The 559417-nt window shown below is 39.4% G+C and overlaps 11 protein-coding genes and 4 long non-coding RNA genes across 34 annotated transcripts in view; 5 read left to right on the forward strand and 10 right to left on the reverse strand.

Annotated features, from left to right (window-relative positions):
- The window catches only part of CDCA7 (cell division cycle associated 7), a 10089-nt gene extending 9863 nt beyond the window's left edge, over positions 1-226 (reverse strand). The window contains exon 1 of the mRNA XM_079310989.1: positions 64-226. Within this exon, the coding sequence (XP_079167115.1) occupies positions 64-132 (69 nt within the window). The 5' untranslated portion in view covers positions 133-226. The remainder of the gene's footprint in view (positions 1-63) is intronic.
- A 7945-nt stretch (positions 227-8171) lies between these two features.
- On the reverse strand, positions 8172-11138 carry LOC306804138 (mitogen-activated protein kinase kinase kinase 20-like). The gene is made up of 2 exons (XM_079310406.1): positions 11013-11138; positions 8172-9121 (listed from the first exon to the last, which is right to left on the reverse strand). The coding sequence occupies exon 2, from the start codon at positions 9102-9104 to the stop codon at positions 8445-8447; it is 660 nt and encodes a 219-aa protein (XP_079166532.1). The 5' UTR covers positions 9105-9121; positions 11013-11138; the 3' UTR covers positions 8172-8444.
- On the reverse strand, positions 11096-97547 carry MAP3K20 (mitogen-activated protein kinase kinase kinase 20). 4 transcript variants are annotated; one of them, XM_079310341.1, is made up of 20 exons: positions 97413-97547; positions 89881-90070; positions 67536-67623; positions 63267-63368; positions 62444-62509; positions 61477-61505; positions 61225-61362; positions 55279-55365; positions 51693-51767; positions 46354-46460; positions 40397-40532; positions 29954-29998; positions 29017-29047; positions 28758-28897; positions 27538-27600; positions 26454-26546; positions 16116-16232; positions 14501-14575; positions 13336-13486; positions 11096-11231 (listed from the first exon to the last, which is right to left on the reverse strand). In XM_079310341.1, the coding sequence occupies exons 2-20, from the start codon at positions 90037-90039 to the stop codon at positions 11170-11172; spliced, it is 1764 nt and encodes a 587-aa protein (XP_079166467.1). In that variant the 5' UTR covers positions 90040-90070; positions 97413-97547; the 3' UTR covers positions 11096-11169. The 4 variants fall into 4 exon arrangements, with proteins under 4 accessions (XP_079166467.1, XP_079166466.1, XP_079166468.1 ...); XM_079310340.1 differs by lacking the exon at positions 11096-11231 and adding an exon at positions 11551-11630; XM_079310342.1 differs by lacking the exons at positions 11096-11231; positions 13336-13486; positions 14501-14575; ... (4 more) ...; positions 29017-29047; positions 29954-29998 and adding an exon at positions 31284-36223.
- Positions 97548-97803: 256 nt separating this feature from the next.
- LOC306804147 lies at positions 97804-103019 on the forward strand. Its single transcript, XR_013774812.1, has 3 exons — positions 97804-98732; positions 101671-101760; positions 102897-103019. It is a non-coding gene; the product is annotated as an uncharacterized lncRNA (long non-coding RNA).
- Positions 103020-106724: 3705 nt separating this feature from the next.
- On the reverse strand, positions 106725-245245 carry RAPGEF4 (Rap guanine nucleotide exchange factor 4). Of its 7 annotated transcripts, XM_079310293.1 has the most exons (32): positions 244990-245245; positions 235367-235509; positions 234188-234276; positions 226003-226149; positions 182024-182096; positions 181332-181396; positions 162472-162525; positions 162069-162175; positions 160353-160474; positions 158719-158902; positions 153739-153823; positions 150357-150417; positions 149566-149642; positions 148311-148457; positions 146892-147007; positions 144175-144263; positions 141873-141951; positions 137326-137476; positions 136081-136169; positions 135625-135655; positions 135298-135376; positions 133998-134144; positions 132731-132828; positions 129263-129388; positions 128624-128802; positions 122464-122554; positions 120232-120282; positions 119514-119601; positions 119120-119184; positions 111033-111087; positions 109487-109657; positions 106849-109148 (listed from the first exon to the last, which is right to left on the reverse strand). In XM_079310293.1, the coding sequence occupies exons 1-31, from the start codon at positions 245052-245054 to the stop codon at positions 109530-109532; spliced, it is 3081 nt and encodes a 1026-aa protein (XP_079166419.1). In that variant the 5' UTR covers positions 245055-245245; the 3' UTR covers positions 106849-109148; positions 109487-109529. The 7 variants fall into 7 exon arrangements, with proteins under 7 accessions (XP_079166420.1, XP_079166422.1, XP_079166421.1 ...); XM_079310294.1 differs by lacking the exon at positions 162472-162525 and having other exon boundaries at positions 106725-109657; XM_079310296.1 differs by lacking the exons at positions 234188-234276; positions 235367-235509; positions 244990-245245 and adding an exon at positions 230842-230948 and having other exon boundaries at positions 106843-109657.
- A 66761-nt stretch (positions 245246-312006) lies between these two features.
- Positions 312007-349783, forward strand: LOC306804108 (neurabin-1-like). 4 transcript variants are annotated; one of them, XM_079310286.1, is made up of 19 exons: positions 312286-312403; positions 312895-314751; positions 326541-326673; positions 327056-327176; positions 327691-327795; positions 327976-328096; positions 328514-328660; positions 330388-330441; positions 331459-331688; positions 333349-333445; positions 333526-333715; positions 334434-334585; positions 335377-335713; positions 336986-337073; positions 337626-337697; positions 338197-338392; positions 342725-342841; positions 346844-347032; positions 348379-349783. In XM_079310286.1, exons 2-19 carry the CDS (start codon positions 313150-313152, stop codon positions 348544-348546), a joined length of 4119 nt encoding a protein of 1372 aa, XP_079166412.1. In that variant the 5' UTR covers positions 312286-312403; positions 312895-313149; the 3' UTR covers positions 348547-349783. The 4 variants fall into 4 exon arrangements, with proteins under 4 accessions (XP_079166415.1, XP_079166412.1, XP_079166414.1 ...); XM_079310287.1 differs by lacking the exon at positions 312286-312403 and adding an exon at positions 312452-312735; XM_079310289.1 differs by lacking the exons at positions 312286-312403; positions 342725-342841 and adding an exon at positions 312007-312176.
- Positions 349784-352041: 2258 nt separating this feature from the next.
- PDK1 (pyruvate dehydrogenase kinase 1) lies at positions 352042-362857 on the reverse strand. The gene is made up of 11 exons (XM_079310385.1): positions 362721-362857; positions 359502-359643; positions 358015-358086; positions 357313-357497; positions 356928-357017; positions 356590-356667; positions 356222-356298; positions 355461-355559; positions 354414-354524; positions 353196-353309; positions 352042-353071 (listed from the first exon to the last, which is right to left on the reverse strand). The coding sequence occupies exons 1-11, from the start codon at positions 362851-362853 to the stop codon at positions 352931-352933; spliced, it is 1242 nt and encodes a 413-aa protein (XP_079166511.1). The 5' UTR covers positions 362854-362857; the 3' UTR covers positions 352042-352930.
- A 166-nt stretch (positions 362858-363023) lies between these two features.
- On the forward strand, positions 363024-366583 carry LOC306804149. Its single transcript, XR_013774814.1, has 2 exons — positions 363024-363155; positions 366266-366583. It is a non-coding gene; the product is annotated as an uncharacterized lncRNA (long non-coding RNA).
- A 63-nt stretch (positions 366584-366646) lies between these two features.
- Positions 366647-368542, reverse strand: LOC306804148. The gene is made up of 2 exons (XR_013774813.1): positions 368442-368542; positions 366647-367034 (listed from the first exon to the last, which is right to left on the reverse strand). It is a non-coding gene; the product is annotated as an uncharacterized lncRNA (long non-coding RNA).
- Positions 368543-369276: 734 nt separating this feature from the next.
- Positions 369277-408800, reverse strand: ITGA6 (integrin subunit alpha 6). Of its 3 annotated transcripts, none has more exons than XM_079310292.1 (26): positions 408553-408800; positions 393565-393692; positions 392976-393055; positions 390968-391223; positions 389339-389470; positions 388032-388148; positions 386835-387045; positions 386198-386391; positions 385976-386064; positions 385096-385223; positions 383333-383428; positions 382830-382891; positions 381433-381590; positions 380383-380532; positions 379550-379665; positions 378467-378656; positions 378299-378382; positions 378017-378096; positions 377787-377864; positions 377582-377684; positions 376421-376594; positions 375500-375598; positions 375032-375142; positions 374850-374948; positions 374390-374515; positions 369277-371334 (listed from the first exon to the last, which is right to left on the reverse strand). In XM_079310292.1, exons 1-26 carry the CDS (start codon positions 408711-408713, stop codon positions 371176-371178), a joined length of 3381 nt encoding a protein of 1126 aa, XP_079166418.1. In that variant the 5' UTR covers positions 408714-408800; the 3' UTR covers positions 369277-371175. The 3 variants fall into 3 exon arrangements, with proteins under 3 accessions (XP_079166418.1, XP_079166417.1, XP_079166416.1); XM_079310291.1 differs by lacking the exon at positions 388032-388148 and adding an exon at positions 372934-373063 and having other exon boundaries at positions 408553-408796; XM_079310290.1 differs by lacking the exon at positions 388032-388148 and having other exon boundaries at positions 408553-408797.
- LOC306804143 lies at positions 369968-371439 on the forward strand. Its single transcript, XR_013774808.1, has 2 exons — positions 369968-370054; positions 371283-371439. It is a non-coding gene; the product is annotated as an uncharacterized lncRNA (long non-coding RNA).
- Positions 408801-489323: 80523 nt separating the features above from the next.
- LOC306804262 (uncharacterized protein) lies at positions 489324-495227 on the reverse strand (the record flags this gene model as incomplete). Its single annotated transcript, XM_079310588.1, has 3 exons — positions 489324-489363; positions 494154-494874; positions 494921-495227. The coding sequence occupies 3 exons, from the start codon at positions 495225-495227 to the stop codon at positions 489324-489326; spliced, it is 1068 nt and encodes a 355-aa protein (XP_079166714.1).
- On the forward strand, positions 494484-496324 carry DLX2 (distal-less homeobox 2). Of its 2 annotated transcripts, none has more exons than XM_079310720.1 (3): positions 494484-494954; positions 495152-495339; positions 495611-496324. In XM_079310720.1, the coding sequence occupies exons 1-3, from the start codon at positions 494630-494632 to the stop codon at positions 495923-495925; spliced, it is 828 nt and encodes a 275-aa protein (XP_079166846.1). In that variant the 5' UTR covers positions 494484-494629; the 3' UTR covers positions 495926-496324. The 2 variants fall into 2 exon arrangements, with proteins under 2 accessions (XP_079166846.1, XP_079166847.1); XM_079310721.1 differs by having other exon boundaries at positions 495155-495339.
- A 7709-nt stretch (positions 496325-504033) lies between these two features.
- DLX1 (distal-less homeobox 1) lies at positions 504034-506226 on the reverse strand. Of its 2 annotated transcripts, XM_079310481.1 has the most exons (4): positions 505773-506226; positions 505065-505264; positions 504557-504710; positions 504034-504234 (listed from the first exon to the last, which is right to left on the reverse strand). In XM_079310481.1, the coding sequence occupies exons 1-4, from the start codon at positions 506083-506085 to the stop codon at positions 504164-504166; spliced, it is 738 nt and encodes a 245-aa protein (XP_079166607.1). In that variant the 5' UTR covers positions 506086-506226; the 3' UTR covers positions 504034-504163. The 2 variants fall into 2 exon arrangements, with proteins under 2 accessions (XP_079166607.1, XP_079166606.1); XM_079310480.1 differs by lacking the exon at positions 504034-504234 and having other exon boundaries at positions 504316-504710.
- Positions 506227-509866: 3640 nt separating this feature from the next.
- On the reverse strand, positions 509867-553135 carry METAP1D (methionyl aminopeptidase type 1D, mitochondrial). Of its 4 annotated transcripts, XM_079310476.1 has the most exons (11): positions 553015-553135; positions 536651-536921; positions 531353-531519; positions 528726-528875; positions 525172-525320; positions 524440-524482; positions 520625-520788; positions 512102-512199; positions 511255-511302; positions 510299-510377; positions 509867-510158 (listed from the first exon to the last, which is right to left on the reverse strand). In XM_079310476.1, exons 2-11 carry the CDS (start codon positions 536712-536714, stop codon positions 510080-510082), a joined length of 1041 nt encoding a protein of 346 aa, XP_079166602.1. In that variant the 5' UTR covers positions 536715-536921; positions 553015-553135; the 3' UTR covers positions 509867-510079. The 4 variants fall into 4 exon arrangements, with proteins under 4 accessions (XP_079166602.1, XP_079166603.1, XP_079166605.1 ...); XM_079310477.1 differs by lacking the exon at positions 536651-536921 and having other exon boundaries at positions 553015-553130; XM_079310479.1 differs by lacking the exon at positions 536651-536921 and having other exon boundaries at positions 531353-531421; positions 553015-553057.
- Positions 553136-559417: the final 6282 nt, after the last annotated feature.

Consider the following 559417-nt stretch of genomic DNA (forward strand, 5'->3'; position numbering starts at 1 on the left):
CATGCTGCAATCTGTCATGTAAAAGAATCTCCATTTTAAATAAGCCCATAATTACACACTTACCTGCACTGCTGGCTTCTCAGCACACACAAAAGCAGATGAACTAAACCAGTTCTCCAGAGACCAGACCATACTCCATTCCTCTAAATTCACATTAGTGGAGGATTTCCACCCACGTGGCTTCTAAACAAGACAGCCAGTTGGGAAGAGGGGGATGTTTTTTTCAATTTTGATGCGGTTTTACTTCTTTCAGAAAAAGAAATCTACAAATACTAGTTTACTTACATGGAAGAAGAGATTCAGTTTATGAACAGTAAAAACCCTTAACATCTTGAATCACAATTATCAGAATTCTACTAGAGAAGTAGCCAGCCTTCACAGCTTTCAAGAGCATCATATGAAATGTTATGGAGTACCAATGGCACTAGCTAAAGCAGCACTTCAGACTGCAGTGACTTGTCCATTTAATGCTTAATGCAAACACCATTCTTCAAATCTTCAAACTACATGTGTAGTCAAATGTCATTCAAATTAATAGGCAGGCCAAAGCAGAGACTGGAGAATCCAGACAAGACATTTTTTAAACAGTATTGTCAGGGCTTTTTTAATATGTGAAAAAAAGTTATTTTATTGAAAATTGTGTATATCAGCTCACATACCACTGGAGAGAAGAGCACAGGAAAGGGAAGAGAGAAATGGATACATGTGAAGGGCAGATGCTTCCCATCCTACAGCATCCAGCAAGGGTACCAGAAAATGAAGGTCTGTAACTCAGGAGATGTTCTTGTGACCTGTGACACTGATTTCCCATTTTCATCCTCACAGCCTGCATGCCCCTGCTCTGCCCTGCAGGGCCCAGTGCCCTCAATGGATGGCAGAACAAGCTTATCAGCTGACTTTACCACGATGGAAAAAGTTTGTCTATGTTTGTCAAGACACAGGCAGCACCACTGTCCTACATTTAGCTATTAACAGTAGCTGAAGATATGCAAAACTGAACTCAGGTGAGCATAACATTTTCAGCCACACTTAAATTAGGCTACTGTGAGTGGAGGAAAGCATCCCTGCCCGTTCAGTCCCCCAGTCAGGGTCCTGCATAGCCTGCCAGTGCTACTAGCAAGCTCATCCCTCAGGGCTCACATGCCAGCAAAGATCATCTGGAATATTTTATCAGGTGTTTTCAAGAAAATAGTCTGTTAAAGTCTTGTCTGTCCTGGAAATGAACTGCCACTACATGGCAGCAGCCCTTGGAAAGGCTGAGGGAATAGGAGGGACATGCAGTAGATTGAGCATGCAACTCTTTCTGTGTTTATCTGGGGGAATCCAAGTTGTTTACATGTTAGGAGCTTCAAGCAGCAGCAAGAACACGGGCCTCCAACAATAGCTCCATTGTCAGAAACAATAGATGTGACTTTGGTCTGCTGGGACAAAGGACAAGTGCTGTCCTCCGTGTCACCCCACGGGTTTCAGTTGTTGGCATTGTAACACAGTTTTTCTCCCTATCTTAACTTCTTCCTATCTTAACTTTTCTTCCTATCTTAAATCTTACACTCAACACTCCTTATGCTTCTTCCCACCCCCCCCCTTTTTTTTTTTTTAATTCAACCAAAACATTTTTACCTGCTGCCATGAATGAGTGTTTTAGGACACTCAAAGAATCCCTGGCAAAAATGTTGCTCCACTTGGGTTGTTATTCAGGCAAGAATAATCAGTTTTCAAGGCTGTTTGTTAAAAACAGCTTCACTAGAAAGTGTAAGCTCCTGGGAGCAGGCAGTGTTTCTGATAAGCTCAAGAGGAGCTTAGCCCAGGTGGTGTTTGTCAAGGCCAAGGCTTAATGAGTATTTCTAAAATCACAATTGGCCCAGGGGTGGAGGTGCACCACCACACCTGCCTAAAACAGCATGTTTTAACATCAGCTAATGTTTGTATGATGTATTTATTGTGATGAGACTTGCACTGTGATGTGTTTATAGATGCAAGCCTTTTAGAGGAAAGGGAGAGTTTGGATTCTCATGGCCAGAGTACCCCTAGCACAATGCAATAACATGTATCTTAGCTCCATAGAAAAGAATCAGATTGCAGCCACTAATGACAATAATTAAAAATTTCTGTAAGAGCTGTCCAATCACCTCTTCATCTGAGCAAATTATAGTGCGTTACTGAAACCATTAGTGCAATAAAATGAAGCTAAAACACATTTTGCATTAAAATAATCAGACGTTGATTTATGATGTAAATTGTAAATCGGTAACCTATAACACACACTAATTGTTTTTCTCTGTCCTGTAAGGTGTGTTTCTTGGAAAGATCTGATCAAGCATATCTATTTGTTCACATGCCACCCTCCAGTGGCTCACACTACTATACAAGACATAATAAGGTGTATAATCAGGCAACCTGCTATTGATTGCAATCCAGAAAGGACACACTTGTTCTCACACAGAAGCAGGAGGATAGCCACTTTTGGAGATTTAATTACAGCTAGATCTCTACATGTTTGCTGGACATGGATTTTTATGGAGCACCTTTTTAATATAAATAGCACTATGCTCTGAAAGACAGAATCAGATCTTGTAAAAGAAATACAAGTTTAAATATTTAACATGCATAATCAGTTTCTAGTTAGAGCAACTGCACCGGCTCCATAAAATATCTCCACAATGTAATTAGTATCTTTTTCCTTTTTTCTCTCTCCAAGGAGATTTTCTCCTTTTAATTTAACAGGTTTGTATCTCCTCGTGCTTTGCTGTGATTCTCTTGTTAGTAAAGGCTGGGTGCCAATGCATTCTGTTCATGTTTAATTGAAGGTGGTCATGTCCAATCCTATTCAATACCGTGTTTCTTTGACACAAACTAGCAAGACCACAAAAATGGAAAGAATAAGAGAAGGAAAACCAAAGGAATAATACAAATCAGTGTCAGAAAAAGGGAAGTTGATACAACATTCATCTGAGTACACTCAGAGAATGGCTGAAACGTGGTCATTTTTGATAGAAACCTTAATGCTTATTCCGAATATAAGTCATAGCAGATCATTTAGAGCCCAGAGCATTATGATGCACATTATAGAAGTGTAATTATAATGCTAATTGTAGCCATTCCACAAAATGCTTAGCAAAAAATATTGATTGAAAGTACCTGGTTTTGATATTCAGTAGCCACTTTTAAAAGTGCAAGATGCCAGCCTCTTCATTGTTGGGCTTTGATTTTTATTTCCCTTTGAAAACACAGACTACATTTAGTCACATCATAAAGAAATAATTTTCAAAATGTTCTGGAAACGTATAGCTATGAGAAACAGAAGGCTATCAGGAAATAACCAAAATATTTACTGTAGTTTGTGTTTTTTCCCTTTTATATAAGCTTTGCCACTGCCTTTTTGCAAGTGTTGATTTGCATTGTCTCCACCAGCCTTCAGCAAGATGTGGTTGCTGGGAGAGGATGGGTGGGAGGAGAGGTGTTGGCATAACCTCATTCCCAGGGATCTCCCTCCCCAGGCAGCTCTCTCAGGAGGGAGGAAGCCAGGGGAACAAGTGGAAATCCTCGCCCAGGACCTGCCAGAGGTCCCCAGGGCGCATCTCAAGTTTTCAAGCCCTGGGGTTCTTGCACAGCATGAGGGAAATGCCCTCTCTGCTGCAGGGAGCCCTCCTCTGCTTGCTAAGGCAGGAAAAGGAAGGTGTGTGTTGAGCCCCGGGGACACTGAGGCACTGCATTCTCCACAGCAGGATGTCCAGCCCCCAGACAGCCCGGAGGGGTCCAGGAGGAGCCCTGCCATTGCTCTGTCAGAGCTCAAATGCCTGTATTTACATCCACTCAAACGTCATCTTGGCAGACCCTTATTAGTGTTATTGCCTTAATAGACTTCTCCTCTCTAACCTCTAAATTTTTGCAACAAACTGGCTTGAACTGCTAAGCCTGGCAATTCATTAGATAAGAATATAATGTGAAAACCCTTCTATGGTGGACACATGTACAGAAAATAATTCTATCAGATGCAATTTACAGAGGTAGCACAGCTATTTTATTCCATTTAGTGACATGAGATGCCAGGAGGTCTCTCAGTTTGGGGTTTTTCCACAGTTACATAAGTCACTGCCCGTCTTTCCCAGCCTAAAGTAATAATAATAATAATAATTATTACTATTACTATGTCAAAGTGCATTCTCTAGCACAATCAAAAAAATCAATTGCATATATGTGATGTCCAGTCCAATGTTCTTGGCAGCAAGTCTGCAAGTTATAGAAAGTCTTAAAATACATGGAGTTTGATCCTGAGCAACACTGGGTGAGCTAGAAAGCAGGACAGAGGTGAGGGGTGCCATTGCTGGGGGCTGTAGCTCTCTGTGAGGCACCTCTCCTCCTTAAATCAGCTCAGCAAGCTGCCAGATTCTAGTCAGCATGCTGTCTGTCACACATGGCCAACTGCTAGGAAATGAAGTGTGGGAGCAGATAAGATAGAGCAAAACTGCAGTGGCCAGTTTTTTCTTTAAAAAGTAAACCATGTCCAAAATCACCCATCCCCGTTTCCCAGCAAGAATGTAGGTCTCATGGGGCATGAGCTCAGTCATGGCAGAGCTGGGGGAGGCACAAATGGGCACTCTCCCCTCCCAGCTGAACAGGGTACTTGTCCTGGCTGTATGTAAACAAAAGCAGCCTGTGTTTGCAGGCCTGGGCAATGCTTTTGCTCCAGGGAGTCTCACATTCATGTGCTGCCCTGCCTAGGAGTAGGTTTCACAGGCACTTGAATTGCAGCTGGTTCACAGCACAGCAGCATGTCCCTGACCTGCAAGACACAGGGAACACGTGCAGCAGCATGCCAAGCTGCTGGTCTGGCTCTCACTCCCTCTACAGAGCAGGTCCCAGGACACTGATCTCTACAGCCAGTCCTGGTGGCAGTGGCAGGTACCCAGTGCTGCAGGGAAATCTGTGTTCTTAGGAAGCCAATATAGCACAGGGTCAGACCCAGCTCTGGGCCACTGAGCTGAACAAGAATGATTGCTACCCTCAGTGGTGACTGCTCTACTGCTCTCCATCCTCCTGTTGCTCTTTTCTTTTCCTTTTTTTTTTTTTTTTTTTAAACACATCCTTAGGTATATGGGAAAGACAAAAAAGTAAAGAAAAAACATTGACAAAAATTGAACCACATATCTTGGCAGAAAAAGAAACAAGTCTTTTTGTTCATGCTATGAAGACATCAGCTGTGGAGGTAAAGCCTGTAAAAATTTCAGAAAACCAAGGACCATGATGCTGAGCTTAACCTGCCCTTCCTGTCTGAACTGAGCTCTGCTTCCTCCCTCACAACCCACAGGCAGGGTCAAGAACCAATTGCTGGGGAGAGATTGCTGCTGTTCACCCTGAAACCTTCCTGCTGATGTTTGGCATCCAGAGAGAGCAGGGCAGCTCTTGTGATTCCCACAAGATCCAGAGTAAAATGCTGTTGAATAAACAGAAAGACTCTCTGTAAGCTCTGACAGCAAATCTCACAATAAAAAAAAAAAAAACCAAACCAAAAAAAAACAAGGAAAAGAAAATTCACATCTGATTTTGTAAGCATTCTCTCAATTGGACACAAATATTCACTCACTTTGGACGTTCAGTTCTGAATCTGCCTTCATGAGCTCTTTGTTGTTTTTCATCCTCCATTCCAGTAGGCATCTCAGAGCTCACTTCTTACAATTCAGAGCATTTTAACCCTAGGAAATGCAGGTACCTTTTGGGAATTAAGAAAACATCAACATCCAAGCATGGAGATATGAAGCCCAAGGGAAAGACAAACCAAGAACCAAAGAGGCAGCTCTGCAGCACTGGGATTTTGTGACACTTGCAGAGTCAGCTGTGGAGGGAGAGGGTAGTAGCACTGCCAAGGATAGTGTGTGGATGGAGGTCAGTGTGTCCAGCTCCTGGCATGCAAATCTAGACATAATGGTACTTAAATATGGTTGCCTTTAACAGACTTGTAAGAAAAACCTAAGTGAACACAACATGGCTCCTTTCCAAAGACCATTTCCTGACACATAGTTACCCAAGACAGTCTGATTTTACACATTGCTGGGCATAGTCTTCTAGCTGCATGTTAATGAAACATGAAAAAAACCCAAAAAGGCTCAGCTTCGTAAAGTACTGGGGGTATGTGTGAAAATGTAAGCACATTTATAATGAATTATCACCAGTATAGGGAGTAGCTACATTAAAAGTGATTAAAAAACAAGACAGAAAACTAAATCTTGCTAAACTTTTTTTTACAAGTTCACTCGCTGTTGCTTTAGCCAGCAATGCTGGTACAGCAAAAGGATTTCTAATCAGTCACTAATGCATGATTGTTTAATTTTAATGGGCATGATCAATACCATCCGCTCCTTCTTTAAATGCTAATGAACACTTTAATACAACAGATGTGGACAAACAGTACATTGCAGATTAAAATTAGGCATGGCATTAAATAGCTTACAAACAGCAGAGGAATCCTGCTGGACATCTTGACAAACAACCACAGGCAGCTGATAAATCTTGAATTGCCATCACCAGTCCAGTGTCTCAGGCTTGTACAACTACAGCGCCATCCTTATCACCCTAGAAGGGAAAGCTGCCTTTCCAAACTCTTGCAATTTCTTTCTTAGGATTTGTGCAGGCTTAACTGTGATTCCTGAGATGCATATCCAAATTTTAATAACACAAGCACATTTCTAGCAACTACTCTCAGTTACTACTAGTTGGTATCCTCCAGCCCATTTTAGTCACGGCAAGAAATGTCAGGGAAGGATCCCCAACCTAGACACAATCCCAGTCCCCTGCTAAGTTGTGACAGAGAAACATCCAGTGCTAGATTGTCCATGTCCCCCAAATTAGTTGTCAGGCTCAGTAAACCAGGGCCAGAAGCTAGGTTACTAGCTAGCTTTCAGCCAGTTTGAAGCCAAAAGAAAATGGCAAACTTAGTTACCACAGGGCATAATGTGAAGCTCAATTCACTTCAAGGTAAAGCTTCTGTTTTTGCTGTTGTCAGAGGAAAAGGCACTTGAATGGCAGAGATCCAATTCCTGACACCTGGTGTCATTTGTGTCTGTCTCCATTGGTTTTGGTGGACCTGTCCTGGATTTGTGAAATGTGAGTCCCAGTTCACTCTGGTACTTACTGGAAACTCAGGCCAGGGCTCAGCCCTCACTGGGGCTGGCGGCAGTCAGAGGCAGGAGAGCTGCATGTACCCCCAGGAGTGGCCTCTGCAGAGCAGGGAATTTACATGTCCTTTGGAGCATGCAGTGGTGATGCCCTGTCCCCCTGGGTGGGTGACACCCAGCAGCTCTGCCAGCATCGTGCACAATGGCATGCCAGCAATGGGTGCTGTGCAGCACACTGGCCAAAGGCATCTCTAATTTACAGTTCCTTGGCTTTCACAGGCTACCATGCATTGCTTTGGGTTCAGCTTCCTTTATCTGTTTCTTCCTTTTTTTCTCTCTTGCATCTTGTGAAACCCAAACTTTTTTTTCTCCTTTTTAATTGTGTGAAATCAACTTGGAGTGAAAAGGCCACGAAGAAACTTTCTGACGCCAACCGAGTCTAAGCTGTGTCTTTGTTCTCAGCAGAGCTAAAGACCACATTAATCAGGAACTTTGCTGACCTTGTCTTTACTACCTGAATACTGAAAGACAAAAGCGACACAGTCTGGCCACATTTAAAAATTCAATTAAAAATACCAGCTGCACAGGGATAAATATTATCATAGACCTCAGTGGGGTTAGTTGTAACTATGATAAAGGCAATGCCTTCTTCTCATTCTATTTACATTTTTTTTTTTCCTCCCAAAAGAATAAAGCCTAGTTTTTGATTCTTCTGATTAAGACAACTGTGTACGTGACAGGGTGTGCTCAGTGGTGTTGGGCAGCAAATGTTGGGGCTTCTAATATGGAACAAAGTAAGAAATTCCTGAGAAGGTATGGCAAGCTGAAAGTGCAAAAGTGAAGCTACTAAAGTGAACCTGAAGAAAAATATCCTTGAGTCCATTTTTTTTCAGACTGTGCTGATCTGATAGAAATACTGCCTCTTCCTATAGACCTGGCAGAAGCAGACTAGACAAGTGGTGAGAAGACCCTGCTCAGAGCTGGACTCAGCATCTAGAGGCAAAATGAGGTGAGGAGAGAGGTAACAGCACAACTCTCCTAAGGATGAAACGAAGAGCCTTTCATTGTGGCATCTGGCTGTGCCCTACGGATTTTATTTTTAAAATATTAAGCAAATGAGTGGGTATCCAGTCAGCTGACAGCACGAGCAGCCAAACAGAGGTAAGAAAACCAATTAAATCCCTTGGTGCTGACAGTGGCAGGAGGGGAGGTGGCAGCTCTCCCTGTCCGCTGGCAGGCCCCAGCCGGGTGGGTACCGGTGCAGCAAATGAAACAGGAGCAGGCATGTCCTCTCTAGGCTGAGCGTTCAGTTAAATAAAGGCCAAACGCCTCTCAGAACATCCTCCGGCCCCGCCAGCTGCCCCGGGCTCTGTCCTTCCCCGGCTTGCCGGCGGCCTGCCGGTGGGGCTTCCGTGCGTGCTGCACCTTTATCCAGCCGCCCTCGCTGGCCCTGCTCTGCCCCTCGCCCGCCCGGGGCTCGCTGTCCCCCTGCGGCGGCATGCCGGGGATGGCCGCGGGCTGCGCAGGGCCGCGGGGGTACCGGCGGTGCTGGGAGGCGGCGGGGGCCGGCAAAGGAGTCCTGCCGGCCCTTGCCGAGTGCCGCGGCGGCACCGGGGAGCTGGTGCCGCTGCGCCGCCCGTCCGAGGAGCTGCGGGAGGCCGCGCTGTGCGAGGCGGCCCGGCCCTTGCCGGCGGACCTGTCCCTCTCCGAAGGGGTGTCGGAGGCTGTGCTGGAGGCGCTGCTGCCCTTCGAGTTCAAGTGCAGGCTCGAGAGGTTTCTCACGAAGCTGTGCGACAGGGGAGAGGAGTTCCTCGAGTGGCTGATGGCCGTGAGCTGCTGGCTGACGGGAGCGCGCGTCCGGCGGACGGCGGCGGCGTACGAGTCCTGGCTGCGCAGGTAGGGCAGGTACTGGGTGACCGCGCTGGGGCTGTGCGGGTGCCCGTGCTGCAGAGAAACGGCCTTTGCTACCTGCTGCATGCGCAGAGTCTGCATCCACTGGCTGTCCGTGCCTGGCAAGGGAATGCAAACACACTCAGCTTTCTGTGAATCGATGGAAAACCGCGCTCCAGCTTACCCAGGGTGCGAGGTTTGGTACCAGGGTTTCTCTCAGAAAAATCTCGAAACCACCCTTCCCCTCCCAGCCTTGCAGCAAATAGTCCTAGATTCGAGTATGTTCAGTGTTATGGTTGAACATAATGTTGGGCTTTGAAAATAGCAAGTGATACAAATATTTCTGATGCCACTGCAGATTATGGAGCTTAGACTACAAGAGTTACTGAGCCATCCACTTGGCTGTTCAGCTGGGTTCCCACTCCCAAGTGCCTCCTGGAGTTTTGAACCCAACCTGGTTTTAAACATGCCCTGTGATGCTCTTGGCAGCCTCAGCAGATTTCTCCATAGCTTTCACTACGAAAGAGCCTGGAGACCTCCGGAGCTGGCACAGAGGTCACCCCAAGGTACCAGCACTGCTGCAACGCTGCCTTCCAACTACATCTCTCCCACCTGGCACAGCCCAGCACAGAGAGGAGGCAGTGCAGAGCCACTGCAAATCCCAGCTGCAGCAGCCACATCCACCTCCTCTGGCTCCCATTTCTTCTCAAACTGCTACACACCATAAAAACCAGAGCTACTTCAGTTGTTGTTGCTACTACAAATTCTGAATTCAATCCACTTTGCATCCAGCTTCACGCAGAAAACCAACTCCGTATGTGGAAAAGCCAGTGAGGCATTAGGCTTCAGCCAGGCTGGCTCAGACAGTGCTTAACTGTGAGCAACTCAGGATATTACAGTTCCCTCTACACCTACTGTCACAGCCCTGGGGTCGTAACAAAAGTTGTAGCTTTCAGAGATCACACTGAAGTGGTTTTGAAAGTCAGTCCTGTGGTTTCCATGAAAGCCTTTAGCAAATACAATAGCTGTAAATTTTCCATTTGAACTGCAAAGGCTGCCTGGTTTGCTACTTTGTGGGTAGAGCAGAGAACAGGAATTCCTCTTATCTGAGGCCACAGCTCTGGCCAAAGACCCATGGGGAGCAGCTAAAATAATTTTGTTCTAGACAGATTTGAATGATTTGTCCTTAAAGATTGCTAATATCATTCCAACAAGAAAGCATAACCCTCGCTGCCTCTCACTGGAACACTTCATTGACCATGGGGAGTTTTGTGGGAGCTGGATAGCAGCTCTGTCCTCATTAGGATTGCTCCTGTTAAAATGTAATGGACGATCTCTTCCACTCCTCTTTTCCTCAGACTTTGTTTGAATCCAAAGAGATTTAAATCACTTCAACTTATTGTAAAGTATGTCAAAAGGAAACTGGCTTCCCTGTCATAGTGTGTGTGACACTGACACAGCAGATAGATACTTGCACTTAGAGGTGAACCTTCTTTCACAGAAAGACAGAAGGGAATTGCCTCCTTTGCTTCTTAACTTCCTTGAAAGTCATGGTTTCAAAAGAAAGGTGCATGCCAAAATGTACTTGCTAGACATTATTGCCTCTGCCATTCCCCCATGCCCTCCTACCATGGCTGTGGGTGTAAATCAGAGACCTCATAAACCTGGAAACAGCAGGCTCAGGACTCAAGTTTGGGTCTTCATTTGTTACCAACACTCAGGTGGCCATCACGTGTGCTATGGGACCAGTGCTGATCTCTCTGAACAAGGGGCTCCCTTCAGACTGTTCAGTCCTTGCTGCTTTCTGTCAGCAGCAGTTGCCAGCCCAGGATGCAGCTCCCAGTGCAGGGATCTCCCAGTGTGCCCTGTGGGGCTGCCTCTCATGGGCTGGAGGGCTTCTCCTTCACGTGGTCTCTGAGCCACCAGCTCTGTACACTGAGTTATGTAGCCCACAGAGGTACTCCCTTCACTGCTGGTTACTTTAGCCTATTAGACAGGTATTACCCTTACCTTTGTGCTGGGATTTGGTGGTCTTTTAAACCTGGGATAGGTGGTCTGGTAAAGAAGACAGGCCAGAAGGCTTGCTAGAGCTGAGGCACAGCTTTCATGCTGGCTGGTAACCCACCTCCTTTGAACTGTGCCTATTCAATTGGCTGCTGACAAAACATTAGTGCTTCCATGTAACTCCTCCAGGGTGCCAAAGGGACAGACAAGCTCTCCCACCACTCACTGGAAAAAAAAGCAACCATTTTGGCTTACAGCAGCTGAGCCAACCTGTGAAGATACACACCACACCTGGAATGGCTGCAGGGCTCATCACCCCCAAACCAGGATAACCTCTATCTGCAAAGCTAATCCGGAGTAAAGATGTATCCTTTAGGACATGCTCTAGGTTTCATTTGCATTACAAAATGTAATTGTGTTGCAAATGGATCACAATTGCGTAGGAATAAGCACATCTGTGTTAGATGTGCCTGTAGTCCAAACCCAGCACCTCTCAATTCACAGGGTCATTCTTCTACAGTTGCCAGTAGTGTACAAAATTGAGAAACTCCTCCTCTGCTCACTGGTATCTTGTTCCAGCTCCTGAACTGCCCTTCAGGTGTCCCAAACATTTCTGCAGCCCCACTGTGAACTCAAAGAGAAAAAGCTTGGCTAACAAACACCTTTACAAAAACAGCAGCAGATCTTAAAGGCAGACCTGTGCTAGAGCCAAGTGAGAACTAGTGTGAATCTGTCAGCAGCATAAATTTATTAGGAAATGAAAACTGCATTGTAGAGCCCACTGCATTATTAAATGTATCTCACTGAACAAATCAAGCCCCAGAAGCCATGATAAACACCATTCCAGAAGTCAGAGAGTGATGAGCCAGGGCTGGCTCAAATGGGCAAGCTGAGCTGTGGAAGAAGAATGCAGGGGGAAGATTGCCACAATTCCTCAGAGAAGAGCAGGATGTCAGGAGCACTGCCAGGCTGGCAGTACTGTACTTGTCAAAACAGTGTATCATCCACAGGGGACTTTTCTGCCACCCCACATGCAGCTTCTGAGGCTACAGCCTCAGTCTGGGTGTCCCCCTGCAAGAGCACTGGCCAGAGCAAGAGCACCCATGGATCTCTAACAGGAGCTGCCCTTCATCCAAACACATCCTCTGTGCAAAGCTGTGTGCTGGCTGGGAGGGAAGAGCCGGCCAAAGCACTCCAGCTGAGTTTGAAATTATGACTGCTTCCAGCCTGCTTCCCATAGGAGCATACAGGGCATCCCCCTTACCCCTCAGAGACAGGTAATAACAGGCAGCTCTGCCAGGGGCAAAGTGGATCTGATGGCCACCAGTGTAAGCAAGTTAATCAGGGACATCAAGACTGGAGGCAGCCTGGGCTGCAATGATGATGCATTGGTGGGGTTTGCAGTCCTGAGGGACATGAGTCACGTAAAGTTAGGCTCATGAATTTTCGGAAAACAGACTTCCAGCTCCTCAAGGACATAGTCAAAAGGATCCCCTGGGGACAAGGGAGTGGAATAGAGCTGACAGATCTTTAAAGAAGTCTTCCATAGAGTGCAAGAGCTCTCCAGGAGCAAGAAATTGGGCAAAGAAGGCAAGAGACTGATGTGTCTGAGTAGGGAAGTGCTGGTCAAAGTAAGGGGAAAGAAGCAAATGCATGGGAAGTGGAAACAAGGACAGGTAGCCTGGGAAGAGCATATACATGATGTTTGGTTGTATGGGGTGCAATGAGGAAGGGCAAAACAAAGTTGGAACTGAACCTGGCAAGGGATGCAAAGAATAACAAGAAGGGTTTCAGCTATGTTAACAAAATAAGTTCAAAGAAGGTGCACCCCCTTAATAAACAGCACAGGAAAACTGGTAACAACAGATGGGGAGAAGACTTTGTCTCAGTCTTCAATGTCAGCCTCTATTCCCACATCTATCAAATCAACAGCAGGATAAGGACTGGGGCAGCAAAATGTTTCCTGATCTTAAAATCACTGGACAAGGGAAGAGATGTCATTTATCTGAACTTCTGTAAAGCCTTTGACATGATCCTCCCCCAACATCCTTCTCTCTAAATAGGACAGAGATGGATTTGATGGATGGACTGTTAGGTGGATAAGGAATTGGTTAAAAGTTTGCATCCAGAGGTCAACAGCTCAGAGTCCTGGGGCACATCAGTGACAAGTGGCATCCCTCAGGGTTCCACACTAGGATCAGGGTTATTAATGATCTTCATCACTGACACTGCACCCTCAGCACACCTGCAGCTGACATGCATTGATATTTTGCTTTCTCCCCATATATGCCCTGCCCACGTCAGCAATAAAGTTCATGTGTTGACTCACCTGAGTCAGATCTGCTCCGTGAATTCCCCTCTGAACTGGGGAGTGAGGTCTGTATCAAGAGCTGTACTGCCTCCACCTCGTCCTGTGCCTTCACCTTGCTCCAGCAGATAGCTTGGATGTGCCTCGTGCTTTTGGGAGCTCTAACATCACTCTGCTCAGGAAGGACACAAGTGTGAGGATGTAACAACCACAACACTCTAACCTCCCCTGTCAGGGAACTTCCACTAGTGCCTGGGTGGCAGCAGTTGTTCCAATATAGAGCCTGTTCTGCAAAACCACTTAGCTAGTTCTCAAATATTTTTAGACTCAGGATAATTTTGGCTGGTACTTGTGATTATGCTAAAAATGTGGTAGTGAATAACTGCTTCAATTCTTGTACCCTGTGGAGGAAAGATCTGAAGGCCTTCCTCTACAAACACAAAAATACATTTCTACTAGTTCTATTAATGAGCATTGAATAGGCACTGCTTTCTGATAAAACAGGTAGGACTAAGCAGGTATTTTTGCAGGGGGGACCCCCAAAAAATTTTCCTGGAGTACCATTCAGTTTGCTGTTAAGGGCCTGTGACTCCTGTGAGAAACTTCAGCCTGAAAGAAAACTACTTCTTCACTTCTGAGACAAGCAAGCAAGGTCCAGGATTTCTGCATTGCCCCATTACTGCCTGAATGCTTGTTCAAGACATAACTGGAATCTCATTTACTAACCTTCTTCTGACAGACAGTCTTTACAAAATCAGTGTTGTAAGGAACTGCAAACTCTTTTTACAAAGCTAATTTCTATCACATCAAATTCTGGGTTTTATTTTATCTTATTCTTAATTTCTCATTTTCTTTCTTCTCCTGTTGCTTCTCTGCTCTCCTAATTAGCACATCATTGAAGAGATAAAAAACAGCCTCTTTAAATAATGCAAACAACACTGACCATTACACTTCAAGGAAAAGGAGCTTTCATCCTTGAGAAGAAGAGCCATCCCAGGCAGCAGTCTGAGGCCATTTTCTCTGTAAACTTCATTCAGCTTTTGCTCTGAAGTTTATATTTTACAACTAATTACAGGCTGCTGAGAATTTGATTATAGGATATAACAAAGCCAGAGGATGTTATTTCCACACCTCCTGTGTAGATTTTGTCTTGGATCAACTATTTTATTTGTTTCTTAGATCTTACCTCATATGTAACAACACATTCTACAGACTGGTGCTCTTCTATGCCCACAATCCATTTCTCCATTACAAATGGTGGCTGGAAAAAACATGATGGGAGTTTTATAAGGTGCTCTTCATCTCCCAACTAAATCACCCAAAAGGGATTTACAGCATTTGCCTCTCTTCATTCATTCCTATATTGATAACATCATTTTTTTTTTTAATTTTATGAGACAAAGCAGTATATTTTTGAAATATTTACTTCCTGGTTTACAAAAGGAAATTGAGAAGAGATTTCCATACATAACACACAGCAGATGAGACAACATGGAATGTTCTTGGAGATGGGGCATAAATCTTTTTCAATTTTTTGTGTGTACACTTCTCCAAGATTTAAAGAGGAAAGTAAGAACAAATATCTAGAGATTCTCAGAGATATTCTTTGACAAATATAAAAATGTTGAAGTACGTGAAAAGTTAATGCTACTGTATCTAGTTGTTAGTTTCTTTAATTCCACACCTTTTTTAAAGGAAAAATTGAAATGTCCAAGACTAAAATTAGACATAAAAATAATGATAGCAATAACAACAGTAATAATAATAATAATAATAATAACAACAACAACATCACAAGTGTTGTTCCAGAAATCACTAACTATAAAAATAGTATTAGTATGAATTAAATATTAGAATCTTTTTTTGACAAATACTCCTATATCACATTTTCCTTAAAATTCTGATGCTTTTAATTTTTTCCTTTAGAAAAAATGACTAAAACTTCCCCCCCCCCCCCCAAATTCACAGTTAAAAGCACTCAAGAGTTTGGGTATTTTTACCAGTGCACATTAGAGCAGCACTCTAATTTGCAATCAAGCTGTATATTTTTTCAGTTAGAAATTAATTTTGTTAGCTATTATCAAGTGGAGCATATTAATAAAAACAAACAATTTAAATAATAGCTAACAAAATGCCCTCTGCATCAAAACTTCTGTTCCTTAGGGAAAAGCAGTCTAAATGCTTACTGGTAAATATTTACAGGCAGATTCTGACACAGGGTAAAATGCTCAGTGACAATGAACTGCAGATGGTCAGTGCTGCACTGTCTGTGATGGGTTTCAGTCTTTGCAATCCACTGGTGCATGAAAGAGAGAGTTTTAGAACCAGGTAAAAGTTCTAAAACCATGCAAACACAAAAAAAAACCCCAACCCCACAAAACAAAACAAAACACAAAAAAAAAAAAAAAGAGAGAAAAAAACCCCAACAAAACCACCCAGGGCAAATCACATGAAGTTTCTGGAACATTTAAATTGATTTTGCCTCTTGAAAAATAAAGGAATTTTTTGAACATTCTTTTCATTAAAAGGGGTAATAAATTCAGAGGATATAACATGGAATTAAAACAAGAAAATATAAATTAGTTCCTTCTCATATTTGTCTATTGTTAATATTATTGTCAGCTTAAAGGGGAACCAAAATACCTAACTCCTATTATGATACAATTCTATTTAAAATGTGCATTTTATTTAAAAGCTGTCAAGAGATTGAGCTTCTGCAAGCACAAAAGTCGACTGCTGTGGTATTTTAATGTCTTTGTTTGAGATCTCTGAATTCGTGAAAGCTTTAAGGCTGTAAATACCTTTGTCATCTTTAAAATCTCTACATCAGGTAGGTTAGTGTTGAATGTCACATCTTTTATGTAGGTTATTGCAATTTCATCCCCGTCCATCTCCATGTACATTTTCCATTTACAATCCTATGAATAATAAAAAAATAGAATGCTGGATTGTTAGAATACAAATAGCAAAAAAAGCCCAACAACAAAACCCAAAATGAAACAAAACTGAAAGCTGAAACAACCCAAAATCTAATCCTCAACACATCAAGGGAAAAAATAACCCAGCGAGAAAGTTAAGGGATGTATATATATTTTAGGATATGCATGTTTGCAGCACAGTGTTGATGGAAACCCCTCAGCCTTCTTGTTCCCTTTTCTCTCAGCTCACCCTGCGAGGCAGCTGCCACCCTGACAGTCTGGCTGTTTTCTGAGGTGTGGTGTCCCTGGATGGCCTCACCTGGACAGACCCCAGGGCATGGAGGGACAGGGCACTGCTGGGAGCCATCACTTGGGTCACAGTCGGTGCTGGCAGCCAGCCACAAGGACATTGTCCCAGTGAACCCAGGAATAAATGACCAGAGTCTGTGCAACACCTTCAACACCTTGCTCAAATAATGGGCAAAAGGATGAGCTTGTTATGACAGCTCAGTTATTTCAGATACTGAGAGCCCAGCGAGGCACTGAGCATCCTCAACTTCTGCTTGCCTCCAATTGCACTATTAATTATAAAGAAGCTCAGCTAAGAAAATAATCACAGTGAGTCTAATAAACCACAGCAATAAAAAGTATCCTTAAACAACCCCCTGAGCTGAACAGGGGGCCAGCATCCCACATTTTGCAGGTGTGAGCCTGCAGAAGTGACAGCTGGCAGCACCCTGCAGGACATCCCACATGGACTGAGAGCTGGAGCTGGGTTTGTGCCTGTGGCCAGGGAGGCTCCCACTGGGGACCAGAGACTGCCTGTCCATGGTGCAATCCAGCCAGAATTTGCTGGTCTGCCCAGCAGGTGCTCTGGGGATGAGATACTGTGCAGGGCACTGAGCTCCTCCAAAAATCAGTGTCCTGAAGGACTAATCTGCCAATGAAGCAGAGTGTCTCCATCTCCCTACAGGAAGGAGGGAACCTTCCATTCACAAAGACAGGAGCTCCTCCAGACATGCCAGGGGTTCGGGGGTCAGTCACATGCCACCTTCAAGGCAGGTGTGGGCTCAGCAACTTGCAGAAGGCAGTCTTCACCTTGGTTTTGCTCAGAAAATGCAAAAACTTTCAGTGGGGACACAGATGGACACTAAGGGCCACGGGCTTGTGTATGCAGTTATTTGCACAGGCAAATGTACAACAGCCTAAAAAGTATCTGTTCACACAGGTGATTATCTGTGGTGTTTGCATATGAATCTATCATAAGTGTAACAGGAGCTCAGCCCTAAGAAGGCTCAAAGCTTTTCATCACACATTGAATTGGCAATTCCAATTGAAAAAGAAAGAATTGAAAGAAAACTGAAATATAATCATTTCTGCACTGCAACAAGAAATTATGTTTATGACAGCATTTGACCCTGTGTGTCCATCTGTCTCCTTTGAAAGCTCCCACATTCTACAAGCAGAGAGGGCATGTCAGTTGGTTTTTGCACTGCCCTGCTGCAGGTTTGAGTGATGGGAACTGCAGTTCAGTGGTCAGAGCACCAACTGAGACTCAGAGGCACCAAGTTCAGTTTCCCACTCTGCTGCTGGCTTCCTGTGCAACCTGATGAGGTGCTGAAGCCACCCTGTGCCTCCATTTCCTAATCACAGACTGTATCTCTCTGCACATCTCTTTTCTGTCCCGTTTTTCACATTTGGGAGCTGACCCAGGGCAAAGCTGCAGGTCCAGCACTGTGCACCAGCCCTGGCATTGGCTGAGGAGGGCACGTGCTTTGGAATGGAACAGCAACAGCAAAGTGAATTGTCTCTGACTCCTCCTCATCCCTGTGCTCCTCTCCCTGCCCAATGTTCTTGTTGCCAGACTTTTTTGCAGGAGATTCCTGCTACTGCAAATCAAACCTGAGGATAGAGACAAGATGCTTGATGACATCTGTAACTTTTACAAAAACACCCGAGCCAAGAGAAGAAAAGAATACCAACATAAAGTACTATTCTCCAGTTAGTTCAGCACATCTCCTGCCATCTCTGAGTAATACCAATGCCAAGCACTTGAGAGCTAGAGCTGCACCTTGTGCCAGGGCTCCCATGCCCTCCTGACTAAGGATTTTGTGCCGTTCACTCACATTTCCCTGCAGACTATATCTGACAAATATGATCTCATTTTAATAAACAAAATAATCAATCAACCACCTCTAGAGAAAAGCTGTGTACATCCAGGGTCTGGCAGGGGGTGGGCACTGCCACTGCCCATCCCCTTGCCAGATCTGCTGCCCAGGCAGGATCCCTCTCCATGTGGACCAAATTGCCCTATGCAGGGGTGGATGCCTGAGGCCTGCACAAACACTGCCTTCCCCAGCTCTGAACTGCATCTTCAGAGAAACACACACTCTCCTGTCCCTCAAAGCCAGTCCCCAAACCTTTGGAGCCCTCCCCAGCCACACTGTGCAGATACCAAGAGGCCAAGATACTATACTCTGGTCCCTCAAAAATACATGTCTCACTTTATTTTGAAAGGTTTTCATTTTGTGTTATTAGAAAATCATTACTGGAAAGGGGAAAGAGAAAATGGGAGAGAGAGAAGGAACAGATAAGGAGAGTGAAAGTGTGAATTTCAATTCTTTGACTAGTTGTAAGTCATATGACTTCTTAGATCAAAACTACATTTAGTGCCAGGTGTATGTGGGAAAATAATTTGGAAATGGCTTATTCAAAGTGTCTGGTTGATAGAGATGCTTACACAAGTCCTTCAAAGAGACTTCCCTGTATATCTTGTTATTCAAGCATTAAAATACCTCCTAATATCTACCTGCTTGATTTTGATCTAAATAAAAAATTTCAGCTTTTTGTTTAAAAAAATTATCTAGTTTCAGAACTGAAAGGCACAACCGGCAAAACTTCATGCAAAAACATTTCCAAATAACACTTTGACAAAGCCAATAAAACAACAGCCTCTGGAAATTACTGCAGAAAAGCAAATCACACATGTATTTAAGCTGCTTCTTCTCAGCTTTGAAACAGAAAGTATGAACACTTTAAAAATTAAGTCTCCAGCTTACTGTGGTGACAATACTCCTTTAACCTCATATGCGTTTATGTCTGCAAAAAAAACCTGAAAGGGAAATGAAAAAGATCAGGCACAGGCTCTGAACAGCAAACACATATCCTGCAACAACAGCTTAAAACCTCTGCTAGGGAGGCACTTCATTTTCAAGGGGGCCCAAATCAAGGATTCATTTTAAAATCAGTGGCTGCAGTAAACTTTTTTGGTTTTTTAGAAGATTGAAATAAAAATGGAAATGGCATTGTAGCAGATAACTGGATATTAGAAGAAAAGTAAGATGTAGCATAAGATGAAACAAATAAGAAAAAAAATGTTGGCCATGCTGATACTAAAAGTAGTAGCATGTTGGTGATTTAGGTCCCCAGAAGCTCCTTTACGTTCTTAGCTATTATCTATCTCAGCTGCTGAAACCTGCTGTTTTAAAGGCATTAGAGTTGAACATCTAGTGACAGCACTTGGGTTATTTATCATTATGTATCACCCTGCTACACTATATTTTATTATACTGGATTTAAAGGAAGATAACACAATTATGGTTAATTTGCTTCTCTTCTTTATATGTATAGTGTCATGACCCACCACAGCTTTGTCCCATGAGATATTTTTAACCAAAAAGAAATCCACAAGAAACTCTCCCTAAAAATTCCATTAATAACCTCTTGTAGCATGTATAGGTTGCAGGGTCTGGAACTAAGAATGTTTTAATCTCTTCAGCAAAACAATGTCTCATAATGATGTACAGGACTATTGCTGCACTGATGAAGAATCATACATAATTCAGCACCTTTCACTTGGCACCACTGTGATATCCTCATTAGCAGTGGCTCACAGTGGCTGTCAGATGGTGTCCATGCGAATGCAGGCATTATATTGTCTTTGAGATGTGCAGCTGCTTCCATGACACTGCCAGTATATAAAAACATGACGCCAGTTTGTTTTATTTAGTGCTAAACCTTCCAGTTTGTAAAAACAAGGCTGACACAGAGCCTGACATGAGGCAGTGAAAATAATTAGCTCTCATTTTCTCAGCCTCCTATTTCCTTCTCCCCGCTGTGTTCTCTTTCCACTAAACCACCACATGTCAGTCGAAATGGGAGGCAATTAGTGGGCTCATTTCAGTCCCCACAACTGTGCTGAAAAGAAAGTATTTATGATGGCACAATGAACAGCTGAAAGATTAAATAACATTTGCCTTTTGAAAAGAAAATGACTTCTAGCTAAATGGGCAATTTTTGATTATTCTCAAACAAGCTTAGAGTAGTTGGTTTTTAAAATACAAGAAAGGAAAATGAGTCATTTTTAGGTGAAAGAATCAAATAAAACTTGACACAGTAATGCAAATAACTGATGTTTTATTGCAAAATATGTAAATGTGTTATACCCTTAACAATGGCTGGTGTCTCAGGTCAGGGCAGGCTGCTGCCAGCCAGGCTCCAGCAAGAGAAGGTGGCTCCACCGCTGGTTTTGTTTCAGCTGTGCAGGCAGAAAAAAAGAGGGGCGGAGGGGAGGCCTTGCAAGAGAGATGGTCTTAAAATGTACAGAAACAAAGCAAGCAGAAGATACATTTATGTTATCAGCTGCCGGGGAGCCTCCTCCGAGCCGAGCCCTTCCTGCTCTGCAAGGCAACAGGCAGGGGCTGGCTGCAGCTTCACACAGGGCCCCTGAACACCCACCAGAGCAGCCAGCAGTACCAAAGATATCTGTGCCCTGACAGTGCCTCCTTCAACATCCAGCACTGTGGAGCTCCGTGCTCAACAGAGGGCACACACAGTAAATACCAGGCACTGCTGGTGTGCCCTGAGAACAGGGGCTTGCAGCAGGCAAGGCAAGAGCTCAGAGATCCCCCAGCAGTTACCAGCAGCTGCCCTGGCCACGGGATCAGGGGCAAACAGGGGTGTTGCAGTCACAGGCACCATCCCCATGAGCAGCCTGCTTGCCACAGCAGGATGGTAAAGGTGGAAGCACCAAAAACGAGTCCCTTCCCTGAGGGCTGCGTGGGTGCCTGCCTGTACTGTCCTCAGTGGCATTTCCAGCGTGGGGACAAAGTGCTGGAGCCACGTGGACACCACGTGCCCACTGCAGCACGTGGAGTGACTGCTCACACTCTGGGACTCTGCAGGACATCGGCTGAGGGAACAAGGGTGCTCAGGAAAGGCATGGCTGGGCCACTGCTCTGCTGGGAACAAAGGCTCCTCTTCCAGGCTTTTGTCTGGATAGCACATGCCAAGCCTACAGATTACTGGGAACCTGTCTGTGCTTCTGCAAACACACCTGTGACCGAGGCTGCGAGGCTGTGGAAGGCAGCAAGTTAATTCAGTGGCCAAGGCATAGAAATAAATCTCTGGCTTAAAAAGTCTAGAAAGCCACGTGAACCAAATACCTTCCTAAAGAGTCTATGTCTCTTCAGGCCTATGGAATAATTTCTAAAAGGAATCCCTGGTCTAGCACTGCTTACACAAGGATTTTTAAAGGTCTTGGCTTGAGTTCAACTTTAGTTACACATGGATGCTACAGCTGGAGTATCTCAGTGGAGATGGTGGAGTTATACCAGCTCCACCTCATGCAAAAACAATACATGGTCCTGAAAAGTCTTTGGAAGAAAGTACCAGAAGCTCAGATCACCTGCACTGATCCACCTTCTTGGAAGACTACATTATTTTGTTCTTAATGGTGGTAGCAATTTTTTAATGTGGCTGTGGTTTTATTTTACAGTTTAGGTAATTTTTTTGTGTCACTTCACTGACTGCTTGTTAGAATAGGAGCAAATCTATGAAAATAGCACACAAACACAGTTACTCTGATTCTTGCATTAACTATTAGTCTTTAGTATGAAAGCATTGTGCTTTGACATGGAATTAGAGAGGATTTAGAAGACGAGGTTTTGAGATAAAGATAAATAACCCCATGCTAGAAAGTCAAGGTAGCTATGCTTAATTTGCAAAGAAGGGTCAGATAAAACCAATTCCTCCTCCATTTTTACTTACTGAAGTGGGTTAAAATATCTACAGAGCATGGAGAATATAAATGACTGAAAAACTGTAAAACTGAAATTCCAAATTTTATACCTTGGCTCTTGCTTTATTTTTAAGAAAATAAAGAAAGAATTTCTGAACGTTGATATAGTGGGAGGGTGGAGAGGAACAAGCAGCAGAAATGGTCTCAAGCACTTGTGAAACCACATTCCAGTTACAACTATTTCAGTACTGGTTTTTCCTTGTACTGCCTGCACTTTTCCAGCCTGGGCTTCTCCACATGAAGAGTTGGTCACAATATTACTTTAAAGTAGCCTTAATAGTATATTACCTTTGCCACTAATATTTAAATAATAGCATTAAAATAGATTTCAGATATTCAAGGCTAGAAAGCAGTTCAGTTAGCAGAAGGTTTTGAAGAGGGTCTGCTCCTTACCTTGTCATATGGAGGGAGAGGTAAGTGGGGAAAAATAAGGCAAAATGGTGAGCCAACTTCAAGGCTTTGTATTTGGATATAGGTCAAATTGTGCCACTCTCGGTAAAAAATGAAAACATTCAATGGCATAGTGAAATCTGCCCTTTTGAGGACCAAAACTAAAGAATGCATCAATAGAAGGCAAAAAGACTGTAAGGCATCCTTCTCAAGGGGTTTGGTGATTCATCAGTGTGGAGCCGACATAGCTCAGGCACCTTTTCCTGATTGGGAAATTTTAATGAGCCATCTAGGATGAGAAAGCCATTGAAAATTCCCCCTGCAGTCCTGCAAATCAGCTCAAGCCACAACTGCCAGGGTTTGTTGTTTTACTCTCCATCTTGGACTTAATTGGTGGTCCCCTGCTTTTTCTTTTAATTTGTGGGGGAAAAAAAAAAAGTCTAAATCTATCACCTTTCAGCTCATTGGGAATTGTGTACAGAAAGGTCATGAAAAGGCAGTGAATGGAAGTAACCACATAACTTGAACTACAAGAGTTGGAAAAGAAACCTCTAAAAACCAGGTTAGCTTTGCAGTGCTCACTCCTGATGCATTCAGAGAGCACAAAGGTCAACTGAGCTTTTATCGTCTCCAAAGATGCAGCTAAAAAAGGAAGGAAACTGTAATGAAATGACTGCATCTGTCAGCTGGTGGAAACCAACATAATCCCACTACAAGATGAAGTTTAAATTAGATAAAAAATATGGGGCTGGTAAAGCTGTTTACTGGGAAGTCAATGTTTCATTCAGCATACAGAAAAGGCTGAACATTCAAATGCTGTTCTGAAGCATTTTCAGCAGGATCCTTGCTAAAAGGCACTGCCATTCCTAAAGCTCTTAAGTTTCTGCCTGCTGACAAAGAAAGGTGTGCTGGCTGTGCTGATGGGGCATGGTGCAGTGCCCAGGAGAGGACATCTGTGCCCTGAGGAACCATCTTCACACCACAGAATGGTGCTGTGCTCTTACCAGCCAAACACATCCAAATTAACTGAAATGGTTTCTGGGTCCTGGACCACTTCTCCACCACTTTCATATCTGGTGGTATTGCTGTATTCATGATGCACTCCACGGCTGCACCCACTCCACAGCTTTAGTTTGGACCAGGAGGCTTTCATCCTTTGTGTCCATCCTGTCCATGCTTGGATGGGCTTGCTGCCAAGTGCAACTTGGAACCAGCAGATGCACTACAATAACTAAAGGGAACTCGACCCAGAAGACCAGCACAGATCCAGCTGTAAAACCTTCCAGCATGACCTGTTCTCCTTACAGAGCCCCTCGTGCTGCACTGCACCTTCCCCCAGCTGAGCCCAACCACTCCCCTGGCTGTACACAAGTCTAGCAGCCAACACATCACCCAGGGAACACACACCCTCAATGTGTAACCCAGATTTGAGCTTACAGCCTCTTTTCCTCGTGATTAAAACAGGAGAAGTGCTTCTTAGCTAGGCAGCTGGTTATGGGGACTGATTAGGATAAAATTCCTTTGAGAAATTTATTTTTAAACTGATGTAGGCCAGCTTTTAGCTATAAAGATGGTGGAAGGTATGATCCCAAATGCTTCTGGTGACCCAGTTTTACAGGAACAGGCACCACTCTTTTACAAAAATGAGACAATAAAAGAAGTTTAAACCCTTCAATCCTGGTTTTTACCCTTTCCCAGTTCATTTTGGAACAAACCTAGATGGCAGCAGTAGCTGGCTCAAAGCAGCCTCTAGGGGAGCCAGAAGATTGTATGCAGGGGTTTTCAAAGAAGGAAGCTAGCCAAATTTCCTATACAGTATGTACCACATCAGTCTTTGTTAGTGCTATGTTTAATGCAAATTACTTGTCCATGTTGGCCCTAGCATCCTGCCCAAAAACTCAGACAATATGCTCCTTCCAGTTTAAAGGCAGGTACAGGTTAATGTGCAGATCTCAGACAGATGTTTCCAGGCCAGACACATTCAGGTGACAAGCTGTGCATTCCCTGGAATGGCATCACTAAGCACAGGGGGTGCTGCAGCAGGGCAGCTGATGGGGAAGGCATGCCTGGAATGCAACCACAGCTTTCAGAGGGAATGGCTTCCTTAGAAAAGGGCCCAAGAACACACAGAGCAGACAGCACCAATTAGGAGCTCACAGGGAAGACAGCACCAAATAACAAAGGTTGTAAGAAACCTGCAGAGGTTATGTCAACACTGCACAGGCCCATTGAACTAACTCTGCCCTGCAATAACAATTCAGCTTCTGTCCCACAGACTTTGCAGAGTCTCATTTGCACATTTTGCTGTCATGCCTAAAACATCAACTCATCTTCAAACTTAAGCAGGCGTTAGTACAACATGAATTTCTCTCCAGTGCTCAGAGGTCTATTTGCTCCTTCTCTTGTTCTTTCCTGGGAGTGGTTGCCCAACTCCCTGCACTATGGCTCACAGCCCATATTGGAAATGGAAGGGAGATATGAGCTTTTTCATGGACTTCTAGTTCCTTCAAGAGTTAGTTGCACATGGGAGAGAAAAATGCACACCTACTAAAAAGCAGCTGTGCATAAACCATGTATTCAGGAACACTGAGACAGTCTAAGTAATTCACATAGTGATAAATAAGATTTTTATAGGAAAAAGAAGTACTCAGGATAAAAGAAACAAACTAAAAAAGGAAATCTCCAGACAAAAAGCTTTTTCAAACTGATGAAATTATTTCAGTACGAGCACAAGTTCCTACTAAGTTCAAACCTAAATGCTTTCTCTGCAAGCACCACCAAGTACAGAAATCAAGAGACTTCTGCAAACAATATGCCCTGAAAGCAAAGCAGCCAGATAACACAAGATGAAAGTCAGCCTCCCACAAGTTTAGGGTGGACACACAATGCAGATTTATCAAATACAAAAGGAAACAAATCCTGCTGTCACAACCCCTGACTCTAGCTCAGAAATGCTTTGCACACCATTTCCACACAGATGATTAATTCTAAAACCCTTGAACTCAGAGTCCATGGCAAGCTGGACAAAGCAAACAAAAAGCATGGGACAAACCTCACTCTTGAGAAAAAACAATGTGGTAGAAATCCTTTGCTGGAACATCTGGAGTCATCAACGCTCCTGTTACACAGGGTGCAATGAGAGATCCTTGAACCAGCTCAGCTTGGAGCTGAGGTTTGATTAGGATGTGGCACACTGGCAATTGCTGAAGCACAGCATTTTTGTGCAATGTGCTGCAACTATCCCTCCCTTCTTCCCCGTGTGTGCTCATGAGGGCACACAGTCTCCACCAGGACCAGTCCCATCCTGCCCAGCCAGCCATGCCATGTATTTTCCAAACTCCTCTTGTATAAAACAGTATCTCCTTTCTGCTGAGACAAAAGGAAGTCTGTCCACCAACAACAGGCATATGCCACTGCTCAACTGTCAGTGGTTTTTTTTTAATAAATGGATTACCATTTCACAACTATTGGGAAAAAAGGAAAAAAATTGCAAAAATTACAATTTAAAAAATTGTTCACAAGGAAACAAAAGCTTTTAGACAAAACTTTCTGTGCCACTCTTTTCTTCCTTGCCTGTTCTGGGGGACAGCTCCTCATCACTGATGCAGCCCCATCTGCCACCCTGACATTCAGTTGTCACTTTCCAAAACAAGAGGATTCTCATGCCAATTTATCTTTTGTGTCCAGAAGACTCTGGACCCTCTGGGTAAGGACTCATAACCAAACCAACTGATCTAGCACTACCAGCTTACCTTTGGACCGTTTCCTGGCTTCAAGTGATAACCAAAAACAAGTTCAAGATTCACTACTTTCTCTATGCTTTCTTCAGCTCCACCTGCAGAATCCTGTCAAGAAAACAGGCAAAGGTGAGAATTCACATCTACCACAACCCACTGGGAGATGGGAGCACACCCTTTGGTGGCAGAAAGGATTTGCCTTTCAGGTGCTACCAGTCTGGCAGGCAGCAGAAAGGAGAGATCACACTCCAAGAGGGGCAAAGGCTTCTGCATGGTTTAGGGCTGGTAGTGGGTGGTAACTGGAGATGCTGCACAATTTCTGCTCCTGGCTGAGCTGCTCTGGCACGCTGCAGTGTCCCTGCAAGCATTGTGGCAGCCTCTGCCATTGGAATTGCAGCTGGCACATAAAGGCAGCAACACTCTGACTTTCATTTTCCCCTCCGGAGAACAGAGTTTTGCTATATGCAAATTTGATTTATGTGGATTTCACCCTATAGATGTGCAATAAATTGTTACTAAAAAAGCTGTTTCAGGGTTTGGGGACTAGAATTCCTGGATTAGCTCACCGAATTAACTAAGGCAAATATCTGCTCTAGCAACACCAAGGTTCCAAACACTCTCTTCCTTTTGCATGGGTCTTATTACTGATATCAGAAAACCTATTGGTTAACACAAGGGTGACAGGACACTAAATCATCCTTCTCTCCTATAACATTAGCAAACTGGGGAATGATGGCTTATTCTGGGCCAGGAGTCTGCTGTTCTTCAGTGGTGACCAGCTGGTGGCAGCAGTTTGAGGAATGGCTCTTCAAAGTAGTTTCTAATTAATGACAGCAAACAAATTGCAACCAGATGTCATTTAACTTAATTCTACTGGCACCATGATATAAACTTAGAAACACCTTGAAAACAACTTCTATTTTCCTATTATTTGTTCTGATGTGACTCATTGCTGTTGTTGATCTTCTGCATCTGTTACAACCCTCTGTAGGAACTGCAGCCTTGCCCTCCCCTGAAGGGGGGAAAAGTTGAGGCATGAGAACAGTGAAATATTCATACCAGCATGAGAAGCACATCTTGTATCAACAGTGAGACTTACCTTAATTAATGGTGGAAAATGAAACAGATTTAGGTAGTCATGGGTTAACTTCTCAATAGCAGTCTAGGAAATAAAAAATCAATAAAACCAGATGGCAATTATTAAGTAACTCATCCTGTAAATACCAGCATGAAAAACAGCACAGCCCCATGTGCCCTCTATTTTCTACTGTGGATACATTAGGACATGTGAGAAGCGTTTAAAATATAGCCCTGTTCTGGAAATTGTTGTGGTAGATTTGCTCTGGTTTGGGTTCAAAATCACATCTTAATCAGAGAAAGAGACGTTCAGGGGCTTGTTTTTGTTGTTTTTATTTATGCTCAAATCAACCCAGGAAGCTGAAATCTTTCATTTTGGACATTATTGACTTTATTAAGTTTCAATAATTTTCCCTGTAGGAAATGTAAATTAAATATATCAGTAATGGTGTGTGGGCATGGAAAAAATGGCTGATGAGAAAAAGGGGAATAAATCTGTGTGAATTACAAAGCTAAATTTTCAGGACTAGCAATTACAAGTATCTCTTTACTAGCAAATTGTGATCTAAAATAATTGAGACCTAACAGAATTATAGATGCTGCTTTCATAGAATCCTTTTCCAAAGCTGACTGCCAGAAAACTGAACTCTCTCCCGTGGCTACAGTACTAATATCATTACTGCTGTTGTGATCACATTTTCCAGACTGTGATTTTCTTAACTTGTTACAAGCATTAGATATTTAAAACACTGTTTTAAAGCAAAGTTCTAAGAGCAAAGAAACATGTCTGTCACTCAGCTTTAAAGTTGTCCAACTGAGTTTTGTTAGTCTAAATATACTTTATGCTATAAATTAGATGTGGACGTCAGGAAGCTGAGCTTTCAGTTCAATAAACTGTATTTTATCAGTTTTTCTTCCAGCTAAAGAGAGCTCTCTCTGAAGATTCCCAAGCTCTTCTGCTGGGAGAATGGCCCTCCTAGATGAATCTGGAGCAGTACTGCCATTCAGCTCACAAGAAAATCAAGAATTAAAGAGGAGTGTAAAGACAACAGCACATTTTCATGCCTCATAAAATGCTCAGGTTGCTTTGAGCTCTAGATCATTATGAAGCTATAATTCTGTTTATTTTAGATACCAAATATGTTCTCTATTTAGCTCTGTCACTTTTTTGTTGCTAATACTACTGAAACCCTATAGACTCCACAATACACCACTGCAACATTCAATATACCCTGATAATACCTTTAAATGGATGATGTGTCCTCTGGAAACAATTCCCATATCCTTTAAATCCTCTTCTTCTAGAAGGAGCAATTGCTTCCCAGTGATATGATGTTCCTTAAACAAGCTAGCATAGATACTCATTTCACCAGAAGTATCGCCTTAAGATAAAAGAAGTTATTCAAAAATCCACAAGGCACTTGATTGGAGGGGGGAAAAGTGAACAAATATATATTAATTGATAAATGTGAATAGGAAATGATATATGAATAGCTTTTACCTTTTCTAGTAAGTTGCTGCATCCAGAAAAACTGCAAAAAAGAGGAACCAATCTTGAAGTTCAAATTATCAAAATCTTGTATTACAGTTATTTGGAGTTCACAAGTAATTATAGTTTTTAAAACAAAATTTAAAAATATTTCTGAAATTGGGATAAATGACTAAAGATTCACCAATGCAAGTGATTACTTCTATTTAGCTTTTCCAAACTGCCTTCCATTTTGAAGCCACCTTTCTCAGTTTATTGCCATGAAGAACTGAAATGATTGAAGCCAAAGCTGAGAAATGTCATGTGCTGAAAGGGCTGAAGGAACCAGGGCTTTTATGGTTTTTGCACTGGCTTTCCAGACAGCCCTTTGGTAAATGTCAGCCAAATAACACCATGATGCACAACACACAAAGGGAGTGCTTGATAGAACATTAAAATCATTTTGACACATCACTATGCCAAAGATAAATCACTGATGTGTCTTGTTTAGCCTTTCAACTGAATAAAAATGTAGAAAATACTCAATGCCACTATTTTATATGATAGAGACATTCCACAACCCCTAAAAAGCCCTAAACTTTTTTTCAGTTAATTGCCATCCAGGTGGCACAAGTGGGATAAAACTTTTGAACTAATTTTGTTCTGTCCAGGGTTGGATCATTGGGCACTTCCACATTCCTTAAAGGAGGACCCAGGAATGCTCTCCTGGCTGCTGTCAGTTTCCAGCTCCCACTGTTTTTTGGACACTGGAGAATGTAGCTGTTTTATGAAAGTAACTCAAATCCTTAATTTTCTCCTGGTCATTTTCAAGGGACATAAGTTTCACCAAACAAACAGCAGTAAAATCTCACCTAGATGTTCTGATCCAGCCTTCCCTCCCACCACACCCACTGCAATTTGTTAGAGTTCCAGCAACACAACCCTGGCCACATTAACACAAAATACTCACCACATCATCTTCGGTCCATGCACAAATATCAAAGGAGGGCAGCAACTGTGTGAGAGATACGAATTGAAAAGAAAACTGTCTGACCATTTTTCTCCCCTCCACCCAAATTTTACTCTGGTGGCTGATGCTATTCTGTTCCTTTTCCCCTGCAAAGTGCAGGACTTAGGCTGCAACTCATATTGATGCACTAAACCACAGGATTCACACTGATTGTGGGCTGGCTCCAATAGTGTGTTGGCAGTGTTAAATCGATCCTGTCCCTCTCTGCAGATAAAATCACCAGCAGATCTCCAACTAAAACAACCTAGGATGCAAAAGTAAACCATCTGATGGCAAGGGACTCTATCTGCCTCTTCTCTTCGTTCTGACAATACAGGAAGGCTTTTGCTATGGCTTTGGTATCACTTGATTTCTGCAATGAGAATAATGCTGGGATTATGACTCCCTCTCAAATCACGGGTATTTCTGCAAAAGGAAGGAAAACTTTGATTGGAGAGCAGCAAAACCAGAGTCTGGAGTCCAACCACTGCAGACTGTCTTCCCACCAATGTACAGACAATTCTCTCTTGGTTTCTGCCACTGCTTTGTAACCACTTCTGCAAGGCTGGAGGAGTGCAGCGCTTCCCAGCCTCCTCCTCCACTTTTTTGGATACAAGATGATGTTACCTCTTGAAGTACTAGGAAACCATGGAGGAATGGCTGCATTAAAAAATTCTATCATGATGTAATTGCAAACTCTTTTGCTGTAGCTAACAGTGATTTATGAGAGACTCAGCTTTGTTACCCATGAGCAACCATGGCTTTGTCCCCTCCTCCAGAGAGCCCTGCCACCCCCAGGCTCCCCAACCCACCCACAAGCCAAGCATGTCCCCCAGGCAGCCCCTCGCCCCAGCACCTCCAGCTGCACACTAACAGTGCCCCACAGCCTGGGCAGAGTGCTGTGGGGCAAAAGTGCTGCTGGGGGCAACACTTAAGCACAGGGAAGGGCAAGTGGCAATTGTTAACACCCTCAGCTGCTGTGAGCTGTGCCTCTGGGAGCACTTACAGCCAAACTGGCTGCTGCTGCAGCAGGAGCCTGGAATAATCATTTGTACAGCTGAAAAATTTACTGCAGAAGACCAATAATACATTTTTAGATGGACAGTGGGTTTTTCCAGCTTTCTTCATGTTTAAATATAACAGTGGCAGAACAGTTTTGTATTAATTTTTTTTTAAATGGGAGAATAAAGGAGAAATGTCACACAGCTAGTCATACAAAAAAGTGGCTTAAACCAGCAGACAATAAGAAACCTCATGGAACACCAGTGTTTTACACAGTGACACAAATGCATAAAATTTACTGTCAAAATGTTTATTGCAAAATAGAAGTTTGGAACAAAAGAGAAGCAAGGGAAAAGTTCACACCAAAAGAAAGTTTATGACACCAATCAAGGAAATTGAATACATTGCATGATTTCTTTTTGTTTGTTTGCTTTGGTTTTACACTGGAAAATCGAATCCACAGTGGGAATAAAACAAGACATGATATGTCAAGTGCAATAAAGAAGATAACTGACACTGCAAGATTTTACCACACAGAAGTGTAACATTGCATGTTCCACACAAATGATATATTCAGTTTACAGCACAAGAGTCTTGGCATAGGCATTGCACTCAGCTTTGCTTTTTCAGAAGGGAAAATGAAGTTTTCTAACACTGTGAAAATATTTTCAGTTCGAATTCCATCAGTTCAAACCTGAAGTGTAAATAGCACAGACTCATACTATTCAGTACAAAACTTCTTCAGTAGTGCAAAAGCAAGAAATGCAGTGGACTATAACTGACTTTAAAAGGCATATGAGTATTTAGCACACAATATAAAATGTTAAAAGAAAGTTGTTGGTTCTACAGTTTTAAAATTAAATCTTCACACATCAGAAATCTCTGTGCAGATTTTACAGTGTACACTAAGTTGAAGCCTGGGGGAAAGGGGAAAGGTCTCTCCTCCAGATTCCTACCAGTGCATTTTAACGGTTGTGAAAATTACTAAATGAATTTACTTCTTCTACATGAACATTCTACCTAGGACTGTAGTTAAAACCTCTGTCAAGTCAAGAGGTCTTATTAAAAACCTGTAAAAGCTGCCTGATTACAGATAAAGGAAGTACAGCACTAAAGACACACAGTGCTCAGTACTTAACAGCTACATGCACACTACAGATCTATTGCTACTGCTGAGAGCCACACCCATCATTACTGCATCAGATACTTAACTCAGAACAAACACTTTAAAACCCAGAAGGAAAAGGAATCAACATCTAAGAAAACCTCTGGAATGATAAGCAAGTGACGAGCCATGACTATGACAAGAGGCCGTGCCAGAAAGCCCTTCCTGCCCAGAGGGGACAAGCTCCCTGCCAGGGAGCACACCTACACACCGAACCTTAAGGCACTTGCTACGCCAAGAAATTAGTGATGTCATCGTCACAAAAATGACTAGATCAAAAGTTTTCCTTCATTAAGCCTCATTTCCATTTTTTTTCACCACTGCTGAAGGAAAAGGAAGACCTGTCTTGGTCCCAGCTGACCATTAAGCAGGCCAAAAGTCAATCCTCCCCATTCTTCTCTGAGGCCACTTACCACCTAAGTTAATGTTTGCAGTACAGCAGCCTGGTAAAAACGCCAAGTTCAGGCCTGGCTCTTACCTTTCCTCTCCATCAAATGCAGTGATACTATTTTGCTGGAAATACCTTCAGGCTTTATGGAAGACAAAGGAAACTGGGAACCCAAAAGGCCTGGCAGGGTCTAGTGAGCTGAGAGGTGTACAAGGCACAGGAAGGCTTTTAGTGGTTTGTTCTGGCTTTGGCCAGAGCAGCAACAGAAATGCCTTCTGGGTTTGGTTAACGCTTTCATAAGCTGACACACTACGTGGCTGTGGACTGTTGTGGAGATTTGTATAACCTGGGGATGAGACAGACAGAAGATGGACTGGGATACATTGCAGAGCAAAATCAGGTGTGGAAGATTAAATACTCTGACTTCCTTCAACCACCATATCTGCCCACCATTTTCAACACCTTAATCTATTGAGTAGCATTTCAGAGGCAGAAACAACATATTGATTCTCACATATGATAAGTGGCTTGTAAACTGGAGACACCTGGTGTGAAACTATCACAGGTGAGTAAAAATGCAAATAATAGTACTGTATTTTTTTTTTTTAGCAAGCATAGCCAATATCCTAAGTGTAACATTATCTCAACTGCATCAGAAGAGCTTGTCACGTTATCACCTTATCTACAACTCAGAGGTCACCTTTGCTACTTTAAATACACGGGGAAGTTTTAAACGAGCTTATCTTTTCCCTTAATATAGTTTAATTTGCTTTGAGAAACAATATGGGGAAAAAGATGAAGGGGAAAAATCCCTCTTGATTCATTAAAAATACTGAAATAAGCAGATAGTAGAAACTACTACAAACACGTTACCACATTGTGATGGTATTTGCTGATATAAGTCACACCCCTGGGTAAGCACAAAACCTTGAAGACAGACTTAAACTTTGTGATGTTGTAACTACGAAAATCTGTGTCATACTACTTAAAAACTATTTTTTCTTTCTGTAAAGATTAAGGAGTGAATTTACAAATTCAGTTAAAATCCACACAAACAGAAATGTGCATCAAGTGCTCCAAGATTGTCAAACACCAAAAAAAGTGCAAAATATCAATGCTAGGAACAGATTTTCCAGGGTTTTTGAATTTAAAATGTACTGAACCAAATTTTGTTTTCAGTTGTACAACCCTACACTGTTTATGTGATACAGTAATCTATGCACAATGATACACATCTTAAGACCTAAAGTGCACACATTACATTACACAAATCCATCAAATTTTGCTGAGTGCAAAGTGGCAGTTACAAAAATAGATTCATTGCTGTAGGTGTAAGAAGATGTAGACTTACAAAAATAGTACAAATCTACTCTGGAAAAGGCTACTTGATCTTATTTCCATTTCATTATTTGCCCTTCCAAGTCTCTTCTTCTCCCTAAAATAGGGTTGCTTTGATGGACCTAAGAAGCCATCCCCACCTGGGCCAAAGAAATTTCTCCTTGGGATACTCTGAACATCTACTGCATCATTTAAATGATAAATTCATAATGAGAAAAGCTTCCAAAAAAAAGAGAGTTAGGTTCAAGTCAATAGATTTGGGAGTGTTTGTAAGAAGGTTAAATGACATGCTGCAGGAACCACACATCTCAGGTGGGTCTAATCCTGTGCAAGCAGAATGGAGTAGGCCAGCTTGGAGCACAGCACTTGTGCCTTGCAGGTGACCAGATCAGTGCTGAAGATAAAACAATTCTTTCTCACAACCCAAAGAGGGGCCCACTTTGTTTTGTTGAGTGAACAGGTAATGATTTCAGGCCTGCTGTTATCTAATGTATCCATTTTTCTCTAAGCTATCCACAAAACACTGTAATATGTAGGTTAGAGCTATGTAACAGGCAAGTCTATAATTAAAGAAGCCACTCAAAAACAGAAGTTTTATAAAAGAAATCCTTCCAGTAATTGAGAATGGAATTTTGATGGCTTATTCCCACTACTGCTGAACTACACAGTAACATTTTTCTTTTGAAATGCTGCCCTTCTTCCTTGGCAAATATTTTACAACATTTTCCTTTCTAACCTGCATCTGTGTTCGCACTGGTTTCCCTCCCTCCTTCTGCATCACCACTAAAGGGGTCATCAGGAGAAACATCCTCACTGCTCTCAATGTAAGTGCCTGGCAGGCAATTATTGCAGCAGATTGTTACACACCGAGTTTTATGGTAAGCTGTAACAGCAGTGACAATACTTTAAAAGTACTGTAGCTGCAAAAAATAGTTATGCAGAGACTAGTAAATATTCCTGACATTACTGCCAGATTCTACTATGCAGAATTTCCACAAGCCACAGGAGTAGGGCCCAAGCTGAAGTGTCACAGTAGCTTCTCTTTGTCCTTTCCTAAGGATGGCACACGCTGTTTAGCACATACAACAATCAAAATTTACAAACACCGATTTTTGCTCTCAGGTACAAGAATAAGTCCATCAAAGTTAATGAGGCTTCATGGATTCACATCAACATAACTGAAAATTAGCTTCTAGATCACAATATCTGATAATAGATGCAGAGGTCTGATTGCAGTTTACTTTGGGAGAGTGAATTATATACACATGCACATACACGTGAGGGAGGAAAAAAAGAACATTTATACAAATCATCTACTAACAGGGATTATCTGGGTTCTGCTGCTATTCAGTTTTTAAATTATATCTTTAACCAACCCCTCCCTTCCCCCCCACCCCCAGCTTCTCTCTTCCTGGAAACCTATATGTGACTTCCTACAATGTTGCCTTTAAAAAGGCTGTAAATTAGAAACACAGCAAACCCCTTCACTACAACAGTAAGAAAGAATGGATGTAGAGAATAGCAAATTTGGAAGTACAAGCATATGCATGTGACTGACAATTAAAGGGGTAAGGGAAATGACAAAAAACACAAAAGAAAAATTTGAAGTACATTAATGGCATTAAAGTTTCTCCCAGTGTTTCCAGATCTTAAATTTATCAAGCCATAGTTTCTGTAATCAGGCACTAGGAATTTATGATAGAATCATAAAATAGTAATTAATAATCTCAATTAGTTGGAAAAGTTTAGTTTCAAATTTCATCAAAGTAGAAGTAAGTTGGCACAACCAAAACAAAAACAAATCTTTCTACATACAAATATGCTCACCCTGGTAAATATCATTGTTGTTTGTTTGTTTTTTGTTCTTTTACAGGATTTAAACAGACCAAACTGACAGGATTCTTGTTCTAAAACTTTATTGTTTTGCTTTGCTAAAACGATTTCAGGGTTAATTCTACAACTTATTTCATTCGCTGCTATCATCTGTGTCATCAAAATCATCATCATCATCATCATCGTCATCTGACCAGTCGAATTCACTGAAACCCAAAGCCATGTTGATTTTCTTCCCTTTTCTCATAGAGGTGGTTTTAGAAGAATTCTTTTTGGCTTGCATGTTTATCTGCATTCCAGAATGCAGGACAGATCCTGCTTGGTTCAGAGAGAAGATATCCCCAAAGCCCGTCATCATCAAGGCCTTCAGACTTTGGTTCATGCCAGCTACCTCCCCGTTACTTGTTGCTGTGATCTGACATGACATCTCTGCACTGTTTGACTCCTCTGTTTTAGATTCAAAGTAAGACTCCTGAGACATTCTTGCAGCAAGAGGTAAGAAAAACTATTTAAAGGAGGAAAGGACAGAGCAAAAGTGAAAGTTAGAACCAATTTAAAAATCAAGGAAAAAGACACCACCAGATTAGTCAGCAATCAACAGAAAGCATACGATTAGTGAATCTTAACACGGAGGTCAAGTAGGAATTCATTAAAACAGATAGAGTTCTTCTGGGGTCATTGTTCTTAAACCAAAGTGCAAAATCACTGAGTGGCATGGCAAGAACCACAGGCAACAGAGCTTTCATGACAAAAGAAAGTTCAAACTCTTCAATCCTTCATTTTGTACAGCACAAAACAGAGTATGACATTTCCCAAACAGGTGCACTGGTTCCAAGGCAACTGGAGTTGCTTAATCCAACCTTTCAGGATTGAAGAATAAATCAGGTAAAGACCAGAGAATCAAAACAAGCTCTGCAGTTTGATGCAGAAGCAGCAGCCCCTAAATATCAGAAATTAAAGCAGCAGCAGACTGGTTTGAGAGTATGCTCAAAAGGAGAGAAAGGGTCACCCTGCAACAGGCACAAACAGAAGTGAGTCTCTCACCAAAGCAAAGGACAGAATTGTCCTCCACCCTGCACCAGCACCACACCTTCAGAAGGCATCCCAGGGACAAGCAGGCAGGGGAAGAGGGGTGGTTTGGGTCAGCTTGTCAGCTTCTTCAGCTGCTTATTTTTTTCTTTTTTGCCTCTTTTTTTTCTTTAGTGGTACCAAGAGACATCTGTCAATTGGTTGTACATCATATTAAATTTCTGCTAATCTTCACCTACAGACAATGGCATTTTCCTGGCCCAGGCTGTTTCTAGTAACAAATGAAATATGCCCTCTTCAGGTAAATGATTAATGCCTCTTCAGAGTGACCAGGCTAGTAACCTCTGTGACATGTCTGTCTATGTTTCACAGGCAATAAAGCACAGGAATTTCACCCTAAGTTAAACTACCTACTTGTCTTGGGGTGCAAACTGAGACACTACTAAAACAACAGTAAGGGAGCTGTGCATAAACACCAGCACTAGCCTTTCTTTCCAAAGCATTTGTAAAACTACCTACCCAAAATTCATGGGTTTTCATATCTATTTTAACCTAATCAGAAAACTGACTCCAGAGTCAATGGCAGTTGATCACAACAGGTTACAGGGTGATGCCTTGGTAAGAGGCTTCACAGCCAGGGCTGCTCAAAGAGTGCCCATTTCTTGGTAAAACCACTTGCATGGACTAATTTTCTATCATTAAAAATGACAGTATCTGTCTTCTGTTTCACTTGAGATTTCCCTACTTACGCAGACTTACTATTTGTGGTTAAGTAAAGTTAGTGATCAGGGTTTAAGAAACCAAAATAAAACTAAGAAGTTGGGATGATGGGGTGCTCTAAGTACTCTTCATAAATCCTATTGCTGTGTGATGAAAGAACCTCCAGCTAAGCCTCTGCACACCTGGCTGTACAAAAACCCCCAGTTACACCATCAACAGCATGCTAGCTGGATCAAGAATTACCAAAAGCTCTTCCTGATAAAAAGAAGGAATCTTTTAAAAAAAATACCTAGCACACAGCACACATGCTTCACTCCCAGGTAGTTACAGTCATTTTAGATCCACAGAAGAGCATCCCCTGACACATGGGAAGAATTCCCTACAAAAACCAACAAAGCTGCAAATCAGCTTTCCACTAAAACACCTTTTTGGTTCATTGACTGTTCAATGCCTGAGAGTGGGTAAGCTGTGAATTGCTCATCTTGCAAGTCATCATCACATCCTCCATATTTTGCCATCTCATTATCTGGAGAATTTAAAGAGTTTGCTGGGACAGGGCAGGCCTTATAGTGACACACTGCATATGATGACTGTCAGAAGAGACCCTTAGAAATGGCTGGGATCCACCAATCTTTCTAAATTCCATGGATCTTAATGAGGACCTACAGGTACAGGGCATCAGAAGTGGTATATGGATTTCATGAGTTGCTCACTTTCTTCCTCTAAATAAGATGCTCATCTTAGCTACACTACCCTTGTAAAGTCAAATCTTCTTTCAAGAGAAGTCTCCCATTTCACATCAGCTATGGATATATTTTACTCCACCAAAATGCTCCAGATTCTCTTGTGCTAGAGGCTCTTGGAGATGTGCACAAAGGAATTTGCAGAGATCAGACTCAAAGGTGTCTGTTGTGTTAGATGCAGCAAAAATAGGATGAAAACAAGAGCAGGGAGAAATGCACAGAAGCATTTCTAAATATTGGCCTCATCCTTCCCTCATGCTGATATATGTGAAGCTACACTTTACTATTTAGAGCAGCCTGCCACTCATAGTTACCTACCATGTAGGATGAAGCTTCTACCAACCCTACAACATTGGAGAATCAAGTGGCAGAGACAACTTAGCTGTTCTCCTGTCACTAGGTTTAAGTTTCCACTCCTGCACACCACTGTTGGCCTCTGGTCTTTGCTGCAGATCCAAATGAAGGGGTGACTGCAGAACACAGAGCAGGGACAAGACTACCAGCAAAGACACAACGAGGCCTAGTGCTGGCTAAGAACCATGTTTATACCTCGTGGGAACTCTAAGATGTATCTGGTTACCATATCTTTACTCCTGCTTTTATAGTCAAGACTGTTTAAAGTCAAGCACTGCAGCTCCCTGTTGTAACTCTCTAGTCTGATGCTACTGAGCAGACACTGTCTGAACTAATGGAGGGAGACAGATGCTTGACTCCCAAGAGTTCCAGTTTGCAAACATAATGCCCAAAGATATTTTGCAAATGATTTACAGCTATGAATTTACAATATAGTTGTATGTGTAACCAGTGCTAAAAAAAAAACCTGATCCTCCTTGAACAAGCCCTCTTTTTCCAGTATGTCAAATTTTTTCCAATAAAAGGGCTCTTTAAATAATACATTCTGTGTAACAGTTCACTTAAGATGTATGGAAAAAACAAACTATTTCTCTAACAGAAGAAATTACATTTATATGCAATAGGAGAGTTGGGTTAATGCTATGCAGAAAGACAGTTCATGCTTAGCACAATAGGCCTTAGCACAATGCTTTATTCTTGCAGCAATGCCAGCTCTAAGTGAAAAGTACAAGTCATAAGCAAGTACAGCATAAAAAAACCCTAGGGCCTTGCTGGTGAAAAGGTTTGCTCATTAAGGCTGTGTCTCATGCTGTGCTCAGGATAGAGGATGGCCCACAGCTCAGTTACTGGAATCTTGCAAGTGTTAAAGCAAGCATACAGACATCTACTGAAAACATACAGAATCTGCACATAGGAAAACATTTATTCTCTGTGATTTCATTACTGCATGTTTGCAGCTGGAACATAAATGCATCTTCATTCAAAGAACAGCAATAAACTATGTCTTAAAAACAAGTCCTATGTAAATGGGTCTGGCTGGAATCAAGGTTATAAGTAGGATAAAATTGTGCATAAGAAAAATAATAATGCTACTTCAATCTCAATTTGGTATTTGTTTTAGCTAGTGCTCTAAAAACAAGTAGGTATCACAGTATTTTTTTAAACAACTCTGTTGTAATATGTCTCGCCATGCACTAACCCTGTGGTCCTCCCTCTGCCAATCAGTGGTTTAAGAGCATGGTATTTCATTAAGAAATCCAAGATAATGCAAGGAAGGCTTTTTGTTCAATTTACTAACAGAAATGTGGGAATTCTACTGGCTGGTAACTGGCCAGTCAAAGTTATGTTCACAATAATTATTAACAAAACCTTAAATTAATACATCAAATTTTGACCCCCTTTTCACAGAATGGGGATTTGCTTCTTCTCAAAGAAAAAGAACAGAATAAAAAAAATCTGCATAAGTTTCACAACATGCCTTTTGAAAGATACAAATGATTCTTACATTTAAGACCAAACCCTGCATTCTATAAAGTCAACAACTTCCTAGTTGAACAAAGAATTTATTAAATGTAAACAACTTCTAAAGCTGAGAACTCTAAATAAAACAATGGGACACTGCTTAAAATGCCCATGTCACAATATGAACTACCAGTAATATGTGGTATCTAAAGCATTAGGTAAAATTAAAAAAATAAATTATTATCTGGAGTGATGCAATAAAATTGGCCTGAAGGAACAACTGAAAACAGGAGCACTACTTCGGTATATCTTGAGATTTATATAGACAAAGCTTCTGACACAAGATGAAAGTTGAATTATTGTCTACTTACAGGAGTATTTGATTGTTCAGTTAACTTCTGCTCCCACATCTTCAAACGTCTCTCCCGTTCCTTTAGTTCCTGCTCTTTAAAGCTCAGATCACGCTCCAGTTTCTTTAGTCTCTCTAAGGTTGCCTCAATTTCACATCTGCACGGAGACAATTTGTTACGTCTTGTCTTTTCCTGACAGATATAAATTGTTCATAATTCTCACTTGAATGTTAATTAAATGTGAAAGGCTGAAAAGTACAATACTAACTCAAGCAGCTCATTTAATTATCAAATGCAAAGTCTTTCACAGCTTTAGGAACAAATTGTAATGTTTATACTTCAGAACAACCACAATACCTTCAGTTGAAGAAAAATAACATTTAAAAGAGTAAAATACCATATAACAAAAATATTTAAAAAATGAAAATTCTTTTCATTTTCAATTCTTTTCCCCCAACATCATGAAACATGATCCATAAAGCAACTGCATTAAGAACTGGTAGTGGGACAAGCATTAGCAACACAAAACAGGCAGTCCAAGAAGCCCATTTCTCTGGGTTTACACTATAAATGGTATTTGGACTTGCACACAAAATGTTCAGAAGCATTTTGTGGGAGAATGATTTATCCATTTGCCTTCTTATTTCTTTAGGTGAAGATACTAGAGCAAAAATACAAACTGATATAAGCCATCCCTTCAAATGGTTACAAACACAAACTTCTCAAGTTTGAAACAATTGTGAAAAGGATATGATTTACTTTTCTCTCCTTCTCACCATACACGCAAAGTTATGAAAAGCAGGAAGAGCAAGAAATGAAGGAAATATTCTAAGAAAGTTTCAGATAGTATCTTTATTTGGTTCCACTGCACAAACCTCCAGTAACAAGGTAGTTTCCTTTGACACACTTTCTGATGGATGGTATATTTTAAACACATGAACTGAACTGCTCGTGGAAAAGAGTTTAACAGATTCTGCACTACACACATACACAGAAAGTGAACAACAATTCTGTCACCAGATTCAGAAATATATTTTGCTTGTGGAGGAACCAAAGAAAAAACTCCAATTAGTATGAGTATGCATTTAACATTTCTGTGCCTGTTTGGGAGATTGTGCACTGCCTGCCACCTGTATCCTGACAGTTGTGGGAAGTCAATCACAGTGTTTTGTTTTTCTCATTGAAAAAGTGAACTCCTAAGAAGACAAGAGATCCTAAAGAAGAGCTCCAAAGATAGCTATTTGGATTCTGCAAGGCCAAATATTCTGCTCCAACTTCCACATTATTTTTCTTTGAGTCTATTTAATCAAATCAAATAATATAAATATTTCAAATTTAATGGATTTCTCATTTTGATAAGGCACCTCCGTCAGACAGCATAGCTTACAAAGTACAGTGAAAGGATTCAGAGCCAGAATAACCAGCAAATCCTACTGCAAACTTTGCTACCATGCTTAATTCTACTGCAGAAATCAGCCACCTGGGGGCAAAGGCATTTATCACACTTGAGTCCTGCTGAGTGAGCTGTTCTATGTGGTGGTCAGAACAAATACCCCTCATAATTACCATGCTTCAGATTTCAAGAAAAATTCTCTATCATATTTAGGCATGCATAGTTTAAGACTAATCCATGTGCTGGGTAGAAAGTGGTCACATATCATAATAAAGAGACAACAAGGGAACAAACTAAAAGGCACTGGACCAAAATTCAGAAAGTGACTCCTCCCCAGACACCCATATCCCTCATAAACCCTCTCTGTCAGGTGAAACACATGCTATGTTATCTGTGGAAACAGCAGTTTGAGGGCAGTTGTAAGCACTGCTTCTCTTAGTTTGTCTCTCATCATCGCTGCTACTTACACACAACTCTATAATTTTTTAAATATGTAAATTACATTCTCTTTTAAAATAATATTATGCACTAGGGGAGTCCTGGTAACAATAGTTTTTTCTCTGTCAAAAGTCTGTTTTGTACTGTAATTATCTCTCTTCATTAGACAGAAACTTCTCTTATAATAAAAGGTTAGTCTGCAAAAACAGTTGCATTCTGAAAAATAATTCCACTGCATAATGGAAGTGTAATTAAAGAGAAAGCTACTGTACATTGCCCAGTTAATGAGTCTTACTCCATAAATGAAGCAGCTTGAAACATTATACATTGTAGGGCAAGTGGATTTGTTTGCTTCTGTAGTGTGAGCTTACTGTTTTTTCCAGAAAAATTTCATTCTGTAACACTGAAGAACACATCCTGCATTACTAGAAACTATAATGATAAACATTCACAGATTAAAAACAATGACTGGCATTTCTTTACATGCCTTGAACTGCTACTAATACACCAATATAAGTATCACTAGTAAACTATTTTAATCACTGGAGCAGCCACTCGTGGGGAGAGGATGGAAGGAAAGCTGCAGTTAGTATATATGACTAAATGCAGATAAATGTGATCTCTCACTGAACTGAAACATCATTACTTCTACAGTAATTTTTTCTGACTGTAATAGAAGTGACTTGAAAAAGGGCTCCAAAAAGATCACAGAATATGAACATAAATACAGGGCAGACCTATGCAACTCAGGCATAAGGCAGTGCCCTTGTTTTATTAATAATAAAATGTGCCAAACGTGTGGAACAGTTAGGAAAAAGGACACTGAATTATTTTAAAGAAAAACAGAACAAGCAGATCAAATTATTAATATAAAAATTAAGACCTGAAAATGCTACAAATAGGACCACATCATATAGGTAAGTCAAAAAATCATCTGTGTTGTCAACTCCAGCAGTTATGTACAGACTCAGCCCACTCTCAGTTTTCATGCCAGCTACTCAGTGATACTGAAGACTCCAGTTACTTGCTGTTATAGCTACAATTTTGGCATGTCTATACAAAAACAACCTCAGCTTGCCTTTTTTTAAGAGTGGGGGAAAATGCAATCCAGCTTGCCTGAGCTTTGATTTGCTTTGGTAAGTGCAGTATCCCTGTGAAAGTGCAGTATCTGGATCATTAATTCAGAGGTCCCTCAGAGGAACAAGCATAATTTTTGCTTCTCCCAAGCCCACCCTTCTCCAGGGCTCTGATATCCAAGCTTCATTAAAATTCCCTATTTTGTGATAATACATCTCATTCTTTTCCTGCTGCTGGTTCCACTATCTCTTTGCAAATCACTATGGTATAAAAAAACATGGAAAAAAAAAATCACCAGTAAAAGCTAAGATTTTTCAATGCAGAAGTTGAAATACATTGAACTTTTGGGCAACTGTTTTTAGTAACAAACTTAGTCTCTTTCAGTTTATCCTTTGGGATCACTTTACACATCTTTCATCTACTTCAGGTGGCCAATTTTTGCATACTTTCAGTTTATTTGGCTAAACTTTCATGAAAGCTTCCACTCAGACCCAGCTTTTGCACCAGGGCGGGAAGCTGCTACCAGAATTTGGATAGAGGAGCACCCCTCCAGCTTCCAAGCAAGTCCCCACATGATTTGTGCTCTTTCTGAACACTGTGTTTTCATTTTGGCTCAATTAAAAAGTCATCTTTGCTTTCATGCAAATCATGTCCCATCACCAATTTTTATTTCCTCTCATATTTCTTTGTCTCCAGTCATTTATTCTTCCAGAAAAAATGCCACATTCATTTTTAACACAAGTCTCCATGGTAAGAAGTTTTTTCATTACTTGATAACACCAGAGAGCTTTTTGTTGCTGTACACCTTTTGTTGTTTTTAACACCTTTTCAGACACTCCTCATCTGAGAAACTCAGGTGTATCAAAACAAAATTTGCAAGAAATACTGGGGTCACTTGAGACACACTTCAAGAAATAAACAGATTAATAAAACAATGTTTGTTACCAAATATCAGCTAGCACAGGTTTTATTTTGCTATATTGGCAAGATTTAAGTAGTTATTCACTTTTCCTAAAAGCATTTGAATATTTGCTCTTGATACCTTAAGTTTTAGCTTGTGTATTTTTCAGATTCTGTACTGCCTTAGAGTGTGGCTCTGAACTTCACATAAAGTGTTAGCACGTTCTCTTCACAGTTTAGTTAGACAAAACAATCCATTTCCAGCCCGAGAACCAAGGACACCATTACAGCTTTGGGCCCAAAAAGTGTGAATAGCAGCAAAGCAATCTAGGAGGAGGGGACTTCATAACCTGAAGCTGTAACTGGACAATTAACCCCAATATGTGGATGGAGCAAAACTTTTAAAGTGTGAAAATGTGACCAGGATCCATTTTGCATCCATCTTGGGTAGAGCCACAGCCAGGCCTTGTACGTCCCAAGGCGTATCCTTTGAAGGCCTTTAAATAAATACCTGCTTCATTCATTTAACACTGTCTTGCCTCTGCTTCAGGTAGACTCCTTAGGCATCACTCACCTTTTAAATAAATATTTGTTATAAGAAATCCCTCATGAGGGTGTACTTTTTTTCCAACCCTCCTTGCTCTGTCTGCTGTAAAACCCACCCCACGATGCTCAGCGTCTGCATGAACAATGGCGGCCATGAAGTTGGGGTACTTTAGGTACCACCATGAGTGCCAGGCCCGGGAGCGGGGCAGGGGGCAGCAGCGGTGCCCGGAGCGGGCGGCTCGGCGGGGCGGCCCCGCGGTCAGGGGGCAGCAGCAGTCCCGGAGCGGGCGGCTCGGCGGGGCGGCCCCGCGGTCAGGGGGCAGCAGCAGTCCCAGAGCGGGCGGCTCGGCGGGGCGGCCCCGCGGTAGCAGCGGTGCCCGGAGCGGGGCGGCCCCGCGGTCAGGGGGCAGCAGCAGTCCCGCAGCGGGCGGCTCGGCGGGGCGGCCCCGCGGGGCGCAGTGCGGCGCTGCCGCCAGCAGATGGCGCGCAGCCCCCGCCGCCCGGCGGCCCGCGTCGGGGCTGGCCCGGCCCGGGCTATTTATACCGCGCCGTGTGACCGGGGGCGTCCCAGCTACAGCTCAGTTTTTCCACTCGCCCCATTAAAAATCTACGCCTTGCCTTTCCTGGCAAGGCAGCGGAAGAACCGCGGGATTGCCGGGCTTGACACAAGCCCCATTTCCATGTGCTCTTCCCCATCCCTCCACCCCGTCCCGGTTTCTTCGATGCAGGGAATCTTTCGGTATTTCTGCTCCCTGCTTATTTGGCATAAAGCCAACGCTTCTTAATATAGACTGAGACACGATCATCTGCAAAAATCATCTCCCTGTGCAGATCTGCTTTCAATATTCCATCTCAAACAGAAGGCTGTACTGGGAGGCAGCAAGTTTTCTAACCCACAAATAAGCTTCAGGGACGGGTTTTTGAAGTTTTGGCACATTCCAAAGAAGATGCTGGACGTTTTGCTGCAAAACTGTAATGTAATCAAATAGTCTCAAACCTCATCTCCATTTATAATGCATAACAATTACAATCAGCAACAGCTAACTGCCAGAATCATATGCTCAAGCATTGCTGGAACATTATGTAAAAACAGGACTGGCCTGGGCATATGCTGGACATGCAAAAACACAGTCATACAAAGTAGAGAACATATAAAAAATGGCAGAATGCATACAAATGGAGGTTTGGCTTGAAAGGGGGGGTCGGGTTTATTAGGCCTGTTATCTTTTTTCAGTTTTAATACTAACATCACCGATACACTTTCTGTGAAAATGGCATCAAACCTACATGTTATCTGAGTTCTTTTGCCCCCACACTATTGACTGAAACCTTGTAATTGGTTTTAAGATGTGAATCACAAAACCATAAATACCGTGATGCCTAAACCAGTGTAATAATAAATATAGGGTACAGCTAAGTGCATTGGCTCCTAATACGAGTTTCACAACATTCTGGGCATTCCTGAAAAACAACAAGGTAAGTTACGTTCTAAAAATACTTCAAGCACACATATTTTCTACCAGTACATCACTGGAGTCTGATGTCTTTCTGAAAAACAGAAAAAACACTCATACCATTTCAATGTAAACTCACATCACATCATCTTGGAAGAAAGAAAACTTACCTCCACTCCGCCTTGTTATGCAGGAATGAGTTACACTGGTCTGGAAGGTTGCTGTCATTTGACATAGATTCCAGGATTGAAATAATCTGCTTGAAAGATGGTCTTTTCTGAAGAAAAAAGAAAATGAAAACAGAGCATTTGCATTATACAAAACTACTAAAACTATCTGTAGGAATTTTTCAACTGAAACACCACAATTAACAGAAGTGCCACACTTCTTTCTGACCACAGCATCCTTCAAGAGGACTGTAAGTCTGGAAATGGTTTCTTTTTGTTCTTCCATTAGAGAGAAGTTTGACAAGAGTCACACAGGCTAGTAGGACTCAAGCCTTTAGCTGTCTCACATGTCTACCAGTAAAACAGTGTTAAACATTAGAATCATCAATAATCATCTAGATTCTTAATTTGAAAGAATAATTTTTCTCAAGCAAAGAGGGAAAATGCTTCCAAATAGAGAAGGCTGGACCATCAGCAACTCATAATTACACAGATGGCCTTTTACAGGTATTAACGTAAACTCTTTGGTGTGTGAACAAGTTATTTAGCTGCCTCTCAAAAACAGGTTTCTGACTGCAATTCCCCTCTTGCAGAGGGGATACTTTCAGAAAAACTCTCACTTAGCTACTCCAGGAACAGCCAGGGAAGAAGTGAAGATTGAGGCTAGGGAAGGATGTCTTCTTGCCTGGCAGCTAAGCTCACATTAATGCACTCTGTGCTCTTCTGTCCTGGGCTCATTTACTGAACTTTCTGTTCCAGGGCTCTCCATAAAAGACCCACTGTGCTCACAAGTCAGAAAGACCATTTAAAACTTTTCTGTTTATTTTTTTTATTCCTTTTCCCTTAGTCCTAAGGGGAAGCTATAAAGTAGGATAATAACTGAAAACTGAAAAAGCCAGTTAAAGGTGTTTCTTGAAAGAGTGCTGACTCTGTTAGTCTGTTTGACAGACCCCAGACAAGGTTGAGACAAAAGGTTGAAACAAAATGTAGATACATAATAAGAGGATGATGCACATTCTCTCTCTACTGTGCCTTTAATTATACCATTTCTGCTAAAATTACAGATGCCGCAATTAAAACGTGCATTTTAATTTGGGAGCACAAAAACAATTAGGAACAATGCTGAGGTGTCTCTCTCAGGAAGATCCAAGTGATTTCCACATTATAAAAGACAGACAATTTCTTTATTTTAAATGTCAAACAGCATGAAAAAGTGTCAAATGCGTAACAAAAAAAGAGACAAGCTCTCTTATACAGTAATGCTGTACTATTCGTCTGTAACTGGAGGCTTTGTCTGTCATTTTTTGGTCCACCTCCATGATTTCAGGCAAGGGGCAGTTCAGTGAGCTACAGGAATTTTCTTTGCCCCAGCCCCAAGTGGTTATGCAGTTTGTTCCCCAGCCCAGCATGCAGAGAGCAGCACGCTGGGCAGGCACAGCTTCACAGCAACAGGTACCTTTCATGCAGCACGCTGCTTGCACTGGTGACACGGTCCCAGTATGGAAACCAGCAGGGTTCCCCTGCCTTTACAGGGTCCTGGGAGGCAGCTGTCCTCCCCTCCACGTGCATGATGGTGCTGGACCTGCCACAGCTGAGCAGATCCTCTGAACACAACCTGGGAAGAGCCTGAGCTTCCCTGGTCAGGAGTGGGCTGCACTGGGGGTACAGATCATAAAATCCATCCATGGCACCACCACCACCATTTCCAGTGCAATTTTGGGGCACGAGAACCTTTGACTGGCCTTCACACCCTTTTTGTTGCTACAGCTGCATTTCTTGTATGCACACCAGTGGATGTGAACATTTAAGGGATTCAAGGCCCTCCCAAACGGTGAGGAACTGCCAGACAGGAGATAGTGGCTTCTGCAATTTACCAGGGTAAACTGCTAAACATTGTCCAACAGACTGGCAGGTGCATAATGTGCCTATACAAAACAAATTCTATTTTCAGGAAGACATCAAGGGACAACATTTCCATGCTCAATTATTTACAATATTTTATGGACTATTCAGGATCATTTACAAAACACATTAGGAGCTTTGCTTGCCCCTCCTTTCTCAGGTGTATACTGGGAAGCTATAGGGCCAGGCTGACACTAAGTGAGCACAGTCAACGCTACTGTCAGGCTTGTCTGAAGCAACCAGAGTGGAGACAATGACAGAGAAAACAAGGCTTCTACTAAAGGCAGGCAAAAGGGTCAACCAGGTGATTTGGGAGAAGCAGCCACAATCACTTGGTGGGTTCTGCACTACAGGCGAAGGAGCTGCTGAGCTGGTGCAACTGGAGCTGGAACAAATGCAGAGTCACACAGTACTGCCAAAGTACTGTACATTCTGGCTGTGCAAATTCTGTAAACAGCCAGCAGTCACCCTGCCAGCTTTGCAGCTGCCAGATTTACAGGTAACAGCTTTGCATGGAGACAAACCTGACAGGAAGGCACAAGCCTACATTGTCATGTGGATTTTGTTGGTTTCTTGCCCCTAGGAAAGGATAATTTCAGATTTAATAAATGCACTCTAAATGCAGAGTGATACCTTGGTTAAAACTGGCAAGAAGTGAGAGCTGGGAGCCTGAGCTCATCCTGAGCTGAGAAACTTTTTAAAAAAATCTTTTCAGTAGATAGCTGCTTAGCACTTTCTAGAAAGCCCTTATAAGGGATTCTTAAAATATCAAGGCGTGAGTCGCCTTTGAAAACGGTTTCCCTTTATATCTGCGATGTCTCATACTGAAATCTTTAAAATATATGCCCCTCTAGAAATAATTCTGGCTAATGTTTTCATTGTTTCCTTCCACTCAGTATTTCCTACTGAATAGGTCTGCATAAAACCAGGATATTTAATCCATGTGTCTTTCCTTTTTTGTTTCTTTTCTGTTCCCAGATTTCTGATTTCCATTAAAATATTCCATAATTTATAAACATCTTTGATGTGGAAAGAAAATGAAGAAACAGATGAAATGAGAAAGAATTATTTACCTACGTCTCAAAAGCAAGTAACCCCAGTAAACAAAGACATCAGTGATGAGCAACCTTGTTTCTACAATTACCTAATACCCAAGCAAAAGCACCTTGTTTGGTAGAAATTTTAGGGCATGAACTATTTGTTTCAACTAGCAGTTTAAACTGTATAAAAACTACCATTTCAAATATCACATGGAGCACTAGAGATATTTTTCTCCATGTAAAGAAATTCTTAAGAATTCAAAGCAATGTTAATAACTCTGTCTGTTCCCATGAAGAAATTATAGTGTGAGCAGTGTCTGACACTCCAGCTGCTCTGCAGCAGCTCTCCAAGTGTATTCCTTAGCCCCATCATAAATGCATATCCCTCATTTCTTAGGGGCAAGCCACCAAAAGTTACCTCATGCTTTTTGTGGGCTAGAAGTATGCACCTTAGCAACTGCTTTTGAGCAGCTGACATATTCCAGCTCACCCCTGCTTGACCTTCAGTAACTTGTTCATGCATCAACGATCTGATTTTCCGAAGCTAATCCTGGCAAAAAGGGAATGTTACAGAGAGCAGTATTTCAGAGGAGCGTGCTCCATCTTTTGGCTCATGCAGGCCACACAGCCCTTTATCAAAGCATTTTGAGAGCTGCAAGTAGCAAACCTTTCCCAGCACGTGACCGAATAAGTCAGTCACATGTCCAAATTGTGACCACAGATTACTCCATTTCAGTCATGTGAACAAAGCTGTAATTGCCTAACAGAAGAAGGGCTGCATGAAACAAACTAGCAAAGAGCAGACTGTCAGAAAAACCCCATCTCACATGAGATTCACACTTTGCATCAGAGATACCTCTGGGAACAATGTCCCAGGGAATCAGCCCACACCCAGTTAAATTACTCTATCAGACAGAACTCAGTCTGATGGTTAAGCATCATTCTTTAACAACATGCAAATCCTTCCCTCTCCTTGAGAAACAGCAACAGTCTTTTTGGACATTTATGGATGTGGCTCGAACAAGGCAGAGAGTGAGCTGATCTAGTATGTGCTACAATTACAGAAAAGAAACTCAAATAATTCTTTTTCTGAGGCCTTTGGTAGTGATGCTGGCACTTGGGAGCAGTTAGTAAAGATAAGCAGTTGGCACTCAAAGTCCTTTTCAGTAATTACTGACCTAAAACTTAAGCAGCCTACTTGTAGATTCAAAAACTCAAAGCATTTTTCTCCCCTCCCTTCTGTGGGGAGGATACACAGTTATTAAGACAATAGCAATTATATGTCTGTTCATGTGGAAATCACATGTTGATGGATCTCAGTGTTCCAGCTCCATTCTGTAGGAAAGCAACCCCTTGCTTTTAAAAGGGAGACCAAGAATGGTTATTTCCTTTTTCATATTATTCTTCTGTGACTACTCTTTGGTGATAAATTCTAGTTTAGAGCATCTCCATGGTCTAATTTGTCTTGGAATTAATTTTGGTCTATCTGAAGTAGTAGCTAACTTTCTCCTGAGTTTAAAGAAACAAAGCTCTTCTCTTGGTGCCTTCATTTGAGAAAAAAAGCACAGTTTCCTTTGCTTAACTATACTTCAATGTCTCAAATATTTTCATAGGCAAAGGAAATAGATGTTAATCCTTGGTACTAAAGCTAGTATACCCACAGGCTCATTTCAGCCAGTTTTATGTACAACAGAATGGTCGCAAAGTCCATTTATAGAAGGTAACTCTAATAACGTACAAAAGCTTTTACTGTATAAATACCTATTTAATCCCTTCCTTGTAGCAGCAGATTAATAGTGACAATGGTGTGGCTCTTTTAAATTTTTGTTCCGTTTTCATGGTTAAACAGCACTGTTATTACCATATTATTACAGTACAGTCTTTATAAAACTCACCATTCAAGCCCTAAGGAAACATATTAGGAAAGGTTTAATGTTAATTTAGAATGTGTTGCTGCTGTTCCTACACGTTTTATGGACTAACTTATTCTTTACTTACACTTGTGTTTTTGACACAGTAGGGCACAGAATTGGACCTTGAAATTTGTATTTCATACGTGATGCTCACATACATCCAAGAGGGATGAAGTATTAACCTTTGAAAGAAAATATAAAACCCACAAATTTTTCATGGCTACATTTTTGCCATTTTACCATATTTCCTGTCATTGTCTTTAGGAGTCAGAAAAGTTAGCAGCATAGTAACTCTTGACTAAAAGGGAGAGAGAGATATTTAGGTATAAATATATAAACCCACTAAGAAAAAGACAATCCTGGGTATCTTTGTGGAGAAATGTGTCAATGATGTTAGCTCAGATTGTTAGCTCCTAAAGAAATGCTAATGAACTTTGCAAAACAAAGCTGGGGTAGTGGTGCAGAAATCAAACACACATTTAATTACCTTTGAATCAGCATCCCAACACTGGTGCATCAGTTCTGCAAAACTTCTGGGACAACTGCTTGGAATGGTTAATCTCTAATGGAAAGAAAATGTACTAGTTACTGGAAGCATTTCTTTTTTAAGCTGCTACTAAGCAATTTCCTGTGGGACCAATAAACTTCAAAGAATTAACATACACTTTCTCTTTTAAACACAATATAAAAAATGTGAAGATATATTAGAAAGAAAAATCAAAACTACTAACACTAGCAAGAAGCACAAATAATTTTTAATAGACCTTCAAGAAAGTAATGTATCAAATATACAAATGGAGTTCCTTAAGAAAGCTCAGATAGAAGAAGCAAAACCAAGACAAACAGATTTTAACACTAAAACAATAGTTTGTGGACATTGCTGAGTAGCATTTTAAGATGCTTGTCAGATAGGCATAGTGTACAGCCTGCCTTAATTCCTTTCTCCCACATAAATGATCTAGCTGTACAATACTATAATCACTCCTGACACACAAATAGCTGAAATATAGATTACATTAAGTGAGTTAAAAAGAGTTAAGTGAAGCTCTACATGACACAAGACACATTTCATGAGCCTGTGGTCAGCAGGATTAATGAGGACATGCAGACCTCAGAAAGCACTCACAGAGCACAGTGAACTCATAAATATTTCCTAATGACTGAAGACAAGGAGTTGCTGGTTATAGCCAGAACTGACTACAGAGAATTAGTTTGAAGCTAGTTTAGTTTCATTTGCTGAGAGTTTTAAATTAAAAGATTCTTACATTAAGAGCCTGCCTCCAGACTGGAAAGCCTAGAAGCAAATCCTTTCTCACATACAGAGATACTGAAGCCTCTCCAGTTGACTGCACATGCTTCCAACATTTCACACTGAAGGAGATCCTCTGCTCTCACTAGGGTCATTAAATGACTTCAGATGTTTCATATTATATAAATATGTTTTTTTAAAATTAGATAGAAAACCATTTTCTCAGTGAAAATGAGTCCAAATATAAGAGGGGTCAAGATGGAAAAAGGGTTCTTGTCCTCCATGAGGTGAGAACCAGGTATTACATTCCTGTTCAGACTAACCTGCGAGGAAGATCCTCTCATCTGCCCTGCTATTGCCATTTCAGAAGTAAAATAGAGCAAGTTATGTCACTCTGTACCATTACATTACTACAATGTGACCTGCAAAGCCTTACAAGACACAGCAGCCAAAAGCAAGAGTTAAAGAATTCTGCTCCAAAAGCATTTGAACCCTGTAAGAAGTAGAAACAGAACACTGCATAAGTCTGATTAGTAATGTCATAACTTAACATGCAAGGGTTTCTGTGGAGGAAATACACAGAAATTTGTACAATGCGTAAGTAAGTTGTACTGGTGTCTGATCTCTAATTGAGTCATCAGCCTAACAATACACTAGCTAGTCTTGCTACAGTAGTGTCTGTAACCCTCACTGTTCCAGGAGGCAGACAAACAGTTGCAATCACCACTTGTCTCACTTGTGAAGAATGTCGCCTACCTAATATGCAATACAGAGGTAGCAGGTTCCAAATGTCATATTACGATAAAGAATACATTTCTCAGTGGCAATTTATTATGAGATCATGTCTAGCATAACTTTAACTCTCATGCTTTGCTTTTCTTACAAGATTGGCTTTAAAAAATCTCTACCAGAATAAAAATAACACTGTTAAATTATGCATAGTGTCAAATGAGAAACACATAGAAACATTCGAATCTACTCCATTTGCTGGCCTCAGGCTTTACAAAGGGTGTTTCTCACCTTATACAATTATGCTTTGGCCTTAATCCCTCACTGATTTTAACAAAAGACTTGCTAAAGGGAGGAGTGGCTCAACAGTAATCCAATTCTGTTGTGGACTGGAACCATGCAATCCCACTGATATCAACAGACTGAACTAAGAGCAGATACCTGACCCTTACATTTATTTTGGGACACAGAAAACTAAGAAGAAAGGTAGCACAAGCTGACTTTTATAAGGCTTATACTGGACATGTTACCCATGTCATGGCCAGAAAAAATTAAAAGTATGCAATGCCCTATAAGCTCCCTCACAGTCCTCTAAGGAAAGTGGTAGCCACAGGCTAGTGGTACCTGACAGGCAAAGAGCTGACTCTGAGAATACCACCCCTTAGGTTTCTTCAGACACAAGTAAAATAGTCACGTCTACATTTTGTTCATACAGTATTTTACACAATTCCTTGCCCTGGAAAACTGTAGAGAAATGTGTGTTCTACTCTTGGGCCTGTTTCAGCATGTGACTGCATGTCTTTACAACATTCCCAGTACCACTCTGTACTCCTTACATAAAACTGCATGTGGTAGGCACAAGAACCTAATGCTGTTGATGGAAGGCTTTCTGGTTCCTCCTTCAAAATAATGTGTGAGGCTTTTCCTAAACCAGGAGAAAGAGTGTCTTTGTACCCCCTGCTCTGATAAATGCAGTAGAAGACCACACTCACAATCTTCACACTGTTAGTGTAGCATTTCCAACTAATTGGTATTTCACAGTGTCGCTCACTGGAATTAATCCAGTCCTCAAAAAGAAGAAAAAAGAGAGAGGGAAAAAAACACCAACAAAAAACATTAAACTAAGAGGAGGAAACCTAACTCCTCTGTTTAACTCTGAAGCATTTTGAGAAACAGTTTATGTAGAATAATAGAAATCTGTATTGTACAGCCAGTGCCTTGCCATTGTAATGTTTCCCAAGCTTCCGCTGTGTCTAGATAGAGGAGGTTTCATCTTTGTGGAGGATTTCCATGCTTGTCTGTGTGTGGTACAGTCACAACTTTAAATGTTTTTTAAATGTAGTTACTGTCTTTGATATCAAGGGACTATGTGTTCAGATATACGCTCACATGTCCAACTAACTGAAAGCCTCAATTTGTGAGAAGAAGAAAAGCGAGGCTGGGGACACTGTACAAACGGTGTTTACACCACTGAAGTGCTTTTGAAATGGAAAGACTCTGCATGAGGAGGCTTGCAGCTATGCCACAGCCTTGCCGATACCAGTGAGGAGCTCATCTTCAATGTAGTGTTGAACGTAGGTGGCAAAACTGTAATTTCTCTCTTTTTTTAAAACTATTTTTTCTTCTTTTATTTTTGAAATTTTCATCTAAGCGGCAGTTTCTTGTACTATAGTGACTCCTGCTGGGAGAGTTAAGTTGAAGTAGCTGAAGGTCTCTTACAGATATATCAACTCCCGGCCAGTAAAAAGATGTCCTAAACGCAGGAGATGGAGTTAAACTGTTCCCCTACCTTGGACGCAATGGCTTCTTTCATCACTAAGAACAAACCCCTAGGTTTTACAATTGAGACTGAGAAACTAGTACAGTACTTGTACAATTTTTGATCTACAGCATCACGACGTGAAGCTGCAACAATTAGATGTAAAGGGTCCATTCATGAGGAATAACATCACTTTGACCCTTTGTGTTAGCTCCTACTGCTAATCTTTCCATACGCGTGAACTTACTTTCAATTTGAAGAAGATGAAAAAGTCTTTTGCAAAACCCCAATACTGTTTTCTGATCTATGTACCTGAATGTAGAAACGTAGTCTTACCTCGTTTTTTTCCACTACAAGCCAAGCTACTTGTAATCCTTCCAAGCCTTTAAAGGGGACCTCCCTTGTTAGCATCTCCCAGAGAACCTGGAAGAGAAAAAAAGAAAAGAATTTTTATTTCTGTACTTTGTATTTTAAATACATTATTAAACCTTGATACAGTACTATTCTGTATCCAATTACCAGGCAACCAGTTTTCATTTGCAGGAACTTGGACCAGTGTTTGTGTGCAAGATACTCTCACAAAATTAATTTGAATGTTTCTGCTTTTTCCTCTATAGAAAAGTCAAGATGAAAAACTGGGTTGTTTTTTTACTATCTTTGTATACTCTAAAGTTCCCATTTGGCAACTGGGACTTGGGAAGACAATGAACTCTTCCTCTCCTTCTCAGCTCCAACTAGACATATCTTTGCTTTGCAGTAATTTTTCATTTAAAAATATTTATATGCGATTGCAACCACTGATATGACCCAAAAGGTATTTTGCTCCTATGATATGACTATAAAATATAATTTTGCAATCAAAATTGTAATTGTTTATCTCCAAGTATGTGATCATATCAAACCAAGCAATATACAGCATATAAAAAATTACTCTCTTCTCCTCGAGTTTTTATAGGCATACTGTCCTTAGATATCAAAAGATCTCCCAATTTTGCATGCTTTTTTTTTAGCCTTTTGGTTACACTGTACCCAAGAATCTAAACTACTCTGTAGAAAAGAGTTTGGCATCAACAAAAAGGCTTCAAGTCAATGAATCCAACTTGTTTTTCTGCCATTGTGACAACATATTGGAATTCAACCAAGTTAACAGCACTTTGTACCTCCACTTGTATATGTCCCCTATTTTTAAAAGCAGAATTTTCATATATACATCTTGTTGTAAATATCTACCAACTTTTTCTTCTACTCATATATCGAGTATAAGAACAACAAAAAACCTTTAATGCAGGATTTGCCAAAATGCATTATGATCCTTATGCAAGTCTCTATATCCTCACTGTTTGGGTTAGTGCCCAGGTTTATTCCAGCTGCATAATTTTTAATGGATTGTGGACAGCTATGAAGATAATGAGAAAGCAAATGCAACAATATTGGCAGATGGAAGTTAAGTTAAAAAAAAGCATTGAAGCAGAGTTGGTCCTTTAATCAAGTGAACAGGGTACTCCAACAATAGACCTATTTGAATAATTCTGCTTGAGTCAGAAGACTGATTAGTAAAGGTAAGGGTATCTTGGAAAAATAAGAACAGTTTTTCTGAGAAAAAGAAATATATGGGGAAAGCTATCACAGACATATTCAATTATCCTGTTAGCCTCAGTTCAATCCTTTCAGAAGGAAAAAAAGGCACCTCAGTTGTAACTCAAATTATCACCTCTCTACAGGTAGAGAAGGAAATGTAATTGTGAGAGAAGGAAAAAATTTACCAGTCCCATGTACTTTGGAGAAAAAAGCAGTGTGTAGAACAGTCAGTTTAAAACAAAGGCTCCTTGACCAAATCAAACATATGGTTAAGCAGTCTTGCTATTGGGACTGTACCATGAAACTACAGAGGAAAAAGCTGAAGTTTGCACATCAGGTAGAGCAGTATCTAAATAACCTTCCAAGTAAAGAACATAAATGTCTCCAAGAGCCTTGATCTGGAAAACCACTGCTGTGCTACCCTCCTTTCAGAAGACTGTAAATTGTAAGAGCTGTCTTGTTTCATTCATACATATGTGCTTGTGCAGAACATTTTGCACCAAATTCTTTTATCATGACACCTTTAGTGTTTGTTTCCACAGCCCAAACAGATCACTGCCTCCCTAAACCAAAAGCTAGCTAAAATCTCTTCCAAGATTGTGCATAGTTGAAGAGAAAACCAGCAATTTGACAAAATATCAAGAAGGATTTTTCTTAATGCCTTCATTTTACTAATAAATGAAAGTAAAATATATAAAAGTCAGATATTGGAAACCTTTATATTTACTTACACAGGTTTAGAAAATATTTTAACAACAGTGCAATTTTCATATTCAGGCCAAATATATACAGAAAGCCTTTCCTTCCAATGGTGACATGTCTCTATGTTCAGTTTTACAGGAGTTTCAACCCCTTCTCATGGACTAGCTACCCTGAATCATCAGCTGAGGTGAATGATTGCATCAGCAGTCTTCTAAAAGTACCAAATGGAGACCATCTGCATTCTCATTTGCCTCTTCCTCTCCCCAGGGTGATTCAGCAGCAGACAAGGACTTCAACCTAACTTAGCCCAGCCTCTTTATTGTGAGGCAACTGTTCATTTTCAGAACTGGCTCCCCAATTCACTGCACATGGAAATCAATTTATCTTTCCTTTCTGGTGTATAATCTAATTGAGACTGACATGGTTAACTGCCCCTCCCACCTGTGATGGTGCTTTACCAATTACATCACATCTCTGTGATGATGGACAGCAGGTGCTCAGAGAGAAAACAGCCAAGCTAGAAACAAGGATGAAAAACAAAGCAAGGCCATTTAATATTGTTTATAGGTTTATAGGTTTGTAAGCTGCAGCCTCAGAAGATGTTGGACTCATCTTTGGAAACAGAGAAACAGAAAGGAGAGATAAATGTACGAATGTTCACCCTATGCACGAACCTGAGAGTAAGAAATGTGTGGTCTTCAGAAAAAGCTCATACTTAATTCTGTTGGCTCAGCTGTGCATTTCAATTCCTATCCTCTCAACTATGTGACAATAAAGGAAAAATTAAACCTACAAGACCCCTACGTCACCCCCATCCTCACACCAGTGCAAAGCCAACAAAGACAAAGTGATATTTGGATAGGGGAACATCCAAGTAAGTAATATGAGGAAAAGAAAATACTCTGAACACCTTCCCTTAAAAAAAATGCTTTGTCTGGTAGGAAACTACTCCCAGACAATGGTCAGGAGCCACAGTTAGCAGAGGTACAGCATAAACATTAGCATTGCACTCACAGGGGTACTGCCCTTAGGTGTGAAAATTAGGTCTGTCTTCTCTCTATTGATCCAACTGCAGTTAAAGATCGCATCATTCTTTTCAAAAAGAGTAAGGGATAACCCCTGGAGCTGGCCAACATTCCCTCTATAAATAACATATGTTCTCATAACTAAAGCAGTGTTTGAACAGCTGCTACATTTAATGGCAGTCTCTATGCCACCAATAGCCAATTAATGGTCTTACTTATTTGTCCTTATAAGTGATAAAATACTTCAGCTACACCGGATAAGCTTTCTGTGATTAAACACATTTGTACTGATACACAAACACACTGTGGTGCACTACAAACAGTTCTGCCAGGATAACATATTCTGAACATATGTCTTCATGATTTTGAACAGTTTTTAGAGTGACACTGCCATTCCACATACACTTTTCTATCTGACAGAGATAGAAGGAATGACAGAGATGGCAAGGAATAATTTTTGAGCATCACACAGTGACATGCAAGTCAGTTTCAGGGTTGATCACTTGTAATGCTTGCTTTCAGTTGTTTAGAGTACAGACTTGGAAATAGATCAGAAAAGAGAACTACAGCATGGCTGAAGGAAAGTGTAAGATATGTCTTTGTGTGGTAATAAATTCTCCTGGAAAATTTAGCTTTAGCATTTCATGACAGTATTATAAATTATTGACTATGTGTCTTAGAGAATACATAGGCCTGTTTAACCATCCACAAAGAGCAGGACAAGCTAATCTAAACATTAGCTATAAACATGTATACAGCTGTTCACAAAAAGGAAAATTCATTTCAGCTGAGAAGCAGCTCAGACCTATGAGGCTGCAGAAAGACTTCAATACTTCATGGAAAAAAGCTCTTGCACAGATTAAGAAGAATATTTAAAATCACAGATTGGTTTATAAAATGAAAAGACTGTCAGATTAAAAAAAAAAAAAAAAAAAAACAGAAGAAAGGAAATTAAAGAAAACCATGGGAAAGATGACAAATACTGCAAATGAAATATCTATTCCTAGCATCTTACTAGTTTACATTTGAAAGGATTCTGTTCTTTGTTAAGAGGACTTTAACTGAAGTAAAGCAGATTTGACTCTCTAGCACAAAAGCTGCTGGCAAGTGTTATGCTTCAAAAAGGGATTCTTTACATTTTGTTTTTATAGATGATAATAACTTAAAGAGACAAAAATACCCTTTCTCAGATTTCTTGTTTTCAGACCCCTAGCCAATTCTCTGGTAGTCACAACACTTATTATAGGGAGATTCCAACTTTCAATTTTATTTTCAGGCCATTCCTTGCTGGTATAACCCCCTAATATCAGTTATTTTGGAAACAGACAACTTGGGCCACTGCCATTCTTCATTTCTACCCTTCTATTTCCTCTGAAAGTGATGGTGTTTCAAGACTAGAGTTATAAAAAGAACAATAACTCTTAATTGTTTATGAATTCATAAGCTTTTACACACTGTAGAACAGTGTTAAAAAATAATATCGTGGGTCATTACTAGACATTCTAAAATAGCACTACACACCCATAACAATGTTAAAATACTCTGGTAACACTGACCTGATTTAAAAGGGAAGGTAGTTCAGTTCTGCCTGTAAGCACAGAACTGTCAAAGGAACCTGACTTTGAATGAGGTAAAATAAACTTTGCACAACATACTGTTTCCAAAGCACTGTTAATACTTGATGTGATAAGATACTAAACAATTTCTTACCTTCTACTCCTCTGAAAACATTACCTAAAGTTAATTCAAACTAGGATGACTATGTGAGCAGCTTGAACTATAATACCATGTTTGGATATTTTCCTCTAACACTGTTGTTCTGTTTTGAAACTGGAATGTTTCCCTTCAGTGGATAAGATGTGATTGCTTCCAGTAACAGTTTACATTAACATTTACATTTGTTAGCTTATGTTCTCTTACTCTTTGTGACCTAGTTCAGTTAAGCAAGCAAAGATTTTGAATCTGACAATATAGACTCCTTGCAAAATTTCACTGTTAAGTGGTCACATCATGTCTCAAAGATTTTTCTCACTATAAACAACTGTTTGGCAGAAAGTTAAAGTCACCCTCCACTGAGACATCAGCTTAGCTATGTATAGCCATAGGTGCTAGCTTAAAACCTCACATCTATCTCCTCCCATTCCTCAAAGACAAAGAGACAATACTTGACAGGTAGTGAAGAATTTCTCATTCTGCCACTCACTGTTGAATCCAAACAGAAAAACGGTTGATGTACCAATATGCATGGAAAGTACAGCCCCACTTCCTTTCCTTTCCTCCCCAAGTGCTCTTCAGGTCCTCTGTCAGAGCAGTCACAATTGATGTGAACAGTAGGGCTATTTCTAGCCTACTTTGTATTGCAGAGTAAAACTAAGTTAAACTGTGGACAGAGTAAAGTAATTCCCATTACTGAATCTGAAAACCTGCCATTCTTATGAACTATAACAGATTCCTCACCCTTCAGAAAAGCAATGCAGGGCTTCTGTACTTTCAGATGGGGTCTATTCTCACAAATAGTGATAGCAGTGTCTTTTAAAGAATTGATCATAGAGCAGCTGCTTTTTAATAAAAATCAATTACATTCTATTTTGGGGGAAGTGGAATTTTAATCGTTACACCCCTATTACAAAACAACCTTTTCTCTATGGTTCCACAAAAAAACCTCACAAGCAGAGGTTCATGATGCAGGTTGTTCAGTTGCTCCTGAAAGCCTATGGACATAGGCTGAATAACTGTGGCAAAACATGCACTTCCTACACTGGCATGCTGCTAAAATAATTGGATGTTATAAAACATGCAAGATACTATGTTATTCCTATAATTTTCAAGCATGTAATTATAAATTGGGGGTCTTACAAGTCTTAAAAGGAAGTGTGGTGTTTTTTGTTGCTCTTATTTAGAATTGTTTTTTCTTGCACCACATGAATTCTGTCCCACTGAAGAACTGCCACAATGCACAGTGACATGAGGCACTCACCACTCCGTACGAGTACGTGTCACATGTTTCAGACACTGGAAGACTTTGAATAACTTCTGGGGCCATCCATGGGAAAGTGCCCACTAATGACATGTGTGTCGTATGGGAGTGGAATCTTGAGGCACCAAAATCACAGATCTGGCAAAAATAAATAAAATATTAAACTGGTATTAAGAATATTGACCTCATTCATCAGACATGGAAACATGTCAAGCAGCAGCATCTCTCTACAAACAATTAAAGTGTTCATACCTTTAACACACCATCAGCAGCTATAACAACTGAAAAATAAAAAACAGAAGATTACAAGAATGCAAAAAGCAAGCCAAATACATTTTTACAGCAAAATACTTAATTTTTCATTAAAACAAATGACCCTAAGGTGAACCATCATCTGAATGTGCACACCTGTCCTGGTTTCTCTGAGAAGCTGACAGAACATCTGCTGAATACCTACAAGCCTCTGAAGAAATGCAAAACCTTTCAGGCCTTATTGAGTTAAAACTCAGCAATACAGATGAACTTCAGTCTCCCCCATACAGTTAGGTTTAACAAGAAGCTCTCTGGAAGAGTCATTAGTAAAAGAAGAAAACCTACAACCAAGGTGAGACCTACATGTTTCTTGACTATTATCTTCCTGTGTGCATTATTAAAATCTGTGCCTCTCATATCCCACCACTAGTAGCAAAAGTTTCATTTAGAAGGCAAGGTTCAGTCAATTTCAGAAACTACTGTCAACTGCTAAGTACAGACTCCACACTGAATGTGTATCACTCAAAAGCCTGAATATCTGTCAAACCTCAAAAAAGGCCACAGTAAAGACAAGATTTTCTGATAAGAAATAATAGGCCTTATCCAGTCTGTTGTGTCTGCCAGCCTTTCCTGGTACTCAACCTCTCCAAATAGAAAAAAGAAGTGGGGAAAGCCCAGGCAGTATCTGAAAGCTTCATCAGCTTTCATGGCCAATCATGGCCAGCAAGACACAGGCTTGGAAGAGCTCTCCACAGTGCTCTAGATGATGCCAGGTCTGTAATGAACTTCAGACAGGATCAGGATGCGGAGGAGGGAACAGGCTTTTCTGTGCCTCAACAAGTGTAGCTTTGATGATAACCAAGGCATTAGTTAGTTCTGCTTGCTCACAAAGCTCAGGCACAGATTTAAATGCCACATTAACAGGTAACAGGTAAACACAAAGCATTTCAGTGTTTTGCTACTTTACCATTCCTGGACTTCAGGTCCCTGTGGATAACTTTGACTGGAGCTTCCATGTGTAAATAGTGCATTCCTATACAAAACAAAGGAACAATCTAATTAGGCTGAGCAGGGCCATCACATATCTGCAGTCATGATTCCTGGCTCCCACTAGTTGTACTCATTGTGAGTAGCCATACCTCTGCACCATACTGATGTGAAGGAGAAGCAAAGCTTCCCATAATCTGCTTTGAGTAAAAAGCACTAAGCAAAGCTCACATACATCTCCCTGCATCTTTATGGATATGCTAATGTTTTTTAACATCATATGTAGTTATTTTCTCTAACTATAGAGTTAAGGAGATGTCTATGCAACTAAGCTGGATATGAATTTAATTTTTTTTCATTAGTTTACACAAATTCTTGTGTAGTCAGTCACAGAGAACACAAAGGATGGACCAGCTTATTCTACATTATTATATGAAGAATTTCAGTATGTTTGCTGAGAATAAGCCCTTATCTTCCTTAAATGCCCCAAATCAAATCAAATGTAAGGGCAATTATGCACTTTACCTCATAATTATTCTACATCAGCAAAATTACCCTCTTGGGACTCAGGGGCACACCAGAACTGACTCAGAGAAGCCATTTTCACTCCAAAATAATTTGGATTCATAATAAACAAGGAACATATTAACAAGAATAGTGAATGGGTTTTGCTTTTTTATTTATATATGTTTGACTGGTTTTGTTACCATCTGAATAAGGAAGACTAGGAAGACTTTCCTAACTAAGGAAGGCTGTACATTTGCTGGCTGTGTAAGGCACTATACACCACTCTTCTTGCTTACCTTTAGCTATGTCAGTGGCCCAGGTCATGATATGATCCATATCCATCTCTTCACTTTTGTTACTATTAATGTAATCAAACAGTGAGCCAGCAGAAGCATACTCTGTTTAAAAAACAGCAACAAAGAAGATGTTTAAAAACACTGAACCTAACTTGAAAGATGTAATAGAAACTCTGCCAGTTCAGAAAGCAGTCAACCTCTGGCTTAATGACAAACAATTTGGATTCAACAGCCTAATATTATTATCAGTGTAGTAGGAGAGTTTATCTGACTATCCCAATGCAGACATAACCTACAACTAACAAAAAATGAAAAAAAAACCTCAAGTGAAATTATATAGGAAAACAGACATTACAATGAAAAGGCATTAGAAAGACCTGGCATCAAGGAAGATCAGGCAAAATAGTTCAAATTCCTGAGTAAAAGGTTCTGCATGCTCCTTCTTTAGGAAAAGCAGATTTTTTTTTATTATTTTTAATTTCCTTTAATTATACCTACAGAATCCCAGAGCAGGATTCTGTGGGTACAAACAAGGGCATTTGGGGCCCACTGGAAGTGTGGCAGATGGAATCCAGTCTGACTGTCAGAGCTGTGGGGCTTAAAGCAGAAATAACAAACTAGTCAGCCCTACACACATTTAGCTGTGAAACTGGAGACAACTCAAATCTTTACAGTATCACTTTCATATAACCTAAAATTCTTACTTTTTAAAATAGTGAATTAGCCACTCTTGATAAGAACAGTTAACAGATGAGTTTGGTGGTATCAGATTCATCTTATTGTTTCCAAAATCAGAGGATACTCCCCACTGGTAAGCAGTACTGTGTATAAACGATGCCCCATAACAAAACTTTTTTTTTTTTTTTTTTTTTTTAAGTAAAGCCACATGCTAAATATATAATGTTCTGTTGCAAAGAAAGGGTTTGCAAGTAGACAGTTTCCTATTTGTCCATGGAGTAACAGAACAGCAGATCAAATCATTTGTTCATGAAAAAATAGAAGGATGAAACTAGAAGTGTAACCCTGAGATAAGCAGGACAGATTTCCTTATGCTGCAGGTCATCGACATCAGTTTAAAGGCTGCTCAGTATTAAATCATCTTTATCTTATTTAGAATTCATTAATGTTTCACCAAAAACACAATAGGAGGCTTGTAAGATGAAGCAGCTGATACATTTTCTTTTATCTGTTTGCAATGGCAGGGCAGGTAGATGCCATCCAGTGCAGCCCAAGTAGCACAAAGACCAGGAGCATACAAGGAGCAGCTTAAGCCTTTTGTCCCTCTCTCCTAAGGCTATTCAGTGTGTTTCTTAGGCAGAATTTAGAACATACCTAGAAGTGTCTCAAAATCTTCATACCATTTCAAAGCAGCCAAAAACACATGTTTTAAGACTACATCCTAAAATCAGCCTTTAAGACTACATCAAATGTGTCTGAATTTTGATAATAATATTATTAATCAATGATTGATACATGATAGGGTAAATGCATACAAAAATTCCCATTGTTCCTAACCAATGAAATCAAAAACACTGGGAGATGATTGCATGGGGAAGAAAACTGAGACCTGGATCTGCAGCCTAGAACATGGCAGGCCAAATGGGAAGACTCCAGTGTAAATGAAAGAGGGAGAAAATAGCAAGTCCTTTGAAAGTAAACACTCAAGTGGCAAGTTAGCTTTGGATCACTGCTGCACAACCTCCCAATGAAAGGACAGACATGTTGTTTCTGATGTCACCGAGAGAGGAGTAAGCTGCTGACCTGCACATTTCCACAATTAAAACAGAAGCTTTTTTTACCCATGAGGTCATCATCTGTCTTATAAATGGATTCCTCAGGAACAGGTTGGCTGCATGCTTTGCATGCCTTTACAATGCATAATTTGATCCACCAGGGTCAGGAACAACTCAGCTCCTCCAACCCTTTGGCACTTTGTGTGAACAGAGGCAAGTAAGCTTCAATCAACAAAGCTCCACTGTTAGTATTTTTTCCATACATTTATTGTAGCAGATATTTACTAGGAGCTTGAGAATTTGGAAATCACATTGCAAGGACAATGTTTTGTCAATAGAAAATAAATATTTGCTTCAGAAAGAAAATGGGCTGTGGCATACATATGGTTCTGTGCAAGGGGAACACAAGCCCTGAGAACCTTTTGGGATGAGGCAGCTGTGGCCAAAAGCCAAATCTAAAAGCTTCATATTGAGACTGCTGCTGACAGAGATGGCCAGCAACATCTAGAATGATGTGATCCATGACAGCAGCTCACTGGGCAGCAGGATGAGCTGGAACACTGACATACATCCCAGCAGGAAAACATTTCTTTAACTCCAGCTGTAGCCCTTCTCAGAGAACTCTTTAGCAATCCCACTAAGGCATTACATGCAGCTAATGCTCAGTACATGCCAATTACTTGGTTGAATGCTCTCATCTCTATCACTCTGAAGAAACACTAATTTCTCAAGATTTCTTCTTGTTTGGGATTTTCTCTCTCAAAAAAACATCTCTGACTAAACACACGATTGTCTGCAACGCTGAAGGCCATCCAGAAGATCACAAAGTGAAAATCCTTCTAAAAGACATTTGAAGCATAATTAACATTTCTTTTATCAGTAGCCATTCTCTAATTTGAAAATGGTGTGGGGAAAATAGAGCCTTGCTTCCATTTCAACCCACAGGACTTCAGTCTCCTTGGAAGCTGCACAGAGAATCAACAGTTTGCTAAAAAGTTCCCAAACTGTTTTCTTCTTTAGCCAGGTATGATCAGAGTTCCCTGAGAACAAAGCTGTTGAACTACACACTGGTCTCTTTCTCACAGGCAGTTAGAGTCCCCATTCTCAATAGCATAGTGAGTTACTTCAGTTGCTGTCTGTCTTGTGACTGCTAAGCAGGTTGTCTGTCCTCCAAACACTGACCTTTTGTGAGACCAAGCTGAACACTTCTGATCCAGACATCATCCCAGGTCATTGAATACACACCTCTCCTTTGCTACTCTGCTTGCTGGTTTACACTTATATTAAAAAGGATAGTAAAATTACATGACTTGATTTATGAGCTTTCTATTAATTTTATTGCTTCCAGAAGGAATTCAAGTTCCTGTCTATATGCCATCATCAGTGAATTTCCAGTGGTGTAGACTGTGGTCAGCCCAAGCACCTCTGGAATGCTGACTGCCACACCATGACCTCCAGTAGGCTGATATTCCTGGAGTAAGTAAAGCTCCCCATGCCCTGAAATGTTCTGCATTTTGGATTACACTGCCATCTGCTGTGATAACCAGAAGGCCAAGAGACAGGTAGAAATAACTGAATTTTCACAAATTCTGACCACACCATCTAAGAACCACTAAAAACTTGACCAGCAGAGACTCAAACTGGCATTAGATTGTGTCACATGCACAAGACTACATTGCCACATGCAAAAGACTACTCTCCACATAGAACTTTGAAAGGCTACAGACATGCCAAAACATGCCTCTTAATCCACACTTTCATGGGTTTTATCTCTCCAAACATTTGTTTGAGCAGTTGGGAAATTTCTTTGCTTTGGGTTTACTTTCTACTCCTATCTTATGTAGCTTGTCCCATACAGCAAAGAGAGAAAATTCTGTATCTGGACTATCTCCCAAGATAAGAGCAGGAAGCTTAAAGCAGCAATAGAAAAAAAAACCAAACCCACCAACAAAACCTCCCAACAATACCATAAAAAACAACTTCTACATAATTCTAGGGATGTCAAAACAAACAAAACCTAGTTTCCAATGTATAAAGGGAGTTGTCTTGCAACATCTTATAAACCCTTGACTCTATTTCAAGCTCTTCCCATTGTGAACCTCACAGTGCAAATTCTCCTACTTTCAATGTAGGGAGAACTCATGGGCAACTTTGCTCTGAGCAGACATCCAGCCCACCTTCTTCACAGAACCAGCCAGAACTTTGTATGAAAACCTCTGCTTTTATGACATGCCAGTTAAAATGGAAAAGCACTTCTCTAAGCAGGGTAAGAGAACACAGTGAAAGGTGCTGTTTAAAGGAGTGCTGCATTTGTGCACTAAGAACACCCTAGGCCTCACCTGCCTCCAGCTATGCTCCCAGCCTGGTTCCCACCTCCAGCACTCCCACTCACTTTGAGCAGATAGTGTCAAGCACTCTCAACATTTAAAGAAGACCAGAACAATTAGTGAAATACTGTAATTGGGTAACACTGGAGATAAAATGGTAAAACTCCAGCTTTACAGAGTCAAAAAAAAGGTCAGACAAAAATCCTTACCTGTAACTATGCCATAATTTGGAGGTTCAATGACAGCTCCATAGAACTGAATGATGTTTTTGTGACTGAGCACACTGAGTATTTCTGCCTGTTGAAAACAAACAAATAAAAAAGTTAGACAATTCAGACATACAGAATATTACACACACACACACATATATATATATATATAAACACACATATATCTAGGAAAGACTGTTCACAAATGCTTAGCATTTGAAAACCTAGTAAGAGAGTTTGGCAGATGAATGCTTTGTATGTTTGGGGAGTGGGAAAAATAAATTTCAGACTATTCTTTCATGGGCAAGGCACTGATATAGGAAGTTAAGTCTCTGGAAAAACTGAAGATCTTGGAAGACTTTATTCCAAGAAAGATCTGGGATTTTGGCAGTGCAGCAGCAGTCCTATCCAGAATTTGTGTTTATGCACAAAGTACCGTGGGTTCAGCGAGTCCAGCGCCCCAGGCTGTTACAGCACACACAGCTCCATCCAATGTTTACTGGAAATGAGGAATTTCCAAGCATGCGCTCTGGAGTCTGATTAAATACACAGAGCAAGCACGCCTGAGATTGCCAAATACCCAGCAGTGCAGTTGAAACTGCTCCTCAGAGCAGACTACAGATGTTTGGCAGTTCTGGATAAACATACAAAACTTTCCAGTTCCACTTGAACAATGCTGCTGGCTTTGAGCAAGAGATGGCAAGACAATGAGACTGTATCTACAGAAATTAAGACATGTACGCCCTGCAGTTTTTGAGAAAAAAGTCAGGTATCTCTTGGAAGGTGTCTCAACAGTTTCACCTCTGCAGTGTATCAAAACAAATACTCAACAGTTTTTAGACCATGTTTTTACACAAATAAACACATTATGAAATACAGATATGTACTAGTTTATATTTTTCTCCATAGTAGTGCTTTACTTTAAGACTTCAAGATTATGTTAAGTCTATACCAGACAAGAGCATCTAACAAAAACAGGATCACAACTCCTCAGAACTTTTCAAAAGTATCTGACAGATCCCTTCACAGATCTCTTGACTTGCAGGGGAAGTGTTGCTGTTTACCCATGGGTGAGTTTTCACACATGTTCTCAGATAATTGCTAATTACATTTTTTTGTGGACTTGTAGGCGAGTCAGTCTGCAGTATGATTTGCTGAAAACTGCATACATTTTAAAAGTTAATTTTCTGGTATTGTGAAAAAAGATTACTCACTTGACGGTAATATTGTTTTTCTTGTTGAGCAGGCTAAACAGCATGAAGAGTTAGTGTAACCCAAGTTCAGTTTAAAGCTATAGTTAAGATTTAATTGAATATGTGTAAATGTCTGAGCATTAGCTAAAGGTCTTCAAAACTGTTGAAGCTACTAAAAAAAAAAGTCTTTAAGCAACAACAATAGCAAAAAATTGAGTCATCTAATGCATTTATATGTAATCATGCAATTAAGCACATGTATCATGGTACCACCTATAAAACATAGGCCAAACAAATACTGGTTTGCATAGCTCTACATTTATTAGAATAGCAGTAGCTGATGTACTATGGATCTCTGCATAAAAACTACTATAGCCTTCCTGTTTTCAATGAATCTACAAGGCCACAAAATAATTTAATTGGAAGCTATCTAAGCAAATGTAGATTCACCTGCAGGTAAACAGCAGCACTCCTAGAGCCAGTGAAGGGATCTGCCAGCAGAAGGAGCTCTGCCCTACAACTGCAGCCCCACCATCCTCCCAAGACAAGGGACTCTTGCAGCAGAAGAAGCAGGAGCTGTATCTGCAACCTCCTTCCCTAGGCTGGAGGATACAGGTGACCACTGAGTCATTCAAATCTCCATCTCAGAAACTTTTGTATTATGTTTGTATATTCCTTAGGAAATATTCACTTGGGCATTCAATTCTCCAATTCCTACAAGCATTACTGCCAGGTTACCAGGAGACCTTACTCTCCTTGACTGCCTATCTGAATATTCTGATATGAGACAGGAACAACACAGTTAGAAAAACTATCTAAGCCACATTTTCATTAATGCCTTGGTCAGAGGAATGTAATAAAACCATCTAGTAAAGTACTTAGAATACACCATGTCTTCAAAGGAATGAGCACACCATTTGCTGTGGTGTTTACAACACAACTACTTCAGCAGATCATTAGAATTAAATTGATGGGTCTCATATTTAATTTTCCCACAGCATAATATATTTAGGTCCTGGCTATAAAAGAAGTATAAGACGAACCTTTTTGGAGAATGATTAAAAATGTCCCATAATTAACAAATCTAAGTTCAACATCTCCTTATCCCACCACAGCTATGTGCAGAACCCAATGACTGCTCTCCATCTCACACAAGATGCTGCTGGATCCAGGGAAAGCCCATCAGAGTCAGTGGACAACAGGAGGGACTGCACTGACCAATCACCCAGTGCTACTGTGACAGGGACTGCAATCAAAATACAAATGTTGCGCCAAGAAGATGAGTACGTCACTGCCACAGACACACTGACACACAGTGTTTTTATCACTTGGAAATGCACAAAAAATATTTTTAAGATTATCTTATTTACATTATATACACTAAGATCACATTACAGAAGTATGAAGAAAATGCTGTGTTGACCACAGCTAATAGCATCACCTTCACATTGATGTTCATACTCTAATCTGGGATTTAACAGATACCAAAGCAAGGTTCATCTAAGAAATCTAGAGAAGCACCTTCTAATTGCCCAGAGATATGACAAGGAACAACTGTAGGGTAAAAAAAATTTCCAACTTTTCCTAAGGACCATTATATCGCAAAGAAATCCTCTCTAAACATTTTAATCACTCTGCTGTTGTTAGCAGTAGCGATTCCAGACTATTCCTTTCAAGCTTTTCTTCTTTTCTGTTGCTGTGGATCAGCTGTGAACTCTATTAGCCAATTTAAAGACACTTATTCCTTACAGTGAGAACCAGATGCAAGCCAGTCCGTATCTTTGAAGCTTTTGTACTGTCTTTGACAAGAAAGTGCCATATTTCAATGAAAATTACTTTCAGAGAGCAAATTACAAAGTGGTGGTTAAAGACAGGATTTCAAAGGTCTCTTAGACATTAACAAGAATATTTAGAATCACCTTTAAGCGTCAAAACTGTACTTTAATCCAAAATGCCTAAATGCTTGAAAGAAAATGCTGTCATGCATTCTGTCTGCCTAAAGGCAGCCCTTGCTGGCTTGGGCATTGACAACCTTCCCTCAGTAAAGCTGCTATCTATTTTATGCAAGCCAAATGAGCACCAATTTGCTTCCTAGATAGTGATGACAAGTAACAAGTATTCAACTACTTCATTACATTAGCTTTTGGTGTGAAAGACATTTTTTATTTTTTTCAAAGATTGGTTTGAAGCAGAACTAGTGGAGTTCAGATGAAGGAAAGACATCCAAACACATAAATACAAACTCCCAGACACACAAGGTAACTGCAATAGAATAGAATATTATGCTTAGTGCCATGTCAGTAACAGCTTGTTACTGACCATCATACTACACTAAAATTGTCCATACTGCACTTACATCACAGGTATGGATGAAATTATGTCCCTCTCTTGAGTCCTGCTGAAGGAATTACAGACTGCACACCATTTCTTGAAGGCAAAGGGATTCAGATTTCTAAACAAACCTAATCCACTGCTTACATAATTCAAATACCACAAAATCCAAGGTCAGAACAAATTACATTGAAAACTTTTTCATTTAATTCTCACTTACTGACTTATTGTAAATCAAACCCAATTCATAAAACAATTACAGTATAAGAGCTTGGAATTCAGGTAATCCCTAAGTGTACAAACAGTGTAATTGTGTCCTGTGAACACATGTATGGATCACAGTGTTAAACAGGTAATTTGGTTTTATGACTCTTTAATCTCTACTTATTGTGACATGTGAAAATGACAGTTACATTATCTAGGACTGACATCACCCTAGAGGTGCTTGTAGACCTACTAGTACTGCTCTTAAGCTTGTAGTACAAACAACCATGCATGAATAACCATATCTTCAGATGTTTCAGCAAGTAAAAACAAGGTCATCCTCCAGGTCTTGTCTGTGTCCAGCAATAGGTGGACAAAAATCACAAACACAAACTCTAAGCACAGCCTGCAGCAGATGAGAGGACAAAGCAAGCTGGCTGGACAGCATGGTCTCATTATGAGCAGCATAACCTCACCAGCATGACCCAAGCCCTCACTTGTTTTTGTCCTTCCTTATACCAGTGCAGCCAAAGCAGCAATGCAGCTAAGCTCTGATGAGGTCTTCAAGGCTGGTGCTGACTGCAGATGTGGGCTGCAGATGCTGAGCTGGCATTACTTGGGCATTAGACAAGGCCACAGCGTCAGATCTTTAATTGCAGCCGCAAAGGCAGCAAGGATGTGGATGGGGGCACTTTGCATACAGCTGTGTTGTTGCTCGACAGCTCCTCATAGCAGCTGCAGCTGCTCTTGTTAGAGCCCCCCACCTCAAGGCAGTTAAAGTTAGCAAAGACCAAACCACTCAGCATATTTCAGTTACTCTGGTTCTCCTTGGAAATATATTAGGAATTTGCTACCCAAGGGTTTGGGCAGTCTGTTCCAGCAGCACAGCTGGAACTGTAAAAGAACATCTGTTCACAGAGTTTTTCTGCATCAAGAGGCTTTTTTGCATGGGTCCAGACAAACTGAGCCCAAAGCAACTTAACCACCACTTCTTCCAGGTGCCTTTGGAATAGCTGACTGGAAAGACTAAAGCATCTTTCCACTCTGGTCTGAGCACTCTGGTTTAGGATTAACACAGGAAATAGCTGCAGCCCCTCGTGAGAGCACTGCATCAGCCAGCAGCCAACCAACTCTGTTAGTTAACCCCACAGCAAGCGGCACCTTTGCTCCATGCAACATTACTGAGTTACACATGGTTAGCTACTTAATCTGATTAACACAACTTCCTTCACTGCCTTCTAATATTTATTATTACATTGTGCAAGTTTGACCATTCAATTTCACAGACAACTGTCTGCCACGTTTATTAAGGAGATATTTAGACACACTTAAGGCAGCTTTGGAAACATAGTTTTTTGTTAAGTCTTGTAGCATTTTAAAGGCTTTGACCTTTGTTATGTTCTTGGGAGAGTTGCAACTTAACTACTCTCAGGGGGTTTTACAGTCTAATAGAAGGGCAGCTGGGGAAGGCCAGCTGATGCTTTAGTAAAATAATTCTATTAGTGGCAACCACATACAAAAAAGATACAGAATGCTAACACATATAAATCCCACACCTTTATTTCTAGACTCGTGCTCAGAGATATATCCAGTCTATGTCAATTCCAGTGTTTCATGAATTCTCTCCTATGAATTTACTGGTGTCTAATAAAGGATGGCACCTCTTAAAATACCAGTTTCTTTAGGTAATCAAGCTCAAAACATCATTTTACAGATGAAATACTAAGACAATCAGCACCTATCATTGCTAACAAATTGTCTTCTCAATATGCAATGAAGGGATCAGAAACATAAAATTATTACCAAGAATTATATAGCAGGGATGGTAAGTAATTATTATAGTTTTGAACACTGAAAATTAGGCAGATACAAAATAAAAATTTAGGACTATCCCTACTGATTTAAGTTTTCTAAGGAAAATATTCAAACAGCATTTTATGCTTCAGGGGCCCTAAATAAGCAACGGATACTGATTGTCCAGCTCAGAGAATTTTTGTTAAATCTGTTAAATTGTCTTTAATGCTAACAGTGCAAGGGGAAAATCACATGAACGTGACAAAGCCAAAGAATCCTCAGTGAGATGTTTTACCTGCAAATAAGCAGTTACCAAGTGCTTCAATAGGCACACTCCCACCATACGTGTTACCATCTCTTCCCACAGGCAATCATAGTTTTAAAACGATGGATGCATGGCACTTACAGCTGTGTGAGCTTGGTCTTCTTTTCTAGTATTCATTTAGATGATAACTTATCCCCCAAAAAAGCTTGTTTCCATAGGCCATTTACATGTTAAAATGTCAGCACTTAGTCTTACAACACAGCCTCTATATCTAGGCTGCAATAAGAAACGGTATCCTCTTTCTTAAACCACACAGAAAAGAGTTAAATTGCATTCTCAGATTGATGCCACCAGCATTTCTGTAAGTAACAGAACTAAATTTCATAAATACATCTATAATGATGTATGAAATTTGTACTTTGAAGCATTTTGATTGAGCAAATCTTTCAAAGCATCAAATTTGCATCCAAAATTATGTCCTACACTATTACAAATCCCAGAGACTAAAAGCAGAAATGTACAGGAAACCAATAAATTTTCCTTGCTATATAATTATTTTACCATTATTTTAATTCCACTGGTGTATATCACCAAAAATATCTCATTTTTGGAGATATTGTGATAGAAACACAGACTTTAAATACCTTGTATTTACTCAAAGGTTACAATCTTGAAGAAAGATAAAGCACATTACCAAGACTGATCATTTCTGTTAAATTATTATAATGTACCCGAGATAAGGAATATAGAAATAAATTTATTGTATTTTGTTCTAGGCTCACCCCATCTTATGAAATTTACTTTAAAACAGTTAATCTGCATAATGCAACACTAACAGATTTGCTAGTAGTAAAATGCATTGGATTTTGACCATTTGAAAAGAAAGCTGAGTTTTATACCTTACTACAGTTCTTTATAGCAACCTTTGCACAAAACTTGGTACATTATGGATAATTTGAACACTAGGAGATTAAAAGCAGTAGCTTGCAAATTCAGAACGTGCCTGTCAAAACACTGCAAAGGCTTGCTTAGCCCATGAAAAGCAGGCTGGTCCCTCTAAAAATCACAGGGGCTTTGTCCCTGTGAGGTGGCAGCAGACCCTCTGCCTTGTGCAATCAGAGGGAGTGGGATCAAGCTAACTGGCTCAATCCTCCCTCTGACTTCCATCAGCTCAGGACAATGAGCACATGGAGTCAACACAGCATAACCAAGAAATTGCAGGATCATGGTGTTGGTTTTCCTCATGAGGAGGGTTAAAAACTTGCTATCTGTTAGAGAAGAGGCTGCTAACAGACTAATGAAACTAAGCAGAGGCACTTGCAGCAGAAAAATCCTTACAGAATGGTTAGTACATTTGAGAAAACTCTATATTATGTTAATGCTGCCATTGACAAAAAATCCAAACAAACAAAAAACCTGAAACTAAGGTTATGAAAAAATAACTCATTTTTCAGACAGATTTCAGGTAGAAATATACCCACAGGACTGTTTTTTGCAGCATACAACATGAGATTGTATGAGCATTTGATATTAAGGTATCTGATAAAGGCAGATCTGCCAAGAACAAGTTTAGTTTGTATTTCACTACTGTTAATCACATAAAGTAAAAACCATTCAAAACATGCATAACTATGTATTTGTACTGGTGTAAGAGTTTAGAAATGTCCACAATATTTGCAATTTTTAATTCAGGTAGATTTGGAGCAACAAGATGCCTCCAGTTGCAAAACAACACCAGCAACTGAGTAGAAACAATAGGTGGGTGGACTAAACAGCAGGACTGAAATAACTGAGCTGCCATAGAGCTGTTTATTTTCAGCAATCATTTCTCTTTTCAACGTTGGGAAATTTTCCAAGTTACTCCCAATTACTTTTAACCCAAACTGGCTTTCACTATAGAGAACAGTAACAAAATCCTCAACATTCCTAAAATGCAGAATAACAAAACTTGAAACTTTTTAATTCATGGCATACTCCAGAGGTGAGAAGATATCATAGCTAATGTGCAACACAGCGATCATTCCAGACCCAACAAATGGAAAAATATCCAAGGAAATTATTTCTGAGATCACAGTCACTGTAGGTTTCATGAGCACCTTGTTGGAAAAGCATTTTGATATGAAAGTGATGGGCAAAACTAATCCACTCTCGAGGAGTCGTGGCCATACATACATAACTAGAGCAGTGATTTTTCTGAGGTCTGCAAGGTATTTGTAAGGAATCTGGATAAGATAACCTAGAACAAGTCAAATCTCATTATACAGTGGGTTTTGCTGAACAATTAGGATAGACTGCAACAGAGACAGAAACAGCTGTACTTATGCATCCTGATCCACTCCTCTAAAGCAGCTGTGATCTTTACAATGAAGTATTTTTCTATCTTAATCATGTAAACTGTAATTTAACCACAGGGAAAAAAATCATCATGTTCTTGATGAACACTCATTTACAGCCTGTCTTACAATGGATAAATCAAACCTACTACAGCTAATGACAGGGACAACACTTGATGGGAATCCCTCTTATTGGAATTCTAGTGAATGTTATAATTCCAGAAAATGTTGCTCAACCAGGCAGGCTGAGCTCACCCTTATGAAAAAAACACTTCACAAGATGTGTCACCTGTTGTATGCTGAGAGCAAACCACAAGGTTTTGTTTTCCACATGGGCTGCTAGAGCTCTGCAGAAGGCTCTCCCCAGCTGTCACTCAAAACTGAGCTGCCCTTGCAGAAAACGTATAAATAGTTCCCAACTTGAAGTCCACCTAACTTAAAAAGCTTTCAAAACAGAAATTACAGCTGTGATCAGCAGGCATAAAAAGAAAGGAAAACAGTTGCCAACTACAGATGTTGGCACTCTGCTGAAGTTAATGAGTCCTCCACAGATGAGAGGCATTTTCCTGACATTTACGTACCCCAAAACACAATCTCACAAATCCGAGGTTTTCAGGAAAATGAGCTGTCACCCTTATCTGAATGACACACATCATGGTTTTATGTGAAACTGTCCAAAAAATCCAGAATGAGTCATGGTGAATTCTACCTCCTTTTCAGAAAAATCACTCTTCTTCACAATGAAAATTGTATTTTACTTAGAAACTTAGTTCAAATGCTACTTCTATTGGGTAGATATGGTAAAAAAATAAAACTAGACAAAACTCATCAAATTTTAAGCTTCTATCTTTATGAAACATGGACCCAGTGTTTATTTTTTCTTGGGATTCTTCATGCTGCCTTTATGGTAGCTCAATCACTTTTCCATTAGAACTAAAAGATTTCAAGTAAAACAGTGGCTAAGATAAAAACCTTAGAGGAAAATTAGCAATATTTAAAAAATTATTTTAGTGTCATAAATCCACATTTATCAGTTATACTCTACTATGTATGTCTGACATGTAATTTCAGCTTTTCCCTTACTTCTCTGTGATTAATTTCTTGTACACAGAACTCCCTATCTTATCTAAGCATCTTTATAGCTCTCAGCTTACACAGACATAACAATAACAACTATTTAATTTCTAATCCTTGTTATATAGAAATACAAATGGTCAGCCTCAAAATACATTTTTAAAGTTAAAAACTGGAATAGCAGTATCTCTGAACTCTGCAGAAAGTGGAAATCCAGAAGAATCTATCTAGAAAAGTAAGACTGATTACAGACTGACCTACAAAGCCAGTTGCTTTGAGTCTTGCAGACCTACAAGGAGCAGAGCACAGGGGTCTTGTATCACTACAGAATATCAAATTAAGTCAAAAGTCTTGTTTTCCCACTGCTCTTCCCCAATGAAACAACAATACCTTTAGCCATGTCCTTCCCCAAATTTAGGGCAGAATAATCAGAGGTACCATAATCACTACCTATGTCTGCACTTGCTACTATGAGAGGAACATCCCACGTACCTAATGGGGAATGAATAAAGGCCAGCTACAACATGAAGATGATCTATTCTGTGCTTGCAAAACCACTGACCTGCACTACTCCCTCCATCACCCTGCACTGTGCTTGCCAAGGACCTGCAATAAATGAAACAGCAAAGAGGAAATGAGAACTGTATATATATGGGACCACAGGAACTTTCAGGACCAGGGTGACATGCAGAGCACAGTAAAGCCTCTCTCCTGGGCTGTACCTAAAGAGCTGAAGAGAAGGCATCAGGCTGCAGCTAATGGCAATTCCAATCTGAATCTGAGTGCAGCAGAGAGAATTTGAATCTCTTCCTATTCCAGCAGTGCCTGTAGTCTTTGCATAACTACTGACTGACTTATGCTCCAAGCATGACAAGGATTAGATTAGCAAAGTTCAGTACAATGAACTGAGCTCACAAGCTGGGTCCAGGGCCCAGGAGCTCCGCGATGTTTTGGTGGCAAAAAACACATTCAAATTGGCATGGAAGAATAACAGCATCCCATATACCACAGTTTCTCATTTTCCAGTGCCACACATACCCAAACCCTTGCCTAAGAAATTGACTCCTGTCAAGGATCAGACACACAAGCAGATGTAATTTTCCATGCCACCTTCAGGTCCAGCAAGGCTGGAATGACTTCAAGCATTCTCCTTCAACCAAGCAAAATCATCCTCCAGTAAAGCTTGGCTGCCTGAGACACAACTCTCTACAAGACACAGCAAGAGTTCTTTTCCACCCTGTCACAGCTACATGGCTATGCAACATTCCCCTTCTGCACCTGCTGTTACTGTGCTGACACTTTACTTGCAACACCAGTGGCCTCCTGAGGGTGTTTACTTCTAGGAGACAATTCCTTTACTCCAGGTGAAGTCCTTCCCTGTGCTTGGGAAGGAGCTAGTGCTATCTTGTGACTGGCTTAGTGTTACTCTAAAGAGGGCTTGGCCGACTCCATATATGCAGAAGGCCATTATAACTCTCCTGCCTTTTCCCCTTCTTGAGTTTGAATTGCTGCACTTTGAAGAGTTTTTAGATCTCTCCTCAAAGTCAATTTTATCAATTATCTGTCTTTACAGAATCTGGATATAATTACTGTAGTTAGCTCTGAGAGGAGAATGAGACCATTTTGAGGTCTCTATCGTGTAGAGCAAGTGTGATGGTCTTGAATATTATTGCAAACCCTGCAAATATTATTTTTAAATATTTAAATCATTTATTAGTCCATATTGTATCCTCAGGGACAGCACCGGAGATCTTAAGCCTTTAGAAGTGTCCTGCATCTTTTCATGTGTCCTCACTGTTTAGTTTAGACTAACATACCTTTATTATTGTGTATGTACAAAAAGAAACCACAAGGTGTAATAGCCTTTTGAAAATATTGCTTTTTTGTTCAAAGTCTCTACTGAATTCAGAATTTTGATGGATTGAAGTAAATGGTGGTGCTAAATTAATACTAAAGTTGTAGAATTCAGATTGCAGTTCTTCCAAATGTATATTTTAAGATACACAGTTTCTTTAAAATGTGAGGAAGCAAAATTCCTCATAAAAGCTGTGTACAGAGAGGGGTTTTCACAACAATGAACAGCCTAATCAGGGTGAAGAATCCTCAACTGAGAGCTCACAAAGAAATCCCTCTATCCTTTCTCCATTTTTTCAATTCTACTTTTCTCGATAGGGGTGTCTCACCAGAGAACCTGAAGAGTGAAAGATTTAAGTATAGGACTGAAATCCATCAAACCTAGGCTTGTGGTCCAAACCCAAGCAGCTGTCAAACCCAGAGACAGGAATGTATGCTCACTTCTGCCTAATAAAATTTGAATCAAACACTTTGCATCTGATTCTCCATGTGAGCTTTTATGCAAACTTCTAAAGTGCAAGGAATCCTGGGGTGGAAGAGCTATTCTGAGAGCTTTCACATAGTTCATGTAATTAGGGAAACCACTTCCTTTGATTGTAAGTGTTCAAAACAGCTGAATTTCTTCTTTCAAAGGACTCTGTGATTTGGGTCATCTCTTTTACTTGCTCTTTTATGTTTCTCAAGATGAGAGGTGAGACTGTAAAGCACATTATTTAGAAAAAAAAAAAGATTCCACTTTTTGTTTTAGGGATTGAACTTCGACTATTCAAACGCTTGTCATTTGGAAATCTATCTTTCTTTCCCTCCCTCTGTTTCCTTCCTTTTCTGAGAAGCTCTTCAGTGGCTCAAGCGAATATAGCCCAAAATGCCAATTTAAACCTAAGGGAAAACTGAAATACAGTACATAAAGGAAAAGGGACTCTCATTTTCCTTTGTGTGGCTGTGGTTGAATATGTAATTATAAAGGAGCTCTAGCTGCAGGATCTCAGTCCCCATGTCACATTTACTTTTTCAATGGTTCTAAACATTGACCAAGCAAAAAGGCAGAAATACAGATTTTTAAAAGACAAACAAAGCAGCTGCCCTGGTCTTTGAAGTGGGTTTGCAGGTTCTTAGTTTCTCAAAAAGGGAACTCAGGTCACAGTTTCAAGGCAATGACCATGTCACCAGAGCTAACAGCTGATGCCAGTGTTGCTACAGAATCAAGTGTCACTCGCCCTGAATTTCTTGAGTCAGGCACCCTGTTAGTGCTGTTACTTCACATTCATCTCACTAACAGCTGTAACAGGCAGTGAATATCCCACTTCTCACAGTATAGCACAGAATCATTCTAGTGAAAATGCAGGAGATTTCTTACTGCAGCTTTCAAATTTATTAAGTAAAAACAGAATGCTTGTTGATCCTAGGAGGACTGAGCATTATTCCCAGTCAGTGAAAATTTGCAGGACTCCTTCCAGAACTATAGCACTTACAGGGAATCTGTCTCCAACACGAACAGAGTAAACCACTTGGAACAACATGCCAGAAACCACATTACTGCCAACTTCTGCATAGGACAGATGAGACACTGGCCTGGAGAGATGACTTTACAATAAAGACTTTGGTACAAATACATAAACAACTGAGAATTCAAAAGTTATAAGCAGAAAACTTCTCCTTGGTTTAGGAGATTAAAAGTACACAGTTCACAAAAATGGAAACCCACCAATCACTAATTATAAGCCTTCATGTTTGAAAGGTTTGCCTCAAATGCATCAAATATTACTAAAATTGAAGTTGTTATAAGATTAGACAAGAAGTGATTTCTGCACTTTTCCCCCAATGTAATTTCACATAGACATGCTCAACACTTTCTCAGCTGTACAATTCTTCCAAGAGGAAAAGATAACCTCTTGGAAAATGTCACTCATTCACTTGACTTGCTTGCAGTAACTAGTTGATTTTAACAAGTTTCCAGAACTCATCTCTCCTATTCTGCCTATGCCAGATAATAATTTGCAGAGTGCCTCAGCTTTCATTGAAAGGCTGCCACCCACCCAGCCTGCATGCCTGTCTTTTGGTTTTCCCACCAGCCAAGAGTAACTTGGTACAAGCAACAGCATCTCATCTTCTGGTGTCTACCAAGAGCTTCTTCACTTCTACAACAACTCAAGGGATTTTACAAGCCATGCTTATTTCTGATGTAGCTAATGGTAAATCAGGTGCCCAATACACAGAACCTAAAGCCATTTGGTCAGATATGTATATCATGACACAATTTTTTCTCTCTTGCCTCCACCATTTAGCCACAAGGAGTCTCAATTTTCAAGAGTTTTGGAGTAAAATAAATAAGCAACCAGAGACAGAAGAGAAATGGATAGTTGTGTGGCACTGTTCCCCTTCAATGACATCCAAAGACCAGGCCCTATTTTGCCAAGGAGGTGCACCCATAGGGGGCCCCTCCTGTGTGCAAGACACCCAGTTTCCCCATGGAGCTGACTTTCTTAAATACAAATTATGCAGAATGCAGATTCTGTAAACATCAGCCTAATAAACAAACATGTATTTGCAAGTAGGATTCTTCCCCAGTAGCTGAACTGCAACAGATGAAACATTTGAAAGGAACAGGGCAGTTTGGAGGCAGTTGGATCAGCAGCACAGCTCTGTGTTTGCCCTTGCTGGCCTCATCTCCCTGCTGTGTGAGTACAATTAACTGAGTATAAGAGAAAGAGTTAATGTTGAAGCTGTTCTCTGGGCTCCTCTGCAGCCTCCAGCTAACATAAACACATCTGAATGTTTCCCTGTGACTGTTTATATTGTCCTCTTAAAAAGGAAACTTTCTCTATCAGCACCTTAATAAGTGGAAATAGGTAAATATGAAATAACTTTTACAAGTCTTAGTTGTGTCATTACAATTAAAAATACTGGTTTTGATGCTTGCATTCAAGTTAGGATATATTTTCTTTTTTCTTCAGAGTTCTTCAACTCTGTTTTAGTGAAATCTTGTGCCTCAGACCATTATACAACTTGCATGCAGCAGTTTAAAATGAAGGACTAAAAAACTAAAAAAAAAAAAAAAAAAAGTAAAGTAGGGCCTATCCAGTTCTATAGAGCATTTTATTGCCCTTTTAAAAACACAAAACACATTGTTCAAAATTCTGCTGCCACCATGTGTGTGGCAGGTAGTTTGGAAAACCCAGTCAGAGACTGCAGCCCCCATGGTCATCTTTGAAAACTCCTGTGGTGTCCAGGAGATTAATGGTCCCAGACTCAGATCACATCAGCTCCAGCACAGATCTCTGACTTCACCTGAACCATCACACAGGCGTGCAACAACCTAGTGTCACATTTAAACAATACTTCCACACACCTCAAGAGCTACTCTGGGATTATCAGAGATAATTTGTAACTCCCAATACTGCAGTGAGTTCAAGTCATTTAATTAGAATCCCCAGGAATTGCAACACCAACAAATTTCAGTGTGGGTCACAGACATTTAAATTGTCAGCTGTCCCTCAAAGCAGGTCAGACTCAAACATGCAACCACTTATCATCTCTCAAGTTACCACTTACCTGTCATTGTGATTTTCAACTTGTAACTTTTTTTAAAGAAAACTATATAGTTAAATAAATGTTACACAAGTCTAATTTTAATCAATCCTCAATTGCTTGGGCTTGCAACAGCCTGAAACAGCACTTTGAGAAAAAAAGATTTCTTCTGTATCCATGAAATTTCCACAGCAAAGCTTTAGGACAGCTTAAACATACAAAAATACCATTTTACAGTTAATCACTTCAACAGAAGCTCAGGGTCAGAAAATGTCATGGGAGGGGAAACAAAAGAGCTGCCATTTGATGTCAAGGGTTGTTGGCATAAAAAAATAAGCAACACAACCTCTCCTCCAAATTAAAAATAACAACTGATTCCATGCAAAAAGAAGACCAAAACAGAAGAACATATCTAGAGAAAAATTTAAAATAATATTTAAAAAAGGAATAAAAAACCAAACTAAAACAAAAACACAACACAAAAAAAAAAACAACCCCAAAATAAAGAAACAAACAAAATAAACCACCCTAGGAAAAATACCTTTAATTGCAACTAGGTTTCTACTGGAAATGTGAACAGCCCACTGTCAAACCAAACCTTACAATTGACATAACAATAGTTAAGACAATATGCAATGTAACTAAACTAATTATGAAAGTAAAAAATATTTAATAATATTCTAACAGCCTGCATGTTGTGGATAGTAAAGAGCATAAGAAAGAGTGTTTCCTAAACAATCAGAGATCTTCTCCCTGTTCTAAACCACATTTAATCATAATTTATAGAAAACAAGCACAAAAACTTGTTCACTTGCAGATGTTTCTCCTTCCTAAAAAAAAAAAAAAAAAAAAAAAAAAAAAAGAAAACAAAACCACTTAAACTGAAGATTACTGAGATAGAAGGGTCCAGACCTCACAGAGATATTGCTAACCCAGGGATGAGGCACACAGTCATTTCCTGTGACTCAACCAAGCTAAGGAAGCTGGACCTATATTCCTAATGAACAGCACATGCAATGTAATTTCACTTCTCACTTACAAAGTTTAAGGCAATTCAAGAGACAAGCAAAAGGAAGCAACAGACATATCTGGTGCATCTTAGCTTAATAATTTACCTGTTAATTAAATCTGCTCACGTAGCAACTGCTCAACACTGGCCACCAGTCAAGAGGACATGCACACTTGTCCCTTTATAATTTTAGTACAAAATCTGGTGGTTTACACCACTGACAGTTATTATGTCACAACTGATTCAAAATAACTTTTGAAGCCACATACTGCCAGTGTGGGCCTGACAAACCAGTTTCACTGAAGCTGATGTTCATATCAAATTAATCCCCAAACTAGCTTGATTTAAAAAAAAACTTGTATATACAAGCCAGTGTAAGTAAGAATCTCAAAATAAGTTGGTCAAAAAAAATAGTAAGCCACACAACTTGTACTACAAACACTCATTATTTATATGAGGCAACTCTCAAGTTGTTACTCATTTAACAAAAAACTTTGTATAAAAATGTTTAAATACCCGAGTAAAAAGACCCACTACAATAAAATGCAGCAAAATACAGAGAAATACTTTTCTATATCTGAATTTCTGTATTTCCAGGATTGTTTTAGGAGGGAGAGACACACGAATTAAGTTTCTTGAAACAGACAAAATAAAAGTAAAGCCTGTTGTTCACAAGAATAATTGTATTCTGGAATCTTTCATTATACTGGTGATTCCCAGATATGGGGTTTGGACAATATTTTGGTTGCAACACCAACATGCCATGACAGAACACAGTCTTATCCAAAGCATCCACTAAGAAAATCTCATGCAGTGACTTTTTTAATTCCTGGAAATACGACATTCATTTACGAAATAAAGTCCTCCAGAAAATTACCCCTTGAAGGAAAGCCAAGAATAGGGCAAATAAAGAATCAGTCAGATTCAGTGCAGAAGTCTGTCCTATCCAAAATGATTTATTCTGCAAGATACAGATTACACAACAGCTGGAGCATCTGAAGCAATTTTGACAACTTCCAGTCTATAGCTGATTCTAAGTATCCTCTTGATACCTTTTGAGAATACCTTAGTCAGCACCAAGAGGAGTGCCCTAGGACAATTCCTTCACCAAAATATATTAAAAAAAAAAAAAAAAAAAAAAACATCAGAAAACCTTGCAAAATAACCATTCTGTAAAACAGAAACAAAGTAATTTTAAGACACTCCTCTGGTATAATAAATACAGTTTTATCTCCTTTTAGGAGCTAACACCACCTAGCAGTAAACCTGAAAGGAGGCTGTAGCCATGTGAGGGTCAGTCTCTTCTCCCAGCAATTAGCAATAGGGCAAGAGGACAGAGACTTAAACTGCACCAGGCAAGATTTAGGCAGGACATCAGGAAGAAGTTTTTCACAGGAAGGGTGACTGAGCACTGTAATGGGCTGCCCAGGGAGGTGGTAGAGTCACCACTCCTGGAGGTATTTCAGGAAAGACCAGATGTGGCAGTCAATGCCACAGTCCAGTTGACAAGGTGGTGTTAGGCCATAGGTTGGACTTGATGATTTCAAAGATCTCATCCAGTCTAGCTGATGCTGTGATTCTGTTTTTCTTTAAATGAATATGGGGCTGGATGGGTTCCCACAAGATCACTTACTGTGAACTCTGTAATTATTCAGTATAGGTGCAGATATCCCTGGAAACTTCACACATTCAACTCCTACACCTGCATAACTTCATACAGCACACACACACTAAGCACTCTCTCACTGTTCATCATTCCCAATACTTGCTGACTCAGACCTGAGAGAGGTAAGGGAGTAGAAGCTCCTAGAAAGAGCTAATAAAATATTAATAGAGCATCGAAATTGCCCTTCATTACAGCCAGGACCCAGTGTGGAGAGAGTCATTCAAGGTTGGCACTGGGGCACCCATACCAGCTACAAACCACAAAGAAAAAGAATATCTACTATTTTTAGTCCTGTCAGGACTAAAGTATCAATTTCAGTTTGTTTTGCTTTGCTTTATTTTACTCTGTTGTTTTTCTCTTGTTACGCCTGCAAATCACTGCCAGTTCTTACTCTCATGACCCACATTAAAATTATCACATGCTCTCTTTTAGCACTACAAACATGAATGAGCTAAGTCCAGTGACATGCATGTGATTATACTTAACTCATCCCCTTCAGAAGGTACAAGCACCATCTATGTCTTCTGGACAGTCCTTTCCAGAAGAGGATCATAAAAATCAAAAAAGTGAATACGTTGCATTATATACCATATGAAAATTTTTATGAAGCATTAAAATATCCCCTAAAGCTTACAACACACGCATTACAGACAAGAAACCCTGACAATATAAAATTAACTTCCTTGGTAGTCAGACTCCAGGCAATACAGCATCAAAACCAGAGAAAGTATGTTTTTATTTTTGAGCCTCATAAAACTCAAATGCATTACAGACATGAATGAACAAAGCATGCATCATTAATCCTGCTCAATTTAACTTCTTCTATCCACAAGTTAGTTCTGTTAGTTCACCAGAAATATTTTAGTATTTCCCAGTAAGATTACAATTACATTTTGCTGGGGTCTTTTTCACACTCTCCTGCAGTTTGCACAGACCTCTGCCAGCATTTTGAAGGAGTCCAGGAACACATGTACTGCATGAAATCAAGTGATCTTGTACCCAAGTACCCTGGTTGGAATGGCTGAAGCAATACTGCTGCCCATCAATAGCATGGAGACAGCTTATGGACCATGGAGTACTTTCAAAGACACATGGTATTAAAATTAATTTCAAATTTCAGGTGAAATTCCAGCAGTAATAAACCTCCTGAAGTACCACACTCCATACACCAGCTGCCAACAAACTGCCATCATAAGCACAGCCCTCAAAAGCAATGACAAATAACAGGTGAACTTCAGAGATGGGCAATCAAAGGAGGTGAGTGCTCTTCAGTGAAAAGCTAAGGTGGCAAGGCATAAAACAACATTTGTAATACTTCACTCCAGCAGTTATCTGCTCCAGATAATTGAGTCAAAAGAACTGCTAGCAATTTGCAGAATAAGGCCCCTGGCCCCAGTCTCTCCCATTCATTTCAGTGGGAGCCAAATTACAGGTTTATCTAATAATTCATATAAATCCCTCACAAAATAAACAGGTAACTTCTGGAGTAGCAGATGTGCAATTGTCTTCAATGAGTGGACACAATTAGCACTTAGGGCAAAGGGACAGATCCTGCTACAGGAGGCACTTCTACTCTGCCACATGCATCATAAACATCATGCTGACAGCCTAATTTTCTATAAAAATTCACTAAAAATTCCTGCTTTCTACTTTGAACCACTATAGTGGTTGTACCAGATAATAAAATGGCAACTTAATTTTTCTTTTTGCGTCTATTTAACAATTCAGGCCACATTCCTATTTTACTTAATCAGCACAATTCTTGTTCAGTTTCACATCTGATACTTCAATCAAGGCCTTATAGCATATTTTTTTTTCCTAGCAGATCTGTTTAGGTGTACTTTTTCACATAAACACAACATCCCTTCCCATAAAGTTGTGTTTTACTGCCTGTCTATAAAAAGTCAATGTCTTGCAGAGCTGTTTCTCAGATTTCAAAGAGCTTCAAAGCAATCTGTCTGAGCAACACTTTTCCAAGTATTTGTAAGTTTTTCTAAGCACATATTCCAGTATGCTATGCTGTAACAAAAATTGCTTTGTTTCACATGTTAGAACTTGTTAGCCCCTTGGCTAATATAAAACCTTCACGATCTTTGCTGGTTGTGATTGGCTTGCTTAATAAAATGACACACAGATACAACATATTTGCAGAATGATACCACAGCTCTATTGACTTGGCTTGTTCCCTTGGACTTGGCTAGCATGAAATGCCTCTGAGCAAATTTTTCACAACTCTCCTATGTTTTCCCTCTAATCAGTTGTTATGGATTATTGGCAGCAGTTAACAGAAATACAAGGCATGCAGTCATGGAGATAAAAGGACACTTCCTTCCAAATAAACTAGAAATAGTAGAATCACAGATTATGCTGAGCTGGAAAAGATCCACAAAGATCATCAAATCCAACTCAGTTCCATACAGGACCATCCCCAAGAGTGCCTGAGACCACTGCCCAAATGCACAGAATAATTAATTTCTGGACTAAACACATCCAAGTATCCACCAAACACAGATACACACGAGTTACAGCAAGTTATGTTTGCACTGATATCAGAAGAGTCATTAGCTCCCCATGACTTTCAGTGCAGCTCAGCCACAGACATTCACTATTGTCATCACTACAGATGAAGATGCTGTGCATGCAAACACGTGACAGCCATTAGGGTCAGAAGACCTTTCAGCCACCAAGCAGGCTCCTGGTACAGCAAGGCCACTATACTTCAGCAAAATGCTCCTGTGGTGAGCTCAACAACTTGACAAAAGCAATTGTCTAAAAAGACATCTCACTGAGAAGACAGATGAAGAGGATCCTCCATCTTCACTCCTTTCATTTGTAGTCTGTGCCAAGTGTTACTCATCCTCACTCCTGATAATCAATCTGTGCTTTTCTTTCCATTCTAATTCTTCTGGCTACAAACTCCAAGCACTAGTAGTTCTTCCAATAACTTTTTGCACTGAATTAAACTATCCCTTCATTTTCTCCATATGAAAACACAATTTTTGTATATAAGCTCTTACTTTTTAATTCTCTAAGGCTGTTGACAGAAAAGTTCTGCCAAAGCTTGTCAGACTTACTTAAATCATCACCACTTGCCTCTCTGCTGCCTTCCCAGAAAACTTTCAACATAAAGTGCCCATACCAAGCTGCTCCCATAACCTGTCATTTTTAGTTTAAGTTGCAAGTTATAACCACTCTGAAGAAAAAGAAACAAATTTGTGATGGAAGGCACTTGCTCCCCTTCTGTCAACTCATCCTGATGGATGATATTCATTAACCCCTCTTGACACCCCGACTTTCTCTAACTTTCCATTCTGTTTTGCAGATTCCCCTGGGCTGCCTGTACAGCACATTTACACCTTTTTGAACACAACAGAACCACATATGCCTGACAACCATTTTCCCAGTGCTACATACCAAGATAAAGCATGCCTGATTGTTAAAAATTACTTGATCCTGATTTGCATATGCAAAACAATTAACCTAATTTGCCTAACAGCACCATGATACAAGGTCTCACTGAGTTGCAAGTCTTCATTAATTCCTAAATAAATGCTTAAATTACAATAAACTCTTTCTGGCATACGGTTTCCTTTTCCTACTGTACAACCTGTGTTTCTTGCTACTCCAAGCTGAACTATCTTAAAAAAATGTATTTTTGTCGAATGGTCCAAATGTGTCAAGTAATATACAGGATTTTCCTTTCTCCATCCTTTCCTGTTCTATTAAGTTTTGTGCCATCACAAGATGTAGTAATATTGTTTCTAAATTTATGTTCAAAAAATGTTTCAAGTATATAACAATATGTCTAGCACAGATACATACATGTTCAATAAAGATATATCACTAACCCTGAGATCTGATAGCCAGGTTATTTTTAAGGAGTGCATTACTGATACTGCATAGCACAAATTTTACCCTTCATGTATCTTGTTATTAAAAAATAATAGAAATAAAGAGAACAGCACAAACCGATATTGGACAGAATGTATAAATCTTCCATTGTTCTAGAAAAATCTTGAGATCCTTTTACAGTATTTTAGGCAGCAAAGTGCTCAATCATGATCAAACACGCTTATCACATCACTAAGCATGACACAATCACAGCAGCTTGGCAGCTACAGCAGTGGATGAACTTTGGTGTCTGATTATTTACTAATCTAATATGCCTAGCACTGCTCTGCTGTCCTCCAGCTTGTGTTTTCCTACAACACTCTGAGGATATTGTATTGTATTGTACATACAGCCATGATGGAACAGCAGTGCAGGAACTGTGCTGACCATCATTGCACTGGGGTGTGCTCACTGCTCCATCAGGGTACTGACCAGCAAGCAGACTGGAGCACTCTGAACACCACATACACCATGGCTCTGTACAAAGCTGAGGTGTTAAAAGGACTTTAAGGAAAATGTTTAAATCTCTAAAAATAACAAACAACCAAACAACAAACCAACCTTAACTAGTAAAGGTGCATTTAGCTAATTCTGTCTTTTCCCCTGGGATTGCCAAGGACCTATCTGCCCTTCCAGGTCACAAGACGCCCCAAGGGAAGGTGACTGGCAGAACAGTTAGGGTTAAACTACCTCATTGAAAAGACCAAGCTATGACTATGTGGCTATGACTAACTAGAAGCCAGTGGAGCCCTAGATCAAAATCTTCAGCAGGCAGGAAAGGGACAACTCTAAGCCTGTAGTGAACATACGGATGTGAACCACAGAGCAGACGTCAAGAGGACAAGATGGAATCAGGTAATGACAGGAACACTTCCTATCTAGCAACATGCCAGTGGTATCAAGAGAAATTAGTAGCTCCACAGGTGCAGCCAGCTCTCCTCCTCCTCAGGGCCAGGCAAAGGAAATTGCAAAACAAGAAAAGTGGGAGACAGTGAAGGGTTAAACAAGGTTTAAATCAGCCCCCTTGGCCTGGACTGCTCGTTAAATCTCCACTGTAACATCATCGCTCATGGAGTTTTGTAACTAAACAAACAAAAATTCCAAGGTGGTTTGCCTGCATTACCTAGAGGATGGAAAACACTACAACAGAATTTTTGTTCTTGTCACCACAGCAGACAAAGTAAATGAAAAATAAACTTTTACCTCTTTTTCTATTTTGAGCAGCTTCTTTACTGCCACCTCCTTGTCCTGAGAAATCCATCGGGCTCGGTAGACACTCCCAAAACTCCCTCCACCGCAGTTCTCAAAAAACTGCAAGTCATCAAATTTAATTTGCACAAATGAAGCACTGGTAGACGACATCTCATAATGACAAAATATACCACAGCAAAACCTGTAAAGAGAAAAATTTTAATTAATGCACATATTCCAAGGATTTATGGACTTTCTTATTTGTGCTCAGTCACCCCAAAATCAGAATCATAAGCACACTACAGTAAAATCCACAGGCCACAGGAGGAAAAAAGCATGAGAACATGTATTCCAACAGGGTGTGCAAAAGTTTGCACAATTTGCACAAGCTATTAGGAGGAGCTGGGGGACAGAAACAGCTAACAGCATTCCTCAGAGCAATCCTGATGTTTCTCAAACACCTTGGAAGCAGCTCTGCAAAAGGCAGGCACAGGGCTGCCTTCTCTGTGGGCACACAGGAAGCGTGCTCCAGGCTCAGGGCTGCCTGCCCGCTCAGGCACGCCAGGCACGCTGTCCTGCAGCCACGATGGCCACGCACGAAGCACACACCACCCTGGCCGGGCACGCTGCCTTGGGCCAGCCAGCAGCCATGGCCAGCGAGCAGTGACACCCTGGCACACACCACCCTGGCCGGGCATGGCACCCTGGCACACACCACCCTGGCCAGGCAGTGGCACCCTGGCACACACCATCCTGGCCAGGCAGTGGCACCTTGGCACACGCCACCCTGGCCAGGCAGTGGCACCTTGGCACACACCATCCTGGCCAGGCAGTGGCACCCTGGCACACACCACCCTGGCCAGGCAGTGGCACCTTGGCACACGCCACCCTGGCCAGGCAGTGGCACCTTGGCACACACCATCCTGGCCAGGCAGTGGCACCCTGGCACACACCATCCTGGCCAGGCAGTGGCACCCTGGCACACACCACCCTGGCCAGGCAGTGGCACCTTGGCACACACCATCCTGGCCAGGCAGTGGCACCTTGGCACACGCCACCCTGGCCAGGCAGTGGCACCTTGGCACACACCATCCTGGCCAGGCAGTGGCACCCTGGCACACACCACCCTGGCCAGGCAGTGGCACCTTGGCACACGCCACCCTGGCCAGGCAGTGGCACCTTGGCACACACCATCCTGGCCAGGCAGTGGCACCCTGGCACACACCATCCTGGCCAGGCAGTGGCACCCTGGCACACACCACCCTGGCCAGGCAGTGGCACCTTGGCACACGCCACCCTGGCCAGGCAGTGGCACCCTGACACACGCTGCGTGCCCAACAGTGCTCCGGGCGAGGCCGCAGCACTTCGTGCAAGGATGTGGAAAAACCTGGCCGTGGTAAATCTCTCTTCCTGAGTGACTCAGATCTGTTTGCACGTTGTAACAAAGCGCAAGTACAGGGTAATTCATCGGGGTTACAATATGTGAAATTCTGCAGCCTGTGCCAAGACTGGTGCCGGCAGTTTCAGGAGATGATCCCAAATCTGCTGACAGGGGAACAGAACGTCCTTCCCTGAGATTTCACGGTGATAAAGCTTATGGCTGTAGGAATTTCAAGAAACATTATCGCCTAAATGCATGAACAATGACTAATTTTAGATTTCTTTTTTTAATGATACAAGATCAGAAAGCTCAGGTCTTTAATGGGACTGCAGGACACGGCATACTCCAGAACCATCTGCAAGCCTGCTGCAGGTTCAGTTCAGATAAACCAGCCTAGACAAAGCATTTTTAATTACCAGCAAAAGTTACTGTACTTGCAATTAATGACAGTAAATTTATCAGCATAAAATGAGAAATGAGTTTTAATAAAACAAGCCAAAAAAGAACTGGAGATTTTGGGCTGATGGTGAAAACTACACATCCAATTTCGCTGGTAAATTATAGTACCAAAATATACAATGTCTTCTGAGAACCTCCATTCCATGGGGCTTTTTGAAATAAAGCACACCTTATGTGTTGTCAGAGCTGTGAACCACACCTGTGTTAACTCCTTGTACTGCTGGCTGTCAGAATCTCTTTATGCTAGTTGCCTCTGTAACAAACACAAAGGCACTATTTGCCCCCTGGCTCTCCTGATTGTGTAGCTACTCTGATTAAAAATTTGAGATATCATTTGATCAGGAAATTCTGGCATTATTTGGTTGCAGCTATTCTCCAAATGAGAGATAAAGGTATCAACACTTTTCTACACACAATATAACATACAGTTATATTGTAAACTGCCTGCTTCATTTTATACCTCTTGACCACCCATAATGACAAATGCTGAGCAGATTGTGACAATTTTACTATGTGTCCTGAAGGCTTTTTAGCAAAGGGCAGACCTCAAGCCTTTCACTGACAGCCAGCCTGCAGAGCTCTTGGACAGAAAACATGCATGACCTCTCCACAGAGCTGCAAGTCAGAGCAGGGGTTACGAGTGGGATGCAAAATAAAGTCCATTCTTCCAGTGCTTTGCAGCCTCTTCCCTAATACAAGTGCCTGAACTGTCCTGCTGACCTTCTGTTCTTGTTTTAACCTTGTTGCTGTTGTTAATTTCCTGCCATCCCAGAGTCATCTTTTGCACAGCCTGCACAGGTTTTCTTTAGAGAAAGCTCAAAGAAAAGAAAATTGGTCAATCCTAGAAACCAAGAGAGTAATGAACATTTTAATGTTTTGCTCTTTGCCAGTGCTGCTTAATTAGCAGATCTTCAGAAACAAAAGTTCATTTGTATTGTTTACTCCAGCAGTCACTCCAAGTTCATCCTCTGTACATGGTATCTCAAGCATACGTGACACTTCACAGACAAATAAAACAGGTTGACATCCCAACCCAAAGACCTCACAATTTAAGGCCACAGCCCTGCACATATTTATGCACATGGGTAACTACACTAGAGTGAGCAATTTCCTTACTGACAACAGAATTATCCAGAAGAGTGATGCTACTCACAGGCAAAAGCATACGCACCGACTAGACCATAAATTTAACAGGAAAGTGGGAAAAGCTGAAAACAGATAATTACATTTGGGATAGCAGAAGGAGATGGAAACCACGTGAAAAGAACACATCCCTGGAAAGAAATTTCTGGTCTTCACTATCTGAATTCAATAGCTTTGAAGAGATGCCAAATTATTTAACATTATTGTTCACCCAGAACCACCAAATCAACCGTACTAAACTAGTAAATTATTTGATTTCTGAAAATGATACTTGCAGAGAAAAACATGCACACCAGACACTTGACAAATACAAATGAGTACTTTTCTGATGAGTCCTCCTTACTGCTTCAAACTTTATCTAAATTTTCATGCACTCACAATGCAGTGCCTGGTACACAAGCACTTGCAGAAGCTATCATTTGTTCTTTAAACACCTTCTCAGTCTCAAATTTACCAACTGCAGTCAACCAGCTGCAGATCACTGGATCACACAATAAATTAGGTGGCGAGACCTTTGAGATACTGAGTCCAACCTATGATCAAATACTACCTTGTCAACTAGACCACAGCACTGAGTGCCTCATCCAGTCTTTCCATAAACACCTCAAGGGACAGTGACTCCATCACCTTCCTGGGCAGCCCACTCCAACGTTTAATCACCCCTTCTGTGAAGAAATTCTTCCTCATGTCCAGCCTAAACCTCCCCTGATACAGCTTAAGACCATGTCCTCTTGTCCCTGGCTGTCAGGGAGAAGAGGCTGACCCCTGCCTGACCACAACCTCTTTTCAGGTAGTTGTAGATACACTATAGGCCACCAGCACATAATAGTTAATGTTATTTAAAAAATGATTCATTGGTTGGCATCATGTTGTTCCAGATGCTTTTTTTCCAGAGAAAGCAGAGATTTACAAGACACTCTTTATTTAGAGATCTGTAATTAAAACCAGCCGGTGTTAGTTTTCTTTTTCTAGATGAGACAACAGACCTGTTTAAACATTACTCCATGTTTTTGGATTCAAGGTAGGTAATCCTCAATTAGAAAGACCGATCTCTGTGTTATGTTCGAGAAAACAACTATTTAGATTAACAATTGCAAGTGACAAATCCACACAATTATTAACTTGTCATCCTGATTTAAAGATATTTAACAATCTGAGTTTATAACATTGGTTAAGAGAAAAAAACAAAAACAAACAGATCAGGTATTTCATTAAACTCCATGGTCTTCCACTCGCATCTGAAACAAGCACAGCATTCCAACTATGTGTGATACTTTTTCACATCTTACACTTGTGCAGACAGGAGAGCAGCCCTCTGCAGCACAGTCTCCAGGCTGGGGCATTAGTGCACCTCCCCTGCACTCAGCTCAGGAGGGTTTGGCACCCAAACCCACCTTGCCCACTCACAGTTTCAGGTGCCAAGCACATCAGTGTGCAGCAGGGAAACACTGCACTGACTGACTTCGTTGCTTGTTCTCCAACAAATGAAAACATGACAATTCAGAAACAGTGAATGAAGGGGATTTCGGGAAATAATTAAACTGCTGGTTACTTCAGTTATTCCTATGGGATCTTCTTGGGGGTAAAAGAATTTTCTCCTTTTTCTGTTTTATTTCTAATAGTTAGCATGACTTTGTAATCTTGCAGCAACATCTACATCTTCATCTTCTCCTGACTCTTTTTTTATCACACAGTAACTGCTATTTGACCGAGCTGTTGGGGCAAGCTGTTCATTTCATACCAAGAAGTAACAGATCTGAATTGTATTTGGCAGTGTTTAACATCTGAAATTATTATTTGGCATTAGTATGTAGCATGTCAGGACTGTTACGCAGAGTCACTGCAGCAAGCAGTGTCACCACATTATGTCACCACAAGCCCAGTTCAGTACACCAATGATGCAGGTGTAGGAAACCATCCATCATCACTGACTTCTTGTGATTACAGCACTTCAGGGGATTAACCCACGTGAGGGTCCTGGCCCTGCAAAGGTCCCACATTTGCTGTTCCCCCTAGACCCCCCCAAAGTGAGGGAACCCCCAGGCATGCAGGCTGCCCTGCATCTGAGCACAGCAACACTAGAAGAACTCAACACATTCACTTGTACCTCCCAGCTCCCTACAAACTGCAGTGTAGGGGAAGTGCTGCCATGCCCAACACTGCTTTATTCCACGTACATAACAGAAGACCCTTCAGTTTGTCATTCAGCTACTGCTCTCAGACCATAGACAGCTTCCACTTGAGGGACTTAGAGACAGCAGGGAGGAAAGAATTTACAAATTGCACAGTAACTGCAACTCATATTTTGTTTAGTGCGTGGCTGCGAAACTGAAAATTGCATTTCTCATCTTGCACATGCACCTGACGCTGCTCAAGTATTCAATTAGTGCAGGAAAGCCTTTGTTAATTTATTATGGGGAACAGCCATGCAACTCCCTGCCCCTCACTTTACTCTGTGGTTCCACAAAGTAGGATTTAGTGCTTCCTGCAGGAAGGCACACTGCCAACATATTGCCAATAAAGTAGTAGCACACCACACTTGTGCTATCTTAAAATACACAGCTGAATGTGCCAAGTTTCCTTATTTGGCAAAACAGCCCATTTGCTTTCAGGATCTTTGACCATCCATTTTTAGACCCAAATCATCCTTTGTATCCAACATGGCCTGCAGTCTTTGAGCACACCAACCTGGATTTTTTTCAGCAGTATATTTATACAGAATTTAAAAATAGATATATATATATAAAAAAACAAATAAAAATGTCCAACAAAAAAACCCACCTCAAATACCACAACATGGTTAACCATTGTCTTGTCCAAACAGAAAACAGAAAAGGAGTTACAGTGACATTGAGCTACAAAAGATAATGCAGAAAGAAGTTTTTATAAATTAAAAAAAGCCCTTAATCATATCACGAACTGCTGACAGATAAGATGCAAACAAACTCGAAGCAGAAATACAAATTAAATATATCCTAATCTTCTAATCTCCCAATGAGTTAAAATAAAGCCAACAACCCCTACAACTCCTCAACTTTCTCAGTAAGACTGAATAGCAGTCCTGCAGATGGTAAGACTGGAGGCATGGCTCTGCCTACCTTAGCTACAGACTCTACAACATTTGAGTCTGTCCTCTGTCAGAACCCAAGAATTCTGCATAACTTCCATCAATAACACTTCTTATTTTATTTTAATTTATATAACCATTGCTACAAAAAAAGGCTCAACTCCACCTAAACAGTTTAAGTACTGCAGGAAAAGAGTAATTTCTAAGCCAAACTGTGTCAGTGGAAGAGACTGACGGCTTTAAAGACTTCACTTTAAATAGAAAACATTGTATCTCAGAAAACCCCCAAATTGGTCACGTCACTTACATTATACCTTGTAAGTGATGCCTGCCAGCAGCACACACACAGCCAAGGCAGCTAAGCCTTAGCCCATGGCACAGCTCCGTCCTGGCACAGGCCAGACTGCAGGACCTGGGCCTCGCTTATGTCCATGTTTCTGCCTTCCTCTGACAGCGAGCCACACTCTCCAGGGTTACCATTATTCACACAATGCCACCGGTGTGCAAAGCACGTTACGGATGGATAAAATAAGTAGGTTTCACAGGACTTACAATTCCAGGACAAAATCCTGGAAACAGCTAAACACATGCCTCCTGAAGAAGGCTATGATGTTTTCAGGCAGTGACCCAGTTAATCCAGTGCTTTCAAATTATTTCTGTTTCTGGAACTTAGAAAAAGTAATGATCCATGGCTTTCCCGATGGCTCTGTCGCTAAAACTCCCAGCAGCGCATGCTGGATACAGGGATGGCTCACGCACTCGTGCTTAATAAAAGATCATGCTGCTGGAAACGAGCTAACTTAAGCAAACACAGCAAAATCAAAGAACGGCAGCTTACTTTGAAACAAGGGGAAAAACGGAGGGAATGACAGTCACACCTCAAATTCCAACCCGACGAAAAACAACACCAAAATGCCGCAGGTGCGCGGCATTTAAAACACATTCTAAGGAGCGCAGGGTCGGCGAGCGCAGCAGCCCCCGGCCGGACACCGGCTGCCCAGGCATGTCCCCCCGCCCGTGCATGTCCCTCCGCCCGTGTCCCGCTGCCCAGGCATGTCCCCCCGCCCGTGTCCCGCTGCTCGCCCTCACGGCGGCCGCCGCTGGCAGCACCTTTCCCGCTCCGGGCCGTCCCGCCCGGGCACTGCTCGGCGGACACCGCTCTGCCCTGCCCTGCCCGGTCCTGTCCCGTTCTCCCGGCGGGGCACGGCTCGTCTCCCGCCCCCGTCCCCCTGCGCGGCCAAGCCTGGGCGCCGCTGACCGGGGGGCGTTTGGCCGGCGCGGCGGGACCAAGGCGACGCAAGGTCAGGCCGTGCGCGCGGCCGGCCGCCTCCCTTCACAGGGCTCCTGAAGTTGCTTCAGCACGGGGAACGTCAAACCCGGAGGGGACACGCACGGCCGGCCCGGCCCGCCGCCTCCCTCCGCCCAGCCGAACGCGCCCCCACCGCGCCGCCGCCCCGAGCGCTGCCTCCGCGGGGGGCGCTTCACCGTGCTCACCTTTCCCGAGGGGCTCCGGGCTGGCGGGACCCGAGCGGCGCCGATCCCGGAGCCGGCGAGGGAAGGCTACAACCGGCGCGACCGCGTCTCCCGCTCCGTCCCCCGCGCTTCCGGTTGGTGCCGGGAGCCGGAGCCGCCGCCGCCCCCGCACCGCCTCGCAGCGGCGCCACCCCGCGCTCCGCGCCGGGCCCCGCGGGAGGCGCGGCGGCCGCCGGGCCGGGCAGCGGGCGGCGCGGTGCCCTGCCTGCAGGGGGCGCGGTGCCGGCAGGGCGAGCGGTGCCGGCGCGGAGCGGCCCGGGGGCGGCGGGCGACGGGCGACGGGCGGAGGCGAGCGCGGCTCCGGCCCGGGACACAGCCTGGCGTACGGGGAGCGCGGCCCCGGCCCGGGACACAGCCTGGCGTACGGCGAGAGCGGCCCCTCACTCCCTGCGCACCCTGCACCCGCACCGTGAGCGCTGCGGTGGGGCTGGCATGAGGCGAGCGGGATGGAGCATCGGCTTCTCAAATCACAGAATCACAGACTGTGATAAGTTGGAAGCAACCCACAAGGACCATGAAGTCCAAGTCCTCGTCTTGCGCAGGACATGCCCAAGAATCACACCGTGTGCCTCAAAGTGGTGTCCAAACGCTGGCTGGACTCTGTCAGCTGTGACCTGTTCCTTGGGGAGCCTGTTCCAGTGCCCAACCCCATACTGTGTGAAGAACCTTTTAATAATTTCCAGTCTGAACCCCTCCTGACACAACTTCAGGCCATTCCCTTGGGTTGGGTCACACAAAGAAGAGATCAGTTCTGCCCCTCTGCTTCCCCTCTCGAGGAAGTTGTACTTTCACTGAAGTCTCCCCTGGTCTCCTCCAGAACAAGCAGACCCAGAGCCTTGAGCTGCCCCTCATACAGCTCCCCTCAAGGCTCTCCACCATCGCTGTTGGCTTCCTTTGGACACTCTCTAAGAGCTTTATAGCCTTCTTACATTGTGGCACCCAAAACTGCCCCCAGCACTCGAGGTGAGGCTGCCCCAGAGCAGAGGGGACAATCACACCCCTTGCCTGGCTGGCGATGCTGATGCACCCCAGGGCACTGTTGGGCCTTGGACTGACCAGGGAGGATGGCCTCTGGCACAGTGGCTGTTTGCTTGTTGGTCAGCTGTGCCAAACTTGGAAGAGCCTCTGGACTGAGCAGGGCCTGTTCTCTTGGATGTTTCCACTGGACAAGTGCAGCCCAGCCACTGCAGGTGGAGGGAGTCCAGGCGTGGGGATGCACTGCCATGGCCACAGCTTTGGAATCACAAGTTTCTTCCACCGGGGCTCTTGCTTCTGTGATGGGTAGTACGGCTAAATTTTTTACCAAAATGACTAGATGAAGGTAATAAAAAACCCCCTCTGTTTCGTTGTTCTTGTGCCATGGGGGCTGGGATGATGTTTTCCCAAGATGCAGCATATTTAAGTCCTGGATGTCACTTGTGATTGCCACAATACTGTTTGGAGGTCCCAAGGAATAGGAAGGGAGCAGGTTTGCTCCTACTGCCACTCCTCCTTTCAGGAAAATGGAGTAAGAGGAGGACTTAGCTGGCAATTCCCCAACCCTCGTACATATTCCCTGGCTGTCCAGGTCAGTAATGAAACAGCCATACGCTTCTTATCAAAGCATTTTAATGGCATTGGGGTATTCTACTGTTGCAGAAAACTTTTTGCAAATAGAATCAGCTTATTACTGCTTCAATAAGACAAATCACTGGTGTCACACTTAAAGGAAGAGACTCAAAGGACTTTGGGGGGCACACAATTTTTCTATTGAGGTAAGCATATCATATGGCTGTGACAGCACATTTTCTGTCTGATACAATTTATCATGCAAAAGTCAGTGCCTAGCGCTGCATTACTCTCCACTCCCCAGGTCATCTACTGCTGACTGTACCTTGGGATTTTACATTCTTTGGAGAACTGAAGCTCCTCACTATCTCTCATATTTGACTGTTGTTACAGGCACGTGTAGATCTGCCATATAAAACTGGTCGTGTAGCACAATGATTCACAAAGAGCTGTGCAGTATCCCACTGAACCATATCCATCAATTGTACATCTCAAAGATGTATGGTGGAAGAACACTTTACTGATTAATGAAATATAAGTATTTCATTGATATCAGAGGCTTTCCCTCATGTAGCATTAGTTTGGTACAACTAATAAAACATGGGGGAAAGCCTCTGATATCCATTAAATACTAATATTCATTAAAAATGTGAATACTGTCTGTGCTTAAAATAAAACATTTAACTGAACCATAATAGCAGGAGTAAAGTTCAACAAGATCTTAAGCACTCAGTGCAGAAAGTATGTGAAGACAGTAAGAAAGTCAAAAAGCAGGCACTGGTGACCCCCTTTTGCCCACCAGATAGGGTCAGTATTGCCAGAACAAGCAGTGAAGGAGGTCAGCATGCTTTGACTTCCCCTGGATACTGCAGTTTCAGGCACTTCTTGTCTGATCTGAGAGTGCTCATGCTTTCTTATGAACAGTATGTAGTGAGCCTGGAGAAGTCTCCAGTCAAAAGTGCCACGTTTTAAAGGAACACACAAATATCAAACACAAGTCACATGAAACTATGCTGTGGAGGAGGAGAGGTGCCACATAATCTCTTAAATGCTGTAACTAAAGCGTTTCTCCCTCCTGTTGGAGGCAATTGCCAATCAGTCAAATGATTTAAAAATCTCTTTGAATGTTAAATCACCTGTTTCATAGGCATTTTCCTTGAGCAGATGCATTCAGAGGTTAGTTGCCTACTGTGCTTTGTCGGGCATTTTTTTTCCATGGCTGTGTGTCTGTAGAGCAGGCATTTACCATATGTGACTTTAGGCCCTGGTTGCAGGGCCTAAATAAACTATCCCAGTAGCACATGAGAAATGAGGGGGTGGTTAATATTTCCTACTTCAAGAGTAGGAGTGCAGAGTCTGCACCAGGCAGTGTGTTAACATGCCACTTGTTTAAATCGCATAATTACACCTGCTCTAGTACAGGACAAGTAAGACAAAGCAAAGAAGTCTACACAAGGATTGTCCAACCCCAGTGCTTCACTGTTGCAAAGCTGAAACTACTACAACAAGGTTTTAAGTGTGCATTTTGGGCTTGTACTCATTCTCCCCTCTGGGTAGTGAGACTGGATATTTTAAATCATATTTCCATTATCATGAAAATTAAATTTAAAACAGCTAGAAAATATCAGAAACCAGTGCAATGGCAACTTCTTAGGTGGTCATACTACTGTACAGAACAGTGAGACAATACATGGTGGTATGTTTTCCCTCTTTCTGAGGCAGCAGTCTCAAACAAAGAAACTCAAAAGTTACTTCTGGAGAGCTCAATCCTAATCTCAGGGTTCTTTAGTTGACATGGGACAGGCAGAACAATAAAATATTCAAAAGCTAACTAAAGGTATTGTAAAACCACAAAAATTGGCAAAGGATAAAGGCAGTTCTAGCAACTTTTAATTCCATTTTAGAGTTGAAAGGATTCATATGAATTGTCTCTTTGCATCTCATTACAGGTTGTGTAATGACACCTCACCACATTTCAACATGGAAAATACAGTGTCATGCATATGTCCAGATGGTTTAAATCATCCTGCCTGCCTAAAGCACAAAGCACAGCCCTGCCCTGCCTGTCGAGCCCTGTTCCTGCTCCTGCACTGCCCACTTCACCTTCTGCCAGCACGGTGTTTGCACGGCTGCACAGAGAATTGGGCTGTGCAGGTAAAGCTACTGCAGAGAAAACAATTCAGTTTTCACTCAGAGCACAATGCAGGTCATCAAGCAATTGCACAAAGACTCATGCCAGCTCAAAGGCAGGAAAGGAGCTGATAAAAGCAGCTGAGAGGGGATGGGGCCTGGAAGTGCTTTTTTAGTAGCATGGTGGTTTATGCCAGCTTAAACTGTATGTGAAACTCTAGACACAGATAATTTGGAGGTGGACACCTGCTATGTATTTTTCAATTCTCCTCCAAGACTGGCCCAGTGTTCATCTCAGGCTTAATACGGAGATTTCTTTGAAGCACGGCTGCTTCTTTGGTTGCTATGGCTTGCTTCCATTTCTAGCTTAAAAACTGGCCAGAAAACATGGTGGAAGTCATGCCCAGGATATACTGGGAAGGTTGTACACACTGCTGTAGAAGATGTAGCACTAGTGGATGCTAGTGTTAATCTAGCCAGTTTGAGCAAAATTGGCTGTAACTACATGGTGGCATTAGGTTTATGGCATTTGTTCCATCAGGTTTGTGATCTGGAAGAGGTGGACAAATGGCTCACCTGAAAGCCCTCTCTACATTATTTTTGCCTGCTTTCCAGACTGGAATACGTGCAGGTATGTCTACACATGCTGCAATCACACACCTCTGCAGTTACACCCCAAAACATAAGTAGCAGGATTAGTTTCATTACTAAAGACAACTTGCATGGTACTGCCAGCCAAAATAAGCTTTTCTCTTTCTGGGTGACAGCAAGTGGAAAATCTTGGGAATTGTCTTTGGAATTGGCTCAGAGGCAATCTCGCCATTCCTGGTGTACATGAGGTGGTGAGTGTGCACCCACAAACACCAGCCTGATGCTACACACAGTCCCCGTGCTTGCACAGTGAGAGTGTGATTCCTGTTTGCTTTGGGGTCCTGTGGGAAATGGCTCCTTCTTGTCCTTCATGGGAAATGAAGAAAGAGCTGCTACCAACCATCATCCATCTATAAAACTCATATTTTTTGTTGTTTTCTTACCTGTCGGGGGTTTTTTTAGATTTTTAAATAAGGATTTTATGAAGGTGCCTATATGGTACATTTAAGATTAAATTATAAATACACTATTAAATATTAATTATTATAAAATTATTAAGCACAAAATTATTTAACATAGACCAGAATGATTAAATACAGACGTGGCAGAATATGCTTGTGTGCAATGGGTGTGGATCAAATACCTGCTTTGTGCACAATGGTTTTCAGAACTGGCAGGTTACAGCTTGTACACTGTCTTTTGATCAGACATGTGCAGTGTAAAAGCACATATAACTTCTACAAAAATGTCAATATAATTAGTAACGAGATAGCCATAGGATGGCAAAATATTAACAAGAAATCCAATTCTTGATTGTTTTACAAGAATGGTTTTCTTATCTTTTTCTGGCACCACAATTTTTAGGCGATCATTACACTCAGCTATAATCCACTTGCTAGTACTCTGCTCAGCTACCATTTCATTATATACTTTTAATTACATATATATAGCTCATACTTCTTATATTAAATTTTCTGGTCCAATGGACTTAATTTGTTGTTCTAATTTTGGCAGATTTTTTCTCTAAAATGTAATACAGCTTAACACAGTTTTCTTTGTTTCAGAGCTGTACTGAATTTATTGTAGCTGTGCCCATTTGTGTTTTCTAATCCACAACACACCAAGCTCCACTGAAGCAACAGTCTCTTCATTTATCTCCAATTTTTTTCCCAAAAGATTCCTCTGTCACAGAGTTTGAGGAGAGGCAGGCACAATTGCACCACCTCTGAGGACCACCAAGGGAAGATGACAACACTTTCAACAGATTATTTCCGTATAAGATAACATTTTCTTTCTTAAAATCAAACTATTACCAAACTATTTGTATAATTCTTCTAAAGTGAATGCAGGTACCAGAATCATTAACATTTTGGTCACCATTGGCAGGGAATTGGTTTGAATTACAAAGAAAATATTAACTCCTTTTAATGATGTACCGTAGTATACAATAGCATACATTTTTTGCTGCTTGTTTAATTCACTGGACATTAATTAGAAACAAGTCTGTCTATTGGAGATCACATCTTTTTTCTCTTTGTATTTAGAGAAAGAGTAGAAAACATGCCTAATATTAGACTGCCTCAGAAAAGCCATTCCTGTAGATAAATCTGTTTGGCTGTATCATCTCAGTCCCTTTTCCTATGATTCCAAAAAGGAGTAATCAACTCCCCCAAACACAAGCACACTATTATCGGTTTCTAGTTATGACAGGAAGGAAACAAAAATCCCTGCAAACCTCTTACTAGTTTCTGGCAACAGTTCTAACTGATCAGGAGCACCACAAAGGAGTTACATGCCAGACAAGAGGAACAGGAGAAACACTAGGGCAGGAATTACAAATGGAAGGAAATGCTGTATTTCAAACAGACACTAGACAGCAACCTGCCAGTACTGCAGCCCTCAAGGGTCAATCCTACAGAGAATGAGGACATCTAAAGAAAACCCAAGGCAAAACTGTCTCTCTGTTATCTGAGAACATCCACAATGCTGCCGACAGTAGTCCTGTGCAGAAATAATGTACACCTGTGAAAAAACACAAAGAGTCGGCAAATACAGATAGCAGGTTCACTTGCTGGCTCGGACAGCATCTGAAGAAAGAACTATTTAAAAACACAAGAGGTGGTGTTATAATGAGGAAACCATGGAGAGCAGAAAGCTTATGATTATTGACAGAAGTTGATTAAGAAATGGATTATTGTCTGTTAAGATGTTGAAATATCTACTGTCACCTCTATCCTATGTATCTTTATGTAAATTTCCTTTAATTGAGGTATTCATTTACAATCATTATTTTCATTGGTAATGTGCTTTATTTGCATTTGAAAGCAAAAAGAGGAAAAAAATTAAACATGACTGACTGACCCCTACCATGTGAGAAAGGGTTTGCTTTTTGTCACTCTGACCCAAATGGATTAGGGCCAGGAAAAAAAGGTCAAGCTCTTACCAGTACCCCCATGTGTCACGTTTTTATTACATGGAGTTTCCAAGAAAAATATTCCAATTTGCGTCAGTAATTATTCGTTCTTTATGCATTATCATGTCAGTTTCTGAGTTTATTTTGAATTCAGAAATTACCTTTGAGTGCCAGGCCTATTAAAAAGCAACTCTTTGTGAAATACCCTTCAGCAGTTAGATATAAGTGACAGATTCTGTAGCTGTACATGCTCTTTTTTCCCTTTTAAGAACCTCCCCCTCTGCAGCAGTCCCCCCATCACTCGAGTCATAAACCCCCAAGACCGTGGTTGGATTATGCTGCTTTGTGGGTTTGCAAGTTGCTGCCTTGGTTGGATGTCTGGGGCTGTAATTGCTGAAGCAGTGCACAGGACAGGTGGGGCTGGAGCCAGTGTCCCCATGCTGTTGGACAGTGAGCTGGAAGTGTGTGGCCATGAGCCCTGCGTGCCCCTCTAACACTGACCACAGTGACAAGCCTGGCGTCGGGTGTTGGCCACCAGCCACGTCAGACCGCTCCCTGTCCGGTGGGAACTGTTTGGGGCAGTGCTGCACCTTCCCAAGAGAGGCACAAAGGTGCTGGGGCACCCCAGCCCAGGGCTGCCAGCCCAACCACACTGCAGTCGGGAGGTGCCAGAGGTTCCAGGGGAACAGCCACAGCCCTGGAGGCAGGGCTCCAAAGATAAGCTGCTAAAGCACTTTCTGGTTTCGCAATTTTAATGATAACTTTTTAATCTGGTCATTATTTTCTTTGATTGCTAATACCTTGACCTCTGGTGGCAGCTGCTGCTTATGACTGCTAAACTTTAATGCAGGCTACAGTAAAGAACATTATGATTATTTGAAAAGGCAGAGTGTAATGCATTTCAGATTAACAGTGAAAGAAAAGCTATTGAAGTTAGAGATTCACTTTGCCATATCACTCTATGCTGCTTTCCTATTATCACTACAAAAAATGAAATGAGAATAGCACATCTTTTAATTTCCTTCTACTATTACCTCTTGATTTGCATTCACAGCTCCCAGAAGAAATACTGCTGAATTCAGAAGTAGTCTATTTAAGCTGCATGGTGTTTAAAAATTGCTGGAAGAGGTTAAGGTGCTCTATATTATGCAGTTGACCTTACTAAGAAGCTGTGTTAACAATTTAGATTTATAATTTTGTTAATTTTTTTTCCCAAGCAAAATTCATTATCTCTTTTTGTACCCCTGAAGGTTAAATCTTTTGATTTCTCTCTAACTTATTTTGTAAGATTATAAAATTATATTTAAACTTCTTGTACTTAAAAGGTTGTTTTGCCAGTGTCTCTGAAAAGAAGCATTTTTCATTTCTGTCTCTCTCTGTACCTGGTCTGAAAAGACTGTGTGCCTTCACAATATTTTACCTAGAAAGAAAGAACCCAGACCCTCCATCTGCAGTCCTGCAAATGCATTTGAACTCTTTTATCTGGCACTATCATGTATTTGTGGCCGACTAGGTTTGAGCAAGATGTCCATGGGAAATGTTTTGAATCCTGCCTTTATCAAGCAGTTGTAGTCTCCTGGTGTGCAGGATTCAACCCTCCCTGGACTTAACCTTTGTTCTGTGCCTTTGTCAACACTGGGTCTGGTCACTGTGGAAAAGAACAAATTCTAACAAATCAACTATAGTGAAATGTGCCAGGGTAGGGAGAGCTGTACTCTGTGATCCTTTAGGCTCTGCAGTCCTATACAGAGGTGTTTGTGCTCTCTCCTGCTGCCTGAGCAGTGGAACCCTGGAATGCAGAACATTTTCCAAAATGCCCGAGGTGTCACCATCCTGGCTTAGTGGTCCCCAGCAGTGGATATTTATTATGGCCACTGTCTCCTGGTCATCTCTCATCCGAAAACTCACACTACAGTTATGAGTCTGCCAGCAAATAAAACAGGACCAGGAGTTCTGGGGCCTAAGCCAAGCAGCAGGGACCAGCCATATCAGCACTGAATGGCCTGTGACCCTCAGGCATAACCATCATTTCAAACAGGTTTGTATTTGTTCAGCCTGCAGCGTTGCAATGAGGAGGGGGCTGTGCTGCAGCATTTATGCTGTTCATGCAGGTGGGTGTGATGGAGGTGCAGAGCACCTTGGGTCCCACTGGAGAACTGCAGGGGCAGGAGACAGGACAGACAGCTCTGCAGTTTCCTCTGGAAATGGCCCTGCTGCATGACCCCCCACAAGTAATGGCTGGACATTCAAGGGCCAAAACCAGGCCAAGTGCTGCAACTAAAGCAGGATGGGCCATGAGCAGAGTGGTGCTGGGGACTGCCCAACTCCCTGAAGCCAGGCCTGAGACCAGCCTGAGAGTCAGCAGCAAGGGGGGGTCTTCAGTGGAGCAGGAACAAGCTGTGACACAGCTGTGAGCACAGGGTGAAGTCAGGATGGACGTTTTGACATTTCAGTGTTTCTTGAGTTCCTATTCATTCTCCACTCTAGTGCAACAGTTGCTTAGACTTCCTACAGCAAGAGCAGTATATTGACAGCTGCCTTCCTGTTGTAAAGTCAACACAGAGAGCAAGGGAAGCCCAGGACAGATCCTAGAGCCAGAAGGCAGTTTTATTCATCTTATCTCTAGGTATGTAGACACTGATCAGAACCATAGCAACTATCTGAGCCACTTGAATGAGTTAGATACAGAGATAGCAACACTTACTATTTATACAGCACCCTTTATTGGAAAATTTAAAAATGTCAGATACCAGTTTCATTGAGTAGGTAAACTGCATTCATTTGTTGATATGGAGGTGCCATAAAACCTCTGTTTGTATCACTGGGATACAACCACACGATAGAGACTGTTGGCAACAAGTAAGTAAAACAGTTAGAAGTTCTAAAGAAAAAAGAATAAACCAAGGGGATAAAAACATACTAAATGGATGAAGAATTAGTCTCCACTCAGAGCCAAGCCAAAACTTGGCAGCTTTATAAACCAGCTAACACAGAAATAAATGAAAGTCCAAACAATAGGAACAAACCTGGAACAAATAAAACCATGAACTCAGAAGTATTATCAATTGATTGCAAAGATAAAAATGCCTGTTGAATTAATTGTGTAGTTTATTCTACTGCAAACTTTGCTTCTGGGAAGATTCTGTATCTGAAAAAGCCATATGAAGTATATTTGTCGAATAGCACAAATGGAAATAAATATTTCTCACTTGAAATAATAAGATTCAAATTTGTCTCCGTTATTAGCTGGTTTTCCTCTGAATCATCTTGAACTTCTAGTCAGACAGCAAAGTTAAAATAAATTATTTCATCATGCTGCAGAATATTTCTTAATGGTGTAATTCTTTCCTTTGCAGAATGCAGGTACCAAGCAGATTGTGGTTCTATGTGTCAGCATTTCCCTGGTGACTCTCAGTTTTGACTAAAAGAATGTAATTATTTTTATAGATTAAAAAAAAAAAATCTGTGTGTGTATACTGATTCCACACAGTCCTGCTCAATGCCCAAAAAAATATACTCTGCATCCAAAGCAAAATGTAGACTATATCAATGAGGTCATCTCTGAAGCCTAATTGTGAGATAAATAGTTGCAACTTCTAATTTCAGGCTTAATCAGTTTTATGGCACCCAGCTTCACAGCACAGAACCAGTGTGAATGCAATAGGAAAGACTTTTGCCATTCGAACATCGTCACTCCCTTGGCATGCACTTGGCAGCCATCTGGGCTTGCCCAGCAGCAGTACAGCCATCCCCAGACACATTCAGGAGGGGAAAGGGCACATGCCAGACCACCTCTCCCCTCAAGGCTGCAGCCCTGAGAGACTCCCTGTGCCCATTGAACCCAGAGGTCTCTCAGGTGCCATATTAGCCAAGGTCTTGAGTTTGCCAACCTGAGGTAAAATCCTGCCCGAGATAACTTGTAGTGCTCACATTAGTGACTGAGCAGGACAAATTAGTCAGATAGCTAAAATTAAGAATATATCCCTTCTTTGTTTAAACCCTTCCAATGGAAATGTTTTCTCCTGAGAAGCAAATGAGCTAACAAGTGTTGCGTCACTGCCAGACTGTCATCCCCGTGGCAGGGATGGATCTGACCGGCTTTAATCTCATCCTCCATCTCTCCCTGCACGAAGGCCAACTGCAGGTTTGAGGCCCAGCAAATGACAAGCCAAGTCTGAGATATCAGCCAATTAGTAGCATTGGTATTTATGCAGGAATGAAGCTGAAAGTGCAAAGAAGGCCAGTGACTAAACCTTTCCAGCAATTATATTTAATAAGGTACTGCATGTTATTTACAGAAAAGATAGATCACACAACTTCTACGTGTAAATGCACACAGAGTGTGAAGACAAAAGCTGCACTCTCATAACATGCTAAACAAAATAAATAAACCAGAATTATTTTGGCACAATAACTATTACATAAATAAATATTTTAGAACATAATTAATGGACATTTATTTACAGTCTATTGAAAGTGCAAACAATTGGCTGAAAATTAAGATATTTGTAAATGCATAAGACCAGAAAATGTGTTAACCAGCCACGATTAATCCTAGCTGAAGTTTAAGGTTTTAATGTCTGGGAATACATTATCTTGAAATCCATTTGTGCATATTGTGCTCTTTTTGAACCAGTCCTTTGCTACCTTTAATGCTATTGATTTTGATGACCTTACTTTTTAACTAAATTTTGTAAAAACCTGATTGGTAATTTAAAAAGAAGGAAATGAAATGTAAACACTGATTAGTCTATTTATCATTCAAAATATTTTCAGTCTGTCAGTTTTCTGAAATGGCCACACTGCTTGTAGTAGTAGACAGTATGATTAAGATCAGGAATTTTTCTTAGTATTTGCTTATTTTAAAATGGAAACATTTGCAAGTTTTCTCTGAATGGAACTCTACCTTGAACCGCTCTTGAAAGTACATTACTTCATCAGATCTGTACATCCATCTTCTATTGAGGTCAACAGTAGCTGAGCAACCTAAACTGATGATCAGTTTTGGTCCTGACCTGAAGCATAAATCATAAAATAAAGATTCTTAATTAGGGAGAAGAACTCACTACCTACCTTAGAATTGTTTTAAGTTTTTGTGCATTTCCCACTAACTATTCTATTTTATCTTTTGCCTTTTTTAAAATCCATGTGAGATATCACTTACTACACTTCAAGATGAATTAACAGTTCACAACATGGCCACCCATACACCTACAGTGCATAAATTCTTCCTCAGCCAAAGTTCTCCAGCAGGCTGGTACATTGTGCGTTGTCTAAGACCTTAGAGTATGTTTTTGCTTATTTTTGTAGTGGCAGTGCAGTAGCAGAGAAAGTGAAGTTCTTAACAAGTGACCTTGAGAGGATGAAAGATCATTTCTCATCACTGCTTTCAGGGCTCATGCTCGGCGCGGTTCCAGCCGGTGAGACATTTGCGATAAAGTTCTCTGGTTGTCAATCACGTTTAATTGCCGCACGTAGCTCCGAACATCCTGATGGTTTTTATTAGTTAGGGCTGCATCAGGATCTGGTGTAAGAGAAATGATGTAGGATTGATACACGTAAATGGACAAATGTCTGAACAAAATGCACAACTCTTTACAAGTTGTCACAGGAAAGACTAGATCCCGGTGAGTTAAAAAGGAAATATTTAGAAATTGCTCTCTTTTAAACCTTTCCTCTATATCTGACCATCTTTCTGGTTACCACCCCCACAAATTAACTTTTCTCTTGGACATCCTTGGCTACATTTACTAAAATTGATGGCCCTTGGTTACAGTTTTACACATCACCTTATCAGCCATCAGCTATAAATTATACATCTAACATGTACAATTTAAAGCTGCTCATTTGCTTTTGAACCAGCAACTTTCACAGATTCAAAATTATGCAATTGATTTAAACCTCTTTTCATGCAGAATTCTCATTTTTAGCTCAGTATTAAATATTTGTAATAATGTAGTGCTTAGTGGCTGCCCCATTCAAGCCTCAAAATTTACTACCTGTTTACATTACTTAACCACATTATACCTACTCAAGCAGCAGTTATGGAATTCTACTGAGTTAAATATTTTGTTATATTGTGTATAGTGGAAGTGTGCTTCCATTTCTATATATGTTGAGGTCTCACCTATGCTTATACATCAATATTAAAGACACAAAGCCAGAAAAACCCGGATTGTGGAGGAAAAAAATTAAATTAATTTCTACAGTTCTACAGAAATTTCTACAGATCTTCTACAGTTAAGCTTTGAACTCATATGGAAAGAAACTATTTTTATAAAAATATAGTTTTATATTATTTATCCTGTTCTTTGAGAAAGAGGAAGGGTGCTGTGAGTCAAAATGAATGAAGGACTGAGGAAATGGCCATGTGACTGAGACTGTCAGTGCACCTCAATGGGATGAGACCTACAGAGAAGCCTGTTTGACCATACAGCTCTGTCATCTTACATGGCCTTAAGCAAGTTCATGTAATTATACTGACAAACAGGTTTTAAATTCACTGCCTTATGCAGTTCTGTCATTTATAATGGTCATGTCTCCAGACTGGTTTCATATTAAAACAGCATTTATCCAAGCAAGTATCTGTGTGCTGCTGCTTGCTAGACTTATTTCGACCACTACTGAATCCAGTGGCTAATTTCAACTGGCTCTAATCTGACAGATGGGTAGAGACCTCACAGATATTTAGCTCTTTCACATGCATGGAAAAGAAATAGAGGAGAAGGAGTTTATTGGAGCTTCCTGAAGGGTATTTTGTCCTGTGTAACATCACAGGATTCAAACATGGAAGAATCACTGGAAATCAGGCTCTTCAGTTGTGGTACACACAGAATTAGCTGTAATTACTGTAGCTATGGATGGCAATGCTGACGGTACAGATGTTGTAATACACTCACTGAAAGATTGGCTCCGGCAGAATTTCACTGTCCTGACAGTGTTGGCAATCATGCGCTGGAAGGAAAAGATGGGATGCAATCAGACAACAAGCACTGTATTTCATCATCATTTCAACAAAGCACCTAACTGTGCCTGAGTGTGAAGACACATGCCAATAAAAGCAGTCACATGAATGAAAATACAATTTTAATGCTTCTACTTTAATATATAGGGTGTGATTTGCATTTACACAGGCTTTAAATGAGCATGAGTATAATTTACATGTGCTCAGAGAACTCTTTCCCTTGCTTGAATGCTGTAAAAGGCCCTAACTAAGAATGAAAATCAGCCCTTCCTCATGCATTTCTTTGATAGCATCTTACCGTATTAAAAAGTGAAGGGAATACCATGGAGTATATACACATTAAATTAAAGACCATCAGGTCCTAACAGCAAGGCCATTTCTAGAATCCATTCAGCAATTAAAAAGCTTTCCTCTTCTATATAAACGTGTTTAAAAAGCAGTGCTCCTGGAAGATGACAGTGTAATGAGCATGTGAGGGTGATTCCTGTGGCAGAATGCTCCCTTCACAGGTGAGAATGCCACTGTCAGTACTGTGGCCTGTAGCCAAATTTAATAACCTGTTACACAGTGTTACTTTGCACAATTGTATCTTACTCCACTAAAAAGTGGATTCACTTTTGGAGGACCCTTCTACTGACAATTCACCAAAAAAAAGCAGAAGGCACTTCAGTCCTTCTTGGCTGTGCCTCCTCTTCAGCAAAAAAACATAATTTCATTCAATTCCGTTTCAATCAATACACTTGCTGTGATAAATCAGATGTTATTTTACAATAGTTTTTAAGAAAATAAATTAAGCTAAGTTGTAAAGCAAAACATTAGTTCTGGATTGTAGAATTTTAACTGGTTTCTGTGATTAGCACCACAGAAATAACATACCCACCAGTATGGGGCAGAATTAGTTGTTCTACATAATGTCAAATAACTGAAACTTCAGCAGTTAGGCAGATAGTTTGATTCAATCCCTGTTATAAGGACAACATCTGTTTCAGTTTCTTTTGCTTAGGTTAAGAAAAAGTAGAGGAGGGAAATGCTATTCCCTAGCAAATTCTAATATCTGTGTTCCAACACACATCTTCTAACACAGTGCACTCTCACAAAGCTGCTTCATACATTATGGAAATTTTGTGTGAGATTAACAAGCTAGTTAGCCACAGGCTCTCACAAAGTGGAATTATATCTCCCTTACTAGTGAGCAATAAAACCTGGGGCATATGCTTCTCCAAATTCATTATAATCTTAAATGAAATCACAATTATAATCTTAAATGAAAATGTTATAAATGAAGTAAGTTTGTGAAATCTGTCATTCCAGAAGTGGGAAGCACCAATGCCAGACATTCCTTACACACACACTGTGCAATCTCAGACATTTTAATGTACTGTCAAGCATACAAAAATAGGTTGGTTGGTTGGTGTAATAAACCCTATTGATAATCATGTATGAAATGGTTGTGGATTACAACTCATATTATCAAATGAAACTAATCTAATATATACTACTTCTAAAACACACTTTCCTAACAGATCTAGGGAATCTGGATATGAATCTGCTTATGTTGCTCCTAAAGTCCTATGTATCTACATGTATAATTTAAGTAAGAGTAAATTTTATCCCATGGTAATTTTCATACCTCTTCAAGCCCTTATTACTATGTGAATTTTCTAAGGCATTTACCTTGCAAACATTCTCACAGGTGCTTAGCATTAAGCATGTGAATAAACTCCATTGATTTCAATGGAACCTCTTAAATACTCAAGATAACTGAGCTGAGACAGAACACACTGCTTTTAACAGTGTTGGTTTTTCAGTTTGACCCAATCAAATGCAAATTGAAACCTCCACCTGAACATTTTTTCTGTACATGTTTCTAGTTTTCTTGTATCAAAAGAAGACAATCTAACTTATCTACAAGATTCAGGAAGGGAAATTTCACTTTGTTTCATAACCTGTTTTTCTGTTCTCTTCATACCTTACAAAGAGAAATTATTAGAAGCTTAGATATTATGAGACAGCAGAACAGCACTTGGAAAAAAAGTAATGTGAAAAGAGCTCTTCAAAGATACAAAATGCTTCAGAATCTCCCCATCAACTTGTGATGCTGTCTTTGGGCCACAGTCTCTCTATACTGCTTTAACACCCACTTCCTCATTGGTTTATATTTCGTCATTGCCAGGATACTTCTGAATGCACAGATTGCATCACATTATCCTCAGAAAAAGGCAAAAGAACCTCTCAAAATTAACTAAAGGAATCCAGGCAGTTCAGCCTTTAACCAAAGTCAGACAAGTCTTCTTCTTCCACTTCTGTTTTCCTTGCCTAGAAGAGCCCATGTAATGGCAAATTTGAAAACAGAAAAATCTTTTTAAAAACCTTCACTACACACCCATATTTTTCTTTCAGTACAGTACAGCACTGCAGTATTTATTCTGAAGGTTCTGCTTTTTTTTTGAGAACAAATTCCCCACAAGAGAAAAAAAGAGTAAAATAAATAATTGCTCTTTAGAGTTTTCCTTCAAAGAAAGGATTACCTCTAGTCAATGCCTGCAAAGATTAACCTCTGTTTACTCACAGACCATTATCAAAAAGCCATACAAACCTAAATTTGGATCTTTCTGAAATAGAACCAACTGCATAATAGAGCAAGTAATGGCTACTACCAGAATGCTGTGTATACACAGCAATACCCTTTCAAGTTTTACAGTCTGGAATTGCGGCAGCAGGCCAGCACATTATCTTTAATCCATTCCAAACCCAGGTTGCTAAATATTATAAATATTCATATATGCCATTGAAAACTACTAAGGGCTTTAGTCACACACTTTTTGCATAATCTTTATGTTCCAAAAATTAAAGAATGTTTGCCCTTTTTTTCTTGCATATGGATAAGAATGTGAATTCCCTTTTGTTCATCTCCACAAAACCTGAAAACAAATATGCACAAATTCTCTAATCCTCTTTTTGCACCTGAAGGGTGAAGAGGCTTGACAAAAAGAAGCATCAGTGGTCAGCACCATGGCACTATCTTGTGCTGCCATGCCAGGTCAGCACTTCCAGAGCTTTTTCCTGACTTCTGCTCCCTCTACAGGTGTTATTTCTGAGATAATGCTGGGTAATGTCATATGGAGAAGGTGCCACAGAAAGTAATCTCTATTCAGACTCTCTGATGATTTGAGAAACAGTGCTGATAAAGTTCCCATATTGCATCTTCCCTTTGTCTGTGAATACAAAATTCTGTACTGGCTGCAATTATGTAGCTGAGGTTTGAAAAAAGGAAATCAGTAAAGGGTCAAGGGTATGAAATACTGACTGACCCTAAGGACAGTCATGCTCAGTACTTTCCTCACTTCCCTCTCTCTCCTTTCTCTGCCAAGACCTAACTCTAGGAAAGCACTTGCAAATATTTTCTAAATATATATCTATAAAAGCAGTGTCACTTAAATGGTGCACATTACCATGTGCTGCAGGTTGTAGGTTATCTTGTATCTGCTAAATCACACAGAGTTTACAGGAACTATTACCACAGGTGCTATTTGGGTGCTTGCCCTCACCTGAGAAGACGGACATTCTAGATCACAAACTAATAGTTTGCAGCCTACTGCCATCTTTGTATCATTCAGGTACTTGCAGCTCTCAAAATTTTCCCCACCTGCCAAACTAAATCTAAAATATTTATAAAGCTTTACAAGTTTTGCTCCTCTGTAACAAATGCATTTTCAGTTATTACATAGCTGAGTCTTCTAAAGGCACACTTACAACTAGCATGTTCTGTCAACTCACCAGGGAGGAAAGATGCAGGTGGTTTGGTGTCATGGTATATATGCCAAACTAGAATGTACATCTGAGCAACACCATGGTGCAAACAGCTTGCAACTTCTCCCTATCAGCTTCTTGTAGTGAGATAAGTAAAAGATCTTCAATACTTCTATAAAACTATGTCTTGTTTGCTACTGAAGGCAAAGCCTTTTACTGAAAACTTACATTACAAAGACCAGTAATTTAGTAATTTTGTCTACTTAATGAAAAATGTATAAATAACACTTGCCAGGCTGTATTTTAGGGCTTCATGCAATGGCATGGATAAAAAGCACAAATACAGTGCAAATGCAGATTAAGAGCATACCTATTTCTGACATGTTCAGTGCTGTTTACCCACACCTTGTACAAACCAAATAGGTCTGTTTACAAACTTCCCTCTTTACCCACAGCTGTGGCTTTGCCACACGTGGTTACTCTCTTCCCTGGCTAGGTGTCCCTGTCCTCCCACTACTCACAGCCTCCTCCAGATCTGGCAGCTGTGGGGATCAGGAGATGGGAAGGGGAAGAAAGAGCAGGCAGTCCCAAAGGCAGCAGCAGGTAAAGCTCAGCAATGCTCTGCAGAGTGATGTCCCCATACTACTGCCAATACCACAGTTCTGTCACTCCACCATTGAAAAGATCAATATATAGGAGAGCGTAGCAGGAAAAAATTGACTCAGTCTTTTTCCTTGTTAGCTTGAGTTGCTAAAAAACACTAGGCTAATGTGGTTCAACACCATCTGTCTGTTTTTCCCTTCTTCTCTAGATAATTTTGTTCAAATTGAAAAAAGAACCCAGAGTTTTCAAACACAAGAAAGCTCCTACCAATTTTCTGTGAAAACAGATGGCTGTGGACAAGAGAAAGATTGTATAAGTGCCCTCCTGTCTCCTTCAGGAAAAAAGCTGTAGTGCAAGTTCCTATGTTATGACAAAAGCCTATTCACACAGAATTCCCCAGCCATGAAGAAACAACACATGCCCCAGCCACGAGGAGAGATCTGAGCAGAGCTCAAGCAGCCATGAAACACAAATGTTTAGGAAACCAGGCCTTGCTGTTTCTGGCATTCAGGGAGCTCCTGGTTCAGACACTGCCTGACAGCTCCTGCATGTTTTAAGATGCATCATTTAATATAAATAAAAACAGAAACATCAAAAACCAGAAAAGATCTAAAAGAAGCTGTTTCAGCTGAAGAAATGCCACTAGATCAAACTTCTACTTTTGGCTGCCAGTTACAGGAATAAAGTTGTCAGCAGCACATCAGCTGTCGGGATCAGAGCTCTGTGGGAGAATGCAGACGCGATGCCAGAGGCTGTTCTCAGTTTCATCACTGTGCTTACATGAGAGTTGGAGGCACTCACCTCCCCAAGTGGCAAGCGGCACCACCAGCGGCAACTAGCCAGATATTTTTATTCATAAACTTCAGCAAACATATAGGGAAACAATCTTCCAAAGAACCAAGATGTTTCAGAAACATCAGTAAGAGTGGCTCCCAGCAATACTCTAAGGAATCTCTTATCTGCTGCATGATGTTCTGCTTATGAAAGAACATCATGCAGCAGAACAAACAGACAGAAACAACAAATGGCAGGGCATGATTCCTGTGAGAAAAAATCTGGTTTCTACTTTTCTCCTGAAAATGGCAGAGCAACATCATAAAAACACCTTGGGCTTAAACTTATTTAAAAGAGAGGAGAATTTATCTAAGAGTTATCTGGCTGAGTGGTCTTGTCTTCACAGTTTAATATCTGGCAATTATGTGTGGATATGACAGTTGTAAGCCTAACACAAGTAGGCGGCAGCGACTGAGGTTTAACAGTAGGCTTTTCTTCTTTGCTTGACCTGATGACATATGCAAAAAGCTAAAAACTGCCAGGTCCACAGTAGGATTTGAATGAATTATGTGGGTGGAATTTGAATACAGGTTGCTCTGAAATAGTTACGGGTTGAGAGAGGCAGTAAAAGCACCACAGAAGATTGCAGAAGAGCTAGTGAAAAACAATAAAAATACAAATATATACTTGTATTAAGGCCTGGAGAAAAAGCAGAGTGAGCTTTTAGGTAGAGTACCAATCAAAGAAAGGCTTAGAATACTAAAAAAGGAGAATGTTTTCCTTTCTGGTAAGTTGAGGAACATGAGGAACATAATACTGATTCCATAAAAAATACGCAGCATCAAAAATACACTAACAGATTTTCACATTCCTCTCCTAAAGAAAATTATCAAAACTCAGATTACTGGTACTACATTCTTGCAGTATTGGGTGCTACCAGTAAACTCTTGTTCTAGGGGTAACATTTTTTTGAAGATAAGATAATGAGCAGACTAGGGCAAAGAGGGCAGACCTGCAGCAACTTAGATATAGATCAGCTTACGCTGCTACAAAATTCACTCTTGGCCTTGGGATGCCAAATTGTGGTATAGAGTGGTGCAGAGCTATTTTAAAAGACAAACCTGTGTTGAACTTCTGTCTATGGGAAGTGCTTACAGGAGAGCTCCTCCCTCCTGTAATGGCTTTTACACAAAATCAGGCATAAAGAGCCTGAAGTGCAGATCTCTGAGGCCAGTGGATGTACCTGCTCTTCTGGCTCAGGAGCTGTAAACAGGCCAAGCCAGGTGGAGATTTTGGAGCCAACCACAGAACCATGGCTGCCATCCTTTCTGCTTTGGAGGTGTTCCAAGCAAGTCTGAGATCCCTTTGTGCTCCCTAAAGTATTTACTACCTATAGTATTATATCTAATTAGAAGAGGCAGTCCTAAAAAAAGTCCTCTTCTGCAGGTAGAAGGCTCAAGGCCTTTGGAAGGAAATGGCAACACAGTCTGCATATGCAATTACAGAATGCCATTATTGCAAAGTGAGGTCAGGCCCTTACTCAGGCATTAGCACTGCCATTTACTTATAAAATGTCTCATCTTAGTGAAGGGATATTTTCACCAAAGGACAGAAGCTGTCCTGGAGCCACAGATTAAAATCTAAGAGAATTCACTCCGAGTGGTGATCACTTTTCTGTGAAGTTTTTTAAAGAGCTAAAAGTCCTCCTTTTTTCCCCTCTGCAGTTATCAGTGCTCAGAGGGTCAGACAAACTCCTCCACAGTGCAGTGGAAATAACTGGAGTTATGTAACTCCAGTGGAATGGAGTGGTTCTGATTACTGTACTACTAAGAACAAGCATATATAGGTGCCAGAGGAAACATGCACTAGTGTGGCTGCTGAATGGCTGAGAGGAAACAGCCTCAAGTTGTGCCAAGAGAGGTTTAGATTGGATGTGAGAAAATACTTCTTCACTTTAAGGGTGTTGAGGTTTTGGAATAGGCTTCCCAGGAAAGTGGTGGAATCACCATGCCTGGAAGTGTTCAAAGAGTATGTGGCACTTGGGGACAAGGTTTTTACTGAGGAACCCAGTGACACTGGACACAGGGATCTTTTCCAGCCTTGGTTCTGTGAGTCTACTATTTACTGCCAGAGCAGTAAGTCAGGTTTAGTTTTTCTATGTAGATGCCATACCTGGGTTTGGTTAAGACAGGTTCTCAGATACAGGTGGCATTAATCACATTAATGAGGAACATAGCCTTAGCAACCAAGAAAATGTCTTCTCACTGCTGAGAAAGTCAAGTTTCAGTTGAGATCTCTGCAATGGAAAGTTGCCTGCCTGCAGTTTTTGACAATGGTGTTTGAAATAATACCAGCTTAGGTGCAGGACTTATATCAAATTTGAGCATGCTCTAGCCTTTTATCATTGATTCTCCTTTCCAGTATGAAAGCAATCAAGCCACAGACACCTCGTTTCATTTTTCAAATGAAAGAAGAAAATAAGATGTTGTACAAATTCTTTTCAATGCTTCTTTCATTCTCCAAGGAGCAATGCAGAACTATGCCAGGCTGAGGCACTTCAGGCCTGTTTGAAGGAACAGCAGTTAAAATCACAGGCTGGTCCCAAACTGGCTGTTAAAAAGTGTCTCTAACAGCTCTGTTTCCTGTCCCTGATGCTCCCTCTCCTAGAAAACATTTTGGCTGTGCATGGCTTAGTGGGCAGTTTATTCTCCACCTCTGTGAGGCTTTCCAGAAAACCAGAGGCCCCAGACTCTGTGTACAATGCAGGCTATTTTTGCCAGGTCCTGGTCCTGCCTTCATTTTCTCCAGACCTGGAAGTCACTGCTGAGAAATTCACTCTTGAAGAGGAGAACAGGGAGGTATTTTTAAGTTTTCTTTCAAATATGCCATACATACCATTTTTTCAAAGTTTACTAGATTGTCAGTGAAAGTCTTGTTTCCCTCATGAGTAAACGTCATGTCTGTGGAGAAATAAAAGACACATAAAAGCCCAATTCTGAATCATGACAATACAAAACAGCAGAATGCTTTATCTTACAAAATTGGAGCAGCTGTAAATGTAAAACATTTAGGTTTTAATTTGCAGCATTTCTGAGACTAATAAAATTGAGGCACGATATTCAGATGTACAAAAGCAGTTTTTCTTGTCTCTGTGTTGGGCTTTTCACAATGGAAAAAGATCATACCTCACGCTGAGATTGATTTTTGCTTTTTCTAGCTGCTAGTCTTATCCTTCAGATATTTGACAAATAGCTTTCAAGTTAATAATTCCGGTAACATCCAAGCTTACCTTTTATAAGCAGTGGCATGAAAGGAATTATTGGAGGGTCCAATTTAGCTACAGTTAGTCTGTAGGCCCTATGGTTTCTTGATGGATCCTTACAAAAAAAGAGAAATCCAACAATTACCAATATGTATTATTATATGTATCAGGACACTATATGCATTCATTTAGATGTCATGGCATTTATTAAAAACATATTTTTTTCCTGTGACTTTAAAAGTGCATCTATAAATCCAGACACCTTTTATCATTCTCCTGGACTGGTTACATGATGAGAATACAGCCATTAAACACAAATATCTTTTCACACCAAATAGAGAGTAAGATATGATTATAAAAACACTCTTCATAAAAGAAACCACACATTTTTTCCTCCCTCCTTACAGCTGCAGATCCAGTTTTGCATATATTGTAGCACTAAAATGTATTGCCTGGAAAAATCCAGGCTGAAAAATAGAATTTCCCATATGTACTATTGGAAAACATGTGATAAAGCTTTTCTGAGTTCCCAGATTAACTTTGAGTGGTACATAAGTTCTCTCAGAGTAGGTTCCTAAGAGTATAATTTATTAGTCATACATACTTGTTTTAGCAGCTCTAAAATGGGATCATAAACTTCTTAAAGTCAAACAAGGACATATAAAATGTTCTGAATCAAGGAATTCAAATCAGAAACAGAATTATCTCAGATTGTGCATAGAATAAGGGATCTATTGCTATTCACCATTAAGCTTTCAAACTCTGCATAGATCTTCTTGAACTTGCTTGGGAGTTTCTGTTAATAAAAACAAAAATAGCAAACCTTAATTAAATCCGATCAGTGCAGTAATTTTACTGTAAATGCTAGTTCCTTCTACAACGCCCTAAGTCAGGAAAGTGCTCTTTTTTTTTTGCCAGATATTTCTAACAATGTGCTAATCTAAAATACAACATGTTTCCTAGCAACCAGATTAAAAATAGAGACGGGACCAGCCATGAAACCTGGATCCTGATTTAAACCCTGACTTGAATTTAGTCCTTTGGGATGTTTAGATTCAGATTTTTGTTTGGCTCACATAGCAATCCCTGAATTCAGAATATAAGTGGAAATTCATGTGAATGCTTTCAGGACATTCCTGATTATAGCCTATCTGAAAATATAGTTTACACACAGCTTGTGTAGGGGCAGATCAGCTTAATTATTCATACCTATGATGAACTGCCCTTGCAAACATTCATAGCCATGCCTGGGTATTTCCAGGAGGCTTTTTGCTCATGGTGATGCATTTATTGGTAAAATTCTTGACAGGCTTAGCAGCCAAGGTGCTCTATCACTTTCTGGGGTAGAAATTAATGAATCTTTTTTTCAGTCCACAATATCTACACAAATAAATAATAGTCAGTTGATCATGCAATGATTGAGATGAGATGGGATTTACAAAATACTTTCTATCCCCCTCATATTATGTTATTCAGATTAAATAACTTTACTATAAAGACTATAAGATATGTTATAAACTGGTTTCAGAGATCACTGTAATTTATGTGCAATTGGAATATATCAGTTATTTTTAGCAAGAAATTTCTCTGTACCTGCTAAATTTTTCAGACTATTAGCAGAGGATAACATTAAAAATTAATGGAGACTTTATAGTGCAGACATGATTTTTTGCAATACTTTCTACATTTGGAGTGTGTACCCTAGCAAGCTATTTACACTGTGCCACAGCAAGGGCCTAATTTTTAATGATGTGTGTCAACAACTGTGTGCCTAGTTTGCATATGCATGTGGATTAGGTATTTGTGAAGTAAGTGGTATAATTGGACATTTGCACCTGCAAATCTCTAATTTCTGCATGCAACTAATGTAAATGCATGATAATACAGAAAAAAATCAGGTCTTGATATGTTTGTCTTTAAGCATTTTTCTGTATGTATCTGGCTAAAAATCAAATTGCAGAAGTTCTCTGGATAACCCAATTGCTCTACAGAACCCGAGTGTGGTAACATTTCCTTGATTTCAAGTTAATTCTCCACATGTACAAATGATGTGTGCTCCACACCACTCAGGTGCCCATTTCAGATTACTGTATGCAGTATATACATTCAATTCCTTCTTCTCTAGTCCTGTACTCTCTCAGCTCTCCCAACTCCTCTCAATAGCCACAAATAAAGGGTCAGAGAATTTTGAGAAACTGAAAATCTTTGCCTGTAGCACTGATTGTATATGATATATGTACTTTTGAAAATGAGACCTGTGTACTTTCAGACGTGTTAGTCTCATCTCCTGTTTTAAAGCACACTTTTAAAGGTGTTCAAATTTTACTCTCAGTTGCATCAATAACCTCAGTCATGCTAATTATTCTGAATTTCTAATGAATAAAATACATGCACATTTAAATCTGTACCACTTTTGATAACCAGTATGTTCTTAGTCGTTACACTGTGCTGGACAGTGCACCTTTTTTATACACCCATACACTCATATACAAGCTCTGAGAATGAAGACCAAACTGACAGTAAGCATGGAAATGCATGTCAGAGAGAAAACCAGAACTGGTTAGGATAAACCCACATTTTAATAGGGCAACAGAGTCCCTGTGATCAGAAAATAAAACAGAGGATGCATTTAAGAGAATTATCAGTGGAGTGATCTCACTGAACCACCAGTAAAGTAAAGGCACACAGAGGATGGGCTGATCAAAGAGGTTAGCTGGCTAGCTTGCAGATCCTGTTGGGCAGTTTAGCTCAGCAACAGGAGCTGCTGTTGCCACTCTTGTTAACTCCTGTGAGTATTCAGCACACCCTGTAGTATACTGCCTCACTAATAAATACTGCCAGCCTTACTAAGGCTTATGGTCAGGAGCTGAATTAGTAGATCTAGCTTTATCAATAATAAAGGCCCAACTCATGTTTTAGCTAACTAAAAGCACAAGTCCTCATCAAACTTCCTGGAACAGGATTTTAGCAGACTTACCTCCCACGTTAATGAGAGACGACTCACAGCAACATTACTCAGTCCCATAATAATAGCGAAAAAAGAATTCAAATTTTTGTATTCTTTACAGCTGAAACACAAAGGGCCAGATTTAAGTTGTACAGATCAGTCAGAGCAGTACTTATGAGCTCTCTTATGACTTAAGAGAGCTGAACCCAGGCATCTAGCTTAGAAGTGACTGAATTTAGGCCAGCATGCCTGCAGATACCTCTTCACCAATGTGTTAGCACTTCACCACACTCTGGAGGCTTCTTTCCCTTCCCTCCTAAAATGACCTCCCTTCTACTTCACTGGGTATCTGCTTCTGCAAGGACTTCTAGTCTTTGAAGCAAATCCCCATTCAGACACACAGTCCTGAAACTGGGCTCAATTCAGGCCCAAGAGATACCAGTAACCATGTAAAGCATGTAAGAAGCTTGCTGACAGCTTCTGAACAGCCAATGAATATTTTAAGCTCTCCTTAGGCAATCTTCACTGCAGTTTACAGGGCCACTGAGTCTTTTTAAAAGGAGAAGACCAGCTGTCTAGAGATGCCCTATGGCAGAGATTTCTCCTGCAGTATGGTATTTCTATTACTTACAGATTCTGGGACTTCTAGTATGTTTTAGGAAAAGAACTGCCCTTTTTTACCAGCATCATTAAAGAGGTGCTGGGCAAAAGGAGCTCCGGGTCACACTCCATCTCTCATGCAAAGGAGGATTTTGCTATCAGTCAGGAAAAAATTGGAACATGCAATTGAGTACTATGGAGGATCCAACACACCATATGAAGGAGTAGATACAATCTGATGGGCATCTGATGCTCAGCTGAGTCTGCATCAGTGGCTCACTGGCTCAGTAGGAAGGGAAGAGACAGAACAAAGCCTATCAAAATAAACCTTCCCAAACTGCATCTCACTGGGTTTTTGCAAATAATCCCTTATTTTTTTCCACTGATGTGCCAACATCCAATTTCAGCACCTTAGTCTCTGTTCAGCTGGGAGTGGCTTTCCTTAGGGGTTGGTATTGAGACTGCTGGAGTTTAACATCTCTGTCAGTGTCATGGATAGTGGAATCAAGCAGCAGGTCTGCTGCTGACACCAAGCTGTGTGGTGCAGCCGACACCCTGGAGAGAAGGGGTGCCATCCAGAGGGACCTGGACAGGCTTGAGAGGTGGGACTGTGTGAACATCATGAAATTCAACAAGGCCAAGTGCAAGGTCCTGCATCTGAGTCAGGGCAAGCACAAGCACAGCCTGGGTGAGGAACAGATTGAGAGCAGCCCTGGGGAGAAGTACTTGGAGGTGCTGGTGGACAAAAATCTTACATGAGCTGATAATATGTGCTTACAGCCCCAAAAGCCAACTGTGTCCTGGGCTACATCATGGACAGCAGGTCAAGAGAGCTGTGTCCAGCTCTGCATGTGTTCCAGCACACAAGGGACATAGATCTGTTGGAGTGAGTGCAAAGGAGGGTCACAAAATGATCAGAGAACTGAAGCACCTCTGCTATGAAAACAGTGTGAGAGAGCTGGCATTGTTCAGGCTGGAGAAAGCTCCAAGGGAGCCCCCAGAGCACCCTCCAGTACATAAAGGGGCCTACAAGAAAGCTGGAGAGGAACTTATGACAAGGGCGTGGAGGGACAGGGCAAGGGGCAATGGCTTTAAACTGAAAGAGGACAGCTTTAGATATTAGGACAATATTCTTTACTGTGAGGGTGGTGAGACACTGAAACTACTTGCCCAGAGAAGCTGTAGATGCCCTGTTCCTGGAAGGGATCAAGACCAGGCTGGATGGTGCTTTAAGCAACCTGGTCTAGTGGAAAGTGTCCCTGCCCATGGCAAGGGGGTTGATCTTTACAGTCCCTTCCAACCCAAACTATTCTATGATTCTGTGATTCACCAAGAAAACTCCTAACAAGATTCAATCTATGATTCTCACATTTTTAAAATTCATCATCAAATCTCTTAGGTCCTCTGAGGTATCAGCTTCAGACAAAATTAGTACAATAATCTCATCCTACTATCCGACTCCTTAATTGCCACATCATCCTATTCTCCATCACCCACACCATTTTATTCTTTCTGTACCTGCATTTTACCAGACCTGGATGCATTGAGTGGGTGAGTCCTTTAGATCTTGGCCTCACTTGTGTCAGCACTATGTTAACACTGAGCACGTTAATAAATTATCTCTCCCATATGCTGCTCTCTCTGTTGGGAGATTGCTGCCCTCTCAGATCTTCTGACAGAGCTCCTCATACAAATTCTCCCACATCAGATTAGTGACAGTGAGCAAGGGTAGAAAGGATAAACTGAAATGCTAAAGCTACACCAACTTAATCTACTGGTCCAGGTCAGGGAGTGTCTCATTAGTGGATGTGAGGGGAAATAAAGATGAAAAGCAGACAAGATAGGCTGTCAGTGATAACATCTTCCCTAGGCACAAGTAAATCCATAATAAAATAATAAATCTGTACACTGCCCATGACAGGATTAGGAATAAATCAGGGCAGGGCAAAATAATTAGTAACAGCACTAGTGCTCAAACAAGTGCCAACTGTATCTGCAAATTTTAATTTGAATCTGTTAAGCAATACAATTTGACAAAGTCCTACTTAAAATCCATCTAGATACATGATGTTCCATCCCAGATATTCTGTTAATTCTACAGGGTCTAAAATAAATAGTTGCTTCAGATAAAGGACCCCTGTAAGGCACTAGAAACAGTGCTGCCCAGCTCTGCTGCATATAAACTGCATGTAAAATGTCTTCAAAAAGTGGATCCTCTAAAGCACCACAATGCACCACCTCAGAGCAGGGGTCCCTCTGCCTCACAGAATGGACTGTACCAGAAAGATCTTCCTGTTAGTTCTCATAGGTTCCTGGGGCTTATAACATATGCATGTATGGAAAGAATGATTTTCAAAAACTGAATGAATGTTTCTAAGTACACTGATACATAAGAAGGCTTCTAAATAGCTTGTGGATATATCTGCAAAGAGGAAATATACACAAACTGCATTTGCAGATACCCATAAGAGTATGTGCAAGCACAGCCCAGAAGGTTTTTCTTATACAATTAATATGGGAAGAACTCACTGTTGGAAATACAGTTCATTTCTCCCCTTTGTTTGAAAGTTTGTTCCTGCAATAGCTAGAGAAAAGACATGAACCTGGCAACCTCTACATCCTTTTCCAGCAGATGCTAAAGCGACACTGGCTCCTGGAACTGAAAGCACATGTGCACAGCACTTGGAGCCAGCACTTGGCCTTGCCCTTCCTACACAGACTGGGAGCACACATCAAGGGTGCATGGGGTGGCAGACAGAATGATGTGCCTTCTGCAAAGATATCTGCACCCCAAGCCACAGAACTGAGAAAAGCTTCTCAGTAGCAGTTAGCTTTGAAAATGAGTACGTGCAGGGCATCTCGTTACCACCAGTCATGCCTAAGATTAATAGTGCAGCACTGAGCTGGTCTCCCTGAACACTTTTCTAATGAGTCTAGTACTTCTAGGTAGGGTAAAGTTCTCATTAGGCCTCAAGGATCTTCACAGGCAAAACTTCCTCAAAGATATTGCTTCAAGGTCTGGGCTTTTTCTCCCCTCTAACTTGGGTGCACTTTGTGTTTGTTTTAGTGCATGTGTAGCAGCTGTTGCCATGGCAGCACTGCACAGAGGGCAGCAGCCTGGCAAAACTTCCCAGCGCCTGGAATTAAACCTGCCCCCTTGGTTTGTGCAGAGGAGAATCTTGTGCTTCGGATTTCTCTGCTTTTAGGAGACAAAGAGGACCCTGCAGAGCAGGCCACTTTTAGCTATTTATTTTTAGCATTGTAGTGATACCAGAAACATGGAAGTAAACAGGAGGTTGTCAGGCTGTTGTAAATAGCACAAGACTAAACCCATGACTCCGCGGAACTCGCAGGCTAGGGCGGTTTATTAAGGAGATATTTAACTGTAATTTTTAGGATACTTGATTTCAAGTGTTTATGGAAATTACTATTGTATCTTAATGACCACATTTCAACATTTTCCCGTTTCCTGCCTGAGATTAGGAAAGACCCCGACGTCTGTGAGGGTGCCACTGCCCTCTCCTGGGCACAGCCTGCCAGGCCGGCAGCTGCCTCCCTCTCCTGGGCTGTGCAGTGACATAATGGAATATGTGTGTATTTTTAGAAACTTAAAGAGGTAAATTCTGTCCTCTGCTCTAAATATAAAACTGGTCCTGCATGCCTGCCACCAGATTTTTAAAATCTTCAGCTTTGACCAACCGTAATCCTACCGCAGGGCCCGGAGGAGCTGCCAGGAGGAAGGTGGTACTTGCAGAGCAAGGTGTGCTGGAGAAGGAGCCACACTGATCCCCAATTTTGATGTGAACACACACTTCAGCTATGTGCAATTACTAACTGGGAGGAGGACAGCATCACAGCAGCAGTAGTAATCTCTTCCTTTGCACAACTCCATTTAATGAGGCAAAAAAGTTGAAAGCTTGGTTTAACTGCAAGTAACAACATTTCTGTTGGTAGAACTGCCTGAAGGCTTCTATCTACAATGCCCAGAGTGTAGACAAACACTACAAACCTCAGCAAACTGTTTTTCAGACAGCAATGAATGCAATAAATACACCATGCAATAAATACACATCCCATGAGCTGGAAAGGGAGGGAGAGTGTAACAATGATAAAAATCTGTACCTCTGCAGGTTCATGTATGCTCCCTCTGAAGTCAGTCACTGCCCTGCTCCTGACTTTTGGGAGTCAAGGCTGACATCTCTGGTATGAAAGTTCCAAACAGTTTAAATTTGGATAGGAATAAAGGAAGACAAAGAATGCCTGCTATCCAACTTCAGACCCAGCACTTAGTAACAAAAGAGGACATTCATATTTTGCATTTTAAAACAAAAGTATTAGGAAAAATCACAGAATCACAGAATTGTTAGGGTGGGAGGGGACCTCTGGAGATCATCCAGTCCTACTCTCCTGCCAAGGCAGGACTACCTGGACCAGGTGACACAGGAATGTGTCCAGGTGGGTTTTGAATGCCTCTATGGACAGGGAGACTCCATGAACTCCCTGGGCAGCCTGTTCCAGTGCTCTGCCACCCTCAACACAGAGTTATCCCTTATGCTGAGGTGAAAGTCTGTGTTAGTTTAAGACCCTTGCTCTTCATCCTACCTGGGCACCTCTGAAAAGGAACCATTGTCTTGGCACTACCCTTCAACATATTTGAATGTAAGGATGAAAGCTCCTCTCAGTCTACTTTTCTCTAGACTAAACAGGCCCTGCTCTTACAGGCTCTCCTCCTATGAAAGATGCTCCAGACCCCATATCATCTGTGTGGCCTCCACTGGACCCTCTCCAGTAGCTTCTTGTCTCTCTTGTGCTGAGGAGCCCAAATGGGCACAGCATTCCAGATGTGGCCTCACCAGGGCTGAATAGATGGGGAGGAACACCTCCTTTGACCTGCTGGCCACACTCTTCCTGATGTATCCAGGATCCCACTGGCTCTCCTGGCCCCCAGGGCCCACTGCCAGCTCATGGTCACCTTGTCATCTACCAACCATCCCAGTCCCTCTCTGCAGAGCTGCTCCTTAGTAGGTCAGCCCCCAACCTGTGCTTCTACTTGGGGTTACTCTTCCCCAGGTGCAGGACCCTACACTTCATCAGCAAACTTGCTGCAAATCCCAAAGAGAATGGAAGCAACATTTGTGTCACCATCTCTGTGCTACACCTCTTTATTCTGCCCTCTTGGTTTTCCTACTCAGGGCAATTCTGAGAGTGGTTGTCCTGAGCAGCACCAGAAACATTTCTGTTCTCAGGAAAATTAGGCTCAATTTTAATATTTACTAATTAATGTACTAATATTTGCCAATGTATGGAAGGGTAAATGAAGGATTCTCCTAATGAACTGAAATATATTTTCTCACAAATTTGATGTGTAAACATGGCCCTAAGAAATCACAGATCAAGGAGAATGGAGAGTAGCACAGGAAAGAAGAATATATATTAACAAGGTTCTATACAGTCCTATAAGAAAATGAACAGAATTACCAAATACAGAATGCTTTAGCCTCTACTCTGTGTGGCTGTCTGGAAAGAGAAAATAAAACCACACTGACTATACTGAACCTCACTTCCAGCTCCCATATGAGTGTATACTTACTGGGCTGCTATCTTAATGTATTTCTTTAACAGCTGAACACGCTTGCTGAGTTGAGAGCAAAGGCAAATCTCGGTGACCACCCAGAACTGAATTTCATTGAATCTTCTTAAAAACAGGTCCAGATTTGCCGTGGTCTTTTTAAAATTGTGCCTTCCAAAAGTGTGATAGATCAATTCCAGCTAAGAAAGAGAGAACAGTTTGGAAATTTTTTTCAAGTTGTGTTTCTTGGACAGAGGAAAGAGGCTAAGAATGATGAAGTAAGTATCTAGCCTGAAACTTGCTCTGCAGTTTACATTTCTATCTGCATAGATGAGAAGGATTCAGGTTACAAATCCAGTGTAAAATAGCTGAGGCATAGTAAAAGTGTGACTACAGATTATATATAAACAGCCTAATACCTTAGAACAAATAAAAGTAATTCAACAAGCAGCACATGCTCAGAAGAAGTCTAACTTTGTTTTTCTGTTTTGCCCATAAAATTAATAATGTCTTATACTTTCAAAACTTGTAGGTGGCTTTATTGTAGAATTTTTGAAAATCAAGCTTAGAGAAGGTTTTGGAAATAATGCCAAAGCCTACAATGCACAATTATAAACCTTCTAATAGATTCTAACCTGCTGAATAGATAGATCCTCATACCTCATGCACACAGTTGAAGAGCTCCCAGTCATAAATTGTCATCTGATGTGCTAAGTCTTTGGAACTCATCAATTCAAATGTTCCTACTGTACCAGTAGATGGTCCTTCTTGTTCTGGCAATGGTGCCTAAAAACAGGAAAATATTATAAAAATATTTTAGACATGCTAAATAGTATGGTTGGTGCTTTCATTCCATTATGTTTCTAATATTTCTTTTTCAGTGTGACGACTTTCCTAATCATATTTCTAATAGTAAAAATGAAATTTGCAGTAAAACTGAAATTTGCTTTTAATCACAGGCAGGTACTAGGAAATGAAAAATCAATATCTAGTATGCACAGGAGAGTCAGGAAAATTCTGAAAGCTCTTCAGAGACACTCTAAGGAAATAAACCAGACCTTTCTCAGAGTGTTATATTTAGCATTGTTTTAAAAATTGAATCTATAATACACATTGTGCTAACAAAAGCATCTGTGTTTGTTTAGGAGCATAGGTCTTTCCAAAATAAGTTCTATGTTTCCTTTTTCACATACACAAGTAACTAGGCCACCGAGGACAAGCCAAATACTTTTACATATTCCTGATTCTAATGAGAATTAGCATGCTGTAGAAATCTTCCGTGATTGCAGGATCTTCTGATCACTTATGAAATAAACCTCACACCTTCTCTTTGACAGCACAAAAATTCGATGCACAATTTGTGATTGCAAATTCTTGGCTAGGCCGATTAAAATGATATAAATGGAGTCTTAGGAGAAAGAGCCAAGTACAAAACATTTCTGAAAGGCACCCAATAAATGAGATGTGATCTCGGTTTGGCACTCAGGTGAGGCACTAGACAGGGATTTCAGGCTGGTTTGATTTGCGGTGGGGTGTGAAGCAGCCCGCTGGGGTGAAGTGCTGGGAGCGGAGTCGCGGGCAGCGCGGGCAGCGCGGGCAGCGCGGGCAGCTCGGGCAGCGCGGGCAGCGCGGGCAGCTCGGGCAGCTCGGGCAGCTCGGGCAGCGCGGGCAGCTCGGGCAGCTCGGGCAGCGCGGGCAGCGCGGGCAGCGCGGGCAGCTCGGGCAGCTCGGGCAGCGCGGGCAGCGCGGGCAGCGCGGGCAGCTCGGGCAGCTCGGGCAGCGCGGGCAGCTCGGGCAGCGCGGGCAGCTCGGGCAGCTCGGGCAGCTCGGGCAGCGCGGGCAGCGCGGGCAGCTCGGCAGCGCGGGCAGCTCGGGCAGCGCGGGCAGCGCGGGCAGCTCGGGCAGCTCGGGCAGCGCGGGCAGCGCGGGCAGCTCGGGCAGCGCGGGCAGCTCGGGCAGCGCGGGCAGCGCGGGCAGCTCGGGCAGCTCGGGCAGCGCGGGCAGCCCGGGCAGCGCGGGCAGCGCGGGCAGCTCGGGCAGCTCGGGCAGCTCGGGCAGCGCGGGCAGCGCGGGCAGCTCGGGCAGCTCGGGCAGCGCGGGCAGCTCGGGCAGCGCGGGCAGCTCGGGCAGCTCGGGCAGCGCGGGCAGCTCGGGCAGCGCGGGCAGCGCGGGCAGCGCGGGCAGCTCGGGCAGCTCGGGCAGCTCGGGCAGCTCGGGCAGCGCGGGCAGCTCGGGCAGCTCGGGCAGCTCGGGCAGCTCGGGCAGCGCGGGCAGCTCGGGCAGCTCGGGCAGCGCGGGCAGCTCGGGCAGCGCGGGCAGCGCGGGCAGCGCGGGCAGCGCGGGCAGCGCCGGCCCCAGCGCGCCGGCTGCTCCCGGGAGAGGGCGCAGGGCGCACACACAGCCGCGGCTCCAGCGCCGTGCCTGCTCCATCTACAATTTGAATAAAGAGTACAAAAGTGTTCTCTAAAAACATCCAGGGTGGCCATTAATATTACAGATAACCGCAGATTGCTTTGAATTGGGATTTGAACAAACACAAAATTTCTTTAGTTTATGATAATGTACGAAATACAAGTACAGCAGCTTTGTGTAGAAAATTCTAACTTGTGGAAATATGTGGAAAGAGAATTGCCTACAGATTGAAAGACGTCTTTTTTCCCCCATTTGGAGATGAACACAATGTAGCTGTTACCATAACAAACACATATTTTCCAAGGCTAGGAAAGAAGCACTTAGATGCAAACTCACAGCACATTTGAAAATTCATCTACCCAGAACAATTTTCACAAGGGAATGGCCAAATATAATGTGGAAAATGTTCATGAACAGGAAGCAGCCAGAAGCAGGAATGTGAAAGGATTAAACTGGGAGACAGCTAAGGTTGTAACATTTTTTGATTCATTTATACCTCTTTGAAAAAATGCAGCTGATAAGGGGTTGTAATTTGCTATGCAGTGCTGAGGACCATTTTTAAGGTGCTGAATGTACTTCCCTAATTCTTACTGAATTCAGTCTAGTTGATGAAAAGTAGCACATTGCAGTCCTATATCTTAGAGCTCCCTGCAGCACTCTGAGCACTTGACAGATGGCAAATAGCACAGGGAAAAGGCATGGAAAGCCAAGACAATTTGCTGCCAAAGCTATGTGTACACAGACAATGCAGAGCCATACCCAGCACAGTTGTACTGATGCAACACCCCTGCTTTACAGTAGCATGCCCCATGAGGGTATCTACTTGGCAGGATTAATTAACCTTAAGGGAACACCAGAATTTAATAAGCTGAACAAGAGGTATCTCTGCATGGAACTACATATGCTGGATGTGCATTCCCTGGTTGCTAAATTGAAAGCAGCAGCAAAGCATAGATTTTACCATATCCATAAAAGAAATCAGGCATACATACTAAGTGGCTTGTTAAAAGCATACAGGAGGCTGAAACAAGGCTAGGAGTAATAGAGTTCATGCTGACATGACTTGGCAATGACATTTGTTTTTAATGAAATAAAAGGAACAAAAAGTACAGTCAAATCAAACTCTATAAAAGCAGACCCCATGGAGATTGCTAGAATGACTGTATAAACTGTAAGTACTTATGAGCAATTCTACCAAAGAAAAAAACCAGACTTTCTACCAGGAATATTTTCTGTGGTTCTATTTGGAATTATCTCAGATTTTGACACAGTAGTTTGTGGGGAATGAGAAATTAAAAAAAAATAAGGAATTTACTGCTAGAATCAAATCTCTAGGATGTTTTAACTGGTAACAACTATCTTAGAAAATATATCTCTATGACTTTGAGGAGATAATTCTGTAATGAAGAATTTCTGCATGTCTTGGTAGCAATACTCAGCTTTTCCTAAATGCTCAGTGCAACAGTGAGAGTGCTGACATCAAGTTCTGCTCTGTGGATGGATGGATTTCTGGTTTGCTTCAGAGACATATATAACATATATATTTATATATAACATTAGCTTGTTTTATTTTCAGGGCTCATCCCACTGAAGTGTGGCAAGCCATTTGTTGCTAGTGTTTCCATTAGCTTTATCTAAAGTGTGAATAATGCAAAAAGGGCCAGGTGTTCACCCAACCCAAGCCCTGATGTTGCTGAGCACTGCACACATACATACCAAGGAATCGAACTGCTCCCGAGGGCAAGCAAACAGCCGGCCATTAACGCTGAGAGTGGTGAACACTGAAACATCGTGGGGCTTGAGCACAACCTTCTCTGTAAAAATGGAACAAGTTTGTTACACAGAGAGAGAATTTACTGCAGGATTGATCCACCAACTGCACAGATCACCCTTCTGGGAATAAATTTTGCCCACTAATCCAATGTTGAGGATACAGAATAGAAGACAGCAAGATCCTCTTTACTGAAGTGAAGAAATATGATAAGCTCAGCCCAAACCAGTCTCCTACAGAACCACAATCCTAGTCCCAAACTGTACAGACAAGTAAAGAAGCCTGTGATGCTATCACAAGAAACTACCTGCAGAAGTTTAGCCTAATTAGGGAATCCATTCAATCACTGCTGAGCTGTAAGCATTTGGAGAGCTGTTCTTAAGAGAAATTGCTCTGGAAGGCAGTAGCTGCTCAAGGAGGTGATGGAAATGCATTACAACATTTCTAAAAGAGCACCACATCACAGGTAAAGAAATTATAATGAAGTAACTCACAAACAGTCTCTTCCAGCATATGTTGGTGGTGAGCAAATCTGACAATAAAAAATTGCTTCAACTGCAAAAAGTAAAGCTGCCTGGTGCCAGTTCTCAGGAAGTGAGTAATTTTTGGCAAGCACCACTGTTTGCAAAAATGCCTTTCCACACAGCTCTCATTACCTCTGTGTGTCTCCACACAGTCATACTCAACCAAAGCACTTCAGCAACACCAATTCTCCAGAATAATTCACCCTTCCAGTTACTCTCACATTTCCACAGCCTAGAGGAGGCCCTGATCCCTGACCCTCTGCAAACACTAGGTCAGTGTGTTTGGCACTAAGTTGCTCTGTAGTGGTTTGCAGACAGAGCAGTCACTGCCACAATATGTGCACTGCAGGGTTTTCTCCCATTACTGATACTTGAGTCTAGTATGAATTTATCCACATTTACCTGCTATTTCTCTTGTTAAAAAACTCTTACAAGTTTAACAGTGAAGGAAAATCAGGGCAGCTGTGCTCTGCAACATGCAGATACACAAGCTTCTCAATTGGTCCTGCATCCCATATGAGCTGGTCTGTGCCTGTGGTAGAGGAAGGACTTGCCTATCAATTAGGACTTTTGTGAGAGCTAAACATGCACATAGGTATAAAACCTTGACTGAATGAATCCTTCAAGCCCTCCAAAAATTCTGCTTCACCATAACTGAGGAGTGTTCAAGATGATGTAAGTACAGTACCTCCTCCTGAACTCATCTTTACTATGATGAGGCCTTCTCCAGAGCCCAGCTTGTCTGCTACTGCACTGATCACCTCCTTCACAGAAGATGACACTGGCACACGGATAGTGGTGTAGGTTTGGTCTATGCAGTACACCTTAAACAGAACTAAAGAAAAAAGCATTGCACAGTTTACACCATGTGTGAAAACCTCAGATTTACCATACAAATTGTTGTCACTTCAGAAACCACTCCTCACAAATGAGACAAAGAAACAATAAATAATACATAGCTCCCCATTCCTCAGATGCTCTACAATTTCTAGTACAGAAAACTCTGATTTCCCAGAGTTTAGGATTTTGGATTCTCAGTGTTCAGCGAGCTGCCTGTCCTATGAATGAGAAAGGTGCAGCCATATGAAAAGAGCAGTTCTGTCTGTCAGGACAGACACAAGAGGTAATACTTCCCTGGCAGAAGGAACTGCTTCTCTCTTTGTAGGCATAGAAAAACCACTATGGACAAGAGAAGCTGCATGACTGGCAGGATGTCTGCTGTTCATATATGGTTAGTTCCAGCTTTTAACATGGTTCTTCTATTGGTTTGATCTATGCCACCAGCTTTCTCAGCTACATGACCTTGAATTTTGTTACCTTGTTCTTACTGCTGTTCACTAGCAAGAGCTATCCTTCAATATCAAACATGTTGAAGAAGCAGCTGTTTAGGAGAAGGAGTTCCACAAAAAAACCATTAAGAGTACTTTATCAGTAATCCAAAAGTGACATTCTGATATGCTGCTGTAAATTTTACCTTAACCTCTTCAGAGAATCAAACAACAGCAATAGGGCAAACCAGCAGATTTGAGTTTTTAGGTTGTGTGCCTGGAGTCTTGGATTCTAGATGCATGGTCCATGGCACATTATCTGCTCCACTCCTACCTTGAAAAGGAACACCTGTACATTTTAGCTCAAACTACACAGGGAGACAGAGGTTCAAATATGACCTTCAGCTTACACTCTTTATTGCACTGCCATTACCTGCAGTACAGTATCCTATTGGTTCTGCCCTGTTCTGTTCATTCCTTATTTTAAAGGTTATTACATCTTCTTCTGAGAAAGTAGTGTTTGATAGCACAAGTAACTAAGGGAAAAGACCAGAAGCACCTCTAATCAACAATGGAGAACAGTGGGTTAGCAAAAGTAAAGAGTTTGTTTCAGACCAGGCTTCAAAATTCTAGGTAGGTACATTCATTTATATTTTTTGAGACAGATAAATTTACATAGATGTCAGTGGCTCAAGAAAACTTAGCAGAGAAGAAACTCACCTTCATCACTGCCCCTGATAGGCTGGCGTTTCTGTGCCCTGTCATCACTTGTGTTGAAGAGCTGCAGAAGAACTTTGTGCTGAAAATGAATCATCAAGACTCATATTAATGCAAGAATAAACATGTGGTACACATGAACTACAATACACCTCTTATCAATGGCAGGAAAAAGAGTAGCAATGCAAAATTTGACAATGTTAAAAGCAATCTCTCAATATAACAAATGAGATATAGCTCATATATCCATGATTACTAAAGAGAAGATGCTTATGAATTTGCTGTGCTTAAGATGTCACTTGAGAAAAATGGACAAATAAATTTTTTTACCTTCTTTTGTGGTGCTTTAGGTTCTTCAGAACTATAAAGGGGTAAAGCATAGAATATATAATTAAATATTGCTTGGAAGATTTTGTGTATAAAATCACCTATAGAACATGGACCACTTGTCAAATGAGCATATCAATATAATCACATTTATATGTGAAAAGATTAGCTGATACCACAGTTAATCTATGACCAAGGCAGAAAAAATATTGTACAAAATTCATGTAAGCATGAAATAAGCTCTGTCAATCTCTCAGTGAGGGTATGGTCTTTGCAAGAATGATGTGGAAAAGAGGGCCATAGACATTAATTCAAATAAGCCTGCATGCAAACTTTCAATTTTGTATAACTGAGTGTCATTCACAAAATGGCTTTTTAATAGATATAACCAATAAATTTTCTTCATCAATTTACTGACAAAAAGGGCAGGGGAAGGAAAGAAGCAAAAACGATGCTTACATTTGCTTTACAATTTTCTCTAGCTCTGGAAGTTGCTCCTTTAGTACTGCAATCATTCTAGTATCATCTGATACAGACACATAAAATTCCTGTAAATGATACAGAATAGTCTTTAAATAACTATAGGGGTAAAGGAGCAGCACTCAGAAGAGAGGATTATGAGATGACATCTGATAGCTTAATGGTTATAAAGAATGATAATCTGCATAGAGGAACACATGCTGGGTCCAACCCTCTATTACTTCTACTTGTTTACCTCCAGCTGATTTAAAGCAAGAGTTATCTATGCAGAAGGGAAGACTGATGAGGCTCCTTAGCTCACTGCAACCACTGACTGCTTGTGTAAAACCTGCATTTTCACATTGTCAAGGATAAAGACTAAAAAATCCACAAACAATCTAGAATGATAGGTTCTTTTATTCATTGCTGTTGTAGTCTTTAACTGACTCTCAGCTACTCTAATTCACTATGGTATCACTCCCTTTTAAACCCTACTCAAATCTCTTCCTGTTTTATCTTCATAAAACCATCCCAAATTTGGAATGATCTCTGTGCTTGCAACTAGTGATTCTTCTTCAACTTCTATCATCTCCAAAGCTTGAAAAGCTTTCCCATGTGAGCTTGTGGGGTGCCTACTATTCTTAAAGCCCCTCCCTATTCCCCTCTGCTAAATCTTAGATTCAGTTCTAAGCTCTTTAGGGCAAGGACTTTTGCTCAGCCAGTAACACATGGGATTGTGTTCCATAAACACAATACAGAATAAGAATGGCAATCACAATCATTTAACATGACATCGGCAGTGCATTCTTATCTCAGAAATCCAAGGATATGGCAGCTACCACAAAGAATTTGCAAGGGCTCTGAAGACAAAGATCTTAAGTTACAATAGCTGCAGTATGGAAAGGACTTTTGCTTCTTTAGTGGCAGCTCTCCAGCTCCTTCCTGGCACACCTCAGCCAGCCACAAACAACCCTCCAGTTCAACCCTTAGAGCTCCTGAACCATTCACAAGAAAATACTAGAAAAAGCAAATTCAGCTACTGCTATAACACAAGCAACCCATGCAGTGCTTTGAAAAGGATCTGCAGCACTATTTTCAGAGGTCCAGAGGCTGGCAATGGTTCAAACACTCTTGTGCTGCCTGTACTGTCTGCAGCCAAACCTGAGAAAACAGTTATAAACGGAAATAAACTTTGCACTTGGGAATGACCTCTTTCACTTCAGTGATACAATGATTCCTTTATACCTCCAAAAAGGCCATTGCTGCTTCATCTTCTTGCAGTAAATCTCCATATAAAGCAGCCCACTGCAGAACCAGTCGAATGACTCGCCTTTTATTGTTGAGAGCATAATCCATTTTTTCCTGCTCTGTACCCTGAGAAGGCTGGGCATGATAGGTGCCACAGTGTCAAGGAAAACGTTCAATGTTTGGAAATATTATACCCAGTATGAATTCATGAACAACTGACTTCCAACAAACCACTTTCAGGGTGCTCAAACATAACTTTCCAATATACACTTCTAAATTCTGACATCCACTAGCATAACAATTTGCAAACTTTTCATTTTCATACAGTGAATTTTCTGAAGGATCACAGTTCCACTACAGAGATGGTTGCTGTAGGAGAAAAAACAGATATGACACTTGGAATAACAAAGAGGATTAACCATGGAGACTGAAGAAGGGTATTTCTCCTTGTTTCTCTTTGGAAACAGTTGAAGAAAAAAGAAAAATGTCACTTTGCGTTTATTAAAAATTCCAATTTGCATTAGTGAGAAAGACTACCAGAATGGCCCACCAGTATTATTCCTTTTGTTTATACAAGTCGTTTTAACTCAAGATGAACCTCATTACCATTAGGGGAGGGGGACTTTGACACTTACAGCCTAAACTGACTACAAAAACACAGGGTAAAATAATAAATTTTGCAGTAGCCTCATTATCATGAGGAAATCAGACATTTCCACCATGTCAAATAAAGTGCATTTAGGACACAATGCTCTGTGAAAGTTATTTTGTGATGAACAGTAAGAAAAAATGGGAAACATTTCATTGACCTTTTTAAAGACAAAGTGCCAACATTACAAAAACAGACAAATAGCTAAAAGGCCAAAAGTAACATTTAGTGAAAGGAAAAAACAAGAAAAACAAGTAAGGGCACAACGGGTAATAAATTGAGATAATTTGAGCCTTTAACTTGTGTGAAAATGAAGTATCCCCAGAAGAAACAAAATATGACAATTTGTGTGTCTGTTTCTCACTGAAAAAAGGTTAACAATATCTATTCAAACTGTTCCAAATACACTGAGAGCTGAGTGGGAAGTAAGTGCACAGTGAGTGCAGTTACATCTTCAACTTTGCTTCCCAGTTATAAGAATTCTGATTCTGGACTGCTATGAGTAATGCCATTCCCAATTACATAGAGACATGCAACATTAAAATACTGACACTCTCTCTCACAGCCATGTCCAGCATCCTTGCATCCTTTCAAGATGCACTTTCAGTTGCTGTACCAAAATATTTTTAAAAACTAATTAGAAAATAAAAGTATTAATGAGGTACAAACTATATAAGATATTTATTCTAAGCTTCTCATTTAGAAAAATTTCTCTAACAATACTATTAATAAAGTGCAATGGGGAAAAATGCCTATTAAATCACACTTTGAAATAATCCTGCTGCCCAAAGCTCCTGCAGGGATTTGACATTCTAACAGGGCTACTGGGGCACTCATTTGACTGACAAACTTTTGGAAATCTGTATTTTAATTTCATTTGGAAAGGTTTAAAACGAGTAGAGAACTGAACATGACAGTATAATTAAGGCAGAAAGCAAGTCAGAAGGTCATAAGAAGTACATAATTCAATGTCTCGGGGAGCAAGTTTAATATTCTACTGAGTTATTTTTCTCATGCCATATTTACCTTTCAAACACTATAATTATTTAATGTATTTTTACTTTCTTATTAACTGACTCACCACAGGCACTGGTAATTTTTTGGTGTATTTACTGCTCATTTATATTGATTTCTCTTTTATTAACATTATCACCGGGTAAGTCAATGAAGGGTTCTCACATTTTTATGTGATCTTCAAGATGCAGCTTCACTACAGACTGCAGTCAGAAACAAACTGTGATGTATACTTGTAACAAGTGTCAGATAATTGCAAAATATTTATCAACACTAACATGGTTTAAGTTCAATATATACATATGTTTCTAATTTTGTCTAGCATATGCTAAGGAATTGAAGAAACTCTGAAGGCTGTGCTTCCCTGCATAGGAAGACTCAGCTATATCAGGAGCTGTGCAAGATCATTGCTACAACAGAATGCAAACTTTTTGGTGGCACAATGGCAATTCAGTTTAGCAAAACACTCATAGAGAGAAGTGCTGAAGAGCTATCATCTACAGAGAGTAAAAGAGGAGTTTATACTTTGTAAGTATTTAGACAGTGGTCCTTCAAAGGTGCACTCCTGCACACATGCTGACACACTTGCATTAACCCAAGTGCACTTTTGGAGTTGCTGCTCTATTTCAGGTTTTCTTTCAGGCCTTTCCTGCCTCCCTCTGACATGCTGTAGCTCTGAGAATTTGACATTTCCATTCTGTGAAGAAGAAGGGAAAAGGGGCCATGATTCAACACATAGGACTTATATCCTGATCCAGGACAGGGGAGCATTGTCCTTTGCTTGCCTATAAAACAGAAGTGATTTTTAAAAATATTGCAGGATCTACATTCTTTAATGGCTGAAAAAGACTTGGTGTGCCAAAGGACAGCACAGAATAAGTGTGGAATCCACAGCAAGCAATAATGTTACTTAGATGAAATGGTGCACCTGTCCATTCAGGATTAAAATAACTTACAAATGACTGCTGTAAAAGAAGTGAAAACCCAAATAATTTATACTCTCTACTATGCTTGAAAGCACTTTAGTGGTCGAGCTCTACTCATACTAGTATGCTGCCAGCTAAAATAGTATCCTAAGTGGGTGTAGGAAAATAGATTTGTTTTGATTCAAAATTGGGAGCTGAAGCAAAAAGTCGCCATCTGAATCACCTTTCTTCTTTTTCTGTTTTAATTTCCTCATTGAGCATAACTAATCTCTCCTTAGTCTCACAGCACTGCTGAACATTTTCGTTGTGTGATTTTGCTCCAAAAAGATGAGCTTTGTTAGAAACCTTTCAACTCTAACAATAAATTTCAATGGTACAATCAACAAAGCCACAGTTAGCTGTTCCATATTCAGAATGACCAAATAAATAATAATTCAGCTCCAGGAAAAGCTAACACTAAAGCACTAGGATAGCAGTTACTTCCAGCTCCTCTCTGAAAAGAATTAACATGTTGCTTGCCATGACCCACTGAAGACCAGTGGATGATGGTCTTAGCATCCTCTCCAGAATAGATTTCATGTGAATATTTGTCCTTAAGTGTGATTATCCTTAACTTTGATAATCAAAAGAGCTTTTCCCCTGTAAAGATTGAGGTACATTTTGCTCATGGGTCTGATTTTCCCAGTTATTGGATAGAGGTATTCAATCATAACTGAGGATAGAGAAGCCTGACTCCCAAATGGGCTGACTGAGCAACATGACCTAAATGAATCAGGACAAAACACCCAAACATTAGAAGTGCTGCCCCTTCTTCCCCTCTCACTGCTGTCAGCAACATCATTTCATAATACTTTTGATATCCAAAACAATGTGATTTTGGAAAATGTGTTTGTTTCAGGTGTGCGGAAAATCTTCTACAGACCAGTTTCATGGGTCCAAAGGTCTTCAAAACAATTACTCTCCTCACTAGGAGTAACACAAATGGATTCTCAAGCTTGCCAGACAAGGACACAATGCTCTATTTTGTGGTTTCAGGAGGTGAGCTTTCCCAGATGTCACTCGCCCCACTGAGCTTGAAGGAAAGCACTTTCACACCATTGCAATTCTAAACAAATAAATAGGGAGCTGAAGTTATTATATCCCTGTCAGAATTCTGTAAAACAGAAAACATTATATGTTTATTTAATGTTCCCAGTCACTTGATAGCTTCAAATCACTGTGCAGAAGGAAAACTCTCAATGTCCAACAGCTCTCCAAACTAAATAACCTGCCAGTAATTGACAGATGGACATTTCACAGACTCCTGTGAAACACGCAGAGTATGAGAATCACCCCCAGCTCTCGATGCTCTCCACTATTAAAATTTCACCTTCTAGCATTCACATCCAATTGAAGCTTCTTGCAGTTTGCTTGCATTTGCTATAGATTATTATTACAGATTATCACTAATTTTTCATAACAATTAGGACAACACCTAGGAACTACTTACCCATTAATCTACAAGTTCAGTCAGCTCCTTGCTAGAGGCAGCATGCAGCTTGAAATCTATAAAATGGACCATTGAAATCACCAAGACATAACTATCCCCGTTAAAATATAAATGCTGTAGTTCAGCAAAACCCAAGAAATTCAGGAAGGATACAAGATAGTAACCCAAACATTTATGTCATTTCACTTATCTGGTGGAAGGACAGTACATTTATTTCCCTTGGAACAGTAGTCAGCACAGGAAATATACACTTTTCATGGTCTGTACTGTATCTCACCATGGGTTATACACCATCCATTTCAGAGTTGTTGAGCTACAGACAGCTGCTTGTCAGACAGTGAGAATCTACTCACAAGGCACAGCCTTCATCGAAGTGATGTTCTTCTTGAGAGAGGGAAGCTTCACTTTCGTCACTGACAGACATAGTGGCTAAAGAAATTTAACTTTTGTCTTAAAAAAAGGATATTGTGCCATCAAGGCTGGGCAGAGCTGACTATTTGGCATAAAAACACAGTGCATCATAATAAAATCATTTAAAACAGAATCTGTAAAAAAAAAAAAAAAAGAAAGAAAACAGTCAATTAAGCCTCTGAAAACAGCTTGAGGATTTCAAGGATGAGTTTTCTTCCACCTGAACTATGTTATTAGCCCTCTGCAGAAAATAGAGTGGTCTTATTGCACTTTCTTTGTAGGCATTAGGTACAAAGAAGGGTAATGAACACATATTAGCAAAATATTAATCTTTTAGTCTTGTCTGCATGAATTTTATTGCACTTACATTAACAGGCATTTGCCAGTGTCAAAGAGAAATCTGGCACAGCAAAAAGCCCCACATCTGTGCTGAAGGGAAATGTTTGGGTACACTTCCCTATAAGTGCAGAGTTCTACACAAGGAAGAATTGGCCTTTCACACCTTGGTACCTAAAAAGAGCTTTAACATTTGGCCTTGGGAGTTACAATACCAGGCAGCACAGTTAGTATATCCTGCAAAGGAGAAGGCAAATAATTCCATTCTTTGTTGATTTCCTAGCAGTGAGTAGAATGTCTTAAAAGAGATAAATGGATGATAAAATTTCTGGGCTTATTTTGATTCAAAAGTATCACAGCTGCTACAATTACACTAAAACATATATGAACAATATGACTGACATTTTCTCTGGCAAAACCCAGCAAGCTATTTTTTCTGCTACAATGACTTGTGGTAGAGCTGGTGTAAATCCCAGTTTGCCTTATCTTTGTATTTGTGACAACAAGAAGGATTTATAAAGCCTGGCTACAGAGGCCAGAATGAGTTTGGTAGGCTTATATGGAATCACTGGGAAACAGTGAACACAATACCCCAAGGTGCAATTTTTACAGTGCAACACTTGAGATAACAGAAACATTTACAAACATTGTAAGGGATGGCAGACAAAATATGAAAATAACTGTGCCATATAATATTACATTATTGCTTCTACTTGTGTAATTCCTATATGAAAGTATCTCGCAGTTGACAAAACTCTCCTCTGGAAGGGCAGCACTTTTTTATTGTAATACTCAGAGCAAACTGGTTTTTAAATACTCTTAAACTAAAGGAATGCATAAATGAAAAATTTAGTTTTCCAGCATTCTGTGAGGCCATATCCTAAAAACAACTTTATGAATTGTGACATTAACATATTTTATTGGGATATAGGTACAATCTTGTCACAATATGTTTTGGAAAAAAAGTTTTAAAATTTTTTAAAAATAATTTGTTTTTGAAAAATACATGCATACTGTGGATAGCAAACTTCTGATTATGTGGCTGCAAGCCTGAAGAAGAATATTCTGCTTGTAATTCTAGTAAACAGGTATCCTGAAAAGGACCCCTTTTCTTCTTTCTTTAAAGTCGTGAAAACATGCACTTTAAAAGGATTTCTGTAATTTTTCTATTATTCCATCAGTTATAGATCACTGTACAGGTTTCTCCAATACTATGAGGCCAATAACAGATCAACTGGATTTAAGAACATTTTAAAATATATACTTAGCAGACATCTGTAATGCAAAAAGAACCTACAAAAGCAATCTACATCGTTTAATATGTCTATGCATTATTTTATGAGAATTATGAGGATTTTCTGTGTTTGATTCTTAAAAAAAAAAAACTTACTAAAATGTAAGTCTGCAAATATTTATATCCCTAGATGTCAATTCTCTGTTCTCAGTACATTAATGAAAAGCAGTCTATTAAATGCATGTGCAGCAATCTGCATTCTTGTGACTTGGCCCATGACATGCTGGACTCTTCTCCTTTGAGTAGCAATTCCTTTTTCTCTGCACATGGGAAAGTATCACAACTACAGAATTCAAATTGTGATACTTTAAATGTGATACAAAAATTTGAGAACACTTACACCATACAATGTCTGCAGGTATCAAGGTATTTCACAATATTAAAGTGACCTCCAGAACAAGAAGCACCATTACTAATGGGGTTCTCTGTCCAGGCCTTATGGCTGTGCCTAATTAAAGTTGTAACAGCTGGTCTGGCACGTTGGAGGATTTTGCTGTTCTACTATGACCTTAAAGTACAAATACAATAGAGCAGGTTTGAAAAAGTGGATTGGTATTTTTAATTCTGGCTTTTCTCAATTCTCTTGGGGTTGTTTCAGAGCAGTAGACAGTTTTTCCAGGAAAAACTACCACTGGGTGCTTTTCAAAGCATCACATTGCAGTGCTCCCCCAGCAAATGTACCCCATCCTATGTGGTAATAGTAAAACAGCTTCTGCCATGTAGATACCTGTTGCTTCATTTAAAGTTGCTTCAAGGCGCATAGTTTCTAGAAAGTGCTCTAAAATTTTCTCTGGGGTTCCTGACATCACGATATACCTGAGAGAGGGAAAGGAGCAGTTAGCATCTCATAGCCAAAAGAGCTAATCAAGAAATAATTGTGTACCAGCAAGAAGATCAGGACTGCTGTGCTGCTCTGTGTCAAACAACTGCTCTGACCAAAATCTCTGTGTGCTTAGGACAAAACCATCCACAATCTTTGCTGGCTTCTCCCCTGTAAACCTAGAAGCAGTTCCCAGGTTTCATTCTTCACCTTGCCCAGGGATGAGAGACTGCCCCTTCCTCACACAAGTGCTTCAGTATAACACCACCATGGTTACACCACAATCAGATGAGCTGCAATGGTCCAAACTCAGAGCAGTACAAGCAGAAATGCTCCTCCACTGAGAATAAACATCTCAGTAATGAGATGTTTGAGATATAATGACTTGCAGTCATTAAAGGGCCTTAACAGGCTTATTATGAGCCTGAAATAAGAACCAGTGTGTATCAGTGTCAACACAAGGAAACTAATTTTTTCACCATCACTGACAGAGGTTGGTCTGGCAAGGTGGGTGCAGAAATGAAATAGCACATATCTTCAAATTTGTGCAATGCCTTGCATAGCTGAAGTAAGTGTTTCAAGTTGATAAACTGAGGATTGTACCATTTCCTGGAATTAATTTAGTGAGGTGAGAGAACTAGTGCTTTTGCTTCATGCAAAAACCCTGGCAAGATTTTAAGTACCAGCAGAATACCATATGATATTGGAAAACTTGTTCTGTCATCTTTTTTTCCTGTTTTCTCATGGATCAGATTTTTTTATATTTCCCTCCATTTTTTCAATCATTGCATTTTTTCTTTTTTTTTTTCTTTTTTTCTTTCTTTTTTTCTTTTTTTAGAATTCACCTGATAAAGTATGAAACTTAAAAAAATAAAAGAAAAAAAAAAGAAAGAAAAAAACCCAGAGAAGTGAAGATACTCTGCTCCTGCTGAGAAATAAGTGGTGGAGCTGAGCTCCTGGGAGCTCCTCCTCACTTTGAGCACTGACCGTCACAGTTCTTTTACCTGCCAACCTCTTTGGAAGAACTGTATTGATGTCCCAAGAACACAAACACTTGTTAAGCCAGTGCACATTCTCACAGAGATACTAACCAAGTATCTAAGTGAGTGAAGCAGAGAAATCACAGGTTGCTGTACTCTGAATATGAAAGTGAAAATGAACAGTGAAGTGACTTGCAGGGCTGCTGAATTCATCCTGCACGAGTGTGATCACCCATAAAGAGTTAGATCGTGGGAGTGGTAACTTCAGAGCCAGTCCTCCCAAGCAAAACTGTCACTGTTTGAAAGCACAGCTCAGGGAGCTGTGGAGGAGCTCTGCCTCCCCCATAGAAGAGGCAGTGGAACCCAAACTGTAACCAAAAGGATCTGCTCCCAAAGTGAAGCCTTCCCCAAGGCCAAGGTTCTCTTTTTGGCAGTCATTTTTAAAAGTATTGAACACTCAACTATCAAATCCCAGTAACACAATCTGGAAATCAAGAAACATTGGCAATTTTGGTTTGGACTCTCAAACATAAATGTAGCCACTTACTCTATTTACTAAGAAAAGAAATGTCATCCTCAAACCCAGTGAACTCACTTTGAAGACTTTAAACATAAAGACACTGCCAATAGTAATAAAAAAGTAATCCAACTGGTGAAAAGCAGACAGTGAACCTTCAGGGTACCTTCCTCTTATGAGTAACTTATGCCTGTTGGTCATAGCTACCAGGAAAAGCTCTTGCAGACACATTTATAGTACCCAAAACCTAACCTAATGAGTCAAATATTTACAGAAATGAAATTCTGAGCTTTACCTGAAAATATTCCTGCTATGGAAGACCTAAATACAGCCTAACTTAACCGTTTATCATAAATATCTCTGGCTACTTTTATCAAATTGTGGAAAAAACTGCACCCAAGTTATTACACAGTATCTTGGCTGTTTTTTGAGAGAAAGTGAAGTTCAGGGTAAGGATTCAAAACTTGTCAAAATTGTTTGAATGCTTCTGAAGAAAATTGTGTATCCATTTGCAAATAACACATTTACAAAGCCTTTAGGGGTTTTGCCAACGTTAGGAATGATAATAGCCTCACTCTACTCTTACCACAGTAGTATCCAAACAGAATTGTACTTTTTCCTTTCCAGTAAGAAAGAAAAATATAGTTAATATTGTTATTACAGTGCTAAACTATTCTGTAAGATAAGCTCTGCAACTTTCATTGCATGAGATCTGTTTTGTATATAAATTGTGCATAGCAAATTCTTATTAGCATCTAGAGCTCAAGATACAAAACAAAAATATACATACTTAACAACAAGACAATGTATTTTCCTCAGGTCTTTTACACAGTAACTCAAATTAATAAGGTTTCATCAATCTCCCTGCTTAGTCTATTTGGTAGCTTATTTGAGATAAGTATTTACTCTGAGATCTTCAGGGAATTATTGTGTAAAGACATAGAGCTGGTGTGCTGCTAGAAATGGATGTATTACTGAGTATGGGGCATGTGCTGATGACTGAAAAAAGAAAACTTCATATGCAGTGTAGCCTTCCTCTGAAAGGGAATATGCTATTGTTTGGATAATGGTACCATTCAAAAAGGTTAATAATTGTCTGACATTTGCATTACTGAATGAAAACATACTTGTGCTGAGGCTGAGAATTTCCTTGATTAGAAATTCTGTTTCCTGCTGGGATCTTCTCCAACACCAAGACATCTTGGTCGTGTTCTTTGAGTCTTACTGTATTTGCTTCCACATCCTGCAAGACAAGTTACTTTTAATAAATGTGACTATACCTGATTTGGGTGATTAGTTACTCTAACAAACTGCATGACTTTCAAACACAAAAGACTGGTGTTGGTTCTTTCCCCCTGTATTTATCTGTCTTTATTATGTTTTCCACACAGGCAGAGGTACGAAGAAAGCACTGGAACAGAGGCAAGAAGCAGAGAATTGTGGGAGAAACCAGAGCAAGAACTATGTCAAAAAACTCAATTTTATGGAGAAGTCAATTAAAAAAAATTTGCTGGAAAACAGTCTCTCCAGAACTTCCCATATATAATGTAATCTCAATCCTCACTTATATACAAACACAATTTTCTACAATCTGACTTTTCTCCAAAATAAAATAATTGAAAAAAAAAAAAAAGAAAACAGCATTTAAGAATAGAAGGTCTTGGCTCAGTAAACTATTCATTTTCTACTACCAGCTCATTCATAGTAGAAAAATAAAAAGTTAAGTATAATGTGCATTTAAAAAACACAGATAAAAATTAGTAAGACCATGGACTTGGATATTCTCTGAAGTATAGACCAAAGCTTAATCAGTTGTAAATCTCCACAGCCAATCCAAGCTTACTGCCAAAGGGATCCTCATTCCCTTTTGTACAGTATCCACAAGTAATTCTTCTGGTGAAGTACCCCTTTTGGACTGGTTTTATTGCTGCAATACTGGGCATATATAGGATAAAATACAGGCTGATACTAGTTTTGACTTCCTCTACTATGAATAACCACAAAAGAGTCTGAAATTTAAGAATTACAGTTGGACTTTGGAATACATTTACTCCAAAATGAATAACTGTAAAATTAGTCTGGGAATATCTTTCTAGAGTTTTCTGATAAGGACATCTGTCTAAAGACATATGTAAGTTACTCCATTTACCATTTGATTCTGCCTTGAAACTGTTGAATTTCATGTACCTGACACTGACCTACATGAGAGAAGGGATGATCTTGTTTTTTTCAATATTTGGACAGAATATCACCAAGAAATCCTGTGCAGCATAAGGAAAAACTGAGCAGGGCAAATGCTAGATTACAGAACATGTGAGACAAAAAGATTCCATTTGGTTGCATTTTCATGTTTGAGCTGGTAACTGAGAGAGGAAAGGTGATGAACATATTTTTTACCTGACCTTTTAATTGTTACATCTCTGTTACACAATTAGGCATACTACAAACAAAGCTTTTAATATTAATATATGCATGGAAATGACAGCCTCTAGAAAAACTTGCAAGTTCTGATACCACAGTGTGAGGGCAGCCCTTCCCACTCTTACCCTGAGGATCCTGTTGAAGTCCTCCTTATCCACTCTCAAGAAGTGGCAGTTGTCTTCCCGCAGAACAATGGATGCTGCTCTGGGAGCGTCATTCACGAGAGCCAATTTGCCAAAATCATCTCCTTCGTGTAGAGTACATACCACACCCTGCATGCAGCAAAACATTTACATGCAGAAACCCATCATTACTCTGGATTCTATTGAAAGTCCTCGTACAAACACTGGACTTCACAATCAAATACCAAAACAAATCTACTTGGCAGGAAATCAACAGCCAAAATAATAACTAGGAAACAATAGTTGATAGCTGATTATTACTATTACTAAAGAGAGGCAAGAACAGAAAAGAATCAGCTTGTTCTCTGAAATTGCATTCAGCTTGAAGGATTCTTCTCAGCCTGCCGAAGACAGAAAGTTGTCAACAATTTTGTTTTTCATTTACAGAGGACCTAAAAAATCAAATCAAGTTTGCAGAAGTAACACAGAACAAACAACACATCTCTAGCTGTTGTACATCAGCAGTGCTCCATTTCGTCCAGTTTACAGTAACAGAGGATCTGGCCCATCCAGTGATGCAAAAAACATGGCTAAATGTGTTACTTAGAAACTGACTTAGCACTATGGCCCCTGTGCTAGATTTTGGTGAAATGCTTTGTTTTCAAATGGAGGATTTCCAGTTACTGAACGAGAAACCAATAAAGAAGTAGGGTTCTTAAAGACTCAAGGGATTCCTGTGTACCAAAACCTACTTTTTTACCTTGAAAAATCTCTCTCATAAAGAGGAAAGGTAATAAAGATGATTTTGGATCTATGGCTTAACTAAAATGAACAGCTGGCATAAATTTGGAAGAAGTTCATCCAACTTGAGAACCACCAAGCAGTATTTTTGTCAGATATGCATGAGAACAGTTAGTCATCCAAATGCATGACAACATGGTGGTAAAGGGATGGGGCAAAACCCCCATGAGAGAGAACTCCGGCAATTCACCAAATTCCAGCAAATTACTTTGTCCTAAAGATACTGATGTAACTGTGATGGATTATATTCAAAAACTGTGTAATATATCCCAAAATTATAGTGCAATCTACTGGAAGTATAATCAGTGAAACCACTGGATCATTTCTTAATAAAATTACAATTTCTTTGTTTTGTCAGACAAGGCAATTTTTCTCTACATTAAACTGTATCCCTTCAAAGTTTATTCTTACAATTTCAATAATAACAATCATATAAAATAGCTTCTGAAAAAAATACCTTGCCGTAAATGACTACGTTTACTGATCCCTTTAGGATAATGTACCAAGAAGTACCTTCTTCTCCCTGATTAAATACTACAAGAGAGAAAAAAGATTTTATGGTTAGAATATGGTTATTCAAAATATGGCCAGATTCTGCACCCAATAAAATTCAAGATAACTCTACATCATATAAATGTCTACCTTATAAAAGGGCATACTAGGATTTTAAAAGCAATTGCCTTCTGAATTTAGAAAAAAGAATTAATAGCCATATTATAGTTATTTATTACACTGATATGAAAAATGCATTTGTTCCAACAAGTACTTTATCAACATATCAGGTTATCAATTACTAATTAGCACACAGGTTGGATCCTGCTAGTAGCACCATGTAACCTAGTTCTCTAGTGAATGTGAATTTAATATTCATTGCTAAAATGTCTCAGTATTAACATGTCAGTGTAATTCACCAAATAAATCCTTTATTTGGGCAGGAAGATTTTTTTAAAATACAGAATTATATTAAAATAAATTTTAAATAGAGATTGGTAAAACCAAAAATTCTAGATAAAAACACACCCAAATTGTAGGTGATGCATACACTCAATGAAGGATAGAATTAATTTTAGTACAGTCCCCACATTTGACAACAGTCTAAGGTAACATTATTACCCTAGATTTTAAACATGATGCGACAATCAAGTTTGAAGGATGCATCCAAGTTTTGCTCTTGTCATTTAAACATTAGGAATTTAAATGTTCATAGCACAGGTAAGAAAGAGAGCTGACAGGACTCCATTTACTTACAGACTGTTCCTGCTTTGGGATGTGACTCAAAAATGAGGACACCTGCTAATTCTCGTTTCACCTTAAAATAGAGACAGAAATTATAGTTATTATACATATCTCATTCCTCCTGGTGATAGGGTCACATAATATAGCCCCACTGCACTTTCCTTGCTCTGCATCATTGATCAGTCATTGGTCTGCTTCACTTGATTTCCCAGTTCCTATTGATTGCCTTTACAGAGCTACATTTCCTGGCTCCAAATGGCTCAGACAAGGGCATCTTTAAGATAGTGTCTCCACATCTTTCTTTGTACACACACGTGTGAAATTACCAACAACTGACAAGACTTGAAGAAAGTTTCAAATGGTAATAGTTAATCTGCTACAGGAGATAGCTAACAATTGTCAATTACTCCATGGAAGTATTCCTGCTGTCTCCTGAGAAATCTGGTTCAGACTGACGTGAGTCTGTCTGCTTCTGCTGCACCAAGCTGTGAGGCACAGCCACCTGGACCTGCTGAGTCCCCTCTCAGCCTGACAGCTTCCCAGGCAAAGCATCCAGCTCACCACCTCTTCCAGGAGCTGGAGAATGTGACACTGCCCTGGGTGTCACACAGCTCCTCACTGGGTTTATTTTGCCCTTGGTGTGATGAGCTCTGACTGACTGGGCAGCTGTCCCTAGTGAGACACTGCTTACAACTGATTCTTGTCACTGCAAACACTGTGTTACTGCCACAAAATAGCAGCAGCAGCACTGGGAATCTCGTATGATCCTGAGCTCTTCTGTGTGCTTTAGGTTCTCCTCTACAACCACAACTCTCCAAGGAGTTAGAGGCAAATTTCCAAGCAGCAGGATTCATGTATTCTGAGAATGGCAGCTGGTGACAAGCCATTCTTCAGAGGTACTGGCCACTTCAGTAGGTACTAGCTACTTCAGTGTAACTTAACCCTGCCAAACACAGATCAAAAGTTGGCTTCAATATGTATTAACTAGTAGTATTTTTATCACTACTATCTGGTTTGTTTAAATTTAGGAAAAAAAAATTTAGGCCATGAAGAAAGACTTGGGAAGGAACTCTCAAATTCTGGGTACAATTCAGATGAGAATCTGATAAGATGGGTGGAAAAATGGGCACTGATGTACTTAAAAGGTACCCACCCAACCTTGGTGCTCAGGCATCAAGTATAAATATACCATATCAGCCACCTCTCCTAAAACTCTTTCCTGACAATCAGGGGAAAGAACTCTTATTTTGCAGCCTGGAGAAAAAGAGAGATAAATAGAGGTGTTTGGACAGGCTTTTTTAAGTATACTGACCAGTGAACACACTCAGAGGCCTGTGATTTCTGTAACACTTGGCTCACCAAACTCCTTGATGACTTCTGCTCAAAGACAATGATACTTTCATAAGGCCAGGAAATACAACCCCATTAGCACTGTTCTGTACATAGCAGAGAGCACTCCTATCAATTTATGTCCTCAGATGTCTTCTCAGTTTATTCAGTCATTGGCCTTTGCAGTGAATGAATCCACTTGATGAAGCCCAAAGTTTGACTTATTTTTAATACTGTATTATATAATTGCTTTTCATTTATACATTAACTTCACAGGCTTCTCTAGCAGGATTTAGTTCATCGCCATGAGACTTGAGCTTTATCTGTTTTACTTTCTACTGCTTTTAGTGTATCTAGAAAACTTACTACTTTAGGAATTATGCCTTACTTAAAATATTTCCGTTTCCTTACAAGTTGATTGGTCTTGTGGTTCATAGAAGCAATGCTGTCTGTTGCTCCTCTGAAGATTTCCTCTAAGCTAGTCATGGTTTCTGTCTTCTGCTTTAGTTCATGATGCATGTAATAAGCTGGCATTTCCAGTTTCTTACTAAAAACATGGAATCATCTGTACTTCACAATGCCAAGCATTTTTTGCAGTTTGTATCACCTGCCATACTTGTTGCATATAGTATTCGCTGTGGTATCTGACCTCAAGACTGATTTTCTTCTGAGCTGAAAGTATTTTGTTCTTCAAAATTTTTTATTCTGGGTTACATCTGCAGTACTGAGAATTTTCTCTGCTCCCTCTCAATATCCATCTATCCTTGGTACTTTCTTTTGTTCAACTTTTAAAGGATCATTTCTGGATCTTACAGTAGTCTTTCTTTAATCACTTTTTTCTCTACATTACAGGGGATTCTAAAGGCTTTTGGTTGTCTGTTCCCAAGCTGAGGAATACATCTAGTGAAGGTAACTCTTCAGGTACCTTGGTTTGCAAGCTGCAGTTTGTCTGCAGATTGAGCTCTGTGTGGGAGCCCAGGGGGACAAGGGGCCATGGACTGCCAACCCTTTTCACAGCAAATGGCACAAGCAGCACCAGCCAGGTGCACAGCAGGAGCACAGGACATGGGAAGAAGAGTGAGACTTGCAAATGCTGGGATGGTGAGGGGATAAAAGCCCAGGGGTTCCTTTACTGGGGGGTCACTCCTCAGAGGCACCAGCTCAAGCTGTTTCTGTGTTACTGCATTGTGAATAAATTGCTTTATGGAGCAAGACATGCAGGGCTCTGCTATGGGACACCAGGGGTGGCAGCAGTGAGGAAACCTGGTCTGCTGTGTGAGTGGGGGATGTGCAGGAGTCCAGCAGGACCTGCCAGGTCACTGGAGCTGCTGCTGGAAGGGGCTCCAGCCCAGCAGTGACAGTCTCTGGTACTGGGAGTGTGACTGCCAGAGGCTCACAAATGGTCAAACTGGGAACTTTCCTTAACACCAATGTAATTACATACCAACTCCAAATGCCTACTTTTTTTGAAAAATGTTGTTCAGGTTTCTATAAGCTTGTATTGAGTACTATCTTTCTGTAATGCAGCTTCACAATTAGCTGCATCTGTCCAAGTTATCTGAGAATGACTGAAAATAACAAGAGATTCTGAAGAAGGTATCCTCAAATACAGATCTACTTTCTGACTGCTTTCCTTTTTATGAATGCAACCACATCTTATTGCTTCCAAGTAAAGTGCTATTTAGCTTGTTTCAGTTGTCTGTACATGCATCAATGATGATAAGACTTTAAACAGATGCATTATAGAAATCAATTCTGCAAAATTCAGTAGTACCAGTTCCTTCATATACACATGGATAGTGACCCAGACAGTGGCACCTGTGACAAGTGAGGGAGACAGGGGCTGTGCAGAAATACTTGAAGAGAATTATATCTGATATCTAATAGACAACCTACACCTGCACAGTGCTTGTGTGATTCTCACAGATGGAATAAATTCTTTGCATGGAAAGTATAAATGAAAATGGTTACAGGCTCCCCAACTTTAATAAAGTCAGAAGTAAAACCAGAAGTAAAAACTGAGCCTCCCATTTGGTGATAAGTTATAATTTTTAAAATTACTTACTGTGGTAGAAAGATGAGATAAGGCCTTAATGTGGAGAAGTTCTTCATATATAAATTCTAAGTCATCTACAGTTCTCTGGCCGGGGCTGTAGAGAGAAGATTAAAGGCATAACTAAATGCAATAAATGCTCAAAACAAATACTTCACAGAAGGACAGAACAACACAAAATGCTGCTGTACTGTCTACTGAAGGGTACATCCTCACTAAACAGGGAGTGAATGATGTTTCTGGCTGGAGGACTGAAATACAACAAAAGATGGAAGCCCTGTGAATGCTACCTAAATGACACTGAACAGCAGCCATGGCAACCACCTTGGGGAGATCCTGATTAGGCAGCTTTTCTGATTAAATCAAGTGTTCTATATATGTATAAAATGGTCACATAAATCAGAAATGGTACATAAAGATGTGTTCCTTTCCAAAGGACTCCTGAGTGTGGGGCATGCACTATTTTTCACATGCAGCACTAATTAGTTGTAGCAAACACAGTAGTAGTGGTCTGTAAAGGAATGTGTGAACTTGTGCTGAACAAATTGAAGATGCAGCAGTGCATCTTGGAGGACAGCTAACTAACAACTGCTCTACAGTTAATGCTGAGTGCTGTTGTTTAGACACAAAGGTAAATAAGAACTACTCAGTAGTTTCAGCTTCTTTCACTGAAAAATACAAGAAGCTACCATTACTAAAAAGCATGCCTTGATGAAGGAATAATTCTCTAGCACAAGGAGTAGTAAGGAAGCTGACATTCTGGCTGAAATAATTACATTTCTGTAACCTACACAAAATTTTCTGATTGCTAAAGAAGGACACAAATACTGTGGGGACTGCAGTGTGTCAGAGATGCTCTGGAGGATCTAATGAACAGCACACAGGAGAAGTTGTGGGAGCTTGTGGGTAACTCCCAATCTTTTTCCCAGTCACAAGATTCTCTTCAGTTTTCTCTTTTAGTTTTCAGTTGTATCTAATACAATATTATTTTCTAAAAGAACAAATTCTCCTATCATATAATTTCAGACAGCACATTGGAGTGACATATGGACACACACATGAAAAAAAGCCTTTAAATCATTCCTTTAAAGCATTATTTCAAGCTACTTTTATAGGACTATGCCCTTCCAAACAATATGGTTTAGATTTGTGAAAAGCACATTACAGGTAATTAATTCAATGGGCCAAGAACAAAATAAAAAAGCAACAAAGACATAAAGGAGATGATAAATTTAAGATGTCAGGAAATGGGATACAGGAAATCCAGTCTGGTGGCCAGAGTTCCAAATGAGGTTTACATGCTCCACCATTAAACAAGCACAGTTCTAAACTCTGCTGTCTGCAATGTGTGGTGTCAAAAGAATTAACATCACAGCTGAATCTTTGGACAGCCCTAAAAAGGAAAACTACAATTAATCTTTCTGATAGAAGCTTTTGCTCCTAAAATGTCAGTATTACAGGAGACTATCATCTAGAGGATCAGGAAAGTCATAAGAGGAAATTCTGTGCTCTGCAGGTTCTCTACCTAGTCACCTCCTGATTCAAGTGTCTGTCTACATCATGTGTGAGGCACAGGGAGTACCCAGCTGTCTCACTCTGGAGTTATCTTGCATTTTTTAACAAAAGTAACTGGATGGAGACTTCTTTTGGATGAAAGAAGTACTGAAGAAGTCCCAGAAAACATAAGAACAGCTGACATCTCTGCTAAGCAAACTTAATTTTTCTTCTGTTCTTCACTTACCAATGACATGCATTTATTATTACCCAGATTAAAGACAAATTTAGATTAAGAAAAAATTTTGGACTAAGTTGCTCTTTTCTCATACTGAATCAAATAAACTGTTAAGGGAAAACCAGAAATTGGTTTGGTACTGCTATGCCCTCTAGTGACTCAAAATATTCCACTGTTTCTGAAGCTGGCTTGAAATTACAAGGCTGACACCCCTAGTGATTTATGCAGGGCAGCTTAATTAAGTGCAGCATAAAACTAAGCCAGTACTAGCTAGCAAACAAAAGATAAGGATTTTAACAAATAATAGGGAAGTAGCAACTTTAATTTTACTATATGCTTGCAAAACCATAATGTCTTGGAAAATATAGTGTAACAAATTAAAAAAATTCTACATTAAATCAAAACATAAAAGGATTATGTTTTACTATATCAGATCTCTATCAAGACAAAAGGACACTCCTCTTTCAGCATGTCCATTTGCTTCCTGTGTTAGCACATTGAAGGACTGACAATCTGCATTGGATATCTGTATCTAGTCTTTACTCCTGCTCCTGCAGATGTCACGTGGAGAGATATTAGGCATCACTGTGTCTTTAAAACCTGTGTGGTGACCCACTGATGTTGATTTGTAGGATCCTGCTGTGTAAAGACCTAGTTTCTGCAGGGGACACATTCAAACAGCAATAGCTGGTTGTAGAGCAGATAATAAATGGAATAGGTAGGGAATGAGGGTACACATTAATGGACAGAACTCAGGAGATATTAAGTGATCAATAAAAACCGTTCAGTGCTTGGAGAATTTACCAAGGTCAGAGACACTGAGCTTGTCTGTGACTGGGATGTTGACAGTAACATAGTACTGTGTCATTGATAAGCCATGTATGTCCAAGCAGTACCATTGATTATTTTTATTATACAGCTAACCCGAAAATTCTCAGATAATAAGAATAAGGGAAAAGATCAGAGACCCCATAACATTGTGATTAAGTGTCAAATACTCTTTACTAAGAAAAAAATGTGCTAAGTGAAGACACTAGAACATATAACACAGATTTATTATTTCAGTCACACTGCCAACTTAGTTTAGGCTAGGGCATTAAAAAAGAATGTAATCCATAACATCATCTGAGCCAAATACTGTTGTCTGATGAATATAACTCTTCCTTTAAAGACTCCTGTTATTATTGTATTATTGTGTAGCTTTGTATTATAGCATCCTATTAAATTAGGGTTTACCATCAGGACATATTTTCATACTGAGGGGGGAAACACATAAGGAGGAGCTGTATTAATTCTACAGTAATTTTACAGGGACTTGAGCAAGGTCTGCACCTGTGCTCCAGCCATTATAAGGAGCAGAGAGCTATGTTTGCTACTTCACAAAAAGCTATTTTCACATTCAGTATATGTGTTTCCAAAGGAAAAAAAAACCACAATAGCAACAAGAGCCTGCCAAAAATTTCCCTGAGCTCTATTCTGTTTTTTAAACTATAGAACATTCTTTCACAGTTTGACAGTTAAAATGCTGCAGTTAATGTAATAAACAGAGAATTTTTTAAGTTGGCTGTCAAAACAAGTGACACTTTTTGTTAGAGATTTTCAGATTTCGAACAATAGAAAGTACCTTTCAAAGCAACAGCTTCATTATACAATCAAATTCTCAAAGTAATCTTCTCATCAAAGAATATTGTCTTATTTCTTTCAGGGTAATTATCTGAGCTCTGCAACCTCCCTGGAAATGGTTACTGCTATAAAATGCAGCTGTGTTGGTTAGAAAATCGTGGGTCCTGCTCAGGTCAGCTAGAGTTAGCATCTCTGAAGCTTTGACAATTCCTTTGAACTTTTGGCAGCTGTAAGAATGTCTAGTCAAAACTAGCAGGACTCTGAGGATTCATGGAGATTTTAACAGCTCTGCTGCAGCTCAGTCCAGGGAGAATTTTCAACTAACAAAATCATTATGTATGTAAACTGAATACTAGAACAGTAGTTAATATAGTCCCTGGCAGTACAAGTTTACTTCAGTGACCAAAGGGCTGGAAAAATAAGCACTTTCATGGATATGGAAAGAGGTCAGATGAGTATCAGTCCTGAGAAAACCTCTTTCTCCTCACTATATTCCATGAAAAATCTTCTATTAATATTCTTTCAAGTGATGCTGTGCAAGTGACAACATAGAGAGAAGAGCAGTACTTTCCACAGTATCCCTCCAGCCTTTCAGCTCTCTGTAAGCAGTCCAGATGATAATCAATATTTATCCTGCTAGTGTAAACTTACATTTGCTCTTCTGGAAGTCATGGCAGGAAGCAAATGTAGCAGGCAGCCAAAACCCACAATAACCTAATGGGAAATTCTCCAAGAGATGACCTGCTCAGCTGGCCTGAGGCAAAGGAGAGAGTGCAGAGGAGCAGGCTCCCAGCACACACAGCACTGCTCAGTCTCCACATGGCTGGTGTCTTCTCAGAGGTGCAAAAAATCACTTTTGCTCCTCAGTGGAAAAGGCACAGGACATGTGTGCAAGGAAACAAGACCTCATTCCATGACTCCCTAAGGGAGTATGGAAACACCATGCTCTCAGTCAGGCTTGTCCATGTATTTTGTGTGACAGAGAATGAGTGCTCCTTTGGTTGTGTTGACTACATCTCTAATAAGGAGAAGAAATAGAATGCATATTTTAAAACTATTGCTGCATGGCAGTGTTTCCTGTTTTTACAAGCACAAGTGTTTGATGGCACTTTTTGAAATTCAATGGATTTAGGAAGTTTTTGGAAAAGTGCTGTCAAAATGAGCTTATGATCTAAACAAGAATGGAGTCTGGAAAGGATACAGATGGAAACAGAACAGGAACAAACACTTGGGTCAGGTGATTAAAAAATCTTTTACTATGAAAAGTGTTCTCACACTGTGGGCAGGGCTCACTCCTGTCCCAAAGGAAAGACAAACTTTGCCAATGGCCTCAAGGTAGCAGGATCCAGCCCTGTGTACTTCCCTGTCTTGAATGGCACCTTACAAGTAAATTTTCAGTGAAGGTGAACTAAAGTTATTCCTTATTCTCAGTGTGTTTAATTAGCAGTAAAATATGTCTGCCATGGCCCCTAAACCCTACCTGCTTAATGCTTGCCTTCAACAGAGGATCAAACAGAGCTAATACTGCTTGCTTTGAAGTCACTATACAGCTGGCTGAAAAAAGACTGATAATCAATGTAGATTTCTCTTGTTTCCATATCACAAGACCCACAATATTAACTCATTGTTCTGCTTACGGTTTCCTGAGAATCATCCTCATATGAGCATCTGGCCCAATCTGAGAGAGAAGCAGCATAGTATCCTGTAGCTCCTCATCACACTCCTTTTTCTCCTCCTCAGTTGGCAAAGGGGCATCTTCACGCTCATCATCCAAAAATCGATAAAATAAGTATTTGTCTTGAAAGTGGTGTTCCTGGTCCACTGAAAACAATGCAACACATCAAATACTGTATGATCCTCAACAAAGCCAAACCTGCAGAAATCTGTGCAGTATTGTGTTTGCTAGAGATTATTTAAGAAGGGAAAGAAAGCTACAGAAAAACTGTAAGAGCATGAAACTATTTCTCATGTGTTTCCAAGTTACGTAGCTTGAAGGGTACATTTTTAAATTGTGTACTATAAATACTTTCCAAAAGATTTTCATATAAGTGTGTTGTGGGTGTGTATACATACATGTATACACATGTATATGTTTTCTTATTAGTTCTCTTTTCTTATTGCTCCAAACAGTTTCATTTAGTCACACAAATTACACTGGGGAAAATGGTTACACTATAAATTTCTAAGAGGTATTCTCTAACATGAACACTTTGCTGTTCATGTTTAGACAGGCTGAAATAAGGTAGCAAAAACAACTAAACTTCTTGTGATGTAGCAAAAATGTGTATCATCACTGTAAACCCAGAAGCAAGTTCATTGACCTGTGTCCTGGTGGAATAACTTAATGGAAGAACTGCCAAGAGAAGACCTCTAAAGTAACATTATGATATTGCAAAGGACTTGGTCTTCCAAGCAAGTCAGAGTGATGTGTTGAGTTGGATACTGTGATGCAGCTTGCAATAGCTTGCCCCTGAGAGTTCAAGGGAATGAATATACGGCAGAAATTCAAGTTAGAGTCCTTAGGTTAAGGGAGCAGTGGAAACAATCTGCCTTCCCAGAAAGGAAATTCCTTCCTGGGATATGGGAAGCACAACAGACAATAAATGCAAGTTTACTGTAAGAGCTGCTCTTCTGCATTTAATAAAAATGTACGTGCAAAGCTTCAAATATTAATATTGCTTTAGAAACCTACCCTTTTGAGGGCTGTAATATCCTGTTACCAACTAAATCCTGCCAAATGGAAACTGAAAGTCAATGTAAAATGCAATCGAAAAGCTAACACACAATCTCAGATTTCTGCACTGGAATATCTGTCTGTGCTGAATTTGGGAACCCCTCCAAAACCAATGGAAGTAATTCCAAAATTACGGATTTGAGCAAACATAAATACTCAAAATTCACTTCTAAATATGGCAAATCTTTGATGGTTAGTTTTATGTATGGTAATACATCCCTTGGTTTTGGCCCTAGTGCTACCCAGTTCGAACAATATAAGCACAAGACAGCATACTCCTAAGTATATTTAGAGCTATCATTATAAATTATTTATTTATGATGCAATATCCTTGTAATTTAAAAAAAGTATAACATGTTAACATGATTCAAATAACACTGCCTGCTTGTTGCACCTGCACTTATGATTGAACAGGCTGCTCTGTGGCATTTCTTTTGGGCTCATGATCCCTTTCTTTTTCAAGAAAAAGAACTACAGAGGTGTTGATGTCATGCACTATGCATATTTTAGTCAAAATACTGATTCTCTTTATCTTACCATGGTTAAGAACACCTTCTTCCAGCAGTACTTGCCACATGCCAACAGCCTGGCTTCGCAAATGGACACAAGGACTTTGTTGCATCATCCAGTCAACCAGTTCTGTCCCCACACAGCATTGCCTGAAGGGCAGATAAACAGCCAGGAATGAAAAGGAAGCTAGCCAAGACAGAGACTGCACACAGTGACTGCCAACAACAGTGATATCTTAAACTCTGTACAGACTTAGTCAAATCTCCCAGCAGAAAACCACGTCACCATCTACACGCTTGAAATACCAGGGAAGGTGTCCAGTTTTGAGAGGATCACCTTAGCAAAACAAGTTTTTTGGGAAATGCAGAGTTCAGAGGATCAAATCAAGCCTGGTACAAAGCCTACAGCACCAGTGCAACAACCTTCAACCCAGTTTTCAAAAGAAACCTCTGTATACCATGGGATACCAAAGGCCTCATGCTTTTCAGAATCTTGCATGAAAACAATAATTTAATACTGTAAAAGTTATGTCAATGCAGCCTCCACAGGAAGCATGAGTGCTATGAGGGTGTTCATGCATTTGTAACCAAATTTCTAATTTGGAGGCAGTGGTTTTGGTACAATGCTCCTGGGGTACTCTCATGCAAGATCTTGGCCACCTTGCACCTCCTGACTGACCCAGAGGCAGGCGACAGCAGGTCTCAAATTCTAGAGAGCACCCAAAGAGGGTCAAAAAAGTAAAAAGCCACATGGTCACTTAGTAAAATTCTTCATCATAACACTCCCCAGCTCAGCAGAACAGTAAGAGTTTTCCCAGTTGTGTGTAAGAGAAAATGGTGCAGTTTGGACTAGCACTGTTCTTCATTTATCATTTATGCTCTTTTGTTCTTTTAGAACAATCAGCTATTTTATATTATGATATATTCTCTAATCAACTCCCAAGTGCCAAATACCTTTGCATATGAAATACATTTTGGGCTGAAATATGGAAAATCAATGCATATATTTCAAATGAAGATCAGCAACATATTGATTTACTATTAGAAAAAGACACACTCAGAGATTTAGAAGTAATTTTTACTTAAAAACTTAAAACACTCTGAATAATGTACAAGGCATTTGATTTAAACATTAGATACTAAAACAAACTGATTGTTTCTTAAGCCAATAATAGGAAGATCCTGACACTCTGCAGGAAGATTTCTATTTCACAAGTGCCATTGTTATCCTACTTCAGCAAGACTGTGCTGCCACCAGCAGGAAGATAAGAGAGCCTGGCAATACACTGAAAGAAAAATTAGATAGAGCAGCAAATCTGCATCAGGAATGTTTCTCGCCAGGTGAATTTTCAGAACACCACAGTGAGCAAGACTGCTGTAGCAATCAGCACAGGAACACAACATATTAATGAACTTTTCTATTATCTCTTATTGATACACAAAAAGAACAGAATCTACATTTTAACTTGGTGCTACACAGAATATTCCAGCTAACTGTGCTATTAACTTTGGAAGAGTTTTCATATGTGAATGTTCTGTTCACAATCACAGACTCAATTTCCAGTCAAATTACTTCAGAAAGGATTTACCAGGCCCATTAAAGACTGCATAACATTCAACTCAAATAGCATCAGAGAATAATTTCAGACCTTTTGAGACCTGCAAGTATGGTAAGGCATAAATGACACATCAAAGAATGGGAGGCATAAAAATTCAGAGACCTCAATACAATCAGCTCACACACCTGTAAGTCTTCAGATGATATTTACGATCTCTTATCATGTGAGGAGCTCGGGACAGAATTGTATTCCTCAAAATCTTTCCAGCTCTAAGGATCTTTTCTGAAGGAACCTTGGTGATCATGGAGAAAAAGAAAGACCAAGACATACGGATTTTAAACTTTCTGGAATCTTTGTACTACTTTCTGCAAAACAAAACACAAAAACTCTTTTTCCTGAATTAAAAGTCCACTTGCACAGAGGCTTACTTTTGCAGAGCAATGTAGTATATATTTAGGATCTTAAGTTTCATATACTTCTCACATCTAACAGAAAGCATCACTTCAGCTGATTCATATCACACTGTTGGAAATAGTTATTTCCATTTGTCCAACAGTCTGACTTTACAGCACACCTATGTTCGATTACCTGTGTAATGGTTTTAGTAGGATGATGTGGGATGTGAGGATCAATAAGAGATGTCTGAAAAAAAAAATGAAATTAAATAATTTTTTTAAGGTTGACCAGAAAAATAAAATAAAGGCTAAAGTTAAAAAAAATTAACAAAAAACTGTAATAACAAAGAAAAATGTGAAAGTCCAAGCTCTTCCCAGGAGAGATGAATACATAAAAAGTTTCTGAGGGCATCATAAAGGCAAATTTGGTTGTTGAGGCTCAGCAAATTCAAACAGTGGCATGTGAAGATGAATAACAAATCTGTGCTAAACTTTGTAAAGTACTAATGAAATGGGCAATGGCTGAACGTCACACCAGATCTGAGCACACACAGGCATAGTCAGCTCTTCCTCCTGCACAACAGCCTGCCCACACACCTCTGCTTTGCCATTCAGCCCCTCACCCCAGAAATTCTCTCTTCCCTCAGCATCTTTTTCTATTCAGCTCTTTTCTCCCTTACAGCATAGCACAAGAAACAGGAATGGAGATAGAGCTGTTCTTCCTGTGTTTTAGAAAACACTACCTGTGTTTTCTAAATTAGCACCAGGCTGAGCTGGCAGCCCTTTTATAGCTGCTCTCTGAAATGCAGAGGCACACAGGCCACTTGCAGGGACCCAGGCAAGGACCTTCACAAAGGGGCTGGTGAAGGAAAAAGAAAAGAACAAAGCAAGTGGCTTACTTGCTTTGGAGGAGTGAAAAGGAAAGACCATTGGGGCTCCACAGGAGAGAAAGAGAGAAGGGGATGAGAGAAATGGGAAAACAGGCACATAAACAGGTGAAAGAGGGAGACTCAGTGCTATCCTGAAGTCGTTTTTAGACTCACTTCATGGTACAGCACAGTTTTCGAGGATATCTTTACAAGTCTAAGTTCAGCCACAGGGTGGTGCTTAAGGAGGTGATCAGTAATAGATCCCATCCAATACAGTCCTTCCTGAGGGACAGTGTCATCATCATCCAAAAGACATTCCCAGCAAAGAGTCCCCAAAGTTACAGCCTTTCAGAGCTGCGGCACTGAGCTCTGGCTGCACTAGTGATTAGCTGAAATGCAATAAATGGAAACACAGGGCTTGGACTGAGTTTGCTGTAGAAAGGCAAGATGTACTTCAAAGGCAGAGAAATGTAACATCAGTTAGTTAATAGGAGATACAGGGCTCCAGCAACAACTTCCCATCAGAAAAAAAAACCATTCTGTAAGAGACAGTCACAGCTTGGCTAAAGACCAAGATTTTTTTTTGCAAATCTTTACAGTCCTGGATCTTTCATTAAGGATTGCTTAGAAAGGACTTAGCAGAGAGTGAGGAGAGTGTTTAATTGACGTCTTAACACATCCTGGTATCTCTGAAGAGTTAATGAGACTAAAGTTCGTATGTGTGGCACAGAGGTCCTTGATGATCCCATTTTTCAGGACTTCTGAATAATAGGAAAGTTATCAGGCAAAGAGCACAGATAAGCAAGCCAATTACAATAGTTTACAAACTATTATTCATCTCCTGGCCACAGGAGTGACCAGTGTACTTGCTCTTAGCCTTCCTTCAGTGGGAGATAAAGCAACACAGCAATACCACACACTCAGTTTGCCATGACTTGCTGGTCTCCCCTGCAAGGCAGGAGGTCATCTGGGTCTGCAGGGTGGAGAAGGGAAATCTGGTGGTGTTGGTAAGGGAAAGCAGAAAATTATTACGAGAAACTGTGGTAAAAAGGCTTTTAGCTTTAACATTGACAAACTCCCTACCTGGACACTTATGGATTCACATTTGAGGCATTCAAACAAACCCTTCACAAAGCCAATCACAAAACCCCCTATTTAAATTGGGGTGAAGCAGAGAAAGTAATAATTTTAGCCTCCATTCCTTTCAAGATTCAAATATTTATGCATGAGAGCAATACCACAGATTTAAATAGGACTATTCATGTGTATAATTTTATGCACATTTAATCTGTGAAGAAACAGGTCTTAGATTTCAAACTACAGGGCACGGCCTGTTTTTATTTTGGTGTTTCTTACATCACCGATCAATATGCAGACAAATAAATAATAAAATTAACAACAATAATACTGATCTACCATGAGATCTCTATTTGACAACTTATTTGAATCTGCTAAATAAAATCCAAAAACATCTCTTACAAAAATAGATTTTTCTATTCCCCTTGTTAAATATCTGTAAAGGAATGTTTCTGAGCCTTTACATATGAATGAATACTTTAGATCTACAGCAATTTGGATCTATAAAATCAAGTGATGAAGGGGTGTTGCTGTAAGCTAGGGAGCAGAGAAAAAATACAGCAACATAGGCTTCAAAGGGGACTTGATTTACTTCTCTCAAATGCAAACACAGGATATGTGTATTGCAGAGAACTAAGATGAAATAAAGTAAAAGCCAATGAATCACTTTTTTTTTTTTTCTTATGACCTCAGTGTAGCTCATCTCTGAACAGAGAACAAGTTTCGGTATTGATTGGAGTTAACCACAGCATGTTACCAGGGTGATCAGATAAACCTGTGCACTACTGTTGATCCCTTTATTTTCAGCTGGGGAACTGAAAAGAATTGCAAGTGACATCTGTTTTCCTGCTGGCTGCCAGGGGGATCCAGAACAAACAAAGGACAAGTCACACATGTTGAAAGGTGTCAGCAGCAACAGCCACAAAACTAAGAGGTCTGTTTGTTTTACATCCTCAGTATTTACCACTATTGGTGATTTATGGTCTAATCCAAATCCCACTGAAATCACTAGGAAGTTCCTAATTGACTCAATGAATTTTGAGCCAGGCCCATAGCATCTGATTCTCCTAACTGTACTTCAGTGAAGAGCATCTTTAGCTCTTACTGGTTCCAAATGACTCCTGATGCCTTCTGATGACTGAACCATTTTTTAATGTCTTTGTATACATCTCCCAAAAGACTTGTAGTGCCCAAGAAATAAAGTAAACAAAAACCCCATTCCCACAATATTGGCAAAATCATAGCCAGTCAGTAAGATACAGCTAACAACTAGCGAGAGTCCCCACTGCCTCCCACACACCTCCCACTTCTATTCTCACCATTCTTTCTCAAGCTTTTTGTAATGTCATCTATTTGTGCTGCTTCAGACCAAAGGCAGAGATAAGAGTTCCAAAGGTGGTGTGGAGATGACTCTTTTTCCAATACAGACCATTATTTCCAGCACTCCAGAATAACTATATAACAGGGATAGAGTTAAGCATAAAGTATCACAGCTTTTGGAGTGCATCTTCAGCTGGAAAGCAGCCTTTATGGATAGAGTATCTTGAAGTTAACTCCATTGGTCCTATTTCCAGCTGCAGTGGAAGAGTGTCTATGCAGACTGCACCAACCTCTGCTAGAATACTACAGGGAAAACAATGCACATATTGAATGTAGACTGGTGAACATGAGAGAAACAGCTGACCAAAGGTCCTTTGGAACACATTTTTGTCAAAATTTGAAGGAAAATGTAACCAATATTGTAGGAATTCCCCTGAGATTAGCTCAGCTGCTCAGAGTATGGTGCTTATAACATCAAGATTATAGGGCAATCTCCATATGGGCCATTCACTTAGGACTTGGACTTTATTATCCTGCTGGGTCCCTTCCAACACTGAATATTCTGTGATTAGCTCTGTAATTGAATATGACTGTCTGGGTGGGACCCAGAGCTCAGTCCTGGTACCATGTCCCAACCATGTGGGACAAGGTTTCTTATGGACTGTGCACCCTTGGGGGTTAGAGGTCATCACATAGATTGTTTTCTGGTGACAAGCGTTGGTCAGTACACCATCATATTCTACACAGGGCTACTCCAGAGATCCAGTATGGGTTAATATAGTCACAGAGCACAGAATATTCTGGATCATCAAGTCCAACTCTCAGATGAATAGCTCATACAGGGAGATTCACCCCACGCCATCAGAAGACAAAAAAAGTAGAAATAGAAATGTAATCATCACTCCAATCATGCATTCTCCTCTTCACTCTCCCCACAAACATGGAGCAGCTGGGAGAACCAGCCTGTGCTCCACAAGACAGCTTTGGCAGCCAAAAAGCAAAGTACCTGATCACAACTTCTAACTGAAAAAGTCCAAAACTAACAATGATTGACCTCATATCAGGTCTGTAGGGGACTTAGCAATTCAAAAATACTTGGCAACTAACAAAGGACAAATTATCCAAGAAGATCACTTGTTTTAAAAGGACCAGTCTAGACAGTCTCAAATTGTACCACCAAAGGATCTTCAAGACACCCATGCTCACAGAAGACAACCATTCTAGTTTCTTAACAAGTATCTGTAAACAGCAAAATGGGGAGAATGGCAAGGTATGAACAGATAAACACACAGTCACAGGATGCTTGCAAAATAAGGGAAGAAAGTAATCAAATTTTAAAAATTTTCTGAGTTTCATAAAGCTATAGCACCTGTAATCTAAAAACCCATAATCTAACTACAAACTATCTAAACCAAGCAAAATAGCCTAGTAGATATCATCAGGGCTAGTGGTTAAAGACAGCCTAGTTTTATTCTGGGGTTTTTTGACTGCATGACCTTACACAAATTTCCTAATCACAGTGTGTTTCATTTTCCCCTTTTTGGAGAGAGGAATACTAATAATTTCTACCTTTGTAAAATGCTTTGAATACTGTCAGCAAATGGGCTACTATCAAAATATTCAGAGTAATGATGACTGGTTTCAAATCTATATTCTTTAAATGTAATACAATGTGAAGACTATGCTGTATTTTAAAATACATTTTTAAATTGCTTTTCTTTAGTAATCTACATTTTTTAAGTGCATAAACACGAAAATGTGTTCTTTAAATTCTCAAATATTCAGTGTGGCAAATTTATTTTAGAAAGTTAAATTGAATTCACATTATTAACACTTCTACAATGTTTCCTTGACAAACTATAAACGTCCCTTCTTTTAACACAAAATGATTCAGCCATTAACAAAAATGACACTTCACTGTGAATGTCAAAAGGAAAAAGAATATTGAAATAGACTATGACCAGTGCACAAAGCCCCCCAGAACATGGCTAATGATGTCTTATTTTCCCGTCATTTTTCTACTTCCCCACTACAATGAAACAGCTGCTATAACTGCACTGCCTGCATTGAATAAAATGTCAGAAAATGCTAACTTTGCTGCAAGCATTCCCAATATTCTGATAGAGGTGTGACTACAGCTATCATAATGAGTTTCAAGCCAGTGTTGTCAAGGTTTTTCTGCTCCTACTTTTCTTTAACCTATGAAAGAATAAAACATTTTTTTTTGTCTCTCATGCAAACTATTGGTTTCTTAGTACACATGGCTTTAAAAGCATGCTTACCTGAAATTATTTACTTCTTTAGAAGCAGGCTATAGTGACAAAGACTTTAAAAGTACAATAAATATTAGGCAGCAGGGTTATCAGTTTTTAAGGCCTGTTTCTCACATATGCTATAGGCACACAGCAGCTATTCAAAAGACAAACTGAAGGGATGTTAAAAGATCAAAGAGATTCTGGAGGATTTAACCCACTTATTTCTAGAGACCTTTTTACCTTTGGTAAGCATCTCCTATGTTCAAGACTTCCAGGAGGTACTCTGTCTAGAAAACAGGATTGGATGGGCTCTCCTAGGTTTCAATTAAATCCAGATGCCAGAACTGCCTTCTGAAGAAGAGGCAGTGCAATTTTAGATTTAACGATTTCACGTCAAACATAAGGGCATCAAAACCTGGACGGAGTGAATTATATGTGAAATTGTGAACCTGTTAAAATTAGTGGTAAAATTCTTGACTTCAGTGTAGCTAAAACACTACCCAAGTGAGGCAAGAGTACCACTGCCTCCTGGGTGACAGCAGTTTATGTGTTGTGTGATCCCCACTAGACACTGCACCTCTGAGTGTTTCAACCTCTCCATGGTAAAATGGGGACAACAGTGTCTACTCACAACTTCAACAAATTATGAGAATACGCAATTGAAAACACTGCTGAACGCTGCAATTGGAATCCTGGAAGTCTAGTGCCTACAAATTTACGCTGGGAACTTTACAAGGATTTTTAACATTGAAAGAAAGAGTCATCGAAGTGAGACAGGGTCAGAGGACATTGAAGGTTACCTCCTGAATTCCCTGAGGAGGTCAGCAACAACATAAAGCCTCTTGCAAGTGGGCAAAAGAAGTTATTTTAAACCTGGTTTATGCTCCTTCTGCTGATTTCATGTTCCTTATTCTCCAAGCGCATTGTATGAAATGAAAAAACATTGAAGGAGTGCAGCACACGAGCCTCAGAGTCCAGCTTCCCATCTACTCCTCTTTCTTCTTCCTGTCATGTTTTTCTGAAATAATTTTTTGCTAAAAATGAAACTGAGAAGGAATAATCTAACAATATCTTGGTGCAACACCTTCTGGTGTCTTACTTCCCAGGAGATTTTTATTGATCTATTTTGATGTTTTCCATCTACATGGAATGTAGATGGAATGGTTGTTTCTGTAGTATATAAAAAAAACAGAGGAAAGAAATCCCAACTGATGGTTTGCTGAGGACACATTTTACAAAAAGCATAAATATTTCTTCTTTCAGCCAGGTACTTCTCTACTTGGTTTTAAGTCTTCTGTCATAAACATAAAAAAACCCTCAAGCACTGGTTTAATTTACATATTTGTGTGTCAGTGGAAAAAACATGTATTCTGCTCTTGACAAATATCCACAAAACAACCTTTTTATCTTCCTTAAAACTTCTATTTCCATTGATGTCTACAAAAAGCTTGTCAAAGTTGTGGGTGTTGATGTGCTGAACCATGCTACCTACTCTATCTCATCCAACTTTTTCAGCCTGTGTAGGATAAGGGCTTTTCATTTTATGCTAAAATCCAACTGTAGTCTCACACATTTAACAAGCATGAAATGAAGTCATAACTGCTGTATTAGTTAATCTGTTCATTCAGTGTTTAGATGGAGTGTCAGTAATTGTATTGATTAAAAACACAAAAAGGCATTTGGAAACAAATTATTGATCTGAACAAGACAGATCAATATGCTCTGTTTTTCACATGAATTCCATAATGCATTGGGAATAATCAGTAAATAAAACACAAGCATTGACTTAATGTGTGAACAGCAGATATTCTCCAATTAACTAGCAAAAGAGTAATACTTTTAATTCCCCTCACACACAATCACAACAAAATATAATTTTAATTGGAAAATAGCAAATAGTAGATGCTTCTTCTCTCTTTCTACAGACCTTGCTGCTGCCTAACTTACTACTCTATAAACCACACCTGTTCACATTTTTATTTTGAATTTAGCTCATCTTCCCTGATTAACTAGTGACAGGCAGACATTTCTAAACATACTCAGAGATGCTTCTGTTGCTAAACAAATCTTTACTGCAACTTGAGAAAAAAGTTGGCACTAAATGCACACAAAACACTGCAGTAATTAACAAGATGGGTATGGAGAGGCGAAATTACTCTACCTGATATTTTCCCTAGCTAACCACATCTCTTTACATCCCAATTCACCATAGCATGTTTCTGAAAGAGATGACCTCTTTTTACCTCTCTCAGTATGCAGCCTAAGCTGTGCAAATTCTGTGATGTCTGGCTTTTAGGGATATCACAGAACCAGCCCTTTCTCTGTGAAATGGAAGAGCACCTACTGTATGCATTTTATAATTTATCCCCTTTTTCCTATTTTTCTTCAGTGCTGGCATTGATTTTCATACTACTGCTAGAAGTATTGTTTTGTCCAGCTGAAATTCTGCCCTGGCCATCTGTCAACCACTTACTCCCTTTCTAAACATAATTTCAAAATCTTATTTGGTTTAATTAACTCTTCAGTGATTCTTAGTGGGTTGTGTAAAAGATAACAACTGTTGCACCACATTAAGCAAATCATGGTGTGAAAATGCTGTTCCAGAGAAATTTATTTATTGTAGTCCAAATCAGTGCCTAGAAATACTCAATGTACATAGAGTATTCCCAACTAATTTGTGTTTTAAAAACTCCAGGATTTCTGTAACAACGTAGGAATCTTTGGCTTCTTCATGACAGCTGGATAGGAGACTGTCCTGGGGAAAAGAAAAAGCATCCTGCCCTGAGGAACTTCTGGTATATTGAAGGCCAATATTATTGCAGATTGTGCAGTGTCTGCACGGCCACAAGGTCACTTTTCAGGCAGAAATCCAGGTTCTCCACCCCAAAACTCACATCAGAAAAGCACAAAACAAAAAAGACAGCATTGCAAGAACACTGGCTGGAACACTGCAGTAATGAATAGAGTTAAGTACTATTCAGGAGTTCCAGCAAGGCAGCCCCTGGTTTCCTCTCCCCCAGTTTGGACCAGTATACCAGGAGAGCCATTCTATTACACAGGCCCAGCACTGCTGTGTCAGTGCCTATATATTTACAGCACAAAAAAAGCCAGAAACCTTACTGTTACAGTTTTGTCAGCACAGGTTTTCCAACAGTGTCCTGGAATTCACAGCAGCTAACACTGACACTGAGCAGAATCTGAACTGAATCAGGGGAAACAAAAGGGAAGGTGGGATATTAGGCTCCTTTATGTCGTGGATCCCTACAGTTTTGTCAGTCAAGATAAGGAACCTTGTTCAGCCAGTGACAACAGGCATTTCTCAGGGACATTTGGAATAGCAGCCTGCAGACTACAAGCTGAAAATTTCCAATCTAGACTAGCTCTAAGCACAACTAAAACAACTTGAGAGGAGGTAGGGAGAGGGCAACAAACATTTGTCTGTCTCTGTATGTACTACAGAAGTAAGAGAAGTACATTACACAAATCTATATTTAAACATAGGAGACTGAAATCACAGAGATTCCCTTGTAATTAAGCAATGAAGTGCAAGAGAGCTGCAAGCTGGCCTGAAAAAGCAATTCCCTGCCAATTCTCCCTCTGCTTCCTGTGCAGCTGATGTAGGCAGAAATGCCAGCTCTGGGGCAGGAGTGAGTGTCAGTGCATAGCTGTCAGACCCAGCAGAGCTTTGTGCTGAGGTCAGACGTTTACAGCTGCAGACAGATCACAGCAGTCTCAAACAGGACCACTGTGGTTCGCTGCCTCCTTGAATCCCACAACCAGGCCCTGTCCTGCAGCTTGTGCTGGCCCTGAGCAGAAAGCTCATTTTCATCCAAAACTGAAGAAAGTTAAACCCAGAAAAAAGGTTTATGTGTTTCTGACAGTTCTGCTCCCTTATCATCAGGCAAGCAGGAACATCAGTGTTACAGAAAAGAGGGCACAGACAGCTGGGTGTTGACAGAAGAGACATAGGAGAGGGTACATAGGAGGGTACATATGTAGATAGGTACATGGTGCAGGTCACTGGAAGCTGCTGTAGAAGGGCAGCCATAGAGCCATGGCTCTTCCTGGGCCCAAATGTGCTTTGCTCTGGGAGATGATGATCTCACTATCTTCCTACTGCCCAGCCACTCTCTCCTACTTCTGCTTCTGGAGTCACTGCTCAGGAGGCTCCAAGGTGGGCTGGGTCAGAAAACACGTTTGGGAGAAAAGTAACCCCCTGAGCCATTCTGCAAAAGGTTACCAGGAAAGAACTGCATGAGAGGTGTTTCTTTAGGCTCCTCAGATTCTTAAATTTGAAGTCAGTTGATATAAAGAGCAAGAAAGGACAGAGCAGTACTTGAGATTTATGAAGACAATCATAATTCTCCTGCTAAACTACTGGCTTTTTCTCCATCCAGTTCATATTTAAGGCTATTGAACAAACTGCTTACATATAATTTCATTTACCAAGATGAAAACAAGCATGTCTGAGTAATCCTAATTAAAAGCAGTGTAATAACCTGTATGGAAATAAGCTGGAGTTTTTTTAAATTTTATTTTGGAGCCTAAATTAGGTATCCTTTTAATTTATCTACTATTCAATTCAGCTACATGTAGTTGTATTTCCCCACTAACTGCTAGCTTTAATTTTAAAACAGCTGCATCACTGATGATAAAGTACACAAAGATCAAACACATTTGCAGCCTTGTGCCAAGCCTTCTTTCAGAAGGAAATTCACAAAAAGAATAAATAATGAAAGTCATAAATCATAAATACCTCAACAGCACTTTCTCCTTAACCATCACATTGCTGCTAACAGTCCCAATTACATTTTCAGCTCTGCTGTAGACATCTGACATTTTTGCCTCTGCAATTCTGACTTGGAATGACTCTCAATGAGCCCCATAAACTGGACACTTGTGGTGCTATTTGTGTGCAGCCAGCACAACAGGCTTTTGCTCTTGACTAGGTAACACAAGAAAAAGAACAAAATCACTGGACAGCTGTTTCCCACTATTTATTAACCTCTCAAATTTTTATCATCCATACACAAGCAAAAAAAGATGCAGCTAAATGATCAGATCAGACATATTGATTACTTCTTATTGGCTCAGAACTATAATTGACTTTGTGGAATACCAATTTCCAGCATGTATTGCAGGACAGGCAGTCAAAATGCTCTGTGAGAGACGATATGAATGACTAGAAAGAATCTGATTTTAAGATCCCTGATCCAATTTTTCTGCCAAACTTGAGAAAATAATTACAAGATTCAAAAAAATTCCTTTTGCTGTTTCGAATGTAAGTGCCAAATGTGTTACTTGTATACGCTTGACTTGTCTGGAGACATGAACCTTGAAAGGGACTATCTTTTTTCTCAGGATAATTACCCACTCTTCCTGCCTTTCAACTGCTAGAGATAAATGGAGCATATGTGCATGTTTTTAGGGGTTGGGACAGAATCTCAAAGAAAACACAGTCAGGAAGCAAGAGTCATCAAATGTGACTCCACAATACATATTATCAGACTGCCCTTGCCAGCACTGGCAGAGAAGGTAACAGGCTGTGTCCTCAGACAAGTGTAACTGAGAGTGATGCTCCTGTGGAAAGGTAGTTCCACACTGAATTCACAATACCGAGTAGTCTACAAATTTTAGCATTTTCTAGGAATTTGTGTTATTTTTTCCATTATTTAGGTTATTTATGTAAGCTACAATATCAACACTAATTCAGCTAGGCAAGAGAAGTCTCAAAGAAAGAATGTCTCTCGCCAAACTGCCTTCCCTGTGCTACCTCAAACATCTCTACAACCCTTTTGTGAGGTTAGTCAGATGGGTTAGTAGTTGATTACACTGATGCTTTGAAAGAGATCAGCAGCCTGAGTTAAATCCCCTCCAAAATACAATTTTAACAAAGAAATATGTATCACTTAGTGTTGCATATTTCTACTGATTTCTGAGCTTCTTCCTTCCACTTTCAGTGTCTTTTAGGACTATTCATACCAAGGACTGATCATAATAATCTCCTGTAAGGAAACTCATCAGAAACCTATGAACAACCATGAAGCTCATGCCTTCTGATGTTCAAAATAAACCAGCCTTTTTCTGTCTGAAAGTCACACTATTTTTTCTCTGACTGAAAGCTCTTTGTATGAGAGGACTCCATCCCTGATTTGCATCAAAGCACCCAAAAAACCCAAGAATTTCAAGGCTTTAGAATGCACACAAACTGCAACAAAGTCTGAATAAAAATAATAATAAAAATGAAAGGCAACATAAGTGGAGAACATCAAAATAACAATGATAATGCTTTAAGGGCACTCTTCATTCAAAAAAATACTGTGGAGATCATATATATTAATATTCAGAAGTAAAAGTTATGAAACTAAAAACTCACACAGGTTAGCTCTAGCATTGACTAGAGTATTCTACTGTTTAAAGAGGAAGTCTCTCTCTTTCCCACACCTCTCACTTTTCAGCTTTTCACTCCTCCCTCATGATAAACCACAGAAAGTCATCGCAGCTCTCAAAGCAGGATACAAATGGAAACACTATTTCCAAGCTCAGTGTTCCATTCCTGAGTCAAGGGCTGTAGCTTCTCCTGCAATGTTTCACAGCTGTGACAGGAAAGGGAGGCTTCCTCTTCAGGTGCTGACAACTAAACTGTACTTTGCTATTGGACTCTAGTCACTATTTTCCCCGTTATTCATCTTCTTCTAAGAGATAAATTTGCAACTTGCTTATATTTTAAAACTGAAACACACATAAATATATTTAGAACTCTGATGTTACTCCTCTTAAAAAACAAGGATAAAATTTAAAGTAGAGTATTCCTTTAGGTCCTGTAGCTTGAAAAACTCTGCCCTTGTTTCCCAAAAATTTAATTCACCCACCAAGATGAATTCTTACCTCCATCTCTTACCACTCTCACTATCATCATAGGTGGCAGTATTTATCATTAGAACCACCACAATGAAAACTCCCCAATGAAAGAAACAGGCAGAAAGACCATATTTTTTCATCCAAATTCATGAAAGGGCTTCAGGAATCCTTGAAATGAATCAAGTATGCACTGAAAACAATTAAGTTGTCTTGACATGTACAGAGGTAAACACACAGCAATCTGAACCAAGGATTCTCTTCTTTTTCTCCACAGTGCAATGCTACTTGTTTCTGTATAGATCAAATGAGAACCACTCCCCACATCTGCAGGTTTCATATTGGGGCTGCCCTGGCTAGTTCTGTATTGGTGTGCTCAGTCATATGATTAACACAGCCGAAATTTTCCAGTAGAAATTGCCATCAGGACCTCCAGAAGTCAGGGTACACAATGAAACCATGCATCACAGATATTTCATAGGTAATCAGGGAGCTGATTTGTGTAAAAGAAGATGGGATGTTGCAAGCTTTCCTTTGAGGTATTGCTGTTCACAAAGACATTCAGCAGGGAAGGCTACAGCTTTATATCATCTACCTGGCTGAAACTGGAGACACCCAACCTTCCCTGGTGGTTCTGCAACAATTTAGCTTATGCAAAGTCTATTTAGGAAAGTCAGCAGGCTTACTAACAACTTTGTTTACATTAAAGAGCTCTGCTGACATATAAAGACCTTCACATTTTTCATGATGAAGTTCCCTACTAACACATATGAAAACCATGTTTTTCACAGACTCCTACTCATCTCACACTCCTGTCTTTGTATCTCCCCAGCCATAAGCTGTCATCATGTGAGTCATTTCCAGGGTCTATATGGAGAGCCTCTGCATCAGCCAAATTGTTACAGGCTCTGATAATAATTGAAACCTAAGCACCTTCACCTAGAGCAAAAATGAAGAACTTCAACAGACCTCTAGGCAAATTACTTTCATATATGTGAAACTGATGCCAAAATAACAGAGTAGCCCCTAAAAATAATGGGTACAGTTAGGACTGCACAAAGATGTTATTTAGAAATATCTGCTTCCATGCAATCACTTTGAAAACAGAAAACAAAAGGGAATAATTTTTTAATCCTATGCAAATATTGTATATGAGAACTGGACAGTGCAGAATCCAAGTGAGAGTAGAAATTAATGCACATGTATCATTGGGCAACTACATAAAACCTCCACAAAAAAAATAAGTCATCCTTTAACACAGTTTTCATGTGTATGTTGGAGATGCTGCAACTTTCAAACAAACACCTTGCAATTGCACTTTGATAGAAAACTGCCTGCTTTCCTGCTCTCTCTCTCTCTCTTTTTTTTTTTTTTTGCTCACAATTTCATATGAATTAGAATTCTGCTAATGCTCTATCTAAGTTCACATTTCACAGTAGACTGTATATCTTAAAAGATAAGCTTTCCTTTTGGTAGTAGTCATCTGGGAAAAGTAAACTGAAATATAGGGAAATCAGAAGTAAAACGATTGTGTTTATTGCTAGAGTAGCCAATATGGTGAAAAAAAAAGAGTGGGTTTTTCAAGGCTGTACCTTGTGAATTGCAATGTCATAATTACAAACAGTATGCCTTCAAATGACCAGAGCCATACTTAAGTGCTTGAAAATCGAATATTCATTTGCCTGGCAGTGTTGAAATTGCAATACTTTGAGGATTAAGCCTTGATTATGCCCTTCTCTGTCCACTATAAGATCTCTATGACATATTTGCATCAAATGCATTTAGAGTTGATAAAAAGGAAAATACCGTTCTCACAATCACCTTAATTATTTAAAGAGATAAAAATCAACATGGTACCTACATCTTATTGAAAATTCAGTAAAGGAAAGGAATCTATATTTTACCACATAAAATTAGCCAGGAAACAAGACACATGAAAAGGTGACTTTCACAGAAGTATTGCAGCACAATCTACAGGAGCTTGGCATACAAAACACCTTAAAATAAATAATTTCCAATAAGCTTCCAGTCTAGAGGATTTGGAAACATTACATGAAAAAGATAAATGAGTTATTTCAACCTGTAAGCTTCACAAACATAATTGATGTGTTTTTCAAATATTACTTCGTGCACAAGGGGGAGCTCCTGCAACTCTCTATCACAATAAAAACCTGAAGACAATACAGGGAACATAATGGAAATACATCATGAAAGATTTCTGAAAAGAATGCACATTCTTCACCCAATAGCAAGAATTACTGTATGAAATTGCACAACTTAATGTGCTTTTGTCTTCTGTGTTCAGCATGGATTCCTCAGTACAAAGGAGATGAAAAGCACTTTCCCCAGTACAGGATGTAGGCCTCAATGAAGAAGGAGCAAAATTATGTATGTTTTAAACAGTCACCAAGGTGAAGCTGTACAAAAAGAAAGGTAGCATGGTTTTTGAGAGATGTTGTTTTAATGTGTCGCAGCAAAAATATATGTGAGCAGGTAATCAAAGTCTGTACCACAACAAACACAGATAAGAGGACTTCATTAACACTGCTCAGTCAGTCCTCATTCTTGAAATACTGCTTTTGAGCACTTAATTTTTTAGCCTTCCTTTCAAGCAGAATTTTGTATGACATCTTAAGGATGTGGGGGGGTCTTTCAGCAAACTGCAATATGGAGATTCTGTTATGGAAAAGAACAAAAAACTTAATCTTGGACCATTAGCAGGGTTAGAATTTTTTTTACTATCTACTACTTGAATAAATAGCTTGCAAATCATAAATTTCTCTTTTTTTCTGTGTATCATTTCTACGCTTTCAGGCATCCACAGTTTGCAAAGGAGTTTAAGATATTTGCTGATAGCAAAAAATAGCATTCAGCACCACAGTCCACAAGAGAGTGGAGATTCATGCTCTCAATAGGGCTGTCCTTTGTTCTTACCCACATTAATTCCCTTGTTTCCACAACTCATTCCTCCAGTACCCTCTTCTTTCAAACTATCTTATATCTCCAGAGCAGATGGGCTATTTCATGCTCCTACCTGGGTACCAGTAAAGGTTCTAAAAGAACAGGGGAGACAACTCTGGCTTTCAATCAGCATCTGGCTTTGTAAGAATCAAAATATTGCTCTAGCAACTAAAATAAGCTCTTGAGAGAAACCTCACACAGGCACTGAGACAGGAAAACCCAAGCAACCCAGGAGCAAAGACAAACAGCGTGGGAATTCTGCACATAAAATGCCCTGAGTGCTCAAGTTTGCAGTGCAACTGCACCAAGCCTCTGATGAGCCAGTTTCAGTTGACATTTTTCAATGTTTAACAAGATTATTTTCCAGGGGCTCACAAATGGTACTCATTACTGCATGAACTAGCCCCGAAAGTCAAGCTTCTAGTCCAAAAGACAGGATTCCCAGTGGATAACTGGATATAACTATTTAGTATGTGCTATGTATTTTCCTCCAGCTCAATGTCAGACAGGTTTGATCCATTTCAATTTAAAAATCTGCCAGTAGCATACTCTCAGCATGGTGAATTCAGCGTGAACAGTGAAAAAATGGCCAAATTGTAAGAAGAATATCCTGTAGAGGGAAGTATCATGCAACCCTGCTGCCAGCTCTGCTGGTAACATATGGAACCAGGACCACTAACTATTCTGACTGCATGCTGGAACCCGACCTCCCCTGTGTTCTAAGTACCCTTCTGTATCTTTTTCCAAAAATGTATTTGAAATTATTATTGATTTTGTAATTTTGGCTTTAGGGTTACATTCATCTCACATATGCAATTCTACCCCATAGGAATTTTCAAAACCTAGAATGAGAGAGCCCAGATATTGGTTTGTCCTAGTTAAAAAAATGTCACTCTGTCATTTTCCCTTATATAAGACAGCATTAAACAGATTTTGTTTCCATTCCCCAAAATATAACTGGGGACACAGTAATACACTCCCTCTCAGTATTTTATGCTCAATTTAACTGTTATATTGCATTAAATGATGTGCAATAATATAAACCCAAATGCAAATTAATTCACATTTGGTAAGAAAAATCTCTTTGTTGCATTCCCCTAATAGAAATTTTTTTTTTAGATTTTAATGAATTAGAAAAACCAAACATCCCCATATGGTGAGAAAATTCCAAAGCATGTATTAAAAGAAAAATCTAATGTTACGCATCAAAAACTAATAGATGTGACAGGACAAAAAAAGCTATGAAGATGGAACTCAAATAATTAGCAATTATGGAAAAACATCTATTAGAGTACTTGTAAAAGACTCACCACAAGCTAAAAAAGAAAAACACGCATTTCATATTTCCAGAGTGGAATACATTAAATTTCGTCTGAAGCAAATTATTTACAGTTATAAACTTCCCTGGAAAATTAAAACAACACATACACACCTTGAAATAAATGCACCATGATCAAAACTCCTGAAGATGTTATCTCTTTCTGTCTAAGAGTGTAATGTCTTCTTACCATATGAAAGATTTTGAGGAACTTTGGATCTCAGAAGGTTCCTCAGTCAGTCTTTCTCTGGACACTATAGACTAGCCTGCATGACTCTCTGAGCTGTATAAGCTGCCCTCCTCACAGGTATCATTCTGGCCATCTAAAGTAGTGTAGAAATGTCCTGGAAACATTTTTCTTTCCCTGGATGAATGCCCTTCTCTGATGCACTAGCTATTTTGGAAGTCATATATCATCCTAAAAATAAGCGAAATACGTAAAATCTGGAAATACAGCACTGTTTTCCAGTATCTTGTTTTTTTGCTTTGAAAAGCTGGCAGTAACTCTGGTCCTGGAATTCCAGTAATTCCTTGATGGCTCACCACACTGCAGGGCATGAAGGGTGACAGACATTTTGTGTAGAACTGTCACAGTTGCACAGTTTAGAACTGCATGAACAAGGTTTGCATGCAGTAAACAAAATAGTTGGGTATTTACCTCTACTGCATTTACCTTTCATTGAACTAAGAGCTGTGGTCATATGGAGAAAATAAAGAACTAGAATTCATGGACCATTCTATGCTATGTAGCTTCTTCTGCCACATTTGCCACTGGATTTTCTAAGCACCTCCAGGATGAAACAAGGTGACAAGTATTTGTCATGTATTTACTCACTCAGCCTCTCTCCAGAGAAATGTGGACAGTGAGGGAGGAGAAGAATGTCTGTTTTATACACAGCTTGGAAAGGATAATATGGTTTGCAAAGGACTTTGGTCTTGCAAAAGTCACTGAGCAGTTTGAGCTTGCCCTAGCCAAGTTCTGTCTCCTGCCCAAGAAATCATTTTGTACAGGAAGAGTCCTGTTGTGCTAGAAAATCTGAGCTATTGGCAAAGGTATTAATCACTAAATTTTGCTCAGTTTCTAAAATACATTGTACCTGAGTGTTTACCATCCTTAGCTGAGCATCACTTCCCATTACTGGGGGGAAATTACACTCTAGGGGAGACTGGGGTTTTTGCCTTTTTAACTTTACCTGTTACTTCTATCTGCTTCAGAAAACACAAAAATGCCTTTCAGTTTGAATTCTGCATCTGGTGCTTTTCTTAAGAAATCAAGCAAGACCCCTGACCTGAATTAACTTCAACTGTACCACGCACTTAGACATAATTCATAACTGTTACGTAAAATTCTTACAGAATCCAAGCTGCTAAGTATGTAAGAATAATTACTCAGTACATAGAAAAATATTTATGTTCCTACAAGACAAGGTTGTGTCCAGAAGTAGTATAGCTAGTGAATAACACTCAAGGAAAAGGAATTGCATAATTGTTGCATGTATACATTAAATAAAACCTCAATGTGACAATTAAAAAAGGTCAGTACCCTTGAGGAAGCAAGACAGACAGACAGGGAGAGGTGGAAGTAGTTATTTTTGCATTAAGAAAACACCCAAAATATTCCTTGTCTTCATCTGCTGTCAAGAGATGCTTTTTGTGCAACAAAAATACCTTTAACCTTTAAAAGACATCTCATAAATGCATACAATGCAAGTCCCATGTCCAGAAAAATGTTATTACTGTAACTTTTCTACTCCTGTCATACAGAAATTCTAGAAGTTATCAATCTTTACAACAACACCTGACACTATTTCTTCACACTATTATTCTATATATATATACACTCTATCTCACTACTGAAACTGGCACAGAAATATTCATTAGTTCTTTCATGTAGATCCTCATCTGGAGAGGTTGAAGGCACAGAACTATTTTACAAGGGGGAACTGGGATGTAAAGCTGCTTTCTGAACACAGGAGAAAATTCACCCTGAGCAAAGGGCCAGACAATGCCTGTGCATCAGTTCAGGCTCAGGTAAGCCTTAAAATAGGATTTAATAATGATTTTTATGACCCACTGGTTACCCACAAGTTAACCACTGGTCTTGTCATAGTGCTGCTTTTCTTCCTTACCCTCAGCACTTTTCCAACAAAGGCCAAGAAACCAGATAGCAACACAAACTTTGCTAGCAGTACACTTTGTAATAATCCTGAATCAGCTGTTTTCTTCAGTAAAATGATACCATATCTAAGGTATTCTTATCATTTTATACTGTACTTAAATGCATCAACCACATGCTTTGCATTTGCACTCAGTTATTTTCAACTGAATGTTGAATATTTCTACATTTTTCATGACCAAATTTTTCCTTTCCAGCAAAAAAATATGTGTGATTTACCTTACTACAGTTTTTAGAAACTTGGCAAAGAGCACTGCTTGACATACTGTCTTTATCTGGCATTCCTAAAAAAAAGAATACAGAAAATAAATACATACTGTACATTCTTTGAGTGACAGTGAAAATATTTATCAGTAGAACAGGGAATTTGTTTTGATTTACATAAGTGATGAATTCCAAAGGCTGCCCTTGTATTCATGTCTACAGCACTATCACATAGCTTGACAGGTTCTCATGAGATATACCCAAAATTATTTAGCTATGTAACAAAGGTCAGAGAGCAGCATGTTTACTGCAAGCTCAAGCACTAACCTAGATTCCCCAGCATGCTGTGTAGCCCATCTTAACTAAAAAAATGGACACACTTTGTTATATTTATTTTACTAGCAGGATTCATGGCTATGTTCCATGTTTCATGTAACACAAGTACATATGTTACATGATATAATCAACAGGTCTGGGTGATAGTGCAGATTTTTGTACAGCTCTGTGTACAAGTGTATACAGCTGGGAAGGCAGCTGGGCAAGTTCCAAAGTGTCTTCTACTACATGCAGTATCAATGCAGTTGTAACACCAAACTGAAGTAAAATTTGAAAGTTCAATACCCCAACCCAGAGAATCTCCATTTTCCCTTTTCTTCCCTTTTCTTGTTTGCTTGCCCACCACCTGATATCTAATTTCTCATACTCACTGTCATTGTTGGAGCCAGTTTCCATAACACCATAAGGAGGTGTGAGAAGTCCAGACATGTACTGTCGATATTTCTGAAAGACAGTGATGGCACATTTGGTCAGGTACAGAGGTATAAAGCCATTCAGGGGAATACATGCTATTTATATTCATGTGTCTCCTGCCCTGTGCTTCCCACACACACATGAGATATGAGACAATCAAACATGTCTTTACTCTTAACACTACAAGGGTTTGCTTTCTTGACTGGAGCACACACTGCTTTCATTTCATCCAAAGTAGTGCTAAACCAGTTTCCTCTTTCATCTTCCCCACAGCATGACTTTAAGGGTTCTAATAAATCAATATTTTACTTAGCTGTGTGATTTCCCATAGATTGTTTTAAAGCTCATTTGAAATTACACTACTCATTTGAATCCAAGCTAGAAAGCTACTTTATTATAGAAATGGAGACCAGCTAAGGAGTCATAAAAATCATGTACAACAATAGTTTTGGTGTCAGATTTGAAATACACAGGATGTAGAGTGAAAACTTTACACATTTCACTCCAAGACACTAATTTTAGTATTGAGAAATGACAAGGCTATGAAACACACAGACCAAACACTTCACATTATGTATATCCTCATACAAAAACTGCATTAGCAGATGAAACTTTGTAACTGTAAAAATAACACCCCTTAAACCACTATAAGGTACGTAATTATAACTGATGTCAGCAACTGGTATTTTTTCTTCAGTGAATGATGATGACATGATCAGTAAAGTTCAAAGCTCTGTCAAAAGTTTAAGAAACTCACAGAAGCTACAAAAATAACACCAAAGGGGAAAAAAAGTCCTTTTATCAAATACAAATCACTCGATGAATACGAAACACATTTTTGTTTCCAATCATACTATGTTACTGTCATGATTAAGGAAAAACAATTATAATTCCCTTTTGGACCTGTCAGCAAACAAGCTTGTGCAATAGGGATTCTGATGTTCAGCGTAAATAAAATTCGTCATACAATCCTTTGGGTGTGCAGTGAGCTCAACCTGAACAATCAACCTGCTGAAATTCAGCAAGTTTCAACTAAGCACACGTAGCAAAGTGTGCAAATAAGAGACAGTGCAATTTTAGTGCCATAGTGCAATTTTAATTTAAAAGTTTTATCCTTTGCTCTATGGAGTTGTTTGGATGTATTCACTTTCAAAATGTTGCCTGCTGAATTTTAAAAATGCTTGAATTATCCTTCTTACATTTATTTTTCTTGGAAATGGAAATGAAAATATCATCAATTCAAGCACTAAAGACTGCATGTCTTGCATTCTAAATAATAACAAAAGCTACAAAGATTACATTAATCTTAATAATCCAATCCTATTTTTAGACAAGCTATTACATCCCAAAGCTTAGTAACATATTATTTAAATCTCACCCATAATCCAGCTGAATACTCGTAGAAGTAAATCTATGCTATATCCCTGGTCAGTCACACGAAACACAAATGCTATTTTATTTGAGGATAAAACTCTCCTATTTTCTTTCTCAAATCACTCAGTTTCCGTTATTCTGCATCCAGTCCCATGCCTGGAACTCAATGAGAGGAAGAACATAAGAAAGAATTCTTTTCTCAGTTTAACTAGTAAATCACATATATAAACCAATAGAAGAAGTCATTTGTGTTGGCCAAATGAAAAAAAAACCAAAACAAACAGAAGTGTGTCCCAAGGGGTTGAAATAACATTTTATTCAAACAGTAGATAAATGCTTTGTTCTACCTTCTGCTGATTTTGGTCTTGAAATGTGATTTTTAGATGGAAAATTGGAATGTTTCATTTAGGACAAGATAAAAACAAATTGTAGAGGATGTTTTTGTCTTTTTCTTCATCATCATTCAGCTGATATTAATTTCTTTGTTCTGTTTTCCCATACAGCTTATTCCCAGAAATACATTACTAGTTCACATTTAAGCCACTTTTATAAGGAATTTAAACTGTGGGAAGAGATTATTTTTTTCTTTTATTTCCTATACCATGTCCACAGCCATCATACACCGCATGGCATTTTTTTCTGATTAATTCTGTAATATTTTTCCTGATTATTCTTCTCATGAGACAAAACACAGAACACAGCATACAATTTCCAAAAGATAAGAGGGTCCATCTTCAGAAAAAAACCTACCAATAGAGTAAGCCAGAATTAGACACATAACTTTAGAGGAGTATCTAATCCCATTCAGGCACACTTGATGCTCAGGACACCAAAGCTCACCAGGAACAAAAAACAGACTCCTGATAGATAAGGTAGGATTTTGGTATCTCTCCCAAGGATGTGCACTCTGTCACCTTCTGCATGAAGGTCCCACCCTGCCCTGGGACCAACCCACTTATCAGTCCTATACAGCAAATCCTGTGAGCAGTGCTGCCTGTGAAGGAGTTCAAGCAGCACTACCAGAAGAGGAATTAATTCAAGGCATGCCCTCAGAAAGCTCAGTTGTTCATACTCCTCCAGGGCAGCTCTGCATAAATAAAACTTTCTTCTATATCTGGGTATCTCTGGAGGAAGGGCTGATACAGCTGCCTACACATGGTCTCTCATGAGGATTTCTCAGTGGGTGTGGGCTGACATAAAAGGTATAATTTATGCCTAAAGTTTTGTCACCTCATCAGCCAAATTAAATGTCAAGGGAAACTTATTTCAAGGAGTCAGGGAAACACTGTTTGCTGGGAAATCTAAGCATGCGAAGACAGACCTAAGTAATTGCATAAAGATCTGCCAGTATCAGATGGAATAATAAAGTTCTAGGCATGAGATCACTGAAAGCTGAGATAATGAGACCTATCTTGTTACTGCACTGTCTGTAAAGGAAAATAAAATTCAATAAGTTACATTATATTCATAGGTGGCATTTAAAATCATCCTGAAGATTAACAGACTAGGTATTTACAAAAGGCTTTTGAAAATGTATTCCACAGGTGGTATGAAGTCTGCAAAGGCTTTCCTTATGAAAGACTGTAACAATTATCAAATCATCACATCCTTGTTTATTATCAGAAATTTCAAGTTTTGTAAATCCAACATGACAGCAGTTTTTAAAGCTACATTCAATGACCTATTCACTCTGTCTTTAGAATTCTACCAATTCATAAACTCTATCATGCAACAGCTTAAATAACAGACAATTCCTACATCTAATCTGACAGCATGAGTAATAAAGACAGCATTTTTTTTCCAGTTGCTGACTGCCTCATACCCATGCAGTGGTGAAAATTAACACATTTTGACCTTTTCAGCTACTTCTGTGGCCTGAAGCAAAGAAGACTACTGACAAGAAATAGTTGGGGAGAGGAGAAAAGAAAGAAACAGAATCACACACTTGCCCTACTGGGAAGGCACTGTGAGGGAATGGTTTCTAAGGCCACTCGTCATCAGGTTTTTCAGTGTGTTTCTTTGCATGCTCAAATTAAGGCTTTGTTTTTAGTTAGCTGCAGTTTGTCTCATAGGCTTTCATGAATACAATAGGTTTTCTTCAACTCTGTGAACATAATTAGGTATATTTTTATATGCTAATGTTTAGAAAGGCAATTACTATAATTATGATGTAAGCTATCTCTAAATTCCTGAAAAAATGCTTCTAGCATACACAAGGTATATAAAATATATCTTTGGTCTTTGTGGATAGTCTCTTGTGTTCTGCTGCAAGTAGTGAAGAGCTAATACCTGTTTACAAACATTCCAGAATAATTCCATGGAAAGAATACAGATGAGCCTTTCTTGTCCATGTTCACTGTGTACCAAAACCCAGTGCTCTAACAGGAAAGACACAGGACTGATGAAGGGAAGACCTCCTGGGGTAAAAGGATTTGAACCCAGATTCTTCCCCAAATACTCCACCAAGGGCAGCAGTTCTGCAGTTGGCCAATAAGGGCTCTGCAATAAAGACCCAGGCAGTGACAGTTTGTAGCACTAGGGACTCAGGCTTCTGATTCTTCCCCATGCCATGGTGAATCTACAGATACTAGGAATCTGTGGCCAGATACTCAGAATTAAGTGTCTTTTAACACTGGAGACAGTTTTGCAGACCTCAAAAGGTGCTTGGTTCAATATGAATATGATCTTTCTCTTTCTCTTTCTCTCTCTCCTATCCATAATCTCAATCACAGTATCATTTTTCACCATTTCTGATGCCTTCTTTTCTGCCTACTCCTAACTAGCAACAGAGAAAATTACTAAGCAAAGTCTGCCTAACTTGGAAATTTGGGAGTAACACAAAATAATTCATTTCAGGTGTAGAGGTCCTAAGAAAAACATCAAAGTGACCTTTCCACACATTTTTCAAATCCTTGTGTAATTGTTTCATCAGATGCTCTTATTGCGACTATTGCCTGTGTTCTGCAATACTCCTGCACTAGCTGTCAATACTTCTGCAATGGTTTCTCTTGGGGAATATATGCTGTAGCTTGAAAATGTGAGCCAGCTTCTCTGTTTTCTTTTGACAATAAATAATTGATCACTGATGCTCTCAGTACAACTCTGTTCTTCCTCTAAGTTGGCAGTGAACCACCTCCCTGGTGAGCATTACTCACAAGGGCGCGCCTCTCCCATGGTGCACTGTTTCTTCTCTTTTCTCAAGAACAATAAGGAGAGAAACCCCTGAAAGAAAGAGCCCATGAAGATTTTTGGACCTTCTTTTCACTCATCAAATCAAGCACAGATTGCTGTCTCAAAATCCAGACTTTTGCCATCAGATGTGATGCTCTGGTCTTCACTGAACTGATGGGAAGAATCTCAGTTCATCTGCCTGCTATCCTCTTGTGTTTTCCAACAAAAAGTGCCTAATATTCTTGCAGATTTTCACAAAAAAAAAACCCCACCCCAGACTGATTATCATACTCATAGTTGATTTTTATCCCAATATTGTTACAAAGGGGAAAAAAAGTAGCACCCTTGCTTTTGCCCAATAGTATGAAGCAAGACTCTCAGCAGAGCCTGGCCTAATTCTGACTTCAAATACTGTCTTCTTAGTATGCTTACAAATTACCAAGTGCATTTCTTCCAAGCAAGCTCAGTCATTTCACATTTCAGGTCAATGTCACTTAACTGGATATCACAAAAAGTATCTAACCCATGGCTGTTTAATACTAGATTAAAAATCATTGTTTGAAACTGATTCTTCACTCTAGAGCACCAAGTATCCTGCCTATTGCTAAATGTCTGCCTTTGTCATTACCAGAATATAATTATTTGATGTCACCAACAGTATAGGTAAGACAACAGACCTGAGGTACTTCTGAAAGAAAGCATAAAGACCTTTAGTATATTAGGAAAATATAATGCTACAATAGCAAAAGCATACCTTATTTTGTGAAAAAATAGAAAAATAAGCCATGAACAGAAACAAACTGTTTTGTATACGTCAGTCTATCAAGTCATTAAAATGTGATAGACAAGGTCTGAAAAAGCAGAAGTGAAGCACTATTTAGTCATGTTCAGATAAAACAAATACAGGAAATGCCTGTACCAAAACTGCTGAATCCTGATCCCAGAATAGGTACAGTTTATGTAACAGCAGATGAATGTGCATGTTTTCCATTTATTTACCTATTTACCATCATCAGGATGTTTCTGCATAGCTCTAATCAACTACACTTTATTTTACTCCATTTCTTTATTTTGGAGGCATATATTTTTCTGTCACATTCCTACCTAAATCAATTATCATGCTTGAAAAGCTCTGTGTGCAGAATTTGCTCTATCACAGAATCCCCTTGATATTTCATCAAGAAGAATGCACCCAACTCACTGAAATCATGCCAAATAGCAGACTTGGCTACCAGATAGAAAGCCAAAGATAAGACTGTACTGCAAAAAATCACATCCAAGGAAATTAGAGCATGAGCACTGATTAAGCAAATTGCAGCCTATTCTGCTCCATCTAATTTAAATATAGAAATGCCATCATACAGTTCTTCAATTCTGTCTTCTAGAGAAATCCACTCAGGAAATGCACTTGGGTGGAGACAGGACTTGGCTGGGAGGAGTGGGAAAGATTGCATATACTTAAAAGAGGGCAAGAAACAGTCCATCTGATTTATGTGTTTTCTTTTACTTCAATTGTGTACACATAGAATAGATCATATATTTACAGGAAAAAATACTTAATTGTCTTTAACATGAAGTTCAAGTTTTCAAAAGTGGCTGAAAAAGAGCTTTTCCACATTCACTTTTTCACAGAAGGCCTGATACATATGACCAACATATCTTGGTCATGAATGTTATGAAACAGAACTTCATCTGAAGAAATTGATGACAAACTAGGTATGTGCTGCTGAGATAGAGAAAACCTGGAAACCTCCCAGTGCAGGCTGTGCTCTGACAGTGGGCTGAAGTCACAATCCTCTGTAGTAAAACTCTGTAAGGTCAACACAAGGTCTCTGCAGTAGCTAAGTCTTAAAAATAGGTTTTAAGTGCAACTGAAATGACACACTGGCCTTATGATGAAACTATGCACAGCAGTGGCTTTGGTTATAAACAGTTTTTTTCTTTGCTCCCATTACATATATTTTAAAAGGAGATTTGAAACAAAGAAAAAGTTGGTGAGCTCTGCTTTTTATATTTTTAACCTCTGAACACAGAAGTATGTTAGACTATAAATTTGTTTTCATCTGGGAGGAAACTCTGGGTTAAATATTAATTCCTTTACAATCAATATAAGCCTATTTAGTAGTTCAGTGAGGTCAATCAAATACTGCTTTTGCTTCTCACAAAAACAAGCACACATCAACCTCCAATATTCATCTAACATCAAAGGCTTCCTTTTCATGGATAATTCTCCAAACTGATTGTTTCTATTCAATTGTGCATAACAATAATTAGAATATTTAAGAAGTACAAATAAGTAAACATACAATTTCCCATATAAAATTCATTTTTCTTCAAAGCTTTTAAAATATTATTTTGATAACAGTGTGAGCTGCTTTAAAAGCATTTTGTGCAGATCACTGAGGAACATTGCAAAGAAATCAAAGCAAGTACAATACAAAATAAGAAGGGAAAATGTAAAGACAAAGTAAACAATTATGTTTCAGGAAGTATGATTGAACATAGTCTATTCCTTCCAGTGGACACAAAAGTATGTATTCTGACAGAAAATCATTCACAATCAGACTGATACCACCTAACAGGAACCCAAAACACCTGGGCCTCCAATTCACACAGCAGTCCTTGCAATGGCACCCCTGGAATTAACTTGTCAGCATAAACCTCTCATGGGTCAAAGCTGCTCAAATCTGGAGTGCCTTTTATGCACACTGTGTTATAATAAATGCTGCCCATGGTACTTCCCCACAGGACTTCACAACAATGTTTCAGCTATTTTACACACAGTATTTAGTTACATGGTTTTACATCCACATTCACTGTCCAACATCTCATGGCTCTCATGTCTGAAGATCCCCATAAAATACCTCCAAACAGTCTGCTAAACATAATCTTTTTTTGTACAACAGCATCTTGTCTGAAGATTTCAAAATGTATTGGATGGGAATCCAATCCCATCCAATCCAATCCCATCCAATCCACTCCTGACTCTTATCCAACTGAAGTGCAAACATGAGTAACAGCGATTTGGCTGTGCCATAACAGAAAGATTAGGCAAACTGCATTAACAAACTGCAATACAACTGCCTTATCTGGATGGGGCAGTTTTCAAGGCTTTTTCCAGAAGACAAAAGTCAGTGCAAGTGATTTCCTCAAATCATAGGCAATTTATTTTGCTGCCAGAGCCTCACCACGACTGAAAAGGCTGGCACGCAAATGCTGTTCTGCAACTCCAACCTGGAGTCCTGCTGTGACTGTTTGTTGTACAACTCTTTCCTTAGGCAAACAAAGTAAAGTAACAGTATTCACTTCAGCTTAGCCCTAAAAGCATTTTCAAACCTCATGACAAGAGGAACCAGTGACAAATGGAGGCATGCAGGGATGGGAAAGAAGGAAGTCCCACTGGAAGTTAAACCTTAGAAAAGAAAGAAAAACCAACAAGAAATAAGAAGGGAAGGAGTAAAAATGGGTGGAGGGCAGGAAGGGAGTGCAATACACAGTCTAATAGACTCCTTCAACCACTGGTGTTGTCACAATTATGGAAGGAATTAGTGAAGAGACTCCTTCAAGGAAGAGGCCACATTATTAAAAAAAAAAGGACAAAAAAAAGAGAATGTAAAGTAGCTTATGGCTATGTCTAATAAACAAACCTCCTCCTCTCTCTTTTTGCCACTGAAGAACCAGTTCATACAGTGACAGATACAACTAGGTTGGAAAAGACATTGAGATCATCAAGCCCAACCTATGACCAAACATCACCTTGTCAAGTGGACCATATGAAGATAAATGGTTTGTTTAAGATTTATGCTGCAGATTTTGAAAATTCAACACAGGCAATTAAAAATTACTTGCAATAAGCCTTGCTAGGAGAATGCAGTAAATAATCGTGAGTCCAGCTGTGCAGCTGCAGCTGAGAGCAGAAGACATCTTGTCCACTTCTTGCACAGTGAAAAATTCCTGATGATTTTCCTAAGCTTCTCATTAAAAGCATACCCAAACAAACTTTAATTGTTGCTTCTATTATATTTGTGGACACCACACATCAGACCTCCTGTACTCAGTCAGGCATGGGTACAGATTCTGTTTTGCTTCTCTGCTTTCCTAACAAAATGCAAATATTTTGTCTAGCAAGCAATTCCACACTTTCTCCCCATCTTCACAGAAACTCTTTTGATTTCAGTGGAAAAAAAATTATCAAATTTGAGATAGGGTTCAAATAGAGCCCTACAAGCTAAACAGAAATTAGTAATAGGAGAGAGGTCACAAATAAAGTGTCACAGCTAAGGGAAAAGTGGGCAGCACTCTCAGACATCCCAATTCACTGGGTAACTGGCTAATCCTCACAGGTATAACTCCAAACAACACATAAATTGTCTTCTATCAAACAGATACATCATGGAAGCTACAGTATAGTTAGCAATAAAGAGCAAAAACAAAAAGGAAATAAGCTTTTTCACCCCTTCCACTCACAGAAGAACTTTTTCATTGTTTTCACTGTCTGTGATTATATTTATATTCCAAATTTATTTTACTATTTCAGTTCTTTAATTAACAGTTCTTCTAAGTGTTTTCATTAACACCATGCACAGATGTCCTAAAGTTGTGATTTTTCAGGTTTTTGTGGACACTGGTATTGAAGGTGCTGAGCACCTAAACCAGGCACCTCTAGCTTGGAATGCACTGCTATGCAACCTGCTGTTGCAGTGGAGGAAAATATACATGAGCATTCTTATGCACTCCTGATAGAAGAAGAGTAGGTTTATTGAGAAGTAATCTGATATACTTCATCCTTTTTCTGACAGCACGACAAATGATTTTTGAAGCAAGTGTATTGCTATGAGACTTTCAGTCCCTTTAGAAGACAAGATGAGGTCACTGGTAATAATAGAGCTAGAAGATACCTTAATTGGAGGGCTACCAAATTTGCAACATCCTACACTTCAATCTATTTTTGTAGGGCTCTTTCTTTGTTGTAAGAAAGACAGACAAAGCTTGTTATTGTCACTTTGATTCTGTGTATCCACTCACCGTTCAAAGAAAATCTTTATACAGAATATAGAGTAAAATAAGCGACAGCATGAGTCACACTGCAAGAGCCCATGGTTCCCAAGTATTATGAGGCACCAGAGGAATCAACTGACTTGCATATGAGAACAAGGTATTAACCACCGAGCCACATATGTAACTACAGAACTGCCTTAAAGGAAGGTTTTATTAGCAGAGAGAAAAAGCTGCCTATACATGTAAATCTACTTCATGTAGATTCTACTTCATGTAGATTCTTCTGGTATCTTAAAACTTTAGAACTACATTAGGGACAGGTTTTGCAAATCATATTGTAATAAAAATCAAACACATGGACAATAAGGCAAGATTTTTTCCCACTTAATGTAACTATTTTTTTCTCATGTTAGCTTTTTATCTGATCTTTTTTTTTCTTTGATAATAGTAATGGGAATTCAGTGCCATACAATGAGGAAATTGTACACATAAGCCCAACACATTTAACTGACTAGTTTCCAATTTACACGTATTTCTTTACATACTGCTAGTTCCTTGTTTAGGAAACATCACAGAACATAATTTCAGCATTATACTGTCTCTTCAGTTTTATAAACTTCAGACTTTTGAGAAAATCTTGGGATCTTTTAGATAAAAGAGGTACTGTTATCTCTGTTGTTTAAGATTATTCTTTGCATATCTCCTATGGAGTTGAAGTTCATTATATTCACCTGTGTTGGAGTGGGTGACCAGCTGACATCAATTAACAGTGTCACTGGCTTCAGCAATGCTGATTTACATTCACTGAGCTGTTCCAATAGTGTTAATGATCATCCATGGTCATATATCATGTTAGCTACAGCAATAGAGACATAATTCAGGAGACATTTTCAGAGTGTATTCTAGTAGCAGAAGGATGATGGTGGCCAGTAAAGCTGTTTCAAGCTACCAGAAGATGAAAGCTAAAAGTGACAAGACTTTGTACTCAACTGACACTCTTTGTTGGAGCAGCAGTCCCAGTAGACAATTTGACTGCCTTTTCTCTAACTTTCACAGAGCTGTTTTATCTAGTTCTCTTACTGTAGCCCTAAACAGTAAAAAGAACAGTAACACACATGCATACAAAGAACTCCTAAAGTGGTTCTGTCTGCAGTAGAAAATGCTACTAAGAGCCTGACCCAAATCAACTCTGAATTTATCAGTATGTTTTAGAAATTTCTGAAAGATAAAAGATGCATCCCCTTAAAACTATAATTCTCAGTGTCACATATTAGGCTTTGCTTACTAATGAGAATTAGTATGTTTGATGTCTTCCTTTACTGCTCTCTTCCCATTCTTTTCAGCAGAATGGTCAAACCTCTGCAGCTTTGGCATCCTGAGGCCAGTTTTGTGGTGGCCCCTCACCACACATCCCAGGTCACACTCTGTTCCTGCATGAGCAGGTGGCACAGTTCAGCCTGCAGACACTGGAACAACCTGATGGGCAGCACAAGATACTAGGCTATTAGCAGCATAGCAGGCAAACAACTACTCCTCAGTACCTGACAGGTACTGTAGGGCAAATAAAAAGAACCTGCAGTCCAGGCATGGCCAGATGAGCACTGGGGTACTCTCTGTATTTAGTGCATCACCATGCTTGTGAACACAGCCCAGCAGAATGCCTGAATGAAGTGTTTAGTATTTGTAACATGCTTCAAGACACGTAAATTAAGGATCACATTACACAGAATTATTCTGACATTGCATTCCTTCAGGAACAGATAAATACCACAGTACATAATTGGGCTGGTATCTCTTTAAATTTGGATCATTAGAGCTCTCCCAAGATCCCCATCAGTGTACAAAGAACCACTCGTTTGATTATTTTACAATACAAAACCCCCTGCATATATCCACAATGATTATATATTCAGTAAAATCCCTTTAATGTCAGTACATCAAATATGTTTCAGTTGAGATTTTGCATTCATTGTCACGTTCAAGTGAGTTTTGTCTTGCCTTCTCATCTTCTATACTTGATCTCTCTCTTTAAACTTGACATTTGTAGCAAACTCTCCCAGCTAGGTCTTAAAACTAGATTATTTTCTCTGCTCAAGAGAAAAGTATGTAAGAGTATATAATTTCCTGCTTTATATACAACATCTGGCACTGTAGAAAGAATCAGTGCAAGTCTTACCAAGGCAGTAGAAAAAAATAGCTGAGAATCCTCCTGTATGGAAAACAACTCTGCAGTACTGGCTATAACACTTATTGCATATTATATGAAAGGTTAGTGGACTTCCTGGCAGAGCACAGTAAAGTATGTGGGATTTGACTGCTGAATAGCAGCAGAGCACTGAGAGAGAGCCTTTTGTCAAACATTAATACAAATCTCAATCTGCTTTTCCCTACATTAAATAAAAAATATCCAGATAAATCTGGCAGAAGCATATGCTTCCAAAACTTAATATTTTGGGTGATAGCCTATGCAAAGGATCTGCAAGAAAATAACCTTCCCTATTTAACAGGCAAGCAAGCTGAAGGTACAAAATTTCCCAAAGCACCAGAATGACTTCACCACATTGTATTTAGGGCAATAACTTAGGCATTTCAGAAACTACACAGCAAAGATGTTCAGTGAACCCAGGAACATAATTTAAAGACATTTAAGCATCCAGAAACAGTTACCTAAGTGCTGTGCCCCTTAAGAATCCCACTACAAGCTTATTACAACATGGGGGTACCATGCAAGGTTAAGATCTATCTTTACCAATACTCTAACTCCAGTAAGAGGGTTATTAAATGAAAATGACCTCCTACTTCAACACAGTCTTAAAAAGTAGAACCATGATGGTCCAGTTCACCTTTGCAATGACAGCACAAAGCAAGGGTGAGCAAACACTAGCTGGGACAGTGCCATGAGTGATCTTACAGTAGCATTAGAAGCTTCATTTAGTTGTCCAAGGTATTTCAGTCAGTTGTCCAAGCAGAAAGCATGCTGGTTGATCATGGGTCCAGTGAGGCAAGAAGAAAATTTGTTTCCCTGATTACACACTGGTAGACAGCCTTTCCTCATGGACTGTTAAGAACAAAAGTAAGATCAGAAGGTATTTGTCTTCCAGTGATTTTTAATTGTTTGAACTTTCCTCGTAATAAAGCAATGTTGCTTCCCAAACCTTTTTGTAAAATTCTAGCTCTTCAGTCATTTGTTAACACTGATCTGTCACATACTCCTTGAAGATGCAAAGTCTTCAGAAAAAGCCTGGGGAGGAAGTATCTGAGATACTGTCAGTGTCTGAAGCCAGAATGAATCAGTCCATGGAGCCTTGATAATTGTCAGGTTGTTTTACAGCCCATCTGCTAAAGGACTGCCTAAACAGCAATCAAATACCTACAAAAGCCTGTCTTACACGTTTGTGGAAATAATAGCCAAAATTAACTTGGAAAGTTGCCATGCACTTACATAAGGTCATGGCATGATGTGGTTACTTGTCGGTACTGATATTTGTTCAAGTGGAATAAAGTGCCATTCATGAGCTAAAAGCCATCCCAATGTTTTATTCAGAATTAAAATGCTTTTTCCAAGGACGATGGCATTTCCAAAGTATTAAGTGCTGGGCCAGTTCTGTTTTGTTTAATGTCAGTGGCAGCTTCTGAAACAGCAACCATAACTTCAACCATTATGCTGGGCTGCTCAGGGCAACTCCAGTCTGGCAAGCCAGCACTGTCTCCCAAAGACAGGAATATGGCTAAGGGTGAGCAAACTGGCACAAAAACAGCAACTTGGGTGCAACAGTGACTAGAGATAGACAAGGTTCTCCTGGCTGTATGGGAAAATCACCAAAGAAAGACTGGGAGGAATTTCAATTACAATTGCATTATAACTAAAAAATTTCTCATCCAGCAGCATCACAGGGTCTGTAAATTCATCACGTGCCTCAATTCTGCCCAAATGCAGCACAACTACAGGAGTAATAACCAGTACCACTTTGGTTAGACCAATAATTTAATCTACCGTGTGCATTTTAAAAGAAATCAATTCTTACTGAACTATTGTTATTGTTCCACAACATTGCAATTTAAATTACAAGGGTACATGATACATATGGCTGATATTGAGCACCAGTTGTTCATGTTAAAGAGGTACTATTGCAAATGTCTCATTACCAGGCCATATGAGCAATCCTATACGTTTCCAGGAGGACCAGCCCTACAAAGATGATGACAACCAGCCCAATTGTGTCTAGGCTACTGCTATGCAACAGTAAGGACCAGCCAGATTCAAAACACCTCCACGATGTGTTTTCCAAACCTATTCTTGAAAATCACTGAAAAACCCAGTCCCAGCCCTCCTATGTCCTTTTAAGACGTGACAGAAATCCCCAATTTTAGTAAAACCAAAGATACTACTTAAAATCAGGAAGTCCTAAGAGAGTAGAAGGCATGAATCCACTGAGACTTTTGCATTAGCTATAGAAGTCATTGCAGCTTCACCTTTTTCTAACCTTGAAATTAAAAATAGAAATTGTAACAAAACATTTTTTTAATGCTTTTCCCCCCTACCATAGTAATTCCTACAACAAACATCTCACATGCTAAGCTTTCATTAGGTACAACTCCATGTAATGTACTTTTCAAGGAGTTCAGGTCAGTAATGGATGTAGTTATTCAATACCACCCTCTTCTAACCCTCTTAGACCTTCTTTCTGCCCTCCTGTAGTCAATCTTCATCAGCATCTAATTACCTGTATTCCAAGCTTTACAACTTCGTAGCAGACACTTATGATATTTAGTGGCACATGTTAGTCTGTTTATAAACCTCCTTTCTTAGAATTCCCTTTCTGAAGAACCAGGGCCAATCCCAATTACACCCAAGCCCTTCACACCTTCCCATACAGCCCGTGGTGATTTGCCATGGCTCCACAACACAAAGCTTTCCACACAACAGTGGCCTATGGCCTGCCAGCCACTGCCAGCCCTGCAAAGACTGGGAAGGGGGCCCTATCATGAACAGGGATCAGTGAATAGATCTGGGTCTTTTACAAACTGCCACACAGCCCAGAAAGAACAGCCAGAAAGTGACAAGGCAAGCGTTGAGATGAAATTTGCCTCTGACTTGTAACATGTGAAAATATCTAAATTTTCCTGCAATGGACCAGCTAGACATTTATAAAAGTAACCAAAGCATACTACAAACCTCTAAAAAGCAACACAGCACTTGGTTTTGCTTTCCACTGTTACAGAAAGTTGTTTTTACATCACAGAAATAAAATTTTAGCTACTTTTCAGTGGAAAAAAAGATGCATATGTATATACATACTGCATATACTCTACTCCATACTGCATTTCAGAGTACCTCACTGAACTTAATTAAGAAAACTATTAATATGAAGGTGACTCACGACCTATCTGTATGATCTTTCTTTCAATTAAAAATTATTTTTCCACTGAAAGAAAAGCTCCAATGACAGTTGACTGCCATCTGCCCTGAATTTCCATGCAATGTGTCATTGTCTCCAACTGTACAAAGATTAATATCCAGATTAATCAATCATTCCCAATTGTCTGTCTTCCAGATCATGCAGCATATAAGAAAAAATCACTGATTGCAGTCACCACCCATTGTGCTCTGCCTGTCTACATGGCTGGGAGAATCCAGCTACAAGAGGTTGCCCAGATATCTCACTTCTACCAAATTTCCTAGTTTGGAAGAGAGTACTTGGGAAATAACAACAGCCCTTCAGTCTTTATTCTTTCATTTCAGAATATTTTTCTGCTGTTCTGTTTCTAATAAAAAGTCAGCACATAACTACTGAGAGAAGAATTTTAGTTGAAGATTTTTGCAGGAGCCCCACACAAAAGATACAAGAGACAGAGGCTGTTTCTGGAGCCCTTCTGTAAATTATCTTAATTCTCATGAGCTGTTACACTAGATTATACCATTTACAGAGGCAAAGGTAGCAGTATCAAACTCATACACATCAAATGGAACAGTCTCTTTTCTTTACAAAGTACTATCCAGACTTTGAAATTCCAAAGTTAAATTAAACAGATCCAAACTGTGTTTCTTTTCTTTTCTTTGTCCTCCCCTGAAACTCCCCCTGAAGCACTAACCAAATAATCTGCCAATTAATAACTATACAGTACACAAGTTTGCCAGCCACTCATTCGTAAAAAGACACAGGGCACCTGTTTTAATGCTCCAGTCACATTTTAATAAAATATTAATCTTTAGAGGTCTTTGAAGGGAGGAGGTATGCTCTCTTTGACAAGCCAATTCTTAAAATAACTTTTTTTGCTTTAGCAGTTAAGAGGTCAAACTAGAATGCAGCAGGCAAGTCATGGACTAAACAGCACTTTCAACAAAAAGTACCCAGCGACATCAAGCAAGTGTCAGAAAGCACAAGCTGAGGGGGATGGGACAGTAAGCGGGACATGCATTAACTTTTAAAGTTTGCCATTGTCCAATTGTTTTTGGATATTGTGCATGACAGTGCAGGTCATCCACTGGAGCAGGAACCTTCAGACTAGGGGCTGTAATAGCTCAATGCCTCCTTGAAGCCGAAGTTCCATGAGGAAATGTGACTTGATCTAATTTTGGAATCTGGAAAAAAGACAAACATCAGGAAGGAAGTTTAAAAAAAAGTTTAAGTCCTTTCAAAGAAAAAGGAAACTCAAACCAGATAAATTCAAATAGCAATAAGTCACCATCGAACTGCTGCGATGTCTCTTTGAGAACAGCACGTAAGAATTGCTTGTACCTCTCTGAAATGTTTGAGACTCAGCAGGAAGTCACTACAATCTTTGGATGGGTTTAGCCCAATGGTTTCCAGTTGTCTCTGTATGCACTGATAGTTCAGACCTTCATTTTCGTACAAGACACAGAGATCTGCTATATTAGGTGTTCATAGAGCTCCATACTTTCCATTTCAGACACTCCTACCTACAGAAAAACCTTTGTAACAGAAGGCTACAATACTCCAGACCCCACAGACAATTAAAGTTAACAGACAGGAGATCTGCCAAGAGAAAAGAATCGTAACAGAGAAAACTACTTCTGGGTTTCTGGGATAAAAATATAAACCCCTAATTCCACATGAATTCTTCAGTACTGTGCATGCACTGTCACTGAGAACAACTCTGCAGGTATCTACTAGACTGCTTTGGTCAATAGGGGGTATTCCATACAGCCTCACCCGTAACTTCACTGAACAGTAGGATCAGATCAGTCAGTTCCTGTGATTCCTGGTAAACACAAGTCTCTGAGAACTTGTCTGCTGAATCAATTATCGTTTAACATGTTCAGTATCTCAAAATTATTGGGTCACAGAAAAATGAAATTAAGACTTTATTAGCCAAGTCCTAGTTGTAGGAGAGTAAATAGTCATTATATCCTAAAATGGTCTAATTTCTGTTACAGAGTTTTTCATATGGGTGATGGATGCATGTTGACCTCATAATGATCTCAGATGGCAAAGGTTTACACCCATTCTCACTTTGTCTCTCCTGTCCTCTCCCTCCCTCCCTCCCTCCCTCCCTCCCTCCCTCCCTCCCTCCCTCCCTCCCTCCCTCCCTCCCTCCCTCCCTCCCTCCCTCCCTCCCCTCTTTTTCTCTGGAAGCCCTGTAAACTATAGAATTTATTTTGAGCCAGTGGAAAGGGGGAAAATCAGCACAGTAAAGAGGGCTACTACCTCCTCCTTCCCTCATCTCCCCTCCTCCTGCACAGTGGCAAGCCAAACTGCAACAGCAAATACAGAGGAAGGTAAAGGAACAACATAAACCATTTTTAAAACACACATTCCAAAATCTTAGAATTATCAAACATAATAAAATGGAAAAGAATTCCAGTTAGTCTTTTTAAAATGAAAGAACACTGGCTTTAGGCTCTACTCCCACTACGGGTATGAAATAGGCACAAGGGTCAATGAGATTTAATATACAAGTAGAGGGAAAAATCCATATACCAATCTTCTATCATATTGCCATTACAGAACTTCAAGTACAACTTCTCTTACAAACATATTCTATAAACTTAATACATTTTAGTATACCCAAACACAGTCTATCCCCTTTGCTTTAATATGCCCTGACATTCCTGTGATCAATACTGAATTTACAAAGCAAACAAGGTCCAGCTGGGTAAACAATGAGAACAAACACTTTTTTAGGAAGTGGTTATTTATCCTAAATCAAGCCTCAAATAATGTTATACCAGTTTCTTGGAATCAATGTAGCACTGGAATTTCACATTTCAGCAATACAAATCCATGTCTTTACCACAAGTGCTAATTATAGAATTCAGCAGCCGCTCCTTCTCTTTTTAGAGTAATTCACCAGTGTTCAAACAGGCTATGAGTGTTGTCAACTCACCTATATTTTCAGCTGAGTAAAGTATCTCACGTTTCCAGACTGTGGTGCTATGCAGTGCTGCTGTATGGCCTTCCAGGAAAAGCAGTAGTGAAGCCCATCAGAAGTCATATTTCTGCACTACCAAAGTTCTGTGCAACCATGGTGCAGTCAGCCTGTAAAAATTTTCCCTCTGACATGTGCATGTCAGTACTAAATCTCTGCATCTGTAAAACACTTTGGGATGCCTGACAAAGAAGGACTCTATGTAAAGGTCAGATGAATAACTTTCTCCTTGAGCAAAAACATTTTAAGATAATTTAAACAGACATGCAAGTCTAGCAATCTGGAAATTCTCACAGCTGCCGTTTGCTACCTAAATTCTGTGCTGCTTAGAGTCATGTGTGTTCACATGATCTGCTAAGCTGGGCACTGGGGGCTGTCTCTTGCTCTTGAACTTTTTCCTCCTGCACTTTACAATCAGTCCAGCAATGCTTTTATTGTGTACATGAGCATGCATGTAAAGGGCATAAAATGGAAGTTGCTCCTAAATGGTTTATAACTATTCTGTTCTTTATTAGCATTTCTTCAGTAATTGAAATAAACTTATTAAAATTTCAGGACTTTTTTATTTTTAAAAACCCAAAAACTAGATCTTTCGAATCCTTAGAATTTAGACTGCACTTTGCTTTATATGGCAAGCACAGAGTAAGGGAACTATATGTTCAATTTTCATTTTCTCTAGATATGAAAATGGTTCTGATTCTCTTTAGAGCGTACTTATATCAATTTTACTTTCCCAGGGTTCAATATACAGAGCACACCTCATACAGGACATAGTGTTTTCAAGCCTTCCTGTGCACAACAAGCAAAGCATTAACTCTCTGGACAGATATGAGGCTTACAAGCTGAAACTGATTAACATTTTGGCGATGAGCATTTAGAACTATAAGCAATCACTGTAAGAATAACATAACCCATCAAAAGTCTACAAGTCAGCCAGCATTCTATTTCTGTGTTGTAACATGGACAGTGGCACCAGCACAGGGCATTACAGGAGAATTAATGACTGGCTGTAATTAATGGCCCTGGGCTATGCCTGAGGCAATCAACTCCTCCATCTACTCAGTAATCCCAGGAGATCCTCTAGTCTCCTTTAGAACACTAACATCTAGTTTTTAATAAAACTCTTTCTATACTGAATTTTTGTGCTTACATTATTTGGAGGACTTTACTTACATATATGAATAAAAATACAGTCAATTAGGGAGAGCATATAGAGTGAAAAGCAGGACCAGTGCCTTCAAGACTGAGTTCAGTAGAAACAAATGTTCTCAGAAAATAAAGAACAACTGGGCTTGTATATATGATTCCGTGCTCTCTATGCTTGAAGTGAGAGCTATACTGCATTACCAGCTTTCTGTTAGTCTTGCAGGGTTTCAGTTCCTTCAGAAAGTCTGATGTTCACCCCTGCTCAACTGTCTTGTTTTGCAACGCCTCACTCCACTACCACTGCTATTATCATAAAACCTTTTGGATAGGTGGTAGGCACTTTAAAAATTGGGTATAATGCATGCACAACAAGGATAACAATCATTTTAGTCACCACTGCCATGAAGTTATTAGCACACTACAGATCTTAATTTGAAGTTTAAAAAAAAAAAATGGCGCTACATCATGCGTTATTTTATTTCCTGCCACAGTCTCTCTTCAGTTACATTCTTTAAATCTGCAAACTCCCTTTGCAAATATTCACTGATTGCCTCTTGGCACAGACAGCAAACACATTACAGACTTTGAGCAAAAAAACAATTGACCGTTCTTCTCAGGTGAGCTCTGTAAAACTGCAATGGACCCTTCATATTCTCTTCCCTACAAAAGCACTGCACCAAAGAATAATTTTGACTGAGATACAATCTGGAATGTTGCCATGCACTACAAGAAATAATTCTTGACATAACTAGCAACACATGAAACAGAGGTACCTCTGACTGCTGAGCACTGCATACCAAGTCTCAGCAAGCTCAGCTCCACACTTACATTCAAATACTCTCTGCTAACAGCCTACCAATAAATTAACAATCAGCAATACTCTCATCACATAGTATAAATAATTTTGTCTCATGTGTGCTTAAGCTTTCAGTCTGTGTGGTTGTCAAGCACTTCTGGTCAAATTCTCTGTCAAATGCAAGGGCTTGTCCCAGTGAGGTCTGTCTGGTCTGTGCATATAATCTAATTGAAAAGGACAAAGCTCTGACTCTTGTAGCCAAATGATGAAAATTTTCATTACTAAATTTAATTTTTTTTAAGACGCTGAAAAATCTAACCAGTGTTTGTGTGTTCCTTCAATGATACAGATTCAGTACCAGAACATGGAACTAGATGTAACAGATTATTGGTAATATACTAATACAGCAAAAGTAGTAACAGGAATGTACCAGACATATTTACTACCCTGTTGGTTCAGAATTGTCCACAGCTCACTTTAATATTAAAGTAGATCTGTACCACAGTCCACTCCACTGTAAAATGGAGCTGGCAATTTTATCACTGCTTATCATAGCCTGGGGAAAATTACGCATTTGTGTACAATTATCAGTTTTCCATAGCCTTTCACTATCTGCAGATTTTTTTGTAGTGCTGGTGATGCTACTGAGATGGTTAACTAACTTCCCCTCAAAACCAGATAAAAACTGAAATGACAGAGTTTCTGGCAAGAGAATTTCTGGCAGATAAAACAAAGTAGGAAAGACAGCTCCTGATATAAAACAGCCCACTCTGTCTCATCTGAGAGAAGGGTTGCTTGCCTGGGTATTTCTCAAATAAAAAATTGCCAGGGTTTAAAACAAACTGAAGCTTTCCTCTTATGAGAATTATGTGCTTTACAGATCATGATAAATCCTGACTAAAATATGAACGAGTCAGTCTTTAAATGGTTCCTTTCCCTCAGTGAGGTTGCATTTACAGTTCAGTGAGTGGACTTGGATTACAGGATTACCTGGATTCCTTTTTCCACTTGAAGAGACTAATATTTGTATATATTGCATGAGCAGCATTCAAGCACTGAACAAAAAATATAGGAAATGTCTCCCTGAAGAAATCAGTCTCTCAAGAATTTTCCTTCTATTATCCCTCACACCGTTCTTTCTTCTTCCTTCCTTCCTCCCTCCCACCACTATCATCTGTCCAAGGAAAATAATGCCAGGTTATTCAATGGCCTTGTTATCATAAGGAAGTTGTTATGGTACATTGGTATGCTGAGAAATGGGGTTTGTATAGTTTGTGGCGAAAAGTGTGACCTGATTCTACATCCCTTCTGCTGGAAGTTCAACTGGAATCACTGAGGAAATACAAAACTGAGCTAGAAACCTGGACTTTTAAAAAGATCACCGACAACCCAGTTTCCAGTTGACTGGAAATAAGGAAAAACAACCCCATACTACTTTCCCTGCTGAAGCAGGAAAGCTAACTGGGACACAGCCCAAGTGTAGTATGAGAAGGCACATTATAACTTCTCCCATGTCCTCAATCTCTGTCACTTATTGTAAAGGTGAATTCTACATTTTACTGCTCACTTTTCCTTTCAGTGATTGCTCCCTCCATCTTGCAGTTCTTTGCTTAGATTTTTAGTGCATAAAAATCCTGGCATTGCCACTATGGGCTCTGAGCCATCTGAGCAATCTTCTTTAAATACACTAACACATCATCCATATGGTTATCCAATATGTAACTATTTACTTTCCAGGATAATCACAGAGGGAATAAAAACTGTTGAAAGCTTCACAAAACTCCACAAAACGCTGTCACCCTAATTAGAAGTCCATGATTTTCACTGAATAGCAGAGTTTCAGGCATCAGTCTGAATGATCCTCTTTTTGAACACCCTTTCATTATTACATGTTTTCCTTTGCAAAGACTGAAAGACCAGATGAGTGGTTGTCCTTAGGAACTACCTGTTTGAGATCACTGTTGTGTGTGCCCCAGTAGTCTGATATCATGCTCTGTCATTCAAGTTCCCTATGCTCTGGAAGATACCCACTTCATAAACAACATTTTAAAAGCCTGTAAAGACTATGTGAAAACTGGAAGGAGAAATACCAAGGAAACTCCTTTCCAAGTATGATCTTCCTCAGTAGCTTATAATTTTTAATGGTTTTCAACAGAGGTTCCAAAATTTGGTAGAGGACTCAATCAAGGTATAAATAGTTTGCTTTTCTCAAAAGCTGTAATTGATACTATTTCTTTGAGTCAATTTACAGATAAAATGCTTTTTCCCCTTTCAGAGATTCCCTATTGTTGCATATAAGTAAAACCTTACAAAAGAAAGGCCTTGTAAAATCATGGCTCAGGCCTGCTACTTCTGTTCTGTACAGCTAACAGCTAACCTGACAAGTACTTGTGAGAAAAAAAATCTATATCCATGAGAGCCCATAAAAAAAGCAACTGTAAACAACTTTAAAAAAGAAAGTCTTTAGCAAGACTAGTACACCAGGAAGTAACAATAAACTGGGTAGCAACAAGTTACTAACCAATTTGAATTAAACACAATGCTTTTAAAAAAACATATAAATATGTAAAAAATAAAGATTAGCTACTGCAACATGAAGAAAGGGTATCATGTCCAAATCTACTGCAACACCCTGTTTCCCTAGAAGACAAAGATACTTGGATAAGAGATCACTTTGTTGAGACAGACACAAGTGTATTCTCTTCACAGTATGTGCTACACTGTCTGAGAGCAAAGTTACTTATCACATAAAGCATATTCTAAGTATACTTCTGGTGGCACCTGACAGCTGTTGATCGTGGCTACTTTATATGCCCCAGCTTGGGAGCTAACATTTTATGCCAGAAGTTGGTTGTGAGTATTCCAGAAACAATTCCATAGATGGATTAGTGATTATTGAACTTGTGAAACAAATCAATGAGCTCTTAGGCCTGCATGCATATAGTAAGATGGAAGCTTTTTATGTATGCTTTTAAGACCTACAGGTCTCTTGGGATACTTATAGAATTGTGCCTCTTTTTATCAGAAGTGACTAAATCCATAAAGGACTAGGAGGAAGAGGATGGAAAGCCACGTCATTCCTTTTTCTGGCCAGCAGATTTCATAAGCTTTGGGATGGGGACACAATATACTCATTGCACCAATACAGAAGTTCATTCTCTCTGCTATCACAGAACTTGAAAGACCTCTTCTTGGGGCAGTACACTCCTCTTTTGCCATCAGTAGAGATAGCAGGAGTCAGACTTTTAACTTCAAGTGGAAGATGCACTGTTTTGTAGACAGAAAACTAGAAGAAATTATATTTAATCAACACAGTTGGAAACCCTATGACTGTGTGTTTCTCAGGACAGCCTGTTGTTTGTGTGTGATGCCAACACAGGACTCACAATGCTCTAAGGTTTCAGGCCTGCCTTGGCAACTTTGGTAGGAGCTTTTCCACTGAACTCAAATGTAACAAGAATATTTTCATGTTGTTTTCCCAAATATCATAAGTAGAAGCAAATTCAATATGCTGAAATTGGCATCAGGAGCCCCCTGCAGCTCTGAAAGTGCAGGTATTAGTGTCCATTAGCACATTTTAAAGCACGAGAAACTACTTATCATAAATTTATTGACTAAAAATGAAGATGAAAATGAAGACCATGTTGGAGTCTAGTGAAAGAGCTTTACAGGGAACAGTGAAACAGGGTTACAGACTGACAAACACAGAATTTCCCTCTGAAGGAAGGTGAGCCTTGTTTTGACAAGTGAAAAGTTCATCATAACCATATTCAGCCCACAATAGACTTTTGTCTCTTCAACTAAAAAGGAAACTTTTAAAAACAGTTACCTAATTCCAGTTTTTTCGTAGGCATTGCAATTAATTTAGCATCTAATTTAAGTGCGATCACATTATGAAATGTTTGTTTTAAGATCACATCAACACAACTACAGAGCATCTTGGCAGATACAAGACTTCTAACTCTTCAGAATAATTTCTAGACAAGGAAAGCCACTTGTTTTGTTATCTTCGTAAGCCAGAAGAGTATTCTGCTGTTCCGATGAACACAGATGACAGAAAGAAAGGATGTCTTTATTTTACCAACAGAAGCCCAGCTCCATTAAGAGGAGCCAGACTGATTATATTGCTCTGTCATATGTGTAAAGAGAGTAAAGAGAGTATTCCAATGAACAAAATTTAGGAATCTTTGCTATGGAGTTTACAACTTAAGACCACATTGGGTACATTACAGCAGACATAACAAGATCAAAGAAATCACCACTCCTGCTGCTGTACAGCTTTCCTCTCTTTTTGTGTTTATTATTTTCTAAGTCAGACTGCTAAAGCTATGGGTTCCCAGCGGGATCTCAGCTTTAGGGGCTAAGTACAACTGAGGGCCTGTGTGATCATCCATATGCACATTTGTACAAAAATAAACTCTACTTGGTCCATGTTTCATCTGCCAGTTGGCAAGGTTGGTTATTTATTCTGCTGGAAAGAATGAGCACCCTTTTTGCAATACAGCTTTACCTTCCCTCTTCTCTATTTCCATCCATCAATCTTGTAGGAAAGTTGCAACTACTAGTAGATAAACCTTCTGTTTTGGCTAAGACCTACAAAAAATACCTGTGGCACAAAATCTGAAACCGGCCCCTACTCTGAATATTTGAGGTCTGTGAAGGGGATAACAGCCACATAACTATCCCTACATTTTTCAATTGCCACAAAAATAAACCATTTGTAGACACACTCATGCAGGCTACTTCTGTTTCTAAGCCTCCTGCTTCTATATTTAGCCACAGCTACAATGCTATAAAATAAAGAGATGTTCTTCTGTATCTTTATACCTACTTTCTCAAGGTCCTATCACTGAAGCACCTTTCACACCTCCTTTTAGATATTTTAACATTTTTTTTTTGTTTAAAGCCACTCTCTTTCCCTAGAAATAAGTAAATAAATACAGAAATACTGGTGGGTTTTTATAAATGCTTCCAAATTTCCCTTGCTTTCAGACTGCACAGCAAGACCTGCTTTGGGTTTCCCTGCCTTTTTGCCTAAAGCCATGAGAGACAGCCAGAGATCTCACATCAATAGCTTTTACTACACATTTTTTTCTCTTTGAACAAAGCATCACCTTAACATCTGAACAGTAAAATTCCATCTTTCCTTTTTACTTTCCCATGCATTATTTAAACATGCTGCTCTGAATTCTATGATTAGGATATTTCTGGGTAGTTGAAATCAACATCTTTAAAGTCAGATACAGCAGGAAATGTGTGTTCTCCAGGATAGTTTCACACATGTTTGCTGTATAGTAGCCTCAATTTAAATATGATAATCTAATTTAGTAAAAATGAACTAAAATCAGATTTACTGCAAAAACTTTTAAAATTTAATTTTCAGGCTAGCAATCAATGCTTATTCAGTTTATATCTTATCCCTGCCTTCCCTTTTTGCAGATGCTTAAATGACACTAAATTAAACAATTGCACAAATTTTTTAAAATGTAGGAAAATTACCATCTGCACTAAATTAATGAATAAAAAGGTCCAGAGAAATCAGTCTTTACAGAAAAAAAATCTATAGAAAACAAAAATTCTCAAAGTAGCAGAATTTTTTTTTTTCTGGCATTTTGTTTCTAAGACCATTTTGAAACATAAGATGACAGAAATTACAAGGGAAGATCTCACTATCATCTCACTCAAAATCTTACTCGATTCCCAAAATACGACTGATAGGATTAAATATTAAAACATCTTCAAAGAACTATGTTGAGACACACAGCAATAAGCCCATTACTATTCACAGACATAAACAGTATCCAAGTATTATCTGCTAAGTATTACACTCCATTACATTTTCCCTAAATCTATGCAAAATAGAAATACACTCTTGTAAACAACAAGAATTGCAACAAAAGGAAACACACAAAAAAGAAATCTTAAACTTACATTGATGTGTTATTATAGGTCGTGCACAGCAAGTAGCCCTAAGGATACATTTTAGGTTTTTTATCCATGCTCCGTTGTTGTTGCTGATGTGACCACTTAGGCACATGGTCAAGTTGCAATCAGCTTCTCTCTCAGTGATGTATGAGAGCTGTGCTGATTTATCTCGTCCTCCTGCAGCAGATTAGCACTAATGTTTCTGCTTCTGCACCCTACCTTTCTTCAGCACAGACTCTGCATTAGCACTGGCAATCCGAATTAAAGAGCCAGCAGACGCAGCACAGTATGGTTTTTTTTCTTTCTGAAACCATTGCAAAGCAGGTAGTCTCATACAAATAGAATCTTTTCTTCACTGAGACTCTTTTTTAACACTTTTGGCAAGAACATTAGTCAAAGATACAGAAGAGTGGCTCCAGTAAGTCTGCTATAGTCTTCTGGTGATTTATTCTGTTAAAGAAATATTCTCCTATGCAGATGGCCCTAGGCAAGACGCGGCTGTAATGCAGCAACATTTCAGCCAAAATCATGGGATTTTCACTTTGTAACACAAAGGTATTGTCTTACACACAGTGAAACTCTAGTTTATCCCAAAGAAGTGGACAATGAGAAATTAATTCATGCCAACAGAGTTTATGAGAAAAAAAATCAAGCGCTTTATATGTTAAAGGTACTTAATATATAAACTGATTAAGTTAAAAATTATTTTATTCATCATAAATTCTCTTTTTGCCTTACAATTGACATATTTTGCACTATGGGATTGGCAAATTCAACTATTAAAAGTATTAAAAGAATATGACAATCTTTTTGTTACTATTTTCACTTTTCAGTAAACACCTACTATTTCAGCAGTAAAATACAATTGTTAATTCATGATCTTTTCAATTCAAGACACCCTGAGACACAGCTGTTTAAATTTTCATTAGAACTTTGAAAATATTTAGGAAAAAATTGATGTCTTAGACCATCTAGTCTTGAAAATGTGAATGTTCTGACACGTCTGCTCACTGTCAAAATGACTCACATCACTGCTGTTCCTAGCTGCTACTCTTTCTGATCACAAAAGTATCTCTCTGTTTTTAAGAACTAAATGCCATACCTGAATATCAAACAAGAAATATGTGCTGCTTGAACACTAGCCATATTTGAGCAGCAGAAACATTCTACCCACTCATAAAGATCTATTTGGTGTCTATTATCAGCATTCATTTTTAAAAATCATTATATGGACTGTGTTCCCCTAATCAGGAAAGTGAAACTGAATTAACCCATTACTTTATACAAAACACTAAAACAAAGGATTATTTTTTATCTAATATGAAAGTCTAATGAGGTAACATCCATTTCAAAGTGCTTTTTGGATTATACATGTACTGATTTTTACACCTGCCACAGGAGCACACAACCTTGTGGACAGAAGGTAACAAAGATCTCAGCACTAGCAGTTTTCCAGTTATGAGTGCTCCTTCCCTTCAGTGGAGAAACATGCTGCAACCCCAAAACAGGAAGATTCACTGCATCAGAAAGTCCAAAATGATGTTGACATTCCTGACAAGATTCCACCAACAAAACAGTGTGGCATGGATATGGCAAATTGGAAAGTGCTGTCACTTCTGAAGGCAGTTTCAAGAACACTTTTTTTTACTACGACCTGAAACAAAATTTGGATCTCATGGTTTCATGTATGTCATTTCTGTACTAGGAAAAATGTATTTAGCCAAAATACTGAAATTCTTAAATGTGATGTACAAACAGCACTAGAGCTGCCACTGCAGATACACATAGAATCACTCTAAAAAATCAACTCCACTTCAAACATTACCATTTATATTGTCCCCAAACTCCCTTCTGATGTTTATTTGGAACCTCATCACTCTGATAGTTACAAAAGAAACTCACACATCAATTTGCATTAGTACCCATCTGCCCCTGAGCAGCACCATCCTTTAACAGTTTATATCCCCTGAATGGTGGTCTTGGTACTTATAGGCACCAACCAAATTCCGTATCAGCTTTCACATCAACAAGACTAACCCAGACATGCTCTTTTATCATATAAAACACATTCCATCTCCTTTACCACTGTAGTCCTTCTCTTCACCTAGTCCTCTTTGAGTTCATCTCTTCTAAACCTGGGAGAGCAGAACCATATACTATGTTCCATTTGGACTGAACAAGAGTTCATTTTGGTAGACCGAACAAACTGTGGTTTTAATACATGGTGCAATAACATGTAAACCTCCTGCTATCTTATCTTCAGCAGCTAAAAGCTACATATTTATCTGCAATAAAATTCTGACATGTATCAACATATTGGGATGTGTTAACATGTAGTTTCTCTATTATACTACATGAAGTGAGGAATTAACACCAATCAGTACTGACTTATGTCAAATGCTTATGGATGTAGCATTTCTGCTGGCCCACTTGCTTAACTCTCAATTTTTTACTGAAACATCGTATTGGTTTGACACTGTAATTCCCAGTTCTGTGAAAATAGTTGTTTCCATAACTATTCAGCAAGGAGAAGAAAGAACAGCCATTGTATCACTGCCACTAAAAAGCATCATCTGTTCTTTCTAAGCCCCAGTGGTTTCCTTAAGTGTTACACACGAGCTATGCAAACAACACACTAATACTCCAAACATGCAAATGGATTATATGTATTTCTACAGGAAATTACTCAAGGCAATTGAGAGTGTAAATTCAAACAAATTATCATCTATAATTGAAAACATGCAAGCAACTTTTAATTAAACATGACTCCTCTACTGAAAAAAACACATTAAAACTCTACTAAAAGAGAAGATAGCTAACGAGGAGGGGGAAATGGGTGGGGAAGAAATGAACAAAACAGCTTTGTGAAGAGTGTGTTGTCCACAAAAAAAATAAATTGCAAAGCAGACTTTAAAATGTATTTCTAACTCATTATTGATTCAAAGTCCACATCAATTTCAAACATACATGTACGTAAAAAACTCGGGCTCTTGCAACCACAAATAAGAGACCAGAACACTTATTTATGCAAGTAACTGATTTGTTTAAAATGTCAAATATTATATTGAGCCAAGCATGAAGAATTTTGGAGCTTAAATGATCAACAATATTATTAAAGATTAATATAGAGACATCTAAAATCTAGTAAAAACTGTCACTGTTGCAAAATGTCCCTTTCTCACTTCACATAAAAGTTGAAAACAAAATAAAGAGTGACAGTTGCAAATTATCTTACTGCATGGCAATATAAGAGTGTGTTTTATTCCTTACTTTCCTTTAAAGAATCTTCTGCATGCTGAATCTATCATTAAATGCATATTTAATAACCAAGAGAGATAAAATTAGCTTTATAGCCTTCAAACTCAGATGAACGAGCTTCCTCATTTGATAATGGGGCATCTGCCCAATGGACAGATATGGCCTCACAAAAAGATGTTTAGCTTCAGAAAGCCTGTGTATAAAGACCACTTTAAGACACACTAGACCTGATTTAAAAATATTAGAGGTCAAAATCCAACTTGGGTGAAGAAAACAGGGAAAAACTGATTTAGCAAATGGAGACAGATACCCCAGAAAAAGAGATAACATGCCATACGACTGTGGGATAGGTTTCTTATCTCAAAGACAGAACAAACAACTGGATAGCATGAAAACATTGGAGAAGGAAAAGATAAAAAAGTGGACAAAAACTAGTGCAATATGTAAGTCACTAGGGAATAGCAATGCTGAGGAAAAGATGCATTTGGAAAAATTAATGGAAGACATCATTTGCATAGAGCTAGAGACTGAGTAAAGTCTAGGAAGCATTAATCCTGAACATATTTGGAGTATACAGCAGTATGCCTTCCAGTGTCATCATTTCTACCTCTGTACAGGTATCTATACAAGCTTAACTAGTGACAGGTTTTCTTAATGCAATGGAAAAATGCTCTTTTCTAAACAATTATCAAATGATAGCAAGTAAAACTGATAGTAAACATCAAATTAGGTATGTTCCAGATACATATGAAAAATTAGGTCATATAATTCTGTTCCAGAGAGTTTATACAAAGAAGCATGATGGCATTTCAGATAATTTAAGAATAGCCATTAGATTTTATTTTTTTTTAAATTATGACAAAACATAGACATGACCACAGAGTGCAAACAGGGATGGATATAAATAACTGAGGACTGAGAGAAATCATCCAAGCATTATGAAAGCAGTTTACAAAAAAAATCAAAGAATGAACTCTGAAAATAAATTCTGGAGGGGAAAACAGAATAAATTTGTTAATAGCATGTGATGCACTTGACTGTGGAATGTTTCTTTAAAATAAGCACCCAGTCACAAGCCATTTGGCATGGATATTTAAAATGTGCAAAGACAAAACTTCACAGAGCACACAACAGATGAATAGCTCTTCAGTGGAGACATGGTGGAGAGATGGACAGAGTGCATGAAATCAGAGAAATGGAAATCAAGATCTCATTAAATAAAGACATCATTTTAGTTCCAAAACAAAAGACAGAACTAATCCTACCCTTGAAGACTGATGGGGAAGAAGCATGAAAGGCTTTTAATTAGGCAGTACTTTCTACTGTTACACACCATTTTTACAGCACATAAACAGTTTGAAGGTTTTTCTACAGTCTTCACTGAAATAGCAGGTACTGGTCATAGCAAGACAGAAAACAAAGTACATGGAACATTTTGCCACAGGCATGACAAATTCTGTTGTCCACTATTGTAATGAAATTGGTGTAATTTGACTGGCCTCACTTACAACAAGAATAAGCACAACTTACTAGAACTTTTTAAGTTTCAAATATTTAATCCATCCTGCTGTTCTCTCAACATGCAAAGAATCTAACAAAGTAAAAATACCTTCCCCCCAGTTTTCTTATACAGCAGCATGTGAGTAATGCCTAATGTAAATAGACAAGCACTGCTCTAGCAATAAAAATGACAAGATTAAGGACCTACTAAAGAAGGCAGCACATTCATGACCAGTAATGCAGCACAGTTTGAAAATAAAAGGAGTAACATTAAGAGAATTTCTTTCTATAGCAGAAAAACTTTGATATATGTTTCTATTTATTTTCATCATGCTGAGCATTTTGATTTTGTGGACAGTCACAAGGGCATTTCTTCTCGCAAATTCTACTCATAATAAACCAGCCATTCAAAAATGTTCATTTAAATAGAACACATCTAATATAAAGAAAGCATTCATTATTACTTTCTTAACTTTGAAAGAAAGTTGTTTGTTCCTTCTGTATTCTTCAGCATTTCAGGATAATAATTTCCATTTATATATGACAACAGCATTATCAGATAATGATGATATGCATAGGTAGACTGAAGTAAGTGTTTCAGCAGTAAAAGTATATTTAAAAGGAAAAATAAACAAAATGTTAATTGGCGAAGACATAAGAAATATGCGGACGCTTTGCCTTAGCTGGGGACAAGAACGAATAAACAGACAATCACAGTCAAGTATCCACCTGTTTCTAGAAACTTGATATTGTATTTGCATATACTACTACCACAGAGGGTGAGCTTTGCCATTGTTCTATGCCAGGGGAGAAGGCAAATGTAAAGTACCTCTCCATCTCCCTGCAGTAGCTACTTGCAATGGAACAGTTTCACAGATTGTTTTTTGTGAGTTGTTCATTCTTACGTTAAAAAGCAGAAACTTCATACCAGTAGTATGAATCATTTTGTTAAATAAGAAGGGAAAACACAAGTCATGGTGTGGTCCAGGATATCACAACCATTTATTACATTGTATTCAATACAAATTAACTCAATACTAATCCAAAGACTTTGTCCAGTTAATGGATACCAGGAAAGGAAATACACCTACTATTTTGAAATGATACTCACATTAACAGTATGGATGCACATGTAAAATCAATGTCTTAGAGAATTCTTGTGGTAGGAAAATATATATCCCTACCCATTGTGAGGGCTTGAAGCATTTGCAGTACTTCCTTTGCCTCACACCTTCCATAATTTTAGTGTGTAAAGCTGATAAACCACTCAAGTATCAATACTTATGGGCTGACTGGTAGCATATATCAGTCAGTCTCTGAAGTCAAATACAAACTAATTTTTCAGAAAGTTTGAAAGGCAGAAAAATCCACATTCTCTTGTTAAAATAGGAAGTTTGTCTCTTAGAATAAAAATACATCAAGTACTTTTTGTATTTGAGGTCAGATGCAGGCAACACCCTCTATAAAGCAACTCCGTGTGGCAGATGTATGTAAATACATCAGAGAGAAACAAAAATGAAAGTTTTCAGGTGAATTTCTATTGCAGTCTCAAAGCATATAATCTTTCAACCATACCACAGCAACAGCACAAGTAAATGCCCCAGCTATTACATGCTCAAATTGAAGTGTAGCTCTTCCTTGAGAACATATTATGTAAAATGGGTACAGTAATCAACTCTGCTCCTGCATCAGTGTATTCAGACATGTCTATTTAATTGTCTACACTTTTACTACATTTCACTCTTTTAGTTTTGCAGAGCAAATGTGCTAAGAAATACTAAGTGACAGCATAGTTCTCACCACCTTCAACAGTGTAAGAATTATTTCCTTACTTCTTCATGATTGCTGGTTATCTAGTAAGATCTAAATGTCACAAACATTTAGACATTAGACATTAGGACAAACCTAAGGAGAAACACCCAATAAACCCTTAAGCAGAGATCAACAAAGCTTCCATTAAATGCTAGAAGGAACAAAAGTGACAAATGTAGAAAGAGAAACCATATTAATAAATCCGTGGAAGAGACAGATACCAGAAAACTGAGAAATGACAGCAGAAAGAAAAAAGGCATTTGAAAAATGTTTCATGCTTCCAGAGAGGATACAGGCTTGAAGGGTATTGGCAGAAAGGAAGAAAAGAGAAAATAAGTCTGTACTGAGCTTTTAATCTTTCCTTAATTGTACTGAGTCTCCAGCATTATCCCTAGAGAGAATTAAGCATAAAAGACTAAGTTACTCAAACAAGTTCCTTTATAACAAGTCCTTTCAGAACAGCATGACTTCTTTGAAGGACTCAGTTTCTGAAAGATTAGGTCATGCAAAAATCACATCATAATGCATACTTTTATTATGCTGAAACAAAATTGTACCTGATTCTACTAAGCTGCACTCAGGAATATGTGGATAGGGTTCTGTGGGAATTAATAGAATAGAGCTTGTTTGTCTATTTTGAAAAAAAATGGTTTGCACTTGTAGTCAGAAATGGTATTTTTCAAAGGTCAAGAGAGTGATGGTACGCAAAATTAAATAGAAATTTCTCGGAAAATGGTCAGAGGTTAAAAATGTCAGCAAGTTGAACTACATCAGTAAGTACTAGGTGCAGGATAGTAAGGTTTCACTTAAAATTCTTACTATTTATCATCCTCAAACAATATTATGTAAACCTGGCTTAAACCTATGTACAGCATGTAGAAAGAAGAGAGTATTTTATCAATGTAATTTGAAATTAACAGAAGTAAAGTTCATTCAGAACATATTTAGTGTGTAAACTGTTATTTGTGAGTTTCAGCTTTCTTTCAACTTCTTCACTTGGGATTTAACTGAGGAAGCATTTCATGCAGAGTTGAGAGGAAATACACACTAATGGTCGTATCTAATCAGGCATGGGATAAAGGATAAAGAAACTAAGCCTTAAGCACTATAGCAGACTGATGGTATGAATCACGTATTCTGCTAAACCACTGATTTCAACAACAGCTTGTAACAGAAACATCAGATGAAAATGCAAATATTGTGAACATCCAATTCATTACATAGTTCAAAAACACACGGAATGCATGTCTTAAAAGGCATCACATCTTATGTGATGCTCCTCAATATTTGTGGCATAAACAACTATTCACCAAAATAAAAATATTTATTCATAAGCAGACCTGCTTCCACAAATCTGCTTGAGATGTAACATTTCTGAGGACCAGCAGGCCCTTTCACACTCCTGGTGAACAAATATCTAGGACTTCTGTAGCCCATTGAACTAATGGAATTTGAGCAATACCCACTAACCATGAGAATTTTAACTTCTGAACTTTTACTGCTCAGATTGAAATGAGGATTAATTTGAGAGCAAGCACGTGGACTACTTGGGTTTTTTAAAAGTCTCTTTCTTCTCTTGATATCTGGGACTGGCCATAATCAGCACAGTTGACAGGCTGAGCCCTGTAATTATTATTCTCTACCACTGGAGAGATATTCCATATTTCAGTCTCAGTTTTCTGTATCTTCCTTTTTCAGTACACCCAGAGATGCCTAGAGTTCAGTACAAGTACTGGGCTGGCCAATGTGTTAACACCCCTGAATTACTTAGCCACAAAACCATTTGAGTGATTCCAGCCTCTTGCTCTCACCTAGTATCAGCGGATAGAAACTCGTACAGAAGGGATAAGGCTAAGGGGAATTGAACCTTACTACCATCAGCCTGTGCTGCATATCATACAAGAAGAAAAAAGCAATTAGTAATTACCTGGGTTGAAATCTCACAGTGCTCATTGATTTCATCATGGTAGTGTTTCACCATGGATGAAAAGCAGGGAGGAACCAGGCTATGGTTTCTAATAATCACTGAACTCTGATTATGACCAGGAAAAAATATCTATGAGAACTGTACTATTTAATGCAAGCAAAGTGAACTCTTCTTTTGAACCCATTTATTAATCCATATGTCTAAACAATTCATAACGTCTGAGGTTTATCTTCTTTTAAGTTGCTGAATGCCCATTCAAGGGAGTACTTACTAAGAATAGAAGAATTTACATTCCACTAAATAGGATCTGTATGTTGCATTACTCTTGCTACATGAAAGTGGACATTTTAAAAAATATTTTTACAAAATATTTTATAACTACAGCAGACTGTGGGAATAAAAAGGAATAATACATACTACAACTCAACAGCCTTGCTTTCAGCTTGTGTTAATCTGTTTAAGATCATCCACTGCCACAAAACTCATTGTCAAAGATCACCAGATTTTTTTTAACGCTGGCTAGTTTCAGCTAATGGATTTTTAAAATGTCAATATTAAAACATATCCATTGATCCAAGAAATGGTATCAGATAATTTGCCTCACCTATTATATAATACAAGCAGAAAACACCCATTGAAATGCAGAACACAAGCACATTCTCCCTATAGCAATGCCCTGGAGGAACACACCACTTGTATCAGTCGCTGTAGAGCTAAAAACACAAGCTTCTGAGGGCTTACTCTTTTTCCCAATAACCTGGAAACAGACAGAAATAATAGATAAACTCTTGTGTAAGGAAAAAAGTACAACTCATCTGAAAAGAGACAAAGGACTAAGATGATAACACCAACCAGAAGATCAGAAAGGATCCATCTCTGAAATAATCCATTCAAATATAGCCCCACAGCTAATGATGGTCTGTGTTAAATCCAAAGCTGAGAAGTGTATGCAAATATGCAGCTGAGAAGTGCAAGCACCTATGCAGCTGATCCCTTTGGTATCTACTTCAAGTCAGGAAAGGACACTGCCAACCACAAACAGCTAGAACAAAAGTTCCAGCCAATCTGACACAGAAATTTGACAAGGCAAATCTAAATTTGCCTTGTAGCATATACACACACAATACATATTGGATACATAGCAGATTACATACGCACACATATCTGAAAAGCATAATTCTGTTAGGCTTATATTTTCTCTCTGTGACAGAAGAGAATGAGACACATAGTTGATAGTAAAAAGTATGTCTGGGAAAAAAGTCAGAAGCTATTTTATAAGCTTCAAATGTTATGATTTTTCTGAAAGACATTTTTGCTTAATAAAAATGAACTAATGAAAGACCAGAAGTTTGTTTCCTGAAGTAATATTCATAGTCTTCCAGTTGTGTTTTGCAATACATGTTTTTGCCATTTAGCACATCATGCTTAGAGACACTACATTTGATAATACAATCTGCTGAGGATGAAAAGCATTTTCTTTGCTAATAAAAAAGCTGGTTATAGAAAGTGCAAGTTTGGCAGTAAAGCTTCCAAGAAAAATTGCAGCCTGAAAAACACCTGCAAACTTTAAGTGTATGCATTTCAGTTTTCCCAATGGCCTTCTGTAATTTAAATATTTTAAGAATCAATCAGAATAGTTTACTTTCTGGGAAATTGGATGAATTCATATTTTTCAACTTCACCTCTAACCATGATAAAACATGAGAAAATCAATAAAGGCATTACTTAATGGGGAGACTGACATGTTTTCTGGAAGTTTTTTACCCAAGAAACAATCTCAAATAAGTCAAGCTTTCTGTAATATTATTCAAGACCTTTTGAAGTGCTAATAAGCATGTGAACATTCATATGGACTGTAAACAGGAATGACAATATATTTTTGCACAGTGTCTGGTATGACAGGATTCAATAGGGGGTTCAAACAGATGCCCATTACTACAGTGATAGAGAATAGCACCTAAGAGAAATGACATGGTCACATCTACACAGTCCATTCACCTCCACGGTGATCAGTGACAGTCACAAAATGTTGTCTTTGAAATAGATTCAGAATAAATCAGGAGACTGAGATGCAAATCAATTGTAGGGATGACATACAAGAACACACGCCAGGAAAGAGACAGACAGGAGGAAGGATCAAGGCCTTTCCACTCAGCCTGTTATTTTTCAGTATTTTCAGCTGCTTAAGAGGTGTCTGAAGCACCAGTGATTATCACCTTAAACTGAGGATAACAACAAAGGACACTCAAGAGTTAAAACTAACTGGATCTTCTCCCAGAATTCTGTCTCATTGACAATACTGAATATCATAATAATGGCATAGTAAATAACCTGAAACAGAACAGTTACTGACTATGAATTTTTCAGTCACAGTGCCATTATTTAGCAAAAGATTTATCACAGCAAGACTCTACCAAAATACTTGTACACTTTCATCAGTACATATCACGCCAAGAGAAATACTGCATTACTGAAGTGAAAAATCTTGCTCCTGGAGAAGCTTTTCCACTGCCAGCAGCCAGGAAGGTTACCTTAGGAGACAGACTGCCATAAACACTGTTCACAAAATCTGCATCTATTCTTAAAATGTGAAGTGATTAACACAACCAAATGAAAGCAGCAGTCATCATGGTGCTATACTGACAAACATGGCTGGTTCTGATGTATGGTTGGCTACCAAGGGTTAAATGCTGTTTCATGCTCATTTAAATCTGCTCTACCAGACAGAGCATCACTCATTAAAATTAGAAGTGTCTGACAAAGGAAAACAAGATGGAAAAAATAAAAGCATATTATGAAGATGATCAAAACCCATGTAAAAGCAGTACTTAAGGCCAGAATCTGCCCCAATTTAGCTCCTCATATATTAAATCAGTTATATTGTATTCACTTGAAATGTGTTTAATTCATACCAGCAGAACTGGGAGCACTATCTGGTACTTTTTCTTGGTAAAATAACAATTCTGAAATCTTTCCCTGCTACTCACTGCATGCTTTCCCAGTATTAACACAAGGTATGAATGTGGGATGTTAGCTGTTTTCACAGCTTTGCTCACATCTAGCCAATTCTGTGTTTACTGTCATATTCTAAAACTGGGCATAGGGATTTTTTATATTCCTCCTCCTTCCATGTGCTCCTATAGGAAAAAAAATCTTGCCTACCATCACTTCAATTCTTACTGTCTCTCACACTAGCTCTGAGTCTTTGCATAAAAATTTGTATTTGTTATCAGCTGAGATTCCCAAACAACATTGGGCAACAGATTCCACACATGTGGGTCCTTCTGGTTTTTAAGTTTTAGCTTTTATATTTTTCAGATCCATAGTGCTTTAGTGTATAACTCTAAAACTCCACAGACTGCCAGCTACTGTTCTCTCATTCAGACAAAACAATTTCTCTCTAGGCCTGAAACTCAACGACACCTAACTTTCTCAGGCACCAAAAAATGCAACCAACAAAGAGGTAGGGGGCAAACTGAGGGAATGTGACTCCATTACCTGAAGCTGTAATTGGACAATTAACCTCTGATATGCAAATAGACCAAATTTGTATCTGTCTGAGAACCCCGTGATGGTTGTCCATCTTGGGTGTAGTCTCTGTGAGACTCCTCCACTGCCCAAGGTGCACTCTTTGAAGGCCTTTTAATAAATACCTACCTTTCTGCCTCAACTCTGTCTAGACTCTCTTCTAGGTAGCCTCTTCAGGCATCACCTCCACATCCCTCATCTGTGTTCTGTGTATCTGACATCATGGAATAATTCTTCCTTATTCTGACAAGATGGCTAATTGGGAGGTTGGTGAACACAGTTTTCCAGGTACATTGAAAATGCAGGCTACCACAATTTGATCACTTTTACATTTCTCAAATAAAATCCCATTAGAGAAACAAATCATCAAGGAATCATTTGAGCAGTCAGTTGGAGAAAGTGACATGAAGCGGGTAAAGATGGTGAGTGTTCCATGACCACCTTTTTATACTTTTGTGGTCTCCAAGCACTTCACTATTTTAAATCACATGATCACCCATCCTGCAAAGCTAAATATTCTGTATTTTATTAACTACAGTTTTATACCTCTACTATGTTTGCCAATGGGAAATCAGTAAATCAGGGAACAGGCTTCTGCAATTGATTACTGGGCAATAAACGGGCAGAGTGGTATACCATAAATCAGGGTGATAGCTCAGGGGCTGGACATTAATCTGATTTTTTTCTTTGATTCCCCCCTTCCAATATTATATTTCTCAGATCAAATTTAATCTCTCACTCAAATGAACTGGAAAGAATTTCTGGTATGGAATACTCATTGGTATAAAGGTATAATAGAAAGTACTGACATTTACGTGAGATTCCTAATACTCCTTAAACATGTTAAAGTGTTCAGCAGCCTACTAGAGAAAGAAGCGAGAACATTCTCATGTAACAATGCAACATGTATTTTCCAACAGCCTAAGGCAAGGAAAAGGCTGCCTCCCTGAAATGCTGCCTATTGCATTACACTGCAAAACACCACATGAGATGCAGTAACATCTTTTGATACAAAATGCACTTATCATATGACCAAATGGATAAAAGACAAATTTAAATTCTTCCATATTTATTTTCATTAATGCCTTTTTATAGTACCTTCATAATTCATTCTGCTATAATCCCAGGACATAAAATGACATACCTTGATATGACAGGTGTGATTAGATATACCTTAAAGTGACAAAATGCTATTCCATATAAATATATGGAAAACTGTGGTCCCAATTCTGATGAACCTCAGCCTTATTCAGAAACCCCACAGAACAGTGTTACAGCACTCCCATTTCATACAAGCTCTTCTACATGGCATTCCAACAACACGAGTGTGTAAAACTTCTATTTTGACAGATCTGGTTTTAAACTAGCTCATTAAAACCTAGTGCTCACAGTGCTCAGAAAACAGAGGGAGTAAGAAAAAGAAAGGTGCTTCTCCCAAAGCTATCATTACAGAGCAGTTCAGTCTGCTGAAGGCTACTGAATTAACAGCAGATGGGCAAAAGCAGGAAGCAAGTTACACTACAGTTTATCAGTTTACAAGATATGTAAGTGCTGCTGAATAGGAGTTTAAAAAAACAAACATTCATTCTGACCTTACGGGGGCCAAGTCTCCCTCTCTCCAGTCACTGCATAACGAAGTAATAGCTGTTCTTCACTTACTCAAGAGTTTCTCAAGGCATGTTCCATAACTTCTAACACAGTCTAATTTCACACAAAAGGAAATTGGTTATTTGTATGTTATCCAAGGAAGGCTGAGTAATGCACTGTGGTAGGAAAGACCTCTAAAAATAATCATCTCTCAGCAGATTCACTCCCTTCCTGTCGGGGTCTGAATCAGTTTTCAACTGCATGAAAGGACAAAGCTCGAGGATGAACTGTGGAGAGCTTCTGTAACAATTATACTGCTCAAATGCAATCATTTCCCTCCTACTCTGTTTAAAAGAATCCAGTTATTAGGGGTGGAGCAAGGTACTGACCCAACAGGATGTGTGTGACCAGAGCTCCTCATGTGTAACCTTCTGCTTTCATGTTTATTTTTAGGTGTATTTTCCTTTGTGATTTGAAGTAGTTTTGCTGGACAAGGTAGCAAGCACCACAATCACTTATACATGCTAAGAAAGGAAAGCAAGCCCTCATCAATACACACAATATTTTTTCCTACAGATTCATAGAGTATCTTAGAAGTCTACAGTGTTGCAACAGTAATGAGTTACTTTTTTTCATGTTTGTCAGTGCTCTTCAGACACCAAAGCCAGAGACAATCGGTGCACAAAGGAACATCACCAGTGATTCCCATACCCTACCAGTTTCTTCATCAGGGAACAGTGTTCAGCTGTGTGAGAATTCAGTGTGAGATTTCATCATCTTTAATCCACTGTAACAGCACTGACAGACAATGAGTCTCCAAGGATGAATAAGCAGAGAAGATCAACAGATGTTCCCCAACAGGATGCTACTTCAACAGGCACAGTCATTAGAGGAAAGACTGGCCCATTTTAACTGGTAATTGTTGTAATCAGGACAGTGTCATTTGTTTTGACCAGCATCCCCTGGCTGATAGAAATGAAGGTCACAGAAAATTTTTCTGTACTTAAAGGGCTGACTAAATATGGGGCTGTATGTATAAAAGAAGGCATCTTACAGTATTTTTGATAAAGAATATCCTATATTTTCCTCCAAGAATATTAAAATTTATAAAACTGGCAGACTACTACTGAGAAAAAAGAAAGAAGCCAGTTTAGTAGTAGGTATCTCTTTCTTTCAGGTATAGGCCCAACTACAGTAGCATCATAGAAATTAATACCTTTGCTGTAAATTGTGCATTAAACTCATCAATAAAACACATCTTATGTGGGATTCATCCTAGCAATACAATTGCTTCTTAGAGCAATACAGCTAATACATGACAAGTTACTTTTCAATTTAAACAAAATTCAGAAAAGTTTGCAAATTCACAATATGAAGTTTCAGAGATTATGAAAATTCTTTATAAACTTAGAAATAATTAAAATAGATAATCTTTCTCTCAAAATTTAGTTTCAGAATATAAACTAAAAGTTTCATAAGTAACATAATGGATATGTATTTTTCTTTCAAAGAACTGCATAGATTTAAGGTATAATAAAATTTGTTGCAAATATGAACTTCATCACTAGGCTTCAGTATTAACAAATTTTTACTGTTAAGAAAGATACTTCATAACTTTTAGTCCTACCATTTCAGATTAGTTGTACAGTAAATTAAAGTCAATACTGAATCAATTTCTGTTGGTTCATTTTCCAATATTACATTCACAACCTAAAAATAAGAAAAAATATTTAAAATTGCAGTATTGGATTTTATTTCCTCTGTAGGCCAAAAACCCTTACTTGGTTAACAGTTTATATTTTTTATTTCCCTCAAAACAAGGAAATAAAGTAAATTTCCCGAAAAATTAATTTCTTGGGGAAAAACAGACAAATAAACAAATAACATATATTGTATTTTTGTCCTTCTATTATTAATCATAAAAATTCTACATACATTAAATCAGTAAACATTTTAAGAATACTAACCCTACAATTTATTTAGGTTGCTCTTATACTACAATATTATATTATTTTGGAATTACTCAACTTTTTTTTTTCTGGATAAACTACTTCTTTCATTAATTAATTCTCATTATGTGGAGAGTTGAAATTTGCCCACAGTAGATTTTGCTTTTACAATATCTGGACTGTAATGAACCGACATTGTTGTCTTTCCCCATTTTTCAATGGTGTCATATGCATTAAATACCTGTGATTCAACCTTGACTTTGTGGCTTTTCATTAAACACAATTAAAATCTGAATGACACCTAACAATAACAGTTTCCTCATACAGACTTTGTCACAGCAAAGATATATTAACCTTAGGATAAGGTAGAAAGAACAATGCAGCACCTAAAACATAAAAAGTCTCCCTTTTAGAAAAGTATTTCCTTTTCTTCAGGTAACAATCATATTAATAACAATATACTACTGGTGCTACTGCTAGTATATTTTTGGAAAATTTTCTTACGTACTTTTCTATCTATTTTAAACATTCTCTGTTTATCACGTTAGCTGCAGTTTATACAGACTCTGGGATTAGTAGGTTGCAAGGAAATAAATATTACCTTAAAAATATTAATAACTTTATTATATCTGAGACCAACAGCAAAGCTGTATTTCATTGAATAATATTCTGCTCACTGAGAGCACAGGGATAGACTCCTTGAAAGAAAGCACACCAAAATATATGAGTTCACTGTAAAATGGCACAAGAGGCAAAGAAGCACCACAACTTAAACTGTGATCTATGACTGACACCTGCAGCATTTGTGATGTGTTCTACTGCCCAATTTCATAACAGCTGCAACACACAAGATGTGTGCTAAAGCTGTCTATGATCACTCCAGTACTTCCAACACACATCATCTTCCTCCAAAGTGTCTACCATCAAAAAACTCAGCAACATCATCAAAAGTGCTAGAAACAAAACTGTATTAGTGATTAAAGAGCAAATTATGTTGAAATTTTTGTTTTGAAACAACTCCAAATGTAAGATTCAAAATTTTTAACAGGGAACATTTAAACACCATATAATTCTGATAAAGAACAACAATTTTTGAATGCTTAGCAGGAAATTCACAGGCATGGGAGAAATGATTGTGCTTATACCAATTAAAAGTGAATTCTTATAAGAAATGCTATCAGAGAAACCTAAAATTGGATTTATTCCCCACATCATTATCTTGGAAAGCACTATCTACATCATCAAATTTCTGACTACTGCCAAGTGCTGCGAATGTTAAAACATATGAGAGCACTGGCATATTTAATCTTTTCATGCCAAGGCCTAAAACTACAATGCAGCTGCTGTAGCAGAAAAAAAAAAAAAATTGTGAGCTTCAAAAAAATATTGCCTTGTCAAATTCTTCAAATTTGGTGCAAAACTTCAGTAGCATTCTAATTTAGCTGTAGAACTTGCCAAAAACCAGCACAAATCCTGGCTATGTAATTCAAAGAATGATATCTGATATTGTCAGGGCATTCAATGGCAAGCATGTTTCACTCTCACAGTGGTCTTTCATGCCTTGGTCATGCTGCACCATTAACTATGCTCAAAGTAACACATCTGTAGGCAGGTGATGAAAGTGCATTTCCTTCATCAGTGTAGGTAGTTGTGGATTTGACTTTTCTTTCTGATACTGACTTTAGAACTGCTTTAGGACAACTATTTGGAGTATAATACTGCTCTTTCTCAGGAAAAGAGAAAGCAAGAAAAAAATCCATCTGTCCACAGTTAGAATCTGAACTAAAATGTTAGACCCAGCACCTCTTTCTTAAATATAGTCAGTGTCCCTAGCCCTGCAACTTTAGGACTCTGTCACACCATCTGGCAGCTCTGCACAACACCTACACTTGTACAGTCACCATTTCAAACAAGCTGGCAGTACAAATTGGCAATAGTGTAGGCCAGGCCAACAGGATACCTTCCAGTTCTCACAACACTTTTCAAACCAAGTGTAATGCTTGCGAAAATGCAAAGAGATTCAAGTTCAGTAAATTTCTGCAGCAACATGTTAACAAAGTCTTTTCTGCATGGATACCAAAGTACACTCAGTACAGAATGAAGAACCTAAGCAGTATGTTCTCCACAAAGGAAAGTTTTAAGGGAATTCACATGTAATCACTAAGTTAATTTTTAAGTGATCTTGATCCATCTGCAAATTCTAAGCCTCTTACAGCTGGTGATGAGATAGGAGTAAAGGAGAAGAATTAAAATTTCGGAGTATAGTAAGAACAGACTCTCCTCATAAATGCTGGCAATAAAAGCAGGTTTAAGGCTAAGACAGCAACACCTGCAGTATACAAATAAATTCTAACAGAAATTTCCCCTAAGTTATTGCATTACAAGAGGCCCACAAGAAAGACAGTAGTATGTAATCATACATAAAGAGAAGTAAAAACTTTCCTTTTTTTCCAAATTAATTTTAAAAAATTCTACTTTGCTTTTGGTATAAATGTCTTCATACTATATTACAGATACTTTCAAGGTCAAGTCTTCTTTTTTTTCTGCATTAACTGCAAATAAATCTGAACTTACCTCCCAAAGTGCTTTGAAGTCCTTCTGCTCAATTCGAAGGAGCTCACTGTGTTCCCTGGTAACAATGGTAGCATGGCGAGGAGTGTTATCCAGAATGGACTCTCCAAAAGCAGTTCCTATTCCAAGAGTGCATATCGTCACAGCATCCTTTGATTCAAAAAGAAAAAGACACATTAAATATTTCAGGATGTTTTGAGAGTCTTTGAGTCATATTTTCTAATGGCACTGCCTTGAGATTCTTCAGCAATCTGCTTAAAAAGAAAATTAATTTAAGTGTCAACAACAAAAAAATCAATATGCTGGCAAACAACATGGGAAACTTTAATCTGGAAACAAGTGGGACTTCTGTTTTATATAATCATCAGTTGAATGAGTCATTTCTGAATGCAAAGCTGAGAACACAACAATCCCTTTCACCTTTCTCTAAACACTGCTATGATGATGAGATCTTTAGAAATCTCAGAGGTAATGAGAAGGTAACGGGAATCAGAAATGCAATCTTGGAATATAAACTTCTGTCCTACAGAGGCTACCCTCATCAGAAAGAAAATTTGCCTCTTCTGTTTTCTGTTATGTAAACATAACTTTCAATTATAATATCCTCTTGTATTTATATTGCATTTCTCTACTGTACAAGCAATGCATTTGTATAGTTGAACCAACTCTTGGCCCTCCTACTGAAAATGCCAGCAAATCTTTCAATTGTTAATGGATGTTTGCCAATTAACTACTACACCAAAAAAAAAAAAAATTCATATAAGAAAGCTAATTTCACATAAGAAAACTAATAAAATTCAAACAACCTGGAAAAATTGCATCCATGTACAGAGCAATAAGAAGATCCCAAACAAGCAGCAAAGTCCACTTCAAAGGAGTCTATATGAGTACATGCCATTCTAAATGATATCCAAATGAATCTCCCTTGGCCAGGAACTCCTCCCTCTGTAGTAGTTCCAATAAAAATTATGAGCTACTGCAGAGAAAAAAGTAGTCATTAAACAACTTGCTGAATCAAGATCTTTAGATACATGTTCTATTTTCAGCTCACAAGTTGCTTTGTTCCTCACCACAGGCTTGAAGCTGAACACTCACATGTTTTTTTCTGAGATGGGCCTTATCTGACTGTTAAGTAATTTTAAAAAATTAGCAACAGCATAAAATATTTAAAATCATACAAACTGTACTTATCAAAGGAAATCATATATGCACACAGACAATTACACATAAATATATGGTAACTTTACTTGATACAACATGAGAAGTACAGTTTAATTCTAAAATGTAGGATTCCTGCAACATCTACAAAAATCAAAGCAGAAATGTTGGTTATCCTTGTGGCAGATAATCCAGGAGAGATGCATCAGCATGTTTTAGCATCATTTTCTGGTTTTAGAATTTCACTGCTTTCCTTTCATGCATCTAATATGTCATAATAGGCAAATGTTATTTAGATAAAGTTAGTAGCTATGTAATTGCAATACAAAGACAAAAGCCCATAATAGTCCACTTCCCTGAACCATAGCAAATTGCTCTTACACAGACGTTACCATATAAAATTGTGTGTTCAGGAAAACAAAATCAATTACACCTCAGAGAAGATCTAGGAAAAATTCACCAACTGTCAGAAATAAATTTTCAAGGAAGGAAAGTAAGAAGAGATCTTTTTTAAAAGAAAGAATATTTGGGAATGAGCACCTAGGTACCTAAATAGAAGTCTCCACAAACAGGCTATAATATAGTTTATACACTGAAATCTGCCTTCCCAAGCTTACATTTCAGAGCTGAAACACTCTATGGATGGTACAATACTCACAATGGCATTCAAAGGAGCTACAAAGAAAATGTGCCTACTGCTCATACAAAATTTGATCTCCAGATACCCAAAAACATTATTCTCAATCCTTTTCAGAAAGTTTAGATAAAAGAGCTCTGTTCAGGACAGACAGCCTGGCATAAAAGAAACTATCCTGTAGGTAGATCATAAACATTATTTACATCTTCTGACTTCCTTCTCACTCCCCCCCCACCCCCTTAAAAAATAAAACTAGTATTAAACATTTCACCTTCTCTGATCATTTACAACACTAAAGAATAATCTTTAATGACAGAACAGGGTTGGTTAAGAAATTACTTTATAAGATAACTTCTGATGAGGCAGCTGTTAAGCTTAAGAAATAAATTAACACTTTGAGATGTTAGATCAAGAGGCTGGAATGGTCCTATCTACATTCATTAAAGGAAAGTCCAGGCTTCCATCAAGTTCTTTCAGATTTTTTCCCCATTCATCACAGTTCTCCACAGAGATGCAGTTTCAAAGCCAGCTGGGGTGCAGATCTATATGCCTTCTTTGAGGTTTCAGAGCCCTGTTTTCTTGCTACCCCTTGTTTATACATCTCCAGCCTCCTGGGGAATCAGGTGTGTTTCCTATTATGCCTGTTAACCTTACACTCAAGAATCTCCTGCTGTTCAGTGAAGACTTCAGGAGGATTGCTGGCAGCTCAAAACTCAGTTTGCTGTTCCCCTCTGCAATCCCAGAAGCAGCAGGGGGTTCTAGTGGCTGGTAACCAGCTAACATTCACACAGCTATTTAAAAGGCAGTAATAGAGACTTAGAAAAATGAGATTGCTTCCATTGCTATCTGTCCTCTGTCCATACTATAAAACAGTAGGGTTCAAATCAGAGGGTGTTTGTGTATTCAGCTTCACTGACTCTTACTGCCACATGAGACACATGCAGGGAAAGCATTCTTAGACCTTTCTCTCATCCCCCCATCAACTGAAAATATTATTGAATTTGAAAGATCATTTTATGGAGAAACAAGGCTATGCTTTATTCCCTTTCCCACCATCTTAAGTATCATCCCGTATCCTCCTCCTTGACTTGTGACCCCTTCTGTTTCTCAACCTAGCAAACAGAATTTTTATACTGTGTGTAAATAAAATCATGGTGTCGGAGAGAGAAATTAAGAAAACAGGGGAAATCATTACTAGTGCTAGGCTCAAAGGGATTGGGGATGTTTCTTTGAAACTTTAGTTTGTTCAACCTTTTGAGTTTATGAAGGAATTGATGTAGCTAGATTGTTTTTGATTTCATCATTTTCCTACTCCTTGCATCTTTATCTCACCTCTGCATGTCTCTCTAGGAGATCATACTATCTCTATGTTTTACTGGAGTTTTGCAAAAGCTGGCATTTTGACAAGTTTGTTTATTATTACTTTGTCACAGTTCAGTTTGTCCTCAGCAGAAATTTCCTTTTATAACAGAGAAACCAAGGATATATATGAAAGTACACTATGAAGTGATTTTTCTGTTCCATTATCTTGACTTGAGTGCTTCAGCCATGCAGACAATAAATCCTTACCAGATTATTTCTAACAATAACACAGAAATGCCTTCTGAACACATAAAAATGGCAGTTTGCAAACATGTTAGGTCACCCTCTTTACACATGACAAGGTTTTGCTTAAAGGAAGCATTATGCTTCTACAAAAACTGTGAGCAGCTTCTCTTCTAGTACTTAATTAAAATATGCATGGTTTAGATTAATTTTACTGTAATACCACATTCACTATTTCCATACCTTTCTATCTAATCTTCTAAATTCTACTTACAACGTCTTGGATGCTTTCCTACATCACCTGTCAGAGAGAAGTGAAATGATTTTTCTATATTAACTACCAATAAGCTAAGTTCAAACCCAAAATTAGCACTACCACAACACTGTGGAACTCAGCATGAGCCAACAACTGCTTCTCAACCAATATCTGTTACAATGGGTACAGCAGTTCTCATGCTCAAACTAAATAATTTTAAACTAGCTTAGGTATATTTATAATACTAACTACGGTACTAACCTATGTCACAACTTCACATAGGTTATTTCCATAATACATAATGGCATTTACATGCTGAAAGCAGTATCAAAAGAACTATCCTGTTTAAATCCCTTTCCTGGATGCCTCTTATCACATACCTCCTTTGTCCTCAGTTTCAAAGAGCTGTGAAATTCGTCCATTTCTTCACAGACATTCTTCTCAGCAACCCCACTAACTTACTTGGCTTTTCATCCCCAGTCCTCTGCATCTTCTTGCAGCTGACATTGCTGTACCATCCAAGGACTAAGGGCTCCTCCTTTAAACCTTTTCTAAAAAAGGTTAATTGATTGTTAAGTCAATGCCCTATGTTCAGTTTGGTCTGTTTTTAAAAACTGACCTGCTTAAAAAACTCCACCATAACGTAGGCAAGATAACCTGGCAATAGGCCCCAGCACACACTATGATTCAGCTGGCAAAATACAGCAAAGCTGCAGATCAAATTGCTGTTTGGTTTTTGCCCTTCTCTTCATTCCTTTACAGTTTATCAGAAAAATCTTCGGGGTAAAAGGTTCTGAATCTAATCCAGAAAATCACAATGTTGCAGAATCTGACAACATTGTAACACAGATGCTTTTGTCATAATGCATTTATTCCCAGCTTTATTCTGAGACATTCTCAACAGTCATCCTTAGACTGTTCAGTTTCAAATTAGAGTTTGAAAATGAAACATACACGAGGCAGTCAGTAATGTTTTTAAGACAACACCAAACCAGGAATATCTCTAAGAGAAATTTCTATTACTAGATATCTTATCATTGGGTATGCAACAATGCCAAATAAAAATGAAATTCAGACCCTGATCATAACTGAGGCCAAGAGCTCTTTCTGATACATTGTACAGAGGCTGAATTTTCTGTTTATTTTGAAGGCAACAATGCTTTTCTATGTCTTTTCAGTACAGTATTTATCAGGGTATTTGTTACAAATAAGTTGAGGCAAGACCAAAACAGCTCATTACAGTTACCTCTGGAATTCACAGTGAGACGTTTTCACCTTAGAAAAAGTCCCCTTCGGTCTCTTCTTGATTGCTGAATACCCAGAAAAATCCATAAATAGTTTGCACAGACAGCAAGACTCCACTCAGGATGTACTGGGTGAGTAATCCTGTCAAATCTCTGTAGCCATTCCAGTGGCAGATGAAATTACCAGCACAAGTTACCAGCTCGGTGGAACAAAACTAAGAGTAACAGGAAAATTTTCTCTGGCCGAACTCTTTAAAACAGGTGTGCACGGTAAACAGCTGAATACGATTTCCAGAGTATCCATTTCAGTACCCAACACTGACTACACTCGGGTCTGCTTTGTGTTCTAACACTGCCCTCCCGTGACAGAACACAGCCTTGCAAGCAGAAAGGATTTTTCCAAACCAGTATGAGAGAAAAGCTTTGAGATCCTAAATACCTGTGTCTGTCTCTATTAAAGCCTTTAAAACAATAGATGTAATATTTCCTGTTATTACAATATCAAATAATAGCTCATAGTAATATTTCTGTTTATATGAATTCTCAACTTGGCTCTATTACTAATATTTTCTCAGAGAAATCACAGGCATCTACATTAGTAAGGTGCTGCACAGTGAGAATGTGTGTGAATTAATCCCTCACTAGCTACCCTGAAGTCTTGATCCATTAGTACATTAACATTTAATTTCTAGTGCAAGACATGTTCCTACATGCCTCTGTAGGAACAAAGGCTATTAAGACATTTTTAGTAGGGACCAAATGCACAATAACTTACTGCACTTCTAATGGGAGAAAGCTACCAATCACTGAAGATGATAGCACAGAGAGGTAGCACATGGTAGCTGTTGCACAATGCATTAATTCCTGGGCTTGATGAAATTTAAGTTTCCTAAGCAGAAAGACACATCCAACAGAAGTGGGACTCATATATTTTTAATCATGAGAATTAATTTTCCAAATTTACATTAACACTGTAGGCATCATCATATAATCATAGGATAATTCAAGCTGCAAGAAAACTCACGAGATCATCTAATACAACCTCCTGCTTATCTGAAGTATTAAACAGCAGTGTCCCAATTAATTAGTCAGGTTTAAAGATATTTTGACCAATAGGAATCTAAATACCAAGTTAGCTTCTCTGCTACTAGGAAAGACAGAATAATCCTGTACTTCTACATGAGTCTACAAACTACTAAACTCATGTAAATATGTGTTGTATCTCCTGCTCTGCTCGAAGTGCATGAACAGCATTAGTGCCATTTATGGCATAACCATAACAGCAGAGCAATTACTCATTATCACAACTTTACAAAGGAACCCCTTGCTCCTGGGTGATGTGGTTGGAAAATGTGCTCCAAGCACTCCTACATCTAGAGCACAGGTCATCCATTCCCAGCTGGAAGCACAATGCTGTGTGTGCCACATCTATCCCAACAGCAATACCCCACCATATTGCCTCCATTATCTGGGTTTGTTGTGAGCACAGTAGGCAGGGAGTACTAGCAAGTACTTCAAGAATGACTAGTATCATGCCAACAAGAAAGTACAGACAAGAATGGAACCACATCCAGGAGCTACAGGGAGGAGAATGAGAAGGACACCAAGAATGAACAAGGGACATGGTATAACACCAAGCTGGAGCCAAACCAGAGAAAATACTGGACTCATACAATATTTAGGAGCCTCTAAAAATCAAAATTATCCAGAAAGGAATGGTAAATGCATGGGGTACCATCTTTTAGCAGTGAGGTTGTATTCTGTGGCAACTAGGCAGTGGTAAGAATTCAGTTCATTGTTCATGTGAGAAGGACATGTGAGGTAAGAAATTACTGCAGAATATAATTTCTAGAACTAGAATTACATGAATTGTAGTTCAACAGCTTCCTACTGGCAGAAAAATGAAGTTAATCTGAACAAGCAGAAAAAAATAATTACATTATATTCATTAAGAAACTGAAGTGATCCATACTCCATCTAATGGAACAAATCAACACTCCAAAAAGATTCCTAATTTAACATCCAGATTGTGCAGATATATTACTTTCTGAGTAAAGATCATTGATTTTTCACAACGGTGCAGTGCCATCTTTTGGCAAACACCAGAAAATCCTGATTGCTTTAGACCTGTACAGAAAAGGGTCTCTTAAGGGTCCAGTACTGTTCCAAATTGTGACAATACCAATGACAGCCGGGCCATGCCAAGAATTGCTCAAATTAAGCTAATTATACTCTCAATCAATCTCTACTTAGTACAGTGAAGAGGTTGCTAAAAATAAAATGAAAGAAGTTCCTTTTGCATCTACTGTTCTACTGCAGAAGTAAAAAGACTCAGTATTCACACACTGCCTTCACTTGTATTCTGACCCAATTTCAATGGTGATGCAATGCTCAACAAAATGAAAAAAAAAATCCAATTTCTGCTATGAGCAAAAAAACTTTCCTCAATCAGACAAACTCTGGGCAAAGAATATACCACCACTATCCCCTACATATGCTGTATTCACTCCCAGTGGGGAAAATGGGTAGTGTTCTCTATCAGGTCCTGGGTAGCTATATTACTCATGTGAAGGCACAGTGAGTCCCTTACCAGAGGCACAATCCCATGCTGGGACAATCACTGATCTTAAACATGGCAGCAGGGAATGGACAGGATGCCTTCCCAGAAGACTAAGCTCACAGCAGCAAGCACATGACTTGTCAGCATGACATTAGACAACATGGACAGGAGACTAGGAGAAGTATCTCATCCTTTTGGATTTTTATTTACTCTAAATTTAATAAATCCAGGAGCACCAAGGTACTGAGAAACCACTTTAAATTTGGGGAGAATTTTACTTGTTCTTCTGTTTCTTAAAACTCAATAGGTATTACCTATAGGCTTTTAGTCCAACATGACAGCAGTGCAAGTAGTCTTCTATTTCTACAATACTTCCCCATTTCTGCAGTGGAGACTGTGTTATGCTGTTATTAGACTGCACAATTAGTGGGTTCACTTTGAACTTTCTGAACAAGAACTGAAATAAAATAGTTCTAGGGAATGAATTAACAACTCTCCAATCTTTAGCACAATTTCAATAGCACTACTAGAAAATACAGAGGAGTCTTGTTTCATACTAAAATATAGACCATTTCCAGAACATTACATTACTGTTTCTTGAAACCAATGGCATGATTTGCCTTCCTTAGACTAAAGAAAACTGAGACTAAAGGAGACTCGGAGAAAAATATACATCTTTGTGATATGACAAAATATCTGTACAGAATGTGTCATTTTCTGCCTCACTGTAAATTATATTCTTTGTTTGTACTACTGACTGGATGGTTGCAATGAAAAATCTGTTTTACCTGGTGGTTGCTTGTATCAGACACCTTCACATCCAGTGATCCTGTCAGGACAGCATACCAATTCGTCCCAATATCACCCTGACGGAATACTGGAAAGATGAAATCTTTTAAATAAGAGCTATCACTTTAAGTTAGCAACAGTAATAAACATTTTCTCACATATCACTGCAATACTGCAGTCACTATTGGCATTACACAATTTGCCATATGAGATTAATTATTTACTATTACAGTAATATTTTCAATGACACTGGAAGGCACATATTTTAGCAAACTAGTGAATACACTATGGAAACAATGAAGGCATATAGAACTGCTTCACTCTTCTTCCCATTTTGCTTCTATTTTACTGTTCTCTTAGTTAATTAATCAACCAAAGAAACTAAACAAACAATACTATGAATGTCATTATCTTCCAGTGCAGACACAGCTACCACTGAATTCAGTAAGAGTTCTGGCTGAACAGCACCTGCAAGACTGATGTCCAGGCATTCCAACTGCGTGATTACAGAGTATCAAAATCCCTGATATTCTAAGCAAACTCCAGTGCTGCATGCCAGATTTACCTGAGGTGTTTCTGAGACTTTACTAATACTAATAAAAGCTTTTCATCAGCCATTCCCCTGGTACACATTCCCATCATAGGACAATCACTTATTTCCATCTCAGCTTCACAGACCAAGCACAGGTGTCCACTTCCATCTGTCCCATGGGCTGCCAGAGCAGGCCCTGAGCTGTTGCACCAGGCAGCAGTTTGCAGCTCTGCAGGGCTGGCTTGTGCTAGCCAGAGTGCCTGGAAACCACACACTATAGCCAGGGTGCCTGGAAACCACACACTGACAGTGATGTGCCTTGCTGATACACCTTTGCCCCAGCACAAAGCACTGGCAAAAGCGATCAATAATACATTGACAGAGGGACAATGAGGCTTAAGTCCAATGACTGGCTTGTAATCTTTCAACAGAACAGGGGAGTTTCACATCCAGCTGTATGCCTTGTTACCATAGATTCACCACACACTGCATTTGTAGAGCAAGCAGCACTTTAGTCCTGCCTTGCCCCGTGATTGTGACTGTAAACATTCCACTGATTCTGCTCTCACTGATATCCTAAAGACAATCACAGACTAACCCCCAAGTTTATCTACATAAAATACACAGTCATATGAAGCTGTCTTACATGTGATTCCTTTTTCCAGATTCTCATAATATCCACAGAGACATATCTGCTGGAGAAGGTTTGGATGAAATTTCTCAAAAGCTTTCACTTCTTTCAGTCGTGTGAATATTATATCTACATCTTCACTAGAACGTTCCAAAGGCCTGCAAGAAAATAGAAGACAACACTCTAAGGGCTTTACGAGAGAAACATCCCCACCTGCATGTACCCAACTTACAAATGCTTGCATTAAATAACACAACATAATATAAACAAAGTAAAATGCATTTTACAACAACATAATGAGATACTTCCAAGACATCCTAATAACTGCCCTTTATCCACTTGAGCATGGTTCTTATCATTTCAACACAGACAGTGTTCAGAAGCCCATTTAGCACCAAAGCCTTGATGCAGAATCACTGTAAAAGTATATGTGATGACACAGACCTTATCCTAAAGGCCTTAGAATGATATGTAGGTTTAAGTTTGTGAGAAAACATTAACAAACAGATGTTCAAACACACACGAGGTCTGCAGAATTAGTGCCAAAAACAGATGTTCTCTATTTGGCTAAATGGAAAGCATTATATACCAAAAGTCACTCCTACATCCAAGCTTCTCTTCTGCATTTTACTGACTATAAACTGACTTTCTTCTTCTCACTTGCAAGAAAGAACAACTTTAAGTATATTCTGTTTCATGAAGTTTCTGTCTCTTAGTGTTGCACAAATTAAATATGCAAGCAAGAATTTACTGTTAACAGTCACAAGTTTTAATTCAAATGTTTAAAATATTTAAAATCTTTGACAGCAACACCTTTTAAAAAACTCCAAGATTTCAAGTAAAATAAAATTGTAGAACTCTCTACAACAAAGTAGCACATAGACCAGCAATTCAGCATATTACTACATTTTTATGAAAATAAAGTGAATTAGGTCTGTAGTGCACCCTAAATGTGATTATCAAATATTATGAATCAGCAGGCAAGCCAAACACTAGCTGACAGCATTAGAAAAAACATTTTATAACAGACTATAGGCAAATCACTAAGGACTGAAAGAAACAGAATTTTCCTAGGGCATCATGCTGGATCAGATGCAGAAATTATTCATGTACAAAGGCATAACAGGAAAAGAGACAACTGTTAGTAATCATTAGACCCATCACTCACTCAAACGTTGCTAGTTAATTTTACTGACAAAAATGTCCTTTTCACCAGTAGATGAGCTTATAATGAACAGAAGTTAGGTAGCTACAATGAACAAATACTAAGTTCACAAATACGTATCTTTATTCCCTTCATTGTTATATCCACAGTGTAAGCACTCCTTCCAAGAAGATTTTTTAAAGATTCTTCTTTGAAATCAAAGACTTTAAGGAATCAAATTCTTTGTCTCAGTAAAGAAATCCAGATCCTACTTGCATTCAATCTCTGTATCTCATCCTTCTTATTAAATTATGTCTAGGAGGGATTAAATCTCTATCCTCATTTATACTCCAATTTACCCTTATTAACTACAGATGAGAATAATAATTCTCTGGTGTATGCATTTGCTTCTACATCACAGTGACATCCTCTTACCACTTCAAACTACAATCAACTACAATAGCTCTCTTTTGAAATATTTCAAGTAAGATTTTCATGCATTTCTTTTTTTCTTGACTGTGCACTAGCTGACACGTACTAATAAGCATTAACTCTCCTGTCAAAATCCTTTTAAGAAGATTAGGAGGTGCAGCTTGCTAACAGATTTACTTATGCAAGATCCCTACCCAAACTACACTAACTCTTGAAACACTAACTACCTTAATTTGCACATTCTCAAAAAAGACCCAGCAAAACCCAAAAAGTCAAAAAAGGTGAGATCATTCTCAGAAAATCATCCAGTTCAAGATTTAGCAGTTTGGTTAAGATAATGAATTCTTATTCATAAAAACTAACAAGGATTCAACCTGTTTGACAACAAGATGCCTTTGGATTTTTTTCAGAGCACCTGGGAAAGGTCTTCAGAGTTAAGGAGTAAGGAATTAATAATGTCCCAAGCTGAGGTGGCCCTTTTCCTTAGGAGCACGTGAAATTTTACCTGTGTAAAATTTCTGACTGCAGTGTAACAGTGGTACTAGTAGCACTCAAACTCATTTCTGCTAAGTTTTTATAATATATAGAAATTAATTTGGTTTTGAAAGCCAATTATTACTTACTGAGAAAAATATACATTGGCAATGCTTTTTTTTCAATTAACTGCTTTGCCACAGGCTCACAAAACTTAGGTAAAGTTTTACTACTTTCTACAAAGCATTTTTTAATAAAATTATCATCATGGCAACTTGCAATTACCATTAACTTGACATTAATTAATATTAGCTTAACATTAATCTATTTATGATACCAAATTTTGCTTTCTGTTTCCTAAGTACAAGCTGCCTAATCTGGAACATAAACAGGACAGGACAACATAAATTTATTCCTTCATCACAGCTATCTTACAGTAAACTTGTTTATTGTAAAGCATAGTTTGGAGTAATACTTACATAGCTAATGTTATAATATAGTACTTAGAACATAAATTATTCAATAGAAAAGTACTGCTGATGGCAAATGGAGAATTATTCAAGCTTTATTTTCACTGTAGTCACACTTAAAAAAGGCAATGGTATTAATCCAGAAAAGAACCATTCCCCAGAATATGAAGATAGGCCACAAAAGTCAATTTCAAGGAACATCCCTACACTCCCAATACATCTGCAAAAGTCCCTGGGAAGACTTTTCCAGATTCCTCATCAGAGTACCCAAAGTAAGTTCTCTGTGATCACTGCTATTCAATCTCACTGACCTTAGCCCTCCTTTGCCAAACTACTGCTGGCGCAGATCTATTTCTGTTCTGCTCTGTCACATTGATGCCGATGCTATTGAAGTGTCCCTTGAGTATCCCTTCACTGCTGATGCTGCAGAGTCACAATCTCATATCCATGAGCAAACAAAGTCAAAAAACACACTTCAGCGAGTCTTCAGCTACCACAGGATTTTCTGTTAAAGCTTCTGTCCTGTACCCATTTCTGAAATCTCAAGACCAATGTACGGAATTAGGACCATAGGTTAATCTAAAAATGAACAAATATATTAAATCAATTAAGATTCTTCAGTTCTCATTTGGTAGATCTATGAGCTAGAGTAAAAGCATTTTAAGGCAAGGCCACCTTTCTTGACTTCATCCCAGTGAAGCACCTTCTCCCTAGACTACCTCACCCAGTTTAAAATAAAATTTAAGTCAAACTGTGCTGACATCTCACTTCACTGTAGCCAAAGCCAAGGGGGCACTTTGAGAGTTGCAAAGCAGGGCTACCAAATAAATTATTAGGAAGGGATGAAAAGCAAGAGTAATTTATTTTCAGGATATAATGTTTTATTGTACCGTACAAGCCCTTCTGCTTTGTATAACACCAAAATGCCTTCTTATTTATGTTACTAATTTCCCTCTTCAAAGCATAGTAAGTTATTAGTTGGCAGTAATGTTTTTCCACACAAGATGTCATCTATCTTCTGCTTTTTCAATACAACATAAGAGCATACATATACAAGTGACAGCATCAATGCTAGTTACACATTTCTATTCAATTATGTCAATAAGGCTTTTTTTAAATATTATTTTACCCCTCCTAATTTGAATATGAAGATTTCAGGACCGTATTTTATAGAGAGAAAACAATTTTCTTGACAGTGTCTGCTTGACTACCTACAAAAGGCAATTATAAGAAAATCTGCCTGAAATCTATGCTCCTAAGGCTGTTAAGCTCAACGCAAGCTAGCAGTGCTTGCAGCCCTGAAAGCCAACCACATCCTGGGCAGGACCAAAAGCAGCATGGCCAGCAGGTCCAGGGAGATAATTCTCCCCTTCTACTCTGCTCTCATGAGACCCCACTGCATTCAGCTCTGGAACCCCCAACATAACAAGGACATGAATCTGCTGAAGCAAGTCCAGAGGAGGGATGTGAAGGTGATGAGAGGGCTGGAACTCCTCTCCTATGAACACAGGCTGAGAGAGAAGAGAAGGCTCCAAGGAGATTTTAGAGCACCTTTCAGTACCTAATAGGGCCTGCAGGAAAGCTGGAGAAGGATGAGACATGTAGAGACAGGTTAAGGGGCAATGGTTTTAAACTACAAGAAAGTAGGATGAAATTAGATATTAGGAATAAATTTTAAATTCTGAGGGCAGTGAGGCACGGGAACAGTTTGTTCAGAGAGACTATGGATGTCTCTAGCAGTGTGCAAGGCCAGGCTGGCTAGGGCCCTGAGCAACCTGGTCTAGTGGTCTGCCCATGGCAAGAGGCGTTGGAATAAGATACTCTTTAAGGTCCCTTCCAACCCAAGCCATTCTACAATTTTTTTTTGTATTTTTAAATGCAAACTACTCAAACCCCAAGTTCAAATACAAACGGAGGATAACTCTTACATACCAAACCTGGGCAAAGTATTTCTGCTCACATGTAGCATACACAGCTTTATAAAAGAACCTGCTTTGATGGTTTTAAGATTAAATATTTGAATGTTTATATAGAATGCTATGAAAGACCTGTTGACCTGTTGTTTGCTTCTGTAAACTGAATCCTACTATTACCTATTACGTCCTGTTACCATTAAGTCCTTTTTAAGGTTCTTTCTCATAGTGAGTTTCACATTCAAGAAAGAAAAAACAGAATATATGTGGTTTTACCTTCTTTGCCAAGATGCTTCTAGAATTTTAAGAAGTTTATTTCTATAAAATGTGTTCAAAAACCCAAATCATGCTTTAACTGAATGAAAGCATTGAATTTCCTTCCCTTGATCTTTATAACTTCTTAAAACAGCAGTATTTCAATTCAGACAGCAATGAACAGCCCACGAAAGATGAGCAGATGGATCTATTTCTTCCACTGGTGAGACTGTTTTTAGAAAACAGCTAAAACACTAGAACAGGCAAATAAAACGAGTTCATAGCTGGGTTAAAACCAAAGCATCAATGCAAAGATGTGAACTATGAGCTGTGAAGTACCAGCAACCACTACCATGGACCACGTAGTGAATTCAATAGTTTTTTTTAATGTATTCAGCTGTGAAACATGAGCAAGGAGACAGAACCAAGGAGAGCAGATTAAAACCAGATCATTTCTCCATGCTCCCTGTACTTTCTTCTGTCCTTTCCTGACATGCAGAAAAACAATGCTGTAGGACGCAGAAAAATATCAGTACCAACAGACCATGGACCCTTAGTGAGACCAGGACAATAGTGAAATTCTCTCCTCCACACAATGCTGTTAGTTTCTTTGACTTTCAATTTCTCTTCAAGAAAGGAAATTTCAAGAGTGGAATACCACTGATCTAACAAACCTAGATCTGTAGTATGGCACTTAAATGCTAATAAATGAAGTTACTTTTAATCTGAATTAGTTTCCAGATAAGGGTTTACTTCAATGGCAACAGAAGGTAATTAACTCCCACCAAGAGGCACTTTTCACTTTCTACTGTAGTATTAGCAAATCTGTCTTCAACACTCACATTTCATATCCTTTTTTCCCTTATTATGGGAAAAGCCTCATCATGAGGCTTTCAAACAATAATCCAATTACTATTCTTTTCTCTTGAATGTCTCATTTTAAGAGACTTTGGGATTCCAGTTCTCATTTCTTCTGACAAACAAGAAATAGAATTTCATTTAAACACTGTTCCCTAGGACTCTTACACACCCCAATCATTCTGGAGTTCAGGAAAAGAAAGAAAAAAGCAACACAAATAAAATTGCTCACGCTTAGTTTTCAATAAATTACTACTGTCACCTACACTCAGAATCCCTGTAACAATCTCTCAGGCCCTGCTACATAAGGCACAAGAAATACTGCAGATAATCCTGATCTACACAGGTACTCAATGACCAGCCAGTTAAATGCAGACTGACTAACTACCACCTGCAGTCAGACAGAATTTGTTATAGTTGAGTTCTCCCTTCTTTAGTGATGACCAAAAGAAGGTAAATGCAGAGAACAATCCTTTACCTACCTCATTATCATACTACTCAATTAACTTAGTTTTATCAATACACTGAAAACTTACTGGAGACTTAAACAGAGCAACCACATGTGCACATTTCTTTACATACCCTGATGTATAAATTATGTATCCTCCCAAAAGGTCAATTTTTAGATCTGTATATATAGTGTAATGTCAAAAGAATTCATTAACTAATTATATTCATAAAGACTTAAATTAAAAATACACTACCTGAACAATATAGATCTAGTAGGAAATAGACTCTTTTCATTTGTTGTCTAGAAAGACAGAATAATTCAAGAAAAATCAAAATGCAGAATTATTTTCTTTCATGTGTGAGAATCTTTATGTATAAGGCATGCTTTGTAACCAAGATGTGACTAAATCTTATTGAATTAAACCTCCAAATTTCATAAACATCAATTGAAGTTCAAAGCAGTTAAAATTCCATTTGACAGAAGTAAATCCAGATGAAATTACATTAACCAGCACTGTAGCTTCATAACAAACATTAAAAGCACTCTAATATGAAGACAGATTCTGAGATATGCTGCAAATGAAATCCATAATTGAACAATATGCAAGTGATGATACCCCTTCAGTTAAAACTCTGGCCACCACGATTAACCAATAACACCATGCCAAATGCACCTTTCCTGACTTAGGATCTGCACTGTTACAGCTAGTAGAAATTTAAAATTTACAGCAACAATGAAATAAATTTTACAGATTTACATTTGCATGCCTTTTGATGACTGGTAAATTCAAAGATGAAAGAGAGAGTCAGTTCAGGAAACATTCACAGATATTGATAAAGCAGCAGAAATAGTAACTGATCATGTCAAATACAGTGCAGAATATACAGCACAAAGTATCACTGCAATGATAAGCTTTGTTAAATGCAGCAAATTATTGAGATGCAGACAAAAACAGATGTCATGTTAGACAAGAAAAATACTTGTATTTGGAAAATATCTGGTTAACACCTGACTTTGAGGGCACAATTTCAATTAGCTGGTTTGTCATTTTTTCATTCCTTTGTTGGAATATTTAGCTATGTTATAAAAGAAATTTAATCTGTTCATAGTATAGGATTCTAGAGATCAAATCCTAACAACATGTCAGAAAGAACTCAGGTGATGAGAGTTCAGACATGTTTCCAGTATCATCTGGTGAAAGAGAAAACCTACAGATGCACATGTAGCATACCAATTGTGCAGCTACTACACAAGACTACCAACTAAATTTGAATATATCATGCTCTAAAAGGCATGTGCTCTTACTGCCTTGCTCTGGTGGGTTATGACAATGTTTATACATGCTGGGGTAATCACTTTCTCTTCCTCTTAATACTTGTCAGTGGCACAAGTGTGTAACTTACTGCAATCACATGTAACAAATGGAAACTGATACAGCAAATGCTTAAGCTAGGGAGCAAAGAATAAAACAGCTTGAATTTGTTTAAAATACAAGTCCTGCACTCACTAAGATTTAATCTGAATTCACATATCTGATAAAATGCACAGACCTACAAACTTAACAATTATTTTGGTTTCTCTAAGAAAATATGGAAGGGAAAAGGCTTTTTTATTATTCATCAAAGACTTCACCTTTGCACTGGACTAGAAAATGAGGTGCATGATGTGGAAAGACAAATTTGTTATTCATCACTCTCAGAAGACTGCACCCTCACATGAGTGCTAGAAAGCACTTAGGCTATATCTATACAGCTCTGAGTTTCCACATCCACTGCAGTGCCTTCTGCTGCTATATCCCCACACAGACTTGATCCAAGCACATACCAGCTTAGTCACACACTGTACAGAGAGAAAACACGAAGAACACAAGCCAACCAGAACTGCAGTGCATGGCCATGATTTTGTTCAGATGCAAATTACATGAAAATGGTGATATTCCTATGGATTTATTACAAATAAAAAGCAATGCAATAAAAAGCATAAATTTATGTGTGTAAGTGTATATGTATATAAGTATGTAAATATAAGTTTAATTGCACAAAAATATATTTTAAAATAAAATAGCATCATCAGGCAACAGCATCCATAATATTGCCTGATTATAAATCTATATCCCATTATCTTTGACATCACTAAAGGTTATAGAGGATGACAAGTATTTTCTCTATTTATTCTACAAAAATTCTTTCAGAATATCAATTCTTTATTCTAGTCTATCTGTATGCTCACAAGGGATTACTTGTTTACTACTAAGCAAACAAATCTTGCATCTCAAATACATGTTATACCAGAACTAGAAAATCAAATCCTGATTGAAATACGTTGCTGCTATATTATGTAGCTTCAATCTGAATCACATTTGCTCAATGTCAGTTTACAGAAAGGCCTAACTTTGGATTTTAGACAGCTAGACCATCAACAGTTCTGTTTCTATTTACTTTATGAGTGCTTTCAATATTTATGGCCATTATTTGATCTCTAAGAGGTTAGTCTTAAGTCACATATTACAGAGGGGGATCAGTGTCTGTGATAGGTGTCTAGAGCATCTAGCCCAAAAGTTCCATTAACTTACAGTTTGCCACCTGCACTGTTGAGGGAAACCTAACCAGAAGTGCAGTCCAACAAGACTAGGAGTTACCTGAAAGAGGGAGAAACTATGAGAAGAGGAAGGTCTCTTCTGTGTGCACAAAGAGTTCTCTCCACAGCACAGCCCCAAATGGCACCACCTGTCAAAAGCTGGCTCATGATGCTCAGCTAGCTGCCATGCACCACCTAAGGGAATTTGCTGTGATAGCTTTGTTTTTGAGCTGCACAGAGTATCTATGTCTACATTTTTGTTAACTAAATTCCTAGACCACAAGATCCACAGTGAGTGTTCAGACATTAAATGACTCCTGAACTAATCCAGAAATGAAAGGTATGAATACAGCAAAGGGGGTTCAAACCACCCCACCGGGCGACTCGACACTGCGAGACTTTGGGCTGCAGCACCAGAGAGAAAGCATTTCAGAGAATTTTCAATTTTTTTTTTTTTTAATAATAACAATTTGCCGGTATTTTTGGCAGCGCGCACACGCCTCTGAGCACAGGTCAGCCAGCCGCGCCTCCCACCCTCGCGGTGCCCCTGACCGCAGCCCGGGGACAGCACGAGGGACACTCGTCCTTGCCGCCCGCCCTGCGGCGGTGCCGGGCGGCTGCGGGCGGCGGGGGCGGTGTGCCGAGCGCAGGGAGCCAGCGGCCGGCGCCGGGGCGCCGTGAGGGCAGGTGAGGGCGGGAGCGGGCAGAGCGCGGCGGGGCTGCCATGGCCGGTACGGCGGGGCCCCGGCCCGCAGCCCCAGGCCCTCTCCCCGCCCCGGGGCTCCCCCTCCTCCACCACGTGCAGCATCCTCCCGGCGAGGAGCAGCATCCTCCCTATGGGGACCGCCCGTCCCTCCGCTGCCCGGAGTATTTCCAGCCCTCGTCCTTGCCCGCCGCCCTGGCATCCCCCAGGCGTTTTGCTTCCCACCTGCATGCTCCTTATGTAAGGCAGGATTTGATGGAGAGCGGGGTGGGGGATGTCAGCGCAGACACACACACACACACATACATACATGCGTACACACAGCATCCCTCCGCAGCCGCTCCTGGGAAGATGCTGATACCTTTTATCCAGGCACGCGATCCACTCGCCGGAGGACGAGGAATGGGAGGCGTGAGCGGCGACCATGTTGGACCGGGATCAGGCTGCCGAGCACCCGGCTGGCGGCGGCTCCCCCCGCCCGCGCGCCGGTCGGCCCGTCCGTCCGTCCGTGCTCGCTCCCTCCCTGCGCGCACGGCGCGATGGGCTCGCCCAGGCCGCGCCGCAGCGGCGGAGCGGAGCGGAGCAGAGCGGGTCCGCCCGCCGCCCTCACGGCTCCCTCCCGGATCTCCCCGCTGCCCTCACGGCTCCCTCCCGGATCCCCCCGCCGCCCTCACGGCTCCCTCACGGGTCCGCCTGCGGCCGGGCTGCGACCTGCGGCCGCCGAGATACCCCAGCCCTGCTTCAGCGCAGCCAGCAGGGAGCGGCCCGGGAAGGGGGAGGAAAGAAATCACTCCCCTTTTAAAAGGTGGTGTTCCCCTCCGCCTTTCGTGAGCTCCGCAGTGCCCGCACCCGAACCCGGCACACTGATCCCTGCCCTTGCTTCACCTTGCCTTGGTTTGAATTGGAGGGGCAATACAAGCGTTGTAATTGACATAAGCAGCTCAGTATTTTATCGGCCCTCCAGAGCACTGTATGTTTGTCCCGTCCACCCGCCCCTAGAAATAAACGCAGAGTGGGTGAGTGGAAGTGCATCTACATTTCAGGATTTTTCCTGGACACTTCCTGCAGTGTGCTGCTCATCCTGTCATCGCCCGTGAAGCTTATGAGCTGGGCAGTACAGCCTGTGAAGGGGATTTGACACTTGGAAGGAACCCAACAAATTGCATGAGAAAGGTGAGCCCAGTGTACAGTGAAACACGCCCACACCCTTCTGTGGTGTTAGTGTGGCCTGAAAAGAGCAGGGTTTTTAATGGTACTAATGCATATATGATTTTAAAACTGACGAGGAGAGGAAGGAATGCAGAACAGCAGGTCTCCCTGTTCTGCAAATTCTACATTAAATATTTGCTATGGAATATTTTCTATAAATTGTTTCAGGTTCTAGATAGTATCTTCCAAGTAATCAGTGTATGATCATGAGCTGTCACTTATAGGCAACACAAATTGCCTCGAGTACCTTTTGAGAAGGGTAGGAAGCTATAGGAATTTCAGCAGGATATTTGGGGTTACATGTAGGTGATAGCAAAGTAAAACTGAAACTGTGCCGTCCTTCAGGCTCAGAACTGATCTTTGCTCTACAGTGTGGGGACAAATGATTAATTCAAATTATGATCATCTGCCTGTGCCTTTCAGACTTCTCCGTAGGCTGTCTTCTCTGCCCTCTGTTGCAATTTCTTTGGTTGTACCAAGTAATTTTCTTAAATACGTGTGCTACTTCGTATTTCACATCTGCCTTTTAGTTGGTTGCCTTGCTGCCACAGCTTCTTTCGCACTTTAAGAGAAATAACTTTTAATATTAGGATACTGAACGGTATGGTGAAAAATCTGAGGAAATGTATCTAAAGGCTCCTTTTGCTAAATGGATACCGTTAAGAAATGGGCATAGCATAGAAGAATGCCACAAAAGGCAATTATTTCATTTTGCCTCAAAAATAAATAAATAAATAAAATTAATGTGAATGCCAGAGGAATAGAAGAGTCTACCGGTCAGTGAGATCAAAGCTGCAGCTCTTCCTTTGCTATCGTCCATGGGGGGGAAAAAAGGTAATTTTTTGGCATCTAAGCAATCAATCTATTCGAGGAAAATCAATGCTATTCATTTGCCAATATGCGAGTGTTTGAGAGCCAGTAGAACCAGAGCTTGAAAGGAAAGGAGCTCTAAATTCTCATTCAAATGAGTGATTAATAACACAGTACGTACATTACAGATGAATCAATAACACTCACTAATTTCCTACTTCATTATGAAACATTGATGAGAAGCATTGATGGGAGCCGCGGCCCGGCCCGGCCCGGCCGCCAGAGGGCGGCGGAGCGGCGTGTCCGTGTCCTGTCCGTGTCGTGTTCGTGTCGTGTTCGTGCCGTGTCCGTGTCCGTGTCCGTGTCCGTGTCGTGTTCGTGCCGTGTCCTTGCCGTGTTCGTGCCGTGTCCGTGTCCTGTCCGTGTCGTGTTCGTGCCGTGTCCGTGCCGTGTCCGTGTCGTGTCCGTGTCCGTGTCGTGTCCGTGTCGTGTCCGTGTCCGTGTCGTGTTCGTGTCGTGTCCGTGCCGTGTCCGTGTTGTGTCCGTGCCGTGTCCGTGTCCGTGTCCGTGTCCTGTCCGTGTCGTGTTCGTGCCGTGTCCGTGCCGTGTCCGTGTCGTGTCCGTGTCCGTGTCGTGTTCGTGCCGTGTCCGTGCCGTGTCCGTGCCGTGTCCGTGCCGTGTCCGTGCCGTGAACCGGCCCTTGCCCGAGCAGCGGCCCTGCCCTGGGACAGCCCGCTGGACTTACCGCCACTTCGCTTTCCAAGGAATGCAGGGATGTTGCTCACATGCCTGGCTGTGGGCAGACACCACCCAGAGATGGGTATCTTTTTGTGGAGTAACCATTAAAAGAGACTTTAACACGTTGTGGATTGTGTAAGCTAGACATGCCCAGAGAGAGCCAGGAACCTTGCCTGCATCCATACTTCATTTGGAAGTGTCCCAATTAGGGAGCAATTAGAGCAAGACAGCCAAAATTAACTCTGCCATTTGTATTATGAATAATCATGTAGCTTTCGAATTAAGACACCAGTGAAACTTCTCAGAGAAACTTAGACAGCAAGGAATAAATATTTGAGTAATTCAGGTATTAGCCTGTGTTGATCAAAGAGTCTCCAAACTGCACAGAAATGCAGGAGCTCCTGACTATTATAATCAGAAATCCCAGACCCCAGGACAGGCCATGATCTCTTGAGATAAAAGGTACCAAATAAGCATTATATATCTCACATGACAGGTCGAATAGAATACAGATTATCCTGTGACTCTTAAGAACTGAGGCCATAACAAGCCTAGGAAACACAATTTTAGAGTACTGGCCTTATGTTAATGGGGTCAAGTGCCCACTCGCTTATGAGAACATATACTAGAAAGAAAATGCTAAATCACACTTCATTAGTTTATACCCTGTGCCTCTTCCTGCTGCCTCACAGAGCCCATACCTTGTTACATTTATAAGCTATATACTTGTGTGAAAAAAAAAGATGTTTTAAAAGATATTTGAGATTTCATTTTTCCTTATTGAACAGAAGGCTAATGAGACTTTTTAGAATGGGAGGTGTGATTATGCAGCCAAAAAATTAAAATGGCAGCAGCTTTCGAAAGTGATTGGTGCTATGAAATTATGGAGAATTGCCAGCTGAGGTATATGAAAGATCAGCTGGCCTTTTAACTTTTCACAGGTTAGGAAAGAGTGACAGGGCCATGCCTGACAGAAGCCCTTAAATCACAGAAATCAGCCAGCCTTCAAGTTATTCCATGCCTGTAAGAATAAGAGTTCAAATGTGTAGAGTCCAAACTGCTGTTTGCATTATGGGACATAAGGCATGTCATGTTGAATTTAGTACTTTGCTTTATCTTGCCAGTACAAGTACTCATTCCCTCACTTTTACTCAAATACAGCCAATGAGATCTTGCTAAAGTTTTCCAGAAAAAAAAAAAAAACCCTAACCCTAACCCTGACCCTGACCCTGACCCTGACCCTGACCCTGACCCTAACCCTAACCCTAACCCTGACCCTGACCCTGACCCTGACCCTGACCCTGACCCTGACCCTGACCCTAACCCTAACCCTAACCCTAACCCTAACCCCTAACCCTAACCCCTAACCCTAACCCTAACCCTAACCCCTAACCCTAACCCCTAACCCTAACCCTAACCCTAACCCCTAACCCTAACCCTAACCCTAACCCTAACCCAACCCTAACCCTAACCCTAACCCTAACCCTAACCCCCTAACCCTAACACCCACCCCTAATTATCACCCCTCCCTAACCCTAACACCCCTCCCTAACCCTAACACCCACCCCTAATTATCACCCCTCCCTAACCCTAGCACCCACCCCTAATTAGCACCCACCCCTAACCCTACACTTACAGTGACAGTGTTAGGGGTGACAGGTGACGGTGTTAGGGGTGACAGTGTTGGGGGTCAGGGGTCAGGGTCTAGGGGTTAGGGTTAGGGTTGGGGTTAGGGTTAGGGTTAGGGGTTAGGGTTAGGGTTAGGGGTTAGGGTTAGGGTTAGGGTTAGGGTTAGGGTTAGGGTTAGGGTTAGGGTTTAGAATACAGCAGTGACATATTCAGTGTGGTTAGGGTTGTAGGAATCAAATGTGTTATTAGTTGCACACACACAACACCTATGGACTGCAAAGGAGTGATCAGCCTGTAGTGCAATAAAGACAGAGAAACCTGCATGTGAGCTCTTTTGGGATTTGAATGCTGTGAGGGCTGCAAAAGATGTGCTGATGTACATACTTTAAGCCAATGTATGCATTCATAAAGCTGTCCTGTAAAGCAATGTATTGCTTCTCCTCCTCAGTGCTATTCAAAAAAACCAGCATACAATAACCTAGCAAGAGAGTTTCACAACAAGTAAGGACTTCCTTTTCTTCCTGCATCATTCTGTATTCTTGTTCCTCCTCCTGACTTACTCAGGATAACTCCCCAGCTAGTTCACAGGAAAGTCTATTGAAATAAAGAAACAAATTCTAACTTAGTCACAAGAGTATTATAAAGATGAATTAGCTAAAGAAGAATAATTCTTTGAAGATGCAATGATTTAATGCATTTAATAAATGTTAATTTATTGTTACATAGATTTATGGACACATCAGCATACTGTGTTAAAATAAAATTCTTTCAGTGAAGAAGATACACTACTATGAGTGCAACTCAGATCAAATTCAAAAGTTTTTCTAGTGCAAGTGGTAATTTCAGAAATACATGTAATGGAAGTCCAGAACAGTTAATAAGCCTGAGTTTCCTTTTTGCATAGGTGCTCTTCACTACTCTAAGAACAGGACTGTAGTTGGCATCACAGAAGTACTATAATGAAAGCTTTCAGAGTTTTATATTTACTTTACAATGCAATATGGTGGGCTATAGGTAAAGATCATACACTACACACATTTGCACTTGACGAGACATTCATGTAGTAATTAATTCTTCAGCTTCATATACATTCAATGCAGTTATTCTATTCATCACAATACAGTAAATAAGTTAACATTTTCTGCACCATTTGATTCACGGGATTCCAGATTTAATTTTTCTTATGAGCCTGCTGGGGGCACCAACACATGCCCATAAAAATCAAGTGATGAAATTAGGCAAATGAAAAAAGAAAGACAAATTTAATAATTTGTTTATATGGTATAAATTACATAATACACCTCAGGTTATATGTAATGCTTGCAGTCTTCTTTTCACAGCTTTGAAAATACACCTACAATGAATTTGCGTGCAGGCTTATACTTGCAAATAATTCACACCAAGAATGACCTGAATAAAGCACAGGCATCTCTAGTAATCTATTCTGGCTGAGAAAGAAAGGGTGAACCAATTGGTAAGTGGGAAAAGAAACTGCCTTGACTGCAGGCTGCAACCTGGCTGGTACAGACAGGTGGCATTTGTTGGTTTAAAACCAGAGTGTTGGGTTGTGTAAGAGGAAACCCAGCTATATCAACCACATAGTAAAATAGCAGTTGTGAGATGCTACCTCATGTATATAAAAACAACAGGAGAAGACCTGTATGGATTAAAAATATGTTAATGATACCACAGTAGCATAAACCAAATAATTCTCTAGTTTGAAGCATAGGATTTTTTTTCACATATGAGTTATATTGGTTCTAGAGAAAAGTTACACAAATCTGAAAGCTTTAAGCTGAGACAACTGACAGCAAATTTTTATAGAAATGCTGTATTTTCTTTGGTGTTCTCTGATTTTCCTGATGGAAAAAAGAATCCACCATTTCAGAGAGTTGCCCCCTGAGAGTAGCAACATTCAGCTGCCTAACAGCAGCACATTATCTTGAAGTGCCTGTTTCTCTAATGTTTCTTACATAGTGGAAGGATGGAAAGCATAGATAAACAAAAGCTAAGAAAAAAAGCAAATAAGAGGCCAGCACAGAAAGGAAGTAAGAATTGAGCAGCAGACTGGAAAGAGATTGCTGGTGAGAAGTGCATTGACTTCAAATTTTTACAGGATATTAATTTCTCGAGGACTGTGGAGAAGAATCTTATTGAGGAAAATTGATGCAGATAAAGAAATGAAATGAAGTTATCACCAGGAAAGTAACAGGAGAGAAAGACCTCTTAGACACTAAGCAGAAGAAGCTGGGCTTCTAGGAGCAGCCAAGAAATGCAGCAAGGAAGTATGTCCTCATTGATGTAATGGCTCATCAACTGCATCATACTTGGAAGTGTTCCTGAAAAGAGGAAAAAAAGTGACAATTGCCAAAAGTTTTTACTATCCTCACATAACCACAACTTGCTTCTGACAAGGCAGGGTTCCATTGGTGCATTTCATTATTCACTGACTGCATATTAGCGTTTTTTTATATTTTGATTTTTGTGCTCTTGTTCTACTTCTAGTCAATGTAACCTGTTACATTATTCCATCATTTTTATAGTTTGGGTTTTTTTCAAGTTCGGGTGGAATTCCCTGCACTGCAGTTTGTGCCTGTTGTCTCATGTTCTGTGTCTGGATATGCCTGAGAGGAGTCTGGCTTCATCTTTAGCTCTAGCCTCTAAGTCCATCCTGTTGGGTTTTACTAGATTTTAGACTTTGGACTTTTAATATTGTTCAGATACACATCATATGTGACAAAAATACTGGTCAGCTTTCCCTACTGCTTATGAATATTTCCTCTAGCAACCTAGTGGGTGCCTCAGAGGGCTGGGAGATGATCTCTGGAGACAGTTCACTTCAGGATTCGCTGTGATCATTTTCCTTCCCTGTAGGATGGGGACAGTCTAGTTCTCAGTGCAGCCCAGCAATATTGCCCTCAGAAGACCTTCCTGGCATGCTTACAGCCCTCACTGGGTATTCAGAATATCCAACAGCCTTCACATTGTCACAAGTGCCCAGGGATGATTATGTGATACAGCCCCATTCATGAGGGCTAAAATTAGTCAACCAATGAGACATACACTCATCAAAAAATGTTGTCACCCCTAGATATTTTTTAGAAGCACATGCACCCATCTTTCTTCATTTCCTCCTTAGCAGACCTATGGAAAGAGGAGTTTATAGAAGTACCTGTGTTTGCTCTCCCAAGTAGTTTAGTCCCTCAAAATAGCAGCACTTGTAAGCACACCTTTGTCAAAACAGTTTTTAAACAATGAATTTTAAAGTTTTACAGAGTTTTGCTATGTTTAAGCCTTTTAAACAACCTAGTAAGTTTTCTGGGGTGAAATCGGTGTGGACTGGGGAGATACAGATAAGGTATGCATGGTGGACACATGCTTTCTGCATGGTTCCAGGAAAACTCAAAAAAAGCAAAGCACTGATTCGCTTACATTGTTGATCTTTTACAGGTCTACCTACACAGAAAATTTTGGGCTTTCAGTTAAAGTTTTGGGGTTTTGAGTGGTGTAAACTGTTTAAGCATGCATTGTCTGTGACTAACCAGTCTCACTTCACTTTGGCAGAGGGACTGATTTATTCTAGGCTTTCTTCTTGCTGGAAGAGATGATATTACAGGATACTTCTATTGAGAAGATAGTACACAAATCCACCAAAAATACTTCAGTTAATATTTGCTAGCAGATGAACCAGGGAAATATGCAAATTGTACTACTTTAATTCTTTAAGGCATTTTTAGCTTTGCCTTCAAAAAGCTGAGAAATATTATGTCATTTTATTATAATCTCATAAAACATTTAGATATTTGAAACTAACATAGTTCTGGGAAAGAAAACTATGAGGATAGCATGCCAGTGTCCAATTACAGCAATATATGTATTGGAATAAAATATTTAAACAGATGTTATAAAAGACTCCATTTCCATTGTACAGCATAGGCACATCTGCTGTACTTTAAATACTTCTTATCCATGCCAAAGAAATACTCTGAAGAGAAAATGCCTTTTTTGTGCTTTTCCTTTGAGTTTACTCTATGTGAATACGGAAAGAGTCTTTTCAATAGGAAAAAAAGGCACTGATTGTAATCGCAACATTTTGTGTTTGCCCTACAGCTGCCATTTGTGACTCGTATGGAAATCAAGTCCTGGCTCTTGTTTTCTGTCCTCTTTTAAAAACCTTGAATATTGCTAAAATAGTATTGGGCAGGAAGGAAAGGAGGGACAGCATTGTGCAAGACCAAACTAATATAAAAATGCTGCAGCACTACACTCACTTCCTTCCAAATAATTTTCAGGCACTAGCTTATTGGTATTGTTCTTTACAAAGGAAGTATTTGGTGTCACAGTATTATCACCAGTGCACCTATGCTGATGTTTGTGATATATATTTGTTTTGGGACATGCTTGAGTTTTAGTATTAAGGCCTCAAACACATAAATTCCAGACTTAGACAGTAGTGGCTTTAGAGTAGTAACTTTAATTACTTATAAGGTAAGGCTCTTACATGTGCTCCCTGGTGAGTCTGGAAGACTTAATACAGCTATATTTAGCAGCAATATTTAGTAAGGAGCATGCACTACTACTGACTATCTACTTTACCAATGTGATAGTCTCAGAATTAGAGAGCACTCCAACAAACATGGGGTTTTACAAACCCATTACATATTCCCAGACGACACAGATGCCCAGTCTCTTATTTTAATCATGTAAGTTCATCCATAAGATATTATTTAAAGCCAACAGGTGGATGGGACACTGGAAGAAGAAAACCTTGAAAGCTTCTGTTTTATATAGATTCTTCTGGGAAGCAAGCATGCAGCAGCAGTCTGACAGGGGATCCATAACAATTTATCAACTCTGCTTCCATAAGGTTCAAAGAGCCCAAGAAAAACCCTAAGGGACATAGAAGTTTTGCCATTACCTTGAGTGAGATTGGAGTAGGAGTGGAATACAGATGTTGCACCCATGGAAGTTATGCAGAAATGGGCATGGTAGATCCAGTCAACCATAAACTTAGGAGATAGAGACAACATTACTAATCACTATCCCACATGGGGTTTTGGAGAAAATGAATAAAATCTTCAATCTGTCACCTTAAAGGTTGCTGGGTACAAGACATACAAACATCTGATTTGTAGGTACATAAATCACCAGAATTTTGTAAGCATTGCAACAACATTAACAAGCATTCCAAGGGCTTGGTATAAATCACACTGTTGTGTGATGCTCTTGCACTTGCAACTGCTAGAACATGAAATTAGATTAACTAATATTATGCTCTAATGTACTTTACATGTTCAATTATTTCAAGAGCACAGTTCATTAAAATACTACTCATTTTCTGACAAGAGAATTATTTATGCCATAGCAAGAACCTCAAATATATGATACTGTACAAAAGGAGTTTAAAAGTAATGTTTGTACTTGTCAGCATTTGTAGTACAAGAAGATTATGAGATTTCTATCTCTTCTGATAATACTTTCCTTCTGCTTCCTTTAAATTGTTACTGTGCCTTAATTTAGGCTACTGCCTTATCGTCTTGACATTTTTGTTTTCCTAATTGTAGTTTTAACCAAAATCACTGATATTCTCATGGTGAAAAAAGTAGAATTTGTATGTAATCTTAACAACAGCTTTTTAGATTTCTCATAAATTAAATATAAAAGGAGCTGGATATGAATTAATTAAGATGTGTGACCAAGAGACCATATCAGCAACGTGACCCTTTGTAGGAAGACCATTAGTATTATTCTCAATGTTTTTGCTATTTAATATTCCACTGCAAGAAACAGAGCTGTTCTCTCTGTTTCTATCAGTGCAAAGTGAATACCTGCTGCCTTCTCCAACACTGCCATTAAAATAATTCACAAAGTGAATTCCATTCCTCAGTGTGCATGATCCATGCTTTAATTCTTTTCTCCATGATTATAATTAAATTTAACTTTCCAGACAGTAGACAGAGGAATAAGTACTTATAAGTGAACAGCACAGATATGTATCAAACTAGAAATGAAAAGACCATCTGACTGAGAAATGTGTTGAAAAGCTTAGGTTGAAAATTCCAGAAATCCTGTTCAAAACCAAGTATCTAAAAATAACTTTATTCAATTCCTGATAAAACAGAAAATCTTCTTAGACTGGCAAAGTTAGATAAATCTAAATCACACTTTGTTTGAAAACAGATCCAGCTATCTGCTCACAGACTGCTGGACAAGAGCCTGCTGGAGGTAAGTGGGCCTTTGGCTGTCACCAGAAATGTTCCAATTAAATTGTCATGAAAAAAAAAAAAATTTAAAACAAAACAAAACCAAAACCAAACAAACAAAAAACCCACAAAAACAAAAAAAAAACCCCACCAACCAAACAACAACAACAACAACAACAACAAAAAAACCAAACAAAAATAAACAAAAATAAAAAAATACAAAAAACCCCTAACCTTATTTCCTGCCCCCAAAAGCAGGATTAAAAAATCTTTCAGTAAAAGATTTCATTTTTGTGAATAATATGGAAACAAGAAAAACATTCTGGAGAAATATAGATGGAGGAAATAAATGCCTGTGGCAATGTATGGGGCAATGGAAGTATGTTCCTAGATTATTCTAAGCCAAATGCTCTTACGTTACTTATCATTCCAGCTGTTGTCAAAGAGGATATACAAATTATTTTTAAACACAGGCAAAGAGGCATTTTGTGTTCTTTTCTGAAGATATTTTCGTATTTGTAGAATTAAATAATTTGATAATTCCTTCAATATCAGTGGTATAGAGATGGTGAAATGTATACATAATGAAATCTTTATGTGTAAAAGTGTGTTACTCCTATATTTTTTAAATTTCAAGGTTTTATGGTTTTATCACTATAAAAGCAATGGTTTAAAAAGTTAATTAACATCCAATTTTACCATGAAAGGTATTGCAGACAGTAAATCTACTTATCAGTGATTTGTAAGCATTGTAGGACTTAAAGTTATTTCATTTTATAAGTAAATAATCTCTCACTGTCAACAAAGAATGATCTCTACCAATAGCCAAAGGCACTCATCCTGTGAAGAGGGTGTGCAATGACTAGAGTCTCCCTAGTGGTAGATTCAAAGAAGTCAACAAGATGCACAAAGTTGACAATTATCAGGCAAAGAAGTGACAAAATCATTGAACCAAACTTAAACTGCCAAATCATAATTACTTGTTAGTAGTATTTCCTATGCAACTTACTGGTCTTTTAGTGTTTCTCTTTTTAGAACTAGTTATTCAGGATGTGAAAGAAGCATTATATTGATATTTTGGGGGGGAAATGTCATTGAGATTTCGGGCATACTCCAGTGTGGGTGCAAACACATGGCTTCAGGAGTTACTTACTTGGAATGAATCCATTTGTTTAAAGAGGAATCAGTAGTATTTTTCACTGATGTTTTTTAATATATCTGTCATAAGGATTCCTTGCAACAAATACCAGCACATGGATCATAAAAAATTTTGCTGAAAGATTCTATCAGGCAGCAATTAATATGCTGAATAGGCTGTAAGCTGTAGTACCTGTTCATTCTTCTGTTTTTATGAGATTCTGTAGTTGTAGTTTCTGAGCTTTCCCTGGATAAAGTTCTGTGTAAAAAAAAATTTAAAGGAAAAATATTGATTTTATCTTGACTAAAAGGAACATAATTTTACCACAGAAAACTTCATGAAAGATGATTCATGCTCCAAGGAAGTTGGAGAATGTTGTTATAATTGTTTATCTCAGACACAAATTCACCAACTGTATATATTTAAGTAGTTCTCACTGTTTCCGTTTGCAGATAAAAAATGTGATCATATGACCCTTTCAAGATAAGATGGATTTTAAACTAATTTTAAACACTCTTATTAGTCTGTCTTTACTTTTTGAAATAGTATCTCACAGGATTTCATTGTATTGAATGCAGCTCCTTGAGTTGTGAAATGCTTCCTGAGAACTTTTCAAATTCCAAAGATATTTAAGTCCTAACAATAAGCATGTGTGATATGACATTACACCACTCATGTTTATATATTTTTGCCTGTAGGTTGTAAACAGATCCATTTTCTCCTTTTACATTTTATGTTCTCGCAGCTATCTGAACTGTGAAGTTGTATCAGCTCACGATACAACCAAGTCTGTTGTTACTTTTTGACTCCTGAGTGCATTAAAATCCAACACATCGTTTAAGCTTCAACTCTGAGGATTATTTTTAACTCTTAAGATTAATTTTTCCCCCAAAAAAATAGGAATTTTTTTTTTCACTTTTTTTTCATGAGAATTTTGCAGCTTAAAATGAATAAGACAACAGTCATTGCCAGTCTTTCCCTCCAAATATGTCCAGGAAGAAATGGAGGCATTTTTATCATTTAAAATTTCAGAGCAGATGGAGTTTGGCTATTCTGAGTCAGGGTCACAAGGTTGCATATTTCCCTCTGCTCAAGCCTTGTAACACTTGGGGAGCATTAGTCAGATACCAGGCTTCTGCATGTTGCCCTTAGCAGTGTGGCTGAAAGGAAAAGTGGCTTTTTTGGTAAACTGGGAGAGCGAGGAGAGATTTGAGATTGGCATAAAGTCAGCATCAGTCTCCTGAGGCCATTTGTGCAGTCTGGCTTCTGCCAACCAGTCTAGCAAATTGTTCATGTTTTCTCTTGAACTTTGTTCTACATATGTCAGGCTAGACTGTTAACAGCTGAAGAAATGGACTCACCAGTGAAAACTTTTTGCAAATTAGCTGAGTTGACTTTGCAACTTGGCAATGCTATCCATTGCTCACATTTGAGGAGGTATACTGAGCATCCACTTAACAGTGTATGAGTTTATAAGATTGCATATGAATGCATATTTGTAGCTGTCAGGAGGAGAAACCAAAATATTTTCAGTGAACACCACTGCCAACTAAACAGAAACGGTAACTAAGCAACACAGAAACACCACTTAGGTTGCTCATGACTCGGAAGCACGATTTACCAAATGTCTTCCTCTCCCCCAACCCCCAACTAAAATGTCTGTATTTACTTGGAAGCTTTATTTCCTTAATCTGAAGCATGTTATATATCAAAATTTAAAAAGCCAATATGAAACTGAATCATCATCACAACAAATATCAGTGGAACAGTTTGATAATGCTGAATCCAGGCACAACCCTTCCAAAAACATCAATTAGTTCCACATGGTTATAAAGAGAAGAAGATAAGGAATTAATTAAATAAATTTTTTTTCAATTACTTATTTTTTTTTTAAACTCAAACTGCCTTCTTAGAGAGACCCTATCACAGGAAGTGGCAGTGCTACCCAGTAATACAGGCCTGGATATCTGTCCCTAACACCATAAACTATCACTTGAATCAGGTCAGGAAAACTTCTTCCCAATATAGTAGCACTGGCATTGTGAAGTCCTGTGATCATGGTCTGTTACTTTAAGGCAGCATGTTACATAAAATGTTTGTCCTGCTGTTTCTCCATCCCTGATGATCCTGTTCCTTCTCCCCTTTCCCTGGGTTTCACTGGATGAATGAAGGTAGCAGAGCTACTGTTCAAATCTGTCCTAAGCTAGAAATTTTAGTAGAATATTCAGTAATACACAGGACACAACTTTTCTGAGTGGCAGGACAGTATTCTTCCTGGTTTATGTCAATAAGCTGTATAGGCATTTACTGAGAAGTTTAATTTTCAACTCCTCTCAACTATATATAATGAGATCTGGACTGTCGATAATACGTTCCATGAGAATACCATACTAATTATCCCATGAGTCATTCAAAATTGAATTTATAAGTTTCTACAGGCTGCACCAATTTTTCAGCTTCTGTCTGCAAACAACTAAGCAAAAAGCAGTGAAAAATACTTTACAAGCTACTAATTACCAATGGCTTTAAGGGGTATTGTTAAGCGCACAAATCCACTGAAAAAGATGAGGGCTGCACCTCACATGTACTTCTGAGTTCAGAATTTTCAGCAGAAATTAAGTCATTAGTTTTCTGAATTGCTGCCTTGGAATATGTGACAAGTTCAAGTTAAAAAACTTCATAATGGAAATATTATTGGAATTCTGCACAGTTGTACCTGTTACATGTATTTCATAAAAGCACTTTAAATCTAAAAAGACCAGGAGATCCTTAAAATGACAAAAGAAGTTTGTTTTGTTTTCCACAGATGCTACATCAAATTAGCTCTAATGTGGAAAAATACATATATTTACTTATGAAAATGTGCAATGTACATTTACTGTTTAATTGTTGAGAGACTCTGGTAGACATTTTTCATCTTTTTTAAATGGAAACATGAGATTTCCAATTGAAAAAAAATATGCCTGCACACATGGCTATATTAAACCATTTAAATATGCTGGGCACTTTGGAAGTGAAGACAATTTCTCTGCCTTCAGGACCTTAATGTATAAAAAGAATACTGTATCTTTTTTCTCAGATTGTCAAGGTGCAGAATGATAGATGCATTTAAAAAATGTTAAAGTCAATCCTTCATTTGCTGTTACAATTACTTCTTGGAGGAGTTGTGCAGTTTGGATTTTATAACAATTTTTACCATAGTTTTGGATTTTTTTAAAAAATAACTGGTTTCTAAACATGTAAATTAAAAATATCTGGTTTAGCTATATTTTCATATTTTGAAACAGATATCACAAGGGCACAATTTTGAGTTTCACTAAAAAGAAATATTTTTTTAATTTAAAAAAATTTCAATTTTAGCCAACATAGTAATTGTTTTAAACAGTTCTTTAAGAGTCTGAACAACAGAATGAGATCCTTGAACTATCTGGGATCCTGTGAGCAATCTCATGGCTTTAGTGCTGACCTACATGGATTTTGATTAGTTTACTGAGATCCCCAGTTGTATCCAGCTATTCTGTTTTCTGTTGGAGAATGCATGTTACTCAGGCATAGTAATTAACCTTACACAGGCTCTGCCCTTTTTATATATTAATCACATTTGTATGGGCTACACACATTACATGAACTCACTCTGAGATTCCTCCCTTACAGGGTTTCTTTTATATTGGGGAGAGGATGACTTCTTTCTGTGCTCTTTTTATTCTTGTCTTTGTACCTGCATAAGACTTTATGTGAAGGTTTCTAAAGAGACAATATCTACCTTTATGAGCTAACATCCCCCAAATGTTATTATAGGCAAAAAGAGGTTCTACAAAAGCAAGCTAAATAGGCTGCTTCTTGGCTGAGCTTGCTAAGAGACTTGCCAACAAGACAAGGAACTCTCAGAATTGTAAACAGCACAAATGAGAAATAAAAGAATTACAAGCCTAGTGTTCAGCTCAGCCTGTCATCCTCCTCTTTGGTTGCAGTCCAGCAGCTTTTTGGAGGCTTCTTTTCAGGCCAATAAGAGTTCTCTTTCTTCTGTGTCAACCAAGAGACACATTTAGGTTAGAAATAATCCTATGAGCCAAAATGTTTTTTGTGTGCCTGCAACCTGTACCCGTGTCATTTAACAAACTTGAGAAAAGTGGGTGTCACTCTCACCAAGCCTAAAAACAGAAAACACATGTTAGGCCTGGCAGATTTCCTGATACAGCCTAGAAAATGAATACATGATATCCCAAGCCCATTTGAAAGAGTGAGGCAGATGTAGGAAAATATTTTTCAGATTTTGTTGTCTATCAGACCAATCAATAATGAGTGCAGAAGTTCCTACTTCTTTTCAAAAATCTAATTTTTGAAGTGAAATGTCTTCTAGATGTTAAGCTGTGAGCAGATTTTTTTTGTTTCATTTTGGAGTTCTTATCATGTGAGATCTGAAAATACATTTACAGCTTGCAAGTATAGACTGCAAGATTTCACATGGTTTGAATCCTGATCATTTAGATTTGAGACCTGTTTGGACCACTTAAAGGTACCTTTTGACACTCAAGCTAAGACATTTATCTTCATGGAAGGTGGAACTCTGGAGAGAAGCACTGCTTGGGTCTCCCCCTGCTGATCTGCCTGAGGATGTATTTACAATGTATACCTAGGGATCATGTCAGTACCCCAGTGTTTATTACCATATAGATCTCAAAGAGTCCAAATCTGAATGGACAAAAGCAGCTCTTCATAGGACTTATCCTATGCTCTTGAAGAATCCTTTAAAATCAACAGCAAATAAAGTATGATTTTTGTTCTCAGAGGAAATGACAAAATAAAAATGCCTCAATAGACTATATACAGATTTAAAGAGATTTATACTTCTTTGCAAATATATGGTTGAAGTCCTCCTTGAGTTACAGCACCAGAACAAAGCCCACTGCATTTATAACAGCCCACTCAAAGTTGAAGAGAACTCATTCAATCCCAGTTAGCCATAAAGAATATATTTCTCTCGTGTCATGAGTTTCCTTCATTCAGAGTATTTCCCATTTCCCTGGCCCTATAGCCTGTGCCCTTATTCTACATTTCAAATACTGTTGCTACAAGACTTCAGTTTGAGCCTGTCACTTTACCCATTTTCTCTCTTTCAGGCTGTTGAGGCACCTATGTTCCTACAAGTATGACTGAACCATTACATCATCTGGGACTTTGTGACCTTGCAAAGCAGGTGAGTGTCCTGAAATTGGCTCTGCCCATCCATTTATATTCCAGCACAACTCTGAAATCCAATGCATTAGGATAGTTTATCTGAACAATAAAAGCCCTGAGTGCACTTTGAGTTGATCATGTGAAATATGCTGTTAAACAGTTTTAGGGGTTTTCTCATGCATTACTGTTCCTGTAAATACTTTTAAAGAAGGAGGATAGTGGTTGTGCGTGTCATAAGGCTTCTGAAATCTTTTCTTTTTCATCTCAGTCCACTGGCCAAAAATAAATGAGTCACCTTATTGTAAGTATCCTGTCTCCCATTGCTTTGTTTGGGTTTGCACCTACTTCTTCCTGAACAGAAAAAAAAAAAAAAAAGATTAATCACACAAACATGCTGGTACATGTTTTTTACACATGGTACACAAATGATACAATGAGAAATTAAAACACTGTTCTCACTTTGCTTTCTTTTACCACTTAAAGCACTGTGTCCTGGACTAGTTCTTGGAAAGACTCTTCTCTTGCTCAGAATGTTGTCAGCAGGGAAGGGAAGACAGGTTTCTGAGCAGCACAGGGCTTCCTAAGTTGCACTGAGAAGATTTAAAATGCTAAGTTGAACTTTCTGAGGAGTAAATTTAGTCTGGGAACACAAAGGAAATATAGTAATTAACATCAGATAAAAATATGGTAAAAGACAGTATCCATGAAAGGACTCTGTAAGTCTTGTGTCCCTTATTTATGTATTTAGCATTTTAGAGTAAGAGAATAATATTATTTGAAGTGTGTTTCTGAATTGTTTTCCAAATGAAAATCAGAACTCCAGCAGGGCCTCTTCATTTCTTTTGGGCAGGGTGTCAAGGCAAAAAGCAAAAGGTAAGGTGCCAAGAGCTAAGTGCCAAAACTATGCTTTAATAAGTATAAATCAAAATTATGTCAGGTACTCCATAATAAGCACCTTTTCATGCTTATGTTCATTAAAAAAATATATAAACCAGACAATGTTGAGAAAGGGCAATCCTTGACACACAGTTGTACATCACGGTAAGTAGTACAGTACATGACAGAATTTAATTGATTTTGGGGTTGAAAACCAGAAAAAATATAAAGGACATTTATTTTTAATTTTTTTTGCTGTGATTAACTAAATAGTGAAGCAGTTAAAAGGCTTTGATTAGGGCAGAATGACAGTCAGTGACTCTTACTGCTCAGATGAGTGTTTTGTATGTGACACTTCTAAAATCTACACTGAAGCAGAATTATTCTCTCCCACACTCTCTCAGGATTGCCTTGCCACCACTGTCTTACAGTGCACCCCTCCTACAGAGTATCTGGTCAGTGGTAGCAGCAGCTGCAGGAACAGTGTGTTCAGCATGCCAGACTGAAATTCACGTTCCAGGAATGTCTCCTGGGGGGTTGAGCAATTCAGTCAGATTCATAGTTAAAAGCCTTTCACTGTAACACAATTACCCTGCAGTGGAGAAGAGGAATGGTTGGCATTTGTTTGCTACAAATGTGCCTTGCAAAACCCACTATTACAAAATCCTTCCTTGGGTGAAATTTCCACTCACAATGTGATGTACCTCTGCTAGAATGATGGGCTTCTAGGTTGGGAATATAAGGGGAAAATAGAATGATCAGGAACATTTTATATGGGTTTCAACATCCATTTTCCCAAAAATATTAAGGCTTTTTCTGTCTGAAAAGTAGCAGCTACAGCTGTCCAGTAGGACTCAAACAGTTCCAGCAAGTTGTGGTTTAGTGGCAGTTTAGAAAAGCATTTATTTTATTTTTTTTCAGATTCTGGCTGATTCCTGTTATCATGAAAAACACAAAGTCATTGCAAAGTGTCATCTGCCTTAGGCAGGTGGGGCAGCCTTACTGGCGAAGTTACAAATTTAACTGGTCTCTAGCCATCCAATGTGCAATTTCTATCTACATATTCTGCACTTCTGGTTTAGACTGAGTCATGGCCTGAAACAAGAGAGGAAACCACCACTGTCTGGCCAAGCTGTCTCATCTTGCAATAGGAGTACTCTGTACTCCTCTGCCTTGTGATCCCCACCACTGAGTCCTAGTCTTCCAGCCACTGTGGAATAAAAGCAAGGGTATCCAAACTAGGCCCTCCTTAGATCACCTTTCTGCCTCCTGGTAGGTGAAATCTTGCACTTAGCAAGTGGGGCAGAGAATTGAAGCACATATATGCTTATGAGGATCGTGTGATGCAGGGCAAGAAGAAAAAAGAGAGAGAACTGGGATACTTCACAGATTATTTGTGATGGAGTCAAAGATGATGATAGTAACTAAAGCTTAAGAGGGGGCTTAGGGTGGAGGTAGGGACAGAAGGAAAGGGAAGGGAAAGGGAAGGGGAAGGGGGAGAGGAAAGGGAAGGGGAAGGGGGCGAGTGGTGGTACAAGTAAAAAACTGGAGGGAAGAAACAGTGAGAGGTAATACAGAGAATAGGAGGAAGTGTCTGGAGATTAGTTCTCAAGAGTCTCAAGGTACAGAAGGCAGTTTTGTATCTCAGGAAACCAAAACTAAAATTTTACCATTTTGTGCATGTATTCTTCAGCCAGCTATATGATAATGAAATAATTAGGCTTATTCACAGTTTACCTGGATGATTCTGCCAGATTAGACATAAAGAGAGAGCTTGATGGGTCAAACCCGCACAAACTCTTGGGTTTGCAGGGATTCAGTTCTAGTTCTTGGCCTCATGTGAACTCCCTCATCATGTAATTTGAGCAATGTGAAATACAGAGCTCATTAATTCAGTTGAAGCATTATATACTCCATATTACCTGAAGAAGCAATCTCATGGCAGCATAATTTCCTTCCCTTCCATACTTACCTTTTTTTGGGAGTCCAGAAACAATATGCTTTCAGAAATATCCCCTGTAAGGATTATACAGACAAGGTGGTCAGCACACAGAAAAGAGGCATAGACTTTCCAGAGAAATCCATAACCCAGAAACAGAACAAAAAGAATCTGATATGATAGCAAGGTTGCTGGTCTGGACAGATGGAGAAGACAGAACATCTAAAATAGAAGGAAAAAAGACTAAATTTGCATAATATTAAATCTGAGCTGGTAGTCCAAGTAATAGTCACAGACACCATGCTCTTTTCTTCCAAGCTGATACAGTATAGTATTTGCATAGTTTAAGCTTAGTTATGTTATTAAAGCAAATGCATTCAATTCACAGTGCAAACACCTATACTCATACCAAAGGTCCATTTCTGAAATGTACTGGGCAGAGGTGATTTCAGGAAATACCTATCTACCTCTGTATAAGGGAGAAACAAGAGAAACACACGAAGTGGGGAAAAAACTGTACAAACCCATGAAATATAGCCTGGAATAATTCCAGTAAAACAGTTGTTAGAAAAACTTCCATACATTTTGTGCTAAAACCCGGTGATGGTACAGGCAAAATAATTTTCTTCTTGTTGTTTAGATCCTCCTATACACACAAAACAAGACCAAATCTTCTTCAATGCAGTTCTGTACAGAGATCATCTGCTCTTATTATGAGTTTCTTTTCCAACAGAAACAGTTTGCAGGATGTCCAACTCAGGGCAACCACTTAGGCCAAGAAGCAATAACAATAATGAATAGCTTTTGTATCCTTCAAAATGAGTCATGTTGTTCAAAAGGTAAGAGGGATTTACTCATTATGGACAGGCAGTGATGATTCAGCAATTATATTTTCAACAGACTGTCAAACAAACTTCAGTGAACTATAAGAATGCGTCTCTACTGATCTCATGGAAATATACAAAGGGAGTTGTTTTTACATTATTAGAAGCAAACACATTACTCAGAACCAAAAGTATAAAAGAGAGACTGATGGGCAGCCAAGTTTCTCAGCAGACAAGCCAAATAGATTTCTAAGCCCCTTGAAGCTGTCTTTGCATTCTTTCCTCTAAGAACATTTTTAAAAGCAGTTACCCAGATTTCTTTTAAGTGATACACTGCCATCATATAGATCCAGATCACTACTACTAAAAGCCAAAGCCACAGATACTCCATTCTGTGCTTCCAGAAATACTTGAAAATGACTCAAAGGTTAAAAATGTTTTACATTACAAAGCACCACATGATTAGTTCATCTCAAGTGAGTTGTCATCAATCAGAAAGTTTGCATATAAAGATTATTAGGAAAATCTTTAAGGTATATAATATCTTCCTTTGTAGCACCTAGTGAAGGCTAGCCTTTAGAGAGAGAGGGAGAGTTTTGTAATACCTCTATATATAATATAGGTAAATTCCTGCTATGACAATCTTCATCTTTTGCTGGAGTCCAGTTGATTTCAAAAGTCCCACATAGATACTAAAGTCTATATATGTAGGCCAGAAGTTTAGAATTTTCTGTGTGGATGCACAGAATTTTTTCCATCTACTTGAGGAAGAGATGTGTAAGACTCAACTGCCTGTGATGCAGTTCAACTTTTGAGCCACTTCTAGCAAATTTTAGTCAGATGAAATAATACATTTAAATGGATTGATAACCTTACAAAATGTCACAATTTCATTTTATATAACCCTGACTTTATAATTTTAAATTCAGTAACAAATTAATAATTTTTAAGCTAAGAAATACTTGTCCTTCTGAAATACAGGTGAAGGAAAACTTTAAAGGCATATGTTCTAAGAAACATGGATGGAACCATATGCAAACAACACTTAGTCAAGAATTTGTTAGAACCATCCAACTGTGAGGGTTAGATTTCAAAGAAATTAAAATTCAGATTTATTTATGACTGAACAAAATATGTAGTGGTGACTTCCTGCTTCGAATAAAAGGCACTGAGCACTAAAACAAATGGAAAATGGAACCCAAGAACAGTAATATAAGATAGACAGGCTGAGCCCCAGCACTTTTGTCTTTACTCTGCTTTTCTTATTCCAAATTCTTGAATACAACAAAATGTATTTGTGTGTGCAGAAGCCTACATGAAAGCATGAAAATATATGTCTGCACACAGTTGTTCTTAACTGTAATATACTTTGTTCTACACTTTAGCATTCAGGCTCTGTCTGCCAGATCAGAATATTCTGTGTGTTTGCATTGCTTGGAAAATGACAAAAAAAAAAAAAACAGCTGGAATCTCTGGCTAGTCATGTAGTGCTGCTCACAATAAGCATGTAGAAGGTTAAAATTAGAGTCAAAATTTGGTTTTGACATATTTTAAAAATAACTGACATTTGTCCTGGGAATGTACAACATCTAACATGCATTAGAAAGATTTTTCTACATCTGAGCACACTGTAGCAAAACAAAAAAAGGAAAGCTTCCAACAAGCCAAAAAAGCAAACCAGCAACATGATCTGGAAATGCATAAATAGGATAATAACATGCAGGGCACAGAAATAATCCCTCTGCTCTGCTATGCATTGCTTAGGCCACTGCTAAAGCACCATGTCCAATTTTGGGTATTTCAGAATGGTTTCAGTGAGAGAGGACTAGAGGCAACATGGTAACAGTCTTAAAGGATATAAAAGGACACTGTAAAGGAATAATAAAAGTGCATTCCCTATTTTGCACAGGGCAAGAAGTAATAAACTGGAAAAAAAAAATTTAGATATTGGGAAGTGGGGGGAGAAATCAGAGATTGCAGATTGTCAATTAGGAATTTTTTTATAAAGAAATAAGAAAATTAGGGGAAAAGAATGAAAGAATAAACAAATAATTAATTTAAAAATCAGGAATTATAGATCTGTCACCGATCTCATTACACTGCTGAAGGATGGGCTAGGTGACCTCTGGAAATTCCTGCCAGATCTAGGGGTCCAAGATTTGTTGGAAGGAGTGATAACATGCTAAGACATGAGCCTCCTCAGAAATTGTTGAACTTCCTGAGTGTACAGTGTCTGAATGGGCAGGTTCTGATTCTGTTCACATTTGGTTTCTATTAATTTTTTTTTAGCACAAGTTCTCACACAGCTGAAGCTTCCATCTTTGATAATAGCATTTCATTTAATCACTCAAATACAAGGTTTTAAATGGATCCTTTGGATTTGCCTTGGAGAAGCAATAGGTCACACTACTGAAATTTCTCAGACTATATTTATATGAAGTAGTTATATATCATTAAAACAAAAAAGTAAAAACTTATCATTAAATAAATAACTTAGGAATTTGATCAGTGATTCATTGGATCATGTGATTAAATTTATGGTTTAATGTCTTATATGTATTATTTCCTACTGCTTCACTTATTTACAATATGTGCACAGATTGAGGGCCACTAGGAGTTTCATGCTGTCAGTATGGCCCATAACAGTTTCCCTTTTCTTTTCCTATTCTTTTTATTTGATCCATTTGTCTAGGCTTTTCACTCATTTCCAATAAGCTTGATTGGTAAAGAAATAACAACTAAAAAAATCCAAGAACAGTACTCCCCTTCTGCCAAAGCACAATTTTAAGCCAAACAGTGATAATATAGAACTGCTAGATCCAGAATGTTCTAACAATAAAACTGACTTTTTCTTGACCTCAGATTTGCTTTCAAAGTTGTGGAACATTTCCAGTAGTGTGGGTGTATAAAAGAAAACAGGAACTCTAAATACTAACTGCACCATTTTAACTTCCCTTTCTACTCAAAAAACACCACTTAGATACAAGCAGATGGAGTATCACAAAATTAATACTGATCAGATCTTCATTAACATGTTTACTAAAGCTGAGCAAATAGCTAGCAAAATATGTGCTTTAAAATGCTTTATAACTTCAATTCCAAAACATTATTTTTCTCTACACTTACCATGACAGTCACATATCTGTACACATATCACAATAATCATTATCATTAATAGCTCCCTTGCTAATCAGTGATCTCCAAACACAGCATGAAGCACCCTTGTCTAAATACACCATGAGAAATGTCTACCTTTAACAGGACCGTTTATTATAGCCATAGTAAAGGAGCAATTTTACCAAAGGAAAGGTATTTTTTATAATTTCTAATCACATTTTTAAATGCTTTATGTATTGTTGGTGATTCTGCTGAGATGACACATATTAGCTACAGGAAAGAGGAAAACAAAGAAAGAAAAAAAGAAGGTGAGACAACTCCTGTCTGAACATGACAGCAGTACAATACTCCACACAAGTACCACACTGAAAGCCAGGTGTTTTCTGTTGTTCTTTACGTGAAGCAGCATTAAAAAAATATTTCTACTCTCAACACAAGCTATCCCAATTTTCCCATTAAAACCAGGATTTCACAGTAAGAATCAATACACCAGTAAATAAAAAGAGTACTACTACCTTCCAGTTTTATTCATATCTGGTTCAGTATGCATACGTGATGTTGCAATTTAGCTCAATAGTTAGCAATAAGAATAGGATTTCTGTCCCTCCAGAATTTTGGGGATCTAAAACTTCAAGCTGAGCTTACAGAGTCACATTGACTTTTGTCCAACAATTAGAATGGGGAAGAATACTGCACAAGCATCATGACTTTAAAAAAAAAAAAAAAAGTGTCATTATATGTATGTAATGTAATACCATCCAGAGTAGCCTTCACACTGAAAGAGCAATAAATCCAGAGTATTAATCCAGGCTTTGCAATTACCCTGTGTGGACTAGAATAACTTAACTTCTTGAATAAGGATTAAGAATGTGAAGAATAATAACAGGCCATATTAATTTTTTCTTTTTTTTTTTTTTTTAATCTCTTGTCCTTGCTAAACATTATACAAAGTTTCCACAAATTTTCCATAAAAATCAGGCACTGGTTTATTTATTGTGTACAAGCAAATAGCTATAAATGAATTTATTACAAGTGTCTGAGTGTCATAAAATAGTATTACATTCAGCTAAAAATGAAAGTCCAAATGAGTTGCAAATCATTTTATTATAGTAATTAAATCCATGGCTTACCTAAGCCTATGTTTCAAATTAAATATTTCTGAATTTATGTAAAAGACTTTGAACAGACTATTTAACAAGAGCAAGCAAAAGCTTTGCATAAAAAAACCTGCTGTTACAGCAGCCTGTCACCTTTCAGCCAGAGTTTAATCTTTCACTAAATTCTATAATGCTATTTTCCTTCATTCTATATATACAGTAGCCACATTGCATCTATACTTTAAATCACGAGTTCAAATACAATTTGTCAGAAGCTGAGCCAAATTTAACCTTATTTCCATATTTGTAGATCTATCACAGTAACTGAAATAAAGAAAATGAAGCAATTTATTATCAGAAAAGTCTTGCTGTTTTTCTCAACCACAAAAAGCAACGAGGTATTATGCATGAATGTACCAGTTCAGCTACCTGTGCCATTTAGTTTAACTCATCTCTGCCCCCTCCCATGCCAGCCACAGGGACTGATCAGTCCCTCAGAGCACATGTTCCTTGGGAATTGCTAGAAGGGCATTCAACATACCAGTGTTTCATGAGCCAGCACTAGTCTGGGTAGTAACCATTTGAATCTGCACTCTGAGATGGCTCATATGTGATACAGAGAAATACACAATGAGTGCATTTCCTTCTAAGTTATTGAGCATTAAGCAATAAGCAATTTACCAAAAGGAATAATCGGTGTCAGTAGTCTCAAAGGACAAAAGGACAAAATAAAGAATTAACGTAGTTCTGGAACAGAAACATCACATTTTTCATCCTTAACCAAATGATTGTTTCGTCCAACTCATCATTCAGCTGCTGACAGCAGCAAACACAAAGTATTTCAGAAAATATAACTACAATAAAATACCTGATTCTACATATTTTCCCTTTCTGGTCCAATCAGTTAGTATTTACAATGCCTTTTTTTTTTATCTTGTCCAAAATATTTGTTCTTAATATTCTCTGTTTTGTCCTGCTAATCTATTGGTTTTGCAGGTGTCTTGTACAAGTGAAATGTTCAATTTATTTATGTGTTGCATCTAAAGTGTAGTTCATCAACTTCAAAGTTAGGTGCTAAATCTGTGTTGTTTCTCTGTCATTTCTGCTCTAAACTTGAATTGGGAGATGTGATAATTGAAAGTAGCAAATCATCTTCCTATTTTTTGTACTTCTACAATACCTATTTGCTGATCTTTATAAAGCTACGGTCACAGATTTTCAGCTCCTCTCATTTGGAAATCTAAACATTTTGCTTCACATTTGATCTTTTTTCTTATTTTAGCCAGCTTTTTGGTAATACTTTCTAAATTTAAATATAGTATTCCAGAGAGAACTAAAATTTGAGGTCTTTGCACATACACGAGCAGCTTATTGGGAAAGATTTGCTAAGCAAGCCCATTCAGCTGCACAGCATCCAAGCAGTGCTTGGAGCATGTTCACCATCCAGTGAGAATGTGCTGTCACAGAGGCCCTTTTACCTCTCAGTCCAGAGTCTGATTTATGTCAGAAAGTCTGTACACACTGTGCTTATTAGGGAGAGGAGGTTTTCCTGGTACCTAAGTGATGCACAACACTTTTGTATGATGAGTAAATATTGAGGTATTGTATTATGATACAATTATATGATGACTAAAGTAGTTTTGTAGAAGATCATATCCTGTTGTAGCTACACACCTGCTAGAAGGGAGATGCAATTGTTACAGAGTATGTGGCTGGCTTAATGTTTTGTAGTGGGTGTGATGTGCATGTTCTCAGAAGCACAGACATTTCTCTGAGCAAAAGGAACATGCCCATACATTTTCTTTTCAGGCAGCTTACCTTCAATGAGTCCATCTACCTGTCACCAGTCTAGTTCAGACTTGTACAACATGTGAGGGGATTTTCTTATTGTGTCATCAGCACTTATTGTAAGGAGCAGAAGGCAGATGGATTTGAAGTTGACTGCATGAAATAAAGTTGGCTACAGAAACAAGTATGCATTAACCATGTTGTCCCAATGGGCTGCCTAGACCTCAACAGCTCTTACTGAAGTTCATTTGAACTGACAGTGCTCATGCTTTTAAATGGGCATTAATAGATTAATGCATCTGTTTGTACTGCAAGTTGAGATAGTACAGACCAAATCAACTGACTAAAATAAGACTGTTTTAATACACTTTATGGTACATCAATACTCAGTGGTTGCAACACTTCTTGCTCAACTCAGGTTCCAGATTAATTTTTTGCAGAGTAATTCATGCCACTTGACCTAGAAGAGATGTAATAAATATAGTAAGGCTAAGATATTTTGCATATGCTTAAACCCTTGGAAAAGATACCACATGATTTGGAGAGAGTATGCAAATTGTTTTTATACCTTTCTTCTACCAAATGAAATAATGATATTGATACCTTTTTTGGCATGGGCTGCAGCCAATGCCAAAGGACACATGTAAAGACAACAGGGATTCTGTGCTGACCATTTAAAAGAATTTGGCTTACCTTCCAGACGACTCTTCAGTAACACACCTCAATCTCAATGAGAGGCTAAAAATCTTGAATTTATATAAAATACTCACTTTAATGTATCTATTTCTTTTGAAATGACATGGAAATGATATTGTCAATATAAGAACATGGTATCAAAAGTTACCACAGTCACCTTAAAAGCCTCGCGCTGGGCAATGGCTTCTACTAAAAATGGAATCACTTCAACGCAGTAATATACATAATAAAGAAGGATAGAGTGGAAACTTGCAGCCAAGATAAAAAATACCTTTTACATCTTGTAGGCAGTTCAAAGAAACCACATCATATTGTGATGTGAGCATATTTGCTTCTTGTGTACAAGATACATCTTGTTATTTCTTAACTATCATTAGGTGTAAGACTGTTTCAACATTTCTAAGCAGTCACATACAGCTGACGACCCCAAATGAAATAGAAAGTATGTCTGGTTACATATTCTGATTTGAATGTAAAAAAAAAAAATCAACACTTCCCTAAAAATTCAACACCTGTTATAATTCCAAGAAAATCTATTTTCCAATTTAGAAAATTACATTTCTCAAAAGAAAATGCTATTTTAACTACAAATGGTGCTCATATCTAAAAAAAAAAATTAAATAGTGAAGATCACCTACACAGTTTGGAGTTGGCTAAAAAAAAATTGTTTTATAATTAATAAATTCTTTTTCATAAATATTTTTCATCCTGAAAAGATGTCCATCAAGTCCATGATACAAAGACCAAATAATAGTAACTATTCTGGGTAAATACTAAAAAATGAAATTGCAACTGTTTCAATTGTATTTCTTTTTTCTAGTTTAATCCACCTCCAGACAATTAGTTTAAAGAACAACAACCAACTCTTAAATAACCTTCTGGTGAAAAGCTAAAATCAGACTTACTGTCAGTAATGACATAAAAATCCACTTGCATATAAAATAATTCTTATATATCTGTGTAAATCACTTTGTATTGATTTATTAAATAAGCGTGCAATTCATGTCAGTTCTGGGGATACAATTCCCTGGAATGGTAATGCTATTGCTGAAATACATACATACACACATACACACTCTTAGGTTGTTTGATCTGGGTAAATGCATGTAAATGGTGAAATCGAAATTCTGTATAACCATTGATTTAGTTTATATGCAAAACAAAATCATGGTTCACAGAAGCAAAGAGTCCTTGGTACTGGAATGGCCTCTGGAGAACATCTAGTCCTTCTCAAAGCACATTCTAGAAGACTCAATCAAAACACCTCTTACTGATTCAGTTCTACAATTTTTTTTTTCACCTGTTATAATATAGGCCTTAAATCACTTTTTCAAGCTATTTCTGTGTACTGAAGATAAGTGACTTGTAAATGTTTCACAAAGCAGGCACTTGGTTTCACTGGAATACATAATCTATTGAACAAACTAATCATATTCATTATTCTGAGCTGCTCATAACAAGAAATCTAGCCAGAGTCAACTTTGCTATGACATTATTTGTATCCTTCAGTCTACACAATTCATAATTTCTTATTCATACTTTGATTTTGCTATGTAGTCTTTGTATAAAAGCCTCATCCTTTCAAAACCAAGATCTATTAACAGCTTAGTGCACTGAGGATACACAGGCTAAACAGCAACATTACTCTAAGTAATGCAACAATAAATGCCCTTCACAGGGGACTGTAATATTTTTTATAATACTATAACAGGCAAATACCAATCAACAAACTAAGGTTTCAGTTTTCCAGCCTCGGATGATAAATAATGCTTCCTGTTTCTTGGTTGTTATTCTTGACATTCCTTCCTCACAGCTCAACACAGTGATGATGGGATATTTCCTCTGCACCAGAATGGCAGAAAGGAACACAGTTTGCATTTCTTGTACCACCCAGACTGAATTTTTTGCAATCACACGACAATTACCTTCCATTGTAGTGGAATTCCTTAACTGAGCAAGATTAAAAGTGAACTGGCTATATAACAAAGAATACTGAAGCAGAAAGAGTGGGAGGAACAGCAGAAAAATAGGGAGCATAGAGGAGGAGCAGAGAAATATCAGAAAGGGTTGTGGAGCACATTGTAGAAGAGGGTGAGATATCATCAAATAGTCCTCTACAAATCTACTATATTAACCAATTTCTAGGACAGAGGGTTAAGTGGTATTTCTGGTTCTATTTTGTTACTCATAGAAGCTTCCTATATCATTAGCCTCCTTTAATTACGGTATAAAAACATCATTGCAAGGGTTTGTTGTGTTTGTTTTTAGAGAAATAAAGAATGACTGTGAGACATCAATACACATGACTATTTCTTAAGCAATGCAAACAGCAATATTTCTCTAAATATATGAAAAACTTTAATGGAAGCATCTAAACCACTAAACTTGGTATCTAGCCTTCTTTGGAAAGAAGGATGACTGGCTTGGCTTTGCTAGTCTGTTAGACATATTTAAAAGAAAGTCAAGAAAAGGAAAGAGTCCGAATAGACGTCATGAAAACTAGGAAGATAAGAAAAGTTGAAGTTCTGAAAAGAACCCTTTCACCGAGCCTCCTAATAAAGACGGTCCATCTCTTCATTACCATGCTACTCATCCACCTCTGTTACTCTGCACAAAAGGGAAAAAAGCAGTCTTTATAGTTGTACATGATTATATTTTCCTTTTGTATTGAGTTCAAAGTCTTTTCTAAAAAAGCAAGAGTAGATTGCTCACAATCTAATGGGCCATTCCCAGGAAACGAAAAAATGGCCTTAACGTTTTATATTAATACAATAGGTTATGTATAAAACAGGTTTTAAAAAGTTAATGCATATTAGCTTAGAACAGCCATATTTTAACACTGTGCGACTGAAAGTTCCAGTAGAGCAGATGAATGAAACTACAGAAGAAAAAAACCCGCTATGACAAAGAGATAAAGGTTTAACTAAAAGGACTCAAATCTATATTTCAGGTGCCTCTTTACCTTCCATCAGGAAACGAGTTATTAGGAGTAATGAAATCAGAGATAGAAAATACAAAAAGTTTTTAGATCCTTCTGTGCAAGGCGGCGACACTGGCCTTTACTTCTTCACTTTATAATGATTCCTTTGAGTTGTGGTTCTGAAAAAGCTGTGAAACATCTTCCTGTTATTTCTTTTTCATCTTTCCAAACACTGGCCAGGAATAACCCCATCCTATTCTTTTCTTGGATTTTTGAAACACATATTGACCGTAATGACTATAAATTATCTGGTTAATGTGTTGGATTTATAGAAGTGTTAGAGCTCCTCTACGCTGCTACGAGGTGCCTCTGAGAAGGTGCAAGGCACGAGAAGGATCTAACTTTTTCCATGCCTGCTTCTACTTTAGGCCACTGTAAATATTAATTTTAGAAAATATAAGTTAGCTGTATTTTAGGACAGTCTCATGATATCATTCCCCACCTGGTGCGCTGTTGGCTCCCTCTTCACCACAAGTAGGCTGCTAGCCAACACCACCTCTGCCAAATACCTCCTCTGTAGTCACTGTCCTGATGGTGGGTTTCTGGGTGATAATCTCCCTTAATCAGGGTTTTTAAGATTCAGATACAGATTTCTACCAAGCTCAGTTACAATGTGTGTATGTAAAAGAAGCACCTATTTCATAGCTTTGGTCACTCTTACTGCACTGCACCAGCAACTCAAAATCTGCCACAGGCACTGAGCCAGTAGTTTCCAGGCCACATCATCACACACTGCAAAACACAGGAAGCCAAGTAATAAACCTTGCAGCATCTGCATCTTCAGCCCTGATTTTTCACTGCACACCTAGGACTATAATTGGATGTCTAAAGTGCTGCATGACAGAAATAAACAGGTACTACAAAGTGACATGTCCTTTCCATTAACCTATTTAATCTCCTAAACAATTGGAACAAAATCAAGGCTTTGGGATAAAATGTCTTAAGAAACACAATAACCACCTCTTCTTACCTCAAAATTTTCTTCAGATCATTTTGATCTGAGCAGAGCCATGACTACCAGAACATAAAAAGAAGCAGTTCAGTGTCCAGAGAGAAGTTTCTGGTGGAAGATTACAGGCTCTAGGTTTTCTTATCACAAAGATTAGTAGCCATCATATTAGAAAAATTTTAAAAGACATTTTTGGTCAGCTCAACATCTACTAGATTAAGGAAAATTGCAAAACTTAAGTGTGTTCTTCCAACCGTACCTCCCATCCCACTTAAAATGCAAGTCAAAAAGTAAAAATAATTTTTTGAGTGTTTCCAGTAGTCTGTTTTCAACCATTGGCTGACTTTATCTCTTATGATGACAGTTTCTTTGCTGATGGCACCACTCAAATTATTTAGATATATAGTACTATTTACATTTTCTGACACACTTTGCATTTGACTGGTAATTCATGATAGAAAACTGACCTGTATACAGAATTGTGAGCCAAGTTAAGAAGTAGGTCTGCCTATGCTAGTGACGACCTCAAGTAAAGTGCATTAAAAACTACAGATTTAAATACAAATTTATCAACTATCGATATAAAAAATGTAAGAGTAAAAGACTTTCAGAATTTCTGCTCAATATCAGCAATTCTGGGGAGAAATGGTATTTGACCTTCTTTATTTCTATAATAATAGTTTCATTTATGCTCTGTTTCTTCCTTGTGGTCCCAGTTAGAATTAAGACCACTTTAAATCTACACCATCTGACGCTGTACGCACTCCATGGAAAGCCAACAACAATCTTGTACAGTAAAAAGTTTAAAAATCAACAGTACATGAAAATTGAATTTTGGTTCTTCTCAGATATATATTATCAGATGGTAAACATAGTACCAAAGTGAAAATGGCAGGAGACCTGGTCTTTCCCCTACTTTTCCTAATTGTTTTATGAGTCCAATTTTTCTTTGCACAAATGGTGCCCATGGAGAGAATCTTTCTATTCCTATAAATGAAAGCATGTGTATGCAAATGGAACATTCAAATGCAAATGAATGTATTTGCACAAGAAGCACTTGCCCACCTGCCACACAGCCTTGGCTTTTCGACTTTCAGGGCCTGGGTGCTCAAAAGCAGAGAGTGAATAGGAGAATAAGAATGCCAGCAATATTTCAAAAGGTGAATGCTCAGTCACTGTGAACAGCAAGTGGGAAGGATAAAACAATGGTGAAAAAATTAAGAAAAATGGAAATGTATGAAGAAGATTCTTACAACTGTTCATATAAGGCATGTACACAGACCACCACTACCCAGAGCTGCAGCAGTGGCAAAGTGGAAGCAAGGAAAGAGGAAGTACTATAAGTACTTTCACAAATTCCATTGTTTGCCTTTTTATTTAGCAGCTGTATATATTACATGTAAGGATAAAATCTTCTCTGAAAAATGCAATCTTACCACTGTAAGATGTTGATGAGACCTGGAGAGATTCTTAAAATACCAGAGAACAGGTTTTTTGTAATCACATATTTCCATTATTTTTTCTCATATAAATGATTAGGTCTTAAGAAATAAAAATCTTCTTGTTTTCTAGACTTCCCTGTCTCTCAGTATCACTGCTGCACTGGCAGCATAGGCCATGAATCTTTTTCACCAGGCCAGTTTGGAGTTCCAGTAACAAAAGTTTAAAAGTCAGCATTGAAAAGACCTGAGAGTAGTGCATTATGTAGTTGAGCATCTGCATCCTCTAACTCCTTATTACTAGAAGCAGCAAGACTATTCAGACAATTTCTCAACTGTTTCTCATTATGCCTTGTATGCAGTCAAGGAATTGCAGTATGTATCCCAAAAGTCTATCCCACAGACAAAAACTCCATTGGCCTGCAATGGCTCTTCAGGAGCTTGCTGTTGACTTGCATGTGCAGCAGGTGGACATTCAGTGAAGCATATAAACCCTGTACAGCAGAGTAAGGGAATAGGTTTTCAGGGGCAGAGCAGCCTGCCAAAGTATGCCTGCTAGGTGACTGATGCACTGAATCTCACAGGAGCTCTCCCAGACCTAGCTGAAGATTTTGGGGCTGTACAGCCCCCAGAGATTTTTTTTTCCTTTTTAATTTAAAATGTGTGATTGCCCCTTACTTTCTGCCACCTGTTCTGCTTATAAACTTCTACGGGGCCCCTCTCTCTGCTCTAATTTCCAACAAGCTGTCATGCTACCCTAACCCATGGGGCCATCTCCTCCCTGAGGCATTGAGATGACTCGTGCATTCATGTATGCAGAGTGACAGCTGGCCCTAAGGCCAACCAGGGATGTGATCCATCTATCAGTTACTTGATTTTCTTGAAACTCTGAACCCTGCTAAAATAGACAACTCATGCAGAGCTTCGCTAGCAGTAGTATTTCTGTCATTTCCTTGATTGTTACAATGGTTTCTGGAAAGCTACCATTCACAAAAAATGTATGGAAAAGTTTGGAACTCTATTAAAACTTTCATCATTTCAGACTCAAGACACCCATACTTCTAGGAACCTCAGGTGCGAATTCAGGGAGTCCCCTCAGAAAAAATTAGGTTTATTCTCTCTGAATTTAGAGTTAGCTAGCTACTACAGAGTAGCCATCCTTACCCACACATTACTCCTCCACTTTCTTCACTTCCCACCAGTTTGTGAGTCAACAATGACTGTCTGATGAGTATCACTTAATTTTGTATTATCAAACCCTTACAAATATAATTTCAACTAGTACAAAGCATAGTCTCAGTAAAGGTTGTTTCAGGGTGTTTTTATAAATTGTTTGAAAAGTCCACAAGGTCATCTTGTCCAGTAACCCTGCACAAAAAAGTAAACAATAGGAACACATTCTAAATTAAAAGCGGGTTGATGCCACAAAAGCAATGAATTCTTTGAACAGAATTTGCCAGTATGTCTTATTATGGAGTTTAAATGTGAGATTTATACTGAAAGAAGAAGAATATCACATAAAATAGGTATGATCATGACTTTGTAAGGTTTCCTGAATGCTCCTGAGACAGCTCAATGAAGGAAGATGTCCTGATATCTGCAAAAAATCTAAATACTTGTGCTATTTGAAGAATGAGATGTAAAATTAGATTTAAAAATGCAGAAGTCACAGCCTTTGATTTTCAGCTGTTTGCAGATGCGAGTTTAAAAGCCAGTCAAAACCAGAAATGAGAATTTATTGTTGAATAAGCTTATTTAATTTCTTCATAGTATTTCTGGGTGTCCATGTGTATACATCCCAACCTGAAGCACAAGGACTCAGAAGCTGAGACTGTGGTCCAACTTGTGTCACACTGAAAATAGAAAGAGGTTTCTGGTTAGTTGGCTGATTGAAAAACGAGCGTGGAACCACATGACATTTCCTTGTCACTGGGGTTTCAAAAACAAATTAAGTCAATTGTAAATCCATAAATATCTTAAGAATTTTTCATATAATTGTATGGAAGTTCAAAGCTATAATTTGGCAGACTTTAAGACTTTTGGCAGACTATAAATTTTGGCAGATTTACTGGATGTTTTGTGACGTCTCTTTCCCTGAAATGATCAGTGCAGGATTTCACTCACTGCCTCTAGAAGTATGTTCACACAGGTGTTCCACCTTCACACACATTGTGAATTTGAACAGTGCCTTGATTAAACTTTTGACTCCTTTCTTCCTTCCCCTGAAACTGATTTAGATCTTGGTGCTTACACAAAGTGCAGCATTAATGTATGTCATGCATCCTGTATAAGCCCACAAGATTTTACCATGGCAGCCTTTGTAAAAATCTGGTTTTAAACATCTTATAATGTTAAGTCTTATAACCTCAGCATCTGTTAGAAGTTTACTGTTTTGCCTGTTTACTGGCCTGTTGCCTTCTGCTCTCAGGGCTGAGAGTTTACATGTCCTGTTGCTGTGGCCAGTGCTTATGCTGGCATGATGTGAACAGCTCCTGCTCAAATCCCAACTACAACATTTTATTAAAGCATGCAGTTATCACCATAATCCCATATTAGGGTCTGAGGAGCCTAGCTCTGATAGTAGGGTGTATTTTCAGTTAAAAGCCTTCAGCCAGATTACTAAATCCCCCAGCTGTGAGAAAATTTTCCCATCTCAGAATCAAAACAGTGAGAAAAAATGCAGATCCCTCAGTCTCCTCTTTAGGATGGAGTCGTGAAACTTATTCCACATTTTCAGACTGGTAAAAATAATTTCCCTCAAAACCTCACCACTGTGAGGTTTTGTATCTTCACATATTAGATTAAAGATATATGACTTGGGCATTTTACACACTCTACGCATTCTCTAAGCACTACAGGAAAAAACTTTTCAACCCATTTCATAGTTTCCAAATTTCACATGCCCACCTGTTCATCCAGCTAGTAATGCTTTGCCTTTGTCTAAGGGCATTACACAGCACTTCTCACCAGAATTTATGACCTTCAATGAAACATTTAATTCATATACAACTTAGACACTCAAGACAGTTAAAAGTAGTCCCACTGACAAACAATTCTTTTATTGCACCAAAACAGCACCAAGTACTGCAATAGCATAATACTGACAAACAAGGCCATTCCACCCCACCAAAAGGTTTTCATGTATCAACAACCTCACATGAAATGAGAAGTAAACTCACTAATACATTTCCCAAAATACATGTTTGGAGAGATGAAATAAATAGCAGCATCACAACAGGGAACTTCCAGATGTCCAGTATCTTATCACACATAACACTGTACCAACTTGTAAATTAAGGGCTTGAAGAAAAAAATGTCATTTCTCTTTGCAGGGGAATAAAGCCTGTACACAAACACATAAAAAGTAAAATTCTAAGACTGTTGAGAACTGAAGGTAATAAAGCAATACCTATCTTCTTTCCAATTCCACAACGTGTTAATACTAATGAGCCAAGGAAATTCTTGCCACTCATTCTCAAATATTCATTCATGTTGTGCACTCTGCACCAGATCCTTCAGCTACTTGCGGATTCAAAGACTGCAAGGGAGACAGGGTTACTTGTAAATAAAAGCAAAGAAATAATATAGTGCTTTAATCATAGACCATCCCTAAATGGAAGCCATAAATTAATGATACATACACTACAGCCTTTCTTGATGAATGCTATGTTTTTTTGCCAGACGATAATTTCAGTTCTATGTAGACTATATGAGTATCTATAGGTGTTTTAATCATCTATTTGTATATACTCATTTGTAGTTTGATGGAGCATGTTCTACAGCATTAATAAAACATATGATCTATAGCTCTTAAGTACCTTACCATTAAGTAATAACTACCATTTCATTAGGATTTATTAATGGGATTTTTTTTATTTTTGTGATGTAATGCACTATGACTATTCTATGCTATATTTAGTTTTCCCATGTGAGGCTCATAAACCAGAGACCAGATGAAAAGAATAATGATAAACTATGCCACCACAGAAAAATGTAAAAGAATATAAATTGGACATACATGCTTGTCAAATGCTTAGATGCCTCTATTGAGTTTGTTTCCTGGCTGTGCATCTAGAAATATTTGCTACAATTACATAGCTGGGGCAGCTGTATGCTGGTTTGGGAACTGTGTTCTATTTTGGACAAACCAGACAGGCCTTTTGAATAAGTGGCTTTAGTAGCTTTCTTACTAGACAGCAATAGTGGCTAAATGATTAAATGCAGGAGATGGCAAAAATAACAAGTCAGTACTAATTATGAAATTTTTAGAGTATCATAGAATAATGATGGTACCCAGCTTTTGCAACAGGAAATTATCCAGTTTTGCTATTCAAGCCAGATGCCAAGCTCCAAATTTGCTTGTTTGATTGGCCTGGCACTCTTTCCTCAAAGACTAGAAAAAGCTTCCATTAGCTTTCATTGGCCTAAATCAGAAACATCTGTTAAAAGCACAAAACACTCATTGGTTGAGATCAACAGTCAGAAACCTGCACAAGGCCAGAATCTTTCCTCTAAAGTAGGTGACAAGTCAGTCCATGCCATCATTATTCTGCATGTCAACCTATGCATATATTTCATTGAATTCCTACCTCAACTCAAGCCAGTGTCTTTCTCTGAGCTATCTTAGTGATATTCTAAAATTAAAATTCAGCATCTTATATGTTTCTGTCTTCCTTCAAACTGGTGCTTTGTTAGTCTTCACAACAACATACAAATGCATTAGAAGTTTCAGAATGGTAAGGAAAAGACCCAAACTCTTTCAGTCATTCAGGACAGCTGAAATACAGTGCAAACAAACTTACACATTATTTTTTTTTCCATCTCATGCTCTTGTATTTTAGATAGAGATTTGATTTAGAGCATTCTGTGAAATCACTTCTAGTTGCTGCAGACTTACCGGATCACATTATTGCTGTTTTTGAGGAAAAAACAAGGCCCCATCTAAAACAAGGCCCCATCTACAGGCTTTAGCCATACCCCACTGAAAATAAGCACAACATAGAGGATTATTCAGCATGTAGATGGGAACTACTCATGTTAGGGTATGTTTGGCCGCTGTGCTAATTGCATCCAAACCCCCGTGCCCATGCTCCTACTGGCACTGCTCCACCTCCACATTTACTATAGCACTGCCTCTTTCCCTCTAATAGCTTCTGGCATGTTCTCCAATCCCACTATTTCTAATCCTGATATCCCTTTGCCAAATTGTAGAGGCAGCTTGGGGGAAAGGAAGACCAAAACAAAGCAGCCATCATCTTCAGCTGAAACTCACCCGCGTGCGTGGCTGCCTTCCAACATGTCTGCCAATGCCTGGCTGCTGCAGGAGCTACTGCAGGAGTTGGAAAACCAAATGGAAGGAACAAAAATACACAACAGGCACAGAAATTAATGTTACTGGCTTTAAAGGCAACAGCCATCTGTTTTCCTTACAGCCTGGCAGCATCAGGAGCTCCCTGCAGTGAGGATGGAGATTTGGCAGGTTTCCGTAACCCTGTTGAGCTTTTACTGTCCCTACCAGGATCCCCTGCTGCTTCTCTCCACACCCTCAGACCAATTATACTCAGACTTTTTACTGCAGCAGTAGTGCCCACACAACCTTATGGGCACTTTAATCACCAACACCTATCAAAACCAGCAAAGTCCAGCTACTGCTTAAACATGACATTTCTAAATTTGAAATTAATATGATTTTGCAGCCATGTTGCTTCCAAATCATAGGAAAACTGGTTTTAAAATGTAGCAGAGGTGGAGTTTACACCTTGAACAACTTGAAAACAACTTGATTTAGTTTTGTGATAGCATGATCTTACCTGTATTACCAAGATGTCAAGAAAAATTGTGTTATATTTTCCTTTTGTGTCTGCCATTTGAGTTTTTATTTGCATAATGCTGCTTTCCCAGGCAGAAGATTGCCAGGAAAACAGAGCATGAAACCTGCCACAGAAATGCAACAAAGAGAATTTGGAGGCTTTGTTTTCACGTAGATCTTAACTGATTTCAGTGTATTTCACTGCCGTAAAAATTAAAATAGATACTTTCTCAGTGTATAAGGTTATTTTTAATGATTTTCTTCATTTTATGGCAACTTTAGCAAAAATAGCAAGTAGTAAAAAATATATAGCGGGTAAAAGAATGTAGGAATATACATAAGTAAAAAAAACAGCTATCCATAGTCCCAAACTTCCCTTGAAGTAGCAGTTTTTTAGTACAGTTCTTCAGGGCTGTTTCTGTTCTCAGTTATCACAGTTTTAATATAACTTACAATCAGTTCCTAGAGACATAGTTATCCGGATTTTACAAAGCGTTATCTGCTTTAGGAAAAACCAGAGTGCTGCATGCAGTAATCTGTCATGCAAGAGCAAGAGCAGCTGGTGTAGCTTACATAAAGTGGCAAATAGCCCAATGCAATAAAATGTAAGCATGTTCATAGCAAGAGCAACTATTGGCATAGAACAGATGCCAAAATGTAGTTCTATTTGGATCACAAATAAAATTATCCATTTATCTTCTGTCATAATGAAGATTAAATGACAGGATACAATTTCCTTAAATTTAGGGGTGGCAGATTCTCTTCAAAATTTATATTTTCTTTCTTTAATTTTTATTTCACATATATTCAGTGTTCCTAGTTACAAGATCTGCATTTATCATGTAGATCTCAGCAAGTCAAAATCCAGTTGGCTAGTTTATCTATCACCTTATCACCTGAATTGTGGTTTTGAGTGAAGAGTTGTTTGAGGATGGATTTTCTATTCTGCTCTGGTGGTTTTTTTACATAAAAGCAGAACATGGAATCAGTGAGGCTTTATTCTGGTTTTGGTTAGGTTGTTTGGGGCTTTTTTAAAGGAAGGAGATTGTCCATTCAAGCATTTAGTACCTGTTTCAGACAATTTATTCCTTTTTCTGCTAGCTGTACTGCAATACCTTTAACCACCAGGTGTACTTGGATCACAGATTACTAAATGCTCTGTCCCTTGTATTAGCAGAAGCAGATTGGAAGAAGGCTGGAATCAGGCTGCATTCCAGCTGCAAACACACAGCAGTTGACAGTACATCCCCTGTGAGAGGGATGAGGGGCAAGACCTGCTTAAGACATCAGAAGCTATTGAAATACAGACTAAAAATAGTAGCAGTGATCTCTACCACATTGGGACCCGCTCTGTTCATGGACTTGGCTGCAATTTAATCACTGACTGCAGAGGGTACAGTTTGATGTGCCCTGATCCATATGCCTCCATAAGAAGATGATCTTACAGTGGTATACTCTAGATGCTATTATAAGAGTTCAGTAGTGCCTCCTGTCATGAAGGCATTTACAAATCCCCTCGAAGTTTGTGTTTTCTCTCTCTTTTCTCTTGTTAAAGGATTGTTTGCTCAGTTTGGTTCTGCAAGAGTATCAGGTTTCCAATTTCTGCTCCAAGCACCTTCTCAGAAATGCTTAGTGTTTCAAAGAATTATTAATTTATAAGTTTTTGTTTCCATGACATTGAAAGCAACATGAACTATGGGCCCACAAATACAGTTTTCAGTTAACTCTGTCTATAAACTGCTGATCAAGTTATTAGCTGAGGAGTGAAATCCCTCCATGAGTCAACATTAACAGGTATGAAATAAAAGGAGGAATTAGGGAAAGCAAAGTGGTTGCTTTGGTTAAGTTTTTCCTTCTTTTTGTGGACAAAATTGTAATGAAACTAAAACTTAATATCCTGCCTTTTACACAGTGATAATAGCAGCAGCAAGGCCTAACTATATGTGACAGCCACAATGACTCATCATGCACTATGTTTAATGATCTGTGTTTAATGAGAGCTGAGATGCTTCCTGGACACTCTCCATGACAGCCCTTCTATGAGGCTATAGTCAAACATTTAATGTGAGAAGAAACTCTAGAGGAAGTATTTTCTTGCTCTTTCTGCTGTGACTGTGAACTCATCCAATGTGAAATGAATGTTGGAATGACATTATGAAAAATAGAAACTAAAAAGCACAGCAAATGGTGCCACCTTTTTCTTCTGAGTGGATTAACCCACTTTCCTAGTTTTGATAGTTTAAACATTATATTAATAAAGTCTTTCTTATTTTTTAAGGTCATATACCTTCCATGAATAAATTCTCATTTCAGTGTCACAAGTGAGTGGGATTTGGGATGTAATGCTTACCTCCTCCCATCTTCCATCTCCAAAACTTCCTAATCAAAAAAGTTCTAATCCTAAGGAATCTAAAAGAACCAATGAGTGGATTGAAAACCACCATAAAAAGGAGCAAATCAGTCCTACTGTTAGTATCTCCAGAATGCCAAGTCATTGGGAAGTGAATAGTACTTATAGAAAGAAATTCACTGCAGAAACACAGGGGGTTTTAATTTGGGTTTTTAAGTTTGAGGTTTTTAAATTAAGTTTGAGGTTTTTTAATTACCCCACAGGTGTGAGTTCCAACACGTTTGGGCCTCCTCCAGCTGTACATTGAACACCAGCAATGCACACCAGAGCCCGTCAGAGCCCATGGACAGAAAGTCATACTTGCACTTTCATCTCTGTGACCAAAAAAAAGAGGGAGCAATTTAGCAACAACATTGTGATCTAAATAATGCTTTAGAGGCTTAGCCCTTTTGAGTTGACAGAAGAATGAGTTGTTCCACTGGTATTTTGACATTTTAGTGTAAGTGCCTCCCAGGGCCTAAAAAGCATTTCCTGGAGCAGCAACTACCTGTTTGGTTCAGTGGGTGCAGCTTGAACTTGGCACTCACTAGCAGAACTAGCACATCATGCTGTCAAGGAATGGGGCTTAGGACTTTTTACCTGTCACCCTCAAGGGGCTCAGAGCTTTTCATGTTTACCTTTCATGCCTCCTGTGTAAATTTGACCTTGCTTAGGAAGACTATCACTCCCAGCAGCGAATCTGGGGAGGAAACTTGCTTTGAGAACTCTCTATCCTGAAACATTAGAATTACAAATAGAGCTCCCATCTAGTTGTCATAATATAAACACCTGCCTGCATCAATGACACAATCAAAGTAAAAGACATTTGTCCACTATACAGCTAGAAATTACTTCTCAGCACTATAGAACTAGGCCAATTACAAGCAGATAAGCTGTAACTAAGAGAAAGGGTAATCCTATTCTGGTCTGGCAGCCATGCAGACCTCTGGATGCCTAAATGTTTTCTAAATGGTCACCTTAGCTCTGCATTAAAGTTGGTTTGAAGCCAATAGCTCATTGCCCTAAGAAACTGCATTCCTTATGGGTTAATATTTCACTTGACAGGAATCCTTTCTGGCCAGAGATCAACTATGCAAACAGATTTGTATCTCATTGTTTCCAGGAACAAGAGTTTTTCAAACCCTTCTCAAACACAGCTGAATCAAAATATATACTCACCACTTCTCTTCCTTCTATTTAAATCCGTAATTCCAGGTCTGCTCTGTTCTCTAAGAATAGCATGTTTCTTTATATTAGTTACATATTATTTAAGTTGGATACCATAAAAACATGGGTTTGGAGTTCACACGTAAAAAGCCACTAGAATTATTTAGTCTCAAGAGGACATTCAGTACAAAGCATCTCTCTCTTTTCCATTTAGGATTATCTGGGCTCACTGGGTCTAACCTCATGTCAGGATAAGTATCTTCCTGCTACATCTACTATCATTTTCTCCTCTTAGTAACATACAAAACAAAGAAAACATCCAGTAAAGGTATCACGTTACCTTATCTTCTATTCCTGTCCTACAACAGGTTGGTCACTTAACAAAGAGCTCAGCCTTACTGTTAAAAGCTGGTACACCAGTCCTTGCTCCTTACGTCTTACCTTACACATGGTGGGTAAAGAAACAGTTTGGATTTTATGCTCCTACTTCCATTCTTTGCTTTTGTCTCCGTGGAGTCCACTACAAGGAAGTGCATCAGAAATTTGAGAATTAAGATGGAAACAGCAAGACTGGGGGAAAAAATACATCTGAGTCAGGAAAGCTAGTAGGTGATTTGGTAATAAGGAAAATGAATCAGTAACAGGGAAATTATAAACTATATATTGACAATGGAGTTTGCTTTTAATAATTTCGTAAAATGTTTGCTTATTTTTGAGTCTCCCAACTTTGCTTTGAATCTCCCAATGGGAAATCTTTACTGGAAAATGTGTTTAGTAAAGATAAACAAGACTGCTTCAACATCTTTCTGGGCAAAATGTACTGCACTTACAAAAATCTCAGTCCAACTCTTTATGAAGTATTGAGATACTGTTGCTCTTCAGCTTCCAAAACATGCATCAGCCATTATGCAGCAGCAACTTCCCTCAGAAGCTAGAATCCCTTACAAGAATAGATCAGAAAACTTTTCACATATTAACTATTTATAGGACTAATCTCAGAACACCTCTTCAAAGCACATCTAATTGTCTGTCTTCTGCAATAAATCAATGATGGAATTACAAAAGGAGTCCTGAATCCTTGCCCTCATAAATACAGGCAGGAGTTCTCTGTTTGCAATCTATCTGTGAAATCAATACAAGTTGCATCTTCTACCCACATCAAAGGCAAGCTGGTGATAACTCAGAGCATATTGCACATGTCCTCCTCTACCCCAGTTTCCTGAGGAAGCCACAGCCTTCCACAGTATGATATGCATCAGTCACATTCTGAAAACCACTCCCTCAGCCCCGTATCAAGGGCATGTGGTTTATGTTACAGGAATGTATAGTTGAATGTTTTCTGGGTCACTCAACAAGACTCTTAGCATGTTCTGTCCTGTTCTTGGACCCACCACATGGCAGAGAATGTCTCAAATTTCATCAAATTCCAGGAACATCTCATCTCATGATAAGAAGCTATATCCCATGATCCTCACATGCCTCTGTAGGAAGCTCTGTGGCTTCTTCTACCTGAAATGTTGGGCATCATTAAGGCTGTATGGACAAATATCCTCATAGCATTTCAGTTAGACATGAATGTTATGATAATATGTATTTTTTCACTCTGAAGATATAAATTAGCTAGAACTATTAATTTTGAGAAACTCTACTTAAGGAACTCTGTTAAACCTAACATATTAAAAACCATGTCTTGAATTCTGTCAAAATTTATTCCATTGCCTAGACCTGTATAACACATGAAAGCAAGAATCAAAAACTGGTTAAAGATTTCAGGAGAACAAAACCACAAAATCAGAATATATCAGCCTTACAAACAGATTTTCTGTATAAAATTTTTATGTAAAAAACACTGAAATTTAAAACTGCATTGACAACGATTACTATAGCATGTAGTTTCCAGGACAATGAGCTGGACAATTTCCTCCTGTGTTTATTTAATAAGAGTACTTATCCTTTTTTTTTTTCTTTTCATAGTGATGCAGGTGTTGGGTTAATATTTTAACATGAGAGCAGTACAGTAATGGAATTGGTGGCTGGACATCATTCACCCATTACTATATGTTGTTCCTCAATTATTGCAATGTAGTTATAGAACATCCATTAAAGTTAGAGATATTGTTGCAGACAAAGGTCAAAAGAAGATCATTTGCATTCCAGCACTTCATTTGTTCCTTCTAATTATGAGGGGGAAAAAAAAATCCTAATAATTATCCTACTCTCATGAGTAACAAAGAAAAAGTGCCAAGAGACCTCAGCATATGTGGGGAACTCCTGCCTGTATGTGTAAGTTAAAGCTTTATTACATGATCCAAAGCCAGATGAAACTACTTACTTAAATTGATTTCAGTCAATTTGAAATCAAGACTTAACTCAAAGAGTTTTAAATAATTAAGATAACATAAGCTGCTACTTCTTTTTCTGTCAATAAATATCATGACCACTACTGTCTTGTTAAAATTGTTCAGTATCTTAAACGATGATATCACATTTATTTAAAACAAGGCTAAATGAGGGAGAGGCCTTGTACTAGAGAGGAAAGTTTAGGTGAAGGTGCAATTTTTGCTCTGTATAAAACATATTTCCCATGGCAATTAGTGCCTAAAGTGAGTATAGTTGTAATAATAATTAAGATAAAAGTTCCTCAAGACAGAAAATATGAATAGACAATGCCCAGACTGAATAAAGACTTCTAGTTATTTAAAGTGTGCGATACAAGTCCATATGCTAGAACACCTTTATTTTACAATCACCATCATCATCATCATCACAAAATATATGCAAATAAACACAAACCACTCAGGGGTATGACTATGCTAAGGCACACTCAAGGGCTTCCAAGCAAGCCACAGTGGTCCTGTTGAGTGGCAGCTGGAGTGCACAAACAGGCCTGGCTCAGCACAGAACTGATTGAAGAGATGACACTACACCCCAGAACCATTTCTGAAATTCTTGCATTCTGTTTCACTCAGTGTGGAGCAAGCCCAAACCCTTTCACTTGTTCTCATTATAAGCAATCTTTTCTATTTGTTCAGACAAGAGACAGGGATTTAAGATTCAGAAAGGGGTGTCAGGAGTGGAGGAACAGTTCCATATTTTACAAGTCTTTGAATTTCTGCAAATAAATTGGTCTACGGGAATAATTGTAGGAAACAGCAATGCATGATATGCTAGATACCTTGTCAGGTGCTTGTGTATAGAGAATTTGAATAAAATTGTTTGGGTTTTATTAACTCTAGTGTTTTTAGCCACACCTGCACAGAGTTCTCTAGCTGAAAACAAATGCAAATGAGCAGAGAGAAAACGTGTCTAATGTGAGCACTGGGATGTTTATGCTGTACCTCACACATACCAAACAAGCAAGTCTACCAGCTTTTTGTTTGCTGTTTACCCTTGTGCACTATGTACTCTACAACTGTCCTGACATGTACTGGCATGTCTGACCCCTGTGTGAAAGACAAAGAAGATTCTTTGCTTCACTCCATGAGTACCATGCATTAGACCCATGCAAAGCAAAGCAATAAATGAGACTTCTGATTTGGTTATACCCTCCTGACCTGATAGTGCTTCTGCTCCTTCTCTACTTGTTTTACAACAGAAAAACAAAAACAAAAACACACAAAAAAACCAAACAGAGAAAGCAACAATGAATGAGTATCTGTTAAGTACACAGCTCCCCAGTTTTGCTTAGCTTTAAACAAAAGAGGTTTTTTTTTAATCTTTACAAATTAAGATACGAAGTGCAGAACTAAGCACTACACTAATGAGATAGAAAGAACACTACTCAGTTTTCACCTGGCCTGACTTTCCAGAGCTGAAAGTACCTTTCTTTTTAAAATTCCTGGTCATGTGGAAAAGCAACTTTTAGCTACAGTTGTTCAGTTTCCTAGTGGCCAGTCTGAAACATCTGCCACACAGTTGACTGAAACATTCAAACCTGGAATGAAATAAAATTTGTTCCAAAAATATAATGCTACAGGTTGCTTTATCACTTGGGGAACAGAAGTCAGATCACAAACCTCACTGTTCACACAGTAACTCAAAAGCAGCAATAATTCAGCTTTACAGTCCTGACATACTTCTATAATGGTAATTTCTAAAATATATTTTCTCTTTAGACTGATTCTTTTGACCATTCTATAAAGCTTGTTGACTTGGAACAGTGGGTGGCTTCACATGGATACACCTGCACAGCCAATTAACCACAAATATCTGAGCCAGGCTTGGCACGTGGAGATGCACCTGGGATGGAAACAAGAACTCAGGCATTACTGAAAGGAGGTGAAAACAGATGTGGAGCTGAAACAACTTTTTAAAAAATTGTTTAAGTGGATGGAAGTGCAAACAGTAAAAAAAACAAGATTTTGTAGATTTTTAGGGTGGAAGAAAGAAAATGAAATGGTTAAAAACGGGAATTAAAATAGTTAATTTTACAAATAAAAGTTTATTAACTTTATTAAGTTGCAAAAGAGCTAGTTTTAAAGTTGTATACATAAAAAAAGGTTAGTGGAAAATGTTTACTGTTTGAGTTAGTCAAATTTTGCTCAGTGACAGAGAAACGTACGAAGTCAGATTAACTGATTAATAAAAGATGCTGTTTATTTATGAATACATTTTAAATTTTTGTTTGCTTACTAAAGACTTTATGCAAACAAATACAAATAAATGGTCTTAGTTTATTATTATAATTTGAAAAACTAAATAAAACCTTTAATGAATATTTTAGAAGGTTGAAAAGCCAACCCAAAACTTTAAATATAAATTAACTCAGGTTAGAGGGAGATGATGTTAAAGTACCAGAAATTCAGCATGAGGCAGAAAAATAATTTTTGTACGGCAATGAAGAGAATTTTAGCTGCATAAATGCTGTTATTTCCTTCTTTGAAAAGGAGAGAGAAACCTCCAGTGGAGAAACAAAAAAAAATAAAAACCCAAGCCCTGAAACCATAGTTTGTATTGTATATAGTCAAAAAAGCCAGGACAGCTCACCACTGCTGGGGTCTGTGCAGAAGTGTCAGTGCTGTCTGACCTGTTCCATGGAGCTTCTAGTCCAGACCAGTGAGATGCAAATTATCTGTTTTTCAGAAATGTGCTCTGCCTTAGCTATTATGCATTGACTAGAATATTTGGGGGGGAGGTGTTATTTTTTTTCATGTAAGTTTCATGTAATCATGGGAACAAAAAACCATCATTCAGAAAGGTTACTGTTTTAGGGAAGAGATGGCAGGTTTCATCTTTGTCCAGGAAGAGGCCTCTCCATAGCCACAGGACCTCATGGCAGGAGCAGTGCTGATGGGCTACAGTCTTCTTAATCTCCCAACAAAGGCACTGCAATCCAGGTGCATTTCTGGTCAATGCCATATCAGCAAGCAACAATGCCTTTCTACCAATTCTTTGGGTGGCAGAGAGGACCAAGAGACAGTGAAAAACTCGAGTCATCAGGCAGGACTGTGTGGGCAATGAGAAGGGGCAGGTGCAAATGCTGATAACTTAGGAAACAATACTGGGATTGAAGAGTACATTTCTGCTACAAGATTTAAACTGAACTGAGTTCAGATCATCCTGCTGGTATCTGGAAAGTAGTACCTGCTACAGTATTTAAAATATATTGGAGAAGAACTTTAGAAACTAGATCTTTCATATGGATAGTAGACACTCTTCTAGCCTTAAAAAATACCCATGGGTGGCATAGCAAGCATTTTGATTGGTTGTTCTTTATATCAGTATAGCTTGACATTGTAGGAAATGTTATATGTATCTAATATGAAATTCTGATCCTTAAGGAAAGTAGCAGTGTCACCCTAAACTAAACCCATAATCTTAGAAGATTTTATTATGTCTAATCCAGGTTCTTCATAGAGATGGTATCTTTGCTTCCTTTCTCACCTTCCATCTAAAATCTTCATTTTCTGAAGTCCTTTTAAGTAATAGACCAATTCAGATATTTTTGTTTCTTTCGGAAGCAGCTCAGACTTTGCATCCAAAGTCAGAAGTTATATTTGAGTTGCATTTTCTTCACATTCTCTTCTTGATTCTTTTGTTTCTTTCATCTTAACATTAAAGTTCTCTTTCCCCTCTCCAGGGGAGAGTTCAGGTCAACAGTTTACATTAGCCTATGATCCCATCACTAACAATAAAGGCCTGGGGAAGAATTAGGTAGGGCAAGACTTTAGCAATGCTTTCCAAGACTAACCTTTCATTAACCAAGAGTATTTTGAACATTAAATAATTTTCAATTCACCTACTATTTACTTGGTTATTTTAATATTTCTGACTGGAAATATCTATTCTACCAAAATGATGTGCAGGAGCAAAATTTAATTTTGTTCTCTTTCTTCTGTTTCAGATGTTCTACTTGCATGAGGAAGGTGCCATTAAACTCAAACCAAGATACCATAGGGTTAAGAGATAAGTGTTTGAGAACTAATATTTTTATCTTGTTAAACTGTGCTCTGAAATTAATGTTTAACATCTTATAGTTCTATGATGCATGTTTGATTATGACTCATTAATGACATTTGAGCTATCCATACAGTGCAAACTCAAAGTCCACTGTAAAAGAGAAGTAAAATATAATGAAAATAGAAACAAACAAACAAAAAACAACTCAGAGTGTCTTAGAGGTTCCCTTTTCATATTGTAATGTATAGTAATACAGAGAATGGCATGGCAAGAAGACCAGTGGGTATTTTGGTTAGTTCCTGGTACAACTAAGGAAACCACAAAACCACATCAATCTCTAGTTTGCTCAACCAGTTGCAACATAAAACATTTCTGATTTTGTTTCTAGAACTGCAAACCACAAGAATAAAGAAAGTTTAGGTTATTTTCAGCAATCAACTTAGATTGCTTTCAGAACCTCATTGACATTTAAAGTAAATGTCTCAGTGCAGTTCTTGGGTGTGACATGATGCAAGAAACACAAGCACTGCTACTGTGTGTGCCCCAGGAACTGTGAAAATTCAATTCTGACTATTTTCTAAAATTACTTCTGATTCTTGCAAGAATCAACATATCTCCTTGCCATATCTTATGTCATGCTACAAAGGGAAAAGATGGTTATCAGTGCATTTAAATAATCAAGTTTTATTTTCCCGTATCAACTGCTTCACAAAATAGACAGTGAGTAATACAAACTGGGGGGAAAGATTGCTCTCTGTTCTTGGCAGTTCTTAAGTGCTACATATAGCAGAACTGATGACTACTGATCTGGAGATAATGTTGTTTTCTTTGCTTAAAAAGTGTACCATTACCTTATGCCTATGTTTCTTACCCAGTGGCATGCAGCCATGAATCAATTCCACTGGTTTGGAATGCTGCTGAGATAAGGAGCAGTATCTCAGCCAATCACCTAAGAGGTCTCAAACCCAGTAGTTATGTCCAGCCAAGCCTCTGAATGACAGTGCTGACCCAGTGTCCACAAAGCCATCTCAAAGCAGCTATGCAAGATGTTACAGGATTATTTAGGATCTCTAGAGCAGGAGAGATACACTCCATATGTCCCAACCATTGGAGGACTACAGACTGAAAGCAAGGCTGACCCATTTAGAAAGTTTGCCCCTCCCCAGTATTGATGATATAGACAATCTCTCCATGTTCAGCTGTACTGGATATGCAAGCTGCCTAAGAGCTGCAGCACAATCAGAGATCCAAGAACATAGGAAATGTTTTCTACATCTAAAAAAGTCTCAACCTTGAAAGCATAATTAAATCTTTCCATAAATGGAAAGGCAAACAACGGCATTTTTCTTTGACGCAGATCATAGTCAAATACTTTTAGTTGTAAGTATAGCAGTCCTTTAAATCAATCACGGCAGTCTTTACACTGAAAGTAACCTAGAAACGCCTCTATATTTGACATCTGTAACATAATGAATGCCTGGTTAGCATTCTTCCTGCCACAAATTCCATTGGTTCTTCTTTTTCCATTTGCCTATAAAAGCAAAAGTTATGTACAAGTTAGCTCATTGCATGAAAACAGTAGTCTGTTGACCCCAACACGTGTCAGGAATTGATTTCTTTTCCATTTATGAATCTTTTAGTAACATAATGAGCAGATCAAATGTATGTTCCAGATAACTGTATCACAACTGGTATTTTGTGTGGATTCATGATCTGGTAAAGAGAAATATGAGGAAAGTCACCATTATTTACAATAGCCAAATCTAGGAAGACATCAAAGATTATCAGAACCATTTAATAACGGAAGAGGAATAATTCTGAAATATCTTGGGCCTTCAATTTCTCCTATGGATCAATAGGTAAATGATAGAGTACAAAGAATCCATTCTTAGGTTTGTGTGTTTACTTTAGTAAGGGACTGTCTGAAATGGTAGCAATCTCAAGAATGTCTATGACTTGTTTAAAAGTGTAGTCTGGGCTAGTCCTCCATTTGGTTGTGATTTCTAGGGAAGCAGACCTCATATGGCAGTCCTGATACCCTATCAAACTCACCTCTTAAACTGTTTCATCTTCATTACTCATCCATCAGAGATATTTTTCAAAGTCTTCTATTGATCATCACTAGAATAAATAAGAGCTTCCTTTCTTCACTGTTCAAGAAACAAAACATTTAAACCGTGTCATATAAAAAATTATCAAAATGTGCTAATTCATCTTCCCACTCTTTACAGAAGCATTTAGATAGTCTTCTATTGGCAAAACAACATTGTTCAAAGAACAAAGATAATTTGGAAGACTAAAGCTTTCCTAGTCCAAGTGTCTAACTATAAAATATAATTGAATACTATATGATAAGTCAAAAATCAAAATAAAATCACTCTTCTATTTTCAAAGTAATTTCCTGGACCTCTCTCTATAATATGTTCTAATTGAGTGTTAGTCTACCATATAGATTGTGGAATTGCTTTGGCTCAGTACCATTATATTTCTAACATTAATGGATAAGTCCTTAACTATTAACTTTACTATCAGTATGCCATTTAAAATTAAGTACAAAAACACAAAGGAGAAAACTTAAATGCCTCAAATATATTTAAAAATCTACTTAAAATATTGATCTTCACAAAACTGAAATTAGGTTTACTTCCAAGGGCTTTATATTTTGATTTCTAAGAGCTTATGCAGTATTTTTATGAACTAAAATAAACCCATTTGATGTTATGAATGTAGTTTTCTGAGAAGATTTTGGTTTACTTTGCTTGGTTTTGTTTTTTTTTTTTTAATCAAGCAGAATTCATGATTTAGTAAGCCTTAATATAAGCCTATTTCTGAGCTTTCTTGTTAGAAACAGTTCTGGAACTCTGTGAGAAGGAGTGCTATTCAAGAAACACGTGAGAGGCATTTAGCTTTCTAAACTGTGCAGCATGGGAGATGAACCAAGGCACAGTAACTGCAATGCTTCCCAGGCCTTTTCATTTGAAGACTTCCAGTGCCTGTTGTGGCAAATCTCAGCTTGGCAATTTTCCACTTCTGGACGAGCTGCCTCATCTTCCTTCATTGGGCATGCTTCCTTTCCTTTATTTCTAATGTAATACTGTAAGCCTAACTCTGAAGCTCCTCAGATTTACTTGCTTTACCTTGTTGCTTATGCCATTTATATTCACAGGTCCATGCCATTTATTTTCCTAGGTCTCTTATGTATATTTCTTAAAGCAGAAAAATATACCCTAGGAAATGAAGACTTTTATTTTAGCATGCCTTTGCTGTAATCTGCTTGATATTAGACTTCTAGATGTCTTTTCTATGATGGAAAGATGCTCAACTGCAATTTCAGCAATGCCTTTGTCCCTCACCATGGTGAAGCACCTGCTGGCAGAGGCACCCTGGGCTGTCACAGCCAGCCCTTGCATGGCAGAAATCTGTGTGCATCCATGGGTCTCAGAGGACTCTGCTGCCCTGCCGTGCTTCCTGTAGCTCTGCTACTTCTTTGTAGAAAGGGAACCACTGAGGGTAACTGACCCATGGTTACAGGGTGTACATACTTTCCTTTCCTCAGGATACCAGCAAGCATGGGTTTTTCAGATATCTGTCTCTTTACAAGCTCTTCTTTCCATTTCCTTCCTCAAGGACATGATAGCAGCAATATTTGTACAGATGCCAGAAAATTCAGCTGGTGCAGCCAGCATGCAGACTTCTGTGAGGAAATAACTGAAAACATATTCTAAATTTCTACTTTCTCATTTTGTTTCCACTCTTGAGCACTTTTTTTAGTTTGAGCTCTTCCTGCATGTGATTTTCTTGCCTAACTAGAACCTTTTTTGACATCTACAATTATTGCTGTTCTTCTCTCTTATATAAATTACTGACATCCCACCATTTGCCTCCCATAATCTCTAATTGTTCCATGGAAGGGTGTACTTCTCAAAGACAGCAGAGCAGAAAGATGTTATCAAGAGATAACCATAGGTCTCCCAAATGATAAAAGAATGATGTTATCCTAGATGAAATAATCTTAGAGTGCTCTAGTGAAATTACTCTTTCTGGAGTATTTTGTGAAATGTATTATTTTACTGCTATAATACTTAGATAAGGGAGCAAAAGCACAATCCTTCTTTCTTAGAAATGAAAAACCAAATAGCAACCATTTCAGTGAAATTATTCAATGTTCAAAATGTTCAATCTAACTACTCAAAGAGTCCCAGGGACTCTTCACCTTGAGGAATGGTACAGCCAGACACCCAGGCTTGAGTGGGAATCTGTGATTCCTGTCTACACCACTGGGCAAAGTGGAAGGGAGTACCAATATGAGCTGAAAGTGGAAATAGTTTCCCTAGAAAAGCAGGGTCCTTATTCAGGCTGGTTAAATATTTACTACCAAAGCTGTTCTTTAATGGCAGATTACTCTCATAAACTGGTTGGTTGTTTTGAGGATTTTTCCTTAAATTTCTCTCTTATCCTTAGAAAACTGAGTTTTCACTATTTACAAAAAAATAAACCCAAACAAACTTCTAAACATAGGAGTTTTGAAGTAAAAACTGAAAACTGTCCAAAATATTTGCTGTGAAAATAAAGGCCTTTTTTGTTCATGTCCATTCCTTGCCTCTTTACTACTCCATGCCCAGTTTTAGAATTAATAGCAAATGGAAACCTTTGTTAAAAAATTAGATCTTGTTGAAAATTTGTCTGCAGGGAGAGACTATCTAATAAGTATTTTTTTCTAATTTTTTCACAATTTGCAGTGAAGTTCTCATTTATTGAGCAAATAGTGTCAATATTGAGCAAATATTGAACAAGTATGTTTTATTAATTGAAACCAGATAGAAAGCTTGACCTCTTCAGCATGACAGTGCATAAATGTGCTTCCTTGAAAATTAATCAATTATATTATGGAGACCAGAATCCAGTCAATCACAGGCTTCAGTGAAAGACTATAATTTTAGGGAGGGGTCTAGGATCCCAGGCAAGAGAATAGACAGCAAATATCTGAAAGCCACAGGTTGGGAGAATGACAATTGCTGCAGCTTTCTGAAGACACAGAGTGGGGAAAACTGCATTTGTTGAAGCTGTGGACAAGGATTTGGCAGTGCTTGGAAAGTGAGATAATCAGAGCTGCTCAGTGAGCTTTAGCAATGAGTTTAGAGTGTCTTAGGCTTGTTTGTAAAAGAGTGTACTGCAGCAGCACTGGCTTTGCTTCACAGCCTAGGTAAATCAGACACATGAATGTCTTGCTAGACAGGAATGCAACAAAACAGCCAAAGCAGACCACCTGTTTTTCAGCTTGAGTATATATTTTACAGAAAGGAAATATTTATTCAACATTTGAGAAAATAACAGAGTAAAACTTTAAAGAGAGATTAAATACATAGTTGTGGAGAGAGACTGAGTCTTTGGGTTGTTCCAAAGAAGTAAAATATCTAAAAACGGTGGGGTTTGGAGTTTTGTTGGCTTTTTTCCCCCAGGTAAATGCCCTGCATATGTTAGTGAGAGTTTTGGGGTAAAAACATTTCAAGATTTAGCCCATGTTACATTGTAAATTGAAAAATTGTAATTATGTGAATGGTTCTGTCATAGTGTGTTTAATGTAGCATAATTTGGGAAGGAAAGACTTCCCAAAGGAAGGGAAGGAGTTATCTCTATCTATTTGTAAACATGAAGGAGATTAAATTTATATAGAAATATTTATAATATTCGACTGATAGAAAGTGAGGGTATTTCTACATAGTGAATCTATGTGAATGTTTTCAACATCTGACAATATAAAGTGTTCTAATAGCTATTGCCCTTAGTAAACCTACATTTAATCCTCTTAAATATTGCCAGTAATACAATTAACTTAAAATGAAAGATGTGTTTTTGTACAGGTATGCATATATGTAGTATATAAATTATTCAAGGCTTATAGTGAAGTATTTTAGGATACCACTATATGAATTAGAGCTTATTTTAAATGTAGATATTTCAATGTGATGCAATTAAACCAGCCTCTGCTTTTTAACTCATGTTCTGTTGAAAAAAGTTTTTCTCTTCCTGGAAATCTTTAGACACTTTCACTGGGAGCAACCAAAGTGTATCCTATTTGAAAAACACTTATATAAAGATAAGCAATATGATCAGCAAAAATAAAGTATCAGACTAAAATATAATAGTGGAAATATTCTGTATTATGTGTGAAATATGGAGCTATGCTAATGCATATTAACATAATACGAGTTTAGTCAGGCCCTCCTTTAACAAGTTTGAAAATACCTATCACTATATGTAAGTACACGTAATGTCCATATGCAAATTTTTGTGTTATGAAGGTTCAATTCTCCATTCTGTAATTGGCTCTGGCTGCCAAGCAATATGCTAACAATGAATTTCATCTGCTTTTGTAGCACATCTGTTAGTAGTGGATGACAGTCAATTGGCAGAAGTGATATTCCACGCACTGGCACAAAATCAATTTTTCCCCCCTTGATTTCATTAATTTCCTGCTGATTGAACATCTCAGCCTCCTGAAAATGGTATCAGTTCATACTGGCCTTCACAGAGTGACATTACTGTAGTTTAAGAGGATGAATGTATTTTGAAGTGAGCTAATAGGATTTGTTTGAAAACGAACTAACAGATTACTTACTATATTCTGGAAATTTTCAGGTCTTTAAATGAGTATATGTCTGCTGATGTGCAACACCTCTCAATTTAAATGCAAAATGGCATAAAGGAAAAAAAAATCAGGGACAGGGTGAAGAAAACAATGTATATTTCCACCCCTGAGAAAATACCTGATAAGCACATGGAAAATAAGGAGGCTTTGCTAAAAGCAAGTCATGACTTGCCTTTGGTGACCTTCTGTGATGGATTTACAGCAGTGGTGGATGAGGGAAGAAGGACTGACATCATCTACCTATCAAAATGCACTTGACACTGTCCTGCACAAGATCCTTGTCTCTGAACTGCAGAGGTGTGGATGTGATGGATGGAGCACTCAGTGGACAAAGAATTGGGTGGATGGTCACACTCCATCAGTTGTGGTCAGTGGCTTGATGTCCAAGTGGAGTCAGTGACTACTGGCATTATTTAGGGGCTGATATTGGGACTAAATTATAATATTTAAGAAAACACAGACTAAAAAATCCTGAGGACTTAACTTATAAACACCTAGCAATATTTCAATTTTCTTTCCTTTCTGAAGACAAGCTTGGAAGCAGATTTTTCAACAATCAGGTAAAAACTTACTATGTTTTGTTGGGTTTTTTTATTTAAGAATATGAGGGATGTCAAACTAAATGCAATTGTATAGCAAAAATATGGAAGGAAATAAAGCCTAGGTTTTCTTGGAAATAAGCAGATCACATAATCATCAACAAAGATTGTGAAGTATTCATTTCAAAAAACTTCATAAGAAATTGAACATGCTATATCTAATGCTAATCATTATTTCTCCATATTTTACTGATTTAAAAAGTCATACAAAGAAAAATGCAAAGAAACCACAAACAATAAAAAAACAAACAAACAAACAAACAAACAAGAAACAGAAGCTACTGCTCTCTTTGCTTTTAAAATTGTCCAGAAAAATAAAAGGGTTTTACCTCAAAAGGTTTTTTATTTCTCTGTAGAACAAGGTGTTAATCACCTTGTTAAATTCCAAGCTGGCATAAAGGAGCACTCACTTAGCATAATTCTTCTTCTGCAACACATGCATGTAGATAATTCTTTCTGGCATAGAAGTCCATTGGAAGGTAAGGCAAAATAGAAATTCACTACCAACATTTGGTTTGTTTCTGTTAGCAACAAACTAAACAAGTTTGCAAGTTTTGTCTTTGATGAGTCTGTATCCTGAAACACTGGAGCCACAGACAGAGGGGTCACACTGGCATCTTCACAAAACACCACTAAGTAGTGATTTCCTTTCCCCATCATCTGATTGAGATTGTGGCCCTATATGCAAGGCCTTAGATAATGGCAAACAGAATATTAAAATCTAATATTTTCTTTTGACACGTCTTCACATTACAGGCATTTTTACCACATTTTTTCCAGTGCTATAAATAAAATAATTTAATGCCACATAAATATGCTGACTTTAGTGTAATTTCGGATATTCACATGAAAATATTTCAAGATTAGCTTGAAATGGCATCTAAATTCTTCCATAATAAACCCATGACAGAATAATAGCTGTAATATCTGTAACAGTAAATCCACTACTAATCATAGGATCATAGAACCTGTACTGTGTTGGGGAACTATGACTTGGCCTGACTTACCCTCATTTTTGAGTGTGTTCTAATAACATCTGAGCTGAACTGAGACATGCTAACCCAAACAAGTTTAACAGATGGTACAATGATGACCTCACACTGTGGTCTAGACAGGCAAACAAAATGACTGCATAACAGAAAGAAGCCTCCAGAGTGGGATAAAATACAGTCTTTGGTGAAGATGAACAGTGCAATTTTGGGGTATATAATAAATTTATACATTAATTTTGTTCTGTAGAATAATAGTTTTATTGAGATGTGATGAGACCACATTGATGGCTGCACCTCTTGGATAAAACAGAGGTCTGACCAGATTTTCAAACTTACTATCTACACAGATTCTGAATCTCCTCTGTCATCCATAAGTCTGCCAAAGAAAAGGCGGATATACCTATTGACTTTAAAGCTACTCCTAAGTGCTTTCCTTTGCAAGGATATTTTCCAAAACTGGTTTTTCCCTAAGCAGCAAAATCATGGATAGAAATGATTGGCATGAAACATGGTGATTTTTTTCTTTTGATGATAATTTTTTTCTTTAAAACTTTTATTTTAACAGCTAACCATCAAAAATTTTAATCTAATTCTGAATTGAACATTTCTTATTTTGTACCTTTAATTAAATTAATTTTGGTATTTTTGATTGTTTCCTGGTGCCTAACTTGAGGCTTAAGAGGCAGCCCACAGAGAGGTATGGTTAGTGGGTAGATTACAGGGTGCAAAAAATGTAGAAAAGGACATGGCTGTGATTGATTGCAGGTTTTTTCACATGAACTTCATCATGACAAATGGATATATATATTTTTGCACTAATTTGAAGGAGCTTCAAGTCATATCTTATTTTAAAGAGATGGCTCAAATAATTCCTCTTTTTTATCTGTATGTATTTAAGTACAAACAAAACTTTGTGAACAAGCACAGTAACAACTTTTCATGACTATAAGCATTTATTAGCTAGGAATAAGCTAAGAAGATTGATGAACAAGCTATGTAGCTCTCACCTAGTGACATCTAACAAAATCTGCAAATATAACCACAATTGCACTCAAACAAGTTTAAACAGAAGACTTTCCACTCCTATTCTGTACTTTTTCTAAACTTCCATGTACCCAGAAAGGGTCCAATTTCACAGCAGTAGTGTCTGTGAGTGTGGCTCCAGTGTCAGCAGAGCTGTGCTCATTCCCATCACCTGAAATGGGTGTGAAGGAAACTACACCAAGCATAACCAGCTCAACACTTCTTTCTCAGTTTGTGAAAGGGAACTAAGGCTTTGTGGCACATAGAAGAGCAGTACTACTGTGAGTGAGGCCAAATATGCAGAGTCTGATTCCAGTAGAGTTAACTTGGTCATATTTTGAACATCTGTGAAGTCTAATGTGTATTGAATGTTGAGTAAATCAACTTGTTTTATTAGTAGAACATGGCATATTGCCATTTATTTAAACTCAGCTTCTTTTCCACATCAAATGCCATTTGTGTATTCCATACATGCCTGAAAGATACTATTTATGTAATAATTTCCAAGGAAATGTTGGAATGTTTATGGAACTGATTCTAGTATTTTTCCAGAAAATCTGGATAGTTACACCATGTGTGCAAAGCTTTCACAGCAGAGGAAAAAAGGATCAAATCAATGAGAGTGAAATAACTCAGAGATGACCCTGATCAAGTAGAAAATTTCTACTTTAGCCTGTACTGGGGAGTCTTTTGGGTTGGAAAACAGATGCTGAAAAATAACAGTAAAAGCTAAACAAAGCACAAATAGACAAGTTATTAAGCATTTGTTATTGCAGAGCTCAATGTTGCCTAGTCTGCATCTCAGAAGTAATTTTGGGAAGAAACTTAGAAGCTAGGGAGCAAGAAATATTTTCTGACTATTACTGATGTTAAAAAATGGGCAGCTACTTAAAAATGCTCAGTGGCTTGGAATGTCAGCCCAAGCACTGGGGAATGACTTTGTGGAAAGGTTTGCAGCCAAAATCATCCAGTGCACATCCAAAACAGACCTTCCAAAGGCAGGCTAGGTCATTGTGTGACCTGCAAATAGGACACATTAGCACATACAAGGACTTGGGCTTTTGCTGGCAGTCTAAGTCTCCTTAGACCTAAGTCTCCAGTCTCTTTAGGACACCAGTCTGTGGAAGGGTTACAAACACAGCATAATTTACACTACCAGCACTCTTTACCACAGGGCTGTGATCTCCAATAGAGCAACAGCAACAATAAATGTATCAGAGCTAAACTGTGCCTCAAGGCAAATACTCTGTTGATATTACTGTCCTTCCTGCTACATCTTGTGATGTTTTTCTGCACTCATGTACTCATCCCATAAGACATCCATGTGAGCAGCTCTGTGGTTTTATTTTCATGTTTAAATCCAGTTGCTGTAATCAGCTTTTTTGTAACCTAAACTGCAGTTGTTGTGACCATACTAAAGTACAGCTTTTCAAGCTCAGCCTGTAACTCTGCTATTAGAGGCTGAAACCTCGGTGTAGAGAAAGTCTATAATGAAAGTGAAGCTCTCTTTCATTTCCTATGATTCAGCATGGATGTACTTGAGAATTACCCAGTTTTGCTTCCTATGCTGTGACATTTGAGACCTGCCCTCCAAGCACTGGTGGAAGGTTATGGACTCACCAGCTCGACATTTTAGATACTCTCACAGTCATGGTAAACCTCTGCCTGAGTGCTGGCTTGGAGGCAAAGATACACCAAGTATATATATTGAGTGGCTTTTAAGGACTCTGCTCACAAACCTCATCAAAAGCATGTTAATTTCAGAGAATTGTGTAATTATCTCAGGGCACTTTAGATTAATTGACAAAGACATTCTTCTTGTTTAAAGTCTTAATGAAAATATTAAGGCTCATGGTGTAAGGAGGTATTAATTAAATTAAATGAAGACATAGAAATAAGCATTTTTATCCTTTAAATTAGTACATCCTTGGAAATTTTTGCTGTAAGAATAACACTAAGAATTATATAGGAGTGATCTTTTTAACAGTTTGTTTCTAAAGGATATTTAGTTGAAGGTCCTTCAGTTTAGTAGTATTTCCTGCATTAAAAGTCATGAATAACTTTTCGTCCTTCTGTTCCAAAAATAAGAAATACAAAACAAGCTGGTGCTTTGCAGTCAGAAAACCTAGGAAGCAAATTCTGAAATTGCTCTGCCTGTGACACCTAGGAAATCAGTCAGTCTGGTTCCAAACCCTGGGAAAAAAGACACTTCAGCCTACCAATGAAAAGAAAAACCACTTTGTTTATCTTCCCAGAGAGTACTGATATGCATCTTGAATATGTCTAATTGCATCAATATTCTGTCAAAGTGAATCCCTCAGTAGTAGTTGCTGAAACCCACCAGTTGCTAATGATGTTTTTAAAACTGTTTGAAAAGTGACAAGGCAGAAGTCTGATAGCAATTTTTAAATTAGATCACGTTTTTGAACTGGTGGTTGTCAGGTCTTTCTTTAGTGCAGATGCAGTTAAAGCCTTTTATTCATCAGGAACTATTCTTTTAGTTATCTTAGAATAGCATGAAGCTTGGTGATTGTTTCTGATAGATCACTAGTTTGCTTGGATTGAGGAAATTCAAGTTTCTTTTTCCCACTTGCTTTAGGCCTTACTCTAGGAAATACTTCAGTCACAAGTTTGCTATTTCTTGGTAGATCTGGACAATGTATTATTGAATTCAAAACCTAAATTAAAATTTGGGGGGGGAAGGTGACATTAAGTTTAAATGAAATGCAAATTTTTATATTTAAAAGAAAAGTAAAATCAGTTCCTGTTGATACAAATATTTTCATTAGTCTAAATGTTTTGCTTTATACATATTTTGTCCTGTAAAATGTTTTTAAATGAGAAATTTATTTTCAAAATAAAAAATACTTAAAAATATTTCAAAATAAAAACTGATTTTTGATTTTGAAATATCAAAATAAGCTCTAAATTTGACTAAAATTATTTTCTCTTTGTCATGCTATTTGTATCCTACATCTAAATTATATGTCCTATTTTATCTCATTCTTTTGTTTTCACTTTATTTTATATGATTATAATTCAGACTTACCTATACAAAAATGACTGAATTTTTGAAGCTTAATTTGTTTCATGTAATGTTTTTTAACTTTTAACTTTTTAATGTTTTTTACTTTTATTACTTTTTTCTATGTATATTCTAAATCTAGATGGTGTCAAGCAACATTTGGACTGACAGAATTTCAAAATACTTCCTTATTTATTTGAAAGTATTAATAATTGAAGGAAGGAGCTCACCTATGTGTAAGATCATGCTTTTCCTTTTTGCTTTTTCTAATATAAATAATACTTCAGTATGAAAGATACACAGTTAGAATGCTTCTGATGTGTTTCTAAACTGCATTGGTTTAGTTTTAGATGGCAGGCTAATCTCTAGGCTCTGTATACTTGTCTCTTTGCTTATATATAGCTATGGTTTAAGAAATAGTAGGGAATCTGAATATTTAAAATAATATACCTTATTTGGACTTAGTTTTAAAGGATTTAAGGACATCTTTATCTGAAAAATACTTTAGGTATGCTATGCATATAAAGGGAGGTGTAACAAACACTTGGGGTTTTGTATAAAACAGCTTGGTCAGACTGAAACTAGATTATCAGACAAAAAATTGTGCTGTGAACTCTACTATTAGAGCAGCCAGTTACCCTCCCAGTGTGTGTGTCTCTTGGATGACTGACTTTGGCTTTAAAAATGATGCAACTTCAAAATAAGGCTTTCCTTGTGACTAATATATTCATCAGGTTTCAGTCTTGTGTGGCCTATACAGGATTATCTGGAGGCTTATAGGGGTGATCTCTTGCTGTAACCTTTCCTTTGATTGATCTTGCAAGGTCTTTCTTTCTCTTCTCTGCCTCCAGCTCCTATTTTTAAGAAACTGGTAGGAATATAACTATTGTTGAAAACTCTCAGCCTGTGTCAAATCTGGTTGAACCAGTTGGTGCATTTTCACGAATCCTTGCAGAGTAGAAGACACAGATGCAAACAGAGACTGTACAACAGCATGTTTCTTGCACTGGAAATCAGTTAAATCAACAATAACCACAAACTTTATTTCTTAAAATCTTGTAAATCCTGTAAAAGTAGTGCCAACAGTACTGCAGTTATGAAGTGAAAAATGCACTCACAGACTTTTGTTTTCCAACAGCTTTCAGTGGGATGCTGTTATTGAGACTCCTGCCTCCTTGTCAGGCCAGCATTTGTTCTTTGTGCTTGAGAAACCCACATGGTCTTGAACCACCATTTCAGACAATTCTACAGTGTGCTTATTTTTTTCCTCCTTTATTATTTTTCACTCGTGAATTTGACAATGTAGCAAGTGAGTCTGATGATTTGGGCACTTCAGGAATGGGCTTGTAAGGTGAGGAAACCCTCTAGTATCTTCTGTTCACAGCCTTCCTGGTAATAAACAATTGTTTTTCTTTTTTTAAATGCAGCTTCAAAATTCAACTACCAATATTTTACTTTAAGGCTCAGGAGATTCTTGAGACTTCAGAAATTCTTCTACATTCATCTGCAACATGTCTTGGAGCTGTAACAAGGAATTTTTCTGAGTTTGCAAGGACCATTAGTAACGTTCTGGCAGGCCAGCTGTGCTCAAAGCAGGTTTCAGTGATGTTCTACCAACCTTTATTTAACATTCGTGGTTCTGTGGCCAGAAGATGTGGTCAGGGTATTAATTCAGAGCATTTCTTGGGAACAGCATCTTGGGTGGGCTGTAGAAGGATGAAATAGAACTAATAATTAAATTCACCTTTCTACAGAGAGGACCTATGAGAGAGTGGACAAGCAGCAAAGAAAATACTGATTTATTAAATTTAATCCAGCAAGGTAGACACTGATGTATAATTCACCAGAATGGTCCCTCCCTGGAGCTGTGTATGACAACATGGTGGGGAATGAGAGAGAGCAGCCCTTCTTTGCTGGAGCTGTTTCTAAAATTCCATTTCATATCCTACGTTTAATGTTTGCTGTGGCATTAATAGTACTGCAATAAGAGAGAACCAGGCAAGCTGAAGACTTGAGTCTTGAGTACTGATATCTGGTTAATAACACTGCTCACTATGATAGCTACTTGCACTAAAAGTAAATCTTACTAATGTTTGTACTGATAGTGAATTTTTTCTAGATCAAAGTGCCAGTTACAGGATACGTGCTGGATATTGGGCCTATAAAATACAGCATCCACCAGTAAGCACAGCTCTTTCTTTTTCTATGTCACTTGGCTCAGCTGACCACAGAATGGGGGAATGGAAGTCTCAGGGGTCACAATAGCAGGAGAAAACAAAAATAAAACTACAGGATTATCTGTTAGTTATTTCAGCTCAAACCACTGTATTTTACCTGTTGCTTCTTGAATGTGCTGGGGAGAGAAGAGAACCCAAACCACTGTGCCTTCAACTCTAGAAATGAAAACAAATATTAAACATGTATGTCATCACACACAATGGCAAAGACCAATACAATGATGCCTCAGACTTTCTTTGTGGCACTGCTGGCATGCAGTATAGTAATTGCCACATTACCCAGCACAATTTGAATAAAACTGAGTCAAATTTAATTAGCTCCTGTCTTTAAAACATTTCTTCATTCACAACACTTGTAGTCTTTTGGATCCTGTTGCACAAATGCAATGTTGTACACAAAATGCAAACTGTTAGGAGAATCCCATTCCAAAATCTGCCCAAGTTTACCACCATATACTGTAACTCAGCATAATGATGGTCGGTTTTTTGTTTGTCACTTTCTTCTAGGGTATCTTTGCATCCTTTTTTCACATGGTACTGTATGACAGCCTGGCTGGTCCAGCTCTGAAGCCTGGGAAATGTCTTTCCTGGGTTTGACCGTATTTAGACATTGAGCTTTTTCCTGCAGATTTTTGTTCTATATCTGCTTGCAGTCATTGCCACGTTGCCTTTACCAAATTACTTGGCTCTCTTCATCTGTTCTGAAACTTTTTGCTCCTCCTTCATTGATCCAATGCTAGTGACCATTAAACACAATTTTGGGGGTTAGTTCTACTTTATTTTAGTGAAGAAGGGTTACAAAGTAATGAATGTAACATGTTACTTTATTATTTTAGTTCTGTATTTAACATAAGTAGTATGCTAAAATTACAGCTTGCTTTCTTAATTCTAATAACTGAAATCACAAAATTACCTGCCAAACTTACAGACAGTGCTCTATTTCAAATTCAAAGTTGCTGTTTGAATTATACTAAATATGACCGAAATACTTCCAGAACATTTTAATTGCTCCTAAATGATAGAAAAATATTTTCTTAAAATACAATTTAAAAAATCTACAGAAATAGTTGTGAAACTCTGAATGCTTAGTTATTCCTTCTATTCTGCCTTTTTGCAAAAATATTCTAAAAATCAGTGACTTGTTCTACTTAAAACTTCTGATGTAACTCACATTAAACAGATTAAATACAAATGTAGTGAGACTCTATTTCAAATTACATATTAAAGCTAAAATGTGGATAAATCAGATAACTTTTAAAAAGTTCAGAGAATTAAATTTTGCAATGAATGCTGGAGACCTGGGTTTGTCTCACACTGGCTCTTGCAGCTCAGTTGATCAGCAGCTTTAAGACCTTTGAACTGTCACATCACCTGTGGAGCTCTCCTTGCCCTGGGAGGCACTTATTCCTTCTCCTCTGTGTCCCAGTCAGGGCAGGGAGCAGTAAAGCAACAGAGAAGAGAGAGGAAGCTTTATCAGCCACACCTCAGCCAAAGCATTGCTGGCTCAAGTCTTTTAGTTTCTATAAGGATTTAAGAGCAAAATTTCTGTGTTGATGAAAGTATGCTAATGGGGTGATGAGACCAGTTTCAACTTATTTGGCATGGAACATATGCTTAGGGGTTTCTAATGCTCAGCTTGAATGAACAGCAGCAATTGAATCCAGTATCAATAAATACTAATCCAGACCACGATGTATGCACCCCATTTTATCTACACTTAGCTACATTAATCATAAAAGTATAAATTTATGGCTGTCCTTAAAAGCTGAAAGCATATTAAACCATTTAAGAAATTACAGTTTCTCTAGTCTCATGTACTTACATATTTATTGGAGCTTTCTTATGACATAATTCCATACCAATGGCAGAACATGTCCTTCATCTAGACCTCCTGATAGTCTTTTTCATTGTGCAGTTCTAGTTTAGACAATCTTTTGATACACTCATAGGAAGTGTCTGTTGTTCCTCTGTCAACATTGAACCCGAACCATAAGCACAACCACGTGTGTACATTGAAAGGGGGATTTTAAAACAGTTAAACCAGGACAAGAGTAGTCACAGGATCATTGCTCTGTTCAGAAGATGTTTAACTCGCTGTGATGATCACTGGAACAGATTCCTTTTGTACACCTGAAATAAACACTCTATCTCAGTGGTGGTTTTAACAACTGGATTTATACAAATGCCCTTAAATTTTTTTTTCTTGAAATTTTTTTCCCCTGTATCTGTTTTCATTAGATTCGTGAGTTTATGTACAGCAACACTTTTAACCACAAGATTTTGTACTGCCAAGGTCTCCCTTGAAACTTCTATTTTTTTCCCTAAGCTTAGGTAACAAAATGTAGATGCTTCTAGCTCAGTGCAAACCATTTGCTTACTCACTGTTGTTTCATCATCTTTCAAGGAAAGTACCACAGAGTGAATGTGTAAGATATTCTTCCCAGGTTTTATTGCAGTTATTCACTGTGGTGAAATCATAAACTACGTCACCTTCCCAGACTTCTTGCTCAAAATCTTGAGGCCTTTATCCTGAATCCTTCCCGTCTTTTTAATAATTGTTTCAGTAAACAAATGTATTATTTTTTTCATATTCACATTGCACTCATCTTGAATGCAATTCAGAGTCTTTCCACTAGAAAACCCAGAAACTGACTTAGATAAATATTGTCCTTCCTAAGCAGAACAGCTAGGCAAAATAACCTGTATGTTTTCCTAGTTATGATGGGAAATCATAAAGAAATAGGAGTCCTTTGATGCAATTAAATCTGTTCTCATAATCTCTAATTACAATTCCTGCTTTCTCCTTAATGGGAGAGTTCAAAACACAAGAGTATCTTCCTGCTCCAGTCTATTTAAGCCAGCACCCAGTACAAAGGCCACTGCCTTTCCTGAGCATGATTTAGAGCTGCTTTGGGCTTTGTTCTTATGTTGTTCCTGAACTCTTGCCTTTTTTCTTTGAACGGTCTTCTATATACAGACAGGTTGCCTATGCAGGATGTTCTCTGCCCACAGTGCTTAAATTGCTGAGCAACCTTGTACATACCTTTGGTTTGTGAAAAAAACATTTGCTTAGTAGCTTTTTGTAGACTATTTAATGAAAGATGGTAGTTAAGCCTTGCAATTTCAACCCAACCTACAAATGCTGTATGAAGGACCACCTCAGTAGCATGCAGGAGATCAACTCTACATATTCTTAATAAGGTGTAAGTATTCAAAATACAAAACATTTGTTGCTCTTACAGTGAAACTATCTGTATTTAAATTTTATTCAAAATGGTGTTACCAAGCATATGGCAGACCTTGGTGAAATTCCACTGCCCCTGCAATGTTTGAAAACACAGAAGTTCTGAACAATGTCTCTGTTTTAGAAAGAATGTTATATCAATAACATTTTATTTTATTGTAAAATAATGATTAAGGCTAATTTGAAACTGTATCATAGATTTTAGATCAAGATGTGAAATGTCGTAACAAAGATGTTAGATCAAACTTGTGACTCCAAGTTAAGCCAGAGTTAATTGGGATGTCTGGGAGAATGTATAAATTTCATCATAGACTTGAGTAATAAACCAGTGAAGCTATTTTTTTTCCAACTTGTTAACTATTTAGACTTCTAAATAACTGTTACACAATTTGGCCAGGTGCCAACAACAGTTGCCAGGTAATTGGTAACTACCAGTAGTATTCTGTGCTCTTCTGGTAATTTTGTGTGAGCTTCATATATGGAAGGAACTGCAGTCGAAATTAAACAGTCATCCAAACCCTGTCTTTGATGGATAAATAGGTTGAAGCCAGTGCTTTTATTTGGATTAACAAACAGAGAGAACTGAATGTAAGGAATACTGTCTGCAAAATTGCGGTTATTACTGCCTAGGGCTGTCGATGACGATCATGACTGTCCCAGTGTTGGGGCGCTGCAGTGACTCCCAGCGCGGGGAGCGTGGAGGGAACGCAGCGGGCTCAGCCCCGGTGCAGCGCGGACCCGTCAGAGTGTGCAGGGATGCGCTGCGGGCCGGGCCGGGGATCCTCCTGTGCTCCGATACCTGCCTGCCCGGGAACGGCTAAACAGCTACATTTACCAAAGGAAGAGGGGAGAAAAGAAATGTCTGGCACTGTTATAACTTTCAGCTGTCCGAGCCTTGGTCGTAGCGGCTGTCGCCACTTTTTCCTCGCGGGAACCGCGCTGCTTTGCGGTGGAGCCGGGGCTGGCGCTGCCCGCGCCGCTTTGCGGTGGAGCCGGGGCTGGCGCTGCCCGCGCCGCTTTGCGGTGCCGCCCGGGCTTTGGCAGCGGCGCGCAGCATCGCAGCCGCTCGGCGCTCGCGCTTCTGCAGCGTCCCCCGCCCCGCCGCCTCCAGCTCCCCGGCGGAGGGGCCGCTGAGCGCTCCGCACCCGCCGGCGCTGCCCCGCGCCCGCTCGCTTCGCTGACATGGTATCACCCGAAACCCGTATCCCACGATGGCGTGGTATATCCCGGCGCGGGAGGCGCTTCCTCGGGCCGGTCGCGCCCGCCGCCCCCAGCCCCTCTCTTCCGTGGCGCTGGGAGAGAGGAGCAGGGGCGCGCCCGCCGCTCCCTCTCTTTGTGTGCGAGCGAGCGAGGGAGCGCGCGCGGGCGGGCCCGAGACACAGCGCGGAGGAGGGCGCGGAGCAGCGTGAGGCCGGGGAGCGGCGCGGGCGGGCGAGCGGCGGTTCCGAACGCGCCGCGGGGGCGGGAGGAAGGTGGAGTGAGGAGCGCGGGGCGGCGGCGGCGGCAGGGCGGGGGGGTGGGAGGGAGGAAAGGCGGGCGGCTGTGGCGGCGGATAATGATGGCGTGGTGCGTGCGGCCGCTGGGCGGCCGTGAACGCTGAGGGGAAGGAGGCGGCAGGACCCCCGCCCCCAGGTAGGCTGGCTCGGAAAGTTTGGGGCGAGGTACCGGGGTGGCCCCGCCGCGCGCCCCGCAGGCCCCTCCGCGGGGAAGCCCCAACTTGGGGCCGAAACTTGCGGGTTTCCCCGTTCCGGGCGGCGCGGCGAGCGGGGCCCCTCCGTCCCGCCCCGCCGCGGTGCGTGCGCGGGGTCCGGCCCGGGCCCGGCCTCCCCCGGGCGGCACAAGGGCCGGCGCTGCCCCCCCGCCCGAGCCGGCCTGGCCCGGCCGGGACGGCCCTTGGCGGAGGGGCGGCAGCCGGAGGCGGCGGGGGGGCCGCCCGCCATCGCATCCCCCGCCAGAGCCGGCGGGTCGGTGCCCGGGGAGCAGCTGGGTCCGCGCGTCCCGGCCGACACAATGGGCTTTATCCCGCAGGGAGGTCTGGGGCTGCGATTCCCACCCCGAGTTTCGGAGTCGTGTCACACGCCGGCGAGGCCCCGAGTTAATGGAAACTCTCTGTCTCTCTGCAGATGGCTTTCCGGATACCGCGATCCACGCTGGGGATAACACCCGATGTGGCCATTCACGCGCTTTGATTTCTTTCTCTCCGCGTAGAGTCCCCTGTGTTCCATTTCAATGCGAGCGAGGAGGCTGACTGAGTGAAAGGCTGCTTTGGGGATCTGCTGTGGCATATACACTGCCTGGTGTTGGAGGGTGGAAGCTTTGTGCTAGGGAGTCGTTTTTCCCATTCTTTCTAAGGAGTGGAGGGAGCTTTCTCTTCAACAATGATGAAAACCGAAGGCAAGGGGGAAAGGACTTTAAGAAGTGCTTCTCCACACCGAAATGCTTACAAATCTGATTTCCATGCTATCAAATGCTCTTTCGATGGTGTAAATCCTGATAACGCTTCCAACAAAACAGGCTTGCATCAGAAGCTGAGCACCTCTTCCAATGGAGGGGGAAGTGACCCACACAGTCGAGGCAGAGCTGCCACTTATGGCAACAGAGTACACAAGATCAAAAGTATGTTTCTGCAAATGGGAAGCTCTTCCTCCACAACCTGTTGTGAAAGCAGTCCACCTGCTGATACCAAATTAATCAGCCGGGCCACAGCAGCAGAGTATGGATCTTCTCCAGGTAGTCCATCATTTCTCATTGTCCAAAAAAATAATCTTCTTAATACCAGCCCCAGTGGTGGTCCTGTGGATTCATTGTCCATGTCTTCTGCTGCTGACAAGGTCATCCGTAGCAGCGATGAGGCAGATTTGGACAAAGTTGCCTTGGCAGAAAAATTTTCAGAGACCAGGAAGCTGTTTGAGAGAAATATAAAACAGCGGAGCTCCGTGGACAGATATTCCCCCAGCAAATGTGAAAGAAGTGAAGATAAGAGAAGACATGGTTCAGCTTCTGATTGCAGCAATGTGGTGGACCACTTCAGTTTTAATACAGAACCAAGTGTTCCAGTCACACAGGAGAAAGTTGAAAATCAAAGTAATGAGGAGTTGAAGCTGCAGCATGCTAATAGTGGTTCCAAATCTTCCTTCCTGAATGCAGGGCCCATTTCTAGGAGGCTGGAAAGCTTTCTAGGTGACAGTGATACTGAAGAATCCAAAGAAACTTCCAAAAATGATAGTTTTCCAAATCAGGACCCTCTGAGAGGCCAGCAGACTTTGAATTCACCTAGTATTGCTGAAGGATGTCTGGAGAAAGGTGCATTGCCCAAAGTGCCTGAGATCTGCAGAGATGAGCCGAGCAAGGTACTTGGAAAAGACAAAAGAGAGCAACTGGTACTAGAGAGAGGCCCATGGAATATGGGCAGTGTGCCTGCTCAGGAGACTCAGCAGGCATCAGATAGTATTTGCTCCTGGGTTTCTCCCACAGAGGGGACGTGCACAGAGCTGGTTGCACAAGATGAAACCTCAGGGCATGAAAAAAAGGGTTTGGAGAAAGATCACATTGGTCAAGAGAATGAGAAGCTCATATGTCACGTACAGGAAGGGAAGAGAAGTGACTATGCCTTGGAAGTGGTAGAAGAGTTTACAGATGGCAGCAAGACCAGTTGGGAAGAAGAAAGAGATGGGATGTCTGTCAGAGATGGTCCAGTTACACAAGTACAGGATGTTCTAGAGCAGGAGGAGGATACTGAAGAAGAGGAGCAAGCATTGGAAAAGCAAAGTGAGGACTTCAGTGATTTTGGAATAGAGAATGCAGCTTTTGATGATGACAGGGACGCAGAGCCAGAAAACCAAGAGCCTGAAGACAAAGAAATTTTGGAGGAAGAGGAGGACTATATGTATGACAGTGAATATGAGGAGTTTCCTGGACTTTCTGAAGAGGAAGATCCAGTGCCAGACCGGAAAGTTAAGTTCTCAACAGCTCCTATCAAAGTAAGTATGTTTGAGGATTTGTTTGTTTGTTTGTTTGTTTTAATTGTTTTGCAGAAAAAATACTCAGGAAATAAAATTTTGGGGGTTTTGTGTTGTTTTTTTTTTTTTAATTTCCAAAAAAACATTTAAGAAGTGTAAGTTTACAGCTTTCATTCAACACTGAGTTTGAGAGTAGTTACCCCTTCATAAAACTTATTAGTCACAAGTCATTCCTTAATTACAACTGCTTCATAAGATAGTGTAGTGAAGGTACACTAATGAGATTTTACTTCCTGGACTTTTTCAGGACGCATATCTTTTAGATACAGACACCTGACCTTTAATAGTTGCCTTCATTTGTTTAAAATTGAGGCATTAGGAATTATTATTCCCAGTTTTTCTTTTGGCACAAAAGTTTAAATAAAAGCCCCAAACAAAACAACATCCCCCTCCCCACAGAAAACTTTTATATTCAACTTCAGACTTGTTTATGGAATTAATTATAAGAAAATATCAAATGACTGGTTCTTGTATTTTAAGATTCTAGAATTCTCTCCAATAATAACAATAATAACCATATATATGTTGTTCGGTTCTAATACTGATTGGTGAATAAGCTGTAGAAGAGTTAACATGGTTATTTTGGAGTTACAAAGTTGCAGAAGTGAAAGTCAGAGGGCAGACGGGAAATTGAGGAGTAGTGTAACTTTAACAAATTTAAAAATGTATGTGTCTGGTCTTCCCCCACTTATTTATACCCACAAAATAAGTTGCTCCACAACTCAAACTATGTTTACTCATAGTCTCTTGCAGACTTGAATTATTCTAGTCTTTCTTAAACTTTGGAAGGAGAATTGGGAGACATGGATGAGGATGGAATGGGAGATTGTACAGACTTTCCTCAGCATACTATCTCTTCTACCATCACATGAATGAAAGATATCATCTTTAATAAACAGGTTTTACACTTTGTTCGTAGAGAGTCAGGACTCACTTTTACTGATCAGAGGGATGCAAAAATTCTGTTGCCTCTTGAACTTCCCACAGCAGAGAGCTGTAATTTCCCAGTTTGCTAACACACTCCAGTGCTGTACCCCAGAAGATGTTTTGATTGTGGCAAAAAAATTTGGCAAAATGTGAGTTTTGTTGCATGTGGGTTTTTTTTGTAGTCTCTTCATAGACAGGCTGATTTATATGGCTTTCTTCTAGTTGATGTTGCTTTAGTGGTGACCTGGAGCAGTGAAGGGAAGAGTGCTGCTATTGAAAACTGCATAATGAGTCTGGTGAGGGCTGGGAGAGAGCCAGAGGGGCATCAGTCCATTTCTACATGCATTTGTCACTAGTATCTGAGCAAAGTGCTGTGTAGAGTCTACTGTAAGTGTGTTAAGTGACTTCCTGCTGTAGGCAGAGTTTTACTGATCATTGCTGATATCCTACTGAAGCAGTGGCTTTTAATAGACTTTTGCCTTCTCTGCTGTGTCTGTGCCAGACATAGTTGAAAGCCCTAGTAGAAATCTGAGTGCCAACTGTGATGGAAGCTCTTGTGTAGACAAAACTCAGGTTTTGGTAACAAGCACTGCTCAATTATAGCTGCTTCTCTGACAACCACAGGAAGCAACCTGTCACAGATTATCATTTACACAACCAAGAGATTGAAGGTTAGAAGCAGCTGTTAGCAGTTTTTATGAAAAAGTAACACAGTTCTTGCCATAATGCCCCACTTGGATTGGCAGAATAAACTGTGCTCAATAGCAATAGGGTTATTGAGTTACTTTTTAAGGCCCTTAGATTGAAGCTTGTGATACTGGCCGTCCTTTATTCCCTTTCAGTGAAATTGACTGTATCTTTCCTACATTGAGTATAGGGATCTCTTTCTGCATGCCATTTTCCATAGGTTTTTCCCTCTTTGTTCCTTTTGCCTAAGCAATGATTTCTGTTCCCATGTCTGCCTTTTTGCTTCATGTTTTCTATGATACTTACTGGGACTAAGTCCTGGGTATATGGTTTTTTGGGATTTGTACAACTTTTTTATGCTTACCCAGAACTTTCTTTAGTTGTGTATTTTTAGTATCTCAATAACCTTTTAGAAAATCCCAATTTTACCTCCCAGAATGAAATCTCTCTTTCTTCATAGATTTTGGTGCATCTAAATTAGAAGAGAAGAAAATCTCCGCGATAGCTAAAAGATTATTCCTGGTCCCCACCACAGCTTAGAGCAGTGCCATAGTTAGAAATGCACCCTAGTAACTTCTTTTTTCAGCTTTATTTAGACTGATAAGTTGACTAAAATGTGAGTGCCATTTTCAGATATTCATAGCCACTAGAGAAGGTCTGTGACTCCTATCCTCATAGATGCCCCTGAGAGACGCCAGGCTGCCCTTGCAATTTTGCTGTTTTAGTTGTGCACCTCTCTAGTGGTTACAAAGAAGCCATCTGTGTCTCTTGCAGTTGCTGTTTGGCAGGTATCTGGTGCAGTTGAAGAATTCAGGATGTTCAGAATGTATTGGGCAAGAAAAAGCATATTCTTAGATCTTCAGCATTCTGCAGTGATGGAGATTTGACTTGTATTTGAGATACACGAAAGGGAGGTTGGGTATGTGTGTACTTAATGGATAGAACTTAAAGGCACCTTAAAAATTGCATTTATACTGCTGCGACAAAGAGAACTTGATTATTATTTCTGTTTCAAAGCTTCTAGTCAGTTGTAATATTGGCAAGGCCTTTTACTCAAAGAAGGAGACTGTGGAGCTCCCAGGGGGTGTATAAGGTAGCTCTAACACTGTTAGCACTGCGTCTGACCTGTGATGGAGGTCCATAATTGTTGACATCTGTAACAGGGCTTGAGAACATAATTTGATCTGATAATTTCAGGAAAGATGGAACCTAATTACACAAATACTCTGTCATTTTGTTTTGCCCTGTGGCTATGAAAGCAAGCACAGATGAGACTTTTAAAAGAAGTGTTTCAATTGCGTAGAAGCTGTTGATAAATGATATATGGGCTTTTTTACTTGCTGTGGGTGACCAGACTCTCTAAATCCTGATGCTGTTTGATCTTTCCAGGCCCTGGGAAACATTTTATCTCGGTTCTTGTTTCTCCTGGAGTAGTTTAGAGAGTACAGTTATTAGCAGAACTCTTCACAGCTTGGGTATGTGTTACCACATATGAAGGCACTAAGGAATGTAAAGCAGTTCAAGTTATTTGCAAGGGAACTGAATTTGCCTTTGTCTTAAAGTTTTCTGAGTAAACTGTGTAAACAGTCAGCATTACACACAATGCAATTCTTCTGTCATCCCTTTGCATTTCATTTTACCTCTGTAATGTAGACATTAACTTGCTTTCTGTTATGAGATTACCTTGAAAGGCTTTAATTAACATAAATAAAATGACTGAGTGCTGTTTGACGTTTCTAATTTTGAAACTTTCTGTTGGTAAAACAAATGCTTGTTTTCAAATTGATTTGTTGAGATGTTTTCACCTCTGACTGTGGCAGACTTTGTCCTCAAAGCCTCTAATAGCACAGTGACTAACTTCTGCAATGATTTATGATCCTTAGAAATTCTGTAGCTCAGGTAGGCTGAAAAGATAGTACTGCTGCTACTGCTGTTTGCTTCTCTTTACTTATCAGTGTTATCTAGTTTGTGTTGCATGGGAGTGTCTGTTCCCAGCTTTTCGATAATAATAGTATATTTTGAGATGGTTTAGTCAAGAAAACAGTTTTAAAAAGTAAACAGAACAAACCCCAAACCTCCATAAAGGCATTATTTTTATATTTACTACAGCTGAGCATAGATTTATTTCATAAGGAAACTGAAAGCAGTTTTACAGTTTGTGTGTTGTTCTAACCAGTCAAGTTTCAGCTGCTTCTCATAGAGTATGGGAATCCTTCATAATATTGCCATTTGTCTTGCACGTCACAGTAAAGCTGTTTTATGTATAGCTAGGCACAAGTGGTGGTGGTGGTGTTCAGCCTGTCCTATTCTTCAACGTTTTTAGTATTAAACAGCTTACTGTGGAAGTTAATGAAGAACTAAATGAAGATAACCCTTGTCTTGCATTTCCTGTATGACTGAACAGCTGCAAATGCTTTTAGGAGATGCACAAATTTTCTAGATCGATGTGTAAACTCTCAAATACTGTTTTAACACAATGTTATAGTGAAGTGCTTCAGCTTCATAGAGCCTCTGATTTTTGAACTGTTCACTTATGTACTTACGATGTTGTACACAAAAAGGGATACAAAGTACACAAACTGGTTGAAGATACCCTGACCCTGGAGTTTCTTTGGTAATTAAAGAATTGATGGCTGGTCAATTGTTTGTCAGCCGTTGCTCAAGCACTTTGGTAAAGTACTTTTGTGGCATAAAGAAACAAGTATGTGATGTTGGTGAGGTCTGATGAAGGAAAATAGAGATTTAATTTGAGAGTAGATTTAGACAGAATTGACTTACATGTGGGAATTCATCATGTTTTTCTTGACACAGAAAATGTGTTTTTCCATTTTACTTTGTTTGGGATATTTTCCAATGACAATTTGCTTGTTTAAAGTCATAGATTTTAATTGTTTTGAAGCTCTGTTTATCAACATTAGTAACATATTTTCACCTCAATCTCTCCATGGTGATTTTCAGTGACTTTTCAGAAAAAATAATCCTGTTTTTTTCTGTCTGCATCCTGAAATTTAACAGTATGCGATGTTAAAAACATGGGTAATAACTGAAGGAAGAAGGTATATATTTCCATACACACATGAATATTTTGTTTTGGGTTGGGTTTTTTGGGGTTTTTTTGAGAAAAGATAATATTTAAACCCTTATTGAAAGTTCAGTTTCTGTATAAGTTAAATGTTTCTTAAGTTAAATGTTTATTAAGCCTATATGTATTTAATTCTGTGCATAGGTTTACCTGTGTTACAGAGTTCTGTGTTGAATAATCCTGATGCGTTTGTGGTCCTTGTTTTTTGATTCTGGTATGGTTGTTTAGTTCTCTGGAAAGCAGCTCTTTCAACTCAAGCTGTCTTTGGCCTTTTTTTTTTTATTATACATATTCTGGTTTGATTTTTAGGAAATGTTTGGTATGTAAGTTTTACAATTGTAGATTGATTTGGCATTTTGTCTTTGGATGAGAGTACATTGCCAGGGCATGGGGCTGTAGACCAGAAATCTAGACTGGAACAGAAAAAGTAAAGAATTTCTTTTTATATCTTGGCACACTGCTGGACCAGCTTGACTCCATATATATATATATCTCAGTGTATTTCTAACTGAATTATTCTGTAAATGCAGTTAGACAACATACCAACTGACCTGTTTAATTCGGTTGTGCTATAAAACAATAGAGAATGTTGAGGCTATAGAGATAAGGTGAGGTTATCACCTACCTGTCCCCACTCTCTTTTTAGTCCCAACAACTTCCAACTTCCTACCAATTTTACCTGGATTTGATAGGAAGGAGAGGGATTTTAAAAGGTATTTTTAAAGTACTGATTGATTTGTGGAAAATTAGAACTTGTATCAGAGTTGTAAGTTCATGGCCTCACTGATGACAGGGCTGCAGCTTTAGTTTAAGTTAATTGTTCTTTCTATGGCATTTTGGCTTCATGTTAGCCATGTATGCCCAGCCTGTGCTCTCTTTTACTCTTTTACTCTGTCAGAATAGCTGTGGGGAACAGAAGGCTGAAAAGAAGGTGAGTATGAGGCACTTGAGGGTTTCATAGGGGGATGGTTAGAAGAAATACTGAGGAGGTGGTAAAAGTCAACAAAAATAAGCACATTGATAGGAGACAAGTTCAGTAGCTCAGCAGTTAAAGTGCTGGAATATTCAGTGTCTTTTGGGTGATGATTACTGTTCTTAGCATGTGAGAATACATAAACTAGGTAAAGATGAACCAGCAGTGGCTGAAACTTTTTTGTGGTTTACCTTTGGAGAGATGGAAAAATAAATTATCCCTTTCCATATAATTCTGACAAAAGCAAAGGTGAACATTGAAAAGGACATCAGTAAAAAGATGCTTGCCTGCATTATCTGAGTATGCATTTCATAATCTTGAGATCATGAGGATCGTGGAGAGTTTTTTACAGGGTTGCTACATTTTTGTTTAGTAGGAAAGTATTATGCAATATGGCACATTCTTTATTTTCCAGACATTTTCCTTTATCAGCCTCTGATGTGACTTGGCATAGTGAATTCACCCTTCTTTTTAGGCCTGGGGTATTGATCATTGCTAATGACAGTATTAATGCAGATTAGTTAATTGAGTTGATCTGGTACCATCTGATAACAGGGTTATTTTGTTGTTCATTCTTAGAATCTTTAGAATGTTAAGATTCTAAAAAACAGGTGGACTATTTTTGTGTTCATTGCTATTTTTTTTTTTTTGAGTTCCCCATAGTGATTTGCTTGCTGTTTAGATTTGGTCAGGCCAAGATTTTTGTTTTGGTGAACACTAAATAAATACATGTGTATCTGTGTGGATCACCAGGCATGAACTGTGAAGACACCTGTGAAGTGTTTGTAATTGAATCACTCTCTTTATATACATATATAGCTTTCAGAAGCTAAGATTTTTTTTTGTTCTCCCTTTTATGTGGTGCTTTGAGTAGTTTTTCCTCCTCTGGTCATATGCTGCTTATTTGGAACCTGTCAGTCTCTTTGTCAGTCAGAGAGCATTGCCTTCTGAACTTGAGTCGCTGGAGGAATACAGCCAGGTCATGGCAGAGCTTTTCTTCTGCAGATGGAGATTATGGATTGTCTCTGAACTTCTGCTCTGAATATCTGAAATTAAATAAAATCAGTGCTGTGAAACTGAATAGATGCTCTTCTTTGTCTTCAGTATTTCTTCCACTGGGATTTCAAAATTAAAAATATTTTAATGTTTTAAAATCTCAGGTAGTTTCTCCTCAAGCAATTAGCATAACCTGCCTGAAATAAACACCATGTTTTCTGTTTTATTCTTCGGCAGGCTGCTGTGTTTTAGTTCCTGCAGTGAAAAACAGAACTAAGGAATAAATTTTACTGGTTTTGTTGAGAATTAAGTAGAGAATGAGACTTGTAAAAAAACTGGTTAATTTATGATGACATTGTCTAACTGAATTTGTCTGTATTTTAGATCTGAACCAAGATTGCACCTTTGTCTTTATGTAAACTGACTTGGTTGGGGATTTTGATTAAATCACACTGAGCTGCAAGACCAAGGACATAAGTATGCACAGCCTGCTTGTCCCACTGCTTAGTAATAGAAATTGCTACCTTGAGTGTAACTGTTTATAATATCAACCTTTAACAGTTGCCAGACATTCTGAAAACTTTTTGAAGGAGAGTAAAGGTGTGAGTGATTAAAAACTCAAATTAAATAAGGTATTTCTCTTTGCTACTTCTATAATGAAATAGCATGAATTGAGTTAGATCAGATCTAGGCAATTTTTACTTAAAATATACAAAGTAGTGCTAATAAAAAAGTAACCACGTAGCTTTTGGAAGCAGAGGGAAGAATAGGATAGCAGTAGTGAGTGTTTTACTTGTACGGGAAATGGTAAGGGTAAACTGTAAGGTAGGTGTACATTATGCTTCAGTCCTGCCTCAGTGCTACTATTTCAAATGATTATTCATGGGCACTTCACATTTTTCCAGGCAGCACAAAGGCCTCAATTTGGAAAGCTGAAACTGTTTGCTGCTGGCTAATTTTCCCTGAGCCGTAAGCTGTGTTTGAGTGTTTGGCTTTCTGGCGTGTCAGTGAACATCCCGTTCAAAGTGAGCGCTGTTGCAGAGCCGGCGAGCCCAGGGGAGTGGCTGGCTCTGCTGCGGGCAGCGCACTCACACCTCCGGGCCGCTCTCACAGAGTCAGTGCTGCTTTAACTGCCTGCGCAGGTGTTGTGAGGCTTTCCAGCAAATACTGCGGCATTACATGACAACTTTAAAGTGATGGTGATGTTGCTCCCATTCTAATTAGTTGCAAGCCCTTCCGGGCAGTTCCTGATTTCCTAATCTTACTGCTTAATTACTTCTGTAATGTTCTGCTTTTCATGAGGCACAAACAAATCTATATACTAGAAATGAATCTTGCAGTGAAGGTCTTTGTATTGTGTTTTGTTACTCTGCAGCACTTTCTTGTAAGCACGTGGTAAATTTGTGTTTGCCATCTAACTAATTAATATTCTTCTACAACTGACATCATCCTTAAGTAGACATTCTTCTGTGCTGTGAAGAGTTTGAAGTACGTGAAGGCTGTTGTTTTTCTGTAATTATGCTATTTTCTCTGTTAGCACAAAGATGATGCAAGAAATTTTTAGTTCTGTAATAGCTACAGGAACTGAATAGTAGGATCTTTTAGATAGGCTGTGTTGGTGTTTTTGGAGTGCTGGTGTTGGTAATGTCCAGATTAGCATCTTCATAGAAGATGGATAACCATGGTTTGCATTCAAAAAGTGATTAATTTTTCTGGTGTGAAGAATGTAGCTAGTTTTCTCTCCAGATAAATAGTTTTCTCTCCAGTTCAAGCACGAAGTATATTTGAAAATTTACCATGTGCCTTAACAATTTAATTCAAATAATTCTTAAAAGTTCAGCCCTCTATCAGAACATTTTTTAATTCAAATTAATTGTATCCATTCTGAAGGAAAAAGGTTTTAAGTGAAAAAAAGTATTTTCAGATAGCGGTTTGCCATTTATTAGCTTGCAGGATCCAAAGTTATTTATGTTAGTGTAGCCTCCTGGATATATAACAAGCTATGGTAAAAGGACACAGTTTCCACAGTAAAATTAATCTGTTTCCCCTGTGTTGAGCCAATAATTGTATTTGTTAATGTATATCTTTTAAAAATACCAGTTGCACTACTAATAATTTTACAATCTCTAGCTAGCAGTGGCTTCTGAATAGTAAGATTAGAATTTCTTTTGTCTGTAATGCATTTGATTCAGTGACTAAACCCTGCCAGACACAGTGCAGGGATGAACATGTTTAGCTTTCTCATCAGTCTTCTAAACTGTGAACTTATATTATTTATTATACACATTTTAACTGTGTTTAAATGTTACTTTTGCTGCTTGGTGAGAAAAACTTGCTGACCAGTTCTGTATTTTCTATTTTAATATCAACAGTTTTTCTCTCTCATAAAAGATGAACACAATGTTATAATTCCACATGTACACAATAAATATTTCTGTCTTCTACCCTTGACTCTTTAGTCATAGTTTTTGTAGTGTGCTTTTGCTTTTCTTTCTGTTACTGAGGTGTTTGGCTTCCGCTTATAAGTTTTGCTTTTCCTTTGTTCTTTGTAAATTTATGTTTTTCCTCAAAATTGTCTTTCTGAAGTTTAGAGAGGGGTGTATTGTTCTTACTATTTTGAAACAGGGCTATCATCTTTTAATTATGAGGTTATGGTTTTTAGAATATTACCCAAATGTTCTCATACAGTTGTCAACTGTCACTTTAAGACAAAAGTATGAATTCTTTCTCGTAGTGAATTACTCAGAATTGATTTCAAATAGGCTTTTCTTAAAAAGCTAGTATGCATAATTATTAGTAGTCTTCATTTGGACAGATATGTTTATGATATTATTTTATTAATGGCAGTTATAAACATCACTAGAATTTAAGGGACCACTAGTTTTAAATTCTGTTATCTGCTCCTAGCATATGAACAATTCCCATGATCAATTTTGTATAAAAATGAGCAAATTCCATGAGTCTGTCAAGTATAACTCTGTTACTTTTAAGCTGGAGAAATAATAAATAATTTTTAGAAGTTCCAGAGATACTTTAATGCTGGTGGCCCAAGCCTTGCAATGTACACAATGCTGTTGGTTACAGTGTAAGTTTTCCCCAAATTTCTAGCTCATTATAAGTTGTTGTGCGAGGAGTTAGTCATCCCTGTGGTAATGTCATTCTGGAGTAGATCATAACTACTTGCATCATCTTCTGCTCTGTTGGACCATTGAGTTGTAAAGCATTAAGAAAATACAGTTGTCACTGTCTCCAAAATGAACTACTGCCATTCTTCACATTTTATTCTTGCAACCATTTGATAGTTAAAAAGATGTTTTAACATTTTAGTCATACTGTTGATACTAGATTATATGTATATGACTTTATATGTTTTTTTCATGCCCTAGTATTTGATTGGTCCTCAAGAACTTAAATATTCTCACTAACAAGTTATCATTTGTCCACTTATGAACTTCCTTTTTATTATTACTTTAAAATTCATCTTATTATAATTTTACTATATTTTTGGAGATGCTGATTTTTCTGTTGGGATGAAAAGTAAGCAAACTAGGCTGAGCTTGTTCCAAAAGGTGAATAATGCTTAATTAAATTCTTCTGCTGCATATCCGATTTAGTGATTTGGGGGCTGAGAAGGGTGATTAATTTACAGAACTTGGTCACCTTTTTCTGATAGTGGTAGAATAAGACCATTTTGATGGTTTTCAATGTCTGTTTTGCAGATTTTTTTCTGTAAAGTTAATGGAAAACATACTGTAAGTGTGACCCTTGTTGTCTTTCTGTGTCCAGTTGTTGCCTACTGGTATCTGTATGACAGTCACAAAGAGTTTATTAACCTTTATGCATGACTCAGGAAGCAGAGCTTCTAGGGAAGGTTCTTTTATTGTGGAAGACATAAGACTTCTGAAAGTGGATTTCTTCCTTCCCTTTCAGCCAAGTGGATCTATTCTTACTTGCTTACTAGACTGACTATATGGCCATGCCATGTTTTTGGAGTAGATATTTTTCAGGGTTTGGGAAGAGTTTATAAAATTGAGCTCAAGTTGTAGTCTGAAGGTGATGCAGTAGGCTCCTCATGGGAAATACTGAATTATACTGGTTACTTTTTGATAGTTGTTTCAATGACCATTTTTTGGCGTCTGAAGCTACTGTTCTGCTGAGCTAAAGCTAGATACTAGTGAATGTAAATTCACTGGGAAGATGTTAATTCAGTTAATGCTGTGGTATTTACATGATTGCAGTTACATGTCTAGGTAGTTTATCAGTGAAAAATACAATTGTAAAAATTTAGTAAGCTAGTGTGAATGAACTTCGTGTCAGTGCTGCATGCTCCTGATTAGGGAGATGGCTGCTGCAGCTGCAATGTGTGTTTTTTGTCTTACACTGATGTTGAATGAAACAACCCAGTGCCTGCAAAACATTTAGCAGATAAACCTTATTTTTTAAGATAAATGGGAGTGCAATATTTTTACTTTTTTTCCCTAACTTCTTAATTTAAATACAATTAATGAACATGCTGATACGCAAGGTTAACCCTGTTACATATAGTTTATTGTTCCTTTCTAGATTTCTGTCTTAATTTGTGTTGTTTGTTTATCTCTTAGTTTTAACAATTCAGAAACTCAGCTGGAGTGAATACTAAAAATAGTAATGTATGTAGCAAGGCATTTCCTTTTCCTGGGAAACTGCGTGATTCCCTTGCAAAATCAGAAAACTACATCTGTTTGAAACACTGCAATTGGCAGATGGTGTGGGGGGAGGGAAGAAGAGAGGAAGGATTTGGCGGAATGCAGTCCTAATAAAAAAAGTCACACGATACCAAAGAGGAGCTGACTGATTTCTTTTAACTGTTTGGTGCATTTGCAGGATAAAATCTGTTAAAGTAATTGTTTTGAAACCTTAAAAATGTTACTTCTGTGTAAGCTGGAAACTGTCTGATAGCAGCAGCATTTATAAAATCGATGATTATTTAGAAAATGAGATGTCTGAAAATACCACTTTAATTTCCTTACGGGTTCTCATTCAATTATGTGATGTTTGAAAGGAGGTGAGACGACATTAAAATAAGTTTTCTGTTATATTTCTTAGGTTTTCAGTACTTACTCAAATGAAGACTATGATAGACGTAATGAAGAAGTTGATCCTGTGGCAGCCTCAGCTGAGTATGAACTTGAGAAAAGGGTGGAAAAAATGGAAGTGTTTCCTGTGGAAATTGAAAAAGGTGCAAATCAAACCTTGAACATTTGTAAGAGATACTATGGGAACAAAAGATAAAACCATAACTGTATATTCCCTGAATTTAAGTCTTGAAATTTTTAATATGTGTCCAGATTTGTGGCTAGTTCTGGTGAATTTAGTGAGTGTTGACTGGACAGGCCTCTGTTAAGTGCAGATTGTCATACTGAATTGAAGTTAGGAATGCTACAGTGCAAAAAGGCTTTAAGTAGTATCTACATAGAAAATATGTTCTATTTTTTTTCTCTTTTTCAAGTAAATTTCTCCTCTTTTGTGTGGAAGGACTTGGAATGCTTTGAAACAACTCAGTACTGTTAATTATTACATCATATGTCTCGCAGCTAATGTTAGATTTTTGAATCCCTTAGGTGACAGGGGTCTGGGCATCAGTATCATTGGAATGGGAGTTGGTGCTGATCAGGGACTTGAAAAACTAGGTATTTTTGTAAAAACAATAACAGATGGTGGAGCTGCTCAGAGAGATGGACGGTGAGTTTTTCGTTGAATCCATTATGCTTTTTAAAAATTTCCAATGGAGCCCAGTTGCTATCATTAGATATGCTGAATACTGTAAATAAAAGTGCAAAAGCTGAATGCAGCTGAGTGAATATTGCACTTCTGCTGTATGTTGCATTTTAAAAAACAAGTAGTTTATTGTAGGACATTTTTGCAGAGTAACTGTAGATCTGCTTACTGCATGTATGAGAAATTTTCAAAATGAGACCATATGTAGAAGTACCACAAAATCATGTTGACACCCCAGAACACCAATCACTGTGTAAATAGTATAAAAAACATGGAGTCAAATACTGTATAAATGTTAATTGGTGATTTGCATAGTAACAGAGGATGAGGAGACTACTTTTAAGCAATGAATTTCAATGGACTCTGAATTTGTCATTCTAAATACTAGTGAGTTTTAAGTGATATTTGTAATGTCAAAAACATTTCAAGCCAAAATGCTATTGTTTAACTGATAGCTAAGCATTTATTTATTTTGCAGGATTCAAGTAAATGATCAGATTGTTGAGGTTGATGGCATAAGTCTAGTGGGAGTTACTCAGTTCTTTGCAGCAACTGTACTAAAGAACACCAAAGGCACAGTGAGGTACGTATGTTTTCTCTGAAATAATAGTTTATTTTTGTCATTTTTCATTCATGGAGAATACAAAAGCAGAGTATGAAAATTATACAAGGGTGCTGTGGAAGGCAGCAATGTAGTAAACTGATTTCTTAAGTGCATGTTAAGATTTTCTACTGCAAGATAATTTGGTTTTTTTTCCTGTAGGTTTCTGATTGGGAGAGAGAAGCCAGGGGCTGAGAGTGAAGTAGCACGTCTCATTAGTGAGACCTTAGAGCAAGAGAGATGTCTGTACGAGCAGCACTATGTTCATGATGATACAGAGCAGGTAAAACATTGTTCATGCTCTGCTAATGGGATAAATGGGGGGGTGTGTAATCAAACTGAAGCAAAAAACTGTAACTGTAACACAGACAACTTGTTAAAAACAGGAAAATAAGGACTTTATACACTACTGTTATCAAGGCACATGACTATTACTTTGTCACTAATCCAAAATACACTTTTAACTGTCCATTTTATGTTATAGTTTTGTGCATGTCTTTCTTAGCTCTCTTGTGTGGAATTTCTTTAACACTTACCATAGGTATAAGAAGTTAAAAAGGAATAGTAACTAGTCAAGAAAAGTTTTGCAGCTGTTTGGATTCCTTGATTGTGTGCTTTGGTTATTGCTAAACCATAATGCAAAAGAGAGTGTGTGTTTGTGTGTGTGTTACAGAATGTCATGATTCTCTCATTTTGTCAGGATGATGACTATGATGATGAGGAGGAGGATACATATGAGTCACATTTACATGGAAAATCTGTAGAAGTTTTTGATCTTCCTGAAAATGAAGATATTGGTTTACTACTGGATATGGATTCAGCACAGTCTCTTCTTAAATTTAAAGAGGTGGAGTAGCAGTTTTTAAAATATTCTTTGTGATGCATTGGAGAGCATCTGAACTTTCTAGGATTTTGATAAAATCTCCTTTATGTTCCCTCTTGTTGCTTTGGGTTTGTTTTTTCCCAGTGTCAGCAGTAACTATCTCTGCTAAATGTCCATTGAAATGTAGTTGTTTTGTATTTTTGTTATATCCAGTTTCCCTATGCATATTTACATTAAACAATCTTTTGATTTAAATTAAATTTTAAAAGCCCTTGGAAACAGGCAGTAGAACCCAGCCCAGTCTCTGTCCTTGTTATGTCTGAGCATTGCATTAGATAGATAGGATGCTTCTCCTAATTCTCCTGTGCCCATTGCTTTGAATGTTTGCTGCCCAGTAGAATGACTTTAGCTGCAGAGAGCGTGGGGGGTGTGCAAATGTGGTCTCAAGTGTTGTTGTGAGATGTTTTTCAGGAAGACAAGAAATACATCTCTAATTTCTTGGTTTAGTCCCTGCAGTCTTCTTGGATATGTGCATAAAAGCACTTGATTCTGTAGACAGGCATATTTTTGGCTTGGAGGGTATTTTTGTGGTGTGTTTTTTGGAAGGAATGGATTTGCAAACCCAATAGGTCATTCCAGGCTCTGAATCACAACTTAACATAATTGGAAATAGTACAGTTCTCTTTTCCCAGGGTTTTTATAAAGGAGCATATTTGCTTTATTCAGGGCTGTGGGATTTAGTCAGGGACTTAAATGGTACAGCCTTTGGCATTTATGAGTCCAGGCTCCTCTGGTAGATTTGAGTGCCTGACATTTTCACTCTGGGAGGAGAAAAATACACTACAAAGAAACTGTTTTGTCAGATGCTCTTTGCTGTTACATCAGCTTATTTTTGTGAAGGATTGGTATTTTGTAGATCTCCTAAGTTTCTTCTCTTGATAATGTTGCCAATGTCATTGAGGAAGTAGAAATTGCAGGCTGCTAATCTCTAGAGAACATTTACAAATTTTCTAGGTTTGGAAGCATAACAGCAAGCTGAAGCTTCTTAAGTGCTATGTTTACTTGGGATACAATTATAATCTCCTGTAGAATCATAATGGTGCTGTTACTAACATAATCTAAATGAAGAATAGTCATGGATTCACCTGTTTATATCTGGGTTTGGTGCAATGTGCCTTGACAGAAAAGAAAATCTCCACAGGGTTACAGATGGAAACCAAGTTACAAGGATTAGTACTTGTTAAAAAAATCTTTACATTTGGCTTAAGTGTAATCTTTCTGATTTCTAATAATCCTATAAAGATTTGTGGTGTAAAAATACATGGCTCAATTTTAAAATAAAGCCAGCACACTTATTTTGAAGTGCTGATTATAAAAATACTTAGTGCTGTTAAGTTTTTCTTTTATTCTGTGTACCAGTTATCATCATAAGTGCATTGCTGCCTTTTCATTACCCTGGCACATTAAAGAGTTATTGTAATCTTTTCAGCTTTCCTAATGTATAGACAACAATGGGAGATTTTTAGAATGGTTATGTACTGTGGGACTTGTTTGAGGTTTGAGTAATTTTTTTTTTTTTTTTAATAAAAGCTCATGATTACTTATCCTGTAATTGACAAATAATTACATTGTAATTTTTGCCACTCTAGCCATGGTTTGGGGAAAAAGGGAATCATGGAGAAATACTTAAAACTAGCATTTTCAGATATAATTTTGTGTGTGCTCATACATTTTTTTTTCATCTATTCCAGCTACAATTAAAACATGCAGTAACAATAGCTGAAGTGAATCAACTGAAGGAGAAAGTAAGTTTTCAAATTATATTATTATTGGTAGGGGCTTTTTTGTTGGGTGGTTTGTTTTGAGGTTTTGGCTACTGATTTTACCAGGAATAGGCTGAATGCAAAAGGCAGTAACCAGTTTATACCTCAGACACTCTCTACTCTGTTATGCTAGACAAATATTTCTCAGCTGAAGAGCCATGCTCAAATTAAAAATAAAATATAAAAAAATCAGCCAAACAAATAAAGCCCAAAAGTCACATAAAACAACTAAAATTCATCCCCCAAGTCTCCACTTTAAGAGTAGCTGAATATAGTGGAGAGCTCTATGAAATATCTCATAAATAAATATGAGAACATTATCAGTGGATAGAACTTGTCTTATCTGAGAATAGATTTGGCCAGGCAATGGTTTGTGGCTGTCTTTCTGTTACCAGAAAGTTATTTCTGTTATCTTCTTTCCCCCTCAAATTTCTGACTTGTCTGGGCAGAGTGCTTTTTTTTCAGTAGTTTTGTGTTTTGCTGAAGATTGTTTCAGTGCCTCTGTTTATTCTGAGAAAGTTTCTTGTTCTTTTTTGCTGCTTTTTCCATTGATGCAGGTTTATACATGGCCTTTTTCTGATATACTGTGTGTGAGCGAGCAGCTTCTTTTTTCCATTGCCCTTCTGTGTTGCCTTGCTCAGAAATGCATATCACATTCCCATATGTAATGTGGCTGCTGCCAAGCCTGCTGTAGGGGTGGCATCCCTTTCCTTTACTGAGGGAATATTTGGTGGTTTTGTACATTAGCTCAAAAAAAAGAAAACCCTGCACATGCCATCATTGATTGGGAAGACCAAGGTATTCAAAATAGGCCTGTCCAGAGATATTAAGATCTGGTGAGATCTTGAACAGTATAAGCTAATAGTACAGGTCATGGTCATTTACATACTGATAAGTATGTAATTATTACTGGGTATTCTCTACTTAAACATGTATCAATAGCTGTTTTTTATTTCATCGTTTAGTTTAGATTAATTTGTTAAGTGTTAATCTTTGCAGTTAAAAGTTGTTGAAGCAGAAAAAAACGAATGGAAATTTAATCGAGCCCAACTACAGCAAAATTTGGATGAAAGCAAAGAGAAAATTAAAAAGTTAGAGACCTACTGGTTAGAGGCACAAAATTTATGCAAAACAGTAAATGAGCGTCTTAAAGAGACTCAAGAACAATGTGATGCCCTTGAGAAGAAATACAGCAAGGCCAAGAAATTGCTTAAAGACTACCAACAAAAGTAAGTACCCCAAAATACCAGGTCTCTATTTATAGCTTGTGTGTTTTGTACTACTTGGGAAAAGCTGTCTGCAAAACCTAGGGCAATAGGATTTGCTTAAGACATTTTCTTTTCATTTATTAGAGTGCAGGGGAACAGTGGGCTCTAAATGCTGAGTTATTCCATACCTTACATCACCAGCTTCTGGAAAGGTTCTTTGAAAATCTTGCTGCTGCTTTTGATTTGTAGCTAAGGAAAAATTCTTTAATATTTCAATGGCAACTTTTTAAAAACAACTTAGTTTAAAAGCTGTAATGCATCTATACTTTTTGGAAGGACTGTTTGAAATTTGATATGAGGTGTTTAGCTATAACTTTTGTTCTTTGTGAAAAACCCTCAGCTTTGATTCACTTCAATGTTCCAGATAGAGTAGGCATCAAAGGATATATAATAATAGCCAGATACATATGATACAGTCTGAGTTAGGAGTTATATCTTGTAGCAGGAGTAAAAATAATTTTGAGAAAAATTGGAAGTTTGGGGATATGTATCCTGCTCACTAAAACAGCAGCATGAAAACAGTATCTTCAATCTGTGAAATGGTTTGGCTTTTCTAGTAGAAGTAATGTTGTTTATTAGATACACCTGTGGGGGACTCCAGCACTGTTGTGTGGTAGTGTCTAATTGTTCTACAGTCTTCCCTCTTAGCAACAAGAGGTAATTGCAAAATATTTGTAGATGTGTCCTAATAATGAGAACTGTGACTTTTGATAGTTGCTGTAAGTGTATAATACTCTTGTTCCCAGTTTCTCCACTTGCTACTTACTTTTAAAGGCAATTTATTATGATCTTTTGGTTTGTAGTCCACATCCAGAAATGTTACTTTTCACAGTACGTTTTTGTGCTGTTTGGTGAGCTTTTTAAAGGTCTCCTTTCCCCTCTCCTCCCAAGCTTATCCGCATGGAAGTTCAAAAGTACGTGAAGATGATTGCTAACACGCTACTTTCCATTCCCTCACCGTTTAGCAAATTTCCATTACTTGTTTGATTGTCCCTGAAGCTTTTGCATCTGTTGTAGATGTTTTATGCTTATTTTCTGGTTTTGTATGTCACTCCATATGGCACAGGCAAAAGCAGCTTTTCTTTTTGTTTCTTTCTTGTAGTCACTATTTCTTTTTTGTAAAACCCAGCCATTGCAATTGCTGTAGGATAAACCAAGTAGAAACTTGAAATGCAATTTATTTTCCTACAAAGAATTTTGCCATGGTTTTTGGAAGGAAAATATACTGTGTGTGCATGTATCTTTGTGGAAGAAAGTAAGATGTAATGATTGGAGTTGTGTATGTATTTCAGGTTTAAATGCATATACAACTTGCCACTTTTAAAATGAGAGATGGTTGTAACTTGGCAGAAAAAGTGTTGCCACATATCCTTTTTCTGCCCAGAGTAAATTACAGTCATCTGTATCTTCTTTTGAAGACAGTAGAAGCATCCAAATAAATGCGTCATTTTTTGACATTATAAGATTATTTAATCAGTTATATCTTACAGACTTATTTTTGTCACCATTCACTAATGGAATGCTTTTAGTAAATGCAATTGTGTATATTTCTATTTAACATATTTTTCTGCATTTCTGTATATTACTATTTCATAGTAATGTATATATTTTTTTTCACCAGAGAAATAGAATTTATGAAGAAAGAAGAAGATCTTTCAAAGCTACTTGAAGAGAGAGACCAGAAATATGCAGAACAACTGAAAATTTATCAGGAAAAAGTAAACCAGTATTATATTTTGAAATAAACTTCTGTGTTCTTGGAGACTTGTATCTCACTTCTGAATTTTAATTCTTGCAGATTTCAGAGCTTGAAAATAAATTAAAAGCATATGAAAAAATGCCTTATATGTTTGAAAGTGGCAGTTTATTGGAAGATGTCTGCCAAAGTCCAGGCCAATCTAATGAACAGTCAAAGATCAAAGAAGGCAATGAAAAAGAAACCAAATCAATAGAAGAAAGAATAAATTCTTTAGATATGCTGATTTCTGGTAAGTAGATTGTATGTAGATTTTTTTTTTTTTTTTGCACTTATGGAAATTAGGAGGAGTTATATGTGTAGTGGTTTTTCTTGTTAAGAGAAGTGAAGTGGTATCTGGTTCATACTGACTGGATACATGTTTTGGCTGAGTCAGTATGGATACTTGAGTTTAGGTTTCCCCAATATTTTCAGTATGGTCTTAAATGTGGGAAAGAGGAGATGGATGGATTGATTTCAAGCTGTAATTTACAGTAAACTTGGTATGATTTTTTTGTCTTGTAATTCTATGCACAGAATGTTACGAAATATCAAATGGAGGTTCAAGTGAGAATTAAATCTTTTAAATATTTGGTAAATTCTTACTTTGTAAAAGGTTTCTATCATAAAGAATGAAGCTATGAAAGCACATTCAAGGCACAAATTTTCATCTATTTGAGAACAGAATTCAATTTTCAATCCATAAAATAATTATATTCTGTTGGATTTTATTATTTTTTAATTAAAGAAGTTGAATAAAAGTATGTTTCAAATTAAATAGAAATTGGTAGTGCAATGTGTAAAATAGGGTAGTATAATATAAAAAGTATTTTCATTCAGTAATGGTGAATAGGTATAATGATTCTGCCTAAAATTCTGAGTATTTCTCTGGGCGGTGGGTTGGTGAACTTGCCTGCCAGTTTTTGCTGGGTTTTTTGTTTACTTTTTTTAAAAGTATGTATTTGTTGCAGATTTTGATGCTTTTGTCGGGGATACTCCCAGATTAGACACCAGTGCCCACAAAGCAAAAGCTCAGCTTGCTTTGAAAGTAAAACGCCAGCCACCTTCTCGATCAAAGCTGAAAGAATCTCTTGGGGGTGGACAACAGACTGTGAATCTGCAGGTACTGACACTGATAATCAGCCACTCTGGATACTGAACATGTGTTGAGTTTTATCTGTATTTGCAATTGTAGGTGTTCTCCATGCTTCATGCAGGCTGTGCCAAAGCACCATAGTTTTATGCTGCATCAAGTGAAAAAACCTTTTAGGGTTCATAACATATATGTGAACTCCGGTGTGTTTTTATGGCACAGTTAGTTTGAAATTAGCAAAGAGCTAGGCGAGCTGGTTCTGTGCTACTTCTGCTTGCTGAAAGATTTTGATACAGTGATATATTGTGAAATATGCTAATTTATCTTGTTAGTCCTTCATCTGAAACAAGTTAGTTACCAAAATTCTTCAAAAACTAAAGAATTCTGGAATGCTTCATTATTCCATAAGTCATCATTTGAGTTTACAAAAAGTGTACCAGTAAAATATTCTCATGTTTCTGGAAAACAACTGAAGAATTGAGGTACACATAGTCAATCTATGAGAGAGCCTGTCATAGAAGGAGAACACTGAATTAATTCAGTTAGACTGAAAACTGGTTGCATTGAATTGGAATGGCTAAGGTGTACCATCTGATTTGGCTAAAAACAGATTATTTGGGATGTGCAGAAAGATGTGTATAGAGGTGTGTAATAGCCTTTAAAATAACATTAATGTGATTCAGATGGTATCCACAAGTATCTAAGTTTAGAAAATTTCCTCAACTGGAGAAATTTCCTTAGCACATCCTTCTACCCTGGTAAAAGAACAGAAAATAAATCAGTGTATGTCATGCTTATAATAACTTTCAAATTTTTTGAAGGATGAGGATTCAGAAGACAGTGTTCTCAACAGACGGTCTTCCACTATGAACCTAACTAAGACCTTGGAAACAAGTGAAAAATTACCTCTCCCATGCCTGGATGATGCAGATCAAAAGAGTGAAAAGCCTGAGAAAAGAGAAAGCACAGAAAGTCCTCTAGAGTCAAGTCCTTCTGCTTCCACACATTCTTCTCCAGTACACAAACCAAGCCATGACAATAGCACAACCAGCACTCCTCGTTCACCTCCTCCTGAGGGGATGACTCCAAATTCTCCTCAAGGGTATCTCAAGAATGTTAAGCCAAGAGAAGCAAAAGGGAAAGGGAAAGAATCCAAGGGTAAGATTTAAGAGTTTATTATTATTTGAATTCTTTGGGATTTAAGTTTTACAAGTTTTAGATGCAATCAGTAAAGGTCCTAGTACATTTTTGCAGAACACTAGCCAGGTAAGTGGCAGTGTATTGGAGAGTAAGTCTGACAGATTTCCTGACTGCCAGAAAAAATTAATTATCCAAGTGTTTGAACAAGATACATATTCTGACTATTGTGGGAATTTTACTGCATTATTCATCATGCTCTCTTAGGATTATTTGTCACTAGAAGAAGGTTAAAGGTATTATAATCAGCCTAGTCACTACTAATCATTATTTGATAGGAATAGTAGGCATTTTTCTTTATGAAGAATTGAAAAAGGGATCTAATATAATCTTTTAAATGTTTGACATTTTCTGTAATCAGCTAATACAAATGTGTACAGACAGATGACATGCTGTCTTTGCCATACAGCTCAGACAAAACCATTCTTTTAATACTCTGGAACAGGATTTGTTTCATACTGTCTTTATTTTGTATGTTTCTATAAAGTCTCAAACAAAAATAGTCTAAAAAAAAACCTCTTACTAAGACACATACCTAATACATACATGTGATGTTGCTTTCTTTTCTGCAGGTTTTTGGGTTTTTTTGTGATGGCAGGAGCACTGTAAACCTTCTTTTCTAAATTGGCCCCTGGAATTGCAAATTAATGCAGTACATGAGGATTAGTATTGAAAGCTTGCTCTTTGTGAGCAAAATGACATTAAATGCTGTTTCTGCTAGATTGTTGCTTTCTAACTGTTTTTAAATGTCTGCATACTATTTTATTGAATTAATCCTTTCTATTACCTTTTCATCCATTCATGTGTCAATCTGTATTTTTAACCTACTGTGCCATGTTTAAGAAATTACATCTTTTCTTAAAATACTGTTTCTGGAAATAGAGGTGGAAACAAACATCAGTATTAAAAGTAATTCTTTTGTTTTTGTATTCAAGTTGATAGGAAAAATAACAGTTTATAACAGTTTAACTGTAGTTATAATTTATTGGATGCTATATATTTGGAAAGATCGCTTAACTGGTATAGCCAGAATGATGGGAAGGTGCCATAGAGAATAACTTAGGCTGGCTGATATGGCTGTAGTATTTTCAGTTATTATCTGTGTGCAGGAATGGGAGTTTTAACACTGTCACCCAGATTTTAGTCTCTGACTTACAAGCATCAGCATTAGTAGCTGAAAATTCCAGGTATTTTTTACAACAACGTTTTTGTTTTTCGCCTCTGTATGAAAAGCTGAAGAAAGAAAAAATGAAGACAGGACAGCAGAAACAAATGAAGGAATACCATCAGGGAAGTCTAAAAGGAGATTTCCAGATTTTGGGTAAGATTTCACATCTGTTCCTTTGGAAATGTTGTCCTGGGTTATTTGGAGAAGATTGTGTTCTCTAAATAAAACAATATTGAGGAGTCCAGTAATGCCACTTCATAACACCTTTGAAGACACGGGTAAAGCTTGTTGAAGCCAGCTAACATTAAAGGCTTAGACTGGTACTGCAATAAATACATCATAGTGTATAACATAAAAATCAGCTGATTTCACACTCTGATTAGTTAGTGACTTTGCTCAAGGTGCTGTGCATTGCTTAGGAGCATTAATGTAGCAATAAAACTATGGTTTTCGTCCTGGTTATATCCACTATGTGCTAAGATTCTTTAGGAATTTTCTGTATTTATTTTGTTTATCTGTCACTTTTGAAAGGGTAATGCTAGAACTTTTTTAATTGCATGTGTAATCTGCAAATTTATGCTTTGTGTAGAAATATAAATGTACCTTTTTGTAACTGTTGAAGTGAATGTAAAACTGGCTGATTTAATGAAATGCTGTACCAGGTAAATGTAAGTGCTTTATGAAACTTATGTTTTTTAACTTCAGTGGATTGCGGAAGTCTGGAGGCAAGGGTAAGAAGCAAGAAAAAGAAAATCTAAGAGGTTCTCTGGATAGCAGGTAGTTCTTCCATTGGTTTATACATACTTACTGCATTCCTAAAATTTGTAACCTAAGGATTTCTTTAAAACTGTCATTAATGTTTGATCTTAAAGTACAGTCTTGTGTAACAGTGGCAAGATTCTGTGAAGATTTAATGATACAAAGATGAGCTTCTAATCTCACAGAAGAGAGTAGAAGAGACAACATTAAAACTATATTTTGCTTAGGAAGATGGATGTTGAGTAAATTAAGTTGGCAATTACTTGAAATTTTTTAATTGTGTGAAATACTACAAAAGTTCTTAAATTTGTATTGTTAAATATCTCATTATTTTGCACAGATATTTAAAGGCAAGTAACAGTTTTCATTTCAAGTATCAGTTGTGCTGTGAAACTGGTAAAAATAAGTGGTGTTTTGAATTTGTTCTTGTTTTTAAGGGAGTGGTTGTGTATTTGAAGGGTGGGATGGGGTTTTTTTGCTGTTGTTTTCTAAACAGAGTTTAATCTGCTTATCTCAGAGGTTCCCGAGAACTTTTGGATGACTCGGGCAACAATCTATCTGCATCAGATTCAGATTCCCCTGTTCCTACTTGCATGCCTTTCTCTTGGTTTGGAGACAGCCACAAAGAGCCTCAGATTTCAAGTAGCAGTCTTCAGGTTACTCAGAGTGGGCAGGATGGTTGTGAACACAGTCAAGAGAAGAACAGAAGCAAGGTAAAGATGACTAATTTGTGCTTTTAATATTTAAGTGTTGCATCTTGATAAAGCAAAAATATCAGTGGGTTAGTATGTGAAAACCTTATGACAGTCCTTGACCACATCACCTCTTATAAACACTGTTAGAGAAGTTTGAGATAATTTAGCACTCACAAGCAGGAATTGTGAGTGTTCATGTTCCCTCCTCTTCAGTTGAAGTAGTACCTAAGGAAGACTCACAGGGCATGGTTTTTCACTGGCTGGTGATGGAAAAAGTAATGCTAGTTTCAGGAAAGCATAGTTTTAAAGGTCAAATCTGTTTTTCAGACTAGTTCATGGAGGAATTGTACATAAATAGAGGTCAGCTGTCCAAACAGTTAGCCACCCAGTTCTTACCATACTGGAATGTAGGACTGGAGTACCAGAGAGATGGAGGAAGATAGCATCCTAGTTTTCATTAACAAATACAGTATAAAAAGCCAAGAAACACATCTACAGAGCACTTTCTTCCAGGCTTCTGAGTAACTAATAATCTAATAATTTAGAGCCTTTTAACTAGTTATTGAGAGTGAGGCTGCACAGTTCAGTCTATAACCATAGTTACCATCTTTACAGTTTAAACTATTTATAAAAAACAGCTTTAGAAACTAAAAGGTGTAATGTGTGTGCTGCCTTAGCATTTGGTAAAATCTTTTTCAACTTAAGACTGTTCCCAGCAATTTTACTGACTTCTTTCTCATTTCCTTTTGTCAAATTGAAAATTATAGTTGTTGAGAAGCTCATAAGCTGGGTTTATTTTTGAGTTGAACACTTTTTCTTCATTTTGGATGGCTAAAATACCTTCTTGTGTTCATGTTTCGTGCTTTGCTTCTGTGTTGTTAGAAAGAAATGAGTTGTATATCTGGAAGAGAACCTTGCCAGGTTGTAGTCCATGAAGTCACTGATATTTTGCAGAGATTACAGATAACAAGTTTGCTTTCCATGTTTCCAGATGGTGATTGCACTAAAAGGCTGTTGTGGTACCTTTTTTTTAAATACTTTTTTCCCCTAGTGTAAATCTACAGTCATGTGATAGTAGTAAATTGTTCGCACATGTAGTTTTTTAAAATTTCAGGCAGTGGGTTTAGAACCATACAATCCTTAGCATAACACAGGAATTTAATAAGAGTAGGAATTTTTTAATCTCTGAAGTAGAATAGCACTTCACAAAATACTGCCCAGTGTGTGTCAGTCTTGTGCATTTACAGCTCCTGCATTGATTGGTCGCTTCTGTTGAAGCATGCAGCAGCCAAAAGATGTTTCTGTAAATAACCCAAGGATTTGGAAGGTATATGCATACACTTGGATACAATTTTTGAATAGGAATGCATGGTTGGTCTCTTGATAGGCTGTAGTTGATCTCTTAATAGGCTGTAGCAAAGCAATTAAGAGGTGTTTCCTGTATAGATAAGCAATCAGTAGGTTTGTCTTTCTAATTCATTGATTCAGAAGAACCCGTTGGTCCCCTCTTCATTGTTTCTTTATATCTGATTTGAATAATTTTTGTAGCCATAGTAAAATTCCCACTGCTGCATTCCTACTATAAGCATCCATAGTGTGCTTAAGCAGCTCTTAAAAGTTTCCGTATACCTACTATATACAGCTACTTTTGACAATCAAAAAGTTACAGATCTTACCAGATTGAATGCTTTCTTCCTTTCCACATAGTTCTGAGGTAATAGTCTTTACTTCTTACTGGACTATACTTCCCCAAGATGATTACCACTTCAACCATCCAGCTGTTTTTTTGCCTACTGGTTGGGGTTTTTTTGTTTCCTTCTCATGCTCCAGTATGTAATTGTTGCTTGCTGCTCTTTTGCTTAGTGCCAGTTGCAAACCAGCAGCTGGAAGATTATGCAAGTCTCCAGCTATATTCCTGCTTTGTAAAATGGTAGAAAGCTGATCCCACTGAAGAACAGATTCTCATACACTCAATAATTGCAGAGTTTTCCTCTCCAAAGTCAGGCTGTTTTCACTTTGCAGTGTTTGGGGTCTTTTGTAAACATGCTAACATGACAGTGGTTGCTGCTTTAAGTGAACATCTGAACTTAGAGTTGATAATTATATTTGTACAGTAACAAGGCTTTGGCTTGTTTTGCTATGAAAAAAACCATTAAAACTGACAAAGAAATGTACTTGACCACTCAGAAGTGACTCTTGTTACTAAAACAATATAAAAGCAAGGGAAAAAGTAATCTTCCCAGAATCCAAGGAAAGAATATTCCTTTTTGTTGATATTAACTGAAAATTTATAAATAAAGCAATATATAATAAATACAGCAATAGCATTTATTCCTTTTATGTTTGTAGTATTCCATATGATCATGTGACAGCATTTCTTAAACAGGACGTAAAAGTAGAAAGCCTAAAATAAGAACTTAATCATGTAAAAAATCTCTGTGGAACCAAGTCCTTTGCATTGTGTATAATTTTTGTAGTTGTGTTTTAACATTGATGATGTAAGGAATATCACTACATTCCTTATTACCTGGTTTGTGGTTTTGCAGAATTCGCCTCTGGGAGTTACTGCACTTAAAAGGGTTTGTTTTTTTTTTTCTTAAAATGGTTCTGAAGTTAATTTTAAACTTACAAAAAAATTTGACAAAGTAGTGAGTCAGCTCGTTGATCCCTGTGAAAACAAGAAACACAGGAACTAAAATCCTGTGTGCTTGCAGACAGTTCTTAAATTAGTCCCTTGACATAAATCTGTGCCATTCTCTGATACAATACACCCACATACATAGTGTTTATACTCTTGTTTTCCCAGAATACTAGTTAGCTTCTGTAAGTGTGCATGCAGTCTTTCATTTTCAATGCAAGGAAGAGCAGTGGGGTATAAACTATATCCTAGTAATTTAAATTATAGGAAGTGTACCTGTATAACTTCCTATGTCCAAATTCTATGCTATTCAAGAGTCAAAAATCTTTGCAACTGGCTCTAAATGCTTAAAAGGAAATTACTTCTATGAAGTAATTAGGAGCAGGGGGAGGAGAAAACATTACAACTGGTGCTCAGATGCTTTACTCTTGGCTGTGTTTTTATTATTGTATCTTTTTAGTTTTGTTTGTCTGAATTGTTTTTGATTTTCTCTGTAAAGGTAAAAAGAGTGAACTGAGGGGTGGCTAAAAGAAAAGTTCTTAAATAGATTTTCAGTTTTAGTTGAAGTTAATTTGAGAATAGGTTGATGGACAAAGTATTCTGCTGTTTCTGGTAATAATTGTTACATCTAAAAGACTGAAGACTAAAATTTAAAGTAATTAATAAAATAATCTACATGGTAAATAGAACACCATTTTTCAGTCAAGAAAAGTACTACACAAAGGTAGCAGGAAAACTCAAGTTGTAGTTTGGGGGTTTCGTGTTTGTTGCATTGTGGTGGTGGTGACTTTTTTCTTGAACTTTGTGTGGTGTTTTTAAAGCTGAAAATGTGTATCAATAATTTAAAGTATAAGGGAGTGCACTTAAACCAAACAAAACTAGAATAATCTAGAAAACTGAGAGATCAGGTGAAATTGAAATCAGAATACAAATACAGAAGTGCTAAATGAAGGTAACTGCAAAAATGTAGTTTTCTTATACAAGCATAACTAACTGAAGAAAAATATCTTAAAGATCAGCTTAATTTAAGATCTCAGGTTATTTATGCACATAGGGATGTGGTATGGCATCCTTACAAAGTGTAATTACTTGATTAGAGACTTAGAGAACATTAGAGAAAATACTGGTAAATATTTGCTTATTGTTTGTAGATAGCAGAGAGTAGTGCTGAGACATTAAATTTTAGAAAGGCCAAAGTAGGAAGCATGCTTTTGGCAGAATTATTTTTCACTCACTAAAGAAAAGTATTTTCAAGGTTACAATCCAAGTTGGAATTCAAGGGAATCAACAGAACACTACCTTCTGAAACACATACATTGTATTTGTGGAGGTTTCAATTTAATAAAAGTTCATCACGAGTAAGTCCAACAAATGCATTTCAAATTGCTTCTCTCACAGTGAGGTATACCTGCTGAAAAAGTAACTGATGCACTTCCTAGTGTATTTTAACACCATTTCAAGTTATGACTGATTCTCTGCACAAGTTATTGTTATTTGGGATATTGCTTTAAAGTTGTTACTGCATTTGTGAATTCAGAAGTTTAACAAAAACAAGTCAGATGCTTGATGTGGTTAGTACATTTCATATGTATTCTAAAGGTAACTGAGTCATACTATTTTTTAAACCAAAAATCAGAATTACTAGAATGTCACCTAATGACCTGCTTTTCCAAGAAGTGAGTTAATAAAACATTATTTCCACTTGTTTGCAGAGTAGAATTGTCATAGATGATACATACCATAGCAAGCCAAGTTGTGAACTTTCAGGGTTAGTGACAGAACCAAATCTGTCAGGTCGTTCACACACTTTAACCTTCTCTTCAAATGAGGTGAGTTTCAAAGTGTGTATATGTGTGTTGTTGATGTTGTTGTTCACACTACAGCATGTTGAATAGAAACAGATGTGTGTAATGTGAAACTAGATGCCTGTTCCATATTTGAATGTTGAAGAGCACTGTAAAGAAGCAGGTAATGAACTAAGGACATGCACTAGTGGATGACACATCAGTCTGTGCATTCTGACCCTAGTTATGCCGTCATAAAAATTGGAATGAACTTGCTGATCAAATCAAAGTTTTTAATTTTAAATGTGACTGAGTTCTCTTCCATTAATTTAAAGCAACTTCTGGGTGGAGGAAAACTGCAACATTTTTGACCTCGCCTTCACATATGTGAAGGTTTGTTTTACGTTAAAATTTCAATAAAAACAAAAGAAAAAAGGAAAAAGAATTCAGAACATAGTGGTTCTGACATATAGGTAGAAATTAGGCACTTAAAAGTGTCTTCAATCCCCTGGAGAACTAATTCCTTTGGCTACAGCTGAAACCTAAAGTCCACACTTTGATAGCATTCTGAGATACTCTCATTTGGAGTTTGAATGATGGACATCTTAACAAATTAAATCCTTTAGTTTAGGACAACTCGTTAAAAACTAAATATAGTCATCTTCTGTAAAATGAATTTGAGGGCTTGCCAGACTGGTGGTTCATTAATGTGATGGGATTTTATTAGTTGTCTTAAATCAATCTCTCGTGAAAATCTTAAAATATCCCAGTAATATGTAGAAAATCTTACAAACAATGTTAAAAAGTCACTAACAAAAACCTGAGGTGTCAAAAATCATATAACTAGTTTACAGATTGTAGTAGTGGATTAAGTTGTGGCAGATTTTTTTTTTTTTTTTTAGATAATAGTCTTAGATCTAATGAAAATCAGAGGAACTCCAGTTAATAATCTATCTTTGCAAGTACTCCCTGCAGTTTTTGAACAAAATGGTTCACAAATAGAGTATGTGTTTCTAAAACTTTCAAGTACTATAAATTGTAAGGCTTTAATAAAAGATGTCTTCTTGAGAATTGTTCTTTGATCAGTATTACAAACTTCCAGTAAACTTTGGGTTCTAAAACTCAAATGAAAGCAGTCTATTACTAATTGTCCATGTGTAAAGTGATGATTTAAGCCTCTTTTTGTTATAGATTGAGTTCCAGTGTTCTGTCTAGTTCATATGTTGCTTATTGTCCTGGTTTTGCATGACCAGTGAAAGCTGTTTGTACCTTTTCAGTAATAACGTTGAGTATCTAGAGTCTACTCTGAGGAAAACAAGGAAAAAACTCTCAACTGTTTTCTCATTTGGAAAACAGTATGTGTGAAGAAAAATACATAGTTCTGTTCTTGGGGTTTGTCATTGTCCTGGCCTTGCTGGTGACACTATTCCTGATCCAGGCCAGGATCCCTTGGCTTTCTTGGCCATCTGGGCACACACTGGCTTGTGTTCAACCAGCACCTCCAGGTCCTTTCCCACTGTGCTGTTTCCAGCCCCTCTGCCCCAGCCTGCAGCACTGCATGGGGCTGCTGTGGCAAAGGTGCAGGACCCAGCACTTGGTCATGTTGGACCTCATGGCTCTTGGTCTGGCCCATTGATCCAGCCTGCCCAGGCCCCTCTGCAGGGCTTTCCTACCCTCCAGCAGATTGACACTGACTAAACTTGGGGTGTTGTCCACAGATTTACTGAGGGTACACTCAGTCCTCTCATTCAAATCACCAATAATGATATGGAATAGGATCCTTAACTTAAGCTGTTAATAATTTCTGCCTGATGGTTGCTGTCCACACGGGTTCGTAAGTATGCAGCAGGAGTTGTGCTAGCCACTGTAAGTCTGGCTTTCAGAGGAGTGGGCTGTTGCACACTGCCTTACAAATGCTGGAATTGTTGGGAAACTGGAGATGGAAGCACCTCTTAGAGGCATAGATAGGGACAGCACTGAGGAGTCTGCTCTCTGCTGGACAGGTGCTCACAGGCAGTTTGGGGACGTGACTGCCTGGTGAGAGTTCAGTTGGTAGCAGCCAGCTAGTTACAACAGAGGCACTTCACACATGGTTAGAATGATAGCCAGGTAATCCTTCTAATGTTCTTAATATGTTAAATGGTGTGATGGCAGTGATGTTTTCATGGGCTTTATATTTTTATCTCCAGAGTTTTTATTCGCTTTCTGAACCACATGCATTTTTATGCAGGAGAATATGGCTTTCTCATGCTTCCACACCTTAGAAGTAGTTTTAGTTCTGCTTTCTGAATTTGCAGCTGATCTCTTGTGTAGTGGCTGTTTTGGGGACTAACTTCCATGTACAAACACAGCTTAGCATGTTCCTTCTGCTTCTGAATGGACATTGGAGAAAAAAAAATCATGTAGAGGTATTATTTATTATTTAATTACCAATAAGCCTTACTCAGAAGTTGGTGTTCTTCATCTTATCCTTCTACAGTTTTCACTTCACAGTTTTATGTTCTGAAAAATAGTCATAGATGCTTTCCCTTGTGTAGTAGTAAAATTTTCAAATTTTACAGTGTTAAGTATCTGTGAGGAAATGATGTCTGTGTGTTTTAACACAGATTTAGATGTTGCTACAGCTTCTGATTTTAGGGTTCTATCTTTACCAATATGAAGAAGAAGGAGTTTGTTAGCAACTGATGATGCTGAACCCTAAGCTGCAATTCATAGCTAAGCCTGGAGGACTCCTCCATAGTGCAGTCAGTCTGTGAGCTGCTCTAATCTGTGCTGCTTGGACAAACTGGTTCAGAAGGGCCCCAAGATTATGTCACACAACAGCAATCCTCTGAAGAAATGAAACAATCTGGATCTTTTTCTTTTTTGACAAAAAAATGTTTCCCCTCATACGTGTCTTTCGTATTGTGTGCTCAGATCCATTGTGTTGTATGATCAGATCATGTGACAAGCCTACATCTCACTATATTTGACTTGCAATCACCACAATCATTTTGTTACATCAATCAACTCTCCTAAATATTCCATCAAATAAGCTGGATTTTGTGAGATCCCTTTGCCTGTGGCAGCTGTAGTCGTTCACCTGTGACTTAACAAGGTCATCTCTCAAATCCGTAACTAGGAAACTCCTTTTTTCCATGTTTTCTGTTTACAAAGGTGTGTAAGGCTTGCTGAAAAGGGGGAGCATATTTTCTGCTTCTTGCAAGTATCTTGGATGAGTAGTGGAAGCTGCCCAGTGGAGTAGTCTGCAAGCCTAATGCAGCCTGTACTCAGTCATAAGTTGGTGAGAGATGATTCTGGATAGTTGTTAAAACTTCAGTTAACTGATGTTACTGACTACAGTACCACACTGGAATTTCTTCTCCGCAGTCACTGAGCTCTGTTGCTTTTTTTTTTTTTTTTGTGATGAAGTAGCAGTACTTTAGGACAAATAGTAATACCTTCTCCTCTCAGAAGCAAAATGAAATTGAAGCAGGGTGCCTCCAAAGTTCTGTGAGCTGGCAAAGTGTATTTTCAGTGGAAGTCTACAAGCTGCTATGTTTCTGAAAGTCATCTTCTATTTGGGCAGACCTTTTAAAATGTTGATGTAATTGCATTAGTTCAAAGAATGAACAGTCTTCTCTTTATAAATGTACAAAATGTAATAAAACTGTACATAGACCCAGATTTACTGGCTACTAGAATTGCTTTTACTCTGGATTTCCATCACTTAACAATAATAATAGAGTTGAAGTACTTGAAAATTCTTCATGCGGTGTAAGGAAGCATCTAACATTAAGATAAAGCTACCTTAACCAACTAACTGAGGAAGTGTGTTCATTGTTTGGATAGGTCCAATTTACCATTTATGTTCTCTGTTTCTGATTTAGTGTTGAATGTTGGAAGTGTCTTGTTTATAGTAAACTAGGAAAACTGATATCAAGAACTTGACTTTTGGAGTAGAGCATGTTTAAAAATGTGCTTTGTTAACCAAACTCAACTGACAACTGGAATTCAACATACAGTCAAGTAAAACATTGCTTATGGTGGCTTTTCTCAATTGGTTAGGCATTGGATGATGAATTTACAACAACAGGAAAGCAAAATCAATGGCACAGTAGACCTATTTCTGAATGGACCACCCAGCAAGTATGCCACTGGTTAATGGGAATGAACATGGAGCAGTATATTACAGAGTTCACAGCTATGAACGTAGATGGACAGCAGCTGATGCAGCTCGACAGTGAGAAGTTGAAGGTATGTGAACATCCCAGGATAGATTTGTAACTGTATAGGTTTCACTGCTTATTTAGACATATTTTTAACCTACAAAGTCCAATTTTCTGGATTTGTGGCTTTTTAAGGGATAGAGTTATTTGCTCTTGTTGTTTTATTTTGAGTTGCTTTTGAAATACTTGGAGACTGTATAGTTAGATGGTAATTAGTAATTGATTGTAAATTAAAGATAGGCTGTTTATAGGCAGAAAAATAACAAATATTGCTTCCTTGTTTGTACCTGGAGGAAATGAAAGGAAGCTTAATTGTCCAACGAGTCTTGCTACATCTGTCACCAATATTGGTCCTATCAAAATAATATCCGGCCAATTCAAATAGAATTGCAGGATCCAGTTTTAGAAATCTGTTTCTTTGACATTTCCTCTTCAAATGTGAAGGCTAAAATCCTATCTGATGACATTTTAAATCTTTCAAGTTTTTATTCCTGCCAAAAATATATGTTCTGATATCTTTTGAGACTTTTCTTGCCGTTTTACCACCTGGAAGCTTCAGTGTGTATGTATCCCATGTAGTGCTGGTAAATTCCTGCAGTTTTTCTTTCTCATTAAGATTATGAGACTGCATTATGGATAGGCAAGATGTACAGCTAGAAGAGGTTCATTGATCTATTCTGGTGTAAGGCGAATTATTATTAATGATCAACAGCAGAATTTGAGGGGCTTAGAGGGGGAAAAAGGTATTCTAACTTCAGTCTGCAGAATATACCTGCATTTTAAATAGACACGAACACTAAATGACCCGTGTTTTATAAAATTTGATGGCCTGTCAGGTGAGTGGAACCCTGAGGCTGCTGCCTGAAGCTGACAGCGCACCCGGTGCCGCTGGGGCTGGCCCGGGGCCAGCGCGCTCAGGCGCCGCAGTCCCGTGCTGCCACCTGCCGTTCGCAAATCGAGGGGCACCGTCCGCTTCTGAGACCCTTCCTAACAGTACACTGTAAACTCCTTAACATTAAACAGCAATATGTATATGTATATGACTAACAATATGTATAAAAGCAGCTAGAAAAATACCTGGAGACTACTACCTATGTCGTTATTTTCTGGAAATTTTTAGGGGTTTATATGTTTGCAAAATGCAATACAAAACTGTTATTTCAGAACTGAAGAGTTGGCTGAGGTTTCCAGACCTGCCTTGTTACCCAGATGATTATTTACAATGTTTTTGAGGCCTAGGTCTTTATTTTTCAAGTAAACAGGCTATCTTGTTAAAAAGTGAGTAACACTTATATTGTTAAGGCACAAACGCTGTCAACAGTGCTGTTGGAAAAAAATACTGATGAGGTTTTGTTTTGTTTTCCTCCTCCAAAGGCATTGGGAGTTTCCAGTCAAAATGACAGATCAACAATAAAGAAAAAAATAAAGGATATTAGAAAAACACAGGAAAAACTGGAAAAGCAGAAGGAAAAGGTTCAAAAGAAGGAGAAAGAAGTTCGCAAGACTGGCAGAGTGGTAGCCACTCTTGAATCAAGCTGCTAAAATGACCATTTTATTTTAGTGCAGACTTGCTTAATATTGAGGAAGTTCAGCAGATTTGTATATAACTGTACAATTAAGGGAGGAGGGAAAGTGCAACAGTTCAATGTGGTAGGTGGTTTTTTTTACTTTTTAATTGTGGTCCCTCCCCATTACAGCCCAATAAAATGAAATAATGTTTTCAGTATTTTTATTTCTAGTTGACTCTGCCTGTACTAATAGACAATAATTTAACTTTCTGCCTTAAGTAACATGTCTGCTTCTAAGGTGTCATATGCCCTTTTCATTGAAATTGATGTTTGTGAAAAGTAGAATACTGTATTAAAAATCATTCCAGTGTTAGTCAACTAGCATTTGATAGAGCTGAAGCTGATAGAGGGACAATAGAAAAATCCTGCCAACAAATTCAGTCTGTGACAGTCTGTTTATCTGTTGCCACTAAAGATGTATAGTAAAAATTAAGTTTAAGAAAATGGTAATGTCAAATTAATTTAAAAAGTAAGCATGTGTTTCAAATTTAAGATTATTTTAATTCTTGTACTTCTGGAACTTCATTCAAAGTTCACTCTAGTAGCACATTGTTTTTGAATTCTATGTGTTGCAATTTACTGAGAAAGTAACAAGAAATGCTAAGTAGTTTTCACAAACTACATATCCTGAGCATAATGCTATGTTTTCTGTACACTACCCATATGGTGTTGGGACAAGGTTTAAGCCTATAAATAAGATCCTTTTTAACCTATTTTTCCTAAATAATACATAGTTTTATAGATTTATGCTATGAATAAGATCAATTTGCAATACATGTATTTCTCTTTTCTACAAGCTACAAGATTTTTTGCGGACCAAATTTATATATTTGCTAATTTTAAACAATACTGTTTTTCAGACTTAAAATACTGAGGGGAGAATTGTAGGAAAAATGATCACTGACGCACTGGGTTTCTGCCTTGTATTTAAATGTTCAGTTGTAGACTACAGATTATTTCTCTTTAAAGGAGGATTTGATTCTTGAAATAGCTTAGAACATGACTTGGTGTTTTGTATATTTACATACTATTTTCTAGAGATACTACAAGAGCACTTCCTTAATTTAGATTATTCCAGAAACAGACTAGATTAATTATCAGTTCCACCCTAGAATGGACTAGAACAAAACTGACATAGTTCATTTATGTGGACCAAGTTCTCCTTTAAATCTATGGACTGTTTTTCATTTTAATTAAATGAATGAACTTCACTGTTGGTGTTTCACTTTTTTTTTTTTTTTTTTTGTATAAATGTCTTAAGAATTTCAGCAACAGGACTATGTGGAAATGCTTCTGCACACTAGGCATTTCCAAAATAAAGTTTGAAAGTCTTGGTAATATTACTTTTTAAAAGAGATTATATTTCAGTTTTATGCATTCTTTGGTGAAGATTTTAACTTACTTTGTTCACAGTAGCTTTGAGTTGTATGCCAAACTTACAGACCTTGAACTCAAAGAGGAATGCTGCCCTACTGATTAAAGAGAAAGGAATTAGAAGTATGGAATCATCAAATGCTCAGGATCTCCCACGTAAAACCACCCATTAACTAATTTAGTCATGAAAGCTGAGTGTTCTCACAGCTAGAACACAGACTATTGCTACAACACCGTATGGCCCCTTTCTCTTTAAGCCTACTGTTGCACCCTGGGAAGAGTTTCCTCATGAAGGAGACTAGTGGAAGTAATGCTTTCAGAGGTTTCCCTGTGTGCAGAGCTGGTACAGGTAAGGAGGGGCCATAGCAGGGATGATAAACTGCCCTGGCACCTGAACAGAGAAACACTGATTATCACAGCCCACTGCACTGGAACAAGAAAACTGGCTGCACAAAACAAGCTCAGTACCAAACAACACAATAACCCAACAAAGTTTCATTTTTTTACAACAGTTTTAATGAATAAATGCAGCAATTTTTTCAAAAACTTAACACAAACCAAGATTAATTTTATAGTGCAAGACTGAGCTAATTTGCATACAAAACTATTAATCTCAGCATTTTGATAGTATCCCACTTTTCTGTAGTGATTCCCTTCAACTTGACCAGTGTGTTCACAATGACTTCAGTACAGTAACGAAAATTCTGAACACAAAAGTTGTCTTCTGCACTTCTATTTAAACCAAAAATTATCAAATTTTTAACTAGGATTAAATATTGTAAATCAAAACACTGTGCATTTGTGTTTTCACCACAATCATTTGGGGTGCCAGGTGAATAGATAACTACAAATATAATAACAGAGCAAGTTGCTCTAATAATCACAATTCAATTGGTAGTTAACTGAGAACATGAGACTTCATTACAGTAATATCTAAAATATTTAATAGACTTTGTAGAAAACAAACCATTAGCTTTTCTTCAGAAATACCACTTGTAGTGTCTGATATTACTAAAATCAGTTCAGTTAGTTAAAAGATTTAAAGGCTAGAATGCTCAGCTTCAGACCTGAGTTTTTAAAAACCCTTGCTGTAACTTTTAGCTTTAGTTTAGCAAAAGCAATAGCTGCAAGTGTCCCTTCCAGCATTTGTACAGGCCCCATTTTACACAATGTGGCATTTCTCATGTCCTCTTGCAGGGCCCAAGGAAGAGAATGGCTCTGAGTTCTCCTCACTTGGAGCCATGCAGATTGAGAGGTGTGCCAGTTATCACCTTGCATCCTTGTAAGGAAAAAAAATAGGGGCCTCAAGGTGCCCACAAGCTTGAGTTGAATAGGTAACCTTACTTTTCTGGTGGCAGTTAAAATACAATAATCCTCCTTCAGACTGTCAGATTAACTGTGTATACAGCCCAGTCTGTAATGCACTTCTATTAAAGTTATCTACATTAGCTTAACCAGGCTTTAAAACCATTTCATTGTTTTGCAGAACTTGGCTAGGGAGGTAGCAGGTGATCAATCTTGAATCTGATTCAGCTACAGCTAAAGTAGCATGACTTTAATTTCCAACATCCCAACCATCCACTTTATTTGTGGTATCTCATCTTCTCTGCACAGAGATAGTAAACTAGCAAAAGCTAAGTTTATTGTTTCTGAGAGGGATTATGCATGTCTGCTGCAGAACAAAACCCACAGAATTACATGCAGTTTAATTAACTGATAATAGGATTAGTTCCCAATGGCTTTAACTACACCACTCCAAAAATTTTCAGGAATTACAGGGATCAAGGTGCAACATGGATTGCGTGTGATTTGAACAGAGCATGTACAGTAGGGATTAAGTTGAATTCTTTAAGGACTCTGTATCTGAAATATAAGATTCATTCCACTCTCTATCTTCCACTCTATGTTCTGTCTTTGACAGATTAATATATTCTGGTTATCGTGTTTATGTTATAGTGTGACTTCCAGTTACTACAAAAATGATGCCAGAAACTTATCACAAATGCAAAGGTATTTTCAAAAACTGTTAATTCCACTTAATCTTACTTAATCCTGAGAAGGTAGTTTATACTGTCAAAGTAATAGAGATGCCCTATTACAGACAAATTTTAATAATCTGTTTATTAAAATAGTTTCCATTTACAGTTGACATACCCAAGTCTGAGATCTTACAAAGGCTAGAATGTTGATTCTGCATTTTGGTATGACCTACAGAAATACAGGCAAATGCAAGACAACATTTCTCTACTGTACACAAGCCAGTGCTATTTTTAAATTCACAATGATAAGGGCAAGATATATATTTCACATCTATTATATATTCACATTACAACCAAAGAAATACAACAGGTGCCACATACCTGAGATACATTATACCAGTAGTAGCAATTCAAAATGTTTTTTACATTTTTTTTCCTTACAGAGGTGTGATTTCTACAGCTGAAAAAAACCCTTGATGTAGGCAGTGTATGTAGGCAACATATCTAACTTTGCAATATTAAGCTTCAGCATGCTTAAGAGAAAAGAAAGTGCCATACAGTTGCAAAGGCATAGCAATGAGCTCGATATTTCTTACATTAGTTTTTCATTAATCTGTAGAACTGTATAATGGAAGAATGTTCCAGTGAGCTTTTTCAATAGTTTTTGTAATAAACTTATTTTGTAATTATACAAATTAATACCAGATGTGATAGCTGCTGCATTGATCCCTATGAAAACAAAAATACTGCCCCTTTGACTTGGCTCTGAGAGCAGTCATAAATAAAAGAAGATTAATTTTGACCTTTCCTTATAAATGAAGGTTTGGGGGTTTTGGTGGCTGTTGCTTTTTTAATTTCAGAAAAGCCTAATTACACTAAGCTTTCTGTTACACCACTTAAAATTACTTTCATGTATCAAAAGTAGATCAATATCTTGGTATAAATCAGGTCTTCTAAATTCCCTTTACAGACAAACCTACTTCTTAGGAGCTACTGAGAAAAAAGCTACATACTGCGAAAAGTGGTCATGTCCTTTGGCTCACTGCTTGGCACACACCAATCATCAGCTTCATGGTTTGCTTTATAATGTTTCCAGGCTGCTTTGTTGTATACAGGAAGTCTTTCAATTGATTCTGTTGATAAGGCCTGTAAGGAGAAAAGGCTGCAGCTGATGATTCTTTTTAAATGAAGTTATCATAACACAACAAGGAGTTCCATTAGCAGTTCTTAGTTGCTGGTAAATGTAAAATGGTAGAATGTTACATCATACCTTGATGTAAATAACTGCATCTGTACCATAGCCTTCTAAGGAATAGAGTTTCAGGTCTCCTTGGAAGTACTGTGCATACAGACGTGATATGGGTAAGCCATATCCAAATCCAGCCTGATCAGGAGAAAAAGTGTACTTCTGTTAATTGCATTAATCAGTGGCATTTTCTGTTTTAACTTAATAGGTAAAATAGACAAACTAAGCATGATGTTTAACAGTGAGTTCAGGTATTAAATATCCTGCCTGCCCCTCCTTCCCCCACCTCCCCCCACCCAAGATATTATATACCCCGAGAAGAATGAGAAAACTGTTTGATTCTTTTGTCAGTCAGGGCTGGTAGATAACACTTCTTGTTTTATGGTAGCTTTTTGAAGAGATACCATTAGAGAAAACTGTGCTGAGTCTGAATCACACCTCATGGAGATACTAATGTGTTCTTCATCAGTATATGTATAAAATGTTCAAGACACAATGTCTATGCAGTTGCAGCTTATACTGAAATTCTACCAAGCCCTGGCTGCAGTAGCAGGACAGACCCCAAAATTGTTAAGCATGAATTTTTGTTTAAACACAAGATTTCAGAAGTAATCTCTCAATGAGCATACACAACAGTCCTCTGTTCATGTTTAGTGAGTTGCAGAGTCATCTACATGCAGAATTACATATATGTTTAAATTATGCAATGTGGGGGAATAAATACAGGAAGCTGTTCAGAGATTCTAAATTCTGAGAGCTTAGGCTTTATTTCTTGTGCACTTACTACACTACTAGACCAGAGTGGATTCTATATATGGCATGTCACATCTATGTAGCTTCATCCTTGCTGGGGGTTGGTACAATTGACTACACAATACAAATTAACTTTGCCTTGATCTAAAGTTATTGCTATAATTATTTTTGCTTTCATTCAGTGGCTACAAAAGTAATTCTGAATCCTGCTCTCACTGCAGTATGTGCAGCATAGCTAAGTATTCTGCTTGAGGTGGCTGATCTTTAGACTTAGAAGATAAAAAGACAATCTTAAACAAATTTAAATTATTTTTAGTATTTTATGCCATTTCCCAGTTATTTTTTGAAATTACTTTAAGCTTGAACTAAGTAAAATTCAAATATTACTCAATGTAATATCTATAAAATCAGTATTTCATAGCTTTGGCTAAATGGTTTTTGTGACAATTAGACCTATCCATGATGCCAGGGTATAAAAGACTTGCATACCAAAGGTGTAGCTCGTGATGTCTCAACACGAGGACGTGGTGCTGTTGAATACATATAGTTAAACAGTCTGTCAATTTTCCTCATAGGAACACCACCACCACGGTCACTCATCTGGAACAAGAAGGAGCATTTAGCTTTACATTCCTGAATATATTTTTATCAATGACAGCTTCTCTCAAACAATAAGCCAGAGAAAGTTACAGTAAAGTATTATTTGAAGCTGTCCCTACTAAGTTAGATTTTCTTTAATTCTCATCTTCAACAATGCCCAAAGAGAGATGAATCCTTCCCTTTCATCCGTTATCCAAACCATTAAATTTAACATTGTCATAAGAAGCAATTATCAACTCTTGAAGGGAAAGAAATTCTGTTTGTATTATGCATTGCTTTTATCTTGTTCATAACACACTTTTGTCTGAAGTTACTATCTACACCTTTTAGCAAATGCTAGGTTCTCTGTGTATTTTCCCTCTATTCCTCAGGAATACTGCATTTAAATATAATTTACTAAAACCTATTACTTCAAGGAGTAAGTCAAAGGAGTTGTTTTACTACAGTTTAGTTAGACCTATGAAAAGCCCAGTGCTTGCAATTGGTCTTTGAAATCAAACATGGATGTTGTACAGAAAAAGAAGAAAATGCAAACTGTACTTCAGGAGGTTTGTTTTGTGTGGAATATACAATATGTATTTCTCTTTCTTCAGTTGTTTCACACCTGTATAGCTCTGTCATTGTCACTTAGAAAATGTTGATGTTACAATGTATAAAGATGCTACTTCATTTTTAGTCTTGGTTGCTTCCAAGCTAGGCAAGACACAAATACAGGATGCTATTGCAGAGCCCTCAGTGTGACTGCAGCCTCTTCATGAGGCAGTATGTGAAATTTCATAAGGGTTTCGTTACTTACATACATCATCACATACAATCTATTGATGGAACCAGATCACCAGCTCAAGTTAATAATATGCTGCTCATGACAGAAAAAAAAAAAAAAAAAAACTAAACCTAATCAAAATAACCTTCAGAATAGTAAAAAAAAGTGAGTACCTTCACAGTTAAATCCTCATTTCCCAGCGTGATGTGTACATGAATTGCAGGATAAATGCAGTGATCAGCATTATGTTCCATGGTGGCTCTCATTGCATTCTGTAATTTTCAAATACAACTTAAATCCTTATCTTAAAATATCAATCTAGCGGTTATTTTATCATATATTTAAGATTCAGAACAAATGTATATTTGTTTAGAAATTTTTTTATATTCCTGGTTTATTCAGTATTAGTATATATTTAGTTTATTAGAATACAGAGACTTCAAATATTTAATTTTTTAAAGGAAACTTGAATAGTTTAACATACAGCATTTGTGTTCTAGAATTCTTTATAATGCACATAATACATGCAATGTGACACAAAGTCCAAGACAAATCTAGGACTAAACTGCCTGAGGAAACTTTTATTGGACTTGTTACACATTCTACCACGTTTGAAGATACACAATTTATGGAATATCTTATTCTCCCTTGCTTTATTAACTGTCTTCGTACATTTTAAGATTTAAGCTGTCTACTCAGAAGGTAATCAGTGGCCAGGTAAAAGAGATACATCTTCCCAAGCTGTTAATTTTCTATGCAATTACTGTTTTCTCTAATAGTACAGGGTAGCTGTGCTGCTGCAGTCAAACAGCAAGAAGTTTGCACTTGCAAAAACAAGCTGTGATCTAGAATTGGTTCGAAAAGTCAAAGCAATGCAATCTCAGTAAACAAAGATGTATGAAAGAATTGTGTAATTAATGTTAAGTGCACAAACCTTGAAAAGTTCAAAAACCATGTGATAGAGATGTGATGGCACATACACCACTTGCATGGGCTGTCCTGGTGATTTAACTGGAGAGAAGAGAGTCTAAATAACTAAACAGCAAATGAGATGTCTTTTATTCATTTCCACAGTAATTCAAAACTTAAATCTGCATTGTTAAATTTAAAGGAAAATTTAAACAGAAATCCTTTCAAAAACTATATGCTAATCAAAAGTCATAATTGAGATTTTCAAATATTGCTTGTTGCTTTAGATATCAATCTTAAAATCCACTATTGGATCACTAGGGCATATCATAGTTGTTTTGAAATAACCTCCATCATGATGTTAAAGAGCATGCCTTGTCCACATTCACTTACCATTCAACTCTTCAAGGATAAGTTCTGGAGAGCTCATGTAGTATAAATCACAAAGTCTCTTTGCATTTTCATAGCCATCTATAATAAAAAGCACAGGAAGTTACACTTCCCCTATCCCCTTTTTTTTTTTCTCCTTTAGAGTCTGCCAAAAAACCCCAAAATTTGAAAGTACTGTGTACTGTCAGGAAGGTTAGTATTTTTTCAGAAAAACTATATTTATAGGAAAAAGAAACGAATTTGTATTTCACATCAAATAGAACTTTTGCTCCAAGCAGGAAATAACAAAACAATGTATGCATATCAGTTTTAAGATTCTTGTTCTTATCACCTGAATTTACCTCTAATAACTTCAACAACATTGCAGTTAGGATCAATGCTTCCAATGTGTTTTGGATGAGCTGGATTAATTTTCCCGCCAAACAGTAAAGCTGAAAAAGAAAACATCATTTAACATCCAGCATAAGTTTATAATTTTAGTTTGTGTCTTCAGTTTAACAAATAAAAACATTTATAGGCAATCTATAATTTCAGTCCTCCCTATACTGAAAAGCCTACTGTTAATAAATATTTTAAGAATTTTATTAAGAATGAGTTATAAATGGCAAGGCAAATAGTATCCTCATAAGTGGCACCTTAGTACATATTAAGCACTTAAATATTAAAGGAAAATACAGTTGACATGGTACAGATATCATTTCCCCTCCTTTCAACACTGGCACCTACAGTGTTGATTTAGGAGCATTCTGATTGAAATGCGACTCATGTAGAAGCGGTCTAAAAAATACTGCACGTTCTGTGAGGTCACTGGATCAATGCCAAAGCTTTCCTTGTACTCTATTACTCCTTGAGCCATCGTAGGAATTACATCATTGTGCCGATTCCGGATTTTTATCACAGTATCTGTAAAACTAAAATGAATACAGTTAGTATTTCAAGGGAATTTAATACTCTGGCAAACAGAGTGCCTCTGTACAAAAATGAAGATTTACATACAAAAATATTACATCTGCCTACTGCAGTAAGAAGGTAGGTCAGTCTTTACAGCATATTTCAGGTGACTAGCATTGAAACAATCAGTAATCCACTATTTTGGCTATTTATAAAATGATTATTTATTTATTTATTATCTTGATTCTGCCAAGAGAAAGAGAACACTGTGTCAACTGTTTTCATGCAGAACAACCCATGCCTGTCAAGTGGCACTTGCAGTTAGCCAGCACTGACCAGAGCATTCTACAGAGTGACATTATGCTAAAGTGCTTAATTTCCTGTTTTAATGTACCCTCCTTTTTGGCACAGGGAATGACATTGCTGCAATTCTTCTGTAAAGATTTGAGATAGTAAATTTTTTTCAGCTATTGTTTTCTTGACAGTCCTTCCATACAATATTAACCAGATATAATACATGTGACAGCAAAGCCTTACCTCTGAATAGTCCCTGAATCTTCTGAGCTTTTGTCCTTAAAGTCAAGAATCTCCTGAAGACTTTGGACATACCTTTCAATGAAACAAACAAGATAAAGATTGATTCTAACATGCCTCCCCAGATCTCTGGTTAGCAATTTGTGGTCTTCCAATGTCATGTTTCCAAATCATTCTACCTGTCTCTCTGTGAATGTTGTTAAGATTCATTTGAATCTATTTATCAGTTTTGCTTCCAAAATTTCCAGCATAATGAATCTCACAATTTAATTAGAATGCATAAATCATCTTTGTATTTTAAACCCAGTAGGTGATCACTTATTTGCAGCCCCTGCGCATTCCTGTTATAGAAAAATCTTTCCATTTGTTCATGATTTCAGTATTTCTGCCATCCCTTTCCTTAGATATGTATTTCCAAGCTGAAGAATTCTATTTGGTTTCTCCTCACGTAGAAATTGTTCCAACCCCCTGATTATCCCTCTTGGTCTTTTCTGTTCAGGATGGAGCTGCATGCAATTCAAGGGAATAATGGGCTAACACAGTGGTACAATTATATTCCTCCCCATTTGTTATTTAGTTCCTAACACTGTTTTCCTTCTTGCCATCAACTGACATATCCAGAAAAATATTCCCAGTAGCACAGAAATTTATTTTTCCATTGTAAGGAAGCAAGCACACAGGGAGAGGAGGTTCTTCCCTGTGTTCAACTTTGCATTTGCCCAAATTGAATTAATTTCCCACTTGATCAGTATCATCTAGTATCATGAGAATGTAAGCATTTGTGTTTCATTAAGAGCCTTTATCTTCATTGATAGCTCTTTTCATATTCAGTCATCTAGTCAATCCCATTTACTGGCAGATTTTGGCAGATACCTTAACTTTAAAAGCCTTTACATAAATCCTAGTGCCTTTAGCAGTTGCCAAGCAATCTCTTTGTTTTGCTTTCATCTTTAAAAAGTTTATGCCTATTCAAAGACATTTAGATAATGTTTTTTTAACTTTATTACCTCCATGTTCTCCCTGTTTTATGTTTTGGCTTTGGGAACTTCCTATTGCTTTTTCTTCATATATTCTATACCTTTACTCTCAATCTGCAATAACCCATCTTGTAAATGGTTTGTGCTATGTTTTGCAAACATTTTGTGTCTTAGTCTGCTTCTGTTGTTTTCTTCAGTGAGCTTCTTCACTTTTAGGTAAGTTCCCTATTCAATACTGTTCTGATAAGATTTTTTTTTTTAAAAATTTGCAATTTTTTATTCCTCATACATGAGTGTGTGCAATCCTTAATGATTTTTTAAATTCCCTCATGGGTTCTCTAATTGCTCCTAAATGTTTTTTCCCCACATATGTAAATTTAGTTTCTGATCACATTGGTATATTTAACATCTCAGTAACAAGCCTATGGATGTTCTTAAGAAGAGAGTGAGTTCCTCCCCCCTGTGTATATGCAGAAGGGCACCCTTCAAGGAATGGAATGTCACTGTTCTTACCAGCTCTGCACCAGCTGAACTGAAGGTGTTCTTAGGAGGTTGTCTGGAAGCAAGCTTATTTCCTTCATTATGTTTGCCAATCTCACAGGCAACTCTTGTCGCAGAAACATAAACGAAGTCTTTTCACAGGCATTTTCAGATCCTAAGATCAACATCAGAATGAAGTCAATACAATAGAGAACTACACAAACTTACTTTCTTGTATAAGAGGCCTATACCTTGATTTCAAACCTGACTCAGCCAGGCTGGTAAGCAGCTGGTGTTTCTTTCATGGCAGCAGCACGTCTGTATTTGAAAATGTACAGCATGCTGAAACCTTCCTGTTGCATTAATGAGAAACTTCCACATATAAACAGCAACTAATGCAACAGTTACAGACCTATACTGTTCAACTTTAAATGCAGCTTCCATGTATATTGTTCATTTTATTTGCAGCAAACATTGACTCTAAGCAGCACTGATCAAACAATATGTCATTCTGAGGATGACAGAGAAGCAAATGAAACCAGTAGAGGAACCTATTTATGAGAAGGATGCTTGACAAAGTATAATAGTCCCATACACCTTGCTTTTCATCACTGATCTTAGTGAACTACCATAAATCATCCCCAAACACTTTCAGAAAATAAATTCATTTTCAACTAAATCTCTTGTAGCTTAAATTCAGTCTTACAGGAACAGAAAACAGGTGAATGAATTCACATGAATAGTGAGAAAACAGTTACTCTGCTTAGCCATTAGGATACTAATACATTTAATTTTTTGCATTTTTAAAAGCTAGAAGTGAAAATACTGCCTCTTTTGATAACTGACCTGTCCTTTTGCAAGAACAAGTGTTATCTCTGGGGGTGGCAATTAAATGTGGTTATTAAAATCAAGACCTGCTTTTACTCCCACAAAGCTTGATTTCCTAGGTGAGGAGGGTGCAGCATGGGGAAGAGTCTAAGAAATGCTGTACTTCATTCTCAGCCAGACTTCTTTCTAGACTTAAAGACTGTCATGTAAACAGCATCTGAACTTCCTAACCTGCCCATCTGCTTCAGGTCTGGTGTTTAAAAACAGGTATCTCCTAAAAATTAACTCCTGTGTTACTGCTCAGTTCACTCCTTCCATTTGGCACAGAGAAGCTGGGGAAGAAGATTAAAGGAAGGGATGTGGAAAGAAAAAAGGATGCCTTAAACATGAAAAATCTTCACCACATTGAAATAGAGCAGTTTAAAGGATGCAGATTCAGACACATAATAAACTACAGTGATGAAAGAATGTCAGTTAAGAAAAAAGTAAATAATTTACAATAAATTCCTCCACAATGGCACTTACCAGCATTATGCACTGTCTACATATGACCTCTGCCTAGAAACCTTTCATTCTTCCCCCAGTAAGATTTCATTTCATGCAATGTCCCTGTTATGGCACAACTGTTACTGGCTTTTCCCTGTTCTTTGGTAAAATTCCAAGAACAATTCAGATTGGAGATATTAGAGTGTAAATACAATCTTTGTATGCCTCATATACTCAAAAAATTACATTACTTAAAAAATCACAAAATAGTTTTTGTATCTGAAGGCCTTATCTTTCCAATCTTGGGTCAAATATGGAAGGCACTATAGGGCAGGGAAATTACTCTCTACCCTGTGCAATTACAGTCTATATCTTGGCAAAGAATGGGTAAAACTACAGAAAATACTGTGGTCTTATAACCCAAGACCAGACCTATATTTGCTTATAGAATATTTCATTTGTTTGTGTTAGCTTTACCTGATTTTATTATGTCCTCTTCAACTGCTCTCACTCTTGCAAAATGAGGAAAAAAAAATCCTTAATGAAAACACCATCAGATTGTAATGGCTACAGAAAGTTTTACAGACAAATACTGTCTCTGCCTTGCACTCTTTTTTATTTCTGTTATTAGTTTTTATTCTGTGATTAAATCCTTAAACAAAAAAGAGAGAAAATACTGTAGAAATTTTCAAGATTACGTTTACTTTATGTTTAGGTACTAAGAGAAAAAAAGTAGTCTAGTTTTTGACAGAAGAAAGTAGTGTGCCTTGAAAACAAACACTGATTTTATGGTAAGCATTTTGTCAGTAGTGGTAAAATAATAGAGGTAAAAGCAAACTCTGAAATGCAAGATTCTTTGCTTAAAAGTACAGTAACAACAGAACATATGGTGGAGCTCCTGTAGGAATCTGGAGTTTTAAATGTCAGATATATTTCATTGCCACAAGTGAAACGTTAAATAGATGGATGAAGTGACAGCAGATAATTGTGAGAAAGTCTTCTTTGTTAAGTCTTCCTGCTTATACAAAGTTTGGGGTTCTAGGATTAGTTGTCACTTAGGTTTTAGTTGCAAAACTATAAAAAGCCATGAAACTATTAACTAGTTAAATATATAACATGTAAACATGTATGCACACCAAAGTGTCTTGGGCAGAGAAACAGAACATATTATAGACTGGCTCCAACCTCAGTCTGACTTACACAACCTTTCTCTATGTGGTCTTTGCTTTAAAGCAGAATAGAAAAATTCCTGTGATCCCTTTTGTTTCCAAGCTGACAGTCAAACCTGGAAGCATTAGGAGTGGTTTTGGCACGGAGTATAAGAGTATCCTGTTACTGATTTACTCATTTTCAAGACTAGATTCCAAATCCTCCAGGATGGCTCTGCATCCTGTCCCTTCTCTCACAGCAACATTTGGGTAGGATGTTTCTGTAGGGCCCAGGCAAGTGACTGAGAAGTGATGAGTGCTGCAGCCCCTCGGTGCCAGCTGAGACTAAACACATCATGTGTTTGGAAGATGCCTTTAAAAGGCTGCATGCCGCTTAGCAAAAAGCTTAACCAGTCTCACCTGTCTGAGTCACTATTCTAACGCTACCAGTTGTCACAGCTGTTCCCATCCTCTCCCCCAGTACTGCGGGTTCAGAAAAAAAAAAAAAAAAAAAAAAAAAAAAAAAAAAAAAAAAAAAAAAAAACATACAGTCACGCTGGTGGTGCCAAATACTGGAGTTTTCAGCTAAATTTCAACCTTGTCATAGTTGCGGTCTCCGGGAATGAGCCAACTGGGCAGAGGCAGAGCCTTTTTCTGCCGGAAAGCCCAGCACTGACAGATAAGCAACAGCCGGGCAGCGCTGACGGGGTGAGGGGTCGTGGCCGTCCCGCTCCGCACAGGCGCCTGTGGGAGGGGGGCAGCTGTCGAGGGCGGCTCGGCAGGGACTCACCGAAGTCCAGAAACTGCTTCATGGAGAGCGGCGAGGGGGAGAAGCGTGAGTAGAAGTCCACCTGCTGCGGAATGTTTCCCGGGGAGGCGCTGCCAGGGGCAGCGCAGCGCAGAAGGGCTCGCAGCAGCCTCATGGTGCAGCTCCGTCCCCTCAGCTCAGGCCGGCCCGGCCGCCATTTCCCGCCGCGCCGCTCCCCCGGCCCCTGGCCAAGCCGCGGCCGCCTCCGCCGGGAGGAGGTGCCCGCGGGGTGGGTGTCTCCGCCCGGCCCAGCCCCGCGGCGGCGGCGTGGAGCAGAGGGCGGTTCTGAGGGAGCGGGGCGGGGGTGCCCGGAGCTGCCGGCAGCGCCTGCGGCGGACGCTCGGCGGCCCCCGGAGCCTTGAGGGCCCGACGGGAAAAGGTGATGCTCGCTTCGTGGAGGAGCCCGGGCACGGACAGGTACGCGGCGTTACGGGCTGCGGGTGCGCCCTCCCACGGGCGGGGAGCCGTGAGGGGGCCGGAGGGGCTGTGGGTGCGGGGACGGGGCCGGGGCCGCGGCGCGGCCGAGAGATTGCCGTGCACCAGCGGCTCTCGCCTGCATTGAGGGCCCGGGGGCTCGGCCGGGCGGGCTCAGCGCAGCCGGGGCTCCCCCTGGCCGAGGCGGGCGGCGGGGACTCGGCTCCCGGCGCCGTGCCCGCGGGCTGGAACGGGACACTGCAGAAACACTGAAGCGCCGGCCTTGTTCGCAGGGCCGGCGGGAGGGCAGAGCCTCACCCGGGCCATCGGCGGGCTCGGACAGCCGTGTGTCAGCTCGCTATCGCACCTGTAGCTTGCTGTAACAATTCTAGCTACTTATGTCAAGCAAGCACATAGTTACTTTCAAATATGAATTTTTCAATAATTCCTACCTTTGTTTTGGTACGCATACCTATTTTTATCATTGAATATTTGAAGTGAGTTTAACGTCGTGGCCTAGCAGTTTGAAGGCAAGGTTCACTCTCTTAGTTCTACATAGGCCATAATTCACACAAAGGCACAGAGGTGGGTGCCTCTATCCCTGTGTAAAAAGTTACTAAGAAGAGTTCCCCCTGAGTTCAGTGGAATACATCGAATCCATTTACATTTCTCAACAGGCAAGATTTGCTCCTTGAGGGCTGTAGAGGGATGGTTTTCCAGTTTGGCAGGCTTGAGGGTTCATGAGCTGCAGGTGTGTCCCACCTGGAGAGGTGCTGCTCACAGCCTGCTGGGGTGTGGGAGGGTGCAAAGGGCCTCTCTTGCTACTGTCTTTATTGGAGTCAAGAGATGCTTGGCTTTACTCAAAAATATGTTTCCATCCTAGCCATAAACCAAGTTTGTAGCTACCAGAAATTTTGGGGGAGAAAAGCCCATGTTTCATTTGCACTGCAGCTGAGGGAGGTAACTCCTGAAATCACAGAGCAGGCCTGAGGAGGAGTGGCAGGGAATGCACCATCACAGCTCCCCCCTGTCTGAAGCCAGTTCATGGTGCCCCACAGAGTGACAGCGTGGTCACCTCGTGCTTCTCTGTCTACAAACAGGTTAATACTGAGGGAAATTTTCGGTTACCTAATTATTATGGTTTTGCTAAATGTTAATAATTTGTATCAGGAAGGCCTCTTCAACAGTGCCATCCGTCAGGTTATTCTCCATGCTACACCGTACTGAAACAGTATTCAGTAAGAAGCATTATCCCAATTTACCTTGTGCATTTCAGTAGCAAGGTGCCCTCATGATCTTCCCTTATAACAGTAACAATAGATTGTACCTACAGTGAAGAATATATATATATGTGTGGAATGTACTATGGTTACCATAGTGATTAAAATAAAGAAAAGAAGTGAGGGTCTCCAGCCTGTGAGGAGCTTGTTGATGTGTGAATCAAATTTGGTTCATGCTGGTAGTGGTTGCTCCTGCAAGAAGCATAAGCAATCCTTTGATGGCTAACCTGATCTCCACTGGAAATGTGTTGGCATCATTCCTGGTGCCATTCCTGAAAAGAGAAAACAGTATCAACAGTGGATTATGCCCTGCATTCATTTGCTTTTTTTATTGTGGGTAATTGTATTTGCCCCATAAATTTATTAAGTCAGCTTTTCAATCTTGTTTGATTTCCTTTAAACAAACCTTGTACCTGTGGCTTGTCTCTGACATGATATTGGGGTGGATATCCTAGGGCATCCACTAGAGCAGTTTTGATACAGCAATCACACGAATCTGTTCAGTGCTTTGTTGGATTGCCCCGTTTAAGGTTGTCTTATTTCTTTTTAATGTTGCATTGAAATACAGAAAATATTTGATTCAGTCAGCCTCCAGATGCAGTTCCTAAGCAGTAACTGCACCAATAGTATGTGAGAATGAAGCAGGATTAAACTGCTTTTTTCATCTGGTTTGTAATCCAACTGTGCCTTAATCTTTATGCTGAAAAATGAATGGCCAGTTCTGCTCTGGCCAGGGAGTGGTGGCTAACTGGTGAACAGACAACTTGTCTGTCTCTGCAAGACTTCTACAAATACAGCTTGTTGGCAGGTTTTGCTTATTGCTGCTTGTAGACCACTCCAGGAACCCAAGGATGAGCTCTTGCTGCTCAAGTTTGTAATAGTTTGGAACTTGCACTTGAGAATTGCTGTGCCCAAAACCATTTTATGATGGTCTCTCAGCAGTGAGCCAGAACTAGTTTAAAGCAGTGCCTACAAGCACTACATCCAGTCTTTGTAAACTGTTGCAATTTCTTATGATGGCTCTGGATTGGCTTCATCTTTTAGATGTATATATTACTGTTTTGTTGTTTGACATGCCTTAAAAACTGGCCTTCTGCCTAAAGTTATCTTTGGACAGCAGTCCCCAGGCACAAGACGTGGCAAAGGCTGCCAGAGGTTAAATAAATCGTGGTGCATTGTAAGCTAGAGACCATACACAGTCACGTAAACAGTGAGCACTTTTCTCAGGAAAAGTTGTGCAGGATGAGCAGTCACAGAAGTAACTGGATAAAAGAATTATGGATAATTCTTTAAATGCTGTGTTCAGAGAAGAACCTCTCTGTTTACCTAATGGTGTTTTCTTTGTCTTGTTTAAACAATGGATCTCAGATCCTGACCCACATAAACATGTTCTGTTAGAATATTGGAGAAAATTTTGAATGTTCTTTCTCCCCTACAACTTGTTTCTCTCATTGATGAATTCCGGGGACTCTAATGTGATCCAGTGTGACACTGGCCAGAGCTCTAATGCACTAATTTCTGTAAATTCTTATGCAAAGCAAAAAGGACAAATGTATTACTTTTGTTATTTTACATTTTTCCTACTCATGTTCACACTTATTGATGTTGTTTAAATTCTAATACATCTGGATCAATAATTTAAATGGGACAGAGTAATTCAGACTTTAAAAGAACTGAAAAAAACAATGTTTAGTAAAACTTCAGTTTATTTTTTTTTAAGTTTTAATATTGCAGGTTGTTACATAGAAAGACTTTCTCATTTGTTAAGGTGACAATAGAAGTCATCAGTTCTTGGGTGCTGCATGTACTAGTGCTCTTTTCCTTTTCTTTGAGGTCCTCCAAAGTGGGTACAGCTCAGATTAAGGAAAAAGCTTAAGTTGCCAGGTGTGAATATCCTTTAGAATATTTATTTCTTTTCTTTCAGTGGTTTATATGCTCGGCTGCAATGCCTGCAGTCACCTGGCCCATCTAGCCATGTCTCTTTTCAGCTTGTGTACTTAACCTACACAAATTGTTTCTTGTTCTTAGGTTTGTCTTCATTCCTAGTTTTTTGTCAGTAAATTGAGCTTTTGCTATGCTAGACAAAGACTTAGGGTTACACTGGTTTATCTGGCTTTGGTCTCTTTTTTTAATATATATATATATAAAAATGTGGTCAAAAATATGGTTTCTATAGGAGTTATCAAACTAAGAACAGATGGGTTTAGTATTATCCAGTGTATAATTAAATGGTGGAGTTTGGAAAAATTCACAATGTGCAGCTTTGTGATTCAAGATCAAGAGTCAGTTGGAGAAATTCTGTGATTATCATGCATGCTCTTAGTCACACAGTTTAGTTTTAGGTAGTCCTGTGAGGAGCTATGACCCTTATGAGTGTCTTCCAATTTGAGATACTCTTAGAATTCTATGCATGTCTTTTGGATACAGGAAAAATATACTACACAGCTGCTGAAGTTCAGCATTAACATTTTTGGGGAACAGGAGCAGCAAAGTATTTTGTGTACATTGTGGACAACTCTCAGCAGCTGTCAGAGGTGGGATGCTGGTCCGGGTGGATCTGTGGTCAGGTCCAGGGTGGCTGTTTTCTTACTGCTGCCCCTTGCTAAGCTGGAATTGGTCAGAGTGCCTTGTAAGCAGGCTGGCAGTGATGCACTTGTCAGCTCTGCACTGGGGTACTGTTGGGCCCCTCCACATCAAGAAACCAAACTGCATCCTGCAAACATTTCTTTTAATTAACTTACCAGTTGCATTATTTCATGTGTTCCTAGCAAAACCCGGGACACTGGGATTGAGGGATAAAATACATAGTTAGCATTGTGTATCAGTGATGAGGGGGTTACCTTGGTCTGCAGAAGCAAAGATACCTCCTCTTGGAAAAATCTGTTCTCTGTGTTTTCTGGGATATTTGAGGCTCTGAAAAGGTGCTGCTTGCAAACTATTTTGCAGAGCTAGAAAAGGAAGAAAGGGGTCTTCCTTGCAATATGAAAAATGCAAACTGCAGGTCCCCAACCCCTTCATAGTGACAATGTCACACCTTAGCTGGGGTTTAAGGCCCATTACAGCAGCAGTCTTTTGGGATAAGGAGTTTTGCTGTATTTTTTTCACACATAAGACTCAGCAAGGTTTTTGAACCTGTAAAAGGTGTATAGTATGAATTATGACTCTGGGGCCTGGAAAGACAGACATTGAAAGGTGTCTGAGGACTGGGATAAAAACTGAAGCAACTGATTGCACAATTCTTCTAGGGAAATACACTGCTCCCACTCTCCTTGTGGCACGCAGGCATGCTGTCTGGCAAGGCAACTGAAGCACGTCCAAGCACGTCCACAGGCCTCTGCTGGCTCAGAGCACCGGCTGCAGTTGCCTGGTTGTTTGTCACAGCTTGGGCTCCTGGCCTCTGCACACCAACTGCTGACACTCTTGCCTGCTCTGTGCTGGGAGAAGTTACTGCAGCTGTTGAACATGAGCAGCTCTCTGGTTCTGTGCAATCTGTGGAGTTGAGACACACTGCAGCCACGATCATCAGCATTGCAACAAGGGTGCTTTGTGGAGATTGGTGGTTCAGTGCCCCTTTAAGAAGTTTCCTTTTACTTCACGTGCTGATTCCTGATTTGTGTCCAACTGAGCACCCTGTTGCCTCTCTTTTTCCACATATAACTCTTATGGACAGGTGGCTACTGAATCTGAGCTGTGTTGCATCCTTAAATTGAAACCTATATTCTCTCATAAGGTATCTCTGCTGTGCTGCAACAGTTAAGTATTAGAGTTTACCAACATTCTGTTTCTGTACCTTGGACTATATAGTATATATTTTTATATAGATATAAAACACACACTATATCCTGCAAACATTAAGTTTTATATATCAAATATATGCATACATTCTGTACTCATACACTATTATAGTGCTGTACCATTCTATAGATGGTATATACTCCATCTAGTACTATTATGTGTATGGTATATAGGAGCATATATATAAAGTCAAATATAATAGTAAGTTTTGTACAAATCTATGATCAGCTACTTAACTGTTCTGCCAGCTGGTATTTTGTCTTCTTGTAGACAAATGTTTGTGGCCATCATGTAAAGGTCAGCACTTGTTTAATAAAAGCAGGATGAGTTCTTATCTTTGAGATGCTCTGAAGGGGCTAGTGCCATTTTCTGATTTTACTTCTGGAAGCTTCTTGGCCTTAACAACGGAGTGGCCTAGCACATCCAGCTTAACCTTCATCTTCAGGGTTTGTTGCATCAAAAGGCCTTTTAGCAACAATGAGTAAATCATGCCAGTGTAAGAGTTGGAGCCACATTTTGTCTGTTGGGTTTGGTGGGATTTTTTTTCACTGCATAATTTTAGCTTTTTCATAGGGCTTTTTTAGTGGACTCAAAACTACCCTGCAGTTACTGACTGTCAATATCACATTTCTACTGCTAAGTACTAATAGGGTATGCACAGTCCTTGACCAATTTTGGGGGATGTATTCATCTCCACTCCTTACTCAAATACTTGTGAGGCACTGTTGAGGAAAGTTTTCAGGAGGTTGCTGGCATGGAAGGGCCCCGGGGCAGCAGGAGTGCAGAGGGGAGCCGTGCCCAGGTAGAAGCTGGCGTGTTGTGCTCTGACTCTTAGCAGAGCTGGCAAGGGCAGGCAGCCTGTGAGTGTGAGATTGTGCCTTATCTCCTGCTGCTCCTTATCTGCCCCTAGCATGAGCAGGGCAGTGAGAGCTGCAGCAGTGCTGAGAGAGAACTTGTTCAAGCCTGCCACTGTCAGCCTGGTCTTCTTGGGAACTGAGCTGTGGCCACATCAGTTAAGTATGATAAAAATCACCATTACCAAGACCATCTTTAATTACAAAAATTTATTTCACACTTCTATACAAATATCCACAGGTAATTTCTAATCATGGAATGATGTAGCATTCTTAGCTGGTGTAACAAAAGTTTGAGATAAAAATATACCAGTGACATGACATATTTTTCAAGAACTTTAACACTGCCAAGACATTCATGTTCTTAGATGACGGCCACAATCTGATTTTATATTTAGGGGTATTTCTCAAGCTTCTTAGCCCCTGATTAGCCTGGTTTCTGATATGCTGAGCCTTTAAGCAAATAAGCTAGGATTCTAGAAGCTCAAAAATTGGATAACATCTGAATTAATATATAAGCGTTCATAAGTCAGGGTCATTACACACTGAGATTATCTAGTTTAATAGGCTCATTTTTCTTAACTAAACCTAACTTTTTAGGTTACCACACCTTCCAAGAAGGCACATTCAAAGTTAGCGGTAAAAATATTTGACAACTGTCCTCCTAGCAGGCTTTTACCCTTTGAGGGAAAAAAGTACCAAGAGGTTTTTGCATAGTTCATATTACAAGCAATTATCATGCATACATTTTGAGCAGAATTTTGTTTCACATGGAATACACAACTGTGAGCTAAATCTTTGTTCTTAAATAGTACCAAGGCTTTAGAACATGGATAAAAAAGTAAACTCTTTAAATCATTCTCTCAGTTATGCTACAATAACGAGATTACTAACAGCATGGTTCTGCTTTTCTCAACATTCAGGTATAATTCAGTAGTCTCAACATGGATCAGCTCAGATCCCAACAGTTAAGGTAAGTAAGGCATCTACAGCCTCCTTCAAGTGCTGTACAGCAATTGCAGTAGTCAATGCCTTTTGCCAACCAGGAAGCCTTTCTGAAGCTGCAAAGAGGTTTCCAAAAGACTTTTCACTTTCTTGCAGTGAGTATAAAATGGTATCTAAAACACTACTTCAGCTTGGTGTCCAAATTGTTTAACAGTCCACAGTAATATACAAATCATGTTACAGGACCTGATGTTGCAAGCATCAGGAAAAGAAAGCACCCATACACATCATTTGCATTAATATTTACATTTTAGAAAGCACTGGCATCTTCAATGATTCATTAAAATGCAGTGAAAGCCTCAGGTCTCATAATTTGAAGTTCAAAAACAAACACAAAAACCAGAATGTGGATTTAAAAATTCAGTAGTCTTTGGCCTACCAGTTAGTCAAAGACAATGATTTATATTAAAAATAAATACAAAAATGACTAAAATATATATACAGAAAGTACATCTAATATTCAAGCCTCTCTTAAAAAAAACAAAACCTGTGTATATTTGTTGTGAGCAAGAATCACACTATCTGATCTTAAAAAAAGGAACCAAAATCAAACAACATGACCCATTGCACATGTAATTTATGATGATGCTTTTTGTTAAGCCCTAACTACTGCAGCAGGCAAAGGTTATGACTAAAGCAGACTTGCAGGTCTTCAGTTATACTTGAACAAAGTGTGATAAGGCCACTGTGTGTTTATAAAGCACTGTGCATTGAGGGAACAATGGAGAACTCATCTTGACCTTAATCATGCATTCCTTAAATAACTAGGAAGATAGTCAGGATCACAGCAATAAAAAGCTGCTGTAGTGGTTTTGCTTATGTTGTAGGAAAGACCCCAAATCAGCATAGCATTTTCTAAAGTGTGGGTTAGATTTAAGGGGGATGAAGAGGCAGTGTGGACATTAAATAAGGTAAATAAAGTCTGTTGAAGCCCATTTTAACTGTGCAAATAAAAGCCTCAATATAAGTAGTAATATCTACCATCAATTGGTGAATGTCTTTAGTGTTCATAGGTCCAACTCCATCAGTATTCCATGAATGAAAACCTTAACCTCTCTCTGAACTTTGTGCATAAACAACATTTTTTGCCTAAGAATAACTTTCGTTTTCATTCCATTTGGTGAACCACTGTTTTGCCTCAGGGTCTTGGCTCTTCCCACCTTTGATGTGCCGCTCCTCTTTTGGAATTCTTACAGCGTGATAGCGGGGGACACTGTCTTCGTACCTGGAACGCCGGAAGAACCCGCACTGCGCACAGAAGGAAAACAGCATTTTAGGTCTAAGTTGCTGCCAAAGTCCTACAACTGGAGAGGCAGTAAATTCCTCCTTCACACAAATATGCAGGTAAGAAAATTGAAAACAGAAGTATGTAGACCAAAAATCTAGTTTATTTAGCTGTAAAAATGTGAGCTGAGAGGTCTGTATTAGCTGTTCAGCAGCAGTTAAAGACAAAAGGCATGCTCTGACTATCCATGGTAATCAAATACCTTAAAAAGACTCCCTCCAGCACAAAGCTGCTCATTCATCTAATGAGGACATTTACTGCTAGACACGGGAAAGCTGCTTCTCCTGAATCAAAGGTAGGTATGTACTTCAGTGTCTTCCTGTATGGTGACATGATTTACCCTTTTAAGAACCTACAGAAAGATTTCCAGAACATTCAAGAAGAGTTACCCTAAGGGACTTGGTTTTCAGAGCACCATTTCCACTTCAGTCACCTGAACTAACTACACATATGCTGGATTGGAAACATGAGGGCTGCTCAGTTTGCCACGGGAAGTCACCCTGGATGAAATCTGTAACAGCTTATTTGTGGCCTGCAAGTTTTTATTCAAAGCCGCTGTAAAAACTGAATTTGAATATTGAGGAATGGACTAAAATTGATTTTCAAAACAAAAGGGAGCTATGGCCACAACATTACAAAGGTAATGATTGGTACACACTCAGTTTTATATCCTTATGGATCACTGATCATCCTTATGGCTCCAGGTTCAGGTTAAAAGACATTGTGCCATCCAGCTGTCACTAGATACTGCTGAGGGTAAGAACATTTTAAAGTGAGCAAGGCTTTGTTCATACTACTTAGGGTGCTGGATTTTTTGGTCCTGTTTCATCAATGGTTTGGGTTTTTTTAATACTAGAACTTAGATGGAACTGAATTTTAAAAAAACTACAGTGAGCAAAGACCAAATCTTTAGCCATCTCATAGTTTCATAAACACTGTTTTGAAATAATTCATAAAGAATTCCTCCCCACCCCCAGACTGCAAGCACACTTATGGATACAATGTATATGCATGCAATATCTTAGGTAGAATAAAGGTTGCTGGAAGCAGAAGTCATCATGCATCTTGTAATTTCAGCAAAGTGTGTTCCTAGAGAAGTATACCTTAGAACTCAAGTAAAACAGATGTTTCCACAGCAATAAGTTCTCATTATGAAAACCCTTCCCTGATGTAAGCAACATGTACCTTTTAGCATGCACTAAAGGTTAGTAAAGCAAATTTATGTATTGTCTATGTAGTCCTATCTTAACTCTACAGTGTTGATTCCCATTTTGCAAGCCAAAGACTTACTTGTAATGTTAAAGCACAAATTAAAAAAATACAAAAGCCCATTGCAACAGATCACCATGTTTAAAAAAAAAAATAAATAAGAAGCAGTTTAGACCAGGGTAAACCTCTGTGTGTTCACATGCACCAAAAGCTGAAAATCTATCAACAGAAGGAGCAAGCATGATAGCTTAAAATCCAAAAGTTAATAGAACTTATGCAGAAAAAGCTTCACAGTTAGCCACTGCAACCATAGCATGTGCCACAGCTAGAAATTAAAAAATATCATCAGTTACCAATTACAGAAGTAGATCAGTACTATGCATCAGAAGTAAGCCTCTCTTTATCAGATGGCTGAGCATGGATCTCAGCCTTGTGATATGTGGCATCGTAATGATCTTTCTTATTTCTCTTGAAGAAACCACACTACAAGGAAGCAAGGTATTTAGTCAATTTTTGTGGACTGGAAGAAGTCAAATCTATTAAAACTGACTTAACTTTGTCAACTATTTTCCCATTATCCCTTCACAGGCCAAAAAAAAAAAAAAAAAAAAAAAAAAAAAAGAGAGAAGTCATCACAAGAATTCATCTGTTTGTAGACCTGAGAACTTCCTGGGCTAACTTGATCTATACCATAACAGAATAAAGTAACCTGAGTTATTAACAGAGTAACCTCAGAATATTATTTTGGAGGCATTTTGATATAACCGTAGAGAATCTGTTTGTATTTTTTTTAAAGAAAAGCTACAATAAAGTATGTCCATAGCACTTGAAGGTGGCTGTGACGAGCAGAAGGAAGCCTCTGCAGAAACCTGCTTGTGGCATAGTACATGGGACAGGCAAAACCACAGCGTGTAGAATAAAACCAGTTACTGCTCTGACTCCTTCAATACAAGCTTTTGTCTTAAACCAATGTTATATCTGTCTTTCCAGTACAATGTTTGTCCTTCAAAAAATAGCACAGTAAAACACTAGTAGTTAGAACCTAACAGCCTACCCAGTATTCATTCATCTGAAATAGCTGCAGGAGCAACTGGACCTTCTTTAGAAAGAAGGAAATCAGAGCTATCCTATGGGAAGTTACCTGTAGCAAATACCTCCTCAAAGCTAACTGCTGCAGTTTCACAGAAAAAAAAGTGATAGATGGATATTCTTCACCTCCTCTTCCTTAGTAACTTCTGTTGTACCATAACAGCAAATGCTAACTGCCTAAGCCTGTAAAAACTAAAAATAAGGACTGCTCTGTCATACTTGGGACCACAAATAATTGGCATTTTTACAAAGGTAATTAGAAAAAATGTACTTGTTTTTAAATATTTCATCATTTGTTATACCACTTCATTTATTCCTTTAAGGTTTCTAAAATAAAAAAGCAGTAATAAGAAATTCACCAGCACACTTGGTTATGTATTAATACTGTGCTTTTGGCTATTTTCATCTATTAACAGTTTAATGGTATTTCTGATATTATGAGAACAGGGCCCTACCACAACATTTGTAAATAGCTCACAGGAAGTTTTACACCTCCAATAGCTGTACCCATCTGTATCAAACTATGACCTCTGAACATCTGTCTCAAGTTTCATCTGCAGCTAAAAATACTTTCTTTTGACAATTATGTAACAAGTCTGCCCATACAACCATTTTCATTCCAAGTGTTGTAAAACTGAGAAACTGATCATCTATGATTTGTTTGCTATCTGGTCAGTTATAGAGCAGAAAACAAAAAATAACCAGATGAATAAAGTTTACCTTCCATAGTAAGAATACCAACAGTGCAAGCATGAGTATTCCAGCAAGGATAGCCACCGCGATGATCCACCAGGGAACTCCTGTATAAAGGGCCACTGATTTTTCAGGAAATACAGTTAGACGCACCTAAGGGATGGAAAATGTGCAGGTGGAAGGAGTATTTTAGAAGGCACATGTTTAATTAGAAAGCTGCAATTTATATAGTCTTCTCTCTCCTCTAGCAAGATGTTTTCTGCAAAATGTTTTTGAAGAAAAAGTTCCCACTGGTATCATTTGAATATGGTAATGAATTTTTTCAACCCCATTAAAAAGTAAAGATTATTGATAATTCAAAACTCAGTTCAGCTAGTTTTGTTTTAAATATGTTTCATTCCTGGTCTTTGGAGATAAGCTAGAACAATCTCAACCATAATATGCACTAAACATAATGCATATAATATGCATTAAACACTGGACCTACCTGAGCAACTTCATTTGTGAGTTTAACATTCTTAGCTGCAACAGGAACATTGATAGAAGCCCTAACAAGAATGTCAAGGTAATTCATTTTTGAGTATTCCTGTTCCAAAATAAAACATGAATATTAGACACAGAACAGGAAAGAACTCTGACCTTTCAAAAAGGGCAGGTAAGAGAACTTACCTCCAAGAAGGTACTGTTCCACAGTCTGGAACGTAGCACAATAGATGCCTTGCTGTCTAAACCCTTCAGGGGACACTTTATGTCCACACAGCGTGCATTCACACTGCAGCTCTGCAATTACACATTTCTACATGTAAATTTGTTTAAACCTCACCCTAAGATTAAAAACTGGATTATATACATCATACCTAATGCAAGAACTACTACCTGTTTGTACTGACAGCAATGGGAAAATACAATGAAGATGTTATTACTTATTTTAATGTAAGCAACTATGTAGATACTCTTTCCTAGTTCTTTCTCAAAGTAATAATTTAAATGTTCAAATTTTAAAAGCATTAATATTTGGATATAAGATAAAAAGAAGGGAAAGGGAGACTTTATTTCGCTCTGCCAAGCTCAGAAAAGCCCTTTTTTGTCTGCAGAACAAGGTATCTGACAAGAATATAGATGATGCAATATCCTTACCAAGGTCTTGTATTTTCTTTCTGAGAATAAAGAAAATGCCTGGCTGTCTGTAATCTGCTTCTCTGCAACTTCACGCTTCCTTCTTGAGTTATGGGATTCCTAAAAGGAAGCAAAAGTAAAAAACTAAAAAGCAGTTTATCATAAGAATCTTTTCATTCATATAAGGAGAGAAACAAGAGCTCAGTGTTTTCTTCTTCCAAAATCAGCACATGACTGACAGCATTTTATATCCCTACTTACCTACATTTATTGCTGAGAATAAAATTTGAGATTACCTAAAGAAAGGCCAACAGATTATTTTCTGTAATAGCACAAGGGGAGTTTTAGATCTATAAAGCTTTCAATGTTATTTCTATTTTTGTTTAAAGGGTATTATGGTAATCTGCTAAAAGAGTAAGAATGTGCTAAGGTCAGTAGAGGCAGGTTTTTTAACTATATACTAATTATACTCACTGCAAGTTATATTAATTAATAATGATCTGAGAAAAACAAGGGTATGTGCCTGCAGTTTTAATGGTGGAAAATAAAAATTCCTCCCATATGAATTTAAGATTATATGAAGAAAAAAATGCAGCTCACGTTTTAGGAAAAAGATTTGGCTAGATAGGCACAATCCTGGACTGTGAATATTGCTTTTTATTATATTTGTTGTAAATAAATAAATTTAAGTTCAAGCCCTTTGTCTTGAAAAAAAGTACATGGAATGCCCCCAGCCTGGGAAGATACTTAATTATTAGCTCATTAGCTGTTATGAAGTCTCCTGACAGGGTTATTATGATATATTGATCATATATTGTGCTTGTGAGCTGCTTAAGATGAAAAGTAACTCCTCCTAGAGGCAAGCTCCCGTGCCTTGCTCTCACTTGCTGTGGGGTGCTTCCATGCTGTACCAATTCATGAACAGAAGACAGGGTGACATACCGCAAGATGCAAACTGTTAATTTCATTCTCGGGTTGACAGGACACTTTTTCCAAGCCTTTGGAGTCTGTTTTCATCAAATAAAGCAGCCATTTGCCATTACTAATTTCTTTCGGCCACTGGATGTCCAGGGAAGCAGTGCCAAATGTTTTCAGTGGTCTGCCCAAGTTAGTTACCTATTAAAATAAACATTCTTTAAACTGTGAAATACTTTTTAGATGGATTTTCTTCCTGAAAACATTATTGATTTGGACAAGTTTTAAGCACGCAGCTAATAGGAAATTTAGATCAGATGAAAGGCAGTCAAAATAGTACACAGATAAAGTATATACTAAAACTAGCATACTTGGGAGAGCAAGGAAATGCATAGAAGTGTTAGAATTCCCTAACGTGAACTTCCGGTTGCTGGTTTTAGAAATTAATCTTCATATGAAACAACAGCTCCAGTTTAGAGTTAACAAATCAGTCAGTTGCGTAACTGGGGCAAACTGCAAGTTTCTGAGGAACTCTTGACACAGAGAGAGAACAAGCTCTTGCTCTTGTAATTATGAAAGTTTTTTCCTCAACTGCTTTTTTTACTTTCTTAGTGTTACTGACCATACCAGCAAGTTTTAAATCAGATATTTTAACTGCTGCTGCTACAATGCATGGACAAGGTAGAGAAAGAAGTAAAGGATTGACACGGATGGACTTTAATTTCTCTTAGTCTCCTCCTTACTGTATTTGGCAGAAGGTGAGGACAGTGAAATAGACTCACATTCAGAGGGGCTCTCACAGTCCCCCTTGCACTGGCTGTGTGCTCAGCCCATTCCTGCTGCCTGTGTGCACCAGCCAAGCTTGGGCAGGCCCTAGGCAGGTTCTGCTTTAACTTGGATCCCTCCCTGCAGGGGCTTTTATGCCATACAACTGAATGTACATGAAATGCTCCAAATAAAGAGTATGCAGGCAGCTTCAGGCCACTTCCTCAGAATATGATCATAAAACATCAAGGCCTAGAGAAGCTCTAGTCCATAGTCAAACTGCATGTTCTGATCAGGAAGTCAGAATTTTGGGACAAAAAAAGCCAGTTTCATTATAGCAACTTTTTTTAAGTATTCATACGCATAAAGCAAGAAGCTGCATTTTACTGAAAGCAGCTGTTGGCATTCATCTAAATTACTCACTCTGAATTCAAACTCTATGAGGTTTCCAATATCATCTTCAGATTTCATAGCACTCTCACCAATGATGTTACCTCCAAAATATACCTGAGAAGGCTTAGCAATTCTGTTCAGGTGGGGGTGAGAAAGGAGAATAATAAAAGATTTTAATGAGTCTGAAGCAAAACTGTCCCCAGACCCCCCAATTTGTCATGCTATCAACACTTACCCAGTGAGTGATAAAAGCAATTCAAGAACCACTTTAGCACTGGCTGTAATTGGAGTCAAATTAACTTGAGTGCTTGTTCTACAATGAAAAAGAAACAATGTTTATTTTACAAATTTAGTGTGTTTCTCTCTACTTCTAAATTACTTCTGTGAATTAAACAAACGAATTCAAAATGTTTACAACTGTATATCAAAGCAAAGTGCAAGTGCATGCACACAAAGAAAACTTACGTTTCTAGCTTCAGGTTAATGTCTAAGTCTGTTGTATCAACATTAACTTTAGTGGTACTTAAGATCAAATAAAAGGTTACCTAAACAAGAAAGAAGACAAATACATGAGCTCTTTATAAGATACATTAATACATTAAATTTTATAGAATATTTCAGTATTAAGTTCTAGAGTTAAAAAGACAGCTCCAAATCAAATTTCCAGTTACTACACACAGGAACTTTGGATGACTGCAGTCAGTCAGGACAAAATTTTACAGCTTGAGTAAAGTAAGTGCAACTTACATTAGAATTTCTTTTGAAAGGATTTCCAAGTTCACACTCTGCTTGAGAACCATTTTGGTTAGCACCACATGTTAGCTGTTTTTCCTGATTAAACAGAAAACATTTACAAGTAAAGTACACTGGAAATATTTTTAAATTTTCAGTATTTCTTCTCTTAAAAATACTTACAGGATAAGCCCTCATCTCTCTGAATGCAGAGTATGTCAGACTGTCTGGAAAAGTTGCAATTAGTTTAGCTTCATATGCATCTTCACCATCTTTTTGTGGATTTTTTACATCAGATGGATTGTTTGTCACTGTTATTTCCAGGGCAATATCTTTTTGGTCTTTCAGAACAAGCACTGGCATGCCATTTTCACTGCAGAAACAGAATGTACAGGGTTCTGTGCATTTGGAAAACAAATGTGCATGCAAGTTTGCTTCTTATGATGGCTTATCCAAATACAATTTCCTCTTATTAGGGAGAATTATGGTAAAACTATGAACATGAATAGTCATAGGTTTTTCCCCCACACCATTATTTCATCTGACAGTGGCCAGCAGTTAAGAGGACAGAACAGGCTGATAAATCCCTCAAGTAATCAGGAGTTTATAGTTTTTCTGAACCAGCACTTCCATCTGACTCACAGTGATTAATTTTCTTTAGTCTACTGACCTGCTTTTTTCTTGTTAAGTATACATAGGATTGGCTTCTGAGTGTGGCACTCACTGCTAAAAATGTCTGACTGCTGGCAATAAATAAATGTACTTCCTTCTGTTTGTTTTACCCCTGCTCTAATTTCACTGGTCCTCCAGGAAGGAGGGATGCAGCAGGGTGGTGGGGCATGTGTTAAAATGAAATCATTACTCCATTTCTCTTTAACTACTTCTCTTGGGCTATTAGACTATACTCTCTTAAGTTGTCATACAGTCAAGTTTCATTTGCAAAGTAATTAAGTATCACACAATAAGCTACTGCAAGGCTGGTTTAGAATCTAATTTCTCCAGATGTTAAATTGGTTTTATTTTATTTTTAGCCTACCCCTGCACTATTGTGGCCACTTAGTATCCATTCAACTCTGAACCACTTTTCTTCTCCAGCTCTTCCCCTCTGCCCCCATTCCTCAGCCTGACAAATCAATACTACTACCAAGGGCTGTATTTGCCAGACACAGAAAAAAAGCTGCTTTCTTTTCCAAAATCCTCTCCTAAGAGTTCTTTTAAGCACTTGTTAATAAATTGAACTTTAAAAGTGCATTAATCAAGACTTACAGTGGTAAATAAGTAAACCTGTCTTCATTTCCCTCTCTTGTACAAAACCTGTACTGAAGCTTAAGATTGCTGTGACATTCATTGTCATCTCCACATCCTTCTTTTAAGAACTCCACCTAAATAAAACCAAAACAAATTTACTGCCTGACACACAATTCTAGCTTAAAATGAGATTTCTGAAGCACATTGAATAAAGCATCGACATGGAACCCACAAGGCACTTTCTTGGACAGAGTTCAGATTTTATCCTGTTGAGTTTTTCTTTGTGAAATAAAACCCTTGATGCTGGTAATTTAGAACTTTAAATGTGACTGCAAAGCAGAGTTGGATAATTCTAAGTGAGAGGTACACTTCTAATGAGGAAATACATCTTTAAGTCTGATTCTTCAATAAGCATGGAGGACACGACAATTTTAACTGAGATATTCCCTCCCTTCTATGTTACTCTGCAGTCATTGCTCAAATGCCGTTACAGCATCCTAACAGTGGAAGAATTAAGAGTGTACATTATCTTGCTATGCTGGACAAGTATTCCCAGCAGGAGACAATAAATTTCCATTTTTAATCAAAAGTACATTTCCTCCTAAACTTTTTGGGGAGAGGGAAGAAACTGAGGAGCTATCCCATCTTCACTTTTGTTGTAAAAAAACCACAGTACATAGTTCATAACATGTAACAAGTTTAGCCAAAATATAAAATAATAAATCAATAGCTACATGTCCAGTGCCACCCCAGTTATTTCCTTTGGACATAATTTAGTTTTCTACAGTCTTTAAAATTAAGTTATTTGTAGAAGTGCAGATTTATGTGAATATGTGATATCAAAGGCTTACTTTTGTGGTCTCTGTTTCAGATTCATTTGAATTTAGAATTGGTATAAGATCTGGAAGCGCACTCTCTTTTCTCTTGGATGGTGACTCCAGGCCAGCAATTTTAACACTGACTGATATTGGAATGGGACGTAGCTTATCTTTAATTTTTTCCTGTTAAAACATTTTAAACTGCATAGTTAGTATACAGTGCAGAGAAGAAAAAAAACAATACAAAAATGAGCTTTTTAAACTGTATATAAATTCAGCACTTTCTAAACATGCAGGAACCCTAAGAGCCCAGTCCTACTGTCTTTTCTTTTTCTCTGGCTTCCCAATCTGACAATTTCTCTCGCCATTAAGAATTCCTAGGAACCATAGATGGTAATTCTGTGAAATTCACACAGCTACAGGAACAGGTTTGAGCAACAGAGTCTAGTAAAAGGTGTCCCAGTCCATGGCACAGGAATTGGAATTAGATGATCCTTGGGGTCCCTTTCAACCCAAACCATTCTATGATCCTATTCTATTCATAAATTAAAGTTCTTTAATCTGCTGGGGTCAAAAGCAACCTTGGAGGCTGACTCATTCCTGCTGACTGTGGAGAGGGAATTTGTTTAGCCTCTGGAGCAATACCACCTCTAAGCACTGCTACAGCAGCCAAGTCAAGAGAGCACATACGAACTTTCTTGCCCTACCCATTCATCCACTCCAGGGGAAAAATTCTTTTCCTGAACAATCACACTATAAAATGCTGTAACAGTTAATTCTGTTGGAAGCAACTCTCTGTTTTTGGCACTCAATCCCTCTCTACTGGTTTTAAATTAGTTCAGCACTATTGACCTCCAGAGTGTGCTGCAGTAGCTATAGTTCTTATCCATACTTTGCAAGAAAAGCAACAGGAGGAAGCATCGTGTGTAGGGATTTCTATTTTTGAAGTTTTATATTGCATATGACTTTGAAATTATATACAAAGTTATATACGAAGGCTCTTTCCATGAGGCTGCAAAAAAAGGAGCATTCTTTTGTTTTAAGTGTATCTAAATGAAGCAGAAATAAAACAGTCTCCCTTACCTGCAGGATAAGCTTTGTAGTCACGCACTGCCATGAGTTCTGTCCCCTGAGGGTTGTGCTTGCAGTGAACTGATCAGAGGAGTGGTCACTGAAGCGCACCCTGGAGGGCAGGCCCAGCTGCCGCCTCTCGTTCTCCACTTCAAACGTGTAATTGATCTCTGTGTGAAAAAATAAAAAAAAGTATGTCACTACAGAAAAAGAAATCATTTCCACATTAAAAAGAACATTGATTTCACCAGGTATGATCTTAAGCATTATTCTAGAAGGCTGTTCCAGCCAGTGCTGGGCTTCACAAGCTGTTTTTAGTCATGTCAGTGTTGTCCTGCCACAGCTGAGGGCCAGGTACCCGTGTGTGAATGTGAAGAAAATTTCTAAACCAAATGCTGTTATTGCCTATTAAACCATTCCCTTAGGGGCACGCGGGGCTGCGGGGGAGCTGCAATTGCTGCGCGGAGCCGGCAGAGGGCTGAGCTGCCCACTGTGAACACCCCCACTGCGCTGGAGGGGATTCCTGTTGGGTCCCAAATGGCACCTGAGAGCCAGCACGATTCTCAGGACAAGGTACACTGATAATTTCAACACTGAAAGCAGAAGTGCGACTCGAGCTGTCCTGTTGTGTGCTGAGATGTGTTTTAGTAGATCTGAACTTGGTGCATCTTTTAATAATTGCTTCAACGAGCTAATCCAATGCTGCACGGGTGGAAATGGCCCTGAGAGTGCCAAGGCACTGATCTGCAAGCACTTCACATGCTGAAGGACCAGCACCTCATTCAGGCACAGCCTTTGGATTTTAAAAATAACTGAGAAACTCAAGACAACACAGGAGAAAAATGGTCATTTGCTTAAAGTTCTTCTCATTTCCTCTCATAATCCTACACAGTTCTCCAAGAGGTAGTAACAGCAGCACTGTAACAAGTGTTTTATGTTTTTGTGGCACAATCTTCCAGTCTTCTCCTATTAATGCAGATTTTTTAATTTCAGTTAGTAATTTCCACAAAACCATTTTCATGAATGCAGGATAGGTTCACAGGCTAAGCCTCTAATAAGAAATAATGCTCACTAAAAATGTATACAACGGCTCTTAAAAATTATTCTCTAAAGCATAACTAACCTAGACAGGCAAAAATGGTTTGGATCTGTATAGCAGCCATTTGCTCACTGGCAGTTGTAATACTTAGAAAGCTTTAGTCTGTCATCCACAGAACAGCTTAACACACCAGCATGACTCTAAATACAGACTGTGCAACAGCTAAGCTTAGCACTGAGTCACATTTTAAATTTGTCAGTCACTATCTGAGATGAGTCACTATAATTTGAGCAGTATTTTTCCATTAAAACTCTAAAAAAACAAGCAAACCGTGTGACAGACATTAAAAATACTTATCTTCAGAACTTACTTATTCTTGGATTTAAATCTCTGGGGTTTGCAGTATATTGAAAACATGCTTTCACATCCATCCTGTAAAAAGTGTCAAGAAGTTAATGTTTAAAAAGGCATGGTACAAGAGAATTAAGAGTTTTAACAGGTTAGTCTTATAACTGTTATTTGCTGCTTAATAGACAATTACAAAGCAAGAAAAATAGTTAATGAGCAATTAAGCATTTGCTCTTACGTGTCTACTCAAGACAAAGCTTTTCAAACCAACATACTTATGTTCAAAGTCAAAAGAAGCAAGGTGACATTCATTTTCAAAAATGAACGTTAGGAAATGGAGTATTTCACACCTTGTCTTTAGCACAGTAGCCTGAAGAAATTCAGGAAGTCAGAATAAACATATGCAGATACATTTGCTTAATCTGCACAACTGTCATATCCCTTCACTTAAACATGATCACTGAATGGCTTTTGACAGCAGAAAGCTCAATACATCAAGGCTAGAGTAATTTCTTTTTCATTTACCTAATTTCACCATGGTCCTCAGGGTTTTTTTTCTTTAGATCAATTCTATCAGGGTGAACTGTAATGTTTCTTCTAATGCTTATCACAGGCCGAGATCTTCATTTGGGAAAAAAATGGAGAATAAAAATAAGATGTAAAAAAGTAATTTCTGCTAAGATTAAATAATTAATAATGAAATAATTTAATGAAATAATTAAGGTGAATATCAGATTCCCTCTACACATTTGTTGCATTGATTTTCAACAAAGACACCCCAAGCAACACAGAGTTTGGCTTTTACACTGGTTGGAAAAAAACAGAGAACTATTAAAAGCTAAGTAAAGCAAAGGTCACCAAGAACAACTACTGATCCTGAGGGGGAAGTGGGCTATACTAACTAATGTGATGGCATTGCCATTCTATATACTTATGAAAAACAGAAAATTCAGTGATGGTTTCTACCACCAGTAGTAATTCAGCTCCTGTGAACAGCTACAGGTACTACAGTTCATTCAGATTCATGTTCACAAGAGCTTTTAATATGGAACCTGGTGGCTGTGGGAAATTATGTTTTCATTTCCTGCTTCCTCTCCTTGTAGGCTGCAGCCATACTTCTGCCTTTTCTGGAAGGGAGAAGATATTGCACATTAACCAATGAACGAGCTGATCCTGTTATTAAAGCATCCAAAGGTTGTTTAAAATAGCTGGTAAGCCACCTGCTCCATTTAACTGGGCCACTCCTTTCACTCTTTGTCACCAAAAGAGGTTTTTGTTCTCACCTTGGTAAAAGATTTTGTCCTGCCTTTATCAGCAAAAGATTAAGGCTCCTTTTGAGTAAGCAAAATGCTAAATAATCGGACCACCACTCCTCTGTCACCTACTCTATTCTCTTTCACAAGCCATGTGAGTTGCTTTTCTTGGGCGGTGTTCCAGTGTATTTAAGAACATTACAATTACATGCACAGATACTACACACCTTACAGATGGGAGTATAAACTGTAGGAAGGGCTGTTCTGACTGAAAAGTAAAGTTGTTTGTCCCAGAATTGAGATAACCAATTTTAGAGTTTCTGCTTCTCATTCTCTGGGACCTGATAACAACCATCAAAGACTGAGCTTGATGCAGCATTCACAGCTCTGATGCTGAGACAGACAGTCCTCTTCCTGCCCATTACTAATGGGTCAGCTTAACAGTACATTAAACTCGAAAAAAGCAGAGGTCTGCCAAAGACTGTAACCTCATCCCTAATTTAGGCACGTGCTACAGAAATCCCAAAGGATCCTAGCTACAGGGCTTCCTCATGTTTCATGGACCCCAGTGCAAGCTCAGCAAGGCTGTGTGAACCGCACTGGTTTGGATCCTCAGCTACAATAGTAGGGGTTGGTTCCGTTTCCATCTATTTTCAGTAAGGCACAATTAAATAAGATAAGGGCAGCAAACTTGTCCTTAAGGAATTACTTATCACCCTTAAATTCCATTCAAGGACACAGACATCCAACTTACAACAGGACAAAACTGAGGTGCAGGTACACTACCCACATCAGCACTCTACAGGAACTGTTTTGTACTGATTGTAAGGCAGGTTTTTAAAGGGGAGGAGGGGGATAAGGTAACAAATCAATTTATGGAGTCTCTTCCCTACCCCCCTCACCCTCCCTTTCCTCAAATTTCCAATTGGTAGGAAAAGTACACTCAAAGCCAAACAGCTTTTTGTTACTTCTAAGCAAATTGTAAGAAACTAAAACCGGAACTCGGGTAATTAATTAAGGTTCTGTGTATAATACCTGTACACGTTTACAGAATCTGACAGGGAACCAACAGCAACATCGGGGTAAGAATTTTTATCCAGGTCCATATTTCCAGCAATAGAGTAACCAAAGAAATTGGTGTTTGTTTTTTCACCATCAAGAATCTAAAAAGCAAACAAGATCGAGGGAATTCAGACATTTAAAAGTGATAAAGGTGAAATAAGTAACAAGTGGACAAAACTATCTTGTTGCCAGAGAATAAAAAGAGAAGAGATACAATGAAGTAGGACCTGTGAAATGGGACCTGTGTTCAGTTCAGCTAAAGGACACTGAAGTGCCAAGATGATTTGCTCTTCTTCCAAGAAATTGGTTGGCAATAACAGTGAGTACCAGAAATTGCTGATCTGCAGAGAGCTTCGTTCATCTTTATTTACAGTATTTATGGACTATAAACACTAGAAACAGAAAAAGTATTTTATAAAGCATTATGAAGTATTCAAGCAGTATTCTAGGGAGTATTATGAAGTTTCATTCCCACCCTGTAAATTGGACACAGTGACACTCAAAAAAAAAATTCAAAATAAGTGAAACAGTAGTAATAAAAGAGAAAACAAAGAAACTAATTGTTTTCACATCATCAGATTATTTTTTTTTAAACTCCAGAATTTTTTTATAAACACATCTTTTTCTTTCTGTACATGTTATTGGTGCCAACGGATGGCCCCATAAATAAAAATATATATTAGTATCAAGAATTCCTAATCTTTCCTGTCAGCAGTGCAATCTTTGAAAGGCCCTGTGACTTTCCTGCATACCCACCACCCCACAATAATAGCAATGGAAAGGAAGATGGACAGCCCTGTCATTGCTTTGATTTTGTTCAAGAATAATTATATAGTAAAGGTTATTTCATTACCTGTGCTGGTTTTGTATTTATTCCATTCTCAGATCCATGATAAATGTAGACTTTGCCAAAACCATCATAGGGAGCCCCTACTGCAATATCTGGTGAAAATAAGTTGCAACATCCAAAATCATTCTTGCTCTTTCTGCAGCATGCAATCAAAGGGTAAGATGTTGCAAGTCTGGCATTGGCCAGACAATGTCACACATTTTTATTGCCATTGTTTTCATTTACCTGGATATCCATCCTGATTAATGTCCCCAACGTTTTCAACTGCAAGTCCAAACATGGAGTCCGTGGTTCCGTTTAAGCGAAGCGGCTTCACCCCCGCCCATTTGCCTTGGCGGTTCATGTAGATGTACACGGCACCCCCGATGTCCCCACTCCTGTCAAAGTACTGCGGGGCCCCAACAACAATGTCCTGCCAGCTTACAATTCAAAGGAAACAACAACAACAAAAAAAGCAATGTTTTTGTAGAAGAACTCTGAAAAGTAACTGCTCAGACTGCTAGTTCAAAATCAGCTGCCCAAAGAGCTGAAAGCCTAAAATGTGCATTAAACTGGTTGGGTATCAACAGCCTCATTGACCCTACAAGCTGGTTTATTCCTTGATGGTGTACAAGGACCTTCTACGGCCTTCTTGGGGTACAAGACTGGTTTCCTGTTTTTTTGTAATAATCGTTTAAATAAAACTCTTTATTAGAAGGTAGACTGTCCTGAGTGATTCTCAAGACACTCAGCATTTCCTCCAGGAAAACATGGAAGGTGGGATTTATCATTCCTTGTATTTCTAATGTAAAAATCTAAAGCAGAAATAAACAAAATCGCTATTCTTTATTATACAGACAACAGGAGTTAACCACAGCCATACCCATCACTGTTGAGGTCCACAACAGCAACATCATAGCCAAAAGAGGATGCCAGTCCTTCTCCTTCAAACATGTGCTCCAGGGAAAGTGCTCTCTGATTTTTTTCTTTTTTCAATAAAACAACTGCTCCACTGTGGTTCGCTCTTGGGGCACCAGACACAAAAGTCATCTCATCTTGGGAGACAATTCCTTTACCAGAGTCCAAAGAGAAACCTTATGCAGAGAAAGAAATGCAAATTAACTAACTAACAGCTTGCATCTTAATGTGAAAAAAATAAACATTTCCCCTGCTATATTAAAGTGGTATATGGAATACAAGTTTTGTCTAAAATACAGAGGGCTGTGGCTGGGAATTCTCCATTTCTGTTTGCACTGGTAGATGCATATTTGCAAGTCAACACTCTTCTGAACATTGTATTCAGTATTCCCCCACAAAACACAGTACTTCACTGCTCACTTGGACTGCTTTTCATGGACACCAAGTACAGGATACGTACAGCTTAGACACAACTACAGCTTTACCACTTGAATATAGCTTGAGTACTTCACCTCTGGCAAAAGTATCAGAAAACCTCCTGAGTCAAGTCAGTATCATTCTATTACAAACATGCAAACTGTACTGCACAAGCATTTTCGTATGAATGAAGTATGCAGTATTTGAGAATCAGCTTACACAATAATGGTGAAATGGGCAATTTTAAATTAATGCAGCCTTAAACATGACATGTTCAAAATAATTTAGTCTTGCAATACATTTTAAAATATAAGAAAACAAGTTAAAAGACTATACTGCATGTATCTATAAAAGTCAATAATATAGCTAATAAAGGCCAAAGTAGAAAACTGCCACTTTGTAGGGAAGGAAGATACCAGCCAGCAGATGGGAGTCTCCGCCTGAAACATTTCACCACTACCATGGAAATTCTCAATTACAGCAATTCACAATGAGATAGTTCCAGAAAGAAACTGAGGGAGTCCCAGCTGGGGGAAAGGATGAGAAGTTTTGGAGATATGCATGACAAATCAGCATTTCTCTGAAGCCTTGTTACTTTGCTGTCTCCCCTTTATCTGAATCCCTGGTTTGTTTCATGCTTTACTTACAATGTATTTGATATGAGAGGGGATAGAGGGGAAAGGATTGTGACAAAGGTCTGGAAGTTATGTCTGACCAGATACTGCCACCTCAAGTGGTCACAAACCTAAGTAGCTATTCATCATTATATCCACTGACTTGTCGACCTGTATGCTGGGAGGCAATGTTTTGTACACAAACTGATCTGGATGAGTATCAGATACAGCTGTCAAAAATAGAAGACCTATAAATACGAGTGAAAGATTGAAGAGAAAAAAAATAGTAGTTAAGCAAAGCACCTATAACCACATCTGCTTGCAGTCTAAACACAGAACAGTAATGCTTGAGATGAGACAGCTTGCCTGGAAGTGGTTCTGATTATTACAAATCAAGGCAACATTCACATTTAGAGATAAATGCATTGGTTATGCAACTGGAAAAAGTTGGTATGACTGTTCACAGGAAAAGGCATTGGCCTCCACAGCACTCCTCACCTCAGCAATTCTTATTCCACCAGAAGATGCTATCAGCTTATCTAACATAAGCTCTTAGGATGATTTTTCTAGTTACCTTTATACCCAGTAATTACAGCTGATATTTAACAGAAGTTTATGTGCTCTTTCTCCTAATATATACATAGCTCTAATCCTGCTCTGTTCTTGACTTGCTTTTTTACTTTTTACATTAGCAATGCCCTTCCCATCTAGTCAGCTTTCCATCACTCACACAGAAATTTCAGTCTCAGGTTACCAAAACTATTTGTTGCATATGCCAAAAGCAGTGGATACACCACAGAAATCTGCACTGGAACAGAAGGATTCTTTACACTTAATGCCTTTCCAAAAATGCAGCACAGCCTTTTCAGTGTATCTCACTGGTGTACAGAAAGGTCACTGTACTGAGGACATACTCCTGCTTTCCTGACTGCACAAAGAGTGAGAGATTCACCTCCTGCAACACACACACAAGTAAAATATAAACTTATGGTATTTTAAAAGTCTTTTAAAAGCCACTGAAGTTTTAAAGATTTGAAGAATAAAAGAATTGCACTTACCTACCAGGACAGAAAATCTGCAGCCTTAATAGTTACCAGAAGCTCTTAACTTTGATAAACTTTCTTACACTACATAGCAGAGACTGTATGACTAAGGACTACAGACCTCTTCATTGTACTGACCCATCACAGTGATTATAATCAATCACCCCCTTGAATCTCACATTACAACAGCAGCTCTTCTAGGTACCTCAGCAGTTATCATCTTACACTTAAAACTGGCCCATAAATTTGGAGGAAGGCTGTGAATTATCCAGAACAGTTAACATGTTACAGGGTCCACAGTGGAACATCTGCTCCTATTTCAGATTATCACACCAGGCTGGGATCACAAATGTTTAAAAGACCTCAAGAGATTTACCACATGTACTTAATCCTACCTAAGTAACTGTTAGCTGGAACAGGAACTAGATTCTTATCCTGGCGGCTCTCATCACCAACTTCGTAAGGCCCATCATCAAAGATACCCAGATCATAAAATGTCTGATTCTTTTGCTCTGCACGAACCACCCCTGAAAAATGAAATGATTAAATAAAACCAAACAAATGATAAGTGAAGAAAAGAATAAATAAATGTTCCCAACTCGTATTAATTATGATGAATGACAGTGACTGCTGTTAACAAATGGGACAAACACAGAATAGTGCACTGGGTTAGCGTTTTGTCTCTGTTCTGTGTGCCAGAAGCTCATGCTGCTCTACAGAGAAACCATACAATAATGGAAAACATGGGATACTAAGAAAATTCTCGAAAAAAAAAACATTGAACCAGTTTGGTCATAAACCACCCTCATTCTGTATTTCTTAGCCTTACAAAGCTTCTCTTAAAAAGGAGGTAAGTATACAGGAATTTTGAAAAAAAATTACATTTCATTATGACAAATACCAGCAATATATTTAGAAAGGATACTTAAGAAGGAAAAAAGCTATTCAATAAAATGTGTGCTTCCCTTTTATCAATTGGCATAATTAAGGTTTTGGCAAGCACAAGCATGTTTTTCCATTGCAAAGAAGAGTACTCTTAGGACTGTCCTTAGCACTTCTCTGCAATTAAAGTAAAATTGTCTCTGCACTCAGTATGCTGTTTCAGGTCGGTCAAATTTTGTTGACAGATATGTGGAAGATTAAGTTTTCACTAAAGTACACCTTGTGCCAGAGCTTAACACACTGATTTTGCACGGTTCATACACCAGCACAGGTGTACGAGGTGGAAAAACGCTGTGCTTGGAGGGTCAGATGTTCTCAAGAGGAAAGTATTTACAGCTGTTGGTGTAATGAAGTGTGATGGGAAAAATCACTTCAAGAGACTGAACTGGCCATTTAGATGCGTCCGAATATAAACTGACAAAGAACGTCTAGGGTTTTTTCCACTTATGTTTTGGAATATCTCCTAGATGACACGGAGTACTTGGCTCTTAGATTATCCATTAAATTTTACACGGACATGCATGGATTTAGATATGAATATATGTAGTATTGCTGTTATCTTCCTGCAATCCTTCAATACTTATTTTGGAAAGTACTGGTTTCCACAAACTTCACAGAGAATAAAGGGGTGAATATTGCAAAATAAACAAAGAGTTCAGCAGCTATCTTAACATTTCCTCAAATGTGGAAGAAAAGGCTGGTCAAGTAACTCTCATACAAATTTAGTAGTTTGTTCCTGTATGGAAATGTTCAAGTAAGCCTTCAATCCCACCATAAGATTAAGACTAATAAGGGGAAAATTTGCTGTACATATGTGCAAAGTTCCATTATTCATTCATACATACAAAGATATTTAAACAAATTTCAGTAAACATTGATACAGAAGCATAGCATTTTATAAAAACAGGGTAAAGTAAATGTTGATACAGAAGCACAGCACTTTGTAAAAACAGGGAAAAATCATTACATCTTTATTACCTCTTCTCCCCTTAAAAAAAAAAAGACTAAAACTTTGGATGCAACCTTTGAGAGCCACCTCAAAGGAAACGGGAAGGGTAGGCAGGAAGGAAGCCAAGTCATACCTTTCCAGTTGTAAGTGCCTGGAGCACCAAACACAATATAATGATAGTCTCTAGTAAATGTAGCAGCAACACCTTGCTGACAGGAACCAAACTTCTCATGGCCTCTTAAACGACCATCACAAAAACTCCATACTCCATTATCCATATCATCCTTAATAGTGAGGTCCTGGCTCAGCACATAGCACCTTCCAATGATATCCCGGGTTTCCTGCACTGTGTTCACATACTGCCTTTTCTCATAGCGATGTGCACACGTCTGCAAGGCAGAAGAAATAAAGTGTGATGTTTCTATTTGTTGTACATGGGTCACCACAGAAGGCAGGGCTCATCTAGCAGTGCCTCCTGCTACCAGTGCTGTAAGGCACCCTGCACTCCTAAGGGCAGAGTCCAAGGTTTCCTACAGGCAAGAAAGGGCACAGGTTGGACACCTACAGATAAGTCACAGCAGCCACTTCATGGTCAAGGCACGCCACAGGGTTAAATCCCTAAAGCCCTTCCTGACACCAAATCCCTCTCTTTCAAGAAGTGAGGAGAAAACCACCCTCTCTCTCAAAGAAAGAAGTGTCTGTTTCTCAACAGCTCTCAAAGCTAAAGGACTGACACACCCATGCAGGACACAAGAAGCTGGTTCAACTACCATCTACACAAGACTATTCAGAACTTGCCCCTTACAGAAAAGTTCCACTAAGCAGAGGATGAAAGCTTTTCCAGTGGAGGAGAGGAAGTTGCTCCTACTGCTTCTGTTGGCTATTCCACTTACAGGGTAACTGTCACTGGGACAGAGCTGAAGCACTAAATACATCCTGTTCCTTATCCTTTCAGACTATCACCTGGGAAAATAATTCTAATCAAATATTTAACACAAAGGATAATTAGCCACCAGCTAAGCAGTGTAACCACCAAACCATTGTAAAAAAATATGAACAATCAAATGCCTTTGCCAGCAGTGTTTCTGGAAGAACAAGATGTAGCAGGCTGTGTGAAGAGCACAAGCAAGTCAGGTTTCTCAGCTGACAGACCTTTCCTATGGTTCCTGTCAAAGCCTAAATGTTACACAAACATCCAGCTGCTCCACACTGGAGCACTGCAGTACTGTCCTGCTGCAGTGACCTCCTGCTCACACCTCATCTAATAAGTGCATTTCCACTTATCACTTAGAAAGAAAAGATAGGATAGCATTAGTCAATGACCGATTATTCAGTGAACAAGACTCTTTCCATGTGCTCCTCCCCACTTTGGGTTCTGAGGCAGACCAAAGCTAGTTATTACTGCCTCTAAATGCTTAAATAACCAGATTCACATCCTGAAGTCACCTGCCCCCAGGTTTGGGAGCAGTGACATTAACTGCCAATTAGATGAGGAAGCTTCACTGCACACCTATCTTTTATTGTAGCCTGCAGTACTACAAGACGTTTATTTAACTGAGAATTTTTCTTTTTAAACTCTCTCTTAACTCCCAAAAACTTTTTCTCTCTACTTAATATAAAATAAAGAGTATCTATGTATTCTATGAAATAAAGAACAGTACGTAGTCTTACTGCAGTGCAATCTACTGCAGTGCAATGACCACATTAATTCACAGGAGCTACTCAGTGGAAGTCCCTGATAAAAGCCAAAGTGAGGCTGATCATCTTGGAAAACAGGCTGGTGATAACTTGCAACTTTTACAGCCTTATACACTATTCTTCCCTATTTCTGCAGCCAGTAATATTTAAAAGAAAAGATGTGTATATGACAAAAAATAAAAAGTGTATTCCTTGAAAATAAACTGCCCATCCTAGATTGTTAGAGAGATTATAAAGAGAGACTAACTCATAGGAAAAAACTTGAAAGCTCTTACAACCTTTAACACCTTATTTTGCTAAGGAGGCATTTAAGTCCTTACCTACAAATCAAAAGAGTAAACCTGGGCAAGTTACCTTTCAGCAAACTGCACAGAAACACAGACCATTCAGGACATGTACTACAGACCCCTTATGTTTTTTTAAGTTAGCCCTTTAGCACTTACCACCACATTTCCTCCTGGCCCCTGACTTTGGACAGTTACACCCATCCATTGGTCTTCTTTACTCTCTGTCTTCGGGTCAGCTGTAGAGTATCATAAAACAGCTTCAAATATTAAAGTTAACTAGTTTTAATTTATATTAATATTCACTAGTTTTCTTTTTTATCTGTTTCTTTATTTGTTTTGGTTTGGGATTTTTCTGTTTTGGTTTGCTTTGGGATTTTTGTTTATTTGCTTTGGTTTTTTGTTTGGGTTTTTTTTTTCTTGAAGTCCATGTCAGGGGAGACTCTTCATACAGAACACCAGATAGTCTGCAGGTGGCAGTGTCTGTCCATTTTATCACTAACAGCATCCATTTTAGTAAACTTCTAGCCTATTACTTCATGTTACATCAATTTACAAAACAGTAAGAATCTACCAAGATTTAAGCATCTCATAGTAACTTAGCAATTAAGCTATAACTTACTCTGATGCAAAAATTAGTTATGTATTAAATCCCTAGAAGCAACAGTCTGATACACTGCCTCAGGAAAGGACATCAAACAAGAAGAATCAGACACCTGTTTCAAAACAAAAGCTCTGAAGAACTTACTCTCCTCATCAAATATGACACGTATGCAATTTGTATTTGGAGATGCAATGTCACAGCTGTACAGCCCTCCTGTTCTGTTGGCTTGCTGAGCTGGAAAGGCCTTTTCCCGAGGAGCTCCAACCAGCAATCTGCAGGGAAAGTAAAATAATTTAAAGGAATATGTAGAAGGAATATTAGAAAAGAGAAAGGCAACAGAATCGAGAAGTGTTTTCACCAAGTTGCTAGAGGGGAAGGAGGGAAGCTATATAACAGTAATGCAGATTGCAGCTGTTGGACCTGCAAGCCAGTACCTGTATTATTATTATTATTGTTATGACTGTTGCCATATTCACTGAGAGTGGTTGATAAAAAGTAGGTGTCTGGCAGTTTTGGGAAAATCATCTTTTTTATCAGGGCATCAAGCGGAGGGTGTTTTTTGCCTTACTAGAAATCATTGATAAGGGTGGGAAAACTCACTAAAATGACCAGAAACTCCCACAACAATAAACACAATTATTCTCAGGCTGTCTTCTAGTTTTACACCAGTCCTATGCCACTGTTTGCCTGAATTTAAAGAACCTTAGTATCTCTGACCAAGCAAGATCCCTCCTGGACCAAGGAAGTGTTCACTGAACTGTTCCAGGCTCTGTGCAGACATGAGCTCCCCCTCTCAACTCCTTTGGCAGATAATAACCATTTTCAGCTCCAAAATGAAGTTTCTCTTCAAGGTTCATCAAATACAAAAACTTGAATTCTCTTAGGTACTTCACAGCAAGTCCTTACAACACAGGCCAACAGAAGCACATACTGAGTGTAAGTGCACACAGAAGATTAGATCAGTTCAAGTATAATACTATGATAAATCCTGAAATGTATTTTCAAGTAGCAACCAAAGATCCATTAAAAAGTGGCACAATTCCTTTGTACTTGCTTACTGTTTTTCTGCCCTGAAGACCATAGCAGAGAAGACTAAACCTATGCCCTTGGGTTCTGCAAGGTTACAAGGTGATGATTATAAACGTTACAAGGACTATTAACAGTATGAGGAATCTAAGTAAGAAAGTCACATGCATCTAATCTTTGGCTGAATAAATCAAGCAAAACAAAAAATTCCTTGCAAAGACATTGTCATTTCTGATCAATAGAGTTGCTGTTCAGCTTCCCTACCATTTAAAAGGTATATTTGAAAAATCAAAACTCTATTATAAAAGCCAAAGTACTTACTCTAAAAATAAAAAGTGTGCACAGAACTATGGAAGTATGCCATGAACCATGGATCAGTGTGAATTTCAGCATGACTGCAGTAGTACAAATGAATCAGCTCATATACTGAGCTGTGCTACGTGCTCAACAGTCCTTCCAGAGAGAGGACACATTCCAGTCATTACACTGTGGCTACTTACTCAGCTGTAATTTAATAAAAGAATTTTAATCAAGTTTGAGCTCATTATGTCAAAACCAGGTTAGTTTTTCTGCAGTTATGCATGTTCCATTTTAGCTTTCTCACTGGCAAGCAGACAGGTCAGAGGTAAGGACAGAGTGAGGGGATGCTCATCCAGCTATCACTATCTATTTATACTGGCAGATTAAACATGAACATTTAAAACCTAGGAACTTTTCCTCTCCAAATGAAGAGTGACAAAAACAAATTCTTAATTTCTCTTCACCCATGCTCACAGTATGATTCATTTTATTCACTGGGATTTCTCCCTGAAGGTCTGTGGACATGGTCTATATAATTACTTTCAATTAAATGATGCCCCAATATCAAGAATGCAGAGTTGGAGATGAAAACCCAAGGCATTCCAACACACAAACAATTTTACTGATTTTTCTATCCCACAGCAGGCTTGCCTTGTTACTCTACAGAAAACACAAGCTCAGCCATACAGTATATTGAACATAAACATCTCTGAGCAGCAGTTCCTGTCAGAGACTTAGCTTTTTATTATTTGAGTTACGATGACTTAGTATATAATGTTTACCATGAGTCCAGCATCAGACAGAAGAGGACAATTGCTATTCCTTGTAAATTACAGAAACAGATGCTTCTAACTACTGGAATCCTGATTTTACCCATGCATCTTGCTTCAATACTTACTATAACCTAAATGAGTTTTCCCTGGGCCAGACTGCACAGTTGTTGATGTACAGAAAGGTAACATAATCAACTATTAATACAATTTAATTTAAAATAAGCATCTATCAAGTGATAGTGTCGGAGGAAAAAAAATCTGAATTCTCTCATACCCTGGCATAGAACTAAAATGTATTTTGGCTCTAGATGTAATTAAAACATGTATCTTCTAATTTCAAACTGAAATCCTAATTTTTAACCATATCAATCAGTCCAGTTTCTCTATCGATTAGAATTATTTTAATTATTGACGTCTCCTAACTACTTCTTGAAGACACATGATAATAACTGAAGTCCCGCTGCCAGTTATGAGCATCTGCTGACTTACAGAACAGATTTACTCCCTTACAGCCCCAGATTCATAGCAAAATGTAAGATAATGCCCTAAGCTTAGAGCTCCAGCATTGGTGTATAATGTTTTAACTACCTGACCTTACTGAGACACACCTTAGGCTCAGGTGGGCGGTGCCAGCCCCGCACAGACACCAGTGACCCCGCCTGTCCCTGTGTGCCAGGTGTAGCTGCAACACAGCAGGGAGAGACCAGCGAGCACCACATCCCTCCATGGATCCCTTTGGCACAGCCACACCCACCTACCTCACTGCACTGTTACATTACACCCCAACACAACAGCTGAGGAAGAAAAGCACCATTTCAACACTTATGCCAAGCACTAATCAAGTGTCAGAAAAGGTAACAAGACATCTTACTGACTTCACCTACATCTAGAGCAGACCTTTGGATGTGGGTTTGCTTCATAAACCCACATATTTCCAAGAAGCAGAAGAAGATGAGAACTCACTACCCACATCAGGTAGGTACCAGGCTTCATTTTACCAGCTGCTGACCAATGGTGCAAAAATGAAACTACAAGTCCCATTCTAGATGCACAAACAGTCTGTGAACTGTAGGTCTGGCTGCATTTAGAAGAGCCAGTCAGATTCTGGAACAGCACTATTTATTGAATGCAACATACAACATACCTCTGGACTAAGGGTGAGAATGCACTAACTGCACAGTAGCTACATACAGCACTAACAGTGCCATTAAAATCACAGGCTTAATATCCCAGGTCCACACTCAGCACAGCTGAGGACACAAGGCTTACCAAACAGTGTCCCTTCTGCGAAGGGCAAGGAGGACAAACCCATCCATCTGTCCCTGCAATTTCACTCAAATTCTCATCCCCTGTTGGATGCAGCAGTGGGGTACTTTTATGCCTTATTTACTATCACTGTGCTAAGTGCTGTGGGTAGGACTGCAGTCAAATCTTCAGTTCTTTGTGGGCACATTTGCAGAATATGTCTTTGCAGGAAGTGTACTTGGTTAGCACAAAACATTTCTGAGTATCAGGCAGAAGACCGAGACCACATGGCTGCGCCTCACCTGACATTGCCACCCCCAATGCCACAGCAACACAAACCCCAAGACCCCCATCTGATTTCCACACTTGCACCTAGAGGCGCCATGGCAAAGAGAGCTTTGCATTTTCTTCTCTACTTTATGCTTCCAACAACCTGTATTCAGCAAGAACACTTAAGTGAACACCAAGAAGAAAGGGTATAACTTCATTTAATCAGATGTGGCCCAAAAGAGTTGTTAAAACCCAAAGTAAAATGCACGAGCTTTCCATTTCAACATATACTACAGAATAATAAGCTGTAGGATGCAGATTTTCAAACCCTCCCTGTTTTAACTGGTAATTCTTGAAATGTTTAGTAGGTAGCTCTGGCTCTTTCTCGGCTAATGAAAACAACACTGAGAACTGGGTGTGGTTTCTCTTCACAGCTATCTGAACTCCCTCCAGTACTGTTTATGAATCTATCTTGGTAACTTCCAAAAGAAAAGTCAAAGTTTAAATGAGAAAACCATATCAAAAGAAATCCAGAAATCCTCCAAGCTCCTGGAAACATTCCCTCACTCCACAGTGAAATTCTCTTCTTCACTTACAGCCTGGAACTGTCCAAAGGAAATGTATGATTTTCACAACATACTTCAGAAAAGAAAAAATATCAGCAATTCATTACAGTTCTATTTTGGAATAAACACTCAAAAGAAATCAAGTGACAGGAGGGAGAAGATCTTCAATGTTTTTCAGAGTCAATCCCGTCCATCAAAGTAAGAGGCTTCCACTGAATAAATTACATTTTGATTTAAATAAATACAAAAAAAATCCACAGTCTGCACAGAACTCAGATACTCTGCTATCTCCCTAAGTTTTCCTCATTCCTTAAATTCTTTCCTTTTCCATGGTATCCTTCTACCCAAACAAGGCACCACATCTTTGCCAGCCTTTTTCTAAAAAGCAAAAAAACACATATGTAGGGCCTGCTCTGAGCGTTAATAGACTGGAGTAAAAATAGTGAAAGTGTTTCCTGGGGAGGAAACCATTAACTATTTCTGCCTATTGGCAAAATAAAATAGTCACTAATGTAAGTAATTGCCAATTTTGCAGGATCCATTGAGCACAAGTGTCAAATTTAATATTGCTGTTCTCAGGTAACAATGCTGCTACTGCTGACTTTGCACTTCATTATGTTTTCAGAAAAGGGGGGCAAATTTGGAAACTGACAAAGCTAAATCCCATGAAAAGTCTCATTCCGGACAGTTAGACGCCTACATCCTTTCTCTCTCCCAGTGCTCTCTTAGGAAAGAGTTTCACTAGATTAAGCAAAATGAAAAAAAAAAAAAAATAGAGTAACTAGCTCTAACTCAGTTTAAATTTTACTACAAAAATCACCAGCCACAAGTCATCTATCAAATGTTTAAAACCTCTAGGCAGAGACCCCGATCACAATGTGGGCACCTACAGCCCTCCACCTGAGCTGTATTTTCAGTCCTCCATATTGATTTGGTCTCAACTATTTTTAAAATTAACAAACACAGAAGGATGCACTTAACCACCACAATATTCCAAAACAACTGAAGTCGGTCAGTGGGACACACACTGTGTGTGAATACTGGTGGCATCACCCCTGCTTCGTGCTTGGATTTGGCATTCCACAACCAAAACCAGTCACAGGACAAGAGCACCTCAGACTAATTAGCACAGAGATATTGTCCCTGCACTCAGGCTGCTAATGGGAACTGGAGCTGAACCACTGCCTCCTCAAAAAAAAAAAAAACAAACAACCCCCCCCAGCAAAATACAACCAGTAACTGTGTCAGCAGGGAGCTTGGTTGTGATGCTTTTTACAGAGACACCCATCATGGTCAGTACGTTATTAACAGCTATTTTAAGTGACTGAATATTCTCCCGATCTGCTACTCCATAGCTACATTTTGGAACTAAGAGTGCAAAGCTGTGGCCAAGTACATCGTTAATCTCTGTTGCCTGGAGGCTTGGCACTTGAAGGACTGCAAGTTTCATTTTATGTCTTCAGCCTTTTTTCGGAAACACATTATGATAGAGGCTGGAAAAAGAAGCCAAAAGCAGCACAAAGACTAGGACAAGCTACTACAAAGCAAAACTGGAACTACAAAGATACCTGTTGTTCTGGAAAGGCCACTTATTGACTTTCTGAAAGTCACATGGAAAAATAAACACTTTCTCATCACAGTTCAGAGCCCAGCCTGTCTGGATTTGAAACAGGTTTTGCACATCTCATTTCCAATGGTACAAAGCATTTTTTTTAGAATAAATGGTACAGTCTACTTCCAAATTTGTGCTTCAAAATTCAGTTTTCCATTTCAAACAACTCTCTGGCTTTAATCAGCAGATACCTCATAGTTTTCATATTGTCAAATAGCAAATGCAACCTGTATACTACTTACAGATTTAATTTTTCCCTACAATCTGTACATTTTTCAGATTTAAAAGGAAGAACACCCATGCCAGGAACGGACCTGACTATGAACCAGTATTGTAAAATATGTATTCAACAGTTTTACAATTAACTTATGATAAATTTATGGAAGAAATAATGTTAAAGGGATTTTCTCTCAGGCTTTTTAGCATGGCAGTGCCTGGCATTGCATGAAAGCCTCTTACAAGAGCATGCAGTTTAACTCAAGAAGTGACAAGTGCACCATTTCAAGAATCACTCGGGACCCAAAGTCCTGGCACTTGTAGCTCAGCCCCCGCCCAAAGTCACCTTGTCTGTAGGGGAAGGAGTGAACGGCGGGAGTCCCACCGCAGGCAGCCCAGCTGCTGCAGATGCACTAATCTGCAGCAGGACAGGCAAGGCCAGCTGCAGCACAGCAGGCGGGTGGCCCAGCAGTGCCCAGCTAGCTGTCAGCACGGAGAGCAGGTGTCCATCCGCTGTCTCTCACCGCAGTCCCGCTGCAGGGCCCCCTCCCCGGCCGCGCCGCCCCCGGCCCTGCAGGAGCTGCTGCTGCGCCAGCTCCGCGCTCTCACCAGGGTCTTGCGGGCACGGCTCACTCCACAGGCTTCAGCAAACCAGTGCATAACACAAATCAGGAATTACTGTCTCCTGCACTCGAGCTGCTGGCCACTCATCCCATAGAAAACTCCAGAATTCATTTAAACTTCTTCACATTTGCTGGACTTGTCTTTATATCCCCACACATGGCATCTCTATATGAAGTCCATTAATAATTAAAGAAGTATCACATCATATATTAGGCACATGTTTAAGGAAACAAACATGAAAGAAATACAAATATCGAAACAGTTGCTCACTTACAAGTATTTGGGTTGAAATGTCATTCCTCTACTTCCTTCACAGAATTAAGTACATCAGTTTCATTTATCACCATAATTAAACAATTACAAGGCATGAAAGAAGTACAGCAAGAGGGATGGACATTTTACTGTAGAATCAATGGGGAGTGTAACACACTACAGCAACCAACACAGCCGTGCAGAATCTGAAGAGCAACTGCCCCCCATGCTAACCCAAGCCATAGTTCCTTCACTCCCACATGTAATTTATGAAATCCCCCCTGCTCCTCCTTTTCCAGACTTACAACCACCTCCCTCTGAATTGTAGGGGGAATACCAAGACAGGTAGAAACCTCCTGCACTAGATACACATAAATTCTGGCTGATTCATGGTCTGAACAGAAGTTCATTGCATTTAGTTAAAACGTACCAAGCAGCACCCCAGGGGGAAGGAAGATCACCCACACCAGATCAACTAAGGCCATGGACTACAGAGGAGTACAATGGGAGCAGGATGAACAGCTCTGCACAGGAAGAAAAAGTGTGGATTTTCCTGATACATAATCCTTAGTAAGAGCTTCAGAGAACAAGTACATGAACAGCCATTAAACATACACTTCCAACAGCCTGAAGGCACTTGCATGCTGAAGCACAGTTCAAATTATTCCTTCAGTCTTAAAGTCATCATAGCCCTGGGCTAAATGCCTATAATCGGATCCACAGTTTGAGTAAGACTTTTCTCCAAGCCATGAACTTAATGACAAAAGCAGATGTGTCACTGGGTACATGACGCATTATGTCCCCACGCCTTCAAATTAACTGGAAACACAGGCACTCAAATCACTTGGAAGAACATCACTCCAATAAGGTATTTTCCCAGGAGAAACAGGTCATATAAATGCCTGCACAGCTGGGATGCTCAAAGAGCCTTTTTTACGTTCCATGCAAACACTCAAACACTGAATAAACACATCAACAGAATTAAACGATACATTCACAAGAAAATGGGTTTTATACACATTTGTAGGAGAAGAAACTATTATATCTTACTATGAATAGGAATATACAAACTGAGAATTCAACCAGCTTCAAAAACTTAAGAACAAGATTTTTTGCAAAATAACTGATATTTGAGACTATGCCATTCTCTTACTCTATATGCTGGTGCTCCTCCATGCACACATACCTAATTTTACATGCATCCCCTCATACATTTTTTTCTTTTGCTGCTCCCCATGTTCTCACTTGAGCAGAATCTATAATTAATTAGCGTTTTTCAGGTATTTTTAACACCCTATGTTCCTGTAAGTTCCAAGTTTTGCAAACAGTATTGCAGGTATTTCTAGGACTGGATCTGACAACAAAACTATTTTTCCATTATATCCAGGAACACAGCTCGCCTGGGAAGAGAAGAATCTTATGTCTTCAGCAAAATTCTAGGACTACACTACATAATTATCAAACATTTCTCTAGCAGAAAAAATAATTGAGTGGATAAAAATATTAGAGAGACTTGCAAAATTACACCATATTTGTAGTAGCAGCTAGAGCAGTTGGCTGTATAAGAAAAAAATATACCAAATTTATTTTACCATCTTTGGCCAAGAAAATGTGATTTCCACTTGATGGTTTTTTCACACTACACAAACATGGATAATTAAAACAGTTTTTCACACACTCTGCTAGACATCACTAAAATCTCAGAGGCAGCAGACTGAGCCACTATGCAGCTTCAGCTGCACTGATAACAAAGGTGCAAGGCTAACCAATCTTTATAATTCCCTTAGAGTACTGTGAAAAGAGCAGTAAGAAAAGGACAAAAAATTCAGCCTCACATGATGATGGTGTCTTTGCTATCTGCAACAGCTGGTTGCCACTTTTGACCACTTCCAGGATAAGAAGACCTCAGACCTTTGACCCATGCATGTGCTGCTGACCAAACAACCCCCAGCAATACAGGAGTGAGTTGTTCTCAGCATATTTGAAATTCTTTTTTTTTTTCAAAGATGTATTTTACAGACCAACTTTTGAGAAAGGTGACAATGACAGATTAAATACGCATAGACTAAGTACATACAGCTCCATTTCCAAAAAAATGTCATCTTCACTAAAAAGAAAGTAACATTCAGTCTAAGAAATTTCTGCCATTCCTATGGACACTAGCTATCAGCAAACTCAACAATGCTGATCATTCTTATCTGCTGTTCTCTATTTCTTAGATGATGCAAGGAATACAGCTGAAAAGTACTCTAGAAACTCCCTAGCTGGCAGTGGAATCCTGTGCAGGATCTGTCCATGTTACCCTGGATGGACTAGAATACATTATAATGCTATAGATGGCATCTTGACAGGGCCCATCCCATAAACCTCTTTTCATTTTCCCCTTGATTCAGCAGACCTTCTCCCTTCTTAACTCAGTCTAATCATCCTCACACATATTAGCTCAACTCCTTGAAGGAAATCTACATCAGGAAATTACATAATTTTAGATGTAGGTCTGTAAGAGGAAACAAGAAAAACAGCCACTGCTCCAGCAGATCCAAAAATGATTAATGCATACTAGTAAATGCTCAAAAAAATCACAATGCAGAAAGTGGCACATTTTACCTTTCACTGTTATTTTGATACAAAAATCTGTCTCAGGTACTTCACAACAGAATACATGCAGTCTGTCCTTTAAGCTAAACTAACATAACTGCACTTATCCAAAGTCTCTTTTCCAAAGTAATTGCTATGGAATTCTCAAAATAATCTTAGAAAATTGATACTCACAATACCTTAAACCCGAGGGAAGTGCCTTTTAACAAGAATACAATGCGTTTTATGCTAGTGCTGCAAAAAGAGCTTTATTAACCTATGGTATAGTTCATTTATTTTTAACATACAGAATGATTCCCTTAAAAATGGAAGCAAAACCTTTTTTCTGTGTTCATGTTTGTTTTTCTAAGCTGCATTCTTCTCCCATTACTTTCAAAGCAGTAACTTATTTATGTATATTGCAATCAAAACTATTCAGTGCTAATAAAGGAATTATTCAATGTTTTCCAGACTATTCTGCATAGTTCTTTCATCAAATATTCCTTGCTGTTACCTATCCTTGCTAAATACCACTATAAGGTGTTCATTTTCCAGCTAATGTTTCACTGTACAGACCACCATCTGTTTATTTAATAATATGGATTTTTACTTAATTGCTCTTAAACTGACATTTGCCCAATAGCATAATCTGAGTCTTGTCAGTTCCACAGAAAATGTCCTCAAAATGCAGCATTTTTACAGTTATGGCCAGAATGATACATCTAGACCCTGGGTGGTTTTGAAACATTTGAAAAATAGTAGATTTTAAATGAGTTCTTTCAAAATCAATGAGGTATCTCCAACAAGAATGTATCAGCATGCATTCTTTAGAAAACTCACAGTTGTTCTGGCACATGCAGGTGGAATTTAACAGAGGAAATAAGAATGGCCCATACTGACTACTGAACAATTTACTGTTGTAGCATGCCAGGCCAATATGCTAACTTCATTTATTTGATTAAGAAATCAGGCAGCAACAAATTAGATCAGTAATCATTCTTCTCTGCTTGTTAGGCCTTACAAACAAAATATTCATGAGAAGCCAACCTACCTATCTGGGTTCTGCCACCAGTAACCAAGAACTTAAGTCAAAATCAGTACTGAGTAAAAAGCCAGCCTTCTGCAGCTTGTTCCTCCTGTAACAACTACACACCCCTTATGCAACATAAATTCACCTCACTTCTTTCATGATATTAGCATAATGGATCTTCTTTGAAAATCTGTCCCTTACCATTAAAAGAAACCTCTTCAACTGCTCCTCCCTCCTCCTTCCAACTTCACTGGATCCTGACCTTTGCCACAGGACATCTATCTTGAACACAAACTCCTCTAGTATTACTAAGACAGTAAATAAGCATTCTAAGCAGGTTACACAAGAAGTTTGCATAGACAAAATCAGAGAAACAGTCTACTGAAGAAAATACTAGGTGCAGTGATACAGTAAGATTACAGCCTAAAAAAAAAGGAAATTTATTACAAATCCTTTATTTTTTAATTGACAGAAGAACTAACTAAAGACCATCACAATTACACTACACCACCTCTGCAAGCAGAAATTGCCATCTTCCCCTGCACACCAGCATAATCCAGCTCTTTGTTGCTGAAGCAAAGCATCTCTGAGCCCAAGCCCTCAGAGAACACAAAAGTACTGGCTAAATGCCACTGAGGATGCAGTGCAGCAGTACAGCAATGTCAGCAGTCCTGCTGACCTAAGGCAACTTTGTTATATATTGATATAATAGCTCACAGTAAAGACCTGCAGTATCAGCAAAACCTGTGACAAGTAAAAATTTTAATAAGACACTGCAATTTTCAGGATTTGATGACTGGCAATGGTCAGTGCAGTCTTGTCACAAAGTGCCTATCTACAGCTTTCAATACAGGTTTTCAGCTAAAGGGAGAATCCTGAATGTTGGTAACTACAATATCTCACTTTTTTTGCCTTACACAATAACAAGAAGCTTACCTGAATTCAGGTCCATACTTCTACTGAAACTAATATAAATTACTTGCAAGTAAATCTTCGTGGCTCCCTTGCAAGTCAGGATATTTTGTGATTCTATCAATCTAAACCACAAATAAAAACTGGCTAACGGGTGTTAGGTTTATACTTGAACTGACCTTAAGGATCTCTTTCAACCCAAGTGATTCCAAAATTCTATGATCCTATTAAAGTAATATACAAATTTAGATATTCTTGATGCTTGTGTTTTAATTCAAGATGCTTAAATCATTGTGAATTACAACCAAATTGGAATGGATTTGCTGGACATGTCACATGGAGAATGCATACATACAGACCATATCTCTACATATTCTATAAAATTACATATAGGTGACTACATGCACTACATATATAGTGAGTAGCTAGTAATTATATTTTTATTATAACAGTAATATATTTGTAACATATAGTAGCTAATACATGCATAATCTGTAGTTTCCATCTAGAGATGCTGTATACACTCCTTTTCATCACTTACATTTTAATCACGTTTCTCCTATAGCAATGCCATCCCCCAGTCTCAGACCTCTCCAAGCTCCAAAGCTTCTTGCAGTCTGCAGATGAAATGCACTGCTGCTGTGCCACCACTCCCCTGCAGAACCAGAACTCCCTTTCTTCATATCGACAGATTAAAACCAGAACAAACTTACACAGGGCAATAAGCCCAGCTCCTTTAGAGCTCCATCAGCCTTTTCTGCTGCCTGATTCACCATGTTTGACAATGAATCAGAACCATACACACAAATCCAGAGAGGCTGCCTTAGTACCTTCAACATTAGCGTTCCTCCATGCACATAAAGTTGGCATTCAGCTGTCCTTCACACCAACATACCATTACCAGTCCAATTTCAGTCACCATAAACTAAAGCTTCCCCTCTCTATCTGACAAACTTTCCAACTCTTCTAACCTGAAGATACTAAAAAAAAAAAAAAAAAAAAAAAAAATAAGCTAAATCTTGTTACTAGTCCATAGCTTTCTATTGAACAGTCATCTGTTCATATTGTTGAAAGCCACATAATTCCTCATAGGCAAACATGACATTTGTAGCTAATACTAACAAATTAATTTGCCATTCAAAGCTAATATGCAACTCACAGGATTCTGTGACTAAGAAAAAAAGATGATCAAAAGCAAATACCATGTTTAATCAAAGGCTATTTCAGCTGTACCTTTATTTGTCACACTTCCTAGACGTTCTCCACCCTCATCTTTACAGAGGATTGTTGTAATGATTAACACCGAATAATCCTGTGTGAGGAAGAGGGAACCATTTCACTTAACAAATGCTTAAGTGAGCTAAGAGAAGTTACACATAATTTTCTTTGTTTCACCAAGTCTTGCTCCAAGCCCTTAGCCCTTGAACAGAATCAATGTATTTCATCTTCACTCATTTTCTTGTTTTAGCAAAGAAGGACTGATCTTGCACATGTCTATGACAACCTGTTTCTAATTTTGTAAAACTGGGGGAGTAGAAAGGTGTTCAAGCTGACAGGTTTCTCTGAAATGAGGGTCCCTGCCAGATGAGATTTCAAGTATCACTATTTATTACGTTTCAGTAAGAATTGGAGTTTCTGTGGTTTTTGTCAACTACTTAACAGTGTTCACACTCTAAATGTAACTTAGTTTTGAAACTAGCATCCATTCAAGAAGAAGGGGTAAAATAAATACTTCTGACTGAGAGCTAGCTGTACATAAATCCACTTTTGCAGTATCTGGGAATGCAAAGGTATTGCACCTCAGTCACAGGTAATAGGCAGCACTGAGCCATTACATGTTTGTTTCTCAGCAGTAGACCTCAGCTCCCGTTAATTTCTACCTTCCCCAAGTATCTGGACAGCAGATACCATCTGTTCCATCTATGAAGAGTCAATCAATTTAAAAATTGCATGAGGTTTCCATGGAAAATACCACACAAATCCTTTCGTATTCGCTCAACCTAGCTCACACTTATCTGATATAAAAATGCAGCATAACATGGAAGGCTTCTCTTCAAGACTCCCTACCAAACCTTTTTCAAAGGACAAAACTCCCACAAAGTGAGCTAAACACAGCTTAGTCCCTAAGAAAGACAGTTTCAGTTCAGCATATTTCATATCTTGTTCTCTTAAAGTCACACACTACTGTTCTTATAGACAGAAAATATGATGTCCAAAGTGACTACAACATGCCTGTTTGACATGAAAGGTTTCATTCCAAGCATACTACCCAGCAGCTACCCAGGGTAGCATTCCAATTCTTTATGCTAAAACTAATGGATCTGGAAAATGGCCAAGACACCTCATACTCAGAAGCGCATGTCACCATAAAACGCAGTTTGTCTAGTCTGGTTTTGTCTCTGATAGAGACCCTAGCTCCTCATGAAAGCCCGGATTCAGAAAGCCATGTCAAGGCAGATAGCATCTGGCTCTGCTCTTTCCCCACACTGGATTGCCCGAGGAAGCACTTACTAGACATACAATGCACAACTTTCATGCCAATAATCGCTGAGGCATTTCAGCCAAATAGTACATACCAGCTTGAATACTGTGACTGTCCTTGTGTCTCTGCTGTTTCTTTTTTCTCAGTAATTGGCTGCCTGCATATTCCTACACACTCATTCTGCCAGTACTGATAATACAACAGGAGACTAACAAGCTTCAGGCACTGCTTTCTTGGTAGTACTAAAGTGAGACCTATGCAAACGTAATCCTGTCAAGAATTAAGATCAAGGCCGCTGGAATGGAGTTCACAGATTTGCATTTCATTCCTCAGGATGCTTTAGGTCATTTTATCTGCTAGATGGAAGACAAAACATTGGTGTATGTGACATACTCCACATACTGTAATTTTTATGAAATTACACAAGAATGCAAGTGTGAGCAAAATGAGCCCACAGGATTTTTCAATTTACCACCTAATTTTACAAAGAATATTACTTCTTTCCATCTTCCTTCTCTCATTAACATTATATGGATAATGGGCACATCTTGCCTTGAATTGAAACTAAGTATTTAAGTAGGGGGCATTTAACAACAATACCTCATACTCACACTCCATCCAGCACTACTGGATAGGGTGGGGTCCAGAACTGCTCCGCTACGGACACAAAGCAGGAAGGATGCCCAAGATGTACACAGGAGCCTTATTTTGCCTTCGTAATTTCCCAAAATAAGTTTCACGCATATGTCACTAGCACCGATTTATTTTTCCTGACTTCACTATCACCTCCCATCAGCATTCCTGGGCAGGATCCGTGTTGAACGGCAGCCCCTGGGTTAGCGAGGCCGGGCACGCACAGGGAGAACAAGCCCGAGAGGCCGGGCAGGCTCGGCGGAGCAGATCGCCCTGTCGCGGGGTGCAGCCTGCGGCGCGGCCCGCGCCCGGGAGCGCTGCGGCGGGAAGCGCTCCCAGCGGCGGCTGCGCTCGCTTCCCCTTTCTATCCCGGCTCTGCACAGGTCCCGGGGCGCGGAGCGGCCCCTCGCCCCGCCGCCCGCCCCCGCCCCGCGGCAGGTGCTGCCCCGTCCCTCCGAGGGCCCCGCCGCCCGGCCCCGCTCCCGCCGCCGGCCGCACACCCCGCGGGGGCTGCCGACCCCGGGCCGCCGCCAGGGGAAGTTTCCCGTGGTGGAAGGTGGGAGGGTCCCCGCAGGCGGCCCGGGACGCGGCCGGGCGGGGCGCGCTGCACTTACAACCGCTTCTCCTGAGGCTGCAGCTGCCGGTGCATGGCCAGGGAGAAGCCGAAGAGGCTGCCCGTCTCCCCGCTCCAGCTGACCACGTTGTCCGTGTCCAGGTTGAAGGCGCCGGCCAGCCCCGGCAGGAGGGGCAGGTAGAGGAGCAGCAGGGCCGCCATCTGCTCGTGCCCGGCTCGGGAACCTGCCGCCAGCGCCGCCGCCGCTCCCCGCGCTGAGCGCGCCCGTTGTGCCCCGCCGGGCCCGCCCCGCCCCGCCCTCCGCGGTGCCCGGCCCCCGGCACGGCACAAAATGTCCCTGGGCCGAGCCCCTGCCCTGGGAGGGGCACCGTGGGGGTCGCCCCGCCCGTGAGTCGCCCACCGCCTGCCGCGCCCCGTGGCGACACAAAATGAATCCGTGCCGGGGCGGGTCACGCCGCAGGTGAGGGCCGGGCCGTAGCCCGGGTCCAGCCGGGGAAAAGGGCAGAGAGCTCCCACGGCGATTCGAGACATCAAACCGTGCCCTGCGGCAGATACCGGGCTGGCCGCTGCTCCGCATCGCGTCGGTGCGGGTGCGGCATAGCGCATTGCTCAAGTGTGCTGAGGTTGATACAGAACTATGGACAGATTATTGCACTTTTCAGTCTGTATTCCCAAACAAGACATGCAAGAGAAGAAGAAAAGGAGGAAAAAAAAAAAAAAAGTTTCTCTGTTTCCCAGGCTTTTCACAGAGCACACGAAGACAAACACTGAAGACTACCTGAATCTCCTTCTCCAGCATTTCCTATCTCTGAACACATCTGAAAACTTCTTACTCCTACCTTTCAATTGTTCAAAAACAATACATTGGTTTGTATCCCAGGTCATTTTCTCGTATGCTTTCACCCATAACTCCAAAAGGTTATTTGCAAGCATGTATCAACCTTATCGACTTTACCCACTCCGGAGAGAGAGAAAGGTTTTGGTTTTTGTAAAACAATCTTGGTTTAGTGCTCTGGTTTTGGGAAGCAGATGTAAATGTCTAAAACCTCACAAATTCCAAGCAGCGTGACAATACTCAGTTGTTCTTTTCTACTAATATCCAGGGTACGAAGAGAGAAGCTAAGATTCCAGAGAAACTGAGAAAAAAAGCAATTTAGACACAGCACTCAAGTATGTACATACTCCAAATAACTCCTTCTGGAACAATACTCTGCTCCCACAAAGTTAATCCAAGCTACTTTTTCCAGAGTAATTATTCTAGGATAGCTTCATGTATAGACAAGTCTTTGGCTCTAGTCCAAAACACTCTTGATCAAAAGAGAGGCAGAAAACACATCAGAAATGTGTATCTAATCTGTAAGCAAAGCATTTTGTTAAATTAGGCTCACAGATATTTATTCCTAACAGAGTCCTTCCCTGCTTGTTCCTCCATGCCCAACTCATTCAAAGTCTTAATCCAGTGTTCAATCACTGTAACAGCAGAAAACTGTACTGGCATAAACACTGCCATAGTTTCACTGAAGGACCTGTAAGAGGGAAGGGTCCCAGACTAATTAAAAGCCAGTTTAATACAATTCACGTATTTTGCAGTAATTAGTGGATTTAATTTAAACAAGTAATTTAAAACAGTGTTGACATCTGTACTGAAGTCTTAGCAGTTTGCCTTTTGGGACAATCAAAACTGCATGCTTCTAATACTCTTACAGTAACTATAGTTACTTTTTAAGTAATGCTTGTACTCAATAACCTGCAAGAAGTCACAGAAATACTTTCATCCAGAGCTTCCTGAATGATACTGGCACATTAAGTTTATCTGACTTCTCCCCCTCCCTCTAACCAGCACTGCCTGAGCATGTTGTACCTGTTTGTTGATATCCACAGAGATTGCTGAGGGGAGACAGAATTTTCTCATCTCCAGATGCAGTAACAAGCAGTCCAAGACACAGTAACATTAATACTTGTCTCAAGGGACCACAGCAAAACCAACAAAAATAGAGTGTATACAGGGTGGAGCAAAACTGCACACAAACAGCTTAGAATTACTTGGGATAGTCTCTCATAATTTTGTACTATTTTCATTTGCTCTAGATGAGGAGAGGGAAAAAAAAGGTTTTACAAATATGTCAGTTTCCTTCCTTTGCTCTTCCTCCAAAACAAACATGCTCTGAGTTATCTGTAGCTAACACATACTTCAGGAATTCCTCTTTTGTACAATCCTGGTATAAAGGGGGAATCCAAAGATTAAGTATGATGACCAATTAAACATGAACACTCTCATGCATAATAACACAGTGATTCTAAGAAATGCAATGGCCAGATCAAAGCAGTTTCTCTTTTTTGGAACAAATGCTCTGCTATTGCTGAGTTTTCAAGCTGTCTGCTTATTAATGGTGTGTTGATACTCAGTTAAAGGGCTACAAGATGTTTGCATGTTGTGTCTACATATTGAGCAAGCCTCAATGTGTAGACACACACATGACTGCCAGCAATAGCTAATTACAAAGAAAAAAAATAATTTCTGGAAAATAAAAGAGGTGGAATGCAGAAGCTAGAGCTTGGCAAGACATTTTAAGATTTCCCTAAGAAGGAAGGCAAGGCACAATGTTTTACATTTCTGAAATTCTATCATTCATATCAACAATATATTACACAAAGAAATACACAATTTGTGGATGTTCAGCTGTGCAGCTTTAACACAGCACATCAAATGGTCCTGAAAAGACAAAACATGTAAACATCCCCATCCCATTTCCTTTTTAAAAATTGCTTGATTTCTTAACTTATGTAATTTCAGATGAAAAAAATGATAGCACCAAAAAGGTTTCGTTTGGTTCACTGTACAAGTTCCAAAGATACAGCTTTGTTTCAGCTAGGTTTAAGCATTAGTAGCCTGAATAGTTGGATGGTTTCTCATGAACACAATATGCACACTGTTGCTAGAACTGCATGTTCTACAAAAATTATTTACTTTTATTGAACAGATGCATCTTAACAGCTACAAGAAGCACCTGAATTTTTATGCAGCTAGGTTAGAAGACTATCTTTGCCAGTATATCCTTACAGCTGTTCTTGGTTCCCTAACAATCATTAGGAATAGCACATAGCAGCACAGGAGATAAAGGGGCTTAGAGTGGTAAGTGAAATAAACTGCTCATCACCATGTAAGCAAACTGTTTTCCTTTTAACAGTCTAAACCCAGAGCATTAAAATAGTTATATTTACACACTTTGTATTCTGACTTATACAGACATAACACTCATTGTATTTATGTCATTTATAACCAGATGAAGAACGTCTCGGTCTTACTCTCTTTACTGTCTTTTCAGAAAGGTTACCAAAATGCAGCTTTTTTAGAGTTGCTCTATTTAAACTACAGTTCCAAATGGAGATGTTACTACATTGCTATAACTTTGTTCTTTTTTATGTCTAAAACAACAAGATGACATTCTGCCATTCTTTACTTGCTTGTAAAGTCAAAATATTTTACCTTGGTAGACATAGCATACACAAATAAAAATATGAGTCAAAAGAAATGTTTCAGTCCAGACCTGGAATTTTGGTGAACACTGAGACCAGTGTATAAGCACACACTGTGCACTGCACTGTTCTTTCAGTCTTTTACATCTAGAGAATGTTTTTCCACCCAAGCTGTCAGGTACATTCCTTAAGTAGTTCCAGAATGACGAGAACTGTTTGGAGAGTAAACATCTATGTAAACATACATGGAGGCACTTTATGAGTGCAGCTGGGCAGAGATCAGAGAAACACTGGTTTGGACTTTTATGGAAGGAATTAAAGATGTGCCTTCAAAATCACTTATAACTAAGGCATAAAATTGCAGAGATTTTGAATGTATGCCTGTGTTTTAATTTACTAGTAAAATATACCAGTATGTAAGATTTGCCCCACCATAAGGTAAGATGAAGCTGAAACATCATTATACAATCATAGGCACCTTTGCAGACCCACCTATTCTGTAGTTCTCTCAGAGACATTTACATGCCCAAAGCTACATTACCACAGCTGAAATTTGTATCAGTGGCTGCATCCCAGACCCATTTTATATCATTCATGCTTCCTTGATCTGCAATATGTCCTGCACATGAAACCTTGCCTCTCTTGTAGAACTTCTCATTAGTGTAGAGACATAACCAGATACCAGATGCAAAACATTTGGGCAGTTCTAGCCAACTCTCCCTCAACGTGCATCTTCAACCAATTTGCACCAAAGCAGCCAACAATGGCTTACAAGGAACCAGAGGAGATCCAAAAGATCAACAAGGTATTTCTTGGGTAGGTGTTGGCAGGCAGGGAAGAGAGGAGGCTTACAAGCAAGTTATTCACAGGGTCTCCCTAGGGATTCTCCCCAGGAATTTTGAAAGCAAGACAGACCTTCATACATTTTAAGCCCATCAAGACCCAGAAAGGATTATTGTTCAGATCACTTTCATTCTCCTAGCTCACAGAGACCTGACTAAAGAGTCTTTGGCCATCACCCAGAGCACAATTCCACACAGCCTCGACAGTACTTACCTCCAAGATCTGCACTGGGTGGACAGGACTTGACCCTGGACAGAATCTGCAAAGCACTCTGGTCTGTAGATCACTATCTAGCTTGTAATAGCACAGCTGAGACCCCCAGCACCTTGGGCAGAAACTAGTGGAAACAGCTGCGTCGTCCTTTCCACTCTTGTTACACCTGTCCTCCTATCAGTCCTGGGTCAGACCCAGCTGTGAGGACAGCTGGCTGTTTGGCTTCCATAGGGGAGGTAAAACTCCATTCAGACTGCAGAGGCTTCCAGTGATTCACAAGAACCATGCAAAGAAATATTTTTTTTTCTTAATTAAGAGATTTTAATTTTTCTATAGACACTGTCTTTAAAAATTCTACTATTTCAGTACCACAGCCACCTCGTTTTCATGTGCCAACCAAACTGTGTCTGCCATTGATTCAGAAGTCCTGTGGTCCAGACATGTTCAAACATGGTTTCAGAACTGCAGACAAAGCCAGCAGGAGCTGCTCCTCTGGTTAAGGTCTAAAGCTTGAAGTCTCTATTCACTTTTCTCTTCAGATTAACATCCCAATTTCTGACAAACTAATTGGATTAGGCAGACTTGAGCATCACAGTAATCTTTCTAGTTCTCTTGGATCACCACCAGTTAAAACGATTTCTTTTCTGGAGAACACATCGTTTTAATTATTCACAGTCTTTTAAATCAATGAGCAAATTCCATCTTTTATTATATTAAGTCTCACTCGTTAACACACAATGATAAAAATGTTAATTATGCAAAGGCTGTTAAAAAAAAAAAAAATTAAATTAGGTCTGTAAAGGCCCAGACCACTCAGGATCTGAGCTACTGGCTGAAGGAAAAGCAGGTTGTTCTCTCTCCCTGCTTTGCCTGGATATGAATAACAGTTATGTGGAGCCTGAGGACACAATACAGTTTTCATAAGCTCCCTGCTGAGCAATGCAAACTTTAATTTTTTGAGCTTCATAGCTTTTCTGCAGAGACAGACTTTTCTGTTGATCTACCTGTATCATTTCATATGCAAAAAAACTATCAGATACTTTAACTTTCTCATTTAGACAAACAAATTAAGAAACTAAAATAAACAAATTGAGATCATCTGTTATCCAAGGAAGAATTTTTTAAAATACTACTTCTTTATCCAACCTTGAACCATTTATAACCATCAAAGAAAAAGACTAAGGATAGTCTGCATATCCAGTATTTTCCAATTAACTGCTTCTGTTTAATTATTAAACAACTACATTAGACTCAACAGGAAGAATTTTGTTTTCAGAATAAGACTGCTCACACATGAGTTAATCAGAAGCAATTTCATGTTTAAGCAAGTACTAAAGAAGTATTTGGACAAAAAAACCTTATTTTCTCTGCAATTCCAGTTTTATTCAATGAAAAGATTCATTGCATGATGCTGCCATGACCAGGCAGGCTTAGTGAGTGAACTGCAAATCTAATCAGTTTGGCAAAGGGTTTTATGGAAGCTGCTCTGCTGGCTTTGCTGACTTCAAGTGATTTTTTTCCTTTGTTCATTTGATGCAAACAACTAAAATCTAGGTCAAGGAAGGAAAGGTCATGCACTAATTATGGAAGTGCAGATTTTTATACAGTATTGGCAAGGTTTCAAAAGCAGTTTTGAATTCTGTATTCATTGTGTATTCTGTTTTCTCACTATCTTTCTATGGATTTAAATTTCGATCATCTTCATAGGAAAAGGTAAAACAACTTTTGCCTTGTAGGCAATCAAAATTTAATGCATTGAGTTTTAAACAATTATTTCAGTAACATTATGAATTGGTAAAAGATTTATGGCACAAACACATTTCCACATTTCTGTATGCTGTAACTGCTCTAATGTTTATTTTCAGACAATCACTTGATTGGTCATATTTTCCAACTCACTTTTGTCAGGGGAATTTTTTTTACTGTAAGTTCTAAAAGATTTTGAACTTTCATATAGTAATCACTTTTAAATAAGCCCAGTCTTATTTTATGTGATAAGAGGAATTATTCTAAAATACACATTATAACAACTATATACATTTTCTTCAACTGCAATCATCAGTCCCTGTGTGGGTGTGCTGGGACTGCTCTGCCTGTTTGTTTACATGTCTTTCACACAAGAAATCTCAAAGACAACACCCCAAACCTACCCAAGTTCATTCCACACATCTCAGTTTTCACTAGGGCTGTACCTTTCCTATCATTTCCTACATGGCACATATGTATTGCTTTCTTTACTTATGGATGTGTATGTTTAGGACACACCAGACAAACACTATGTTTTCTAGCATACAAGCAAGTAAACTACTGTGAATTTCTGATCACAGAGAGTGAAATACATACATTAGTTCCTTTTACTCACTGCTCCTAAAGTCAATCAGCATCTCCATGGATCAAGGTCCACTTTTAAGCAATTGAGCAACCTAACTGGCAGGTAGATCAAGGCATGATAATTTGCTTCTTGACTGCAAATAAAGATACACTGACCCATTTTACTGTGGAACTCTTCTTAACATTAGTAAAATAAAATGCAGATACTCTACAGCAATGATGTGTTTTCCACACAGAGCACAAAGTACTATCTCAAAACATTTTCATTCTTCCCCTGTAACGTATAGCAGTACTACAATCTCCATTTTCAAGTGGAAAAGATTGACAATCTATTTAAGGGCAACGGAGTGCCCTAGTATCACAGAGGGAAGCTGCAGCACAACCCAGAAACAACAGCCAGAGCTGGTTTCTGAATTCTCCTTCCTCCTGTGCCTTATTTTAAAAAAAGCCAATCTAAACCTGAAAATTTGCAAGGTCACTTGTGCTCAGCTAGCAGCTGCTGAGCTGGGATACAGGTATACATGCACATTTGGCTGACAGTTCCCTTCCAATGAGTAACACACTGTGTTAGTAGAATGCATGCTACATTGTAGGTAAGCACTAATGTCCCTCATTATGCTTTCTGAATCTTCATCTCTGGGATTTTTTGCAGTACAGTTGAGTTGCAGCTATGCTTATCAGAATATGTGTTCAGTGTCAAATCATTCATTCTGTTCCACTTTATTACTTCATTTTCACTCCATATTTAAAGACTCCACAAGATCTCTCTGCTCTTTTCCAACCTTGAATGTACCAGTAATTTTCAAGCCCTGTACTATCACCCCTGGAGCTGACTGACCATTACTGTTAGAAGGAACTGATTTGTCTGTATTTGTGGATAAACAACTATCAGATCTACCAGGTGTACAGCAGTTAGAAAAGAAATCTGAGCAGATGAGTGTTCTGCAGAAAATAAACAGCAATCAACAGATGTTACGAGCATTTGCTGACCAGCTGCACATGGAGGACAATGACCAAGTGGTGGGATCAGGTCGTGGTACAAGTCTGCCTGGCAGCAGTGACTGCAAGCCTTTGGATCCTGTGTTCTGCTGCATGCCAAATTTATGTCAGCCTCAGGATAAGAAAATGGCAGCTGCTTTGAGAGGGAAGAATCAGGGTATCAATCTTATGAAGAAAGTTTCATCACTCAACATTCTGTTTGTTGTCAGAACAGGAAGCTGTAACAGGAGGCAGTCAATTTTCAGACATGTATAACCATTAACCATGGCTTGCATGAGGAAGTACAAGTATGGATCAGGCACAGGAATTAATATATAAGTCAATTAAATAGGCTTTCCTTGACTCATCAGTAACAGACTGTACCTATCTAGAAACCAAATCATTGTGGTAAAGTAGAAACATAACAATACTCTATTGTAGACAGTAAAATTTGAATTCCATTTGAAATAATAGTCCTATCATATTATTCAGATAACAAATTATTATTATCCACATTGCTTTGCAACAGCTCTACCTTTTCATATATTTGTTGATATCTGCTTAGTATTACTGGCTGTATAGTTATTCCAATTTTGTGTTCATCATAATAGAAGAGGTATTTGTCATTTACTTCAATTTGAACTATACTTCAATTGGTTATTTTGCAATTCTTAGCATCTAAATAATCATAGGGTGATCTGCTAATTTCCACTATAAGCCCTGCTTCCTATCTACCAGTAGCCATTGCTATTTGAGGTACAAGAGAAAAAAAGAAGCAGCATGCCACTGTCCACTGAGAGTTATTTTAACACACACTTCACTTGTGAAGTATTTGAATTATTTCATCTTTGTGGACAACATCGCACAATGTATTGAAATAATCTGGGTAGCTAAAAACAGTCTGACCATGGCTATATATATGTGTATATATGTTTACAGATGCAGCAGTGAGCCTGTATTCCAGTGCTTCAAGCATGTAAGTATTTTAAGTACCTGCCCCCTACAAGAGAACTTTGTGAATCCCTTAGAAGTTTTTCCTTGTCTTGCTGGCCAGAGGTGCTTTATCCTAAGGGGCATGGAGAACACACTGTCAGCTGAATGTTGCTGGTGTGCCCCAGACAGTCTGGGGCTGTGTTCTGCAGAGAAACAGCAGCACTGACAAGGCTGCTACAAGTCTTGTCACATTACCTGTCATTTTTCTTTATTCAGCACTTCCTCATCCTTTCTGGAATATCTGAATAACCTTTATTCCTGCAAAATGTGTATACTTTGGCCTTGCATAGGCCCACACTGCAATTCTCATAACAGGGCACTTGACTTGCAAGAGAAGCATTTTCAAACATAGTAAAAGCTAGAAATCAAACCACTGTGATTCAGACCTCCAGAGCTCCAAAATGTAGCCAGGCTTGGCTATGTCAATGACAGTATTAGCTGCTGGCAAGCTGTTTGCATTATCATCATAATAATATAGTGATATAATAGCATGGAGCTGAAATACCTCAAGACTGGAAGCACTGTTTTGTCAGACCAGCATAAGCTAAGAGTGGTATCAGCGGAACATAAGACTCAGTGTGAACACATTCAACAGAAATAAACATCTCTAGTCGGATTCCATTATAGAACAAACACAATACTATTTTAAAAAGGCTTTTTTTCATTTCCTAATCATTTGTAAGAGCAGTAGAATTCTTATTTTTTTTCCTTTTTTCAATTACACTGCTGGGAGGGGACGGGGGAGTAAAGAACAAAAAGCCCCAATGAAAACCTTAGTGTAACAAATGCCCTCCTGGAAGAAGTATTTTCAGATAACCACTTCTGTAAATTTTTGTCCTAAAGGCACTTTGTGTCAGGGAAAAAACAAAACAAAAAAAAATCTAACTGTCAAAATCTAACATCAGAAAACACAGGGCTTGCAGTTCTAGCTATAAAGAATGTTTTACTCTGGTTTGTATGAGGTTAATACCTAGCCAGAGTTTCCTTTCTTTTTTCATTATTATTAGTAAGTCAACAACAGCTTTTAGTAACTTGTGAGACAAGTTTCAACAAAGCTGCAGTATGGTATTTTCTGTGATTAGTAAATCAAGACTAGAACATATGCCCACACACATCCTCCACAGTCTATTCACAAGAGAGGGAAGACATTGGCTCTCTCTGTTGCAACATTCCTTATTTTTATTCCAAAGATCATGATCCTTTGAGAAAGACAGGGCATGGCCTGTGAAGACACTAATTAAGGCTTCTTCATTAACCCCAAAAAAGTGGAAGACTGCCTTGCCTTTAGCACAAATCATCCTCTGCAGGGATTTTCCTGCTGTGGAGGCATTGAAGAGCTAACCACAGCTAGGGAGGTCTCATTAATAGCAACATTGCTGCACCGGCAACACAGTGCAACCAGAGGAGGCACTGCAACCTTTTAGGGACTCACAGAGGGACTCTTGGCTTCCTCCAAATCTTGAAATTTCTGAAGTCCAAATTTTGAGCTGTGATTTTTTTGAAATGGCAAGGCAAATATTCACTTTTCTTAATAGACCAATATTGAGAAAGTGTCTCAACAGAATGCTATTAGAGTTTCAGCCATTGCAACTTTGCTCTTTCACCAAGTTACAATTATAAAATTAAAATTTTAATTTTATTAAATAACAGACATATCAATTCATTAAAAAGTTCAGATAGCTTTATATTCTTCCTAAGAGTTGTCAATAGTATTCACCTTAGAGTGTGTAATAGTGTGTGCAATAACCTTCTCTTGCTGTTTACTGCTGGTGCTCTGCAGATTACAGACCTTGTTTGGACATGACTTAGTCCAGATCACTGTATTAATTGACAGTTTCTAATTTATAGAACCCAATTTGTATTTATAATTATATTATTGACCTCTACAGCACAGTGGAAACAAGATATGCAAATAAATTGTACACTGTGTGAAAAGGGACTTTCTGCTTCAAACTCCACTGCTCCACTATTGTTATATGATCAAATGTGAATGAACATTTCATAGTCATCTTATTCATTATTTTATAAACTTCTGTCATATCCCACTTCAATCACCTCTTTTTACACAAAAGTCTCATTGTCCAATTCATATCTCAAATATCAAAATCATTATATGTTTTTTAACACTTTGGGCATTCTTTGCACCTTTGTTTTTGTTTTTGTTTTTTTTGTTTGAGACAGATTTGTCAAAATACCACAAAACATTCAAGATAAAGCAAAGACATGGATTTAGACCCGTAGCATAATTATATGCCCTGCTTCATATGGTAATTCCTCATTTACTAATTCCCTTTCTGATTGCTACTAAGCATTGAGATGATGGCAAACTGACCTTAGGGAGACCAAGATCCTTAATGGAACAAGTTAATATTTTTTATTTTTTATTTTTTAATTGAAGCAAGTTTCTTTGTACAATATGAACTTTAGTCTTGCTGTTTTATTTCTCAGTTATTTACATAAAAACTTTTCTTTGGATTCAGCTTTAATTTTGACCCACAGAAAAATATATAGAGATAATAATGACTAGCTCCCTAATGCTCACATCCCTTAGGTTTTCAAACATAGCAAATGGCATAAATTCCCCTGGGATTTCTCTCTGTCAGAAATATTAATTCCTCCTATTTTCTTCAGCCATCTCTTAATCTACAAAAGGATCTTCTCTTCATTGCATATCAGTTGAAGTTCTTGAGGGCTCAAAGCAACTTGAAAAATCCAAGGTGATTGTGACAACTGACTCATTATCTACAGGCTCATTGCCTTGAAAGAATTCCAAGAGGCATGACGTTCCTTTGCAAATTCCGGATTTTCCATGTTTCCACTAGTACTGCTCTCATTACAAATTCTATTATGTTCCTGGATTAAAAGTTAATTTCGTTTCTCCCACATACCCTATTTCAAACTTTCTCACATGTACTTCCCTTTACTTCTCTGGTACATGATAAGCAGCACTTAAAACTCCATTTGGAGGAGTTCAGAAATTTCATATATAATCTCATTCAAATCTCAAAGACAATAGTAAATCTATATAAAACTCACAATTAAGAAAATACTGAATCAGCTGATGATGTAGTCAGGAATAGGATGGACACAGACAGATTCTTTATTTCCATGCTCATAATTATGCAATTATATCTGTTAGAACGTGTAATTTCCAAAGCAGAGCCTAAAAAAAAGGCAGACTGCTCTCTGTTCCTTATCCTTAGTCCTATCAAGCTGTGATCTCAGGAACTGAGCGAGCAGCATGAATCCAGAAGTTGTCTGCCCTTCTGAAGATTATGAGTATTTCCTCCTCCCTTTGCCCCTTGAGGTACCAGCGTGCTGTAACTCTCCCTAGTGTAAATGCTGCCAAATGCATCTACTCTTTTCAAGCTGGTAGCGACTGACTCATTGTTAAAATTCAACTGGTAGCATGAAAATCCTTTTAGAGAGCAAGAATCCATTAAAGTCTTGAGTTTTCTTGTGCTCGTGCTCATCTTCCAACAATGGCATCAGTAAAAGGGTGTCCTGATTTCTCCATGGTTTCCTATGCTGTATTCTACTGTCATCTTGTCTCTTATTTCATGACAATGATCTGGACTGTTCCCTGTGTGCTTACTTGTTTTTTTTCTTATTCACATAGTGACTCAGAACAAAAGCACTTCTCAAATATTTTACAAGACCTGTCTCTCATGTTAAAGAAGCTGCATGACTACAGTAAGCCAACACCTAAATATTTGTGTGCCTTGTCTCCACATGCCTTCATTAGAGAGACAGAACCTTAGGTGTTATTCATATGAATGCACATTCATGGATATAAAATTCTTGCAGTTCCATATTATCCTACTTACAAACTACAGATGTTTGTAGTCTCCTGGTTTAGCAACAGCCTTCCATTGGATCAACCTCTGTCACCACAAAAGAAGGGGTTCTCAGCACACATTGTTAATCTCTACATAAGCAGTAGCATCTATGCTGTTTCCAAGACTGGGCAGGTATTTTCCTTGCACCAAAAGGGATGGCACTTAACCCCTGAAGCTCCAGTGTATTGTTATCTAGTAGTCAACATAATTCTTATTCTAATTCATACTATGCAACATAGCATTTAATCTAATCCATATTATTCAGAAAACTTATCCAACAAAGAAATTTGTATTTTAAGCAGCACAGCTCTGCTTATTTGCAACTTATTGTTCTTCCATATACTACATATTTAATCTTTTTAAACTTCACAGCATTCAAAAATACATTATGCAAAATGAAAATCCATTATTCATAGGTATAAAAAATATATAAAGACTTTATTTTAAAATCTATAGCTCAGAAAGTAGTCTTTAACTGTAGAAAAAAGAGAATATTTTTTCCACAATTTACTAGTGGAAATAAGAGTGGATCTAAACAGAGAGGATACTTGTATGTTCCTAAGTAATAACAAAAAAGCTTAGTTAGGACAGAGGCAAGAGAAAGTACTACTTTTAAAAGTTCAGGGGGGTATTTTACTAGTTACTTCAAATATTTTATTTTCCTGAAAAGTGCAGTTCTAGAACTTCTGAAAAAATATGACCTCCTTTCTTGAAAGGGAACATACAACCACCCTGGTTTTCTAAAACCTGTTCCAGTATTTCATTTGTCAATATCAAAAAGAGCACATTTGGCAAGAATGAAATTCTGGCAGTGACAGGACTATAGTTATAGAGTTTTGAATCATTAGTTAAGTTTCCCTCTTATTCCTATTCCCTCCCTTATTTATTTTTCTCTAAAGCAGTAACTGGTGTGACTCTTATTATAAAACTTAGTATCTTGAATATTTTATTTTTTTCCAGTAATTCTGTTATTTAGTTGGAAAGAGAAGTAAACAATTTAGTGATATTTAAGCCCTCTTCTTGGAGATGCATATATGCTGATTTTATTACAGGAGTATTTCTAATAATTGTAAAGGAAGCAATCATTGAAATATAATTAGACATATGAATAAGCCCATTGATAACTGAGGGCCTAGTCATCTTCTAAATACAGGAATTTACTCATTTCCTTGTTTAAAACCAACATGTTCTAAATGAAACCTTCAGAGCTCTCAGACAAGGCCTGTGGATGCCTGACAATGCCTGTCTTCTGGATGGCATGGTCCAAAACACCTCTTTCAGATAAACAGTTTGACATGCTGAATGATACAGACACAATCTCAACTCCTGCACAGTGTCCATCTTTTGAGTGGTGCTTATACTAGCACAGAAAATACTCAGTTGTGTCTCTCTTTCCTCTCCTGCTCTTTCCCAGAACACCAGAGTTTGGTGGGGAAATAAGCAAAGCAGGTGCTCAGTGCTACTACATGTGGATAGCTCTGCTAGCACAACACTACCTCTGTTGTCACCTTTTCTGGCTCTTCTGTAATCACCACTTTGTAACTGTGGGACACAGACTGTGGGGATGGGCAAGCAACCAGAAATTTGGATTTTAAAGCATTTTCAGTTGGGACTTTGGTTTATGCTACTATCTTTCTTTTGCTCAGCCACATACAGTTATTTATCTTTGTTTCTTTAATATCCATTGTTACTCTTCAGATAGGAGTGAGGCTCAGAATGACCTCCTCTAAGCAGTGCAGAGGGCTGGCCCTTTGATATTTGAACTGCACAGGCTCCTTTTCAGAGCACAAGAGTGCAGGAACCATATATGCTTATCACCTCAGGATGAAAGGGGCCCTGGTTCTCTACTGCTCTGTTGCAACTGCAAATACTTATGCCTCAGTAACTGCAGAATAAAATTATAACATAACAACTATTATTCCAAACAGGCATTACAATGAAACCCCCTCAAATATTAACTTGTTAGTGATGGCCCACTGTTTTAGGATTTCAACAGCTGCCTATACTTATCAATTATAGAACAATTCTTTGATCAGAACACAATTCATCCTTCTGCCTCTCTGATTCAACCTTAATGAATTCTGTTACCTGAGTTTGGATTTACAGGAGTGCAATATTTTTGCATTTTTGTCATCTGTTCTCTAGAATGATTGTACTTTGGCTTCCACAGCTTCAAATGAAAGTCACCTTAATGCATTTGAAGACCTTCTAAAAATAACTATCTTGCCATTATACAAAAAAATCTTCTATTGTGAAAAGTAAGTGATCTTGGCTTATTGTTTCCTTACTTTTCTTTCCTGATAAAACATGAATACTGTGAGCATCCCAAATACTACTGTAAAATAAGAACTAAATTTTTCAGAAATCATATCTCATTCTCACTTTTAGTTTAAGAGGCATCATTTCACCTGCAGCTAGAATGAGAGCTGCAATAGATAAAACCTTTTTATAATTATGAGAGGCACAAATTAGAACTAAAGTTTTCACATGTCATAAAACTGAATTGTAAAGTATAAAGCAGTACATTATTTTGACTGCTGTGAATTATTGCTACATAGGGCTTAAATTTTTACATGGGCAACAAAAATAGGAAATACACTTAAGCTAATTTCCAGTGTGTTTATTCTTAGACTCTTAATATTTGAACTAAAAGTCATTAATGCAGGTTGAAGATAACACACCAACATGAACTCACCAGGCCGTGAACAGCCAGCATAGACCACCTCAGATCTCTTCATAACTATGCTTGAAATAAGGAATACTCTCCTAGCTTGGCTAACAAAACTCATTAAATAAATTAAGCAGAATGACTGAAAAATAAAATTAAGACACCAGCTGGCACTCAGTGGAGAAAGGAGAGGGGAGATGGCATTCAGCCATTTCTCCTCTTGCACTTCTTAGTGAGCATCTATTTACAGGCATCACCCCCTAATCACAGGCAGTGGTGAGGTTCCCACACTGTCATTTTCTCCTACCAAACTGAGAGAACAAGATCTTTTCACCCCTTCTATTTAGAGTGCTGACCAGACCCTTTATCATATGGGAAACCTCTCCTTGCAGCTGCTCTGCATCCTCCCACACAAACACCTCTTTCTCAAAGGGGATCACCAGCTCTTGCTTTTCCTCTCTTTTACTACTGTAATTACTGGGAATTTTCACTTTTTTGACTAATGTAATTGAAGATTTATTCCTTGTCTGTGCCTCTCCGGGGTGGCAGACAGGCTGGAGACTCTCCCAAAGACACCTCTTGCCCCTGAATGAGCTGCATCCAGAAGAAATGTGGGGACTGACTCTGCAGGTAAAGAAGTGCCCTGCATAACTGTGCTTCATGGAATTTCTCTCAGCACTCACCCCACGATCAGCAAACACCAACAGCATGTTGCTGACCTTTTCCACCCTGTGCCTTTAGGTCAGGGTGCCCAACACTTGTCTTTCCTCTCATAGAAAAGCAATGCACATGTAAAAACACCTGATGCTTTGTTCCAGTGCCAGCACAAGACTTTGGGGCTGTTGGCACCATGGCTATTCACCACATTCCCCAAGTACTGGAAGGCAGGAGGAGAGCAGTGGGACAGAAACCAGTTTGAATGCTGACTTTTTGGTCGGCAAAGGGGTGGAGATGGGATAAAGGAAAAGGAGAGCAGTACAGACAAGACAGAGCAGCCTTGATAGCTGGAAAGTGAAAGCCAAGTAAGAGTTGCTATTTCTCAAATCCCATTCTCATTGCTAAGTGCCCTGTTTGTGGCTAAGAGGTGACAGCAGTCTGCTCTGAGCAGAGGAGCTGCTCCCAGCTACACCAGCTAGGGAGGCAGTGGAACTTGCAGGAATTGGGTGCTCCAGCCAGGACCCCACAGCTGCCACACCGACAGCTGGTAACAGCACACAGGCAATCCCTACCCACCCCGGGCTGCACGGTCAAACCGTGCTGCACTGTTAGACAGCTATTTATAAACACAGGAATGAAACCAAATGCCTCTGCTTTGACTTCTTTAAAAGGCCAAACTACCCCATCCACGCATACAACTCCTGCTGACTTAGCAAGGTCTATGTCACAGCCGCAGCAAGATGTGAAACTAGACAGTATAAGAATTAGACAAAGTGAATTTTCTTGCTGTTCAAGCCATCCTTTTCCATATAAGGCAATTGCACTTGCACAGCAGTGCCTCACCCTCTAACCCTTTAGCATCTCTGTCCTCCAGTCCTACTCAATAAATACAACTTCACATTTGGTATTCTGACCTTCCCTTTATGCATTGGAGAAGTCCCTGAGCAGTTGACTTACAAAAAGCCTCCTTCCTAAGTTTGCACAGACCATCTCTAAGACCAGGAAAGGTTTGCATGAATATGGCAGTCTGGCTGTGAGAACATAACCACACATGCACATAACCATAATCATCACACTACATATGCACTAAGCATGCATCTAAGCCAAGAGTCCTTGTAAACCAACAGACAAACCAAACCCCTCAACTTTATAATGATTTAGAGGAAAATTGTTTCCAAAACAGAATGACATTCTAATACACTCAGTTTTTTAAAACACAGCTGGAGTTCTATGTCTCGTCATGAAACTGTAATAAATATTCTTCATTATTTTGCCACTTCATTAGCTATCTGTTGCAAATGAAACAGTAATATTACTGGGATGTAGAAGAATCATCATTCTGTCTGGTAAAAAGCTGTAGAGGGCAAATAATCAGTCTCTGTAACAGCTTTCCTCTTTAGAGTTTTGGAGTTGGCTTGTTTCCTTTCAAGTGCCGAAAAACTCTAGAGGGGAAGCAGTTGTTTCCTGCATACTAAAATGCTTTGTCATTTACCCAAAAAAAGCTGCCTGAAATAGTTGCTAACATTTTTTCCCCACCTTTCCAAATAAATGTGCAAATCTGTAAAAAAAGTTGGTCTGTCTTCTCCATCCTGTCATTCATCTTTGACACATATCAATCCCCTTTCAGCAGCCAGTACTCTCCTGAGCAGAGAGGACCTGTTCTGAATTTCCAATTTCCATTCCAGCTGCAAAGCCTTTCCTTCCTCCCACTACTGCTTTTAGCAGAACATGTTTATGGGTACTTCTGAGAAAGATTAAGAGCCTTTTTAAGGAGTGGCATGAACCACAAGGACAAAAATGCCACTAGCAGGAAAGTGGTGATGTAGGAATTGTGTCACAGGCTCTCCAACAGAGTATTGAGGAGTGATACAATGAGGACATTCAAGAAATTGCTCAGCAGTCAGTTGATCATTGATTTCCCAGAGCAGTGCATTAGTAAGTATGACTGGGTTTTGTAGAGATCCAGAACACAATAGAAAACACCAGTAAAAGTTTTCCTGAACTCCCAAGGACCTTCTAGATAACCTCTCCTCACAGAGATGGGAGCAGCTGCCTCTCCCCACGGTAGCACCATACTTTACCACATCTTTTTGTCTTCACTGTTGGTTTTCACTGTTGATACTACATGTGTTCACCCACTTATGTACCTTTGCTACAAAGCAGATGGGACAAGGCAGATACAGCTTTTGGAGTTTCATGGAAAACCCTGAAGAAAATGTAGCAGAAATGGAATAACCAAGCATCTTCTGATGTCAGGGTACAATATGAAGCCCCAGACACTGTTCTTCCACACACCTGAGATAACAGATGAAGTATTCTGGGTTTTATTCCTCTGCTCTTTCTCTGTAGTCTCATTCTATGAAATGCTTAATCAGCTGCACCCAGCCCTCACCCTAAATAAAATAAAATTAGAGCCACAGCATCCAACCAGCAGGCAGCTGCCGGGTCATGCAAGCATGCAAGTTCTTGGCAGATTTTGGATTCTAGCTTGCAGCTTTACAAGCACAGAAAGGAATTATAATAATTCTATAAATCAAGGTTTTCCAACAGCTACTGGAAACTGCTGACTGGCATCTTGGGACAAGCACAAAGAGAGCAGAGCGTTTCTTGCTGTGGCCACATTCAGCACCATTAGGGAACCTCTGGTGACTTCAGCATTGAATGCTGATAATGAGCTTGTGGCTGTGCTGATGAGCACGCATGGATGAGCATTCAGTTACTCACCCTGTGGTTAACACGCAGTGAAAGCAAAGACTTCGGCCATGCAGGCCTCCACAACTTTCATTTCATAAAGTGTCATTAAATCTCCATCAAACAATGACAGCTTTGTCTCCAAGGGCTGGGGCTGTGCAGGGGGTGGCCCATCTTGTTTTGCAGAGCCCTCGGAAAACCAGCTCATGCTGAACCCACTGATACAGGGGCACTACCTACTACTACCTGAAGTGCTGACTTCAAGAGGAAAATATTCCTACTTCATTCCCTGCTCAAATATCCTCCCAGCCTTACAGATCAGATGCAGTTTTGTAGCTCAGCAGTCTCAGGAATAAAGATGTCTCTTTTTAAGTCCTGAAATATATATTTTGATTTCTTTCTTTAAGACATAGTTTAAGCAATTGATCTTTTTTATCACATAGATGTGAAACATGAAGTGTAGTTGATGTGGAAAAATTTTGTAATGGAACAGAATTGTTTCTACTTTTGCCACAAACTGTGAAGCTGTATTCAAGAATCAATTCAGTAAGACTCATGATGATAAACATACCATCAGCAACAACTTTGCTTCCTTGTGAAGATGTGTCCTCAGAAAAAATGGTATTTTAAGAATCTTTATGTGCCTAAATAAGCAGAAACGTTCTTTGGAGATTTGCTTTGGGACTAAAACAGGGAAAGAGCTTAATTACCACTGAAAACAAGGTAACCTTAAAATCAAAGCTAGATGCTCAAACAATCAGGCATGTTGAAAAACACACTTTTTTTTTAATCTGTCTGTATATTTAAGGACTTGTATATATTGAAGACATACCATCCCTGCCGTGTTACTGTACTATACATGTTAGTTGTATTCTTAAACAAATAAATTCTTACTTTAATAAAATAATTTATCTGAAGATTATATCGTCAATCAAAATTATGATTAATACTAGGAGTTAAAATGCTACTAACTAGTAAATCAGATTTTTTTAAAAAAAGCCAGCATTAAATAGAATCTTTTCACTGCTTTAGGAGTAGATTATTTATTAGGATGCATTTTTCTAAAATTATATTAAAAAAAAAAAAAACAAACCACAACAAAGCAAACAAACAAAAAAGCAGCAGTCCACAGAGATTTCTCCTGGGTTCATTCTTTTACAGTTGGTATAAGCCATCTTTAAAATTCTCTAAGCTTTGCCATAAAAAGTATTTGGGAAGCTGAAGAACTGACACTTCCAATTCACTTAACTTCAGGGCACAGCTTCTGCTCTTAAACTATACAGTAAATACAAAGTGGAAACCATTTCCATTGGTAAGTATAGACATGTTGCCCTTGTCCTGCAGTAGAGTGAACCCAGTCACAACACTGAACAGTGATATTTGGAACAAAATTCTGTCATTCAAGGCTGTTGTTATTTTGTGACCCACAAAAATGCAAGTAGTCAAACCAGCCTCTGTGTAACTGTTTCAATGCAGTATTCAAAAGAGGCAAAATGGTAGATGACAAACAAAATTAACGTTTCCAGCTTCTTGTCCTGGTCAGTTCTGTAACCAAACCAATTTAAGATGAAAGTTTTCAAGGTGTTAAGTTTTTCATAAAAATCTTACTGCCAAACCCACCCACTCAACTGCTGGAGTTACAGGGGAACAAGTATGGATGGAGACTTACTTGCATATAAACTCTCTAGGGAACCATCTACACTGAAAATTTTCTAGCAATATACACCCAATACAGTGACACAATAATCTGCTTTATTCTCCTTTCACTTAAACCTCTTTCCAGATGACATAAATTGATCCTTCTGAAGATGAGTTTTAAGTGCTCACATGCATGCTCATGTTGTGACAAGAAGAAAGCTTGGACACATTGTAGAAAGGATGTGGACCATTTGACTTGGGTGCTGCCAACCAGAACCTGCCCATGAGTTTCTAAATTTTTAAACTTTAAAGAGAAAACTGAGCACTGCAACATCAATTATTTTTGGAGAGTAATAGTTGCAATGTCCAGTTTTAGAAATCAGTAATGTAGACCATAAACAGAGAACACAACATTTCTAGAGAGCAACTACATCGAACTCCAGTTCTCTAACTGACCCCTCAGTACTGTTTTTGAAGACAGAAAGGTGCCTGTTCCCCTGCTTGAAGCAGGATCCCACTCTTCTAAAGATGGAAACAGTGTTGTGGCTAATATCCTTAACAAAAGAACAAAAAATAAAAATAAAAATAAGAACAAAAAAACAAAGTCTTCAGCTACGCAGTTAAAATATACGTTCCTCAAGTTTTGCTGATTTTCTGACTGGCACCATCCCCACATTTGCAATGTCATATAGAATACCAAAAACAAATGTAAATGGGACAGAGGGGTCATGCATGACAATCTAAACTAGAATCAGCAGATTCCATCACACACCCACCCCCACTGCCTGCCCCGATTCAGCGTGAAAAGAAGAATAATTAGGCATTTGCATAAATATATTTTGTATTTGCTGATTAATTTTTCACAACTTTGCAGGTACTTTAAAGTAATAATATTGTCACAACGGTTGTACAACAAATTTGTGCCTAAACAGATAAAAAACCCTACATGCCTGCAAAGGACTCAGCAGCAACCATTCAGGGAATGGATTCCTTGGAACTGAGCATTCATAATCCAGTGCCTACTGTGCATTCACTCCCTTCAATGACTATGGTAATTAGGTTGTCTCATGTTATTGTGATCTACAATCTATCTATGGGGACACTCCAGGGGAGCTCTGGGTCTTAAATCTACTAATTTCACATTTAGAAAGACTCAGGCATTACAACAATGCTGAATTGATATGCAGAACATTCAGATAATTTTAAACACTTGAATCATTGTCCTCACATGTTTAAAAAGATCAGGGCTTCCTTCAAGCACACATTGTGCAAATTCACTGGGTGTGTCACAGCACACTGAAACGATGTTTGCTGAAATGCAGCTGGGACATGGAAGTGGTAGTCAATTAAGTGGAAAATAAGGAGTCTTGGGCAAAATGACCTTTATAAACAACACACAAAATTTAAGCTGAGATTTTCAGCAAACTTTTCTGGTCAGCTTTTTCCATGCTGATAATAAACCACTGTATATGGTTAATTCCTTTCATAAATTACAACCATCTCAGGAAATGTTGCTCAATACATATCACTTCATCCAGTCCCAACAACAGGTCAGACAAAGCTACAGTCTCATCATGCCAAATAGCTCCTCAGTACCTTAGTATTGGCAGTCCTAGATAATTAATAGCATAGTCTCATTTTACTCCTTCATTATAGACAAATGGGTAATCACACAGAAATTTTGCAAATGAGTTTCCACTTTAGGCTAGAGCATCAACCAGATCAGGCTAACCACCTAGAATCTAAATCTGTATGAGAGTTTTGGGAATCTTCTTACCATCTCCTGGACTCAAATCTAACCCACCTGCCAGACAGGTCATGACAAGCAAATATACTCTACAAATTTCTGGACATTGACAGATGAGCTCTGAGTGTCTTGCAGCATCTGCTCTTTTAGAGCATTGCTAACCCCACCTTCCCAGCCCTTCACCAGCATTTAAGTAAGTGAAGGAATCTGGGCATGAGAGAAGGAAGGCACGAATACACAAATTTCCCTTCAGCCCTGACAGAGGATGCAAAGAAAGAGGAGGGCAGACACCTTAGAGTGAAAAATGTCAAACTGCCTCTTAAGACTTACACAACTCCTATTAATGCAATAAATTCATGTTTGGGAGGGTCAAAAAAATTCAAATCACTGCCACAGTGAATGCTTACAATTACACCCTATGAGTTAGATTGAATACAAAGTATGTACAGGTTCTCCACTGAGAAAACTGAATGTACTTATCTTTTTTTAATTTAATCTAACCATATAAAATGATCCTGGTAAGTAGATTAGAAATCTTACGTACTGGGCCCCCATGTGGTTTGCCTTTAATATTTGTGCATTCAATTACTGGTTTTAAAAAGCAGGAATTATTCATTGCAATCCTAATGCTATATTTATTCAGGATTTTGGCCTATTTTAAGATTAGGCCTGACTTAATTGTACCAAATGATCAGCAATGTTGGAGTCAGACTACTGTAACTCATTATCACATATCTGCCTGATACCTTAATTCTGCAAATCTGTGAAGAAGAATAAGAGAATACTTCCTCTTGCTATTGCTGGAATGAAATTAGAGGATGTCTGGAAAGTCTGAAAAGCAGTTTTATCTAGGTGCTCAAGTAAAATATTTATTTTTGGATGAAAAAAGTTAAAACATTAAAACTGTTCTAATAAAAATACATACAACAGAGGTAATTTGCATCTAGCTACATAACTCACAGGAAAAAATTAATTGTAGTAGCAAGAAGGCATTGCAAGAATCCCCATTACAGACTAGGAGTTCACATCACTGTGCATGCACCAGGCATTAGGAAGAGGTGAATAGTAGTCATTCCCATCTTTTCCTTACAAAAGATTCACTGGCATTTCTACTAGACCTGGAGAAGGATAGTGCTTGAGGCATCTCAGCAGACACGAACCAGACTCTGCCCAGACCAAGGGCAGAGAACAGCCCTCTCCTCTCACCACACAGCACCATACTTCACTTCATCAGAGTTCCTTCACAACAGCACTTGTGTCTGAGCTCCTCCTCTCAGCTTTTGCAGAACAAGGAGGCAGCTTTGAAAGACTAAGGGAAACAGGGTCAAAGGACCTTCAGAGTTCCATTAGACTGCCACTATTTCTGCATTTATATCTTAAATATCACAGCAAATTGCAACAATATGCTTTCTCTCTAAGTGACTTGTTATCCATTTCTTTGTTGAACCATTAGCTATATAAGCATTTGTAGGGACATCTATTTACCTTATTTCTAGCCTGTCTCTTCCTCACTCACATTGCAATTCTTAGAGAGATTTCCACTGCTTCTTAAGCATCATGTTATAGTTCTTGCAGAAATCCTAACCTTGACCTTGTTTTAGGTGAAAAGCACTGCAGAAGTTCAGTACAGCCACATGTGGTTGCAACTCTGGAGATATACAAATTATATTATCTATATAATGAAGATGAAATTTTACCTTAATTTGTAAGAAGAGATTAAAGAACAAGGGCAGTAGCTGCCAGGATAAGAAAAAATGCAATTCCTAGGAAAATATTTGCTTTCATCAATCAGTAAAACAACACTGTAAATCTGTGCTATCTTTGTCACAGGCGAAAAAAAGGTAAGAAGATAATTACCAAGAATCTTGTTATTTTTCTTACATTGCTAAAGGATCATTGCTTGCAAAATCAACATTTTGTGTAGATAAGAGCAGGAAATTAACAATAGTCACCACAGTTTTCAATGCAAGACAATATAAGCTTTTATAACGTAGAATAAAAGCCTTAGCTATTAAAAAAAAAAAAAAAAAAAAAAAAAAGCTATCCAGAAATATATAGCTATAGCCATTCTGGGCTTCTCTATTAGAGGTGAGTAATGAAGCAAGATAGCCAGGTTCAGACCTTACTTCTGACAACTATACTACTATTATGCATCAATTTACATCAATTTCAAAAGACACCACACTCCAAGCTTCCAGTTTAGACTGACTTTATATTTTTTTTCCTGAGTAAATGCACCCTGTACTTGCTCTTAAGTTCTATAACAAAACAGAAACAAGGAGGCATTCTTTAATTTACAGCATATAGACAGCATTATGCAGAGTAGCTTCAAAATAAGAATGCATATAATACATTGTTTTGTCTCTTAATATACAGTGCCAAGTCATTTCTGTTTAATTACATAAAAATACCTTTTTCAGCAAATGTTTGTAATATAGAAGATGTAAATGTTTCTATTATTATTCGGTTAGAAAAAATAAATGACATTACTTGGAGGTGGTCATTTCTACCTTACACAGAAAAGATGATGCCAAAGAGTCCAAAAACTCCATTATAAGGTGGCTGTAATCAAAAAAGAAGTATTCAAAAAAAGTGGAGGACTCAAATGTTTTCTGATTTTGAAACAGACAATCTGCCTGAAATTCTGGTCAAAGACTGAAGTCAGAACTCTGCCTTTGGGATTTATCTTATACACAAAATAAATGTTTACTGTGGAATAGTTCTGTAAGGTATACATGAGTCATTTTTAACCACAGTATTTCCCAGATAAACACAACTGCTGTATTTATAATGAAAATTAATTCAGTTGCGTAGATAGTTCAGTTCATAAAACATCTGACAGAATGGAAAAGGTATTTGACAAGTCCTAGCTGGTATTTTTCTTTATTCTTTCAGGGTGCTTTTTGGTTGTGAAAGAAGAAGCAATGAAAAGCATATGCAGAAAGAAAAATCTGATTGGAAATAAAATCCATTTCCCAGAATGGTGGATGCAGTTGCAGGGATCAATAAGCAAAATTAGGTAGAAAAAGCCTGGTTACTCCAATGAACAAACTCCCATCAGACTGGGCCCAGTGGTGCTTACTTTCATGCAAATTACCAATTAATCTCTCTCTTTGACACAAGAGAGGGTCAAATCACACAGGTGTTCATTTCCAGGTGTTTCTCATATATTGCCATTACCTAATTATTCATTCACCTCATTTGGTGAGGCACTAGGAGTTGGAGCCAATCATTCCTGATCTCCTAAGCTTTTATAAGAATCTGTCCCATATATATTTCCCTCTTTACATACCCTTGTATGTAAACAATATCACACGTCTCCAAGAGGACAATATCTTGCACAAAAGCAGTCAATACTTGATTCTCTCTGGATTCAAATGGAGCACCAATGCAGAAACAAAGAAGAAAACCACAAATTTGAATGTGTTCTTATAATATAGTTTAAAATGAACTGGAGTTTTAAGGGTAATTTTGAAGGTGAAGTGGGCAGCTAGCATGTTAAGACAAAGAATGGAGTTGCTGCTAATGACCCTATCTTCTACTGCTTAGTAAGCTAATTAAATCAAAGAAAACCAGAGCAGAGGAAATTAGAAGGCATGTTGCTGTTTCTATTCCTTCCAAATCAAAACAGTAGGCAGCATGATGTAGGAAAGCCCCTTCAGGTTACATACTCTGAGAAAGCTATTGTATATAGCTTTGGCAAAGCCAAACAAACATGCTAAGTGTGCTTGGGTTTTAAAGGCCAAAGGTTATCCCTGCTATAGCTGTGGCCTCATGCTTTACATGTGCTTGATAAAGCAGAAATCTGCCTTTCATATCAGACCCCAAAAGAATATTACAGCTGAAAGTGGAATTGAAGAACAGAAATTATCTTCTGGAGCCAAATGTGTTTGATAATTTTGGAATGGGTAATAAAACTCTTCTGCAATCTTTTGCATGAGCTTCCAAGAAGTCTTTTCAAGGAGGTATTTTCTGAATTTGTATCACAAAGCTACCGGTTAGTAGTCATGGTTTCCACTAAATAGCTATTTGCAAGTTCCTATTCCCAAAACATGACTACTGGAGCTCCATAAGAATTCTGTCAGCTCTGCTGAAATAGCTCACAAGCATGCCCAGCATCTCCAAGCAGCTGACACAGCTACTGCCAAACACCCACCTTCCCGCAGGGGGATAGCACGGCTCCTGAAAAGCTGCATAGTGTAACATGTTCAGACAGTGAATGACTGCCTGTCCCTACTTGTATCCCATTCCTGGGTGTGAGCATGAAACCACCCTCCTAACAGGAAAAATAAAACCAACATTTTATTCTGTTACTAAACTCTGATTTAAAAGATAGAAAATAATCCAGCAAGCCATTAATTTTAAATTAGGAAATATTTAAATTAGAAAAGCTTAACCCATTTGGGATGAAGCAAAAACAAGTGTCCTTTTCAGCACCAGTTTAGTGGCATGATCCCAAACTATTAATCCCATTTTTCACTGTGCTCCAGAAAAACCTACATCCTGATGGCATAAGTATCCTGGAGACCCACACTCTGCAGGATGCAGTGACCTGATGAGAGATCCTTACGCATTCAAGACTATGCCTGCCTGCTACAGCTAATACAATACCACAGCAAATAATTTAATTACACAAGGATCAGAAGATTCAGAGAGTGACAGCTCCCAGTCTCATGCATAGTGCTTATCTCAGGCACAAAATCAGCATCAAGAACTATACGTGCAACAAGGAGATTTGTTACTGCAAACCTGTATATCTGAACATAGCACTAGCACAGCAGCACCCTGTACTGACCTCACAAACTGTCAGGTACAAAAAATGTCACATTGAGAAACATCTCAATTTCTTGACACAAGCAGAAAAGCAGAGAACAGCACTTCAACTGCTGTAAGCTGCCTTCAGTAGCAGCAGGCCAGCTGGAACACCATCCACACTTCCCTCGGGTTTGCTACACCAGGAGACTCCCTCCTGCTCCTCCTCAGATCTGCGGACTATCCAACTCCTCCATGCACTCAATTGAACTTAGTGCAGCCTGGTGAGCAAGCTGTGCAGAATTTTTAAGCTCCAAAACCTACATCCAAGTTTGCCAAAATCAGTGACCTACATTTAAGAGTAATTAAAGTATCAAAAAAAAAAAAAAAAAAAAAAGGTGGGGCGACAGGTTTGATTATTGTAGGAAGTTCTTTCTTACAGATGTTTTGCTTGAAGGTACTAGAAAAATAGCATGTCAAACTCCCCAAAATCATCTTCTGCTGAAATACTTCTGTCCTAGCTGCTTACTGAAATGCTGCTTCCCTTCCCCCAAGGCCACAATCCTTTCTCAGCCCATGAGGGCTCTATTTGCAATGCTACACAAAAGGATTAGTTGTTTCAACTTTTCTGTTTTCCTCTTTCCAAACAGCTTCAGTCATATCTCTTTTGAGTGACCTCAACAGCATTTTACTCAACACTCTAGCCACCTATTTTTTCGGGATGGGGAGGAGGATGCGGGGAGGTGGGGGGGGAGGAAAGGGGGGGTAGGAGGGGGAAGGAAATAACCAAGCAGTTTGGTTTGACATTAGTACAAAATCAAATCAGAATAGTAAAAATATGCATTTGTTTTAATTGCTGTTTTTGTAGTCCTGCATCTCTGAACTAAACAAGAATTTTCTGTACTTTAACCTCTAAATACAGCACCACAGGAAAGCATGCATTAAGTAAGCTGGAAAACAACAGGTTTAAACACCATTACTCTTCTCCTAGGTTTACCACTGCTATATTGCGTGATCTCAGACAAACCATTTGTACTTCAGCCTTCTTAACTGTAAAACAGGTAAAATGCATGCTAAAGCACCCTAGTATATTTTAAAAGTCTTGAAATTGAAAGTGACTTTGAAAAGATTGGCTCTAATACCAACTATTTTTTCATAGAATACAGGCTGCACTGCTAAGGGAAAAAATATCCTGACTGCATAATCACTTTTAGAATAGTGGCTTCTGTATATGTGCTAGAGGAGCTTCAAAGGAAATGTGATATTTTTAAAGTAAGTGTGTCACTACCATATTTAACAGAAAGTCATCCCAAGTCTCTTGGTGCCATGAATCTTTGGAGCCTTAGCATAAAAGCATTTGGTTTTGTACTAGGCTATAATCACTCTGTAGGAGCTGTCAGGATCTATCACATCAAAAATCCATGCACAAAAAAAAAAAAAAAAAAAAAAAAAGGGGTGGTTGCCCAAAGAGGGTTTGGTACTTTAGAGACATTAGAATCTATTTCATTAATAACACCTATTTGGGCACTTGGTCTTTGTGGCTCAGCATGATCATATTCAAGTATTGCCCATTCTCTCCAAGAGGCTTTTGTTGTGGCACTTCAAGGGCAGATCCTCAAACAACAACAGTAAGTGTTCAGGAGCAGCCAAATTAGAGAGGCTCAGGTGCTAGAAGCCCCATCAAACGCAACACATCAATGTCTAGTTGAATATTTTGTGCACAACCTGATTCAGGACCAAGTTGAGAGCATTAAATCATGTAGTGTCCCAAGCTCGGAAGAACTGGTTAACTGTTGACAGGGTTTTCCAATTTGAGGTTGTCAGAACTGAGGATGGAGTTCAAAGAGAAGAGGCCACATGCAAAGGTTTTTGCATGTGAGGAATCAGCATAGCTTAGTAACTCCTCTTTGTGAATGTTTATCCAGACAAGACCTTTCTCAATGACTTTCCAGCATCCGATTTAAAATCTACACAGCCCTACTTTAAAAAAGAGTAAAGACATATCTCTATACATAGAGATATGTCTACACAATTTCTTTTAGATCCAAGAAATATAGGCTCTTGAGTGATAAATTATTTTTTGAGGAATAATTTTCTTTAGTGAAAAACGTGATTGTTTCTGTTTTACAAAAGGCTTTAGGCTCAGCAGTCTTTCAGTAGGAATTTGTACATATAGATGGAAAATTCAAAACAAAACAACTCACCCAACATAGAGAAGAGCAAGGTTTCTGCCCTCTGAAACTACAAGCATTACTGAATACATTATGTGAGTTGTATGAAGAACTGCAATCCTGCTAAGAGCATCAATAGCAAAGATTGTCAACACACTACTGAAAATATTTCAAAGCAAATTACAGTATTGGTAAATCACATTAAACTTACATTGCCACATATCCTTAGTATTGCCTTGAAGTTAGATACCCTGAAACAAGGAGCTTTACAAAAAAAGGTATTCAACTAAGAAGGTTAAGTGAAGAACACATAAATAAATGTAATGTCCTAAAACAGCTGAAGCATAAAAAGCAAAAGACTAAACAAGGCTGATTTTAAGTACACTTCAAAACTGTTGAAGTCTACCTAAAGCAGCAAAAGATGGATGGATTTCTGGGGGAGTAAAGGAACAGAAATCACACATTTCCATTGAACTGTTTCAAAGCAAGGGCATTGTAGGTTTTTCTAAGCTGTCTTAAACTACAGGACTCAGTCATATTGAACCCATGGAAAATCCATGTTGTCATGTTACAATATTGGTTTTCCATCCTGTTCTATATGTTGCCATTTTCCATTAGCAAGAATATCAACCAAGAGCTTTGTTACAAAGATACATTTCTGTGAGAAGCAAAAGATGTTCTGTTCTGTTGAGGGCAGATCCTCCATGACACACATGGCAGATCACAATATTAGATGTCAGCAAGAGAGAGAAAGACACAGTCAAGCACTGGTCTTGGGGCAGTCGCAAACAAGAGGTGACATATTAATTTGCCTGAAAGCCAAGTGATATTTTTACCATTGTTTTCAAGGAAATAGGACCATGGTTTCTTAGAACAAATAGTATCTTCTTTGTCCATTAAAAAATAGAGAAAAAAAAAAAAAAAAAAGAAAAGAAAAGAAATCTATATAACCAATCCCTATTATATAAAACACTGCTTTATACTACTCTAGTGGTGTACACTTCATACTCTTTTACGATATTACAATTCTGAAACAGTGCCAAGCCAGAAGAGCCAGACTCAAGAGAATGTATTTTCACAGGGGTATTAATTTTGATGAAAATAATATCTCCTGCATTAAAAGATTTCAGCTCTGAAGCTTTCAGAGTCAACTTTCATTTCTTTTTATGTTAACATGCTTTTCCTTTTGAGCTAGCTGTATATATTCCTTTCTTTCAGGTATCAGTGTGTTAGCCCAATGTTAAATTACAGCCTTGGACCATCAGTCCATTGAAAGGAAGGAGCTCCTTGCAGAACACAAATGAAATCCATGGATGGTAAACATACATAATCAGATGAAGCCAAATCTGGGCAGACTACACATATCAATACCTTGGCAGCACTGCTGCCATAGTTATGGTTTTGATTAAGACATTTTTGTCAAGTTTGTTTCAAAGCTAATAGTCTTTCTGGTACATCTGCTTCTCCAGAGCAGTAAGGTCAGCTAAAGAAACACTTTGCAAGGCGGCTTGAAGATGAATGGAGTAGGACACCAGTCTACTCTCTATCTTGCTAGTCGAAAACTATGGGAGGGTTTGTATCTATGTGGAGCTTTGTGACAATTTGCAGTTTTCTGTATTTGCAAATAACAACAGCAAGAACAGCAGAAACAGTCCCCCCAAGTCTAGCTGACTTAAGAAAACCTTTTTCAAGGTTGTGCTACTTTCCCCATACTCCACTAGTCCCTGGAGAAAAAGAAAAGAAAAAAAAAATGTATGGCTGTGTAAGAAAGAGTTTTAAAAGAACCTTAAAGAACCTTAATTCAAATTTCAGTTCAAAGATTTGGATCACTGCTTATTACTCTCTCTCTCAACTATTCTTTTGTTTAAAATCCTTAAATATTTTAAAGTAAGTCCACCTAGCCACTTATCCCTCTTATCTCTACTGAAAAGATGTGAGTAACTTGTTCCGCAGCTTGTGAAACAGACTGTGCTGTAAGCAAAGTGCTGCACATCCTGCTGTTTATCTCAAGGTTATGCTGAGCGTCACCATCAAACAAGTTATTTGGCCTATGTTTAGTTGAATATTATTTCCGTGTGGTACTGAACAGCTTTAAAGTAGAGCAAAGAAGCCTTAGCACTGTGTATTGTTCTAGTCCACCAGCTGATGAAATCTGAACTTTCCCCTGCAATAAGAATTAATGACACTACATTTTCAATAAAATTGACAAAGCACCTCCACTCCCTAGAGGACCAGGTCCAGGATGATCATTTCTGGGTTTTGTTTGCCTCTCCCACCCATACCTTTATTCCTGCATTTGCACGGGAGAGTAGATGGGAATGGTGAGAAAAAATATTACTAACTTTTTATTTGGCTTGGTTTCCAGCTTCAGAAATGAAAAACCATCAGCTTTCTGACATTCATGTAAACATTAACATAGACCTGTAACACCAATGAGATTTCAAGCAGCAAAACACAAGCAAAATGAAACTTCAGGGAAATAAATTGAAAATTTGTATCCAAAGCAAGTCCTGCTCCTGCTAAACCAAAAAAGCAGCTGGTGGAGTGATCTATATATATTCGAGTTGCAGCTTGGTAATGAGCTGTGCTGGAGGATGACTCAGCTGAGCATGAGCAGTGTGTTATCTGAGCTGGAAAGGAGAAAGCTGAACTATAGATAAAGTTCTTTATCAGAAAAGGCTGTCTGGTTAACTTTTTTGTCCTTGATTGTCCTTGATTGATTGTTCCTGGCAGTCTGCTGATCATGACTTTTAAAGTACTCTCAAGATAAAATACTTCAGAAAACAATAATAGATTTTGAAGGCAGTTTTCACCTAATTAAAAAAAAAAAAAACACAAGCAAACAAACAAACAAACAAAAAACACACCAAAAAAAACCAGCAAAACAAGAACACAACACCATCAAACCAAACAAAAAACTCAGGAACATATCCAGGAACTTTACCAAGTTCTAAGAAAGAAAGGTGAATTACACAAAAGAAAGCAAAGTCTTCAGGAAGGTCATTAAAATTTTTCTTAATGCCTTTGATTTCCCATGGATTTATTTTTAAGCTCACTTTAAAGTGTGCTTTTGAAACCAATAACATATAATATATGATGATACCAACAGAACTTTCTCCAGTTGGTATTAGACAGCACTAGGAATGCAGCTTTACTGTTGGGTGATTTTGTTCTCCCCAGCTATTCACCATGTGCCTACTAATATGCTTAATGGTGTACAATGAATGTGCACAATTCCAACTCTCTGGACTCAGCTGGCAGCCCATCATCTTCTCAAACTACTTTTCCCACTGCCGTTGTACCAAGCAAATTATTCTGTGCACTTCCAGTGAGAAGTCAGGAAACTGAACTCAGAATACAATACCTTAATCAGCAGTTTCAATTCCTTACCTGCCTGCCTGTCCTGCATGTAGGAGTAGTGGGTGTGTACAGAGGTACAAGACAAAAGGCATGATACAGGATTGAGGGCAACTGAGGCTGTTTATATAAACGTACTCCAAAACTTGCCAGTCACTTGAAATAGATCATCTGCCAGTAAATCCACTGACATCCAGCACCAGTCAGGTTTTTGGGTGTGATTTTCAGATAAGTGATAGTTAAGCAGTGTCCTGATGAAGGTATTCAACAAGCATGCTGGGCACATGGTTATCACGTGAAGTTTAGTCTAGCAGTCTCATAGGCTAATTCTAAGGCATTGCAGATCAGAAAATAGGTAAGGTCCATAGGCTTGCTTCATGACTCAAATTGCTACTATACAAAAAAAAAAAAACAAGAAGCAGGTCATAACAGCAGACTGACCTTAGCCCTGAGAAAGCTCAATAGTGCTGAGGATACTGAAACAGAGAATTGCATGAGAATAACCTTCCTATCCTGGCTTCTTGTAATAACTGCAGACAAAAGACTTTGCAAATGTTACAGGCTCCATGCTACATGTCCCCAGAGGGCTGCAGGGTAAAGCACAACTTCTGAGAGGAGAAGGGCACGTGGAGGCAAGAACCCAGGGGAAAGGTGTTCATCAGACATGAAGCATGCAGCCAGATCATGAAGATCCACCCTTTTAAGCAGTGATGAAACAACACAGGATTCAAAAAGCTCTTTTGAAAAGTCTTCATCAAACATTGGAAAACAAGCAAGAGCAGTCTTGGAAAGTCTAGGACTATAAGACAGACCCAGCAATGCACTGGTCTGGCACACATCTCTCAAGAAGTGCTTTGTGAGGGCTGTGATGAAAAAGAAAAGCCTCTTAAATGTACAGGTTTTTTTGCTAACCTTGTGATTTGAAATCCTGAGTCAACTACTCCAAATGTCAGGAATTCACAGTGTTTTATGTATAGGCAACTAAAGAGACACACGAATCTTGCAAGACTTCTATATTTTCCAGATATGAATGATATAAACTTATAAAATAATTACAAAGGACCTGAGCTACAGTCTAATTTTCACAAGCATGAAAAAAAAATCCCAACTAAATATAATTTGTTGCTTATTGTTACTTACCACCATATAAATTCATTTATGCAACACCTATTCATCACTGAGTTCCTAATTTTTTTATGGAGATCAAAGGAAAAAGAAATTGCAGTCATTACCAAAAGAACTATGCTTCTGCCTGAAAAGATTTATCATTTAGCACCATCCTACAGAATAATTGATTTTCTGTCTTTTTGTTTTCATTGCTCCCTGCATGCAGGATACAGAATTCACAAGATCATTCCTTGTTTGCAGTGCACTAAAGCAGAACATACAACACATTTAAAAATTGAAGCATATCCTTCTTCCTTCTTTGGACATACATATACAAAACTCTGAGCAGGAGAAACATGCACCCTATTGTTACCTATAGAAAAAAAATTAAAAATTATTAATTGATAACAAGGATAAAATTGCAAAGGCAACACCTGCTCAAAAAGAGACCATTTAGGAGATTTACTGCTTCAGAAATCTATGATGGGAGTAAGTTAAGATAGATAATGGCTAGTCATGGGATGTATGAAAAAGTGACTGAGTTTTCATTACTGACATAAATCAAGGCTAGCAAGTCTTGAAAGACAATAAAAACACTAGTAAAAAACCTGACAGTTAGATTTGGCAGAGAATATTGTGTCCAGAAATACCAGATGCCTTTTTAAAAATAAAGTATGTTTTGCTAAACAAGGCCTGAAAAGTTTTTACAGCAAAATGGAGCCAGATCTTTAACAGCTGAGCAACAGAGGTCCTTATTATTTAATTAAACACTCATTTTAGCTGATATATTTTTAAAATATTAAAAAAAAATTTTAAAAAGTGATTTTGCTGCAAGGCAAGTAGGTGAAATGGAAAGGGTTTATTCATATAAGACTAGGAGTCATGAATGAAGCAAAGATTTCAGCATAAAAAGAATCTGCTGCTAAACAAGAAGGTTCTGTGAAACATTACATCCAGACTAGTTGATTTAACAAAATGGCCTGTTGATTTGAAAATCATTTTTGCACCACACTTATGGAAGGACATTTTGCTCTTGTTTCCATTTGTGGTCACTACTACTCATGTCCATGAGGATAGTGTCCCTCCATCAGACATTAGTACATCTACCAATAATTCTTAGATAATGGCTGAAAAGATTTGATTTGGCAGGTAAGCCAAATTTTCAATTATTCCTTTTATTTATACATTGTCCCACTCTCCATTAAAAATACTGCAACTTTCCAAGAAATCACGTGCTCTTCATACAAACACAGAAATAATTTTGCAGATAATGTGACTAAGTAGATGCCTTTGAAGCCAACAAGCCTATTTCCTCAAGCACAAACACCATTATTTTTAATGCCCAAGCAAAACCTCAAACTAAGTGCCTGATTTTCTTGAAATCCCTCATGCTGCAGCTGAACCCATCCTTCATCTTTACCTCCAAGCACCAGCCATCTGGCATGAGAAGAAACCAACCTAGGTGAGCTTGTGGAGGGCAAGTGGGTGCCCAAAGTCTGCAAAGCACCACTGGAGCCCTGACTGGAGGAAAGGTGTCCCTTGGTGAAAGACCTCGTGCCTGCAAGGGTACATGCCAGTGGCCATGCACAGCCATTTCAGGGGGTGTTCCTCCAACTTCCCACCACACAAACAGAGAAGAGACACCCTTGGACATTTGCCAGGCAATAAACTCCCCTCATCCATCAGGTCTCCATGTCACCATTTTCCCACACAGCCCCTGTTGCAGAGGGAAGACACACTGGGTTTTTTGGGTGCTGCATGGGGCAGCTGGGTCTGCACAACTGCAGACATACAAAATTGGCACAATTTCATTTGGAAAAAAAACTAAAGAGAAACTGTGGATCATCCAAAACAATACTAGATAGAGACTGGTATGCATTTTTTAGTCTCGAAAGAGCATAATTTCATTAAGCATGCAAGACCTAATAAGCACAAAAAGGAAATAGCCAGGAGCTGTCATAACAGGAAACACACCAAAGTCCTGCCTAAATCGGAGCTGGCTGGGAAGTGAGCTATTGTCAGAAACTCATTTTAGACACTGAAATTGCTGATTACCTTGAGCAAGCATGGCACCATGGTCAAAAAAAAAAAAACCCAAACCAAGGAGACTGGTTTGTTTATTTTGTGGGAAGCAGATCAGATACAATCTAAATCTTAAACAAGCATATCCTAAAATATGTCGCTGTTCCACTAAAATGGACAGAAATAGTAATATTTCAAGTTAAAGAATGGTTAGAAATAAGTATAAGTAGACAAATGCACATCTCTCTTAGTGCACCTGATTGGGGATAGACACACCTTGCTGAGAACATTGTAGCATAATTCACACAGGGTACATAATTTTCACTTCTTTTATCAAAGAAGTTTTCTGTCAAACTACTACATTGCAAATTTACTACTAAATTTGCTTTGGCTTTTGTGGGAACTCTTTTTTCACTTTTTTTTTTTTTTTTAATGTTTGAAGGATGGAACAAGGGCTCATTTTACTGTCAGTTGGTATACTCCTTGAAAATTTATGAATGGTACTGGACTTGGGTTGGTCCTATCTACAGTTTTGTTCTTCATAATTTTCCAAGCAGCACTGGCATTATTCATCTGCACCAAACATGCTCTGTTCTAGAAAAGCACTTTCCAAAAGGTTTCCAATCCTGCTAATGTAGTTTCAGTTCCCTGATCCCAGCCATCCTGGAAATCTGTGTGTATCACAGCCCACAGCTCCATCCGGCTTTGTGATGAAACTGGGCTATCTGCCTGCACCAATTTGGAACTGACTTATTTCCATTCAGTGGCGTGACATGGCTGAGAGGCTAAAAAAAACCTCCCAACTGCAATAAATCTAAGGCTTCCCTAAAGGAAAAGTAGTTAAAGGCACAGGTAGCACATCACTAACTAGATACTTGCTAAACCTCTTCTCTCATTTACCTTATAGTAGCCTGTCTCATGGTCCTTTCTTCACATTGTGACCATATATCTTCACGCTAGAGAAATAAATTCGTATTTTTTCTGCAATCTAAATTTAAAAATTAAACACTAAAGCACAAACATATCTGAGCAAATTAAAGCATGAAACTACTGATATTTCCCAGTACAAGTCAGTGTGGATATGGGAATTTCTAAGTAGAGACAAAGCAGCAAAAACAAGAACTTGCCACCAGGGAGCTGGTGTTGCTCCCTGGTAGACAGCAGTAAGGACATCTTTTATCATTTAGAAATCATGCTGGTTCCATAATTTGGATCTGAAAACTTACTGTGCTGACTACTGGGCATGCAGGGAAATCTAGAGGTAGATACTTATTTCTTTCATATTCCCTGTGTGAAATAGCAAGGCTTGGTGTATCAAAGCTCCATACAGAAGGCTCATTATGTAAGTGACAACTATAATATTAAACTGAATAGAATGATAATATAATTCAAGAAATCTAATTGCTACTGTGCAGGAAATTCATTTTCTAACAATACAAAGCAAAAGCTGTCTCAATCACTAAAAAAAATCCACCCCTTATAATTTTCTTTCATTTTCAATTTTATAAAAATGGCTTTAACTCCTCCTAGAGACACCAGCACTTAACTAGTCAATCAATCACCAGAATCAATCACCACACCTGCTGTCTCCATTGTTATTCCTTAAAGAAAAGCATAAGTACAGGAAAACATGTACTGACTAGAATCCACCAGAGGCAAATTAAAAAGAAAGAAAACAAAACCAAGAAAGTATTCTAATTACTAAAATGAAATACGTTTCAAAACTGTAAATGAAAATTATTCCATCAGAAGAGAAGGAAAATTTGCAAAATTTACAAATATAATGTATTAATTCTATGACAAATAAAAATAATTTGAATGTAATATTTATCTGAAAATAAAAACCCAGCTCTCAATAACTCTTTATGTTTATTATTATCAAAATACCTTGCCAAAGTAACCACTATCATTATTCTTACCTTACAGATGGCAAAACTGCAAAGACCTCAGCAGTATTAGAAATCTGCAAATTAGTAGAAAAGCTGGGAAAGTCTAGTGCAGAGCTTTGATTTTAGACTTGACCATTGAAACAATAAAGAACAAAGACCAATTTCTAAGTATTCTGTAATGACATCAAGCATTGAATACAGACGTTTATTCTCAAGTTTAATATTCTACTATTCTCACTTCTTAACAGAGAAAAATCATCTAAGACAAGGAAGGAAAGTATAGGAGTATTACATAAAATTTCTGTTAGTGTGCCCTTTCCAGATCCCAGCCACAAATGAAAAGAATCATTACAATCATTAATCAACTGTGCTCTTGTCTTCATCTGTAGGTTTAATACTTATTTAGTATTGACATAGATATGTCACCATGAACCAGATTCATCTGAGAAATGTGATGATTAATACACAAATCCCTGACAAATTCCATGGTGGGATTTTATTTATGGTGATAGGGAAGAAATTTTCTATGCATGTGCACCAGTAATTTTCCCAGCCTCTAATAGGACCTAAGGGTCTGCATTCCATAGCAGCATATCTCCAAAGGATTTAAACAGAACTTACAATGGAGATGGCCTTCCATACAGGCAGAATAAAAGCTAGCACAGAAAAGAAGGCAGCACTTCATCTTGGCTTTGCAGGATATGCTTGTCAGAGAATACCCAAAACAATCCTTGTTTTAGAGCTGACTGTGTGACATAACCACATAATTCGTGTTTTGATCTGCAATCTTTTACCAGCAGGATCTATGCAGCTCTGTGACACAGTCCATGCAAAGGGCTGGGACTCAGTGTGCCAGCAGCAGCATCCAGGGGAGGAGTGTCTCTCTCTGCAGTACGTTGAGCCTTGCAGGCTCCAACAGGGTCTGCTGTGCAGGTCTCCCCACAAGCTCCCCAATGGCAGGGATTGATGCAGCCATTATCCAATATCATGTGCAACTGAGAACAGCATTGGGCATTTCCACCTCAACAGGCTGCACAGAATCTCATCTCTATTTCATTATCACAGTAGAAGACTGCAAAGAAACAGCATGAACAGCACTTTGAAAGTCAATGGCACCTCAGTTTGAGTCAACTCAGATATAAAATATACTCTATTACAATCTCCTAAGCCTGCTTCTTCTTGAAGGAAATAATTTGTGTAACTACATATAAAATAATCTTTTTTTAAGTGCACCATGTTTTTTTCTATATCCTCACAACAAAACCTTTCCCATTAAAAATCCTGAATTGCATAATCCAATATCACACGTTTCACTGCAAAGCACAGTCAATGCAATGGTACAAGAAAGGAACAATTCTGTTGCATGAAAAAAGCAGTATCTAGATAAGCCAGAAAATATTTCTTTCATCAGCATGAGTTTTCTAAAAGCAAGACATACTGCAAATTTCTTTTCATTTCAGCACTTTAATACAGTGCAGTATTTTGAGATAAATTTAACACTTCAGAATACCTAAATTTTCATTGCATTTACCTCTTTAGGATTTACAGTAGCAGAAAAAAAATTACACCGGTCTGGTGTCATGACATGTTATGTGGCAAATCTTTTTAAGCCAGAGTTTTGATGACCTTACTCAACTACTTTCCACTTTGCTATAAACATCACAGCAACAACAATGTAGGTGCTATCTGCAAATGGGTAATATGAGGATATTTAATACGACCCTTTAGAAATAACAAACTAGTTAGGTAGATCCCATTTCCCCATGACTCTTCCATCTCTAACTGAGAGTGAGACTGAAGGGCTGCACAAACCATTAACTAAAAATGAACAGGTTATGAGAATGTGTCAGTTCCGCTGGAGGATGCATAAAGTTAGTTGAATTTAGTTTTCTTTTCATGCCAGTGAAGGCTCTTTTTCAAAAAACAAAACCATGTCTCACTTCCTGATCCTGCTGCTGGGCAGGGTATCCTGCTACAGGGTGGAGCATTAAATTGTTCAAGAAAAACGCTGGCTGGCAGCCAGTGGAAATTTCATGTGCTATGGATCACACTTCTATTCTCCTATGATTCATCAGCTTCAGCAGCCAATGGTGATGGGTATATGTGGCATGTGCCACAGAACATATTTTCTACTACAGTTAAATTTGCCTACAGAATATTTTGTTCTTTCTAATGTGTGTAGTCTAGGATTATCTAGGAGGTTCTAGCAGCCTACAGTTATTTCAAGGGCAGTAATGGAGTTAATCTCTTAACTTAGTAACTAATGTGTACCATGGGAAAACAAACTACAACTAGAAATTGAGGCTCAGGAGACTCAGGCTGGATATTTGAGGAAAAATATCTCCAGCAAGAAGCCACCCTGGAGAACCTGGAACAGGTTAAATTGTCATCCTTGGAAGTTTTAAGAATACACTTAGACAAAACTACAGCAGGCCCAGTGATTATTCTACCTTGAGAGCGATATTGGACTAAATGTTCTTTCTAGCCAATACCCTACGACTCCACAATTTTATGTATCGTCAATCAGTGTTTCTGAGTAGTCTGAGTCTCCAACATAAATAAGAAAGTCATTTCTGTCTTGAACTGTGTCAAAAATCCAGACATGTTTAAACATCTGCAAGTAGCTACAAGTCATTGCATTGTGCATCACAATGTAATATAAATATAAAATCAATAAATAAATTCAAATATACTTATAAATATATTTATATAAATATAGAAAGAAATAAATATAAAATCAGAGTCTCAGGTGGTAATTTCCAAGGTTTCCTCAACTTTTAACCATATTAATCAAAATAAATGAGGTGCTGAAATAAAAATGACAGGCAACACTTTGTTCATCTGGCATAATGGAAAAAGACATGATCTTCTACAAGCATCAGCCTGAATCTGTGGAATTAATTTCCTTCAACCAACCTTGGAGTCAACCTTGTCACCTTTTGCTTCAGATTACTAGCAGGATTCTTCTCAGCTTCCCTAACACATTCATGTATTTAAAGAGGAAAAGTCACCCTCAAACTGAAGCCTTCCCTTGCAAACTTTTTACACTGATAAGAAAGCACAAGAGCAGAATGAGTGTCACTAGTACACACAAGAAGGTACTGTGATATTATAATAATGAACATAATATTAGCATAGGTTTTGCATAGATGTAACACAGGGGTTTTTTTTTCTTTTTTATTCAAAATTTACATTATCTTCTCTTTCATTATGCATTTGCTCACTCTCCAAGGCTAAGTGAGAAGATGAGGTATGAAGCCCAGCTACTGTTCATCTTGTATTAATATGCATATGCAACTTCAAATTCTTTCAAACCCAGTAATCTCATTGTGCTTTCTATTGCTGAATGGACCTTCTTTAAATGCATGAAGACAGAGAGGCACTTGGCTGTTCTACTGAAGTCAACAGGAGTTACCAATGGATTTAATTTGAAGTCGGATTAGGACTTCTGTGAAAGGCTTATATATACAGAACCATGTACTGTAAAAATGTAATCCTTTAGGGGAAAAAAGTCATTTATAAAAGCCTTCCTGTGAAAAAAAAAAGCACACTATAGACTTAGGTAATCATTTAACAAGCTCGACAGCTGAAAGTAAATAATTCTTGGGCAAAGTTTCTAGGATGAAAGGTTTGACCTGTGCTTGAATCTAAAAGCAGCAAGCTGATTGACCTTATGATACTGTGGTTTTATTTCAGGAGCTGCCTTCCCCCCCGCCCCAGCCCCCCCCTCAGCTTTCTTCTGAATTGCATGAATATTTCATGACTAACTGTGCATACCATGGCAAACAAAGAGCTAATAGATTAGTAATTTGACCTGCTATTTATTTGAGGTACCCCAAACATGTAAGAAGGGAGACTATGATTTTTCTTTAGAACAATCATGAGACAATATGGTTGATTCTAGAAACTTTACTTTAGGTTAGATAATTGGAGTGGGTGGAAAAGAAAAAGGATATGGTAAGAATTCACATCTGGGAATGAAAGGGAATCAGTGCACAATTCAGTCAGACATGATAGAGCACTCTATCTTAATCACTGCAGTAAAACACTGAACTTTGCTGCATTGCCTAGAAACCTTGTTTATACTGCTTCTGCTTAACTTTAGCAAGGATTAAAAAGACCCAAACCAAACAAAACATCCACACCATAAACACTGAAAGAATGAGTTATGTCACATTTATACTGCAGAAGTGCAAAAGAGTTGTTCAATTATCAATTTTTCAGATTATGAATATCAGTTAAGATTGATGGTCCTACAGGCTATTTAAGAAATTTGTCCATTATTGGAAATCATGTCTAAAGATCAAATTATGATTGAGGGATCTTGCTAGTGAAAAGCATGAAGCTTTTAGACAAAGCAGAGTGTTTTGGATAACTAGCTAAATATGAAATGGAGACTTCATTATTCCCTTTTTCTTCTGCTCTTTGTACAACAACCACTAAAAGAGACAAGCAAAGCACTAGATTTACATAGAAGGAAAACATTTAACTATGTAGCCATTTTTATGCATTAAAAAGGTACACTAATTCATACAAGTAGAGTTTGAAGTAGAAGACAACATTTAACTGAGCCAAAAACTATTTTTAAAAAATCCAAACCAAATCTGCTCCTTTGTGTAGCCAACATCCAAATACAAAAATTCTTTCACAAGTTCAGATGATTAGAAATTGCCAAAAAAGTGGGTAAAAATGCTGCACCACAACATTTAGAGACATGTGCATCAGGGCAGATGCTAGGTTGATCAGGCAATTTCTAGCCTTAGGTGCCTATTTTCTGCTCAAAGTGACAGGCTCTGAGGTTATGATAGCTACACTTCAGCCTCTTAGTTTTTTGACTGCTGCATGCTCTGATTGTTAGTTGTAGCATTTAATTTGAGTTAGGGATGTCAAGCACTCACAATCAAAATATCTGCAACTGTGGAACAAGTGCACATAAAGACCCAAGTTCTGAATTTGGTGAATCTAACGCACTCCTACTTTCAGGAAATTTATACAGTTTATTTTCTAGCCAGTGTTGAGGGAAAGGAGAAAAAAAAAAAAAGTGCTATTTCCCATCTTCAACTAATCCTTCTACAAAAACATTGACCAATCCCTGGTCTGGAAGCCATCTACAGACGGAAGACTCCTTTTCCCCTATCACTTCTGTCCATTTTGAGCTTTTTTTGCAAAGGGACGTTTGCTAAATACACTTTTGGCAACCTGTGCTATGGAAGCTTTTCATTATCATCCAGTGTAACAGAAGTAACCTCTGAAGTCTTTAAGATTAAACTGGAAGCGTGGCTTCACAGATACAGCTATTGAGGAGGTGAACAGGTTAAGAGCAGGAATAAAATCTACCCTGAAAAAGAAACTGTGTTACTAGACTTTGCTCTCAAGCACCTCCACTAGCCTGCAAGAAAGCAGCTGAAGGTAGTTGGAAGTGGTAATGGTAAATAACAATTTGGCTGGTATTTAAATTGCAGCTTAACAAAGAAAAAAAGGCAGATAAAGCTCAAAAGATCTAGGTATGGCAAACCACTCTGTTGTTACAGGAGAGCACTGAGGTCAAGCAGAGCAGAAAGAAGTATAGTGTTCTGAAACTTTGTTCAAATGTCTATGGGAAAGAAATGGTAAAAGTCTGAGAGAGAAGGTGTCAGAGTGGGGATTTTGCTGACTCTGTGGGAATTAACAAATTTGTTTTTTGTCTCTTGCTTTACTTATTTACTGAAGATGGTCAAGTCATTTCACCTCTTCTTTTTTTCTGTAAAACTGGTATTATACCCTCTCTGATGCATTTTAAAGGCACAGCAGAGTGAAAGCTGGAAGAAAGGATGCCAAGGAAAGAAAGAAGTCAGACTGACCCACTCAGCAAACATGTAAGACAGGGAAGCAAAACTATTTATTCTTGTACAAGACTGGTGTGGTCCTGTGGCTGGCTGGAGCATGAGCAGGCAGCTCACAGGCACTAACATGCTGGATGCTTCACCAAACCCATCTGAAATTACAATGCTGCTATGATTCACTAACATCTCCAAACACCATACAAAATAGTTAGGCAGAGTAATAATGAAAACCTACATTAAAAAATATTTTAAAAAAATTAAAACTGTGACAAAACCAATCTACTGCATCTCAGATGAAAAGAGGAGTGATTTTTCTCTCTCTGGGAATTACAGTCTTATTCAAAACAATCCTGAAGCAAACTGTCTCCCTGGACAGAGCAAATGCCATTGTGGCATTTACAGACTATTTACCCTTTCCCACAGCTAATGCCAGAAGCATGATACCTCAGCAGCCCTGGGTGCTCAGTGTGCTTTGGGTGGCCACCATAAATCAAGCAGCAATTCACCTTTCCCCAGTGTAATTTCACCTTTGACCATCAATCCTTTCCTTCTTGTGAAAACTACTGGCTTCCACAGTTTCTGTAAGAAAACGTCTGAGTAAACAACAAGTTCTTTCTTAGCCCCAAGGTTCCTCTTGAGCCTCTCTTTCAAGTTTTAATGTTTGGCACTTCATCCTTCAAGTGATTTACCATAGTTTCTTCCATACCTGCTGAATGGTCTATGACTATAGGTATACATCATTAAGCAGACTCATTTTAGCTGTTAAAAAAATATTGAAACCTGTGTACATCCAAGATTTCAGTGTTTCTCAAAAATAACCAAACAGATCAGCTCTTCAAATTTAGAGTGCATCACTTCATTAAGCAATTCTCACTTAAATCCAGGACAGCAACAGGTTTGTGCTACAGCAAGTTACAAGAAAGTTTCTCAACATTGACATTGTCTCAACAGATTTAAGCTGCAACTCAAATCTCTACTGACAAGAAACTTATTTCATTATATAAATGAATCTACATCAGATTATAGCAGTGGGAGCCATAATAGTAACACCATTATAAATAGTAATTAATCCACATATTTCCACAGTCCCCTTCTGCTGTTAGCCTTAAAGCATTCTACAGATGAAGGTAATAACCCCATCTTTGGCAGGGAAGAAAACTGAGATTCTGTAGTGTAACAGCATTGTTCAAGAAGGAGCAGTTGTAGATCTCAGACATTTCCCTGTTACTCCCTAACTTTTTAATTTTCTCTAATGGGTCATTATACACACCCTACCATTCAGAAATTTGATGGTGCTTTTGCCTTTAGTAGTTTCAAAGGCTTCAAAAGATCTGTCATGTACCAAAGAGGCATTTAATATCTCAGGCCTCAGGACTAGGTGAAGTCTAACTCCTGCAGATGAGAGGACTTTATATAGAGGTGTGTGGTAAGTCAGCCACATATTAAAGTACAAGGTCTGCTCTTCGGTACTTAGCTGTCAAGTAGGAAATAAAAAATAATGTATAATGGCACAACACCTTCCCTGAACATGCTTCCAATTCCTGCTCCAAAGAGCCTGGAAAACTGCTACAAGCAGCTCAAGTGAACAGAGTGAGAGGTGTATTCCAGCAGAGTGACCCAGCCACGTTCTTGCCTTTGATTGTTCTCACTTCTATTGTCCTGAAAACATGATTGCAGCAACTTGCCTTTTATCTTCTTCAATTTAATCTAAACTAATGTGTCTGCAAAAAAGCTGAAGCAAAATCATAGTCTACATGTGGATTCTAGATCACCTTGAAATACCACACTAGCATTGATTTTCAAAAGTGGGTCCTGATAATAAAGGCAGGCAGCAACAGACAGACACAGGAGAATTTTCCAAGCTGTAACTCAGGTTCAGTGCAGAGATTTACCAGAAGGCTGAAGGCCCCCTAGTCTCCACCCCTTATCTCCTACTTGTCCTATATCCCAGCACTACTCATGTTTAATTTACTTTCTAGTAAGAGAGAGCAGTCTATGGCAGCACAACAGAGGAACAGAAGGAAGGAACAGCACAGGGGCTAAAAAGAAATACTGTAGCATTTCATATGGTTTTAACACAAAGACCACAACTCTTCTTTCAGAGCACCTGTTCTTCAGGCAGCACTCTTTATTTCTACCATAGGACTCCCACGGGGAAGGGAAGGGGTGATGAGGACATACAGCAGTGCAAATAAATAAGTCCATGTCATTTGTATCAATCTGGAGGGAAGCAAAGCTGCAGTTTGACTCAGACATGAAAAGAAAGTTTTGCATTGTTGAGATTTTTCTTGGGGTTGTGAAGCGTTGTCAAAAATAACCTACCCGGCTTGTTTCAGAGCTCTTGAACTCTGCAGACAGTTTTTGTATTCAATGCAAAACAATCCAATAGGCTGAACTGCACAAGAAGATAAAGATAAAAACCCCACCCTTTCTTAAATCTTGACCTCTCAGTAGAAGTGCATCACAATATGTGCAAGCTTGTATCTATACACAGATACAAAAAAATTTCAGATAAAATATTTCACTACATATCTACCTACAAGAAAAGCATGTGGCAGACATGAACTGGACCACTTAATTAACTACTGCAGGATGATCAGACACAGCAATGATGAACACACAGCAGGAGTGTAAACAACAGAAGAGACAACTTCAGAAGTCGTTATATTTTGTAGTACTCAGAACAGCATTCTTTTATACAAATAGCAATGTTCAAGGTCTATCCTGTAGTCTCCACTGTCTTGCCTTTTTTTCCCCTTTTAAAAATGAAGGTTATGAGTCCCTATTTTCATTACATTTTTTAAATATGTAGCAAAAGCAGAAAAGGACAACACTGAAATTTTATTTCCTGCATATTTACTGTATTGTTACAGTAATTCATGATGCAGAAATGCAGCCCTAGCATTCAGTAGAGGTACTTAGTGTCAAGGAAAGGATTTTAAAGACATGTCTGAGCATGTATCATACCCTGGTTCTTTCTAACAAGTCACAGCATCTTTATGACCGACCCCCTTTCAGAAGGGCATCCTCAATCTCCTTTGGTAATTCCCTACCCTACATTCAAAACGTCCATTTCCCCTGAGGACAGCTTGATGCTGGGTTTGGAGAACATAATGAAATTATTATGGCCAGTGTAGTACCTACACTTGGGTAAGAAATTCACTTCCTTTTAATGCATATAGTGTCAGTTAAAACTCCTGTACCTGAAAGGTGTAGATGAAATATGTACTGATGCTCAAGAACAAAGCACCTCATTAGCTCTCTGAGCACAGCACACTGCAGCTTGTCATTATCCAATGCATTCCTTGCAAGCCACTGGGTGGGGGATATGACAATCCCTGAGGCTGCATTGCAGAGAAATATTATCAACATTCAAGCAGTATCAGAAACAGAATATTGCCCAAAACTATTTGTCATTGGCATCTCCTTTAGTATGAAAGATGGAGAGCAAATTGAACAAACAACTACAAAAACAACAGCAACAACACAAACAAAAAGTACAACCCACTGGTGAAGTGTAGGAATATTACCTTTTAGTTAATTTAACTTATTGATAAAAGCCATTTATGAGACACCTCTCTGCCTCATCTAGGGCCACAAGCCAACAGAGGGTATATCCTAGGATGAGTTAATCATCAGCATGTTGCAATATTAATTTCTTGGTGTTATAGAGAGTTCAAAAAACATAAAGAGAAAAGATAAATTATTAATCCAGTTTCCAAAATATTTTAATATTAATTTTTTCACCTATAACTGTTCTAAAAATTGTTACATTTTATCTGCTGTACAAGAGGGATTTCTGAAACAAGACTTACAGACTTTTTGTGATGCAAAGTGATAATGATAACTACAGCACCAAACAGGACAATCCCTGATGCTGCAGTGGTAACCAGAGTTCTTGCAGATGAGCTGAAAGCAGATTCAGGAAATAGACAATCAGGGACTGAAGCTATTAACTTGACTCCAGAGAGTCCTATGGCTGTGTATTGCAGATCGATTCCTCCTCTAGACCTACCTGCTGCTATGAATTCACCAGACACCTTCTGCAGGAGTCCTTCTAAATTTACCATTTCATCCTCCAAAAAATCTGGAAACCTACAAAGCTTTTTTGCTATATATCAGTTGCTTCAGAGTTGACAGTTAGAGGAATCTACCAGCATTGCAATAGAACATTAACTCCAGTGCTTTTGTCACAGGAATTGAACAGCTGGACTTCCTGGGTGGGCTTGAATTAACTACATTCTCCTGTCACTCAGCTGTCATACAGGATCCTCCACTTGAAAAGTTGTTGAGAGGCACTAGTGCTCCCAATACCAAGATACTGACAGCCTCACATGGCCAAGCACAAATATTACAGGAGCACCTCAGAAAGGCCTAGTCCTATGTGTTCAACACAGTTCCTAAGTGTTGTAGTAGGTTGACCTCAGCTGGACACTAGGAACCCACCAATGCCATTCTATCACTCCCCTCTGCAACTAGATAGGGGAAGAGAAAATATAATGAAGGGTTCGTGGGTTGAGATGAGGTCCGGAAAGAGCTCACTCACCAAATGCAATCACAGAAAAAACAGACTCAAATTGGGCAATTTATTATTAACAAAATCAGAGCAAGATAATGAGTAGTAAAATAAATCTTAAAACCACAATCACTCACCCATCTCTTCTTCCCAAGTTCTACCTCCTCCCTTCCAGCAGTACAGGGAGACAGGAAAGGTTAGTTAAGGTTAGTTCATCACACTGTTTCTGCCACTGCTCAGGGAAAGGAGTCTTTCCCCTGCTCCAGCATGGAGTCCCTTCCGTGGGAGACAGTTCTCTATGAATTTCTCCAATGTGAGCTCATCCCACAGGCAATAGTTCTCCAAAAACTGCTGCAATGTGGGTTCCTATTCCATGGGGTGCAGGCATTCAAGAACAGCCTGCTCCAGCATTGATCCCCCACAAGGTCACAAATGCTACCAAGAAACTAGCTCCAGCACGAGCTCCTCTCTCCATGTGTCTGCAGGTCCCTGTGAGGAGCCTGTTCCAGCAAGGGTTCTCCCACAGGTTCACTGACCCTTCCTTGGGCATCCACCTGCTCCAGCATGGGGCTCCTCCACGGGCTGCAGGTGGATCTCTGCATCTCTGTGGTTCTCCATGGGCTGCAGGGGCACAGCTGCTTCACCATAGTGTGTACCACAGGCTGCAGGGGAATCTTCTTTCTGGTGCCTGGATCACCTCCTGCCTCTCCTTCTCCCCTGACCTGGTGTCTCTAGAGCTGTTTCTCTCACATATTCTCACTCTGCCCTTCTCTGGCCTCAATTACATCTGTGCAATAACTTTTTTTTTCCTTCTTAAAAATGTTACACTGTTATCACAGAGGCATTACTATCATTCCTGACTGCTGCAGCCATGGCCAGAGGCAGGTCCATCCTGGAGCCAGTTGGCTTTGTCAGGCATGGGGGAAGCTTCTAGCAGCTTTTCACAGAAGCTACCTCTGTATACCCCAGCTATCAAAACCTGGCTAGTCAAACCAAATACAATTGTAAACTACCATTCTTTCAAATACTGTTATTTATCAATCCAGACTCATTCTTGTCTATTTATTCTGCCACTTTCTGCTGTGCTCCAGAGGCTTCTGTATATAATCAAGTATAAATATATTTTACTTTGGTTTAAATTTTGTTTAATAATAATTTCCTGAGTAGCTTTAAACAAAACTAATTACACACACAGAAACACATATACAAAAAGAAACAACTATTAACTCTATCTTTTTTTTTTTTTTAAGGACTCTTCAGTTACTAAATGTAAGTAAAATTGCAAAAGAAACCCAAGCATGACAAGGTACAGAAACTCTGCCTCTCTGGCACAAACACCCATCTTTGACATAAATCTTCGATCTACAAAAGAAAATTTTTCTCTCATGCAATATATTGAAATCCTCAGTTCTGGAAGTTGAGGGAAAAGAACAGGCTAGAGTGAAAGAAGTGACTCACATATCCATAATGTATTACATGGCAAGTCAAGCTGCTTCCTGAGATCCTTTCCCACACACTGAGCCCCCAAGGAGGACCTGTAGTCCAGCATGGCAAGTACACAAGGCTGAGGATGAGCTGCCTTAGGGCTGGATGTTACTGGCACCACAGACTGACAGGCAAGCTCGTCAGGAGGCAATTCATTCTCCTAAAGCTTGAACCATTCCCAAGACGAAAGAAAAAGAATGGTTACAATTTTTTCAAACAGCCATAAAAGTTCCCTCTCTGCTTTTTTGGGCTAACAGGTCAGTCTCTCTCCTGAGCATTGCAAATCACTTGCTCATTGCTGGTTGAAGTTAATACCATTTCCATAGTTATCTGTCATTCCAAGATTTCTTCCCTTGCTGTTTCATGACACTAGGGGCACAGGAAGAGGATTTCCTAACATTGAGCCAGAAAAACAGAAAATTAAGCCAAACAGAAAATCAAACTGTGATTTCTCTTCCCCTGCCCATCTTTTGCCTTTTCATTCTTTAACTAGTGAGGACAGCCAAAATAGACCTTATTTTAGTTTGCTTATATGTTTGTTTCTGACTGAAGAAATTTGTCCTTCCTGCAGGAGAATCAACTCTACTCTTCCATAAATAAAATCCACTTGTGTAGATGGAAATTCTTTTGAGAAATTTCAGCACAACTAATTTTAAAAATTAAAGATTAAGAGAGTCAGAAGCAAAACTTGTTTTGGTCTCATAAAAGTACTGAGGAGCAAAGACATTTATGTTTTCAAAGAAGCATTTAGGAATCAGGAAGCTACTATTATTTTACATGAAGCACATTAGTTGACTGGCATAGGGTTAAACCTATCAGAAATCTAGCAAAGCAGAGTAAAGATAAATTTCCTGAAGTGCACAATAAGACACTGTTAACCAAACATTGTTCTTTCTTAAATAAATGCTCAGTGTACAAAAATGTATCACCTATTGCTGTGCTATGTAAGCAGGTTTCAACACTGAAAAGCCTGGTGATTAACAGATGTCTAGGTTAGAGAAAAGAAAGAGAACAGACAACTTTTGTCAGCACTATAGAAGAGCTTGGCAGAAGACCTGAGAAGACAAAAAAGCTACTAAGGATGAACTTAACACACTGGCAGCCCTTTAATACCATGTCTGAATAGGATAATTCACAATTGCAGTTTACAAGTCCATACAAGTTCTTGAATTTCATAGGAATGTTTAGTATCTTACCATTTAAACAGTATAGTCATGATTTTAAAACTGGACTTTGCATTTTACAAGTAAAAAAGAGAATTATTATTTTCCAATAGCAACTGTGCACACAAAAAATGTATATACATGTGTCTGTCTCTCTGCTTTGTATGAAGGACCTGATGTGTGAAATGTGACTACCCCACACTCTGTTAAAAAACACGCAAACTAGACAATGGCAATCGTACATTAAGGAAAGTGAAAAGAAAAATCAGTGTCAGAAACACAAAATAGGTATTCACAGTGAAACAAAAAGAAAATGAATGTCCCTCAGTCTGTGGACTGATGATAGGTTTGCCGTGATTGTTTTTTTCCCCTGGGAGATTATGTCTCCCAGGAGGTGACATCCACTTAAGGGACAATGAACCACTGTTTATATAAATGTCCATCACTGAAACTCTGTAAACAATTGCAAATATTGACCAGCATGCAGCAGATTAATTTGGCCTCACTGTCACTGGCATATATCATGGATAGCTATTGCAGAATAGCAGATCTCTTACATTCATGCTTGACACATCACTATTGAATATGAAATTTCCATCAACAACAAAAGAAGCATTTAATAGTAACTTTGTTTCCCTAACAGAGATATATGCCTTCCTAATAACATAAAGACAAAAGACAAGCAAAATGTCTTTGTAACAAAAACTAATATATTTTTGTCATTCTAATAGTCTATGTAAATAGTACAATCCCATGGCAACAAAAGGTTCCTCTCCAAAAGGAATATCGCCAATAGATTCCAAAACACAAAACTTTGTTCTACTATAACCACTTAAATGTGGCCTATAATGCACAGAAGCGTTTTCCTCAGTTGCAAGAGCTACTTCAATGGGGGTTTGTTTTTTATTAATACAGCAAGTCCTTACATTCAATTGCAAAGCAACTACAACAGTCTCAAATATAACTTGAGATACTGTCTGGTATCAATCCTTGAAGCAGGAAAAAAGACAGCACTGAGTTAGGAGCATCCTGCTGCTGCCTCCAAGGTAAAGATCACAAACTCTGCAATCTCCTCACCTTCACAGCTCTCCTTTTCAAACCATAACTTTATAAGCCTAGAGCAAACAAATATTTGTAAGACTCACTGCAAGACATGCCTTGTCATAAAACCGGCAGTATTTGGAATAGAACACAGCAGAATTACTAATAACCAATTTTCAGAAACATCAAGTATGTACTGTTTCTTTTCCATACAGTTTTGGATGTTCTATACCTAAAAATCAGACCACAAGAGGAACTCAGAAAAAAAAAACAGGCAATGACACTCTCTTGCTCTCTCTTAGCCACACCCTTTGGGTCTAGGAGTTCTACCATTATACTCTTAATTGGCATCATATTCAAATTCCCATCTAAGATCTAAAGGAAAAGAGAAAATGTATGTGTATGTGTGTGTGTGTCTGTGTGTGTGTCTGTGTGTGCGCACTAGTGTAAAACAGGAAAATGTAGCAGCAGGACACTGGTAATCAAAACTGTTTTCTTCCATAATGCATTTTAGTTTGTTATCTAGACCTTATTTTGAACACATTTCAGAGATGTAAATCCCTGCTTTATTCTACTTTGCTGAACCCTTTTAAGTGCTCCAGCAGGGGAGGAGGAAAGTTGTTGTGAAGCAGAATAATTAGGGACTTACATTATAATTGTTAAGAGCACTAAGCTCAGAGACAATACTAAGACAAGCTGCCTGAAGCTTTCTTGGCTGCGGGAAGTGGTGTTACCAAGGTAATCACTTTCAAACTGTCCAGCAAGACTGCTGAGGAACTTTGTACTAAGAGGGATGTGTTGGCCAAAGTGTACTTCCTGTAAAACAGAACACAGGCATTCACTGATAATTTGTAGGACTTCCATGTTTTGTCTTACATATGTTTCTAGCTTGCTGAAAGTTGAAAAGCTGAGCTCATTGTGAACATTTAAGATCTTCCCTATCACATCCTGAATCCTGCAGTTGATTTGAAAATCAGATGGGGGTAAAGGAAAGCAATTTGACAATCACCAAGATGCTAATCAAATTAGATAAAGAGAGGTTGGATATGGCTTATATATACATTTTCTGAGATTAAAGTGAAAGGATCCACTCTTCTCCCACACTGCATATAAATACATTTGCAGTACTTGTGCCTTCCTCACAGGCCCCTTGTTGACCTCATTTAGTGCCAATACTATTGTGTTTGCTGCAGGAATGCAGCCCTTCACTCAGCTGTGATGTGACATGAATTTGAGCCTGACAGCTCCAGCACTTAACTTGAGATCCACATAGAGGCTGTGCTTTTAATTCTGGAGATCCACAGTGAAGCATCTGCTGTTCACCAAGATAGCAGCTGTTGCACTAATCTGAGGCCTCTCTGCTGCATGAACTAGTCACAGTAGAGCTAACTCCTGTCCCACTATCTAGGTGTTAGATTATCCTGCTACAGAAAGTGGACAAAACCACCCACAGATGGAAGGAGGTGACATGAAAGGAAGGGTGACTGCAAAAACAAAAGGACAGATGTAGATTTCCAGTAAGTGGAAAAAGAAAAGTGGCCTGCTATTGCAGCAATGACCCTGTGCTTTTTACAACCCCTCTCTGCTGGAGGACAGGCATCTGAACACGGCAATGGGGACACCAGAGCCTAGAAATTACTCAGCTGCTCCAGCACCCTGATCATGCACCTTCCTTGGAAGGAACAGGAAGGGTTTTCAGCATACAGTGTAAAAGTGACTCCTCTCCTTGTCGTGTTTTCCACTTTCACATAACTATCACACTCATCCCAAGGTATAAAAACAAATAAAAATACAGAGAGAAAAGATGGAGTCTCATTTTAGACAATATTTAGATTTGTCCATTTTATGTGAGTCAAGCCATGCCACAAAATTGTCTAGGAGCCATTTAAAAGTTTTTCAGGTCATTAGGAAAAGTTTCAGAGAACCTATTTGCACCAGGCCTGTGGACACAGTTTTACATAAAGATGGAAGAATTCCAACATTTCTCCTTCCTGATGCCCTGTATTCAAAGCTGGAAGTAACTCCCTATGTACATGATTTTAACTGTAGTTCTATGCTCAGGCTGCACAGGACATTGGTCAGAGTATGTTATGTATCCTAGCCCCAAGCAATCAATCAAGCACTTACCTCAACACTAGAAAGTACCTAGTAAATAGCTCCACAGAATTTTCTCATCATAACCAAATGTGAGCCCACCATGAAAGGAAGGAAGCATATTTTTGAGCAATAAAGCCTTTGTTAAAGGCATAAAAGCTGCCACAAACTCTCTCTTCACAAATTTATACAGCTGTGAATTTAGCATCTCTAGTAATCTTAGCTGCCACTATATCAAGGGATACTAGGGCACTTCCAGCATTTTTTCCCCCTTCAGTTCTTTAGAAGTTTACATTATTTTTTTTTCCATCATTAAAATGTGATCAAGCAGTAAAGACTTTTAAAAGCCACTTGAATGTCTTCACTTTCCACCTCCAAAATTCTTTGTGGTTTTGCACAGTTGAGGGTGGTGGTGGGCTTTTTGTAGGAATGAGTATTGAGTACAGTTCTTTTTCATATTAAAGGGTCTAACTCTTTCTTCAAGCACAGCACAGACAAGACAGCCTGTAAACTGTAAGCAGCCTTCATTCCTTATTGACATCTTTCTTGAAAAATGGTAACCTTTAACCTTGCAACATTATTTCTCAGGAGGCTGATTAAATAAAAAGTCTGTTTTGGGCAATGGCAATTATAGCTGCAGACCTCATGGTAACCTTTAGTGTGTATATTCTGCCTTGCACATAATGCCTATTAAATGGTTGACTATCGTTCCTTAGGTTCATTTAAAATTACATTATCTTAAAAGATAAAATACTGTCGATGAAATTTATAATACGTCTCTTCAAACTGCAGTGCCAACAAAGATTTACTTCTTGCAGGTCAAAAAAGGTTAAAATAAGCAAAACAATCTAAAACTTAATTTGTAAAGTACCTTTAAAATTGAGAAAACACAGGTTAATGACATAGAGTGATTTGAGGTTTTTTCCTTCCTTTCATAGAGGGATTGTTTAGATTACAGTATTGGGGGGGGTTCTGTTGTTGTGGGGGTTTGGTGGATTTAGTTTGTTTGTTTTTAGCTTCCTGCTATTTATATCTTCCTCTGTGTGTCTTTTTCCCTATTTCTCTCTTCCCCTGTTGCTCGTGTTAAGCTAAATCTCTGAGGTTCAGAACTTTCAAACACAGGATGAACAGTGTCTCAGGCCATTTAATGTTCCTCTGTCTTGTCATTAGTGATGTTAAATATATTAACAACATTTTAACAAAAACTTATTTTCATTTTTGTGCCAGAGATAAACTGAAAAAATTCTTTATGCAAAGATGTTGCTGAAAAGATGTTGCCTGAAATCATTGCAACTACAACAGTAATTACTCCTCCTCATTCAAGCCAGAGTAGAAATTCCAGAGGTACTTTAGAGGCTCTCCCATCATGTGGGACCACGTGACCATAAGGTTCTCAATCTGAAAAATCTGGAAGTTTTCTAAGTGCACATTAGTTCACATTTTGGTTACTACTAACATGTTGTTCCATGAGCTACTGGAAATGTGATGCCTGGTTTCCTATAGACTGTCCTGGATTTTTTAACCCACTTATTCCCCCCTACTCTGATCAGCCAGACAAGTGACATATGGGCCATGATGTTTCCACCGCTCCATGTGTGCGGCTGTCCGGCCGGTGCAGGATGTGTGTGCTCATTGACCAGCTGGCTGATGCCCAGCAGAGGCAACTGGGAGCCAGGATGTTGTTGCCTTTTCTCAGCAGGGAGCACTAATCAGACTCTTCTCTTTCACCCAGCTACTGATTTTTGTGAAATTTCTAGGAATCTAAATATATTTGAGACATCTGATTCGCTTGTTAAATTTTGCAGCCAACAGGTCCAAGAGTTATGGTGAACTAAAAGGAAGAAAGAGAAACACACCGTGTCTGATAACCAGTGTGGTGCAAACATACATGTTTCTTTGCCATTGCAAACCTGGCAGCAAACATACCATCAATGTTCCCCACATACCTCATGCTAATTAGAAATTTTTTTTCCTCTAGTCCATGTTTTGCTTTCATTACTGTTCCACAAATGCTACCTTATCCTTACTAAATGTCACAGTACTACTTTTCCCTGTCTTGAAATCTTTCTCCCCTGCTTAGAAGGTATTTCTGTTTCCAATTCAACCAAGCTTGACAAGTAAATAGCAACCAGACAGTGGAAACACATTAAAAACATACAGTTAACAGAAGCACAGGAATATACTTTACATTTAAATGTTCTAAATAGAGGCATTTATACATACAAGATTAATATGTATTTCCAAACAGTGTACAGAGAAATACCCATTAATCGTGCCAACATTTAATGACTAATTCTGAACCTACTTCTGTGTTTGTTATCCTGCCACATCCTGAACCACTCATATGGCTACAACTCCTTAGCATGGCAGTATTACTTGCATTGAACAGCACTAGCACACCAACAACGTTGTGCATAGTTACCACATGTTCTGGGGGAAAAGTTGTCAAGATTTCAAGTTCAGCATGACACAGGACAGCCTCAACACAGTCTGCCAGTACTGGAAGCTTCTTTCTAGCCCTCATCCATCAAGGTGTAATTTATATATATACTTTTAGAAGTAAACAACCTAGAATTTAAGGCCATCTGACAAGGCTGTAAAAAACACAATCTCAGATTCATGCCTACTACACAGCAGGTGTTTCCATAATGCAAAATAATTTTAATATTTCCAGCAAATTCAACCAAGCATACATTTCTAGGATTGTACAAATAAGGGTTATTCTCTAGAGCTAATAATAAGTAGAATGAGCACTGACATAGAAAAAAATTGTCTTATTCAGTTCAGTATAGTATAACTGAATATAACTGCTGAACTGTCTTTAACAACCTCAATAATGGCAATAAAACTAAAAGTGCAGTTTTATTAAAATATTCAAATATATGTGAGATATAGCAATGGCAGATTTGCTTGGTATTGTCTATAGTAATACTATGATCAAGCCACTTTAAAAAGACTGCAGAATGTCTAGATGATTATTTTTAAATTACTAGGTCCAAACTGTCTTCAGAACAGGTGCTACTTCCATATCCCCACTGTATAAATTACCCAATTCTCTCACCTCAGAGGAGGAAGAGAGTATTCCAAGCCATTACCTCTGTAAAGCCTGGACTGGGGTTATGACAGCTCCACGAAAACATCAGCTCAGTGCTTGGCTACCAGCAAAAACCTATTCAGTTATTAAGAACAGACCAGTGAACAAAAGAAAACAATATTTTGCTGCTGAATAAAAGTGTGATTTTCCAGACCTTGAGTACAGTTCAGACTAGTCCCATTATTTCATCAAGTGAAAGGTTCAGAGAAGACAACAAGGAAGAACAGAGATATGGGTCAGCTGGGCAGGTTATGATTCATCAGCCTAGGAAAGAGGCAGGCTCAGAAGCAGGTGGCAAAAAAAGGGAAAAGAGTAAAGAGAAGACAGAAAATCCTCTTCACAGTCTCTTCTGATATTAGAGATAGGCTCCAGAAAATGAAGCCATCAGGAGCCAGCTCAGAACCAACATGCACAGCACTTCCTCACACAGCTGATCAAACTGTGCCAATCTGAACAAGCCACGCCCTGGAGACAGTTAAATGGAGTTTAGGTGCTGTGGAGGAACAAACATACACTTGGAAGGGAGTCTGGCTCGTGCTGCTAGATAGAAAAAGAACATTAAGCTCAGGACTGGACTGATCATCCTGGACTGAAAACAAGTGAAAGAGGGAAAGCTACTGAGAAGAAGTAAGGTATGGGGGAAAGGCAGTGCCTTTTCATTCAACTGTTTGTATATGGGTTTGCAAATTGTTGCAAACAGTACTGTTGGCCCAGATAGCTTGAGTTTTCCTAGGTTCATACTCCAAAACCAGCTTGCAGCACTGCAGTGAATTCTCTACTGATCCTTTCTAACTCAGGTTCAGAACTGTTGCTTTTGCTGAAGTAGTTAGAAATTGCTATGAACAGAAAATGTTGCCCTAAAAGTTACCAAGGCCTGTCCTAGCAGTGCTCTCTGTGTCTGCAAAATGTTGTGGCCACAGAGGGAAAAAAACAAGTATCTATCCAGTCTTGAATAAAGTCCAGATAAATTAATGTTTTCCAAGGACTATATTAGGTCAATATGCTCTCAACTATAATAGGCTATCCAACCTTCAAAAGACAGTTCACCATTTCAGTTTTCAGGAAGTCATAATGACACAACCCACAATCAGACATCATCTATTAACCAATATAGCCAGATTTGCCACTTTTCTGTTGCTAGGTTGGAGCAACTTACTAACTGCTCTAATCTTCGAAAATGTAAAATTAAGTAGTAAAACAGGGAAGCAGTCCTGGCAACAGTTATTTTGAAGGCACAAAGGGAAAAAAAAGTCCAGGAGATACTACAGCATTTGAATTTGTACCTGACTGAAATACTCATGCTGCCCACAGATGCACCAGCAGATCTGCCCCAACAATTTCCAGCCAAAAACCATCACAGTACCACTCAGCCCCACTCTCTTCTGGTCCACTTTCATCATTAACTAGGAACAAAGGCTGATGTTGAGTGGATTAGCAAGACAATTCTTTACTATACAACTCAAATTCATCAAAATTATTTTACTGGTTTGCACAAGAATTTTGTACAAACTCCACAACCTATTGCAGAAATAGAGTGCAGCTGCTTCATCCTTCCAGCTGTAGATTGTTTATTTTCTACTATAAAATTGCATGGAGGTTTCTTTTAGGCAAAATCATAAAGCCATACTCAGCTTGTCACTATCCTAAAGCAAGTGCCACAACCTATACCATAACCCATTCTATATATATTTGATATAAAATCCTCATTCTCATGAGGCAAAAATGCCATCAGACACAGCAGGAAGACCCAGACAAAACACGTGTGTCCAAGAAACCTGTGTCCTAAACTCATAAATTGAAATGACTTAAGCCTTGACAACCTATAGAGAACCTTTTGAGAAATACAGAGGGTGGCAGGTGCGGTCAGAGCTTGTATGGGAGGAGTTCCAGTTTTCTGTGCCACCATCTGGGCAAGGCTGCATTTCTGCTACACCGTACTCATTACTCACTGTGATGACTATCACAGCAGCTGTGATGTCTGCACAACATCCAGGCCAACAAAAAAGAGAAAAAGGCTATTATTTCAGTAAGTCATTAGAATTTTATCAGCTTTAAGGGATGTATATGACTTTCAAATATGTATCAGCTGTCAAAGTCAGAACTCCTTCAACAAGTTACAATGCTGGCTATGCAACTAACATCTTTGGAATGTAAAATAAAATTTCATGCTGGAACATTCAATATTCAGTGAAAGCAAATTACTTCTGTGTCTTCCAATAACAATTTCAGCTGATGCAACACGATAGTCTTCACAGGAAATAAGATCTTGGCTTTGAAATTAGAAGTCAGTTGTGAACATTGCCTTTTGAAAGCAGGAGGTTATTTGACTCCTATCAAGACTGATAAGAAAGCTGTTTGTCTATAGAGAAATACAATACAGTAGGATGTTGGATTTCAGACTCTGCTGCAGATAAAGTGCAAGTTCACATTGCCTGAGAGAAAAAGAAAAGCTTTTTGTCCTAAAGTTCTCCTAAACCCACAAAAAGCATTTTTACTTCCTAAAGCATTTTTGAAACCATCAGTACTACTCACTAGCTATAAGAAAAGCACCTGCACTTCCTCTTGCCAATACCATACTACCTCCTAAGCCACACAGAGGATTCTATAGAACTACTTCTCCATTTGGTCTTGCAATCATAGGAATAAATAGTCCAGGTCTGAAAAATCCACTTCTGGCAAATGGCTCTGTTAGGGAAATCGATCCTATCCTCTCTAGTTACTGGAACAAAATACTGCTGCTTTTTATTAAGTCAGTATTTATTTTCCTTGTTTGTCCTCAAGCAGTTACTATGTAAGGTTGACAAGCCTCAAATGCTAGTCTAAGGCCACAGATAGCTTAGAACAGCTGGAAGAGGATACAGAAACAATGTCTGCTTGTGCTATCATGGTGCAAACTGACACTCAGCAACATGTACTGTGCCCAAAACTTCCAAGTAAGAAAAGACATTTTCACTAGGCTGTTTCAAGGGATTCAACTCACATACACTAGCAATGATCAGAAGAGGATTGATAACAGTTCAGCAACGCTGTAACAACCAACACCCCATACTGTCACAGACCTGTAAGCCATCTGTCCTGATAGAAGGGTGGCACAGATGTCCTGGCTGCTTGCAAGTGCTGTGCTGTCTCCACTGCCTGTCAATATGGGAAGTGTTCCTGAACAAGCTGCAAGACTTGCATGCCCTATGGATGGTATTTTATGTACACATCACTCCTATCCTTTCTGTTTCAAGTAGGGCAGTAAGTTCCCTACAAGCAAGGTTTCAGTAACCTGGTCTAGTGAAAGGTGTCCCTGCCCATGGCAATCTCAGGTGACTCTATTTACATACTTATTAGGCCATAAAGCTCTAATTACATTATTGGAGAACTTCTCCATAACACTCCCTTATTTAGTATTTGAGCAGTCAGAATTTATTTTTATCCTCTGTACTAAGTATATAGGTTATGCCTCTGCAACTCATTTCATGTAAACCACTGACTCCAAGTTACAGAAGAGAATTTAAATCTGGTATTTTGTAAACATGCTTCAGTTTGCACTTAACATATGTTCTTTTAACATAACCTATCCATATGCAAATTCTTAACTCTTAAAAAAAAAATAAGATGCAAGACAGATTCAGAAAAACAATTCCCCTAAAAATAATGGACATAAATTTTGACCCACAGACACAGATCAAACATCATCCAAAAGATTAAAATTTGGTCAAGTTAAAAGTATCTGAAATGTGATCATTTACACAGAAATGCCAGACAACCTTAATTTCAAGGAATACTATCATGTCTATTAACTATACATAGTACATAGAGTACCCCTATATCCTGCACACTCTGAAGACTAGTACTGCAGTTCTCATGCTTCATGATCAAAAACAAACACACAGAATCCAAGCACATGATATAAGGAACATTAGTGAATATAATTTGTGTAATACATGTTGTAAAGAAAAAAACACCTACAAAATTCTTTTGAGAGCTTAATAGTTTGATTGTTCTTGACCAGAAATGTAGGTATTCTTGACTTTATTTAAAATAAAAAAAAGTAATTTTAATTTTTAAAATAATATAATTTTAATTTAAGATGATTTCTTCATTGTAAAGAAATTATGTACTATGATAACCTGTTTCAAGAAGTATATTTGCAGACTGAAAATTGTGCCTAGTCCACATTTCATAAAAGGTGATCTGCATTTTTCCTAAGTCACTTTTGTAACATATTTCATTATTATAATAATGACATTATGGCAATGTCTAACATAAAGCTGAAGACAATTTTCATCAGGGAGAATGAGGAGAGAGGATAAATCATTCTTAATCCTCTGAACACACTGAGATCAATAAAGTGTTACTTAAGATATTTTAAGAGTCAAGTCAGTTTAACCTTAAAGAAGCCTCCAAAATATTTTTTCCTAAGTTTCATTTCCACTTCACCCTACTATATTCAAGCCAGCCGTGAAGCTTTAAAAACTCTTACTGATACTGGAACTTTCCAACTTACAAATCTGTTCTTTGCAGAGTGATTGTGACGTGAGGACAAAGCTACTGCTGAGGCAGCCAGAAGTAACAGCATCACTTCTGGACAAGAGAAAAGAACACCCCAAGGCTCTGTAAAAGCAGCCCAAGAATTTCTCTTCATACAAGAAGTCGAACCAAAGGCAAAATACTGTTTTTCTGAAATGTTAATTTACATAAGTAGTAATACTATTTAGATATAGGTCTACAGTCTGAGTAATTGATGAGATGGGCATAGAAATACAGACCAGGAACATGTGCTTACACAGTGTACCATGTCCAAAAAACATTTATTTCCCAGAACACCATCCACCATGCCTAGGAAGCTGACTCATCATGACGTATGTGAGTCAAGTTCCCATTACAAGGCATCATGAATCACTCCTGGGCTCTAGGTCATACTCAAAAATGCACACACAGCACAGGAAAAACGTTCTTAAGCCATGAGCAAAGGAAGTAGTTTCAGCATGCAATCACTATTACATTTCTATTTTTTAAAAAACCTAAAAATAAAAAAATGAGAACCAAGAGAAAATTTCAAACAAGCTCAGCTCTTCTGACTCCTGCACCAAAAAAACCCACTAATAATGTAATGTCTCTCACTAAATACCAAAAAGAGTCCTCTGCAAACTGGGTAGTTAGCCAGTGAACCTAACTGTGGTGGCTCAGTGACTCCAGCATTTGCTCAAATAAGACTACAGTCCCAGCCAAGTGGTGCCATGGACACTTTTCATTAGCTTTCAAATGGCACACTGGAACACTTTCTGTTTCTACTGGATTCATTTAAATATGACAGCACCACTTCCTGGCTCCATTAAAGTAAAAGAAAAGGGTATAAATAGGCTGTCAATATACCAATACCTTTAAAGTGCAAAAATCAATACCTTACATCAAGTATTACCAAATTTTATAATGCTCACATCCATTGAAAGAACACAACATTTTCATATGTTATATCCTATCTTAAGGTACATACTGTCATTTGGTTGTCTCATTAAGATACTTTGGCTACGCTAACCAGCAAGAAATACCAGTGCTCTGAAGAATATACTTCCAATTCTCCAAGATCAGAAGCAAATTGCAACAACTCATGAACTTTAGTGAAAAAACAAACTCTCATTTCATTTTAGGACACACTCCTGCTATCCTAAACTTTTACTCTGTTCACCCACCATAGCAGGGTGAACTATAGCATGAGTCCTGACACAGAGGCAAAGGCCAAAGTGCAGAGGTTGTGCTTCCTGAACACACTATAGGTAGAAACATAAGGAAAACCACAGCTTTTGCTCACAGCGATGCAGAGCAGCAACCCACACCAGCAAATTACATTTTCATCCTTCTAGACTATCTTCCCTTCTAAAAAAGGAAGTCAGCTCACTGCAGGGTATTCCAGTCTCCTCAGCAACTACCCCCAAGTGACCCAGAACTTGGAGGTGTTACCACAGCAGGCAGGAATCAGCTCTGTTTAGACAGGTGTGACAGCAGACTATTGCTTCCCAGGCTGCAGATGCACCTGGACCCTCACTTCAGGGCAGCACTATATGCCATGTAGGGAAACAAGAGTTCATGCAGAAGAGAGGAACTGGCAGGTACAGTTGTACTGCTATTCCCAAACTAGGAAGGCTGTTATTGAAGAAGAGAAAGAAGAAGTATGATTCAGAAACTAAATAAAAACCACAGAGAAGTTCAACTGTGGCTGAAGTGTAAATCAGAAAAAAAAATTAAATAAAGTATTTCTTAAACATGTTTTGCTGCTGAAAAGCTATAGGTTTGCCAGAAAAGCTACAACTACTTTATGATATCATTGTTCTCCTCCTTGTAGAATTATTTTTAAAACTACAGACTAATGCCAGATAATATTACATCAAGAGCATTATGTTTCTTTACAGTGCACCTGTTCCTCCTTCAAGACATTCTCATTTGGGTTTACCATGCCAAGAGATAGCAGCAGTTGTCTCCCTCCTCTGTAGAGCTGGCCAAAAGACTTTTCCCTTTCCAGAATGTGAAGGAGCAGCTAGCAGGTGCTAAAATCCCCACAAATGGATCGGCTTCCTTACTTTAAATGGTTAAGGTGCAAGGTGCAGCTTGTATTAAGTCAAGGGCCCTGCATCCCAGCTTTCAGATAGTGGGCACTAGCTCCCAGGTGCTTCAGATGGCTTAGAACAGGTAGAAAACACTGAAGCAGTTAATAAGACTTTTCCTTATAGACTTTCCAGCAGTTGCTTACATTTCCTCAGAATTCTGTTCTTCCCTTCCAAATCAAACCACAGGGCGACGGGACAGCCTGTGCTTTAAGACTTCTTGGGACCACACAGTACGTATAATTGCAAATTTTGTTTAACCTCAAATAAAATTTTTAAGTCTCTTATTCAATAAGAATGTTCTTCTGGAACTATTGTTAGGAATTTAGAGTATCAAAGCTAAGTCAAGCACTCCATTTTTTTCAGGAATAAAAGCAAATGTCTCTGCATGCAAAACATTTTTGTAAACGTAGACCAAAACATGTGCAAACATCCCAGTTCCTGTAAGAGTTCCTGTAAGGGCACACCTGAAGGAATACTTTGTTTACATGAGTTTACTGATAAAGGGACTATAATGGTTAGCATTGCAGGTCCTTTAGGGTTCTTCTCCCTAATGGGCGAAATAATTGTCCCATCATTCTATCACTGTGAAACAGAGATAGTAACAGCTGGCATTCTTTTGCCTGAGTGTCACTAATGTAGGATATATCCTACACACAGGAACATGGTATTATCCCTAATAACGCTTATGCTCACTGATAAGGAGCTGGTTTATGACTACCCTGTGTCAGCTGTCCCTTGAATCTTGCATAGAGAGAATCTTCTGGAGTGAAGTAAAATTGTTGATATGCTCCAACAGTTACTTACCATAGCTAGACACAGAAGGCTATTTTTTTTATGGCATGCAGAGCTGAGGGCTGTTCCTCTTCAGTCCCTGCAATCTCCCCCTATAGTAGCAGACGTAAAACTTGTCTCTCTTCATCCAGAGATGACCAAGGGACATGACAGTATTCTGCTTAGGAGAAGCTGTATAGGAAACGTCCGTTTGGTCTCTCATAAACAATTTCACTTGTTACTACTAATTTGCATCAAGTGGCAGAATTTTTCATGTAAAGACCAGTTACATTTCTATGTTTTTAAGTTTCCATGGTATCATGCAGCAACAGTATAAACACTTTCAAAAAGTGATTAGACATGTTCTTGCAGAATAAGTTGATCGATGGCCAGTAAAACAGAGCAGTTCACATGGAACATCTCACCCTGGGATCTCTTCCAGCTGCTGATTGATTCAGATTGGAGAACACAGAAGGGGTGATCTTTATTTCCTTACTTTGTCTTTGCATGCCTCCTCCCAAATGCTGCTAGCAGCTGCTAGAGAAAGCACCTACGTAAGCCTTTTCATCCCATCACCATTCCCATATTAGTGTTCAGCCTTCCTTTCAGCATGTTTACTTTGCAGCATTGACAGAAACTTACAACTGTTCACGCCTCTATTTCTAATTGCTTCTTAAAGGTTTTCTAAATCTCATTATCCTGTATCCAAACAGCAAATAAGAGAAACACCCTTTAAGAGCAATTTTAAAGGCCTTCAGTGCCTTTAGCATGAAGAAAAACAACATTAAATTGTTGACCAAGATAGCCAGTATTTCCTTACTGATAGCTGTACCAAGAAACACAGGTATAATGACTGCATTTAATCTATATCTGACACTTCCTGAAGTAAGTCCTTTATCATGGAAATAAAATAAGGCATGACATCCCTGGCTTTGCTCCCCCTCAGCAGCTAAGTACAAACCCTGCACTCTTCAACTACAACCCAACCAAAAACTGCATTGAGTACGTGTGTCAGCAGGGAGTGATGAACCCAAATTCCAACCCAGGCAGAGATGGCTGCCAGTGGCCTGGGCACACTGCAGCAGCTGGGCCTTGACAGAGGACACCACGCAACAAGTTCACAAGTAGCACCAAGCCACACAAAATGAACTGAGGAAAAAGGATTCAAAGATGGCATGTGCAGGAATAAGTACTTTTAAACTTTGTCAAGCAGAGTCACACTTATAGATATGAGGCACAGTGAAAGGACATAGGAAACAGAGCTGCCTACAAACATCAGTCTGGCACTTCTCTCAGTTCTCAGCTTGCTGAATCATGAAAACTGCATTCAAAAATAAAACGTGAGGAACAAAAATTGAGCTTCTCAGGATAAGAGAATGTTTGATAGTTCTCCCAGGCTGGTCCCCAAAAATGTCCTCCCATCAGCACTCCTAATTTATGTTTTAGAATCAATCAGACTAAGTGGCTGCAAAAGTCAGCCTGGTAGGCAATTCTGAATGACCTTAGTTTCCATACCAGAATGGTTTTAGTTCCTCCTTTAAGTTAAAAAATCCCAATTGTACTGGGGAACATGGTGATACTCCAGCTGATACTAGACTGGATCATTCTCAGTCTGAACTGACAAATGATCAAGCAAGCATAAGGAAAGGGAAGCATCCATCACATACAGCTTTTAGAGATTTAAGCAAAGAAAAGGGAAGTGTTTTTTTTCAGATCATATTAAATACTTGGCTAACTCAGCTGCAAAATGGATAATCATGGCTTTAGCCACAAAATCATACATACATAATGCAAATTTCTCTCAGCATTCACTGTTGTTCAGTAGGATGAATCCTGCTTTATGACTACTAAATGTAGCTGTGTTAAATATTATTTACTTTTTAGTTGTTAAAGGAAAAAAAAACCACAAAATGCAAAGAGGTGCTTTACATTATAAATCTGAAGTCTTTCAGTTATGATTCAGAGAGTGGGTACTGGGAAATGCAATTAATGTTAACATTGAAGGCCAGAACAATGTGCTTGTGCCATAAACACTTACATTTTTAAGCAAGTACAGGTAAGCAAGAATTTCTAACATTATCTGTCATATATTATATGAATATACAACATTAAATGTTAGATATCATGGTAAAGTGGTCGGACCAAGTTCACACCACATAGAGAGTTAAGAAGTACTTTACTTTTCCAAACGACTCTCTCCCTTTACTTCCAAGAGTAAACAGATGTAAAAGCCAACTCTTAATCAGCTGGTGGTCTGTTGCTACCATTCCTATATTAGTTTCCACCTCAGGTTGTGCAGCAGCTTCATTTCAGTCTCAAACCCTGCTTTGTTACTGGTCAGCAATACTGTTCTTTTAATGATTAACTGAATAAATTAGCACCAGAGTCACAGCTGTACACTGTAGAACAAGATCCTATCACAATGGCTATATTTTAAACTATGAGAGTAAACAGTTACTCGCAGTTGTGGTGAGCAATGGTTACGAGATAAAAGTGCATGTAGTGCTTTCCTTTTAAATTAAAAAAGAACCCAAAACTTAAGAAGCTTTAAAGAGCTTTGCTACTTAAAAATCAATCTTCCAGGGAAGAGGCAGCAAGAGATTAAAGCATACCTAAAAAGCCACATAACAACTCTAAGGATAATAATCTGCTAATATACACTCCAGTGTCTTAAGGGTACTTTGATACATACATACAAGTCCAAATAAGACCAGCCTGCACCAAAACAAGATTCACCAAGCAGCTTTTGCAAAAGAACAAATATTCCTGACTATCTAATATGAAACCTTTGATATGCTACTTAAAAATTAAAAAATAAAAAAATAAAAAAATTAAAAAAATAAGCAACTGTATTGATCAATAAGCTATTTACTGACGACCTACACTTCCTTGTGTTTGTCCTGTACAATGCAAACACAGTCTCTGATTCCTAGGTGTCAGGATAATGCAATTTTCCTATTACTCCAAAGGAAGCAGACTTTCCTTGGACATCTTGGTTTTCCTTAATTGTGCTACAGAGCTCAAAGCTGAAGTTTCAACTAGAATTCTGTCACTCAATTTAGCCCCACACACATCCCAGGTAGCTTTCCACAGAAGGGCTGGATGTTTAATCTATCCACTTGGCTGCCAGCTCCCGCCTTCACACTGCCACATGGTGGGAGTTTCCCAGCTCCTCCCAGCCTCCTAGCACTCCAAAACATGCTGCTGAGGGTACACAGCCTGGCAGTGATATTCAGCCTAAGTGAGGCAGTTTGGCAGCTAGAGACACTAAATGCTAATTCAATGCCTTTTTCTCTCCTCTTCATGAATAGCTCCAAGATGCTGCACCTTCTCTCCTTGCCAATTCTTGTATCTCAAGAGCAAAAAAGGTGGCAGCCTCTCTCTGAACTGAGTATCATTGCTGCATACTCAGCTCCATCATTTGGTATGCTTCACACACTGTTCCGTGATCTGGCAACCGTCCTGAGTGCAAGCTAATTTACACCTCCAGCATAATGGTTTTTTTGTCTTCTGCAATGCTGGAATTTATTACATGCAGCTGAAACAGAAGTCCAGCAAGTCACTGTCTGCCATCACCTTGTAAAAAGAACAAAAAACAGCAAAAAGAAAGAGATCATTCACATTTTTGCATAGCTGGTTTTGTTGCCAGTCCTTCCAGAGCCCGTAACAGTCTCCTCTGCTGTTAGCTACTTCTCTTCTGCATAGCCCTGGAAACAGCCCAGGAAAAGGCAGAAATACCAGAGGCACAAGAGATGCAGCATTTCTGTTACAGAAAAACATTCCTGAGTACTAAAATGTTTTCTCTGTTAAGAAAGAGTTTGCACTTGCCCTACTAAAAGAAAAAAAACATCGCAAGCTCTGTCACTCAAGAGACAGGAAGTGCATAAAGAGTGGGATTTAGGAATCTAGTGTTGAAATCTTCAAATCAACCCTTACAGCTCAAACTCATGTTTCCATGTCACAGGGACAGCTGGGGGGGGGGGGGCCCTGGGGGGGGGGAAGGCCAATTCTCCCTTTTTCTCCACTTCAAAACTGTTGCAACACATTTCTCAAACCTAAGTCCTACGCCTCAAGCCTCACAACCGTCTCACACTACTTCCTGAACACACCTTAAGGTTTATGTAACTCTGTGTGCCAACTGCACACAGAAATGCACTACTTAAGGGCACCAAGACTGTCATTTCACTGTTAAGCCACTCTGCTGTATACACAGTTTACCACAAGTACTTATGCCAGCACATGAAAGGGTCAGTACAGCAGAGGGAGGAGCAACCAGGACAGCAGGACCACCTCACTCAGACAGTGCTAGCCTCTGCCAGGCCAATGTGACCATGAATCTGAGGTGCTTGTGTGCAAGGACAAATTTAATCTCATATAACTTGACTTCCTTTATGGATTTATTAAAATTTTCTCAACATGCCCAACCATGGATTCTGGGGAGAGATTAGAGTTGAAAATGCAACTGCAGCCAATCTGTGAGATACTCCAAGCGCCCCTGGGTCTTGTACTCAGGTACACAAGATGCATGACATGAAGAGGAAATAAGCCATACAGGCCAGAAAAGTAGATTTGAGGGTCAGCAGCCGTGTGAGGGTAGGCAGCAGTATGCTGGGAGAGTAAGTGGTCACTAGAGACAGCTCAGGCTGAGCATCTGGGCTATATCCTGGGCCTTTCCCTGCCTCACTCCACCTTGCACAGGAATGCTCAGCACCAGTTCATTACTGACTCAAAGGATAGGGATGACTTTACAGTTGCTTGGGCAGATTTGCCCTGTGCAGAACAAACACAGCACTAAGATATCTGTGGGATCACATCCAGCTTCAGTATATGGGGAAATGCCTTTGCACCACTAAGCAGTGGAAAACTAAAAAGGAAGAGAAACACTACCTCTAATGTCTCCACGATTCCAACTCCCCACCCATACAGCAGACTAGCTGGGCAACTCAAGTTACTGGGTTTAAGAGAAATGGGCATGCTTTTTCCTGCAAAGGGAACATCCTGCCTGCTGTTGGTTTCCAGGGTCCCACCTTGCTTTACTTGTTCTGAATGGCACAGGCAAGGCATGCTGATTGCAGTTTTTACATACTGAGTTCTACTGAGGGCTGTCTATACCACAACAAACTTTTAACAGTGTGTACATATAAAACCATCCCCAAACAGTAAACAAGTCAGTTCTTTACCATATTCAGCTTCATCTGCCTCCTCTGCTCCTGAAAAAAAAAACTGGCAGTCCCTCCAACAAAGCAGCCAGTTTCCACAAGAAGTTTGACCCCACTGGGCTAGCTATTCATTTCTGCAAACTCACACTGATCAAACCTACTGTAGCCAAGGAAAGCACACAGAGTTGCACAGCAACGCTGCAGAAAGATGAGCCAAGTTCACAGGGCTTTGGGTTCCTAACTTTGTTAAAGAACTTTAATTTTTTAATGCCATATTGTCAGGCACTGATGTACAGCTTAAGTGATAGTGCTTAAATAACAACATGAAACAAATAGTTTCAATCTTCAGAATGAATGCAGCAAGATAGAGGAGGTAAATTAAGCTCATCAACCAACAGTAGTAAGTCACTAATACAGCTCTTTGAACCCAAAAGGAGAGCTGCAGCTAATTAAAATATATCTCAAATTACTGGATTCTATTAGAGGCCAACATCTACCAGGAATTCTGGTGACAGCTGGCTCTGGACAGGTCATCTGTCATATTCCAGGAAGATTTTCAATAATTTCCTGGTAAATACACTCTGCCTATTGACTGTGTAGGGAGATACCACATTTTAACAGGAAGCCTCGCTTTGTTGTCATGCTCCTTTTTTAATACTGGAAAAGCATATAAATGCCAAATAGAAAAATATTTGGTAGCGAGTGATCTCAAAGAAAACAGTTTTTTTCTATTTTTTTTTTATTTTTCTTTTAAATGGCAATATTTTTCATACCATCCCCCAATTACAATGCGACTCCCTAACTTTCCTATTGTTATTAATGCTTACACTAGTCCTAAGATTCCTTCTAATTAGGAGTTCATTACACATTTTGTCAGTTTTGTTTGCTAAAGTAAGTTGGTAGCTACACTAAGAGTCAGATAGTGGCCAAGAAAGATAATGGTCCCTTTTGGGTTTTATGCTTAAAAAATGAAAAATAAAAATATTAAAAGTCACTGGACTGAACTGGCTGAAATTTCATGACAACTCTTCCAGTCTACAAGACCTCCAAAAGATATCAGTAGATGTTGGCTCCACAGTTACACCTTTGTTTACAGCACAGACATCCTGGGATTCCTCTCTGTAACCCCATGTGAGTCCAGGTATGTAGGACATGACAGAACCTGCCAGTGGTTTAGTCTGAAAGGCAAGACTGAGCTTGAATGAGTCTGCCTCAGAGTCAGCCCCAACATGGTCCAAGACCCTGTGAATGTGGCATATACTGCTCCTGTTTCCATGACTTTGTGCTTCAACCACTACTCCTGGATAGGTTCTCTAAGAAACACAAGGGAAGAAGGAGGGAGAGATGGATGGCACATCCAAACCAGATACAGATGAGGAGGAAGATGAAGAGGTGCTGCAACACCAACAAGATATCTCTGCTTCAGTCAGAGCTGGCAAGTAATTCAAAAACTATGCTCTGAGAACAATTAGCTTACTAGACCTATGGTTCAGACTGTCAGTGGTGGTTGAGTAGAATAAAAGCAAATCTAGGAAAAAATCAGGCATTTTTCCATAGAAGTAGGAAAGGGCAACATGTTAGCAAATACATAAAAGGGTAGCCTTGAGTAATCAGGCAATACAAGTATTTCCAAGTTCTTATCATTCACAGCCTCAGGAAAGGGGCCAGAGTTCCCATGTTGACCCTACTCCACAAATCAGAACAACCCCAAAGACACTGGGGAAGCCATGGTGTTTACAATCTCTATATTGTACTCCCAAATCTAGTTATGTCCCTGAATTGTCAGTGATACCCTGAAAGGCCCATAAAAATCAACAGGGAAAGTTGTCATGCATAGCAGTGCAAGAAACCACTAAAGACAGTATTATGTAACTCACCCAAATACCAAGGCAAAATGTTTCCTAAAAATTAAACAGGGGAACATTTCTTAATACATACATCCAGCATTTCCTGCTCCGCCCCAGAGGACATACTTCTTCCTGAGATATGTGTCATTTCAAGTTAGCCAAGTCTCTAATTAATTGCTGTGCACAATTTATCAACTCTGGTGTTTTTCGAGGCATAACATTATTGGGAGTTAACAACAAGAGTGTCTGAGTTTCATTGCACTTGTAATGTACTTCAGCATTGCTGGCCCCACGTTTTTGTAGTCTCATGTTGCTGCTCCTCAGTCTTCCAAGAGCTTTGCTCTCCAACAGTCCTGGCTTGACAAGCAGCCCCTTCCTCTCCACCTAATGTGTCACAGTGAATCTTAGATTATCAATCCTTTATCTTGTTCTGAGGTGCAACTTCCCTCCTGAAAAAGAAGCCCCGCTTAAACAAAAGCAGTCACACCTTACTCACATAATAAAGGCTGTTTGAGATTAATACATATTTTACAATGTGGATTGTTGCATTCTTGCAACATAAGCCACTTCTCAGAGGCTTCAGTGCTGCATCCATATGTGGGAAGTTCAGTACAACAGCCTCATTGTAATCACACAACTTTGGCCTTGTGTTGGGAAAAAATGAAGAGAGCATCCAGAATTGCAGAAAGATCAAAGGTTGAAGCCAGGCATTAATGACCTAATAGGCAGAGGTCTAAAAGTCAGCAAACCTCCTAACCCTTGAGCACAGCTCTTGGGTAGCTTACTGTCGTTTTCGGATTACTGCAGTTTCTTTGTTTCTTCTCAGTTCTTATTTCTTCTCACTTGTTGCTCTTTGTAGTCATGCAGTGACTCCATATGAGGCTTCCAAAATAAAATCTGGAACTGGTGTTACAGACAACAGCTGGGGTTGACAGAGACTACTACCAGCACCTCAGTCTGCCTTGAAAGCAAGCTTACTGATTGTTGAGTACTGCTCGGCAGTTTCAACAGTTACTGACTGACTGGCAATAATAAAAAAAACCAAGAAAAAAAACCAAGAAAGTCTTATCATCTAAATGAAGAAACAAATGCCCTCAAAAGTCTCCTGTGCAGTTAAACTGAAGTGCTCATAGAACACAATTAAACATACATACTACCACTAAGCTGTACAGGAAATAGGAAGCTATCATTTTATGTTACATAGCTTTCTCTTTTTACTACTAATACGTTAGCATTCCCTGCCTAATATAGAAGGTGTTAATGCTCCCTGATAATATGAACTGTGGGGTTCTTACCTGAAAATAAAGTTGTCATGGTCACTAGCTGTTCTCAAGGTAGCACTAGAGTGTTTGAATGACCTGTAAGTTTCCTTAATGCTCCAGACTATTTTGTAAAATGGACTCCAGATTTTCTGGAGAAATTACTGCTTTAAGTTTTTATAGTTGAAGTCATTAATTATTTTCTTGCTGGTTTTCAGTCAAGACACTGTTTTGCCTATGCAGACATATTGTAATCTCTTTGATTCCACTGTAATAGCAAAGGTGTATTTGAAGTAAACTTACCATTGAAAGGCACAAGAAAAAAGGGGGAAACTGCCTATACATCTATATAATGGAGAAGAAGATATTTACTTTTAAATAAGAGACTTCTTTTGAATTAAAATATTTGTTAAAACCATCACCGTCCATCTTGATCAACCACATTTCAGAGGTACAAATCCAGGTAATCTGGAAACTGCTTGAAAGTACTGAGTCAAAAGGATAAAACTACTTTATTAGCTTTCAGACAGCTAAGTAAAAACAATTTTAGAAAATTTCTACTCATCGTGGCTGGTGCTCAGTCAAAACTGGCAGTAGCTAAACATAACAAGTATTAGTGAAAGTACTCAGGCTCAACAACTAAAATAATATTACACCAAGGAACAGAAGGAAGAAGTTAAATACACAGCCATCCACTCACACACATCATCTCTTTGATGACTCAGCCAGAATTAGCACGTCATTTATGATAAGCAGTGTATAAACTTGATGCATAATGGCATAGCCTGTTATTTCTCTAAGTCTTCTCCTCTCACAAGTTTCACACAACCAAGAAACAGTGTTGGGGAGAATATGCTGGCAGCAATACAAAGATCTCACTGATGTGAAAGGCAAAGCCTTTGTTATAAGCTGGGTGGTCAGACTGCCAAGGAATGCTGCTTGCTAATGCTATACATTACTAAACACTGTTCCACTGTTTGTGATCTTTAATGTTAACTCCTTATTTGATGGAACAATATGTAATAATAATAGAGAATATTTTAATTAATTAATCCATAAATTGATAGGTATGCTCTATCCTAAGAAAGATATGTAATGTGTAATTTCTACTCAAATGTAATTCCCAGGTTATGATATTCAATGCTAGAGATATGAAACAAGTAGAACTGCTAGAACTTATCAAATCAAAACAAAACAAAATTTTCAAATCAGATCTTTGCTTGGCAACACATCAGTAGACATCATACTAGAGATCTGTGACAGTGCTCTTGTTTTAATTTTACTGTACTCAGAAGAAAGTATGAAGCTACTGGAGATCAGCCATGAATCACAGAAGGGTTTGGGTTGGAAGGGATCTCAAAGACCATCTAGTTCCAACCCCTCTGCCATAGGCAGAGACACCTTCCACTGGACCAGTTCTCTTCACCTCCTTTCACCATCCCTTAACATCCTCACAGTGCATCAGTCCCACTGGCTTTGCCACACTTGTCTCTACAGGTCCACTGATGTGATACCAGAACTTAGGAAACATCCCAAGAAATTAAAAGTTTTTCAAGTTCAGCTGAAGTACTAATTCAGGAAACAAGCCATGAGAGGGAAGTATTCCAGGCAATATTTGTAAATCTACAGTGCAGCCAACTGGGCACATTTAGAAAGCACCAGCCTACTAATCATCTTGTTACAATAGTGGTGTTTGCTCAAGAGACACTGCCACACACCAGTGAAACACACCAGACACACTCTGTAGTGGCATGGTTTTGAAATTTCAGTTTCATGCAGAAGAAAGTTCAGGTATTGCTTTTCTCCTTCAGGCAAGAGTGAAAATTCCTCATGCAAGTAGGGAACTGTTCAGGAATACTTTTCTTCATGGACACAGTGCATACATTAAATCCAAACATGACCTTCAGAAAACCACCTGAAAGAACTGCATTAAGTCTACAAGATTGTGCTATTCCCTCTGCAGGTTCTGTAGAAGATTGCCACAGATGTTCTGATATTACCCTTAAGTACAGCTTAAAGCTACTTGAAAAAATTGTTAAAAGTATTTTTCACATTTTTCATGAAGATTGTTGTGGTTTATACTCACACCAATTTCAATTATTGATTTTCAATAATGCATACTGGAAAGGAGTAAGGATGCAAGAGGATAACCAGTGTTATTGTAAAAGAGATTTTTTTTGCCAGCTTTCATGAGTATATAGGCATATTTTTCACCTTTGGATACCATCACCAGGGAAAAAGACTAAGTTTCCTCATCTCCTGTTAAAATTGCCAATGCAAGCCCCACATTTGTGCATGTGGATGAACTGAGTATTGTTATATACCACTGTGAAATTAAGTAATAGATGTGATGTATATTTGCTCTTCAAGGTGGCTTTACATATAACAGTATCCTTGACAATTTCTGTAATAATGTGGCCCACCCTTACAGTGCAAACAAAAACAACAAAAAAAACCCCCAAATAAATAAAAATAAAAAATTAAAAATTAAAAATAAAAAATAAAAAATAAAAATAAAAAATAAAACAATAAAAATAAAAATAAAAATTAAAATTAAAATTAAAATTAAAATTAAAATTAAAATTAATATAAAATAAAATATTGAGCAAGCAGGCAAAAATGGCAGAAGCTGGCACAGCAGTCTTACTCACTTTTGCTGTCAGTTCTCTAAATTATCAATGGTAATCTATTTGCTGCAGCTTGGTATTTCTTTGAAAAACCACTAGTTACAACACAAAGTTATTATGAAATATCTGCAGAACTCTAAGAACCTAAACCAGCTAATTAGGTCATGTAAACCAGGGATGAACAAAAACTATTTTCTTTTAAAAGAGATAGTCTCTTTAAAACTCTTTACTTATCTTTATCCAATTCTCCCTAGAACAGTGAGGACACTTTTAGAATTCAAAAGTATTCAATGTCTTCTTCACATATAACAAAAATGTTTAATCACAGTAAAGTAAGCTCTGGTTCAACTTAACAGCAACTCTCTGAACTTTAAAACACATTGTTCCCACACCTTGTTTGAGAGATGACAGTGCTCTCTCTCTTTCCCATTCCCCTCCAGCACTCTCTTCTCCCCACCCCAGCTTCCCTAACACTGATATAATAACAGAATTTAATATGTACAGGTATGTTAGGTAAATACCAACTGGCAGTCACAACTGGTTAACAGTTGGAGGAATGCTTCATTTCATACCTATTTACCATTCCAAGGTTTGTCAGGAGAGGTTTGGTTTCGTTGATGGATGAATGAAAGGTGAAAGACAGCATTTCCTTCTCAGATCCCCTAGGGGGCTGGAGTCTGCCTACCAACACAGTTTTGTTGTCACAAACCTAGTGGAAATGTGCCATCTCCTGGGAGAAAACTTATTCTCCTGACAACATGGCTATGAATACACCTTCCTATCAGTCTCTGCTCCTAGGTTTTTATCAAGACTGGACCAGTTAACTTAAAGCAAATCACCTGGACATGAAATGTCCCTCACTCAGTTTTTCTTTCCCAAAGTCAGGCTGGCTGAAGACATGGCACACATTTCCTCAGGTCAGAAACAGCAGTATCCAAATGCCCATTACCACAGCAAGCTGAGAGCTGCTATACCCCAACCACAGCATCAATGCATTCCTATGCCACAAAGGCACAAAGCTGAAGGAGTCATGCCATCATTACCGTACTGCATATAGAAGGCCTGAGACAATATTTCTTATTGCTGCCTACTCCTAACCATTTACAGAGACAGATGTATCAAATGAGATGGGGAACATAATCTGAACCCACCTAGGAAGGCATTCCATCTCCTGCCTTATTCCTGCCAGGAAATGAGAAAATGAGAGAATTCATAACCTCTGGGCAACTAGGTCTCTCTTTGAAAAGTTGTGCTAATTATTCCCTTCCAGAAATGTGTATGCAGGAAAAAAAAAATTAAAAAAAAAAAAAATTAAAAAAAAAGAGATGGCAACCAAGGGGACACAAAGAGTATTATGAAGCAAGCATGCAATCCTTATACTGTATAGTTTATGTCTGGAAGGCAATTATTCCTCCAATATGTGCTGTCTTACATTGTCCAAGAGCAACTGTTCACAGTTCTTCAATCAGGGCATAAAAAATCCCATTTGTAAGGAAGCTTTTTCCTTTGCTGCAGTGCACTTAGCAATGCAGTTCACTCTTCCAAGCACTAAGATACATACAAGATTCTTGATTGCTAGCACTGCAGGCTCCTTACAAAACCCATCACTCAAAGCTTAAACAGCCCGGTTGCCCACGCATCAATTCCCAGCTCACAGGTAGCTTGCACACACTGTATTGCAACTGCAGCCTTTTGGTTCCAAAAGCACTGTGAAAGTTTCATCCACTTGGTAATCAGCTTTCATCACTGGAACCCTTCACATCAGTCAGTGCAAGAGCTCAAAGACTAGATCCAACTCAAGATTTGCAGTCTCTGGACATTGAGAGTTCCATTGTTTTGAATAGTGCTAATAACTCCATTGGATATTTTCTTTCATGCAAAACTACTTCTGATGTCAATGACAACTGATTAAGCAGGCAACAGTAAGCAGTAATATGCATCTGGCCCAGCAGAAATCTTTCATATACCGAATTAGGTAATAGCATCTGTCTCCTTTATAAAAATCCTTTCACACTGGTCATGAAAAACACAAATACAAAAGAGCCAAGTTATATTTCCACATAAAAAACCCAGAAGGTATAGCACACTAGAAAAGAGAAAGCATTTGTATTCCCCCAAGCTCTTTCAATAATAAACACATTGTATTAGGTTTGCATGGCCTCCTCCCCCTTTGTGGGGGTGCCACAGAGGTGGCTTCTGTGAGAAGCTTTCACCATGTCCAACAGAGCCAATCCCTGGTGGCTCCAAAGATGGACATGCTGCTAGCCAAGGCTGGGCCAATTAGAAATGGTGGTAATGCCTCTATGATAACATATTTTAAAGGGAATCAAAAGTTGTGGCACAGTTTTAATTGTGAGTAGAGAAGAGTGGAGTGAGAACATGTGAGAAGAACTACAGCAGACACCAAGATCAGTGAAGAAGGAGGGGCAGGAGGGGCACCAGGTACTGGAGCTGAGATTCCTCTGCAGTCTGTGGGGAGGATCATAGTGAAGCAGCTGTGCCCCTGCAGCCCATGGAGATCCACAGGGATGCAGACATTCACCTGCAGTCCGAGGAGGAGCCCCACACTGGAGCAGATGGATGCCTAGAAGAGACTGTGAGCCCATGGGTAATCCATGGAGATTACCCAGGCTGGAGCAGCCTCTCCTTGAAGGACTGCATCCCATGGGAGAGTGACCCTCACTGTAGAATTTCGACAAATTTCCACACTGCAGAAATTTGAGGGAAACTGTTGCCCGTGGGATGGACTCGCATTGCAGCAGTTTTGAGGGACCTGCTGCTTCTGAGATGAACTCGTGCTGGAAAAGCTCATGGAGAACTTTCTCCTGTGGGAGGGACCACACCATGCAGCAGGGGAACAACTCTCCCTGAGCAGCAGGGGAAGTCTCAGGTGATGAACTGACCATAACTCCCATTCCCCGTCTCCTTGCACTACTGGGGTAGGAGGTAGAGCTGGAAGGAGAGAGGAGTGGAGGGGGGAGTGTCTCTAAGGGATTATTTTACTTCTCATTATCCTGCTCTGGTTTTGTTAGTAATAAATTCATTTCATATCTCTAAGTTGAGCCTGTTTTGCACACAATGGCATTGGATGAGTGATCTCTCCTGGCCCTTACCTCAACTCATAAATGCTTTGTTAAATTTTCTCTCCTCTGTCCAGCTGCAGTGGGCAATGAGTGAGCAGCTTTAAAGAGTGTCTGGTATCTGGCCAGCAGAAACCCACAACACACATATATAATCATGTAGATTTCAGTTGCTTGTCCTCATGGAAAAGTATAGACTTAGCTTGCATATTAACTCACTGTTGTACTCCAGGCTTACTTCTAAGAGCAGTTCTTAAGAAAGGAAATTCAAAATCACCAACTCCCAAGGAAGCACATCTAGGTGAAATATCAGTCATATGTTTGCGGCACAATTATTGTAATTATTTAAATAAGTCTGGCCTATAGAGCTATTTGAAGTAGGACAGACAATCCACGCCTGGAAGCCACCAGATAAACAAGATTACAGAACACTGCTGGTATTGCATGATTCAATTCAGTAAGAAAAGGCAGGTATGCTACTGATACAAAAATATAATTCACAGCTCCTGCACTGTAGAAGGGACAAGCCAAAGCAGTAAGTTGCTTGCAAAAGGAGAGTTTGTTCTTCAGGCTTTCCTGAAAGTCTGAATGATGTAAAAAATACCATGGTAATTGACATGTGTAATTGTAATGTGTATCTGTCTGTACTCAAAGTAAAAAGCCTCACTGCATGAATTTTCAGGCACAACAGACTACCCAAAACATCACTGTTTCTCGTCTCAAATACTATCTGACTTTAAAACACACATTGTGATTTTCAAAGGTGAAAAGCTGAAGCAGATAGATATAGTTTATGTAGCTATAAAGAATTACTAAGGAAAGCATTGCTGCCACAGCCTACACATAACAGCACAGTTTTAGTAAAACATGAAGTCCCAGCCCTAATGCAGAGCTCCTTATGCTGTATACTTTTTGGAGAATTTCAGAATGGTTTGGGTTGGAAAGGACCTTAAAGATGACCTAGCCCAAACATCCTGGCTACAGACAGGGACACTTTCCACTAAACAGGCTGTGCTAAGTCCTGTCCTGGCCTTGAACACTTGCAGGAGTAGGGCACATATCCTTGTGCAGTATCAGCCACAGTCTGATCCATCACATACTGTCCATTCAGAGTTTGGGGACATATACACTATTCAGAAGTCAGGGTGTAAATTTTACTACTGTAGCTATTTTCTGCACCAGCTTCCCACTTGGATGCATTTATTGTGCAGAATGCCTCACTTCTGCTTAAATTAAACCATATCTAAAGTAAGCCACCCTAAGAGCCCATAAATATTACTTTTACTTTCACCCCTTAATTTGATGCCACCAATGTTGTTCAGACAAGCCCTTAGATAAGTATGCCACTTCACTTTCTTAGTTAACATTCAAACCTCCTCTAGCAGGTTTTTAGAAGTGGACAGAAAACTATCTTTCTGAATAAATTCTCATTTTAATTTCAGCAACCAAATTGCACTCACAGGGAATGAATAACAGTTACTTCAGAAAAATCAAGACTTGTCCATACCCAATCTCTGGAAGTTAAAAGAGAACTCAGACCTAAAGCAAGCAAAACAGGGAAGCCAATTCCTTTTTTCCCCCTTCTCCCTCCATTTAGATGACTAGATGTTAATTAGTTGCCCACAAACAAGCATTGGAAAAATATAAATAAACGCTAAGACCTGCAACATATAAAATAGCATGTTTAAGAGGTATATCAAGCTTTGTACAGTAGCATCAATGGCCTATCAGGCTGCATCAGCGTGGAACAGTGGGGACACCCTGTGGCCACTTAGAGTCTTTACAGGTTCATGTTCACATTTTTCTTAATCCACTTTCCAACAACTTTTGCAAATTACATGCAAAGTCCCATATGGACTGAGTCAGGAGAGGACCTGAAGGCAATAGAATTCACTTATTTAACTTCCCACCTACCACTTTATCTCTGCAATTCTCTGCTTTCTCAGTTTTCAAGATCTTTTCTTCTTAGATATTTTCTTAACTTCCAAGCTGAAAAGAAAAAAATAATTAAGAAGCTTGAGCTCCTTGGATGACAACGTTAACCCCTGACAGATATGCATACAGGTAAAATACAACATTCTAATTTAATTTATTTAGATTTACATCAGTGTTCATAAAAGGCCTCTCAGATCTAGGCATTCTGCCAACAGGAAAAATACTATGAGATGAAATACATGTGCAAATCATCTGCCAATGTTGCAAGCAAGCATCCACAAGAAAACAAAAGGACAGTAACTCTTGTGAACCTGAACACAGTTACTTTCACCCCTTTCCATCCAAGGGAGAAGCAGTTTCAAGAAGATATGTGTGCAAATTATGAGATTGAGCATTCCTCACAGACAATTCACTGCCCAAAATTCCCTGTTTTCATACTTACACGACGGACTTCAGCTCCACAGCCTGAAGAAAAGGTCCCCCAGACAGGTCATGGTGCAGCTGGGGCTTTCCCAGTCAAGATCATAGCAACACACTCACTTCTGATCACGTTTAATTCACCACCAAAAGAAAAAAGCAAATTAACTTCAAAGCAAATTAATTTTTAACTTTTGTATATACAAAAAAGAAGATTTTATTTTTAATTTAAAATTTTGAGCAATTAATCATTTTTACTTAAGATGCTTACAAAGGGAATAGCCAGCGCCAAATCCCAGAGCATATGTCCAAGTATGCCCATGAAGAGGCTCTGCATTTTGCATGGTCCACAATTTGAGTCAATTTAGTGTGTCATTCCAGATGGGAATGTAGCAATCTAGGATTTGCCCCAAGGACTTTGCAGATGTACAATCCATTTACAAGATCTGCTCTTCTACATATCTTCTTTAAAGCAAAACACACATCTCATCCTTCCAAGCAAGTCATTCATGTTTTCCATCAGGAACAGACTTTTTTATTTGCCAGTCATAGGAGGTGTTAGGTCAAACAAGATCCTGCAGAAGAAAGCACACTTCACACATCAGGCAGTTCACTGGCACTACAAATCAAAATTCATCCAGTACAATAAGGTGATGTAACATTTCTGAGCTCCAAACACCCTTGTCCACTAAGTGGAACCCTTAAAATAATCCTATTTAAGCTAACACCAAAGCAGGTTATTCTCAGTGTTGAAGTTTGCTTCCACTGTGCTTAGACTCACAGGTAAAGGTTGTACAGACATTACAGTCAAGGAAAATAAAAATGTTCTCTATTACCTGTGCAAAACAACAGTTCATAATGATACAAATTATCAACTCAGCTTAAATCTGCTCCCACAAAATACGCCTCTCAGCTTCTCTCGCACTTGTCATCTACAGCAATATTAGAAATTATCTAATGATTCATCTTGAAAGCATTTTTCATGCATGCTCTTACTAAAGATTTTTTTTTTCATTTAAATATTCACACACAAAACACTTTCGACAAAGATTTACCTATTGACTGAACCTGAGTGTGCTCAGATCAACTCTAAAGTGGACTCACAGCACTTGCTCTGGAGTGTACATGTACCTGCAGCTGTGATTGCCCAGCCTCTGGACAGTTAACATTCCCACAGAACACTAGCAAAAAGATTATTTTCTAGCTATTTCACCAATCTCATTCTATTAAGAGGGAAAAAAAAACAAAAACAAACAAACAAAAAACCTCGACAAAACTACCACAAAAAAAAAGCACACAGTTTTTTTTGGTTTTGTCAGTAGTATTACTTATAGTATACCTGGTAAAAAAAAAACAAACTGGAAGCCTCAGAGATGATGGGAACACGTACAAGGGCCCCACCACAGAACAAGGTAGAATTTCAGTCTTAAAAGAGGCAAGAGGAAGTGTTTGGTCATACTCTGCTTTATTCCTAAAACCCACAAGGACTGCTGCTCTACTGCCTTCACATTCTGCACACAGACCTCCCTTCCCACACCAAGCATCTGCAGCAACTAGAATCTGCAGCAGACCCAAGAATGTGCTGCTATTAGATATTCACCCTAATGCACCAGGTTGTGCACTTCCTCACCATTGTACATTGAATGTACATTGAACAAATCATTGAACAACTGAGAAACACCTGTGCTAAATAACCAGACTAATCCACTATTAAAAGTCACAGTTTGTGCTCCAGTCTGCAAAGGTTTTTGCTGAAGAAAGGTGCTGAGCTGCCAGTGAATCATCACTGAGAAAGATAATCTGAGACCAAGACAGCTTAATAAACAACTCTGAAAGGATTTTACAGAACCCATGTCTCATGTCACGCTTGTATAAGCTGTTTACAACAAGGGGCTAAGAAAGGAATCCTCAGGGAGCCACACAAGGGGGCATATTCTTCTCAGAAGAGTTATGTGATTTTTTGGAATGAAGTAATCTGATGTACAGATGAATGAGACAATAAACAGTTTTTAGAGAGGAAAACGATAACGCTGGATTCTGAAACTAAGCACAGCAGGTAGCAAGCTTAGGGAAGGGTATTGAAAAGATTGGTACAATTTCCCAAAAGCTGATACACTTAATCCCTCAGAAAAGGAAACTGAACTGTTACCATCACTCCTGAGTGCAATACCTGATTTCATAGGTACAAAGCAAGCAATAAACTCTCCTCATGGCTTCATCTGGCACAAGATTTATATTACTCCTCAATTATTAAGGCAAGCAGTCAGGACTATACCATGCATTATATCACTATAAATCCACTAGAAAGCATTTCCCATAGCCATGGAAAGAAATCCATACTTGTTAACATGCCACTGCAGTAGAGACTACTGTCCAACCACTTTTGTGCAGTGTTATCAGAAATAACAGGCCCATCTCTTAAGATTCACCACATTCTTGCTGAAGTAAGTGAAATGATTCAGCCAAATGTGGATCATAGTGGGTAAAATAATATTTAAAAATACAACAGATTAAAAACTAACCTCATTCTTAATGTTAAGTGCAGTTCTCTTCCAGTGAAACTAGAGATAAAACACTGTATATGTGTTCCATTGATCCTAGGTTAAATCTATACCACATATATAGAGCCAGCCCCTAAGTGTTTTTCACGTTTTTGTCAGATGAAGTCTATTTCAGGAAGAGAATCATGGGAATAATAGGAATAATAGGAATAATAGTTAATTAAAAAATTAAACAAAATATACCAGGCTGGAGTTACCATAGCCATATATATGAATCATACAACTGCCTTTTTTAATAATAATAAATTAATACAAGCTGATAAGTTGAAGATGATGATTTTAAAGACTGATGGTCCTCTCTTCTGTTTATATACACTGTGTTTACCGTACTTGACACTGAAATATGTCCACATGAGTATGAGGATGCTTCTAAAACAAATAAGTCAACAACAATAAAGCCATCTCAATTGTTTTGTTGCCTCTGGCAATGAGTGCTGCACATTCATATAAACCTCATGACCAAAACTTTTGATCACTGAACTGCTCTGCAGCAAGAAGGCAAGCATCCTTCTCCCATGTGCAACTGAATGACCAATGTGCATAAGATATGCATTTTGTGTCATACAAGCATTCCTTCTCACAGGATAGGAATAATAACACATGATCTATTACACCAAATCCAAACAGATTTGCCGAGTGTTAACAGCAGGTATGCACAACATTCCTACTCCCCTCTGATTTTTCCCTCACTCCCCAGTCTCTGGGTCTTTTCTAATTACCCAGCCATGGAACATTCACAATTCCCAAAGCAGGGAACAAAAAAAAAGCAAAATTAAAATTATTAGCTCAACACAAGAACATGAAAACACATAAACATGAGGGTAGCTTAATGCCATTATTTTTTTCAACTCCTAATAATACTATGACTGATTCAGAAAAGTGTGTTGCAAAACATTCATGGTAGTTACCTCTCACCTAAAACAAGCTTTTCTCCTTCTTCCTGCTGCCTGGTGTCATTCCTCCCTTAATCATGCCTTTATTTATACAAGTTGGTTTTGAAAAGAACTACCTCACAAGAAAAGTTCAAGTAAATTAGAAATAACAAAATCAGATCTACAGGATCAGCCACGTGAATAAATGCAAAAGTAACTCCCTCATGGCCATTCCAGCAAGTCTTGCCTCCACTTAGGCAAAACAAACTGTGGAAACAAAGCCATAAGACTCTGGAGCAACTATCATTTGACAATTCATTTAAAATTGTGAGCCCTTGGATCAACTTATGAGGAACAACTTGCACAAGAAAAACTATTAATATAAGCCGAAGCAAACAAAATCATGCCATTTACTTTTTGCACAGATCACCATGTACATGCTATATAGCACTATTTAATTTCATTAAAAAAACAAAATGCCATATAGCAAGAAAAATTCCCGAGTAAGTCCTTTGCTTTATGAAATCCTCAGTGTGACATGAAATGTCCTTTCCCCTTTGTATTTTTTAAACTACCTCACACGCTTCAGGTGACTAACGAAAGGTGCTGATCGTCCCGCTGCTGCTGACAGCCAGACTGCCGGCCCTCATCCAGCGATGGACAGGAACGGTGCTACACGGATGTCACTTGCGACAGCAGTACGTTCACACGGCGCACTACAGAATCCGGTTTTCTTTTGCCCTGAGCACATTTGGGAGAGTCAGCAGCACGAGAGCCACTGCTGCAGGCACCGAGCTCTCTCCGTGACCGCCGCCGCTCCGGCCCCCGCTGGCCAGCAGGGCCGGGCGCCAGGTTCCAGCGTTATCCCGTCGGGTTCGGGACACGTCGGTTCCCAAGGAGGCCGCGCCCGGGGCTCGGCCTCAGCCGAGCGCCCCATCTCCCACAGCCCCACTCCGGGGCCCACCTGCCGCTGGCAGACGACCAGGGCCAGCCCCGCTCACCTGCGCTCGCCACAGCGCCGCCACGCCGCAGGCACAGACGGACAGGCTCCAGCCGCCGTCCTCTTCCAAGCGGCCGGGGCGGGAGCGGGATGCCCGGCACCGGCACCGGCATCCCGGCCGTGAGGGAGCGGCCCCCGCCGGGCGGGGCGAGCGCGACGAGCGGGCTGAGGGAGCACGCGCGGCTCGGGGCGCGCGGGGGTCGCCAGGTACGCCGCGTGCCCCCGGCCCTCGCAAACAACACGACGGCGGCCGGACCCTTTTTTTTTTTTTTTTTTTTTTTCCTTTTTTAGAGGCTTTTTGTGGTCACATTTGCAGCCACCCTTGCCCACGCTGAATACACGTGAGACTCCCGCGGGGACGCGGGCGCACGCGCGTGGCCTCCTCCCTGAGAAAGGAACGGGGTCCCTAGCAGACCGCCCGGATCCGCGGCGGGACAGTGGAATAAGGGAAATAACATTGTAGGAATAAAAATCAGTTCCGAAGAGCTACTCAGCGCACCTGAGACACCATTGCATAGCTGCCCCGCGGCGCTGCCCCCGGCAGAGGGCGGCCAAGGGCAGCGCCGCCGCGCCCGACCGACAGCCGGCCCCGACGGCCTTGGTGGAACAGCCAGCCGCCAGGACAGGGACACAGGCGGCCGCTCGCGGGCTCCTGGCACCTCCGGCCCCGCCGTTCTGCCTGGGCGGCAACAGGTGCGGGCGCTGTCACCAGCTGCTGTACAAAACACGCGTGCTGAGGCGGAATGTCGTCCCTCCGCGTGTAACGCTATGGAGATTTCACTGGAAAGCTCTGCCACAGACAGCGGTAACTGATCGCCCGTGATGTGCACGGTGCACGCTCTCGCGGGGCCAGAATAGCTGAGACGGAACCCCAAACGCGGTCGCCCAGCGCCGCCCGCCGTAAGGCGCGCCCGCGTGGGCATGCCGCTTACGGAGACACGGATGCGCGGGCCAGACGGGGGCACACACCAGAGACAGCACGGCAGAAGCAACCGGGCTGAGCCACAGCCCCGCGCCCTCGCTGGTGCGGATCGGCCCGCCCCGTCCAACCAAAGGGGCGGCAGCCTGAGCCGCACGGCGGGGAAGGTCCCGGTCCCCGGCGACCCTGCGGCCGCTCGTCCGCACGCCCGGCGCCGCTGCTGTCCCGCGCTCCGCGAGCCCGGGGGAGCCGGCGCGGGCGGGCTCCGCATTGGCTGTTGCTAGGTGACGTACGCCGCGCCACGTGACCGGTGTTAAATGCCGTCCCGGCGGCGCGCGGCGCGCACAGTCCGTCCTGCGGGCGGCGGCGGGAGCGCGGCTGCACCGCCCGGCGGAGCGCGGCCACCATGGTGGCGCGGCTCTGACCGCCTGTCCCCGGTCGGGACGGCCGCGGGACGGCGACCCGGGCCCCGGCGGGCGGGGGCGCGGGATGACGGGGGTGCTGGAAAGTCTGATGCCGGACATGCACACCAGCCAGATCTCCGCCAGCAGCTACCACCAGCACGGCGGCCTGCACAAGCCGCAGGAGTCCCCCACGCTGCCCGTCTCCACGGCCACCGACAGCAGCTACTACACCAACCAGCAGCACGGGGCAGCGGGCGGGCCGCCATACGGCCCCGTGAGTTCCTACCCCTACGCGGGCGGCGGCACCGCCCCCTACTCTGCCAAGGCCGCCTACGACGTGGGTTACGGGGGCGCCTACGGCTCCTACGGGCCCTACGGCAGCAGGGCTTCTCCGGCCAACAACGACTCCGGTACGTCCGAGCCCCGCGTGGGGGACGGCTCGGTGACCCTGGCGAGGAGGCGGTCGGGGCTCTGCACACGGGGTGGGCCGGGAGAGTCTTCCTTCCCGGTGGGTTGCCCGACGGGGCGGGCGGCGATGCCGAGCTGAGAGCAGGGCCCGGGGTGGCGGGGGCGCCTCGCCTCACTGGGGTTGCCGTTTCTGCCGCAGCAGAGAAGGAAGACTGCGAGCCGGAGATCAGGATCGTGAACGGGAAGCCGAAGAAAGTGCGGAAGCCCCGGACCATCTACTCCAGCTTCCAGCTGGCGGCTCTTCAGCGGCGTTTCCAGAAAACCCAGTACCTCGCCTTGCCCGAGAGAGCGGAGCTGGCGGCCTCGCTCGGCCTCACCCAGACGCAGGTAAGGCTCTCCCGCCGCGGGGCCCCGGGCACCTGCCGCCCTGCCGGGGCTTGTCGCCCTCCGCGGAGTCGGTGCGAGCATGGGATGAAGGCCGGCCCATGGCGCCTCGACGGCCCGGGGTGGGAGTGCGGGCGAAGCGGCAGCGCCGCTGAGGCAGCGCCGGGGATGCTCGGAGCGGCGAAAGCCGCGCGTCCCTGCTCCGCTGCGGGCGGTCTGGGCGCCGGGAAGGCGCCGCCGAATCAGCGGCCGCCTGACATCCCTTTCCCCGCAGGTAAAGATCTGGTTTCAGAACCGCCGCTCCAAGTTCAAGAAGATGTGGAAAAGCGGGGAGATCCCAGCGGAGCCACCTCCTCGCCGTAGCTCTTCGCCGCCTTCTCCCTCCTCGCCCCCCGCTTGGGACTTTGCTCCGCACCCACGTACCGGGGGCGGCGCCGGCACCGCCAGCCCCAGCTCCGCCGCCGCTTTCCTCGGTAGTTACTCGTGGTACCCACCGGGCCCCGCCGGCCCCGCGCATCTGCCGGCGGCAGCTCCCCTTCCGCAGCCGGCGCAGCCCCCGCATCACCACGGCAGCGGCAGCATCTTCTAGGCGCTGTAAAGACTGAAGCCCGCGGGCCGCACCCCGGCAGCCGCGGGGCACCGACGTGCAGCACTGGTGTTTTGGTGAAGCCTGGCTCCGGCCCCGGTCATCCCGCCGGAGAGGAGCCGTTCCGCACCCCGTCCTGCCCCGTTGCCACTGGCGGGGCCCGTGTGCATTCGGCCCCGTGGGGTCCTCCCTTCCGCCGTGTAAACAACCACGCTGCGGAGCAAGTACTCGCCTCCCTCTCTTCTCTCCGTCCACCTTCCTCCTCTTCCCCAGCATTTTCATCAAACCACCGGTGCAGAACTCTGATTAACTTTACTTTTTATTTTTTTAAAGTTGATAGGTGCCTTTGCGGATAACCTCACATTCGTGTTGGGGATTAAAAAATAAAAAAGATAAAAAAAAAGATAAATAATTTTTATATGTAGATTTAAAACAGAAGCCTCCAGTGTTTAAGGTATCTTTTAGCCGTGAACGAAACCGTCCGGCGGGGGCGGGGGCCGGTCACAGCCGGCGGTGCCGGTGCTCCCGCCCGTGCCCTGCCTCCGGGCTGGTTTCTTGCCCCGATGGGGCTTCCCCGGGTCGGGCGCCAGCCGCAGCGAGCCCTCCTCTCCACCCCCTCTGCTCTTCCCCCGCCGGCAACCTTGCCACTGACATGCTCCTGGTCTGTTTGATGTCTAGCGTCGTGGGAAAAAAAAAAAAAACCCAGCAAAACAAACAAAGTGTATTTTTGGTTATTTATTATGGAAAACTTATACATTCATTAATGTTTCTTTTACAATAAGCAGAGATTATTTAAATAAATTATTGTTTCCATGGTGCCCACGCTGAGTTTTTGGGGGATGGAGGAGGTTGAGGGTGTCATTTCAGAAGCGGGTGTTCGCTGGAAGGGAGAGCTGCGTCCCCTCTGCCCCCTCCTCATTGTAACTATTGCCGCAAGCCTGCGATTTCCCCCCTCCTTCCCCTCTTTCCCGTCTACAATAAAATCTCGCCCCTGACAGTCTTCTCGGCGAGGCCATGAATCACTCAGCGCTGCCTGCAGCAGCCCAGAGCTGCCCCCCCTTCCCCCTCTCCCGCCTGCTGGCGCCAGCGACATTTCACCCGGGACAGACTGCTGCCGTCTCACAGCTTCCCGTGGCGGTCTGGAGGGGTTTGAGGCAGGACCGTTCCCGGGATTTGTAGTAGTCCTGGAGCTGGTCCTGGGGCGCAGCCCTGATCCAGAGGCATTTCGCCTAGCCCCTCCAGCAATAGCACCCAGGCCGGTAACCTGCATGGGATCTTTGTTTGGGCCAGAGCTGGTGGCTGCCCAGAGCCTCTCTGTGGTGCTTTAAGGGCTGGAGGCACGGACTGGATTCTCTCTGAGATGTGCCCCTTGAGGACTGGACCCCTCAAGATGTTCCCCTCTGGGATGCAGCCCTTCAGCTTCATCCCGCCTAGCTGAAATCCTCTGGGATGCACCTCGTAAGGTCAACATCTCCAGGCTGAATCCCTTCCCAGGCAGCACACCCTCCAATTTGCAGCTTCATGGGATGTATCCCTCGACGGCTGAACCCCTCCCGGATGTAACCCTCTGGAACACTCCCTGCACCCCTCTGAGCTGAACCCTCACTTTGATGACCTTTGCTGCATCCTTCGGGGCCGCCCCACTCGGGATGTCATCTCCCGGTTGTGGCACTCCAAGCTGTAACCCTGAGGGACAAACCCCTGCAGGCTGCATCCCTGGAAGCATTGCTGCTGGAAGAAGCAAAAGTGGGTGAAAAAAGGGATCTCTGGCTTTCATCACCACGAGGACCCCGGCATTCTTGGAGAAGGCATGGGGAGAGAGAACCGTGCTGAAGATCCCATTGCAGACAAGATGAAGGCCCAGGCCAGCTTGCCCAGGGTCGCGAATGCGCAGCCTGGCCGAGACTCTTCCGAGAGGCCTTGGCATGAGGAGCCCGGGCGGGGCCGAGGAAGGCGGAGGGGGGCGGCCCCACAAGGAGACACGTCGGGAGGAGGGGGGAAAGAAGGGGGGAAAGAGGGAGGGGGGGAAAGAAGGGGGAAAAGCAGCAGGGCAGATTGCTTGTGAGAGCTTGGGGAAAGCTTGGGGACGAGGGGAGGCGGGGGGCGAAGGAGGAGTGAAGAAAAGCAAAGAATGACGGAGGGATGTTGGAAGGTGAGGGTCGGGTGCAAAGAAAGCGAGAGGAGGGAGTGGGAGAGACAAAGGGGAAAGCGGCAGCTGCCCTCCAGTGCCGGCGTTGACCCCGCGGCCAGGACGGGGATGAGACCTCAGAGCCGCCCCAAGACACAGGGGGCCGACCCATCCCATATCTCTCCTCTCCTTCCCCCTCCCTCGGGCCGCAGGGAGACCTGGTGGCAGCGGCTTCCGTCCCCCGCTCGGACCGGGGAGAAGTCGTTTCCCCGCTGGCGGACGGTGAAGCGCTGGGGATGCGAGCACGGAGCGGGGCGGCACGCGTGGCGAGCAGCACCGCCGAGCCCCGCGGCCTCGGGGTCCGGCAGGAGCTCAGTTCACAGCAGCGCGGTGTTTCGGGGCGGAGAGGGGGGAAAAGTGGGATACACTACTTTGTCAGGTGACAAGCTTTGCTAAATCGGTCGTCCGGGATGCACGAGGAAGCCGTGATCGCGGGCCACGGCCAGGACGGAGACGATTCCCATTCCCGTTCCCTCCCCGTCCCCCCGCCCCATCGCTAATACAGGCGTTTCACGCAGTTAAATAAAGGTTCCCCTCAAACGTCTGCGCCCCGGTCTCTCCTAGCCCAGTGTCTCCAGACCGATGTAGCACTGCGGTGCACGGTGGTGCTCGGCTCCGTGGGGTCGGGCGGGATGCCGATAACGGCGTGGGATCCCTGGGACAGGGACCTGCCCAATTGGGGAACGCTATCAGCGGTCGGGAAGCAGAGCACACCACACCCAGGACGGGAGCCTCCGTGCTTTCTTTCTGTCATTTACTATTTTATAATTTATTTATTACTATTTATGTGCTGTGTGCTGATATCCGTCCTCTCTGGGATGTCCGCACCTGGTGTATGCGATGGGGTTTTTCGTGCTTCAGCATCCCCGTATCTTCCAGAGTCCTCCCAGGCTCCGTATTTCCCCCGCTGCTCGCATCCCAGATGCGGCTCACACGGTGCGGGGACCGGCGGATGCAGAGGCGCGTTACAGCAGCTCCCGCGCACCGCAGATGCACACATATAGAAATGCGTGTGATGGTGACCAGTTTTCTTCTGCTCCTTTCCTGTCCGACAGGACGGGGCACGCGCCGCTGGGAACCGTGATCCCCCTCACAAGTTGCACGGGGATCGGCCGCCCGGAGCCGGCCAAACTCGCGGGATAACCGGGGGGCGAGAGACGCCCTGGCCCCGCAGCACTCCGGGCAGGGCTGCGGAGCGGCGGAGGGAGCTGCTGGGGGGGCTGGGACGGCTCCACCCCACGGCCCAGCGCCGAGGTTCCCCCTTCCGCCCCCCACCGGGCCTGGTCCCGGCTGCGGGCCGGGGGGCGGCTGAGCGGGGCCGGTCTCGGGGGGGGCCGGGGTAAGCGATGGCTACTCGAGCAGCCCGGTCCGGGAGGGCGGCACGGCAGCAGCCCGGCCGAGGGGCACCCTCTGCCCCCCCTGGAGCACGGGCGGGGCCGGCCGGGCTTGTACCGTGGGGAGGCAATTTACTCATTTGCCCGGTGAAAAGAGAAAGCACGAGAAATTCAATTAAAGCGGCTCTGGCAAAAGGAGTTATTTGAGGCATGAATGTCTCCCCTAAAGCTGCAGCAATCATGTGGCATTAGACACTTCCGGAATCCTATAGCCAACTTGAAAAATCCCAGACCCCTTTTTTCCCTAATTTTTGCTCTGATCTGTAATTTTATCCACATTTGCACTAGTTTGAGCATTCTGGCTCTCCCATCTGAAAGCCTGCAATTACTATATAATTCTTCGCAATTTCACATGTCCTAATATGGACTGTAATTTTTGCGCAAGACAATTTCCTGCTATTTCAAGCATCAACATTGTCAAAGTTGTATGTACATAATAAATGGGAATATCAATGCATAGTTTTTAGCATAACATCTTGACTCCTCGATAATTATATCCGTTCGGAGCCTACGCAGAATTAGCCTGAATTGCATGGTAACTGCTGCTGCTTTAAAATTTTTAAAAATTACTCATAATTTTCCCAAAGATTACCAAGATCTCGAGTGCACAATGTCATCAGCGTAATGAAGAGTAAACATTTATGCTAATAATCTGCAATTTTTTTTCATCAGCTATAAAGACAGAGGCTATATAGCAGAAAATTTCAGTCATATTCTGCAAGAGCAGAGCTGCAAAAAGGCTGCTGCGCTCAGAGGCATGTGCATCTCTGGGGGATCTCAATCCACATTTGCACTCTCAGGATATTATTATTGTGCTCGACTTTTTTTTTTTTTTTTTTTTTTTTTTTCGCTTTCTTTCTCCCTCCCCGATCCTCTCCCTCTCTCTCACACTCTCTCGTTCTTCTAACTTTCGTAGCAAAAAGCCGCGTTCGGTCCTTTGGTTTGTTGTAAAGCAAAGACTTGTGCCCAGAGCCTCAGGGACTGAGGCGGAAGGTAAGGGTGGCGACACAGGCTCCTTTCTCGCGGGGGTAGGTGAGTGCACGGGGCGCGACGCGGACGGATGCCCCGCGCGGGCCGGGACAGGGGGGAAATACCGGCGGCGGCTCCGCCGACCCGCTCTCCCCGCAAAACTTCCCTCCGGCGACACCGGGGCGAGGAAGGGAGTGTGACGGCGGGCCGGGATGTGGGGATGCCGTGCACAGCCGAGCCGCGCCGCGCCGGAGCGTCCCGCGGGCCGAGCCGAGCCGAGCCCGGAGCCCGGCGCGGGCGGAGCGGCGCGGGGCACTCGCCGCCCGGGGCTGCCGCGCTGCCCGGGGCTGCCGGCGCCGGCGGGCGCTCGGTTTTGGCGGTGGTTTCGTGGTGCGCGTTTGTCGCTTCCTTGCGAAGCGGAGCATTACTGCCCGGTCCCGAGCCGGGAGGCGGGGGGGAAAGGCGCCGGCGCGGGGGGGACATGGCACTTTTTCACTGGCATGAGAGTGGCGGTGGCGCGGAGAGCGGAGCGGGCGGCGGCGGGGATTTCTTATCCCCCTCTGTCAAACGAAGGGAGCGAATTCCGAATGCGAACGGGCTTGGGCTCTGATATTTGATTTTTTTTTTTTTTCTAGTTTCAGGGGCCGCTCTGTGCTCTGCAATTAGATTGACACATGTACAACATCCCCAGCTATTGAAGGGGGTTCGCAGGGACACTCCAAGGGGATTTTTTTTCCCCCTTTTTCTTTTTGGGTAGAAGATATTAAAGAGGTATCTGTTGTTTGGCAATTTTGCTAAGTCTGTCTTCATTACTTCAACATTGTGCATTTGCTAATTTGGAAGCCCCTTCCTATTGACAGCTCTGCTCCATACACCTGCAAGCAATTTGCAGAGCTCCAATATAGGAGAATTGCAGAGATGGCAGCTCGCACCTATTTTATTTTTTTTTTCTTCGCTTTTCTCAATGCACAGCAAATTTGGCTTTCAGTGCGTTATCTCTTTTGTTAATGCAAAAAGATTCCCTGGGCGAAAAAATTGCTCATAATTACCAGAGAGATGGGGAAACTGCATTAGAATAAATAAACCTGAAATTACTGTAATTATGTTGTGTTTGATGGGCTCGGCTTGTAATCAAGAAGAGAATACAGTGAAATGATGCTGACCCTCTTGGGTTTGCAGCTGTACGCGCACTTTGGGGTCTTTTTTTGCAGAAAAGAGTCATTTTGATCATCATTAAGCTGTGTGTAACCTATTTCAGAAGTGTTTGAAAATGAGGGGCACTTTTTTTTTTTTTCCCCAACAAGGAAAAGTATATCCCAAAATTACATTTTGCCATTTACGGACTCATCCATAAGGTTGTGTTTGCCGGGTGACAATTGGTAAAGGTATAATATTCGAAATCAGGGCTTAATCATTGTAATGAGGTATTGTTTCAATATAAGCACCTTTGGATTATTCATAGTTTAATTAATATCCTCATTATGAAAATCTTCGAATCAGATATTTGATGAACTACTTGTCAGCAACAAGGCAGAATTAATTAGGCCTGTATTGAGATTAACATTTTCAAATGTACAATTATAATAGCCTCTAACTCAAGACCGCCTCGCTGAGACAAAACTGATAATTTCTCTATTTGAACTGTTAGCAGGACGTTATTGAATTAGGAGAAGTTACTATATCTTTAAACCTCTCCGAGCTGCTTGGCCACCCCGCTTCGGCCCGGTCGAAGGCGTCCGGTGTCCGGCAGAGCCGCGGCGGGAGCTGTGCCGGTCCTGGGGCGCTACGGGAGCCCTCCGGCTGCGCTAGGGACTTCGGGCCGCTCGGGACCGGGCTCGGGCCGTGGCACCGCGGGAAATGCGGAGCTGCGGAGAGCTTTCCACGGCGGGTGCAGCACCCCGAGGGCCGCCGCACCGCGTGTGCTGCGCTGCCGCGCATCGGCTGCGCGCCGGGCCCCGCACTGGGGACTGCGCGCGTATCACTGCGGGCGAGTGAGCACGGCCCCGCGGGGCTGCACAGTCGGTCCCTCGCGGAACCTGCGCGCAGAGATGGGCACGGGTGGCCGGCCGAGCCCAGCCGCTGCGAGCTCCCTCCGCTCTGCAGCGTTTTACCCACCCCAGCAATAGCCGCGGGTTGCGCCCGGCGCTGCGCCAGCCCGGGAAGCGGGCACGGCTCAGACCGGGGCTGGGCTGACCGCGGCGGTACCGGCACTGCTTCGCCTCCCGTGGGACTCGCGGGTAGGCAGCCGGCTCGGCTGTCGGGACGGGGCCTGGGGCTCTGATCACATCCCCTTCCCATCCCAGCAGCTGGGCCCGGTTCTCCCCCGACTCCGAGCGACCTCTCCGCCGAGGGTCCCGCGACCATCGCGAGGGTTGTCGCCGCCTAACTGGGCCCGGCCGGGCACACGGGGGAACAGACTGCCTGTCCGGGACGCGTCGCTCCTCCGTCTCTCTCCCGGTTACGGCCACCGCCGTCCCGCCGCGGAGCGCGGAGCCTGGCCCGGACCCCACTCCCGGCCGCGCTACGAGACAGGGAGCATGCGTGTCTCTTTTTTCAAACCATAATTTTACTGTCTCAAAGAAACTTTATAACTTATGTACAAAGATTTGTGTGGGTTTTTTTCCATTTCTTCCCCCAGATACAAAGCAATAAGTTAACATTCTCAATATAAAACTAAACTTTGACATATAGAACACTAAACACAGCCGAGCTTAGTTTATCACATTTTCCGAATTTCACAAGTAAAATGTCAAGATCTCAGTACACAAAGCATCATGTTTTACAGCCACACGAAACAGAACGGAAATAATAATAATAATAATAATAATAATTAAAAAAGGCTAAATTTGTGCAACATGTTTACAGAACAATAATAATAATAATAATAATTAAGAATAAAATATGTACAGCGAGTAGCTCCTGCACGTCGGTTTGTGCATTTCGACTTCGGGCCGGCTTTGCGCGGGGAGGCCGCGCCGGGACTGTGCGGGTGTGCCCGCCCGCCCGCCCTCCCGGTGGGTCCCCCCCGCCGCCCTCCGGGCCCTCGTTCCGTCCTCTGCGCCTTGCTTCACCTTAGCAAAGCGCCGGCAGCTGCTGCAATTCCACTTCCGAGTACCAAACAATGTGCATTTATTTCCTTTGTTAAATACGCGAGAAATGCAAATCATTCGGACCAAAACTCTCCACACCAACGAAGTATAAAAGTTATTGTAAAAGTTAAAATCGCATCCTTCCCTCGTGGTGATTTATTCGGGGTGGAGGGGGGGGAACGGGACGACGGACCGTCTGTGGTTTTGTTTAAACTGTGCGTCCAAGCAGTACACTCAGCAAGCTGAGTTTGTTTCTAGCACTCTCATAGTGGTAATTTAAATCAATAAATAAACTCCCTGTCTTCCCCTTTTAACAACAACAAAAAATATACAGATGGATAGTGAAAGGTACAGAAAATGTCGCGGGAAAGAAGCTCTGGTAAATTGTACAGCCTCCTTCACCCTTGCAATTGAAGAGACCGTCAGATCGGGGTAGTAAATAAATGACCTACATTTCAACAGACACAGACAGACAGACAGGACAGAGGAGAGGGCTTCCCCGCCCCCCAGACATCTTTTTCTGATTGTCCCACAAAGCCGCGGCCGGCGCTCGCTCTGCTCCCAGGCTGTTGTGCCGTGCTCGGGGCCGCTCCGTCAGCTGTCAGCGGTGGGAACCGGCCCGCATCACATCTGTGCTCTCCTGCACCGAGCTACCGTGCAGCGTCCTAATGGCTGGATGGGCAAGAGACCTCCTGTTTGTTTGTTTGCTTGGGTTTCTTTTGTGTTTTTGTTTTTGTTTTTAAATTCTCTCTCTCTTCCCCTCTCTTTTTTCCCCCCTTTCCTTTTATTTGATTTAGTTTTTTTTTTTTTTTTTTTTTTTTTTTTCTCCCCGTAATAATTTTAATTCTTTTTGGGGTCGATAGTGCTTGCGCTAGGGGAAAACGTATGTATAATCACATCAGTTGCGGCTGCTGCATAGCTTCTTGGTGGGCCGAAGGATACCACGACGTGTAGCTGGGGATGTAGGTGCCCGGGGTCCCCGACGAGGCCTTACCGGAGGCAGAGGTGGTATTCCACACTGGAGGCACGGGTGGCGAGCTGCCCGAGAGAGCCCTGCCGTTGGTCAAGGCGCTGCTCTCCAGAGCGGCCCCTCCTTGCTTCATCAGCTTCTTGAATTTGGAGCGCTTGTTCTGAAACCAAATCTTTACCTGCAAAGGGGAACGGGGCAGAGCTCAGCATCCTCCGCTATGGTCCAGCATCCCCCCATCCCTCCCAGGGAACGACGGACCCCCCCACGCGGCGGTCCCCCAGCTTCTCTCCCTCATTCCCCTCGCAATGGCTGTGCTATTTTGTGACGCCAAGCCACCCAGCAGGACCCTCCTGGGCCCACTCCAGTGGGCTCTGCGGGGGCTTCCCCAGTGCCGGGAGCGCCCCGTGGCGGGACGGGTGTCGCCCCGCTGCCAGCGGCTGTGACCCGTGTGCATTACGCGTGTGGTCTCCCACGCCGACCGTGGGGACACGAAGGAGACACGGGATAGGGGCCGGCTCAGTCGGAGCTGTACCTGGGTCTGGGTGAGTCCCAGAGATGCTGCGAGCTCGGCTCTCTCGGGCAGAGCCAGGTACTGAGTCTGCTGGAACCTCCTGTTCAAAGCCTGTAGCTGCAAACTGGAGTAAATAGTCCTGGGTTTGCGGATTTTTTTCCCTTTCCCATTAAAGCGAACTTCCCCTCCTTCTACCACAGTGCTTTTCTCCGATTCGGCCCCTACAAACAACAAACGATGCAGAATAAATAATAATAATAGCAGCAATAGCAATAATAGCAGTAACAGTAATAGCAGCAGCAGCAGCAGTAACAATAACAACAGCAACATCAACAATAACAATAATGAGAAGGAAGAAAAGTGAAGCTCGACTAACGCTAACAAAGGCTCCGGGCGATTATGGCAGCCCAGGCTTCTTCCCAGAGAAAGTTTGCTATTTTTACAGGCTGCAGTTTAGGTTTAATTACCCTTAATTGCATACATTGTTTATAGCGCTACGCAATAAATAATTACGAAGACTAATACGTGCACATCTGGGTTGGTTTCTTTTCCAGCCAAGCATTGTGTGCTCTGTGTATTGGTCCCCTGCGATCCTCAGCCTCTCTTGACTAATATTTTGTAATTTAATTTAATTTTTTCCCCCGATAGATTTTTTAAAATACAACACCCTCCCTCCCGCCTTGCCTTCCCTCCTCCCCTCCCCCCCTCCCCAAAGCCGAGTGCACCTACCTGTCTCCTCTAACCGGGTCTGAGTCAGGCTGGAGCTGTTGGGGTAGGACTGCACTGAACTGATGTAGGGATTGCTCGAGTGGCTGCTGACCGAGTTCACATAGGGGTAGCCCAGCGGTCGGGAGAAGGACGAAGCTGTGCTGTACGAGCTGTCAGGCTGAGAGTGGCCCGCTGAGTGTAAACAGTGCATGGAATAGTGTCCGTGGGACATGGGAGAAGGAGACATTTGCTGGCTGGGCGGCCCAAACTCCATAAAGACAGCCTTCCCTGAGACGGGGCTATTTAGACTCTCTGGCATGGTAGTCATGGTCATTTCTTGTCGCTTGGTCTGTGTGTGTGTTCTCTCTTCAGCTTGCCTTTTTGGGGTCTGTTGTGTTTCTCAGGACAGGAAAGAACCCAATTTAAGCGAAACAGGGTTTTTCACTTTCCATTCATAAGAAAATGGAGTTTGTCTCTTTGAAAAGTCTAAGCATGATGCTGTAGATCTACACAAACTCGCCTAAAAGCTTTGACTCAGCCAAGTCTATGAATATTCATGAGACGGCGGAGCTGATTGGTTCGCCGTCTTGCATAATCGCTTCGGATTGGTCCGAGGCGCTCGGGGCTCGCCCGGACCCCGGTGAGCGCGGAGAGCCGGGCAGGCAGCGCCGCGCCCGCCCGAGCGCCGGCGGCGGCCAGCCCGCCCCGCAGCCGGCCGGGAGCCCGCTCCCATCGCGGGCCGCCCGCTCCCGCCGCCGCCGCCGACCGAGAGCGCCCATCCGGAGCTCGGCGGAAGGCACCGCATCCCCTCCGCCCTTCTCCGCCCCTCGCCGCGAAGGCGGCGCGGAGGGGACAGCGGCCGCGCTCCGCCGGCCTCGGCGGGTTGCGGGGGTTCGTGCAGCTGCCCGGCCCGCTCCGGCAGACGGCGGCGGGACCCGCGGACAAAGCCAGCGGCCCCCGCCCGCCGGGCCGCGCGCACTCCGCGGGCGCGCAGGGGCTCTCGGCCCCGGCAGCGGGTCCCAGCGCCGCCCGGCTGCCGCCGTCATGGTTTTAAAGGGAAAAAACCAACCCAACCAAACCAAATCGCCCTGAAAGGGCCCAACGGCGCATTTGAGCTTAAAATGAAAACTTCCGCGTGCGTGAGCGGTAAATGAGGTGGGACTTAGGAGATCCTCCCCAGAAAGCCCACGATGAATCCCAAATTACTTTGCTAGATAATTAGAAAGTGTTGATAATTATTTCTTTCATAATTCTGCGGTGTGACTGTAACAGGAAAATGATCTTGTGAAAGTTCACACGTGCAGATGTATTAGTTACTGATTCATTTGATTAAATGCTAGTCTCAAGTGCTCTGATCCACAGCTGAAGGCGGCCCCATTAGCATAACACTGATGTTTAATTTTCATACGCATAATTAGCCATATATTTAACACTAATAGCAACATGCAGCCTTCCAGCATTAAACAGCCTGGGATTTGATCTGGCCTGGGCTGAACTTTCCCGGTTGCACCTAGGCTGTCTAGGGTGCGCAGTTATCACGGCATTACATCTATGCAATCAAGCACATTTTGGCAAAGGGAGAACACCAATAAAAGTGAATATTCAAAACAAATCGCAGCGTCGATGTCGTTAGAGATATTAGCGCCGGCAGAGGGGCAGGGGCACCCCCGGCAGAGCCCGCATAGTGTTCAGGCTCCTTCGGGCAGCGACGGCCCTTGAAGCAGCCGCCCCTGACTGTGCAAAGCTGGCACAACCGAGTCCCTCTGCTCCTGGCCTTTTTTTTTTTTTTTTTTTCTTTTTTTTCTTTTTTCCCTTTCATTAGCGGCTCTGTCGGTTTTAATTGCCCGTTTCCTAACGACTCTTTTACCTCCTTCTCTCCCCTCCCCCACCCCCTTCTTTTTCTTCTTCTCAGTGTTTTGGGGGGTTTTTGCTTTGCTCGCAACACGCAAAGTTCATTCTCACTAACTCTCCGAGGCTTGGCGCGGAAGGGGCAGTGGAGGTGTTACCGCACGCACGCAGTCTCCCCCGGCAGCCAGCTCTGCCCTCCTGGCCAGGGAAGTGACCAGCCGAGGCGGGTCAGCGAGCTAGACCGGGTAGGGAACAGGGCACCCCGGCAGCCCCGGCACCTTCGCCGCCTCAGCCTGCCAACTGAGAGAGCGGAGGCCGCTCCGCGTCCCCCGGGGCTGTTGTCTTCTCCTCCGATCGGCCGGACACAGGCAGTCCCGGGGCGAACCACAGTCCATCCAACCCCGCCAAAACCCCGCGGACTGCTCGGTGAGGCTCTGCTCGCCCCCGTCCTGCGGAGCGGGGCCCCCGCCCCTCCGTGCGTTGCTGGCCCCGGTCAGCGCGGCTCCGGCGGGCGTGGAGGGGCCGCGGCCGCAGGACGTCCTGACCCCGCGGGAGCGATTGCCACATCGGGACTCTCGTGCTGGCCCGGCAAGACCTTCTTTAGGACGGGCTTGTACAAGACGCTGGCTGTCCCCGAACAGCCGAGACATCTCTTCAGGCCCATTCGTAATTAGGATTACAAAGGTGCGCTATCAATGCCTCCGCCTGGCCGCCAGCGCTTCGCAGCGGCCGGTAAAACTCGCAGTCCCACCAGAGTTACGAGTGGGAGCCCAGAGAGCAATGATTACCAGGAGCTGCCGGCAGTCTCCCCACGACGACCGCGGGGGGTTTCCTGCTCCCGGCTGCCCCGCTCCCGCCTTGTCCCACGCCGCGGTAAGAGCAGGACAGGAGGCAGAGGGCAGACGACGGTGAGAAGCTTGGCACCTGTGATGCTATCCGGGGCGCCCGGCGCGGCCAAAATCCACGGGAAGCGCCTCTGGTGCGCCTCCGGGACACGCCAGACACCCAGCTGCCCCCATTGCCTCTCAGAAGGGGCAGTGCGGCTGGGCGACGGAATGTAAGGGAACAAAATGCATGCCCCTCCAGGCAATGCCTACTGTCCTTTGCATTGTTTAATCTCTGCATATTTGTAAACTTGGCTGCATCGTTTGTTTTGCAGGTTTTATGGCCTTCCAAGCTCCTCTCGGGGAGGATGAAGCAAAGCAGCTGCCCCGCGGTGTTAGCTGTATTCGGGGAGGGGGGTCCTTGCTTTTTGAAAAGCTGCTGTTAGAAACTATTAGAGCTGAGAGCTCACTGTACTTGAATGAAAGCAAACAGCAGAGTAAAGCTGTCAGAAAGCAGTTTACTTCTGTCCAGGACCACTGAGGGAGCCAGTGCTCAGCCACTCTGGTTGCCTGAATGTGCAACTGGCCAGCCCTCAGCATGCAACCCCATCTGCCTGCAACGAGGGGCAAGTTCTTTGTAGCAAACCACATCATTGTTGCCGTGGGCCTGCAGAACTTCTGAAGTCCTTTAATTATCTACAAGGCTACCCCAGGTTTCACAGGCCCAGGTCCTGCCCTGGTAGCCTCCAAATACCAATGCCAGACCTGTTTGGCCTCACAGGGCAGGCAGCAACTGGCTAAATCACAAATCAATCCCTGCACCTCTGGCAGCCCTGGACTACAGAGAGCACGGGGCCGAGTGAGACCCACAGCTCATGAGGTCCATTGGTTTCAAACTCTGTGCAGGAGTCAGGGCTCATCTCCTGGACTGTCAACTCCTCTGCCTCCATAAGAAGCTTAAACTGCAGAGTGCCTCTCCCTTAACTAACATGGGCACCACAGAGCAGTGATTACCCCAAACTGGCTAATTCTTCAAGCAGGGCAATTATTGATCCCCAGAGAGGAGCGCTTTGCATCTCATTTTTAATCACTTTTTGTGCTGTGTAAAAAGAGGGGAAAAGCGGGGGATTGCTGCTGGGAATGATGCTGGGAAGAGTCTGTTCCCTCTGCCTGACACTCTCAGGAAACTTTTTCCCATCCTAGTAGAAGTTACAGCCCGAGAAACAGCACTGTGTTAATCGCAATGAAGACAAATTGACTCCATACCTCAGCTATAAAGGGAAAATGCTGTTTCTCTGTTCTCTCAGCTGCTTAAAGACTGTATCATCTGATATCTATTTGTCCCACATAGGATTTGGAAGAGAGGGAAGTCACTTTCTGCCCCTCATCCCGAATACCCCAAACCTTTTGCCACTTGCAGACTGTGCTTGGCTGCTCCAAGGGTCACAAAAAAGCTAAGGACTTTTATTAATACTCACCAGGTAATACACAGAAAGAACTATGTCCAGAGCCAACCCCTCAAATTGCTTTTTCTGTCCCCTGGAGTGACTTACACAACACCCATTCCCCTCAGAAATTACAGAAATCTCTTCTCTGTCCCGAGTGAAACTTGAAGTCCTGGAAGTACAGCAAGTCTCTGCACTCCTTGCTTCATCTTTAGGCTTCTTCCACCAGTTTAGTGAGGATTTCAGCTCCCTCGGAGGTAATCACAAGTGTATGTTCAAATTGGGCCGATCTGAAATTCATATTTAGCAGTTATGAGGGGGCAAACACATCACCATGCCTGAAAACTCATCTTTTTGGGGTTTTTGGGCTGTCAGTGATGAGTTTCACATCTTAGGAAATACCAAAAAAGAAAAAAAAAAAATCAGGCACCTTTTATTATCTACAGAAATTGCAGTCCATTTATCCTCCAGTATCTTAAATTCGGGGGATCCTTCCATTATTATTGGCTCTGCAGCAAGAAAAACAAAATGTATTTGAAAGTTAGTTGCAGTTCTGTGTGGGTTGTGAAACAAGCAAGAAATGGGGGGGTATCCCAGCAGGTAGCTCCCCTTCCACACAGGTCCCATCTCCCTGGGCTGGCATTCTCTTGACACACTAAAATGTAAATTAAAAGGGAAGACAAAATAGCAAGGTAGGAAGTAGCCCGTTCCTCTTTTGTAAAAGCATGGAATTTTAATCAAGCTTTAATTAAAACCGTGTGGATAATAACCAAAGCACCAACCACATCTATAAACAACAGATAGTTTTAAATATTTGAATTTTTTAAACAGGCTTAAAATGTTCATTAAATCAGCAAAACAACAATTTTCTTATTTCCCTCTAATTGCCGTGCCATTTAGCCACACAGTGAGAAAGAAGGCTTTTCCCCAGCAGTTCTCCACGACTGGAAGTGAGCACGATCAGTCTGCGGGGCGAGGCTGCGGCTGGTTACCGCCGCCGCAGTCCCCAAACTCAGCAGCTCTGGCAGGCAGGGAATGACTAAGTGCCACCAGGCTGCTCGGCTTTGGGGACACGATCACATTCTTCTCACCCTCCTCAAATCAACTGTGCTGGCAGAGTCTCTGCCTTGCCAAAAATATGAGTCAAATATCAGCAAAATTTATAATTAACATTTAATTTTTAAACTTGTAATTTGAAAATTATTTAATTTCAATAGTTCCTACTGCATTTTTAAAATGATATTTTAATTTATTTCCTAAGAGGTCAATCTCACCGACGTTCCCCTGTCTGCACGGTTATTTTTATCTCCCAATAAAGAAATGTTACTGATTTGGGCTGTTCTGTGTGTGCTTTTTAACAGAAAACCATAGCAGAGAGTTACTAACCTATTGTGAACGCCATTCCCTCTTCCATTAACAAATCACTGTCATTGGCTACAAAAGAAAAAAAAAACCGCGTTTATGCATCTTGGGTCCGGTTCTTTTTTTTTTTTTTTTTTTTTTTTTTTTTTTTTTTTTTTTTTTTCTTTTTTTAAGAGAACGCAACCAAGCCTTTTGTTTAAACCGCTTTTTAGCTCGCAGGTACTGTGCACCCGAGCCCCGTTACGAGCCGGAGCACTCGCCGAAGGCGATCCCACCGCAGCCGCAGCCCGACGGCGGCTCCGTCCAGGCCGGGAGCGTCAGCGTTTTAGCAGAGATTTTTCTTTGGCCCGTGACAAAGTTTGCCGGCGTGGCTGGGGCGCGGGCGGGGTGCGGAGGCGCGGGACGCGGCGGCTGCCGCCCGGAGCGGCCCCGACAACTCCATACCGAGCGACTTGTCCTCAAAAATACCCACGCGACCCTCAGAACACGAGGCCGGGAATGCCCTCCAGCTTCGCAGCGATTTAATCTCCCCACCGGCAATCCCCCGCCCCGCCGGACCGGCAGCGTGAGTGGGGGTGTGTATGTGTGTGCATGTGTGTATGTGCGTATGTGTGTGTGTGTATGTGTATGTGTGTGTATGTTTGTGTGTGCGTATGTGTGTGTGTGTGTGTATGTGTATGTGTATGTGTGTGTATGTTTGTGTGTTCGTATGTGTGTGTGTGTGTGTATGTGTATGTGTGTGTATGTTTGTGTGTTCGTATGTGTGTGTGTGTGGGGGGGGGGGGCTCCGCTCGCTTCACCGCCTCCCTCTCCCCCTCCCCGGAGCCCTCTCGTCGCCCGGGCGGCGCGGCGCGGCGGGGGGGGCTCTTACCGTGGTGCCACACCTCGGGGTGCCCGTGAAAGTAAGACCCGATGCCGTGGCCGACGAAGAAGGGGCAGACCTGGAAGCCACCTTGCCATGCCACGGTGCTGTGGGGGCAAAGAGGACCTGTCAGGGTGCGTGTCCTGACCACCACCCCCGCTGGACGGCCCCAGCCCGTCCTACCATGTTGCTACCGGCACTGGGTCACCACTTTGCCACCGTTCCGAAAGACAGTCATTGAAGCGAGCGTGGCTGAGCCATTGTTAGGTCTCAGAGTTAACATGCCTGCCAACAGAGCCTGGCAGCTCCCGTGCCAGCCCTGCAGAATAGGTAAAACGGCAATGTGTTGTCTCCCTGCTTGACGGAGGGTAACCTTTTCCACAAGCACGCTGGGAACTCATTTTAAGATGGCACAGTCGAAGTTGCCAAGTTGGGCGTCCAAGGACCCAGCACTGCAGCCTCTGTTCAGCTCTCTGTAAGTGCAGAGTCTATGTGGGGCTGCATACCCAGGGGCCTGAACTGGGTTTCCTGCAGAAGAGGCTCCTGCTGCCAATAGGGAGAATTAAGAGCCCAACTACTTCACTTTCATAATACTTCAAACATTTAGTAAAATTTACTATTTGCAATTTACTATTGAAAGTCCAGCAAATACATTTATGCTAAATAATAATGTATTTCTAAGGAACCTATTGCCACAGAGGCAAAGCAAATCGTACCAATTACAGTGTTTCAGTTCTGCCTGTGAGATCTACCCTGCCTTTCACGGCCTGCCTCAGGGAGAAGCATCTCTTGAGAATTGCCTGCAGGACTACAGCTGGGCACTGATCCCATGGTAGGAAAGCAAATTCCTATCCCAGTTCCCCAAAACTGGAGGACCTGGGCATACACAGAGTATCCTCTGACTGCTGGCCCACCCCACATCTGCAGGCTTCACTTTCAAGCACTCCCCATACTCAAGCAGTGAGGGAGGCAGTGGTGGAGGCAGTGGTGGATAGAGTGATTTGAGGCAGCTCAGCCAGGAGGCCTGCCCCTATCCAAACCAGAAAAATGCATAGATTCATAATCCAAAGATGGATTAGAAGTGACAAGAAAGTTACCCTTGTCCCTGTGTATCATCCCCATTCTATTTCTAAAATCAAATAGGAGCAAGAGAGGAAGCACTTAGCCTGAAGAGATTTTGCCTATAATCTTACAAGCTTCATCTGCTTCTTTGAATGAAGGTAGGCACTGAAGAACTTCAGGTTTGTCTGTATTTATGTCTTAGGAAATGCTCTCTCACAGTCTCACTGCAGGTGGAAAGCTGAAAAAGTTAAGAAACTCAACTAAAGGTAAAGCTGCTGCAGAATTAAAGCCCATGGGGTAGCTTTTATTCAGGTGCAAAGTGGCCCCAGCTTGCTGCACAAAGTATTTTGCACATCAGGCTCCACAGACTCTGCAGTGCTGGCTCCAGTGACCATGGGTCATCGTCCCAGAATTTAATGCCACTCAACAGAGGGGCATGCTGCTCCACCACAGTAAAACAGCAGTGAGAGAGTAGAGTTGAATGCTGCAGTGTTCAGACCTTAGAACATGTTTTAACAGAACATGTTTTACCTACCCATTGCTGTGATATAAAGACTTATCACATTCCTTCATTAACTCTGGAGAAGAATGGAAATTTCAGGTTTAGCCACCCCCATACTCCAAAGTACTGGCAAAGAGGATTACTGATAAAGCTAGAAACTGGGGCTTCATTTGTTTGCACTCAAAGCTCAGGCTTTATAAATTATTTAGATATACATAAACTTTATACATCAATTATTTTGAAAAAAAATATGAAGGATTATGCAATGAGAAGTCCTACTAGAGATGGAAAATACTTTCTCCCCTGCCTTTCTATCAAGTCTCCCATATCTGTGTCAGAAACTTGGTCTGCTGGCTATGAAGCTGCTGAAGGCCAAGAAGTACAGGGAATGGTGATGAGTAAGAAAACCTCCTCAGAAACATACACAAAATCCAGGCTCTCCAGTGATGACACCCAGAGCAATGAAGATAATGATTACCATATGAATGAAGTGATTCCCTGAAGAGAGATGGGAGAAGCCATCCATCCAACACCTGATAAGTTTTTCTTCCATCTTCTTCTGCCAGTCTTTTTGCAAACCATAAACAAACACATTAACTGTTCAGCTTTGGTGATGTCCTTACATGGCATCCCTGACCACTGACAGAGCATGGTTATTTTTTGCACTACTACAGGATTTTTTTTTTCATGTTCTGTAGCAAGACAGAAATAGTTTCTCTCTGAGCAGCTATTCTTCTGAGCACCACGGCTGCATACTTTCCAGTGAGCAGAGGAAGCTCCAGCCTCAGCATTTAGCTGCTGCCCCTACAGGAGGGTGGCAGGAGCAGCAGGAGCAGCATGTTGGGCACCAAGCGCACAAATACCGGGGCACACAGAAGGCAGTGTTACATCAGTATCCGGTCCTCATGCAGTCAAAGAAATGGTTCATATGCATCTCAATGGTGAATTCTAACACTTTCTTGCCAAGCGGCTTGAAAACAGCTCTGTTGCATCAGTACTTCAGTGGTTACTGTCTGTGATCAAAAGAGGGGATCCTGGTGCTCACAGAGCTTTGGCATCTACCCTGACAGACATCGTGCCCCTCCTTCTTCCCTCTTGTTTACATACAGAGCCTTGGGATTCTCTACATAATATGTAAGATGGTCAACAGACCTTAAGTGACACACAGAAAATAAGTTGCAGGTATGAAACTCAGCCACTTTCAATCTCGTTTTAGTATTTGCACGCGCTTCAGAAGGTCCTATGACGACCTTCCTGAACTCTCCAAAACTCCTAGTTTTACTTTGGCTCTTATATCCTTGTGGAGTCACAATAAAACATCCAGTTTTCATAACAAAACAAAGCTGCTAATCCTAGCTACAACTTGCAAAGGTAATTCTGTAGATGTACATGTTGGCTGTAACCTTGAAACAGCTCTGAGAAGAGTGAATAGAACTATTGGTCTTGGTTAGCCTCTCCTATCTCCAGGATTACCAGGCTGTGGAATCTGACTAAAAAATCAAGGTGCCAGGGAGTGGAGTATTTTTGCACAGATTCAATATTTCTTGCTGACAACAGCTCAACATTTTGGTCTCACCATCTCGATGCTCAGTTCAGGACCTGTCAGGGTGGCCTTTCTTTGCAGCTTTCCCATAAGACAGCCTGACAAGATTGCAGCCCCCAACTTCATCAGATGCTTCTTGCACACAGGCAGCGTAAGCTTAGACAGCTGGAGGAGCCCTGATTGCAAGTGGGAAAGCAGTGAAGGCAGGAGGCAGAGTTTGGGATGGCTGAGCTGGGCTGCCTGGCATCTGCCATGGGAAAAGGATGGGCCAGTCTGCCAGTTTCCCTTGGATGGGGCACATCCCAGCAGATCATTTCCAGAGCAAATGCTGGGGCAACAGAGGTACACCTCACAAGACAGCATCAAGAGGAAAAAAAAAGGCTCTTCAGAATAATCACTGTTAAAAATACCCAGTGACAACATTCATTATCACACACATTGATCTTTGCTGCATATTTGGGCAGAGGTGAATTGGGCAGGATTAAATGCATAATTATTTAGTGAGCCTGGTAGCTGATTTTATGTTTTGCTGCCATGTGTTCCAGCCCAGTGGCTGTGCAGTCAGGAGTAGCTGCAGTGCTGCTTTTCTTTTGGTGAAGGCAAAGCCAGGCCAAGTGTCTGGCATTGGGATGGACCTGCAGGGACCTGGCTGGTAAAGGAACATCACTGAGGGCCAAGCCATCCTCCTGAAGCCATTGTCAGAGCCTGTCACATGGTGGTGTCATGCTTCGGAGAGTGGAGACAGCAGAGATAGGTGTCAGTTGCCATCTGAGCATCCTCTTCCCATGTTGCCAGACAACAGCTAATTCTCTAAAAGTAGGGATAAGTGTGGAGACATGCATTGCTGTCCTGACAGCAGCCTAACAGGGAAATTGCCACAAAGGAGGAACAGGCAGGACTGACTCTCTAGAAAGCTTTCCCCGATAGTCAAGCTTCCCCTCTAAGGAGCTCTTGGGTGATAAATCCCTCCTGTTAAGCTGAAAAGCAGGTTGAGAGAATTTCCTTAGGGGGCTGTCCTGTGCAGATACCATCTAGGAACACCTAGAGGAGCATTTTCTTTTCTTTTTATTAGATTTTGTCACTTTTTCCTCAAGGTAGGTCTGGTCTAGTATTCTTAGCACTCACTAAAGAAAAAAAAAGTGAAGCAATTTTCAGCATTGATAGCTACTGCTTCTCTGGGCAGGTACAAGGGAAGAAAGAATTTGACTGACTGGACAAGATGGCACAGACAACTTTGCTGCCAAGGATGAGAATTCTGGTGAACTGATCCTCAGCCAGGGATGCTTCTCCCATAGTGCCAGCTTCTCTTTCCAGGGATGAAACTTTATCCTGCAGAGCAGCGTGACATGAATGGCTGAAGTTGTTAAACAGATTTGTGTTTTATACTTCTTGGCAATGAATATACTTGAGAAACACTGAAACTGATAACAGCCCTATGACAATTGTGTTCTTATGTAGGGATCTGATTTTTTTTTAAATTAGAAATAATCAAATTTGTCTTAGCTGTAATAATAGCAAGATGGCCACTGAACAGAATACTTTTTTTTAAAGTATTGAAACCAGACTCATCCTAAACTATATTTATTTGTGATAAAAATACCTATTTTGAATAGTACTGTAGTATCTAATTTGAGAAATTACAAAATTCTACAAGGAAAATATTCAAGCTTTTTTTTTTTTTTTTTTAATATAGTAATCCTAGACCAAGGGAATGCACAAGTTCAGGGATTCCCTATAATGATAATAAATGCTGAGGTATAATTAGTAATATTTTTGAAAGCCAACAATTGTTTTTTGAAAGAAAGGTACATTTTAGTTTCAAACTGGAACACAAATTACTGTATTTTTCTTACAATAGTGCTGAACTTTTATTTGAGGTTCTCTGTTTCTGAAAGCAGACATGATGGATTGAAATAAAAGATAATTTATTGCAATGCTTACTTTCAAGTGCAGAGAGAAGCAGTGTAATTGTAATTTACAGTAGCTGTCAAGGAAAATCTATCACAGATGACATTAAAATGACTTATTTTGCCTGAGCCACTTATTGTTTAAATGTGCATAATCTGATAGAAACAGATTTTTTTTTAAATCTGCTTTATATTGTTCTAAATTAATATCAAAACATATACTTATGAGTTAAACATTTTAAACCATTTATTAATACTTTCATCACTACTATTTTTTTGTGGGAGTTGAAATGGGGTTTATTTAACAACATTACTTTTAAGTTCTTTAGCTCTCTACACTCATAACAATTTCATGCACTTTGACTCACTGCCTTAAAAGCAGATTTCAAACTAGATACATTTTTATCTGAAAACATCAGAAACGGTAGAATAAAATGGACCATTGGGACCAATACCATTTACACTGGAACTGATCAATACTTTTGATATGCTTTCCAGTAGAAAGAGATTAGCAAAGACTCAAATTTTTCTAAGCAAAGTAACTCACGACTCCATGCGATCTTTTATTTGTAACTTGTAGCCGATGGGAGAATGAACTGCTGTCAATGAAATACTCATTGTCAGCTATTGAGCTTCCATAACAAAGACTATGTTAGAATATTGACTACAAACTTACTCTGAGATATAATTACTCTGAGACATACTGTAGAAAGGAAATATTCTCATTATTTGTGCATAAGATGCATTCGGTATATGACTGGAGTGCCTTTATAAAAAAACTAATGAAAGAAACCTAGACACATTTCCACTCTGATGGACCTAAATGTTTTCAGCTTGTAGCTCCTTGTTCTCAGGCATTCATAATATACAACTCCTGTGAAACTTGAGATTTTGATGCACATATATATATGTGTGTATATATATATGTATTACATGTCTGTCTGCAAGCAAATGTCAAATGACAAATAACCTGAAACACACAGCTTCACCAAGCCAAGGTGAGCTTTCAGTAGAGGGAGTGTTAAAGTAGCTCTAAACAAATCAGCACATTTAAATCGTCAACACGATAAAATCTTGGGAAATAAAGTTAATGACCTGCAATTTCATATGTGGTTTTGAACAGCTACTGGCTTCAATTAATCTGCTTTGCAAAGGGGACACTGACTATATATTTACATTTTGCAAGTAAACTGACCTCTGTAACAACAGAGCAAAAATCCAATGTCACATTCAACTCTGTTCTTTTCCTTCTTTATTTTTTTTTTAAAACAGCTAGAATTAATGTAGTGAATCTGTAATGAAATGCATTATCCTGCATGGAGATTTATCAGATTTTCCAACTGAATGCCATGCTTTGCTAGCACTAGCTGGAGTTCACCTGCATGTTGGTGTGGCGTGTGGCTCTTTTTTGTAAAGAGTTAAGTTGAACACAAAAAAAGGGAACAAAGGTCAGCACCCAGCCGCCACTTGAATGTGAGATTTTTCTTTTTATTCCCCTTGATGTATACTAGGCTCTGTGTTATTAGTCTTAATGATGGAAAATTGTAGTGTTGATACAAATCTTTTTTTCAAAGTAGTAGGCGGGAGCTCCATTTGTTAGTAAGTTTTTTTGTGACTAAAAGCCATGGACAGTACATTTATGTAGCAGTAAAAGGCCTAGATGCTCTTTCCATAGCAGAGCTAATTATTCCTACTGTGACCTTACTGATCTACCCTGTTCCTAGTACATCTCATCTGCACGCCTGTTCCTCTGTGTAGATGGTGTCAGAGAATATGAAAAACCCTATAATGAAACCATTTTCATGATGGAGAAAGGCTACTGGAGTTGCACTTGCTACAAAGAGGCTCAATTATATGAGTAATTGTGATAATTTTCTACATTCATAGCCTTCAATGGGGAAAAAAGAATGAGAGCCACAAAAGAAAATTACTTTAGCAAGAAAGTACAGAGAGTAAAAATGGAAGAAGAGACAAAAAGGGAGAAAAAATAACCAGAAAAAAAAAAGTTTAAAAAATAGATCTGGAGGGAGGAATAGCAAGACAGGGAGAACAACAGAAATGCTCAAAAAGCCTATGTGCAGCTGTGTTGCACAATTAAATTGAATTTTTTTTCTGCAGTTGATGAATGTGACTACTGCAAATGTGCCTCTGTAGTTAGCTATCATTTGTTGTTCCGTGACAGGAAAAGGATAATTACCTCTCAGAGAGAATCAAAGGCTGACATGCCCTTTAGACACAGCCATGAATGCAGAGCTCGATAGAATGCTTGAATAAGAATCCAGTGTTCTGTGCCCCCTTCTACTCAAGAATAAATTTTGTTAAAATGCAAGAGCACCACCAGTAAATTTGTTGAACCCTAGGTGTTCAAAAATATGAGGTGCATCTATCGACTCATCCCATTTGCAAAAATAAAACTACATTTTGAATTCACTTCTATTATATTCATGGACAGTAAGATAGTGAGATATGCATTAAATTTCTTTTCCCAGTAGGGGTCTGATTCAACATTTCCTATGAAAGAACAGAAAGACACTATCCTTTTTCTCCAGGCTAGTTAGCCTATAATTTAAAACTGTCAAAAACACAATTTTATACAAAGTCTTCAATAAAAGCTTCTCAGATATAACCCAAAGAGGTTTTACTAAAGTTTGATTCAGACTCTGTTACAATATTTTTAAAGCTATAAATACATCTAACTGATATTTTGCCGTTCTCTTTTTTTCTTAAAGTATTTGAAGATTTACAAAGAAAAAAAAAAAGGCAGCATCCTTTCAAGATGACTAAGCCTTGCAGCTTTTAAGTAATCAGAATGAATTCAATAGCTTGTTGGGACCATTAGCAGTCCGAAGAAGTATTGCTTAATGAAATGCATATGATATATGTCTATTTCTTTCTTTTGGCAAATATTTTAAAATAATCCATAGGTACCCTCAAAAAAACTAAGACGCATTTTTATTTAAAGCCATCAGCAGAAGAGTCATGACTGTATTTATGTAAAGGCTAGAAGAGATGCAAAATAGGGAAAAATCTCTGAATGTCAGCTCTTTTTTCCCTGTGACGTTAGCAGGCACTGCTCTTTGTAAGATCAGAAGCTCTCCAGTTAAATATTTTCGTAGTTTTTAAACAAAGAGCTTATTTATGTTGACTAATTCCTTTGTTACATTCAATGAAAACAATGGTTTCTAGCTGTCTTATACTGTTAGACATATGTGGTGTAGTGTCACACACAAATAAAAAATAGACAAAAGCCCATTGCAAATTACATCTGTTAATTTAAATCTACTTTATGAATATCTTTGTCTTTTTCTAGTTATCTTTGCTGACCCTAGTGTAATTCACTTTTAAAAAAAAATACCTCTTACACAAGGAACAACATTATAGCTTGGCAGTTCACATACTGATATCAGACTGAAATGATGGTTTTGAATCATAAAACATGTCATCAGCTTTATACCAAACCACCAATAACCTTTGTCCCATTTGCCAGCCCTCCTTTTACTTGTCAATATAAGGCTTACCTGATTGTGTTTCCAATTACAGAGAAGGGAGCCCCTGGTCTGCAAGCTGCAATTGCTTCATCTCTACATTTCCTGGCAACCTCCACTAACTTTTCACCAGATTTATCCACATTGCCCACCAAAAAGGTTTCAGAAGTGTCACCATGGTAGCCATTGTAATACACCTAAACATATGCAGAAATGTAAAGACATTTTCTCATTTTGCATCCAAAAACAAATTGTAGTTTTAAATCTATTATTTCCAGGAACAAGCTGTATATTGCAACAGATAGACAGATAAGTTATATTTGCAAGACTAGAAAAGCAAAACATTGCAGAGGGAAAAAAACCAAAATAAATCTTGAAAGACTGCAAGGTGCCTAAGGGTTGTCAATGACGCCAATTAAAAATTCAAGAAAAGCAGAAACTGTGCATTGGTGCCCAGCAGTGCACCAGGCAGGGACACTGCTCAGCTACAGGACACGAGGAAACTGGGCTGTCTGTAGATGGGTGGGGGCTGTGCATGGGCTGAAGCAGGCTCTGGGGGCTGGCAGGTGCCCACCCATCCTGGCCCCCTGCAGCCAGGGACCTGCTGGCACCCCAGAGGGGCAGGGACTGAGCCCCAGCACTGGCCATGGGCAGGGGAACCTGTTGGTGGCTGGCAGGGAGGTGAATGCCTGCAGTCAGCCCCTGCTGGAGCTCTGAGGTGAGAGCCATACCCTGCTACCAACAGCCAGAGTAACCCCCATGGGAAGCATGGACCAAAACCACTGTCAGCTCTTGCAGGTTTTCTTTAATCTCATTTTTAAGATGCAATGTGCCATTAACATTTGATTTTACTTCTGCTTTCTAGAGATGAATTTTGAGAGAATAAATGTACTGCTGTGGCACTGAAAAATTTCATGTTCTGAAAATGAAACACACTGTTGAATTAATGACATAATTTTTTTTTTCCTCTTTCTTTCCTTTTTGACATTTCATAGCTTTTAAATGTTAGCCCTCCTGAAATTCTCAGTTGAGCACAAGAAATCCTGGCTATGCACTATGATGTCCTGCAACATGCTATTAAAATGGGGTTTGCAGCTCTGCACATGGCAGGCAGGCCCATAATTGTAAGAACAAGTGATATTTCCCTACAGAAAGACAAATTATAATGGTGCACAGTTTTGATCTTCTAAAACATTTTTTCTCCCCCAGACAGTGGGCAACTATCCTTCTACAACTAATTACTCACTGAGCTCGAACCACTGAACTTTTGCCACTGGCAAGCTATTTGTGAAAGACAGACTCACATTCTTTTTGGTTGATTCCAAACTAAAAAAAAAACCCCACAACCCCAAGAACCCCATGCTACAGACAGTTTATCTCAAGGCCAGGTTTGTCTTCAGGATGAGATACAAAGAAAATGCAGGCCATAAGGAGCAAGGGGCATTTTAAAGAAAGGTGAGTGCCAGCAAAGGCCCAACAGTGTTTGCCACTGCTCTGGTAAAAAGCAGCTGCAATCCTCTGCTCTACACCTTCCTCTGCCAGTTGAGACTAGCACAAAATATATATATTTTTTTTAATTTAATGCCCATTGGGCAGGTTTTAAAGTAGATAGTTCATACTTAAACTGAACTAGTTTGTTTTTAGCTCTAGCAAGTAAAACACACAAACCTCCAACATAAACATCATCATCCTGGAAAAGCAAACACAGATTTAAAACATAAGAGAGTTAAAAAAAAACAAACAACAAACAACAACAAAAAAACCCAACAACAAACTGAATAATAATATTTACTGCAGCCCATCAGCTGCAAATACATATTTCTGATGTTAATAAACTACAACCACAGCAACTGTAATATACGATTTCCTTAAAATTCAGTGAAAGAACCAAGTTGTAAGAAACATTAACCTGGTAACAATAGGCTGAAAATTGCACTATGCTGAGGATCCAGTAATGGATAACACTATTGTCTCCATACTAAAACACATTTTCAAGCTTACATGTTTCAAGCCTATAAAATTTGTATTTCATCTATGAAATGCTACCATCTTAATTGGGCTGAAATGGATTTTTTCAGATAATTTGTACATAGTGCTAGATATTTATACTTAAAAACCCGACTATTATTTAATTACTTTATATAACCTGTACACAATTATAAACAATTTGTTGTGCAATATTTACTTTGATTTTTATTCTGTCCAGCTGTGAAATGCCCCAGTTTTGCTCATTAAAAATAAGCTAAGAGATCAATTAATGATGCTAAAAAGTAGTATTTTTTCCTCAGCTGTTTTGGACTAAGCAATTATCACACATAGCACAGTTCAGTTTTAAATAATAAAAATAATTTTACAAAGATAGTCAGCAATTCTCATCCTTGCAGAAATCTTCACATTCACAGAAATGTCAAGATTTATTTTATTTTATGAGAGCAAATTAAAAGCAAATAAACATATGTTTGGAAAAAGGCCAGTAACATTTAGTCAGACATTTGTGAAGCAGAGTGGACAAGATATACATACTATGTTAATATAAAAAATGTTTCATTTAGTTTATCATGGAAAGTGTCTGTGATATGAGTCTATACTTTTTTCTAATCTAAGGTATCATTATTATCCTGACAGACTGAACAAAAAGTAAAATCAGCCTTAAAGGAGATACAAAGAAATATGATTTAAATCCTCAGTTGTTGCAAACTGATTCAGTTTGATAAACAGAGCAAAGCGACATCAGTTCACCAAAGTAAAAATGAAGGCAAAAAATAGAGTTTAAAAATGCTAGATTGCACTGTGTAAACCTGATAGTCAGAATTATACAATTAGAAAGTATGGAGATGGGAAAGTATTTTAAAAGATCAAAAACCCAAGCCAAACCAACTCCAGTTCTGGATCACATGTGAGTATATAATGGGGAAAAGGTCATTGACCCTAATTTTAATAGAAAAAAAATACTCCCTTGTATGTGACATATTATTGCAAAATAATGGTTGAATTCAAAAAACCTCTGTATTCATACTAGAAATAAACAGCACTTCAGAAAAATAAAAACATGCACAGCAAAAAGAGAAAAAACTTATGCAAGACACAAATAATTTTTTTCCATAAATGAAATTAGAATTATTTTCCAGTTCCTGCTCTTTCTTGCTCCTATGAAAACCCAGCCTGTGTTTATTTAAATAGCTATAATTGATCATTCCCTGGAAATATTAAGTCACAGTTATAGCACACTATTTCTGTTTCTGCTCAAAAGGTTCAGGGCTTCTATACCAGAAATGGAACACAACACTACCTTCGGGGATTTTAATAAATGTAGGGAACACTGCTAGCAAAAGAGTTGCTGTCCAAATAGACTGACATACCCAGGCCAATGCAGCCTCTAATGACAGAGTAAGATAATGTCAGGCCCCACTCAAAATCAGCAGGAAGAGGAAGATCAATCTTGGCAGAGTGAAGGAAAAATGCTGGCTTTCTTCATGTTAGCTCATCTCATACATATCTATCTTCAGCTGCTGCCCAGTACTGTGGTGCTCTGCATTAACTACACAGTGGATCAATAACAATTACACCTTCTCAAAAACATGACACATAGCAGGATTGGGTTGACATTTCACTTAGGCCAACATTGATCTCAGTACATCTGATTCCAGTCCTAAATTCAAGTCAGGCCTGGGTCTAGCTGGAATAAACACACAGTTAAAAACAAAAAAGGAAACCAGCTGCTTGTGCCTTGGCTCAGAAGTAAACAGCACATCCATCTGTGCATCCCCCATCTCCAATCCACTATTCTTCCTGTTGCTACTAGTGATTCTAAAGTTGATCAAAGACTATTTTTTATATGAATTACTCACCGTGACATCAATGTTGATAATATCTCCATCCTGAAGAGGTCGACTGAAACATAAACAGAAAAAAAAAAGAATGGTGACAGACAGTTCCCAACAAAGGGAATATAAGAATAAACACCTAATGACACATACATAAAAAATCAAGGGGTAGATATTTTGTGATGGAGGAAGGCAGAAGCAAACAGAATAACCATTTTTAATGTTCAGCTCTGACTATTTAGAGAACAAGTGTAGCTGAATATAAAATAATGAGAAACAACTACCAGAAAAACATATCAACACCTGAAAAATCTACTATTATATTTATTCTTTTTCTCTCACTAGGGTTCATATTTTACTTTGTGAGTAGCTGAATGTATTGAGAATATAAAAAAAAAATCCCACATAAATTCAAATATATTTATTCCTTAGCCTATACTTATTTTGCGGGATGAACAAAAAATCAGACCATACTGGGCTTTTTTCCCCATACAAACTAAATTCAAAATGCAATATGTTATTTTTCTTTAAATGTCTAGAAAAATAAAATAACATCTTTTTTTTCTATTTCACATATACTTCTGTAACAGCTATCAGGATCATAGGGTAACATGTTCTGCATCTACATTTAAGTACATGTACATTTAAGAACAACATTTAGGTAAGCTGAAGTATATTCAACATTAAATACAATTTATTAATTTCAATTTAACATTTTAATTTTCAGTTGCAAAATGTACATTATTGAGGAAATACCTGTCAGGAATACCATGACATACCACGTTGTTTACAGAAGTACAAACAGATTTTGGAAAACCTCCATAGCCCAGAGGTGATGGATAGGCATTCTGTCTGATTATTTCATGATGAACAATGGAATCTATTTCTTCAGTTGTCATGCCAACCTAAAATATCAAACATAACATCCTGTTAAAAAAGCAAAGACAGTTTCTCATATTTACTGAATGTGATTGCAGCCAAGCTTCAATGAAACACTGGGCGTTTCAAACATGCTGCTTTGATACAAAATGCAATATTGTCTGATATACTTTATTGATATATGGACTGTTCTAAAAATATATATATTTTAAATAAAACATGCAGTATAAATGAGCACTCAAAGGTTCCTATAAAACCTAAAATCCTGTCCACTTCCTTTCTGTTCTTTTTTCCATACCTACTTTCTCAAAGACACCAATATCCCATGGCATCGCTTCAGTAGCTGCTATAGAAATGTCCTGATTCAATGCTTTCAGTCCCCTAAAACACAACATTATTTTCCCCCTTTATTTATATAATAAAGGATATTAAGTCTTATAATTGCCCAGTACATTCACCATAATGTATTTAAGCATTTTAAGAAATTGTTTTCCAGGTATTCCTAAATTTTATAAAACATCAAAATATTTAGATTCAAATTTTAAGGATATTTTACTTAAAGTTGCCATAGCTTGGATGATCATAAGGAATCTACAAGTTCCGACCCACATTTTTAGAAACCTTCATTTTTATGCTTGATGTTTTCTAGATCCATATTTTCCTAAATATTTTACACATTAAAAAATACTATCTCATAAATAATTCAGCCATTTTCTGGGTATCCATGGAGTGTAAAGTACACATGCTTAAAACAACATTCTTGCTTCTCTTTTGGATCAACTGTATCTGTGGAATGGTTGGAGCTGAAATTTGGTAGGGAAACCTCTCTAATTGAGAAGTACTTTTGAGGGTGCATCTGTAAATTGATTTTGCTTTGAATGACTTCCAAGCCTTTGAAAATCATACTTTGTACAGATACAAGTACCACTCTTAGCACACTGAAGGAAATACCACAGTGGCTGTTATTTTTGAGTAATGTGGAATACAGGTAGGCTGTGGTGCAGGAGACAGTTACATATTGAAATACTGCACAGTCAATACAGGAGAGTGCACCTGTGTACTGTGCTGAGGATAAAACCAAGTCTGTTTACTCAGCTGAATTTTGTTCAGCACAGAAACACTGTTGGGCAGGTGAGGAGCAATGAACGTGGGTTCCACAGCAGTATTTGGGATTACTGCAGATGCCCCCTGCTTTGCAGCAGCCATGGCAGCCTCGGTGCTGGGATGGCAGCCCCAGCCTTGGCAGGCTGTCTGGATTGGATAGAGCAGTCATTGGTACTGGATAAATTCAGGTTTGTTGCTCCTGCCTTTGCTCAAACATCTTCATCTTTAGCCCACAGACAAATTGAACTGCTATGTACCTGACTGGTTGCTGTCTACTGCTGCTCTGCTCAAGCAATTTGATGTGGTTTTTGGATACTCAGCACACAGATCTCTGGTCTCTGCATGGCTCACACTCTGTGAAAAGTTCTGCTTTTAACAGTATGTGCTTTACTTTTAAAGACACTTTTGCTAGCTGGGCAAGTTTGGGGTGGCACCTGCTGTGCCCCTAATCCCTTATTCGGAACAGGGCAATTCAACAGTATATAATAAAATATTTTCATGTCATAGAATCTGCAGTTTTATTCCCAAATCTGTAACTCAAACCCAGGAAAGCTATCATATATAATACTGTATTGTAATTTGAAATCCCACAGGCAGTAATGGCAACATCAAAACCATGTTCAAACTATATCTCTCTGTATCCATGGATTATAATGCACCTTTGTTATATTGGGGGATCCTACTGCCACTAGCTAAAGCACAGGTAAGAGCCAGTTTGGAAGACTGTGTGCAAGGTGGCTTCAGCAAGATAAAAGGAACAGGTGGAGGGATAGGACTCTTCAGTTAAAATAGGGAAGTAGAGTTTATTTTATGAAAATAGGCTAAAGGAGCTTGGTTTATTTTAGTCTGGTGCACAGCTCTATTCCTGCATGAAGGGGAAGATTCAAGGAAAGGCTCAGGAAGCTGTTTAAATTAAGGAGCAGTGCTGGCACAAGAACAGATGGGTATAAACTAACCATGTGCAGCAACAGGCTGAAAAGCAGAAGATGCTCACTGTCAATGGGGAGAGTTTGGAGCATCCTTCCAGTCAGGGGAGTCTTGAAGAAACACTTACTTGAGTGAAACAGAGCTCACCACCAGTCTGAGACTGACCTGGGCCGTGGTCTCAGCATTGCAACCCCAAATGCCATGTCTGTCCCAGTACACAGGCCCTGGTTATGTAATTATTACCTTATACACCTTTTTGCTCCAAAACATTCACTATTTGTGGGTAATATTTTGCTATTATCTGTAGTATATCACTATTACTATTATATTAGTATGATTTGGCACATAATATGAACTGTGTTATAAAATACACCATACTGCATACATGTGGATTTACACATGATAACAAGCAAAGAGTATTTGTGAAAAACTGTTTTCACTTAAAACCCACATTGCACCCTTATCCTTTGGAAGAATGTTAATGCCTTTAACTTTAAATTAGCAATTTTTATTGTACTGAGAAATAATTGAACACTAACAAGTTCAACATGCACAAAGCTATGTAAGATTAAAGCTTCAACAATTTTGTTATTTGCCATCTCAGCTCTAGAACTAAACCATCGTAAAAAAGAGATGATAGCTGAAAGAAAAATCCCCTTTTAAGTCAATGGCATTGACCTACAGTCCCCATCTATCTCTGCATCTCATAGCTACTCAACCCATTTCACCTTACCCAATATGCTATTACATGAAATACCAAGGCAAGGCTAAAAAAGCATTTCTTCATCTGCAAAACCTGGTGGTAGTAGACTCCTCCCCTCTACATTTTTTCTTGGGAGGTATCCTAAAAAACATAGAGTAGGAAAATTTCTGGAAATCATGAGGCTTTTTTATCAATGCATGCTGGAAAACTGTAGAATTTGGCAGTCGTTTTTTCCAACAGCAGCTCTATGAGTTGTACTTGATCCCACAGGACAGTGAGGGCTGAAGGATGGACAGGAATGGAGAAAGCAGACCAAGTGTAGGCTTGTACACATGCCAAGCTGGAAAGCATGACATATGAGGTAGATGGGCCATGAAATGAAAGGAAAAAATGCAGCATGTGCTTTAGGAGAAACTCCCATGATTTGACACAATCTGAAGAGAGGGAGATTACAGACACAGAGATATCACACCTGAGCCAGTAACTATGCACTACGTAGATCCAAAGTACAGAAATAATTTAACCGGCATTTCACGAGCTGAATCAAAAGTTAATAAATCCTTATTTTTTCAGGATCAAACTTAAAGTTGGTTGCACATTATAGGAAAGTTAAAGGAACAAAAAAGTAGGAACAAAACCTAAATAAGTGAAAGCATAAAAGACACCCAAGTTGTTATGGGAGTTATGTAACTGTTACCTTTAAGCCCTTTCCAGCCAGAAGCAGGACATGACGGGCCAACTGACAAGCTTGACGAAGCCCTTGAATCTGATCTTCATTCTTAATTTCTATGTCGTCTCCCCAGTCTGGTACAATGCCTGTCGTCACATAGTCTGGCTTCTTTATGTGCTTGGAGAAAAAGGATTGAAAATGAAGATCAGAAAACTGAGCATGACAATGGGATCATTTTCTCAGATACTGCCTCCTGCTTCATGGCAGCTTGCCCTTTCTGTCGTAGTATCGACCTTCCTAAGCCATCAGGGCAAACCCTCAAGGCTGCCTCAGTATTTCTTCCACTGCCCTTTTGAACTTAACATTGCCTGTTACTACTGACTTACACAGTCTGTTAGCCTTCCAGTGCTGAAACCCCAGATACCACAGCTGACTTCCAGCACAGACAGTCTCAAGTTAGGAAACTGGGAGAAATACTTAAAAACTCTTCATTTTCTTTTGCAAAGTGGGACGTTTTCTACAAAAAGCATCTAAGCATTGGACGTGATGGGATGAATGCGCAGAATTAGTCTCAAAATTAAACCGGATCAAATCCTGTGTTTCTAATTCAAATAAAACTTCTATTGAGAAATCCATGAGAACCTTAGGATTTTGCTGATTTTAATTTAGAGGCTTTTACACATTAATCTAGTTCATATGCCGTGCTCAAATTTGTTCATCTACAACATTACACAAAGATATCCCAATTTGCTATGTCAAGGGAACTGTAATAAACCTCATTTTTTCCATGCAAGCACTTCTCAGCTCTTGTATGAGATGAAATTTAATGTCTGATTTTTAAAAATCCACAACAATTTAACAATGTTTATAAACACAAAAGCTAATAAGAACAGTAATGTCATGCGCGGAGTTGGAAATGCACGTTCTCTCAGATGGTCCTGGGCTGTTTCATGGGCTGCTTCCCTTTGCCCATGACAGGCAGGCTGATTTTCTGCCATGCTGGCTACAGAGTGAGTTTTGCACTGATTTCACAAAACAGAGTCAAGCTGGCAGACACTAAACAAAGTAGGCATTTTGGCTGTACACAAAACAACCATACAACAACAGGGTGTAGGAGCAACAAGAGTGGGTCAACAAATAAACTCTGTTGGGACTTTAAATAGGAAGACTAATGTTACTGTTACAGGTATTTTATGTCTAATCTGATAAAAACTATGAAACTACCTTCAGTGAACTTATGTCAACAGAATTTCAGATTCCTATTTCTTTAAAATCAATGCCACATCAACCCTAACAATGTTCTATTGAAGCAGTTTGGGCCTTAGCTAAAAAAAACCCAACAAAACAACACCATTTGTTAGATTAGCAACTTCATACACAGCATCCTTGCTTTCCCCTTGGAGGGAACTTACCTATTAACTGAGACATGATCCTACTGACCCCTAAGAACTGTGAAGGGAGAAGCCTAAAGCAGTGTACATGCAAATGTCTATGTGGACAGTTTCCCACCAACATCTTAAAAAAGCCTGTTATTTCAATGTGATTTCTGGCATACTCTGAATAAAAGTAGTAACTTTGCCCTCAAATTTTCAGAGTTCACAGACATGGACTGATTTTTAGACATCTGAGAAGTCTGATCTGGGGAGACAACTTTTCATTAAGACACTATATTCCTTCCTCTTTATCCTAATAGAAAAAAATACAGAAAATAAAGTTTTAAAATGAAATTATATTTAAGCTTTTGAAAATATATAGAGTATATAGACCCTGTGTTCTCCCTGCACACAGAGCTTCCACAGCCTCTTACGGCTAAGAGCCCTGCTTTCATCATTCCTATCTGCTTTTCTATCTAACAACTTTTTAGTATATCTAGCCCAAAGAAATGCCCTATATTTGGCATACGAAATCTATATTAAAATGAAAAACAAAATTGTAAAAAGTACTAATACACATCCTGTGAAGCACTGTGTATAAAGGGTACTTTGGTTTCTTTAAGCTAAAGGAAAGATATTAAACAGTTAATCTGTATGCTATAATTAAACAGGGGAAAAAAAAGAAAAGGAAAAAAAGGAAACCAGAAGTGGAGCACATGTTAAATTTGCATTTGCATCAAAAAGTCCCTTTTGTCTCTAAAGTAAATAAAAACAAAAATATATGTTGCAAGTGAAAAGAACACTCAGGCACTAAAAAGCCAAGTTTAAAACATGCAGTGGGGTTGTGGGACAGCTACCAAGACATAATCAAATAATAAAACCATCATCAAAATCTAAGCATTTTTATAATTAGCTTGCTAGAGATTTATGCAGAAGGAGACTCAGATGATCATGAATGATTCTTACTGACTTCTGGTAAGAATATCTACAATTGCTCCAAACAAGAATCTGGACCCAGAACTGTCGACAGATAATTATAATACTTACATTTATTCTGCTATAACTGAACAAGCCCCAAGTTTGAACTCCCTCATAACTAAATACATCACTGTGTTTAACATGGTAGACAGCTGAACATCAGCTCTCCGATTTCAAATACCAGACCAAGCAACAGGACAACGATCCAACCCCCAGCTGTTGGACAACAAATACACTTGATCATGACTGCAATCAAACTCTACACTGGCTGAAGAATAGATTAGGTAACAGAAATTGCAGTACCTTAGGAACTCGGTGAGCTGGAGAAACCATGGCTGGCCAAACTATACTATAAGCAGCATTTCTTTGTCCCTGAAAGAAGAAGCATCTTTGCTGATGATTGCTTGAGTGCCTGTGCAGGTAGTTATGACTGCACAAAGAAAAGATTATGTGGCAGCCAGTCACAGAACCTGTTAACAGATAAATTAAAAATTATTAACATTTTTTTCTACTTCCACATTCCAAAGTGGAAAGTATGTAAAAAGAAGGGCATCATGTAAAACAAAGCACAGAACTCATGTTGCTGCTACGGGTAATTCAAATCTTGTACTGTTTAGGAAAGAGCAGAAAGAACAAAAAGAAATGAGAACACAAGAACTTCCCAAACAATACTTTGATGCTTTAGAAAATACAAATCTACTTTGGTTTGATGCATTAAAAAGCAGTGTGGGTAAATTCCCCACAGTTTACAGACAGGAGTGATGCTCTAACTGGCCTCTGCTTGGAGCAATTTTGCACGGCTGCACTGTTCGAGGCTTGGCAAAGCAGTTAATAAGGCACAATAACAAGACAAGAAAAGACAAAAAAAGAAGATTCAATGTTATTTCATACAATATTTTCTGCTGTATTTTTTCAGAATTGGTCACAGATTTGAGCATAACAAAGGTAATATTGCTCTTTGTCTTGTTGCTCAATACACAGAGAACAGTTCATTCTGTTCAGGGGGTAACAGAAGAAACTTCAGGAGATATTTTTAATCTTGGCCAGACAGAATTGAAGGGATTAAAATTTGCAATTTAACTGGAGTATTTGAATCAGATTTCCATTTAATTCACACGGGAATTTGGGGCAAAAGTTTCATAGCTCAAACTTAGTTTTGGCCAATGACATATCTTGCCTTTACCAAAAAGGAAAAAAAAGGAAAAAAAGAAAAAAAGGAAAAAGGGAAAAGAAAGGGCAATTGAGGCCCAAAGGCTCTCAGACATAAAAACAAAAATAATGCACCACAAAAGAAAATGCTAGCATCAAACCCAGGAAATTCAAAAGTATTATTGACACTGTCCAATTACATTACAATTACACACACAGTGTGTATTTCCACTACTCAAATGTTCTACAATATAAACATAGTTTTTTATCTGAAACATAAGTTTAACATAACAGTGGATTTGCTTCTGAAAAATGTCGTTAAGTATACAAATATAAGAGCAATCTTGTGGCAAGTAACCCGGATGAATAATTATTCTACAGTAAAAAGTTTTTGTTTAAACAGAAGCAACTAAACATTTTTATATCACAGAAATTAAGAAATTAAACTACTGCCTCTTTTGTAACTATGCAAAATGTTTATTTCCAGAAGAGTTTCTTTCATATCTTGCATGTTTTTATTCTATTGTACCTTCCTTCCTTTCCTTTGGATGCATTTATCATCTTGAGATGCAGAAATTATCCTTCCACATGTGCAATCTTTCAAAGACAGCCCTTTAACAGTATTCCATGACACACAGAAGATTTGAGTTATGCACCAAACCCAGACTGAATGAAATTGTTGCATTGGGGTTGCGTTAGAAATGTTCTTGATTGTCTCTGTGCACTGGTCAGGGTTACCTTTAGCTACCAGTATCTGAAAAGTTAAAACCTAGGGGTAGAAATTTATACTCAAGCAAATTTTTACTGTTTTGTTATTGTTTTTTCTTTGTTTCATTTGGGTTTTTCGCTTGGATTTTTGTTTTGTTTTTGTTTTACATGTTGATAAATAACAAAGTGGAGCTGAAGGGTGCAGCTCAAGCCCTCAGTATAACCTAAGGACACAATGGAAGCTGCTGGCTTCAAAACAGAAGGAAGTGTCTTCAAGGAAGTGGAGTTGCCCAGTTAACAGTAGGTTGGATTGATTTGGTAGCCTATAAACTAGAATTGAAACAGCAGACTCATAATCTACTTTCCTGGAGTCTCCTTCACAAGAAAAACTGCAACTGTAAGCATGTCCAAAGAACCCAAAGCATCCTACAAACTCCCTGTCTGGGTTGTACTCATTTCTGGAATTTGGAAGTACATAATCTGCTGAGGCAGCAACTTTTGGGCCATCAGAAGTAGCAATAACTCTGACAGTGTAAGCCTAGTTGCCTCTTTTACAAAGTGCAGTTAAAGTACCTTGCCCTTAGCACAGCTAAAGGTATTACAAATATATTGAAACCCCACTCTCACTGATGTGGTTAGCTGAGGTCCACATGGACTTCAATATGTGAGCGTGTATTTTAAATGCTCTGCTTGGTGCTCACAGTGTTCCCTGGGCATCTTGTCTACTGTGTCACAATTTAATTGGGGAAGAAAAGGTGAAAGTGTGATTGCCAATTATTCCCAACATCTCCCCCAGATACATACTCTTAAATACATTAAACCGTATTCATGGGTGCATGTCTATTGACTAGCTCACATTCAGAAGGGATACCTTTTTATTCAGAATAAAATTTTTACCTCTATTCTCCAAAAGATACACTGCAAGTGTTGTCACAAAATAACAGGATAATAAGGTACTGTAGCCTGTTGTTATTCTCCTAACTACTCATTATAAACCAGATGCATACAAAAATATCTACTACTTGAACAGTTGAAATAAGACAAGCAAATAAGTATCACCATTCTAAAATACAATTCCTAAATTATATCGCAAGAACTATAAACACAGGACAACTAAACCTTTATTTGAAATATAAAAAATTATAAGAGAAAACATTCTCCTGCAAAGTAAAAATAAAATTAAATAAAATGGCATTAAAATACAATGAAGTTACTGGTCTATAATGAAAATCTGGACTCCATCCACACACTTCCTTCCTTAAGAAGACCTTTAATGCCTCCACAGCTCCTTTTATTTTTCAAGTTCCCATATTCCCAGCTAATTCGATATAGCAACATCATCAATCACCTGAGACAGGAACAACTGTCTGTATTCTCTAAGTCTGGCTCACAGATTCCCTCCTCCCCATCCCTTACACCCATCAAAGCTTTTCTCAGTGCCTTTATTTACTTCTGGAACACTGGTGCTCAAGCACATCCTTTTGTTAAGCTTTCTGTGTACACTAATTACTGTAAGATAGTTCATAATCATGGGATTTATGCATCTTCCAGCAGAAGCTGCAGCCACTGGAGAGCATGGCATGTGAAGCTGGGTAGGCTGGTATCAGACCAGCACAACCAGGACACAAAGTTGACCCTTTAGGTGTTTATTCTGTACTCCAACAACAAGGCTACATCACCTGCCATCAGCAACAGAATATTTACTATCAGCTGCACTAAGGAGAATTAACAGCAGCGCTACCGAGTCACATCGGAGCACAGCAAATTCCTGACAACTGCGCCGCGGAGCCGCCAGAGAATCCCACCGTGCACACAGGTCCTGCCGCATTCCTCAGCACACCTTCCACACCTCCGTCTGCACTGATAATACAAACCGGCGCTCTGAGCTCCTCTGAATTACCAGATGAATTTGTCTTGTGTGGAAATTACATTTCTTTTCCTTTTAAACGAGTCAGTCAGAGGGGCTGAATATGGCATTCAAGAATTATGATGGGTGGGAGCATTTTGAAGTGACTGATTTTGCAGCACAGTGTGCCCTATATTTATTAGCCTTTTACTCTAGGGCTATTTTAATTGTTATCTGTTCATGCATGTTACACTATATAATGAAATGCTCCCATTTCACTCCTAGAGTGGAGAGTTTTTTATGTGTATCTCTATTAATGACCCTTAATTAAGTTGATTTTAGTAATTTAAATGTGATTTTCCTCTGGTCAAGAAGTATTTTTAACGGGAGATGTTGAAAATGAACTCTCACATCAGCCCTTTTCTAATGCTTCTTGTTTAACAGTTACAGCAATTTATCAAGCTATGTTTCCAATGAATGAAGTGTGGGGTAGCTGGGCAAAAAACTGCTCATTTACATGACTCATCAAATGTGATTGTTAGCAACCATGTTTTTGGTATTTATTCATGAAATATTTAAATTTTCTAAGCAATTAACAAAATAAATAGTACCAATGGATTAACTTTATACCAGTTCTGAGCTACAATAAATACAAGGGTGCATCTTAAAAGAGACAAGAAATAAAATAACATATTTTAAAATAATTTAGTTATAGTATCAAGAGAAGCAGAGTACCAAAATTATTTAGGATTACAAGAATTAACATCCAAAACTGTTTAGGAAATGAAATCAACTTGCTCTTGATAAAGTTAAAATCAAAAGCATTGTTCTGACAAGTCTTTTCAAAATATGTGATTTAATGTTTCTTTTTAAACTGAAAAAAGAATGACTGTGGAGATTTTCTTACTATATAATCATTTGGAGGTAAAACACTAGAGATCTTTCATTTGGCTTGTCAGGTAATTTTAATACTCTAGCATAATTTAGGTTCTTGTGCAAATACTCATTTTGCTGAAACTTCTGAGGATTAAAATTTTAAATTAGGTACTAAAAATCACTAAGGATAACAATATGTGGAATCCAGCCAATGCAGCTAAGTAAGAATATGTAACTTCTTACTGCTAATTGCCAAATGTTCCCATTTTTCAATCCAAAATAATGGCTGTGGTTTGAAAGATCTTTACTTGTAATTATAAGTCTAACTGTCTAATAAAACACTGACTTTGTAACCCCTCATGCAAAGGTATGTCCAAGCTTCAAAAATAGGATGGGGAAGATTAAAGGTTCTTTCCAGCTCTGTGTAACCTGTGTAGCAGAGGAGCAGCTCACATTTCACATGCAATAACCTGTGCATTTTCTAAAAAAAAAAAAAAGAAAAAAAAGAAATAAGGGAAAAACCTCCAAGAACAACATAGGGAAATGCCTGAGGCAGAAGTTGAAACTGATTGGGCAAAGTAGAAGGACAAGAGCCCTTGAAATTAAACAAAAGCAAATTCATTCTGTTGACAGATGTTGATTACATCAAAGCCATGAAAGAACTTTTTTTTGTTTCTCTTTTTTTCCCCCCTTTTTTGCAACTAATACCTCCACATTTTCTGTACATTACGGATATAATGTATCTTAATCAACATAATCCAACACATGATAATTCTCAAATTTGGTAAAAGTATATTGTAAGAAGGTCTTAACGACAGGCTTTTCCAAACAAGAGTGTATTCACATGGTCATGTCTGCATACCCGTGCTGGTCACGCCATCATCAGCCCCTTACTTCCAGGGGTTAACTGCTCTGGCAGCCAAATAAAATACAGAGAGCGCTGTGTAATTATGGAGACAGTCAAAGGGCAGACTCTATTTTGAAATCTATTTGCACAGACAAGGTCTTCCAATTTCGCTTACAGGAAACAAGCTGGTAAAGGGGGTCTCCTCCTCTCCAGATGCTTTCCACACGTTTTTCCCACATCAGGAAATTGTGGACATGGACACCATGCAGCACTGTTTCCTGGATTGCAGAACTATGTCATTACAAGGAGAAGAGCAAGTCCGTGCTTGTGAGAAATATTTCCTCCTAATTGGATGTATTAGGGGAAAGCAAAACCCATAAGGACTACTGAAAATGTGACTAGCAGCAATTTGTAAACAGGACGCAGCCACAGCTGTCACGATGGTACTGGAAAAGAGAAAGCAGAAATGAAAGGGTAAAAACACTCTATTTTTAATAGCATGATTGGGGAAATGAAATATTCATCAGGATAGATGTGACTTCAGTTACAAGTGCAACACATTGGTGAAAACTTCAACAACAGCATGCTTACGACTCTACCCTGATAAACCGAAACACAGGCCAGTATCTTGCAAACGTTGTATTCTAATTGAGATGGTTTTATTTGATTTTTCTGGAAATTAATGACAGAATTTGTTTAGTTAATAGAAGCATTAACAGAACTGCTCTTGTTACTCTCCTAAGAGGCAATGAAGCAAAGCAATAGTTGAACAGTAACTGACTCCAAGGGACAAGAGTCAGCCCCTCTGCCAGCACCACTGTCACTCTTCCATGCCACTGAAAAAGTCTGTTTTGGCCTTCAGTTATGCTCTTTGCTAATTACAATTCTGACCTTACTTCATGCAGCGTGGAACTGGGCAATTTGTTGGCTATATGCCAATACAAATGAGTTTGTAAATTTATAAACTGCATGGAAACATTCTTGTTTGGCTTTACTTACTATGATTCAGTTGAGACTAACAGGCTAAAATGATGAATCAGTGCCTTCTGGAATAGTGCTGTGCTTCAAATTCATTATTCAGTCAAACTTAGGACCAACAAAATAGCTGTTCTGCAAGTTGGTAAACTGGGAAACCACAGAGAATCAGAACCCCTTCTATTTACAGGAAGGATGACAGCCTAAGGGTACTTCATCCCAATAATAACAACATTCAAGTACCGGTGCCCAGGTCATGACAAGCCATGACCCTCCCCATAGCTCCTTCAGGAAGCTGGCTCGATGCCACCTTTTATCAGCAGCAACTGACAGTGCAACTTTAACAAACAAGAAGAAAAAAATCAGTATTATATCCTTCAAAATCTCCTTTGACCAGTTGAGCAGTTCTGTATATATATATACACACATGGAGTCACACCAAAGCTGTATAAGACATAAATTAACTGACTGAGTAAAATTCTGGTATCATTAAATAGTACTTCCCCCTTTTATTATAGAATTTTAAAAATAAAGAGTACAATCTAACTATAGCTGAGTGATATTCATTAATATACCAAAGGAAATGAATTGTCTATTACAGAACACGGGACCAAGCAGTACAGACACTGGGAATAGGGTATTGCACTCCTCCAGCAGAGCCTTCCATCCCAGTGTTATTTCTACTACATTTTCTGTCTCAGACACAAAAACGAAGACGAAAATAAAAAGACAGTGTTGTCTAAAGCAATATCACTGCAAAATGAGATAAGTCCAGTACAAAAGCTGGACAAAGCAATATTAAGGGTTTCAATCACAGTTACTATCAAGGGAATTCAGGCTCCAGATCACAGCATCTGGCAAGTTTCAACTTCTCTGACTAGCAGGAGAAACATTCCTCTTATATTACTGCATTCCTTTATTGAGTAAATTAATTTATCATAAAATGAATAAATTAGAATGAGAAACATATCTGTTCAGGCTTCCACATTTAAATACATTTTCCAAGCACTTTCTATCTATCTTTAGATTTGGTTATTGTATTAATGATTTTGATTTTGTAGGGAAGTAACAACTATTGGAACAAGTTAGTTTAAAAAATAGCAGTTGTTTCAGATTAAAATAATAAGCTATTCAAACACAGAGAGCACAATACCAAATCTTGTTGTTTATATGCACCCACCCACAGCTCTACCATTCATTGAATCCTATGGGGTTAAAATCTTTTCAGGTTCTCTGTGAAACAACTGTTTTTCAACTGGCATGTTTATGTCCTGTATACATGCCTGACACAATAGTAAATGTTAAGAAAAAAATTCTACTTTAACCTCTTAAATTTCCACCTGAAATGGAAAAAATATATCTGGATCACCATAAAATCCATTTGCCACCCTTTCAGTAGGCAAGCAACAATGCTGAAATGAGAGTAATCTTTGCATAGGAAATTTAGGAATGCTCCTGAACATTGCATCACGATGTTTTGTGCATCTTGACACATAGAAGAAAATAGGCAGACAGGTTTTTTTCTGCAATAAGTATTTTCCATACACCTGAAGCCACATCTCTAAGGACACAAGATGATTTCTGAATCATAGGTCAGTCTTATTTCAGAATTAAGGAGGAAAGTGCACATGGCCAGCAACTTTGGGATGAATACTATAATAAAATAAAATTATATTACTACTCATTCAGTAAAATTGACAGCTACTATTATTTCTTGGTTTGTGTTAAAAATTGTTAATTATTTGTATTGTTCTGTTTTCACATGAAAATAAAAGTTATGTTAGGACAGTAAGTCTTTTAAGCATGTGTCCTCTGCTAGAGTGACAAGTCTAAGGTTGGGGAACTACATCCCACAATCCACATTTCAAAATATATGAGCAGAGAGGTCTAAGAGTTTACAGCTTTTTCCATTAAACTGCTGTGGTGGTGGTAGAAATAAGCTCTTATTTTTATTTCAAGAAAATCCTTTGCACAAGAAGATGTTCTAATCAAGAGCTTGCTGCATATAACTTGTATCATCCTGATTAAAACATTTATTTTTAAATCTGTCAGTCATTACTATGTGCTATTAATGCATAACTTGGAAGCTTATTCATAAATATGTGACATTTGGGTCATTGAGTGAATTGTAATGATAGAATTATGGATCAAACTTGGAAGAATACAGTATAATGTTTGGGAGGTGTTTTAAATGTTTTTTAAACACCGTTCACTTATCTCCTTGCTTAACATTTACAAAGATCTCTTTTTAGCATAAAAATCCCTGTTTATCAAACAGTGATACAGGAAGAAGTTGTTTACATTTTCAGAAGTACCAACATACATCACTTATGACAAAAAAACCAAGCACTCCATAAGAAATGCTCAATCACTGTCAATCATACACACTAAAATATACATAAACCAAAGCATGTGGTATGAACTGTATTAGATTCAAACTGAACACAGAATTACAACTATAACAAACAAAACCCAAATAATTACTAGTGACTCACAGGCCTATTTACACATCTCACCAAACTATTGGAAAGGTAGGTAACCATAGAAACCTGTCAGCCTAAATTCAGCACTTCAAAATTTGTATTTAGCTTAAAATGCTGACAATTCTTTTACTATTTGAAAAAATCCATATTTTTAAAGGTTTTAGGTTTTGCTTTGGTACTTAAATAAATGCTAAAATTTATTTCATCTGTTGGTTACTAATAATTTGCCTTTTATATTTGATTTTACCCAAGTAAAAATTGCAGTTTACTCTCATAATATAAAATGTTAATATATTTTATTATTGAAAATTATTTTCTAACATTTATTTAATGACTGAAATTAAATAACAATGTAAAACAATGTAAACAATGTAAAACTGCACTTGTTATTAAATGTTTTGCATATAGACTTTTTTAAGGTGCACACCAGCAGAAAAGAGAAATTACTCAAATTAACTGTTAAAGTTGAAATGCTAATAGCCTTTTCAACTTATAGTTCTTTTTCACTGACAATTGCAATTTGCATGGCTTAAAATTTAATACTATCATTAGTACTAATGTCCTATATTTTACTTCATAATCTAAATGAGTAAAATATTATTTTTGTAGTTCACTGGCTCTTATACTTAGGCTGTAATGTTCAGTGTGTATTTCATTATGTAGATGAGCAATGGAAGTTGTCTAACATGATTTAAATGGGTCAACAGTATTTTCCTATTCACATTAATCATCCAGACAGCCACACACACAAAAAAACAGCCTTGAAAACGAACCTAGGAAATGTCTTTTTCTCACTGGCTCTTGCCAGCACTCCCACACCAGCAAACCCACGTTGAGAGCCGGGCTCAGGGAAGCGCAGGCTGGGCGCTGCTCCCCTCGCCAGCGCTCAGCTCCGCCGCTGCCCGCGCTGCCCGCGGCCCCGTGCCAACAATCATTCCCGTCCTGCGAACTTCAATGGGAGCTGTGTGTTGACAAACTCAGCAAATCTGAATCGGCAAAATTCATTCTTGGCACGGGGACACACAACTGTGCTGAAAGCAAAGGCGCGCTGCCTGCTCCGCTGCGCTGGCAGCCGGCTTCTCCTGGCGTAAACACACTTGTCAGAGCTCCCACTGAAGTCAAAGGACACAGGATGAGGCCATTTATTGCCAATTGTTTAAAAACACATCAAAATTAAAGGATCTATTCTCGAGCCGTGTAACTACTATCGACGGCCCACTTCATATATGGCATATGGCAAATAAAATGGCAATTTATAAATAACATAGCCCTTCCGTAGAAAGGGAAGCTGTTCTAATAAATGCTAAAGGGGAAAATGTAAGTAAAAAACAGGCAGAAAGAAACAGAATGATTGTGTACCAAACATTCAGACTAATTTATAAAAAAATATATTATTAAGCTAAAAAACCCCCAAACCCTCATTTCTGAACTATCTTCACCAGGTTATTCACTTTGCATGATTTATTGGATTATTCTACTGTCTGATTTTTCTAAGCTAGACAGAGTAAGCAAGGAATCCTTGCAAGAATTTAGGTCTCAAACTCCTTTAACTACAACAAAAAGGGTTTACACAGTCTTTTCTGCACAGATAGTAAATCTGTAAGAAGAAATAAATGTTTTGCTTTCCATAAGATGAAGAGAATCTAACTTGCCAGCAAAATATGACAGGCAATTCTCCTGAGCATGTTTAGCTACCTTGTCTGCAAAACTGGGCAGTAATCTATGAAACTCTCAATAGGGACATCCATTTACTAATTACTAATTTGTAAACTCGACTCAGAACTTCTAGATTCAGTCAATTACACACTAAGAATCCTGCTGCATTATTTTTTCACATGGAAAATATGAAGTCTATCTCAATCTACACCCATGGCCTATTGAAAAGTGATGTGACTGTGAATTTGAGTCTTACAGCCCTGGCAACTTCATAAATGTCAAGGCTCCTGATCTGCATTCAGTAGGCAAAAAGCTACAATAAAGTTGATTCTGATGTGGCTGCTCCCCTGGCAATGGCAGTCATTGAAAGCATTATGCCCATGCCTGGGCCATGCTTGCTCATCCTGCAGTGGTTGGTAGTCCACAGTCACTGCTTGTCACACTGGAGGAGACGAGAGAACTGCTGCCTTTCCCCAGACACATCAGCAGATTATTTTCATCTGGTTGAACTTCCAGCTGCCAACACCCTACCAACCTGTTTGCAACACACATCTGGTTTCCACAGCTGGGGATATTGTTGCAAATGAACAAAAAAAGGACTGTCTTTATCAAGGAGATTATAGAAACAGCCACTTCTGCAGTCTTTGGTTTGCTCTGCAATTACATTCTTTCCAGAAAATTTGTATTAGTTAAGGAGAGTACTCTACAACTCAAAAGTCTTAGACAACATAATGGTACTACTCAGAAAGCTGCTGGAACAATTATACCAGAAAAATAATTCTTGCTGGTACAGCTTGATCTTTTTGAGCAACTGATCTTAGCTTTCCCAGAACAGAATTATTTTCATGAGATGAACTGCTGATTTAGCAGGGTGTTAGAGCATGAACAAATTTTTATAAACCCAGACAAGACCCACTACTGCACTTACTTCTTTAAAGAACCCATTTTTACCATTTCTACTCATAAGAATTATGTTAATAATAATCAGTTCAGAATAACCAGAAATGGCTCGGAGAGGTTGGACCTGCCTAGTCACCACACAGGTGTTAGTTCAAAAAGGACATGGCAATGCCATTGAGCCTTGTCATCACCTACCATTTCACCCATGAGGCACAAGTGTGACTCGATACTCAGATCTGCACAAATGACCACAGGCAACACCTCCTCTCTGTGTCAACCCAGCATGTCTGTGAGATGCCTATCCACTTTGTCCAGTGGAAAAGGATCTCACCTCAACAGCTCCAGATGAGTTTACAAGCACACTCAAGAGCTGAGAAGTCAAGCAGAATACTACCAGATCTGCAGTGACTGCACCATTTCTTACATAAAGCATCTCCATTTTACATGGAGGGAAGCTAGGAGTTCACTGTTGCTCCTGCTCAACTCCATCTTCACCTGTGTCTATCAGTAAATCTGAGACTGAACAGCTGGAATTTACATGAGAAACAAACCTGCCATTTTCTTTCAATGTTATGCCACATCTGTTGACTTTCTTTAAAAAAATACATAAGGCAGGACGTAATTCAAATTTATGTACAAGAAAGCATGAAACATATAATCTGAAAAGTGTACAAATTTCTACAGAGAACATCTGATATGCTCTAAGTATTAATGTATAAATTCAGATTGTGTTCATTACTGTAATAGCTCTTCATGGTTCAAAATAAGCTTGATCTAAACAAAACACAGCTTTAAACAAGTTTTAACAATCAATATCTGAACATAAATATTTTTAAAATGTGAAAGCTGGAGACTTTATAGAGCTGGTTAGAGTAGCTGGTTATTTATAATCTAAACTCAAAAGAGAATAGTGCGACTTTCAAAAATACCCATGAAAGTTTTCTCAGGCTGCATGATAGAAGTGTATATCTGCCAAAAGACCTCCAAGGAGCTCTGAAGAGCCCTGTATTCTCCCTTCTAAAGGTTTCCATGCAGCAGGGCAGCTTGTTGAACACTAGGTTTTTAACAATTTCTGGGCAGTTTCTGCCTGCTTGCCAGGCAGTTCACTGTGACATTTCTGGAGAAGCCCCCTGAGGAAGAGCACCATATTGTGCTGCACTGGCTGGCAATGAGTGCCTGGGGCAGGAAACTTCTTGGGGTAGGATGGCTGTGGAAGCCCTACAATGGGTAGATGAAGGGCTAGGGAAACCCGAGTGCCAAGAGCCACTCAGCAGAGGAACGTAAGCTTTGATGGCAACTGCAGAGACAGATGCAAGCATCAGGGAGAGAAAAGTTACAGTAGTTCAGACAAAAGAAGAAGCATTTGGCAAAAAAAAAAAAAAAAGGTTGTTAACATGGGAATTTGGACATCAAAACACAAGTCATATAAAGAGGGTTAAAAATTACCAACTGAGAAGAAGCCTGTATTATAAAACAACACAACTTTACTGTTTTGAAACAGTTCCTTTAAAAAAATCTTCTAGAGACCTTTTTCACCCTAGATAACACCAAAGGCCAGTGGTGTGACCTGAACTGGTGAACACAAAATATGACTTTTCTTAAATGGAAACTAGAACTTGACTTCATACAGTGCCTTTATACTTAGTGCATTATAAATTGCTTTAAATACTGGCAGGCAAGCAGCCATTATTCACTCAAGAACTCATACGTAATAATACTTAGCATTTTTATAGAGCTTTTAATCTTCAAAGTGCTTTACAAACAACTCATTAATCTCAACCAATGCACCTGCAAGGTAGATAAATATCTGCATTGTAGGTGGAGAAAGACACAGAAAGTTCCATGACTCATCCAAAGCCATGCACACTACCAGCCCCAAATATCCCTAGCTCCTGGCTCCTAGTGCAATGAAGGAACTGAGCCCTACTCTGTTGAGATCACACCTTCTCTTCAGCCACATAGAAGAAGTTGTTTTACTCCAAGGTAGTGGCTCAGTGCCAGTCTAGCTGGAGACCCTCCCTTTTCCAAAGCTGATAAGATCCCAAGGACTGCTAGCTCCCACCAGCATCACCAACCCCAGGAAGTAGGAAGTCCATGAGACACCAAAGTGAGACTCAACATAGATTCTCAAACTGATGCACCACCAAGCAGTGTGCTGAAAAAGCCTCTGTGCGGTAGAAGCCTTTGCCTCTCTCTATTCATTTCTAACTGCTGCATAGACTCCAGAGCAGGAGACCCCTACAAGTCAGACAAGAGAACCCTGAAGCCTCTGGCCTCTGAGTACTGCCATGATTCAAAAAACCAGCTTCACTTCTCTGATGTTCTCTATTAAAAACTAGTAATGAAATTTTCCCTTCAAGAATGGTAATTCTCTTCCCTGTTGGCGACAGGGAAGAGATTGATTACACTGCATGATTGTACTTTTAACTTTCTGAGGTTTAAAAATATCTGATATGATTTTTCCTAAACCTCAGAAATACCAGGAATGTCAAACCTGGAGCAGACGAGAAATATGGAAGGTGTGAACAACACAATATCTGTACTGTGCTACAGCAGACTTTATATTCCCTTACATCTCACTTTTTCTTAAGCTATTGAAGAAAAAAGTCTCTACATGAAATGTATGAAATGTTAGTTAAGCAAACAGGAGCAGCAAAAGATAAATGAATGGCAAAAGCATATTTAGCTAAAAGAGACCTGCCAGCTAAAAGAGACCTGCCAGCCTGCCCAGTTGACCTGGGCATAAAAAGCAGAATAATAAGAAAGTAGCAGCCTTTAATTACTCTTCCTCATCTTAATGTTTTAAACTCATAAAGAAAAACAGAAACAAGCCCATATAATCCAAAACAACATGAAGAAACAACTGATCATTAAGCAGAAGCCACAATTTCCCCAAATTTAGAAGACTTCTAAGCTTAGTATAACATTGATTTAAAGTAAGCTTGTGTCTGTCCACCAACACCATCCTTTTAAAAAAAAGTATGTCAAATCTACAACTCATGATAAAAATAAAGGCATATAAGAGCAAACTAAAATATCACATACAGGAAATGCAATTATATTTAATTACATTGAAAACTAACATTCATTCTGCAATCACAAAAAAAAATCTAAAAACATTTTCTAAATTAAAAACTCCACCATAATATTCTACTGCTAAAATAATATGCAATCTTTATATAATGCAGTTATTCCAACAGAACAAAATAGATTAAAGAACAGCATGCAAGAAAAATATTAAAATATGCAATTGTATCTACTAAACTCTGGAAGCCTAAAAATGATGATGCAGTAAAAAACCACCCAACATCATAACAGTAATGCCACAACATTTTTTGCTATTTTGTTTAATAACGCCTCACTTCATTTGCATGCAGCAATGAAGAAATGTCACAGTAACTCATGTCTGTCTCTGTGTGCTCTATTCTTTCCTGCTTCTGTTTTCAGGGTAGGCTAAAAAGAATATTTTCTCCTAATCATCAGCAAACCAGTAACAGATTTCACTTGTGGTAAAGTATGCTACCCATCAGTACAAGGCAATGCTCCATAAAAACAACAAAGAAAATAAAAAAAAGCAAGAGGCAAGGTCTGAACACATTTTTCTTTCAATTCCCTTGGGAATCTTGGTTCTATAGGTCTTGAATTCCCAGGCAGAGGGGATCATGTTCATCAGTTACGGCAGCTCCTCTGGGCCTAAGTCCAGGTAGACTGCTTGTCTAAACTTGATGAAATATAGGCGCCATCAGGTAACAGCAGTGGTCGGGGAGACTCCAGAAATGTGTAACTGAAAACTAAAAAATGAAATTAAAACAAGGCTGTAGCCAAACAGCCTCTTTCTACAGGATACAGTAACTGTAAGGCAAAGAGTTTACAACATACAGACTGTTCCTTATATACATTCTCTTGCCTTTTCGCATAGATAATAAGAAAGCTGGATTGGGCAGACATGCATATTTTAACAAACATTGACTTTAAATAGAAATACTTAGGAAAGGAACCACTGTGATAAGTACACGTGACTTGAATAGACAAACACTAAAAAGAAGTCATTGCCCCGTAACCCACTCTCCCTCCCACTACATTACTTCAAAATATTTTCAAATTAAATTTTCATGCTAATAAGTATTGTTAGATCAACAGCACTGGGATGTGGTGTCTAGAAGCACTGCAAGATACTCATCATGGCACATCAACATGTCAAACTGTCAAAGAGAAGAAGAGGCAGCAAGACTCTCACCAGATGTGCATTTTGAAGTGCTATAGGAATGCACTTGTTTGAGAATGGAGAAGGAAGGAGTAACCAAAAAAAGGAAAATTATCAATCCTCAGTTGATAAGATCATTGTAACTGGGTGCCCTACAGGCAGTTTTAGCACAGAAAAGGCCTTTTCAGACTGCATACACGATCAAGTACTACTTTGAAATCACAGACTGCAGTGGACCAGCAGGACTGTCATTGAAGAATGCTCAAAAGCTCCTAAGCTTCTGTTTAAATTTCCTCTTGATTCACAACTGTCACAATCAGAACATCATGTCTACTATATCCAAATATAAGGGAAAGTAAAATCAGCTTAGATTTCATGACACAGACCTCCAATGCAGCCTTAGCATCAAAACAGGTTCAAAACCAGAAGTAGTGTGTCTTCAAGGTGACTTCAGCCAAAATTCATCTCTTCAGAATAAAAAAACCAAAATACCCTAAACCACTGAAATATTTTTGGTAGCCTCAATCTTACACTCCAGTTATAGCTATACATGGGAAGTCACACAAGAAATGAGTTTCAGTGTGCCAAACTGGCTAAGTAGGGCTGGCTTCCTCTGCACAGCTAGAGAGAACACACACAACACACAAATCCCAAACTTCACAAGTATGTGATATGTTGATTTTTACATGCACCTTAAATTCAGCTTCTGGTCTAGGTAGAGTGATTCAGTGCAAAAAGTTGAGTAAAAGAAATTCAGTATCTAAGTCTAGAAAGCCACTTTACTATGTCCACTGCTAAACTGTGTGTTTGTCTGGAGAAGGAGCAGCAGGCACCAGGGCAGGCTCAGACCCTGTTTCATCCTGCTGATGCTGTGCTGCCATAAAATCCTCCAGAAATTACTCCCTCAGTGCTAGAGTTTCTCCATCCATCAGCTAGTACTCATGATTTCAGTCCCTTTTGTCTGCCTTAGCTATCTGCACTGTGAGCTCCCAGAAGAAAAAAAAAAAAAAAAAAAAAAAAAAAGTTTTATTATATGCTCACATTTGATCCTGTGATTTTAGGGAGTGAAGCTACCTGCTCTAAAATACAAAGTAATTCACTATTTACGGTCCATAATTTCTATAGGAATTATTCAATCCTTCATTTTGTCTTCTCAAATCCTACATACTACTCTAAACAAGCTCAGAGGCCACCAGATATGTCATATACTCTACCACTATTCTTGATGTTTTAAGTAACAGAACATGCAAGGACCAAGTAGCCAGACACCTCACAGTTTGATCCTGCACATAGCCTCAGCAGGGTCAACATTCAAAGTACAGATTTTGGGAGTTTTAGAATTTTTCTTTCCTTTAATTGATCTCTAAAGATTGTGAAGTGGTATTATTTATTTCACTGATTTGCTGTATGAGTACAGAGGAAGCTAAATCAGTTATTTAGTTCTTTGCAAAACAGCATTAGCATTTGTGTGTGTTGGTTAATACTGCATCTGTGAGCCTGAAGAGTAAAAGAGTGAAGCAACACCTAAAGGAGAGACAAAGCTTGCCTTCTGTGCTGCCCAGAGGCAGCACTGAACTGAGTGTCTTGAATTAAAATCACAGACATGACTTTCCACTTTAGACTTTTCACCCTACTACATGGTATTATATTGAGCCTTTGCTTCTACATCTGCAGCCAGGTAAGGAAATGCCAGATGGCAACAGACTCTGGCAGGCAGTGAGGAAGTTGTGCATGCAAACAGTCCTCACCCACAGATATCCCCATGTCCAACTGGGAAGACAGAGACAGCACTGCAAATTCCACTTTGGAAGCACAGCAGCAAGACAGCTCCCTGCAATGGGGCACCCCACTTTCTTGCCAGAGTCATTCCCAGAGCTTTCTGGTATTTTCCTTCAGGATAAGTAGCCTATGCACAAAGCTGGACAATGGTCCTTCAGCCACTACACCAGGGCAGCGAGTTTCTGCAGGTGGTGGGAAAGCCTCAGAGCTCTGCATAGGAATGGCAAGTAGTAGCTCTTTTCTGCTTAGAGAAAGCTCCAGGTGAGCTTTAAGGAAAATTCCACAAAAGGGAAAGTGATACATGCAAAATATACTTCCAAACAAGGTCAATTTTGCCTGAAGGATTATGGCTGGGCTTACTTTCCTTAACTTATGGCATATGGAAATGTACCTGTCTAATAGATTTATCACAGACTAAACACTGGCAGATACAGGGCACTACCTGGGACCTGGGCACCCCAGATATAAGGCATACAGAGCAGAAAAAGCATTATCAAAAAGCTGAAACTAAGTACTCTTTGGGAACTTGTCATTAACTTTGTCTCAGTGTGGGTTTTAGCTGTAACCACAATGGTGACGTTCTGGTGCCAGGGCAATGGGCACCTTCCTACAAAGGAGAAAAGACTTCTTAGTCTGAAATGAATGGCTACAAGAGTAGGTGTGGGTCACTAAAGCTGTTGATGTGGCAGAAAATGCTGGTTTTCAGGAGCTGTCCAGGACATCTGCTAATGACTTTCCTTCATTTAAAGGCAATCTTAGCTAATGCTGAGAAACCTAAGCTGACAGAGAAACCACACCCTACACATCCACCCACAGCCAGAAATGATAGATCTCATAAAATAAAAAGACACAGTGTGCTGCCAACAATACATTACCTCTCAACTGAAAGAAGAGAACAATTAAACACTTTATTGAAAGGGGAATATTTTTCTCTCGTGCCTCAAACCATGAAAGTGCATGTCTTCCCCAGAGCTGCTGCACAGTTGAAATGGGAATAACTCCTTGCCTGCCTGATTATTTTCAAGACAGGGATGAAAATACCTTAGGATTCATTTAAAAAATGTTGAAAGTGTGCTATGATCAAATGGTTTGAACTTCCACCATGCATCACTTGCAGCTCATAATGCTAATGTTAAATTCTGGAGACATGAGTCTGTCTACAAATTAATGGAAAATGAATTAAAATTCTCTTCCAGCTAATTGCCCAACGCATATATTGCACAGTGCAGCCCAGCACATTTGATCTTGAAAACTGATCTGTATATTCTATGGCTAATTTTTTAAAAAGCATTAGGTTAAAAGTACTGGAAATCACTATAGGTGACGATTAGTTGTTTGAGTTGTACTTTTCTTTTTAACAGTGAGAAAAATATAAAGAGATTTTTCTACCATTTGAATATTAACAATGCTAAGAAGATTTTTATGATTCATTCTGAACATGAGAATGGTATTTAATACGCTGAACTTTGTGGTTAAATATGCTTATCAAAGAGCAAGCTATAACAATTTTTTAAAAATATATAACTTCTGCTTTAAAATGCATAATTGGAAAGATAGAAACAGACTGATTCAGCAGCATATGGCAGCAAAAAAAAAAAGCTGAAATGAATACTTTGATTTCAGGAGAAAAAAAAAAGAAAATAATCTTATTTGGAGTCTTCTCACTTCCTCTTAGAACTATTAAAAAGTTTGAATTTTGTAAAACCATGAGCATTACCAAGGTCTGCAGATTAAAAAAGATGCAATAAATTAACTATCAGAAACATTGCTCAGTAAAAGATTTGGTAAAGCAGTTACTTTATCTATTTAATAATTTCCCAAATGGAAACTCCATAGCACACTTCTGTACAGTAACACACAGAGTCCAACATCAAATGGCAATTCAAAATTTTTAAAAGTTGATTACCAGTTTTACATCCTAAATGTCAAAGCCATGTCTGATCAGAAAGAAAAAGTATATACAATTACATGTCTGCACTCTATCTAGAGCATGTAAACCAGATCACTTTGCCTCAGTCACTTGCTACAACTTCTTCATTAGCCCAACTAATGTTTCTAACTTGTGCAGTGCTTCAGGATAGTTTGTGGATTTTCATATAAATACCCTGCTGGAGTAGAGTTTATGATTCCTTTAATATACACAGTTTTGGCCAACCTAACTATGAAGTATAAAGAATACTCAACCATGCATTAATGACAAGGTTTGTGAACCAAACTCGTGACCTATATGGCCCAAAAAAGAAAACAAAACCCAAAACAAACAAAAAACCCTCAAATCCACAAAACAAATACCAATACATTTCTAATGAGACTTGGCACTTCTGAGCAAACTTAAAAGTGTGAGGCTGTGAAGCTGTACTGCAACAGAATCAACTCCAGCTATGTCTCTCTGTTTTTATAAAAAATTTAAAAAATTTAAAATCACACTTATGTACCTCTTTCTCATTTTCCAACAGAGGGGAAAGAGTAACATTCTCAGAAAAATGTTGAAAACAAACATCACTAAAAGGCTCTGCAGTCACAGAAGAAGCAGCACCTCACACATCTCACGTTCATGGTACTGGAGACAGCTTTAGCTTCTAGTCAGGTGCAGTTTCCAGGTTCCCCACTGAGGAGCCTGTGGACAAATTCCCAGTTCCACGAGGGGCTGAACAAGGCAGCTCAGCCCCTTACCAAGCAAACAGCCAGCCTGGGAACAAACTACATAGGCAAGGGATGCATCACACCCTGTCAGTCTACACTGAATTGACTTTAAAAACCTGGCCCACAGTAAATCACACAGATTACCACTAAATCCTTATTCATTGCTAGGGAAGCAAGATCAAGAACCAGTTATATCAGTGTGTAACACAAAAGTAACTCATTTTACATGGGATGTTTTCTCATCAATTACTTCCCAGTGGCTCTAAACCCTGAAATTTCATTATAAGAAATTAGGGGTTTCTACTTTACCATAATTTACCTGTATAAAATAAATAGATCTGTAAGAGATTACTATGCTTTAAATTATATAAGATACAATTGTAAATACAAATGCAGTTCTTTCATGTCTTCAACTTTATTACCAATAAAGTAGCACAGATTCAATTATGATAATACCTGAAACTATGATAATATCTAATCAGATCATTTACAAGCCAGTGAATCAGCACACAATCCATACTATTTCTAACTACAAACTGTGACAGTGACTTGATGTGTCTGTGTTCTGCGTGTTTCCTAGTTTTCTTTTACAAAACAGTAAATTCAATTCACCTTCCTATGCATCATCTGCAAAATGTTTTTGAACAAAATTTTCTTGAACACTCAAGAAAAGGTGGCAGCTCTTAAAGGGCAGTTCAGCCCACTGCTAGTCCAATCTGAAATGCAGCATTTGAGCATACAGAATTCCACAAAGGTTTGTGGAAATCACTCACACCTAAAGAGTTCTGTGCCTTCTCCTTGGGTTGAAAGTGTTTGAATTCTGACATTAGCAAGGCAGCGACTATTCAAATAACTTCCCTATATGATTACCAAAAAATACTTTTTCTTTTCCTAGTATCTTTCAGCCAATATTCTTTTTTAATAAAGGGTTTTTTTAGGCTAGCCTAAGTCCTTCTGATATGTGGAGAAAGCATTTAATCACTATACAATCTTGCAAGATTGGTGCTGCTCAAATGCATTTACACAGAAACAATTCCATAATAAAGAAAACTTGAATCATTTATAAAAAGTAACACCAGATATACTGAAAACACAAAAGAGGCTATAAATAGGTAATTTTTGTTCAATTAAGGTAGAACAGATATCCATAGGTGAAAAGAAACCTAATTTAAATCACTTTTGTCTTTCAGTATTTGCAAATGAAACTGCACTGAACTGTCCGATTCGGGGAAAACTTGACTTCATTTAATCAGACTTATCTAGGAGAGTTTCACTATCTCAGATCTCAAAGCGTATCTCCTAGTGAAGCTGACAAGGTTTGATGCCTGAACGGAAGGCAGGAAGGCTGAACAACTTTAATTCGCTAGGCTCTTTCACCCGGATGACAGGCATTGGGTTTTTAAGCGCGCACGGGGCTGATGACGGGTGTAGGACGTGGGCACACAGCTTTAGCTTGTGAAAGGTGATGTGGCAGGAAAAGCGCTCGTCGGAGAACCTCAGGGCCCTGAAAAGCCATGACACAGACGGGCGTGCCAGCAGGTAACTACAGCAAACATTCCCACAGCCTTCCCGCACCGCGGGGCCCCGGGACAGCCGCCCCACGGCGATCACAGCGCCAGGGGAACACGCCCTGATAGAAGCCGAGACTTGACAGCTGGGCCGCGGCTGCGAGGCCCCGCCGCCACAGGCCGCCCCCCGCCCGGCCGCCTTCGCGCGGAGCGCTCTCTCGCAGCCCCCGGCGGCGCCGGGAACTTCAGTCGATTTCAAAGCGAGCCCCGACTGAGCAGCGGCGCGGCGGCCAGGCCAGAGCAGAGGAGAGCAGGGTAGAGCAGGGCAGGGCAGGGCAGAGCGGCGGCGGGCCCACGCCTCAGCCCGGCAGCGGCGGCGGCGCGCACTCACCTCCGCTCCGCAGCGCGCGGGCGGCTCTGGGCGCCGCCATGCTGCCCATGTGAGACGGTCACGTGGCCGCGCGTGGCGGCGGCCGGGCCGGAGCGCCCCCGTCCCGCCCCGGGCCGGTGTGAGGGCGGCGGGCGGGATCCGCCCCCGCCGTGCCGCGTCTCCCTGGTGCCCGCAGGTGCTGCCAGCTGCCCTCCCGTACGGCCCCACCCGCTCAGCCCCACAGCATCCCTAGCGGGACTGGTGACTGCTCCTTCCGCCATGGCAGTGAGACAGAACTGCCCCAAGTGGGGCTCTGTCCCGCATGAGCTGTAACCACACTATTCCAGGGGTGCTGGAGCTACCTCATAATTTCTTGCCATTAAAAAATACAAAAAACCCACCCAACTAAGCAAGCAAACACCATCACCCTCCTCTCAACTTGTACTTTTGTGAATAAAATATGAACTACTCTTCATTAACTAATTCATGCAAGGGATTATTTTGAAAGCAGGTGCCAAGAGGTGCCAGACCTTTTCCAGTGGTGCCAAGTGACAGGATGAGCAGTAATGGCCAAAAACAAAAATTCCATGTCAGCATGAAGAGCTTTGTATAGAAGATGGCAAAACACTGGAACAGGCTGCCCAGGGAAGGGCTGGAGTCCTCCTCTCTGGAGACATTCAAAACCCACCCAGGTGCATTCCAAAATATAGAAGTAATACAAATAATCCTTTCTTACATCCTCACACACATGTAATGATCTTTGTGTCCTTACAGGCATTCATGTGTACACACACGTGGTAAACTGTGGGATAAGTAAGGAAATTGTCAAATGAGAATTGAGTCTGTTTATCTCCAGATTTATTTACCTCCCAGTACAAATTTCATTTGCAGGTCCAAAATGTGCATGTCTTCACTTTGTTCCTAATTCTACAATGTAGTACTGTCTTTCAGGAGGATGAATTGCATTAGGTGTCATTTTATCCTTTTTTGTATCTTGGCAAGGCTTTAGGAATCCAGACACTCAACCACTGGTTCTATCACATCAATGTGCAGTGTAAAGCAATCACACATTCTGCTGCTTGGCCTAATGTATGCTTGGCAACTATATATACTCTTGAATGGCTGTGCATAAGGAGAACAGCACACTTCATGTGGAAGTGTCCATGTACAATGAGTTATTGGCCACATTTTCCTCAGCTGTCACTAAAGGAGAGAAACAGAGAGCTCTAAGGTAGCCTTATCTCACCTTTCTTATTTGAGTCAGCAAGTATTTCCTACTCAGTGGAATGAGGCCACTGTCAGAGAAAATGAAGTGAAAGCTTGGCTTTTGTCTGCTCCTGTAAGCCCTAAATTCTTTACTGTAACAGCCTGAAAATTGGTGGATGGCATAACAAAATGGAGGCAATTCTAGTTATGCTGCTACCACCTTTGTAATTACCTTGTCCTTAAGTGTCAGACTATTTCACAAATACTTGTAGGTACTGACTAGTGGTTAGATTGGACCAATTATTTTTGCATGCCAGAAAACAAGAGAGGATCAATCAAATTACGATCAATAACATTTCAAGCGAAGTGTGTAATTTTTGCAGTCTCTGGACACATCTTAAGCCCAACAACAGTCATTATTCAGTAGTCTCTAATTTATGCTTAGATGCTGGTTTTCTCCTTTTGCTAAGAAATACAAACAACAGGTATAGTTCTTAGGACCTTTATAGCAGTAAAATGGGGGTAACTATCTCCGAAAGGAGAGACACACCAGATCCTAGTACAGCCAACCTGGAAAAATCATATTCCACTGTGTTCAAGTTGTCACCAAAAGTAAAGACATCATTTTCTTTTTCATGTGTATAATTGTCTTTTGGTTACAATTGACAAATCCCCCGAAATGTTTAAGATGGACAGTGATGTCTGAAGATGTCCTGAGCATCAGGTTGAGAGGCAGTTTTGGAGAAATCACTTTTCAGTCCAGGGTTTATTTAACACATCTGTGTGAAAGACTCTCCTTGAAGAATGTTTCACATCCCATCTCACATTGGTTCTGTGCCGTCAAAGCCACAAAGCACTAAATGTAGAATCTCAACTTTATTTCCTCCTGAAATTGACCAGGCTGATATTAAAATAAGGAAAAGTGTGCTAAAGAATACATAAAGCTAGGTTTTTACATGCAAGTTTCAGAGCAGTCTGTAACACCCTGTAAGACAACAGAGTTGTATCTTATGCACACACAAAATCTTTTATACAGCAAAATAGAAACACGCTTCTAGTTTAAGCATATCAGCTGAGGCTTACACTTTGTATCTAAGATTGTCTTAAAAGATGATTTAGTTCCACAGCAGCTTTTGCTGATGAGATGGTGCTGTTTGGGTTCTTTTTTTCAGCACTGATGTTTAGCTGACCCAGGGTGAGAGAGTTTGGAGCCTTGAATTTGCAAAACCCAGAAATCTCTAACACCAGTGATATAAAATATAGATAACTAGGTAAAACTACACCAAATAAAACTTATATTACACCTTGAGAGAAAGAAAAATAACATAGTTACAGGTCCTCATCATATTAAATTCATTCTAGGCAAAGATTTTCTCTTTTCTATGAAACGATGAAGTTTTAAAACATGAACACCCCATACAGCCCAGAGAAAAGCTTGGCTAGAAGAAAAGGAAGCAACTAAAAATAGCAGCTATTGAGCATGGAACACCTCCCTTATTGCCCTACCATTTAGAAACAAAAAAAGGGATGTCAAGCTCTTCCCATTGATCTAGATTTTCTTTACATTTTATCTCTTTGGCTCAAACTGTGCAACAACCACAAATGGAGCACATACCTCCTGTGTGAGGAATGTTTACAGCATTACATGTTCTTTATTTATTTAAGAAAGAAGCTAGTGCTAGTCTCAGAAAAAAAACCCAAAAAAAAAACCAAACCAGTGCACAGTACTGTTCCTGCTACATAGGTTTGTTGTAAAGGCAAAAAGTGAATTCTGGATCCTCTTCCCAAGGCTTTGTCTTCATTACCTGAGATTCCTCCAGTTTGGGTGGGAGCCTTATATCTGAAATGAGCTTTGAAGAGCCAAATAGAACATTTTTTCCAACCTTTTCTCTCTGCCTCTGGTCTGGAGAATTAAAAATATTTTGAGCATGTAAACTGAAAACTGTTAGATTAACGAACCTTTGTACACTAGCTGGTACCATTCTAGATGTAAAAGGAAGCTCAGATGCATAGTGTGTAATCTTGTTTCTTGCGATGTGTATTACTGAAGGCTTTAGTGCAAGGAACAAAGAACCTGGTAAGCATGTATTTCAATGAGCAGCTACAAGTAGAAACTGGTAGTTGTATTATTTTTCTTTTTACATTGTAAAAAAAGATTGAGTGATAGGGAGGCAAGCTCGTTCCTACAATTTTCCCACCAGTTATAAGCCAGTATGAAGGCAGATAACATTCCCTGCCTGAGCCGAGCTTGCATCTATTTGTATTGCTTTGTGTAATAGCCTTCCATTTCTACTGGCTGCATTAAACTTTTAGCCTCACAATTCAAATATTGTCACTGGTGTGGTTAACTGCCTTTTGTAAACGGCATGTTTTAATAGAAAGAACCCAGGGTTAGATTGAAATCTTTCTGATCATTGGAGAAAAGAGCTAGCAGTGTAAACCAGCTCAAATTACTGAAAATCATGAATGACCGCATGGGGAAAAAATATTTTCGATGACTTTAGGCTGGTTTTTTTTTCAGAAAACAGAAATATGTGCAACACATACTTGCTTATGAAATATAGATGTTAATATTTTACTATGCTGTCTTTTTTCAGCTTCAAGTCCAAATTATCCTAGCAAGCAATGTTTCACAAAGCAGTAGCATTACAGAATAATTTTAAATTTGAAAGCTGAAACTCCAAAGTTTTATATGATAGGCTTACCAATGTAACAGGTATTTCTAGTTCTAACAGGTATTTCCAGTTCTATCCAGTTTGATACTGAAGAAAGGAGATCAGACACTGTGAGGAAAGGTAAAATGGGAAAATATGCAACATGAGATTTTCAAGCTTTCTAGTGTCTGACAGTCATAAAATATGATAAAGGAGAAGCATAAAGAACAACAAAGTCTCAGTAAGAGACAAAAAAAGGAATTGAAAAAATCTATATAAGCACACACAAATCCTTCGTACAGACATTATGGGCTGCTTACCCTCCTGCTGATATTGCAGAGAGAGACAATAGGTCAGTCTTGAATTGCCTAAACTGCCACATAGCAGCTTTGTGTGTTGGTTCCTAGGAGGCAAAGACATTTGCTGCCCAAGACACTCCTTTAGCAACACACAGACCTTTATTCCCACAACTACAGCAGTTAGTGTTCTTCAAATCCTGCAGCTTCTGGTGGTTTGCTTTCTCAGTTCTGAAGCTATAGGCATTCTGTTGTATTTCTTGAGATTATTAGTTGTTGAACAAGAAGTTGTTTCCTAGTATCTGCAGTAGGTAACTTTTATGTTTCAAAGTATCTGAAAGGGAACAGTTTGACCCAGGTTTCTGAACACAGAAACACTTTTCAGAGCTTTATCTACCTCTTAGGACAAAATATTGGATTAGCAACATTGACAGTATCTTTACATTGGAAGAAAACTTGTGTCTGTCAATTGAACTAAAGTCACCATTTTACTGAATTACTTGGAAGTAGATTCACTGTTGCCATGGCTGGATGTGTAAGTGATAGAAGGGCAAACCAACATTCTGATGCCAGAAGCATCTACAATGAAAAACTTTATAAATATACTTAGAAATCTTATGCACATTCTGAATATTCAAATGTAAAAAACTCTCTAAAATGCCTTATCAATATGTTGTGCAAAGTTTCACTTGAAATTTGAGTGAAGTGACTGAAGAATTTGGATTTTATCAAAATGCAGAAAAAAGTCACATAAACCTATTATTAATAAGACTATTATTAGTATTTGCTTTAAATTTCTGTTAGGTAGTAATTACTGAAAAGAACAATAGCACCTTAAGAAACCTAGGATTACAGCTTAAGTATTTGAACAAAAATATTTTTAATCTAGGATTATTTTAGCATCATATTGTGCTCAGAATAGGAAAGGACTCCAATAGCATTCAGCTTCAGCTCTCCAATTCTCATGCCTCCAACATCCAGTAAAAGAGCCGCTACTAAGCCTGTGTTAATTTGTCAGCTCACAAATCCACACAATTGAAACCCTCCAGTACCTACTTGCAATTCCATACAGACAGCTGTTAGTAGTTCACAGGTCTTCTCAGCACACAAAAGTCAAATAATACTAGTTGTGTACTACAACATGAAGTATTTGTTTAAATATAGGAGGTCCCCGTTATTAGTTATGTTAATACAGAAATTCAAAAATTATATAAAATTTACTAAACTTTTATAATAGTATTACACTGTTATTTCACAATATGACTCACTGAACAGCTGGAGGTGCTGCTGTGTGTACTTCTGAGACAAGCATCCTGCAGTTCACTTGTATGTGAAATTTGTTATCCTGTTGAAAATCATGAACAAAATATCCAGACTGGCATGCTAGGACTTTGTCTAGCAGCATTCTGAAATGTGGGTATTTAGTCAATTTTACCAGGAATGCCTAGTCTCTAAAACGTTAGCTTGAACAAATGCATCCCACAAGCCTACTGAAGGAAACTGGCATATGCCCCCCAGCAGCGTCAGAACTGTTGTAGTTCTCTAGCTGTCCAGCAAGATTATTGCTTCCTTCCCTTTGCCAAGGGAAAGGACAGTCCAGTTAAGATCACTTTAGGCAAAGTCAGCAGGGCTACTTTAATTTGCTGATGAAGATAGCTTCAGATAATTGACTTAATTTACTGTAATGGATTAGGGTGTACTCACAAGGTTTTTCCTGGCAGCAGAGCAGCAGAAGCTGTAATCTGCTGCAGGATGGAAGGATTCAAAGTTTCTAGACCTCTAGGAAGCTGTTTATTCCTGTTTTTCATGCCAAGAAGTTTTGCAGTTCACAGGCACATCGTAACATCTTAGAATATTCCCAAGACCATACTGGAATGAGAAACTACTAAAGGAACTGGAAGCACTAATTCAAACTCTCAACTGTGTCAACATAAAAAGAAAAAAAATCTGATCTGTTTTAAAAAAATAAATCTGCCCTTGTCACCGTGTGAGAGAAGTTTCACTATTTGTGAATAGCAAAAGGAAATTGTGATTAAGGAAAGCAATTTTATGCTTTTTGCTCAGTAATTTCTAAGTGGGCAAACAGCCCCTTAGGCAGTGTTTCTTCTTGTCAGCCCTAGCTTCTTCAATGGCTTAAGCTCAGGGACTGTTAGTGCAGGCTGCCCTAGAAGCACCTAGACCTCTATTCAGGAACCAAGTTGAAGCACAATTATTCAGTTCAGATTTCCCACTTCTGGCTTATCACCATGATCTGAACATGTTCAATAA

This window comes from Erithacus rubecula, assembly GCF_903797595.1.
Source record: "Erithacus rubecula genome assembly, chromosome: 8".
Taxonomy (NCBI): domain Eukaryota; kingdom Metazoa; phylum Chordata; class Aves; order Passeriformes; family Muscicapidae; genus Erithacus; species Erithacus rubecula.

Coding starts and splice junctions, on each gene's coding strand:
- RAPGEF4 (XM_079310293.1), bottom strand. CDS start 245,054: ATGGTCGCCGCTCACGCCTCCCATTCCTCGTCCTCCGGCGAGTGGATC. Junction 162,526..181,331: donor TTTCTAAAAACTGTAGTAAG/GTAAATCACACA, acceptor TTTTTTTTTCAG/ACATCTCTTATTGATCCTCA. Junction 158,903..160,352: donor AGAAGGTGTTCTTAACCATG/GTAAGATAAAGA, acceptor CATTGTTTTCAG/TGGACCAGGAACACCACTTT.
- DLX1 (XM_079310480.1), bottom strand. CDS start 506,085: ATGACCATGACTACCATGCCAGAGAGTCTAAATAGCCCCGTCTCAGGG. Junction 505,265..505,772: donor GACCCGGTTAGAGGAGACAG/GTAGGTGCACTC, acceptor TGTTGTTTGTAG/GGGCCGAATCGGAGAAAAGC. Junction 504,711..505,064: donor TGGGACTCACCCAGACCCAG/GTACAGCTCCGA, acceptor TCCCCTTTGCAG/GTAAAGATTTGGTTTCAGAA.
- MAP3K20 (XM_079310340.1), bottom strand. CDS start 90,039: ATGTCGTCTACCAGTGCTTCATTTGTGCAAATTAAATTTGATGACTTG. Junction 67,624..89,880: donor TGCTCAAAATAGAAAAAGAG/GTAAAAGTTTAT, acceptor TGTTTTCAACAG/GCAGAAATACTCAGTGTGCT. Junction 29,999..40,396: donor CTGAACAATCAAATACTCCT/GTAAGTAGACAA, acceptor TCTCTCACACAG/TTGCTGCCCTCCTTTGATAT.
- LOC306804138 (XM_079310406.1), bottom strand. CDS start 9,104: ATGCAGACTCTGCGCATGCAGCAGGTAGCAAAGGCCGTTTCTCTGCAG.
- DLX2 (XM_079310720.1), top strand. CDS start 494,630: ATGACGGGGGTGCTGGAAAGTCTGATGCCGGACATGCACACCAGCCAG. Junction 494,955..495,151: donor TCCGGCCAACAACGACTCCG/GTACGTCCGAGC, acceptor TTTCTGCCGCAG/CAGAGAAGGAAGACTGCGAG. Junction 495,340..495,610: donor TCGGCCTCACCCAGACGCAG/GTAAGGCTCTCC, acceptor CTTTCCCCGCAG/GTAAAGATCTGGTTTCAGAA.
- ITGA6 (XM_079310292.1), bottom strand. CDS start 408,713: ATGGCGGCCCTGCTGCTCCTCTACCTGCCCCTCCTGCCGGGGCTGGCC. Junction 393,693..408,552: donor CAGCCTCAGGAGAAGCGGTT/GTAAGTGCAGCG, acceptor CTTTCCCTGCAG/ATTGCTGGTTGGAGCTCCTC. Junction 378,657..379,549: donor AGGTTTACTTATTTACCACT/GTAAGTCTTGAT, acceptor CTGTTTCTGCAG/TGAAAATGGCATGCCAGTGC.
- METAP1D (XM_079310476.1), bottom strand. CDS start 536,714: ATGTGGGAAAAACGTGTGGAAAGCATCTGGAGAGGAGGAGACCCCCTT. Junction 511,303..512,101: donor CCCCGAGGTGTGGCACCACG/GTAAGAGCCCCC, acceptor TTTCTTTTGTAG/CCAATGACAGTGATTTGTTA. Junction 510,378..511,254: donor GGGAATGGCGTTCACAATAG/GTTAGTAACTCT, acceptor TTCTTGCTGCAG/AGCCAATAATAATGGAAGGA.
- LOC306804108 (XM_079310286.1), top strand. CDS start 313,150: ATGATGAAAACCGAAGGCAAGGGGGAAAGGACTTTAAGAAGTGCTTCT. Junction 327,177..327,690: donor GCTGCTCAGAGAGATGGACG/GTGAGTTTTTCG, acceptor TTTATTTTGCAG/GATTCAAGTAAATGATCAGA. Junction 333,446..333,525: donor TGAAAATTTATCAGGAAAAA/GTAAACCAGTAT, acceptor TAATTCTTGCAG/ATTTCAGAGCTTGAAAATAA.
- PDK1 (XM_079310385.1), bottom strand. CDS start 362,853: ATGAGGCTGCTGCGAGCCCTTCTGCGCTGCGCTGCCCCTGGCAGCGCC. Junction 358,087..359,501: donor GTTCAGCTGGTGCAGAGCTG/GTAAGAACAGTG, acceptor TTTCATTGAAAG/GTATGTCCAAAGTCTTCAGG. Junction 353,072..353,195: donor ATGCAGTTATTTACATCAAG/GTATGATGTAAC, acceptor TTCTCCTTACAG/GCCTTATCAACAGAATCAAT.